This window comes from Gorilla gorilla, chromosome 12 (assembly GCF_029281585.2).
Source record: "Gorilla gorilla gorilla isolate KB3781 chromosome 12, NHGRI_mGorGor1-v2.1_pri, whole genome shotgun sequence".
Taxonomy (NCBI): domain Eukaryota; kingdom Metazoa; phylum Chordata; class Mammalia; order Primates; family Hominidae; genus Gorilla; species Gorilla gorilla.
Window position 1 is genome coordinate 116,196,952 of NC_073236.2, and position 504,844 is coordinate 116,701,795.

At 48.1% G+C, this 504,844-nt stretch overlaps 2 protein-coding genes and 1 pseudogene across 7 annotated transcripts; 1 reads left to right on the plus strand and 2 right to left on the minus strand.

The window, feature by feature from the left end:
- Positions 1-19,072: 19,072 nt before the first annotated feature.
- KLHL29 (kelch like family member 29) lies at positions 19,073-341,436 on the minus strand. Of its 3 annotated transcripts, XM_031008275.3 has the most exons (14): positions 341,270-341,436; positions 251,919-252,026; positions 165,185-165,514; positions 88,492-88,633; positions 84,924-85,436; positions 43,098-43,236; positions 35,856-36,058; positions 34,210-34,469; positions 31,922-32,120; positions 31,610-31,792; positions 31,230-31,410; positions 24,352-24,545; positions 23,868-24,012; positions 19,073-21,208 (listed from the first exon to the last, which is right to left on the minus strand). In XM_031008275.3, exons 3-14 carry the CDS (start codon positions 165,467-165,469, stop codon positions 21,025-21,027), a joined length of 2,628 nt encoding a protein of 875 aa, XP_030864135.1. In that variant the 5' UTR covers positions 165,470-165,514; positions 251,919-252,026; positions 341,270-341,436; the 3' UTR covers positions 19,073-21,024. The 3 variants fall into 3 exon arrangements, with proteins under 3 accessions (XP_030864135.1, XP_055233503.1, XP_055233504.1); XM_055377528.2 differs by lacking the exon at positions 251,919-252,026 and having other exon boundaries at positions 341,270-341,386; XM_055377529.2 differs by lacking the exons at positions 19,073-21,208; positions 23,868-24,012; positions 24,352-24,545 and adding an exon at positions 29,679-30,444 and having other exon boundaries at positions 341,270-341,382.
- Positions 53,651-60,718, plus strand: LOC129531521 (uncharacterized). 4 transcript variants are annotated; one of them, XM_055377538.2, is made up of 6 exons: positions 53,651-53,805; positions 54,804-55,147; positions 55,432-55,529; positions 57,518-57,615; positions 58,299-58,458; positions 58,730-60,718. In XM_055377538.2, exons 3-6 carry the CDS (start codon positions 55,500-55,502, stop codon positions 58,961-58,963), a joined length of 522 nt encoding a protein of 173 aa, XP_055233513.1. In that variant the 5' UTR covers positions 53,651-53,805; positions 54,804-55,147; positions 55,432-55,499; the 3' UTR covers positions 58,964-60,718. The 4 variants fall into 4 exon arrangements, with proteins under 4 accessions (XP_055233513.1, XP_055233514.1, XP_055233512.2 ...); XM_055377539.2 differs by having other exon boundaries at positions 54,807-55,147; XM_055377537.2 differs by lacking the exons at positions 53,651-53,805; positions 58,299-58,458; positions 58,730-60,718 and having other exon boundaries at positions 54,331-55,147; positions 57,518-57,707.
- On the minus strand, positions 325,997-330,425 carry LOC129531522 (peptidyl-prolyl cis-trans isomerase A-like; annotated as a pseudogene).
- Positions 341,437-504,844: the final 163,408 nt, after the last annotated feature.

Here is a 504,844-nt window from a genome sequence, read left to right on the forward strand (position 1 = left end):
CATGTTGAATTGTAATCCCCAGTGATGGAGGAGGGACCTGGTGGGAGGTGATTGGATCATGGGGACAGACATCCCCCTCACTGTTCTTGTGATAGTGAGTTCTCACAATATTTGGTTGTTTAAAAGTGTGTAGCACCTCCCCTTGCTTTCTCTTCCTCCTGCTCCTGCCATGTAAGACATGCCTGCTTCCCCTTCACCTTCCGCCATGATTGTAAGTTTCCTGAGGCCTCCCCAGCCATGCTTGCAGAACCATGAGCCAATTAAACCTCTTTTCTTTATAAATTACCCAGTCTCAGGTATTTCTTTATAGCAGTGTGAGAATGAACTAATACAATTTCCTTCTTCAACAAGGAGAATTATGTCTCTTATTATCCTTCATATATAATTTGGAATTTTTTTAATTCCCCAAATACATATGAAGTAGCTAAATAAGAATTAACCCATATCACCAAAACAAACAAAAAACACCCCCTACTAACTAGAGTTCAAAATTTGATTATAGTGTTTTTTGTCTTTAGGCTGAGGACATATAGTGTAAATATTGTTTTCAAAATGTTAGTTGGCTTAATCTCCCTTTCCACTACCATTTACTCTGATTATGTTATTCTTTGAAACAAAATTTAGTTAGTTTCTTTTGGTTTTAGTTCATGTTAGGTTTTAAGGTTCCTCCTATCTTTGTTGACTTTTTTTCATAGTATGTAAAATATTAACATAGTCACAAAAGTCATAACTATGCCAACAAGTTAGATCCAGAGAAGTGTCAGTGCCCCAACCCCTCTACCATGGTACCAATCTCATTCGTTTATCTACCTGGTGTTTCTTTTGCTAAAATAAACAAGTGTTGTACATGCATATTTTATTTCCCCTCTTTGTTTATACAAAAGGGAACTATTATATAGATACTCCTTTGCATAATTTCAAAAAAACTTATAGACCTTTTTTTAAAGCAGTTTTAGATTTACAGAAAAATTGAACATAACATACTGAAATTTCCCTTACATCTCGTCTCCCACTCCACCCCCTGCCCTATTTCCCCTATTATTAACATCTTGCATTAGTGTGATGCATTTGTTACAATTGATAAGCAAATATTCATACATCATTATTAACTAAGGCCCACAGTTTGCATTAGGGCTCACTCTGTGTTTTACATTCTGTGGGCTTTGACAAATGTTTAATACCATGCATCCATTATTGCAGTATCATTCAGAATAGTTTTGCTGCCCTAAAACTCCCTTGTGTTCCACTTATTCATTCCTCCCTTCCTCTGACAGTGGCCTCTGACAGCCACTAATATTTTTACTGTCATCATAGTTTTGTCTTTCTAGAATGTTACATAGTTAGAATCATAGAGTATGTAGCCTTTTCAGATTTGTTCATTCACTTAACAATATGCATTTAAGGTTCCTTCAAGTCTTTTTGTGGCTTGATAGCTCATTTCTTTTTAGCACTGAGCAATATTCCATTGTATGGATATGCCAGAGTCTGTTATCCATTCACCTGCTGAAGCATATCTTGGTTGCTTCCAAGTTTTATCAATTGTGAATAAAGCTGCTACACATATTCATGTGCAGGTTTTTTTTGTGGGCATGTTTTCAACTCATTGGGTATAGGTATATATATATATATATATAATCATGATTGCTGGATTATTTGGAAAGGGTACTCTTAGTTTCATAAGAAGAGCCAAACTGTCTTCCAAAGTTGCTGTGTTATTTTGCATTCTCACCAACAGTGTTCTTGTTTGTCCCACAGTTTGTCAGCAGTTACTGCTATGTGTGGTTTGGATTTTGGCCATTCTGATAGGTGTGAAGTAGTGTTTTGTTGTTTTAATTTGTAATTCCCTAATGACATATGATGTTGAGCATTTTGTCATATGCTTACTTACTGTCTGTAGATGGTAAGGTGTCTGGTTAGATCTTTTGCCTATTTTTAAATTGTGACGCTTGTTGAGTTTTTAGAGTTCTTTGTTTTGGATACCAGTCTTTTTATCACATACATATTTCGCAGATATTTTCTCCCAGTCTGGGGTTTGTCTTTTCATTCTCTTTGCAGTCTTCATCATTTTACTTTTTAACTTATCTATATTATTATATTTCAAGTAGATTGCTTTTAGAAAGAAACCTTGATCTTTGGTTTTTTAAAAATCTAATCTAACAATCTTTTTTTAATTGGTGTTTAGATAATTTACATTTAATGTATTTTTAAAAGTTTTTGGTAAAATACACATAGCATAAAATTTGTCCTCTTAACCATTTTGAAGTGTATAGTTCAGTGGCATTAAGGACATTCACATTGTTGTGCAGCCATCAGTGGCATCCATCTCCGGAGCACTTTTCATCTTGCAAAACTGAAGCTTTGTACTCATTACACAAAAACTCCCCATTTGACCGCCTTCATATAAGTGGACTCAGGTAGTATTTTTCCTTTTGTGTCCGGCTTATGTAATCTACCATAGTGTCCTTAGGTTTCATCTATGTTGTAGCACATGTCAGAATTTCCTTCCTTTTTAAGGTTGAATAATATTTCATTTTATGTATAGTTGACCGTTGAACAACATGGGTTTGAATCATGCAGTTCCACTTATTATGTGGAGTTTCTTTCACCACTGCCACCCCTGAGACAGCAAAACCAACCCCTTCCTCCTGCCTCTCCCCCTCAGCCTGCTCAACATGAAGATGACAAGGATGATACCTCCAGCTAATGAAAAGTAAATACATTTTCTCTTCGTTATTATTTTCTTAATAGTACTTTCTTTTCTCTAGCTTACTTTATTGTAAGAATACAGTATATTCACATATTAACACACAAAATGTATTAATCAACTGTTTATGTTATCAGTAAGGCTATTAGTCAACAGCAGGCTATTAGTAGTTAACTTTTTGGGGAGTCAAAAGTTACACATAGATTTTTGACTACACAGGAGTCAGCACCCTTAAACCTCATGTTGTGGAAGGGTCAGCTGTATATAACAAATTTTGTTTATCCACTCATCCTTTGATGGACACTCGGGTTGCTTCCAGTTTTTGGCTGTTGCAAATAATGCTGTGAACATGAGTATACAAATATAAAATGAATGTGCATGAGTGTGAAGTACCTACCTGCTTTCATTTCTTTTGTGTGTATATCCCAGAAGTGGAATTCCATTTTTATGGATCATATAGTAATTCCATTTTTAGTTTTTTTGGGTGTGTGTGTGTAGTGTCACTCTCATTTTATTTTTTTAAGGAATTGTCGTACTGTTTTCCATAGCAGCTGTATCATTTTACTTTCCCACCAACAGTGCACAAGGTTCTAATTTCTCCATAATCTCACTGATACTTATTTTCTGGGGTTTTGTTTGTGTGTGTGTTTCATATAGCAGCCATCCTAATGGTTGTTAGATGGTTTACATTTTTACATTTAATGTAATTATTTATATGTTTGGATTTAACTCTACCATTGTATTGTAGGTTTTCTGTTTGTCTCCTCTGTTTCTTATTCCTCTGGATTCTTTCGGATTATTTAAAGTTTTAGTATTTCCTTTTATTTCTTTATTAGCTTCTTGGCTATATTTCTTCATATAGCTTTTAGGGATTTCTCTGGGGCTTACAATATACATACCTAACTTTTCACAATGTACCTAAAGTTAATATTTTTCTACCTTAAGTAATATATGGAAATCTTCCAGCCATATGTTATATTTGACATATGAATTACATACATTGAAAACTCTACTAGACAAGGTTATAATTTTTGCTTCCAATAGCCACAAATATTTTTAAGAACTTAAAGGGTAAGACATAATCTGTTATATTTACACAGACATTTATTGTTTGTGTTGCTCTTCCTTTGTTGATGAAGTCCAAGTTTTATTTTCCTTCCACCTAAAGAATTTCCTTTAGCATCTCTTTTGGAGAAGGTCTAGTAGTGACAAATTCTTAGTTTTCCTTCATTTGAGAATTTCTTTATTTTGCCTTTATTTCTGAAGAATATGTTCACCAGACCTAGAATTCTGGGTTGACAATTCTGCCCTTTCAGCACTTTAAAATGTTATTTCATGGCCTTCTAGCCTCCATGGTTTCTAATGAGAAATTCACAGTCATTTGAATTATGATTTATATATAATGCATTGTTTTTCTCTGGCTTTTTTTTTTTTTTTTTTTTTTTTTGAGACAGAGTCTTGCTCTGTCGTCCAGGCTGGAGTGCAGTGGCGAGATCTCGGCTCACTGCAAGCTCCGCCTCCTGGGTTCACACCATTCTCCTGCCTCAGCGTCCCAAGTAGCTGGGACTACAGGCGCCTGCTACCACGCCTGGCTAATTTTTTGTATTTTTAGTAGAGACAGGGTTTCACCGTGTTAGCCAGGATGGTCTTGATCTCCTGACCTCGTGATCCACCCGCCTCGGCCTCCCCAAGTGCTGGGATTACAGGCGTGAGCCACCGTGCCCAGCCTCTCTGGCTGCTTTTAAAGATTTTTTTTTCTGTCTTGATATTCGGCCACTTGATTATGATGTATCTAGGCATAGATTTCTTTGAGTTTAACCTGTTTGGGATTTGCTGATCTTTGTATATCTGTAAGTTAATATATTCTACCAAGTTTGGGAAGTTTTCAGTAATCATTCCTTTCTTTTCTTCTCTCCTGTTTGTTGTTGCTGTTGTTTTTTGGTTGAGACAGCATCTCATTCTGTCACCCAGGCTGGAATGCAGTGGTGCAATCATAGCTCACCACAGTCTCGACTTCCAGTTCCTTGTATATTCTAGATATTAATCCCCTGTCAGATGAGTAGTTTGCAAAGCCTGTAAGATTTCTTCTAAGAAATCTGCTGTTAGTCTAATGGAGATTCTGTTACATGTGACTTGACAGTTTTCTCTTGCCGCTTTTAAAAACTTTTTCTTCTTTTTTAACTTTTGTCAATTTTATTATAATGTGTCTTGGAGAGGATCTGTTTGGGTTGAATCTGTTTGAGGTTCTTTGAGCTTCCTGGGCCTAGATGTCCATCATTCTCCCAAGACTTGGGAGGTTTTCTGCTATTATTTCATTAAATACATTTTACTCAACTTTTCCCTTTTCATCTCCTGGAATGCCCATAATATGAATATTTGTTTGCTTAATGGTGTCCTATAAATCTTCTTCATTCTTTTTTGTTCTTTATTATTATTTATTTTGTCTGTGTTATTTCAAAAGACCTGTCTTCGAGTTCAGAAATTCTGCTTGGTCTGGTTTGTTGTTAAAGCTCTCAGTTGTATTTTTACATTCACTGAAATCTTTAGCTCCAGGATTTCTGTTTGGTTCTTTGTGTTAACTACCTCTTTGTTAAACTTCTCATTCAAATAATGAATTGTTTTTCTGATTTTGTTATCTATGTTTATTTTCTTGTATCTCACTGAGTTTCCTTAAGATTATTTTGAATTCTTTTTCTGGCATTTCATATATATTTTCTTATAATTGGGATCTGTTCCTATAGAATTATTGTTTTCTTTGGAGGTTACATGTTTCCTTGCATTTTCATGGTTGATGTGTCCTTATGCTGATTTCTATGGATCTAGTAGACAAGTTGCCTCTTCCAATTTTATGGAGTAGGTTTCATAGGGAAAGATTTATTTGTATGAATGGGTCATGTCGTATCAGTTTGGTGGGGGTCATTGGCCTTGGTTCTAGGTAGACACAGTAGTGTAGTCCTCATATAGTTTCTTCAGCTGCAAATCCACACTAGTGGTGTTTGCAAATTTCTCAGTGGCCTAGGCCAAGAGAGTTTGTGGCAATAGTGGCCCAGCCTTGCCAGGGATGGGCTCACCAGCCTGTTTCTCAGATTGAGGGTGTGTGTGTGTGCACATGGTGGGACAGCCAACTTGGGGTCGGGCTCCCTGTGTTGGTCACTTGGCTGGCCTGGGGGCAGGCCCACAAGGCTATTTTTCAGGCTTGGGACACAGCCGCATGACTGCTCAGTTGGCCTGGAGATGTCTCCAGGTCTGCTGACCATGGCCCATGGGACTGTTTCTCTGGCTTAGCATGTGGGCATACAGCTGCTTGGTTGGCCTGGAGTCTGTCTTCTGGGTGGTGGCCCAGAGGGCTGCTTCTCAGGTCTAGGATATGGTAGGATATTGTTGCACAGCTGCCTGGCTGGCTTAGGGGTATGTCTGCCTGAGGCAGCTCATGGGGCTGTTTCTTAGGCCTAGGATGTAGGCACACAGCTGTTCAGCTGGCCTGGGGATGTGTCTGCAGGGGGTGACCCATTGGGCTGTTTCTTAGGCCACGGACATTGGTGCACAGCTACTTGGCTGGCCTTGGGGCTTACCTCCAGGGGCAGCCTATGGAGCTGTTTCTCAGTCCCGGGTATGGGCACATAGCTGATCAGCTGGCCTGGGGCCATTTCTGCCAGGGGCAATCCGTGGAGCTGCTTGTCATGCTCTGATTGTGGGCATAGGGCCATTAAGCAGGTCAGGGACTTGTCTGCATGGGGCGGGGCACCTCAGGGCTATTATGTTGGCCCTGGGTGCAGGCGTTTAGCTGCTCTGCTGACCTGGAAATGTGTCAGTTGCTTGGAGGCTTGAGGGGTAGGGCATGTAGCAGTTTGGCTGGCTCAAGAGCAGGTTCACCCTGGGCAGGACTCCCACACTGTTCCTCTGGCTGAAAGTGAGGATGGTGGGAGTCAGTCTCCTACTGTGCAGGCCCAGTGTTACAGCTGATGCTGGGGCTTTATGCTGCTGGGATGTGGTGGAATGAAGATGGAACCCTGGTGCTGGAGAGGTGCAGTGGCTACTGGCCTGCAGAGCAGGGTGCACTTCAGAGGTGGCTCTGGTCTCAAGATGGTAGAGTGCTGCAGCAGCTTGGCTCACAGTGGGTGGGGGTGGGGGTGTGGAGGGCACACTTTGTGTTCCTAATCTGGGGCAGTGCAACTGGATGAATTCCAGGCAGCTCTCCAAACTGGGAGACTGTGGGATTCTCTTTTTGTAAGGACTGCAGGCATCAGCAGTGGCAGTGGGGTTGATGGGGATCTTCTGCTTACCTTTTCCCTGTGATGGGAAGTCCCTCCTGACTCCACGCAGATCTGATTTGGGCAGGGGAGACAGGGCTGCAGACACTGGGTGCCTCCACGCTGCCCTCTTAACTTTTTTTTTTTTTTTTTTTTTGAAACGGAGTCTCGCTCTGTCACCCAGGCTGGAGTGCAGTGGCGCAGTCTCTTGTAGAGATCTTGCAACCTCTGTCTCCTGGGTTCAAGTGATTCTCCTCCTTCAGCCTCCTGAGTAGCTGGGATTACAGGCATGTGCCATCATGTCCAGCTAATTTTTGTACTTTTAATAGAGATGGGGTTTTACTATGTTGGCCAGGCTGGTCTCAAACTCCTGACCTCAACTGATCCACTCGCCTCAGCCTCCCAAAGTGCTGGGATTACAGGTGTGGGCTACCACACCTGGCCTGCCCTCCTGGACTTTTGATCACCATAGGTAGGTCTACACTCCTCTGCTGTACTCCAGCACTCTCCCTTTGACACTCCAGTCAATTCTTAGCTGTTTATTTGTTGTTTTTGCCCTTTCTTGTGGGAAGAATGAATGCCAGGTATTTCTAGTCAGTCATCTTGCTCCTGAGCTCAGAGGTTTTTTTGCTGCTAGGTCACTGCCTCCTTTCTGGCTTTTAGCGGCACCTTAAGCCCAGGTTTACCTCAGCCCTAGTAAATGATTGGAGAGCTGCCCTTTCAAATGAGGGAGGTCCCAAAGGGGATATCCAGAACGTGTGGGAAGGTTGGCTAAGGACTCGTGCCCAGGGGACGTGTGGGATGAACCTCCTACAGCATGGCGCTGCTTAACAGACATTTGCTTTGGTGTCTCATTTGGCAGAATTACAGAGCAGTTTCCAGGGCTGGGGATGTCCTGCCTTCCCACTTTGTCTCTGCCAGTCCTCAGGGATATTTCTCCCTTTAGGTACTTGTGATGCTTTCTGTGGGTTAAGATAAGGACAGGACTCCTGCCAGGAACCTAAGATGGTGGGGAAGCTGGTTGTCCACCTTAATCTCACTTTTCCTGGTGTAGAAACAGTGAGTTGGGGGGAAGTTTTCCACGTGCTTGGTGCCAGGCAGAATGGGGGAAAGGGTGTCATGGATGTGGAAGTCCTATTCTCTTACCATTTGCTTGGAGTTTTTTCACTTCTCTGCAATCCTGAGAACTGTCTCATTTTCATATATGAGTTCTGGGATATTTCTGGTGATGGTCTTGGCACTGTATATTTGTTTTTGGTTTTCTGCATGGAGTGGGGGAAGTGAAACAAGCTTGCTTCTACGCTGCCATTTTGGAGCTGAGAATTTCTTTTAAAGTTTTTAATTATTTCAGCATCTGAGCAGTCTTGTGGTTGGCTTTCTTGATTGCTTTTCCTCCTTAGGGTTGTTTAATGTATTCCTAGTTCCTTGTATGTCAAGTCATTTTGGATTGTGTCCTGAATATTTGGAATATTCTTTATGCTGTTCTGGGCCCTGTTACAGTCTTGGGAAGAAGGCTGACCTTTTTTGTTTTAGCAGACAGTCAACTCGGCTAGGTCCAGACCAAAAGTCCTGGCCTAGTTCCTGTGGGCTGTGTTTCCATTGTCAGTTTAGTTTCCAAAGCTCTGTAGTGCCTTTATGTTCAATCTCTGTGTTAGGCTGAATAATGGCTCCCCAAAGATGTCCATGGCCAAATCCCCAGAACCTGTGAATATGTTGTTTTATGTGGTAAAGGGGACTTTGCAGATGTGATAAAGGATGGGAGATTATTGTGGATTAGTGTGTGGGCCCAGTGTAATCACAAGGATCCTCATGGGAGAGAGACAGGAGAATCAGGAAAAGGAGCTGTGATGGCCAAAGCAGAGGTTGGCGTGATGTGATCTGAAGATGGAAGAAGGGGCCAGGAGCCAGGAAGTACACGCGGCCTCTGGAAGTTAGAAAAGGCAAGGAAGTGGGTTCTTCCCTAGAGCCTCCAGAACACGGGTTGGCCAACACCTTGGTTGTAGCTCCTAAGACCCATTTTAGACTTCTGACCTCCCAAATCATAAGATAATAAATTTGTTGTCTTAAAGCCACTAAGTTTGCAGTGATTTTTTATAACAATCCTAGGACACTAATACAGTTCTCCATGTGCACCACGCAGGGGCAAGTCTAAGAACCTGGTGGTGGCCTACATCATAGTTCAGATCTCACAGCCTTTTCCCTCTTGGTCCTGGTCAGTCCTACACATGGGCAGCTCAGGATTTTGTGCAATAATTGGAAGGACCTCTTTCTCCAGCTCCTTACTCTCTGTGATCTTCCCCTGACTCTCAGGCTCCTAAGACACCCCTTTCCTGGTGGTTTGACCAGAGAGACAAGAACCCTTAGGAATACTTCTGCTATCATGGCCACTGTTGCTGTGAGGAGGCTAATGCTTTCCTAGGGCTCACCTGGGTCTGGGTCTGGAGAGTGTAATGAGAGAGGGTTTTTCTTCTGGGGTTCTGGCTGCCCTAGAGAATAAACTAGGAGATAAGGAGTAAAAGGCAAACCCACCCTGTGGGTTATTCTTTGACTTCCTTTTCCTACCCAGTTTACTGACTTCTAAAAAAAAAATTTTCTCGGAGCCCATTAATAATTGTTTTCTGTCTCCTGTTCAAGATTTTTAGCTGTAATCAATGGGAAAGATGCAGTAGAATGTACCTACACCATCTTAACCAGAGCCAGAAGTTTCTTCATTTCTTTGTTACTTAAAAAAATTTCCTGCCCTTCTTTTTACCCTTCCGTTTGTCTTAAGGCATTATTCGTTTTTTATTCACTGTTACATCCTTTCTAGTTTAGGCTGCATTTCTAAAATAATTTTTTGCTAATTCTCCCTGAGTTATTTTACTTCATTTGTGAGTTTTCCCAATTTTGGGGTTATATTGTTCTTTCATTTCCTATATTATTGTCACATGCCCTTTTGCTTGTGTTGAAGATACTAGGTTATCATTTTCTTTTGTAGCCATGTTTTTCTGCAGTGCTTTTATTGCCTATGGGGTAGCCTTCTCCTTTTGAAGTCTTTTCTTATATCTATATAGTATTTCCTCTCGATCCTTTTGTTGCTTATTTTTACATGGAATTATGTTTCTTGAACTTTTAGAAGGAAGCCTGGATTTCATGGCTCTGGAGCGCTCTCTCCTGTTATTTTTGTGAAGTGTTGAAATAAATGGCTGCTGACTTTCTGAAATCTCACTTTGCTCCCGTCACCTCCTTCTATTTGGACCTCTTTTTTCTTTGTTTCTTTTGTCCCTGTGCTGTTCAATTCAGATTCTCTCCCTGGTAATTTTTCCTTAATCTGGGCTCTGTCCTGGAAGAAGGCTTGGGCTGGTTAGTTTTGAGGATTCACAAGGCTCATCCTTGCCATGGAACCCTTGCACTACCCCAAGAGCTGGGGCACAAAGCTCCTCTCACTGCCCACTGCTCTCCTCAGCATGGCCCCTGTGCATTCCCATGAGTCCCTGTTGGGTTCGCAGTTCCATTCCATGCCAATTACTTTTCTCTACTTTCTTCCTCACACAGGTGTACCACAGAGTCTCGTAGGTATTAATGGCATGTTCCTACTCACTTGGGATTTGGAGTTCCAGGGAGTCTTTACTATTCAATTTTATTTTCGATGTTGTCCAGTAGTCTTTAGATTTTTCATCCTGGTTTCTCTGTTTTTAATGGGCAATTGTGGATGATTAAAAACACTGTGTGGCCACTGCCTCCATCCTCGCCTCCATCCTCCTAAGTTATTTTGGTGAAAAGGTGTGTTCTTCTGCCAAGAACAGGTTCTAGGTAGGAAACTCACAGGAGAGAAGTGAAGATTTAGCACAGTCACTGATGGAAATAGGAAAGAGAGCTATCTGAGAGTAAGGTGAGGGCACAGTTGGAGGTGGGGTCCATGTATTCATAGTGGCACCAGCACCAGTCTGTGTGAATGTGGGCTTTTTCCTCTGTTTGCAGCTGTCACCCCAAATGAAACATCAGAGGAGGCTGATAGTTGAATTAAGTTAGGATTGCAGTTTTGTCTTGTTTATCCAACAGAAAGATGACAATGTTAGGAAAGTCAGATAATTTGGGGGAGAAGAATTCCATTCTTGGGAAGTGAAACCAGGGTGGGGCTGCTAAATTGGGAGGCAATGGAAAGGATCAAGAAACTGAATGTCTCTAATGAAACTAAAGAGCAAATGCAGTAGTAGACCATGTGAATGTGCTAGATGGAGGCCTGCCAGAGATTGCATGGGTAGAGCAGATCCAGGTAACAACAACAACAACAACAACAACAACAACAACAATGAAAGGTCCCACATTAGGTGCAGGCTAATATACCTGATCTCTATAAATTATTAGATGCCCTGGAATTTCCAATTTCTCAACAAATGGTAAATCAATAAACCTTGCTGTTTATATCATCGCAGCAGTTTAAGAGCCACAAAGAAGATCATAGGCTCAAGAAACTTTGCAAGTATTCCTAAAAATACATAAATAGCATGTGTCTATAATATGGGATCTACATAGAGCACAGAGCTTTTCTAACAATTTCACTGTGGCAACAAAGCAAAGTGAATTTTGATATGAGATAATAGTCTTTCTAAACATTGTGTATGGTTACTCTTATAGCTGAACGTTTCTTGAGAAAGTGTTGGAAATTAATTACAAATTTCTATTTTAGCATTTTAATGAGTGCAAAGTATTTTAACAAGACTTTGCAAACAGAACATCCCTTTAGAAAGAAATGTGACAATCCACAGTAACATTATACTTAGTATGTTACTGAAATAAAGGCTATTTGTGGTGGGGAGTCTGAACTTATGTCATATATTTAATGGAAACATCAGTAAGCTGTCAGCTCTGTAGTTTATCATACTTTAATAAAGAAATTTAACAGATTATGTTTAAAATGGACCAAAGAAAGAAGTAATTGCCTATCACACTGTAAAAAATCAGTTACAAATCTTTGGAATGTTTCTTTACACTAATTTCCACATTGTTTGAGCTTCAGTATTTAACCACAGAAACAGTAAAGCAACCCTACATTCTCAAGATTTTATGGCTAGAATTGGATGCAACTTTGGCTGTCTATTAATACCAATGTTAATGTAAATACAAATATTAAAAAATATTTTTATGCTTTAATATGATTTTTTTTTTTTTTTTTGAGACAGAGTCTTGCTCTGTTGCCCAGGCTGGAGTGCAGTTGTGCCATCTCTGCTCACTGCAAGCTCCGCCTCCCAGGTTCATGCCATTCTCCTGCCTCAGCCTCCCGAGTAGCTGGGCCTACAGGCGCCTGCCACCATGCCTGGCCAATTTTTTTGTATTTTTAGTAGAGACAGGATTTCACCATGTCAGCCAGGATGGTCTCGATCTCCTGACCTTGTGATCCACCCGCCTGGCCTCCCGAAGTGCTGGGATTACAGGTGTGAGCCACCGTGCCTGGCCTTCAATGATATTTTAATGACAATACTAGAATTAATGTGAAAGTTTTCAATTTTTAAATATAGGTGGGACAAATGACTGATTATTCTTTGCTGCAGGTGACTTAAAAAGATTGTCATGTTGTTCAAAATTAACAAAGTATAAAATGTCTAAGAGCCTTTTCCAGAAGTTGTCAGGTCACACTTTTGCAGCTGTCATTGGATGTGTGGGTTGGTTGTTTTAGTTTATATGTAGAGTAGTTATTGTAGGTGTGTTTATTGGATTTTTTTCAATTAAAAGTATTACAATATGAGTAGAGAGAGACTGAAGTCTTCTGGACAGATGATTCCTATGAAACATTTTGCTGCATTCAGAAAAGGATTTTATCAACTTCAGAGAATAAAAATCTTATTCTTTCTGCTACCATGTAAAAATACATATATTTTTCTTTTTTTTTTTTGGAGACAGTGTCTTGCTCTGTCACTCGGGCTGGAGTGCAGTGGTGCGATCTTGGCTCACTGTAGCCTCCGCCTCCTGGGTTCAAGTGATTCTCCTGCCTCAGCCTCCCGAGTAGCTGGGATTATAAGCATGTACCACTATGCCCAGCTAATTTTTGTATTTTTAGTAGAGACAGGGTTTCACCACGTTGGCCAAGCTGGTCTTGAACTCCTGACCTCAAGTGATTCACCCGCCTTGACCTCCCAAAGTGCTGGGATTACAGGCGTGAGCTACCGTGCCTGGCCCCTATATTGATTTTTCTTAAGAAATATTTTGTGGGCCAGGTGCGGTGGCTCACACCTGTAATCCCAGCACTTTGGGAGGCTGAGGCGGGTGGATCACGAGGTCAGGAGATGGAGACCATTCTGGCTAACACAGTGAAACCCCGTCTCTACTAAAAAAAAAAAAAAAAAAAAAAAAAAATTTGCCAGGCGTGGTGGTGGGCACCCGTAGTCCCAGCTACTCGGGAGGCTGAGGCAGGAGAATGGTGTGAATCCAGGAGGCGGAGCTTGCAGTGAGCCGAGATCGTGCCACTGCACTCCAGTCTGGGTGACAGAGCAAGACTCTGTCTCAAAAAAAAAAAAAAAAAAAAAAGTATTCTGAGAATTCTAAATTAGAATTTGCTTCTGAGTCTTCACAAGATTACAATTACTTTCTGTTGTACTTCTTTCAGGAATGAGGGCAGAATGTGTTGACCTCAGAATTCCATATCATTATTTGAGCTTGTATCATAATTTAGAAGAGAAGAAAACTTGGGGTTGGGGGGTAATAGCCAAATACGTTGGGAAAACTCTGCCTTTTGTATCCAGTTTAGTAAAGTTAGAGTGAATGTCAGTGTGTTTTTGATTCTGAGAAATCTGTAGTAAAGAAACCTATTTAACCTTGATAAACCTAGCATTTCCCAAATTTATTTAATCTCAAAACCTTGTATACCACTGTTCATAGCAGCATTATTAATAATACCCGAAATGTGGAAATAACCCAAATGTTCAATAACTAATGAATGGATAAACAAAATGTATTCATTTTTATATATATCCATTGTGTGTATCTGTATAATGGAATAATATGGAGCCATAAAAGAATGAAGTGCTGACACATGCTGCAGCATGGATGAATCTTGAGAACACTTTGTTAAGTGAAAGAAGCCGGAAACACAAGGCCAAGTATTGTATGATTCCATTTTTATGAAACGTTCGCAATAGGCAATCCACAGAGACAGAAAGTAGATTAGTGGTTGCCCGGGGTTAGGGGTTGGGGGTTGGGGAGAATGGGGAGTATGCTAATGGGTACAGGTTTGTTTCTGGGGTGATGAAAGTGTTCTGCAATTAGTGATTATTGTTGCTCAATTCGTGAATATACTGAAAAACCACTTTAAAAGGGTGAAGTGTATGGTATGTGAGTTATATATCAATAAAGCTGTTACTTTAAAAAAAACCTCCATAAAAAAGGGGCTATAGCAACAATTAGGGCAAGAAGTGATAAGGGTTTAAAAATAAGGCAGTGGTGATAGAAAGTGACTGGAGAATTTAGGGGGTGAATTGAAGAGCGTCAGTGGCTGATTTGTACTAACAGGAACGTAAAGTCCCAGGGCTAACACCCTAAGGAGACAGTGCTCATGGGTCCTCTGGTGCCCAGGTTTGTACTTGAGCAGTGGCCAGCTTTGCTGAGAATGAAGGAATTCTGTACACGTAGTGAAAGAAAACCCTTTAACTAAAACTTCTAATGGCAAAAACTGCCATTACTTGTGCACCAACCTAATACTTCTTCAGTCATCTGTAGGCTGCAGGGCTGGCTACAGCAGCACACTTGCTTATACCTTTTCATGTGCTGTTGCCAGTGGAGTTGGGGTAATCTGGCTGGTGCTGCACACCAGGGCGAGGCAGCCCACGGTGGGAGGTGGAGAAGGCAGTCTTACCGACCTAGTATGAGCCACTCAAAGGCTGTCCTCATTTTCTAGGAGGAAACACACCCAAATGACCTGCATATGTTCCAGAGTGGGCAGCAGAGTGCATGCATGGCAAGTTTGGATGGTGAACACACATTCTTGGAGTCTTATTTTTTTTTTGTAAAGAGATCCATGGGATTCCTCTTTTTGTCTACTCCCAACAGCACACCTCAGTTTTTTTACCATCATGTGAAAACAGCAGGCTTCTTGGAGTTGAGTCCTTATGTTATTCAGCTCCTTGACCCAGCTGGGAAAACTTTCTGTATCCTTGGATACCAAGGTCATGATATTCCCTTTGGGGCCGAGGCTGCTGTGGTCAGCACTTATGCTGTTCTCCCCTCTCCTCTGCTCTCCCAGGCCGAGGCTGTGGTTCCACAAGCATGTGAGGAACTCCTTGAGAGTCCATCACACAGTGCAGGCTCACAGCAGGAGTTTCTAATGAGGCGGCAGTGGGTGGTCTCACATCTCAGTGAGAGGACTCTTTCCTTACCCCAGTCCCAGGTTTTCTGTTTAAAGCCAAAGCCTTCATTATGTTGCTGAGACTCTCACCAGGTGTTTTTAAAACCACTTCTAAAGAGGACTGTTTTTAACAGAGCTGAATGTCTATCCCATTCACAGAGTTCTCTGTTTTCTTATTACGGATTTTTGAGGTAGCCTGGGGAGGATTGTGCCTTAAAAACTCCAGGCAGACTTGGAGGGGCTGTGTAGTGCAAGCTCCTGGAGTCTCACTGAGCCAGGTTTGAAGGCTGAGATGCTGTAAACCTGCTCTCTGCTTAAGGTCTCAGGGCCCTGCGGCCTCACTCCTGCAATGGGGATAACCATCCTGTGCAGGACCGTAATGAGCATGAAACTCAACAGTGTACATAGAGCACTTGGGGCATGGCCTAACTATAACCGGGCAAGCCACTTTTCTGAGACTGTTTCCTCTTCTTAAAGGATGAAGATGAGGCCCTATGCCTTTTAGGGTAGTTGAGAGGATAGAATGAGTTAATGTGTGTAATTATGTTGTATACGTATATTAAGGTTCAATTAGAGGAGACGTGCAGGGATCTTAATAACCCATTCCAGAGTTTTAGCACGAATACATGGCAGCATATTTTTTATTTGTAATTGTCTTTGTTACTTGATAGTGAACCCTCTCTAACTTCTCCATTGCTTATGGTACCCAAAATAGGAGATGATCTTCACTAAAGAGAATCTCAGACTGAAATTCTGGGGAAAGGGCCAGGTGCGGTGGCTCACTCCTGTAATCCCAGCATTTTGGGAGGGTGAGGTGGGTAGATCACCTGAGGTCAGGAATTCGAGACCAGCCTGGCCAACATGGTGAAACCCCCGTCTCTACTAAAAATACAAAAATTAGCTGGACGTGGTGGCAGGGGCTTGTAATCCCAGCTACTTGGGAGGCTGAGGCAGGAGAATCACTTGAATCCGGGAGGCGGAGGTTGCAGTGAGCCCAGGTCGTGTCATTGCACTCCAGCCTGGGCGACAGAGTGAGACTCTGTCTCCAAAAAAAAAAAAAAAAAAGAAAGAAATTCTGTGGAAAGATTACTCTCTGTCCCTCACTACCCATTTTTAAAAGAATATATATTTATGTCTTTATTATAAAAATAATGTCATTATAGAAATTCTGGACAAGAGAGAAGAAAAATTGCCCACAATTCCATGAATACAACTAATAGTATTTTTCTGACTGCAAATCTGGTCATTAAAAAGATACACATCTTACCTATCTTTAGATGTATATCTTATATATCTTTATATATGTATATCACATACCCACAATCATAAAAATATACTTGTTTTCCCTTTTCTAAGTGTTTTCCATATGGCGGCATGTCTTTAGTATTACCTGTCTCACGGAACTGTGAAGGCTTCATGCAGCCAGTGCTTAGCACAGTGTCGGGCATGTTGTTAGTGTCAGTAAATGAGAGCAAGTTATTATGACGGTCATCCCTCAGCATCTGCAGGGGATTGGTTCCTGGACCCCCAGGGATACCAAAACCCTGGATGCTCAAGTTCCTGATATTAAAGGGGGTAGTATTTGCATATAACCTCTGCACATCCTCCAGTGTACTTTAAATCATCTCTAGATTACTTATAACACCTAATACAACTTAACGGCAATGTAGCTGGTTGTTACACTGTATTGTTTTTTCATTTGTATTATTCTGTATTGGTTTTTTGCCCCCAACTTTTTCCATGCACGGTTGGTTGAATCTGAATGGGGAACCTCTGGGTATGGAGGGCAGCTGTGCATGACTTTTCTCATAGTTTTATGATTTCCTCATGGATGCTCAGAGTGGATTCACCAGGTCAGGTATGAATACTCCTGTGGCTCCTGATACCCGGCGTCTGCCTCATTGCTCTCTAAAAGTGTTGTTTCGGTAGACAGAACCCTTCACTGCTCATGGGGTTCACGGCTCCTCATGAGCAGTTGGAGTCCCTCTCCCCACCATTTTTCTTAGGTTTGGGGAGCTAATTTAGTGGCTAAAAGATGTTACTACCTCACAATTATTTTCATTATTTAACAACTACCATTATTGAGCTTTTTTGTTGTATGTTTGTTTACTGGCAACATTTCCTCTTTGTTAGGTCTGTTTAAGACCTATTCTCTTTAACTGTTGGAATCACTTAGCCTTTTCTTATTGAATTACATGGGTTCTTTAATAAAGAGATAAATCCTTTGTCATATGGACTGCAAATATTTTTCCTGACTGTTCTCTTCTTATTTTGGCTATGGGTTTAAAAAAAATCATACACATGCATAATGTGAACCATTTTCTGTTTGTGGCCGTCACAGTGAACTTTCTCACTATCCACATCAGCTCTGATGGTTTCACCTGGACGCTCCCCTTTGTCTCATGGACTCCTGATATAGTGGACACACATGGCTTTTATGGCAAAATGCAATTTGTTCACCCCCCAGAGTTAAGTCTGAAATACACAGACTCTTCGTAGACCCAGAGAATGTGTTTCTCTTGATTTAGGGAAATGAGGTAGACAGGAAAAGAGTTAACAAGACGATTGCTTGATTTTTATCTCAAGTTATAATTTCAGCTCTTCATGACTGGCATCCTCTAGACATTCGCCATCCTTTAGGACTGAAGGTATCACTGCAAATATTTATTTGACAAGAGTATGGTCCACTCACCATAAAGCCTCAGCCAAGTTCTCTCAACATCTCCCTCTCTCGCCTATCCTGACCACCACCTTCCGATTTTTTTTTTTTTTTGGCAAGGAGACCCTTAGTCTTGGTGAGATTTGTGAATTAATGGTGTGAAGCTCTTCACATGGATGACAAAGCTGGCCAATCTGCCTTCTGCGAATCTGTGAAATCTAAACTTCTTTCCCTGCCAGAGGACAGGTGCTCCCATCTGGCGCTTTACCTTTTCTCCCCAGGGAGCCTGGCACGCAAGTCCTTAGCATAGCAAGGTAGGTCTATACAGCAGCCTAGAGAGCAGCCCCAGCCATGACTGAAGAAGGCAGTAAGGCCCCCTGACTGGATTTTAGGATAGGACAGAAATCACCCTGGCTGGGCGCAGTGGCTCACGCCTATAATCCCAGCACTTTCGGAGGCCGAGGTGGGTGGATCACCTGAGGTTGGGAGTTCGAGACCACCCTGACCAACATGGAGAAACCACCGTCTCTACTAAAAATACAAAATTAGCCGGGTGTGGTGGCACAGGCTTGTAATCCCAGCTACTCAGGAGGCTGAGGCAGGAGAATCGCTTGAACCTGGGAGGCGGAGGTTGTGGTGAGCCTGAGATCGCGCCATTGTACTCCAGTCTGGGCAACAAGAGTGAAACTCCATCTCAAAAAAGAAGAAAAAAAGAAAAGAAAAGAAATCACCCTGTATTCCTCTTCCTGGAGAAAGTGTGTTGTGTCTCCTCTTAGGCTCATGAGCTGGACTTGCTATGTGGCTCTAAGTGGGTCCCTGGCACAGCAGTGATACCAGTGGGAAGCTAACAGCTTTGAAGCTTTCAGTTGCACAAGTGTAATAAGAAGAGCACTTCAATGAAAGGAAGAGCCTCAGAGCCAATGCCAGCGTGTTTCCAAGTCCCTTTCAACTTTTACCTTCAATTGTCTTCTTGGCTTTTCAACTCTAAACCTTCCCTCAATATGGAGTCCCATCCTTTCTAATCATTAAGTTCTGCACTAAAGTCTATAAGAGAACCCATACAGCTGATGTATGAGGGGTAGAAAAGGTTTTGCATCCCTGTGGCAGGACGATGACACACAAAGATTACGTTGGCTTCCAAGTCTAGATCTATAAATATATTTATTATAATATAACAAGAACTTAATAAACATATACTATGTACAATACCATTACAGAGAACCCTGTTTTATATCATTCACAGAAATAGCCAGTTTTGCTCCAGTGTGATAGATGAGGAGAGAAACGGAATTTCAATGTCATCTGTGTTGAGTCTCGCTGACAACTAGAACCTCCTTTGGAGGCAGACGCACACCAATGCTAACATTAGCCCTGCCCCAGGCAGTTAGGAATTTGTGCTCCAGTCCTTGGGTTCACACTTGCACCCTGTTTGACATAAATACTTTAAATGACATACAATGTATGTAGTTTTGTGCTTATTACTTTTTAAAATAATAAATAATATTAAAAACTGCATAACGAAGCTCGGTATCTTGTCCAAGTGGGAGCCACACTCGTAGTGCTAGAAGTTGATGCCCAATGTTAGAACTGGAATTTTGTGTCATGAAATACTGAACGATGGAAAGCGTGTCCTATCTTTTTCTCTTATAAATGGTTGTTATCATGAAATGATGGCAAGTTGACTTCCCAGATATAAAAGTGGTAAATGTGTATTTGGTACCAACTTCAACTCAACAGCGCAGTGGCGGCAGCGGTGGCGGCAGCATTCTCCTGCCCTGGAATGGAAACTGTTGACCGTGTGAGGTTTGAGGGGCTAAGGACAAGCGGGAAGGCCTTTCCCTTTTGAGCCATGGTGTGACCTCCCTCCTGGCTTCCCTTTTCTCAGGTTCGTATGTGACAAGAAGAGTGGTTCTGCTCATGCCCTCAGGCCTTGCTGCCATGGCTCCACTAAGAAGGCTGTCCCCATCCTGAGAGCTCTTGTGGCAGGTGCCTTAATATATAGCTATGAATATCAAAAATAGTCTCCTGTGCTTTATAGATGCTTATTCTCCCTCCTTCCCTTCCCACTGGCCTGGTCCTCAGCTTGACCTCATGGAGGGAGCTGGGCCGGTGTCCTGAGCCAGAACCGGGCTCCTTCTAGAGCAGACTCTTCTTCCTTGGGCACAGCTTTTACGGGGCTGTCTGGGAGTTACTTTTTCTAAAAATAAAATGGGGGCATCGCCCACCCCAGGAGAGATCCTCTATTCTGCACATAGAAAAATGAGAGCAAAAGCCCCCCTCTGGCACTACCTACAAAGAGCTTTGGGAATTCCCACAACATTATCCCTCTTGTGGCCTGCTCCTCCTCTCAGTACTTAAAAATAGCCTTTTGTTTATCAAGAAAATGCCTCAGAAATCTAAATAATTCATACCGGGTAAGAGAAAGCTAGCGCAATCACTGTCCTTCTCCAGCAAAAACACAGTAGAAAAACCTGTGAAGGACAGACCGCTGTCCCCGCTCCCCAGCTGTCCCACAGCTGCCACCCCTGGCTCCACGTGGGCAGCTGGGCTTCTCTTCAGCCCCAGTGGGGACCAGCAGCCTCCTAGGCCTTGTGATGCACAGTATTGTCCCTTGTTTTCTGTCGGCCACTGAAAGTGTAGATCGGTTAAAAAACAAAAGTAGGAATCAAAGTGATAAGGACACTTTGATCTTATTCCAAGAGAGCCTGATGCCTAATGTTGTCATAAGATAACTGATCTATGGTTGTTTAGGGATCAAGCTTGCTCTGCAGGAAGGAAAAAACAGCTTCTCTCTCCCAGTTGAAAAATACGTGAAACTCTATTGCACCTGGCAGAGCGAGCGCCCCTGTTCAGGAGGCAGCCAGCCCCGTGGCGGGATCGTGGTTCCTGCGGCTCCAAGCGCGGTGCCTCCGTTTCATCCAAAGGCGAGGATGATTTTCTACATTCAATGTAGAGAATATTCAACATGTTGAGCGCAGTGAGTTCCTTGATTGTGTTTTGTTGGCCTCTTGTTGGTGTCGCTGGAAAATTATCATTGCGTGGCACTTGCCTCACCAGACTTGTCCACAGTCTTACCGTGGGCTTTCTGCTGATGTCAGCCGCTTTGAATATATTTCTTTATCACAACGCAGCCGTGTCTGAACACAGGGCAGGGCATGTGGGGGAGGAGGGTCCATGTGTTGGTTGTGGGCTCGTAGGCCTCCATGTTGCCCAGCGCGGGCCCTTCACTGCTGACAATGCCTCCAGTTGCATAAATCTTGCCATCAAGCACCACAGCACTGTTGGGGGAAAGCGGGGACAGAGTTAGGCATTTCACTTCCAACTTGGCCCTGGAGATAGGTTCTCAACGTTGTGTCCTGTTGTAGGCTGCCTGTGCCTTTTGCAAAAGGCATCTGGGATCTTGCTGCCCTTCTTTGCCCTCTAACCTGGACTGGCATAAGAAAAACACCTGTCCTCCAGGGCCAGTCAGGAAGCCGTGCTATGCCACCCTGCGAGCGGCAGAAGGCGCTCCCTCCCTGTCCCGCCAGAGTGACTAACCATGGCTAGGAGACGAAAGATCTCTGTGCGGGCACTCAGCTCAGGTCACTGAGGCTTTCTGGAGACTCTTGTGTGGCACACGCAGCCTTCCTACTGCTCAAATCAAATTGGGAACACGACTCACAAGAATGACGAGAGAGAATAATAAGGAGCTCAGCTGGAATTGAACGTCAGCCACTTGACTGGGAGCTCCACCTGCCAAGGTGCTTCTGTGTGACCTGGTGCTGCTGCCCACCCAGGATTGCAAGGGCCGGGCATGCTCTGCAGGGTGACCGATGGCTGTGCCTGGACCCCTTCCCTGTGTGACACTCACTGGCTTGCTCCTGTTGTCTCAGTCAGCTCCTCTCATCATGAGGGCTCAGCATCTGGCCCCTCTCTGCACTGACTCCCTTAATGCATTTCAGCTACTTCTTTGCACTGACGTCCACATCCTTGTTTCTAGCCCTGACACTCTTTCATTTCAGCTAATGGCCATTTCTTCCTGGCTATTCCCTGACATTGGACACATACCTTTTCAAAGGCTCCACCCGTTTCTGAAATCTCTTAAAGAGAACACATCAGTCTGGACTTCTTACCAGACCCTGAAGCTTCCAGTCTTCTCTCCCTTAGTTCATGCCATCTGGGGCCCTCATATTTTCCTTCTGTGGTGCACCTATTACCTGATTATCTTGCAAGACCCAGCTTAACTCTGCCATTTGCCGTTAAGTCTTTCCCATTCTTTTTTTTTTTTTTTTTTTTTTTTGAGACGGAGTCATACTCTGTCACCAGGCTGGAGTGCAGTGGTGCGATCTCAGCTCACTGCAACCTCCGCCTCCCGGGTTCAAGCAATTCTCCTGCCTCAGCCTCCTGGGTTCAAGCAATTCTCCTGCCCCAGCCTCCTGAGTAGCTGGGATTACAGGTGCCTGCCACCACACCTGGCTAATTTTTGTATTTTTAGTAGAGACGGGGTTTCACCATGTTGGTCAGGCTGGTCTTGAACTCCTGACCTCGTGATCCGTTCACCTCGGCCTCCCAAAGTGCTGGGATTACAGGCGTGAGCCACCGTGCCTGGCCCTTTCCCATTTACTTCTAGTCTCAGAGAAGGTGCGGGCATCCTCCCAAGTGGAGCGCAATGCTCCAGTTGTCTGTGTCAGTGGACGGGGTAGTCAGACTGTGCTCTGCACACTGCCACCATTAGGGTACATGACATGGAAGTATGGCTCAAGAATTGTAAAATCTCAGTCCAACAGGAGCTTAGCAGTTGTCTGGTCCAACCGCCTGTTTCACAGATAGAACTTCCTCAGAGAGGGGAAGGGATATGTCCAAGGTCACTGACATACTAGTAGGAGGTTATATCTTTTCTAGCTATGCTACACAAACAATGGGCACTCTAAGTACTTCATGCTATTCCCACACTGAAGATTCTGCAGTTACCTTTGCATAGGCACAAGATGTCTTCAGGAAGCATCTGCTATGGGAGTCCTGACAATGAGGTTTCTGAGGCCCCTTCTTTTTTGTGAGACGGAGTCTTTTCCTGTCACCCAGGCTGGAGTGCCGTGGCGCGATCTCGGCTCACTGCAACCTCCGCCTCCCGGGTTCAAGCGATTCTCCTGCCTCAGCTTCCTGAGAAGCTGGGATTACAGGCACATGCCACCACGCCTGGCAAATTTTTGTATTTTTAGTAGAGTCGGGGTTTTACCATGTTGGCCAAGCTGGTCTCGAACTCCTGATCTCAACTGATCCACCCGCCTCAGCCTCCCAAAGTGCTGGGATTACAGGTGTGAGCCACTGCACCTGGCCTTGGGGCCCCTTTTTATTCCTTGTTCCTCTTAGTCCAGGAAAGGATGGGGCTGGAAGAGCAGGGACTGGTGTCTCACTGCCACAGGGCCAGAAAGCCTGGGGACCGAGCCACACTCAGCCCTCTACCTTCTCTGCCTGCAGGGGTGGGTTTGTGTGTGCTTTTGCCCAGTCAGCCTTTGGGACTCTGAGCACAGCTCCCAAAGCCATCAGGATCGTTCATGTCCTCAGAGCATTCCCCCAAGAAGTCACTTGTCCCTGTAGGGCATCACACAGCTCTGGCCTGGCACTGCCTTCTGTCTGTGATGGGGCAGGTGGTCCTGGGGGAAGCTGACCTCACCTCTCACTGAGAGCAGGGTAGCCTTGATGCCTTCAGGAAATGGTTCATTTCTGCTGGAGCTGGGGCCAGCTGGAGCCCCGGGGTTGGGCTCCTGGACCAGAGGCTGCCGTGGGCTCCACCCTACTGGTCTGGGCTAACGCCCACTCCTGTGGTTGGAGGGGGAGGGCCACTGCTCTGGGCCTGGGAATTGCTATGGTCACCGATGGCAGGAAATCACTGTGGTCACACCCCTCCTCCTCCCACTCCTCCGTCCCAGCCCTAGTCAAGGCGCCGCAGCCTCTCACCTGCAGAACTGGCGAGAGTGGTTCATGTTTGGGCCCGCCTTAATGTTTCCTTTCTCAGGGTCGTAGATGGTGGTGGCTCTGGCATAAGCCCCGCCCAGGATGAAAACGAAGCCATTGAGCGTGACAGCGGGGGCATACTTGTTGTCTGTGAGGAGAGCAGAGCAGGCAGGTCACGGCAGCTTGTCTTGGACTTCCCTCTCCTTTTCTTTCCCAGAAGACCCTCCAGGGAAGGAAGCTCGAAAGACTTCCAACAAGTGACTGATTGGCCTGGGGATGGGTCCGGGGCCTAGGGGAACCTGGAGCCTTGACTCACTTGCCCTTCTCCAGACACCTGAGCTGGGGGCTCGGCAACTCCTGCCACCCTCTAGATCTGGGTCTGCAGAGCTGTTGGGCTTAGCCTGACTTCTGGGCATGGGATACTGAATAAATCATCAAGGCAGGGATGCAACCCTGGCCCTGGGCTGAGGACACCGCTGGTTCTCACCAATCATTGGGGACTCGATGAAGCTCCACGTGTTGGTCTGAGGAACGTAAGACTGGAGGACGCCGGCAGCTCGGCCTGCCTCGTTCACCCCACCAAACACGTAGATCTTGCCGCCACACACTGTGGCTGCAGCAGAGTGTACTGCCTTGGGCAGAGGGGCCACCGCCTCCCATTGGTTGGTGATGGTGTCGTACCTGCAGGAGAGGAGAAAAAGAGCCCAGGGTCAAGATGGACCTTGTGCAGGGCAGAGGTCACAAGCAAGGGCAGCAGACTGCCATCTGCTCCTCGCCCTCAGCATGGCCAGCATAGCCTGAGATCACACCAGCAGTGGAGGGCACTGCGATGAGACACTCAAGACCTCCTGGGGTCTCGTCCAAACAAGCCCTCTTGGCCTTCCTCTGGAACATCAGTGGGCTCTTTCTGCCTATGGCAGCGTCTGTGCAGAATTCCTGTCTCCATCCCTTTGCTCACACAGTGCTCCCCTCCTCTCTATCTAGCTCAATCCTACCCTTGCATTCCGCAATGCTGGACTGAGCATTTGCTTTATAGCCAGGCCCCGGGCTGGAAACTGGAGAAACGTGCTGGATGAAGCACCATTCCTGCCCTCGAGGTGCTTATGGCCTCGTGGGGAAGGCAGCCAAATAAAACACACAAAGAACAATTACATGCAGGATGCTGAGTGGTCTGAAGGTGAGAAACCCAAGGTGCACATGGCAGGGGGCACCCAGCAGCTCCAATAGGTCATATTAGCTTTCTGGAGGCGCTGATACCCAGGCTGGGCCTTGAAGAGTGAATAAGCTACTAGCTAGGTGGATGGGAAGCAGGACTGAGTGGGCACAGGGAAAGCATTACAGGTGAAGGGAGAGCAGTAGGCAAAGGTGGCATTTTGGGAGAATTTATAGTGCAGACAGTCCCCGACTTAGGATTTTTTGACTTTATCATGGTGCAAAACGATTGCAATTTTGATGTAATATGCAGTGTTCAATAAAATCCATGAGATATCTGACATTTTATTATAAAATAGGCTTTGTGTTAGATGCTTTTGCCCAGCTGTAGGCTAATGTAAGTGTTCAGAGCATGTTTAAGGTAAGCTGGCTGAATTATGATGTTCAGTAGGGCAGGTGTATTAAATGCATTTTTGCCTTAGAATATTTTCAACTTATAATGAGTTTATCAGGACATAACCCCATCATCAGTCAAGGTGCTCCCATAGTATGGAATGGCTGGAAGTGGGGGGTAGTTAAAAAGAGCCATGTGGGCTGGGCGCGATGGCTCACGCCTATAATCCCAGCACTTTGGGAGGCCGAGGTGGGCGGATCATCTGAGGTCGGGAGTTCGAGACCAGGCTCACCAACATGGAGAAACCCTGTCTCTACTAAAAATACAAAAAAAAAAAAAAAAAAAAAAAGCTGGGCATGGTGGCACATGCCTGTAATTCCAGCTACCCAGCTACCTGTCTGAGGCAGGAGAACTGCTTGAACCTGGGAGGCAGAGGCTGCAGTGAGCCAAGATCGCGCCATTGCACTCCAGCCTGGGCAACAAGAGCAAAACTCCGTCTCAAAAAAAAAAAAAAAAGAAAGAAGAAAAAAAAAAAGCCATGTGTGCGAAGCTAAGTGAGTTGGGCTTTATCTAGAGTGCAGTGGGTGAAGGTTTGTTTGTTTGAGGCAGGGTCTTGCTCTGTTGCCTAGGCTAGAATGCAGTGGCATGATTATGGCTCACTGCAGCCTTGATCTTCTGGGCTTAAACAATTCTCCCACCTCAGCCTCCTGAGTAGCTGGGACTACAGGTGTGCACCATCATGCCTGGCTAATTTTTTGATTTGTCGTAGAGATGAGGTCTCCCTATGTTGCCCAGGCTGGTCTCGAACTCCTGAGCTTAAGCAATCCTCCCACCTTGGCCTCCTAAAGTGCTGGGATTACAGATGTGAGCCACAGCGCCTGACTGCCCTGAAGGTTTTAAGCAGGAAAATAATGTGATCAAATTTGGCATCTAGAGAGATCACTGTGTCTGCAGGATGGAGTATGTCCTGGAGTGAAGAGGTCAGAAGCAGGGAGACTAGCTGGACTAGTCTGCGCAAGAAATTTGGTGAGATGCGACAGTGGCTTGGACCAAGGAATGACAAAAGAGTATGAGGACAGGAGAACAGAAGGAGAGGGGAATGGGTGTGTTTGCTCATTGATGAGATGCTGGCGCTAAAGGAGATAGTTGCCAAGGATGGTTCAGGGTCTGGCTTGGGACTGGTGGATGGTGACACTACTGGTGGGACGGGAAGGTTGAGGGAGGAGGGTGATTTCAGTTTTTTTCACAGGAAGTTTACAGTATTTGTGGGCAACAGATTGGAGATGTGCAGCAGACAGTCAGATATTTGGGTGTGGATTAAATATTCAGCTGTGGGATCTCTGGCACAAAGCTGGAAATGGAAGCTCAGGAGTGTGCTGGGGAGATGTGAAGTGCATGGGGGCTGAGGACAAACTGGGGAAATGTAGCCTTTAAGAGGGGAGCTGAGAGGCGTCCTCAGAGGGCAGCCAAGGTCCCAACAGCGAGTGAGTGGCTGTGCCCCTGAAGGTGAGGGCTTCAAGGATGGAGGATGGAATCTCCAGCAGGCCACTGCTCTGTAGTCAAGGGCACTTCAACCGGAACAAGAGGTGCAGAACCCATTTGTGTCAGTGGAGACCGTGGGTGTAGACTTCTTTTGGAAGAAACTTAGCTGTGAAGAGGCACAGAAGGTAGGTCCTAGAAAAGAATCCGGAGCTGAGAGGGGTCAATGGAATGCTGATGAATGTTTAACAGCCAGCTCTCTAGGGAAAACGTCATGGTTTGTAGCGTTTGCTGGTTTCTGCGATGTCACTCCTCCCACTTGGCTGATTTCAAGCTACCATAGGGATGTTGCTGAACATGGAGTTGGAAAGAGATGTGCTGTGGCCACCATTCTCTGGAATCTCCTCCCTGGAGAGGTGCAATAGGCATATATAACCTCAAGGCCCAAAAGAGTAGTAACATGTAAAAAATTAGGAAGTGATGAATTTTGAGTATGGATTACCTTTGTTTTTAATATTGTGTATATAATTTTTAATAATTAAAAATTGTTAAATTTTTGTGGTTAACAACTGGCTCAGAGTTCCTGTAATTTTAACATTCAGATCTCACGAGCCAGCAGAAAACAGGTCTTGTTTTAATTTTTAAGGGGAATGTTTAATTGTGTTTACATGCTAAAATAGGAAGGAGTCCAACTGGATAATGAAAGATTAAATGTGTATGAAAGAGACGGGAGCGCTGATGATGGAAGGCTTCCAGGAGGTGGATGCAAATGGAATCCAAAGTGCAGAGGGAACGTGGAGTCCATTTGCACAGGAGAGAGGAAGTCAAGGATGGCACGAGTGTAGCTGTATTTGTAGGAGTGACTGCAGGAAGGTGAGCAAGTTCTTGACTGATGGCTCCATTTTCTCTGTGAAGCAGGAGTCAGAGTTGACCAAAGTAGTGGGGGAGTCTGTAGGGTCAGATCTCTGAAGAGAGAGGTCAAGACAGGAAATAACTGCTCATGAGAGTGGGAGAAAATGCTGAAGAGGGAAACCCAGAAAGGCTGCCTCGCAGTGTGAAGGACCCGGTAGAGGATGGGGGCCTTCCCTTCTCGTGTGGTGGGGCCAGTGTGTTATGGGGTGGGATTTCCTCCATCAGCATTCAGCCCCCAGGGCTGGGCGCCGAGAAGGCAAACGGTTGGGTTGAACAGATCTGCTGATGTGGGGTGCAGGACAAAGCAGCAGAGGAAAAGGATGAAGTGATAGAACATGAGTGCCAGACAAGACAGGGGAGAAAGGACAACAGGACGCAGCTGCTGGGAAAAGCAGACTTGGGGTTCAGCAGCCTGGCCAGGTCACTGGGATGTTTGAGGTCTTGCTTCATGGGGAAGCTGGAATATCGGTCCTCAGTGTTTCTGTCGGGTTCCTTGGGGGCTGGTCTCCCAACTCCAGTTGCCTCCATACTTAGGCCCTCCCAGCAGGGGACACATCTACCGCCCACCATGCTGCTCACTGTTCGGTGAGTGCCTGGATGCAATGCGAGGCCTGGGCATGGCATGCTGTGCCACCAGGGTTGGGTCTGTCCCCAGCACATCTTTCCTGGGAGGCATACGGGGCCTGCTTTCTTTCTGTGAGCCTCCTTGGGACACCAGTCATAACTCAGTCACAGCCCAGAGCCCCAGGAAGCTGGCCTCCCAGAGCCCGTGCCTCTGCCTCTGAGCGAGGGTGATGTGACGTCCAGTTGTGTGCTTGGATTTGAGACGAGGCTGGAATGTCTCAAAGGGCAGCAGCGGGGCAGATTCAATTAAGCCCCAGACAAATGATATGTGGCTTATATGCAATGGAGTAAGTGTCTTTTTGGACAGTGTCAGAAGTTCAGATATCTGCTTTTTAAGCCAATATGGCAGGGTTCCAAAGAGCTCCTGCAGAAGGAGCTGGGAGACAGTGGAAGATTATGTGGCTGTTAGTCCTCAGTCTTTCAGTATGATGGCACATCGCACCAAATGCGAATTTCCTGAGAGCTTGTTATTCCAGGTGGCTGATTGCCAAGCCATGAGCCCTCCCGTCAGCTCAATCTGTCAGCTTCCTGCTTGAGAAGGATATGCTAATGACATGCAAATGACCCTGCCGAGTGAGGCGTTCTGCTATCATTTATCCAGTAACCACAGCGACTGCAATATATTGCTATAAAATATTAGACCCGGTTATTTATATAATGATATAATACAGGTTTGTCTATTGCGCTGTTGTCTTAATCTATAATTATATAATCTTGCTCTATTCCTGTAATACCATAATGTAATATAATTATAATGCACCATATATCTCATTCATTATCAATATAATAGCCATTTGTACCATTAGTGCTTCCTGGGGAACAAAGCTCCCTCGTGTCTGTCCCCATTACCCTGACCTCCCTGTCACCCTGAATTCTCATCATTGCCACTGTGTGCCACAGAAAGCAACTTACCCGAAGGGGGTCTAGCTACACTTCTTAGAAAGCAGTGAGTGTTCCTTCCCCTGCACCCTCCAACCCACTTGCATGCACACTGCCCAGGGGTCTTCAAGCCTGCATCCTGCCCCTGCAAGGACAGTTGGCAGACTCTGGTGGGCTGAGGAAGGGCTCAGGGCCCTTCAGGGCACCCTTTTGTCCTTCATCTCTTGGGGTTCCTGGGGTGGTCTCGCTCACACTGTGCCCATGCTGAACTTTCACAGCCAGAAGGAGGGCCTTGCCCCCCAGGGAAGGCCCATACAGGCAACCCCTGGTCTTGGAGAACTGCTCCAGGACCCTGGAAGAGTAGAGCTTGTCTCACTGCTTAGTTGGTGCATTTGATCCTTGAACAAATCCCTATATTTATCAACAGTATAAGTTTGCAAAATGAGTAATCAGTGTCTTAGGAGATTAAAAATAGCCGACAAAAGCAAGACAGAATGACGGATCCAGTTCAGTTTACTCCTACAGAGAAAATGTCTCATTTTTCATGTGTTTGTTTATTATTGGATGACAAATGATCGGAAGCCGATGCTTCCAGAATGCTTGGGGTATGCATAGCTGGGCAGTGGGTCCCACTGAAGGCTGCCAGCACCGGGGCCAACCCAGGTCCAGCAACTGCGCTAATATCCTCATTTTCACGTGGGAATGCCCATGATTGCCAGATCAATATGACAATTAAATGTTGTTACTGAGCCATCTCTGGGCTCCACTTGGGGGAGTTAAAAGCCCACAATGAGCATTCAGAGCCTGTCTCACTCTGCAACCATCTTTGCTGTAACATTTGTCAAGTGTCCAATTAGCCACCAAGGGGGAAAAAATACAAATTGAGGGGTATGTGTGGCTTCATAGGCAACATGATGTCCCACGGGAAGATGTGCTTTCTGGTGACACATGGCGGTGGGGGTGGTGGGCTCAGGTGCAGGAGGGGCTCTGGCAATCTTAGCTGTCTCCCCTGGGTTGTGCTTTGGGCCAGGTCAGCCTGATGGGTTACCCTCCAGGCACTAGTTTCTCCAAAAGCAGGAGTAAGCCTCCGTTCTGCTGCCTGACGAAGCTTCCTGAGCTTTTCCCCCAGGCATCTGTTCTCTGTAAGAAAGAACAGTCTCCCTGGCTCAAGGGAAAAGGATTTTGTATTCTCATCCGGAAGCACCCACTTCAGCCCACGCCCCTCATGCCTGTATCTGACCCTCCACGATGGCCTTGGGAGGAAGCCCAGGCTGGGACTCCCAGTGGAGGGCAGGTTCACACGTGGTCCTTTGGCTTATATTTTCTTCTGGAAAGTTCTAGAGGGTTGGCAACAATGTTCTCCCTAAATTGCTTAGTTTGTATGCAGTGGCCTTTCTCTGTATTACGAACAGATGTCCTGGTGTGTGTGGCTGGAGGGAGGAAGGGAGCTCCCTGGTGTGGGACCCCCCGCTTGGCAGGACAAGGAGGAACCGCCACTGGCATGACCTGCATTTTAAACATTGCTTCCAGCTTTGCCCGAAACCCCAGCAGTCTCTGGGCTGGTGCTCATGGTGCAGGGTGTTCCCTGACTGCCTGGCCAGGAGGGTCTGGCTCATCCCAGGCCTTCTGCAACTGGATCTTGGGCCTCCAGCTTGTCTGACACCTAAATGGGTTGTCGGGACAGAAGCGCCCCATCTCCCATCTCAGCGACTGCAAAGGTGACACAGATGTCATCCCATCTGCTTGTATCCCACACCCTGCTGCCCCCGGTGCTGTGATTGAAGAGCCTGGGATGCCTGCCCATATGAATGGTCCAGGCTCTGCTCCATTGCCACTGAGTGGGTGTTGGGAGGTACAGTGAGTGACGTGATTTCAGTTCTTGGTGAGCATAGAGCATGCCCCTGTCCTGACCGTGGCCTCATTACCTCTCCACGTGGTCCACGTTGCCTGCCACGCCAAGTCCCCCGAGGGTGTAAATCTTCCCATCGTAGACGAGGCTATTGTGCCGACAGCGGGGGACTGTCATTCTGGAGACGAGGTTCCAGTTATCAAGCAGGGACATGTAGCACCAGACATCAGCCAGCGTCACCCCTGATTCCATCCCACCTGGAGGCAGTGTGGGAGGCAGAGAGAGCGGGTGGGGTGAGGAGGGGCCCGGGGTCAGCAGGCCCAGCCCCAGGGGCAGAGGAAGCCTTCACCTGCAAAGTAGACACTTCTGGGCCACGGTCTTCCTCAGCCCTGACGTGGGGAGCAGTCCCCTTGGGACCCCCGTGCCTGGTCCCGCCCCAGCCCTGGGGGGCCTCACCTGAGAGGTAGATGTTGTCCCCTGCACTCACTACACTGAAGAACTCGCGGTCATAGAAGGGCAGCGAGGCCAAGGGGTACCACTTGTTGTTCTGCGGGTTCCAGCAGGTGACGGCCACCAGCGAGCGCTGGGTCATCCCCACCATCTGACGGCCCCCAACCAAGACGATGACCTCAGCCACACCTGCAGGGACATGGATGGGTGCCCTTGGGACACACTCTAAGACTGTCGGCATCTGTGCCTGGCACCTCACTGGGACCACTGAGCCCAAGACACTGCTTCTTGGGAGGTTCGGGGCGTGCCCCTTCATACCTGCAGAGAGGCGCGGCCGGGTTCGGGGTGTCTGCATCTCCTGGCGGGCGTGGGGCAGCATATGGTAGCGTTTGGCCTCGTTCACCAGGTCCCGGCAGGCTTCTGATGACTTGATCAGCTCTTCATTGTCAACCACATTGAGCAGGTAGCTGGGGTGGATGAAGGGGAGGCGGACCACGGCCAGCAGCTCAGCCGCGTACTGCAGGGTACAGGAGACAGAATCTTCTTAGACTAGCAAGAGACAGCCACCTCCCGGACGGAAAGAAATGGTGTGGGGCTGCACAAGAATGGATAATTCCAGGCTGTGTTAGGCTTGGGAGTGTAGATACTCTGCTAGCCTAGACAGAGGTAAAGGGAGGTCTAGTCAGCTGGAGGTGTGGAGGGGAGGGCCGGGAGCGCAGGGGTGCGGAGGAGGGGCTGGCAGGCTGCAGCCAGCCCTGCAGGAGTGGGAGCACATGTTCATCCCCCCAGCACCCCATTCTCTCACTCCACCCGGGGCTGTGGACCCCTGCTGCAGATCAGGCCACTGGGGGCAGGGGCGAGGGGTTAAAACGAGGAAGACGCGATTATTAAAGAGCTGTGAGTGTGACAAGGACTCAGGAACAGGTGGGAGGACCCAGGAAAGCTTCAAGGAGATGGCGACTATTGAGCTTGCAAGTCTCAGCCGTGGGAGCCTGTCTCTCCAGCACCGAAAACTTTCAGTGGTGTCCCATGTCCCACGGCCTCAAACTGTCACCCTGCACTGAGGCGGTTTTACAGGCTCCCTTGAATCTCCCCTCCTAACAAACTCTGCTCATCACTCTACTTTTGTTTCATCCCATGAGTAACGAGACCACCATAGGCCAGGCATGACGCTCATCACTGGGGGTGCAAAGACCACTGTGACCCAGTTTCAGACCTCAAGGGGTACACAGTTTAATGGGAGGGGATCTGCTATGAAAAATTCACGAGGGGCAAGAGGAGGGTCTAGTGAGGGTTTGTAGTGGGTGCAGCAGTTAAGAGGTTTTGCAGAGGGAATGGCATCTGGATGGGGTATACAAAATGGGCAGACTTCTGCCAGGCACAAGGTGGATGGGAGGGTGGACATTCGAAGCCTGTGTAGAGGCGTCAGAGAGTGAAAGAGAATGGTGTGTCTGGAGAATTGGCTGGGGTTTATTCTTACGAGATGTAACAGGATTTTGTTGAGGAGGCGTTTAGGGAGACAGGGAGAAGTGAGAGGAGAGAGGCTGGGGAGGCCAGCTCATGCTCAACAAGGACTGCACAGTTTCCCCTGTGGAGTCGACGAGGCAACTGACGAGGGGTTTGAGTGGATGGATGAGATGTTCAATGTGCTTTTAGAGAGACCGCTCAGGCTGGAGGGCGGAAAATGGATTTGGAGGGAGCAAGACAGAGGCAAGGAAACCACTTAGGAGGTGCTGCAGTAATCCTGGCGAGAGGAGGAAGGTCTCGATGGGGAGAGGGAAGTCGATCCACTTAAAGGGGAGGAAGGAGGCAGGAATGAGCGCGTGTAGCGAAATGGCTATGGGAGAAGTGGGAGGAAGCTAAGCTTCAGTTCTGGGGACCAGGCATCGCTGAAATAAGGAACACAGGAAGAGGTGTAGGCTTTCGGCTTGGTGAATTAGATGGATCTGCGGGACATTCTGCTGGAGAGGCCCAGAAGGCCACTGAGCAGAGGGGTCTGGAGCTCAGGAGAGGGTTTCAGCCCGAGACACAGATCTGGGAGTCATAGGGACTTGTGGCTGTCACTGTTATTAGCTGCCCCATCTAACTTCCTACCTCTGAAAAGAAACCCTGCCTCCCACCTGATCTGAGGACCCCTTTCTCCGGGGCTCAGTGGCTAGATCTGGGGCGGGAGCCCTCTCTGTATCCTCTGTTTACCCAACACAGTCCCCTCAGGACCTCACTCTCCCTCTTCCTGAGTGCAGGGGTTTCCATTTGGTCCATTGCGGGCTGTCCATCCCCTCAACAATCAGAGCAGGTATGGGCTCCTCCAGCTGGGTCCGTGTTCCTGGGAGCCCCAGAGCCCCCTGGCTCAGGGACCCACTTCTCCCTGCAGAGTGCAGGTGCTGCAGCTCTTGGCTGACTTGGGTCTCCTTTGGGGTGGAATGCCAGCCCTTGAGGATCCTTTGGTGACTGGTTTCTCACCTCTCTGCCCGCCCTTCACCTCTCTGCCACTCAGGGAGAGCAGGACAAGGAAGGTTCACTTCCTTCCTCCTTGCTGCAGACCCCATTGCCACAGGGGGACCCCAAACCCAGAGAGAAGGGGCGGGGGACAGGGCAGGCCCCACCTGTGTGCGTGTCGCGGGGTCCTTCTTGATCCACTTGATGACCGTCTCGTACACCAGCTCCTCTGCCTTGGTGTTGAGGCTGTCGTTGGAGACGTAGGCGATGAAGTCGTCCTTGGAGATGCTGAGGATCTCCTCCTGGGCGGCCACCTCGGGGAAGATCTGCAGCGCGAAGGCCTTGGCCATGTGGTAGAGCTCGCTGCACTGCATGGCCTCGGCCATGGCCAGCACGCCCAGGCAGTTGCTGGCCGTCAGCTGCTTCTCTGGGGGCGAGAGCACAGGACCACTGACCCAAGGGCCCGGGAAGCAGTCGCCACCTGTTCCCATAGCTGTCACCCTAGATCCTTCTCTGAACCCACATCCTGGGGACCCTGCCTGCAGTGTCCAGAGTCCCTGCAGGCCCCCTTCCTGGGTGTCTGGAGGCTTCGATCCTTCTCCTGGGTTCTCCCCTACCCCATTTCATGCTGACTCCCAGGGGCCTCCCTCTGTGCGCACAGGTCCTGGCAGAAGGACCGAGACTGGGAGGCATGGAGCAGGAGACCCCTGCTCAGGGCCTGGGCCTGGGCTGGGGTCAGGCGTCAGGAGTCACACTGTCGCTGAGGTTGAGGGTGGCACTGAGGCTTACAGCATCTTCCATGTTGTGCCAGGCATGTCTGTGGTCCCAGACTCCTTCGTTAGCAGTAGTGCCCCTCACGCACCTCCCAGCTTCTTGCATAGGCTTCTGCCCCACTCAGTCTGGCTCGCTAGGCTCTGGGGTCCATCTGGCCAGCTCTCCTGGGCTTAGTGGCTAGGTCTGGGGTGGGAGCCATCTCCGTATCCTGTTTACCCAATACTGTCCCTCCCAGGGCCTTGCACTCTTTCCCCTTCATGCTAGTGGTTCTTCCAACCTAGGCGGGTCTGGGTTCCTGGAGGCCCATCTGTGCGCGAGCCTCACTGCCATCGTGGTTCCTGGCACCTCGAGACTGCTTGGTGCCCCTCTGTCCTCACGGATCTGCCCCATCTCTAGGCTGGGCTCTGGCTTTCTCTCTGCACTCCACACCCCAGGCCACTGCTTCTTTGGGGGCTTTCGTCTTTGTCCCTCCCTCACCTTGCCGTCGCCCACGCGGGGTAGCATCAAGCGTAAAGGCAGCATGTTGTTCAGGTCAGCGACCCCCCGGGAGCTCCTGACAGTCCCCATCCTGGGCAGCAGATCTGGGTACTCAAGGGACAGTTCAGATGTCTAGACCTGGGCAGACATCTGAGGCAGCCCAGGTATGAATAAGGTAAAGGGAAGGCAAGTTTGGGCTGCTTTGTTCAGGGTCTAGAGAACAGGACTGTGAGGCCAGGGCCATAGCCTTTCCCCACAAACACAGCACATGCACAGCCCTCATGGTGCCATTTGTTCCCACAAGGCCTGGCGGGGCACAGTATGCCTCTCCCACCTACAGAGAAATGACACGGAGTCCTCGTCATTCCATGCCAGGGAAAGAGAGCCTTTGCATGTAGTTATCCGAATTACCATCTTAAAACAGCCCTGCCAAACCCAGCCACATGTGAGGGAGCTTCAGGTGGGCACACACAGACCTCCCCGCTCAGTCCTTGCTGTTTATGGAGTTCTCCGCCCATCTGCACTCTTCCCCCCAAGCGACATATGTGGCCCCCGGGCTCACCGAGAAAGGACACGCAGACTTTGCAGAAGGTGTGGAACTGGAACTTGCTGGCCGCCTCCAGCAGTGTCTTGGCGTTGGCCGAGTCGATGACCAGGGAGCCCGTGTAGACAAACTCCAGCAGCAACTCCAGGACGTCTGCCTGCAGGTTCGACAGGACGAGCTCCAGCTTCTCCCGGCCGCCCTGGCCGCTGTCTTGCACGGACCTAGGCACAGAGACCAGGGTGTCCTTACCTCCTGCCCTGCAGCCACCGTGCCGCTTCCTCACAGGGCTAGATCTCCCTGCACACCTTGGTCATGCCCTTGGTTTCAGGGCTCAAAGGACACAGCAATGAGACACCTGAACCTAATGCTGTGACACGGGATCTGAAAGAGAAGAGTCTGACCAGAGACGCCCAAAAGAACAGAAAACCCTGCTTACCACTACTCGGCATGTCCATGCAAAAAAAGATGCAAATCAAAAAGCATGAGCTATGGATGGGGACGAGGACCAGGACTGGCCTCAAAGGGAAACAATACGGTTCAGCCCACTGCAGGCCCTGGTGTCTCCACCAAAGCAGGCCGACGCATCCCAGCCCGGCCCTGCCTGCCTCGGGTGGCAGATTCTCCAACGTGACCCAGGCTTGGGAGGCTCCCAACTGGCTGTGATGCCAGCCAATCCAGAGATATCCTCTGATCGCCCCAAGACCGAGGGCCCCAAGTTGCCCAGAACCCGCTCCAACCCCACCTCTTTCCAAAAACATATTGTTTCCTTTTAGGCATGGAAAGGAAGCCCTTCGTGACATTGCTTTGAAACTGAGGACAAGACGAGATAGACGGACAGAATGGTGAGAGCCGGGAGGAGGGGAGAGGAAACAACCAAGGACTTCCGCCACAGACAGCCAGCAGCCATGACCTGGGGCCTGGCCCGGGGCGGGCCCTCCTGCCACATGGAACATGGGGTCAGAGGTCAGAGTGGCCTGCGTGTAGAGTGTGCATCGGGCTGGGGAACTGGGGGGAGCAGGGGAGGGACACAAATATATAAATCTGTTTATATCTGGTGTCTACAGGAATACAAAACCATTGCAAAGGCTCCTAAGGCCTGGCAGCTGCCCCTAAAGCTGGACCTGGAAGGAAACAGATAAGATGAAGCAAGAGTGACACTGATACATAAGTGACAGCAGGAGTAAAAACACCTGCCGCGTTAGGAGTCCGGAGGTGGCCCCGCAGGCCGTCGGCTTGGCCGCCCATCCTGGCTCCTCCGAGCAGCCCTGCTTCCCACCCTGAGCCCGGTCCTGCCTCGGGCTGGGCTTGGCCACGTGGCTGGGAAATGACCTCTGTGGTCCACTCACTCGCTTCTCAGGAGGCCACAGGGCAAGATGCTTGTGACGGGTCCCTTGCGCGCACCTGCGGCTGGCGGTGGGGCTGTCGAGGTGTCTAGCAAGCGAGCAGGCTGGCCGCAGAGAGGCCAGCTGCTGGGTGTGTGGGTGGGCGGAAAGAGCAGGGGGCAGGGAGCTGGGGGCGCTGGGTGCCTGGGCTCTGCCACCCACAGGTGGGCAGCCTTGGTCTCCCGGGCCCTTAGCCTCCTCTTCTGCAAAACAAGAGGGTGGAACTAGATGAGGTCTGAATTCCCGTGGAGATTTTGTGACAGAGGCTGGAAAATGCCCTTCCCACGAGATTCTTCCCTACGTGGCAGTACCTGAAATTCCACCATTAGAGCGACATTCTCTGAGGTCAGGCACCGCCCTCCCAGGGCCTCAGCACAGGCATGGCCAGGAGCAGAGGGGGAGGTGCAATCCTGCCGCGGAGCTGGTGTCCAGCCTCTCTCCCAGCGCGGCCACAGTAGGCCCTCCCCACACAACGGCTCATCCCACCAGGACCCCAAGGGGCCTCTGCCTCCAAGCCCTGGGCCAGCCCAGAAGGCAGAAGGGGCAAGGTGTGGACTCCACAGAGGCCCCTCCAACCCCCCCAACACAGAGTGACTTCTAAAGTGAATTCACACACCTAGTCTTCTGCCGTCAGGATGGATTTCCATACCTCGATGGCTTTGTTAAGTGTAAAAATAATTCACTATGTGATCACTTAAAATCACAGAAATCCTCAACACCCCCGGCCCCAGAAGCCATCTGGTCAACCTCGTACTCCTGTCTTTGCTGCCTGGGACTTCATTCCTACAAGCCGCTGTCCAGCCTCTCCTCTGCATGCCCTTTCTGCCCTGTGGAGGTCACACTGGGCCACAGCCTTCTCCCGAGGCCCCCAGTCACTGCTGCCTTCACCTCTGGCCAGCCCACTTGTCCACCCAGGAGTCCTCAGGCAGAGGAGCTCAAAGCCAGTGAAGGGCTGAGCCCGGGGGGACTTCAGGATGTGTGAGCACATGCACACATATGCACTGACCCTAAGAGCCGTGAAGTCCCCCGGTGGGGAGGGGTGCTGGGCAGACGGACAGTCCATGGCTGAGTGACAGGTGCGATGGGACTCACATGGCTGCCCTGAGGGGTGCTGCCTGTCTTGCCCACAGTCTGAGCCAGGGAGTGGGTCCTGGCCACCAGGCACAGGAGGAGGGGCACAGGCGCCGTGGAGCACCGCAGGTGCTGTCTAGACTGAGGAGGACCCCTGGCCACAGGAGGCATGGCTGTGGCTCTGTTCCTCCTGGCCCCTTGTGAGGGTCACCTGTGGGGTGGAGGGGGCCGCTGGGCAGATGATCTGCAGGGAATGGCCGCAGAGGCACAGGGGAATGTGATGGGGGCTCTTTCAGAATCTGAGTTCAAGGAGGAGGCGAGGCCCCAGAGGGAGAGGGCTGTGCCTCTTACCAACACACACGGTTCTCATCCACACAGGCCTTCGTGCATGGCCTGCAGAGCTGTGAGGGGGTGGGGGCGCCTCTGTATCCCTGGACATCAGACTGTCTTGGGACTGGACCCCAGTGCTCCTTAGGCCTCTTCTCTCTGAACAGGGACCCCAGAGGGGACACCCCCGTGATGGGTGACCCTGGTCACTGACGAGGGGCTGCGTCCTCCACAGGTGGCTGTTCTGTCCCTGACCCGAGCCATTTCTTGTCCTGTCCTACTGGGCCCCATGGAGTGAATGGCTTGGGGTGCTGCTGGCCCATCAGGTCATGATGTGGCTTTGGAGGGACTGCAGCAGGGCAGACGGGCAGCACTAACCCTCTCTATGAAGCTGACGCAGGGGGGTGGGGTGTAGAGTGAGGGCAGGCTGGTGCTCCCCAGCCACACAGGCCCCATGGGGTCAAAGCCTCTGCTCAGCAGAGGAATGGCTAGGCCCAGCTACTGGAATGTTTGCAATCCCACCATTAGCCACAGACTCATCCAGGATTAGAAATGCCCTTCCTTCCGGACATCAGGATGGAGGCCCTCATCCACCCTCATGCACCTCAGAGATCAGATGTTTTCATTTTGCAAGTTGGAACTGGGCACTGTCTGGAGCAATGGGAGGAATCCATGGGCAGTGGCGGGTGAGGGACAGGCATGGGGCAGGTGGCTGGTACCCAGCTCTGCTCAGAAGAGAGGACTCTGCCCATGAATGAACGCCTGGGCATGTCATCAGCTGCAGGACACACGCATGGGCATGCACCCAGTCTCCCTGGGTCTTGGGGATTTGTGTGGCTCAGGCCCACCCTTGGTAACTTGGTGACAGGTGTGGGTCACGCCATTGTGCCAGCGTCCAAGATGAGACATGGGAGTCTCGTTATCTGGCTTCCAAGCCACACCTGTCCACTCTACTGAGATGCTGCCACCCACACATGCTCAGGGAAGAGGGTGAAGGGTGTGGGGCTCTGGGCAGGACTTTGCCGGGACCCTTCTGCATGGCCATGGGGGGCAGCCAAGCCCAAAGGGACTCGGCCGCAGGCTGGGAGAGGACACTGAGACCCAGCTCTCCCGCTCATGGTCTGACTGTCATGTTTACAAAACACACATCTGGTCGCAACGCCCCCAGGCTCCTGTGACCCAGGTCCAGCCTCCCTCCAGCTGCGTCCTCTGCAAGCCACCCTCATGCCTGGCCCTGCAGCAACGTGGAGTCACCTATGGGACCTGAGACCCCCTCCCGCCTTTCGAACTTGCTCTTCCCCACTTGTCTGCCTGGACAATGCCCATTCTTCATAACCCACATCAGATGCCACCTCTCCAAGGAGCCTCTCTGAATGACCCTCCCCCACAGCCAGGCCCTTGGCCCACAAGTCTCTGAAGCGTCGTCTCTGCTCGTCTCCTTGCGTGTCTGCAGCGTGTCCCCACCAGACTGTGGGCTCAGCTGGTGTTTGGTGTGAGCCCCGGCCCCAGGAGGGGCTCCTGTGTGTTTGCTGAGTGACGAGCCAGTGAGTGACTTGAATTCCCACATTCTGTCCTGTGGCTCTGGGGCAGGGCGTCTGCACTGGGGTTGGGTCTGGCAGGCACTGTCCTTGCCAGGCTTGGGTGCTGGGTCATTGTCCTCCCTGGGGCTGGAGTGGTGGACACGTCACCTGTCCCAGGCTGGTGGTGGGAGTCTAGTCTGAGCCTCCAGACCTGGGGATGCGGGGACAGCAGGGAGGGATCACCTGCCCCTGGCAGGGCTCACCCAGGGAGGGCCAATGTTGATCCCCACGGAGGTCTACACCAGGACAGAGGTCCCAGAGAAGGTCCCTACTCCCTCCCCTTACAAGACTGCAGCTTCCTGAGCGTGGAGCCACTGCTTGGGGTCAAAGGGCAGGGCCATGGCTCTGCACTGGGCCAATCCGGCCACTGCACAGTAAGTTTCCAGGGTCACGGATGCCAAGGGGACTGAAAAGACATGGTTACATCAGCTTCTCTCTTGACCACCAAGAATGTGAAATTCTCTATGATTTTACACGGCAGGAAAGGAAGCCATCTTCTTGTAAAGACTTGGCTTTCCTCCTGAGAAGGCACCTGTTTGCACTTATCAGCACCAATGGTCATGTGTGCTGTGGCTGCAAACGAACACGGCGACTTTCAGCCACAGGGCACCCTGGGTTTGGCTTTGGCTTCCCCTCCTTTTTCCTGTGTGACCTTACCGTATGCTGAAGGCCCCCCAGCCCCATCTCTACAAACCTCAGACCTCTCTGGGTTCAGATCCATGCACCTGGCTGCCTACAGGTGGCCCAACCTGGGGACCTGGGCGTCCGTCAGGCTGCTCAGCTTGACACACCAGATGGTCAACTGCTCATCTCCCCAGCTCTCCCGACACTGGCCTGTGGACCTGCTCTCCTCCCTGTGACCTCTGATGCCCTTGACACCTCGCCTTCTTGGGTCCTGGTGCTTGCCTTTCCATCCTCGTCCTGCCCATCCTCTGCCCATCCCCCTGAGGTGTCAGAGCTGCAAGGAGACCTGGGCATCACTTGAACCAATTTCCTGATTTATAGATGAGAAAGCCTAGGGCGCAGGAGAGGACGTGGCCAGCCTGAGGTCATAAGACAAGCGGCGGAGTCAGGTGTAGGACCCAGGTCTCCTACCTGCCAAGGTGGGGATGTCCTCTCTCCTCCAGCCCCATCCTTTCTGATGAGGGCCACCAAGACACATCCTACTGTTCTCCTTCCTTCAGGTGGGCGTCCCCTCCCCACTGCTCTTGAAGTTACCCACCTCAGACCATGCCCAGGTCCTAGCATGGGGTCAGGGCTTGCCTGCCCCAGTGCAGCCCCCTCTGGGAGGGCCATCTGCTCCACCCTGCCCTTCCCCACTCATGCCCCATCCCTGGCCTGGAATGCTCTTCCTCCCTCTTCTCAGCCCAAGAAGCCTTCACTACTTTGGGTTCCCTCCTAGCACGTGCTCTTCTCTGTTGCGTGCAAGTCTGGCTTTCAATGTGCGGTCTCTGAAAGCCATCCGAGGGCCCCGTGCTCCTCTCGCCCACCACGTTCTAGCTGGGGACTAGGCTGCCGCTCAGCAATGACCTGCCCCCTTTCTGTCCTCTCTAGCTGGTTTGGAGCCAGGCCCAAGACACTAGGACGCTCATCCATGATCCGGCAGCCCGATGCGGGCCCCTGCTGTCCGGGATTTGTCAAGAGTGGCAGCACAGAGTCCTCCCCGGCCTGGTGAGGCCACTAGACATGTCCCTTCACCCCAGACCACATGCCCCTAAACCCTGTGCTTGGACAGAGAGAGCCCAAGCACCGGGGGCAGGAGACCTGAGGTGTCCATGAGATGGGAAGTCCCAAAGAGCCTGCCCCTTCCTGCGAGGCTGAGGGCCGGCATGTGGCCAGCCAGAGCCTGCCCACAGGGCAGCTGGGCTCTATGTGAAAGGCCGGATCGGAGAGGAGATGCCAGCCAGGGATCCATCCTGAAACAAAACACAGTCACTCCGGGGTTAGTTGGCAAGTCCAAACACGGCATTGGGAAGCAGAGGTCCTGTCCTCCCTCTGAGCACAGTCCCGGCTCAGCGTCTGCCCCGGAGAGGCTGCAAGGCAAGAGGAGCAGCGGCGTTAATCTGCTGAGGGCTGAGAGAAATGTGAGCGTTACCCTGGGCTGGCCCCTTGGCTGCTCTCCCTTACTATGAGCTGGAAGGTGGCCCCTGACTTTTTTGCAAAGGTATGAAGCAGACAAATTAAAAAATCAACATAATGGAGGAAAAAAAAAAAGATGCTCATGCACCAGTAAGACTCATTCAGGTAGAAATAGCCAGGGCAGAGGGCAGGAGGGAGGGAGCAAGGGTTGAGAGAGACCGTGTTTAGGACACACCTGGTCTATGCTCCACAGCGCCGGTTTAGGCTCAGTGCACAAGGATCAGACATGCAGTGTGGCCCAGGCTTTGCTACAAGTCTCTTCTCCCCTACTTGGGCTGGGGAAAAGCGGTCCCGGGGGCACCTTGTGCTCCTCAGCAGGGACGGCCTGGCCGATGCGCTTTCCTGGCATTAGTCACCACCGACAGCAGGGACGATGGCACTGGGGATCCTGCTCTGGCCCAGTGGGGGCAGTGTGTAGTGATCCCTTAAAATGGAGCCTACAGTCCCCCCTAATCTCAGGGACAGCTTGTGAGCCACTGAGAACCTGGGATCTCAGGGGTGGGGCACGGTGTTGTCTACTGCTGGCAGAGGCCCCTGGTGACCAGCAAAGCTGTGGGTGGGGGCGGGTGCTGGGTGCAGTGGCTGCTCTGAGGCCGTGTGTGAGAGGGTACTGGGGAGGAGGAGGAGGAGGAGGAGAGATGGCTACTGGCTCTGTGACAGGGAGTCACGCTTCAGGAACCTGCAAGAGAGGGGAAGAGAAAAGCGACACAAAAGCGTCCTACAAAGGAACAGACCCGACCACAGCTGGAAGGAAGGCAAACCTTTGAATCAGGTCCTTGAAATACAAGCTGCAGGAAGCTAGAACATTTTGGTGGACTTCAAACTCTCTGCCTTCAACAACAATTTTCAGGTCTGTAAACGCTTTCGCTCTGCGTTGCTGGTTCAATTCCTTCAACATTTCTGCAGAACAGAGAAGACAGACAGGGCCAGGTTCCCATTAAGAGTTTTTTTTTTTTTTAATTAAAAAAAGTTTTTTTTTCTTTTTTCAAGAAGTAGAGAAATAGGAAATACTTGATATTGTTTCTTGGCAAGACTGGCTCAACACTGACAGTCAAAAGAAGTCACAAACATAATGCATAAACAAGCAGCCACTGGGAGGGGCTAATAACCAAAGGAATCACAACTTTAAAAAGCAAAAAAACCAAATATGATACAAAAAATCAAACCCAGAAATTGAAAGGTTGGGGGAGAGATTCCCATACTGACGATTGGAAACATAGAGAATACATTATCACAGACAACTAAAAACTGTCAAATAACTACGGAGCAAGTTCTCCAAATGCCAATGGGTGCCGATGTATTGGAGACCAAGTCAAGCATGGCACTGTGATGTAAGATGGGCTGGATATGGTTCAAAGGAATCACAACCACAAAACCTGCAAAAACAGCGTCCCTTATGTTAGACACTCATAGCCATGGCGTGGGAGGAGACCCTGAGAAAGGAGGGGGCCATGGGAGGCCTGGCAAGCACCTCCTTCTGTTTCACACTTGTGGGGACTTTTCGGGAAAGCAAGCAAGCAAGGGACAGGGACCCTCTGCACCTCCTCCCATGTCCCAGGTGAGTCTCTCAGGACACCCACCCTCTCCTGGGACTTTGACATGGGGCAGAGCCTGCTTTACAGCCCAGCAGATCCCAGGAAGTGGCCTCGGAGGCTCCCACTCTGCTGCACACCTACCTGTGCCCAGTGTCTTGGACCTGGGGCTGGCACAGACAGTGCCCGGGCCCATGGGCTCCAGACCTGGGGATGCCAGAAGCTTCTCCCAGACCCACCCCAAGGCTTAGAAAGGAGAAGGAGGGAAGAGCCTGCCAGCCACCCTGTTGGGGTTGCACACTCTCTTTCACTGGCAAAAGTTAGGGCCTTCAGTTGACCACTGCTCCCCACAACAGCCTTGCCTCATCTGCCTGCCCCCAGGATGCCCTGGGCAAAGCCTGCCCTTAATGTTGCTGGCAGCTGTGCGTCAGAGGCCCTGATCCTTGGGCCAGAATGACCTAGACTGTCTTCAGGCCAGGCAATTTCCCTTGGCAGGTGTGTGGGAGAGGGTGGCCTGCAGAGCTGAGCCCTGCTCTCCAGCCCCCCAGCCATCGCCCCTGCTCCAGCCTCATTGGTTGTTGCTGTCCACATGGGCCAGGGCCGGCTGCCCGCCAGGACTCCTTCCTGGCCCCAGCCCTGCTTCTGACACTTGGCCAAGACCCTTTGTCTCTCTGAGCCTCTGCTTCTGCATCTGTAAAATGGGGATTGAGGATCCTGCTTCTGCTCCCTGATTGCCAGGCAGGCCCTTTTTGGTGAGGACACACTGGGCTCTGCTGAAGACCAAGGAAGACGGTGGGAGGGGCTCCTGGAGAACATGCCACATGCATGTTCAAGGATCGGGGTTGGGGGCCCTGCCCTCTGGGAGCCATGGGCAAGGCCGAATCACTGACCCCGCCAACCCCAAGTCACACTGAGTCTGGAGTCACAGCAGAGCATCTCCAGGGGTGCGGAAGGGGGCTCTGGCTGGGACTTCAGGAAGGATCTACGTGGGGTGAGCTCAGACCCGGAGCAAGGGGGGTGGGAGCTACAGACAGAGACCAACAGGCTCAGAGCACCAGTGGGAGGGCGCGGGAGGGTGCGGGAGGGTGTGGGAGGGTGCAGGAGCACGAGGGGGCAGGTGCAGGTGGACAAAAGGGCCATGGGCAACAGGGAACACAATGAGGCAGTGGGCAGGGCCAGATCACAACAGTCTTGCCTGGGAGCTCCAGCTTCATCCTGGGGCACCAGGGAGCCACAGGGGATTCTGGACAGGAAGTGGCGAGGTTAGACTTGGGTTTCAGACAAATCCACACAGAGGCAGGATGGGGAGTGGCTTGGGAGGCCAATGGGAGGCAAGATAGCGCCATGCAGAGAGTTGAGCCTCAAAGCCAGACCTGAGGGTGAACCTGCACTGGGCCTCCTATCAGCTCTGTGACCTTGGGAAAGGGGACCCACATCCTCAGAGCCTCAGGGTCTGCACTTGTTGAAGGTTCCATGAGACAGCATGTGGCGGGCACACAGGGAGTGCTCAGCGGGTGGGAGTGTGCAGTGCTGCTGATGGTGATGGTCTTTCCGAGGGAGAGGTGAGAAGGCCGGAATTACACAGCAGCAGCAGGACAGAGAAACAGGAGCATGTGGACCCCGTGGGGCTCAGTGCAGGAAGGAAGTGGGGAGGGGGAGGCATGGAGACCACTAACAGGTTTTTGGAGGGGATGGTGGTGGGACATCAGGAAGGGAGGGAACAAGAAGATCAGTTGTGGGGTGGGGCCTGTGGGACACCTGGGGGATGGGGTAGGAGGCGGTGGATAGAGGCCTGGGCTAGAGACAAGGCAGAGAGCCCAGCGGCACCTGCGCACAGCCCGGGCGGAGGGGAGACAGCACAGGGCCAGTTGCAGGGCCAGGCTGGATAGGGCTCAGCTGCCATGCTCACATGCATCTCCAGAAAGAGTCACCAGCTGAATTAATGCCCAAACCACGAGCCAGGTAGATGACATCACCTTTTTGAGTGAAGCGGTAGGGGAGGGGACAGAATTCTGGGCTGGGATTCTGAAGACCTGGATCCTGGTTCTTGTTCCAGCATTGCCACTAATTGTGTGTGACCCTGGGCCAGCACCCCAGCTTTCTGGGCCTCTGTTTCCTCTAGCACAGAAGGGCAGAGACACCTGCTTGGTAGCCCCCTGGGTGTCACGCTGCAGAGAGTGACAGATGTGGCCCCACATGCCTGCTGAGTTAATCAGTGCTTAGGGGCCCGGAAAACACAACAGCACACAAATGCCTATTCTTTCTGGGCCCGAGGCATCCTGAGGGTTTCTGAAGACCTTCCTTTCAAATCGAGGTCCCGGCACTGATTCTATCTAAAGCCCCAGCCCCGGCCGTGACACCTTCTGCTCCAGGAATTCTGGAGCCAGACCTGGAAGGCGCTTGGAGGTTCAGGTGTCCCCATCCTAATGTAGGTGCTTTCTGCTCTCTCTGAATCTCACTTGGTGGAAATCTGGATTTAATAGTTGGGGAAGATTATTCACTTTCAGAAGAATTTTTCAATTTATGAAAGTGCTCACCAGGGGATTCCCAGCAGGCCCCAAGTGCATTCCTAGTATCGACTGGCTGGTGTGTGCGGGCTGCTGCCCACTGCCTGCCCGGCCGGCGAAGCAGGAGCTCAGGCTCTCAGGCTGTGCCTGTCGGTGGGGAGACCCAGAATCCATAAGGGGACACCAGGACCCGCTGGGCACAGGCTGCCCTCCTCCCTGCCCCATGTTTTGGCAAAGGACACTCCCTGATCTCTGAGAAGCTTCCAAGTGAGGTGTATGGGATTGCTGCGGGGTCTGGGGAGATCTCCCAACAACATGGCCTGTTCTCAGGTGTGGGAGATTTGCAGGCCTCGGGGCTGGGTCTTCAGAGTGGACTTCCAGAAGCACCTGGCACCCTGCACTATCCTGCTCCAGGATTCTGCGGGAGAAGATGATGGCCTAGAGACCTCAGGAGAAGATGGCCTAGAGAGCCCAGGAGAAGATGGCCTAGAGAGCCCAGGAGAAGATGGCCTAGAGACCCCAGGGGAAGATGGCCTAGAGACCCCAGGAGAAGATGGCCTAGAGACCCCAAGGGAAGATGGCCTAGAGACCCCAGGGGAAGATGGCCTAGAGACCCCAGGGGAAGATGGCCTAGAGACCCCAGGGGAAGATGGCCTAGAGACCCCAGGAGAAGATGGCCTAGAGAGCCCATGACCCTCCCTGCATGGAGGCTCGGTGGGGTCTGGCGAGTGGAGTCCTGGCAGCTGAGCCTACCAGGTGGGGTGAAGACTTGGCCTCAGCATCCTTCCCTGTTGGTCGGCCCCAGAGGTTGTTTTTGGGTCTCCTCGGCTTTGAGCGGGATGCCCGCCTACGTCTGTGGGACTGCACACCCTGGCCTTGCTCACGGAAGTGGCTTCCCCATGCTCAGATTTTTGTCCCAGGCTTCTCTGCCCCTTTCCCCACTTCCTCCTGCATGCCCAGGATGCTCGACTCAGCGCCCAGCATGGAGCTCCTCTTCCCGTGGAAGACGGTCCACTGCCCGCAATCCGCAGGCCTTCCCCAGACTCCTCCCCTCCCTCATCACACCAAGTCCCATCTTTTTACCTCCTAGAATTCTCAGGATCCAGCCTCTCCTGCCCTAGGCCCTCCAGCACCCTGAGTGAGCTGCCCTCATCTTTCACTTGAGTCACTGCAACAGCCTCTGAGGATGTCTCCCTGTTTCCAGCCTGTCCCCCTCCAGGCCACCTCCACACTGCAGCTCCTCACAGCCACTGGCCACACAAATCCTTCGGGGCTGAAGGGGCAGCACGGCCCTCTGGGAGGTCTCCCCATTCCCTCAGCTCCTCCTCCACTCCCAGGGGGCCCTTTGCTCCCCAGCGAAGCCTCCTTGCACCCCACACACGTCCCCACTCCAAGTCTCCGTCCCCTCCGCCTGGATCTTCCCTCCCCTTCCTCCATCTGGCCAAGCAGTATTTATCCTTCACCACCAGGGAAAGTGTTATTTTGTCCTGGGCCTCTTTGCCTCCTTCCCCTCTTCCTCCCACACCCTCTGCCCTCTGCCCTCCTCCGGAGGCTGGCAGAACAACTTGTGCTCACTTCTTTATCGATACTAGGAGTTGTAATTATTTATTTACATGTCTGCCTCCTGCACTAGACTATGTTTTATTCATATTTTTATCTTCGACACTCAGCACAGGGCCTGGCACATATATATATATATATATATATATACACACATATATATATATATACACACATATATATATATATACACACATATATATATACACACATATATATATACACACATATATATATATACACATATATATATATATACATACATATATATATACACACATATATATATCTGGTGTGATGGATGGCAAATATTCTTTGTAGCTTCCCCCGTCAAGAGGTGGAGATGATTTCCCTACCCTTTGAATCTTGGCTGGCTTTGTGATTTGCTTTGGACTACAGAATGTGGTGGAAGTGACCCTGTGAAAATGTGAGTCACGGCCTTAAGAAGCTTTGCTCGCTTTCACTCACTCTCCAGGGACCCCTGGCACCACCACCATAGGAACAAGCCTGGGATAGCCTGTTGGAGCATGAGAGACTGTGTGGAGCGGAAACGAGCTGTCCCAGATGAGGCATTTAGACCAGCCAGTCTCTGCCAACATCAGCCAGGCCTGACCTAGATTGGCTGAGTGTAGTCCAAACTGCTAAACCAGGATCACAATCTAAATAAGTGGCTGTTGTTAACACACTCAATTTTAAGTCACTGAATTTTAGAATTGTTTGTTAAGCAGCAAGAGCTAACTGATACACAAGGCATGAATAGATGATGGACTCAAGTGCTCAGGGAACTTTCCCTGTGTTGGTTTCACCTTTGCTAGTTCAGTTTGAGGCTAATTCTTTTTTTTTTTTTTAGTTGTGGTAAAATGTACCCATTTTAAAGTGTCCAGTTCAGTAGTGTTAAGTATATTCACACTGTTGGGCAATCCTCTGGAATCCTTTTCATCTTCACAAACGGAAACTCCACACCCATTAAACAACCACTCCCCACCTCCCCTCCACTCATCCCTGGCAACCACCATTCTACTTTCTGTCTCTATGAGTTTGACTATTTTAGACCCTCTTATAAGTGGAATTATGCAATATTTGTCCTGTGAATGGCTTTATTTCACCAAGCATAATGTCCTTAAGGTTCACCCACATGGTAGCATGCATCAGGATTTCCCTCCTTTTTAAGGCTGGCTAATATTCCACTGTATGTAGATACCACATACTGTTTAACCATTCATCCTTTGATGGACGCTTGGGTTGCTGCCACCATTTTGCTATTGTAAACAATGCTGCTATGGGCACTTATTTAGACTGTGACTCTGGTTTGGCAGTTTGGGCTACACTCAGCAGATCTAGGTCAGGCCTGGCTGATATTGGCAGAGACTGGCCGGTCTAAATGTCTCATCTGGGACAACTCATTTCTGCTCCATGCAGTCTCTCATGCTCCAACAGGCTAGCCCAGGCTCATTCCTATGGTGGTGGTGCCAGGGGTCCCTGGAGAGTGAGTGAAAGTGAGCAAAGCTTCTTGAGGCCATGGCTCCCATTCAGTTCTCACCCCCGAGTTATGGACCAGATATCCCCTCTAACGACCCGTCTCAAACCCCATTGGTTCTAAGTGGTGAGTGTAAAATGGCTCTGTGGATGCAGCGGCAAGTGGCATGAGGGAATGGGGACTTGAAGAGGCTCTGCCTGGGGCTGGATGCTTTGCCTAGAGGAGAGTGAAGCCACAAACAGAACCAAGGCTGGAGATAAAGTTGCAGCCAAACTTCTGCATATTTTTCACCAAACGACACAAGTTATTTGTCAGAGACTAATGGGCTCGTTCCGGCTGGCCTATAAGGGCTGTGTGAGATGGTAATAAAGAGGAAGAGATGTCAAATATTAAAAGGCAAAGAATTTCAGTGGCTTTGCAGCAGAGAAGTCCATTAAATCAGAGCCTTGAGAAAGGTTGTGTGGCCAAATCACTTTTTTCAGAGCTCAAGTAAGAACCCAGCTAGGTGATAAATGCTTCCCATCCCATTGGTATGTATGACACATATTTGATAAAGGACCTGAAAAAATTATAAACTCAGAGCAGTTGTGAAATATACTGAGAAAGCCCAGCAAAGACAGTGTCAGGCAGGCCCAGAGGGTAATTCATCCAGGAGCAGGGAGCCCGACGCATGCTGACACTGTGGGGACAAATGGGGGCTTTACACAAACAGAACATCCCGCTGCTGCTCCACGCGCCTTCCAAGCGGAATGTTGCCCTCCCTCCCCGGTCTGATCAGATATGCATCTCTTCCCCTACTTCTTTTCCAAAGAAGAGTTGGCCTCAGAATAAACCCTGAAGGCCAAGAGCGGGCTCCAGCTTCCAGGTGAGACAGAATGAAACCACCTGTGGGCGGCACCTGTGGGTCGCTCGTCCAGCCTGAGTCGGACGTGTGACACCTGAGGCCCTATGCAGGCAAACCCTCCTAGGAACCATGAAACACTCTGACTTCTTGCCTGGACTTAGGGTTTTAGTGAAGACCCCTTCTGGCTTTCCTGTGGTCCAAATGGGAATTTCTGCCATTTATCTAAAAGGGAGCCAAAGTCCTAGGAACAGTTGCAACCTCACCCACTAGCCTGCTGTTTCCAAACTGATGACACTGGATGACAAGGCCTATTTACTGAGCAGTGATATTTGGCCTCAGAGGTCCCCTCTGTGCCTACAGCCCCTGACCCAGGGCTGCACACCAGTGGGTGCGGGTGGGACTGAAGACTGCCTTCCAGCTGGAACATTCTCATGCCCTCTAAGATGATAGAAAATTTGCTTCTATTTTTCTCCTTAACATTTTTTGAAATCATCATAAAACTAACAAATATTCCCTTCTCTTTCCCTGGGTTTGTGCCCCTGTCCCTTAGATCCAAGGATTGAACAGAGGCGGCTGCCAGCTTGGGCCGTGGGTAGTGCGACTGGGAGACCTAGATCTAGTCACAGATTCACCTCAATCCTCCTGTGACCTTGAGTGGGGGCTCTTTCTTCATCTAGGGTCTACCAGACCAAGGGCTGCCTTGATCCCTTATTTCCAAACTCCTTACCGTGGGCTCCTGCAGGCTTCTATGACCTGACCTGACCTATGCTCACAGCTTCATATTCTATCACGTTCCACACATCCCCCAACTCTCTAAGTTCACAGGCAGTTCATCCTGTTCCTTCACTTTGAATGTTTCTCTTTCTGCCTTTGGCCAGGGTTTCTCCTACACTTGCTTCCTAGGGTCCCATCCATTCCTTAAGCCGCACCCTATTATTGTTATTATTTTGTAGAGACAGGGTCTCGCCATGTTGCTCAGGCTGATCTCAAACTCCTGACCTCAAGTGATTCTCCTGGCTTGGCTTCTCAAAGCATTGGGATTACAGGTGTGAGCCACCATGGCTGGCTGTAAGCCTCACTTAAAATCCCATCCTCGGCCAGGTGCGGTGGCTCACTCCTGTAATCCCAGCACTTTGGGAGGCCGAGGCGGGCAGATCACGAGGTCAGGAGATCGAGACCAGCCTGGCTAACACGGTGAAACCCCGTCTCTACTAAAAATAGAAAAAATTAGCCGGGCGTGGTAGCGGACGCCTGTAGTCCCAGCTACTCAGGAGGCGGAGGCAGGAGAATGGTGTGAACCCGGGAGGTGGAGCTTGCAGTGAGCTGAGATCGTGCCACTGCACTCCAGCCTGGGCGACAGAGCAGACTCCGTCTCAAAAAAAAAAAAAAACAAAAACAAAAAAACCCATCCTCCAAAAATTCTTACAGATTCCCTCAGTTGCCATTAACTTCACTCTCTCCTGTGGTCCCATGAGACTTGGTACCTCTATTGGAGTAGAGACCCTTGGCTGCCTTATTACAGAGGAATGTCTGTCTGTCTGTCTCCTTTCTAGTTTGTGATCTTCTGGAGGGCTTTTCTCTCTGGCATCCTGAGCACCTGGCACCATGTTTTGCACAAAAAGTTCCTTTCTGACTGGAATTCATTGTGGGTTACAGACCACATGCGGATGCGTGCTAGGGGGTTAGATCACATTCCCTCAAATGTGATCCACTGGAACTATTTGAAATACCACAGTTGTGTGGAATCAGATGGACAGAATGTAAAAGTCAAGCCCCTCTAACTTCAGGCAACACTGGTGCTAATAACGGCGATAACCCTGCAATTTGTATGCAATCTACAGTTGCTAAAGCATTGGCACATTAATTATTTAGGTCCTCCTTGGGGAGAGATTTAATTATTCTGTTCAGCTCCAATGGCTTTGAAGAGCCTTAAATGGCCTTCCTGGGAAGAAGTGACCACCCCAGCAGCCACCAAACAGAGGTGCAGCCTGGAGCCCTTGAAGCCGCTCTGCAGAACAGGGTTCTCTCCAAGCTTTGGGTCCCAGCTGCCCGGATCATAAGATCTACCCAAACAAAAACCAAGAACAGATCGTCTTCATGGACAGTTCATGCCTTGTGGGCTCAGAGTAGGAGTCAAAGGGTACAGTCTCTTGTTTAGGAAGGAACGGAGGAGGACAGGGGGCAGAGAGTCAGGACCCCATCCCAGCCCAAGGAACCTGGCCAGAGGGTGGGCATTGCAGAGGTGGGGGTGGGTCCTGGGCTGAGCAGGGAAGGCCATGGGCAAATTCCGTGGCTGCAGCTGGAGCAAGTGCCTGGTTTGGTTGACCCTAGCAGCACGTAGTCCCTCCTGCCTCCAGCAAAAAGGGTGCTACTTGGCTCCTTCCCCTGCTTGGAGGATGGAGGCCGAGGGGTGATGGGAATATTCCGAGCAGGAGAGGAAGAACATGTACATGGGGTGCGGGCAGGGCTGAGAGACCTTGGGAGAAGGCCAGGGCTTGGGAGACTTGGGTGAGAAACAGGGTCAAGGCCAGTGGTGTGAAGAGCTCTGGAGTGGCCAGAGCCAGAGGTGGAGAGGACTTTGTGTGGGGAATTAAACATCCAGGGGAGTCAAGGCAGGACCTGGAAGAGCTCTGTGGGGCCTGGAAGCCTGAAGGTGGGCTGGGGGAGGGCCAGGTGAGGGGCCAAGGCAGATGAGAGCAGACAGAGGGGGAGGCATTTAGGGGCAGGGTGGCCCTACCGTCCTTTTATGAGGTAGTTGGCCCCACCAGGGGCTAGAACTTGTTACCAGGGAGTGGGGTGTCCTGAGGTGCCTTGGTCCTCAGGGCCAGAAGAGAGAGAGACTTGAGTCTGGCCCCAGAAACTGAACTGAATCCAATGTCTGGGGTGGGGGTGAGGGTGGGTGGGTCTCACTCCTCCCCCTGTGCTCATAGCCCTCCATGTCTTCATGTGGAAGAACTGTGTTTTGTCTACAGCGTTATTTATTCAGAGGTGCTGCTTCTTTTCCACTGGAGGTAGGCTCTTGGAAGATGGGGTGGTTCTTGGCTGGAGGGATTGAAGAAGCCAGGATAGATAGTTGGGGCCAGAGGCAAGAGCCAAGTTCAGCACCTTGGAGAGCTCTGAGTGCCCTGGGGTCAAGGCAGAATGCCAGGGGAGCTCTATAGGGGTTAGAGGGTGCCCTGGAGCAGCTGACCATGTCCACCGCTGAGTGAGGCTGGGGCCCTGACATCCTCCTTCAGAGGCAGACTCAGACCCCAAGTTCTGGGAACCTCAGATGGCTTGTGTCTGTTTGGCCCCTTTGTTTATTCATTAAACTGCTGTTTCCTGTGTGCCAGGCACTGGCGGGGGGAGAGGGGGTGTTGGGGTCACATGGAAATCGGCACGTGTGCAGAGCTGGGGAGCTCACAGTTTAAAGGGAGACACACTCACAGAGCGTTTGTGTACTTGGAATGCCCTGTGAGAGGAGTCTGACCGGGGCAAGTGCTGGGCAGAGGTGGCGCCGAGGAGGGGATGGCTGGTTCTTCCTGACGGATTCAAGGGAAGACTCAAAAGGTGAGCAGGAGTGCCCCAGCTGGCTGCAGGGGTGAGATGTGAACACAGGCTGAGGTGTGAGAGGGCCATGTTAGGGACTGAAGGTCACTGGTGTGGCTGGCATGTGCTGTGTGCACACATGGTTGTGAGTGTGTGTGCATGCAGGTGTATCTACGTGTGTGTTTGAGCATATGGTGGGTACAAAGGTGTGGGTGTGAACATGTGTGTGCAAACATGGGGGAGGGCGTGTGTATGCACCCGTGTGTGCCAATGTATGTGTATGTGAGTGTGAGAGCATGTTGTGTGGGTGTGTGCATGCACCCCTGTGTATGTGCCTGTGTAGGGGTGTGTGTGTGTGAGAGAGAGGATGTGGCATGGGTGTGTGTATGCACCCCTGTGTATGTGTCTGTGTAGGGGTGTGTGTGTATGTGTGTGTGTGAGAGGAGGTGGTATGGGTGTGTATGCACCCCTGCATATGTGCCCATGTATGTGTGTGAGCATGTGGCATGGGCATATGTGCCCTCATGTATGCATATGTGTATGGGAGCATGTGGTGTGGGGGCGTGTATGCATCCCTGTGAATGTGCCCATGTGTGTATGTGTGAGAGAGAGACAGCATGTGGTGTGGGGGTGTATACGTGCCTGTATGTGTATGTACATGCAAGCACGTGGTGTGGACGTGTGCATGCACCCTGTGTATGTGTCTGTGTGTGTGCAAGTGTGAGGATGGGTGTATGTGTGTCCTCTTGTGTACAGTGCATGTGAGCACGTGGTGTGGGAGTGTGTCCTCTTGTGTATAGTGCATGTGAGCATGTGGTGTGGGTGTGTGTCTGTGCCTGTGTCTGTGTAGATGTGTGTGGGAGACAGCATGTGGCATGGGTGCGTGTCTGTGCCCTTGTGTATGTGTGTGTGAGCATGAGGCCTGTGCATGTGAGAAGCAGAGGGAAAAGCTGCAGATCAAGGCAAACCTGTATCTGACAGTGAAACAAGCAAACCAACCCATCATCTTTTTCCCCCAGCAGGCTGGAGGCCACTGGTGGATTTCACGAGGGAGGCTGAGAGCATCAGCTTTGTCTCTGACACTGAAAAGATTGCTGGAAAGCAGCCGCGAGTGGCCTGACCCTGCACGCACGGGCCCACCTCCCCATGCTCCCCTGGCCTGGGGCTTTCTTTCTCACACCATCATGAGCTCCCTTCTTCTGGGCTGCCCCCTGCCATTCCAGCCCTTTCTGACCCCTCGTCTGAATTTCCCAGGCCGTAGGCAAGCACCCAAAGCATATCATCAGGTGCCCACAAGGCACAGGACACCGGGCCGACACCTGGAGCTGGGGTGGGGTGAGAGCTGCGGAGGAGGGGGCAAGAGGTGAGCAAGACAGCTCCTGTCCCAGGGGAGCACGCAGCTCAGTGTGAACATAGGTGCCCACAGTGAGGAGCTGGATGAGAGAGCTGCAGGGATGGTCAGCTTTGGTGCTAGAGGCCTTATGAGGAAGGAGGGGTGGGTGGCCAGGGCTGGGGGGCTGGGAGTGGGGCCAGGAAGTGCAGGGCTGTGGGGCGACTGCTGGCTGTCTCCAGTGGAGAACCAGACACATATGAGGGGGACATGTCACTCTGAATTGACTAGCTCAGCACCTCAGTGCATATTTACAGGCCTCCTTCATGCCAGGCCTGGACCATGAAGAGGAAGCCACTTTCTGTCCCCAAGGAGCTCAAGTCTGATGGGGAAGGAGCCACTGGAGTGGACGGAGGTGAGTTTGGCTGCTCAGCACTGGAACCCCTTCCTACTGGGGACAATCCCAAGATGGGGGGATCTGGGCCATGTCACTGTGGGGGCCCAGGGGAGGTAGCTCCCTGGTAGCTGGTGTGTGGCCATGAGGCCTGGACTTGGCTGGTTGGGTGCTCTGGCCCTGGACTTCGAAGTTCCAGGAAGGAATGCAAAGACAGTGATGGCCATGGTGGCTGTGATGAACTTGCAAAGCTATGCTCCCCCAGGGCCTGGGCAGGCTCTGCCATAAGCGGCATTTATCATAGGCCTGACATATCCATGCGTCTGTCCCAGTCAGGGCCTGCGATGCCAACCACAGGACCCAGCTCTGTCAGTGAAGCAGAAAGGTATATATTGGAGGCTGGGGAATGAGGCTGGGAATTGGGGCAGGAATGGAGGCAGTGCAGCCAGGCCTGTCACAGAGACAGTCCCCCTGGGGTCCTACATGGGCGCAGTCTCCCCTGGGAGCCCGCTGCCCTCCATCCCCAGCCAGTGGGCAGCCCTAGGTTCCAGGAGTGGCTGACTCTGCATCTACTCATGAGACCACCTCCTGCTCTCTTTCCATTCGGAGGCCCCGGCTGGCTGGCCTCCACTGGGGGTCCTAGGGAGCTGGGTGGACAGCTGTTGTGGGGTGTAGGGAGGGGCTGGCTGGGAAAAGGCCGAGTGAGCAGCCTCAGGGCTTCTGCATCCAAAGCTGCAGACCCACAAGAACGCTGTGCTTTGGAAATAGAAGGGTCACAGGGACCTGGACGAGGAAATGGTATTCCTCCATAAGGGATGAGGAGCCCGACAGCCACAGATGCAAACCCAAAGCCTAAATTCCTATGTGCTCATGAAACCTCGCTTTGTTGTGTTCTTCCTGGAGACCTAATCTTTCCAAGATCTGGTCAGCTACGGCTTTGGGAAAGTCAGCCACCTGCAGCAGGTGACGGGCCGGCTCAGAGAAGGAGTGGAAAGAGACGCAGAGAGAACTGGGCATGGGGCAGGCAGGAGAGAGCCACAAGGAGATGGGAGAACACGGGTCTCCTCCTCCTGCTCCAGTAAAAGCCATTACTTCCCAAGAATTCTGAGAGCCACAGTTCCAACAAATAAATCAATAGTTTTAAAGGATTTGCAAGAATTAGTGAACCAGAGCCAGGAGTACAATCAGTTTAGTTACCTAGGTAAAGAGGGAAATGAAATGGAAACCCCAGATGCCAGGAGCTAATGACAGCTCAGAACACTGCGAATCCCATCCAGGGAGGAGTCACAGCTGGGAGGATGTGGGGTTAGGAGGGAAGGGAGGAGAGAGAGAGGGGGAGAGAGAGAGAGAGAGAGAGAGAGTGTGTGTGCGCGCGCGTGCATGTGTGTAGAGACCCCTCCCTTCTCTGCCCACGCTGTGCCCTTCATGGTCTTCCAGGAGGAAGACCCTGGAAGAACCAGGTCTGCCCCTGGTTCTCTGTGCCCACCCCTCCTGCCCATCCTGGCCCGGGTCAGTTTAGGGCAACATGTCTGCCTCCTGCCATTTCAGGGGAGGTAAAAGCCCAAGAGTCATTTCTAGTTTTTCATATTTCTAACGATCTTTTAAGATTATACAATTAATCTCCACATCATTAGAGGAATATTAGAAAATCTTAATAGGCATGAAAGAAGAAAAGTGGAATTGTGCCCTCCAGGTGATCAGCCCCCCACCGCAGGCCCTGGCACAGAGTCAGGGGGTCAGGTCTGCCTTAGGAGGCCTATGTCAGGCCTGGGGGTTGGGGGGACCATGCAACAGTTGGGAGTCAGCGCCTCATCCTGCCAAGGGTGGAACACTGCTTCGGTGCCCCTTTGTAGCAGGCACGGTGCCCAGCACACCCCCCTGCCCATCACACTGGTCGGCGAGTCCAGTCGTGCCCCAGCTTGTGAGGAGGCACCCGGCCTGGTCTCATGAGGTCCCAGAAAGGACCAACAGGTGGGCTGTACTGACACCCCCGTCCTCTCAACCCCCAGGCTGTGCCTGGTCTCCCTGCGTCCCAGGCCAATCCCTCCTCCTGGGTGTGTGATCTTTGCCTGCTGAATCCTGTCTTCCAGTTAGCCCGTGAGCTCAGGTAGGTGGAGCCGCCGCCTTTCCCTCCCCCGATATTCCCAGAGCCCTGTGCAGCCTCTGGCACTCACTGGGCTCCACGTGACGATCTACACGCCTGAGACCCCAGATGCAGGAAGGAGAGGCCTAACTGGGCACACGGCCCATGCTCTGGGGCCTTCTGGCTCAATTCTCCCTGCATGGGACCTTTCATGGGTCCCTACCATTTCAGCTGAGCTTCTGGCTTTACTGACACCCCTCTCTGCTTGGGTCCCTACCCACATGGATTTAACTTGATAGTCTGTTTTTCTTGGAAGCAGAACCTACCAGATTCTGTGATAATACCACAGCCCTGTTTTTACAAATCCAATGGACACAGTTACCCAAGAGTTGCTGTCCTGCGCTGGCGGGGCCAGGCCTGTGTACTCGGCTGCAGCCCTGGGTTCTGGGGGCCTCAGCTCTAAATGAGCCGGGCACCGGCCACTGTGCTCAGAGGCTGACTGGGGGTGGCAGGGCAGCCACACAGTGGGGGGACTATCCCCTACGTGAACACAAACGCTGAGAAGGACCAGTCTCCCCAACAGGCTGTGTCCAGCACGGGCCACTGGTGCTGCTCACGGGGCACCCAGCACTCAGGGAGCCCCCACTGTGTGCCGGGCCCTGTGCAGGGGGCAGAAGTGATGCAACAACCTGGCTTTCTGCCCTCAGGGAGTCTTCTCTGCATGTACAGTTATCCACTCTGTGGCGCAGGACTGTGTGGAAGGGAAACGGAGGCTGCGTGGGAGCCTGGAAGAGGAGGGTGGCACCTAGGCTATTCCCTCTGCCAGGGAATTCCTTCGCCCTCGTTCAGAAAACATCCACCCATTCGGTAAGATCAGCTGCCACTCTGTGGTCCCATCACACTTGGCTCAGCACTCTGCTGAGTCTGTTTACTTCTCTCTGGACCGGGGGTGGCTCATGGACAGGGACTCCCAGCACTGAGCACCCAGCAGGGGCAGAGAGGTGTCTGCTGGCTGAGTGAATGACCCTGACCAAATGGGAAGAGAGACGCCTTCCTGGCCTGGGGGCACTGAGATGCTGCAGCCTGGCCGCGTGGGGGTCGTCATCAGCTGAGTCTGCGGTCCCCTGTGGTCACACAGGACCAGGTCCTCCTAGACTCCACAGCCCCCGGCCCAGGGATGAGGAAGGTGCTGCTTGGCCCACCATGGGCCACAGCCTTCCTGCTCAGCTCAGCCTCGGTGGTGAGTAACGCTGCCCCTGCTGTGCCACTTCCGGGCTCTCTGGGCTCCCACACTCTGCTGTGGAGGCCCAGGCTGGCTCCCTCTCGGGGTGGGTGCTGCCTCTGGAGGGTGGAGGTGAGGGGAAGGGACTGAGGGTGGCCCTGCGGGGCCTTGATGGAGCAGCAGTGGGGACCATGCACCTCTGAGGGTCTGGGTGAGTGGGGGCTGCAGCCAGGCCTGGCTGGCCTGGGGGATCAGGAGGGTCTGCAAACCAAGCTCTGGGGCTCCCTGAGGTTCCAGGAAGAACCCCGCCTGTCCCAGCAAAGGTGGATCCAGGAGAGGAGTGGGCTTGGCCACCTCGGCTGCCACCAGAAGCTGCCCCCTCAGCTCCTATCTGTTCCCCTCTGCCCCTGGAACTTCTGAAACCACTTCCCTCCTCCCTGGACTTCTGCAGGCCGAGGTATGACTGTTCTGTCTCCCGTTAGCAAGGTCTGCAACATTGCTCTGAGCAGCATCCTCCAATGTGGTGCACCTGCTCGACAGGGGTACAAAGGTAGGTGCTGGGGCGGGGGCAGTCATGGACTTGCTCCCCACTCCGAAAAGCTCTCACTCCTCAGGAAAGCTCTCAAAAGCAGAGCCTGCATCTGACTAGTCTCTGCACCCCAGTGCCTGGCATAGCTTCTGGCCTCAGGTAGGTTTCAGGTAAGGTCTGAATGAGTGATTGAGGGAAACAGGTGCTGGCTTGGAGAAGATGCTGTGGGATAGAAGGCACTGAGCTGGGTCTTGAATGGACAGGGTTTGAGCCACCAGCCATGCAGGAAGGGCTATCCACAAGCAGAGACTCAAGGTAGGGAAGCACAGAGTGACCAGCGATGCTACAGTTGGGCCAGCTGGGTGCGGGACGATGGAGGGAAGATGTCAAACAGGGAGGAGGAGAAAAAAATAACGCAGAGAGGGGCAGGACCGTGGCAACAACTGAACTGAAGTGCTTTAGGCATTTCCAGAAATCCAGTGTTCTTCTTCCCTCGGCAGCACCTACCAGGGAGAGCAAAAGCCTGCAAGCCTCAGTGCCTGGCCCACTCCTGGCCTGGAAAGAGGAACAGAGGGAGGACGGCGGGGCTGGGTGGTCTCCCGATCACAAGCATACATTTCCCAGGCATCTGGGCAGTGATGGGATTGTCAACCTGGAAGTCACCTTGAAGGAGAAATGACCGTGTGCCTCAGACAGAACAGACCCCGGGCCCCAGGGTGGAGCACGCACTATCCATGAACTCAGGGTCCTAGGGATGGAGTCCAGGGCCCTGGGTGGCAGGGCCAGGAGGAGCAGCCGGGTCTACACAGGATGGCACCGTGCAGTGGTGGTGACGCTGAGCATGGCCTGGTGAGCACTTGCAGCGTGATCGCCACGTGCTGGCACTGGCACTGGCACTTCACACTCCTCATTGCTTTTGAGTTTTGGGAGAGGTGCAGTGAGGTGACCTGCCCAGAGGAGGGAGGCTGATCTGATCTGACATCTGCCATAGGCCTGTCCTGTCTCACATTGGTTCCTGGCCTGTGTACTGGGCTCACCTGGAGGCTTTAAAAACATACTGAGGCTCAGGCTTCACCCCACAAGTTTCTGATTCAAGAGTATGTTTTTGCCTTTTTGTTCTCACTCCCAAAGTGTCCGGATCTGTGCTCAGAGCTCAAAGAAATTTACTGAAAAAAATAAAATTAAGGAACGACAGCTCAAAGAGCCAGCAATTTATGCAAATGAATGCAAATAAATACGCACTTCCATACATATGTTTATGCAAATATTCTTGTGGTCCTTGCAAATCACTCACCCGCCTGCAAGCAGCCACCTATGAATTCTTGGTGAGAACCCCGGGCAGAGTGCCCGGGTTAATGACAGGTGGTATCACAACCTCCCAGAACAGACATCTCTATTAGCAAACTCATCCCAGAAGTCCCCCAGGGAACCTCACTGAGCCTGACTCTGCCCACCACAGCCCCCTCCCCTGCTCACTCAGGACTCAGGGCTCTCTCAAGGCCACTGGCCAGGGAGGGATTGGGAGCAACTGCCCAGTAGGCACTCCAAGGCCACCAGGGCTGGGCACAGAGAGAGGGGCCCTGGCAACTGCCAGGTGCCTTATAGCTGCTGGGAGGACAGCTGTGACCACAGAGGGTCGGGCTGCCTTTACCTCTGTGCCAGTCTGGGTGGGCCAGCCTGTGGCTGAGCACTTGATCTTGGGTGCTCCACATGCGCTGTCTGCCTGACCACACCCTACAGCTCACTTTCATAAAGCAGGAGGCACTGGACTTCAGAAGGAAACTTGCTCAGTCACGATCAGAGGTGAGTGCCCCATGCACATTTCCTCAATGGACGCTCCTTGCATATCCAGCCCTCATTTGCAACCCCTTCTGCCGGGCTTTGCGGAACAGTCATGGTCTCCATAACTTCAAGGCACCCTTGCTTTGTTGCCTCCAGGATAAGCAACTTCTGCAACCTGCTGGCTTTTGGCCTTGGTCCCCGAGAAAGACTGAGAGGAACTGCTCTCTTCCCACAGGTCACCGCACACTGTAGTGTCCTCCACAAGCCGAGGCTGGGCACACTGCCCTAGTTGCTGCCTGGGGTGGAGGGAGCTTGGCAAGGGGGTTGGGATGTGGCTCTGAAGATCCACCCGAGACCCCTGCCCTGGTTTTGGGGATCCTCGCTCAGCTTGTCTTAGGCGGCCTTGGAAAAGGCACGCGCAACTTGTGATTTCTCTAGTTGCTGCATCTGGGATGTGGATGCCGTCATCATTTGGGAGGCTTTGGGGAACTCAAATGTGAGCCCCCTGAGGGCAGGGAGTTTGGTTTATTGTGCAGGGTAGGTGCTCAGTACATTTTTGTTGACTGATGCATAGAATGAGTTTTTCCTCCACAACACCTATGCCTCAATATTTTCTCCAGTTGTCCTTGTGACTTCACAACTTGGGGTGAGGTGTGGGCCTGTCCCACCAAGGTACTCATCTCTAAGAGGGCAAGAATGGACAGTGTCCCCCATGGACCCAGTATACAGCTCATATTTGGAAAAGGTTCTTGATATGGTTTGGATATTTGTCCCCTCCAAATCTCATGTGGAAATGTGTTGGCGGTGGGGCCTGGTGGGAGGTGTCTGGGTTATGGGTGCGGACCCCTGGTGAATAGCTTGGTGCAGCTCTCACGGTCATGAGAGGCCTCTCCGTCTGTTAGCTCATGCTAGGCCTGGTTGTTTAAAGAAGCATGGTGCCCCTTCCCTCTCTCTTCTGTCTGCCCTCACCTTGTGATGCCTGCTCCCCTCTGCTCTCCACCATGAGTGGAAGCTGCCTGAGGCCTCCAAAGAAGCAGATGCTGGTGCCTTGCTTCCCGTACAGCCTGCAGAACCATGAGCCAAATCAACCTCTTTTCTTTATAAATTACCCAGCCTTCGGTCTTCCTTTAGAGCAATGCAAAATGGACCAGGACAGTTCCCTAGTTGAAAAGGTAAGCTCATTTAAGCATGGGTCTCACTTTTGGCAGGGGTACTGGTGGTAGGGAGATGGCAGAGGGGTGTCAAACCCTTCAGGCCATGATGCAATTTGAGTGACTAGTGTCCCATTGGGCACCAGAAGTCAGTTCAGGTATGATTCTGTCTCACCAAAGGCCTGTGACAGCAACTTTTCAAGCACAGAAATCTCTGGGCCCCTGGTGACAACACATCCCTCCAAGCCCTGCGCCCCTGGTGGCAATCCAGCCCTTCAAGCTGTAACACAAGGTGGATTCCAGTCCAGTGGAGAGAAATCTGCCATGTGGTGTCAGGATACACAGGCTGGCCTCACTGTCCTCACTCCTAGTTCTTGTTGGTCCAACTTTTCAGGAAGCAAAAGAGCTCTCACACTCAGAACATTCTCCATCTGAGTACCAGCGGCTCTAGCTCAGCCACCAGCCACCCGAGTCACCACCCAGGCAGGTGAGAGAGGCCCAGGCCGTAGAGAGCACTATCTCTGTGCACTTTTAAAGGGCAATTTTATTCTTTAATTACCTCAGGCTGGCCCTTCACCTCCTCAGCTTTTCTAGGCTGTTTGGGAGATTCCCTATGGCTCCTGTCACTCTGTGGTTGTGGGAAAAGGGGCAAAGGAGATAAAGCATCTCCTTTGGAGGGAAGGGGAGTGATTGGCCCTGGAGCCTCCTGGCTGGTTGGTGGTTGGCCCTGCCAGTGAGTCTGGGGTCTGTCCCATGGCAAGCTGCTGTCTTGAAGGACTGGCCCTCACCCACATGCCAGCCCTGGGCACAGCGGGTGCTGCCCTCCTCTTTGTGGAAAACTGGCTGGAAGGGGAGAGGTGCAGGGAGGGCCCACTGGATACATGTTTATGGTCAACTGGACTCATCAAACTGATGGCAAACAAACTCAAGACTGTTAGGAAACATCTATCCCCGCCTCCTGGCCCTGGGTAAACATGTTCTGTGCGGTGATCTTGCTCAGGGTCACCCAGGATCTAGAGTTGAAACCCCAGGCCAGTCCAAAGCCCAGAATCCAGAGACAGGAACAAACTCAGAATTTACATCTACAGCTCAGAGCTTAAAATTTAGAACCCAAAGCCCCAGCCAGAGCCCAATGTTTGACATAGTTCAACCAGAGGCTAATGTCGACCTGAAATCCTGGCACTGAGACACCTGGACAGAGTCCCAAGAACCCTCCCTGCCCCAGTGTGCTGGAAAGTTCCCTTTGCTGCCTTGAGCCATCTGATTGGCACCTGACAGTGTGCAGTGTATTAATCATGGTCAGAGCTTTTCAACATGCAATAAAAAGCTTTTTAAAACGTTCCGATGGGAGGTGATTAACTCTATTAAGTGGCATTACGGATCTTCCTATCTGTTGCTTTCATAAACATAGTTGTAGGCGCAATGTTTTATTATGGGCATAAAAATGTCCCGCATTACAATGCATAAGCGCATATTGATGTTATATTTCTGTAGTGTGCTACGCGCCCCAGTCCCCAACCACTCGGAAAAGAAACTACACGTCTTAATAATTTATGTTCCAAGTTTTAACCAGGATTATCAATGGTAGCTTTTGAGCTTTCTCTTTTGGCAACACAATAGATCATAGTAAAAATGCACCGACAAGCGATGTGTCCGTTTGATTTTTTCCACCTGAATCAGCAGCCCAAACTCCAGACACAGCAGTTTAGGGCAACCAGCACACTGAAGAATTTAAGTCTAAGCATTTAATCTGTTCTTTCCATAAATTTCTGCTGCTTGTGCTTTATAATGATTCTACCAGAGGAAGTTTATTTATATCGCAGATTTTCAGCATCAGCACATTGAGAACACAACGGCAATCGCTCAGTCAATAGCTTACAGCCATGTATAATATCACTCCGGAAATCAAAAGCCCATTTGGAGAAAAGAAGGCTCAGATTAAAGTCACTTTAAGACATCAATAACTTGGAGCTGGCTGAAGAGAAGTTATAAATATCCAGGGTGCGCATATGCAAATAGGCGCTCGCAGACGCGCCACCTCCGCGGGCCCGGGAACCTCCCGGCGGTCCCCTCCCCGGCACACGTGACGGCGGAGCCGCGGGGCGGGGCGGCCCGAGTGGACGCGTCACCACCTCCTTCTCCTGCCGGGCACAGGCAACCCCGCCCCAGCCCGCGGGGACCCAAGGGCTCTAGGGCTGGGGCGTAAGGCAGGCGAGGAGGGGACCCCTACCTGGAAACCCCAATAAACTCAAGATAAGCACACTTCTGGGTTGCTTGCTACTGGGCCAAAGGGGCGCTTTTATGACACCCGCCTCGTGCCTGCAACCATCTATCTCAGTCCATAGCATTCGTCCTCAGCTGCGGGGTTTGGGGGCTGGGAGTAGCGAGGAGTAGCGAGGAGCAGGGCGCGGTAGGGGAAGCCCAGCACTTTGAAACGCCTCCTCCCACCTGCCACTCTCTCGGAGACCGCTGATGAGATCCACTCTTGGAATCCTCAGGGCAGCTCTATGACAGATTGCCCCCATTGTACAGGCCAGGAAAATGAGGCGCAGAGAGTCACTGGTCCCAGGCCACACAGCGAGTGAGTGGCAGAGCGGAGATTTGAATCCGGTTCTGCTTAATTCAAAGCCATGCATTTACGGCTTTCAACCCACCGCTGTTTCATTGCTTCCTGCTCACCCTTCCCCAGGCAGTCAGGCTCGGGGCCCAGGAAGATGTAGGGGTTTCCTGGGAAGGTGAAGCCCAAGTCCAAGGAGCCCCATAGACAGTCTGTAGGTGGGCCCAGGCTGGGGAGAGGTGGCTCGGGAGGTGAGCTGGGTGGGACCCCTGGGAGGGGCAGACCCCTTGGAGGAGCCAAGGCAAAACCCAGGGGGAGCTGGAAGTGGGGGCGGGGCAGGGCTCTGTCCTCAGGTGGTAAGGGGGCCTCTTGCCTTTGGGGAGGGAGGGAAGGCCAGAAGCGCCCACCAGGAGGGGCTGGAACCCCAGGAGGGGCTGGTGAACTCAACCGCCAGAGATTAGAAGCTGCAGTCCTAGAAACTGTCAAGGCCTCGCATGGCCAAAGGCTTATCTTGGCCAAAGCCCCCACCATCTATTGATCAACAAACAACAAATGCCTCCAGGAGAAAGAGGAACACTTGATCACTGCTCAGAACACGACGTGGCCCTGCACAGAGCAAAGATCCATCAAAAAGGGAATTTCCTATGGTCGGTGGGCGATAGTAAGACAGTAGGGTTAAATCCTACAAAAATATCTAGACGAGACAATGTGAGAGGGCAGAAAAACTGAATTAAGTTTGTGTTAAGACCATTGAAGCTGATCACTGAAAGTCAAATTTTTTCAGCATGACTTTTGCTGAAAGACCCCCTAGGAGCCCAGAGAGCCCCCTCTGCACCCTTGCTGGAGCTGCCCCATCCTCCTGGGTTCTACCCTTCCTGCTCTGGTGCCTACGGAGCACCTGGAGCTTGTGCTTCAGTACTGTGGGCAGCACTCATCCTTTCAGCTGGAGCTATTCATTCACTCACACTCAACAAGTGTTTACTGAGCATCTACCATGTGCCAAGCGCTGGATACAGCAACTGGCTGTCCCCTTGGAGCATGGATTCTAGAGGATAACTGGCGACCTGCCCAGGGTCTCCTCCTATACAAGGGCAGGCACAGTTCGGCTGGCTCAGGAGTGCAGGGCAGCCATAGAGAGAGATGTTCTTGAGCATGCATTTGGGGGGAGTTGGCTCCAGAGCTCCCAGCAAATAGCTTTTCAGGGCCTCAAGCCTTAGTGACTCATCATCTCTCTTCCCCTCTTCCCAGTGGGCCTGGGGGTTGCTCATGGGTTTGGAGATTCTTCCCAGGACAAGTGCCCGGGGGCACTGTGGGGGCACCTCTACTCCACCACGAGTAAGGCCATGTCCTTCCAGATAACTGACCTGGTCCCAGGAGCAGGATTACATACTCATGTTCCCTCTGCCACTGCCCATGCCAGGAGGGGTTCAGGCCCAGCCCCAAGTGCAGCTCAGCAGGGCAGGGGCCTGGCCCTGTGACGAACGCAGGGGGAGGCCATGCCAGGTGTGCAGATGCGGTCTGTCTGGGGGTGGGGATACAGCTGGCGCCTTGTCAGGAGCCTGGGACCTTCTGAGGTTGGGCTTCTCTCCTGTTAAAACATTTTTCATGTTTTTTTTTTTTTTTTAGACAGGGTCTTGATCTGTCACCCAGACTGGAGTGCAGTGGTGAGATCATAGCTCACTGTAACCTCAAACTCCTCGGCTCAGGCAATACTTCCACTTCAGCTTCCCAAATAGCTGGGACTACAAGTGCATGCCACCATATCCAGCTAAATGTTTAAGTTTTTTATAGAGATGGGGTCTTGCCATGTTTCCCAGGCTGCTCTTAAACTCCTGGCTTCAAGTGATCCTCCCACCTCAGCCTCCCAAAGTGCTGGGATGACAGGTGTGAGACACAATGCCTGGCTTCTCTCTCTCTCTTTTTTTTTTTTTTTTTCTGAAACAGAGTTTTGTTCTTATTGCCCAGGCTGCAGTGCAATGGCTCGATTTCAGCTCACTGCAACCTCTACCTCCTGTGTTCAAGTGATTCTCCTGCCTCAGCCTCCCAAGTAGCTGGGATTACAGGCACCTGCCACCACGCCTGGCTGACTTTTTTTTTGTATTTTTAGTAGAGATGGGGTTTCATCATGGTGGCCAGGCTGACCTTGAACTCCTGATCTCAGGTGATCCACCCACCTCGGCCTCCCAAAGTGCTGGGATTACAGGCGTGAGCCACTGTGCCCGGCCAGCTTCTTGCCTTCTTACTGACCTGGGAAGAGGCTGGGGAACCCCTGGAGCTTCCACGTAGGCCCCAACTGCCACCTGCCACAGAGGAGGGGCTGGACTCCCAGAAGGCTGGAGCCTGGTGAGCTGGGGGCTGTGGGGACAGTTATCTGTGCCCCTTGTCCCTTTTTGGCTATGAGAACCAACTCTTGTTGGGACAGAGTGTTCCCCTTCCTGGAATTCTCCTGCCTCCTCAGGCCTCTCTGGCGGGGCTTGAACACCTGTTTTCGGCAGCTCCTCATGTGGAAGCTCTGGTTTCCGTTTGGCAGCTGCAGGGGGTCCAGGGATGGTGGCTGGGAACCCTGATAAGCCCACACTTGACTTTCCCAGGGAGGACAAGCTGCCTTGGCTCGGGTGAGAGCACCTGTGTAAATCAGAAGAGACAGGCTGAGGGGGAAGCAACAGGGAACTGAGGTGACCTAAGCCACCTTACGTAAAGCCAGGTGTGATGTCAGCATACTGTCTTTCAGTTGGTGAGGCAGGGGGTGGTCCATGCCTGCCTGGTCTCTGGCCCAGGCCATGTCCCCAAGACCCTCCACCTTGGAGAGAAGAGTGAGTCACAGAGAAGAGACCTGTCTGCCCTAGGCTGGCACTTGGGCCTGGTGGCTTCCACATGGTGTGGGGGTCCAGGGAAGTTTTCTGGAGGAGGAACAGGCTAAAGATAGGTCTAGATAGGGGTGGTGTGAGGGGCACTGTGAGCAGGTGCAGTGCTGTGGTGCACAGGTGGCCTGAGAAACAGGTGAGGGGCTTAGTGAGAAAGGAGGACCCCTGAAGGGCTCCAAGCAGGGGAGGGCCTGGCCAGGTGGTGCGTTAGGAAGATTGCTCTGACCACGGAGGCTGGAGAAGACGAGGAGGCAGCACGCCACCCAGGGAACCCTGAGAGGTGGGAGGGAGAACTGAGACCACAGAGGCTGGCCAGGCCTGGAGGAGGGCCTGGCTGCAGGAGGCCCTGGGGAGGAAGCCTTGTGGGCTGGATGATCTCATGGGGAGCCTCAGGGCTCTTTAGCACTGGGCACAGTTGGGTATGAGTGAGGGCACCTCCTCTGATCTGGGACCAGCTGCTCATTTTCCAAATGGGAAAACAGGTTCAATGGTGGGGGAAGCGGGAGCTGAACTGAGTCGAAGCCAGGCCCCTCCTCTGTCCTCACGCTGGACATGCACCTGCCAAGCACTCACATAGCCAGATCTGGGACTCGGTGCTGAGAATGGAAGTGAAGATGAGGTTGAGGACAAGGCTCTGGGGCTGAGGACCCTGCTGACACTCAACTGCCTGGTGTCCACCCACTGACCCACTGGGTAAGCATGGGAAAGTTACTTCACATTTCTGAACCGAAGTTTCCTCCTCTGTAAACGGAGGTCATGAACATACCTACTTCAGAGTTGTAAGAATTAAATGGGTCAACATATGGAACATGCTAGAAGAGTGTCTGGAAGGTAATAAGCTCACTAAGTCCCCCAGCGCCACTGCTGACGGGTTGCTCAAGTTGCACACTGCACAACTCCAGGGGTGCCATTCAGCTCACGCACATCCTAGGTTTCCTTCGTTATGACAATTTTCTGGTAGGTGGCAGGCAAGGGTCCTAGAAAAGGGTACCTTTTTACGTTTCATACACAGTTGCTAAATCGGTCAGCGGCGGGGGTGTTCTAAAGTCACTCACAGTGAGTGGGGAAGACAGACATGAAAATAGACCATCAAGATGCTGGCTGGTGGGGAGAGTGAGTGAAGGCTGTGCTGCGCTGGGGTGAGCTGAGGAGAGGCTTACTCTTCCACGCTGAGGCTGGGGCCTCCGAATTCTGACCAGAAAACCGGGATGTCACAGATACTCTGGGCCTCACGGGTCTCTCCTGAGGAGACCTGGTTCCCAGGCCCTCTGACCGGCCCAGCAATTTGAGCGGCGCAAGGCAGTGAGGCTGTGGCTTCAGCTCCCAGAGGCCAAAGTCTCCTTTCCTCTGCGTCAGCATGTCAGTGTGAGTTCCTCTGCCTCTGCACTCAATTCCGCTGTGGGAAAGGTGGGCGGACACAAACTCAACAACCGGAAGGCCTCTTGGCAGCGGCGGCCCCTGACTGGCTCATCATTCACCTCCGATGACAGACAATGGGATGGCCCCTCATGGACGGCCACCTCCCCTTCCCCTCCAGACTGCTTCCGCCCAGAAGAATGGAGCCTCATGCCTCTGGACAGAGGAGCCACGGCCAGTGTCAAGGGGACGTGGGGCCTGTGCTGAGCAGCTGGGGGGCGCTTCTGTGAGCCTTGCGGGGAGCCCGAATGAGGCTGCCTGCCCTCTAATCTGCTGCCCCCCTCTAATCAGCAATCGGTGAGGCCAGATCTTGTCACCCTGTCAGCCCCAGACTCAGCAGCCTGTGCTGACGGGGGGCATCTTCCCCACCCCGGTGTCCAGGGCTCAGGGGGTTTTCCTCACAAGCCCGTGACGCTCAGGCAGCGCTTCGGCTCTGGTGGCACAGGCTGGGAGCTCTGCAAGGTGGAGGCCCCCACCCTGGAGCTGGCCTTGGTGGAGGAGGGTGGGACCCTCGAAGGGTGTGAGTAGGGTGGGGGAGGACAATGGGGAGGAGGGTAGAGGAAGGATGGGAAGAGGAGGAGGAGTGGGCACGAGAGGGAGGAGGGAGGAGGGCCAAGCATGGAGAAGGGACAGAGAAAGGGAGCTCACAGGCTGTTCTGGGTGCTGTGGAGCTTGAGGGGCTGAGACGCACAGCCAGCTGGCTCCACGAACTGCCCCGTGGCTCCGCAAGGCCCATTGGCCTCAGAGGCCTGGACCACCCCTAAGGGCTTCTGTCAGGCAGCTGAGAGGCCAGGCCAAAGCATCCACCCTCAGCCTTCCTGCTCCTGCTCCTGCCAGAGCCTCAGGAGCCCGGAAGGCTCAGCAAATACATCCTGGTGACCAACCAGCCTTCTTAGGCGAGGCCGGTCCCCCACTCCCGAGGCACAGCTCTCAGTGCTCTGGGGGAGCACTGGGCCCAGGGGGTGAGGAGATGCCAGCCAAAACTCTCTCAGGGAGTCCCAACCTCCCTCCCAGAGAGGGCCAGTGAATTCTTCCTGCTCTGCTGGGCTCCTTCAAAGCTATCAGCACATGGTTAATCTTCCTTCCATTCAGAAATGCAGAGTAATTTGCCCGAATGGGGATTTCTGCATATTTATACTAATGTCTGTGTTTAAAGCTTATGAGACAGGGAATTGCTGAGAGATGTCCATTAGCAATATATACAGACTGCGATTATTTCTTTATGGTGTGTGGTTTGACTGCAGAATACTTTATTTCAATAGAAGTAGTGGGCTTTGCCTACTGTGTTTTCTTATGTGCCCAAAGAAATCAATAAGAACAGTAAAGAAGTGAAAAGAGGCAAGAATAAAAGGACTGTGACCTTTTAGGATTCTGAGAGCCTTGAATACGCTACATCACGAACTGCCTTCGTCCTCAGAATCTAAATGCATGTGCCCGGGTTGGGGGAATTCCGTACATTTAAGGATGCCACTGAAAATTTGCAAACCTTCCTCAGGAAGCTCTCAAATTCATTCGGCCCAGGAAGAGCTGGCAGGGGTGCCTTGTCAGAGACAAGCAGGAAAAGGGAGTAAGGGGTGTCCTCAGAGGACCCCACTTCTGGCCTCTACTCCCCAAACCCCCATTTCCACCCTAAGACAGAAGCAGGTTTTGATCTGAAACAAAGTAAGCCCTAAGACTAGAGGTTCACAGACCAAAGATTTCTGGAATGTGCATGGATGATGGTAGAAACCATTTTTTTTTTTTTTTTTTTTTTTTCTGTTGGGGACGAGGGGAGGGGAAGGAAACAGGACTGTTCCAAACCGATGAAACACCGTGCAGGCGGGGAGGGCCAAGCCCTTCTTAGGGAGTTTCAGTCTGGAAGATGCTCAGCCTGGGAGATGCTGGCCAGGAAGCCTGGGAAATTCCTCCCCTCTGCAGGCCCCACCCCGTGCTAATCCTGGCTCCACCTCACCTCCACACAGCTTCTCCTGGACTCACATGACTTTTCTACATTGGTGCCCAGGAGCTTAAGGCAGACGAGTCTTAAGTGGGCATTACAGACAGACCGGACACCTGTGCAGTCTGGAAGAACTTCTCAGCTCTCAGCCACGGGAAGGCGATCACTCAGCCTAAGGTGTTCCCAAGAGGCAGAACTGCCCTAAGGGGCCCTGCAGATAAGAATGGCCCCTGAAGTCGGGTGAAGGAACGCACATGGGTGATGCAAACATGATATCTGACTGCGTGGCAGCAAGCTGTTGCTGACATTTCTCATGCCTGCTCCTGGGAGCTGCAGTGCCTCACAGCCCTTCCCCTTCGCCTTCCCTGACATCCCGCGGTCCTACCAGTTGGTCCTCTGCTCCGGGGTCTCTGCTCTGCTGGAACATCTGGGCAGCATCATTGGCGCACAGCCCACCTCCTCCAGGCCAGCATCTCCCATTGCATGGCCTCCTCAAAGCCGGCTTTCATCTGCCGGCGACGGTCCCCTTGGCGGGTAGGCACTATTCTTTTCCGGCCCCAAAATAGTTCCCTGAAGTCGACGCTGACTTCTCACTGCCTTCTTGCACAGAAATCTCTTCCAAGAGGCGCTGGGGTCCAGAAGAGGGACAGATGGTCCCTTTCTTTTTATAACACGGCCAGTCTTTTGAAGTGAAGAGCTATAAACACAAGTTTTGTCTTCAGCAGATGTTCTGTGGGCAAAACAAGTGCCACTTTGTGCTCTTAAGCAACTGCGAGTGGTGGTAACTGGGAGGAGTCTGAGATTGAGCAGAGCTTCAGTGCATCTTTGGGGGTCCAGGGGCTGCCGCGTGACGATTCCCGTTCAGGCTGCAGTCAGATCTCACGTCTCTGCTCAGTCAGTTCCAGGTCTACACACCTCCTGGAAACCATGTCTGCTTACCCTCCCGGAGCCTGGGGACCACCCCGCACCAGTTCCACCTGTGCAGTGGCCATTTTTGAAGTGCTGGCAGTCTGGCTGCATTCTTGTGCATCTCTGCTAACTGATCCTGAGGTAGGGGCTACAGGCTGAGGGCTGGCTGGATGCGCTTCCAGAGGCCCATGGATCATTGGTATCACTTTCTTCCTGGAGCTATTTATGCCGATTTGGGGAATTTGCTAAGAACAAGAATGGCTGGCCAGGCATGACATCTGTGGAGCTCCCAAGGAGCCGTAGGCCGTGCTAGATGTCAGCAGGCAGACAGTTCCTATAGCTCTGTGCTGGTGGCTCCTCATTCCTTGGTGACAGAAACACTAAATGGATGTACTGCTGTGTGGTAGATTTCAAGAATCTAATTCATTTTAAAGGGCATAAGCTCAATTAATAGGCCTCATCAACTTCAAAGATGTATCATCTTTGCACGGAATTGGCTCCTTCATAGGATGACTGGCTCCATTAACTTTATTGCATTGGCGATGCTCTGATTAAGGCGTGGGAGACGCAGCAACAGCAAGGACTCCCCAGGGCCGCCTGACTCCCAAGCTCCAGTGGCTTTGGTGGTGGCCAGTGCTCTGTCTGCAGCTTCCTCAAATGGCCCAATGCCCCTTGTGTTACTTTGGGAATTCCATCTACCTACCCACCCATCCATCCACCCAGCCATCCCAACAAGAGTTTTGGAGATGAGGAAAGAGCCCAAGAATCACCAGCTTATACAGAGAAGTATCAGCCACGAGACTGTAGGAGACACGAAACAGCCACTTGTGGGACTTGCCCGTCCTTAGCCCAGACATGCCTAGTGACCACACAGGCTACAACAGCAAGCCTCAAGGTGTGGTGTGGCGGAAAGGGTATGGGCACTGGAGGCAGGCAGTCTTGAGAATGACTCTCACGTTACCAGCTATACCTGGGCAGAGTCTTAAGCCAGGCGTTGGTTTTCTATCCATGACTCTGCCTCACAGGGCAGATGCAAGGAATACATAAATACGGGGTGAATACACAATGAATATAAAGTGCTAGGCACATACAAAACATCCACCACCACCCCCCCCCCGCCCCACCTCTATTCCCTTCTGGAAGAGAAGGCTGCATCTCCCAGCCCTGCCCACCGGCTTCCCTGGAATGGCACTCCCGACCCCAGCCCAAGACCAACAGCAGGGCCAGCTTCAAATCCTCAGGCGGCACCATTACTACAAAGACCCAGGGGGAGGCCACATGTCCACACCTCTGCTTTCTGGGAGAGGAATCTTGAAGGTAATGAATATCTCATATAAAAGAAAGACTGAAAATATAGAAATTATTTTCGGATCAATCAGAATTTCTGAAACCTGCCTGTTCACATGAGCAGATGGATTAGGAGCCTTCAGAATCACCATGGCAATTCCTAAACTGAGGGGCGTGTGAGGTCTGCAGCAACAGGTTCTATCTGGGGTTTGAAAAGAAAGCAAGGAAAGCCGGGGATGCTAACTGGGCCAGGGTCTGGCTCTTGAAGGTGCTCTGGACTCCACTGGAGAAACATAGCTGACTAGGTGTTCAGGCTCCCAGGAAGGAGCTGGGTGATTTAGTTTTTTTTTTAAATTTATTTTTTGAGATAGAGTCTCACTCTGTCACCCAGGCCAGAGTGCAGTGGTGCGATCTTGGCTCACTGCAACCTCTACCTCCTGGGTTCAAGCGATTCTTGTGCCTCAGCCTCCCAGGTAGCTGGGATTACAGGAACCCGTCACCACACCTGACTAATTTTTGTATTTTTAGTAGAGACAGGGTTTTGCCATGTTGGCCAGGCTGGTCTTGAACTCCTCACCTTAGGTGATCTACCCGCCTCAGCCTCCCAAAGTGCTGGGATTATAGGTTGTGAGCCACCGTGCCTGGCCGAAGCTGGGCAATTTAACTAGGATATAAGAGTCGTTTTTGAAAACCACTGTCACCACAAAAAACACTCATCTGATATTTGTAGAGACCTGGAGGGTGGGAATCTGCCCAGGAGAGTTCGCCAAGCAGGAATTCCAGAGAAGCCCCTGACCATGGGAAGTGATGGGGTGAGGGCTCCCATATTCTCGAGTCAGAGTTTGCCCTTGTCACCTTTTCCTCTCCTTTTGGGATGATGTCTCCTCCCTCATCAAACCATCCTCTGTGGCCCTGGCTGACCTTGCCTGTGTGTGTCATGTATGACTTGGCCCCTGTGAGTGGTGCGTGTCTTGTCCCTGTTCTTCCTCCCATTCATTCCTTGTGGAGCTGCCACTGAGTACAGAGGGCTCCTGGTGGGATGTGCTGCTCTGATCCCAGCGGCTGGCAGCGTGCACCACATGGGCAAGCTTGGAGAGGCTTAAGAGCTGGCCCAGTGCGGCCCATGCAGATGCTGGGCTTGTCCCTGTAGAGTTCTTGGTCTGTGGGAGGAGAGAAGAGGTCTCAGATGGACAACTCCTAGCAGCAAATGAAGCAATTCCACAGGGCACCATGGAATAGGGGTGGTTTCCCAGGGAGCTTTCTAGTGACAGTTTCTGGGGGAAATGTGATAGCTAGGTGATACCTCTGAGCCTCAGTTTCCCCACCTGTAAAGTGAGGTTTTCCTGGCTGATTGTAGGTAGCATCCTACTCTGACATTCACTATGGTGGTAAAGGAGGGAGGTAGAAGGGTTTGAACGGAGCAGACGGGTTGCTGCTCAGGAGTAAAGTCCCATCAGCAGAGAGGAAGGCGGTGAGTTGCTTCAGCGTGTGCGGATGGGGCATGGGGGTAGGGTAGGTGGGCTGAGACACACCTACCTCCTAGACTTCAAAAGGAAATAATTTAAAAATTCAGAAAGTTCGCTTGCTCCCAAGTTAGGGGCAAAAAGCTGCTGGAATGAAGGCGGGGCTGGGGGTGTCTACAAAAAGGAATGACCAACGATCTCGATCCTGATAAAAAGGAGGAGGTGGGGACACCAAAGAAACCAGCTGAGTGGACAGCAGGACTCTGGAGACAATTTTTTCTCTTTTCGCTTCATTTGGAAGTTTAAGTGTATATTTATACATCTCTGCGTGTATAAATGTGTGTTTTAACCAAATAAGCCACAATTATTATAGAAAAGTTAGAATATCTGCAGTGTGATGCTCAAGACCAAGGAGGTGACAGTCCGTCTCCCTGGGCCACCTCGCCTGTCACCTGGTATCCCTTTAAGAGGCACTTGACAGGCTGGAGCATGACCAGGGAGGACATGCACATGGTAAAGGGAACCTTCACAGGATGAGCAGCTGAGGCCACTGGAGATCTTTGGTTTGGAGAAAAGGAAATTCTGCCATCCTCCAAAAGCTGAAGGGCTGTCATGTACAACAGGGACCAGCTTTGCTCTGGATGGCTCCAGACGGCAGGGCCATGGAAGTTACACGAAGAGACAGCTCTTAACCATTTAACAGGACAAACTGTCTAGCGATCGGTGGTTCCTGCTTAGTTCCCAGTGGTGACGGTAGGTTCCCTCCCAGCATGAAAGTTCTATGGAAAAACAAGTAACCCCAAGTATGGATGATGCTAATCATGGGAAATATATCCAATGCTTAGTTAACAAAGCAGAGGGAGCAGCCTGTAGCTAAACCAGGATAAAAATGGCAAAAGTGCATTTATGAAAATGTTCAAGCGAATTACTGAAAACACCCACAGGTAGAAGTCAGACATTGTAACTACATGGGAACTGTGCCTTGTGAGGGGCTACCCTTTCCATTTGCCAACTAGACAGACTCGTAGACTGTTACGGACTGAAATGTGTCCCCTCCTACCCCAAATTCCTGTGTTGAAGCCCTAATCCCCAATGTGATTGTATCTGGAGAAAGGGCCTTTAAAGAGGAAATTAAGGTTAAATGAGGTCATAGGGTGGGTCCCTAACCCAGTCGGACTGCTGTCCTTCTAAGAAGAGGAAGAGACACCAGGAGTGTTCATGCACAGAGGAAAGGCCATGTGAGGATACAGTGAGAAGGCGGCTGTTTGCAAGCCAAGTATCGAGGCCTCACCAGAAGCCAACCCTGCCTGCACCTTTATGTTGGACTTCCAGCCTGCAAAACTGTGAGAAAATACATTTCTGTTGTTTAAGCCACCCAATTTGTGGCATTTTGTGATGGCAGCACAAAATGAAAAGTCAGAATATCTACAGTGTGATGCTCAGGACCAAGGAGGTGACAATCCCTCTCCCTGGGCCACCTTGCCTGTCACCTGGTGTTCCTTTAAAAGGCACTTCACAGGCTGGAGCATGACCAGGGAAGACACGCCCTAGAAGACTAAGATGTAGCCATGGCGTTGACTTTGCTGATGTTGGTGAAAAACAAATACACACCGGCATTGTGTGTAGACCTTGGTCTGAGGCATTAAGCAATGACACTGAGAGGTCATTTGGAAGAGGGGAGGGTAAGGTAGTGAGAGGCCCGTGGGCAGAACCAGACTGTTCACAGTCTTAGTCCGTGCTTACTCATCCAAGAGGCTGCCAGGACACTGTAAAAGGAAGGAGCACTTGCCTTGTGGTGTACTGAAAACACTTGGGCTTCCCTTGAACATAGACATAATACAAATGTTTTAAAAATATAAACATATATTCTTTTTTAAAGAAGAGAGTTACATGAAGAAAACAGGCAATGACAACGATTTCAATGGATGGCGACCTTTCAGCCATTTTTTCTTCAAGCAATTTACACAATGTTTTATGCTCCTAAAATACTCTGCTTGTATTATTTTTACCCCTTACATTTCTAGAATAGTGAGTGTGCTCTTGAATGGAATGCAATTTCAACCAGATCATTTCTCATTGAACCAGTTTTGTGCCACATTTTCTCCAGTTTTGTTTCCTATTTGGGGTGCCATGATGTCCTGCCCTCTCCATCACATGGGGACAAGCGGCACACATACCACGCGATGGCCCGGCTCACCTTCTCACAACACTCCTCCCAACCTCTAGAAAACTCTAGGGCTCAGTCCAGCATGGCATGCTTCTCCTGGCACAAACAGCAGATGCCAGATGTTTAAATAGTGGTTAGGCAACAGGAAACTTGACATTAAACCCCTGTCATGACAGGAGAAAGCGGGGTGCACAGGTAACTTCTGGCCCATGGATGTGCACCTGATTTCCCTGTCAGGGGTTAATGGCCCCCAGTGTTTTCTACCCAGGTCAAAGCCCCTGAGAATCAAGGAGGTCTTCACCTTGCAAGACCAGTATGGCCTCGGAGATGATGGACTCTTGTGCAAGATCTTGGGTTGTTACCCCAGCAAACACTGACTGATGAGGCTAAGACGTCAGCTAAGTAGCCCGAGCAGGCTCCCCGGGCTTGGCGTACCAAGCATTGAGAGAGAGGGATGGCTTGGGCCTTTGTGCTTAACTCACTAGCTGACCCTATCTCAAATCAGGACAGGCCCTGCAAACTGTGTGCACACGTGTGTGTGTGTGACTCTATGATAGATGGATCTATTGGAAAATCATAATTCTGTGTCCCTGGCACTTCCCTCAAGCATTCTTTCCTAAGATTTGGCATTTGTAGAACCACTCACTGTCCCCTTAACTTTCCTGCAGGCTCTAACCTGACCCCTCTTTTCTCCAGCCCCTGAGGCCCTTATTGCTGGCACCTCCTGGTCTCCCCAGCTCCCCCAGGGCAGACTTGCACCTCTCTCCCAGGGCCTGGCATGGCCACAGGCCTCATGTGCACAGGAACCCAGACCACGTGGGGCATGCAGTTGGCACCCTGCCTGTTTCTTTTGCCTGGCTCAGGAGAGAAGCCACATGTGGGCTCTGTGCACAGGAGGTGCCTAAGACCACAACGTGATGGCTCAGTAAGAACTTGGTGGTGCAGCAGGGAGGGAGGGGACATGACTCAAGCCCCTGAGTGGCCTCTGTGTGTCACTGACCTGGAACCTCACGGGTTACCCTGCCGGTGTCTGCTGGGGCCTGCTGCTCCTGAGGGAAGACAGCGGCTGGGATCAGGGCAGCTGGCTTCCTGTCACGGGTCAGCACCATCACCTGAAGCCCCCAGGAAGGAAATGTTCCCATCCTTGGCTCTCGTCCGAACAGCCCTCTCATCCCCATCGGCAGTGGGACCTCTGGCTCTGTCAGACAACTGGGGCCAGAGCAGGGCTTCTGACCTTGAAGATGCTCAGCAGAGATTTGGGGCTGAAGGCCCATATGCTCCCGCAGCCCCGTGGAGAGAGGGTCCAGGGTGCCTCTCTCTGCCTGTACCCTGCTGAGCAGGCTGGGGCAGCCAGGGGTCACCTCCTGCTCCCAGGATGACACCATCCCTGGGTGGTCCAGCGGCCTCTGCGGCATCTTTCCGCTTGCCTGGTTCACTCATAGTCAAATGATCTGTTAACAAAACCGTTAAGCCCTGGACAACCCTCCAATTACTGATGAACAAGCCCCGTGAGGACAGAGCCCTGCGAGGGGAGGAGGCTTCCTGAGCAGGGCTGGGGCAGGTACAGCTCAGGCGAGGACGAAGAACCTTGTGCAGACGGAGTTTCAAATTCCACAAGCTCTGAGACACACACTGCCTGGAGGAGGGTGTGTGTATCAGGAGTGGGGGCTGGAAAGTCAGGGCAAGGGTGGGACGGGGGTTTGGTTTCAGATCCATGTTGTGAGCCATTCAGTCAGACTTGGGAGATTATTTTGGACAACCTTGCTTTAAAAGCAGTGGTGGTCCTGAGGCTAAGGTGCTCCAGACCCAATTTCTCCTCCAAGAATCTTTAGGATTTACAGTAGTGGTCATAACAATGGCTAATACTATTCGAGCCTACTATGTGCCAGGCACTGGGTTAAGACTTTACATACATTATTTAATCCTCAAAGCATGTCTGTGAGGATGGCACTATTACCTCCAAGTTACAGATGTGGAAACTGAGGCTTAGAGACACGCTTTTTCTAGCAGAAGTTCATGGGGTTAGTGGGAAGTGGAGTTTGAATTTACCCAAGCAGTCTGCTGCAGAATCTGGGCTCTCAACCACCATCCATGCTGCAAGCCACATCCTCACAATCAACTCTCTCTGCCTGCAGCCTTGGCTGTTTGGTCTGGAGGAGCCAGAGAATTCTTTTGGTCCCATCTATTGATGTGGCCGTGGAGGACCTGGCCCCGGCGGTGTCCCTGGCACCCTGATTATCCAGCTGAATGCCACGGGATACTGAGAGCCCCTGAGGGGAGGTAGGAGGAGCTCTCCCAAGACAGATAGCTCCCGGAATTAGGGAGAAGTTCCCAGCAACAGGCTGCTTCCTTCCAGTTGTTATGGTCAGTGGAGGATTGTCAAACGTTACAATGGGAGAAGGGGATTTTCTTCTGTTCACGGTGGACGCCCTGGGAGCTAGGTGCTTCAAATATCATGATATCTCCTGGGACTCATTAACCTGGGCCCCTAAAAGGCCATGGACACTGAAAGATGGCCCTGGTACCAGTAAAGTAATCACAGTGAACAGTTTTATAGTGATTCCTGCATGCTAGGCAATATTCTAAGCCCAGGAGTATGTAAAATAACTCAATCCTCACAACTGTAAGAAGTGGGTTCTAGTCTTCTCCCCCTTTTATAGATGAGAAAACTGAGGCAGAGTTCCAGAGCCTGTATGCCTGGGGCAGGATGTAGTAGAGGTGCTTGGGTGCAGAAGGAAGTTTGAAATAGATGGACTTCTGTCCCCAGAGGCGTGGGTCAGGTGTCGGGGGGTGACGGGCTGCAGAACGAGCTCTCCTAAGGGCACTTTCCATCCCCGTATGCCTGGGGCCCCGAGCACTGACCTGCTTTCATGTGAAGGGAAGGGGAAGTCACAGAACCCTGGTGGGTGATTCTCAGCTCAGTGCTTTGTGCCCACATTCATCAGACGCTTCTGGGGCATCTGTGAGTGCTGGCACCGGCTTGGATACTGAGGGGGGAGTGGGGATGAAATAGCATCCTTGCTGCCTCTGACCCCGGGGGCTCACAGTCGAATGGTCTCACAGGCACTCGACCGAGGCACAGTGCACGGCTAGACTGGAGAGCCAAGGCCTGGGGTGGTTACGGGGCAGCCTGCAAGCAGAACAGCAAAGGATGAAGTGGTGGCAAGCACCGAGTCAGCGCTGGCCGTTGTCCCCAGAGCAGCTGGGTTGTTGGACGGGGTGTGGCAGGGCCAGACCTGCATTTTGAAAAATCACTCTGGCAGCACCGTAGAGCCAGACTGGAAGGAATGCACTGTGGGCTGGGAGGCCAGTGTGCAGGCCAGAGGTGACGGTGGCCTGATGGTGGGGTGGTGGGGGTACAGAAGAGCAGAGGACATATGTAGAAACCTGAATCGATTGAGTTTTCAGACTTAGTGCTAGAGGTGGACAAAGGGCTGGCCACAGACAACGCAGGCCTTGAGTCTGAACCCTGAATGAAATCATGTTGGCATTTCTGAGGCACAGACACAGGAAGAATAGGTCTGTGGGAAGACAATTTCAGTCTGGATAAAATTCTGTGCCTCTGGCCTGAGTGTGGGCGAACAGCTTTATCATGCATTCCCAGCTTCTTCCACAATATTTATGGAGGCTGTGGAAGGAACAATGTGCCCTGGACATGTCAGAGTGTGGGGCAAGGAGAGATGAGATCAGTGCCAGGCCTCACGCCTGGGTAGAGCCATCCTGAGTCCTCCTGCCAGAAAAGGGATGCATCCCACCTCCCTTTTAGGGAAGGGGTCCCCATCCCTAAGTTAAATGGCTTGACCAGGGATTGCCAGCCCTGTGGACAAGCATGGGCTTCTTCCATCTTCTCTGCGCTGGGGAGGGCCTGGCCTTCTGCCCCTTCCCTAGCCTCCTTCTCTGCTGAACTCTCTAGACCCTGGACCAGAGGCAATAGCCAGAGCTGCCTTTGGGGTAAGCAGGCACAGTGCTATGTACGGACATGTCCACAATCTCACTCAACCCTCCCTGAGGCCCTGTGAGGGTGGTACTGTCACCCCCACTTTAAAGATGAGGAAAGAGGCTTAGAGAAGTGAGGAGGCTTGTCCCAGTCACACAGCTATTCCCTGTGCCTCAAAGTATTTTCACAAGATCTCATCACTGTTACTTGTGAAGACAGGGATGAATGCAGCAGCGAGGATGAACAGTGTGCCATGGGGTGGAGGTCCAGTGCCAGAATAGGAAGGGAGGAGCTGGAGAACCAAAGGAAGGGGCTGAACCATCCCTCTCTCCCAGTACAGCCTCCCAGAAGGGAGGACAAGCCTGTAGATGGATCCTCATGACCCCTCACCCTAGGCCCCTGCAAAATATGAAGTCAGAAGAGATAGCTTTCCCTGCTCAGGTTGACGGGGGCTTTGCTTTCTGGTCTAGAAGCAGGTGGGAGCAGGTGCAGCCTGACTTTTCACTCACAGCCACGCAGGTGAAGACACAATAGCCTTTCTGCAGCTCACCACTAGGCCTGGAGCTTGGGGCTTTAAAAGGTCCCCATACATCCTCTGAGTCACCAAAAACTGTTTGCCAAAGAAGGCAGGGGTAGAAATAGCTACATTCATAGCCTGTGCTCTGTCATCAGGCACACACAGCTGGGTTCACGGGATCCCGGGGAAGTAACACTGACTCCAGGTCTCACCGAGGCCTGAGCTTGGCCACACCTCTCTCCATGTGTTAGCTCGGCGGTTCCAATCCAACAACGAGACAAATGTCTTAGGTACTTCATAACAGGATTCAAATGGAACGAATTCTTTTTTCCTCCCTTATCACTTTGCACACACGAAATCTATTTTTAATTAGCTTTCAATATATCATCTAAAAAAAATCCTACAGCTTGCTCCCACCCCCAAATTGTTCTTAGCGAAAGAAAGATTTGTCTTGTAAGTTTCTTAAGAAAATCTATATGTGCTCAATGCATTTAAATAACACTCATTAAACTGAACGGCACACAAGCTGGCTTCTCTAGTCACAGATGAGAGACAATCGCTTGACCTATTGCAAATCAAAAAGCATTTCCACGCCACCTTTATTTTTCAACTGGTTAAGTTTTAAATTAAAGTCCCAACGCCCTTTTTGGAAAGGCAGACTAATAGGGCCCCAACTGAAATTTGAGCTCAGTCGATCGGAAGATAATTACAAGAAACAAAATGTGATATTTTAAATCAGGGCACTAATGAAGTCTAAAAATACCACTGGCCCATCCCTCTGGCTGGCAAGACCTGTTCTTCATGGAGGGGAATCTCCCCATAATTACTCAACCCCGGGAGAGGCCAGGTTGTCACGTCAAACAATAGCAGGGAAAATCGGGGACTTTAACGAGCTAGATCTCAAGGCGTTGCATGGTGGATCTTATTATAATGCTGGGCAAGGTTTCAAACAGAGAACAGGAGAAAAGGAAAGTTCTTTTTTTTTTTCTAAAGTGGAGTTCTGACTTGTGTTGACGCCATCACGCAGAGCCTCCTGTTCCTGCCTGGAGCCAGCTGTCTGTCATTTAGGAGTGTGAAATCAATTGGGCTTCAGAGATGTAAAATCCCTAGGGGCAAAATTAAAAGTGACCCAAATCCAAGCCCACGTGGTCCTGTCAGGAACACGACTCTCACATGGCAAGTTTCAAAGATTTAGTTTCAAAATTCGGGTTTCTTATTTTAAAAAATATGCAGTTGTTTGACATTAGATCTGACAGACAAATTATAGCTTCAGCAATAAAGGCTTTTAAGATTAGAAATGAAAAGAGAAATTACTTATATATTAAAAAAAGAAAAAACCCACCCAGGCTTGAGTTTGGAGGCATTTGTAGGCGCATGCGTCACTCTTTCTTCCCCGCAAATATAAGGGTCTCAATCAGCTGATGAGGCCGTAAATAGAGAAGCGAGTTACATGGAATTTCGAGGAAAGAGCCAGTGTGCTGGCAACCTCTGGAAATCAGGGTGATGGACCGGTCAGTTGTTGTCACTGGCTAGAGCTGGTGGGTCCCGCTGGCTCACCAGAAGGCAGGGCCGAGGACACTTTCTAGGCCCACCCCATCCCTGGCCCTTACACCTGGCCCTCGGTCTGCCCAGTGGGGCCTGGTAGAGGGAATCTTAGCAGGGCCCCTATTTCTTGTCCCCTCCCTTCCATTGGCTCAGGACCACCACAGAGGATGGTTCACACCCTCAGGTCCTTGCACAGAGGTTACAGGAACAGCTCTGCAATGGTCATTGACCCAGTGGGCACAGAAGTCCTGCAGGGTCCTGTCCCTGCCACCTGTGTCTTTCTGATCTCATGGGCTCAGGGCTGACAATGTTTAGCTGCCTGCACCCAACAGCTTTGGTGGGGCAGATCCCAGCTTGGTGCTGAGCCCCAAACTAGGGACTCCAGTCCTATCTCAGCTAGTTACCCTTTTTGCACAAAACAGCTCCTTTTCCTAGATGCGTGCCTGGAACGTGGCAAGCCAGCAAGATCTTGCATTAGCCCAGAGGGGCTATGTGGGGACAGAATATGCCACCCGGTGCCTTGGGCTTTGGCATAGCCTTGGAAGCAGGATGCCCGCTGCCCAGTTGTCAGAGTTGGTAACTCATGAACTTGAACTGGGAGTAAGTTTCTTTCTTTCTTTTTTTTTTTAAAGGGAGACAGAGCTTAACCAAAACAATGCAAAGAAAAAATCAATTTAGTCATTTTTTTAAAAAAGATCTTAAAGCAAGAGTTTACCAGAATTTAGATGTAATTTTCTACAATTTTGTCATTTAAAACTAGTGCTGATTTCCAAAACAAAGGCAGTCAGGGCTCAGTCAGATTGGGAATTAAACCCAACAGAGATCCAGACTTGAACTTTATTGTTGGGATGCTTGACAAGGCATGAAAATTGCTTGAAATGACAAAGGAAGAGACTTGGGAGAGAAGACAGGAGAGCGGCTAGTGGGGTTCCTTGCTCTGCTGAAAGGCAGAGCACCCCGAAATGCCATCTCAAGGGGTTTTATGTGGGAAGGCTGGGAAGTTGTGCCCAGAGATGCATACTTTCTGGGACCGTCTAGCATCCTCTTTCAAAAGAGATGCAGATACCCCGTTGGGGCAGACTGTTTGCCGTGGACCCTTATGCCCCCACTGCCTGTACCTGGCAGTGGCCCAGCAGCCTTCCCCACTGCATCCAGCAGGAGCAGGCACTTGGCTTGTCTGGGGCACTAAGGGCTAGGCAAACCTATAGCAGAGGAATCCAGCAAGCCTCATATGTGTGCCCTGGTCCTCCTGTCCCCTTCTGCCTTCCAGTCTGGACTGATCCCTCAGACAGACATCAAGAACCCTAACCCTAAGACCGGGGGCTCCAACTAGGACCATGTCTAGCATGCATCCTTCCCGAGGCTCTGTTCTGAAGGATCTACCTTCGAGTTCCCTGGAATGAAACTCCCCTGAGGCTGGGGGAAGAGGGTTAACTGAAGGCTGAGGCTGGAGGTGCTCTTTCCCAAGGTCTCACAAAGCCACCCCTGGATCCTTGAAATGAAACATTCAAGTGCCTCAAGATGGTCTAGGAATGTCTCCTGGGTCTAACTAAATTGCCTTGGGCAGTGCTCTCATCTGATGGCACGACAGAGAGTGCCTTCCCTGGGAAGGACACAGTACATGCTCTGAATGCCCTCATGGATGGAATGTGGAGAAGGCCCCCAAAGGGACTGTTCTGTGGTGCCCTAAGAGGAGTGGATGACTCTCACCCTTTTGCAGCTTGGCCTGGCCTTGGGGGTTGGAGGTGAGAATGGCCAGGGCTTGGGCTGGAGGGGGACGGGCTCTGGGCTTTGCAGGCTCTCCCTTCCTTCCTCTTGTTACCCCGGCGCATTTCCCCACTTTGCTTGTCCCGCCCTCCACACCTTCCCCCTCCCTCCCCCATCTCAGGCCAGTTGTCTTGGGCAGGTGGAGGCTCCACTGCAGCCTCTGGGTTGGGGAGGCCAGTGAAGGAGCTGGCATGAAGCACCCCCTGTCCCGGTGGTGTTGCAGTGACCGCGCAGGGAGGTGCAGACGCAGGCCCGTGGGGAGGCACGTGGCAGCAGGACTTACCTCTGGGGTGCCCCGGGTCGGTGAACTCATACTTCCCCACGCCAATGGTCCGCAGCATCTGCAGCCCGTGGGCCGAGTCGGTTGTGGGGGGCCCATTGGTGGCAGGGGCACCACTGGGGAGAGTGGCGGACGGCTGGGCTGGCGGCGGTGGAGGCAGCAGGGGCCCTGCCATGTGGCCGTTGCCCACAGCGGTGGGTCCTGGGCGGGCCACCTGCCCCACACCGGGCAGTGTGGACACGGCCAGGGGCTGAGGGCTGGCATACAGGGCCTGGGCAGGCATGTTGACCACCACGCTGCTCAGTGGCTGAGAGGGCGGCTGAGGGAGCGAGTAGTGGCCTGGCATCAGCGGGAGCTGGGGCCCCACGTGGGGAGGCAGTGAGGGGGTCACCCCAATGACCGGGGCCTGGACGTTCACAGCCGGGCTGAAGGTGGGAGGCTGGGCCACTCCATAGGAGTGTGCGATCAGGGTGGGCTGGTTCCCGGCGGCCACCGTGGTCACCCATGGCCCTGTGCCTGCAAGGGAGATGGAAGAAACGTCATCTGCCGGTTACATATTCATTCAACAAACACTGACCATCCCCGGCCCTGCACTGGGTGCTGGGTCACAGAGGTGAACGAGACACCTGCGTCCAGGAACTGACCGATTAGGAATCTGTGATTGTGGCAGCCCAGGATAAGTGTGCTAGGGGGTCTATGAACAAACAGCCATCGGGGCTCAGAGGAGGAAGCGAGGCCTGCCTGGGAGAGGTGAGAGGCAGCAGAGCAGAGAGAAGGAAGCAGAGCCCTTTGAGAGACTTGGGTTCCACTCTCAGCTCTGCTACTTAGTAGCTAAAAGCCTCAGGAGCAAGTTCTTTTTTATTTTATTTTGAGACAGAGTCTCACTCTGTTACCCAGGCTGGAGTGTAGTGGCGCGATCTCAGCTCACTGCAACCTCCGCCTCCTAGGTTCAAGCAATTCTCCTGCCTCAGCCTCCTGAGTAGTTGGGATTACAGGTGTGCACCACCATGCCTGGTTAATTTTTGTATTTTTAATAGAGACGGGGTTTCTCCATGTTGGCCAGGCTGGTCTCGAACTCCTGAGCTCAGGTGATCTGCCCGCCTCAGCTTCCCAAAGTGCTGGGACCACAGGTATGAGCCACCGCGCCTGACCTCAGCAAGTCCTTATTTCCTCTGAGCCTCATTCTTCTCATCTGTTAAATCCTACCTCAGGGGACTACCAGGAAGAACAGAATGAGGAAGATGTATTTGGAAACAAAACAAAACAAAACTAGCAGAGTGTCTGGCATGTGGTGAATGCCCTATAAATGCTGGGGTTTCTCCTCCCTTTCTGCAAGCTCGCCTCTGAGGGAGGCAGGGGAAGGGGATGGTGGAGATGGGGGTGTTCACTGGGCCCTCAGGTGAGGGCGCTAGAGCCCGGGGCCGGGCATGGTCCTCGCAGGAGGGGAGGGACCCTGGTGGGGGACGTATGGAAAGGCTGGCCGGGCCTTGCTGGGGAGGGCAGGCCTTGTGCTAAGCAACCCGGGCATGGCCAGCCCTGGGGGAAACAAGAGAACCCCACTTTAGTCCTTAAGAAAACTATGGCTGAATGAGGTGGGGTCCAGATACATCTCTTGAGAGCCAACACAAGAGGCGAGGTCAGCTGTGCCAGGCGGGGTGACCTAAGGGGGCCTGTGAGGGAAACTGGGAGACACCATGACAGGGAAGGCCAGTCTGGGATGCCTCTGACTGAATGAGCCTGGGTCCAGGTCTCCATGGCCCAAATGGTACCTTGGTTTTCATAGCTGCTCTGAGGTGGCAGTGTACACTGAGGATGGGGAGACAGAGGAAGGGGAGTAGGGGGCAGGGGGCCACTCAGCACCACAAGCCCCACAGGATAGAATGTGGAGCTGGGAGCTCCCTCTCAGAAAGAAAATGGCACCGAGGTGGGGCAGGAGCTAAGATGGCGGGTCACTACCAGCCCACTGTCCAAGGGAGAGCCACCAGCTGGTGGTGAGGAGCAAGGCTCGGAGTCACATAGACCACGGTACCAGGCCTGAATCGCCCCTTCCCAGCCGAGGGACCGTAGGCCCAAGCCTTTCCCGAGCCAGTTTCCTCCTCAGCAGCAGGCACTATTGCTGTAAGCCTTGCGATGATGCACAGAACAGGGCACGCAATACATGTGCAATGCATATTTATGATTTTGATAACGAGAGAGGTCGGGGAGAACTGGAAGCCAACAAACATCAGTGAAGTAATGGCAAGATTCTAGAATGGGCTGCTAATGGGAACTGTCCCCAAGCCTGAAGAGGGGAGGTGGTGTCGTTATGAGCCAGCCTGGGTGTCTTAAGCCAAAGCATGTCATCCCAAGCTCTGCTCTTTCCAGGATTAGCCAGAGCCTGGAAAAATGCATCAGAACTTCAAAGCGTAATGGGTGGGGCCCCAGGGGACTCTGTGGCAGAGACACAGAGACACAGTGCTATGGAGGTGATTTACTTATGATGGGGTGAATGGCCCAAGGGTACAAGAGACCTAAAGAGAAGTCTCTAGTTATATGTGGCCAAGCTCCCAGCATTTTAATCCGTGACTTGGATAATGATGTGGAAGACAAGACCAGGTCTGCGGGGAACATAATTGGGAGGGGTAGGGTCAGCAACAGAAGCTGGTGTCTAAGAGATCCTAAGAGCAAACGGGAACACTGATGAAGCCTTGCTATTGGGTCTCCAAACCCAGCTGCCTAAGCCCAACTGTGAGGACATGAACAGGGGTAACCGTAGCTGCTGGGGCATCTCGGGGTGCTGTTGAAGCAGCATGTGACGTGGCTACTAGCTGAGGAGTGATGAGACCAGAGGTGCTGAAGGAAGCACGTGCCGGGCAGACCACTGTTGAGTTCTGGCCACTGCACTTCAAGAGGGATGCAGGGGGCAGAGCAAAGCCTTGGAAGGCAAAGGGTCTGGAATCTATGGGCTGTGGGGCATGGCTGAATGGCCTGGTGTGTTTATTCCAAGACTTTGGGAGGGGGATGAAGGGGGTCTCCTGACACCTGTAGGGCTGTTGTGTGGAGGGCCAAATCGAGGTGTTCTGTGTATCCTGAGGAGGGGCTCTGGGGCCAATGGGAGATAAAAGAGAGGGCATTCATTATGGCTGGAGCTGTCCAAAGAAGGGCTGGGATGTTGTACAAGCTGGCGAATTAATTCCCAGTCCCCGAGGGTAGAACACCCCAGTTGTCATACAACCATGAGCAAGGAAAAACCTTACTGGAAGGCATGACTCGAGAAATTTGTTATGAATCAGAGTACCCGGGTTTGGGAATGATGATTCAAAATAATCTGGAGTCAATTGAAAGTCACCCTGATAATGTCATTCTCACTCCCTTTGCTCTCTGGAGTCCTTGAGTAGCAGAGGAAGACGCAGAGGGACAGCTCCTTCACAGGGAATTACACACAGTGCCTTTGCCCCCTGAACCTGAGGAGGGGGCTTCTGCAGGCCCTGGGTTCAAGACCTGCTGTGCAGGAGTTGGGGTCCCCAGGAAGCCTCTAGCTTCCCGCCAAGCCCTGGGCTCAGTCGCTTCTATCTGCCGATGAGGTACATACCTGGATTGTCACTCTCTCTCATCTGTTTGGAGGGTGGCTCATCAGTGTCCCAGGGTGTGGACTGATTGATAGGCGTCTGCCCCCACCGGATGCTGGTCGCCAGTCCCTGGGACTGACTGTCCCCTTTAGAGATGCCGGGAGCCTGTGGGAAGCAGATGAGGAGGTGAGCATAGCCTGGCCAGAGACCAGCCTCCAGAACAAGACTCCCTAGGAGGGACCTAGCCTCCAAAACAAGAATCCCATTGCCTAAGCTTCGCCCACTGAGTACAGGGTCAGAAGCAGAGCCTCAGCCCTCCACCCAGTCTTTGGTGGGAATTGCAGGGGGTTCTGCCATAGTAGTAGCAGCTGGGACCTCTGCTAAGCTCCTGCCTCTAGGAACATCCAAGCCAGTGCCTCCCTTGTCACCCTCCGTGGCCACTCACTCCACCTGCCCTATCACAACGGGAAGAGCATTCTGAGATATGAGATGGGTTCTCTGGCCCTCGGACCATCCACAAACCACAACCACACAGATGCTACCAACTTATCAGGGCATGTGCTGAGTACTGACTATGTGCCCAGCCCAGCCTCTGTGCCACCACTGGCTGGCTCTTGGACATGGGAGAGGACAGCTTTCCAAGGGGCCACCAGCAGACAGCAGGTGAGGGACTTTATACATTTCCCATCCTGCCCCCACACCAGCCTCTGAGGCCCAATTGTCCTATGGAGGAAGTGTGGGGAAGGGGGGTGCTGAGGCCCATGGCAGGGATAGCTCAGATACTGCTCCTAGGTGGATGGTGGGACCCTCAGCTCCTCTGTGCAGGAAGGAGACAGGCTTTCTGCTCCATGAGCCCACTCTCCAGTTCAGATTTGTAGATGAAGGAAAAAATAAACCTCAGAGTGAAAAAAAAAAACACCAGGACAGTATTTGTCTCCCTGAGCCACAGCCTTATAATGGAATATTATATAGCTATCAAAAATCATGTGTACTAAGAATTCTTGATGACAAAATGCTTACATCATAATGTTTAATGAGAAAAACAGGCCACAGAATGACACACAAATAGCCTCCCTATGTAAACATCCCTGTGTCAAACAGTATATGTAGGAGGGAAATGACCAAAATGTTAACAGGGACATTATTCTTGGGTGAGGGGATTATGGGTAACTTATTTTATTGTCTATACTTTTCTGTATTTGTTTTTTTTTTTTTTTTTTTTTTACTATGGCCATTATACGTAATAGGCAAAAAAAAAAAAAATTCCTGGAAACATGCTGGCAAGGTTGGGATAGGATACCTGGGATATGCAGGGGTGTGGGTGTCAGTAGAGGTGGCCCCGGGAAGAGTCAGCACAGCTCCCAGGAGCACAGCCAGACCCCAACCAGGTGTGGGATGAGGGGTGGATACGGATGCCTGCCAGGAACAGTCACAGAAGAACACAGGAGCCTCCGGGGCATCTGCAGGCCTCTCAGGTGAGGACCATGGTCCTCACGGTGACTTCTGATGAAACTTGACCCAGGAACCCAGCTGGTGGGAGATGGGGCCTGCTGCTGAGCCCCTCTGACCAGAGTGGCTCTCCTGGGTTCTGTGCCAGGGACAGAAAGGGGGTGTGGATGCGGAGGCTGGGCAACACTTGGGGCTTTGACGCATAGTGCAGACGACACACAGCGCCTACGTAAGGGCCTGCTGGAGGAACGGGAGCCGTATCCCATTAGGACCTGTGGGCTGCGCTCAGCTAATTGCATCAGGCTGCACTTTATCTCTGGCCTGCATTTCAGATGCTTTGCTTCTGTGAACAGAGCAAGAAACAAAGGAAAAGGGTGAATCTCCTGAGAAAAGAACAATTCAAGGGACAAGCTTCCTTATCAGAGGGCCTGCCCCATTTCTATCTGTGGGACAGGCAGAGGCTGGGAGGAGAGGGGGTTGGGGACTTAGCCGCACTCACTAATAGTCTTAGGGAACAATAGCATGGTTTTTCCAGCATTCTCCAAATAGACAGCTTTTAACGAGTGCCCTGTCTGAAGGAGCTATCCACTCCACAGCCTTCGCTGTATTTCCAGGCTCTCCAGTCCTGGAGGCTCAGAGGCAGGAAATTGCTTTCCTCGGAAGCAGAGGCATCTGAGGGAGAAGGAGCCTGTGCCAAGTCCCATGCTGGGCCTGGGAGCAAAGTGTGAATGCTAAGATCCCAGCCTCCTGACCGGCACTCCCTTCCTGGACAGTACAGAAGCCCCTCCTGCCTGGAGGGGGTGTTGCAGCCCCTCTCCACCATGTGGGATCCTAGAGGTGTCCCAGGCAAGAGGCTGCAGAGGTTTTCAGCATCCTCCGACAGCCACTGCTTCTCCCCTCCTGAATCACACTCCGGCCTGGCAACTTGACAGGGTAGGGAAGCTTCTGGAAACTTGCCCTGGAGCAGCCCCTGCCTCCAGGAGAGGAGGTTGGGGTCTCCTCGAGTTTGGGTCCCCATGTTCTGAGAGCTAAAACTTCAGGAGTTCCAACGGTCACCCTAAAATTGGTGGAGTTTCTGAACTTGAAAAATCTCACACTTTTCCAACACAGATTGCTCAGCTCCTTGGCTTCAAAGCACTCCTACCGCTCACTCATTTAGTTTGTTTCTTCTGCTGTAGGTCTGTGTCAGGCACTGCTCAAGGCACTAGGGACACGGGTGACCAAGACTCAGCCCTGCCCTCAAGTGGCTGCTGTGGGACAGTGGGAGGACTCAATATATGAACAGCTTGAGGGAAAGAAGCTGGGGTATCCCGGGTGTGCAGAGGCGGGCCCAGATGGGCTGTGAGCAGGCGAAGTGGGCTACAACCAGCCTGCTGTTTGGCTGTGTTGTTCATGAATACTACAAGCAATTTCTTATGTATAAGAAAGCAGCTCTGTGGTGAGAATCAAGTCTTTTTTTTTTTTTTTTCTTTTAGGATAGATACATAAGGCTACCCATTTTCTACTGAGCACTCACAACATCTGAAGCTACAAGCAACCTGTAGTTCAGGAATTTTATGTATTTTATTAAAATAATGCAATGACATTCCTTCCTCCACTTCCTCCAGAAAAAACCTGGACACGGGGTGTGCCCTTTGCCGAGGAGGCCGGGCCCCCAGGTGGGTGACGTGCAGAGCCACTGGTGATGTGCGTCAGCGCGGCCTGACTAGAGGCCCCTCCTGTGACGAGTTCCAGGCCCTCAGTAAACCCATGTGGTCCCAGGGTTCTGGAAGCTTCTAGGGGACCATGTTCAGGGCCGTGGGTCCAGCTCTGAGCCCAGCTCCTGCTAACTCTTTCCTCCCATGGTTCAGAATGCCTGCAAGCTCAGGCCACCCTGATTTCCATGCCTCCTGGTCGGGAGGGCTGCCAACACAAGAATGCCATGAAAACTAACCAGGAGAACTTAGCCCGGGCAGCAGGGAAGAAGGCAGAGTTGAGCAAGCCTCCCCTCGTGCCCTCCCACTGCCATCATCTGGGACTCCAGTGGAGCCACCCAGACCTTTGGCCGTTCCCCAGTGTTCCTGGCCATGTTTTCTGCTCCAGTGACATGATGGCACTTGGCAGAGAGAGGTAGACCAGGAGAGCCTCTCTGTGCCTGGCCCCACGGAGTGGCCCTATCTGCCCATCATCAGGCCTGAGCAGGCTTCTCTTGGCTTTCCTTTAATGAGATGCTAATGGGATGCATCATTAACGCAGCAGCTTTTTAAACCCTGAGCTCTTGTAAATTTTCAAAGGTCACAGTTTTATGGCAGCTGACAGCATCCTGCTTCTTTCAGCGACTGAAGAACACTAAAGACCGAGGGCCTCTATGGTTGAAGCTCTCTGTGAGGCAGTGCACAGGGGGAGGCACCTGCTGGCCATGGGGGCTGGGGGCCTCCACCCTGCAGCAGTCTCAGAGGACACGTGGGTTCACTCCACCAGCTTGGGGGGAACCAGCCGTGCATGGCCCACACAACTGCTCTGAGGGACCAGCTTCATTTAGGGAAAGGTGTGTAGGGCTGCAGGTGGTATGCAATGAAAGATTCCTGGCAGAGGGCGAGGGGCTGACACTCACCTGGGGAGGCAGGAGCAGTGGATGCCCATGGAGCACCCTTTGCTCACCAGGCTGTGTACCCACGAGTCCGCGACACACAGCCCCGAGAGGCTTTTGCTAGTTTGTCCACCCAGAGGAAACCCCTTTTTCTACTTTGCACAAAGGTGCCATATAGACTAGCAGCGTCCTGCGTGGCCAGGGAGGTTTGAGAGATGGCAGGGACTCCCCTGGGGTCCTCCCAGGCCTTGCTTGTTCTTACCTCTACTCTCTGTGTACCCAACGATCACAGTACTTAGTGCACTGCCCCCAGGGCCTTGTTTATGCCCTGTCTTTGCAGGCAAAGCTCCATGACTCCATGAGGGCAGGGTCTCTGAGCTAAAGTGTTGGCCAGTGGAAGAAGCATACATCACTGTTGGCTCGATGAATGAACGAATGAATGAATGAATGCACAGGGTGGATTCCAGGGAGAGTGAATGACACGAATCACAGAGCAGAGCAGTGAAACAGCATGGTTCCCTCATTGGGGGGCTGAGGTTTCCACATCATGGGGGCCGGGTGTGCTGGGACCCTTAACACTGTTGCCCTGGATGCTGCTGGAGGCTGCCTGGAGCCCTGGATGGCCCAATCCACTGAGCAGCAGAACTCATCAGCCCCTCCGGATGCCTGGGTGTGATGAAGGCATGGACACTGAGGGGTGACTACTGCCTCTGTGGAGCTGGGGGAACCTGGGGGAGTCTCCTGGAGAAACTAGAACACAGCACCCTCCACTGTTTACCCAAGGATGTCAGAAGAGGATGAATCAATGAAGCCTTGAGAAGAAGATTCCAGAAGAGATGGGCTGGGCCTGGGCCACAAAAGCTAGGCAGGATTCGATCTGGCAGATGGATCGGGGCCCAAGTCACTGCCAAAGGACCGCACAGCAACCAGTGCATTTTCAGCCTAGATACATCTGACAGAGACAGGCTTCAGAGTCCACTTCCGGGGTGCACATGGGCCTTTCCTGGAGGGACGATGATGCCAGCACCCACAACCCTCTCCTGCCAAGGAAACTGTCTCCCAGATGGGAACCTGCAGGCCACGATGCTCTGTACCATGCGGTGCAGACAGGGCTGGCGGGGCTGCCTTCTGCCGAGCATCACTGAGCATGCACTCTGGGTCAGGGGCACCACCGTGTACCAGGCATCTGTGCTGGGCAAGGTCCTGCCCTGGAGGAACTTACAACCAGCAGAATGGGACACCTACACCAGGGAGCCGTGGGGGTCACACAGGCTTGGAGAGAGACCCAAGGAACAGACCCATGATGTTGTCTCGCTCCCACCCCTGTTAATAGAGAGACTGGTGCCACCATTAAGAAAAGGTAGGATAAAATCATGATGAAATGCAAAGGGGAGACCAGACCAGGGAACACGGGGAGAGAAATGAACGCTGAGGACACGCAGGCCACGGGGCTCCTGGAACTGCCACAGTTGAGCCTTCAGCATAGCACGGAGCTTCCACTTAGTCAAATTAAACACACACACACACACACACACACACATACATAGAATGCTGTGACTCTTTTGACAGAGATGTCAGATGCGACACTAGGCCAGTCCTGGGCCTATCTTTTTAAGAGGCCTTGAGGCTTCTGCTTTGGTATCTTAGACCCTCCAGACCATCAGCAAATCAGCTGAACATCACCAAGGGTTACTAGTCAATACCATGGGATCAGCAGAACTGTCTAGCCAGCTCTCTCAGAATTCCTGTGCACAAATTTGGGAGATATTATAAAATGTGTCATTTACAGCCACTAAAAAAGAAAAAAGTAAAAAAAAAAGGGATACACAGACTACTGTGTATCTTACCATTTTGTATATATTGTAAAATAGTAAAGGGCAAAGTCATTTGTGCCTTACTCTTGACATATAAATGTACAGTGTTACATGCATCTCTTTGTGTTCTGTAGAGGACTGGGGGCAGCATAAATATAGCGGGATTCTAATTACATAAATGCCAGAACTAAAGTCAGTGCAGCACTTCCCTAACACAGCCCAGCTGGGTGGTGGGTGTGAAGTGGCCTTGGATGAAAACTTGAGGAAACCCAGGGAAGACAATGCCAGGGACAATGCCAGACAAAGCTCCCTGTACCCGGACCTTCATCTGAAGCCTTGTTTCCATCTCTGGGCTCCCCACAACACCCAGCCTATTTGGGGAAGACAAGCTTTGGTGTGCCCATCCCACCTGCCTGGCTCTGGGTTCTGATGGCTCCTTCTGGCAAGGGATGCTTACGTGCGCTGGCCCTCCCTACAACTCTGGCATGGTTCTGATTGGCCCACACTTTTGGAACTCCCTACATCAGAAAACTTTCTCTACCAGCTTCCCCTGCAGCTAGGGCATGACATGTGACCTGTGACTCAAATCCACTTAGGTGAGACTGCAGTCTGGAAAGCTGGGTGATGTGAGGAGGCCAGCACTGCTCCGAGTCCATGCGCTGCAGAGGCTGGTGGCAGAGGAATGGGGATTTGGGAGCACGTGGGACAGGGAGGCTCTGGTGTCCTCAGCCCAGCACTGGTGGTGAATGCTGTCATTTCCTTTTTCTTCTCACTCTGCAGGGTTATTCCTAGGGCTCTTCTGAGAACAGCAAGAGCAAATTTGCACAGTGCTCCTAGCAGAAGTGCATTTGTTGCGGGCACCTCTGACCACTGGGCCCTGGCTTGCCCTGGGGGGAATCATATCACACCAGCTATGAGCTCCAGGAGGGGGCATCACTGGGCAGGCCATTGACTGCAAAGAGTGGATATTTCACTTCCTTTCAGCTTCCCTCCCTTTGCAGGGCACTTGAGGTCTTCACGGTGCCAGGTCCACCTGTGGGGAATGATGGCATCCAGCTTTTGGCAAACATATTCAGACCAGGGTGTTGGGGACTGAGCATGTGAGCCCCTCAGGGGCTCTTGCACTGCAAAGGTGAAGCCCCAGGAAGGCAGTTCTTACTTGAAAGGAATTACTTTCCAATGGTAGAAACTCAGGCTTGGGAAGGAGATATTTTGGTGTCTGGGATCTTTTAGATGACAGCTCATAGGTTTATAGCTAGGCTTTTAGGCTTTCTAGTGTTGGCAGGTTATCACTGAGAGCAGATTCCAAGATCACATAGGGAGGGCTTCCGACCACCACCACGGGGATCTCCAATGTGAGTGCACAAAAGCAGCATCTGGAAGACTTGTTAGAGGAATGGAAGTTTCTGGACCCCACCGTGGAGGTTCTGATTCAGTTGGTGTTGGGCGAGGGACCCAAAAATGTGCCCCTTTAATAAACCTACAGGGGATGCTCGGCAGGTAGTCCATGGACCTCACTCTGGGGATCAATGAAAGTCTTTGTGTTCAAATTCTTGGGCCTGTGCGCGGGGACCGAGGGGTTGATGCTGCTCATCAGGCCCTGATTGGGAGAGTTTTGGGTCTTGCTTATGTGGCTCATGGGAACCAGCTCCTTGGCGAGGCCACTTCTGAGGACTTCTGTTCTGAGCCTAGGTTTCAGGGGGTCAGAAGGACACGTTGAGAGCCACCAAAGCTGGAAATCTGTGGCCTCCGGGAAGCGCAAATGACATTTAAGGGTCTCTCAGTTCTCATTTCCTGATTGCTACTGAACTACAAATGAGAAGATAATCGCAGTTGAATCCCTACGCGAGGCCAGGGGAGGGTCTCCCAAGCCCCACCTGCTCTCATTAACGAGGCTGCCCTCTCTGGCCCCCTGGCTCCAGGCCTGCGCCCTCGGCCTCCCCTTCAGAGCCCTGCCATGATGCGTTCCGGTGCCTGATGAAATTTCTAATAATACTAACCAATGATGTGTTAAATTGAGACACTTCTGGCTCGCATGCCGGAAACTGCATGATGGTTTAAAGGACCAGTGCTTACCTTTCTCTATCAATTTGCTGCTAAATTACTGCTTTTGGGGCAACTTACAGAAAAGTAATTCTTTATTTAAATTTTAATTTCAATCTTGTCATTTAAAATATATATTCAGATTCCAATCATATTACAGAATATGATGATGTCTTTGGAGGGTAAACGAGCCTGCTGAGAGCCTGGGTGGGGGCAGAGGACGTGATGGGGCAGGTGGTAGGAGGGGCTGAATAGCGAGCGAGAGACAGAGGACAGGTTTGGTGAGGGCAGCCATGTGCTGGGCTGGGAGCTACAATTGCAGAACCCGTCTGGGCCCCAGGCCTGGCCCTGTCCTTGCCCTGTGATCCTTGGCTTGGTGGCCAGCCCCAAGGGTCATCTGTAAATACTTTAAGTGGAAACCACCAATCACTTCCTGTGCCCTTTCTCACTGGATCACTGTGAGGACGCAAGCCATAAACAGATGCCAGGCACAGATGAACTGGTCCTCCCTGGCCAGCCACTGTCCTAACAGCCTCCTCCACTCCAGGTGCCGGCATGCGCTGATTTCCTTCCATGAGGAATTCTGTGTTCTTACCTTCATTTCACAGATGAGAATAATAAGGGCCAGAGAAGTTCAAAAGTACTCAGGGCAGCCAGGCATGGTGGCTCATGCCTGAAATCTCAGTACTTTGGGAGGCTGAGGCACGTGGATCACTGGAGGCTGGGAGTTCAAGACCAGCCTGGCCAACATGGTGAAACCCCATCTTTACTGAAAATACAAAAAAATCAGCTGGGTGTGGTGGTGTGCGCCTGTAGTCCTAGCTACTTGGGGAGACTGAGGCAGGAGAATCACTTGAACCTGGGAGGTGGCGGTTGCAGTGAGCCAAGATAGCACCACTGCCCTCCAGCCTGGGTGACAAAGCGAGACTCCATTTCAAAAACAAAACAAAACAAAAAAACCTCAGGGCATGGCAAGCCTGGGACTCTAACCCGGGTCTACTATTTTATCACAAGACCTTCAGATGTGCTCTAGGATGGCAGGAATGTTCCCAGGCTACCTCTCCCCAGCCTCCCCGGCTGCGGCCAGTAGACCCATAAATGGACTCAGCCATATCAAGGCTGCGCCCATGCCATCCTATCAGGATAATACTAAAGCCCCCCCTAGGTGCCTGCAAGCACACCGGCCACGGCCTCTCCTTCTCACACTGTGTCCAGCCCGTCAGGGCCTCCTGCTCCAACCCTGCCAGCACACTGGGGCTAGCTGTTATCTCCCTGGCTCCCACTCCTGGTGCCGCCCACCTCAGCACTTCGGTGAAACCACACCCTTTAAATGAACAATCGCCTCCTAATGCCAAATACGGGAGCATTTCACGTCCTCTTTCTCTGATCCCTAACAATGGCTTCCTCCTTCTTCCTTCTGGAAACTCCCTGCTCCTCCGTTTCGGTGACAATGCTTCTCCTGGTTCTTGACCTAAACCTCTTCCCAGCGCCTCCTCCTCGTGCTGTTCGCTGGTGTCTCTTCTCGGATCTCAAGCATGGAAGTGCTCCAGGCTCGTGCCAGGCCTCTCTCTCCCTCTCTCAGGATTGTTGGGGCCCTGTCTTCTTTCTTAATGATTTTTCTGATGTGAAACACCTGTGTGGTAGCCCATGCCTTTGATAGAACCCAGCTTTCTATAGTATCCTGGAAGTATGTTTGCTTTTCCCTTTTCCAACATCAAAGTCTATACCTTGGAGACACTTTTGCTGAAAGTGCAGCACAGATGGCCTCCCTTGCACACATAAAGCAACCACAGATGGGGCTGGTTTTTGCACCATGCTCTGGAATGTGCCCTGTCCGGGCCCCCAGCCCCTTCCTCCAAGCCCCCCCTCCCAGTGGATGGGCCTTGTGGACAAAGGAAACGATAAATCTGGCAGAACCTTACAACTCAAAGCTTTCAACTTTCCTCTAACAACTTTCAACCGAAAACTTCTTAGTCCCATTTCCAAGTAACTTTTCATCCATTACAAAACCCACAAAATTTTCAAAGGGGCTTTGAAATAAGATCACCTAGAAAAAAAAAAAAAGCCCATCACAAACGAAAGTCTTTGAAAAGAAAGAGGCCCTTTCCTGCGCTTCAGCTCCCCTCTGATATCAGTTTCCCTTTCATTCTGCTGAAAGGTGCAGGGCAGGCCTGGCCCTCAGCAGATGCCTGTGATGTGCGGGAGCCAGTGGCCCAGACGGACAGACAGGGACGTGGAGGAGCGCGAGGGGCACCTCTCACAGAGCGGGGCCGGGCCTTTCATCCCCCTTCAATCAGTCCGCACCGCTCCCCCAACAGCCGCGTTCCTTGTAGCGGCCTGTCCTGCTCAGAGGCCCCGCCGCCCTGCCTGTTTCTGGTCACCGCGGCATTGGTGACAAGGCAGCGCCCTCCTGAGCACGGTGACCCTCTCCAATCGTGTCGCCAGAGTGGGCGGGGAGGTGGGCACGGCAGGGGCAGCCCCTGCTCTGGCCTTTGATAGGACATTTTCCAACTGCCGGCCCTGCGGGCAGTGACTCCAGGCCCACCCCCGCCCTCCCCAGGGTCAGCTGTAGACTCGCAGACGCACATTACACAACGCCCATTTCCGGGAGCCTTTGTTATTTTCAGATTTGAAATCCGTAGTGAAGCTGGTGAGGAAAAGTCCCCTGTACAGGACTATGGGCCAGTGTGGGGCCACAGGTGGGCTCCCTTACTGAACCATTTGTGGATGGGGCCTGGCCCTCAGAGACTACAGTCTGAACACCCAACATTATTACTACTATTTTTGATACAGGGTCTCGATCGGTCATCCAGGCTGCAGTACAATGGTGCCATCACAGCTCAGTGCAGCCTCAATCTCCTGGGCTCAAGCGATCCTCCTACCTTGGCCTCCCAAAACACTGGGATTACAGGTGTGAGCCACTATGCCTGGCCTCAACATTAATTGTGAGCCCAGCGACTCAGGCCTGCATGGAGATGACTCCCAACGACCCCAGGGGAAGAAGTGGGCTCTTTACAACGGCTTGGCCAGGGGCTGCCCTGGCCCCTCTGCCCCCTAAGGCCTTCCCAGCACCTCCCCAGAGGGCATTCTAGGATTAACTAAGCCCTCCTGTGTGCAGGACCCCCCAGAGCCAGAAAAAACCCCAAGACTGAGTCTCCATTCATTATCTGCGACTCCCTTTGTGACCTTCCTCAATAGTCGCTTAACATGCTCATTAAGACTCCTGGGCTCGGGCTAGGCGCGGTGGCTCACGTCTGTAATCCCAGCCCTTTGGGAGGCCAATGCGGGTGGATCACCAGGTCAGGAGTTCGAGACCAGCCTGGTCAAGATGGCAAACCCCATCTCTACTAAAAATACAAAAATTAGCTGGGTGCAGTGGCAGGCACCTGTAATCCCAGCTACTCGGGAGGCTGAGACAGCAGAACTGCTGCCCCGCTCCCCGGGAAGCGGAGGTTGCGGTGAGCCGAGATCGTGCCACTGCCCTCCAGCCTGGGTGACAAGAGCGAGACTTCATCTCAAAAAAAAAAAAAAAAAGACTCCTGGCCTCCTCCTTTCTAGTCAGGGGCAGAGCATTCCTGGTTTTTTTTTAAAATTGCAAACGAAGACTCACTGGGAAAAGGGAACAGCTCCACATTGTAAAACCTCCGCCGTGTGACTCATGACACTGACTCCCAGAGCATGGAGTCGACTGAGAGCTCGACTCTTGACGCCACACAACAATCCCGACATGACATCCTCAGCGACCTTATTAGACGCCTAACAAGAGAGGGGACGTGGCAGAGTCACACCGAGGGGCAGCGAGACAAAGAGACAAACAGGGCAGCACACATGGCCTCGGAGGCGGCTCCTCAGACGCAAGGCGCACCAAAGGAGCTACTACAGTTTTATTGTGGGGACTTCAAGACTCACCCAAACAAGTCAGCGCCTGAGTGTGGGTCTCAGGACGGTAGCCTAGATTCTGAACGGTATGGGGGTCAGAGCTGGGCAGAAATGACCGCTCTGCGGTGGGAATGTTCCAGAAGACTCAGCGAGGGCCTCAGCGTGCCTTCTTCCAGCTCCTGGGCGCTGGCTGCTTTGTGCCTGCTTAGGCTGTCTGTAATGAGAGCCACGTGTGGCCAGGCAGGGTCCTGAGGGCGTGGTGTTCTCTTTGGCCCCACCTTGGTTCAGAATTGAGGTGGTTAAAGTGATGTTTAAAAGGAGTTGGTATTTAGCAGCAGCCCAGCTCTTCAGCCTTCAGGGAACACTCAGGGGCAGCCAGATGCCGTCTAAATTCACTGGAGGCCCACGGCAAGAGGCACAGCGGAGAGATCTTAAGCAGTGGTGGAAGAGGCAGGGGACACAGAAACAGCCCTCTTGGGGCAGACAGATACTTCCCTTCCCCGGGAGCGGTGCTGGGGAGGAGCGGGGCGGGGATGGGCACTGCACACAGGGGCTGTGGGTAACCAGGGCAGCATGAGGCTCTGGTCTTCTCTGCAAGAGGCTGGGTAGCCACAGTACCAACTCCTGAGGAGGCTGGGCCTGGCCCGCCCTTGGAGATGGGATCCCAGACAAATGCCCTCCACTGATGTCCCCTCCTCAGCAGGAACCCAGACTGCCTATGCCAAGGTTTCCTCCCTTCATGTCCAAGGCAGGGCTTCTGTCTGCACGTGCTGTGTGGTCCGGCTACCACAGCTCCACTCCCTCAGCGCTGGGGCCCATCGCCTGCAGGGGCGTCATCCACGCAGGCAAGGCGGCGGGGCCTCTGAGTAGGACGGGCCGCTACAAGGAACGCGGCCCCCCTCCCACCCCACACTTACTGAGAGGCAATCCTGTTCTGGAGACACAGATATCAATAGTTTCTGGCCTAGGGGAGTGCACAGGCTAGTGGGAGAGTCAGGATCATAATTACAACAGCTGATATCTATGGAAACTTTAGATGGTCCAGTTGACAGCCCCTCAAGGCTTGGGAGTTCTCTGAGGCCAAGATCTAAGTGCCCAGCTCTGCTCCTCACTGCATTAGTCAGCTCAGGCTGCCAAAATAAAATATCACTAGATGGCTTAAACCAGGGGTCCCCAACCTCTGGGCCACAGACCCAGCCTGTGGCCTGTTAGGAACTAGGCCACACAGCAGGAGGCGAGTGATGGGCGAGTGAGTGAAGCTTCATCTGTATTTGCAACTGCTCCCCATTGCTGGCATTACTGCCTGAGCTCCGCCTCCCGTCAGATCAGTGGCGGCATGAGATTCCCATAGGAGCACGAACACTGTTGTGAACTGTGCATGAGAGGGATCCAGGTTGTGTACTCCTTATGAGAATCTAATGTCTGATGATCGGAGGTGGAATAGTTTCATCCAGAAACTGCCCCCCCCACTCCTCCTACCCCCATGCATGGAAAAATTCTCTTCCACAAAACTGGTCCCTGGTGCCAAAAAGGTTAGGGACCACTGGCTTAAACAACAGAAATGCATTCCTCACAGTCAAGGAGGACCTCTGAGATCAGGGTGCCAGCACAGGCAGGTTCTGGGGAGGGCTCTCTTCCTGGCTTGCAGACTGCTGCCTTCTGGCCATGTCCTCACCAGGCAGTGAGCTCTGGTGTCTCTTGTTCATCTTACAAGAGCACTAATCCCATCAGGTGGGCCCCACCCTCACAATCTCATCAAAACCTAATTACCTCCCAAAGGCCCCATCTCCAAACACCATCACAATGGTAATTAGGGCTTCAACCTGTGAATTTACTGGGGGCACAATTCAGTCCAAAAGATCCACGCAGCCTGCACAAAGCGGGTGTTCAGAAACGCTGAGCGAACCGAGTAGAGATCGATCCACCTGTTGTTTCTCTGGCTCCATCTTGCCCGCTAGACCCCAGGGAGTGTTGAATGGAGACAGGCACCCACAGACCTGACTAGCACGCCAGTGGGTCCTCCCACCAGCCTGAGCTCTAATTTTCTGACGGTTTGCTTTTTTCCTCTCACAACATAATCTCCATGATCTCTAGTCTTTCCCGAATGCTGTTGAAAGGCTTGTTGTATTTATCTCCGGAGAATCCACCGTGCCCCTGTGCAATTTTCCATTGTCATGGTTCATTTTAATTTCCTCTAAGGCTGTTGCCCATTCTCGTGTTCAGAAATAGCTTGTTCCACTTAATAAAAGCATTTATATATGCAGACACGAGAAGTTTCCTTTGCTTGCTCCTAAACATCACAGTAAGTGGAGTGAGTTATACCCCGTGTCCTGCTGTGAGGCTGAGCACAGACCATGTGGCTTCCCAGGAAGGAGAAACTCTGGATCAAAGGCTCAAGGGCAGGAGCAGGATCTGAGAACTTCTGGTGAAAACCCAACCAGCCTGGATGACCACAGCTCACATTTCCCAGCTGACAGCACCCTGGCTCTCCTGGACTTGCCTCCCTTCTTCATAATGATCAGAGCTGTGGCCAGCAGTCAGCAGGTCTGGATTTGAGACCTGGCCCACTCCTAACTGGCCTTGTGATCTTGCACAAGTCATACCACCTCTCTGAGTCCCTGCTTCTCTCCTTCTTCTATAAAGCAGGCAGGACAATCCCTCCTTTGAAAGGCTGATTTCAACAAGCAGTGGGAATCTTCTACTTCCAGGACCTAGCAAAGTACCTGGGACAAGGCAGGGGCTCAGCAAATGGCAGCTATTATTAGTTTTAGGGGACCCGAGAATGCAGGAATATTAAGTAGCCTTTTATAAGAAGGATGCTGTGCCAAAGGCACAGTCTTTCTCCATCAGTTTTCTCTGGGTTGCTGCAGCCAGAGACTCCCCCACAGGCTGTGGATTATCAAGAAACAAAAGCAAAGGACTGGAAAGCAGGCTGGATCCTAATTCGAAACCACATCTGTGGGAAGTGTAGCTATTGGCTGTGAGACCAAAGCATCACGACCTCTGGTGGCGGGTGGTCTGAATTGCAGGTCAAGTAACAGAGCTGAGCCAGGCTCATAGATACAGATAGTGAGGGGCAATGTCGCAGGGCATCTTTCTTTGGCTAAATAATGACAACGAAGAAGCAAGAGTCCAGGTAATTGGTGGATATCAGCATGGGATTGGGAAGGGGGGTGGCAGAGATGTAAAATCCCTGATAAGAAGACAGCTGAAGCCCTGTTTTAATGGCTCAGGAAGCTAGTTCCTATCTGGTACCTGGTCCTTCCAGGACCCTGAAGCCTCCTGTCCCACAGAGGAACCCTAAGCTTATATGTGGGGCTGGGTGGGGTAGGTAGGGGAATGCAGGTCAAATATTTTGGGTCACAACTGACCCAGAGATGAACAGTCCAGGTAGTAATTGCTAGACTTCCAGCCATGCACAGCTCATGTGGAATACCAATGGCGCCTTGTGAGAAGCCTGGGGATCACCTCCAGGGGCCATTCTCCCTGGAGACACATCTATAAATACCTCCAAGTAAGCCCAGCCAACCCACTCATTCATCTTCATCTGGAATTAGCACTGGCATCAAAATTCTCTTCTATTGTTTATTCATGGGGAGTTAGTTCATGGATTCACTTGACGTCACATTTAAGTCAGCTGCAGAAATGGGGGACCCTCCAAACCCAGAACTTGGTCACAGCTAGCTGGCAGCTCTCTCCTTCTGCATCTGCCTCCTTCTGAATACAAGATGCCAACCACTCACACAGTCCAAGCTGTACAATCCTACTCCCGGGATGACATTCACATTCACATATGCACACACTATCACACAGGTGCACAAGTGTGCACACATCCACTCACCTACTTACATAACTGAGCCCACACACATGTATTCCACAGAAACCCACACAGCCCCAGCCTTCTCGGACCGCGGGGGGACTCCGGCCCCCACAGGGCAGGAGTAGCTGGCAGACACCCCTCTGCTGGCCCCACAGAATCTTTTCTTTTCCGATGACTCCAGAACACAGAGTCCCCCATGGCCACTTTGAGCTTTCCTCCCAGATACTTTTTCCTAAATCAGCTTCCAATCTGACTCATTTCAGTTTTAAAACAAGAAAACATCAACAAACATGATGGAGGGAAACAGATGGTAACAATTACAGGAGGGAGAAAACAGAGCTCGCTCCCTCTACAAGGGGCAGGCAAACATATTGTTCCCCAGACAGCGGACTGTCTTCCTGCCACTAACGTGTAAACCTGGGTGCATGGCTCCCAGGGCTCATCGCCATTGCAGGGGACAGGCCAGCACTGTAGGGTCCATGAGGGATGCTGGGCACCACGAGTCGGGTCCGTTAGAACCTGGGACCTGCCAGGTCCCCAGGGTGGGGAAGGAAAGACATTCCAGCACATCCCAGGCCACCTCACATGAGACATGTCCCACCTAAGACCCGAGATCAGGGTGGGACAGCTTCCTCCCCTGCACGCTGGGTCCACCTGTGACCAGCTCTTGTCACCTCCTCATGTCACCGTGCAGAAGCCTGTCTCACCCAGGACTGTGAACTCCTGAGGGCAGGACAAGGTTTCTCACTCAGGGTGGTGGGTAGGAGTAGGACTCTGGAGCCCGGCTGCCTGGTTCAAATCCAAGTTCTGCCACTTTCAAGTAAGGAAAGCCAAGCAAGCTCACAGACCACTCCATGCCCTCCTTTTCTCACCTCTTAAACAGAGATAATTCAAGTACCTACACCATAGAATTATGAACTAATATGTGCAAAGGACTTAGCACCATGCCTGGAACACGTGGGTGCTATATGTGGAAGCTCCCTGTGTTATTACCCATGCAGATGGCTGGCGTCCAGTTGAATGCTCAGCCGGCGTCCTAAAGGCCCCCAAGTGCAGGGATGAGGAGCAGGCCTTAGGCTGGGCTGTGAAGGAAAGACTGAGCATTCCAGGCAGGGGAAGCCCCGCACTGACTTCAGGGCTGGGAGGAGTCACCCCTGTTGTTGGGAGAGTCCAGAAGAGATGGCCAGGGTCCAGGGTCCCAAGTGGGAGTTTTCCATGCTTCGTCCCTCTTGGGACCCACCATTCGCATTTGTCCATCCTTTGTGATTAGGTAGGACAAAGGCTCGGCTCTCCAGCAGATCAGATCGGTGGAGTCAGGTAAGAAAACAGGTGCAACTCAGAGAGATCACATGCTGTGATGTGAGCGGGGTGGTGGTGGCCTATCCTGGCCTTTTGAGTCCAGGAAAGCTGCCTGGAGGAGGGGGCTGAGTCCTGACTTCAGGATGAGGGGTGTGGGCATGAACAGAGGGGATGATGTGTTGTGCTGGGCACAGGGAATGTGATGCCTTTGGGGGTCAGAACAACAGGGCATCAAGAGTGAGGGGTTTGAGTTCCTGTTCCTTCATTACTTGAGTGCCCCAGGCAAGGATTTAATGTCTCTGAGCCTCAGTTTCCTCATCTACAAAATGAGAATCACAGTTCCCTGTGTCCCAGGCCTGATGAGAGGGTGTTGGAAGGATGTGCATTGCAGGTGCCCAGCTGGCTTCCAGCATGTCCCAAGGGGATGAATGCGGGGGCCACTGTGCACCTGCCTTTTGGACCAGACTTTCTCTCTCATGTGTCCTGTTCTTACATACATTTACACACAAGCTGTCATACTGGTGGCCAGTGTCTCCACCTTCACGCTCCCAGGGATATGTGGTAGCTGCCCCTATTTGGACGCCTGGATATGGCGAGCTGCATTTGACCACCACAGGGAGGAGGGTATGCTGGACCCCCCTTGGTGCCCACTTGATGCCAGTGCACACAGCAGCTTGTCTGGGCACTCCCAAAGTGGAGAGGGGCAGCTTTCTGCTGCACTTCATTTTGGAGCGCCTTCTCTTCATCTTGAAATATACTTATTCTCCTGGGGGCTCGGCATCTCCATTCACCTCCATTCTCTTCAGTCTGCATTTCCTGTCTGGGGGGTCTGTCCCATTAGCACCAGGGCTTGAGCGTGCTCCTCCCCTCCTCTTCCTCTTCCTCCTCCTTCTCTCCTCCTCCTCCCCCCTCCTCCCATCCTCATCTCCTCCCCATTTCCCCTCCTCCCCCACCTCCCCTCCTCCTCCTCCCCCACCTCCTCCTCCTCATCTCTCTCCCCTCCTCCCCATCTCCCCTCCTCCTCCTCATCTCCTCATTCCCTCCCCATCCTCCTCAACTCCTCCTCCCCCACCTCCCCTCCCCCTCATCTCCTCCTCCTGAGCTCTTCCTCTTCCTCCTTGTCTTCTCCTCCCTTACCTCTCCTCACCCTCCTCTCTTCCTTTTCTCTTCCTAGGTGCTCCTAACTGCAGTTACTGCTGTTTCAGCCCCTGCCAAGGCCATTGCCAAATGTGCTCAGGAGGGCAGGGACTCAGGAGGCCTGAGCTAACCTGGACAAGAGGCTTCTCCCTGCTAGGCCTCATGTGAGACTCAGCAGATGGAAGTCAGCAGCAGGTCTTAGCCCGGCTGGGCTTCCCCAGTCTCTCCCCTGGGAGGTCTGGCTCTGGCAGGCTGTGGGTGGGACCTGGGGCTCTGCTGTAGAGGTCCTCAGCTGCTGCTGCTGCTGCTGGGTGAGAACTGGGCCCCATAGACTGGATGCTTTCCAGGACCAGCCCCCTTCACAGGCAAATGCTTCTCTGCCAGGGGACCGGGGCTTGGAGCACTGCAGTTCCCCGGCCACGGGTGTTCCTGCGGTGGAAGTGTGTGCCTCAAGCTGCCAGCCTGAGCAATGAGAAAGACCTTCTGCCTGGCTCCCTGAACACTGGTTTCATGACGGGAGTCCGGCTTCCCATGCAGGGTCGTCCCCGTGGGTAGAAGGCCCTGGTCAGAGTGGCAGCAGCGCTCCAGCCAGCAGGATGCTGGAGTTCCCATCGCGGCAGCACACACTGGCCTGTTTATACACCCGGCTCTGTGGGCTTGGCCTTCTCTCTTTCAATGATGTTTATCCGGGTTCTGGAACGTTCTTCTCCTGCCTCCCTCTCCCACCTCTGGATGGGGACCCTGTTCCTGTGTCTGGTCTTGTTGCCCAGTTGCCACATCACTGTCACCTTTCCAGATGCTCACAAGCCCACTCGACGCTTCCACTTGGATGTCCTGCCTGCACCTCACACTCTGTGTGTCCCGGACTGGCCTCTGCTCTCTCCCTCCCCATCCTGGGTCAGCTCCCTCTGCTGCATGCTCTGTCCCAGAGCTGGCCTCACCACCCTGTTCCCAAAGCAGGAATTTGGGACTTGGCTTTAACTGTCCCCCCACGCCATGCCCCAGCAGCCTTGCTGATGCCCTCCTAAATATTTCCTCTAGCAGCCCTGGCCTCCCTGACCCTCACCTCTGCCTTTTCCTGACCTCCAAGGAGTGTCACCTGGGGTGTCTATCTGAATCTGTTCTTTGTGTGGCAAGGCAGTTCTTTTTCTAAAATGTAAATATGACCATGTCACTCTCTCCTCCCTAACACCTTCCAATCCCATTGTCGAAGGGATCGAGTGCCAACTCCCTGATGGGCCCCGCTGGCCTCCTGGTGCCCCCTCTCACAACCCCTGGGCTGGCACTTCACGCTCTGCCAGCACCCTCATGTGGTTTGCTGCATCCAATCTCCACACATCAGCCTAAGCCTGGCCTCTGTGTGTCCACTGGGCCCCCTCACCGAGGCTCGCTCCATCTTATCCTCAGGGACTCAGCTCAGTGGCCTCCCCTCGGAGAAGCCTCCCCTGACAGCTCCCTTCTCTGGCCTCCCTTCATCTGGGTCAGATGCATTTCCCCTGGTTCCTCAGCGTGCCCCACAGGAATCCCTGGAGCCTGTATGAGCTACTGGACTCTAAGTCCTATTTGCTCAACCCCATACTTTACACTATGAATTCCTTGGAGGACAGACCATGCCTTATTTCCAGGATAAGGCCTGGTACATAGTAGGTGTTCAGGAAAAGTTGGGAGTGTGAACTAGGCACTAACAGGCTGGGATGAAGCAGTCTGGACTTAATGCCCTTGCTAGCTTTACCAGCGCCCCAGACGTGCTTCCATCTCTCTTTTCCTGGTGCAATTCCAGGGCAAAGGAACTTCTGAGTCCTTTCTAATCAAGCTGTTAATAGGGGAGTCCTGACACCAGACATTGATTTTTCACCAAAGGGGAGGAGGCTTCCCCTCTGTGTTCTGCACCCCAGCAGTCAGTTCAGAGTTTTAGGCTGCAGTCTCTCCTGTTATCATGGGCACGACCTGCTTCGGCTGCCCTGGGGCCTAATTTCCTCACATCAGTGTCAGTGCCCCCATCCCTGGGATGCTCGGATTTCAAAAGGAGTCACAGCTAAGGCCTCCATGAGTGGACTCATTTCCCTCAACCATTTCTCCCCACTCTCCAATCACTGTGAGGCCACAGACCCCTCTGAGAACACCCACCACCCTCAAAATTTCCCCAGCGGCCCAGGCTGGAACCAGACCCTTCATACTGCAGGAGAAGCCCGCTCTTGATCCAGCCCCGCAGAAGACCCCAGGTGTGACATATTCAGCTCAGAGCCTCACCTGCTGCAGGAAGAGTCACAGACCTGCTGCTTAAAAGCATTTCATGTATGCTTTCCTTTACCTTCTAGCAGGGGGTGAGCAAGGAGTGGACACCACGTCTAGGGAGCAATGGCTGGAGGCTGTAGCTGGAGCCTCCCACCTGCAACAGAGAGGCTGCCTTTCCCTGGGCCGAGGGGCCTGTGGCTGCCAGGCCTGTATCTGGTTGCCTTGGAGGAGGGACCAGGGTGCTCCAAGCCCTGCTCCCCTGGAGGGGAAGGACCAGCATTTGCCTGTAAAGGGGGCTGTCTGGCAAGGCATCCTCATTTCTATTCACACAGTTCATGGCCTCTGATGTTCTCAGCAGAGAGGAGTGGTGGCTGCAGAGCTTTTCTCTGGCCTCCTTCCAAATACTTTGGGATTCAGTCACCCTTCTCCTAGAGGACACAGGTAGCTTGATCAAGCTATGGGTTCAGGAAAGATGTTAATATTTCAACCCCTGCCTTAATGGATGCCTTCTATATCAGCCAGGGTTCTCCAGAGAAATGGAACTAATAGGATAGAAATTATATATATAATATACGATTTATTATAAGGAATCAGCTCCTGTAACCATGGAGGCCGAGAAGTCCCACGATCTGCAGTTAGCAAGCTGGAGACCCAGGAGCGGGAACTAGTATAGTTCCAGTCCAAAAGCCTGCAGGCTTGAGACCCAAGAAGAGCGGATGTTTCAGGTCCAGTCCAAAGGCAGCAAAAGACCAGTCCCAACTCAAAGGCGGTCAGGAGAAACCCCTCTTACTTATAGCAGGGTCAGCTTTTGTTCTGTTCAGGCCGACTGACTGATCGGATGAGGCCTTCCCACATTGGGGAGGGCGAGCTGCTTTACTCAGTCTACTGATCTGAATCTTAATCTCATCCAGAAACACCCTCACGGACACACCCAGGATCATCGTTGGCCCAAATACCTGGGCACCTTGTGGCCTGGTCAAGTTGACATGTAAAATTCACCGTCCCACCATCTACTACAAAGACATTGGCTCTGGCTACAATTTTTATTTGAATCTGTGCTTTGGGCAGGGAGTGTCAAGGCAGGAAAAAAAAAAAAAATAAAGGCCCAAACAATAATACTAAGCAGGGCTGGAGAATTCCTTCCATGATGACGGAACTTTTCCTCTGGCACTCCCTTCCCAATAAATAAATCCTGCCCACTCCCAGGAGATGCGGTGTCTGCCTCTTCTCCGCCCCCCAGCAAATAAAAGAAATAACACGCTTCCCAGTCGCAGCTGCTCCACACCTCAGCATATGCTCTGCCTCACTTGCTTCCTCACTGTTAAAACGACAACGGGCGCCGTCTTCGGTGCTTCCAACACCCTCGGGTCCCTCTCACGGCCCGGCCTTCCTACGCTGCTACGTTGTGCATTACCCACAACAGCAAAAATGTTCCACTGGTGGTTTCAAGATTCCTAAAAAAATAGATTCAAAACATCTTTAATACTCTCTGAAGAAGCAATACATCACAGGAAAAGCTGTAACCTTTCCTGTTGCTGATACTATCCAGACTGCGGGCTGATGAGGACGGTAACTGCAGCCAATTCGTATTCTGCGTGGCTGCCGCTGGAGGTGCACAGGAGCTGGTCCACCCACCCTCCACACTCCCAACCAAGGAAGCTGCTGAATTTCTGAGTGTTTGCCTAATGCCCTTTTATATAACCTGAAAAGAGTCACAGTACTTGAAGGCAGTATTTTCCAAGAAACAGCCTTCCCCTATTAACGCAACATCCCTGAAAATAATACTGCTGTTTCTACGGCAGTGACAGGCCCTGCATGGAACGCATTTTTCCTTCCTTTTTTCCCCATCACAGAGCCACGGGCAAGAAGCTGCGGCGGCAGAGCCTCTTCAAAGCCAGCTGGACAGAGGGATGGCTACTTGCATTGTTAAGTAGGAGCGCTTCACAGTGACCATGGGCCAGCCTGGAACTGCCTTCCCCCAGGACGGGGGGACAGGCGTGGGTGGGTGTGAAGCACAGGGAAGCTTCTCTGCCTGGTGATCCCAAGAGGGCCTGCAACAGGTGCCCTGCCTGGCTGAAGGAGGAGACTGCCGGGAAATCAGACTTGGATTTGCCAGGTTGTTTGAAGGTTAATGTTATGGGTAATCAAAGGGAGGAGACAAAAGACAGAAAAATGGAAACCCTTCAGAACAGTGAAAGGTTTCATTTACCTTTGGTAAATAAAAGTGTGTTCATATTTTCACAAGGATTTTTCTATTTCACCAGCTTACAACTCAAACCGGGCTGGGCAAACACGCTGCGATATGGCGGTCACGGCTGTAATCCAGAGAGAACGCTCAGAAATGGGAAACAAAAACGCAAGGCAGGATGCCCCTTTGTGCTGGAAGTCAGAAACTCCATGTGTTCTTCTCGCTGCCAGCCGAGGTCTGAGTGGGGCCCTGCTGTGAATGACCCCGGGAATGGTGCCAGAGTCACACAGACTTGGTGCAGACAACAGAGCTACCTTTCAGGGGCTCTGTGTCCTTGGACAGGTCACTAGACTTCTCTGAACCCGTTCGCTCATTTCCAGAAACGGATAAGATCTCTCTTACAGTTCATGGGGTGCGCACGAATGATGAGTGCCAAGCCCACGACCCCAGGTCCTGGCAAGGAATCGGCCTCTCCAAAAATGATGGTTTTTATTATTCTCACTATTCTAGAAAATGTCTTTGTGAATTGTTTGCTTGATTGAAACAGTTTCTTTTTAATAAAATCTTGATTTTAAAAAGCCCGAAGGCACCTCCGTTTTCTTTATTCAGCAGAATAGGATGCGGGGCGAGGACAACATTTAGAGACTTGGTAAATGTTTTTTTCTTTAACTTACATTGCCGTGTGCGTGCGTGTTTCTCCTTTCATCTTTCCCTGGCTCCCCCAATTTAAGAAAGGTTAGTTTAGGTAAAATGAGCATTACAAGGCTCCCACAACCTCCGCAGCCTTTCTGTCACAGGATTAAAGAGCAGAATGAACCCCAGGCTGAGTATGAACTTTTTGTAGGGCTCAAGAGAACAGAACCCCAGGCTGAGGAGGGAGGGGCAGACTTGGAGTGTGGGAGGACAGGGTAAGGGGTGTAACCTCATGGTCAGGCTGCTACTAGGGGAGCATGGCAGAAGCAGACCTGGCTCAGTGGCCAATAGCAGAGAGGTCCACTCCCCAGGCCAGGACCCATAGGTCCAGCGAGGTCTTCCTTGCTGAGAGCTCCAAGGGGACTGACCCTTGGATCCCTTAGGAGGAGGGATCAAGGCCACCAGGACTGGAAGCCCAGGGGCCACAGTGAGCCTGATTCCCAAAAGAGAAGCAGAGGGGGTCTGGGGAGGGAATATCTGCCATCTTTCATCTGACAGGGGACAGACATAGGCACTGGCTGTGCTGATGAGAAAGGAACAGCGACGCTGACGTGCAGGAAGGCTGGCGCAGCTGAACCAGGTCATGGTCACTTCACTCTAATCTGACATCCTCAGCACGGTCTGTGTCCATGCAGTGACCCTAACAGGTGCATAACCATCAGGCTGCAAACGAGGGGTCTGGGGATGTGAAGCCCCCTAGACTGGAATAATGGGATTTCTCAGAGGGCCCCAGGAGCTGGGGCGGGCAGCCCATGGAAGGTGCAACTTCAGCAACTTCCCTCCGCCCAGAGCACCAGTGCAGGTGCTCCGGCCCGGCTCGCAGGTCCACCGTGAGAGGCAGTGCGGCTCACACAGAGCCCGGGGACGTCCTCCCTGGCCACCACACCCCTTTCTACAGGCTGACTCAGAGCTCCCTGCAGCGGAGACACACATGAGATGCTCCCAGTGTCCTGACTTGTTCTCTGGCCCCAGAGATACGACTCACGGTGTCTCAGGATCCCAGGTTGGATGGTCCCAGGGTGGCTGGGGGGGCAGCAACCTCCTCTGAAAGTGGGGTCCCTGGCAACACCCGGTTCAGTGAAAATGTAAGTGAGAGTGAGGCTCTAGGAAGAGGTTGCATTTACACAAGAGCAGAAGTCAAGGCAGCAGTTTTCTCATCTGCAAAATGCTAATAACAAAGCCTGCCCCCGGGCTTGTGAGGACAAGCCGAAGCCCAGGGGAAGGCCTGGCTCATCGCAGACCCACAGTGCGTGCTCCCCAGGCACCAGGTTCAGTGTCTTTCCTGAAAGGGCAACTGGATAGGACGTGGAAGAAGCACTGAGCTGTGAAAGGAAGCACAGGTTCTAGGGAGAGGGCTAAGCAGACAGGGAGAGAACGACATGATGGCTGTAACGGGCTTTGGAGGAGTCTTGTTTTGCTGGAGGCGGAGCTGACCTGGGGCTGCAGGGGCAGCAGGCTCCATTCCCATCATCAATGCCCAGGGCCCAGGGCGCCCCTCTCTTGGGGCTTACAGCCCACATCTTCCCGCCCCCGGATGGCTTTGCGGTCCCTGGTGTTTCCTGAACACACCAGCCCACCCTGCCTCAGCCTGGAGCCTGCAATGTTCCTCCCTCAGCGATCAGCGACCCGAGTGACCTCCTTTCTTACCTCCTTGGGTCTCTGCTCAAAGGCAACCACAGAGAGCTCTTTCCGAACCCTACTATTTCAAATCTCACAGCTAACACTCCTTATTCATTTTTCTCCATTGCACTTATCAATATTATGTGTGTGATTCTGAAGAATGCATATTCCCTAGATTTTATGTACAATATTCTCTAAGCCGTTGTCATGTTTACTGATTGTGTTTGCAAATCTTCTATACCTTTATTATTATTATTTTTGTCTGTTTGTTTTGTTATTTAGAGAATGTGTTAAATATTTCCTACTGTGACTGTGAATTCATTTTTTCCCTTCTAGTTCTGTCAATTTTTGCCTTTTATATTTTGAGGCTATGTTCTATGTTCTGTGAACCCTTTGGGTATCTGAGACAGGTCTCAATTTAGGAAATTTATTTTGCCAAAGTTAAGGATGCATGCCAGTGACACGGCCTCAGGAGGTCCTGATGACATGTGTCCAGGGTGGTCGGGGCACAGGTTGGTTTTATACATTTTAGGGAGACATGAGACATCAATCAATATATGTAAGATGTACATTGGTTCTGCCTGGAAAGGGGTGGGACAACTCAAAGCAGGAAGGGGGTTTCCAAGTCATAGGTAGGTAAGCAACAAATGGGTGCATTGTTTTGAGTTTCTGATTAGCCTTTCCAAAGGAGGCCGTCAGATACGCATCTATCTCACTGAGCAGAGCGGTGACTTTCAGTTCTATCTGTCCTTTGTCCACAAGGAAATTCCTTGTGAGGGAGGTATGTAGCTTGTTTTTAAAATCTTAGTACTTATCTTTTTTTAAGGGATAGAATGGGAGGCAGGTTGGTTCTAAGCAGTTCCCAGCTTGACTTTTCCCTTCAGCTTAGTGATTTTGGGGTCCCAAGATTTATTTTCCTTTCATAGTTCTTGGATGCATGCAATTGTTGTATCTTCCTGGTGAGCTGAGGGTGGTGGTTTTTTTTTTTTTTTTTTTTTTTTTTTGAGATGGAGTCTCGCCCTGTCGCCCAGGCTGGAGTGCAATGGCGCGATCTCGGCTCACTGCAACCTCCATCTCCCGGGTTCAAACGATTCTCCTGCCTCAGCCTCCCCAGTAGCTGGGATTACAGGCGCGTGCCACCACCCCCAGCTAATGTTTGTATTTTTAGTAGAGACGGGGTTTCACCATGTTGGCCAGGCTGGTCTTGAATTCCTGACCTTGAATTCCGCCCACCTCAGCCTCCCAAAGTGCTGGGATTACAGGCATGAGCCACTGTGCCCGGCCAAGGATGGGTTTTTTAAAAATAGTAATTATGAAGTATTGTTTCTTGTCTTAAAGTCAATTTTGTGTGATATTGATGTAGCTACACCTGCTTTTATGCATAGCATATCTTTTTGCCTTCCTCTACCCTTTTCCCTTTAATCTTTCTATACCTTTTCTCTTTTAATGTGTTTTTTATAAATAGCATAGAGTGAGAATTTAAAATTTCAGTCTGAAAAGCTTTGTCTTTTGGTTAGAGCATATACATTTGATGTAATTACTGATGTATTCAGGTTTAAATTGATCATTTTGCTAAATGCTTTCTGTGTCTCACTTGTTCTGTGTTCCTTTTATTCTTTTCTCCTTTGTCTTCTTTTGGATTAGGTATTTTGTATTTCATTTTAATATCCATAGATATTACATCCCTCATCCTTGACTTATTGAAGTGTAATATTGATACTTATACTGTCTTCCTTGGCCTTAAAATAATTCAAGGGCCTTAAAATAATTTCATTTCATTTGTTCTCCACCCCATTTCTAAGCCTTTTTTGCATTTATTTCTGTCTATATATGTTGTTTCATAAGAGATTTTTTATCTTTGTATACAATTGATATTTATTTATCTATAGCCTTATTTTTACATTTTTTGTTGCTTTTCATTGCTTCCTGAAACTCTAACCTTTGCTTTGAATTCATTTCATCTGCCTTGAAAAATGTACTTTTGGATTTCCTTCAGTGCAGGCTTTCTTTCCTTTTCTTTTCTTTTTTGAGACTGAGACTCGCTCTGTTGCCCAGGCTGGAGTGCAGTGGTGTGATCTTGGCTCACTGCAACCTCAGCCTCCCGGGTTCAAGAATTTCTCCTGCCTCAGCCTACTGAGTAGCTGGGATTACAGGCATTCGCCACCATGACCACCTAATTTTTGTATTTTTAGTAGAGACATGGTTTCTCCACGTTGGCCAGGCTGGTCTCCAACTCCTGACCTCAGGTGATCCACCTGCCACGGCCTAAAGTTCTGGGATTACAGGCATGAGCCACCACACCCAGCCAGGCTTTCTGGTGACAAATTATTTCACTGTTTGTCTGAACTTTTAAAAAAAATCTTATTTTTGTTCTTTCTTCTAAGGGCATTTTCACTGGGTATAGAATTCCGAGCTGGCAATTTCTTTCAGCACTTTAAAGATTTCACACCATTGACTTCTGACTTGCAATATTTTATTGAGAAGTCAGTTATATATTTTGCCATTGTACCTTTCAAAGTAATCTGTCTTTCCCTTCCACCTGCTTTTTAGATTTTTCTCTGTCTTTAATTTTCAGCAGTTTTACTCTGAATGCCTTGGTTTAGATTTCATTTATCCTGCTTGTAAAGTGTTTCTTGAATCTATGACTTGATATCTTTCAACAGTTTAGAAATGTTCTCACCCATTTTCTTGAAATATTGCTTCTGACACAGTTTCTTCCTCCTCTTTTTCTGGAATTCCAATTATATGTGTGTTAGACATTTTCATTTTAACTCCTACTGCCCCACCTCCCCGCCTTTTTTTGCATTTTTTCTCTGGTCTCTCTTTACTTAAGGTGGATTTTTTTTTTCTAATCAATCTTTCAGTTCATAATCCTTTTTTTTTTTTGGTTGCATCTGTTAAACTCGACATTGAATTCTTAATTTGGGGTATTATGTGGTTATTTACATTTGGGTTTTTAAAAAGATATATAGTTTCTGGTTCTCTGCTGAAAATTCCAATTTTGGTCTTTTAACATCTGGAACATGGTAAGCAGACTTATTTTAAAGTCTGTGTCTGAGAATTCCAATATATCTGGAACTCCTATGGGTCTTTCTATTTTCTGTTGTTTCTACTGATATTTGTTAATGTGGTCTTTTTGTATCTGATTATTTTTAAAATTACGTTACAGATTCTACCTTTGCACATTGTTTTTAGAAATAATTTGAGGTCAAGATGGTATCTTTCTCCTAAGATTATTTGTCTGCTTCTGCTGGGCACCTAGGGATACTAGTAATACGGGATCACCTTAATTCATTTTGGAGAACCCAGAGGATTTGAAGCAGAGAGGCAGCTCCTCAGAGGGCCCAGTGTGCAGCCCTTCAGAGTCCCAGGCCAAAGAAAGTAGAGGGGTCACTGGAACCCACTGGCCCCCTTGGCAGACTCTGGGTTCCAATCCTGGTCCTCTGACCCTGCAAGCCTGCTGTCAAGCGCCCTGCTCAGCTCTCATCTGTCCCTTAAGAACTGTCAAATACTCCTAGAGGAAAACTGGCTGTAAGCATAAGGCTCACCTCCACGGGCCTCTGTGCTTCCCAGACCCGAATCGAATAGCAGCTCACTGTGTCTTGTTACCTCTCCAATGCCTTCAAGACAATGGTTATTAGACACTACCTGCTTTTCTAACTATCTTCAACAGAAGGCTTGGTCAGCATTTCCTCATTGATCATTTTGAACATGGAACTCGCCAGCACTTATTACCATCTAACATACTAGATATTTTTGTTACTTATTCATTGTCTTTCCATCCACTTGAAGGTAAGCTCCATGTGGGCAGTAATTTTTGTTTATCTTGCTTATTACTCTAACCAAAGCACCTGAAACTGTGCTTGGCACAGAATAAGTGATTAATAAATGGTGAATAAATACATGAATCTATTATCTTACTTTACTGCTGCAAATATTTATCCAACAACATGAACTTGCATTTCTACTTTTGCAGGGGCAAGTGAGGTCCAGAATGGAAGGTGATCTGGGCCAAGTTTCTGTAGTGAATTGAGACACGGTTAGGACCCAGGCTTTCTGCATAGCATTTCAGGGCACCTGCCCCACCATACAGGGCTACTTCTTGTCCCAGGACCAAGCCTTGCAAAGGACAAGTCTGGAGTGATGGCAAGAGGCAATCTGCTGATCATGACTGATGAAACTGAAAATTTCAGAGTCAGAAGCCACGTAAGTCCCACAGTGAAAATGCAGACAGAGGGCCTATGGGGAAGTGGGGAACTGAGGAGAGATGACCACGTCTTTAAACTAGCCATTCCCTGCAGCTCATTCCGGACCAAGCCTCTTAAAGCACCAATTTATGAACTTCATTCCAGGAAAAGATGAAGAAAATGTCCATGAAACTTCTCAAAGAGCAGCAGATTCTCCATAAAAGCTCACTCAGATAGTGACAAGATAGGGAGCTGGGAAATCAATTGGTTCTCCAAAGCACACCAGAATGAATACAGCAAGGTGCAATTCAGTACCGAGAGGCCAGCAAGAGTTGAGTTTGGAGCTGAGGCCTGGCCATGGGCCCAAGAGACCCAGCAGCAGTATCGCCCCATCCCACCCCAAGACAGTCCCTGACTACTAGCATCCAGTTGAAAGGCTTTATTTCCAAGTGTTGGGAGGAAGGGCTTTGTGGGGAGGGGGAGATGGCCAGCCAGGGATGAGGACTCTCCACTGCTTCTGATACCATGTGATCCCTGAGGGACTGTCAGGGGTATGTGTCACAAAAGCAACTCATCTGCTCTGCCTACCCTCCCTACCTGAGTAACGGACCTCCCATATCCCCATGTCACTGAAGACAGTAGTGTGGACCATGGGCTCTGGAAAGAAGTTGGGAGTCAGGGATGGGTTCACATCCAAACAGGAGTCTGATTCCCATTTGCTACTTAGATTAGTGTAGTCTTGCACCAACTATTTAATCTCTTTGTGTCTCAGTTTCCTCACCCATACAATGCGGATAAGTCACTACCTCACGGGTTTTGTTGGAAGGTTGAACCAAATAAACATGCAAAGTGCTTGTAGTAGGCTCTGGCACACGGTAAGAGCGTATTATGTATTTGTCATCATTATTATCATCTGTCCTGAATGTCTGAAATCCCCCCATTCCCCCTTTTCTCACTATCACCCATCTCTAGGCCACGGCTATCATGAAATTCTGCACCCGGCTCCACACAGGCATCCTTGCTTCCTATTCCCTTGCTCCACAACCAGCCGAGGGGGGCGCATTCTGAAGAGCACACCTGCTCTCTATTTCACAAAAATCCATCTGTGGCTCCCCACAGCCCTCAGGATGTGGTCCCAGCTCACCTCTCCAGCTCATCTCTGATTGCTGCCTTCTCCAGTGAAAGGGCTCAATGACTTTTCAGTCCTCACAAGCACCAAGCTTACAACTCTTCACTAGGCGTCTCCAGGAAATTCTCTCTCCCACACTTTCTCCTGGAGCTCTCCAACTCATCCTACAGTCCTCGGCTTAGACACAGTGCCCTGCCACTGCAGGCCATCTCCCTCCTGGCTGTAATGCCATAACCACCCCTAGACCACAGGAGTGGGGAATGTTCTATTTACCCTCATGTTCCAGCATCTAGCACACTGCCTGGCATGTTCGAGACACTTAATACATCTGTGTCAAATGAATGAGTGACTAAATGATTGATATCAGGGGAACAGGTTGATAGAATCACAGACAAAATAGAACCCAGTGACTGACTTCAACTCTCAGTGGAGAATCTTCTCGAATGAGCTCTCATACTAAACCTCCACTGTAATTATCCTATTCCCATTCTGAGCACAGGGCTCCCTAAAAACCTGTAAATATTTTGTTTCCTAATTGCTTATCCGCACCTTAATCACACAGTAGTTTTATTATTATTAGTATCTTTATTGTTATTATTAATGGTGATAAAACAGAGCATATAAGTATTTGCAGAAAAAAACAATTGTGTGATTTAGAATTTTTAATTAATATGAGTTGGGGTTTGTACTGAGTGCTCTGTGCGAGAATGGATAATCCTCAGTGCCTCCCCCAATGGGTTTGGTATCTAAACGCTCCATATTGTAATTCACATCCTAAGGGGCCCACAGCACTTAGAAAATCATTGGTTCTCCAGTTATCTGCTTCCTATCAGCATCGCTTTCTCCAAATGAATGCATTTCAATTAAAGGAAGAATTTAACAGAGTAAATGTGAGGTGTGTATTTTGTGAATTACAGCTCTAACTTTGAATAAAAACAAAACAACAAACATTTTCTGAGCTCCTACGATATTCCAGGCATAGAAGATAAGACAGAGGAAAAAAAAAAAAAAAAAAGACTGGGCCCTACCTCCAAGGAGACTGCAGTCTTGTGGGGGAAGAAGGATGAACACAAAAATGAAATACTCAGTTGCAAGTCAGGGCAACAGGCAAGAGACCTCACAGGCGCGTGGGAGTTCCTGGTACAGACAGTAAGCTATAGATATGTTTAGGAGAACACAAAATAAAAGACCAAAACTTCACCAGCAGATGCTGTTATTTTCATGTTTACAGACACAGTTTTACTCTCTTCTGTATGTGGGAACTTCCTCCAAATGACTTCTGTGCATTTCTTTTTCCCTCCCATCATGCTGGGAATGGAGATGGAAATTACTGTCTTTGTGTGGACAACAAAAGGTGACATTTTGGGTCAACTACTGACTACCTGTAGGCTGGAGAATCACCCTCCCGCCCTCCCTCCTTCCTCATCTTGGGACAATTCCGGGGTCCCTAGAAAGAGATGAGTGTGAGAGAATCTAAAGTGACTAAACATATAAATCGGGGGAACGGCAGTTCACATGATGACAGAGGCTTGCTCACAAAAGAAACAAGTTCAGAGCTCTCTAAGGCAGCGGTCCCCAACCTTTTTGGCAGCAGGGACCACTTTTGTGGAAGACAATTTTTCAATGGATGGGGCTGGGGGTGTGGGGAGATGGTTCTGGGATGAAACTGCTCCACCTCAGATCATCAGGTATTAGATTCTCATAAGGAGCATGCAACCTAGATCCCTCACACGCACAGTTCACAATAGGGTTCACGCTCCTATGAGAATCTATTGTCATTGCTGATCTGACAGGAGATGGAGCTCAGGTGGTCATGCTAGCTTGCCTGCCACTCACCTGCTGTGCAGCTGTTTCCTAACAGGCCATGGACTGTACTGGTTTGTGGGGGTGGGTGACCCCTGCTCTAAAGAATGTAGTCCCAAATATGTATAAGATAGGGTATGACTGGATTTCAGATATTTCATTAAAAGTAACTTTTCCATTTGGTTCAAGACTAAAAAACCAAAATGGATTGCTGATGGTTCTCCTGGGCAGCCTTTTCTGCATCCCCTCTGCTTCTCAATCCCACCTTCCTTTTGGCATTCCCAGCTTGGGGCAGTGGGAACAGATTCTTCTCTGAGGTCAAAGTGACCACCTTTCAAATCCCCAGCTGATCTCTGAGCTCCTGTGTGGTCTGGGCAGGTTGCAGGCCCTCTCTGAGTCACCACCTCCTGGTCTGTGGGTGGCAGAGCCCTGCTGTGGTTTAAATATTTGTGTCTCCTCAAAATCCATGTCAAAATCTAACCCCCAGTGTGATGGTATGAGAAGGGGAAGCCTTAGGGAAGTGATTAGGTCATGAGGGTGGGGCCCTCACCAATGGGATTAGGGCCCTCATATGGGGCTCATGAGACCAGAGCTTGCCCCTTCCACCATGGAGTACAGTTAGAAGGTGCTGTCCATGAGCCAGGCCCAGCCCTTACCAGGCACCACATTGCCGGTGCCTTGATCGTGGGTTTCTCATCTTCCAGGACTGTGAGAAATACATTTCTGTTGTTTCTAAGCCACCCTGTTTACAGTATTTTGTTATGGCAGCCTGAATGGGCTAAGATAAGCCCTAGCTAAGGGTGTCTAAGGGACTAGGACAGTGCCTGCCATTGAGTGTGGGTTCTGCAAGCATCAAGCTCCCTTCTGCTCTCCCTGAGCTGCCCATAAGTGCCCTCAGATGCCCCATAAATGACTCTCCTCTTCCCCTCTGCTTTTATTTCAGTTTAACTTTAGAAGCAAAATTCTCTGATAAAACCAACTCCCATCAAGCAGTGAATGATTTGTTCCCTCAGGAGATTAAAACTGCTAATTGCGTTTATAAGACAAGGAATTTCATAAAGTGATCCTTTAATTGTTAAATCGGTCAGGATGAACACGGAATTTTGGGCAGATTCCTAAGATGCTTTGAGGCAGTGCCTAACCCCGTGCCTTAGATCCCTTGGCTAAACTGAGTTGGAAATTGGGAAAGGCAAGGACACAGTGAGTCACAGGAAGGGCGCCTTGCAATCACACAAGGGACGTGAAACAAAGGAGGACAGAGACCCCTGCACCCAGCAGCAGAGCGGCTGGGAGGAGGACCTTCCAGCTTTCCTGAGCAGGCTGTGTGCAAGGCCCGGGAATATTCTGGAATCAATCATCTCTTTTCATTCCTCCCTCTCTCCTTTCTCTCTTTCTCTCTCTTTCTGCCTCTCTCTCTCTCTCCCTCTCACACGCACACACACACACACACACACACACACACACACTCGCTCACAGATTGATCCCCCCACCTGAAACTCCCATACTCTCACTTGGCCTTTAAGAAAGGTTTTCCCTTGGCTGGGCACCATGGCTCATGCCTGTAATCCCAGCACTTTGGGAGGCTGAGGTGGGCAGATCACTGAGGTCAGGAGTTCAAGACCAGCCTGGCCAACATGGCAAAACCCCGTCTCTACCAAAAATACAAAAATTAGCCGGGCGTGGTGGTGGGTGCCTAAAATCCCAGCTACTTGGGAGGCTGAGACACGAGAATCGCTTGAACCCAGGAGGCAGAGGTTGCAGTGAGCCAAGATCACACCACTGCACTCCAGCCTGGGCGACAGAGTGAGACCCTGTCTCAAAAAAAAAAAAAAAAAAAAAGGTTTTCCCAGTTCCTGAGGATTTGGATTTCACGTGTGCTAAGCACCTGAGAAGGAGGAGGGCTTGAATGACTTCTTTGCTTTTATTATAGTTCCTCTTTCTTTTGGGCCTAGAGGCTAGGATATGTGTCTATTTTCATGCGCAGTCTAATCACTAAGGAGTTACATGTTCTGAAAATATACCAAATCGACTTTGTAGCTCAACAAAAACTGAGAGAAGATGAAGGGCGAGGGCTTCTTACGGTCCCTCACCGTGCGCAGTTCCTGGGGCGCCGGGGGCTGTGTTCTGTGGAAGGCCTCGTCTGGGCCCTATGAAGCCTCCTGCAGCTGTGATACAAGAGCCGCGTGGAAGTCGCTCCATAAGGGGCAGGTAGGCGGGGTGTGGTGGCTCATGCCTGTGATCTCAGCACTTTGGGAGGCCGAGGTGGGAGGACTGCTTGAGCCCAGGAGTTGAAGACCAGCCTGGGCAGTATAGTGAGACCTCGTCTCTTCAAAAAATTAAAAAATTAGCTGGCTGTGTAGTCCCAGCTACTCAGGAGGCTGAGGTGGGAAGATCCCTTGAGCCTGGGAAGCAGAGGTTGTAGTGAGCTGAGACCGTGCCACTGCACTGCCATCTGGGTGAGAGAGTGAACCCTGTCTCCAAAAAAAAAAAAAAAAAAAAAAAGCAACAAAGGAAAAAGAACAGGGCCACGCTGCCCTCCCAGTGGCTGAGGCCTTACTCCAGGGAAGGCGGTGACAGGTCAGATCAGGCCTGATCTAGCAGGCAGGGCCAGGTGGAGTTGGGGTGCTCAGCAGACCCTCCCAACAGCCCTTCCTATTTCCCCATCAGAGGGGCCTGGCCCTTGTACTGCAAATGGCTGAGGGGACAACTGCTTCCCTGGCCTTGGCTGCAGCCCACAGCTGGGGGGCAGGAAGCATGGGTCAGGATGGGGACCTCAGGCCGACAGGCAGCAAGGAGCAGGGAGGAGGCGGCACTGGAGAGGCGTGGTAAGGACACCACCTCCAGGGAAGGAGTCCCCTCTAACCTCAGAGGGTCCTCCTTTCTGTCTTCACCCTGCCTCTTGCCCATATCTATGATGGTCTAAAATGACTCAAAGTGACTTGGTCTCTCTCCATTTTGCAGATGGGCACTCAGTGCTCCAGGGGCCTGAGCTCTCAGGACATGGTTAGTGTCAGAACCAGAAGGAAAAGCCCCCCAAAGCCACCTCCAGGGCTCCTGCTGCTGCTGGAGGGGATGCTGTCTCCCAGGAAATCAGTCATTTTCATCACTGTCAAGTCTCTCCCCCTGTGACACTTGCATCCCAGTGGGGCCATTTATTAGCAAGCCCTGTAACCAGCAGCAACTGCCTCAGTTATAGAGAATAGAAATGATCTTCCAGGCTGGGCGCAGTGGCTCACGCCTGTAATCCCAGCACTTTGGGAGGCTGAGGCGGGCAGATCACAAGGTCAGGAGATCGAGACCATCCTGGCTAACACGGTGAAACCCCGTCTCTACTAAAAATACAAAAAATCAGCCAGGTGTGGTGGCGGGCGCCTGTAGTCCCAGCTACTCAGGAGGCCCAGACTGTACCACTGCACTGCAGCCGGGGCGAAAGAGTGAGACTCTGTCTCAAAAAAAAAAAAAAAAAAAAAGAATAAAAATAAAAAAACAAAAAAGAAAGGATCTTCCAGTTGTCCAATGGTCCTTTGTCTAGATGCTTCACACTGGATAGCAACACGGTCCCCTCGGGGGCTGCCCCGGACCCTGAGCACTGAAGACCAGACCCACACTAGAACTGTGCACCCAGTACCCAGGCCTGAGCTCACAGAACCGACTTCATGGTGCTATGGTGAACCTTGCCACAAATCTGGGCACCTCCTCTGGGCACAGTCCCTCTGGAGGAGACGGGGACAACGTTGGGTGGCCAGTGGGGACCCGGTAAGAGCTGTTCCTGCACTGAACTCGGGTATGGGCTGAGTGCAGCCTTCCTTTCCTGCTGGACCGTGAATGCAGCTGCACCAGGGCCTCTGATGGAGTCCACCAGGGCTCCTCGGCCTGGCCTATTCCCCAGGGCTGGACACAATGCTGGACTGGCCTGGAGACAGGGAAGGGCTGTGATGTGGACTCACAGTGTTTACGGCTTTCCTGGGCTCCAGCACCCGAGGAAGGGTATGCTTTCCCGGCCAGCCTCCTCGATCTCCCTCTTTTAGAAAATCAGCACTTTCAGAATTTTTATTCCAAACATGCCAGGGCCTTTCAAAAGGCCTGGGCCTCAGACCCCACCTGGAAAGCAACTGGCTGGGTAGGAAACCTGGGAAGCGCCTTCAGCTCTGGAATCTGGGATTTTTGTCCCGAGACACAGAGCGCAGGGCCCAGCAGAGGTCCCCCCAGAACTCAGAGGACATGCCCCTGTCCTGCTGTCAGAGTCCTGACCGCCGCCGCTGTAGCCTTCATCTTCCGGCCCAGGAAACGCCTTGACTGCTGGTTGGAGGTGGGATCCAGCCACGTGGGATGAACAGGGTTTCTGGGTTGAGGCCCTACCTCTGGCTGCCTTTTCTGGCTCCAGCAGCTACAGAAACTCCGACAGGGTGGGCATTTCTCACAGTTCCAGGGTCCAGGGAAGGCTGTCCAACTTCACCTCTGACCTCGAACCTGCTTTCCTGAGCCCTTGTTTGCCCTGGGGTGGGGGGTCACTTCCCTGACTTTGACCTACCCTGAAGAGAGGCATTGTCCTGACCTCACTCCAGACTGCCCACCATCAGGCTGGACACAGAGGGTGGCTCACGCCATACTCAGTGACTCATGGATTGGCAAGAGCTGTGATGTCTTTTCCTAAGAAATCAGAGGGGTCTATGAAGCCCCAGAATTGCTGGCAAGTCCAAGCTGGCCTAGGCTGAGCAGACCCTCTCCTGCTTCCTGATCTCTCTGAGCCAATGGGGTGTGGCTCCCCCGGGCTGGGCCTGAGTAGCACCTGAGATCCAACCTCACACACTTCCAGGTCTTTGCTTGACCTGGGATTCAGACCGTCAGGACAGAATATTCCCATGTAGAGGTCGGGAGTGGTGCCTCACGCCTGTAATCCCAGCACTTTTGGAGGCTGAGATGGGTAGACTGCTTGGAGCCCAGGAGTTCGAGACCGGTCTGGGCAACACGGCAAGACCTTGTTCCTTAAAAAAAAAAAAAAAAAATTCACGTAGAGCAGCTGCCTGGAGCTGTCCCTTGGGTAGGAGGGACATTCACCTGCTTTTAAGCCACAGTCACAGCTTTCCTGACCCCCTACCCCTGTTGTGGCTTCCTAAAGGTTCCCCACTGGCCTCACACAGGACTCTGGGCAGAGTGAGGAAGAGCTTCCAGGGTAGGGATGGACTTGTTGACTCAGAGCCAGCCTTTGGGGCCGACCAGGACAGAATGTCTCCAGGAGGCCTCTGTGCAGGAGCCGCAGCCAGTGCTGTTACTAAGAAAAGCGCAAGGAGAAAGGGTAACACAATACGCCTGCTTTGGGCAGGCCCTGGGGCAGGGGGGTGGTGGGACGGATGACTCAGGAGATGCTCCGGGAGGCACAGGAACGATGTCATGTCTTGCCGACGGGCACGGGCTGTCTCTGGTGTGTTAGGATGAAAAGGCCCTACACTCTAGTTGTCTCCAAATTCTGGGGAAAATTAGCAGTGGATACTCTGTGCTCGTCATGGCACAGGGGGACCAGGGATGCACTGGGGGACCCTTGCTGTGGCCCCTGCCCCTTCGTGAATTTCTCCAGGGCAGTGACTGCCACAGCCACTGGATTCTGCTCCCTCTGCCCTGACTCAGCCCCCGTCAGTTGTCCTCCCCTGGCCCCAGAGCCCCAAGAGTGTCCTTCACAGCCTGATATCAAAGCAGCAGCTATTAACTGAGCCCTCCACTGCCACCCCCACCCCCCACCACGTGCCCAACACTGCGGAGGGCTTGGTGTGCAAACAGCACGGCCCTGTGCAAAGGCTGGGGCATGAATGCTCGGATGTGGGATGGAAACCCCTGGGTCTCCATCAGACAAGATCATGTCAGTCAGTGTGGTGGGCTAGCCTGGGAACCTACCAACCTCAGATGCACTACTGAGTGGGGGAGGTGCCCTCACGCTTCTCACTGGGTATCCCAGAGCTAAGAGTAACCCTCCCACCCCAGTGGTCTCACGCAAAGGAACACGTTGATGTTTGCAATCTAGAAGATGTCAGGACATCACAATGAGGTTGGGTGCATGGCTAAGCTCTCACAGACCCTGGCCTGGTCTCGTTTGCAATCATGAGCAAGGCTTCCAAAGACCTCAGACCTGCCATGCTTTCCTGTGGCAAACCACAGAGGGGGAGGCTTGAGTACACATGCACATTCCAGGGCGGAATTTTACTCCCTTATGACCACGTAAATTACTTCAACTCCTGTAACTGCCATTAACAAATTATTCATATAAATTCACAAGCCCAGCTTGAAGTCACTGAATACAGACATTTCACTACCAAGGACGGTTTACCCCCACCCAAAACCCATTTAAAATGAATTTTCTCCACTGAGCAAATCTTGTACCCCAACTTGCCGAGCCCCCTCAATGGTCCTGGGAGACACTCACAAACTCTTCTCCCCTTTTGACGACGCCTTTTTGTGCGGTCTTGGAGCGTGAGTGTTCAGGAGTTAGTATAACACGATGAGTGGCCAGGAGCGCAAACTTGGGGGCAGGATAGACCCCAATTTCAACTTCAAACTATTTGAACATCTGTGAGCTGCAGATTAGCTTCTCTAGGCCTCAGTTTTCTTCTCTATAAAACGGGAATGGCAATACCTACATCACAGGGTTGCTGTGAGGTTTACATGAGATGATACAAAGTGCTTAATGTAGTTTCACATACACTGTAGGCACTCAGTAAGTGATGGTTATCATTCTGTTATCATAGTGGCTGTTATTATTCTCACCTAAGTAAAGACAGGATCAAAGGTGGCTGCTTCTGCTCTCTGACTGAGCAGCCAGTACCTGATCAGAGGCGAAGGGTGGATTCTGGCAGAGAGGACTCTGTGGGAGCCAGGGCTTTTCCCCTCTCCCAATCTGATGGGTCCCACTCCTTCTCTGAGCCCCCTTCCTTCTGGCATAGTCTCCCCTCCAGAAGACATCCACTTAAGAAGGGTCCCACAAGTCCCATCCAGGAGTTGACAGAGGCAATTTAATCAAAACGGCAAAACCGCACAAACAGCTGAGCTGGTAGAGGAGCAACGCCCCCTTTGCAGGAAAGCCCGGGAGCCCTGCCAGACAGGCGTGATGTTCAACCTAGAATCTGGCAGATAAAGTGCTCATTACGCTGGAGGATGGGAGCTGCGAACACCCAGTGCCCAGGTTGCAAGACCAAGGCCTTGCAGCTTACAGTCGCTGAGTCTTTCAAGCGTCTAATCTTTTCTCTCCTTCTCCAGTCCATGTTTTAACAATAGTGTTATTCAATGTGGGCCATCCTGGATAACTTTATTCTTCCCTTAGATCCACGCCTATGAAAGGATACCATGTTGTCCAGACCACCCATAATTCATTATGCTGAATCCCCTTCCATCTGGAGGCTTAGAAAATTGTTGAAAAGCTGTCACTATAACCTATTGTCACTGCAACCTTTTATGAACCAGCCTACATTTTTATGTCAAAAATTTATCTGAATGGCCTCACAGCTCTTACCTCCAATTACTGCAGTGTCACCAACCTCCAGCTTGGGCTGCATTCTAGCTAACATATGCGGATACATGTCCTCTTCCCTCCTACCCTAGCCTCACATTTAAACACGAAGCAAGTTTCTGGTTAGTGTGGCATATCTCCTGCACATGTGTATGCACACCCTGCAGAATGAAAAGGGGGATGGGGGGCTTGGGCCTTTGGGGTACATCCTAAGGAGGACCCTGGACTGAGGAACCCGGGCAGCCATGGCTGACCCAGAGCTACTCTATGTAAACCAGCATGCGGACAGAGGCACGGGAGGAGGGACGTGGCATCGGGCGGGCACACACAAAGAAGCTGGGATCACGTTTCCTTTGTCTTTAAATTACACACAGTAATGCACACAATCCCTATCCACGGAACTGAAAATGCTGGAGGAAAAAAATTATGCATGCTATTAAGAGTGCCAATATCTTCATTTATAATTCTTCCTATTCTGACTTTTCCAAAATACATATGCATATGTGTTTTGTCTGTGTATATGTACACACATGGACTAAAGTACATAAATATTTATATATGTAAATATTTACATGTCATATAAGGATAAATTATTAAATATAGTAAATATTTATATAGAATATAGAAAAATACTTATATTTCATTATATTAGGTATAGATTTTTAAAATACCTATTCAAAGATATTTCACTACTTTAGGAGTCAATGATAATTGAAAATATAACTAAAGAAACAGACATTTCCTTCTATAATTTTTCTTCTTGTTATTACGGATGAGAAAAGCCCTGGTTTCCTCATTTGGAGAGCTCCTTGACATTTTCTACATCAACTTGTGAGGGCTATTTTACTTTCCCTACTTGATAAATGAAGAAACAGGGACCAGGGCATGCTAAGAGACTTAGGCAACGCTGGGGGCAACACGGGCCTTGAACCCATATCTTGGAGCTCAGCCCAGAGTCCTTGCCGCAGGCTTCAGATGATTCTGCGGGATATGCATTTATCTTCATCATCCTCTGAGGTTGAGAAATTTACCATTCTCTATTTCTCTTGACCCTGTCTGCTCCAAAGTAGCTGCTTAAGTAAAAAATACTCCTTAAATAGGAAAGAATGCCTGGGACAGGAATCTTGGAGTTTCCCATGGCCCTTGTTTCATGCAAGCTGGGCTGGGCGATGGCAGCTTCATGGGGCTCTGGGCCAAGCCTGGCTTTCCACTGCCCACACTGCTCTACCCCCAGCCTTCTGGGGCTGAAGAGGGCCACCCCTATGATTTGGGGGACACAGACACTGCAGTTCTAGACCCTCAAGCCTCATCTCAATGCTGGCCACTCGGAACTATCAGGCTCCATCCCATTATTGGAAGAAAGACAGCCCAGGGGCCACGCATGATGAACACTCCCAGTCATAAGCAAAACACAGGGAGCCTTGGCCTCTGCTAAAGCCCTCCCCTGGGCCACCACAGGGCTGCAGACAGGTGCTCTGGATGAGCAGCCTGGAAGTCTTCTCTGCTGCAGACCCCACTGTGCTTGTGAATTTGTGATCAGTCCTTGGAGAGGGGTGATCAATTCTTTTTGTGACTATGTGGTGATGACTTCCACACAACTGTCCATGGCTGTAGCAGGCACTGTGCACCAGTGAACGTGATTGGCAGGTAACAGCCAGGGCAGGTGTGTGTGTGTTTGTGCACAGTGTATATGTGAGTGTGCACACATGCAGTACAATGAATATCATCTGAATTTTCCTTTTTACTTGAGGCAAACACAAGGATGTTAAACTCTTCCACTCTGTCCTGAAATCAGTGGGACCTGACTTCAACATCTTGCAAGATCAGTTACTTTGCAAATGATCTTGGTAAATGAACTTCCCTAACCCTCGGTTTTTTTTTATCTTAAAATAGGGATAATAATACCTGCCCTAAAGGATTTGATGCAAAATATGTGCAAGGCACTTACTCATGCCTGGCAGGTAGTAAAGATTTAATAAATGCCAGGCATTATTACTGTGCCTCTTATTACCAACCTCTTAGGTACTCAGGCTGGTTATTATTTGTACCCAGGACACCGTTTCCAAATCCTTGAACTTCAGAGTGGCCCAGCCTCATCTCTCACTGACTTTCGGATGCCTCCAAGCCCTGCAGAACCAAGTGTTCCCTGGATGGGAAGGGGGCCTTACTCCTGGCACCAGCTCCAGAGGCATCCTGTGCATCTCTCCCACTGAGATGGAGGAGTGAGGGGGACCAGCCCAGAGGCCATGAACGGGCAGGGTTGCGGAAAGACCACAGGTCGGGGATGGGGACCAGGAAGATGCATCTTCTCTGCAGAAGAACCTACAAGAGCTCCCCATCTCCTTCCCTAGACTGAGAGCATGTCAGGGCTAGAAGGAACCTTACAGAGCCTCATTTTAGAGACGGGTGAACAGGGCCGGGCACGGTGGCTCATGCCTGTAATCCCAGCACTTTGGGAGGCCAAGGCGGGCAGATCACTTGAGGCCAGGAGTTCAAAACCAGTCTGGCCGACACGGTGAAACCCCGTCTCTACTAAAGATACAAAAGTTAGCTAAGCATGGTGGCACAATGCCTATAATCCCAGCTACTTGTGAGGCTGAGGCAGGAGAATCGCTTGAACCTGGGAGGCAGAGGTTGCAGTGAGCCAAGATTGCGCCACTGCACTCCAGCCTGGGTGACAGAGCGAGACTCTGTCTCAGAAAAAAAAAAAAAAAAAAAAAAAAATATATATATATATATATATATGCACACACACACACACACACACACACACACACACACATATATATATATATATAGAGAGAGAGAGAGAGAGAGATTGAGAGCGAGATGGGTGAACGGACACGTAGCAAGTTTGCAACCTGGCCCAGAGGAAACAATGCCCTCATCAGACTCTTCCCAGAGATGTGACCTCAATCTCTCCACCTATTATATTGGAAAAATGATAAGCAAATGCCTGCCTAATTGTACCTTTTTAAAAGACAGTCTTCCCTGAACACTTATAAAATATGTGGGCCTGGGTTTCAGAGAGAGCTTATCCCCCAAAAGCAGAGCCCTCTATATAAAGCAGCAAGCGATCCAGCTCTGAAAAGTATTTTGCTTCTCTTTTCAGTGGGAAGAGACTTCACCATTAGCTCTATTTGATTCTAAACGCAGCCCTGAGCTTTCCTGTATCCCCAGGCACCTATCTGGCTGGGACCACTCCAGAAGTAGCACTTACATTAGTGCCATGAGTAAGAAGGAGGAAAATCTGAAAAATGGGTAAAGTATGTACCAGGAATCCCTTATTTATTTATGTCCTCCTGGGGGAATCTGTTTCTGAGATGAAGAAAATAATTTCGCCGTTGTGTGTAAGAGATGGCTCTGCCCCAGCGTCGGAGTCTTCCTATTGCCCTCATTTAGAGGGAGATGCTTGCAGGACAGGGGTTAAAGGCGTGCTAAAGAGGCACATTCCCACGACGGCAGCGTGCGTCCCCAGACATGACGTGTTCCCGCCAGCACAATCTCATCTTCCATTATGGAGAAGGATGAATCAGCGTGAGGTCTATTTTCTGTTTAGACTTAAGCCACGTTGTGCGCAAGGACAGTGTGGCATGGCCCCTGATAAATCACAGCGAGCCTCCTAGTGACTCTGTTCTGCTCCAACGTGAGTGCGCTTACGAAACGGGTTCCTTCCTCTCCCCTGGGATGCAGCCACCAGGACACCAAGACCTCTGCTCGGAGACGGAGACTCATAGGGGCGGGCTGGTAGCTGAAGCCTGGAGGAGAACTCAAGAAAACCCTTGCAAAATGAGGTGGGCATGATTTAAATCCACTACATTTTTAATCTGCCAACAACCCTAAGGGATAGGGCTGCAGCTGCCTGGCAGGGTCAAAGCAGATGGCAGCAGGGTGCAAGGCTGTTGCCCCGCCCCGCCCCCAGCCTCCCGTCCGGCTGGCTGCCGAGGGTGCTCTATTGTATGCGGCTCAGTTCAAACCACCAATGGACCCAGCTTCTCCATGGCAACCCCAAGCAGGACGTGCATTCCAGAGGCTACGCTGGCAGCAAACGTGGACCCAATGCCACAAAACGGTGTCCTCCTGACAAACCACGGGGAGTGTGAAAACCTTCTGGAATGCTTCTGAGGAAGAAGCCTGCCCACGACTAGCTGGGGATGGGATGGGGATGCAGGAGAGTGATTTACAGACAGGGAGTCATGGTGTCTGGAAGGGGCATGCTGCTTGCGTGGGGAGCTCACAATTCACTGGCCTGGCAGCCACCCTGGGAGAGCTGGGATCCTGGTGGAGAGACAGCATGGGAAGGGATGGAGGAGGACCTGCAGAGGGCAGTCTGCAAGATTTGGTGGCTCCAGGGTGTCCAGATGGAGTCCCCTGGCTGTGTGTTGGGGACACTGCCTCCTAGGAGGTCACGTCCTCTGCCCCCCAAGTGACCAGGACACTGCTCCCCTCTACTCGCACCCACACAGTCACACCACAGCCTGGCAGTGCCCGCTGCCTGCCACCCTTCCTGCCCACTCCTTCTCTGCGTCCATCTCTCATCCTTCTACTGCTGACTGCACCTCTGACAGTGTCCAGCCCAAGGCCTGTGCAGAGACATCTGCCCACCTTCCCAAGCCTTGGCACAGAGAAGGCAGGTAGGAGAACAAAGGGCTATGCCTTGGGTCAGGAATATCAGCATTTGAACCTGTCACTTGGGTTTGAGTGATCTTGGGCAAGTTAGTTAACATGCTGGGACCTCAGTTCCCTTCTCTGTAAAACAGAGACAAAAATGCTGGCTTTGGTAGGGTTTTGTGGGAGAAATGGGATAGGATTATAACACATGGAAAGGCAAATGACGTTGCAGGAAAAGAAGGGTTCCTTCCCCTCTCCTTTCCACACCCCACAGCCCCTTCCTACACCCCACAGCCCCTTCCCTTCCCAGGCCCTCTGCGGGTGCCTCTTTCTGGGCACCTGCAACAGAGAACCAAAGTTAGGAAAAGTGGTCCTCCAGAAATGGACAGAGAAGTCCACCAGGATATTCCAAACACTCCGTCTCTGTTGTGGTAAACGATGACTTTAATTTACAAAGCAGACGAATACTAAATCTTCATGAAATTAAAAACTATATTATTTATGTGAGCGGAAACGGAAAATGGTCCGTAGCTAGCAGCTATCCTGCTTTGTAGGAGGAACACTAAAATAATTAAAACCACTCGTGCTTCAGTAATAAATAATGATAATAAATAAATGTCCTGACCTTAAGCAAAAATATAAAATTAAAACCCATTTGGTATGTAAATTCATTCAGGACACTAGTGTGTCTCCCAGCCCAAGATGATGTAGAATGGGAGCAGCATTCACTACATGAATTTTGAAAGGAAAAATCAAAGAACAACAGAGTTGTGTGTGCATTGACTCATTATTCTACTTTAATTCCATCTAATGCTTTGTGGAGCCTGGAGGCTGGGACATTAATTTCCTGCTTTTTCTGTTTCACCAATTCCTCATGGAGACCAGGAGAAAGAATTTCAATCCTGGAGGCTGAAATCAGGGGACAGAGAAAACGGCAGGAGAGATGGAGAACTGAAACGCAGGAAGGCCACTTTTAATGTGTTTACAGAAACACAGTGAAAAGAAGTCAGCGAAGAAGGGCACTGGTGTTGGCTGGGGGTGAGCTCCTGAGTGTCTGGGATTCGAACAATCCAGGAGGAACAAAATGTCCCTGGTCTTGGGTCCAGGTGGGAGCCATTCCAGGGCCCGGAGGAGCTGGGCAGGAAGTCTGCGGGCGCCTCAGACTTCAGGAAAACGCGAATTGGTTCCAGATGGTGACACCTCCACCTCTGAGTGCCCGGCTTTACCATGAAATCGCTGCATGTTCCATGAAGCCAGCGGCTCCCCGGAGCACTCCCAAATAAGGCCGGTCTGGTAAACCACAAGGCAACGCGCCAGGCAGAGAAAACAGAACCTTCCCACCTCTGCTGTATAATCAACTCCTCGACACCCCTTTCATTAAATCCCTTCCTCCAAGGGCTGCCACACCCAGGCTTTCATTTCAGTCTCATAACTACCTTGTGAAATGGATGAGGAAGAGATGGTTATTCCTGTTTGACAGGCAGGGAGACTGAGGCGCAAGGGCTCACAGAGAAGACATGGCGGGGAAATGATCAGACCCTTCTCCCAGGCCGGGGCTCTGTGTAATCAGGGCGGGAGGGGCCCTGAAGGAAAAGCTTGTGGACAACAAGCACGTAGGCGACACGCCTGGCCACAGGGTGCCCTGGCCCTCCCACCTCTTATGTGTACAATGAGGGTCCTCCCTTAGAATTCACTGCCTTGGAGCTGTGCAGGCTGAGATATCTAAACTGTAAGAGCAGCCCCTGGGAGGCCTTTCCGAGGTGAAGACACTGCATTTCACTGCTGGGTTTTAGGTGTCAAGGCACAGTAGATGGGAGCAGGCTCCCTGGACCACCCTGGTCCTGACCCCACGTTCCCCGAGGGGTCTGACGTCCTTCCATCACTTCTCCTCCTCACCACTGCCCCAAAGGAGTGGTGAGAGGAACCACCCCACAGGAAAGGGAGACCCATACATTCTGCTGTCCAAGGGGACCCAGAAGCACCAGCACCAAACAGATGCACTGAATAGATGCATCTGTTAGACACAAGGGCCTGGAGACTGGGCTTGGGGAGGGTAAAGGGCTGTGCAGCTGTTCACTGCAGGCCCTGTTTTCACCCTTCTTCTATGACCACCCCCACCCTTCCACACAGAGAAGAATGGGAAAAATCCAACCCAAACCCTCCAGTGTCTGAATGCTCCCAAGCATCCACAGGGTTAGTAAATAAAACATTGGGATCAGTGACTGATTTTCTTCATTTTTGAGCCTCAGGATCATATTAGAAGTCCTGGACAGTCAACAAGCCACCAGAGGAGGCACCCTGGTGACAAAGATGTTCTTTCTCCAGCCTGCTTGACAACCTCCAGCCCAAGGACTCCCGGGAGCTGGGGCGGCCCCCTTCCCAAAGGACATCTCTAGTCTACTTCAACTTATCTAGGGTCTCAATATCCCCACCCGCTCCTGCTTGCTAATTTCTGCATGACTCCACGGTGGACACAAACCACAGCACTTGAGCAGAGAACAACGAAGCCCTGAGAAGACCAGTGGGGTAGCTGGGAAAAGTCTTAAAGACCTACAAAACCAAATGGTGGAAATCTCTCAAGAGAGACTTTTGGGTCAAGTGTAAAGTTCCTGGACCAACATGCCTGCAGGGAGGGGACACCAGCTTACCTGCAGGAGGTCACCGGGACTTCCATTCCCCTTTGGGGGCCAGGAGATGGTCTGTTTGCTCCAACAGATTCATAAAGAATCTTGTCCTCTTGGCTGTCCCTGAGAAGGAGCAAGGTCATTGCAAGCTCTTGGTTCTTCCCTCTCTTTTGGGCAGATAAGCCACACCCCTGTCAGGTCTACTATGGAAAGAGGATGGATTCTTGCTTTGCACTAAAAATTCCATGCAACCCCAAAGCAGGGCTGACTTCAGAGGAGACCCAGGCTGCAGCCAGCCTGGCAGGGCCTGCACACATCTCTGTGCTCCTGGAGAGGCCCCCGGCCTGTGGCCATGTGGACCCTGGGCCTCTCTCTGGGCAGCTCAACTGCTAGGTCCCTGCTTGGCTCCCAGGTCAGAATGTTCCCGAGCAGCTGCCCCAGGACACAAATAACAGCTCCAGGAAGCAGAGCTCAGAGACAGTGGGGCTCAGCCTCTAGGACTCCTGGGTCTTAGGGTCAGAGTGGCCTGGAGCTTTGGGTGGGCAACCAGGGGCTCAGGATGGGAATCGGCACCCCTGGGACTAATGGGGCCCTGGAGCTGGGGTCACCCAGCCTGATGGCCGGGCTTCTGACATGCTCCTGTGCCCCTGGCTGGCTCCCTTTGTGAACGCCACTGCTGCTGCAGGCCAGCTGGGGCCACCAACCGCTGATGAGGATGGGCCCCTCCAGAGGGTCTCTAATTTCCACAGCAGTGAGTGGGTGCAGCCCGCTTCCAGTAGGTGCTCAAGAAAAGCCCATCATTCACTCATTCAACAAACATTTGCTGAAAACCTTCAGTGCTCCAAGTCACAGCAGATGCCTGTTTGGCAGTCCTAAGGGGAGCTGCTCTGAGGCTAAACGGGCTTGGCAAGAAAGACTTCAGGGAAGAGATGGTTAGGACCAGGTTTCTGGAGATAAAGGAAGAGGAAGGAGTGAGGGCAGAGGCTGAAACGAGCAGCATGAGAATGTGCACCGCTCCCAGGGGGGCTGCCCTGAGGGGCGGGTGGGTGTGGGCAGCAGATGAGGTTGGAACGCGACGAGGAAGGCGAGTTCTATCTTGATTGTGGATGGGGGTCTCTGGAGGGTGGAGAGGGCAGGCTGGAGGGACAGGATGGAGTGCTGGAGACCCATGGGAGGTTTTACAGCAGTCCAGAGGAGACCGGGCGAGGACCTTGGCCAGCACGGTGGCCGAGCAGACACAGTGACAGGATGGACAGTGGAGAGGTTTAACAACAGAATGGACCAACCTAGAGTAGTCACTGGCTGTGGGGGGTAAGGAGCAGGAGGAGTCAGGGACATGCGGATGGGAACATGGGGGTTGGGATGGGGGCTCCACATCAGGAAACCCAGGGGGAGGCTGAGATGTGAAGAGTCACGTGGGGGAAGAAGTGAGTCTGAAGTGCTGTGGATGCCCAAGGCTCTGCCCAGGAAGCAGCTGTCATGTGGCTCAGGAGCACAGACAGGGCTGGCCTGGGACGGGACAGGACACAGGAGCCTGCGGACTGTGTCCTGGATCTTTCCTTGTCCTGTTTAGTCTGCAGGGCAGCCGGAGAGATACAGCTAAATTGCCCCAAGGGCACCGGCCTCTTGTCTGTTCCTCACCCCTCCCTCAGGGCCGTTGCTCCTTTTCATCCCTGGCCTCAACATGCTTGTCCAGATACCCACATGGCTGCCCCTCACCTTGCCAGGTCTTTGCTCGGAGTCCCCTGAGTGTGCTGTTTAAAGTCGCAGCACTCCCCACCTTCCGGCCTGGCGCTCTCGGACTTCTTTTCCTGCTTTATTTCTCAAGGGGGGTCGTTGGGCCATCTGAGATTTCCTGACTTATTTTGTCATCGGCTTTCACCCATTAGCATGTGAGCTCCCAGCGGCAGGGACGTCTGTGGCGATCAGGGCCTCTCACTTCAGCACAGGCACACGGTAGATCCTAAATAAACATTTATCTATGGAGTGAATGAATGGATGTGGGCCTCTGGCTGCCATCGCTGCGGAATAAACGACCACTTGATCTGCTGCTGACTCACGGCGCACTCTCCCTGCCTTGCTTGGGGCCCGGGCCATGTAGGGGATTGGGTTCCAGAAGGGGCGCTAGGGACCCTGGTCTAGGTGGCCTGGACTTCAGAAGCTGCCCCTGAAGTTCGGGGATGGATCCGCAGCCTCTGTGTGTGGGTGGGGATTTTAGCATGCACTGGGCCATGCTCGGGACCTCGCACAGGTCTGGAGGGGAACCAGGGCCTCGGCATGGTGTCTGCGGCCTGAAAGGAATAAATCCATCCTTGCTTCAAAGGCTCCCAGAGTGTTCAGGTCTTCCACGTCAACCCACATACTTTGGCAGGGGCAGATGCAAAAACAAAACCTACAGGAAACAATCTGGGGAGAGCAGGAGGTGGAGCGTGAAATGGACAAAACATATAGGCCTGAGCTGGAACAAACAGCAGGGAGAAGGACCTGCCCGACCGAGGGCCTTCGAGAAAAACCAGAAGCTAGAACTCTGCTTGGGCAGAGGCAAAAAAACTCCAGAATGTGTGCTTTTTTCAAAGCTGCATCCCTCCCTGGTCCCAGGGCAGACAGTATCAGAGGAATACAACAGAAGAAAAGCGGGCAAGAGGAAGGAGCGGGCTTGGGGCCAGGAAGCCCAGCCACGCAGTTGGCTCTTCCATAGATGCTGTGTGACCTTGAACGTCTCCCTTCCCTCTCTAGGCCTCTGCTTTTGTCTGTAAAGTGAGGTGTCTGAACACTGGGCCTTCCAGCACAGCTGGCTGCTCCATTTCCTGGTCTTTAGGCAGCCTCCCTTTGGAAGGGCTGGCTGGGCTCTCCCAGGATGCCAGCTGCGTGCCTTTACAAGTTATCACAATATGGCAGGACCCAGAATAGATGTTGACAGTTGTTCAGTGCACAGCTTGTACAGCTGTACATGGCAGCCTCACCTGCCCTGTGCTTACAGAACTAGCACCCCCTTTAAAGGTCACTGAGTCCCAAATTTGGGAAGGCTCCTGAGAGAATTGTTCTGAGTAACCAGAGTGCTGGATTTAGCTTCTGGACCATGTAACATCCAGATGGCTGCTGAGTTGGACTGTTTGCTCAACTCAGATTTTCCTCTGAGGCAGAGAGGAAAAGCCTACTTCTCTGCAGGTCCCAAATGGGCTTTCTGTCTGCTGACCCTTGTGTTCCAGCCAACAGGGGTGGCAGGAGATCTTCTCTGGGGTCCTGGGGCCAAGGCTGCTCAACTTGGCTCCCACTGAAAAGGCAACCTGCAAATGACTTTGCCACGTTTCACACCTCCACAGCACTGTGGAGTGGAGCTAAACCGAGGTGGGTGGGTGGCGGGATTCCGGGATAACCCTGGTCCCCAAGGCCACAGCTCCAAGGGTGCCCCACAGGCCCAGGGCCGCCTCCGCCTGGACACACCCAGGCCGCCCTATTAATAGACCAGCTGCCAGAGCACTGCCTTCTTCGGAGTTTCCATTTCATGTGCTCTGGATCTGGCTGTCCCAGTGGCGACAGCTTCCTTGCAAAACAAACAGCAAAATCAATATTTCCTTCACCAGGGGAAGTGTAGGCAGGCCAGGCCTTTCTCCATTCCTGCAGGCAAGGCACAAGCCCAGGAACGGGGCGCAAAGGCCGCCTGGCTCATTTCTGCCTCAATTCAGCCATTTGATTATATTAAATTCACAGACATTTATTGAGCAACTTCAACATATCAAACCCCAGTGGGCGGGTGGAGAGAAGAATGAATAAGACGCATCCTGGGCCTCGAGGAACACACGTGTAACCAGGAGACAAACACATAAACCAAGAGCTATGGTGTGACGCGTGAGTGAGGCAGTGAGGATGTGGCCGGGAGGCCCAGTGTCTGAAATCATCAATCTTTGGGTACGGCTGGTGTCTGAGAGTGTGGAGATTGCCTCCTGGTGCCTCTCTCTCGGCAGGCTTAACCGGAGAGCTCTGGGTGAGACTTGTCTTCCGGGGGCTGGTGGGTGCTCCAAGCCAGGCCCGGCACAATTTCACTCTGCCTCTTCTCTGTGGCCTCCAGTCCACCTGCCGGTACAGCCTAGAACAACCCTGGCCTCAAATCTCAGCGCATAAAAAGTCCCGAGGGAGATTGTTAAAAATGCAAATATAGGCCACAGCCCTAGAGACTCAGAATCAATAAACTTTGGTTAGGGGAGAGGCGATGTCTGGGAATCTGCCTGTTCTATAAGCAGGAGGCCTCAGACCACAGTCTAAGAAGCACCACACTGGATCTGGGCTCCTTGGGGCAGGGGCCAGGGAAAGAAGCCCAGAGGTACCACTGCTGTGGTGTGGAGAAAACCCCATGGAAGGGAAACAGACTTGCCTGTGGCTGAAGCATGTGTCTCCAGGGCCCAGACGGGCAAGGGGAGGCCTGGGAGGCTGAAGGTGGGTGGGGAGCAACCCTCGGAGTTCTGACTTAGCTGCTGTTGAGAGGGGGCGACCTGAAACTGGTGAGGGGTGCTGAGGCCTGCTCCCAAGTGGGCAGGTGCACCTTCCCACTGGGCCAAGGGAGAGTCCTGGCCATACCAACTCAGCCTTTCTCCTGGGGCCCACTCGATGTTCAGCTTCTTGCTGGGCTGGGTGGCAGGGAGGCCAGGAGGAGGAAGCAGGCACTGGCACCACCCCAGGGGTGTGTGCAGGGTTGTCAGGCTACTCACAGGGCAGGGGCAAGCCCAAAGTGCATGGCGGGGACCAGGTCATCCAGAATTGTCAGAGGTTACAGAGAAGGATGAGGGAGGTGAGGGCCATGGATGGGATCTGAGGACAGGTGGGGTTGGTGTGAGCAGAGGGCAGGTGAGAGGACTTTTTAGAAATAAACGCGACAGATGAACAGGCTGGAAGACACATGAGAAAAATTGTTACAACGAGGCCAGCACACAAGGCCATTCCTTCCCTAGCCTCTAAATTATTAGTCCATAAAAATAAAACACTTTCCCTGCCCACGCGTCAGGATTCTTGGAGGAGCAAGAATGAGAAGGACCACACGGACTTCAGACCCCAGACACAGAACCGCTTAGCAGGCATGTTTTAGGATAATAAAGGAATCTAATGGAGAAGTGGTGCTTCCTTCCCCCAGAGCTCCGATTAGGCTCTGGAATATGGGTGACACGTACGCCGTGGAGGACACAGCACAGTTAGAATTCTGCCAGCAAACATTCTCAAATATTCATGAAACATGGGACCAGGCCTGACTGTTAACACTGCAACTGGTTCCCTCCAATGGAGTGACAAATGGGCGCCAAGCACTGTCATCTGTCCCTTTGATCTTTCCAGCTCCTGCCAGGCAGTGGAGGGGAGACTCGGGTAGCCCGGGGGAGGCTGGGCTCTCCTGGTGGCTTATATTTCCATGTACGAGGGCTTGAGAACAGCAAATTTCCTCCGACTCTAAGGCAAAATCATTGATTCTCTAAGTCTTACTCCATCAAAAGTGATTAGTGGGGGGCCCTGAGGATTCCACTCCACCACACTCACCTCCTTTATGAAAGGAGCATTGTTATATACACAAATATCAACGAACAGCACCGGCAAAAAGCAAAATGTCCAAAAAAAAAAAAAAAGTAAATTGGCCTTTGGAAGAAAATAAGGAGGAAAAGAATAAAATGAACTCCTGGCTTCCTTGGTTAACAGCGTCTTCAGAGCTTCTCGACACGCTGAGAGGGAACACAGTGCAAAATTGCTGCAATTTAACAGGGCGTCTAATTAAAAGGAGCGACATGAAAGGCCTGTTCTTCCTACTCTGGGTTTGCTTCTTTCTGTGCAGGGATCAAAAGTATGACAACTCTGGGACAAAGAGTTATATCCCCCAACAATAAGACGGAGCACATCAGCTACTGAATGACTGGTTTTTATATCCTTCTGGCCAACAAATGTCGCTGAGGCTTGCGAAGTACTCCCTGCTGTTTTAGGAGCTGGGGTCACAGAGAGGAATCAGACACTGGCAGTACCCGTGGGGGGAAGAGAGCATTTAGACAACTAACTACAATGCGGCATGTGCTAAGGGAGAGGGGCAGGCAGCCCTCTCGAGGCTGAGGGGCACCAAGGAGGGGCTAAGCTCAAGCACAAGGGCTTCTCCCTCCCCCACATCAGCTAAATGGACGTTTCCTGAGGTCATCCCCCGATCCTTACTTTAAAAAGTAACGCTGGCCGGGTGTGGTGGCTCATGCCTGTAATCCCAGCACTTTGGGAGGCCCAGGTGGATGGATCACCTGAGGTCAGGAGTTCAAGACGAGCCTGGCCAACATGGTGAAACCCCATCTCTACTAAAAAATACAAAAATTAGCCGGGCATGGTGGCAGGTGCCTGTAATCCCAGCTACTTGGGAGGCTGAGGCAGAAGGATTGCTTGAACCCAGGACATGGAGGTTGCAGTGAGCTGAGACCACGCCATTGCACTCCAGTCTGGACAAGAGTCTGTCTCAAAAAAAAAAAAAAAAAAAAGTAATGCTTTTAGGTAGAAGGAATGGGGGGAGGCTGCTTAATGGGTATGGGGATTCCTTTTGGGGTGATAAAGACATTCTGGAACTAGATAGTGGTGATGGTCCCACAGCCTTAGGAATGTATGAAACACCCCTGAATTGTACACTTTAAAATGGCAAACTTTATGTTATGTATCGCTTACCACAATTTTTTTTAAGTAGGATTTTCTGAGGTCACACTCCATTTAAGCTCTGCTTACAACTTCAAGGGTTCTGCAACAATTCCTGACACAGGGCTGAGAGGTGTCCCTAGATAGTTAAGCCTCCCCAGAGGCCTTCTGCGTGCTCTCGTTCTGCATAGTCCTGGCTCCAGGCTAGGCTTAAACATTGGGAATGAAAAAAGCCCATCAGCCACATCCCAGCCAACCCTTCCAAAGGCCACCAGAACTGCTCCCAACAGCATATCCTCCTGAGCTTCGCCTGGTCTAATTTTAAACTCTCCCCGGTGGTAGAGCGAATAAAGTGCTTCTCCTTCTCTGGAGCAGAGTCTGCTATTGCTTGGAAGTTCGTTTCTGGGAGGGCGGCTGGTGGGCTTGGCACTGTTTCCTCCCTATCACCCCTTGGAGCCTCCGACACCGCCCTCCTTCTTCTAGTTACATATGGGTCCCCTCCCCTTGGTGAGGGAGTTCACCAAGCCAAAAATCTGGGCAGGCTGGCAGGGGTTGGCATGGTGGTGGGGAGCCTGGGGGGGCAGAAAGGGAGGAGGTGGAAATAGATCTTTCCTAGGATTTGGCAGAGACCCAAAACCAGATCCTTCCCTTGGATTTGAACTTAGCCACCCAGCAATGAACTCATCATCTGAGCCTCCCCTCTTCTCGTGACTGTGCAAATGTTTAGCTTCACCTTCATGCAGCCGGCAGTCCATCTGTTAACACGCTGGCCAGAACAGGGCCTGGTGGCACAGAACTGACCCAGGAGTAGGTATAATCCTCTCTTCTAAATGTGCTTAATACCATTGATAATCTTGTCACATAAATCTCCCGGTTAGCAGTGAGCTGCAGCTATCGCCGCTAGACTCCAAGAATCTTTCAATAACGGATTCCACCTCCTGTAATCCATCTCCTTTCTTATACCGATTTCAGCTGCCATGTTGCCAAGCACGTGGGAGTACCGCCCTAACCTTTACAGGCGTGGTTTCTTGGCGAGCAGTCACTTGCAGATTAGGCCGACAGAGCCTGTTCATTCAGCCCACTCGGGTGTGTACCCAATCTGACGGCCGTTTCCTGCTCTTGGGGTCTGGTACTATGGTCTGTGTCTTCTGCATCATCTCCTTATTTTAAAGACTGAGTAGGCTGGTGGTGGTGGCTCATGCCTGTAATCCCAGCACTTTGGGAGGCCAAGGTGGGTGGATCACCTGAGGTCAGGAGCTCGAGACCAGCCTGGCCAACATGGCAAAACCCCTTCTCCACTAAAAATACAAAAATTAGCTGGGCATGGTGGCAGGCGCCTGTAATCCCAGCTACTCAGGAGGCTGAGGCAGGAGAATCACTTGAACCCGGGAGGTGGAGGTTGCAGTGAGCTGAAATCGTATTATTGCACTCCGGCCTGGGCAACATAGCAAGACTCTGTCTCAAAACAAGAAATAATAATAAATAAAATAAAATAAAATAAAGGCTGAGTAAAACTTCCTAGACAAAGTGCTGTGCCTCTTGACTTCCTCTGTCCCTCATGGGCACCGCCACCGCCCCCCCCCCCCCCCCGCCCCAGCCTCTGTGCCCAGAGTAAGTCTAGGCACTTTCTCCAGCACTGCCAGTTTGGGATTACAATGTCGCCAAAGGCTTGGAGGGACGTGATGAGCTCAGGCTGTTGCCATGTTCCTCCAAAGAAATTAAACTCAAGTTATTAAATCACTTCCAAGACGTAAATTACCAGCATGAACACCACTGGGCAGAGCCAATACTTTCCAAATTTGGATCCTCCCTAGTCCCAGAGTTTCTGCCATTCTAATCCCCAGAGGGCGAAGCTGGGAGGAGGGTGCCTGTTTCCAGGAGCAGGGTACACAGCTCTGCCCCCAGTCCCTGGGCGGTTAAAGAATAAATATCCTTTGAGCAGCACTGCCGCCTGCCCCGGTATGGGCTCTGGGCACCAGCAACAGCTGGGTAAACAGTGGGCTGCCATCTAATTTCATACCCAGGCCCAGGGGAGCAGCTGGAGAAAAACACGGCACAGACCTGGGAGGCCGGCTGGAGCCTGCCTGGGGATCGCTCATCTTCTAAAATAGGCCCATAAGCCTCGGCTGACATTTGGGTATAGTTTCCTCCAGGCAGGTGGGTTTGTGGAGGCCTTCTGTCTCTAGAAGGCCCACCGTGGATCACTGGAACCAGTTCCTTCCTGGAATTCTATAAAATTACCTGCTGGCAATAACACAGTCAAAGCACAGTCTTTAACGGGAAGGAGTGTCCGAGTCCATGAATCTGCCCACTTTTTCTCCTTTCAATTACAACAAGATAAAGAGGAGCAGAGATGGCAGCAAAGAGAATTTTCTTCTGAATTAAAGTCTGTGAGAAGAGGGGAGTGGTTGGGGCTTGGAGCTTTTATTTGGCTTATGTGGTTTTTTGATTTAAAGAATTTCCCTGATGCTCTCTGAGTCTGATCAAGAGCTTTCTGTGAGGGTTGTAACCAGTACAGCACGTCTGTTTCCATTTTCTTACTCCAGCTACGTAAGAGTCCCAATGTCGGCTCCCTTTAAATGGAGGCCACATCGAGTGTCTGATCCTACTCACAAGTCTGCCCCTCCTTGGAGACACCACTGCACGTAAATGACGCACCCAGCTCCTTCCCTTCTGAGAGGGACGTGGGAGTACTAGAGCTTCTCGCTTTGATTGCCCTTTGAAACTTTTCCAAATTGGAGTCCATATGTTATAGGAAGCAGGCAGGTGGTCATTAGGAAGCTTGTAGAAACATTTTTCGACACCAAGGAAGAAGGTGTGATGGTGTTTCATTTCAACTCAGCAGAGACGAGGTCAGCAGGTCAGCCTGCTGCTCCTGGATTAAACTCACAGCATCAAGAGCATGTTTTGCAAAAATCCAGTCCCACGCGGATGGACCTTCTTGAAGGAGATGCTAGGAAGAGACCCTTCCATGGGGTGTCCATGGGGTGTATCATTCTTCTGGGGCTGCGGCAACAAACGACCACACAGTGGGTGGCTTACAGGACAGAAAGGTCCCTTCTCACAGTTTGGGAGGTCCGAAGTCTGAAGTGAAGCTGTCAGCAGGGCCACACCCCCTCTGGATGCTCCAGGGGAGGGTCCTTTGCCTCTTCCAGTTCTGGTGGCTCCAGGCATTCCTTGCTTCATGGTGGCATCATTCATCTCTGCTCCGTCTTCACGTGGCCTTCTCTGTGTTGTCAAATCTCCCTCTCTGTTCTCTTGTAAAAACACTCGTCATTGGATTTAGGGCCCACCCCAATCTAGATGGTCTCATCTTGAGCCTTACCTTAGTTACCTCTGCAAAGACCCTATTTCCAAACAAGGTCACGTTTAGAGATTCTGGGTGGACATATATTTGGCTGGGGGGTGGGGCACTATTTAACCTACTACATGGGGAGTGCCCTGAAAGTAAAATTCTGCTTTCTCATCAGTTTGAATGTTTTCAAGAAGAGATGGGTTCCTTTGGAAGTGGCCCACCTTACCACCCTGAAATATAGCTTAAATCCCTACCTGGATGGGATGGGGAGTGGAACTGGGAAATTGTAGCAAGTTCACAGGTGAGCCAAGAACAGGGTTGGAACACAAAGCCTAGGCAACCCAGTTGTCTCTTCAGCCTATAAACCAGATGACTGGCATCTTGTGAAGTTCCTGGAGGGGCAGGACAATCTCAGGCGGCTGAGAAAGCAACTGCCAAGCCCCCGGGATCCCTGACACCGGGACCCTGAGTCACAGGGGTCCCCGGATCTTCTCACCACCCCCATCCTCCACCCCCACTTCTGGCTCAGTGTTGGCATTCAGAAATGTTAAATAACAATAATAATAATAATACATCTGAGTGTGACGCTTTAATAGCCAATCTGTCATTTTCCTACTTTATTTCTGAGATTTTAAGAATGGAGCCCTTCCTGCACAAAACATCAGGGTGCATTTATATTAAAAAATGAAACTAATTAAAATGTTTGAAAACCATAAAGCACACCACCATAAAACAGCAGCAGCCCTATTTTTCCATTCGAGAAAGAATTTTCTTCTTCATTTTGTGGCCTGCCCTGATGAGAAAACTATTGGCGCTGGGAGTCACTGGAGGCATGAGGCTGATAGGAGCTGTTTTGCCCCTGAGCACTGCCTTTGCTCCTAGATCCTGGCGTGGTATCTGAGGCCACAAAGCTCGAGCAGCCAGAGGGTTGGACTCGGATGGAGAAGGCTGGAGGACAAACTACCCTCAAGGTAATCAGAAAGCAACCCACTTGATGAATGGTTGTGTTGTGGGAGAGTTTTTCAAAGGTGGAGCTTAGAAGGTGAACACCAGCACTTAAAAACGGCACAATGAACCCTGAACCTCAAATAAAAGTTTTTTTTTTTTTTTTTTTTTTTTTGAGGCAGAGTTTCATTCTTGTTGCCCAGGCTGGAGTGCAATGGCGTGGTCTTGGCTCACTGCAACCTCCACCTCCCGGGTTCAAGCGATTCTCCTGCCTCAGCCTCCCAAGTAGCTGGGATTACAGGTATGCACTACCACGCCCGGCTAATTTTTTTGTATTTTTAGTAGAGATGGGGTTTCACCATGTTGGCCAGGCTGGTCTCGAACTCCTGACCTCAAGTGATCCGCCCACCTCGGCCTCCCAAAGTGCTGGGATTATAGGCGTGAGCCACTGCCTCCAGCCTAAAAGTTTTTAAAAAGCCCCAGCACAATGCAGCACCAGGTGTGCGTGGCCACAGTGGAAGGCAGATCAGGAGTCACCGCCTGGGACTCAGCGCACACTGCACCGCAAGTGGAGTCATTGACATTAGGGAAGCTGCCTTCCCAGAAGTTCATCCTCAACCAGCTGAGCCATAGAACCTCCTAAGTTAACAAAGCATGAGTATTTGTTGAATGAATACATGAAAGAGAATCCATGCGATGTTCAAAACGGTGGGAAGGAAGACCGGGTGGGGAGTGGGGACTGGAAAGGAGGATCAATCATGTACATGGAGATGCTCAGGTGTACTCAAGCCGTGCCACGGTGCAAGGGGTGTCTGACTTCCTCAGAAGAACATGGAGAAACCAGCAAGATGTCATTGTTTAAATGCTACAATCCTTATTTTCTCGGATGTGAGTCTATTTCTTTAAAAAAAAAAAGCCTCCAGGAATTTATTCTTAAGACAAAATTTGTATTTCACTATGATCACCAGCATTTATTGGGCACTTACTGTTTGCTTAGAATGGGCTAGATTTTTTTATTTTTAATTTTTTGAGACAGAGTCTTGCTGTGTCACCAGGCTGGAGTGCAGTGGCGTGATCTCGGCTCACTGCAACCTCGTCCTCCTGGGTTCAAGCAATCCTGTTGCCTCAGCCTCCTGCGTAGCTGGGACTACAGGCGCCCGCCACCACACTAAGCTAATTTTTTGTATTCTTAGTAGAGACGAGGTTTCACCATGTTGGCCAGGATGGTCTTGATCTCTTGACCTTGTGATCCACCTGCCTCGGCCTCCTAAAGCACTGGGATTACAGGTGTGAGCCACCGCGCCTGGCCTAATGGGCTAGATTTTTTTTGTGAGATGGAGTCTCACTTTGTCACCCAGGCTGGAGTGCAGTGGCGTGATTTCGGCTCACTGCAAGCTCTGCCTCCTGGGTTCACGCCATTCTCCTGCCTCAGCCTCCAGAGTAGCTGGGACTACAGGCGCCTGCCACCATGCCCGGCTATTTTTTTTTGTATTTTTAGTAGAGACAGGGTTTCACCATGTTAGCCAGGATGGTCTTGATCTCCTGACCTCGTGATCGGCCCGCCTCAGCTTCCCAAAGTGCTGGGATTACAGGCGTGAGCCACCGCGCCCGGCCTGGTCTAGATTTTTTTACGTGGAATTTCTTTTAAGGCAGTATTGTTGTTATCTCCATTTTATAGATGAGGAAAAAGAGGCCACACAATGGTTAAGCAGCTTACCAGTGGAATGAACCCAAGGCTGCCTGTCTTTAAGGCCAGGGTTCTTTCTGATTTGTGTTCTTCCTGGCGCAGAACCAGAGGTCACTCACACATGCTCCAGCTGAACTCACCCGCACCAGGGTTGGGGCATGCAGCTGATATTTGGCTGAAATGTAAGACCCAATGGGGGCGGGGGTGCAGAGGTGACAGATGAGGCTTGGTGAAGCCAGAAGAGGTGGGATCACCAAGGGTCTTAAGCCACTTTTCCTTCAGGGCAAGTATGGAGTAACTGCACATTTAGAAAAAAAAGGATGGATGTGACAGAGTGGGCAGATTGGAGGCAGGAAGCTAGAAGAGGCAATTTCTGTCCCCTCAAGTGAGATATGATGGGCCTGGACTATGGCAGTGGAAGTGGGACTGGAGGGAAAAGGGTGGACTCCAGAAATCTACTAAGGTGGACCTCAGCTCACTGATGGGTAGTAATGAGGATGGCGAGGGAGGGAAGAGTCATGTGGCTGCACCTGCGGGTGGGCGTGAAACCTGAGCCCTGAGCCAGGCATGCAGAAGAAGGCACAGCTTTGAGGCTGAGGATATGGAGCTCCGTTCTGGGAATTTTATATCTGAGGTTCGGGCAGATACCTAAGGGCAGACATCTGGGGAAAAGAACTGGGAGTTAGAGTCACAGCCTTCGAAGTAAAAAAGGTCTGAGTTCAAGCCCCGTTTCCATAATACCACGTATGAGGTAGCGCATTGAGCAAGTTCTCAGGCTTTCCAAAACTCAGTTTCCTTGTGTGTAAATGGGCAGAACTGTAGACCTACCACATGGGGTTGCTCTAAGAATGGAGACAAAACATGGAAAGCTCTTGGCACAGGGCCTGGCCCTTCACAAATGGCTTAAAAAACAAAAGAACAATGACAACAAAAACAAACATAACCACAACCACCAACAAACAGAACAGCAGCCAGAGCCCAGGACTGAGGTGGGGGCATGGGTTCTTGGCTTGAGAACATCAGATAGAGGCGATGATTTCCCATTTCATGGAGGCACAGCAAGTGCTCTGCAAAATGCCTGACTTTGGGATTCCTTTAATTAGCGAGGTGCTACATGCATGCCAATACATGCCTAATTGATCTGTAGACTGTTGAGTACTATTGCCGAGATGCCTGCCACACAAAGGATGAGAGGCAGCCATGGGGCTCCTCTGAAATGAGAATATACGATCGTGGAAAAGAAATATAATTTTCAAAAGTGCACAGCTATTTTTCAGTAAAGCGAGTGGATTTCCATGACTACACCTTCTACCCACAATTCAACTTGATAATTCGACACATATTTACTGAGCACATAACAGGCAAGCGGGAGGTGCCAGCAATGCAGAACCTAACAGGACAGGTCTTTTGTCTCAAGGACCTTCATTCTAGAGAGAAAGAGACAGGCAGGAGGAGGAGGTCACACAATGAAGACCATGGTAATAATAACAGAACATGCTTACAGAGTCTGCTCTGGATGCCAGACACGGATGTAAGTGCTTTGTATTATTAATTCATTTAATTTTCCCCACAAGCCAATGAAATGGATAGTATTATTCTCTCATTTTATAGAAGAGGAAACCAATGTTCTGAGAGGGTAAGCAACTTGCTAAGGTCACACAGTTAGAAAGTGGGAGAGTCCGGATGCAATCTTGGACAGTTTGAATCTAGAGTCTGGGCTCCTAATCCCATCGCTGTGCAGGCCAAGAGGTGTGTTAAGTACTTATGTTGCTGGTGTGCAATGGTACCCCAGCTAGGATTAATGTGGTTGGCTAAGCGACTGACGGTTTCACCTGCATGCAAAGAAACCTCTTGGCCCTGACTGCCTCTCAAATCACCACAGCTTCTTCCTGTCTCTTGGCACCCTCAGGCATGCCATAGGACAGAAGTCAAACTGGAAATCCAGGGACAAACAACACTCCAATGATAGGGAGGAATCGCATAATGTACTGATGCTCAGTGGCTTCAGAATGGCCCACGAGGTCGGCCATGGTCACAGGAAGCTTTCTTCTGCTCCTGGAGTCCCTCGATGGCACAGGGTCAGATCCCAAGGGCATTCTGAACAGAGACAGGATGAGCGTCTGCCTGCTTCTGCCCTACTCTCCTTTCAGATTTTCCTTGGAGGCAGCCACCCCCCCGCTCCAAGCCAAGTTCTGGGCTTTGATAACTAAATGACAGACCTGACTCTGGCCAGGAAGCCCTACTGATCTTTCTTTTCTTTTTTTTTTTTTTTTTTTTTGAGATGAAGTTTTGCTCTAGTCGCCCAGGCCGGAGTGCAGTGGCATGATCTTGGCTCACTGCAACTTCTGCCTCCCAGGTTCAAGCAATTCTCTTGCCTCAGCCTCCAGAGTAGCTGGGATTACAGGTGCCCAACACCACACCCAGCTAATTTTTGTATTTTAAGTAGAGACAGGGGTTTCGCCATGTTTGCCAGGCTGGTCTTGAAGTCCTGATCTCAGGTGACCCACCCGCCTCAGCCTCCCAAAGTGTTGAGATTACAGGTGTGAGCCACCGCGTATGGCCCCACCCCCCTTTATTTAGACAGAGTCCTGCTCTGTTGCCCAGGCTGGAGTGCAATGGAGCAATCTCAGCTCACTGCAACCTCCGCCTCCTGGGTTCAGGCGATTCTCCTGCCGCAGCCTCCCGAGCAGCTGAGATTAAAGACTCATACCACCATGTCCGGCTATTTTGTGTATTTTTAGTAGAGAAGGGGGTTTCATCATGTTGGCCAGGCTGGTCTCGAACTCCTGACCTCAGGTGATCCGCCCACCTCGGCCTCCCAAAGTGCTGGGATTATAGGCGTGAGCGACTGCACTGGCTCCTACTGGTCTTTCATGGGGCCACGTAGAGACACCAGGTCTGAACTAAAGAAGACGCACTACAGTGGGGGCACCTGTGAAGCTCCAGGCTGCCTTCCATCCTGGGGCCTTGAGGATCTGGAGGCACAGCCAGCAGGTGGTGGAGTCCTTCAGGACAGGACAGCAGGACTGAAAAGCCCACCTGAAGATGGGTGGTGGCCGGACACCCTGGCTCTTCCACCAGGGACAAAGCTGCTGGTGCCTGACTGACTATCTGACCGCGGGTCTATCAAGGCTCAAGTCTTTGCTACTGAGGGGGCCAGAGGTGGGTGTGAGTGGTGGTGGGAAGGCTGCTGCCAACTCAGATGCCACCAGAGTTCCAGCGACTGGAGGCGAGGGACACAGAATATCTGGACTTCGGAAGATTTTGGAGGAAAAATGCACAGTCCATTGCTGGATGCGGCGGTTACTAATTTCTGCTCGGTGCTCATTTTACAAAGCCATCGGCCGTGCCAGGTGCAGACTTCCCCTGTGGCCCGGTGAGTGGTCAGATCAATGGGGCCCCATCAGCCCGGTGAGGGAACTGCTGGGATCTCAAAAATGGATAATTCCAAATTCCAAGCACCAGTTTCTTCCTCAATTATTTACAAGGAACCCGATGTGGTACATGGAACCTAATTCAGAATGCCTTTTTAACATCATTATAACACAATATTCATAACGTTCCCTTCTAATCTCAGCAGATGACAAGTTGCCACTATTGAATTCCCATTAATATGAGTTATGGGTACAATATATTTTGCTCAATATCATCTCCTCAGCCTAATATTGTGGAAGAATAAAACTCACACGCTCAGCATATTTCGTTTTTTTTGTTTTTGTTTTTGTTCTTTTTGAGATAGAGTCTTGCTCTGTTGCCCAGGCTGGAGTGCAATGGCGCTATCTTGGCTCACTGCAACCTCTGCCTCCTGGATTCAAGTGATTCTCCTGCCTCAGCCTCCCAAGCAGCTGAGATTACAGGTGCCCACCACCACGCCCAGCTAATTTTCACATTTTTACTAGAGATGGCGTTTCACTATGTTGGTCAGGCTGGTCTCAAACTCCTGACCTCAGGTGATCCACCCGCCTCGGCCTCCCAAGGTGTTGGGACTCCAGGCGTGAGCCACTGGGCGCGGCCCCCTCAGCATATTTCTAATGGAAGAGGCGATGGTGACGCAGTATAGCTGAGGCCTCACTTTCAGCCCAGCTCTTGGGGGTGCTAGAGGAATTGACCACAAACATGCTCCCCATTGCTCTGGCGTCCACCAGGGAGTCTATCTGCCAGGCTCTGTGCTCCTGGCTGGGTGAAGGTTCCTGAGCTGGGTGGAGTGGGCAGGTTCTGGAGCTCCGGTGGGTGAGCTGCTGGGGCCTGCATCTTTTCCCCTCTCTCTCTCCTCCTCTATCACTTTCTTCTCAGGATCAAACTCACCTTCAAAGCAGGGGCTGTTTCTGCCCTGATGCAGGCCTGTGTCTCCACATTACCAGCAGCATCATAAAAAGGTCGTGAACCCAGTTCTGGGGCTCTGTGACCCTGGGCATGATACCACCTCCCAAGGTTATTTAATGAGGATAGTTACGGCCCCAACCTCATGCAATTGTGAGACTGGAGAGGGTTCACAGGCAAAAATACTTGGAGCCGTGGCTAGTTCCCAGTGGGCACTCAATAAATGTCAGTGATGGTGACAATGACAATGATGATGCTGGCAGCAACCCCAAGGACACATCCCAGGTCCTGGCTGACTGGCAGTCCAGACTTGCTTCTTAGAATGGTTGCTGAATGCACAGGGTTAAAGTGTACACTTGTGCCAGGCGCATATTTCTAGCCCAGAGCTGCGCTCTGGTGGGCTTGATGCTGGTGAGACATATAACCTGCCTCTGCATATGGATAGCTGAGGCCTCACCTTTGGCTCCGCTCTCTGGGGTGCTAGAGAAATGGACCACAAAAACGCTCCTCCACGGCCCTGGTGTCCACCACAACCCTCTTTCTTAAGGGCCTGACCTGCCCACTGTGCTTGGCAGTAACCTTGCAGCCGGCCGGGCAGCTCTGAGACTGCAGAGCTGCTGCTGTTGGGGGAGGAGCAAATGGGAGAGTGGAGAGCCTGTCTACCCAGATCAGGTTACCTGGTGAGTCCTGATGGGGGTCCTCAGCCGTGCTGACCCCACATTTTCCCAGGAACCTTCCCTGGGGGCTGGGCCACCCTCCCGCCCATTCCTCAGGAGTCCTTCCTTGTAACCGGCCCAGCACACACTGGTCTGCATGAAGACCCATCATCTGATGGGCTTCTGTTCTGCTCCCTGTGACTGACACCCCCATTTCTCTTCATCAAGGAAATGGCGTGGTGCGTCAGCTGTCCCTGAATTTATGCTCAGACATTGCTTCTCTCTTCCCATGGTGGGTATTCATTCATTCATTATTCTTCAGGTTTGAGTTTTCTTTTTTTTCACTGTGCTAAAATATGCTAACATAAAATTTGCCATTTTCCCCATTTTCAAGCGTAAAGTTTAGTGGCATTCACTGCAGTCAAAGTGCCATGTGACTGTCACCACTATTTCCAAAGCTTTTGCATCATCCCAAACAGAAACTCTACCCATTAAGCAAAAACTCCCTGTCCCCTCCCCCCACGCCAGACACTGGTAACCTCTAATCTACCTTTTGTCTCCACAAACCAGGGCATTTATTTTAATAAAGCGCGTTCACCCAGCTGTTTCATTTAGACCCCACAACAGCCCGGTGAGGTGGACATTCTTGTGCACAGCTTGTAGATAAGGAAACAGTCTCAGAGAGCTTCAACGCTCCACCTTAAAGTCACTCAGCCGGTCAAGTACCAACATGGGTCCTGACCGCCACCTCCTGACCCCAGCCTAGGGTGCTTTTCATCACTCCTAGCAGCCCCCTCAAATAGGGTCTCTCCTTTCCCATCCCAAGAAAGATCTCATAGGAACAGGGCTTGAGATGAAAACCATAACCACAGTGACCTTTTCCTTCTTCCCTCTCCTCCTCCAAAGTGGCGCTGAGCTCACAGGGAAGACAGTGGCAAATCGTGGCTGCTCTGCCCCCAACATACACAAACATCCTGCCAATGATTCTGCTGCACCTCCACTTCCCAGCCCAGGTTCAAATCCACCAAGAACGACCGAGGGACCAGCAAGAGGGAGCTGCTTCCCTGAGCTTGGATATATTCAAGGCCTGCCCAGCAACACCTGCAGATGGTCCTGATGGCTGTGACTGCCCTTCTGTGAAGGAACTGGGCCAACACCTCTGAAAGCGGGGGCTGGAGTGCAAACACTGGCCATGCACTATGTCTTGGGTGCAAAACAAGAAACCCTCAGAAAGAAAGAGAGGCCGGGGCTGTAAGGCCCAACAGTCCCCAAGCATCCTGCACCGGAGTGCTATCTGCACTACCCCATCTGGCTGTTAAGGAAAAAAGGTCACCTGATCAGACAAAAAATGAAGAGGACTGCAGCTGGCTGTTTATGAGGTCTGGGGCTGGACCATGCGATCCTTGTACCTTTTGATCCTGACATTTGTTGGTTGTTTCAAACCCTGATGAGCAAAACTGTTCTGTGGGGAGTCTGTGGCTGCACCTTCCGGTCGTGTCGCCAGCACTAGGGAAGGATGTGCCTCGAACCTGTACGCAGCCAGCTGCTCATCCAACCAATTTCACCAGGGTTGTCCTGGGCTGGGCCTACCCAGAGCTCTAGGTGATGAATCCCACTCTGCTGAGTGATCTGGGGCAAGTTCCTTAGTCTTTCTCATCTCTGAAGTGGTGCTAATAATAATCACTCAGAGAGTTATAACGAGGATTTAAAAAGTTCACATTGGTAAAGTACTTAGAACAGTGCCTGCAACAAAGTAATTACTAGATGAGTGCCTTAAATAAAATAAATAAATGCAAAAAGCTGCAGAGAATTACAGGCAAGTCAGAGTAAAATCTTGAGAAGATGCAAATATTTGAAGGAAAAGGCTGTGATACTGTGACTGCAAATGCTCCAGGAGAGATGGGAAGGGCACAGTAACTGCAGCAAAAGCTCCGATGATGTAAAATCTGCGCCCCGGACACAGCTTCATCATCCGGGCTCAGGCCCCAACTACGAACCCGTGAGGGCTTCATGCTAGCTCACCACGGGGTTACGTCTTCATCATCCTCATCGTGGCACCCACAGAAATTGCTGTTTTTGGGCCGGGCGTGGTGGCTCACGCCTGTAATCCCAGCACTTTGGGAGGCCGAGGCAGGCGGATCACGAGGTCAGGAGATCGAGACCACGGTGAAACCCCGTCTCTACTAAAAATACAAAAAAATTAGCCAGGCGCGGAGGCGGGTGCCTGTAGTCCCAGCTACTCAGGAGGCTGAGGCAGAAGAATGGTGTGAACCCGGGAAGTGGAGCTTGCAGTGAGCTGAGATCGCGCCACTGCACTCCAGCCTGGGTGACAAAGCGAGACTCCGTCTCAAAAAAAAAAAAAAAAAAAAAAAAGAAATCACTGTTTTTGGAGGCTGCTCCACTATCTTCTCTCAGGTAGTAGGTAAGTTGAGATGATGTCAAAGGATTCATCTTCCCTAACCCAACAATAGTGGCTAAATAAATTAATAAATATTCATATATATAAATCCATTCATTCTGTCCTCAAACGCATATTGAGAGCCTCTATAGACTGGGCATCACGGGCAGCTGATTTTTACAGAGTTCGCTGCCTCATAAGGAGACAAATAAATAAATGGGTAAGTTTCACATAATATTCATGTATTATAATCTGAACGTAAACAAAATTGTTATAGGAACAAGAGAAACAATAGCAAAAAATGTTTTCCCATCACAGGGGGTGGTAACCTTTAGGCTCTCAGTTGTAGGATGAACAGGAGTTTTTGTGGGCAGGAAAGAAAGGAAATGACAATGCTAGGAAGACGGAGTGGCAGGTGCAAAGGCCCTAGGGCATGACAGATCTTTCTGTTTGGGAATTTCAGCGTGGCTAAAGTGGGTGGTGGGGTGACACTCTCCAGTGACCTCCTGGCTCACGTACCAGTGTGTTAGTGGATTTCCCTCAGACAGAAACACAGACCCGCTGACACACAGGAGTGTGGTGGTACTAAGCTGTGTCCTGGTGTTGACATTCAGAGAAGCAACAGATAGCAGGATCCCTGTATGCAGCAGCAAGTGCCGGGATGAATGAATAATAGGACAAGGTACTCACGAAGGTCACTGCAGCTGCTTTTAGCAAACTGACATGCCTGGTGAGGTCTAGGAGAGAGAGGAGGCACCCACGGCTGTTGCTTGGGAGCCGTCTGTGCAATGGAGGCGGTTGTTTTTTATTTCTTTTTCACACAACTAGAAAATGTATTGGCTCACACAAGAAGCCTAGAGCAAAGCAGTACCAGGGCTCTGGTTCAGTATATCTGGAACTCTCTTGTTTTCTCCACTGCTCATGTGCTGGCTTCATCCTCAGGCTTGTAGTAGGAAGGTTATAGCAGTTCAAGGCACCATATCCAGTCATGACAATGTCTGGAGGGAGAAGGATGACTTTTTTTCTTGTAACTCTTCCTTAAAAGCAAGGAAACCTTTTCCAGAAGCCCCAGGCGGGATTACCCTCATATTCTATTCCAGAACTGCCTCACATGACCCTTTCCTAAACTAATGACTGGGAGGGGAGCACAATCACCATGCCTGGCCAGAATCATATTCTCGGCAGGGGCTGGGGTTCACTTTTCTCTGAGCATGCGAGGTGGTGGATACCTGAACAGAATGGGGGTTCTGCTGGGAAGGGAGAAGGAGAGAAAATGAACGTTGGGCAAATGGGCAGCAATGCCCACTACAGACCACGAGGTCACTTTGTCAGGCCTGGCTCATTCCCCAGCTCTGCCTGCAGCTGGCACAATCAACTCACCAGGCAGGCTCAGCCCATGCCCCCATTCCTACCTCCATCCCCCGCCATCCTCCAGTCTGAGGGCCACTTCTAACCTGAAGTAGGGATACTTTAAGTAGTAGGTAAAGAATGTGGGTCATGTTTGCCATCAGTCTGGCGCTCAACTGGGTGTGTTTTCATCTGTAAAGAGGCTGTCCTATGCTGAGTCCCCTTGTCCTGCCAGAGAAGCCTCCTGAGGGCAACCTCAAGGCAGGCGCTGTTCTAGAATTGCAAAGATAATCACAGAGACACCAGAGCCATGGCGCAGGGCTGGCCCGAATGCTGGAAGAGCTGGGCAGATCCACTCTGGACAAAGGAGAGAAGCATCACACTGGGCGGCCCTGATCTCACGGCCAGTGGGAAGAGAACCAGCTTGGGATGCTCCAGAGGGATCTGGCCATCCATGAAGCTGGACTCATGGGTTTGTCCTTTCTGCCCCAGGTGACTCTCGGTCATTCAAATCCATGTTTTTAAAATAAAGCAATCAAATCTGAAAGCATGAGCAATTGGGACACCCCAACAGGATCCCCCCATTCCCTACCCTAGCCGACTATCTTAGACAAGGGGGGCCCAGGTGGGTTTTGAGTCTCCACCCCTTCAGGTGTGAAAAAAATTAAGAACTTGGAATGTGAGTGACTTCCTTTATCCATCCACAGCTCCATCTGGGCTGGGCAAGAGCCCTACCTGCTGGCAACCTGGGGTCGGGGGGCCAAGGGGAAACTGTGTGGCCCTCTAAGGGCAAAGGAAGGCAGGAGTAGGGGACAGAGAACCACAAACTTAACTGGAGCCTTGGGGAGCAGGTCTAGCAAGGGTGACCCCGCGGGTGGCTGAAGAGTGTTTTCTTAAGGGACTGCAGCGAACAGCCACCAACAATTTAAGTCAAGGGACAGAAGTGTGGACAACTGGCCTTCTGCTATTGAGACGTGCACCTCGCGCCATTCCCCAGCTCCCGGGACTCCTTTTCACAGTGCCAGAAGGGTACAAAGTATTCACCCACCTTTCCCAGGAAGCAGAGGAGGGGAAGCTAGGCATGCAGATTTTTGCTGCCATCAATAGGAAAGGCATGTGACAGCAGTCTCTGAGTGCATACAGATGCCTGGCCCACTCGCTCTGCTCAGTTCTCAGGGCTCTTTATTTACGAGAGGAAAATGAGGTTTCTTGCCTACGGGTTCTAGAGAGGCAGATTCACAATGCAAATTAATATGCCACGACTAGTTGAGACTGTAGCCGGAGCAGTACACGGAATTCTCCTAAACCTTCCTTTTAGGGCAGCAAAGGGAGTGTTGAAACTGACTGGTAACCCATTAAGTTACATCAGCTCCTCTCTGCAGAGACTTCCACGATGCCTCTTCCCCATGGCATTGTGCTTTTTGAAGGCTTAGGCCAGTCTGGCTTGCCGCACCATGAAAGTAAGAAGAACAGGGATAGGGTCAGTCTGGTTTCATTGAGGACATTCCCTCAATGAAATTAAGCTAACTGTGTAGGGGCTGATGGTAGATAAATGATCCTGAGATGCATTAAGCTCTCCTTTTTATGTTTATTTCCTCAAGTTATTTTTAGCATTACAGACGGTTCCTAGTTAACAAATGGGTTGGGTTCTGAAAGTTCATTTGTAATTTGGCTGTTTAGATTTTGGAACATACTTTCCCTATAAAAAAAAAATGTTATAAATGGTGATGAGACTCCCAGTCTAGTTCTCCAAAGCCTATTTAACCCATAATGTAGCTAAAATACTGTCCTTTCTCATGGGAAAAAAAAATTGTTTAATTGCAACATGAGTAATTAAACAAAACAGGGAAAACCATTAGAACTGAATAAGAAGTAGATTTATGTTCATCTTGAGTGATGCTCTTTGCAGAAAACCTAATTTAATTTAAGAAGAGGCCCTTCTGAGGGCTTTTGGGGAACTGCACAGGATTTATCCTATTAGGGAGAAAGAGGCACTGGGCTGTCCGAATCTGTGGTTACTGAATACTGCATCATGTAACAGGCTCCCTTTCCTAATTTCAGACTCATTAGGAAGTCTCCCCATCACAATTTGTTTTCCCAAGTGGATTTTCACAGGGAGAAAGCCTCTGGTCAAAGTCCACGAAGGTGGCCTCCTTGGGGTGATTTTTAAATTCCAAATCAGTAGGTTAGCATCTGTCCTTCTGCATGTCCTGGGGACAGCAGTGTTCCAGTCCCACTAACCCTGGAGCGGTGACAGGATCAAGCATTGGAGCTTCTGAACTTAGAAGCCAAGGTCAGTGTACCTGCGAGATCCCCTGAGAGCCAACTGGACAGTCTGTTCCCTAGCATCACAATCCTTGCTGGGTGTCTTCTTTTAAACCTCATTAGCCAGTTCTCTGAGTAGACAGATGTACATGGGTCCTGAGTGTCCCACATCTATACCAGGCCATATGAGAGAGTAATCCTTTCTGCCTGAGGCATGCCAGCCTTGGCCAGAACTGAAGGGTGAATGACTATGCGTAAACAAACATGCTGGGAACACTCCATGGGTAGATTGCAAAAATGATCACAATTCTTTCCAACCTTAGATGCCTGTCCCTTTGCAATGTGGTGTTGCAGTATCTCCCATCAAGAGGTGGGGTCTCTTTGCCCACTCCTTGAATCTGGCTTGGCCATGCCTCCTGCTTTGGCCAGTGGGATTTTAGCAAACATGCCTCAGGAAGAGGTTAGAAAAGCATCTGTGCATGGACCTTGCTCTCTTGCTGCTCTTGGTACCCTGAGACCACCATGTGAATAAGCCTGAGCTAGCTGGATGGAGGATGACAGGCCACAAAGGACTGAGGCACCTTGGCCAACAGTTGGCCAACCACAGGTGTGTGAGACTAACCCTGATCATCCAGCCACTAGCCAACCTACAGCAGACCACAGATAAATGAGACAGCCTAGCAGAGATCAGCTGAGCCAGCCCAGACCAGTACTGACCAGTCAAACCACAGAACCATTATGGCTTTAAAACCCCAGGTTTTGGGGGTATTATCAAGCAGCAAAAGCTAACTTACATACACAACTGGCTCCAGTCAATGAAGTCTTCTGATATCTTTATTTTGGAATCCGTGTATGGACTTTTTTTTTTGCCCAGACTAAGGCTCGTCTCTTACAAGTGTGGCAAAATACATCTTCTTCCCTCTTTTTGCCTCCTTAATTAGAAATTTAAGTTCGGGCCACTCAGCCCAAACTGCAGGCTTTGAAATGGGTGCTTTGTAAATCATGACATTTTTCAATTTTGTACACACTTTGTGACTGACAGGTGGGTTGTAAGTCAATGAATACACAATCAAACCGTAATTGCGACTTAAGGTACAGGCAAAACCCATCAGCTCGGTACTAACATGCACAGGTTGTGTTATCTCACAATGTGTTATTGTTCCCTGATAATTTATCACAAGGCAAATCACAGTTCTTGTTCACGGAGAAAGCAACAGTCTTCTGGATAAAATCACTTGCAGTCTGGAAATTCACGGTGAAAGGGGCTTGAATGATTCTCCCAACTGAGCCCATTCGGCAAGGCAGCCTTCGATTTTCAATGTGAATACAAGAGGAATGAGAGTTCTGTGCAAAAGCATCCTCTCTCCATTCATGGGCCCCAGAAGCACACAACAGGAGGGGCTGCCACATGGGCCCTGCGGTCACTCACATGATCCCCACAGAAATCCCAGATCATCTCCCTCAAGGGGAGCATTCCTCCAGAGAAGCTGGAGCGCATGGGGAAGATATCATCTCCAGCGTTGTCTCTATGATGACACATATCCACCCCGATAGCCCTAAATGCTCATAAATGTCAAAACCCGGGTGTTTTGAGTGTTGACGATGAAGCCCGCAGATTTCATGGCCCCTTTTGATTCTTCTCGGGCCTCCAACACAGGCAAAGTCGCTCTGCTTCCCAGCTAGATTTATTTTCAAGGGCTTAGCTCTGAGGGATGATGGGAATGTTTCAGCACGAGTGCTCCTGACCACCAGGAAAAAAAGCCCCCAGTACATTTCACAGACATCAGTGAGGATTCTGCAAAGTCCATTCTTTCAGGAACAAAATTGCATTTTATGAAGCCGTCCCTTTTGTTTCATCTGTCAAGCAGGTTTGCTGAGAATAATTTAAATTTCATGCAGCAGCAACTGTGGGGCATTGGGGCTTCCCTTCAGGCCCACAAACAGGCCTGGCAGTGGAGTCGCAGTTCTGCTTCTCAGGAGCACCCTGCCCCTGCGGTCCTGACCATCTACAGCCCAGACACACAGTGGTGGGCCAGGGATGGGATGCCATCCCAGTTCCTTAGCATGACCTCATGCCGCATCAGACAGGGGATGGGGACAGGCCAATGCACCTTTCTTCAGCCTCCAGCACCAACCACCGGGGGGGACAGGTTTCCCCGCAAATGTATGAATAACTGGGTAGACCCAGTCAATGGTTTAACTTTCTAAAATTAACTTTTATCGAGTGCTTACCAAATGGCAGGTAGTGTTTTAAGCTTTTCTATGCATATTAATTTAACCAGTTCTCACATCATCCCCATGAGGAGGATTCTATGATTATGCCCAATTCTTAGAGACAAAGAAACTGAGGTTCAGAGACATACTCAGCCTCTAAGTGGCGGAGCTAGGATTCAATCCCAGTGCTGTCAGACTCAAAAGCTTGAAGCTCTTAGCAGTGGTGAAATGCTGAGTTGACATAACCTTTGGCTTAAATTTTCTCACCTATACCACAGAGGTAAATGTGCCCACTTTCTGGCCTGAAATCTCTTGCTTGCTATCAGCTGGGTGGATGAGCGGATGGAAAAGTTACCATAACAATGCTGCAATCATGGTTACCATGGTGAATGCTCTACCAGGCAGCCTGGAGTGGGAAGAGGAGCTGGCCCAGGCTGGTTCTGATTCTAACTCACTGGGTGACCTCGGCAGGCCACATTTTCTTTGGGCCTCACTACTGTGACCTGTAGAACGAGGGGCTGGAGGACGTGGTCACTCTGCTCCTGTTAGGCTCTTGGAACTTGTGTCCTGGGGAGGCCGCTGATTGGTCTGAGCCATGAGTGTGTGTTGCGGGGCTGGGGGAGCCCACCAGACCCTCCCTGTACTTCAGCAGCCCAGGAGTCTGCTTGTCCAACTGGCCTTTCCTCAAGACACGTGAGGAATCTTTAGGCACAGACAAATGAAGAAGTAGAAAAACCAACTCAGGCCTGAAGGCAGCAGTGACAGAAAGAATTGTCATCACCTCACCGGCCAGCTGGGAGCACAGCCAGCCTCCTCACCCAGAGAGCCTGGCAGAAGCCGGCCCCTGCCTGGGAAGGTGACCAGGCCCACAGGGCTCGGTGGGGAGGGTGATGGCATGGGATGCCCCAGCCCCCAGGGCACGTGATGTTCACCCTGCGCCCTGCCTAGCCAAGAAGGGACACTAAGGCCTCACAGTACTGACACTAGTCCCCCAGTCACTTTCCTCAGGGACAGTTGCTGAGTTTCCGAGGGTGGCTCTGGTCCACATGTGGCTCTAGACCCTTCACCCAGGAAGCCCGGTGGATACATTCCAGCAGCTGTCCCCATACTCTGGTGAGCTCGGACACAGCTCTGCTCCTGGCTTCTACCCGGCCAACCTCGCCCGCCCACCCCACCATCCACTGGAGTGCAGTTTCAGCTGTTTCCACAATGGGCTTTCCCTAGAGGAAAGGGCGCCACAGCTGAAAAAAGCTTTAAACTCCCTTCCCTTGGTCACCTGGCTGTTACCAGTCTCGGTCTGGAGCCGCTAGATGGCCTCTTCCCCCCAGCTCCCTCTTGCCTACGGAGCATCTGGAGTCCCAGCCAAGGGGTAGGTTTGAGATGCTCTTTCCTTTCCTTGCTTTCTTGGGGCCTGGCTGCTGTGTCTTATCTGAAGACCTGCCTTTTCCTCTTGGTGAGGTTAGAAAGGAACACCTTTCGGCCTGGGCACGGTGATTCACGTCTGTAATCCCAGCACTTTGGGATGCCAAGGTGGGTGGATCACTTGAGGTCAGGAGTTCAAGACCAGCCTGGCCAACATGGTGAAACCCCATCTCTACTGAAGAAGAAAAAAAAAGGACATGAACACCTTTCCCTAAGAGGGTAGAGCCTTGTCCCATAGGCCTCACCTGGATGACAGTGACAGCGGTGATAGGAGGAAGTCAGCACCAATATGAGACTTGAATTACCACATGCCAGGTTCTGTCTTGTTCTGAACACTTCACACAGGTTTTAACCCACACAGTCCTCACAACAACTCTGCTCGCAAGTACAACGACCTCTTCCCATTTTACAGAAGTGACGCCCAGAGAGGTTAGGTAACCTGTCCAGGGTCACTCAGATAGCAAGCGGTAGAAGGGAATTCAAATCCAGGCAGTCTGTCTCCAAAGTCTGGCTGTAGCCACTGCACTAGGCCTCCCCTGCCAATAACTTCAGGGGGAGAGACATTCTTGGGTCATCTGGTCACACTGTCCAGGCCACAGATTTGTTATACACAAGGAGCCGTGAGCTCCCCGAGGGCAAGAGCCAGCCAGCCCTTGCCTGCTCAGTAAAGACCCACATTGTTGACCGGGGAAACCGCAAATACCTGGGCCCAGGCCTGCCCATCAATTGATGTGGTCTTGGCACGGGGTCAGACACATAGGCTAGGGGACAGGCCTCTGGGCGGGCAGGAGCCAGGCTAGAACGGCGGGAAGGCACTGTGGCCCAAATCTGCCAGGGGTGCTCGGGAAGCCAGCACTGCTGTCCTCCCTTCCCCCCACCCAGTGCTCCTGGGCACCAAGGGACCAGGGCTTAATCCGGGGAATCAAACAAGCCCCTGCAGGAAACAGGCCGGGCTGGAGGCAGAATTCAGTTCCTCTGTTGTGACATGCCAAGGAGCGGGCTGTCCTCACAGGAATGAACTTTTGCCCCCTCTCCCCCTCCTGGCCACCCTGCCCAGTCCTTGCCCCAGCTGTTGTTTTCTGTCTGAGACTGGGTTCCCTTCCTCTCATGTGGCTGTGGTTTGGGATCAGGCCAGTCAAGGATGGTGAATATCAAGCCACTTTGGAGCAAAGCGGGAGCTCTGCAGGCAGCAGAGCCCTGTGGGGGAGCCCCAGCACTGAGCCCCTCCACTTCGTCCCCGAGAGCAGCCCAACACCATCCCTACAAAGGCATGTATCCTTAAAAGGACTGACACTTTCAAGACGGCCTCCGGGCCCAGCCTCTCTCTCCCACCTGGAGCCCCGAGCAGTCGGTTCCAGCGGCTGCCATTCTCCATATGGCCAACAGCTGGCCCTGCAAAGCGCCTGCCAGATGTGGCCAGCGGGGCCAGCGGCTGGCCCTACTGGGCAGAGGTCACTGAGTCAGACCAGCGCTCGGGCTGGCGCCCAGGGGAGGAATGTGTTTGGCTGGCCTGGGGGCAGCGTGCCCAAATAATCCTCCATCTCCTCTCCCCTGTCCAACATTCTTTCCCTCCCCGCCTCAGTGGGGTGGTGTTTTCATAACAGGAAAATAAAATCAATAAGGCACTGCAGCAAGATGTCAGTGCGCTCCGAGCCAGCCTCCAATAGCTCCATTGTCTCGGCCTCTGCCAGGCTCTGTGGCCGGCAACACTCACAGTTACTAATGGGAAGCAGGGCTGAAAGGGAGTTTTGAAAACCAGGAGACAAAGGCGCAGCACACCTGGAGCGCGGCTTTCCAGCACCACAGCCACCCCACAATGGCCGGGCTGGGGCTCCCCGCCTTTAACTTCTCTGGCAACTTTTCTGAAAGCAGGAAAAGAAAAGCCTAGACACACACACATGTGCACACACATACACTCATGCACACACACACGCATGCATGCACATACACGCGTGTACACGCACACTGCCCCAAGGGGGCTCCTGGGAGGCAGCTCTGAATGGCCAGCAGAGGCAAAGGCAGCCTGCATAGCCCCTGCTCGGTGAGGAAGCAGGATGGGGACCGATGGCCTTCCTACCACAGCCATGGCCAGGGGCCCGTCCCTCTAGGACTCAGGCTGCCTGAGGGGCTCTGAGCAGCCAGCACGATGGAGGACGAGCTCAGCCCAAGGCCCAGCAAGAGCCTTGGCAACACTGTTTTCCACATTCCATTCAGCAACACAGGTTGGCCTCTGTTGCCATTCCCAAGGCTGGAGCCGCCTCTTCTAAAAGAAACGGGAATGACCTGGCGCTGACGTCCCTGAAGCCAGCTGTGGGGACAAGTCCTGGGTCCTCTGCAGAAAGGTCCCACAGCCTTGGACCAGCCCTTAGAAGGCCTACTGAGCCCTTGCTGTGCCTCAGTGTCCTCAACTGTAAGGCAGGGATGATAAAAGTACTGACCTCACCGTGCTGTGGCAAGGCTCAGAAGAGACAATGGATATGAGAACACGAGGCCCAGTGGTTAATAAAGGGTGGGTTTATCACCCTTTATGACTGTTACTGCTTGTCAGTATCTTCTTGCACACCCAAGTTACTGGCACCCCCAGGGATGCTTGCATGGTCTCAATTTATCTATTTAGGAACCCCATATTGCCATCTTGGAGTTCCACTGTTACTTCACTCATTAATAGCATCTAATCAACATGGCATAGGACAATGAGTGGCCTCAGCACCTGCTTGTCTTCCTACAAGTTAGTCACAGAGAAAGACTTTATGGATAATAAAACCCTCATGAACGCTCGCAAACAGTTGCCAGGCCCAGGTCCTGGAAGGACAAGACTCTGGAGGACTTGGGGTGTGGAGCACAGGCTGCCCCACAGGAGCCTGTGGGGCTGGCCTGAGCCTGCAGGGAGGCAGGGCCCCTCTATCCGGCTCCTGCTCAGAGATGACACCACATCTTACCTTGGTGGTGACCGCAGACGCAGAGCTGGCCACGAGGCTGGTGATGGCCTCGCTGCTGCCGGTGGTGCAGGGAGCAGGAGCTGTAGCAGGGGTGGGCAGCCGGGAGGGCACCACGGGCAGTGGCAGGAGGCCGGGCCGGGCGCTGAGGCTGCTGGCTGTGCCGCCACCGGCCCCCGAGGTGACACTGCAGATGCTGGTGGTCCCATGCGTCCCGTTGACGCTCCACTCGCGGCGGTCCCAGCCCACCCGGTAATCTCTTTCGAAGCGGCTATGGTGCCGGGACATCTCGGTGGGCCGAGGCAGCTTCTCACAGGGAAACAGAGCCCGGACCTGTGGTGACAGGGTGGAGAGAAGGGTGATTTAGGACTGGAGCAGTCAGCGACAAATGACAGCATCCATGAAGCCCCTTCTCTGGGTTCAATAACAGGCCTTCAAACATTAGCTCATTTCAGAGTCACGCTAGCCCACAAAGCATGGATCATTAATTAGCCCCACTTCGCAGACAAGGAATACACAATTTGCCCAGGATCACGTGGCCAAAGTAAGTAGGCAGGATTTGAACCCAGTCACAGTTAAAAGTGATACTGTTTGTTCTGCCACATCTCACTGCCCTGAACGACACAAATGTGCATATTTTAATTATGGATGGGACTTTATCCCCTCCCACCCCACCGTGAAAAAAGAGCCGTGAACTCCTCAGGATGTGTTTTCCTCCAACAAGTGATAGGATGCGGCCACCCACGTGTGCGGACTCACTTTATAGTGGACAAAGCCCTTTACATAAATCTCTCTTCCTCCTACAGTAGCCTGTGAGGCTGCAGGGCATGGATGGTTCCCAGTTGAGGGTCGAGGGACCTCACTGAGAATAAGTTATCCCTTGAGGTTCGAGTACTAGAAAGTGATAAAGAGTCCAGGATCCCCAGCCTTTAGATCCTAGCTAAATGCACAACTCAAGTCGCAAAGGGTGTTAGCCTCCAGGAGTTGAGTTCCCTTTCATAATCACAGCCCTATGATTTGATCCGGGGCGGCATCAGAGACCCGGAGTACCCCGGCCTCTGTTAACCAGACTATCTCCTACACGGCTCTCCTGAGCCTCTGAGCATAAGGCCCTTCCATGTTGTCATGGAGACCTGGACACACCATGATACTTGGAAGGGCTTCTGAATCACCAAAGATTGCATTTTGCTCAGTATTACCATGACTTGCCTGGTTCCCTGCCCATCCAGGGCCCGGTGTTACTCTCGGTCAAGAACGCTGTAAAGACGCAGGGGAGGCTGTCGGTCTCAGAGGCCATGGAGAGGCAGAGACAGAGGGGACAAGGCATGGCAGTGCCAGGGCACAAGTGGTGGTGGGTTAGGGTAGGGGTCTGCATCACACCCACAGCCCTGGGCATGGCTCAGGCACAGCTTGGTTGCCTTTGGCCTTTTCCATTCTCCAACTGTTTTCCAGTCTGGGGGTGAGTCCCCGGAGGTCCAGGTTCCCAGCTCCTTTTCCTATCCTGCCAGTCCAGCTCAGCCCTGGGGAGGCACCCTGGAATTATTGGCCAGTGGACAGACAGGCCACTTTATTTTAAAAATATCTATCTATAAAGCCTGTTCCTACTGCAGACTTTGCACATCCAGACCTAGTTGTCAACTTCTAGTGCCATGGAGCCAGGGCCTGTGCCCAACCCAAGCAGCCTCCTACCCATGTTCTACTTGCGTGCTGGCCTGTGCCCTGGTGGCCATCATCCCCTCTGCCAGGCACACTGGGCAGACCTGAACCCACCCTGCAGCCCGGGTGAAGCCTGCAGCCCCGCCTAAAACAGAGCTGACCATAACTTCTTCAGCTGGATGTGGTGTCACTGTTTATTTCACCATTATGCTTTCTGGCTTACACCATGACACAAAAATTCTTTTTAAAAAGTCTATCCAGGCTGGATGCAGTGGCCTACGCCTGTAATCCTAGCACTTTGGGAGGCCAAGGCAGGTGGATCACAAGGGCAAGAGATCGAGACCATCTTGGCCAACACAGTGAAACCCCATCTCTACTAAAAACACTAAAATTAGTTGGGAGTGGCAGCACGTGCCTGTAGTCCCAGCTACTCAGGAGGCTGAGGCAGAAGAATCACTTGAACTTGGGAGGCAGAGGTTGCAGTGAGCTGAGATCGCGATATTGCACTCCAGCCTGTCAACAGAGCAAGACTCCGTCTCAAAAAAAAAAAAGCCTATCCAATATTACATGGTTAAAAAATAAAAATCCATTCCCTTTTGATCTCCCCACATAAACTTTTTCGGCTGAGCTTCTTGATGGCATTGTCTAAACTTAGCTCCAGTTTCCTCGTCCTGTTCACTCTGTGACCTGCTCCGCTGTGGCCTTCGCCCTGGCCACTCAATGGGAACTGTTCTCATTGAAGTCATGGGTGACCTACTCGCTAAATCCAAGGGGACATTTATGCCGCTGTCCTCGACTTTCCTCACATGCGACGTGGCTGATCTTCCTTGCTTTCCGGAACCCTCCTCTGCAGTTTCTGTGATGCCAGCCCTCTCCCAGCCCTCCGCCTCCCTCTCGGCTGCTCCTTCTCAGTCTCCTTGGCGGGCTCCTCTTCCTCAGCTCATTCTTAAAAAGCTGGGGCTCCTCGGGGTTCCAGATCTCCTCCTCCTCTTCTCCCTGGATGATCTCATCCCTCCATCCCCTCTTTCTGGATAACTCCCAAGGCTACCTTTGCAGCTCTCCTCTCTCTTAAGCACCACCCCCACCTCCCTGCAGCCTGCCGCACACCTTCCCCCAGCTGTTCCACAGGTACCTAAACGCCCAAAGTTGTTAAATTAGCGCAATGTTCCTTCGCCCAAACACCCATCCTCAGGAATTCCCTCTCTCAGAGAAAGCCTCCTCTATTTCCTCATCTCCATTCCCCTGTTCGACAGCCAGGTCTTAGATTCCTCTGCCTCAGTTGCTGTCAAATCTACCCCCTTCTCCATCTGCAGCCACGACCTTCCGTCACTGTCTCCCAGTGTCTCCTTATTTCAGTTCGCCTGCCTGCCTGCCTGCCCACCCCCAGTCTTGCCCTTCTCAGCCATTCTCTACCCAACTGCCCACAGGAGTTTTGCAAAGGGCAAATCTGATCATGACACTTTACTTTCCTGCTTTAAATCCTGTCCATCAATATAAGGTTCCAACCCTTCGTGGTGGCCCAGAAGAGCATCTGGGCGGGCTCCCTTTTCTAGCATCCCCTCTCATTCATCCCGTCCTACCCCAGAGACCATGGCCCATCATTCCAAATGCCTTATGGTTTCTGAAGCCTCATGTCCCCTTTCAGCTCAGGGTCCAAGTCCACGCTGCTCTTTTGCCAGGAATGGCTTCCGACCCTCCCCCGGCTACAGCCTATGACCCACCCAGTTCAGGCACCAATTCTTCTGGAACCCTGAACTTACTTTTCCGCTTCTGGGTCAGGTGAGAGACTCTCATCCAGTCCCCTGAGCAAATGGTGCCCGCCCTCCCTGCAGCCACGGCTACTGTCTATCTGCTACCTTGAGAACAGGGTTTGGGTCCTCATTCTCTGTGTGACCCCAGCAACTTGAACAGTGCCTGGCAAAGAAGGGTGTTCAGTACCTGTGTGCTGAATGAATCAATAAACTAATGCTTGTTTTTTCTTCATTGCTGAGCACTTCCAGAGAGGACAAACACATTTGTGTGAAGAGAAAATCTCAGACACAGAAAGAAACGCTGAGTCTCCTGACTGGAAGTTCCACGTAGGTGCTGGAGTAAGAAAACATCCTACCTTAGCCTGGGCACGCGGGCTCACGCCTGTAATCCTAGCACTTTGGGAGGCCAAGGTGGGAGGATCACTTGAGGCCAGGAGTTCAAGAGCAGCCTGGCCTACATGGTGAAACCCCATTTCTACCAAAAAAATACGAAAATTAGCCAGGCATGGTGGTGTGCATCTGTAGTCCCAGGTACTCAGGAAGCTGAGGCATGAGAATCGCTCGAACCCGGGAGGTGGAGGTTGCAGTAAGCTGAGATCGTGCCACTGCACGCCAGCCTGGGTGACAGAGTGAGACCAAAGAAATAAAAAGAAAAAAAAAAAAAAGAGAAAATGTCTTACAGTCCTAGTAAATCAGACCTTGAGCCTTGAAGGACAGGCCTGAATGGAGAATATCTGCATGTCGAGGTCAGCTGGGGCTCACAGTGTAGACGCGTCTCCCAAGGTTCACCTGCCAACAAGGGGCTCGTGATCATCACTGCCTCAGGGACACTGCATCCCTAGGGTTGGATCCTAATGTGGCAGAGAGGATGTTATGTATTCACCACAGTATGTCCTCTTTCTGGGCACAAGGAGGAACTCTCCCAGCTGCCACTGCAGTTAAGTTGGGCTCCTGTGTCTGGAGTCTGGCAGATAGGATGGGTGGGGAGGTGATGGAGACCACTTCCAGACCTGGCCCTTTACGAACATCTATGACCCTCAGTTCCCTTCGCTCATCATGGCAACCTTGGAGGCCACATGTTCCAGATGGTGCCACCATCTGATGGAAGAGGGTTTCCCTACGCACACTGGATGTTGCATACCGGGGGCACGAATCTTTGCTGTGATAAGGCACTGAAATTGGCAGTCTATGTGTTACCTAAGCACAGCCTAGCCTGGCCTGACTGATGTGATAAATCAGTTCCTACCTTCCTACAAAACAACACAACCTCACATATCGCCAAAGAAGCCATCTCCTTCCAGCTGGGGAGGATGGAGGTGAGGAGGGTACGCACTGAGGGCGGCCAGCAACCCGGCCCCTCTAAGACGTGCCTAGATGTGCTTGGGATCAGGTCAAAGGGGTCTCCTAGGCCCCAGTAAAACCTCTCCACTCTCTGCCTTGGGGACCACCTGCTGGGCCATGCTGTGCCCGCACCTTACAGTTCTGGTGCATGAAAGCAAAGCCCAGGCCCCAGCACCCCGCACCTCCCACCACTCCCGTCCCCCACCCTGATGCTCAGCTCCTCAAGTCTCCTTAAAATGCCAGGCAGGAGATGGAGACTCGGGGCCTGGAGCCTGAAATCTAGTTGCAGCCTCATTACGTGTACTCAAAACAAAGGTCAAGAATTTGCATGCCAGCCTTTCGGTGAGACTTCCTTCCTCAATTTAATTTCCCCTTTCAAACGTCATGAAAGAAAGGTGTTGCATGGTTTACCCTGAGTGAGACGGCAGAGTTACAGCACCAGAGGTGGCAACTTAAGTATTTTCTGCTGGGCACCGAGCCAGTGTGTCACAAGGTCCCATGGGCATACATGTGTGCCCAGAGTGGTGTTGAGGGAGGCATCAGGAAATGCTAGTTGTGGCAGAAGGAATCCTGGAATGGATGAGGTACGTTAGACGAGACTGGTCAAGCAATTACCGACAAAACACATTGCAAAGCTTCCTTGTCAAGGTGAGCCCCCTTTCCTGGCAGGCTGCCCGTGAACTGGCAGAGCCTGGCACAGGGCCCTTCACCAAGGGGGACGGAGCAGGCTGAGCAGCAGCCATCCCTTTGTATGGAGAGGACCATTTACAAAGACACTAGGACTCGAACCTGGGTGGGGTTAGTGCTTTGCTAGCACCTGTTTAAATTACATGCACATGTGAAGAAAACGCTCTAGAGGCTAGAAAAATCTTGTATTCACGGGTGGAAATAGGCCACGCTGAGGTGCAGGGTAGAGACAGTTTGGTGCTAGTCGTGGGTGAAATGTGAAAGGCCTCACAGGTATTTTATGTGCCAACTTGGCTCTGGCCTTTGGGATCTTGCAGGCAGCAAAGCCGATGCTGGCCAGGAGACGGGAGGGGAGGAGGGCGCAGAACCCTGAAGTCTTTCTGTTTTTTTTTTTTTTTTTTTTTTTTTGAGATGGAGTCTTGCTCTGTCACCCAGGCTGGAGTGCAGTGATGCAATCTCGGCTCACCGCAACCTCCAACTCCCAGGTTCAAGCGATTCTCCTGCCTCAGCCTCCTGCGTATTACAGGATTACAGGCACCCATCACCACACCCGTTAATTTTTGTATTTTTTTTTGGTAGAAATGGGGTTTCACCATTTTGGCCAGGTTGGTCTCAAACTCCTGGCCTCAAGTGATCCGCCCACTTTGGCCTCTCAAAGTGCTGGGATTACAGGTGTGAGCCACCACGCCTGGCCTCCTGAAGTCTCCCCTGTGCACAGAGCCTGCCAGTCAACACCACGCCTGCGCCTCCATGAGGGGGGTCATCTTCATAGCAGTCCAGGACAGACATCAGGCTTCGGTTTCCCAGCTCTGAGCCCAGATTCAGAGTCTGGAGCCTGGACCCTGCACACACAGCTTAGGAAGCCAGCTCAGGCTGTCAGGCTCCCTGTTGCCTTCTCTGTGATGCACCTCCCCACCTCCAGGGAGCAGAGAGGGGAAGTGGAAGACCTCCTCACAGAACCGGAGCAAATGTGAACAACGGAGGGAACACGTCACTGGGAGCTCCTGACAGGCAGAAGCACTTCTTGGAATGTTCGGTCATTGATCCTGCTGCAATCCAGTCCCCCCTTCAGAGCCACATGCTGGCATCTCAATGCACACAGGTGCACCCCAAACCTCAGGACAAGGTCCCCCCGCATCACCAAATGCAGCAATGCCACATCCACCAGCTCTGGGGAAAATCCCAATGGTCAAGTGCAACTGCCTCGCAATTCGGATCATCCCTCAGGGAAGGTGGGGCAGAGGCCAGCGCTGGGGTGTGCCCAACAGCATCCCCGGCCCTGCCAGAAAGGTCTTTCCCTCCCATCACTTATCTCCAGGAGACGGTGAAGGGTGTACTCCTGCCATCTCCCTACTTCTGAGGGATGAGGCGTGGGCTCACCTGCTGACTCACCTGCTCACCAAAAAGTGTCCTCCACCTGACAGAGCCCTGACCTCACACCTCCACAGACGAACCTCCCCTCAGGCTGCCCGTTCCTCGGGAATGAATGGAAACTGGCCACTTCCTTTCCTGTTGGCACATGGGGCCAAATCTTCAGCATGGTCAGCATCATGGGGTGCCAGAGCACCTGGGAGAGGCAGGAATGAGGGATGGGCCACCCTGTCCCCAGGGGCTCCTTCTGTTCCCTTGCAGGAGGCAGGTGGGTCTTAACTAGGATCAAAATAAAGATGACAAAGTAGCCTCAGCCCCTGACTTTTGGCTCCCTCCTAAGCCTTCTCCCACTGCCTGTCCCTAGAACCCTCATGTCCCAACAGGAACTGGGCAGGTTTACTGGGATGAGGAAAAAGACAGTCAAATCTGAAGCAGTGTGTGTGGCCTGGTGTCTGCAAATATGCACAGCTCCTGAGGCCCTCTGTGCTAGGTCAGCCAGGATCCTGTAGGGTGGTCTCACTCAGGGACACTGGGAGACACAAGTTGGGGGGGGGGGAAGGTCATCCTCCATAAATACCCATGACACAGGGGACCTCGTGTCACTAGCCCCAGGGCCTGCCTTGATGGAAGAGCTTCTCCCTGTGGCTCAAGTGCCCTCATGTCCCAGGCCCGGGCTTGCAAAAGGCTTGGGCTACCTGGGGCCTGAGGATATTGCAGGAAGGAAATCCTGGTGCCCCAGGCCCAGACTGTGTTTCTAATTGCTCACCAGCTGGTGTGTTGGGGGGCGGTGTCGGAATCCTGGACACTTGCTGGAGATGGGATCGGCAGCCCTGCCACGCAGACCCGCCTGGAAAACCCTCACCATGAATAATTCATGAGTAAATAATTAAGAGTCGCCATGAGCCTCTGTGTGTTTGTATTGTCCATGTGGGGCTGGAGCAGAGGGAACAGTGTCCAGGAGCCCTCAGCCCTGGGCCCGGAGAGTCCCTGCTCAGGAACAGGATGCTTCGTGCACCTGAGCTCATGGGCGGGATGGAGGCCATCTGTGTCCGGTGACACACAGTATTCTGGATGCTGGTGGCGGCCCACACGTATTAACATGCACCATGTGTACACACTGTACACAGGATCACAGGTGGCTAATGACCCTTTCCTCGTTCCTATCATTAAGACACGCCGAAGGAGTGGACAGCCGGCTGTGAGGGCCCCGAAGGCATGATTAATCCACAGGAAGGCAGGGGGCCCCTCCAGATAGGGAAGCTGAGGTGGCTGGCTGAGGAATGAGCCTCGGCCCGGCCGGCCCCGATCGGAAAATGTATGATTGCCTCATTTGGGGGAGACGTGCTGCCAAGTCGATTGGAACAGTCTGTGCTTGTCTTTATTATTTTAGTTTCCCTCTCTGCATCTTTTAGCCTTTCTTCTGGAGCAAAATACTAAACAGCAGCCAGAACACCATCTTGGCAAATGCAACACAAAGGAACTCTCTGGGTGTTTCTGGAGAGGCGGCTTGGCCACGACTTGACGTGGATGTTAGCGGGAGGTGGGGATGCCCTTCGGAAATGCCTCCCTGCCTCCTGGGGCTGCTCCAGCCCCCAGTGACCCCCAGCCCCATGGAGCCCCCATTAGCTCAGAAGTCTTGCTTCTGGCTGAGGCTAGGGGTGAGTCCCACACTGGCCTCCTCTGCTGGATGCCTTCTTTGATGCGCCCTCTCTTCTCAGAGCCCATAGAAGCCAGACTCACAAGGCCTAGGACCCCAGTGATGGACTGGCATGTTCTACTCCCTGTGTGAGTTCTGATCCCGTCCCTAAAGACAGGGCCACCTTTCCCCCTTCGTTTCCTCCACTGGAGCTGCCCGAGCACAGGGCTGGACATCCGGGGCAGGGGGCTCAGGGAACATTTGGCAGACCAAAGTGACCCTCCCAGCACGGGGCACATGGCGGGGCTGGGACTAGGCTGAGAAGAGTGACAGGTGGGTCCAAAATGTATGGAGGCCCTCCCCCCATCAAGGTCCATCTGCATTTATATTGCCCTGAAAGAGATGAGTCCTTAAATTACGCCTCACCATCTAGCCCTGGCCTTCACACAGCCTCCTGAGAGTGACATATTCCTCAGGGGGTGAGGTGTTTGGCACCTCCCAGTGGACATGAAATGTGGGGTTTGCAGGGGCCACGTGTAGGTGCCAGCCTGGACCCAAGGCCTCACATTTAAATCCTCTGAGGCAGCAGAAACCCAGGAAACTCTGGAGTGCCCCAGGCTGATGCCAGCCTTCTCCTGTTCCACTCTAGGATGAGGAACCTAAGGTGTGGATTTATTTTTAGCTCCTTTGCTTAAAATATCAAGGCCCCAGGTGAACTGAAAGGTTCTCGTTGCCACATTTCCACTCCCATCCTGGCCCCCAGTCCTCACCAGCCACCTCGCCATCAGGCCCCACTCAGCCAGGGCCAGTGTGCAGACCACCTAACCAGGTCCTGTTGCTTTGCAGCCAGAAGTTTCCAGCAGCATCTGCTGCAGGGTCCAGGGTCTGAACCCAAATGAGCAGCATCTACCAGGCTCTCCAGGCTGGGGAAAGAGGGGAGGCAGGGATTTGACAAGTCCCATTAGAAACCAGAGCCGTGGCCGGGAGTGGTGGCTCACACCTGTAATCCCAGCACTTTGGGAGGCCGAGGTGGGTGGATCACTTGAGGTCAGGAGTTCGAGACCAGCCTGGCCCACATGGTGAAACCATGTCTCTACTAAAAATACAAAAATTGGCTGGATGTGATGATGGGCTCCTGTAATCCCAGCTACTTGGGAGGTTGAGGCAGGAGAATCGCTTGAACCTGGGAGGCGGAGGTTGCAGTGAGCCGAGATTGTGCCATTGCACTTCAGCCTGGCGACACAGTGAGACGCCATCTCAAAAAAAAAAGAAACCAGAGCTATAGCTGTGACCTCTGATGTCTGCTTCCACTCTGGGGACCACAGGTGGCATCAATCTCTGGAACCAAAGGCTTTAGGGCATTGTCTTTATATTTAAAGAAGACAGGGAGCCTGCTTTCTCCAATGCCAGTGAAACCTGCACGCGTTCCCAGGTCTCAGCCAGTCCAAAGCTTTGAGGGAAGAACGTCTGGCAGAGCTGAATCTTCCTCAGCAGCAGTGGGTGCAGCTGGTCCCAGGGGTAATGGGAAGGACCCTCACCCTAAACACCCCACAGTGGCCAGGACAGCAGCAGCAAGTCCTCACCCTTCACAAGGCTCTTCTTTTTCCTTTAACTGCTTTACTGAGGTGTGACTGATGTACAAAAAGCTGCAGATATTTAATGCGTACAACTTGATGTGTTTGAGAATATACCCATCCCCCAAACCATCAAACCATCATCACTATCAATGCCATGAGCACAGCCAGCATGGCCAGAAGTTTCTTCTGTGCTCTGCTCCTGCCTTGTTTTCCTTTTGTAGTGAGAGCACTTAAATGGGAGGTGCTGGTCTCAAGACACGAAGTTTCAGTTACACAAAAGCCAAAGAGGATTTGGAGAGCCCCTGTAACAACACAGGACCCGTGATGAACAGCACTGTGTTTGTGCTGTGTGCTTCAGCCTTTGCTCAGAGGGGAGGTCTTCTGGGAAGTGCCCTAACCACACAAGGTTCTTTTAGAGCCACTGCATCATTTGCCTCACAACATCCTGCTGGTGTTAAGCAGTCCAGCACTGACCTTCGCATTTTATAACCCAGGAAAAGCAAGAGGGTGAAGCCCAGGGCTGGGCATAGTGGCCTACCTCCTCCCTACTCAAAGTGTGGTCCATAGGCCAGTAGCCACAGCATCGCCTGGGGACTTGTGAAAAATGCAGAGTCTTAGGCCTTGCCCTGGGACTACTGAGTCAGAATCTGCATTTTTAACAAGATGAGGGGTGGGGAATGGGACAGGATCCACTCACATGCAAGTTAAAGTTTGAGACGCACCAGCCTAAGATCTGGCGAGTTAGCAGGCCTGGATTCGGCCCTAGGATCCAGGCATTCTGACTCCCTAGATGGCCCTGGGGGACAGATATATATTTGGAAAAAGCCATATTCCATAATGACGGGGCTTAATACATGATCTAAAAAGACAAATGTTCAAAATGCTTTTCTGGTGGTTAAGTTTCAGGAAAAATGCCACCGATTCCATTTCTGGGCACCATTTCTTGCACAAAAAGCAATCTCCCTGTCTTGGAAAAGCAGTACTAATGCCCGTTTTAGATGAACAATATTAAAAGAACAAGCCTCCCATTTCCCTCCCTTCCCATGTGCACCTTTGCTTTGAGAAAATCTGGCTGTGGGTTTTGATGCAGTGATTTTTTTTCAAAAAAGCACACGATTCAGAGACTTTTCTCATGGGACTAATTGACTAGGCATTTGTGCTATTGCTCCTGGTGTAAATCATTAAAATGGTGATAATGAAAAATAAAAAAGATATTGGAAATGACAGTTGGCAACATAATATCAGCGTAAACTGAGGGAAGAAGGGAGGCGTGTATAAATTAGGAACTTGTAAACATCAGGATCGATGAGGGAGCTGTGGTGGCTACCGTTTGATTACTTAGAGGAGCATCAACCAGAGTTATCGTTACGAATAACCAATGTGGCTCCTTCTAACTCCTTGTTCTCGTGGCTCCACAAGGATGCAAACACTGAAAACTCCAGCCCTGTTTCCCTGTAGTCCTGCAAACACACGATCCCAGTCTTTTGAGATGGATTTTGCTGTTACTTTCCTTCTCCAAGCAGGCTTCCCCCCTCCCAGGGCCGCCTCTCAGGCATGCCTGATTATTCTAGATCTCGCAGAATTGACTAATTCAACAAGCTCCCTCTTCACAGGAAATGGTGTTCATCAGTGGCCCAAGCTGATGAATGAATCCTACTCGGTGCCTGGAGCCAGACCCAGTGGCAAGAGTTGCAAAGAAGAAAGACTGATGCCTTCTCTCTATTTGGCTGCCAAAAATGCTCTTGCAATTTGCTTTCTTCTAGACAAGAGTCTATTCAAAAGTCTATTTGGAAACATTAGGGAACGGCTGTCACATGGCCGGCAGATCATACTGCCTGTGACAGGATATTATCTTCCTCGGGAGAGACTCGACCACTCTTTTATTTCACCGAGTAACTAGCATCTGGGTTGACGGCTGCGGAATTGCTCCGAGGGCCGGGGACATTAACATCCCTGTCCGGAGTGAATGCAAAACCGACAGCCACTTCAGTGAGCAGGATTTGTGGAACGAACCTTCACCAGCATTAAGCACCAGTGCCCACCTTTCTGGTCTCCATCTCTAGTGGGACCTGGGGGGCCTCCTGCTTGTCCAAATCCCTCCCCAGGAAACCATGACGTAGCCCACTTCCTGTTCTGGCGCTCCACTCCATGAGTCAGGTCTTCGTGCCCCCTTTTCCTCTCAAGCAATTCCCCAGGCATGCCCTTGGGTTAATGCACGGTCTGCCCTTTTCTCATCAAATCATGTCAAGTTCACTGCCCACCTCCTTCCCCATTATACCCCGCTCAGTGCAAGATACTGAGAGGAAATAAGAACAGGGCACGGCTCCTGCCTTCAGGGAGGGAGGGCTGCTCAGGAGGGCACAACCATAAAACGGAAATGCACCCTGGGGGGCAGGGGAGGGACCACGCTGGGCTGGAGCAGGCAGGGTAGGTCAGGGTAGCCCCAGAACCCCAAGGTGGCCCAGCTCCCTGGGGCTCCATTCATTTCCCATTCATCACAAAGGAGACTGCGTCTTAGTTAGGACAGTGTCTAATTAAGATGGGAGGCGAAAGGCAGCACAGCCAAGGATGGCAGTCCCAGCTCTGCCCGCCATGCAAGCAGCTTGCTGGCTCACCCCCAGAGCCCCTGCTGGCTGGCCTATAGCCCATCTCTCCCCCACAGAGGGGACCTCCGGGGCCTTGACTTTGGCTTTGGGAACTAAAGGTTCACACTGCCCACTGGAGCTTCCTCCAGAATCAGCAGCGACCCCCAAGGAAGGAGCGTTTTTGGTCACTTGGGAGAGACTTTTGTCCTCTGTTCCTGGCCACTGAGCCCTGTTTTGCCCACTCCACTGCTGACCTCAGTACCAGGCTGTCTCCAACCGCACAGCCTTCTTTGTTTTCAAGTTGGGAGCTGCTACCCTATCTTGATGTGCTTGCTTCCGATTTTCATCGTCTTTATTCTATGTCCGTGTTTTTAATTTAATTAAATTAAAAAAAAAAAAAAGAAGCCCAGACCAGAGGGCAGCCTGTTGCGAGGTTGTGCGTTTTATCACCACCCAAGCATGCAAACGAGGCATCCTCTGTTGACAAGTTCACATCTCCAGTGCAGAGCTGGCTGTTTGAACAGCTTGTGTGCAGTAATTGAAACATAGATTTTGTTGCCTTTCTGTTTATTTTTAGATTAACCAAGCAGGGATACTTTGCTTCCAGGCTGCCACTTCCACCCCCACTGGGCAGCCTGGGACTGCTGGCCCCTTGCATACTGGCAGCGAGGAGCACCACACCCTGCTGGGGTCCTCCCCTCCTGATGTGTCCTTTGCCTGACTCTGAGCAAGGGTGACCTTCCCTGTGACCTCCAGGGCCCAAGGCAAGGACGCTGATGAATGCAGTGCTCAGAGGCTGTTCCCTAACTCCCAGGTCTCTGAAGACATCCCCCTACCCACCTTGTTGGACTCTCTCCCAGCAGCTTGGGGAGGCAGGTGGGGAAGGGATCAGTGACCCCCTTCGACAATGGTGGTAACTGAGTCTCAGAGCCTTAGGACAGAGATGAATTAGAATCCAGACCTTCCACTCCCAGGGCAGGGGGGTGTAACAGAGGAGGGCCCACATAGCCCCTGGAAGACTCAATCAGGGTCGGTTTTCTATTTTAGCTGCTTAAAAAAAATGATGGTTGCATCAGCCTGGATAGGTAGGTGACGCTATGATGCTAAACAGTCCCCAAAACCTCAATGGCTTTGGCGAGGTACGCTTTTCACTCATGCCACGCACTCACTGCTTGCCACGCGCTCACTGCTGGTCGGCTGGGGGCCCTGTGCCAGGTCATCCACTCTCTAGGACCCCGGCTGTCAGACTGGCCACTGTGGCAAAAGGAGAGATGGGTTGGTGCATCGCACACTGGGTCTCAAGGTTTTCACTTGGAAAGCATGTGTCCTTTCTGCTCTGGTGTCATTGGCCAAAGCAAGCCAGGTGGTCACAATCTAACTCTAAGTGGGTGGGGACATGCAACTCTATCATGTGCCCACAAAGAGAAATGGTTTTGGAGAAGAGACAGTGAGGGAAGAGGGTGCGTGCATGCGTGTGTCTGTGTGCCTGTGTGTGCGCCTGTGTGTGCCTGTGTGTGTGCCTGTGTGTCTGTGTGCTTGTGTCTGTGTGTCTGTGTGCCTGCGTGTGTGTGTGTTCACAGGGTCCCCAAGCTGGGCTGCATTCTCCTCTGAGCCCTGCAGTACCCCTGAATTCATCTTAGCAAAATTCCTTTGGCATTCTATGATTTTTCTCTTTAACCCCATGAAATTGGCAGCTCCTTGAAGACACAGCCTGCCTGCTCCTTATCTCAGTGTCCCCAGGGCCCCGCCCTCGGCTTGACATAGTCCAGGGGTTCCACTGATGTCTGCTGAGCTGAACTGTCCCAAGAGAGGGTGTGTGAGTGAGAAGGATGTGGCCACGCACACAGGCCTCAGACCACTCTCTTCTCCCAGTGGCATAGCACCACCTCTGTATTGCTGGTGGCCTTACTCTGTGCCTTCACCTCCTCCTGGAAGCCTTCCTGGACCACCTAGACTGCAGAGATTGCTGCTCCTGGCCTCATCCAGCACTGCTGTCTTCTCAATACAGAGCCTGTGAAATGATGGCCATGTAACTGGTTTCTGAGGCTGAACTCAGCAGGATGTAAGCAGCAAACAAGTATCTTTTCCTCCCGCTACTTCTTTTCACACTCACTCTGTTAGGCCCAAATAGCATTTAGGGTTTTTCTCGGGGGAGGCGGGAGGGGTGGTCACTTTTGGGCATGATGTCTATTGGTAGAAGTACTACTGCTGCTGTCACAACTATTGCTACTGCTACCACTTCTACTACGGAAAGCGAACACTTCCTGGGCACTTACTGTGTGCTGGCTACCGTACCAAGGGCTGTGCACTCATCAGCTCTTTTAATCCCCAGGTACTTTAATTGAACTGAGGCAGGGAGGGGTTTAAGTAACATAAAGGTTTAAGTGACCTGTGGGACCACATAGCTAGTAAATGGCTAGGTCAATCCTAAACATGATCACATTCTTGGTCTCTCCAAAGCCCAGTCCAATCTTTCATCAGAACTCTTATCATATCTGGTCCACAGCCTCTCCCCTCTGCCCCAGCTCTGGCCGGACCCAGGCTCGGAATCGGGTAATGAGAATGGCAGCATCGCCCTTCTCTGGTTTTGCCTCCTTCTCACGAACTGCTGCTTCAGCCTCCCCAGAGTGGCCAGGGAACGGGGCTGGGAGCACAAGGGCAAGGTGTGAGCAGAGTGATGTAAACGGGCAGAGACAGCCTCTGTGTGCAGAGACCCGGTGCCGGCTCTCCTTCCGCTGTGGCACTGTGGTGGGTTCTCTGCGGGAGCTCCACGAGGGTCTGTGCTCTGCTGGAAACGCTCCCTCAGGCGGCTCTGATGGTTCACACCCCGGCAGGCTGTCCTCCTGGGCAGGGTCTTCCCAGACGGCTGGAGTCTGTCTCCCTGTGCAGTGTCCACTCTGGACTCACAACCATAACTCTCCTTGATGACCAACTCTGGTCCTGCTGCCACCAGCACAACCCTCGCTCTCCACTGCATGTTCCAGATATCCCCAGGAGCCTTTTGCATCTGGACACTTCCTGGTAAGATTCAGGCACAGCCTTGGTGTCCCCCAAATTCCAAGGAACACAGGTCACATCCTTCTAAGTGCTTGGGGTACCCCAGTCTTGGGGTAGCAGCAGCTCCCACAGAGTACTGGTTGAGGGGCTGGTAGAGTGGGGAGCTCCTCCCCGGGAGAGGGGGAGAAGCCTCAGTTTCCCTCCAAGGCCAACTCTTCTAGGATCGCTGCTCCCTATAGTCAGCCCAAAGCTTTTCTCATGGGAGTGGAGGCGGGCCCTGGGGCTGTCTAGCTCCTCTTTCTAATGTGGGGGTGCCGGATACCTTTCATGCACAGCCTGGGACCTCACCTGAGACCCCAGAACAACGGGAATAGTTTTATTTCACATCTTGATATAAATGATTCACTCCTCCTCCAGCTCAGCTCTTGCCTCCTCCATGAAGTCTTCCTGATGATTCCAGGTCACTCTGCTGCCTCATCCCTTGGCCCCAATCTTTTCTAGCCCTCATTCTGCAGGGTCCCCTGTATCTGATGACATACTAAGCTCTGAAAACACACTGCATTGGCCACCCCTGCCAGTTGCCTGGGTGGAAGCCCTACTCACACCCATCAGTCACATTCCCTGCCCACAGTCACATGTGTGGCTGCACAGAGCCCAGCCTCAGGCAAGGGAGTGGGCACCCTAAGGACAATTGGGATGATGGGGTCAGGGCCCCTGAGAGGGTCTGGAGAGCTGTCTGCAGGCCAGATCTCAGCTGCAGCAGGCCCTGGGAGAGGAAGGGAGACACCATCTGCTCTTGGCTCAGCCCAACCCGGTCTGTAGGCACAGGCAGTCCATTTACAGAGGGCTGGCCCTGCAGCGGCACACAGAGCAGGGCTGACACCCACTGTCTGGGGCTCAACAAAGGGGGTTGCAGAGGACTGGCCTTGGATGAGGCGGGAGGAAGGGAGTCCGGAGAAAGCTGTGGTCCCCACCTGAGGCTGGGGGGACTCTGGTGTCAGATGCCAGCCTGGCACCATCAGGATGGCCTTCAGGGGCTAGAATAAAAGGAGCTCAGTATTTTTCACGCCTGAGAAGAGGACTGGGCTGGCACCCACTCCCTGGCTACAAAGGAAATGACTCGTCCCCAGGAGCAGCGTAGCCGGGGCCTAATCACCCCATACTCCAGGGCCTCCTGCCTAGAGGAAGTGCCTGGCAAATTTCACTATGAAATCAGAGACGGAGACGCCAGCACCCCCTTTTTCTTACCACGAGGTGGTGCCTGCATCTCTCTCCACACCCCTGAGCTCTGCGGGTGTCAGCCTCCCGGCCTGGGGACGCCCCACCCCGAGGACGCCAAGCCTTCCTTACCCAGCTGCAAACAGGCAGCAGAAAGGGGAAGCAGGGAGCATTTACGGAGCACCGACAGCATGCCTGCTACTCTGCAAGTCACTTCAACTGTGTGTGTCATAGCACTGCCTCCACTTTATAGAAGGGGAAACTGAGGCTCAGTGATGAGGTGGCTTGCTCAAGGCCACTTGGGGGAAGTGGTGGTGCTTGGAAGGAGGCTCTTGTGCCTGACTCTGAAGCCAGTGCTCTTCTTTCTCTATCTTTTCCTGGACTCATGACCAGCCCTGGCCTGCAGACCTTTCGTCTCTCACTCACAATGCTTCTTATACATTCAACCTCCTCGGTTGGCAGCTGTGTTTCCTCCTAACACCAACCACTTCTTCCCACGTCCACCCTGGCCTGGGCCTCTGTCATCTCTCAGCTGGATTTCTGCCACAGCCTCCTAAACACGTCTCCTTCCTTCCTTCCTCACCCTCATTCAGAGTATTCTCCACCCAGCAGCCAGAGTGATCCTGTTAAAACACAAGCCAGATCATCTCTCCCAAGTCCCTGCAATGGCTCCCATCCTACCCTAAGAAAAAGCCAAAGGCCTTCTTCTTAAGACCCATGAGGCCCTGGTGCCCACTCCCCTCTCTTGTTTGATCTCCCCCTGCCCCTCTGTTCCAACATGCTGGCCTCCTTGCAGCGGCTCCATCACTTTAGGCCCCATTCTACCTCAGGACCTTTGCACACACTGCTCCCTGTGCCTGGCCCATCCTCCCCACTATCCACACGGCCAGGGTTCTTATTGCCTTCCAGCCTCTTCTCAAATGTTGCCTTCTCAGTGAGGCCTTCTCTGCCCATCCTATTGTAAAATGGCAACTTCTTTCTCTGCTTTTTTTCCCACTCACTCTCATTGCCTTCTCTTGGCCTATATAGTTTACTTACTTAGATTTCTGTGTGTCCCCTCTCTGGAATGTGAGTTCCCTAAGGGCAGTGCTTCTAAACACAGACTCATTTAATCTACATAACAATTCTGTGAGGCAGCTGTTCCGATGGCTATCTCCATCTTCCAGATGAGGAAACTGAGGCACAGAAAGCTCAAGCAATTGGCCCAAAGTCTCCCAGCTAGAAAGTGGCAGAGGAGGATTCACGCCCAGGCAGCGCAGCCCCAGAGACCTGCTCTCAGGCACCACAGTCTCCACCTGCCAGCTCTGTTCAATGCTGTATCTTGGCCCAGGCAATACCCGGCCTCTTGTAGGGCTCCGTAAATAACGAATGAATGAAGCACGCTGCAATCCCACATCACCGTGGTTCTCATGCCCGTCTTCTCTCCCCACAGACGGGCAAGATCCTGGACTCAGGCCTGTTCTTCCCTCCTTCCCTGCCCCACCCACCAGACTGCCCCTATCTGATGGGGGCAGCATCAGTCAGGTTATGTCAAAGAAATGAATTATTCCCCTGGGTCTTAAAGCAGTTGCTTTTGCCAGTGGCCATGGGGAAGGGGCAGTTCAGGCCAGTTGCACAAATGTCTCCTACTCTCCCTGTCCAGCAAGCCCCGACCCAGAGCCCTGGAGAGTCCACCTGGTGGACCTGGGAGATGACATCACCAGCCCGGGGTGGGCAGGCTTGCCAGTTCCTCCAGCCCCAAGCATCCTATTCATAATGCACCAGCATCTGGAGCGGTGGAGGGAGCAGCCAGCTCTCCCCCAGGAGCGTACACATCCACGACGCAATTCCTCCGAGGAAAATTACTCAGGCAGCCATTTATTAAAACACAACTGCTCCCGAGGAGGCCTTTCGGCAGTGGAAATACCAAATAGCTTTGAAGCTCCAGCCGTCCCAGAAACTGATGAAGCAGGCTCCTAGGCACTATCTGACTTTTAATCTGCTTGTTCTTTCCCCCATCTGGAAGGTCTAATGAAATGTTACACTGCAAGGAAACACGGAAATCAGTAACTTCAGAGGGCAGGGACATAGATTTCATTTCTTGCCTTGGTCTGCTATTTGCATAAACCTCAAGGGAATATCCGGGAGAAGAAACAAGAAAAATAACAATATCCCCCTGCCTACTGGGGGTCAGGCACTGTGCTTGAAGAATGACGACATTTTACATTTAACCCTCCTGCACATCCCGGGGAGGGACTTTTCATCACCATCTCTGTGGCAGAGGTCGCCGGCACTGCCCATGTCTGTGCCCTCCTCTTTCTTGGGGACCACAGCTGGACAACACGCTCCAGCTCCCCTTTGATTCTAGCTGGAGCCGTGTAATGAGTTCTTGCCGACATGTGCAGAATGTGTGTGCGAGTGACTCGGGTCCCTCTAGACCATGTGGTTAGAGCAGAGATGTCTTCTTCATCTCTCTTTCCCTGTCCATTGCAGAGGAGGATGAGGCGCAGATGGCAGGGACACACTGCACAAGGAGGCTTGGTTCTTCTCGGGCTCCTGGAGCAGAGCTGCTTCTCACTGACCCACCCCACACCGTGACTTGAGAAAGAAGCTACATGATTAAGCCACTACAGTTTGGGGTGGTTTGTTCTAATAGTTAGCCTGCCCCGACTAATGCAATCTTAATTTCCCAGGGGAGGAAGCAGAAGCTCAGACAGTTGGGAGTGACTTGCCCAAGGTCACAAAGAGCCTGGATCCAATGCAGCAGGAGCTGCCTGAGTGGTAACTAGACCTGGTTCCTTCCCCAGGTGTCCCTGGTGAAAGGCCCAGGTGGCTGCTATGAGATCATCTTCCCGGTTCAACTCCCCGGGGCTGAGCAATTTGTAGTTGGTCCAGGTGAGGCTCTCTGAGGGTTCAGGCAGAAGCCTGCCTCTCCTCTGCAAGAACGATCTCTCTCTGGCCTCCACCCTGGGGAGAGAATGCAGGAAGGACAGTGGCTGGATGCTGGCTCCCTGGAGACTGTCTCCTTCCAAATGCCTGACAAGCCCCGAGGATGGCATATGCTTTGCAGAAAAGGTCAACTCCAGAAAGTAGGAGACTCAGCAATTCCCCAAATAGCCAAACCCTGAACGCAGGCTGTCCCCATCAGAGCACACATGCCCCATGGAAACAGAACAAGAGATAGAGGGAGAGAACCAGAGACACCAAGGTGGGAGAGCTTCCCCAGCAGACCTGGTTATAGCCAACTGGTGAACCCCTGTGCAGATGGAGCCCTCTCATCTGCACAAGCCTCCCTAGGCATCCAATTTTCCAGGCAGGTGGGTCTACTGGGACTGAAGTAAGTCCTCTAAATGCCTAACTCATTTTTGTTCCTTAACAAATACATGTACCGAAAAAGATGCAACTGAAGAGAGGAAGGGAACAGTATTAACCAGGGAAGAAATATAATTGCTAAATTCTGAGAGGCTATTTTAGACAAGAGATCAAAGGGTTGGAAATTAAAAGAAAACAAAACACTGCCACCACCCTGGTTGCCTGACTCAGCCCTTTAGACTTCTTAATGCCATTTCCCAAGGCCATCAGTATGACGACAATGACTTAACAACAGGCAGCACACAGCCCAACCCCTCCCAGGAGAGCTAATTACTTCCCAGGATTAATTCTTCAGTTTTCTAGACAGTTTGAGCAGCTGCACCACTACGGCCATTGCCAGAAACAAGAGCTTCTGGATGGAAGACACACCTACTGTTTCCCAGGATCTGGACTTGGGGCCTCAATCCACAAATCATCTCACACAAGAAGGCACCAGCCCTGCTGCTGTCCACTGGGAGCACCAGTTTTATGGTTTTTTTTTTTTTTTTTGGGGGGGGGGTTGGGCTTTTTTAAAAGCTCTTTAAAAAATCCTGTTTTCGATTGCGAGGGACTTGAGAAAGAACGGTGAATGCACTGTGTCCGAGACCAGCAATCTGGGAAGGGTTGCTGCCTCTGACACCCAGATGAGATCACCCTGCATTGCTGGTTAGCTCCTGTCTTACCTTCCAGCTACAACAAAGAGATGCACAGAGCTGCTGCTGACTTTCAGCCCACCAGCCAGCCCTGGCCAGGCACTCAGCACTGTGCTGGGGCTGTGAGTGCTGGCAGAGATGGATTTGGCTGAGGACTGCCCTCAAGGAGCCCATGGTCTGGCAGGGCTGAACCAATCCTCAAGAAGATCTGAGACCATAAGACAGGCAGAGGCTTCTGATGAGCATGGAAGGAAGCCCCTTGAGTTCTGGAGCCCGGTTCTCTCCTCTGGCCTTCTCCATAGCTAGGCATATAACTGCCCATCTTCTGTCCATCTACTTATCCATCCATCCATCCACCCATGCATCCACCCATGCATCCATCCATTCACGTCTCCCTCCGTTAACACACAAAATATTTGTTGAACATCTGTTCAGATACTTTGTCAGGCATCCAGATTCCTGTCAAGCGAAGAAAGTCAGAAAGATTCCAAACAGAATTCAGTTGTGAAATCTGCATTTTGTCTGATCCATTCCCTCCTTTATCTGATAGTAGGATCTTTCTTTCCCACAGGGAGCCCATTAGCTATGGCTGGGTGTTGTGCCCCACCCCTGGGGTAAGCACGTGACCAGGCCAGGCAAATCAGGGTGTTCTATCCCCCTGGCCATAAGGATTGAATCAGGGTCCATGACCCAAACAGACCCAAATCCCATAGATATGATATATGAACTCCAAAAGCAAAGGTCTCTCTTCCTTCAGGATCATGCCCAGAAAAGATGTAAGCAGGGCCTACTCCTGGCCGTCTTCTCTGGTCATGGGGAGGGGACGGTCTGTAGGACAGAGCATGAAGCTGGCCACAGAGGGCAGTGGAGGAGGGATGGGCGAGGTCCAACAGTACATGAGTGACTGAATCTGGCTGTGCTGAAGCCTGAGTTGTGTCTCTCCATTACAAGAGTTAACACATTTTCTTTTGTGCTTCAGTTAGTTTGAGTTAGGTTCCCATCTACTGCAACCATAAGAGTTCTATGTTCCAGTGTACCCTCAGAGAAGTGCCAAGTTCTGTGCTACTGAAGATGAGGTTTGGGATGTAAGGATGTGTCTTTGTGACTCTTTGGGAAAGAGGGAGGATTTGGAGAGAAGGAGAGGAAAGAAAGATGCTCAAGAGGAAAGGACAATGTGGACCAGCACTAGCCAGTATGATTTTCTGCAATGGTGGAAACGCTTCTATGATCTGTGCTGTCCAATATGGAAGCTAGAAGCCCCCTGGGGCTGTTGGCACTTGACAATTGGCCAGCATGATTGAGGAACTGAAGTTTACATTTTATTTAATTGTAATTGATACAAATACTGGCTAGTGGCTACTGTATTGGACAGTGCAGGTGTGGACCACGGCCCCGGCAGAGGAAGTGTGAGGGAAAGTGACCACTTCTGAGGGGCTGGGCAGGTACCAGGGGGTGGGATTGCAGGACGGGAGCCTGGACACAGAAGATCCTGGGGGACACGAAGGCAAATGGCCCAGGCAAGGACTGAGAAGGGTCTAACATGGGGCAGGGGAAACAACTAGGAGCCAGAAATGAGGAAGTTCCAAAGTGGGAGGACGCCAGAGTCAACTCACAGGGCTGGTGGGCGGCAGGCCTGTTCTCTGAAATGAGGATTACAGAGGAGGATGGAGGTCTGAGGTGGAACGATGGAACGAAGGTTGCTTAACAGAAGTTAGAGCCTAGAGAAACAAGCTTTTGGAGTCACTGGAGTTTAGGGGATAATCGCTCAGGTTGTGGAAAGAGAAAAGTATACCTAAGCTAAACTATGGAGACTGCCATGAAGTGGCTGGAAAAAGAGAATGAGGAAATACAATGTATGAAGGAGTCAGAAGGAGATAGGATAATGGCCAGGTGCAGTAGCTTATGCCTACAATCCTAGCACTTTGGGAGACTGAGGAAGAAGGGTCACTTGAGCCCAGGAGTTCAAGACCAGCCTAGGCAACATAGTGAGACCCCATCTCTTAAAAAAAATACAAAAATCAGCTGGTGTGATGGTGCGCACCTGTAGTCCCAGCAACTCAGAAGGCTGGGGCAGGAGGACGGCTTGAGCCTGGGAGGCGGAGGTTACGGTGAGCCAAGATCACATCACTGCACTCCAGCCTGGGTGACAAAGTGAGACCCTGTCTCAAAAAAAAAAAAAAAAAAAAAAAAAAAAAAAAGGAGGCAGGATAAGACTAGCAAAGCATCATCAGTCTGCTAGGATTATTATTGTCTCATTTTTCTTATATACAGACATATTTTTGAGATAACTGAAATCGATTCCTTTCAACATCCAATCTTAAACAAGAATAAAACATTTTAGCCATTTAAAAGATAAAATATTCTGCAGTACACTGCATACTTCCCAATATGCTGAACAGAATTGAACGTAACAGAGACACCTAGGGCTGTGAACCAGTACGATCCCCAGGACTCAGGGATCCAGGGTCCCTACACTCATCAGCCCTGGGCGGCTGCCGTGCTTTCTAAGCGTGGATATAAAATTTTAGAGTTTGGCAGTTGCTTCACCTCTGATTAGCTTCTAGCAAAATTTTCTTGCTGGTACGATCTTTCCCAGCCCTTCTCTTCATCCTTGCCAGATCAGGAGTTTGCAGAATTCGCTCTGAATTTGGAATGCATCTAATCAATCTTATAGTCAATTTGTATTTTTTAAAGAACAATTCTGAATTAAAGCCGGAGGGATTGATGATGAAGAAAGAACGAGATTTTGTGCGCACACATTTGGTGATGCCTATTTGTTTTGTCAGTCACTCAGAGATGCCTTCTGTTCTTTCTCTCAATCTAGGCTCCAAATCTCTAGGAAAGGTTTCCAGATCAGTGAGAACTGGTGGAACAAGCAAAGGCCCTGACAATCTTGCCACTCAGAACCTCTTATTCTGAAATAGATCAATGGCACAAATTGTTACACTGTCACAAATGTGCAGCCCAGACAGCTAACAGAGTGACATATTCCACAGTGTGTCCCTCCCCACAACCAAAGATCATTCTCACATTCACCCCCACAAAGCCACAGGCACACTCTTCTGAGTGTTTGGAATGGACGTTTCAGTCACGATTTTAGCTTCCTGTATGGCAGAGAGAGGCTGGGATCTGGGTAGCAAGGAGCTGACAAAGGATGACAGATAATCTCCTTGTTGAGGGTCTAGGCCAAAAGCTTTTAGATATCTTGATAAAGATAAAACAGAATAAGAATGGAGCCAAACAGATAGCAGGGAGAATTAGGAATTCCAGCTTTGCACCCATGCCGTCTGGCTTCCTTAAAAGTGAAACTGACGTCAGGCATCTTTGTTTCTCAAAGTGTGGTCCTTAGGTCCAGCATCACTTGAGAGCTTTTAGAAATGCAGAATCCATTGAGAAGGGCTGCCTTACTTGGTTCATAATTCTATTTCTGTGGCCAAAGGAATCCTGGACTACGAGTCAAGAGAAACCCGAGATCCATCCTAGTTCTGCTACTTATTGGTGGTGTGAATTTGAGTAAGTCCTTGCTCCTTCTGGTCTGTTTTCCCAAATACTAACTGGGGTCCAGCCAAACGGGCTCAGTGATCCACCCTCATTCTAATTCTCAAAGTGAGATCTGTAGGTACCCTCAGTGCTGCCGGAGCAACTTTCCTTTACAGACCAGAGCCTCCTTTTTCCTCACACATAAATCATCATGGGGTTTTGGAAGTATTTCCTACTGTCATGAAGGCTGTGGCATGAATCCTGCCACCCTTTGGACACATTCCAAAGCCTCTAACAGCCCAAAGTGTCAAACCAGGATCCAATGAGCTCCTTGAGAACCCAGCCTTCCATCCCTAAGTAGACTTGGTGGTGCCAGCTGCCCCGAGACCTGCCTCTCCAGTTTCCCACCCGACATGCAGCTTCTTGCAGGTGGCCAAGCTCCAGATGCCCCAAATCTCAGCAAAGAGCGAAGAACCATCCCTTCCCAAATACCCAGATGGGGCCTCCTACTTCCTTTAGTCCCTCCAGTTCTGTGCTCCAAATTCTGCCAACAGATGAATCCTAGTATCCTGTATGGTTATAACAACTCTGCATTCTAAGCACTAATGCACCTGACATAATATTGGGCATGAGTGGTTACACAGGATGCCTCCTCCCGATCTGCTGGAGAAGTATGTGCGTGCCTGTGTGTGTGTGTGTGTGTGTGTGTGTGTGTGTGTGTGTGTGTGTAGTTTCTGCCCACCACAGGAATCGGCAGCTCAAACTCAACTAGAAGTTACTCGTCCTTCCTAAAGGACTTTCAATGCCCTTCCCTGCACTGTAGTATGATGGAGAAGGCAAAAGGGGGAAGCAGACCCCTCCCCCTGAGGCAACAGAGTGTTCAGAGGGTAGCCAGGGGCACAGAAGCGGCAGCACTGCCCATGAAGGGTGGTGGCAGTGGCACCCACCAACTGAATTAGCCGACAGAGCCCGATGGCAACCAGTGACTGAAAGGGAACTCAAGACAAATGCAAATTCAGAGACAGAAAGTCAGACTGCAAAAAAGTGGCATCCAGGGGCAAGGTGGAGTGGGACCAGAGCAGCATGTGCACCTCAAGTTTCTGCCAAGAACAGGGACGTAATGGACAAAATGGGGATGCCAGCAGGTCCAGAACAGCCCTTTACACCACACCTGAAGGAGAGAGAGCGAGAGAGGGAGAGAGAGAGAGTGTGTCTGTGTGTGAGATCTGTCTTTCGCTATTTCGTTAGTAGGAAGGGAACCAGAAGTTTGTCTCAGAATGTCACTCTCTTTCCTTTACTATAGGCATGGTACCTACTTATCTACATCAACCAGAACATAAACAGTACAGAGCTTCTTTTCACAGCACAGGCTCAGGCCCTTCCAATAGATTCTTTCTTTGTCCTCCTAACGGCCTGACTGCAGCAAACCTTCATGGAGAGAGATCAGGACTCAAGAATCCAGCAGTATTTTATAAACGAAAAGGTTGGCAGCCGCCTTCACAGGCTGCTGTGCCGAGCTCTCTCTCCTCTGAGCATGGGAAGGGTTGCCTGTGAGTTTGATGGGCCAGGCCTTCTGCCATTCAAAGAACAAATCAAAAATGGTCCCTGAGGCAAAACGGGGAGAGTCAGCCTCCTTTAAACTCTCCACGGCAGGCCTGCTCAGGCCGGCACCAGCCCCCTGCTGTGACAAGTACCCGGGTATCACTCTGAATTACAGGCTAGGAGCCAACCCGCTCTGACAGCCAAGCTGCCATCCACACAGCGTACTCTAATTTCCGCAGCTTGGAGCCCCTTGGGTCTTGAGGATGGGGTCACCCCAATCATGAAGCTGGGAGTTGCTGGGGCGATAAAGTAAAATTTACCCCTCCATCATCAGGTTCAGGATACACGTTGCCCGAGAGAGTCAGATGGGAAAATCAAGTTAAACCAGTGGCGCGATATGTGGTCACCCACCTTTGTTTTACAAAAGGACCTGGCATTTAGGAAAGATACCTGTCGCTCTGAAAGGGCCTGGCAGTCAGAGAGGGCTTCTGTTTCCCACACTTTGATTCTCAGACCAGAAACCACATCCTCTGCTAAGCAGTCCCCTGAATGATAAAATTTAAAATGTTGAAATTTAAGGGGGCCAGAAGGCTGCCTTAGGCCTGGGATTCTTTCGTTGCTCTTATTTTTTTTATTGTAATCAAATATACAAAACCTAAAACCGACCATTTTAGCCATTTTATGTGTACACTTCAATGGCATTAAGTACATTCTCAATGTTGTGTAACTATCACCACAATCCACCTCCAAAATGTTTCATCTTTCCAAACTGAAACTCTACGTCCACTAAAAACAATAACTCCCCTTTCCTGCCTCCCCGAGACCCTGGCACCCACCATTCTACTTTCTGTCTCTATGAATTTGCTCTAGGTACCTCGTATAAGTGGACTCATATCATATTTATCCTTTCCTTTGTCTGGCTCATCTCATTTAGCATAATGTCTTCAAGGTTCATCTATGTTGTAGTAGGTATCCATGACTATAGCATTCCCTTTCTTTTTAAGGCTAGATAATATTCAATTGTATGTATACAACACATTTTGTGTATCCATTCATTCATTAATGGACACCTGAGTTGCTTCTACCTTTTGGCTATTGTGAATAATGCTGCTATTAACATGGGTATACAAATATCTGTTAGATTTTACATTAATTTTAATCTTCTCCTGTGAGAGGCAGGCCTCAGCCTGTGGCCGTGTGAGGCTTGGCTCTGATTCTTTGGAGGCAGGCCAGGGTGAGGTCTCCTGGGAGAGGGTGGGGAGGCACCTGTGCATGGAGTCCTAGCTCAGGACTTAAAGGGTTAAGTTCCACAAATGCAGAGACTGTTCTGTCGCTTTTCCTCCCAGAGCAATCCTGTGCCATGCTGGCATGAGCTGCATTTCCCAAGGCCACAGGAAGACCACAACAGGCCCTTGTACCCAGCCTGTCTGGTCAGGCCACATTTTAAAAAAATTAACTAATTTTATGGAGATATAATGTCCATAAAGTAACTGTCCAAATCTGAAGTGCACAGTCTGATGAGTTTTGACAAATGCATACACCTGCCTAACCACCACCCCAATCACGATACAGACCATTTCCATCGGCCCAAAAGTTCCTTTGTGCCAGACTGCATTTTAGCAGCTGCTTTTAGGGCCAGTCGATACTGCTACAGCATCAACAGGATTAGGGGATCCAAAAAGCCTGCAGGGGGTTCTAGGCTGTGAAATCCAAGATGCCCTCAGCTCTAAGTGACCAGAAAAGGCACTGTTTTTTCTTTCTAATTCTGCAGTTGACTAGTCACCCACAGTAGTCTGGCAAGGGAAGTTTTGAAGCACTGGAGCCTCAAAGAGACTGTGGGACCTCAGCTTCACTCAACAACTCAAAACACATCCACTCTATGAGCCTCTGTGCCATACACAGAGCTGGGCCCTGCTGTGGCAGGAAAGGGGCAGCTCAGTGTAGCTGGAGAGACACTGAGCAGAAGAGAAGGAAGACGGGAACTTGGGCTGGAACAGAAGTTAGCATCTGTGATGCTGCAAAGAAATAAGTCATTCTGGCTAAGGCCAAACAGGAAGGCTTCTCGGAGGTGGGGGCATTCATAGTAGTCTCTGAAAGGACGCAAAGGATTTCAATAGAAAACAATAAAGAGAGGAAAATTCCACGCTGGGAAGACATAATGTGTCAACAAAGGCATTGAGACATAATAACCATCACTTATTAAATGCCTGTTAAGGAACAGGCATTGGGCTAGGTGTTGCACAAATGTGATTTTATCTAGTAAAAATAACAATGATGAGAAGGACCCTACAAGGTAAGTCATACTAACTGCAATGTGGCCAAGTGACTTCCCAGGTTCACAAAGCATTGTACCTGGATTCAACACAAGGTCTCATGATCTGAAGCCCCGGTTGTCCTGTTTCCTGTGCTGTGGGAAGAAACACGATAAAATGGGTGCTGCTCAGCGGGATGTCAGACAGGAATCCCTGGTTGCTCGGAAAGGCATCCCCAAAACCGGGGACTTTCAACTATTGGCGGGTCCTTACTTGGTTCAAATATCAATTAAAATATCAGGAGGACTATTACATACCCCAAAAAGAGCTGTGGAAACACCTCATAGTGCACACATGTTTCTTTAAAAAAAAAAACAACAGACACCATAGGAAAGTCTCATGTATCTAAAATAAAGGGAGTTAATTAGTAAATTTGTTTTTTCTGAAAGCAGTCTTATTGATACAAAATAGCCCAAACCGGGTTCACAAAGGTTGAAAACAGAGTTGGCTTATAATTAGCATTTCAGCTGTCCACAAGCGGATCTTCTAGATTGTCAGCACAAGGAAATTCTGTTCTCTTCATTCGCGTAAATGCCCCAGTTCTTATTTACACTGTTAGTCCCGTGAGAGTGGGGGGTCCTCACACTGTTACAAATGCCATCTCCCTTCCCTGTATCCCACCCAGCCCAAACGCCGCACCCCATCTGCAGCTGCCAGGGAAGGAGCTTTCAGGGAGCTCCCAGGTCTCCCAGCTTTGATCTGCGAGCCAGCGCCAAGGCTCCCCAGAGGCTGCACAGAGCTGCATCTACGACCCAGGGCTCCTTGTTTTGCATCAGCTGCTTCACTCCCGGCAGAGGCTCACGTTTTCTCTGACGCCAAATGCCATGAATCCTGCTGGGCCAGGAGCTACAAGTCTCCACAGGACCCCTCCCTGCTTAGACCATCCCAGCTTTCTTTCCAAAGGGGGTAGAATGCCAGCCCCAGAGGGTGGGGGAACTCTCAGAAAAAGACTTCCCTGGATGCAAGAGTCCGCATCAAACCCATGCCCTAGGACTAGCCCACAAGCAGCCACATCAGAAGGCACTGCTTACTTGTGCACACACAGATCTGCACACACTCACACATATGCATGGTTTCTCTGCTGCCTTTGACCCCCCAGGCCTGCCGTACGTGTACACCTTTTCCTCCCCCAATATCCCCAAACCACTTTATGTGCTCAGGAAAAACTGAGAGACGCTCTCACACAGGGAAGCCACTGGTTGGCAGAAAATCCCTTGAACTCGTCAAAGACCAGGCCAGGCAGCACCTTCTGCTCCTCAGCTTGGGGGCCTGTGAGTTGCAGAGACGTAGAGGGAACCCTCCCCTCGGCCCCCAGGCTTTCTCACCGCCAGCTGAGCTCCTCCTCTCGGCCCACGTGCACACACAGCTGCGGGGCTGTCTCCCTTCTCAACAAAAGTTCGTCTCTCTCCAGTTGGTAGCCTGGAGCCGGGCCAATCCTCCCCTTACCCTGAACGCGCCTCGATTTGCAGAGGCCTGTGGCGAACAGTCTCCCTGCCCTGATCCTTCTCCCCGTGCAGAGGGTGTAGTGGGTGAGGCTGGGAACACACCTCCTCCCACCTGACACCCACCCCCATGCTGACCCCAAACCACAGGCCTCTAGTGAGCTCCCCACCGCCCAGGCCTAGTCCCAAGTTAAGATAATCTTACAATCTTGTCACTCCAGTGGTGCATTCTTGAAGGAAGTGTTTTAGCTTCAAAGGAAAGCGGAAGTGAGATTTTAACATAGGAGCAAGAAAAAGTCTAACCTTGGCGATGCACATCCCACAAAGCTCCACTAGCAGGGGCCTGGGTGCCGCCCCGGGTGCTGCCCTGGGTTTAGAGGGTGCATGGGCTCCCCACTCCCTTCACCAGCTCCCACCGTCTCCATTCTGCTGCAAGCCAAGCACACTGCAAACCAGAGTACTTTTTCTCCTTGCCGGTGAGCCGGTGCTGTCTATGTACTGCAGGAGGAGGCCATTACAGGGAGTTAATAGAGTTTTAAATTTGTTTTTAAATTTTACAATGCACTTCATCAAATTCAGTGTCTGAGCACAGCATCATGTTCAGACCAGGCAGCATATGTCAAATGGCCTCAGCCTTCCCCTCCACCCCTCTCCCACCAGGAAAGGTTAACTCTTTGGAGTAACTCCCAGGCATGGCCCCAGTGGAGCGGGTTCTGGTCTGTGGGGGGTCGTTGTGGAATAGGCCCAGTGGAAAGGCTGCTGACTTATTTGAGATGCTCTGGGCAGCTTCCATGGTCAAGAGCCGTCGAGGCTTCCACTGGGCCTTGGTCGTCCCGTTGAGGTCCCTTACTGAGGTGGCACTTGGGAGTCGTGGCGACTTGGTTCTTTCAGGTTCACATCTCTATGGTCCCAGGTGTCAAAGAGGGCGAGAAAATACCCGGGGCACAGACGTGGAAAGCAAATAGTATAGTGCAGTCTGCTGATGAGGAACAGATGGGAGCACATTTCTGCTATTTTTCACCCAGAAGGATTTCCTTTAAGGACATGTTCAGCTGAACCTAGGATCATTATTGTAACTTGGGATCAGTTGCTGCGGAATTGGAAATAAGTGAGATTTATGGGCCCACGGTTTTGTGAAGAGCGTCTTGGGTACCAGGACTTGCGGCAGGTCTTCTCTGTCACTAACTGCAGTCAATCTGGCCTTTTATTAAGCTTTAATAAGTGACTCTGGTTCTAGGGAAAGTTCCAGAATAGATATTACTGGCAAGTGAAATCCCGTTGGTCCCAGGGCAGACTGCAATAAAGCAGCTCCGTCCTGGCGGCTTGGAGGCAGGGTCTCAGCTCACTGAGGCCACAGAGCCCCATGAGGGAGGCGGAGGGTCCCCTTGCCAGAGCAATCTGGTAGTGGGTGGGTGGAGGATGGAACTGATGGGGACGGTCGCCTGTTCTTCTCCCTTGTGCATCACAAAACTGAGCCTCACCCCCCAAATAGGTCCCATGTTGGCAGTGGTCTGCTTTTGAAACGTCCCAGGCAACAAGAACCCAACATGCCTGTTTTTGGTTAACGGAACCCACAGGGTGGCTGCACCCTGGTCCCAGCTGTCTGGCCACCACGTGGCAATGACTTTCGCTCACTATTTATTTGAAACTTGTCTGTACAGGTGACGAGGAGGAGACAGGCTTCTCAGCCAGGCTTCTGCCGAGTCCCACATACAGGCCCAGCTCCCCCTCTACCTCACTGTGCATCCAGATGTCAACCTGAACTTTGCACTTCTTAACACAAACATCCTACAGATAGAAAACGAACACTTCTTTGAGGCCACACACCCAGTTGAACACCCCACCCTACTTTTCAACTCTGGGGAGACTGCCCATGCCTGCATCCTTCCAGACAGAGCTCTGTGGTCTGTGTATGGCTTCAGGTTTTCCATTTCTAAGTTCATACAGACACAAAACTGGTGGGATGGGGCAAGAACCCTTGGTGGCCTCCGCTCTCCTGAGCAGATTCAGAAGCAGATGCTAAGAACTGGGCCCAGGAGGGATGTGGGAGCCGGGGTGGAGCTGGGCTTGGCAGCTGGGCGGGGGCAGGGGATGGGCTGGGATGGAGGGAAGAGCATCTTGAGGTGATGGGAGTCTTTTTGCATTCAAGGGCTTGCTGGCTTCCAACTTGCTACTTACTGCATTGAAAAATATTCCACACGATGGAAGAACTATTTTCCAAAACAAAATGCTAGTATTCATCAGGAGGCGCGGGTTGTGCAGTGTGAACAATTCACTTTCGTTAAGTACCATATGGCCGCTGGTAGGAAAACGCTAACATGTTTCAACAGTACAGCTGGGGGAGGGCTCCTTTATTCACCGTGCAGATGGCTCTAATTGACATCTCTCCTAAAACAGGTCTCCAGCATTTCTGCAGGATCATTAGAGTAATTAGTTATTAAATACCATCACCACTTTTAGAGAGGGGGTCTGATCCTTGGCAACATTCCAGAGTGATGGAACTGACAGGTTGGGAGGACAAGCCGTGGGAGGGCCCATGGAAATGGCTTACGAGCTCCTCCTCTTCAATGGCAAGGCCAGAAGAGGATAAATACTTCGCTGATTCCAGAACAGCCTCCTGGAGAGAACTCAGGCACCCAGAGGGCTCTACGCCACAGTTCTAGAGCCGGCCCTGCCTCTTTGGCAGTGTGACTGTGTACGTCCGTCAACCACCCAGCCTCAATTTATTTATCCCTTAAATGGGGGTAATAGCAACTGCCCTTCCAGCCCTGCAGAGCTGAAGCTACATATTGAAGAGCACATGGAAAGAGCTGGACTGAAGTGCCACGGCTGAGCTGGTCCTGATGGCTGTGTTTGACACCTAGCTTGATCCATGCTCACCACTTTGGTGAGTGACAAGCCGTGGCCTCTCAGGACATGGGCACACCTGAGACTCAGTCCTTGATACTGCAACGGGCAAGCCTTTGTCATGCTGGGACCAGAGCTCAGTCTGCAAATGCAGCCGCCCAGGCTGTCTCAGGACGGGTGGCAGGCTCAGCCCTGCCTCCATGAACCCCAGAGCCAGCCCACAGGTGGAGGCTGGTCTAAGCTAGATCCTGTTTCTGTACTAGACCTATTATACTCTACTCCCCAAACCAGCCCTTGAAAACAGCCCTAACACCTGCCCTCACTCGCCTCTTTGGTATGCTCATCACCTCCAATCAACCAGGTCTATACCAAGCCTGTGCTTTGGTGGGGGCGGGTGGGCAACAGGGGCTGAGGTGGGGGAAAGGGAGGAGGAAAATAAGAAAAACCATGATCCCTGCTCTCTCTCACGAGACTGAACACACAAAGGTCTCAGCAAACCCCATACTGCAGTGTGCATAGTGGTGGAGTGAACCCAATATCCATTTTAAAATGGAGCTCTTAGCCAGCTGCAGGGGCTGATGCCTGCAATCCCAGTGCCTTGGGAGGCTGAGGCGGAAGGATCGCTTTAGGCCAGGAGTTCAAGACCAGCCTGGGCAACACAGCAAGACCCCCATCTCTACAGAAAATGGGGAAAAAAATTAGCCAGGTGTGGTGGTGTGCATCTGTAGTCCCAGCTACTTGGGAGGCTGAGGCTGTAAGATCCCTTGATCCCAGGAGTTCTAGGCCTCAGTGAGCTATGATCGTGCCACTGCACACTCCAGCCTGCGTGACAGAGCAAGAACTTCTCTCTAAAAAAAATTAAGTAAAAAGGGGCTTTTCAGCCAGTACTATATACTTCGGCCCTATGTATGGTTAGAGGGTGGCTCAGCATCAACCCCAAAGAGAGGTTTCTAGTGACAAGAGGCTTAAGGGTGGGCTGGGGGCCATGAGGATCACACTTTCAGCAGAAGTTCTGAGCCCCACTCCCAAGGCCCAAGGGGCACCCCTACCCCAGCCAACTTGCAGACTCGGTTCTATCTTGGCCTTCCACACCACACACGTGGCAGCACCGCCAGGGTGGCCGCAGAGATAGCACTGCGAGTCAGGCTGTGTTGGCAGGAAAGAAAGGCGGTCTGGGGATGTGTGCGCCCCTAGGATTTCTTTAAAAAAGTAAATACATGTGTCCAAAGGGTAATATGGATCTAGGAAGTAGCCTTCACTGTGAGCTCAGTCCCCATTGATTGAGGGTTAACAGCGTGACATTATTAGTTTAATTTCACAGTCTAATCAGTTTCCTGCTTTATTGATCAAAGGACTTGGAGCAATTGTAATTTTGTGAGGCTGAAAAGTGAAATTCTGGGCTAAGGGAATAAAGCCTGGAGGCTCTCTGGGCTCAGGGGCCGTGCAAGGGAGCGCGTGGCCTTGTCCTGTACAGCCCACCTTATAAGGGCTGCAGGGTCCACAGGTGACATCTCCAGTCACGTCTTCTTCCTCCCACTGTTGAACCACACGGAGAGTGCAGGAACTAGTGACTAACCAGCATCGGAAATGGAGACCAGCCTCGGAAACAGCCCCTCGCCCTACGACACCCAATCCCACACCCACCTCCAGCCATTCCGAGCCCCAAACCGGCCCAGGGCTTCATTGTTAAACACCCTCCGTCAGCAGAGCCCCATCTGTGCGATGGAATTTTTTTTTGTCACTTTTTCAAATCAGAATAGAAACAATTTTTAGTCTATAATTACCATTTCTTTTCTCAACAGACAAATGTTTCCTTTTAAATTGTAGGGCAGAAAAAGCAAAGAACAACATTTTAAACCAAAAAGAAAGACTAAAATTAATTTCTTCTTTACAGAAAAATAAAATACAACAGCTCTTAGAAGCCAGGTTTTTCTTTTCCCAAAAGAGCAACAAATGCAACAGTGTATTCACAGCCACCATTAACTCCCATTTTAGAGGCAGGTCCCAGAGGGGTGGTGGTGATGGGGTCTGCAGTAGCCTGGGGGCCTTGCACCTTGATCTCCTGGCAGAGCCTGGGCTGCTCCTGATGTCTACATTTGGTTGGGATGAATGGTCCAAAACCTTCAATGCAGAAAGCTGGCTCGGGGTTTAGGGCTCCAGGAATCAAGATCAAGGCCTGGGGACTACCAGTTGCTCCTATGGAGCCTTGGGGTGTAAGCTAACCACCTGGCCCTCAGTTTCCTCACCTCTGAAATGAGAGCACAACCCATGTGGCGAGGTTGTTGGACAATTTCGTGGGCTGCGTGTTTTGGAACTCGAGAGCACTGAACCAATCCTGCTGCTTTCACCATGCTGTCAAGACCAAGCCGACTCTTTGCTGAGAAAGGCTCTAGCTCTGCGCCTGGAGATGAACAGCCTCTAAGTTCTGCTCACAGCCTCTAAGTTCTGCTCACAGCCTCTAAGTTCTGCTCACAGCTTTCTAAGCAGGCAAGCCTCTCCACCCACCCCAGGAAAGGGCAGTCCCTCCCTGCTCCGGGCTCCACAGTCTCCGAGCAGGCAGAAGGGATGCTGCAGACAGCATGGCGGGGCTTCTGTGCTGGGCAAGACCCACGAGGGCCCTGCAGACACAGTGTGGTATACTAATGCTGCCCAGCCCCCACCCTGGGGTGGCTGGGGGGCGTGATTCTGAGGGAGGGGCAAGCACGTGCTGGCTCTAAAGGGGAGAAGCAGGTTGCATTTAAGGACTGGAAAGAGGTCCAGTGTAGCTGGGCAGGTCCTGCACAGGTGATGAAGCAGAGGCAGGAAACACACGTGTCCTCCGTGTGAGCCGTGTCTAGGGTCTGGGAGCCCATGTTAAGGAGCCTGGTTTCAGAATGGGCCAACATGGCCACCGTCGCCCAGTTCTCCTGGTTGAGGCTCCATCCCCACTCCCCACCCTAGCTTCCTAGCAGGGAAGTGACACAACACATGTCCACCAACGCAGGATACCAGCCCCGTGTGGTCACTGCTCAGCTCACCATGCTAACCCCGAGCACGAAACCCTGCGGGGGCTCCCTGTTACCCAGAGCTATGCTGGTAAATGTTTAACACCCGGCTCTGCTGGTGGTGGTGGACAAAAAAAACCCACCCAGACCCTGATGTGCATGCAGCGTTCACCAGTTTCTGTTGTATAAATATTCCCACTGTGGCCGTTTCGAGCTACCAAGGTGCTGTCTCCTAATGAGGAGCTGGGAAGAGACGTTAACAATGGGCTCTTGGGAGCCACGGAGCCAACCCCAGCTCACCCCACACTAGAGACTTGTGAGCTGGGTGTGGAGGGCAGGCCACAAAGGTGCTGCTCTGGACCCATGGCTGCTGCTGCTCTATGACCATGAGGAGGCCAGGTCACTCTGGTAGGCAGAGGGCAGAGCAGGCCACGAGCCCACTAGGCTCCTCTCTCCCCTCCAACCTTCAGTGGTTTTTCCCACCATCTGCTGGATCTCGTCCAGACACCTCACCTGGAATTCAGGGCGTCTCAGGCTCTCTCCAGGCTCTCCTCCCCCGGCCCCTGCAGAGCCCTCTGCACCAGCCTCGTGTCTCCTCGGCGTTCCTTAGTCACGCATGGGCTGTCCTGCTGCCAGGCCAAGAGCACAGCATTTGTGGTCCCTCTGCCTTCGATGCCACCCCTCCCGCATGCCCTGACCACAGCTCTGGTTTCCCCTCCCCTGTGACGCTTCCTCCGACCGCCCACGTTCCTCTGAACTGCATGCGCTGGCAATGAACACCACGACTGCACGTGGGCATCCCCTGCCAGACTGCACACTCCGTGCAGCTTCCTCTAGAACAAAGGCTCCAGAATCTTCTACTCAATGACTTAACACTCCTCACGATGGGATCCCTATTCCAGGTTTTTCCTAACCTGCTTTTACCTTTCAGCCTTTACCTTCCTCTCAAGGAAGCAGAGGAGGGCAAACATTAGGGCCCAACATCTATGCTTCTGAGGACACAATGGCTGCAGGTCCACAGATGTCAGGGACGTGACTTGCCATGGCCAGACGAGGCCAGAAGGGTGGCTGGGTTGCATCGGAAGGAAGCTTCGTGCCAGCTCCAGGCCACAGTAAGACAATCACATCAGGACAGGTGGGGCCTGGGGCAGCAACACAGGATCCCTAGAATGAGCCCGAACAGGTGGAAAAAGGCAACTGGGCGTCCTGCGCACCTGATAGCTTTCTAAAAATAGCGGGTGGGCCCTGGCTCTGCTGGCTCGTCTGAGGGAGGGGCAGGGGCTGGGGCTCACTTGGCCTCTGGGGAGCGAGGAAAGTCCCAGCAGGTTCCATGCCTTACTCTTCCCAGGCAGGGCAAAACCAGGCCCCTCGCCGCCAAGCTCAGGACGGGGGTCTGGGCCTTGCTCCTGCATCTCTTCCCCCTTAGCTCCATCCCACTGCCTGGCCAGAAGGAACTGTCCCTTGGCTGCTGGTCATGCAGGAGAGAGAGGAAGGGAGACAGGGCAAGAGCAGATGCCAGCAAGCTCCGGGCACCATTTCTTCTTGGCCATGGAAGCTGGGTACACAGACATTCTCCTCAAACCAAGGCACTGACGGCATTGAACAGAAATGTCATGGTCTGAAGCCACGTGGTGTAGCGGAAAACAAGAAAAGAAGAAATAAATTCTCTGGGCCAAACCCCAGAAGTGTCCTCTGCCCTCCCGGTCCTGCAGGCTCAGGGACAGGCAGTGGGCAAGGAGACAGAGAGAAAGTTCTTCTCTTCCAGGCGTGGGCCTGGCCTTAGCCTGTATTCTCAGTTCTCAAGTCTTCTCTGGCTTTTTCCTCCCTCCTGTGTGCCGAGACAGGAATACTTAGCTCCCAGCACCTTGAAGTCAGGCATTTGGCCTCCCCTCCCAGCATCAGTGCCACAGCTGCACCTGGAGTGCTCAGCTGATTTGAGATCTTTTAAAAACAAATCTCATTCATTAAAAGTAACAGTATGTATTCTTACGAGCCAGAATGTCAGCACATTTTAGAGATCACTAAGTCATCCAGCTGAGAACCAAAGTCTGAGAGAGTTTGGATAAAAAAAATTACAGGCAGCAAAATTACTTTTAAGATCCCCATGAAATAGAAATGGCCTCCCTCCCCACATGGAAAATGCCTTCCAATTCTTTTGCTGAGAGGCAGGAAGCCTGGGAGGCTTTTGTTTTCCTGTAATATTTTCATACCAAATGTGTTCTGCTCACCATGAAGTCCTTCAGAAACTTTGACTTTTAAATCCAGCTTTCTGGACTCTTGGGAGGGACACATGCACAGCACTGGAAAGGGTGGCAAGGCCAGCAAAGGAACGGAACAGATCGAATCAGAGGGGGTCCTCTCCACCGCCTCGTCCCTCCACCCACCCCCTCTCTGAGTTGAAGGCCACAGATGCCCGCAAGCATGTTCCTCCTCACTTGGGCAGAGCAGAGATCATGTTGCTGAAATGTGACACCCAGCCCACTGGCCTGCCAGCCGTGTGGCCACCCTGGCACCAGTGCACGCGCGAGCCGCCCACCCGTGAGCCATGAGCATCCATCACCGTGACTCACAGCTGCTGCCCTGCTTCTCCTGCCGACGCCTCCCGGGAGCCCGGGGCAGAACCTAAAGGTATTTCCCGGCCTGCTACTTCCTGGGTCTTCCTGAGCCCCTCCGAGCCAAGGCCGGCCCAGCAGGCGCCTGTGCTTCTGTAGTCTCTTCTGCTCTGCCCGCCCGCTCTGGGTTTGGTGTAATGGAAAGAGATGTGGATGAGGAGCCGGGCACTTGGGCCTGGGTGGCTCTGCCACTCCCTAGCACAGCATTGAGCAAGTCATCCCCCGCTCCAGCATCGGCTTCCTTTTCCGAGAAATGGGAACACCTGCATCTCCGCTACCTACGACACAGAGGTGTCATGGGGAGAAAAAACCCTAGATGGGGAAGGCCTTTGGAAGAGGAAGGCATGCTGGTAAAAAAAACTCATTCACATGACAGAGCGACGCTGGTGGTGTTTAGGCAAACTCCCGAAAGACGCGTGGAATCTTCTCTTTACGAGATAAGTACTTACTTCAAGGTTCCTCTTTCCTCTTTGGTAAAAGGAATTGTAGAAGCGTGCCAAGTCCAAGCAGTACAAACAGCAAATAATCACTTGGAAGAGAAGCTTGTTGAAATGAGTCTTTGCTGGGGACAAGGCCGGCTGGCAGGCTTGGCCTATAAATCATTGCTCCCTCGTCGGCTTATTGGCTCTTGCAAAGAGATGAACTCAGCTGACTCTGACATTTCCCAGCTCCTACGACTGTGGCCTGCACACAGTAGGTACTTCCTCAATGTTTGTTGAACTGAATAATGGCAAAGGCAGCTGGGAAGTATGAGGGGGTAAAAGCCATGTCCACCCAAATAGGAGACTCACTACATGAAGCCAAGGCGAGGAAAAAAATCCAAATCAGACGTGGCTTCAGTCTGTAGCCAGAGTGCAGTTCATTCCTGCCAGCCTTAGCTGAAAGGGATTTTGGCGGGGGGAAGCTAAGGGAGGTTAGAATTAACATACTTACTATATTATGTTGCAGCAGTGATAAGACTAAAATTTTAGGATTTTCTTAATGAGACTCCTGCATTTACTGGTTTTCCTTATCAGCACTGGCAAGAACCACAGTTTAGTATTTATGTCCTTTGCTTTAGAATAGAGGAAGGATCATAAGAGGGGTTGGAAAACTCGCTCTACAAAATGGCTCTGCTCCCTTTCTGCTCTCGCTGTGGCATACAGGCCCTCTGCCCCAGCCCACCCTGGGGTGGACCGTGCTGCCGCTGACAGGCACCCAGGCGGCAAAGCTTCCTGAGTTCCGGGTTTGCTGAACAAAATACACACTGGTGCTGGTAAAGAAACCAGTGGAAGTGAGAATGCCAGGCAGTTCTGAATGCCTCTGCCCCCCAAGGTTCTGAGAACCATCCCCCCTCCCCACTAAATGCCCGTAACCACCCCCACAGGCAGGTGCATAGATTCTAACATTCAGTTCTTCAGAGACGGCTCTAACACCTGCTCTCATGGTCAGCTCCACAGGGAACGCAATCAGAGCACTGACAAAGTCGAGTCCATGCAGGTCCTCACATCTGCACAGCACTGGTCACCTCTGCAGGGCTGGGCTTACTCTGTAAACTCTGTGGCGGCGGCAGGGGAAGAGCTGCACGTCCAACAGCCTGGCCCGGAGGTGGTAGATGGCTTTAGAGAGAGTTGCCACTGGAGTCAGGAATAAAAGCTCGGGGGTCCAGACTCAGGGCTTGGGTTGGAGGAGAAGAAACTCTCTCTCCAGAGACTGGGCCATGGGTTTCCCCACTCATACTCAAGGCTACCAGCCTACTTTGTGGGAAGAGAACCCAAAAGACCCGCCTCACCTTCCCACCCCACCTGATGACTCTCCAACCTGCAAAAAGCTTTTTTTTTTTTCTGATCAGATTTCAAAAAGGTAAAAGGTCTTCCATCTGCCCAGAAATAAGAACAAGCATCCTTCTTTGATCCCAAACATAACCAAAATTCAAAAAGCAATCAAAATAGCCTTAGAGGCTGGGTGTGGTGGCTCACACCTGTAATCCCAGCACTTTGGGAGGCTGAGGCAGGTGGATCACTTGAGGTCAGGAGTTCGAGACCAGCCTGGCCAACATGGTGGAACCCCATCTCTACTAAAAATACAAAAATTAGCCAGGCGTGATGGTACATGCCTATAGTCCCAACTACTCAGAGACTGAGGTGGGAGAATTGCTTGAACCTGGAAGGTGGGGAGGTTGCCATGAGCCAAGATCATGCCACTGCCCTCCAGCCTGGGCAACAGAGCTAGACTCCATCTCAAAAGAAAAAAAAAAAAGCCTTAGAATAAACACACACTGAAGCTTGATGTTCACAGGCAAGCCCCAGCATCCTTGTTCATAGCCTATGGATGCTTCCTTTGCAAACAATTCTAACAAGCAGGTCCACAGCAGGTCAGGTGGGTACTGGTGCTTTAGGCAACAACAATGACCATGGCAAGTTTAACGAATGAGAATAAGGGGAGATGCAGAAAGGCTGTGAAAAGCAGGTGCACAACCTTAGTAAGCATAGTGAGCTTTGACCATTTAGTTCAGGGGCAAACGTCCCAACTACCTCTATGGGACCCCTGAGTATTGATGCATCATTGCATAATTAATGATACTACTAAGGCCACAGACTGCTTAAGAGTGTGGGCTTTGGAATTCAACAGAGCCTTACATCCTGGCTCTGATGTTTATCATCTGGCTGCAGTCTATTGAACAACGTACTGAAACTCTGAGCCTCTGTTTCCTCCCAAGAAATGGGGTACAGGTAGTTACTACTCTTAGCTATGGGGAGGATGCTGCCTGCCTGCAAAGTGCTCAGTGTCTGGGTCACCTGGAGCATGTTCCCTGCAGAGACATCAATAGACACCAGGGAGGAGGCAGAGAGGAGTGGCTACTGGGCCTGAGGATGCTGAAGGAGCTCATGACTGCCCAGCTGGCCCAATGCAGCACATGGACCTAGGGGGCAGGCTGCACCTGCAGCTTCACTGTACTAGGGAGAAGGCCCTGACTCTGAAACCCTGTGTGAAGTTAAGTTAGAGCACCAGTCCTGCTAGAGGTTTCTGACATGGTTGAGTGGAAATAAAGTCTGCTTGGAAACTTCCAGTGCATGAACCTCGCCTCCAAGGGCGCCATGTAGGAGTCCCTTGTCCTTCCTCCTGCAGGCAGAGCTGGCTAGGAGGGCTTGGGCCACAGCCTTCCCTGGGAGTCCTTCTGCATGGCCTTCTGCATGGCCACAAGGAATGCCCTTGGGGAAGCCCCTCGAAGCAGTCCCCTCCCAGGTTACCTCCTGCACGTATCCCACACCATGTGGCAGGCAGGGGGCGGATAGACAGATACAGGAATATCCACCATCGACTCTCCTAATTCTAGCCATCTGGTTATGTACGTAGCTTAGGGTAAGGCAAAGAAAAATATCTGAGAAGATGGAAACACCTCTGGGGGGGGGGGGGGGTCTTTGTAAAATGAAAGCAGTAATCAGAATTTGTATATGGAGGAAAGAAGACAACTGTGGAAACTATGCATCCTGAACTCGGGTTTATGATAATGTAACATTTCTAGCAATAATATTTGGGGAGGAAAGACAGATGAAAATGAACTGAACTTTATTCGGGGATCTCATTACGATGAGTGTGGTTCCTTTTGTTAAAATACTGAAATTCCTATAATGAGATTTGTGTTGTACTACGAAGAAATGTATGAAAGAGTCACCTTAAAGCATGGGAAAACTTTCATCCACTGTGAAACCAGTTTCTTTCCTTAAACTGTTGGGAGTACGTAAATAGTCCACTGAAAGAAAAGACTTGTATAAATAATCACCTGTGCCTGTCCTTCCCAGTGGGCTCTAACAGTGCCATGGTCTCAGGGCCCTGGAAACAGAGGTCAGGGCAGTGGCCTGACCTTGGCCTCCAGCAAAGGGAGGGAAATTCCAGTAGGTCCCCTCCTTGGATTCCAACACAAGCAAACACAGCCAGCTTTGTTCTTACTTTCCTCCATCACCCCGGCTGGGAAGGCTTTGTTTTTGTTTGAAGTAGTCAACGAATCACAGAAGGCCCTGAAAGCCCCTTCAGGCTCCTTTTCCTCCAGCCCTCCCTGGGTGCAGATCAGGCACCTGAGGCCCTGGAAGGCTTAGGTACCTGAGCCCGTGAAAGCGCAGAGGCCAAGCCCAACAGAATTAACACGATGAACACCCCTGCCCTGTACCCCGTTTTCAGGTGGATTTGGCCTTGTCTGGGCTGCTTTCTATTTACCAGAGGGCTTCACCCTCACCTGGGGTGGTCGCTGACCACCTTCAATGAGACTAGGAAGTCTTCAGACCCGTCCTTCTCTCTCTGCCACTCCCTGACCTGGCTTCTCTCCTGGGTGGATGATACCAGTGAAAGGAAAATATCTTGGGACCTCCAAAATCTCTAAGGAAAACTCAAGCTGGAAATTGCTTAGGGCAAACCTGCCTCCCATTCTATTCAAAATAAATTTGTTCATTAATAAAATCAAGTTCATTAATAAAAGTTCCTCTGCTCACTGAGATAGATGCATATCTGATTGCCTCCTTTGGAAAGGCTAATCAGAAACTCAAAACAATGCAATCTTTGTGTCTCACCTATCTGGGACCTGGAAGCTCCCTCCTCACTTTGGGTCTTCCTGCCTTTGCTTCAAGTTGTCCCACCTTTCCAGACGGAACCGATATACTTCTTACATATATTGATTGATGTCTCATGTCTCCCTAAAATGGATGAAACCAAGCTGTCCCCCGACCACCTTGGGCACATGTCGTCAGGACTTCCTGAGGCTGTGTCACAGGCGAGTCCTCAACTTGGCAAAATAAACTTTCTAAATTCACCGAGACCTGTCTCAGATTTTCTGGGTTCACATACCCAAGGGTGGTTTATGCCAACACTCCCTCTGCTGACAGCTCCTAAATAGGGCAACACCCTGGTCCTGGGCCCAAGCCTCATTCTGCTGCGGGGCTGGCCAGAGTTGGAGGGTGTGGCAGCAGCTGTCTAGAGGCCTTGGCACACTGGCCAGGGGGAGTCATCGGATGCCATGGGAAGCAGGATTCTCGGTCTGAGCTAGCAGGTCGGAATGCCTGGGTGGGAGGGAGCCTGGGGGGGAGGGGAGGACGGGGGACCTGGGACTCTGGGGTATTGCCAAGGCTGACAACATAGGAGCTGGATCTGGCTGGGAGAAGTCATGGGTGGATGACTGGGTAGTGGACAGGTCCAAGACTGACTAGCAGAGGGTCAGTGTCAGTTTACCTAGGGAGGCTGTCCCCGCTTGGTGGCTGCAGCTTCTGACATAGCCTCTGGGCACAGACCCCACAGAATATCAGAAGAGCCTTGAGACTGGAAAGTGCATTCCAGGGCGTGGTCTGTGCACGACTCCCAGAGAGGAGAGAAGTGGGCTCTCCACATGCCGCCTGGCAGCCCAGCCCTCACTAGGCCCACAGAGCAGCCCCTTTCCCTGGGTTAAGGATTACCTGGGGGAAGTCACTAATAAAAAGAAAACATTCTTCCAAGAAAGCAAAGGAGACTGAACACTTTGGCTGCTTCTGATGCCTGCTCAGGACATCTGGAGCCACTCTATTGGAAGATCGTCACCCAATTCATGCTATGGGGATAGGAGAAAGGAAAGGGACAGCTGTGGGGTGGCTCAGACCTAGGAGTGACTGTGGAGGGCAGGGGATGGCCGGGGCCCTGGACCAGGTGCATGTGTTGGTGTGTGCAGCTGTGGACCAGGCCCAGTGGGGAGCAAGCACACGCAGTGCTTGCTGCGAGTGGAAGTTGGTGGGGAGCTCAGGTGTCCTGGGTACTGGCCAGGGAGTGCTAAGGTGTAGGACATAGCACTCCAGGAGGGACAGCACCCACACCAGCATGGAGAAGGTGCACAGAGGCTTCCCGGAGGAGACAGCTGGGGTCTCTTTTCCAGGGTTGCCTTTTCTAGGCCAAGGAAGTAGCAGAGGCAGAGGCCCAAATGGGGCTCAGCAGACAGAGGAAAGCGAGGGCCTGAGATCCGTGAGCATCTCCTGGAGAAGGGAAGCTCCCCCCTCTCTTTGCAGCCAGGCTCTTGCTCCCTAATCCCCAGTGGCCCAAACACTTGCCCTCCCAGAGGACCACTGGGTTCTCTCACGAGTCAACGGGTAGGCTCCAACTCTTACATCTTTACTTCTAAGCAAGGAAAATAACAACAGGTCACAGTGAAAACTGCTTAAGACTGTTAGGCGACATTTACAGCGTCAGGGTCATGTGGGAGGAGGAGCCATAGGCCAAGTCTCAGGTTCCCTCCGGGCTGGGTCCCCACGGAGGGGCTGAGGAAGTTGGCCGCCAGCCCACTGGACCTGTCTGCTTTCCCAGAACAGGGATAATTCAGGGGGTTACTCTAATTACTACTTCTATGCTCCCCTTTCTTGAGCATTTATGATGAGCTACACACTATCTCATTTAATCTTCACAGTCCCCTGGGAAAGGGGACTTCTCATCCTCCCCGTTTTGAAGAGGAGAACACTGAAGCACAGAGGTAAAACATGACTTGTCCATGAGGGTCTGAGGGAGAACAAAAATACCTACTTCACTCTCCATCTCATTGACCCCACAAGGCTCAAAGAATGGAAGGCCAATGTATCTTAGAGGCAAGAAGACACTGCACTAAAGTGACTTTCCAGTGGTGGGAATGGGCCCAGCCAGTTTTCTACCACAGGGAGCTGCTGAGCAAATGTGCCCTAGGAGCAGAGAACCCTGGGCAGCCATCCATTCCGCGGGAGTGGACTCTGGCGACACATGGAGACCCAGACATGAATTCCATTAGGAGAAAAATGGGAAACACGAGGCAGCCTTGGATCCACTCTGCACCTGCATGTTAAAAAGATGGGAAAAGATTCTGGAAAGGACCAAATTTCAAATGTTATTTTAGTTAGGTTCTATTTATTTATTTATTGAGACGGAGTCTCGCTCTGTCAGCAGGCTGGAGTAGTGCAGTGGCACGATCTCGGCTCACTGCAACCTCTGCCTCCCCGGTACAAGCGATTCTCCTACCTCAGCCTCCTGAGTAACTGGGACTACAGGTGCATGCCACCAGGCTCACCTAATTTTTGTATTTTTAGTAGAGACGGCATTTCACCATGTTGGCCAGGATGGTCTCGATTTCCTGACCTCATGATCCACCCGCCTCGGCCTCCCAAAGTGCTGGGATTACAGGCGTGAGCCACCGCGCCCGGCCTAGTTAGGTTGTTTTTAAAAGTTTCTGTCAAATGGCTTCTGTTCCTAAGTTTAAAGAAAAAAGAGCTCAGCGGATGGCAGACCCCCGGGCTGGAGGAGAGTGGCTGAGAGAGGACGCGCCTCTGCCTTCCATGTCCACAGCGGGCACAGGGAGACAGGGCTTTCTGCACGAAACCTCTCCCTGGACTTTGCAGGCTCCGCACCACGAAGCAGCTGACAAACAGGGAGCTCTGCACTTTCCCTGTGACAGGAGGGTTCTGGACCCAGGCTCTTGCTCCCAGGCACGTCCGTCACCAGCCTGACAAAGCCCACGCTGCCTCCCCTGTCTTCAGAGATATGGGCTGGCGGGACACCACACGCAAGACTTGGTTCTGCTCTGAGGGTCTGGAGGGAATCCCTGCCTCCTGCCTCCTGCCTCACCCCAGATCAAACTGTGAGGCTTTGTAAGCTGAGATCTGTTCACTAATTCCTCTGTGGCCTCCCCAGTGCCAGGGCAGGCACAGATGAGGGCCCTGGAGGACCTGCTGATTGGCCAACCGGCTCGAGGGTCCACTTCCCAGGCCCTTGCCTATGAGCTGCTTGAATTCCAAGAAGTCTGCCAAGAAGTCAGCTGTTTGTAACTCCAAATGTATTTTCCTGTAGAGACAAAGCCATCAATGGCCATGGGGCTACCTGGCTAGACCCCAGAGGCTGGTATAATCATAACCTAGCTTGCTGCGCCATGGCACAAAAGCCTGAATTATGTGCATTGTCCCTGGAGGGTCTGCTGTGTGCAGGGGAAGAGGAAGAGAAAGGAGTGCATCCATTTTGTTTCTCGGTGCTGGGGGCGAGCTTGGCTAGTGTAGCATTCCCACGTGTGTGTGCGCGTGTGTGTATTAAGGGGAAGTTTGCTAAAATAAATGAATCTGGAAATCATGACCCTTGGCCTTGAGCAGTGCAGATGCTAGGCTGTGTGCAGGGTGCTGCCTTCGAATAGTTGCTCCTGGTCAGCCCTTCCCAGTCCGGGGCCCAGCAGGTGCCCATGGCCCCAGAAGCAAGGGTCTTCTGTAAGTAGAGCCCTGCCTTAGCTTCTCTCCTCACTTCCTTTACTTCTCAGCCAGCCAGGCTGGGCAGGGCAGGAGGGATCCATAGTTCTCACTGAAACTCAAGTCCTGGAGCCTCAGAGAACCCTTCTAAGCTCTAGGAGGGAGAGGGGACCCTGCTGTCCAGCTCAGCATCTATTATAATGCCAGGGCTTGTACAAATTGACCAATAGACTATAGCTTTAGAATCACAAAATTGATTCATTTATCTTTTTAATAAAGCATGCGTGACTAGTCCCATGCTTTGTGGGGATAGCTATCAATCAACACGGCAGACCAGGCTCCTTCTGTGCCCACTAACTCACTCATGGAGCCACCATGGAGGAACAGCCACTCTGCTCAGATGCCGTGGGGGGCTGCAACTTCTCAGATCTAGTCCTTGTGGTTTCTTTGGGGAGCTGTCTATGAACTTGGTTTAAGTCAGCAAACAATTGTGTATTAATACAATTTGGTGCTCTCTGCACTTCATGTGCCATTTGAGCATTCGTGCCAGTTCCATTTAGATCCTCGTTCACAGGAGACCTTCTGTGGGCCAGGAATTGTGCTGGGCATGGGGGATGGTCAGACAGATAACACAGTATTCCTGCCTTTAAGGGTAGACCTTTACAGTTTGTTATAATTGTGACAAGAGTTACTACACAGAAAAACACAGGAGCTGTGCAAGTAGAGACGGGGGCCCCCCAAGGCCCACGGGCACAGCTGGAAAAGACTTCCTGGAGGAACTGGTGCCTGAGCCAAGTCTCTGAAGAGGGGAAGCCAGGTGAAGAAGGGGTAGGGATATTCTGGGCAGAGAAACATCCTTAGTAATGAAATAGCATGTATGTTGTGCTCAGGAACTGGGAGCGACTTGGAGTAAATGAGCAAGTTGGGAGTAGAGGCTGTGGGAGTGGGGGTCAGAGGCTAAGACATGACCCTGAACACCAGGTCCTAGGGTGCAAGGGGATATGGGGGGCTTTACAGGCTGTTCAGAGGTGGTCCTGTTGAATAAGGACCCTCCCTTGGGCTGTGGTGGTAGAAATGCGAAGAGGGACAATTTGGAGAAATATCCAGAAAGTGATTTGGGTTAGAGTTGGCGGTTAACTATCAAGTTCATTAATTCATTCAATGAACAGTTCCCAAGTGTCTCTGTGTGCTGGGCTAGTGTTGGGTGGAGGGAAAAAGACATGTCTCAGATGAACCTTAGTTTTTAGGCTTGAGAGGCTGGGGGAATGGTGGTGAAATTCTACTGAGATTAAGGACATAGGAGGAGGGACAAGTTCAGGGAAGTCATTAATGGAAGTGCAGGAACTGGAAGGATGGGTGGGTTTCACACAGGTGAAACAGACAGAAAAGAGCATTCCGGGTGGAAGAACCAACTGAAGCCAAAGCAGCAAGGATAGATGGAGCGTGGTCTATTTTCATGAAAGAGAAACTAGACCCTCTTCTTCGAGTCCAGAGGTTTTGAATTAGGAGAATGACAGATCACCACACCCAGACACACTGCCCTTCTTCCTAACGGTGCCTCAAAGAAATCAAGCAACATCATCCATTTACTGACTGACAATGGCAAGATCCAGGCCACATGGTCAAGTGGCTGCTTCTCAAATTTGCAGACAGAGGTGCCAAAGAATTCTGTCATCGGCTGTTCCTAGATCCCTGCTGCTAGCCTTCACCTACAAAGTCCAGTCAGGGCACTCGTCAGGGTGGGGGAGAATGAGGAAGAAATGTGCAGGAGAGACCAAGGCAATTTTCAGGAAAACCATAAGCCCAGCCTCCTGTGGGGCCGGCGTCTGCCCACCCACCTGGCACTCTGCACCCTGAGGCCACTTAAGGGCTCTCTGATCTGGGGCACTATAGCTCTAAGGTCCGCTCCTTATCCTCCCCTGCCCAGGTCTCTCTCCAATGGAGCCCTGAGGGTTCCAAGAACTGGAAAGTGGGAAGCCTGATGCCCAGCTCCTCAGATGAAAAACAGGCAATTGCATTTTCTTGCTCCTTGGAGGCTCCTCAACCTCACTCCCTGGCAGCATAATTACAGATGCCTCCCCCCTTACAAACCCTGCCTACGCACTGCATAAAGGAATACAATTTCTGGCTGTCCAAATTACAAGAGACCATAATGCGCAAAAGCAATAAACACAGGTTCTAACAGCAATCAGATACCACTTATCGTAAACAATGGTTTTTGTGATTTATTGCGTTTGAAGCAGGTTCAGCATTACTCCTTAGAAGATTTGGTTATTCTTGTTTTCAAGCAGAGTTGCCGGCAGCCAGCTGACGTCAGATGAAATTGCTCAAGTGCAGCAGATTTTAAAAATAAGGCCTACGTGTTGTTAAAATAATAATCATAGAAAATTTGGGGTGGCTGTAGGCTGACATGGAACGTCTATAGATAGAGCCTTTTGGGGTTTTTAGGCCCTCTTGCCAGAGTCCACACCTCCTCGGTGGGTCCTGCACCCAGCGCATCCTCGATCCTAATGCCCAGCACTTCCGATCTCTCCCTCTGCCCTCCTGTCCTCTGAGTGACGTGGGAAGGAGGAGGAGACTCGTAACCAGCTGACAATCCTGTCAGTTTGGATTATCACGTCAAGCGGTTCAGCTTACCTGCTCAGGCCGTAGTTAGTACTCAGGTCCTGGGAGAATGTAGAAAAGTCAAGTTTAAACAATGCATTTGAGCCAAGAGTTCGGTAATGATCATCCAAAACGAAACCTGCCTGGTTCTAGCAGAAGCGGCGGTCCCTTCTCTCCTGGACCCTGGCCACCCTGACAGAGGGCGTGGCTCAGAAGGCAAGGAGGATTTCCCAGGGCAGGCATTTTCAAACTGGCTCAGAGGAAGCCTCAGATCCCATATGGGTAATTCAGGGACTCCAGAAAGAGGCACCTCTGCTTCGACCAGGGAGTTCTGCCTTTATTCATTGTCTCTGGCAGATTTCTATAAGATTGTTTAAGAAAAAAGAAATTGGATTGCAGAACTAGTCCCAAAATAGGAGTCAGCAAGTTCTGCCTCTCTGACCCTTTTTCCACCCTCCCCAAATTTAACATTTCCCCATGACTTAAAAGTGCAGGCAAAAGGATGAACCCACTCCAAGACGGTAACTACAGTGAGACCCTTTGAGAAGCACCACGCTCTAAGGAGGTGTGGCCCTCTCCCTCTTGGGGGTCACCACGCGTGAAGCATGCCAAGGATGGCTGACAGTGGACTCCCCAAGCCTCCTGAGCCACATCCCACAGCCCATGGCCTGTGTGCCCCCAGGGACTGGGTTTGAAGGGACACATCCTGGTGTGAGGCTGAGTCCCCACAGCATGCACAGAGAAGTACGACACGTTGTCACCTGAGTGGACTGTTAGTGCCTGCAATCTCCAGGGCCTGGAAAAGACACCCTTTAACCAACAGACAGCCCCCTCCAGACAGAGGCGCATACACAGCCCCATACCAGCGGATGCTTCATTTCAGTCTGGGAGGCGAAGCTCTCTGTTCTTAGCTTGGAGCAGAGAGCAGAAAAATCACTGAGCTATATAGATCACGATAAGGAAAATGGATTTGTTAGTGACTACCCAGTCCTTAGAGAACAGCCGTGATATCTTGTTTGAAGTAAATTCGCAGAACATCACTCATTCGGGTGGAAAAAACCATATTGATCGCTAACATTTATTGCATACTTATATTCCAGGTACCATTCTAAACTTCTTTTATAATTAGCTTAATCCTTGCCATATCACAATGTGATAGGTATTTTTATCATCCCAATCTTTTTTTTTTTTTTGAGATGGAATTTTGGTCTTGTTGCCCAGGCTGGAGTGCAATGGCGCGATCTCAGCTCACGGCAACCTCCACCTCCCAGGTTCAAGCAACTCTCCTGCCTCAGCCTCCCAAGTAGCTGGGATTACAGGGATATGCCACCATGCCCAGCTAATTTTGTATTTTTAGTAAAGACAGGGTTTCTCCATGTAGGTCAGGCTGGTCTTGAACTCCCGACCTCAGGTGATCCACCCACCTTGGCCTTCCAAAGTGCTGGGATTACAGGTGTGAGCCACCGCACCCGGCCTATTATCCTGATCTTAAAGACGAGGAAACTGAGGCTCAGAGAAGTTAGGTCATTTGCTGAGGTCACCCAGCCACTAAGTGGAAGTGCAGTTCCAAAGTCTGCTGCATCCACTGCGGGTTCCGTCACCGCCATGCATGTTATTTTCCACTGAGAGCCCTGACATATTTATCTCTGTGTGGTCTCCTGTCAACTCTTTATTGGCCGGGATCAATATGTGTATAGGAAGACAGGTGGGGTGAATACTGCTTAAAACAACACCAACTCTCACCTGCTGGAGTCAGAACTCGCCACCAGCACGTGTTGTTCACCAGCTGGGTTCCCCCACCACCCCCACCAGCCACACACCTCCCTCCTGAGAGAGAAAGTCACTGCAGCCATGAACCGACACAGAACATCTGAAACTCTTAAGCCAGCAAACCTTTGTTAAGTGACGATGTGTCAGGCACCGATATCACATCCCCAGACAGCAAACAGGAATTTCAGAAAAAACAAAATTTGTGTTTTGATAAAGACAAAAGGGATACGCTGCTCAAAGATACTCTCAACGCTGAGATAAGTTTTTATCCAGATCCTCGTATCTCCCAGCCTCCCTGTCCTCACACACAGCTAACCCTCAGCCTCGAATCATCTCTGTGCAGAGGAAGACATGAGAAACGCCACCTTCCAGGGACTGCTTGCCTAACACTCCCCGATCCATGGGGACCCACCTTCCTTCTCCAAGCTCCTGAGGCACTTTTTGGTCTGCGCCCTCCAACTGGGCGGTGATTGGATTACTATACTGCATGACACTTTCTCTGATTGTCTTGTGCAGGTCTTGATTCCTTGACTAGGGAGCTCCTTGAAGGTGAGGCTGTGCTGTACCCTTTATTTACCCATGCGATGGCACTTCAGGGGGCACCACTGGGAGTCACCTGGTGAGCTTATTTAGTTTATTTAAATGTCAAATCCTGGGCCACTCTCCTAAAGATTTTGACTCAGTGTCTCAGAAGTTCACATTTTTATTAAATGCCCTAGAAACTTCTGATGCCAGAGGTCTGAGGGCCCTCAGAAGGAACCAACCCTGCCATCAGCTTCATCTTGGACTTCTAAGCTCCAGGATTGTGAGAAAATACATTTCTGTTCTGTAAGCCACACCCTGTCTGTGCTACCTTGCTGTGGTGGCCCTAGCAGACGAATGCAGCATCCACAGCAGATATTTTGCAAGTATATATTTTTTTGTCCCAACTCATATTGGCCAAACTGTTTGACTGCTTGGAATTCTTCACCAGAGTATTCCCACCCCAGGGCAGTGACGTGCTGTCCCCCAGAAGCCTGCCAGTCCTGTCTCGGCCGCCTGTCACTAGGGCAGGAGATGGCTTGAGAAGGCATCTCAGCCCTACACCTACCCAGCCTTGGGATCCAGCCACCACTTGTCTCCCTTAGGGCAGGAGCCGCCCTCCCTCTGGAGCTCTAACCTCTTGTCATTGTCACCAGCCACTCACTAAGCTCTGCTCTCTGGGCCAGGTGCCACCCAGCTCCTGCTCCCTTCCTCCCAGATAAGCCAGGCATTATTGCTTGTAAGACTTGGCTGGTAACAATCGGGGGGCCCTGTGGGCAGACCCTCAGGAAGGGGGCAGCTCTGCTTGTCCCTGCCTGTGTTTAAGGGATGGACAGACCCACAGCAAAGCCTGTTGAGGCTTGCTCACAGGGACAGCTCACCATCACCACCACCATGGCTGGGGTGGCCCCACACAGCAGGCCATAGAAGGGTCGGGTGCTCACAACTGGGGCTGAGCTAAGGGAGGGTGTCCTGGGATGCCAGCCCTAGAAACCAGATACTAAATGAGGAGGTGGCTCAGCAGCAAACCTCAGCGGCCCTGGTGCCCCCAGTCATGCTTCTTGGTTAAGTCTCCCCCATCTTCCAGACATTTCCTGTCACTCCCCAATCCATCCCCTGCCATAACCACTAGAAATAAGCTCTTCTGAGGGCAAGATTTCAGCAAACTCCCCTGTCACTGAGCACATGGCCTCACACTGAATAAAGGGTCTTTAGGATGCTCTCAGCTCCACCTCCTTCTCATTTCCTCCTCTCCTTGATCCTGTTTTCTCCCTGGGGTATGGGTGACTGTGTAGCCAGTGTGATTAACTCCGCCGGGACCATACTCTCAGGAAGGAATGGAATGGAAATCATTTTTGGAATATAAATCAAATAGAATTTCAGTTGAAGTTATTTAAAAGAAATTAATTGACTTGTACTCGCCACAATACTCTGATAAGAGTTCATTGCCAGGTCCGTCAGGAGGAATGAAAAAACAGTTAATAAAATTCAGCTGTCAAAAGCAGCATGCAGCCGCTCTCCAGAGGCCTCCCATCACCCCCCGGGTCACAGCGGGTGGAGTGCACTGGTTTGCAGGGGCCAAGCTCAGGCTTTGCTGTATTTTTCTCTTGTGTAGGATTACTCGAGTTTTAATACTATAAGATTCTTAGGGCTGAGACTTTTTCCCAAGCTGCTTTGTATTTCTGTATTGCACCGTGCACATATTAAATCACAACTGAAGGAAGGATGCCACAGATACAAGACTGTTTTTGCATTCAGTAATTCATTTTTTTTTTCATTTGAAAGGCCTCCTAAAGAGATATTTCTTCTCCCCCTTATTGACTGTAATGACCTTAAAGAGGAGGGAGTGGCAATATTTAATTAAATATACCATCCGCCCCTGTCCCTCACTCTCCCAGATCCACAGGCAAGAATAAGTTATGAATTTAAACACACACATAGAGTAAGGCAAGGGAAGGGTAGACTCTCCACACAGCAGTCCAATGAAGATCCTGGACATGGCAGCCAGCCCCATCACCCCACCCACATTACAGCACTTCCCAGCCTCAGCTGGGTGTCATTTGCCTTTCTCATAAGAGATGAGAGTCCTTGCAGTGTGGAGGCAGAAATAACCCGGTATCCCCAGGTCTCCACCAGCCGCAGTCTTCCCGGGCGCCTGAAGCAGCTGCTCCCGCCCTGAGCCCTTCTCTTGTGTAGAATATCTGGAGCACCCATTATCACACATTCCGGGCCTGAAGGAGCTGATGGACGTTTTATTTTATTTCTATACCGTCCTTGGCACTTCGAAGCAGTAACCCATTTGATTCTCATGACGGAGGTACATAGGTACTGTTTTTATCATCCAAATCTTTTACAGGTGAGGGAACGGAGGCACAGAGAGTTTAAGTCACCTACCCAAGGTCACACAGTAAGTGACAGAGCCAGGATTGAAACCACCCGGTCTCGCTCTAGATTCTCTGCTTTCTCCATGAGAGGGAAGCTGCCTTTTGCTGTGCCAGGCTGTGCTTTATGTTAAATGTCCCTGCAATCAGGGATAGATGTTGGGAGCTGGTTTGCTGAATTGCCTGTATTGAGTCCGCACGTTGTGGGAGCCCAGTGTGGGGTCCCACCTCAGGAATCTGCACAGAACAGACACACAGGCATTTTATCAAGACTTTGGGTTTTGTCTGCAAGATGCGGGGATCCCGCGGCTGAGATATTGTGGCAAACTGCAATCTCAAGTTCTTCTAGAACCTCGACACTCCCCCATCAAGAGGTGGAGCCTAATTCTCTCCTCTTGAATCTACGTGGACTTGTGATTCACTTGTAACTAATAGAATGGAGCACAGGTGTGCTTCTGAGGGTACGTCCTCAAAGGCAGCACAGCTCCTACCTGTTAGCTGGGACCCCTCCTCATGGCCCTGAGCTTCCGTATGAGCAGAAAGCCCGGTGGAGGTCCCATCAGGCAGCATTACTGCCAGCCATCTGAGTGAAGATGCTTTGGAGGATCTCCAGCCCCTACAGGTGGACCACCCAACCTGTGAGTGTTCCCAGCTGAGGTCCTAGACACTGAAGACAAGCTCTCCCCACTGTGTTCTGTCTGAAGTCCTGACCTACAGAATCTGTGAGAGTAGTAAGACGGTTGCTTACACCTCCAGGTTTGGGGTGGCTTGTTACACAACAGGACTGGAACAGTGTTGAGCCACACAGTTTCTTGGGTGCCTGCCACTGGCCACTTCCTTTCTGTCCTAAGCATGGGGTCTTAGGGGCCTCAGACCCAGGCCCCTGCTGGGAGGCTGAGAATAGGGACCCTATGAGGAGCATGCATGAACCAGGAGCCGTCCCTAGGACAACATTAACTTCTATGGCCTTGTCTGTATTTTCCAGTCTGAGTGTCTAAAATCTGCTAAACATTCCCAGTTTGATTGGCAATCATTATGGCAAACATCTAAGTGGCCAAAGATAACAAAGAGAACTATAGAGCCATGGAAGGTCAGGCTAGAAGTGATCTTAGCGACCTTTTAGCCCAACCTCTCACTCAGATGGGGCAACCGAGACACAGGCAAGGGAATGACTTGTCAAAGGTCAGAGCAACAACAGAGGCAGAGCCAGGAACAAACATGCTGCTTTGGGTGAATTTCCAAAGGTCAGGCCCGAAGTGAGGCCAGGTCCCTCCAAACTGCTCCCAGAGATGCACATCCTGGATCCCTATCTAGGCTTGAGTCAAGGGAGGGGTGCAGTCACACTCAAGAGCAGACGTTAAACATTTAGATTTCAAGAATGTAGCCTCTGCCGAGAGGTACTACAAAGTCAGGGTAGGTGAGTCCCAGGTGCTGTGACACCCCCGAAGCCAGTTGTTGTTGTTGCTGTTGCTCTTGTGACTGTCCTTAAGGACAGGCAGCAGGAGAGGGAAGGACGGAAGGACACCCGTGCACTGTAATGCTGCTCCGGGACGGGGCTGGCACTGAGGCCATTTGAGGCGGAGATAAGAAATGGGTAATCTTATTATCTGGTGGGTCAGCACACACAAACAGGCCCCTGAAATGGGCCCTGCTCCTTTGTTCATTTTCTTTCTTACCTTAGCCATTCTGCAAGCCCCTGCTATTTATTTTCCTGCCTCTTATGTTACAGGATCTGGATGCTGATGGTGCTTACAGGTGTGTGGGTCCCTGCACCAGGAAGGCTATGATGGCATGCACGGGAGTGAGCGCCACCAACAGCTGGGCACACCCGTGCAGGTCCACCCAGGCAGCGATGTTGAGCCTGAGGAAATGCGGCTGCCTTCAAACTTTGATTAGAACCCCAGGGTCGGCTGCAGTCTAGCTTTGGTCACAGCTTTTCTGCATTCTATAAAAAGACTCTAAAGGCTCTGAGTGTGGAAGGTTCTCTGGCATAAGTTCAGCATTCTTCCCCCTTTCCCAAATCTCACTCTGGGAAGGCTATGCAGCTCTGGAAGAGAGACTTCTACCCTACCCTGTAGGTGTCAGGGGTTTTGGCATTCAGCAGAGCTGGATGCAGAAGGCAGGCTCATGGTTCTTTTGAGGAGTCAGGCTGTTCAGGTTTGCACTCCTGGGAGCTTTGATGGTGTCCCCTACATGGCTGGAACCAGGAAAGGAGGAGCCGGTGGTTCCTGGAAGAGAGGCGATGGCTGCTGAGCCAGATGGTCCCATGATGTAATGCTCTGATGTAATGAGTTCCCTGCTGCTCCCCGTGGCTGTGGCTGCAGCCCCTTTAAATGTCCTAGTGTGATTTCAGCAGCCACAAAGAGGAAGGAAACAGCCTTGAGTACCCCACTTGGGCCAGAGTGGTCAAAAAGGGAGGAGCTAGGGTCCTTGTCCCTGGCAAGGCGGTGGAGTAACAACAATTAATAAAAGACCCTACAGGAGCAGTGGCTCTTGGGGGATAAGGATCAGGTTGAAAGGTCCTGGCCTGTGCAGAGATTCTCTCCCCAGTGGCAAGCTGTAGGGCCTGGCTCTGTTACTAGGGAAGGTATTAGTTTCATGGCAGAGGTGCATCGTGGCAATGTGTCTCTATCAAATCTGTAGGTGAAGAGTCAGGCCATAAGCCTTCCTGTGCCTTCAACTTCGCGAAGATAAGCTGCTCTGTTGTCTAGCGGATGACCTGTGAACAACGGCAAGCTGTCCAGCCTGTTGCAACATGAACCAAAATCATGCCCATCTGGAATATGTCTGGGCCCGCCCACCATTCCCAGGGAAGTTTGCCTGTTTTCTCAGCATTTTCTTAAAAGAAGATGAAAGGATACCAGGGGTTCTCAAGCCCAGAGTGCTCCTGTTGCTGCAGAGTGGCTGGTAATGAAGCTGTTCCCCAGGCCCCAGCATGGTCCTCGTGGTCAGGCTCTGGGCTGCATGATGGGGGGAGGCTGACCTAATTAGCCTGGCTGGGAGCTGCCTGGCATTGGCAGTGACAGACGGAACATTCTCTTCAGAGACCCCCACGCCCTTTGGTTGCTCCTGAACTGGGTCAGGTGTCCTCTGAACCCATCCTCTAGGGGAAGGGCTGGGAGGACACTTCTGATGTAAACCCAGAGCACATGCAAGTTCAAATCCCCACCATTCTCTGGCCTCTCTTCCATGTGACACTGGTATGGGGGTGCCTTTTGAGCATGTTCCTTCCGGTCACCAAAGTCGGTCTAGTAGGAGCTTCCATCTGTTCTCTGGAACTTTCTGTAGGTGGCTCTCCAGGGGTACTTGGGAGGACTTCCCTCCTGGACAAGGAAGCCCTGGCAAGGGACCTGGGTGGGGGCTTTGAGAGGCTGTTGGGATGCAGGGATGGGGCAGCCATGCCTGTGGCCACCCAGATAACCTAACCAGAGTCCACCTTAAGAGGCAGAGGGATGAAGCCACATGTGGACAAAAAGATGGGCAGGAACAGAGGGGAGAAGCGGCACACCTGCAGCCATGCTGCTCCTGCAGGAAGGGAAGGAGCGGTGCAGAGAGCTGGAGAGGCCTCTGAGCAAAGTGTCCATCAGGGCCCCAGCCGGGGAGAGCCTCTGAGCACATGCCTCGAGAGAACACCTCCACGGAGGTCGGGGAGGCAGCTGCTAGGGTCCAGGGGACAGCTTGCCAGGACAAGGCCTGTCTCCTCTGACACCCTGCATCACAGGGCTCTCAGATCTCCTCTCAGTGCCTGGGCCTCAGTTTCTCCACCTGCAAAGGCCCCTAGCAGCAGAAAGTGAGGGACCATGGTGAACGACACTTAACCTCGAAGGGAGAGACACTGTCAAATATAGTGTATAAAAAGCCAAACACGAGAGAAGACAGAGCATTCTGGTAGAGGGGAGGAGAGGATTTAAGGGTTTTGTTCCCAGCGGGAAGGTGAGAGGCAAAAGGATGCTCTGAAATGACTGTCCCCCTCATGGCAGCAGGTGGGCAGATCAAAGCTGCTCAGTGCCTGCCCCGTGGAGGCTTCGGTTGGCTGCCTGGGAGGAGCTGGGTCACCATGGCCATCAGCCAAGCTTGGTGGTTTGAGGAGGAGAGGCCTGGGCATATTCAACGGCCAGAATAGCGGCCCACAGGCTGGGCACACAAGGCCCCTGAGCGGACTGAGGGGAGTTGCCACGGCTCCTGGCTTGTGCCCGGCACATGCTGGCTCGAGGACAGCCAGCCCCAGAGGCCCAGAATTACTGAGTCCAATCCAAGCCCAGCCCCGGCACTAGAACCTTGCTCCAGCTTCTTTTTCTGGCCCAGTAAGTGCCTACCCCCTTCCAGTTCCAGCTGCAAACAGGAATCATGACCCCCTTTCAGGGAAGGCTGGGCCTCTTTCCCTGCCCCCTGTGCCCCCTCCCTCCAGCCTCCCTAACTGGAAACACCGGGACTTAACCATGAAAACCCTAGGGAGGCCCTGGGGCTCCAGACAGCCGCCTTTGCTGCCCAGAGGCGAGGCCTTGCCTGAAGCTCCAGGCCTCTGACCCCATGGGCAGTGGGGCACCCTGCAGACATCCCTGCCTGTAGCTCTTCTTAGTGCCTAGAAGTGGCCCCCACTCCGACCCTGAAAACTCCGGAATGCTAAGGCTGGGGGCGATCAGAGCTCTCACCCTCTGCTTGAACTTTTTCCAAATAAATTAATGTTCTAGATCTCTGACATTTGTCTCTTTAAGCACAAATATTAATTTTTAAAAATTCTAATAATCTTTTTTGCTTGAGCACACTTCTGAAATGTATTAAAACTTATCTGGCCCCTGAACAGAGTATACGAAGCATAACCTTCTCTTCCCTCGATGACCTGGGATTGCTCTCAAGAATACCCATTACTGGCCTGAGCTGTCACTGCCTCCTCCCGAGCTCCCAGTAGGGTGTCCAGACACTGCCTCTGGTCAGCCCTGTCTTGGCCCTCAGGGACCTCTGGCTGGCTTGGAGAGTGCTTTTGTGTGGCGTTCCCAGCCCAGTGGGTTCATCTGGGCTGGAACCAGAGGCTCCTAGTGGAGGAGGGAAGGATGCAGGCACAGCAGAAGCATTCTATCATTTGAACGCCTGGGGTCTGCCTCCGCCTCTCTTTAAACAAAGACGGCAATGTGTGCAGGACTGTGTGGACTAGAGGCCTGGCGTGCTGTTCTCTGAGACCTCCTGTCTGTGTTTCCTTCCTCCTTCGCTGGCAGCTGCTGCCAGTCAGGGTCACAGAACTCACTTGTCACCTGTGGCCCTATTTTATCCATGGGGGCCTGGGAGGAGGTGGAACATGGACGGGGGCAGCTCCTACCCAACAAAGGAAGGGCCTCCTGGCCATGGTGCCTCTGTTCTGGATGAGTGAGGCTGCAGCAGTCTTGGTGGGCTCGTGGTGTGTAGCGGCAGGGACCCTATGAGGCGCCTGCGTGAACCAGGAGCCGTCCCTAGGACAACACTAACTTCTATGGCCTTGTCTGTATTTTCCAGTCTGAGTGTCTAAAATCTGCTAAACATTCCCAGTTTGATTGGCAATGATCATGCCAAACATGTAAGTGGCCAAAGATAACAAAGAGAATTATAGAGACATGGAAGTTCAGGCTACAAGTGACCTTAGTGACCTTTTAGTCCAACCTCTCACTCAGATGGGGCAACCGAGACACAGGCAAGGGAATGATTTGTCAAAGGTCAGAGCAACAACAGAGGCAGAGCGAGACCCAGGCCAGCCCGGAGCAGCCATCCCCTGCCAGGTCTCCTTCACAGGACAGCAACCTCCACTCGGATCTGCCTGCCCTTGCCGTAGCCCCGTGCATTTTAATTGCTTATTCCTTTTCTTATCATGCCCTGGGGTAACTTTACAAAGGGCACAACTGCGACATTCAAACAAAACACATCTATTCTCAGGTTATTTTTCCTGATGTAAATCCTTATGATTAAAGAGAAAAATACAACTCTAGGTAAGACAGGCCAAAAAAAAAGAAAAAGAAAAAAGAAATATTTCAAGCTTGGCCATCCCCAACAGACCTGAGTCCTGCTAGAATTTTAGTAACCAAGCCAGTGGAGCCAGCTAGAGAGGGCTGAAAACGGAGAGACCTAGAAGGGGCTTGGACCACACTGCAGCCTGGCTGCTTCTATCTGGAAGTGTCCGTGGTGCTTGGAGAGACAGATGCAGGGTGCGGGTGGGAACCCCACAGGTCCCCCATAAGAGTGTGGAGTGGCCACCAGCATCATGGGAATAAGACACACACACTACATCTAAAGAGATCAGCAAAGCGGCCCAGTGGTGGTTTGAATCCCTGCTGACCGCCTGCGCCTAGTGACAGGTGCTGGAAGGGCCAAACACGAGGGGGATGAATTGGTCATATAGGTAGATTTGCAGGAGTTTTATTTCATGCGGGTCAGAGGATGAAGGGGCACAGGGGCCAGAGCCATCTCTGCCCTCTGCCAGGCCCTGTGCAAGTGTCCTCCCCCTTAGGGGCCAGAAAATCTGGGGCCCCCAAAAAGGGGGGTGGTAGGTGTGGGGAGAGCTGCTGAAACACCCGACTCCCTCCCGGGAGAACCGCCCACTAGTGAGCCTCCGAGCTGCACGGCAGCGTCTCAGGAACACACTGTTCTCTTTGTTGGGGCAGAAATATGTTCGATGCTGATTATGCAGACCGATGAGTAGGCCTCTCTCTCGCTCTCTCTCCCTCTAATCTGGAGTCCTCCTGCTCGGCGGGCACAATTGCATGCAAGCGATCCCGGAAAAAGCACAGAATGAATTTTTTTGCCATCCATTGTTCTGGAGGCATTGCGAATGTCTGACAGTCCAAGTGTAGAGTTGTGTAGGTGACTAGACTTCAGACAACCTCCCGGTCTAAGCCAGGAGCACTGCAACCTGTGAAGAATGTGCACCCGGCCTGGCTACACATCAACAGCACCCGATGGGCCCAGGAGCCAGCAGGAGACCTTTCTTGGAGGAAGGAGTCTTTTTTCTTTGGTTTGAAAATGCAGGTGATGTTTTAAAATTAAAATTAAATTAAGATGCATGTTAAAAACAAACCATTAGTGGCTGCTTCTGGAGGCAGGGGGATGCCTGGGAAGGGGCACGAGGGGGCTTTCTGGGCTGATGGGAATGCTCTTTTACTTGATAGGAATGTGGGTTACACAGATGTCTGCATTTGTCAGTGCAAAACGGATTGAACCGCATGCCAAAGATCCAGGCATTTCGTTGTAGAGAAGTTACATTAAAAACAATATTTAGAGAGGACCTATAGGCTGTCAGTGGTAACAAAATCTAGATTAATGAGTTTTCCAGATAAAAAGAGTAACAGTTAAAAATCAGAAACGTTTTTAGTTTTACTAGTTTGAAGGAAAACGAAAAAACAGCAGCGTTCTAAAGCTGAGTGAACAAAGAACTCTAAATTACTTCAACTCTTTTGCTGACACAGGCTCTTCAACCTGAACATCGATGATCGGGCTGAGTGATAATGGAATTAAGCATTTTGACTCCAAAGTCCTGTCCTTGATGCCCATGCTATAGGTCTATTTCCACTGCTGTCTCTCGGCCGCGGCTATCTCCCACCCTCAGGGAATGTGCCTGCACCTGTACAGCCTCTTTCCCCGGGACCAGCTGACACTACAGGGCATCTCAATTAGGTTCAATCCAATTTGTATCAGCCCCCTATTCCAAAGCTGGAATAGGGGGCTGATACCAATTGGACCCGGTCTAGCAAGGAACAGACCCTGAGATCCCAACCTGGGCTGGAAGGGAAGCTGCCCGACGTGTTCACGCGGGGAAGAGTTGGGGATTTCTGATTGGAGTCCGGGCCATCAGCCACCCTGAGTCTCAGAGTGGCTCCCGTGTCCCAGATCCCTGAGATGACCCAGTTCATCCCAGGACTGACACCCTCAAACTACCGCAGGAAGTAATTTCAGCTAATCAAGCTGCTCATCAGCTCTCCAGACTGGGCCACCACTTTCCCAGACAGCACACACAGGCCGGGAGATGCTCCGCCGCAGACAAACAGATGCGATTTCCACTTTTGTTCTCATTAAACAGTAGCATAATCATGATTTATAAAAATATTCAAATCTTAAAAAGCATGTCAAAGTGCAACCTCGTGAACTGAACTCAAAAAAGCTACTCACTCCACGTGCAGGATTTGAAATCCTGACTTCTCTTTTATAAATTGTCACAAGGGGATGAGGAGTTAGGGAAAGTAATCGGATTTTAAAACTCTTTTCTTGGAAATAGTAAATTATGTTTCCAAACTCAAAATAGTCCAGTTTTTTAATAAACCTAAAAATCAACTTCCAAAGCTCCAAACAGGTTTTTAAATCAGAGAAACAGTGTTTAAAGTGGCTTCGGAGTCACAGTTGGTTGCCCATCACATATGCATCATGTCACTGCTATCAGGAGCTTGTCTATTTCTCCATCCTTCTGCTGGGGAAGACAGGAGATGGCCAGGGGGGTGTCTCTACATATCAAGGGCAGTTTTCCTAACATTGGTCTTGACTTCTAGACCTACAAAACTAGGATCTAATAAAATGATACCAAGTGGTATGCAAATTCCTAAGGTTTAAACATAGCAAATACACACCAAACTAAATGGAAATTCTAACAATTAAACTTTCTCCACGGCTTCCGATCACTTACCTGTTTCTTTTTTCTCTCCATCTTTGTTCTGACTCCTGAAGAGCCCTCTGTACTCCTTCCAGACATCTCAAGGCGCAGTCAAGTCTCCCTCTCCCATGAAGCCCTCCTGGACTCCCTACCTTCTGCATACCAGTGTTTGACACGAACGCACCACTCTGTGTCCTTCCTTGCTAAGGCACTGTCTGAATATCCTGCTGTTCCCTTCCAGACCATGCTGGGAAGGGCTGGGGAGAATATCTACTTTAGAGCAGAGATGTTTTCATTCACTGTTATCTTGCTGGTGGACAGCACAGGGCCTGCTGTACAGTTGGTACCAATACATATTTACAGGTCTAAGGAGGGTCATACATAAATTAATTATCCTCACAACGCTAAAACCAAAGCAAATGCACTTAAATAAACCAATAACCTTCTAGCCTAAAAAAAGCCAACACCTCCTACTCCTCTGTTCCCACCCATCTCAGCCAGTGGACAGACTATTTCTAGATAATGCGCCTCAAATATTAAGGTTGAAGCGTCCTAAGCAGTCCATGGAGGAAGATGTGTCATAAACACAGCAGCTGCGCTGTTCCGCCCCACTCCTCCCTCATCTCCTGAGAGACTGCCCTGGGGTCTGGCAGACTCTGGATCTCTAAGTCATGCTTTACTTTCTCTGGGTGGGGGCCGACAGTGCTGCCTCTGTGTGCCCAAGGGGCTGAAGACCTTTCTCCTCTTCCCGCCTCAAACTTGTTCCAGCCGTCCCTTTTCTCCTTAGCCTCATTGCCCAACTCTGAGAAGTGCAATTGCTGAAATCAGACGGTGATTCTGATTACTCCATAGCTACCCTAGAGCCAGGGAACGTCACCAAGTCACCTAAAGCCCAGCCACTGCTTGAGTCTGACAGCTTTGGAGCAAGAAAATAAGTATCTATTCAGGTAGTTCTGCCTCACACCCACAGAAGCCAGGTATTTTCAATGCAATGTTTACCCAATTGCCCTAATCTGTCCATTTCCTGTAAGCGGTGGTAGCTGGCCCCTCAATTTCCTCTCCAGTCACCCCAAAGAAGGGAGAGGTAGGGCTGCTCTAAACCGTTGCACTGTCTGGCCTACAAGAAATCCCACCAGCCTGGGCAGGAGGAGTGAGCCCTGAGCAGCCAGAAATCAAATGGAAACTGAGTACCCAGGCCTGGCTTCAGTGAGTATGCCAAAAAATCCAAAAATAATAAAGTCTTGCGAAACCATTTCCTCAGGCAGCTGCAGGAGAGGAAACTTCATGCAGCAAGAGAGAAAAGGGCTTTAGGGAAAACCTGGTAAGATTCCTCCTATGCCTAATATTTAATACAATTCTTATAGCCACGAAAGGAAACGTGATTGGTTGCAGGGACATCTGTAAGCGTTCAGCCATTCGGTCTGATTTTCAGGATAATTTCTCTCTGAGAGCTCCGTAGGCTCTGTCACTTTCAGCAATGGAAAGAGACACAGTGACAGGTCTCCCAGTCTTGGGAGGCATAGAGGCGGCCTCACCCAGGTTCTGCCTTGAATCTTCTAAGGTTACACTGTCCAATATGGTAGCTACTCGTCAATGTGACTATTTCAATTAACATTAATTTAGCTTAAATAGAATTCAAAATTTAGTTCCCCAGTCACACGTGCCACATTCTAAGTGTTCAACAGCACTTGCCAGCACAGTATAGGACATCTGCATTACTGCAGAGTTCTCAGTGTGGAAGGAAGCCCCGACCTTCCTAAATGTCCTAACGAAGGCACTGAGAAAGCTGGGTGTTGGTCAGGGCAGGACTAAGTTCTTCCAGTCTGCTCCCCAACCCCGAAAGCCTTCCTGAGCCTCAGCGGAGGGGCTTCCCTTGGCCCCAAAGGCCTGGAGCTCCCTGCTTGGCAGGGAGGGCAGGGCGAGGCCCCCAGGTAGTAGTCTCCTGCCCGGTCGGGTGTTTGTTCTGATTTGTCACAGCCAGCTGGATGTCAGGGCACCTCACTGGTGCCGCAGCCTCCAGCCCACTCGGTATGGAGGCCAAGGTAGAGACAGCAGAATGGAGTCTACACCGGCACTTCAGAGAAAACAGATTTACTGCTGCTCAAATCTCAGACTTCTTGATTTTCGGGGAATTCTTGCCTGCTTTCCTGGTGATGAGTTCCACATCCAAAACAAACAAACCTACCCTGCCCAATATATGAATAGGATGGTGTTCACTGTCAGTGTATAGGATAATATTATATTGTATGCTGGAAGTTTGCTATGAGTAGATTTTGGTGCTTTTATCACACACAGAAAAGGGTAACTAGGTGAGATGATGGATATGTTAATTCACTTAACTATAATAACCATTTCACTATGTATAAGTTTATCAAAACATTGTGCTGCACACCTTAAATTAAAAAAGAAAAATCCTAGGATTCTGGCCAGAAATCTTGAGTCAGCCCTTCTCGTAGTTCCAGACAGATCTCTGTCTCCTTGAATACTCTCTACCCGGCGCTCCTGCAATACAGGCTGTCTTTCAGAACGGCATCGGTTGGTTTCCCGACTTCAGTGCTGAGGCCCACTCGACACCTCCAGCTCACAGCTCAGTGCCCCTCAGGTCACATGCACACACCAGCCTCAGGCCAGCCTCTCTCGGCCCAGCTGGAATATTCCCCTCTCCTCCAAAGAGCTTAAGGCTATATTCCTTTAGGAGGCAGGGAAAGATGCTCCTGGGCTAATGAACCTTCCCTGGCTCTCCCAGCCCTTTGCTCCCTCCCTTCCCTAAATCCCTACAAAACCTTTAGGCTTGGCCCTGCCTCTCTGGGTGGAGGTGAGTTGGAGTCCATTTCTGTGATCTCCGTGCTCGGCCCAAAGGAGGCTTGGCTCACCTTGACCAAATGATTATTGCACCATCTCCCCCAGCAGTCCTGTGCAACTAAAACGGGGTAACAGGGTCCAGGTATGTGGAACTCCAGAGCACGTGCACTGCTAGAGGGAGGGGCTGAGTGACTGCCCAACCCCAGGAAACCCTCGGCTCCCTGCTGTGGTGCTCTAGTCATGGAGGGACAGAGGAAGGAAAGAGAACCACATGGGCAGCCACAAAACCACAGAGAGACTGCCAAGGAGGAAAACAAAAAAGGAGTCACTTACTTTCATCCCGTTTTCAAGTAATCGCAGTTGCCAAGAAAGCAACCAACCCAGCGGAAATACCCACCGACTGAAGGCAGTCAGAAATCTCATGCCAACAGAAACAGCACTGCCTGGTAAAGGTGGCTATGATTGGACATTAAGTCATTCTAAAGGGCTCGTAGTTGGTTTTTTTTTTTTTTCCTACCCTAGGAGAAACTCGTGATTCTTACATGGTTGCAGAACAAATATAACTGTGACTTATGTTTCTCAATTTACAGAACTGATTTCATGTGCTTTTGACAGGAATATGATATTTCTGACAATTGCAATTCTTCTTGACGCTGCAGTGTTTGGAGGGCAAATGTCCCATATGCCACACTCCCTGATTTGTTTTTAGGGCCTTCCAGGTATGTGAGAGACTCTCACAGAAATGCAAATGGATGGTATGTATGGATGCAGAAGTCTGAGTCCTTGGGTCTGCATTCAGTAATTAACTTTCCCCCAAGCATTGCCACAGAAGTCAGGGGAAGAGGAAGCATGCCAGAGAAATTTCCGAAGCAGAGACAGCGGTGGTCCCTGGGCCCCCTAGGGCAGCTCTGGCCCCTCTTGCAGATCTGGAGGCCACTGAGGCCTTGCTTCCTGCCCAGGCTGCACTGCGTCCCCTCCCTCCACCGCTGGCCCTGCTGAAGGTTAGAGGGGGTGCTGCTGCTGCACACTGGCGGGGTACCCTTTTTGGGGGAAAACATATCTTTCCGGTGGGAGCAGGATGGGGGAGAGGGAGGAGGTACCAGGGCTGTGCTCTTTCTGCATACCTCTTTCCAAATTTAAGAGGACCTGGAATGAATGGAGCAGGAAAACAGGCAGTTTCAATAGTCTGGTGATGTTTCAGCTCTTAAGTTCAGAGGTGGGATGGATCATGTGTGTTCATTTCATTGTTGTCATACAACTTATCTAAATGTTACATATCTTATTCTGAAAATACCATATTACATAAAAAATTATAAGTGGTATCCAGGGCTGTCTGGTGTCTAAGGATGCAAAACCAAATTTCTAAGATCAGTTTGGCTCCAGGAACAGCTGATATCCCACTGCTGCAGCGGGTAAGCCGGAGTCCTCTTTGGAACCCAGTGAGCCCCTCTCGTGCCCCCTGAGACTGAGCAGTGCCGTCCGGGCAGTGTGAAGGACACACGGGTGGCCATGTTGAAAAGACAGCTCATCTGAGGTCATGCCATAGGTGACTGGCTGCAGCTCGGGCTGAGGGAGGAGCAGAGCGGGGCTGGCCAATTCGGCAGCAACTCCAGGATTTGGTTCATAAGTAAAAACAAGCAGTGGGGGAAGAACAGCTGGTGTTGAGTCTGGTGCTAGGATTAGTCTGCAACGCTAATCACAAGAAGTGGAAAAAATTAGGAGGTCCTGCCTGCCAAGGAGGTTTTCAAACACATGCGCATGCTACAGTCGTGGCGGGATTAGGCTCTCCCAGTGCCAACAAGGTAGGCGTCCACAGCCATGAGCCGGAGCCCGTTCTGGGGTGTCACACCCGGAGCCCTGGCCCTGACACGATGCCAGGAGGGGCCGTCACTCTCGCTGGAGCTGTGGGTACAGTGGAGGTAGGTATGGTGCAGGCTTGACCCCAGAGCTCCTCTGTGATGTCCTGGAGAGAAGCTGGGACCAATGGGGGCTGGGAGAATGTCCTGAGTCCCAGGGGACATGGCAGGGTTGACTGTTATACCCACTGCCACCCAGGGCAGAAGATAAAGAGTATTGTACTGGTTTAAGTGAGATGACATTTCAGACATTCATGAAAACAAATGGGAATGTCCAGCCAAACATCAGAAGACACAACCTCAACACCTCTGCTGCAAAATTATCATGTGTCCCAGAGCCAGGTAGGGGCAATGACCTGGACCCGCCTCACCAAAAAGCATGGCATGGGCACCAGGACTGGGGGGCTCCATTGACTTCCCTGTCACCTCCCTGACAGCCCACAGAGGCACCTCCTAGAACGTCACTACAGGGACCACCTCCTGCAGGCCCTCACATCTTTTACCATTTCCCTTAAAAACGGGGTTTCCAGCCAGGTACAGTGATGCACGCCTGTGATCCCAGCACTCTGGGAGACTGAGATGTGAAAATTGCTTGAGGCCAGGAGTTCAAGACTCCGTCTCCAAAAAATAAGTAAAATACTCATAGAAATAAATAAAATAAAAGAGATTTCCTTCCAACAGAGGCACTGAGGCAGCACTGAAGGCCCAGGTGCTTGGGGCTGGGTGAGTGGGAAGGAGAGATTGGCTTACGGAGACGAAAGGAGCACTGTCGCTTCATCAAGACCAGGATACTGCAATAGTGCAAGGCCAGTGTGAGACGCACGACAGATACGCTGATGGCAACTGGGTGTGTGGAAAGAAGACAGAAGGAGCCCGGAAAGCAGGGAGAGGACCAAGAAGTGGGAGAGAAAACTAGGTGACGGGTCACCAGAATCCATCCTGGACCAGACGGAAGCCGAGGGGGTCTTTCATGATCCTCAGCCCCAGAATCATGATTGGGGGTTGGGGGTCACTCATGCCATTGGCCAAGCCTTTGGGCCAAAACAAATCCTGTTCTCAGAACTCTCCAGAGAGGCTTCGGCAGTTTGCATGAAGGTCCCTGCAGTCCTATATCTTGGAAACGTGCCTGATGGATATTCACGACAAAGCACGTGCTTTTAGAGCAGCCTGGATTGGTTGCCTTTCCACTTGGACTGCATGCAGCTGAAAAAGATGCTTGGGCCTGTGGCGTGCCTGTTCCCAGGAAGCGTTTCCTTAAGGTCACAGGAAAGCATCTCCATGGAGGAGCTGCTGGTGGAAATGTTCCCAGCGCCCTTCCCTGTCTGACCCAGCCTCCCAGACCTTCATTTTGGTGTTGCTATTTGCTTCTACAAAACGTGGAGCTTTTCAAAAGACATTCAATTTCCTTTGTTGCTATTCAGTTGCCATAGTCAATTAAAATCTATCAATGCCCCTGAATAAATTTGTGCTAGGTGAAGAAAGAGCCTCAGTACAATCTCTCGACATGATCTCTATTACCTTATGTTACTTTAATAGCTAGAGTAATAGTTTGTTATTAATGGAATTAAGCAATTTAGTTCAAGCTTCCCAGAGGTCTTATAAGACAACTATTATAATTTGTATTCTCAGATTTTCCATTGAGTAGATGCCATGTGTTTTACATTACTTGCTAATGTTTCGAGAGATAGCAGTAGTATATTTAATATCTGGCTTTGTTTAATGATTCTAAACCTGTTTCAGTGTAGGTAAGTGCTGCTGGAATTTTGAGCAGTTTCAAAGTCTACACTGTACAAATAATTATCTCCAATATTACTCAGCTCAATTTCAATTTGTGCTTTTACTTTGCCATCTATCCATCCTAAATATTTGACCCAAAATGTGTTTTCCATTTTTCTCACTAAAAGAAAAAGTCTCCTGTCCCTATGGAGAAGGCCAGAAAACAATGTACTTCTTCAAGTGACCACACGGACACACAGACACAGACACACATGCATAAACATACATACACATGCACACACATGCGCGCACAAACACACACTCACACACACATGCCCACCCCGCTCCCAGAGATTTAGCATATTCGAATAGAGTCATATTTAATCAAAGATTTAAAAAATAGTTTTTGATGATTGCAAAACCTGTTTTTAGAAGAAATAAATGTATTCACTGCTTTATGAAACAGCTTGAGAAAACAAGATCGTACAATGTACACCATCTCTGTATTTAAATAGTTTCATTTCTATTCATGAGCTCCCTGATTAGATACATGGAAAATATCATCAGTAAAATATGAATAATTCTGACAAATTAATAGCTGATTTTTTAAAAAATGAAAATATGTGTAAGCATCTCATCCTCATTAGATAAAGCTGCTATTGGGGGTGCATGAACATCCTGGCCTGCCTGGCCATGGCATAAATCCCTCTTAAACAGCAAGCAGAGAAGCAAAAGCTCCTAGAGGCCCCCTGGGAGCTGTGCTAACAGGAAAGGGCAATGCTATTTGCAAGAACAGGTTGGGGCAAACACTGAGCTGGCCAGGCTTGTGAAGTGCTCTACCTTACGTCATTCCTGTGCGGGAGGCAGGGCAAAGACGACAGGGCTGTGAGATGTTAGAGCACGAACGGAGCTGGAACATCATCTCGTCCAACTGCCCATTAGATCCTGGAATATTTCCACTGTTGCAGATGAGAGAGAGATGAAAGTAATTTGCCCAAGGTTATACAGCTGCAACGGAGAGAGGCCGGACTTGAGTTCCGGCTTTTGGGCTCAGACACCCGTGCTTTTCCTGTGGGCTGCATCGTAGTATCGTGAGGCTACGGTAAGGAGGGCCTTCAAGGAACCCAGCCGATGGGCAAAAAAAAGAGGAGGTTCAGGACCAGCCAGGACTAGCTCTGTCTGTCTTGCTCTGCAAACCCCTTCCCTAAGGATATCACCTCCCTTTTTCCTTCCTTCCCAACCAGCCTTTGAGACTCAACTCTGTTTTGCACAGAGCCTCAGAAAAATCATGCTTTTCTTATATTCATATAAGCATCAGGCTAAACGACCCAGCGCCAAATGGAACTCTCTGGTTCTTAATTCCCTTACTTCCCATTGAAAAGGAGATTTAATCTGATGCTCCAGCTAATTTCTTAAAGTCACGGCCCACCAGGCCTGTGTTGCTGCCAGCCAATGGAAGAGTAGCCTGAAGCCAGGTATCTGCCCCTCGTCCAGTAAGCTGAGGCTGGAGGGTGGGCCACGTGACTGCTATCAAACAGCAAGGGCTGGGGGTGGGTGCAGGGGTTTTCAGAAGTGGGGGTGAACAAGACCAGCAGCCCCAAACCGGTCTAACAGATCAGGCCCTCACAGGTTAATTTCCCCTTCTGCACTAGAGGCATGAACAGTGTGCAAGGAGGAATGAATGGTTGGTTCAGCCTTGGGAGGAGGTCAAGGGGGCCAGTCCAGAGAGGGCCATGGGAATAGCATCCCATGTTGAGGAGACCATGTGGAAGAGGCACAGTGGCACGAGGTCTCAGAGTGTGATCGTGGGTGGTGTGCTTTCAGCACAGGTGTCTGGAACTTGGCCTCCAGGGTCTGGGGAGGCTGGACGTGTGATCTGCATCCTAGAGCTCCCGCTGGGGCTAGTGTACCAGAGGAACTGGAGGGAAAAAGGTGGAGGCAGGGAGCCCATGGTGGCTGCTCAGGTGCCAGTTGGTGAGGGTCTGCTGAAGGAAGTCAAGAGCAGTGGGGATGGAGGGGAAGGAAGGGTGGGAGGGATGGTTAGGAGGCAGAGCTGACAGCCTGTAGTACGTGGAGGCGAGACGCACTCTCAGGTTTCTAACTAGGGGACTGGGCAGATGGTGTTGCCATTTCCAGAGGTGGGGGACATGGGAGGAGGAGGTAGCTTGAGGGAACATGGAGTTCAGCGAGGTCGCACGGCACCTGAGCGGCATCTGGAGGGAGGGACAGTGGACAGCCATGTCAACAGGACCAATCCCTAGGGATGGATCTGGGAGGCTCCAGCATAGAGCTGAGGAACAGGAGATCAGCAGCACCCGGAGGGCTGGAAGACAGTGATATGGGATTCCCACTGCTGGGACAGGGATGAAAGGGGCAGCTACCTGAGGGCAAGAGGAGCAGGAGCAGAGCTGCTGGCCCAGCGGTGGAAGGCTTGCATGCATGGGAGCTATAAGCCCTGAGACCCGATTCATACCCCTCAGCCCCCCAGGCACCTGAAGCCACACACGGCCCTGCTACTGGTTTGCTGGTGTGCCTAGGCCTTCCCTCTGCCTTTTCCCAAGCAGGAGAAAGCCATCACTACAGGAACTCATACTGAACCACCAGACCACATTCGCGCAGGTCCCTGTACTAAAGGCCAGTCCATCTGAGCTCCCAGGCGTAGGAGAGCAGAGCTCAGAGGCTGTGTCATTCACATACCCACCCGCCTGCAGAGGGCCTCTCTGGGTCATCAGTGGTCCTCCATCCTATGAGGGGCAGTGAGCTTCCACAGAGCACAGGTGGAAGCTGCTGGTGTCCCTAGGGGCTGGAGCACGGAGTTTCATACTAGAATCTGATATAGAGTTGGGGGAAAGGGGAGGGAGAGCATTAGGACATATACCTAACGCATGCAGGGCTTAAAACCTAGATGATGGGTTGATAGGTGCAGCAAACCACCATGGCACATGTATACCTGTGTAACAAACCTGCATGTTCTGCACATGCATCCCAGAACTTAAAGTAAAATAAAAAAAAATCATATTAGGTAAAAAAAAATCTGATGTAAAGAAGGAAAGAGGGCTAGGGTTCAGCCCAGCCTCCTGGACCACCACAGCTGGCAACTGGATGGGCCCAGGGCTGCCCGTTACACCCTCCAGAGATCCCTGTGACCTAGCAGCTGGCATGGGGGGGTTTAGGTTGGGAGCCATCCATTTAACCAGCCCTGAGGAGGGAGGGGTATGAACCAGCATTAATACTGAATGACTGCTACTCTGTTCACTTTTACAAGCCCCAACTTTCCATAAATCCAAAGTCAGAAATCAATCATCTTTTATGAAAGATATTAATGGCAATTCCATTATTTAAATCCAATCAATGTAGGTGGGTTTTTTCCCCCATGGTATTGGAGCCAAGTAGTTTGAGAAGGGGGCTTTTGACCAAGCAATGGAAAAAAATAAAGCCTAATTACCTTGCTCACATCTAAGTATCACACTTAGATAACTGCTTAGGAAAAAGAGATTCGGTTTCTCTCCATTTATCCTGCAGAGTAGGAAGGTTTTAATTCCACTGGCCTAGGAAATATAAAAATTCTTCTCTTGTATTCACTGTGTGCTGTCCGAGTGTTGTCAGGACCACTCAGCATCATTGCTTTTTAAACTCAGTCACTTAGCTGCTGTGATCTACTGCTTTCCAATCAGATTTTTTTTTTTTAACCACCAACCCAACTCTTCCAGGAATTGGCTTCAATGGCCTACAAAATAGCTTATCTTTAGCAGAAACAACTGGGGGTTTTTTGTTCCCAGAAGTAAAAAGGCACAAAAACAAGACAGAAACCTAGTGGTCTGGGAGATCAAGAGGCCAAAAGAATCCTCCAGAGAATGTATGTGCCTGCACGCGCATCCTCGCCCACGGAGGCTCCCCCAGTGCGCACTCATGAAATAAGTGAATGATCTTTCCATTCAACATCAGCTGAGGCAGGCGGGGAAACAATCCATTGCCAACACTAGAGCGAGGGGAGTATAGATAAGAAGACTGTTTTTTCAAACGCAAATGTGGAACCTAGAGTGGACAAGGAGTCTCCTGGTACCCGCCTGAGAGGACTTCCTCTTTCCCCAGCCACCTCCTCCTCTCCCTTAGGACCTGATGTGGGCACCTCCTCCTTGGTGTGGGCACCGCCTGCCCCACCCAGCTCCCTGACCAGACTCCACGCATGCAAGTTTCACTGTGAGGTGCTGATCCGTTCACATGCCCCTCTCCCCAGCTGTTGCAGGGGCCAGGCACATTCACTCGGGGCCATCTAGTGCCATCCCTGCAGGAAGGGCCCTGCCACCACCTTGCCCCCATCCCAGAGTGGAGCCTTGTCTCATGCATTAATGCGAAGCTGGTTCTCTTGGGAGGCTTTCATGAGGACAGATTCAATAGCGCAGGTTTCTGAGAATGCTTCAGCGTGGCAGGAGGTACGCAAGGACTTCTGACTCACCCTGCTTTCGGAGGCAGCTGGGGACAAGCTCTTCTCCATTTCCACTCAAAACAAAACAAGGGAAAATGGGCTTAAATTGCAGCAAGGGAGATTCAGGTCAGATAGAAGAAAAGCCTGCAGGAGCACCGGAATAGGGACTCTGGAAGCTGATGGAATTTCTTTCCCTGGAGACCTTGGGGAAGAGGCTTTAGTGTCAGAGACAATCCATCCCCAGGGCTTTCTGTAGAAGGACCAACCAGGCTCGCGGGTAGGCCCTTCCTCCCAGCACATCACTCAGCACCCCGCTGGGGAACAGGAGGGCACCTTCCAAGTCGACCCACAGTCACAGACCCATCCTTCCTTGAGGATGTCAGATTGTTAGAGCCCACGGAAACGCCATGTTCTCTGCTTTGTGATAAACACCAGTTTCTCTCATTCCTTTATTGCTGGGGTTGGAAACTACCCCTCCCTTCCCTAAACAATACTTTTATTTTCTGTCAATCTGTCCACAACCAAGGCATGCAAAGTCCTGTCCTGGTGGGCTGTAGTAGCCACCCCAGAAGCGAGAGCATCCCAACCTCCCTGGGACCGGCCAAGTCTGAGAATAAAAGCAAGACCCTTAATACAGATTTAGGATGTGGTCCCTTCTTCTTTGGGGGTAAGCAAGAGGTAGATGGCTTTGCATTAGTCACCAGAATGCCCAGGCAATTCCAATGAACAGCCAAGGTCAGAGGCACTGCCAAGCCTGGAGGAAAATGTGTGGCCCACTTGTGGCCCATCTGTGGGACTTTCTAGATGTGGTTTTTTGTAGGCGACACTCCCTGCTCCTACACTTGTGATTCTGTCTCCTCCTTTTGATTTATGATGTCTTAATGTGTCCTTTTAAATCTCCTGCAATTCTTCCTAGAACTCAATGAGGTGAAAACAAGTAGAATAGAGAAAATAGAAAACCTTCCTGCTTTTCTCTGGCTCGGACCTGGGCACAGCTCCCACCCATCAGGCCTCCCCTTCCCTAGACACAGGAGCTGGGTCACGGTCTCATTCTGTAATCCCACAATGGGGAATTGTAGCCAGTTCTGCCAAGAGCCCTCCAAGGCCCCATAGTAGAGGCTGGTCTGGTTCCCAGCATCTGAGTGCTGAGACGAGACTGAGCGGGAGATGGGGGATGCCCAGAGATGGCTGCCAGAGCATCATTCAGTCCAGGCTGGCAGTAGCTGGGCCCCCCTCTCTGCCTTCCATGTCTACTCCTCAGCCCCATGCTGAATAGCAGGTGGAGATTGTCAGCAAAAGGCCAGGGGCGCCCAGGGGTGGAATCTTTCCCCAATCCTGAAAGCAAGGAGCTCAGGCCAGGGGCAGGAGGTGTGTTATTGCGAAGGCTGCCTGACAAATAAGACGGGGCCAGTGCCTCCCGTGAGGCAATTCTGTTCAAAGGAGATGGGAAGATTCCAGTTGTTTGCAGCTGTTCTAGAAAGCAGCAAGTGACCCATTGTCTTGCCACGCATCTGCCAGTCCTGACCACATCGCTGGCCGCAGGAGGTTAAAAGGCTAGAAGGGGCCTCCCCTCAGGCTGGTTACTGTGGTTATTGAGGAATAAGCATGCACCGAGCCACTGTGGCTTCTCCCACCACACGGCCCAGCTGCAGAGGTTTGTGCAACATTCCAGATGTGTGACAATTACAGGTTCAACATCTAGAAACTCCACCCTGTTCCTTGACACTTGCAACTCAGGGCAGTTCTGTTTTTCCCTGAGAAGAAAAAACAGGGACCTTCATGACTATGGGCCTTGAAAGGCTGGTTATAAAACAGGGGCCAACAATGTCTGTGGTGCCCCTACCCAGGAGAAAAAAGAATGGAGCCTTTTAGCAGGGGGAGTGGGACACCCCTGAGGACGCCTTCTAGCCTGGGGCACTGGGGGCAGGTCCTGCAGATGATACAGGGTGGGCTGCTGGCCTTGATGGCAGGTGATGGCATGGCAGGAGAGGAGGAGCTCTTGGCAGAGCTAACCCAGTCCTAATGACCAACCCATGCAGCCAGGGTTCCCAGCATCTGAGCAAAGAACTTCTTCCCCAGGACGGAGTACTTTCAGGGGGTATAGCCAGAGGCTGCAAAGTGTCCCTTGGGCAGGAAAAATGCAATAGGCCTATTAGAAGATGGAAATTCAGGTAGCATGTGCAGAAGACGTCCCCTCCTGCCCCTCTCTCCAGCGTCCTTGGTTTGGCCTCCAAACACCACTAGAAGCCTCATTACAACATTAAGTAGCCAGCCAGCAAGGAGACGCTCTGCTCTATGGCCTCTGGGAAGCACCTCCTGGGACCCATCTAGGGCTCACAGTCTTGCTGGAGAGACAAAGGTCACACAGAAATAAAGCCTGGACAAATGACAAGAGGTACAGCTGCTCGCACGAGGGAGTGGGACACCCTGGCTAAGAGTGAGAGCTCTCACATCATACAGATGTGAACTCCAGACCTGGGCTTTCTAGATCAGCGACCTTGGATAAGTTATTTAGTCTCTAAACCTCAGTTTACTTCTCGGTACAGGAGATAACAACAGTAGCTACAGCCCTAAGGCCGCTGGGAGGATTCCATGAGAAAGTGCACGCAAGTTGCTTAGCACAGCCTTGGGCACTTGGCCAGCCCTCACTGGGTTCACAGACTCAGTCATGCCTGAGCTCAGGGGAGGGGTGATGCCTTTGGTCAGGAGTGGTGAAGGAGGGCTTCAGGGAGGAGGTGTGGCCTGAGCAGGGCCCTAAGGATGGGCCCTGTTGACACCAGAGGTGAGCAGGGAGCTGCCCTCCAGGAGGTGGCTGCAATTCCGCAGCTGTGCTCGGCCTCATCAAGCCTCATTCTAAATGGATTATTGTTTATTGGCAGCTTATCCCATCTCTCGGGTTATGAATTATTTACCAGATAATGACTTCATAATTGTTAATGACAGATGCCCCAAGGACATGCTGACATAACTTCTGAGGCCACAGTGCTAATTGTGGTGGAGTCCCAGAAGCCCCCACATGGCCCCATCCAGAGCATCACTTCTAGGGACAGAACCTGACTGGTCCTTGGGGATCAATCATAAATCCAGTCCCCTCATGATGCAGATAAAAACAACAAGATCCAAAGAGGGGCAAGGACATGCTTCTGGGTCTCAAAGCCTGTCAGTGGCAATCGTGGGAGGGATAAGCCCCAGCATCTCGGATGGCCCATTCATCACTGTCCAGGTTTGGGCTGCTGGACACTGTGTGCTGAGCAGGAGTTCAGATCCTTTTCATGGGGTGAGGGGCTAAATGAAATGGGGCTGTGATAGGTGCTTGGAGATTCCCTACCAGAAGTAAGTGGGACGGGCCCCAGGACCCTCTGCTGTGGCCTATGGAGAACTGGAATAGGATGCAGCCCAGTGGCTGTCTGGGATCTGGTGGGCCAAGGAGGGCCACCTCTCTGGGAACAGACAGACATCCCCTACGACTGGATGCATTCAGCAAGCGAAGGCTGCAGGATGACTGACAGGTGAGGGTGGGAGGTGGGCACGCCGACACCTTCCTTGAAGATGCATTTGGGCTCAAAGAAGGTATGAATTAAGTCCATGACTCAGCCAGGTCCTAGTCTTTTAGAATAATAAGAGCAAAGCCTTGTACATGTCTTATGCACTATTCTAGGCACTTTATTATGTTAACTCATTTAGTCCTTACAACCACCAGAAAATTTTATGAAAATCTCTGTTTTGCACATGAAGAAACTGAGGCACAGGGAGGTTAAGGACTGTGCCCAGAGGTTGCACAGCTGGAAAGGGGCAGGGCTGGGGTTAGGACCAAAGCAGTCTAGCAGCTGTGCTTGTGACTATTTACTTTCTGCTGCTTGCTGTTGCCTGAATGAATGAACAAAGGCCGTGAGGACCCTCTGAATATGGAACATACCTTTCTAAACATGGCTTGAATGCAATGTTGAGCATACTGAAAGCCTGGGTTCTAGCAAGATCTGGGAGGCCTAGCTTCCTCCTGGGCCATGGACTATGCTTGGAACAGTGGGAAGGAGGGCTCTGGCTGGGTGCACCATGTCCCCAGGGGCAGTGGCCTTGGGAGAGCAGGGTCAGTGCATCACCCTCTGCCCTAACATGGGCAGCTGTTAGCTGCCTTGATGGGTGTGGCTGGCTCCTTTCACACACAATTTAGACAGGTTAAAGGAGCCACTTTAGATCATTCATTTATCTCAGAAACATTTGAGAGCCTTCTTTGTGCCAGGCTTTGTGACTGAGACACACTGACTGAGACAGTCCCTGCCACCAAAGACTCCCGGTAGTCTCCTGAGAGAGTTCTGTGATCTGAGGATGTGGGGCTGAGGGGCCAGGAGCACAGCCAGAGGCCGTGGGAACTGACTTTTTCCATTCATCAATTCCTTTTCAGCCTGTGTAGGGTGTTTGGCTCTGCAGGCTGCCCTCAGTACTGGGGGTGGGAATGAGCCTTGGGCATACTGGACAGTGACAGGACCACACCGGAACCAGGAAGCAGCAAGTACTACAAGGGTGCCAGGGAGAGAAATGGCATAATGGCATCAGAGGAGAGAGAATTCCCTCGGGGGCGGCCCTGGAGCTCTTAGCCAGGAGATAGGTAGGGATGGGAGAGGCGCTTCTGGAAGACTCGCTCAGCAGGACCAAGTGCCCCAAGGTGGGATATGAACACTCAGGTAGGTCAGGGAGAACAGGAGTCTGCAGAGATGGTAGCAAGAGCCCAGCAAAGACTGGTGCAGGCCAGATTTCCTTTATCTGATCCACAGAGGCAGCAGTGGTAGTTCAGGGAGGACCTGCGCAAGATGTCAGAGCACCGCGAATGCATTTCAGAAAGCCTTGAACTGGTGCTAAATAAATAATCACACTGTTTATTCTGAGATGGAGAGGGAGGACACCTCCTCTCTGTGCTAATGGCAGGGGCGTGGCTCTCCGGCTGGCGGGGCCATCCCACATCCCAGAGTGCTGATCCCAGAAGGGCCTGGACAGAACGTCTCTGTGTTCTGACTTCCGTTTTCCACTTTCAGCACCTGCCTGTGTACCTAGAGAACGGAGTGCCGGGTTAATTGTTGGCCTCCTGTGCTGTTACTAGGTTACTTTGTAAAAGCAGAAATGTGCTTCCAATGATTTTTGCTGTTGCTGCTACCTTACGAGCCAGACGCTTTTATCTAAATGAGTTGCAACACATCAAGGGTGGCCCGTGAGGACTGCTAGGCTACGTCTGTCTTCCACAGGTGAGCTCAGGCTCTGTGTGTGAGGCTGAAATCTCCCCATTCTCTTCACAACCAGCCTGCTTACAAGAAAGGGTGAAAATAGGTATTGGTGGCTGTCATGAATGGCCTCCAGGTGGTCTAGGAGCAAGTGGAGGGGTCTCCAGCCTGCGATGGTCATTCTGTGACCTGTTCCACTTGGCTCAGGAGGGTGACAGCCTGGGTCTGGTCGACTCATGGTCTTTAGGCCTCTTGGGTCATGGTGGGTGGGAAGAAGGGCAGCCCATACGTGACTCCTTCAGTTCTCTTCCTGAGTGGGGGTTGGGACCACATTGCAGCCCAGCAGATGGTCCATGCCTGGCTTGACACGTCGTATGTGCTGCACTAATGGTCGTGGGAGGCAGGCAGGCATGTGATTGATACTTGCTCAGAGCTTTTTAGGCTTCAAAATAAGGAGTGGCAGCTGATATGGGAACAAGAAGGGCCCCTGGGTTGTATCAGGAACCAGGACACAGGGACTCTAGTTTCTGCTCTGCCTGATGGGCTGTGTGACCTTGAGCAAGATACTAGACCTCTCTGGGCTTTGGTTTGCTCCTTGGTACAATAAATGGCAACAAGAACCCTTTTTTGTCTACCTCCTAGAGTCCCTCCCATGATCCAGGAGAGGAAGCTGTGAAAACACTTTGCAACCTAAAAGCACTAGGTCACAGAAGGAGGTAACATAAATCATCTATCTTTAGCCTTAGAGGTTCCAACAAATTGGAGTTGGAGTGGGAGTTGCCAAGGAGTCTCTGTTTTGGGGTCAGGGAGTCCACATGGAACCTAGCTGTGAGGGTGGCTCTGGCCAATGCCCTGTGAGCTTTCAGCTACATCCCCATTATATGAGACAGTGACCTTGGGAGGGTTAGCATGGCATTCAAGGCTGTGTCTCCCAATTCTTAGGTTTCCCTTAGCATTTTTGCTCTGATATCTTTGGTCTTTTTATATCTTCAGGCTTTTACACAAGCTGTTCCCATTGCCTAGTGTTCCCTGCACACACACATATAAATGCATAGATTTCAATTTCCAGCTTTAAGTCACCTCTTCTTTGAAGCCTGTGGTTTTGATCAAACTAAGCTAGTTGCTGAATATTCTCACCCCCTCAAGTGTGTGCTCTGGGTCAGGGGTTTTTATCTCATATGGTCACTGTGATAGCCCCGGTGCCTACAACAATGCCTAGCATTATAGTAGATGCTCACTAAGTTGAGTAAATGAGTTGCTCTTCCATAGCACTTGGTATACATTCTTTTTGCTGCATTTATCACATATTTGCCACATAAGAATTGATCGCATTAATCATGTAAGAATTCGTATGTACTTGCTGCCCCACCAGACTGAGAGCTCCTTGCAGGCAGGGCCAAAGTCTGACCTCTCTGGATCCCAGACCTAGGACAATGTACAATGTGACTACCAGTAAGTGATGAATGAATGAATGAATGAATGAGTGAGTGTTGCAACACTCTTTTGTTTCACCATGTGCTGGGTATTCATCCTGTAGTCCCCAGTACTCCTGGCACTATTTGTCCTGTTGTAAGAGAGAGAGACAGGGGTGGAGTTGGAGGCAGAGAGGAGAAATTTACGATTAGAAGACAAAAGCTTAAACATCTTTCTGAGTGGCCTCTGAGTATGAGTAAATGAGATCATCCCTACAGGAGAGAAGTCCATCAATTTCAGAGCATGGTCACTCAATGTATGCACACACAGTGCTTTCCCTGAGCAGGATGCACACATGGTGCTTTCCCCGATGGATGTTTTTGTGCAAGTTAGAAAGAGGCACTCCTCTCTCTGAACTCTCAAGGGCACAGCGACACTCCCAGAGCACAGGCTGGGGGTCAGCACCCGTGTCTCCTTGGCCAGGTGCCCTCACGGAGGACACAAACTCACCACTGTTCCTGGCAGCTGCAGCCACCTGAGCAGGTGCGAGGTAAGCAAGGAGACAGGCCGCTTAGAAAATCAAATTTTGCCGTAAAAATAAACTCTGAGGTTTGTGGAGAAGCTATTTCTAGCCCAGGTGCCAAACAAGCTTCTGTAGCTAGACTGGACGGCTGTGCGCCCCTCCATCTCACCCTCCATTCACTAAGAGAAACTGCCCATGTGCATGCTATCCTCAGCTCCCTGGCTTTCAGGACTGGGGAAAGAGTCCATCCCCGGGCATCTCCAGCCTTTTATTGACAATCTCTGACTGCTGTTTAGCATGGGACTCAGTGCAGCAGACAAGGAAGATGCAAAAGGGGGGCATGGCCTTCCACAATACTGAACTGGGTGGCACTTTGGTGACCATCGTTAGCCATCTCTGATCTCCCCCCAGCCCAGTCTCAGCACTCAGATGCTGTGAACCAAACCAGCCTCTTCTTTTTTTTTTTTTAAACCTGTCACCCAGGTTGCAGTGCAGTGGTGTGATCTCAGCTCACTGCAACCTCTGCCTCCCGGGTTCAAGCAATTCTCCTGCCTCAGCCTCCCAAACAGTTGGGATTACAGGCATGTGCCACCACGCCTGGCTGATCTTTGTATTTTCTAGTAGAGACAGGGTTTCGCCATGTCAGTCAGGCTGGTCTCGAACTCCTGACCTCGGATGATCTGCCTGCCTCGGCCTCTCAAAGTGCTGGGATTACAGGCGTCAGCCACCGCTCTCAGCCCAAACCAGCCTCTTCTACGGGATCTTGGAGGGCTCTTGGCAGAACTAGCTACAATTCCCCATTGTGGGGTTACAGAACGAGGCTGCTGACCAGCTACTGTGGCTGGGGAAACAGGAGGCTCCTACCCTCTTTCCAGCGAGGGCTGACTGGGGTGGGAGCTGTGCCCAGATCCCAGCCAGAGAAAAGCAGGAACCTTTCTACTCTATTTGTTTTCACTTTGCTAAGTTCCAGAAAGGATTGCAGGGGACTTAAAAGGATACATTAAGACACCATAAATCAAAAGTAGGAGAGAGAATCACAAGTGTAGGAGCAGGAAACGGAGGAGGGAATGTTGCCTACATGAAACCGTATTTAGAAAATGCCATACACAGGCTACAGGTGGGCCACAAATCTGCCTCCAGGCTTGGCAGTGCTTCTGATGACCTTGGCCACACCCATCAGAACCACCTGGGGAGCTTTACAAAAATCCAGATGCCTGGATCCACCTCCCAGAGACTGACTGTGATCTCACAGATCTGGTATGTAGCCTGGGTATGAGAATTTAAAAAATCTCCCTGGGTGATGTCATAGGCAGCCAGAGTTGAGAGTTACCGTTTCGAGAGCTTGGAAGAGGCAAATCTGTTACAACATGATTTGTGGGTCCATGAGATCCTATGACGGTGGCTCGGGAGAAGAATATGTCTGTGGTGGAATCAGAGACACCTCTCCCAAGGGTCCCAGCAAAGGAGTCACAAGTGACAGGATAAACATGAACTGCCACAGAATCCTAAACGAGGGTGCACTGTTGTGACCTGGATGGAGGGCAGCAGATATTCTAACAGCCCGTAGAGTTCATGTGGGGTGGCGCAAGATGAACATAGTACAACATAGCCAAGGTACCCAGCTTTTGGATGGCTTGATCCAGCGGGTAGATTTTAAAGGATCTGAAAGATGAGACGAATTACACATCATCCAGGAATATTGTTTTGCAAACTCTTTGTAACTCCCATCTCAGTTCCTCAAGCCATAGAATTCAGGAACTTGGTAATAACACCTAGGAGTTGAACGTAGTGGTTAAGGTTTTAAAACACACTGATATCCTCATGAGAGCAATCAGAATATCTGGGGGAAGGACCCAGGCATCTGTAGTTGTTTTTTTTTTTTTTTTGAGACAGAATCTTCCTCTGTCACCTAGGCTGGAGTGGTGCAGTGGCGCGATCTCAGCTCACTGCAACCTCCGCCTCCCAGTTTCAAGCAACTCTCCTGCCTCAGCCTCCCGAGTACCTGGGACTACAGGCGTGTGTCACCATGCCCGGCTAATTTTTTTATTTATAGTAGAGATGGGGTTTCACCATGTTGGCCAGGCTGGTCCTGAACTCCTGGCCTCAAGTGATCCGCCCACCTCGGCCTCCCAAAGTGCTGGGATTACAGGTGTGAGCCACCACGCCCGGGCCATCTGTAATTCTTAAAGCACTCCGGTCAATGTGCACCAAGGGCTAAGAACTGCTGGCCCTGGTGGCACCATTCCTCCCTTGTCACCTTTCAAGGTCCTGAGACATGGGAAGGCCGTGGTTATTCCCGTTTTACAGCTCGGAAGACTGAGGCTCAGAAGGTTTTATAGGGCTTTCCCAGAGTTAGAGGTAGATTTGGGACTAGAATCCAGAGCTTGCCTCCAGTCCCAGGTTCCCTGCCACCACGCTGCCTATGAGGACACACTGTCGGTGGTTCTGTAATCTCTGAACTGAATAAAGTAATCTAATCCCAAGAGATATGCATGAACAGGGCCCTGTGCTGGGCTTGTAGAGAAAAGAGGATGATCCCTGTCCTCAGTGAGCTCAAGGTCCAGGAAGGAAGGTGAGCAGCCTAAGGCAAAGGAGAAGCAGATGCATGGCTAAGGGAGGGAGGGAGGAGGGCTGAGACAGTACGAGTACAAGGCTTCCTTGGAGAGCAAGGAAGCAGCTTTGTTTTGGACAGGTGGAGTCTGATATGTGAATCAGACAGCAGGGATCTGCTACGCATGAGCCACTGGAGAAATGGTCCGGACCTTAGGACAGAGGTGCCATCTGGGAGTCAAGTCTGGGAACAGCTGAAGCAGAGGGAGTGGAGGGAGGGCTGGGGATACAGGGAGCCAAGGAAAGCCTGTGGCACCAACAGCTTCCCTTCCTGGCAGGAGGAGGCGGTGGAGCTGGAGGACAGCAGCTCACACGAGCAAGATGGACAGGAAGCAGGAGGAGAGGCCACTTGCTGACACCGAGGTGGACAGCGCAGGCTGGGGGTCTGCAGCCCTGTTGATGGAAAGGTGCAGAGCAGCTGCAGGGCACCAGGCAGGGAACGGACCAGAATCCCAAATGATGCCTGTGTAGATCTGAGGGTTCGGCTGAGGTTCTGTTGAGGGATCTGGGCCCCAGCTAGTGGGTGTGGTCACACGGCCTTTTCAGGGGTGTGAGCGCCCACGTACCTATTTGAAGAAGGGGCTGCAGAGGTCCCCAGAGTGGGCCAGGGAAAGCAGGTACAGCCAGAAGACAAGGGGGCAGCAGAGTGTCTGTGTCGGCTGGAGCAGCAGTGAGATGTCTGCCTGCAGGTCCCTCCTTGAGGTGGACACCACGGAGGCCAAGAGGGGAGTGGACAAGGGGAGAGCTCAGGAAGTAAGGCTGTCCATGGCACGAGGGAGGGAAGGCACGCAGCGGGCAGGGGAGTGCGGTCAGAGAGGACGCCTGCAGGATGGACTGGGGGAAGTAAAGGCGGGGGGTGTGGAAGCCCAGGACATGGCACATGGTGTTCTCTAACTGCCGTTAGCTCCGGAGACATTTGCAACCTCCTCCAAAGACACAGGCGGCATCTAGGGCATTTCGTTTGCTGAGGGCAGGGGGACAAACGGCCTGGACAGACAGTACTGAGACGGTCTCAATGATGGAGGCAGGGGATGCTGCCCAGGGTGGCTCCAGCACCAGTGACGATCAGCACTGCCCTTCACCACCTCCAGAGCCCGAGGTGTCTGCTAATGCCATTCTTGGCTCAGCCTTGGGCTCTGCGCAAACTGAGTCCTCAGCTCAACTCCCCCCACCCCTCTTTCCTGCAGTGCAGGTATCAGATTTCACTCCTCCTAGCTGGTTCCAGTATGGCCTTCTTACTTATTTGGGTGATTTACACCAAACCACAGAAAAGCAGAGCGCAGCCCTCCACACATGGCTCTTGAACTGGCCTGTTTTGTAGCAGGTTACACAGGACCCTGTGAGCTGGCCCAGTTTCCGCAGTAAACTGATAGCTGCTTCCACTGATCCCCAGGGGTCACAGAACCATCTAGGGGCCTCGGAACCTTCCTATCATCTTGGAAATCAATAGGACTCCTGCATGTGAGGGGAGGGCACAACCAGCACCAGGCTGCATGTTGCGGGCACTCCCAGGCACAGTCCCAGCTGCACGCGGTGATTTGTTTACTGAGAGCTCATCAGGTACTGGTATGAGTGGCAGAGGGAGCGGAACACAGAGACAGATCAGGTATGATTCCCATCCTCCAGGAACTGGCCGAGTGCTAGGGAAGACAGACTTGAGTTCACAACAGGGATCCTGGTCTGGGGGCACAGAGATAGAGGCCCACATAGGGTGCATCTTACCAGCTATGCCTGGTGAAACTGCCCTCAAAGTCCCTCCCCAACCTAAAGTACATGATTGCCAGAGCTCAGGACGAACAAGAGAACAAGAGCCATGTGCCACCCTACATCAGCAGCAGGGAAGATTAGACCCCAAACTAAGGGTCAACATTTAAGAAACCAAAACCCACTGCCCTGGGGTGTCTCTGTTCCCTTCACTCTCGCCAAACTCACAGGTGCATCCAAGGAGAGCTGGCTTCTGTGAAGAATATGTCCTCAATCTTTTCTTTGCCCCGTGTAGAAGCGGGGATGCCATGGCTGCCAAACCGACGCTTCGCTGTCTTGTTTTCCAACTCCCCTTCTCTGACCCAACAGGAGGCGTGGAGGCAAAGGATTCCCCAGTGCCGGCGATATCGCTAGCAAGGACAGCTGTCACCCACCAGTGGTGCCATGAGCGTGTGCCAACAGCCCACCAGCTCCCTAGGTCAGGAACCCATCTCTCCTCTGGCTGCCCCCACTGGGCTGCTAGGAGGCTGAAGTCTGGATGCACTGTGGGGTCACAGGGTGGGGAACCTTCCATTTCAGTGGCTGATCCTGGCCCAGCCCAGAGCCTTCTCCCACTTCCTGCTGACAACCAAGGCTAGGCCGAGCCTGAGATTCCAAAGCCATATTTTCTCCTCTCTGTGCAAGGGTTCTGGCAGGGGACAGCCATCCCCAACCTCACTGTCTCTGAGTCCAAAGAGAAAGCTCTCTGACCAGCAGAGAATCTGGACGTGGCAGGAGCCTTGTTGGTCTGATGTTCTGCCCCTGCTGCAGAGGGAAGCTGGAGTTTGGTCCAAGGCAGAGGCCAGGAGGCCACCGGTCAGAGGGCATGAGGGTGGGCCGCTGAGAATACAGCAGTCCCGGGGCTGCTACGGCCTGTGCTCACCCAGCACTAGGCCCTGTGTGTTATGCAGACGCAGCCTGTACTTCTAAAGGCTCAAGTCCCACAAGGACATACAAGGCTGGGCCAGCTGGGCCTCCACTGTCCTGGATCTGAGAGCCCACTCCTCTGCCCTCCAGCCTGCTTCATTCCAGGCCCAGCTCCTGTCCCTTCGGTAGCATGAAATGTGGCGAACGTTGTCAACTCCAGCTCCAGGCCTCCTTGCCTCTGCAGGCACATTCCTGGCCTGCCTGGTGGGAGCTAAAGCAGATCCCAGATCACGGATTCTGTTCATAAGATTGTGCCCTCCCAAGGCAGGCCAGGTTCCCCCGCATTTCTGGCTGCCTGATCCTGCTTGGAGAACCTGGAGTCAAAAGTTTAAGCCAGGACTCTAAAAATTTAAGCCAAAGAAGTAATCAAATGACTATGCAGATACATATGCAACAATGTTTGTTGTGCTGTTATTTGTAATAGTGAAATATTTAAAATATGCTAAATGTCCATCATTAGGGCATTAAGTGAATCATGTATGCTATTATATCCACAGAGTAGACAGTCTGTAAAAATGGTGATATAGATTTCTATTTACTGACATACAAAATGGCTTGATACATTGTGGAATCTAAATAACATGCCCCCCAAACAGTACCCACAGTCAGATACTGTGTGCACTGTTTACGTATGTGCATAAGAAAAAGCTTGGAAAGAAACACTAAAATGGTTATCTCTGGGGAACAGGATTATAAGTCATTTATATACTTTTAGCTACTATCCTTTAAAATCCCTTTATAATGAATAAATAATATTTTCATGATATTTAATAATACATTTTAATACCAAAACTTAATTATAAAACTTAATTACAGTTTTTAAGGAGGTTAAAGGTCATCTAGTTGCTGGCCATCCCTAGATCTAACCTCCTGGGGAAAGCCAAGACCCAGGTAAGCAAGGAACTGTCACAGAGATTCTCTGATGGGGCACGGTGGCTCACGCCTGCAATCACAGCGCTTTGGGAGGCCGAAGCGGGTAGATCACTTGAGGTCAGGAGTTGGAGACCAGCCTGGCCAACATGGTGAAACCATGTCGTGATAGCACACGTGATAGCCAGTCGTGATAGCACATGCCTGTAGTCCCAGCTACTTGGCAGGCTGAGGTGGAAGGATCACTTGAACCCAGAGGCAGAGGTTGCAGTGAGCCAAGATTGCGCCACTGCGCTCCAGCCTGGGCTAGACAACAACAAAAAGAGTCATAGATACTCTCTTTGGTTGATTCTAGGAGGACTGAGGCTAAAATGGCTTAGCTAAGCCCCAGTACCAGTTGATCACACACGCCTGTGGTAAAATCGCACTGAGGAAGAGGGCGAGGGGACCTACTGTACTTTCTTCCCTTCCCCCACACATTTAGCATGAGAGGAGAGAGCTGGCTATGCTCAGGTCTGATGCCTTTCTTATTTCCAGGTGAGCTAAGCAGAGACCTACCTTGCGCCGCCCGTCTCTGGCAAGCTCAGGATTCGTCCCCAGGATGCGAAAACCTCGATGGCCGCCAACACTTAGCAAAGCGTGAGCATCACCAGGAAGCCAGATAGTCTAGAAAGAGAGGGAAAAACAGTGGGGTAGGGGTGGGGAAAAGGTCTAATTTTTTTCTTTTCTTTTTTTTTTTTTTTGCAAAAAGATGTCTTTTGAATTCCAGCATCCTGGGTGGTCCCCACACTAACTGGATGCTAGTCTCTGCCTCAGATATCCCCGATGCTGAGTTGCATACTGTGGATTATCTCACACAGGCTGTGCACAAACTCTGCCAGCACATGCAAAGTGGGGCGAAGTGGGTAGCAGAGTACTCCGAGTGGCAGATATGAGGCATCCCCCGCCCATCCTCCGAATACACACAGCCCTAATCCCCACCATTGAGCCATTGACACTGAATAACAGAGAGAACAATGGTATTGTCTTCCATCTAATCCAAACTAAGAAACTCCAGCAATGGGGAAAAAGAAAAAATTTAAGTCTTTAATCTAATACTGAAAAGGACACAAACTCTAGAATTACAAAAACAAATCATTACTTTTTTCACACAATGGGCAAGAAGACCTTGAGGAGGCAAAGAATAGGTTCCCTGGGGAGAATTTTTTTTTTTTTTTAAATTATAGATTTAATACCTAGGAGAAAGAGGCTATCTATTACGGGGAGGCAGAGCTACTCCTGGTTCCTTCTTTCAAATGTAATCTATGAGAAAGCCATCTTCACAACGGGAAATGGCATCCCCCACTGCAAAACGCACGACTGTCATTACCTGGGAATCAATATATTTTTTTAAACCGAATATATCATTATCAATTGATTTTCCTTTTTCCTCTTAGCACTCCAGAGTCCCGGGTAGCAGGGGAAAGCTTTAATGTGATATGAAGGATTTGGACAGGTAAATAAGTTATTGTAAACTCATTCTGCCTTATGGTCAGCTTCCCTCTGACAACGCGACGAGTCTTTCTCAGATCCTCTCAACCTAAGCTTTTCCAGCGGCCGCTGATAGAGATGCACGTGAGCCATATCAAATAGCCATTTTCAAGCTGAAGGTGGCAAAAATATTATTTTTCTCAAGGATAGAATGTTCTCTTTACGACTAAGAAATAACCTCTGCGGGGAAGCAAAATCAGCCAAGGTTGCCATTTAATTTTGACACAGAACCAAAGTGGCGAGTACATTTCCTCTCCAAGGTGAAGCACAAGGAGAAACTGATCACTTTGACCACAAGGTATTGGCAATACTGGTGATCGATGTATTCTGGGAAAGATCCTTGGCAGATAAGTGCTGGTGAACAGAGAGGTCTAGGAGATAGGGGTCAAACCATCTTTAGGTGCTTGAGAATCTCATTCATTCATTCATTCATTTAATAAATATTGATTCCCTCTATGTGTCAGACAGTATGTTCAAGGCACTGGGAATACATGAGTGAACAAAAGAGAAAGATATTCCTGCCCTCAGGGAGCTCATATTCTAGAGGGTGGAAACACAGAATATACAATACACTTAAAAAGTAGTGAAAATTGTATCATATTTTGGAAGGTAGTATATGCAATTTATTACAGAAGAAATGGAGCAGGGTAGGGTGCATGTTGTGGGGGGGCCTGTGGTGCAGTTTAAGTAGGGTGGGCAGGGCCAGTCTTGTGAGTGGAGGACATTTGAGCACACACTTCAAGATGAGGAGTAGGTTGTGTGGGCATCTGGCCCTAAGTGTTCCAGGCAGAGGGAACAGCCAGTGAGAACATGGCTGGTAGGTTCCAGGACCACCAAGGAAGCCACTGTGGCTGGCGGAGGGAGATTCTAGTAAGAGGTGAGGCCAGAGTGGTGAGCATCCTGATTGTGTAGGGCCCTGTAGGCCACTGTGAAGTCTACTAACTTGAGAGCCCAAAGATCCCAGCCACCATCTTTAGAAGGGGCTCCCGAGCCAAAACCCTCAGAGTTCATGTCAGGTTAATCCACTTCCTTTCCAGGCTGTGCCGAATAAATATGGAATAGGCTAGACTGTAGCCTATAGCGACAGTGGTGGGAAGGAAGCACAGGCTGTCTATGCCTGTCCTGACGACAGTGGCCTTGCCCTTCCGTCTCTGTGGTCCCTACCTCTAGGGGAGACAACTGAAACAGTTCTGAACAAAAATAAACCACATGCACAGCTGAGTTCTCTGGGACTTTTCCTCATGTGCTGATGAAAAGGTCTGGAAGTGAATGACCCATTGGCTATTATAGACTGTACTGGATGTTTTGTGTTGGGCCCTTTTGACCTGCCTTCCACCTTCCCCACCCTGTTCTTCCCCACCTCTCCCAGGCGAGCCCTGGGAGGCTCACCTGACCTGTATGGAGAGCATCCCTCATGTTTTGGACCCTCTGACTTCTGGTTAGGTTCAGCCCATGCAAGCACTAGCAGGAGACTGGGGACAGGGTTGGGGTTGGCTGTTGGTTCCCCTGCTCCCCTCCCTCTCTGCGTCTTCATGAGCAGGGTGTCCCTCACCTGCAGGTCATGGCTCTAGCTGGGGAACAAGGAGCTCCACAAGGCTCTCTCTCTGGATTCCTGTAATAGCGCCTTCCCCTGACCATTATGCTCAAAGGCAGTAATTCCCCTCATCCCATCATCAGCCCAGGGGCACTGTGCTATGATGGTTTCTCTATACTGTGCCTATTCATCTTTGTGGATAGTCATTTTACTTAACTCTCTTCAAATTACACATTTGAATATGTCTATTTCAAGACCCCGATAGATACATTCACAGAGAGGGTTAAAAGCAAGACCCTGGAATCAGATACATCTGAACTAGAATTCTAACACTGACACTTAGTTTTGTGACAGCAGGTAAGTTCTTTAACTCCTAGGAACCTCTGTTTCCCATTCTTTTCAGGCCAACATTCAAATTGAGGAAATACAGAGAATACCACAAAGATACTACTCGAGAAGAGTAACCCCAGGACACATAATGGTCAGATTTACCAAGGTTTTGTTTTGTTTTGTTTTGTTTTGAGATGAAGTCTCACTCTGTTGCCCAGGCTGGAGTGCAGTGGCGCAATCTTGGCTCACTGCAGCCTCCGCCTCCGGGGTTCAAGCAATTCTCCTGCCTCAGTCTCCCAAGTAGCTGGGACTACAGGCACACGCCGCCATGCCCGGCTAATTTTTGTATTTTTAGTAGAGACAGGGTTTCATCATGTTGGTCAGGATGGTCTTGATCTTCTGACCTTGTGATCCGCCTGCCTCGGCCTCCCAAAGTGCTAAAACTAGAGAACCCGTAACATCCTCCTCCTCTTCCTCCATCTCAGCATCACCATCTCAGTAGTGCCATCACCTGCTCAAAGTCCAGGGCAAGCACACCTGCTTCCCGACATCTTTGCCGACCCCAACCAGAAACTCTTTCCTTGAAAGGGTTTCTAACTGTTCTTGGTTAACATTTGGCATCAGTCTATGCCTCAGTGATTTTATTTATTTTTTCACATCTTTCCTTTCTTGTTCTTTTCCCACCCACCCAAGCTCCACGCCTTGCAGTTAGACCCTGGGCTTAACAGACAGTATCTTTTGGAATCTCTGGTCCATAGCACCCATCGTGTAGTGGTGTATAATCGATCCTTGACTCATTATTGTCCTTTCTGGGAGGCCTGTAAGCTACATCCATGCACCTAAGCATGTCCTACTCTAATGAGACACATGGTATTTAAAAGTGATTTAAAAATAAATTACTAGAAACCCATTTTTAGTAATAATTTTGTTCCCAAGTTAACACTGTAAAATCTTACGTTTCCAAAGATCATAGCCTGGGAAAATGAATCCCAGGAATGAACCCAGGAAATCACAGGGAGGCAGGTATGGTTTTCTATCTCCAGGTGGATAAAGAGATTGCTTCAGGGCTTAATTTGTGACACTTTTGGCCAAATTGACCTTTTCCCTTCCACTAATTTCATCAAACGGCAGCCTACAGTCTTAAGGAAAACAAATCGTAAAAGCTAAAGGACAGAGGACTCTAATTTATTTTAAAAAATACAGTAGGTAGTCAGTCACTGCTTGTGAAAGGGGTCTTAGGACTTTCAGCTTCCCAAGGTACTTAAGAGATGTTAATTGACTTTGACAAGGCATTAAGACCAATATGAAAGCAAGACCCTTGAATGGGCTATTTGGGTTAAATGCTTGGAGAGCTTCAAAATGAAACTAGAGAAAAATTTTGAGATCCATTTTACCTCTAAGTCTATAAATAAAGATAGTTCCTAACATGAACCAAACTGATGGTCAAGAGAATTATGAACAAGGGCCCCAGGATTTTTTACTTCTTTATAAAATACACCATGTTTTTGGGGGAGAGAAACTGCCTTAAGAGAGGAGAAACCAATTAGGGAGCCTCCAGTTTGACACAGCATCAGAAAGCAGCCCCGCCGGGGTCGTAACTACACTCTCCAATTATGGGTCCAGAACCCAGAAGTTCAGCACCCCTCAGCAAACTGGGCAACAAAGAGTGTTTCTTCCTTGGAAAAGAAAAGCAAAGGAACTGGAGGCTGTAAACTGTAGGGAGGAAACCGGCTCCCGAGCCCACTCTCCTGTCAGCCCAGATATGGGACTCTGCGGCACCTCTGACCCTGGGCAGGAACGCCTGCTCCCAGTGTGTCCTGCAAGGGGAACGCTCATTCATATTCTTTTTAAGACGAGAGAAAAACAGGCCATCCATCCATTAATAATATCAACTGTGGGTTCACCAAAGCCTGCAGGCTTCTTGCCAACACAAAAATAAACACTCTCAGAAGGTTTATCCATCAGGTTCACGACAGTTCATGAGCCGGGGTCCGGAAGGCACTGCTTTTTAAAGGGGAGAGTGAAGATGCAAAGATGGAGTAAGTCATGAGAGTCCACCCAGCACAACGCAGAGATTGCCTATTCCATTAAGGAGCCACAATTGGCCACTGATGAGATCTGTTATTTTCAGCTGGTAGGGATGCAGCTCCTGGCATGCTTTTTGTAGGCTGTATTCAAAGAAAGACAGTGTCTGCAGAAGCCAGGCTGACCGATTTGAGAGGTAACAATGTTTTCATAAGGCTTGAAGTTTACAAAGCCTAGCCCATTCTTATTTTCTCATTTACCTGTTCTAACAAATTTATGAGTTGATTACTTTTGTAATCCTCATTTTACAGATGAGGGAACAGAGGCTCATGGCAAAAAAAGGTTGTCCAAAGTCACACAGCAAGTCAAAGAGGGAGCCTGAACAGGAAGCCTGGATTTTGTGCCTCCCATTCCAGGCTTTTGTTCCTGGGCCTCCAGCTGCCGTCACCCTTCTCCTCCTGAAAACTCCTCCCTGGAGACTTCTTTCTGCACTCTCTGGAGTACGAAACTTTCCAGGCAAAATACTGGAAACTATCACAATAAGGACACACGTGCCACCCAAGGAGGCTTCCTGTTGGGCCAGCACAGCACCAAAGGGCCCATCTCCTAGTTGCCTTGGATGGTTTGGGGCGAGGAGAATGGGAAGATAAAGAAAATGAGGTGTCCATAGTTGGACTGGATCCTAAGTTATGCCATGGCATGACTCCACCATAAACCCAGCATGAAAGGTTTCAGGAAAAAAAGTTGCAAACCAAAATCCTCTTAAAATCTTTTTTTTTTTGATACACAGCAGACCCCCCAAAATGAAATGAACTTGAACTCACCCAACTCAGCCCTGCCACTCAATGCTGGCACATATCCCCCCACCCTCACTCTACCAGTTAATACAGATTTGCCCATCACTGGAAGCAGAACCGGGATGACCCTTGCATTTCCAAAAGATGAAGAAAAAGAAGCCAAAGGTGCCAACTGGACCTACCAAAGCCTGACTCACCCACAGCAGCACTGAAGATGTCGGCAGGGAGGACCCACCTGGCACGTAGTAGATGCTCAGTAAAGAGTAAAGCTCTGTTCAAAAAAGGAAATTGCCTCCACGGTTCAACTCATTTTCCACAATTTTTCTTTGAACATCTGGAAGATGTTCACACCATAGGTTGATGATTGGAATATAAACCAGTTTAAAAAAAAATCAGACACTGCTTCCAGATTTTGCTCTTATAAACAGGCCTCCATCCTCCCTGTAAATTGCAATAATTCCTTCCCAGATGTTGCTTCTCCTTCAGACCCATAAATCTCAGCTTTTCATAAGGATGCTTCGGCTCTGCCTGGTGCTGCGGGCTGCGTGGAGTGCTCCTGCATCTTCTCTCCCTCATTAGATGCCACACGAACCCCACGAGGCAGGGCAGGTGCCCACATCCCTGATTCCCTGACGGGCAGGCCAGCTGCCAGCTCCCTCAAGTTGGACTGCGGCGGGTGCGGGTGTTGAGCAACACACAGTAGCCTTTTCTCCAACACCCTCCAGGTCACCATGTGGGTGGGGAGTCAGAGACTCACAGCGCCTACTCCCACCTATGGAGGCTCCACTCCCGCTGCCTTGGTGCCCTCAGGGGCACTGCCCCTTTAAAAGTCTGACTCCAGTGTGGACACAGCTTTCCTCGACTCTCCCTGACACTCCTGGGACCAGGCTATAACATTTAAACAAGACTTGACTGGAGTCTTGTGGAGTAAAGCAAAACAACAGGCAAAGAAATAGGCGAGAGCCATGAGAAGAAAGCAACACACAGCCAGACAACTTGGCTCCCGGCCGGTTTTCCAGGAGGGCCCCAGGGGCCTGGTCAGGCCCATCCCAAGTCCAGGGGGTGACATCACCTCAGCATCCACCAGACAGGAACTCGCACCCAGGAAAGAGGCCACCTCAAGTCTGGACGCCATAAGCAGAGCCCAGAGAGAGCAGGGCTTCTGTGTTGCCTTTGGCTTTCCCTGTTCCAGTTTCTTGTCTGAAGTCTGTCTTTTGCCTGGTGATCAGCCCTGGAACTGTTTGCCCCGTTCTTCAGGGGAGCCTGTGACCTGTACCCCAAGCACTCAAATAGCCAGCCACATCAGAAAACACCACAAGCCCTCTAGCCAGACCAAAGCTATAGGTGTCGGGGGGCTGGAGACGGCCGTGGGGACAGGAGAAACAGACAGCACACTAGCTCACTCCTAGGGTCTGGAATGAGCCAGTCTGGTCCACAGATATAGCTGCTGATGCTGGGCGGGGAGGGGGGGGCGGTGTCTCTTGAAGCCCCACCCCTTTAGGGCATGGCCTCTTGATAGCTTTAAAGAGGAATGATGGGAACAGAATGGCTTCACAGGGTAAAACAAGGTGGGCTATTAGACTTCATGATTTGGTGGTCCCCTTACAGAGATGCAGAGATCTTCTCCCAAGTCTGAATCCTGTAGCCTCACTCCTGGTCTGCACAGCACCACCTGAGCTTCATTTTGGGTTTCCATCCTAGTCTCGGAGACACCAGTTCAGAGGCTGGCTCAGCCTGTGCAGTGGTCAGGAGCATGGAAGATTTATAATCTGAGGGAGCTGCGTCTAAATCTCAGCTCTGCCATTTGATGGCAATGATCACGTCTGCCCACCCTCCACTCCCACTCCCTGCCTCAAGCTCCTCATCTATACAATGGGGATGATACCACTAAACATCCATGGTTGTTCTGAGAGTTGAATGTTCTACCATAAGAAAGAAACTTAACATAGTCTATGGCACATACACACGGCAGCAATAACCATTATAATGATCATGCCTGCTCACTGAAGAACAAAATACCTATAGTGCCATGGGGATGGCTGGGAGTCACACTAGATGGAGCCTTCTCTTCCACCACCCCGCCAAAGAAGTGGGCACAGAGGGCACAAATGAATGAAGAGGGGTCTTCCTCAGAAGGCGGTGGAACCAACGGGCTGATCACGTGTGCAAGAGTGCTGGGTTGGTTTCACACTGGTCAGCGACCACTCTCTGCTCCCTCCAGCTCTCTCCCTGAATTTCAGCCTTCACAGAGCCCCTGTTCCCATCCCGCCTGCAGCCAGCGATTGGTAAATCAAAATCCAGGCCTTCGGGCAGATGCTGCTACAGCTTCTATTTCATGATTCTGCCTTTCCTTTGAGCCCAAGCCTACAGAGCCAGTGGCCGAAAACCCCTTCCCCAACACAAGTGGGTCTTAAAATGCATTGCTTCCTCACTCAGTAAAAAAGCTATTTTATTTGAATAGATCTGAGGCTGTTTTCTACACTTTCAGAATAAAAAAAATTGTGAAAGAAAGGCTTTAGAGATTACAGGACTTTTTACCCAAATATGATGAGTTATTCATTTAAAAATAAACTACAGACAGGCATGTTTCTCCATACACAGGCAGAAAGATGCCATTAACCAGGAATTTCTGTAAGTACTCTGCTTTTCTTGGCCAATGTGGAAAGAGCCTAGGAGCTGGAAATAGAATGAGAAGCTAATTCTGTTTTCCTGGTCTCTACCAATGTGTGTAGGTAAGTGGCTTGATCGCACTGTGGCTCTGTGATCCATCTGAAGAAACACGCGGGATGGCTTACCACCCTGACTGCTCTTCTGGAAAGGAGGCCAGCAGCTGAGCAGCAGTCAGCACGGAGGTACCCATCACGGAGCCACAGCCTGGCACGAATTGATGTCTGGATCCAGGCAGGGTCACCAAAGGCAGGAGAAGGTGAGTGACAGGAGGGGGTGAATGACAGGAGAGGCTGAGTGACGGGAGAGGGTGAGTGACAAGCTCAGGTCCCACAGCCAGTCAGCAGGAGAGTTGGAATGAGACCCGGGGCTTCCTAACTCTCTGGCCACTGTCCTTTCTTTCACCCAAGATCTTTCTACAATGTAACTGTCACTAAAGAGCTTCCAGGAAAGTACCCCAGAAAGGTCAGATAACATCCCAACCCAGTCTTCCTTCCTGCACAAAGTCCTGGTCCTCTCCCCTCCCTAGTGAGCATTAAATCAAATATTCCTTGCTGCATTATTTTTCAAGCTTGATGTTTCTAAATCCAAATACATCTATAAATAATACATACTCATTTATATGTACATTTAAAAGATAAAAAAACCATAACAAAGATACCTGTAGATTCTTATGAATACTAATGGCCTACTTTAACACAGTGGAAACAAACAGCTAATGAACACAGGTAACTGCACGTACAAATTTCCCTCCTCTCCATCTCGGGCCCATACACGGTAGAGGAGAGCCTCCTTTCTGAACCTACACCATTCACTGCTTCTCTCCCACGGTCATATTTAGCCATCTGCTTCTTCTTTTATATGTGGGACTGTGTATTTTTTTCTCTTCAGTTTTATATGAAACATTTAGCAATGAACTAGCAAATAAAAATACTACATATCATCTAGAATTCATATAAAATTGTACTTGGCTTTAACGCATCTAAAGGTTGATAAAAAGAAACACATAGATGCTTCTTAAAGGCTTATTTATATTTTATTACACATTACACACATTGCACTCCATTGAGAAAATTTAGAAGTTGATGTGGTTCTCTCTGTCACGAGCCTGCATGGCGAAGATGACCACAACTACAGAATATTTCTCCTTTGGAACACAATGCACTCATCTCGCAATTACCCCAGCGGACGGAAATGGTGCAAGTAATCCATCAGCACTCACATTGGTCTTTGGAAGGAGGCGTTTCTCTGTGATTTTTTTTTTTCCCTTAAAGAGTGTACTCTTGGCATTATCTGGCCACCCATCCTTTACCCTGCTCGACGTCTCTTGTCTGCACTCCAGACTGAGGACTGAGGTGAGCACCGTCACCTCTGAGACACACATGAAAGTCAGCGGGAAGGTGGCGGGATTGACACCTGCCCCATCACACACCCACAAGCAGAAATAGGGGACAGATAAGGCTGCTGATGGTGCAGGCTAAGTTAACTAAGCTAGTGGGACGGAAGATGGCCAGAGGAGGAGAGTTTCTGGGCCAGAGGGAGTAGGAGGACTTCACAGCAGGGCTTAAGCGGGGTCCTGGAGGAAGGTGGTGCCTAAAAGATCAACGTGAAGAAATTCAGACGGGCAAATGTCTTCGTTTGGGCTCCTCCTAAAGGGGATCCTGAAACAAGATTTTGACAGAAGTGGTTTCTTTGGGAGTTGATCCAAGGAAGCACTAGGGTATGAGACAGGACAGGAGAAAAGCCAACTGAGGACGCTTTTGCCATGGGGTCACTGCTGGGGCCAGCTGGTGCTCTGTCCTGCTGGGAACCCTCTGAGAGTCGTGCAGAGTGCACCTGAAATTGTCTCACGATGAGGCGAGGAAGCCGGGGTATTTATGCATTGCCTCCTGCCTCTTGCTGATAGAGGGCTGCTTCTGCAGTATGAAAGCCCCCACACCTCCAGCCTGCCTGCTAGGTGCCCTCACACACACAGAGGCCGGAGGTGAGAGGCGTGAGCAGGTGAGAGGCATGAGCAGGTGATGCCCTGGCTGGAAAATGGGTGCAGCACTGACAGCCTCCTGTTTGCTCTAGCAGGATGCCAGGGCTCCCATCAGCACCCAAACCCTGCCAGGACTAGCTTCAGCACCTTCCTGGTGGCTTTGTTCTCTGGGATCTGACCCTTCTGAGTGAGAGGGGGCCATACTCTGCCTGCCACAGTAAGAGACCTCGAGTTTGCTCATTCCCACAGTAGAGGCCGTGTGAAATGTGTTCGTAATGGGATCATCTACTATCTGTCGGCCGTACAGCAACCATGTATGAAAAATAACATTGAGAAGCAAATTAAGCGATCTGTCTGCAAGCAGCCTGTTTAGATGAGGAAGGGCTGCTGTTGACGAATCTATTAAAATTATACATAAATTATCTAAGAGCACATAAATACATGCTCAGAATGAGAGCATTGATTATGGGCATTTTAAATACAGCCTGGATTAAATCATCTCGTCTCACTTGAATGGAGTAATAATAATTAAGAGAAGAGGTGGGAAAAATAAATTATACCCATCAACTTCCTGACCATAAGAAATGTTCAGACTTTTCATTTTTCAGAATGACGATGCCTTAAAACACAAATACTTCTGGGTGCTGCCAAGAACCTTCCACAAAATGGGTTATAGGAAAGAAGGATCCAGAGAGGCCCCTGGATGCCCTCAAAAAGGGGAGGGGGAAGGTGGGGAGGCCACGTGTGCCTCTCTTGTCAAGCAGAACCTAGATGAGGATCTGAGGCTAGTGTTCTGTTTGAACAGTGGTTCCAGAAAGCTTAGGCAGGGGAGTGGGGAGGGGAGGGAGTGAAGGAAGTCAACACAGATTGCTCCAAATGAGCAGGCAAGTGGGGCCGATCTCACCCACTGGTGACCTGTGGGAGACAGGGAGGAGGGGGTCTCAGAGTTATCCCCCCCGAAGGCAGCTGGAGTGTTTCCTCCACCTCCCATTTATCATGGGTTGAAAGCTGCTGGTGGGGAATTAATTCCCTGGCCCTTCACGTCTGTCCCAAGTGGTCAGCAAAGGCTCTGGGGGCTCCGGGCTTGCAGAGACCCTGGGGAAATGAGCCTCCAACAAGTGCAAACACACTGTGCTGGAAACTCATAACCTCTGATTACTTGGATGGAATTCAATTTGCCACTTTCAAAAGTCTAACAAAAACAGACTACCCTCCACCCCCATGTAATCACTGAATAATATTATAATCATTTTGCATGGAAATTGCATTATTTCCCTGATGGAAGCATAGGCTTTGAATCTCTCAGGGCTTCACCCGCTACATTACTTTTCAAAGTATGAAGTAGCAGGTTCCAATTATCTGAAAAAAATTTAAAACAGTAACAGCACAATACATAGTGTGATCCAGATGGAGAGAATACACATTTTCCAGGACAGGCACCTTGATTAGTGACTGTGATTGTTAAACACATTTCAGGTAACACAGTGATAATGGACATTAATAGTAGCAATAGTGCTGAAGTGCTGAAATATAATCATTTCTGATTATATTACTCTTTCTTTTTGTGAAGCGCAGTGCATATTTCCAAATGACTCTATGCTCATTAAACTACACAAAAGCCCAACAGCAGATTGGCAGAAAGGTGGTCAGAAGGGGCTTACGGCTCCTTGTGTTTGGAAAGTGGTGAAGGATGTTGGTCAGAGTTCTTGCGGGGCCCAAAAGACTCAGCAGAAGACCCGGTGTTCTGTCTTTGGCGTCCATCAAGAGACCTCTGCCTACATTCACAGACATAGGCTACCAAACAGCCACTACAGAAATGCTTATACGTGCAATATAACAAGCTGAGGGGTTTTAAATGAGAATTTTGTACAGTAAAATTTTTTGTCTATGCCATCTTTTCCCTCCTCCCTCATTAGCCCTCAACAAGGTGTTGCCTTCTATTCAAGATATCGAATATATCCACTGATAGATTCTGTATCAGTAAGAAGACTCTAATTAACACAAATATGATGTAGTAATAAATTTTAGTGTCTGTATGTTATTATAAACAGACTTTTGAAGGTCACTTTAACAAGAATCAAAACAAATTATTGCAAAGAGACTGTGAATATTTACCTATAAACCAAATGAAAAAAAAAAAAGCCAAAAACACCTGCTTCAACTTGGGATAGAATTCCCAGGGAAGGTCTAGTCCTCACATTCAAAAAGTGCCATGACGTTCCGAAAAATCGTCAGAGGACTCAAAAAGTCACTCTAGTGATTAAAAAAAAAAAAAAAAAAAAAACTACACTGAAAAAAAAAGACGGGAGGCAAAGCTGCCCTGAACAAGTTTGAATAATTACTCATGAAATATAAGTGGAAATATTTCTAAATTAACATTTTATTTTTATTTATTTTTTAATTAAAGATGGGGTCTTGCTATGTTGCCCAGGCTGGCCTCGAACTCCTGGGCTCAAGCAATCCTCCCACCTTGGCCTCCCAAAGTGCTGGGATTACAGGTGTGAGCCACCATGCCCGGTTAGCATTTTATATAGTTTGTAATTTTTAACACTTGAAACTAAAATAGTTAAACATTGTAAGTATACTTTTTTGTTGCATCTATATTCAAAAATAATTTAATATATTCAGGTTGGCTAAAAAGTTTTTGGAAAGCTTTTCTTTGGGAAAGTGGGGAACTGCCTTATGTTTGGGCATAAGATTAATTTCTTAGCACTGATGGGCAGTCCTTATCCTGTCAAAGGTCTGATTTAATCCACCAGTCAAAGCCGCTAGGGACACTAGAAGGTCTTTAGTCCAACAACCCCTACATTTTGCAGATGAGAAAATGGAAGCCCAGAGAATTCTCTGTCCTACCACGGAATCATTATAGGAAGAAGCCTAGAAATCAGAGCTGGCTGCCCCTACAGACTCCCTAGTGACAGAGGCCACAGCCTGGGGCTCTTTCTGTCAGTTGGGGATCATTTGGGGCTGTGAACTCACAGGTGATAAACCAGCCTCAAAGAACCCACCGGCAGTAGGCTAGGCCAGCCATCCAGTGTAGCACAGAGCCTGTTTCCTCTCAGGAGGGAGCTCCCTCCAGATCACAGACCAGGTAGCATTTCCTATGCTTTGCCAGAACTCTGCCAATGTTTTCAAAAAGAGAGAGACACATGTATTTAAAAGCCTACATACATATAAAAATGTGTCTGGGCTCTTCTTTCCAAATGGGAGGAGTGCTGCTGAAATTTGCCAGGTGGGAGTCATCCTTGAGTCCCACCTGTCAGTCACCTGCCTCCCTGAGCAGCTGAGATTCAGACAAAAATCTCTTCTCATGGGTGGAAGGAACACAGGTGCAGCCCCTTCTATTAGGTTGGTGGAAAAGTAATTGCATTTTTGTCATTTAAAAAAAAAAAAAAAAAGGCAAAAACCGCAATTACTTTTGCACCGAACTAATACCTGGGAACCTCAGTTTCCCTCTCCCTAGGGGCCATCAGTCCTGGGCCAGAAGCGGGTGTCACTTCTCATTAGGGCTCCTAATGTGGAGCAGGGAACCACCGCAATTAAAAACTCCGAAAAGCAGGATCATCGCTGGCTAACGATGCAGCTTTGTGCACTGAGATCTACTTTAAATTTTATTAGGCAAAGTCATCTATTTCCCGCCCCCTGCCCCCCCAGCAAAGATAAAGAAGGGGTACACTGGATAGTAGGGTGGGGTAGCTGATAGAGAAGGCAGAGTGAGTCATACAAGGTAGAGGGGTCACGTGTGGATACCGGGTCCACTTAAAAGGCTTAGGCAGCAAAAAGTGAATTTGACTTCCCATCAGCACACTTCACTCAAGTGTTTCTCTGTCGATGGGGCATTTCAGCCAGAGCACCTAGAAAAATTAACAGCTATGCGAGAACGCCTAATCAAGAAGAAGTAAAGTGGTTACCTCAAGGCCGTACTCTTTAAGGCTAGAGGCATAGAATTTTTAAAGCAGCTGCAAAAGTGTTGAAACATATGAATTATGAATTGAGATCCTGTGGCTGCTCAAATCTAGTCCCAGAGCTCAGACCCAAAGTAGGAGACAGAAAGAACCACAGGGCATCTCATGTTTGTTTATACGCCCAGTATGGGAGCCACATCCTGGCCCTGCAGTTACTACTCACGTAATGTCAAGCAAGCTACCCGACCCCTCTGCCTCAGTCTCTTCAGCTGTGAGATGGGGATAACAAGAGTGTTTTCTCCATTGGGTTGCTGGGAGATTAAACACGATAATACAATAAAGTACTCAAAAAAGTGCTGGACACAGATTTGATTAACAGATGTTGGTGATTATTGTTTGATTTTGTCAGCCACCGGGACGATCTTTCTAAGACACCAATCTGGTTTCCTCTCATTTGAAATCCTTTAGTGGCCTCTCAGCGCAGACACAAAATCCAAGATACTTGGTATGATATCTATGGCCACAGCTACTCTGCAAACTTCCGCCCTTATCAGTCACGGTGCCTCTGCCTGGAACTGCTGGAAGCTCCTGAGTCTGCACGATGCTCCCTTCACGGCTCCATGCCTTTCCACACCTGTGGCCTCCACCTGTCTTGTCTGTCCCTCATCTTCTGCTTGGCCAGCTCCACTGTGTGTCCAAGTGCCCATCCTCTGAGCTCCTGTAGTTACCACAAGCACATATTAATCTAGCCATTTTCACCCCATTCTTGTTTGGGGCAAGATAATTCTTTGTAATGGGCTTGTCCTGTGCATTTTAAGATGCTTAGCAGCATTTCTAGCCTCCACCCACTAGAGGCCAGTAGCATCCCTTCCCCCCTACATCATGACAAAAATATCTCCAGATAAGTTCCCAGATAAGTGCCCAATGTCCCCTAGGATGGGGAAAGGAACAAAATCATCCCTGGTTGAGAACCATTGCACTAGAAAAAACTATCAGCCCCGTGAACACACAGGCTATAACTTATTCATGTCTCTATCACTGGGACCTGGTCCAGTACTTGGCAAATAATACATGCTCAATAAATGGCTGTTGACAAGGAAAGAAGGAAATGAAATAAAACAAATTTAGTGCTCATAATAAATATCCTACTCAAGGTTGAGATAGGCATGTTGGATCAAGTAATGAATAAATGAATGAGATACACAGTTTGCTAACTGAATAAATACACAGTAGGTATGTTGAACAAATACTTCTCATCATTTCAACATTTTAAAGTAAAATTTTGACTCCAGGATACCCTTTCAGCTTCTCCTCTACCTGTCCTGCTTAGCTCCTCTGCTTCATGGTGAAACTTCTGGAAAGGCTGCCTAGGCCTCCTGTCAACTTCCTCACCTCCCATTCACCCCTTAGCCCATCACTCTATCCAAAGTTCTCTTGTTAAGGTCACCAGTGTCCTCCGTGGTGCTAAATCCAATGGACGGTTTCCACTCTTTATCTTGTGTGCTATCCCAGAAGCTTTCAACACTGGTGGCCACTCCTGGAAAGCAGGGATGAAAATCAAGATTTTTAACAACTGATGTGGCATGGGCACTAACCACAATCACAGTGCATGCACCGACCAGTCAGAATGGTCACTGGGCATCCGTGGCCAGTCTCACTGTGCCTGCGCATACAGGCTGAATGCAAGTCTTGCTTGAAGCCCTTGCTTCCCTTTGCTTCCACAACACAACAATCTCCTGTTTTTAATCCTGCTTCATTGGTCGTTATTTCCCCATTTTGCAGAATCACCCCTGCCTCCCTGGCTATTAGACATCAGAGCTCCTAGAGGATGTTTTGCCAGGCCCTCTTCTCTTTGTTTACTCCATTCTCTTCTTCCCCTGGATGATCTAATCCATGCTCAAAGGCTTCAATCACTCTCCATATGCTGATGACTCTCCAAAACATATTCTCTCCAGTCCCACCTTTCCTCTGAGCTCCGGATCTGTACATCTCACCTACTTATCTGACACCTTTAATGTGATGTTTCAAAGGCAACTCAGACTGATCATGCCTCTTCCTCTCACCCAAACAAATCAAAGCAAAGAACTCTGGGCTTCTCCAGTGCTTCCTGTCTCAGAATAGAGCACACCAACCATCTTATATCTAGATGTAACCATCTAATCAGGCACAACCCTGATACCTAGGAGCCATCCTGTGGAGGCTTTCTCCCTCCATACTCAGCCCATTATGACCCCTCGACATACCTCTTACCTCCAGCTACTTCTCTTCACCTCCCCACTGCCACTGTCCTCTCTTGCAATAGTCTTTTCACTTGGTTCTCCTGAATCCTTGCTTGCTCTTCCCCAATCTGCTTTCATGTTGCAGCAAAGTGCAAATCTGATCCTGTTTCTCCTCTGTGTTAGCCTTCACCATTAGACTCAGATAAAGACTGGAGGCACAGCATGGCTCCAAGACCATGCATGCACCAGCTGCATGTCCTCTCCTGCCTCATCTCACCCCTGTCCCCGTTCTCCTCTCCGCTATGACCACTGGCCTTCTTTCCGTTCCTGGGATGCTGCACTTGTACTGCAGGGTGTTTCCACATGCTGGTTCCTCTCTCTCTTCACCTGGTTCATGCTGATTCTGATGCCAACAAAAGAAGCAACTCTTGAGGGAAGCAGTTCTTGACGTGAGGTTGCCACATACCATCCTGGCTGTAGAGCTATGAGAACACGTGTTCATAATTATAATTTATGTTTGTGATTATATGATTAATTTCTTGTCTTCCTTGCCTAGAGCATAAGCTCTATGTAGATAGAGGATTACCTCCGTACATAGTACAGGGGCCAGCACGCGATAGCCTGTGGCCAAATGCAGCTGGTTTTGTCAATAGAGTCTTTCTGGAACAAGGCTACACCCATGTGTTTATGTATTGTCTATGGCTGCTTTTGTTCTACAAGAGTTGAGTAGTTGCAACAGACAAAATGGCCCTCAAAGCCTAAAATACTTACTTTATAGAAACAGTCTGCCAGCCCAGCTCCGGTGGGAGCACCAGTGCCTTGCAGAAAGCAGACATTCAATACAAATGTGTTAAATTAATGAGCAAGTGGGCAAGCTGAATGAATGAGCTTCCAGTAGGTCCCTGGTGTCTGCTGAGTAAGTGACTCAAACGGGCCCTCTCTGGGGCAACGCCAGCCACCTGCAGACGTGCACCGGCGCCTATAGCACTGTTACTGACATGCTGACCCTCACGCTTTTCCCCAGGAGCAGGCATCCTTACGTTTCATTTTTTTTTAATTTTTATTTTTTGAGACAGAGTCTCGCTCTGTCGCCCAGGCTGGAGTGCAGTGGCGTGATCTCAGTTCACTGCAAGCTCCACCTCCCTGGTTCACGCCATTCTCCTGCCTCAACCTCCCGAGTAGCTGGGATTACAGATGCCCACCACCACGCCTGGCTAATTTTTTGTATTTTTAGTACAGACAGGGTTTCACTGTGTTAGCCAGGATGGTCTCGATCTCCTGACCTCGTGATCTGCCTGCCTTGGCTTCCCAAAGTGCTGGGATTACAGGTGTGAGCCACCGCGCCCAGCCTTACGTTTTCTTTAGAGTCCCAGATAATAGGTCTTGCCAGGCAACGAGGGGACCTTTCATCTGACTGCAGGGACCTTGTTCCTGGTGCTTCAGAGCCTGGGAATTTATTGTTGGCCATCCAGCACCAGTGGGACACTGTTACAATCCTTGTGACACCCCTAAAAGCAGAACAGGGAATTCCAGAGGCACCCCCACCTCGGGGAACACAAGGTGACGGGTTGAGGGGTGATCCATGGGGCCAAAGGAGTAGCACTCACACCGCAGGGGTCCTGGAGGGGAAGGGCCCCAGAACCATGCCAAAACCACTTAATGGATCAGAATCAAAGGAGAGGAAGATGAAGGAAAGAATTAAGAACCTCTGGCTGTCTCTTCTCTAGGTCCCCACAGCTCAAAGCCACCACTTCTCACAGGAAAGGCCTACCTTAGTCATTCCAGACTCCAAAGACCTGGCCCCTCTGGGCTCAGAGCCCATATGAGTTCAGCATTGGTCAAACATCATCCTACACCAGTCGCTGTGCATGTGAGGGTTACTCTGCACCCTGTGCTCACTCAGGGCACGGATTGCTTTAACCTCCTTCTGTTCCTGTCACCAGACGCCTCTAGCTCCAACCCCCGGCGTCGGGAAGGCACAGGGCCTGGCACAAGGGAGGGTCTCAGCAGATGCCTGGGGAGGGGCCTCGGAAGGCCTCGACCTCTGCTGCTCCGGCCCTGACACCTGAGATGCCGCCACCCTGCTCCCTTCCACGTAGCCAGGCCTGCTTCTGCGGTAGCCTGTGTGACCTGGAGCAACCCTACCACATTTTTTCTCCCTCTGCCTGGCTGTCTCCGCAAGTCCCCGTCAGCACACTTCAAACCAGCCTGGGTGCACAAGGGAGACAGCATCTATCGCCAGCCTTGGGTGACTGGACCCCACAAGGGCTGCCATCCTGGAAACATCTCAAAGTGCAGGCATAGCTACCCCCTTCTTTTGGTGGGGGAAGACTGCAGAATCTTAATACTCATAAATAAGTTGTCAAAAATTCCCACAGCAGCGATAACGCTGCATTCAGGCTGAAGCGTGCAATGTGGCAGGAACAGAAAACGCAATGCGAGCATTTACACCCAAGCACAAGTAGCCAGAACCCCGCAGAGCTGGCGCGGGAGAATGTTTCCGGCTCCTCACTCGTGGGTGCTAGACGCACACATCACGTGGCCTTACTAGAGAAGTTTCAGATTTAGTTCTCGGATATTTTGTGAAGATCCACGGAAAAGAGAATGAACACTCCTGAGCATAGCCCAAATCACTGCTCCGAGGATTCTAGAACAAATGTTTCCACCTGCATCTTCCTGGGTTCCTGGCACAGCTCTACAAGCACTCAGCTGCTTTGGGGAGCATGCTGGGGGTTCTGTGGAGGTGGCTCCCTCTCAGTCCCATTGCTGTCACTGCCCCATTGCACCAAGGGCCCAGGGCCGGCAGTCTTCTCTGCCTTGGCCCCCTCCAGCTACAACAACGGGGAGGATACTGGCTCCTACCATCAAACAGGAATCTGCTTGGAAGAAAAATCCTTTGCAACAGGCTCGGTGGTTGCGTTAATTTGCTAGGGCTGCCATAACAAAATACCAAAGGCTGGGTGGTTTAAACAATGGGAATTTATTTTCTCACAGTTCTGGAGGCCAGAAGTCCAAGATCAAAGTGTCAGCAGGTTTGGTTTCTTCTGGGGCCTCTTCTCCTTGGCTTGCAGGTGGCCACTTTCTCACAAAGTCCTCACACAGTCTTTCCTCTTTGCATGCACATTCCTGTGTCCCTCTGTGTGTCTTCTTTTTATAAGCACACCAATCAGGTTTCACCTTAATCACCCCTTTAAAGGCCCTATGTCCAAATACAGCCACATTCTGAGGGATTGGGAATTAGGGGCTTCAGCATGTGAATTTTGGGGAGACACAATTCAGTGCCTGTGGCTGACTGACAAATGAACCACATGGCAGAATTTACAAAATCAGGAGACTCTACTCGGGAGGCTGAGGCAGGAGAATCTTTTGAACCTGGGAGGCAGAGGTTGCAGTGAGCCGAGATGGCGCCACTGCACTCCAGCCTTGGTGACAGATGGAGACTCGGTCACAAAAAAAAAAAAAAAAAAAAAAAATCAGGAGACCATCCCTCAGCTGACGCTTCTCTTCATCACTCAATGGCAAACTTGTCTGCCTGTCCTCAGGGAAACTTCTTAGAACAGAAAGGTAAATAAAATTCACAAACCAAAATATCTTACATTAACTGGATTTCCACTTATTTATTTGCTTTTTAACAAAGACCTTCACTAACAACAGACCAAATCAATGTTGAGAACAACAGTAATGATAAACCGACCAAATCTAGCAAAACTATTTCAACTTAAAATAGGTTAAAGTTGAAGAACATATTTTAGGCACGAGGTGTAACTCTGAATCATAATACACAGTATTTATAAAATATATTTTCAGGTAACCTTTTTACAGAGTTTTACTAATCAGTCACAAGAGGTCAAGGATTATGGAAGTGGGACAATTTTATGGGTGGGCCAAGATTTTGTTATTGATAATGCCAGAAACTAAAGACAACAGCTCTACCAGAAGGAGCCAGGCCTGAGAAGAGGCCACATTCAAGAGACATCAAAGGGTGATCTTATTTAATTCACAATAAATTTGTCTTCAGAGATGACAAACTGATTGCACAGAGGCTGCAGATGCGAGAGAAATAAATGTGCCCCCCCCCAACCCACTGTTCCTGTTTCTACGCGTTGTCAAATTCAGCTGACAGCCCTTAAAGGCCCTCTTTCATGGAAAGGCGCCACGGCATTCCATGCCAAGTGCCAAGGGGTAGACAACCTGGCTGTTTAATCTGCATTCTACACTTGGCACCTGGCATAGTGTCTGGTGGGCAGGAGGCACCGAGGAATACTTGTTGTACAAAATTAAAAAAAAAATCATTGAGGAAGAGATCTGGGCAAGGCGGGGAGAGATTGCAGAAAAAAACGCAAGAACAGAGGAATAGCAAAAAGGAGAGGAACTACAAGCAGAGTGCTTAGCAGTCACGAGAGACTGTGCAAATGAAATAACGAAATCATTATTCAGTCCTCTGATATGATTATACAAGGAGACAGAAAAAGCTGACGAAATAACTGCTTTAAAATGTATAATCTTCATCTTGTAAAAATAAAACCGGGATTTTGTAAAGAATGTATATCAAAGTTATACAAAAACATCAAGACTATACAATTTATAGACAGATTTAAATGGAGTCTGCCTGGGGGTTTCAATAAAATCCATCCTACTAAGCATAAAAATAAAATTCTTTTTAAAACAATTACTCTGTGAAATAAAGAATAAACACACTCGTTTAATCTTTAACTAAGCTCATCCTACAATATAATCCACTAAGTCCCCTCACTATGGGACTGGAATGGGACACAGGACGTGACAGGAGGGGAGGGGAGGGGACAGGCTGAGTTCTGAGGCAAGGCTGTGTCCAGATCTCAAGGGGCCGGGGCGGGAGGGTCAGGGGCCCAGCTTTCTCCTCGGGCAAGGAGAGCCAATTGAGGTCTTAAAGGAAGAACTGACTCAATCGAATGTGTATTTCAAAAGATGACCCACAGGTTAAAAGCCCCTAATGAAGAAAGTAGCCATCAGCTGACACAAATACAACACAATTAGGCTAGGCTCCTCAAAGCAGACCTGGCCTCCTCATTTGCTGTTTTAATGGGCATTTAGTCAGCAAGCGGACCTTGGGTCCCGGGTGTAAGGCTCACTGCCCTGGTTTCAAACGCTGTGAAATCCCCTGGACACAGAAAGTCTCCTCAAATGCAGTTCTAAAACCTCCTCCCCATTTTTAAAGGGTAAATGTAGGTTAAATAAAAAGTGCTAGAGTTTGCCCATTGTAAGTTACCAGTGAGCCTGAATTTTCTTCTAAAAAAAAATACAAAATACCAAGTCCCTCTTATTTTATGATCTTGCTTTTTCTAAATATTCATATAAGGTGACCTTTTCAAGGCACGGCTTGGAACTGAAAACATGCTGATAATAAATCGTGTTTCTCTGGCTTAATTGAAGCCCTGCCTTAGCCCGGAGTCAGGGCCACTGCCTTCCATTTCTCAGGGTGCCCAGAGAAGCAGAGCTCAGTGGGCATCCTGGGGCTGCCAGAACCCGGCAGGGGCTCCAGCTCCAGGGGAAAGGTCCCCCCACTGCACTCCGAGCAAGGTTGTTCCTTCAAGTTGAGCTCTTTCCCCAGAATTGCCATGTGACAGGAAGGAAAATGCTGCACCCACACTTCTATTTTCAATCGCATTTCTGAAAAGCCTCAATGTGGGAGATGCATTGTTAGCAAAGTCCCACAGCTTCAGGGGAATCCTGCCTGTGGGCCCTTGGCTGGCAACCGCTGAATTTTTCTGTCACACAGGACAGGTAGTTCCCGGGCAGAAGAAGACACAGCTCCTGTGACGTGGTGACTGAGCTACGGTGCGGTTACATCAACCAGCTGATCATGGTGGGGGCCAGGGAGTGTTTGCCAGACAGTTTTCAGAGACACTGTCTAAACCCTCAAGTCAATAAGAACATCGTAGACATAGACAAGAAACGTTTTTTAAAATTTACTTTTACTTTTTTTTTTTTTTTAATGAAACATACACTCCTATAAAAGGAGACAACACAGTTCTTGTTCTTTAGAAGTTTACGGTCTCTCAGGGGAGGCAAACCCAGACCCAGACATGGAAAAGACATAAAAACACACAAAGAAACCACAGTCCCAGCATAAAGGAAGTGGTTATGCAGAAGCGCAGTTCAAGTGCTGGGGGATGTGTGTGTGTGTGGTGGGTGACCAGTCTTCAGAGTCCCTCAACAGAGCCCACTTACTCTCCTAAAGTTCTAGCACCTGGAGACAGAAAGAAGAACGTTCCAAAAGCAAGCCAGTAAGTATGTCAGCGCTGAGGGATCCATTTTTCTTTATCTGGTGGCCTTTCTAAATGTGTTGGTGTCATTTTTACAGTTAACAATGTAAATGCACTGCTGTATATCAGTATATAAGAGATACTTCTAGAAAGAAGACCAACAGGGACAGTGCCTCCTCTCAATGAGGGCTGTGATTATGCTCAGAGTAAAAATTACTGAGGACACAAAGGTGGGGCTGATAGCATGAGTGAACCTGGCAGTCACCCTCCAGTGACGTTCCCAGAACTATTTCAGAGGCAGATATCACTTTTCTCAGCTTCCCATCTGACACGGTTTGGATGTGTGACCCCTCCAAATCTCATGTTGAAATGAGATCCCCAATGTTGGAGGTGGGGCTTGGTGGGAGGCATTGGACCCTGGAGGATCCCTTGTGAATGGCTCAGCACCATCCCCTTGGTGATGAGTGAGTTCTTACTCAGTTCATGAGACTGCTGGCTGTGACAGTAAGGCATGACGGCTCACACCTGTAATCCTAGCACTTTGGGAGACTGCGGCTGGAGGATGACTTGGGCTCAGGAACTGGAGACCAGCCTGGGCAACACAGTGAGACCCCATCTCTTAAAAAAAAAAAAATTTTTTTTCTGGGCACGGTGGCACATGCTTGTGGTCCCAGCTACTCAAGAGGCTGAGGTGGGAGGATCAACTGAGGGCAGGAGATTGGGGCTTGAATGAGATGTGATCACACCACTGCACTCTAGACTGGGTGAAAATGCAAGACCTATTTCAAGAAAAAATAAAAATAAGAGTGGCACCTCCCCCTTCTCTTGCTCCCCCTCTCGTCATGTGACAGCCTGCTCCCTCTTCGCCTTCTGCCCTGATTGGAAGCATCCTGAGGCCTCTCCAGGAGAGGATGCCAGTGCCATGCTTCCTAGACACCCTACAGAACCATGAGCCAAATGAACTCCTTTCTTTATAAACTACCCAGCTTCAGGTACTTCTTTATAGCAACTAAAGAATGGACTAGTACATTACCCAATAGCAGGCCTGTGGGCCAGTTTTCTGGGTCAGCGTTGATCCCTTCTACTATTCCTGTTAACTTAAACCCTGAGGAGTAAAATGGACTAATGTGCCCGTCCAAAATCCCTCCGTCTCCCACCTGGAGGACACTCACAAGGAAACAGCTGCTTTCACTGGGAGCTGGGGAGAAAAACTTTCTATTCCCTTAAAGGCAGAACCTCAGAGCCTCAAGTGGGGCCATGAGGCTGCCTTGGGAAGAGGGAGATGCAGGAGGCTCTAGACTTGGGTGAGAGCTTGCAAGGCACATGCACAGCTTCCCAGTCCCGATGACACAGGTGCAATTCATATGGGAAGAACTGTCCACACTGCCACTGATGTTTGCTGTGGGAATGAAAACAAACAAGCAAGGCTCCCCAAACAGAGCTAGAAAGGCCTTCAGGGAACACAGGACAAGAAAGATGATGAGAACTCACATTCCCTGGGTCCCTACTGTGTTCCAGGCACAGCTCAAATACAGCCTTTACATGGATTTACCCAGGGAGTTCTATGGGAGTGATCACTGGAATTCTCTCTGTATTAAGATGAGGAGACCGACACAGAGAGGTTAAGTCACTTACCTAAAAACAAACAGCCAGTAGGCTGTGGAGCCAGGATTCAAACCCAGCCATCTGGCTTCAAAGACAAACTTTAAAAAATTTCCTTAGTTTATGCTAAGTGAAAGAATCAAGTCACAAAAGACTGCATTATTGTATAATTCCATTGATATCCACTGTCCAGAATAGGGAAAGCTATAGACATAGAAAGTGGATCTGTCAGAAATCCGTTTGAGTGAAAAAGAAAAAAACAATAGATTAGTGGTTGCCAGGGATTGGGGGAAAGAAAAATGGGGATTGACTGCTAATGTGTATGGGGTTTCTTTTTAAGATGATGAAAATGCTCTAATATAAGCCATAGGGATGGTTGCACATATCTGTGACTATATTAAAAACCACTGAATTGTATACCTTCAATGGGTAAATTATAGGGTATGTGAACTATTTATCAATAAAGCTGTTGTTGTTATTATTATTATTAACTTAGTTAAAACACATCTCCTGAGAAACAAACCAGAGGGGATTCACAACTCTGCTTTCACTGGGGACCTGGGGAGACAGTGCAACTTCACTTCAAAGGGAAATGGATCCAAAAGAAAAATGGGAGGAAAGTCCATTTTTTTTTAAAGTCTTTCAATATCGAAGCTGCCAATTGAATCTCTAGGGCTGAAGTCTTGGGGGCAGCCCCTAATGTTCTGCAGAGAAGGGATCAGGGCCCTAAGGAACCCCAGGATCCTGGCTGCATGGACGACTTTGGCTTCCTGATCTGTCTCACAGCACAGCCACCGGAGAGCCCTATAAGGTTATTAAATATGAATTAAGAAAACGTAAGATGTGCAGGCCGCAATCTAAGCTACAGAAAAACAACCCTGACCCTTCACATGATCCCATGAAGCGGGGTGAACCATCTCGTCCTGGCGGCACATCTTGCCCAGCTAAGCGGCATGACCTGGGAATCTTGGGAGAGTCGTGCTCTGTCTCACCGAGAGGCGAGATGAAAGCTCCGACAAGGCCGGTGCTGCCGTCATGATGAACTTGCTTCATGTTCCTCCACTTGTGTTCTGAATCGCAGAATTGTTTTCCCCGGTATTTGTCACATTGAGGACATGAGCTTTTTAATTGGCGATCGAGCTTGCCGCTTGAGATGTCAAAAGACTGTCTTTGTTGAGAAGCAGCTCTGTTAAGCACAGGCCCCACAAGTTAATGGCTGTGTCCCTGAGTCAGCTGGGGAGCCCTGGCTTGAACACAGAATAAAGCCAGCCAAAAGAACAGATGATTTCATTTAGGCAGAGCCTCGCTAGATAGCCCCTGGGTGCTGAATTCTATATTAGATTTAACATGCAGGGTTCCAGAGGGCTTGGTTCTCCTCCACGCCTCTCATCCAAGCTATGCTTTCCAAGGAGTTCAGTTGTATGGGCCATTGGAGAGGTTAAACATTGTGCCTAAGGTTCTCTAATTAGTTGATGACCCCAACTAATGGCCTCTCTGTATCCAGAGAGGGCAACTTTGAGGTACCCTTTCCACCATGACCTTGAGCATGACTGTGTGACTGGCTTTAGGAAAATGCATGCACATTTCAACTTCCTCTTTCATTTCTCAGAAATTGCTATAAGAACACACTGGCTGGGCTATTGGAGGATGAGAAACCAGCCTACTTAGTGAGAGATCAGCCAGCTAACCCCAAGCATGTGACAGGTCCCAGCCAAGATAAGCAGAGCCACCTAAGTGACCTGCAGCTGACCACTGATGCATGAGTGAACCCAGCTGAGAAGAACCAGCCAACCTATAGACTAGGCGAACAATATTACATGTCTACTGTTTTAAGTCAGTGAATTTTAGGGTGACTTGTTAGGCAGCATTGTTAGATCAAAGGGTAATGGATACAACTAGTCAATAGCCATTAGATAGACACCATCAAAATCAGTCCTCAAAGGATTCAGAGCCAGCTCAAGAGTCCTCCTTGTACCATACAGACACATGGACCAGAGCTGTGAACCTGCTGAAGAAACAGAATATGGAGAAGACATGTTTGTCATGGAGTCCAGCCAGCCCCAAGCATGAGCTCACGGGATTCCTGTGAGGCAGTACACTTCACAGAGCTTAGATGCTGGGAACACACAGCCTGGCTTCAAATCCTGGATCCACCACTTCCTGTGTAAGCTCTGGGAAGTTATTTAATGTGTGGGTCTGCAGACTGGCTCAATCAACATCCATTGGACCTTCCTCCCCATGTGCCTTCCTGTATGCCAAAGTTGGCAAAATGACAACGACCTATTCCTTTGCACCTCCAGGTTCTAGATGTGTTTAAGATTCTACCAAGTAGACATGTTTGCATATGCTTTGAGAGGCTAAGGAAATGAGGTGGAGGCCATACGGTGGTAGATTCTGCCGTTCTCTGGCAAGCACAGGCAAGGAGACCAGTCACCAGTTTTGCAGGTGTGCTGAAAAGCAGATTGCAGGTGCAGCAAAAGGCATGCCAACTCTGAAGCAAACTGTCATGGTCACCTCTCCTGGTCCCCAGAAGGTGGTTGAGTGGGTGTTCCTGGGGTTGACAGTTCCTGCAATAGAGTCCTGATTCTCAACTTTCCTGACTGTGGCAGCAGCAATCTTGAGGGTCCAGCCATGCAGTGTCCTGTTGAGAATCATTCCTGGAAGCTGAGCCTCCATCCTGCTCCTCTAGGCCCTTCTAATTCTGGAAACTCCCAATCCCCTCTATTAATCTCTTCTTAAATAGCTGGTGAGGTTTGTGTTTTCGGGCATCTGAACTGATATGGATTCACTTAACCTGCATGGACCTCAGTTTCCTCATGGTTTAAGGGATGGTGATATCAACTGCCTCAAAGGGTTGTCACAAGGATCTGATTAGATTACCCATACTGAGCACTTAGAACAGTGCCTGGCATAAGGAAAGTGTTTCAAATCTTATTATTCTTAGATTTGTAAATCCAGAAACCTGCTGGTGTCAGAGCACCTGGAATTGACAAACTCTGGGGACTGGGGACATCTAGTATATTCTGATTTGGGAACCTCTTTCCTAGTCTTCTTACACGTCCTGTGGATCTTCCAGGAATGGGGAAGTCCTTAGTATACAAAGTATTAGTATACTAATACTTTGAGTATTTTCAAAGTCTTGGGCCTCATATACTTTTACTTACCTAGGCATGGGTCATTTCTATGCACGAGCTATCCTGACAGTCATATGACATGAAATTACAGGCATCTCCAGCCTCTGATTTCCTCCAGGCTCATAATCCCTTATCGCAAGTCCTTGGGACCAGATCTGTTTTGAAATTCAGACGACAAACGTCATATATCATGATACTCCCAGCAGGTTCTCGGACAGTACCCCAGAATCAGACACAGTCATATTTCCACAGCAAAAGGTATAAGGATTCACATCTATTGGGATAAATAAGGACTATAAATGGCCTCATGTCAGTTTAGGCTGGGTTTTGCTGTCAAATGATTTCCTGTTTGCAGAGCCTTTTCTATTTCAGAATTTTGGCTAAGGGATATGGGCCCTTTGGATAAGAAATAATGACACAATAACGGTTTAGACACTGAGACTCAGGGGACCCTGGTCATCCAGGAAGGGACAACTGGGCCTCAGCCAAGGCCATTATCAGTGTTAGGAAGATGCAGCAGACTGATTTGTGATGCAGGAATTTTTATATTTACATGGATGCTTGATCAAATACAACAAATGCAGACATTTCCCAAGCAAGGAGAAAGGTGCAGAGGCATTGATGAAGCAGGAAGCAAGGCCAATGCAGCCACCTTAGGTACCAGCAGAGCTCAGGGCTAGGGACTGAAGCAAATGGGGGCCTAAAGGGAACAAAGCAGTCAAGGCCTCCTCGAGGTGGTGTGGCCCATGCACAGGTTCAATGGGCACTGGACCAGGGAGAAGTATCATGAAGTGAGGGAGATAACACATCATGTACAAAAACAAGTGACTGGATGGCAGTGGATGCCTGCAGAAAGGTCTGCATTTGGTCCCAGGGACAATACAGGATTTACTCCAGCACACGTCCATGATGGCCACCATGAGTCAAGGTGCAGATGTGTTCAACAAAGTCAAAAGCAAATGCTTCAAGCTGACTGTGGCATCTAACACACGTGTCTGAACCTGTATCAGCTTGAAAATCCCTCTGCATTTATTCCTATCTCACTGAAAACGATTAGATTTAAAGGATGAAAGCTGCTTGACCTGGAAGAAAAGGTGTTTTTCTGCATTAGGTAAACCTGTCCAAGAAAAGTTCCTTTGAGGAGTGCAGTAAATCCAGCCTGAAATCAAGGACTCTGCACCGTTTCCATATTTCACTGCAGCAGAAAGTCATCAGTCTTATGTGATTCCCTTCCTTCCTTCCCTCCTCTTTCGACAATATATACTCCAGAACTGCTTGCAAAGATGCATATAATTTAAAAAGATAAAAGAAAAATAATGTCAGGAAAGCTGGGTGAAAAGAGGAAAAATAAAATCAGGCGTGAGAGAATGATGTAGTGAATTCTCAACACCTTGGGTTTTACAGGGCTTTCCCTTAGCACATCCCTCAGTACGAGGCCATGACCTGTCACTAATAAGCCTTGTTTATCAAAAGCAATTCCACAAGGAGCCAAAATAGCACAGATTGGTACACAATACCCTGACAGTCTAGCAAGAGCCAGGAAGAGCTTTTAGAGTATCCAGAGGAATAGACGTGCCACTCCACGCTGCAGGCTAAGTGCTCAGTTTTGGGCTTTCACCATCTTGGGGTGGGCTGGCTCTGGACTATGGAAGAATATGACAGAGGCACACTGTCCTGGGTCAAGATGAACTTCAAGAACCTTGGGTCTGACAGATCAATGGAAGAGAAGAGAAAGTTGGCAAATAGACCCCATGTGGAAATTTGGTGTATGATAAAGGTAGCATCTCAAACCTTTGGGGGAAAGATGGATAACTTTTTGGAAAAACAAAACTGGATCCCTATCATACCATTCACCAGAAAAAAAAAAAAAAACTCCAAATGCATTAGACAGCTAACTAAATAATGAAGTTCTATGTGTACTAGAAGAAAACATGAGTGGACTGTTCCTTAATCACCAGGGAGTGGAAAAGTCTTTCTGATTACGATTTGAAATACAAGATTGATAAAATAAAAATAAAATAAATGCACTGCAAAAATATAAGTTAAAAAAATGAAAAAAAGAAGAAAGGAAACCATTTGCAACTTAGAGAAAAAGGCTTAATCTCTCTAATTTAGAAATTCACTGAAAGGAAAAAGACCAATCACATGACAGAAAAATGAACAAAAGATGTACACAGTTTATAGAAAGAAAAGGGGAGATGGCCCTTAGACCTACGAAAAAAATGTGTAACCTTACTCATAAGATAAACATACAACAAAACAAAAACACTCATTTCTCATTCATCATATTGGCCAAGAGCCTTAAGTTTGACAAGCATTTTGTGGTTAAGGCTGTGGAGACACATGTTCTCACACATTGCTGAGGGAATGCAAAATGGTACAGCCCCCAGAGAGGAGAATGTAGCAATATCTGACAAATTACACCTGTTTTCATCTTTTGACCCATCAATCCCCCTTGCTGATACACCTTCACATGTACGAAATGACATGCACTAGAGATTACTCATTGCAGCACTGTCTGTGCAAGAAAAAGACCGGAAACAACCCAACAGCCTATGGACAGAGAATTTGCTGAATCCCTTCTGGGGTAGCCACACAGTGGACAAGTACATGCAATGGACAAATAGGATGGCCTTGAAGGGCTGGTATGGAGGGATTTCAAGGCTATATTAAAAAGCGGACAATGCAGGGTGAAGAAGAATATAGGGGACATGCTGCTGCTCTTGTCTAAGAAAGAAGGAGAAATAAGAATGAGTATGAAATCTTTTTTTTACAAAAAGATGCACTGGAAAGAAAAAAACTATCAAAATGGTTATCTATATAGGGGAATGGAGCAGAAAAGACAGGTATGGAATCAAGATTTCTATGAGGTTACTGTATTATATGGTTTTGACTTTTAAACCACATATATAAAGTCTTCACTTAATGCCCTTGTTAAGGTTCTTGGAAACTGCAACTTTAATTGAAATGACATACAGCAGGTCCTGGAATAATATCATTTCATTCAACATTGTCTTATAACACTGTGAGGAAAAAAATTGGTTTTGTTATATGCCATTTCATTTAAAGTCACAGTTTCCAAGAACTTATTGATGACATTGAGGACCTGCTATATAATGTTTTATATTTTCTAAGAAATAAAATTAATTTTAAAAGGGGGTAAACCTTACAGTCCAAAACACATGAAGCTAACTGTTTATAAAATTGATAACATAATCACACAAAGAATTTTTTCAAATGACTTTTCAACTCATTTGAACTCTGATCGTACATCTGTAATGGGATATATTCTAAGGACAAAAAGAAAGTGCCAAGAAAAGCTTCACTTGGTAGTTTTATTGTTAGTAATAATATTGGTGTTATAAGTTTAAGACTATTTTATGTGAATGTATATATTATACACAAACAGGTAAACATGTTAACACACAGGAATCAAAATTTCAGTTTGATGCTGGGTGCAGTGGTTCACGCCTGTAATCCCAGCACTTTGGGAGGCTGAGGAGGGTGAATCACCTGAAGTCAGGAGTTTGAGCCCAGCCTGGTCAACATCGTGAAACCCCATCTCTACTAAAAATACAAAAAATTAGCTGGGCATGGTGGCAGGCGCCTGTAATCTCAGCCACCCAGGAGGCTGAGGCAGGAGAATCGCTTGAACCCGAGAGGCGGAGGTTGCAGTGAGCCAAGATTTTGCCATTGCACTCCAGGCCTGGGCAACAAGAGCAAAAACAAACAAACAAAAATTCAGTTTGAGAAAACATATAGAAATATATATAAAAAGGTAAAAAGTTAAGGAAAAAAATCTTGAGTTCTAAATCTGAATTCAAAACATCAGTTTGAACGCATAATTTATTAAATATGTTTCCTAGCTCTATCCATGAAATAGCCTTAGAATGAGCATCCCTAGTGCCTAAGAGATAAGTCCCACTAAAAAGAACCAGGATTCTTTAGAAAAATCACAGATTCTATGCCTGAAACAGTAAAAATACAATTTGTCTGGGGCATATTGTGCCTAAAAGCAAGGAAGGACTCAAAGAGAGACATGAGGTCTTCCTTACAAAAACTTTCAGCTAATAAATGTAGAAAGAATGATAGGATTTAAAAAATCACCATTTTACAATACCCCTGCTACCTCACATAAGGGTTACCAAGGGATGCAAAAGCCATTAGGTGACAAGTTCTTGGGAAACAGCATATCTGCTCCTTGCCAAAGTATCACCCGAACAGATTACTTGCTAATTACAGAAGGAAAAAAATCTACCTTCACAATGGCATCGCCTCATGTTCATCCCTTTAACCTAATGATTAAACCAAGTCAACTACAGGGGACACCTGACATTATGTGCTGGAAGTGATGCCATATGCAGGACATGGTATCATTTATAAAAATATTCTTACCAAAAGTGCATAACCTGCATCTAGTCTAGCCTTTGAATATAACTTTCAATTTACAGGAGATACAGGGGATAGAAGAATAAGTTAGACAGCACTGCAAGGAAATAACTGGGCAAATCTAGTATGTGGGACATTCTGAAAGATAACTGGCCTGGTCTCTTCCAACAGTCAATGCTATGAAAGGGAAAAAAGTGGAGGGTTATTTTAGAGTAAGAGACTAGAGGGACAATAACTAAATGTAACATATGAATAGATTTTTAAAAAACAATTCTAAAAATTTGTTTTGGCCACTTGGGAAATCTGAATGCAGAATGTATGTTAGATGATTGTGGAGAATTTTTTATCTTATTAGGTGTAATGACCACTGTGGCAATGCAGGAGAATGTCCCTATAGTTAGGACACATGTGCTAAAAAGTACTTAGGGGTGAAGGTACTTGATGTCTGAAACTTTCAAACAGCTCAGCAAAAAATATACATAGATATGCATGCACATATAAATTAAGCAAATATGGCAGAATATTAATAATTTTTGAATCTAGGTGGTAGGTATCCCTAAATGCCCTGTACCATTCTTTAAACTTTTCTCTATGTTTGAAATTTTTCATAATAAAAATTGGGGAAGGGAAAGGGGAGCTTACAGTGGCTCCAACACAAGGGCCTGAAGTGGTATCACACTCAGCGTGGCAGCTACAATTTCAACTTGGAACCAGTGGGAAGCATAGATAATGGAACATCCACCCTGAACAGAAAGACTGTAAGGCATCCATAAAATATTTAACTCTGGACAAAACTACTTCCTGAAGAAAACGCCATGAGATTCTGGTCTGTCAAATGTCTGCCAGTTTGAATAATGGACTGTTACTTTGGTGACACCCCCAACAAAACATGGCTCCTAGATCCATGCCTCTGTGTATGGCCCCTCCCACAGAGACTCTGGGGTTGTACATATGCATTTGTTTCCTCTCGCTGCTGTAACAAATTACCACAAACTCAGTGGCTTAAAACAACACAGATTTATTACCTCATGGTTCTGGAAATCAGCAGTCTAACAAGAGTCTCACTTGGCTGAAGTCGAAGTGTTGACAGGGATGTTCCTTCTGGAGGCTCCAGGGGAAGGCCCATTTTCTTGCCTTTTCTGGGCTCTAAAGCCTGCATGGATTCCTTTACTTGTGGCCCCTTCCTCCATCTTCAAAGACAAACTCTGCATCACTCTCATCATTGCTGCTGTCATCACATCTTGTTTTCTGACACTGACTCTCCTGTCTCTGTCTTTCACTTGTAAGGACCTTGGGCTGGACAAGGTGGCTCACACCTCTAAATCCAGCACTTTGGGAGGCAGAGATGGGAGGATCACTTGAGCCCAGGAGTTTGAGGCCAGCTGGGGCAACACAGGGAGACCCCATCTCTACAAAAAATTTAAAAAAATTAGCTCGGCATGGTGGCACAAGTCTGTGGTCTCAGCTACTCGGAAGGCTGAGGTGGAAGGATTGCTTGAGCCTGGGAGGTAGGAGATAGAGGCTGCAGTAAGCCGTTTTTGTGTCACTCCATTCTAGCCTACAAGACCCTGTTTCAAAAATTAAAAATAAACGACCCCAGTGATTACACTGAGCCCACCACATAACCCAAGATAGCTTCTCCATCTCAAGAGCCTAACATTAATCACATCTGCAAAACCTCTATTGCCATGTAAGATAACATACTCAGTTTTCTGCGATTAGGACATAGACATCTTTGGGAGACCATTACGCTGCTCATCATACCATGTGACTGGTTTTAGCCATTGAGATATGACCAAAGATGATACAAGCAGAGGCTGAATAAGTGCTTGCACAGTGGGGCTTGTCCTCTTAGAACTTTTAGTATCCTTTATTTCAGAATCCAACCACCATGCTGTGAAAAGCCCAACACAACCACATGGAGAGGCCACATGGAAAGGAACTGAAGCTGTGGTCAACAGCAGCAGTTGAGTTCCCAGTCAACAGCCAGCTCCAACTTTCTAGTCATGTGAGTGAGCCATCTTGGAAGTGCATCTTCCAGCCTCAGTCAAGCCATGTTAGCTGGCATCACGAAGAGAAAACATGAACCATCCTTGCTGAGCCCTGCCCAAACTGCAGAATTCTGAGCAAATAAATGTTGTTCTTTTAGGCTACTAAGTTTTTTTTTTCTCTGATTTCTTTTATTATTAATTATTATTATTATTATTATACTTAAATTTTAGGGTACATGTGCACAATGTGCAGGTTAGTTACATATGTATACATGTGCCATGCTGGTGTGCTGCACCCATTAACTCATCATTTAGCATTAGGTATATCTCCTAATGATATCCCTCCCCCCTCCCCCTACCCCGCAACAGTCCCCAGAGTGTGATGTTCCCCTTCCTGTGTCCATGTGTTCTCATTGTTCAATTCCCACCTATGAGTGAGAACATGCGGTGTTTGGTTTTTTGTCCTTGTGATAGTTTACTGAGAATGATGATTTCCAATTTCATCCATGTCCCTACAAAGGACATGAACTCATCATTTTTTATGGCTGCATAGTATTCCATGGTGTATATGTGCCACATTTTCTTAATCCAGTCTATCATTGTTGGACATTTGGGTTGGTTCCAAGTCTTTGCTATTGTGAATAGTGCCGCAATAAACATACGTGTGCATGTGTCTTTATAGCAGCATGATTTATAGTCCTTTGGGTATATACCCAGTAATGGGATGGCTGGGTCAAATGGTATTTCTAGTTCTAGATCCCTGAGGAATCGCCACACTGACTTCCACAATGGTTGAACTAGTTTACAGTCCCACCAACAGTGTAAAAGTGTTCCTATTTCTCCACATCCTCTCCAGCACCTGTTGTTTCCTGACTTTTTAATGATTGCCATTCTAACTGGTGTGAGATGGTATCTCATTGTGGTTTTGATTTGCATTTCCCTGATGGCCAGTGATGATGAGCATTTTTTCATGTGTCTTTTGGCTGCATAAATGTCTTCTTTTGAGAAGTGTCTGTTCATATCCTTTGCCCACTTTTTGATGGGGTTGTTTGTTTTTTTCTTGTAAATTTGTTTGAGTTCATTGTAGATTCTGGATATTAGCCCTTTGTCAGATGAGTAGGTTGCAAAAATTTTCTCCCATTTTGTAGGTTGCCTGTTCACTCTGATGGTAGTTTCTTTTGCTGTGCAGAAGCTCTTTAGTTTAATTAGATCCCATTTGTCAATTTTGGCTTTTGTTGCCATTGCTTTTGGTGTTTTAGACATGAAGTCCTTGCCCATGCCTATGTCCTGAATGGTAATGCCTAGGTTTTCTTCTAGGGTTTTTATGGTTTTAGGTCTAATGTTTAAGTCTTTAATCCATCTTGAATTAATTTTTGTATAAGGTGTAAGGAAGGGATCCAGTTTCAGCTTTCTACATATGGCTAGCCAGTTTTGCCAGCACCATTTATTAAATAGGGAATCCTTTCCCCATTGCTTGTTTTTCGCATGTTTGTCAAAGATCAGATAGTTGTAGATATGCGGCGTTATTTCTGAGGGCTCTGTTCAAAAAAAGGCAGGGGTTGCAATCCTAGTCTCTGATAAAACAGACTTTAAATCAACAAAGATCAAAAGAGACAAAGAAGGCCATTACATAATGGTAAAGGGATCAATTCGACAAGAAGAACTAACTATCCTAAATATATATGCACCCAATACAGGAGCACCCAGATTCATAAAGCAAGTCCTGAGTGACCTACAAAGAGACTTAGACTCCCACACAATAATAATGGGAGACTTTAACACCCCACTGTCAACATTAGACAGATCAATGAGACAGAAAGTTAACAAGGATACCCAGGAATTGAACTCAGCTCTACACCAAGCGGACCTAATAGACATCTACAGAACTCTCCACCCCAAATCAACAGAATATACATTTTTTTCAGCACCACACCACACCTATTCCAAAACTGACCACATAGTTGGAAGTAAAGCTCTCCTCAGCAAATGTAAAAGAACAGAAATTATAACAAACCATCTCTCAGACCACAGTGCAATCAAACTAGAACTCAGGATTAAGAAACTCACTCAAAACTGCTCAACTACCTGGAAACTGAACAAGCTGCTCCTGAATGACTACTGGGTACATAACGAAATGAAGGCAGAAATAAAGATGTTCTTTGAAACCAACGAGAACAAAGACACAACATACCAGAATCTCTGGGACACATTCAAAGCAGTGTGTAGAGGGAAATTTATAGCACTAAATGCCCACAAGAGAAAGCAGGAAAGATCCAAAATTGACACCCTAACATCACAATTAAAAGAACTAGAAAAGCAAGAGCAAACACATTCAAAAGCTAGCAGAAGGCAAGAAACAACTAAAATCAGAGCAGAACTGAAGGAAATGAAGAGAAAAAAAACCCTTCAAAAAATTAATGAATCCAGGAGCTGGTTTTTTGAAACTATCAACAAAATTGATAGACCGCTAGCAAGACTAATAAAGAACAAAAGAGAGAAGAATCAAATAGATGCAATAAAAAATGATAAAGGGGATATCACTACCAATCCCACAGAAATACAAACTACCATCAGAGAATACTACGAACACCTCTATGCAAATAAACTAGAAAGTCTAGAAGAAATGGATAAATTCCTCGACACATACACTCTCCCAAGACTAAACCAGGAATAAGTTGAATCTCTGAATAGACCAATAACAGGATCTGAAATTGTGGCAATAATCAATAGCTTACCTACCAAAAAGAGTCCAGGACCAGATGGATTCACAGCCGAATTCTACCACAGGTACAAGGAGGAACTGGTACCATTCCTTCTGAAACTATTCCAATCAACAGAAAAAGAGGGAATCCTCCCTAACTCATTTTATGAGGCCAGCATCATCCTGATACCAAAGCCGGGCAGAGACACAACCAAAAAAGAGAATTTTAGACCAATATCCTTGATGAACATTGATGCAAAAATCCTCAATAAAATATTGGCAAACCAAATCCAGCAGCACATCAAAAAGCTTATCCACCATGATCAAGTGGGCTTCATCCCTGGGATGCAAGGCTGGTTCAATATACGCATATCAATAAATGTAATCCAGCATATAAACAGAACCAAAGACAAAAACCACATGACTATCTCAACAGATGCAGAAAAGGCCTTTGACAAAATTCAACAACGCTTCATGCTAAAAACTCTCAATAAATTAGGTATTGATGGGACATATCTATGACAAACCCACAGCCAATATCATACCGAATGGGCAAAAACTGGAAGCATTCCCTTTGAAAACTGGCACAACACAGGGATGCCCTCTCTCACCACTCCTATTCAACATAGTGTTGGAAGTTCTGGCCAGGGCAATTAGGCAGGAGAAGGAAATAAAGGGTATTCAATTAAGAAAAGAGGAAGTCAAATTGTCTCTGTCTGCAGACGCCATGATTGTATATCTAGAAAACCCCATCGTCTCAGCCCAAAATCTCCTTAAGCTGATAAGCAACTTCAGCAAAGTCTCAGGATACAAAATCAATGTAGAAAAATCACAAGCATTCTTATACACCAATAACAGACAAACAGAGAGCCAAATCATGAGTGAACTCCCATTCACAATTGCTTCAAAGAGAATAAAATACTTAGGAATCCAACTTACAAGGGACGTGAAGGACCTCTTCAAGGAGAACTACAAACCACTGCTCAATGAAATAAAAGAGGATACAAACAAATGGAAGAACATTCCATGCTCATGGGTAGGAAGAATCAATATTGTGAAAATGGCCATACTGCCCAAGGTAATTTATAGATTCAATGCCATCCCCATCAAACTACCAATGACTTTCTTCACAGAATTGGAAAAAACTACTTTGAAGTTCATATGGAACCAAAAAAGAGCCCGCATTGCCAAGTCAATCCTGAGCCAAAAGAACAAAGCTGGAGACATCATGCTACCTGACTTCAAACTATACTACAAGGCTACAGTAACCAAAACAGCATGGTACTGGTACCAAAACAGAGATATAGATCAATGGTCACTAAGTTTTAATGTGGATTTTTGCACAGCAATATATAAACTGAGACAGGCTGTAGGCTGTATGCCAAGTGAATGCTAGAGAGCCTATACCGAAAGTGTTGACTTCCAATTTAGCCTAAGTATCCAGCAACCCTTCTTTATGGTAATAATTAGATAGCAGAACCTGTTGTCTACTAAGTCCTTTCTGAATTCATGAAAACAAAAACCAGGTCACCTACGTAAAAGAAAATGCCTTTCATCCTAGTCTCTCCAGCAAGAGGGATGCCACCTTCAACTCATCCAAGAGTGGGATTATATCATTAAGGACCTCATTAAAATGATGGAAGGCCACAATACCACAGCAAGTTGCAATCTCATAGATCAAGAAACCAACCTCAATTTCATGGAACTAAATGAGGTTCTGTGAGATAAACTGCTGCTCCCAGATACACTAGATTAGAATGACTGTTGATTTTACCCAAGTCTGCTGTTTTAAATAACTGATTCAGATCCTGGTTTGCATAGACTTGGCCTGCTTAGTACACTTTGCCCACACATTACGCTGAACCCGGGCTTTCAATCAAGCCGGTGGCCCAGCTAAACCCTAGCACAGGGGAATGATTATCAGAGAGTCTGGATCTTGCCAGGAGCTTTTTCTACACTGGATGGAAACCAGTTCCTTTCTGGTGTGTGGGAATTTGTGTTTTCGGTTTCATTACTCTTGGACAATATGCTTAAAATCATTCATCCTCCATTTCCTTCCTTCTGGTCTGCAATGCTCCTAGCAACTGCAAGGGAATAAACAGACGCAGCTTCTAGTCAGAGAAACAGCTCCCAAGTCTAAGGCATCTCTTTAATTTATAGCTATGGGCATGAAAACGTTGACCTAGCAAGACATGGGCTTAAATGGTGCCCCAAAAGCAAATAGCAAAAATCATTCTCATTTTCTCCACAGCTGCGGAAGCCAGGCTGCATCTCCAATGCATTTTCAAGTCTCCACGTAACTAACTTGACCTGAGACCCTCAGAATCGTCAGGGCTCCTCTTCCTGCTTCGCAGCGCTGAATGTGCACCTGTGGCTTTGTACCGCTAACGACAAGAGCCGCCCAGCAGATCCACACCTGTGACTCATCTGCTTTTATCTGTGCAACGCTCGGTGCCTAAACCCACAGACAATGAGGAGAGTCATTCTGCTCCTGAAGCACAGGCAGGCTTCCAGGCGGTGTCTGTGGCTATCACCACACAATTAAGACCATATTTTGAGGGAGAAAAAAATTTGGCTCTCAAAGATGGCTTTGCAACTCCAGCTTTTGAGAAACTGAAGGTAAACTTCTCTGGTGCTGAGACACACACACACACACACACACACACATACAAAGCTGATTGGCTATTTACTTCTCTTAAATCCATGGATGTTTACTGAGTATCAGCAACACGCTCAGCACCATCTAGGCACTGCGGGGAATACCCAAGAAATACAGAAACATCCCCATGCACTGAAAGCTCAGTCATCTGCAATAAAGCTATAGAAGGGGAAGCAACAAGAAGAAACCCACAAGTTAAGGAAAGAGCCATCACAGAGGCTGTATACTTTAAGAGGAGTTGGAGATTTGAAAAGCCCGGGGCAGAAGATTAGAAATAGCCGGAGGATGAGGGTCTCGAAAGCTCTAGGACTGAGAAATGACAGCTGAAAGCAAAGAAGGGAAGAGCCAGGAGGGAAACAACAGCTTTTCTTTTTTTTTTTTTTTTAAAAAAAAAAAAAAAGAGAGAGAGAGAGAAAGAAAACCCAGAACTAGCTAAGCACAACAGCCTGGGGCCATTCATTGCTGGGGCAAAGGGTTCCAAACACCTCACCAGGCCTTGAGGCAACTGACAATAAGGACAGCTGCAATTATTCACAGCAACTATCCCATCGCACTATGCTTACAATATGTTCTACTTCCTTTCCTGAAAAAGGCAGAGGGTGATGTTCAGTGGTCACTATTTAGAAAGCTTTCCATCCAAAAAGAGTTAATTTAAGTTTGGGCATTTAAATGAATAAACTTAGTGGAGCAGAAAATTGATTTACGTGCAACCGCAGCTCATTCCCCAAACTTGGGAGTTGAACTTGACTTCCCCTTCATCATGTCACCCAAACCATTCCCCAGCCCTGTGGATTCTTTGTCATGCTATGACTGTCCTGTTTAGGACTGTCATATCCACCTGGACTCTATGGCTCCCAGTGGTCTCTAGCCTCTCCCTGATCCAGCCTATAGCCTTTCCCTGATCCAGCCTAACTCAGCCTCCACTTGACAAGGCCATCTTCCAAATGTGCACCTGTGACCCATCGCTTGTATGCACAGAAGTCCCCAAACGGCTCCCTGTATCCTGAGGAGATACAACTCAGTATGGCCTTCACAATCATCTAAAATCTGACTCTGTCTGCCTCCCCAGTGCCATCTCCTAATGCCCGACCTTTCCCAACACCATACATTCCCTGTCTCCATGGCACCAGTCCCCATTCTGAAGGCCACACTCCAATGTTGCCACTTTTAAGGTGCTTTCCCCAGTGAATTCACATCCTCCTCACCCCCATCACACCCAGTTCAGGCCTCACACCAGCCCTGAGGACATGGAGCTATGGAATGGCGTTTCATCAGCTCTGTGAAAGCAGAGTTATGTCTTGTTTATGCCAATGACATCAGTTTCCTCAGCCAGCCTCAGCCCAACCCTTCTTCCCACTTCCAGAGCCTCCCTCTGGCAGGTGGTAAGACGGCCTGACACTCCCCACCCCCTCTCAGGCTTTGACAGGCACAGCCTGCCTCGACCACACGATGCTGGGCCAGGGGTGATCAGCTCACAGCTGGACTGACTGCCCATGGGCCCCGAGGAGAACCAGGATTTAAGCACAGCAATGGCTCAGTGTAGCCAGCCTCGCCCCATTATGGATGACTATTTACAGCATGTCAAAACCCAGCCCACTGCAAAGCCACTTCATCTGACCCAAATATTTGTTCTTTTGTAGAAAATGTGTATAAAACCCCAGTAACTGGCTCACCAGAAATAGCCTGGGGGAAGGACTCTCAATGTCTCTTCTTTCTTCCCGTCTACAAGGCCCAAGTTTGAAATCAGGAGAACTTCCATCTACGATGGAACTGTATTTGACTGACTGCCTCACGTTTTAATTAGGGTTGCATTCTTGACTGGTGCCCTAACCTGAGGGGAGGGTTTGGACAAGGCCTTTCTCTCCCCACCAGGGGAATGGGAACCAAGGCTCTGCACTTTGTCAGAGCCCAGGGCTCCTGGATTTGGGCCATGTCTCACGGAGCCTGGCTTTTTAAAGGGCTCTACACACTTGCACACACCCACAGACACATACCCTCAAACACTAACGAAACTTACTGCACCTGGATCTTGAACAACTGTTCATTTTTTCTCTTAGAGACATGGTCTTGCTCTATTGCCCAGGCTGGAGTGCGGTAGTGTGATTGTAACTTACTGCAGCCTCAAACTCTTGAGCTCAGGCAAGTCTCCCTCCTCAGCCTCCGGAATAGCTCAGACTACAGGTGTGCACCACCACGCCCAGCAATTTTTTAAAAAACTTTTTCGTAGAGATGGGAGTCTCATTATGTTGCCTGGGCTAGTCTTGAACTCCTGGCTTCAAGTGGTCCTCCTACTTCAACCTCTCAAAGTGCTGGGATTACAAGTGTAAGCCACCCTGCCCAGCGCTCATTTTTTGTCAAGACACCATCATTGCTTTGTGAAATTTAGTTGGGAATCCATTTACCTACATAATGTAGGCAGCACCCTTCTCTTACCAGCTGCTGCTGGGGATGTAGTTTGTCCCCAGACCAATGTCCCACAGGTGCCAGGACACCTGGACAGCACTGCCAGGTCAAGTATGAGCCAGTGGCCTCTGCGGCCACTCCCTGCCCCTCCTCCCCCAACACCAGATTCCCTCATGGGGATGATGGTGCAGTAAAGTCAGAAAAATCGCCCAGACTTGGCCTCCTCCCAGCTCGGATCCGGGGAATGCCCTAGCAGCTTTGTAGCCACCATAATTCAGGTGCACTGGTAACTCTGCAAAAGGATTTCAACACATGTTCTGGAGGGGTTTCTCGCCATAGAACTCACTCTTTTGCTGGTGGAGACCCATGCCTGGCATAGGCATCCACCCTCTTAGAGGCTGGCGGGACTTCGCAGGAGCAGAAAAGCACTCGCTGACCCGAGGGTGCTCTGCCACCAGAAGGGGCACCGGCCAGACGGCAGGAGGTGCTCCCTTCCCTTTATCAAGACAACAGAGGGCACACACTCTGAATGTCAGCAAGGAATCAGCACCAGGACCCTCCTGGATGAACCCCAAAGTCCCCTTTGATTCCTTCCTTTCTCTGTGCCTTCCCCCACTCGCAACCCCTGTCTCCCTCACCATGCCCTTTCCTGTCTCTTCATCCTCCCTGCCATTGATAGTTCTTGGAATGAAATATACATACTGGCTGCAGCCAATGGAAACCTGAGTGACCTGGCTCCAGCCAACTTCAACTTCTTCTTAGACCAGTTGTCCCCGACTCCCTCTGCTCTGCTGCCTTTCCAGCCTCAGGGGCACCAGCCCCTCCTGCCTCAGCACCTGCACAGCTCATCCAGCCCTGGCTGCCTCTCTTGCAGGTCTCAGCTCAAAAACGCCTCCTCAGAGAGGTTTCCCTGAGCTCTGTCACAGGAGCTCCGCTGCCTTCTCCCTCAATCCCACCACCCTGTTGATTTTTTACAGCACTTATCACAATCTGCAATGGTCTTTTAAATCTACATGTGTATTACTTATAAGCCATGCCCCTTTTCCAGAAGTGCAAGGACAGGGACCTTGTCTCAGGTACTGTTGAATCCCCAGAATGGGGCACCATGGCTGGCACACAGCATGTGACTAGAAAATATTTCCTCCAACAAATGAATAGATAGCTTCCCCATTTAAAAAATAACCAGGGAAATAACTGTAACCAGCCAAGAGCACAGATAGGTGTGTTGCTCGTAGAGCAAAATTTGAAGATAATTTAAATAGCCAATAAAGGCAGATTATGTCAATCAATGCTTTGGCATTATTAATTATTAAATACTATTTAACAAGGACGAATTAGATTTTTCAAGCATTGACATGAAAGGTACCCAAGATTCTCTAAGTGAAAAAAGCAGATTCCACTATGCATAAGCATACTTTTATGTACAGTAAAATGAAACGATAGCACTAAATAGCGTGTTTATATGTGCATCAAAACCCGAAACAAGAAAGAGATTGAGGAAACTTCGAGAAATGGTGATCTGGAATTGACGTCCATAGTTTTAAACTGTGGTTATCCCTGGGGCGGGTGGTATTATGAGGTATTTTCATTCATTTCTTTTTGGTTCATATTTTCTGATTTTTAAATAATGAATATGTGTTTTCACTGCCTTTTTTTTTTTTTTTTTGAGATGGAGTCTCGCTCTGTCGCCCAGGCTGGAGTACAGTGGCGCGATCTCGGCTCGGCTGACTGCAAGCTCCGCCTCCCGGGTTCACGCCATTCTCCCGCCTCAGCCTCCCGAGTAGCTGGGACTACAGGCGCCCGCCACAACGCCCGGCTAATTTTTTTGTACTTTTAGTAGAGACGGGGTTTCACCGTGTTAGCCAGGATGGTCTCGATCTCCTGACCTCGTGATCCACCCGCCTCGGCCTCCCAAAGTGCTGGGATTACAGGCGTGAGCCACCGCGCCCGGCCTTCACTGCTTTTTTAATAAGAAAAAAAAAGAATGAAATTGAAATGAAGAATAATCTCCCACTGCCCATGTTCACGGCAGCTACTGAGGGGCGGCTGCCGGCGGAGGAGCAGGGCTGGCGAGGAGCCTGTCAAGAGAGTCCCGGAACGGGAGACGGCGGAGGTGGGGCTGCTGGGAATAATTATTCTTTCCCCATTTTGAGCCCACATCAGAGAAAATACACTTGTTAGATAATGAAATCAGAAGCCTCCAGGCATATTTCCTTCCCACGGAGAAAACCCAGCTGTGGTCTTATTCACAGCACTGCTGTTCTATGCCTTGAGCTCTGAACACAGGGTCACACATTTAGATAAAGGACCCATCTGCCAACTCTGGACACCTGTAAACTCAGCTCCAGCCTCGGGAGAGTAGGAAGACCTGTTGGTGCCATGGACTCCACATACACCTCTGAAATGTCTGGAATGGGACACAGAATAGAGGCAGCTCCTCCTGATGCTTCTACACAGGTGCTAGAGGGGTTTTCCAGCAAGACCACTGCAGCAGCTCTGGGGACACTCTCCAGGCTGCACAGCAGGGAGAAAGGAGTATCTGTTGTGTCCGTCTATTTCAAGTCTGCATCCTTTCAGTGTAGGGATATCTGGGAAGTCATTTTAAGAAGTAAATGTAAACCAACTGTAAGGTCTAACTGTGGTTGTCAAGAATTAATTCAAAATGGAGTTTATAGACACAGCACTCTGACCTGAGACAATTCTTTTTGCCTCTGGGCCTCGGTTTTACCATCTGTAAAATGGAAGGGCTGGACCAAATGCTACCCAAGGACCACTCACTATCTAGAAGAGAAAAAATTAGTTCCTGGGTTCTAACCTAGACCACTGACCACAGTAGCACAGGTATCAGGGGCTCAGCAAGGAAGAGATCCTGCGGGCTGAGGTAGGCAGGGTGAGTTTCCTGGGGAATGTGAAAGCTGAACAGTGCCTTGAAGAATGGGTCAGATTTATGTAACTGAATGGCACTGGGCACTGATGTAATGATCTCAGGCACCTGTCCCTTTTGGGCCAGCTGGAGGGCCCAAAGAGTCCTTCTCAGGGAGGGATTTAACTGTGGGTGATTTTCCTGGGCTCTGAGCTAAGGCAGGTTTGTGAATTCCAAAGCATAAAACAAGCAATAGATTCCTTTTAGAACATGCGTCATCTCATGTAGTCACTGAAAGTGATCTGTGTGAAGCCAAATAGTAACACAGTGGAATTCTTTCAGAATGAGTGGGGAAATCAGGATAGAGGACGAGGTCTCCACAAGGCAGCAGTATGGACTAGAACAATTGTTCTCAACATATGGTTTCCATACCAGCAACACTGGCATTGCTTGGGGGCTTGCTGGAAGTGCAGGATGGCAGGCCTCCCTCACCCAGCTTCACTGAATCGCACACTCTGGAAGTGAGGCCCAGGAATAGGTTTAACAAGTCTTCCAGGTGACTTTCAGACAGGTGAAATTTGATAACCACTGCACTGGTGGAAGGAAGAGAGGGTCCAGAGTCACACGGCAAGGGTTCAAATCCCAGCCCCAGCAAGCTGAATATACCCAGTAACTCAACCTCCACTCGGTTTTCTCATCTGTAAAATGAGATTCATTCATTTTTATCCAGGAGGACTGTTGAGAAGATTCAAGTAGTTAATATATGTAAAGTGCCTATTATATTGCCAAGTATTAAAAAAATTGAAAAAATATAAATTTAAAAAGTCACTAGAAGGAAACTTACAAAATGATAGTGGTAGCTGTTGGAAGGGAAAGGGGTGTTATAGGTTATTTCCCTTCCCCTCCTATCTGTTTCCCCAATTTTTTTTTCTTTTTTTTTTTTTTTTCTTAGACAGAGTCTTGCTCTGTCATCCAGGCTGGAGTACAGTGGCACGATCTCAGCTCACTGAAACTTCTGCCTCCCAGGTTCAAGCAATTCTCCCTGCCTTAGCTTCCAGAGTAGCTGAGATTACAGGCGTCCGCCACCATGCTCGGCTAATTTTTGTATTTTTAGTAGAGACGAGGTTTCACCATGTTGGCCAGGCTGGTCTCAAACTCCGGACCTCAGGTAATCCGCCCACCTCGGCCTCCCAAAGTGCTGGGATTACAGGAGTGAGCCACTGTGCCCAGCCTGTTTCACAAACTTTTGATGAGGCAATTATGTTACTCTGAAAGCACAAAAGAAACATCTGTAGAACCCACAACCAAAGCTCTGTCCCTCAGGGCTGGGTGGTGGTTTACATGCTGAGGAGCACATATCACTGTACAGTGCAACCTCTCCCAGGGACATGTGGGCACCAAGGCCCCAGCGCCAGCAACCATGGCTCCCTGGGCTGCACAAAAGCAACTCACATGGAGAGAACAGACCTTAGAGGCCCTGGCTCATCAGTGACAGAGCAGGGCCCAGCTGAGCATGTGTGTACACGTGCGTGCCTGTGTGTATGTGAACATATGTACCCAAGTGCAGGCTGGTGTTGGGGAGAGGTGGATGCTCACGATCCTCACTCAAAGAGTTGGCCATGAGTTCCAAACTCCCTCGCTGTGCACACAGGGGAGTCAAGGCCCAGAGAGAAGACACTAGCCCAACCAAAGCTATACCTTGAGCTAGCAGCAGAATCAGGATGAGAACCCAGAGTCCAGCCTCGCTTAACCTGGGCTGAGAGATGTGGTGTAGAACTTTCTATATATTGTCCGAAAAGGAGACTTAAAGGGAAAGGCTGGGACATTGCAAAGCAAAATACTAAAGAAGTACCGGGAGGCTTTGCTGGTTCTCTTGGGGGAGCCAACAGCCCCAAATCATTCCTTGCATCATGTAAAATCTTTTGAAATTTTCAGGGTATGCCGAGCTCCAATTCAGCCCTCAGGTTTGGGCACGAGAAGAGGGACATTGTTCACCACTCGGCCACAAATGACAGTTTGACTCACAACAGCCACTGAAACCCTGAGTATCAATCATATAACATAATTAAGTGTGTGTGTGGCGGGGGGTAGGATGGTAAACAAGGTACCTTTCTTGCCTCCAAGGGACTGACGACCTGTATGATGCACTCTGGCAATGGTGCCTGCACACAACAGTTGTGTGGTCATTGTTGGTGTAGGTAGGCAAGAGGAGCTGAGACCGGGACACCCATCATAGCAAAAGACAAAGCATAGTAAAGTGACTATGGAGTGCCAGGAAGGAGGGATGGAAGTTGAGGGAAACTAGTGAAATCCTATACCCATGCCAGACCCTAAACACCTACCTCGAAACATCACTGGGGGAAAATGGGCCTTCAGGTCCCAAGCCTCACATGCAGGGGGACAGCGAAAGACACAGCCACTTGTCCCAGAGTGACTCAGCTCCCCTACATTTCTGCCCATACAGATTCCTAGACCTGCCCACGTCAACGCTCCAAGGCCTTCTGCGGACACGGTCCAAACTCTGTTCTCTCTGGATGGCAGCTGTCGTGGATGAGGCCATGCGGCAGGTGCCCTGTCATTAATCCGTTAGCAGTGATAGCCTGCAATGCTCCATCAGGGTGTGACATATTTCAACACCAATCAAGAAATGAGTTTTCACGCATGCTGATGGCTAATCAAGGCTGCAGGCAGAGACAGACTCTGGCACGCTTGTTAATGGCATTCTCTATTAAACGGGAGCCGCCCAGGTATAAAATAACCACCCTGATAGGAGCCTCCATGAGCACAGGAAGATGGGCAAACAGACAGCTGATGGGCTCCCAACATTGTTTTACTTAACTACAACATGCCAGAATATTCCACAGAACAGATTCCAGTGTTTAAAAATATGTCACAAAACTGACATCAAGGACCCTGCTCATACACTGACAGGATTTTACATTTTTATCTTAAAATATTTCCCAGTAGGTGAATTACCCAAATTAGTCAATAATAGACCCCAAAATGACTATGTTTAGCCAATTGAGTGTGACACCAAAACGCCTGACCACATGAGCCATCTCTCCCTCAAAGCCATTTTAACGTGACTGTCCGCAGGCGCTGAAAGGTTGCAATTTTGCTGTGATGATGAAATGCCACAGCAGAAGGCCATAAACTAATAAACACGGATGTGGCCACGCAGAACACGCCACCCCTCTGAGCCTCACAGAGAACTCAAAGTTACTGTTAACACCTAGAAGTTTAAAAAAATGTTATTTCTGCCAATATCAATTTTTCATCAGGACACACCATCTAAAGCATGACTTCCCACTGTGAGAGAGTTTTCTGGCAGCTCAGGTTAAAGAAGTCATTCAGTAAGAGAGTGATTTTTGACAGATTCATTCATTTCCTGTGATAACACCATATTGTTAAGTTCACCTCCATTTTGGTGTAAATATAGAACGCCGCAAAAATATTCAGCCCAGAATGATCAATGTGTGGCCCCCTTTCAAACTGGCTCTTGCACACTTTTCGGCTGTGCAATTAGCCAGCACCTTCTTGTGGAGTCAGGAGACCTGAGCTCCCGTTAGGTACTGTTTTGGGAAAAAGAGTAGGGACATTCAGAGGCACCATGCAGCGGTCACCTGGGATATGAAATGCCAGATCAAGAGGCCTGGGTATCAGTAAGCAAATCATTTAATGGCTCAAATCCACATCACTCTATAAAAGAGTGCTATCACTTTTCTGGTTAGAATAAGAAAAGGCCTTGAAAGCAATGTTCTTTTCTGAATGACACATGTGGCTCTGTTACAGGTTAGATTTCAGGGTGCGTCATGTGTACTTCACCCTCATGGCAGACTGTATCACCCCCCGCTAGAACGCAGAAGCTTCCAGAAGAGCTGTCAGCTGAGGCTGGGTCCAGCTGTGCACTGAGACCTTGGCAGAAAGAGCTGGCAACCTGGCCCTTTGCTGTCCCAGTCATGGCTCTGAGTGCTGCACTGGATTCTCGGGCCATACTTTCCATGGGATGTTGACAAACTGCAGCCCATTTAGAGACGTGACTCAGATGCCAAAAGTACATGAAAAGTATGTGTGAGCCAGGGCAGGAGACATTCTTGCAGATTGGGCGTTTATTTGCAGCAGCGGGGAGGGTGTCTTTGCTTCTTTACATGCCTGAAAGGCCTTCCTGTAGCAGGCGGACCAGGTGCGCACTGGGAGACCCCGAGGGGCAGAAAGAACCAGAACTGGAGGGGAAAAGCTGATGGAGGAGGGGCCTCCCCTCAGTTGGGCTAGGAGCTCCTGCTCCTGGAGGTGACCAGTGGCCGCCGGGAAGTCACTTGGCAGGGGAGCCCTGGGGAGCTCATGAGTCAATGATTCCATAAATAATAGTACCTTGGATTGATACATTTGAGGATGGGCTGTGGCAGGTCAACCAGCTGGAACAGATACAAATAAATGTTCCTGCAGGAGGGTCACAAAACACCTGCAGAGCCTGAGTACAGTAGAATGGTTTCTGCTGTTGCGTAAGTTAACCCTCTGCCCTACTCATCCCCTCCTCCCCGCTTCCCACAGCCTTCCAGAACCCAGCTGTCCCTCCCAAGAGCCTTTCCCATGACCCTGAGGCCATCTCCCCACCTCAAAGGCACTCCCCAGGCATGGGAAGGGTGCAGTCATCCTCTGTGATCAGTATCTTTGAAATGGCACACACCCTTGTCCCAGAACACTGGAAGAATGCACACATGGGAGCCTGGGAGAATGTATACACAGCATGCTCTTGGCCACCCTGAGGCCCTGGGCGGCCTCTTCCCTCCTCTCTGGGCTTTGATTTGTGCCCTATAAAGAAAGAGACCCAGCCTGGATCACCATTGTCCTGTGGTCCTTCCAGTGCTCACAAACGGTACAAGGAACAAAATTCCACCTGGCTGCTATTGTTCTGCCAAGTCATGTGACAGCCAGTTCTCAGAAATGATGTCGCCTGCACCCAGTACACCCAGTCTAATCTAAGGCAAGCTGGCAAAGCAGCTTAGCGGGGATCAGCCAAGGGCTGCTCCTTTCGGGGCTGCGGTCTGGGGGACACTGGCTTCCTTTCACCTGTGTCTCCAGCTCACTCCCTATCCCCACACCAGGGTAGGACGCAGGCAGGGGGCTCACCCTGCTACCTGCCCAGGGTTGCATTCTTTGAAGGATGAACTCAAAGGCAACACTCCTAAATGCCCTCACCTCTGGCTAGCTTTTGGCATTTGCTATGGGACCCTGGTCTGGCCGGCCCTGGCGAGAGAGGTATTTGCTGGCGCCCAAGGAGCAAGCCATACATTCCTTAGCAGGCGGGGACTGGTTGTTCCCCGCCCTCACTTCTCTCCCCTTCTCCAGCTCCCTCTTGAAATCCCTGGGCTTTGTGTCTCTAGATCAGCATTTCCAATCCTGTTTTTGACTAATGAACTCCTTTCACAGTAATCTATAATTTCACAAACCCCCTACAATTAAAAAAAATCATTTTATCATTTTTGCATGGCTTATGGTAAAAAAGATTTTTAGTTAAATATTTTATATGAGTATATTATTCAAGGATTATATTAAATGAGCATTAAAAGACCATTTTTTAATAACGTTCATTATATATAAAGACACATTTCAACATTTTCCCATTTAACATTATACATTTATACAACATTTCATTTCCTTTAAATTAGTTGTGCAAGGAAAGACTGATTTGTTGACAAATAAAAAACGACATTTTGGTTTGGGGACCAACATATCTAAAACATAATTGAAACTTAATTATGTGCATCAGCTTTAAAAATAGATATAAACTGCTTTTGTGACCCGATCGTTAGAATTCGTGCATTTTTGAGCGTAAGGAAAATCAACTGCAGTGTTTTAGTAATGTTCAAATGTTATCTAAATGATGAGATAAAGCGAGATTCGGAGAGAGATTTATAAGTCCTTCTTCCAAATAACACATTGCTGGTAATAATTTTTTCTAATCAATAAAAGGCAAGCTGGTTAAATTATCTCTGTATTATCTGCCCCCCACACCCTTCTTTCTTCCTCTCATTTGATGTACTAAAGACATTTAGATGACCTATATAAGAACTTGGATCAGATAGATGATCACAACTTATGGATCTGGTAAAAATAACCTTGAGGCAAATTTGCAGAATTATCATTCTTAGGCTCCTCATTAACTTGGGGTGGCTCCACATAAATGTTTTTTATGTTTCCTGTCTTTGTCACTTTTTATAGCCAAAGTGGTCCACTTTGGTTATAAATGAAAGCATAGATGACAAATAATAGAAACAATTTAACAGTGTAGAGCAGTCAAAGTGAACCAACGAGATAAACCAAATGGTGACCGAGTCTGATTTCCGTTTGCCATGCATTCTCTCACAGGAAACATGCACACCCAAATGCACCCGCCCACGCACACACATGCACACGTGCACACTCAGAGGCTCCCAAAGTTCCATATTAGGGGAAACTATGTAAGGAATTATTGGCTGACTTTTACAATAGGTAATTTAAATCTGATGCATTTCCCACCTTTGATAGCAGTAAGCCCCAAGCACTTGTTCTAGAAGTATCAGTTCTACCCACTGTTCCTCGGAGAGGAGTGGTGGATGGCGCTGTTATTACAAGAAAAGGAGCAAGAGCCCCACTGTCCTTCAGGGAGCCACGTGTGAAGAGGCAGCACCTCAGGGCTGTGCTGGGTGTGACAGGTGGACAGCTGGGCAGGAAGGGAGAGAGAGCGGATGCTCCAGCGAAGCCACTAAGGATGGTGAATGGGGTGGGGGAGAGATTGGAGCCGTGCGACCTGTGACAAAGCTCCCCGCTCGTCTTCAGGGAGAAAGACACACTGCTGCTGTTTCATATGTGTGGTGGAGGAGCCTGGCCTATGCGGACACATCGTTGTGCTGGGGTTACCTGGCTAGGACACTCCAGGATGGAGAAGGAGCTCAAGGGGAGGCCCCGGGGCACCAGCTGAGGCCCAGGAGGACCAGCGAGATCCCACACCGCACCCCCTGAGCCCATGGAGAATGGAATGGTGTTCCCACAGGACCCCCGCCCGCCAGGCTGAGGCTAGGCCTCTCTGACTGACCCCACGGCCAGCAACAGACCCGCCAAGTCGTAGGGGAATGACACACTCCAGAAATCACAGAGGCCGTTTCCCTTTGAGAGAAACACCAGCCCAGAGTTCTGCTTTCAGTCGTTTGAGAATCTGAGAGGACAAGGCACGGACTGTGACACTGCTTAAGAAGTTCTCAGAGAGGATTTGAATGCAAATGCAGACGGAGCAGGGGACAGCCCGCGCAGGGCAGCTCTCGGGGCAGGGCGGAAGGGACCCCTTCGGTGAAGAGAGAAGACCTTGGGGTGGGAGGCATGGCCCGGGGAGGTCAGGCCCGGGAGGTCAGTCGGCCAGGCTGACCATGCAGCAGACGCCTCTGGTGGCCCCAGAAGAGCCCTGCAGAGCCCGGCACTGGACAGCAGCCGGGAGAACCATCCAGGCTTTTCTGTTTGCAGGGAAAAAAGAAACAGTAAGCGGATGAGTGAAAAACACTTCCTGTGACCAGGAGCTTCCCAGGGACCACCTGCGGGGCCCGCCAACCCCACTGTCCACGCTGAGGCCTGCGGCTCCCCGCCACGGCTCCATGACAGCCAGGCCCTGAGGCCCCGAAGGGCCAGTCGGCAAGACCCATTCAAGGGCTGCTTTTGTTGAATGACTTGAGTTTGCATTTTCTAAGCAATAGGGGCATAAATGGCTTGCTGGCATTTCACCAACAGAGGTGTGGGCGAGTGACTGGATCCCTCGCAGGCTCAGCACTGAATGGGGAATTCAAGGCCTCCTGGAGGAGCACAGCGGCATCCATCAGGAGTGCAGAGCACAGCCCTTCCCACCCACCTGCACACGCAGGCTGCACAGACACACGAACACACACACAGGCACACACACAACACACAGAGACACAGACACCCAGACACACACACGGGCACTGCCCGCTCGCCTGCACACGCAGACCGCATGACACCCAGACATACAACACAGACACAGACACACGGACACACACACAGGCACATACACAACACAGACACAGACAGGGACACACACACACAGGCACACAACACAGAGACACAGACACACAGACAGGGACACATACACAGGCACACAACACAGAGAGACACAGACACATGGACACACACAGACACACACATAACACACAGACACACAGGGACACACAACACACAGAGACACAAAAAGACACACAACACACAGGAACATACAACACACACAGGCACACACACAACACAGACACATAGGCATATGAAAATACAGAGACACACACAGACACACACACACAAACACAACACACAAAGACATACACAGACACACTGGCATATGTACACACATAAGGAAACACAAAATGCAGAGACACACAGATACATAGGCACACACAGACACAGACACATGAACACACACACAAACACACTACACACACAGACATAGACACACTGGCATACAGACACAGAGACACATAGATACACAGATACACAAAGAACACACACTCACACAGACACACACAACACACAAAGACCCACCCATACTGACACACTCACACAAACATACAGACAGCAAAGGGAGACACACTGACACACACACAGACACACAAACACATGAACACACACAGACATAAGACATATGACACACAGATACATTGACAGAGACACACAAACACATGAACACACACACAACATATGACACACACAATGACATACACAGACACACAAAGGCAGACACACTGACTCAGACACAGAGGCAGATAAACTGACACAAACACAGACACACAGATACACACATACATACAGAAATACACATTCACACACAGACCTGGTCTTTGGAGCCAGAGATGTACATACACACAGACAAATGGACACACACACAGATGTATGAACACATATGCACACAGACCCACACACACACACATGAACACACACACACAACACACACAGAGACACACTAACACAGACACAGTCACACATACACAGTCACGCACACAACATATAACACACACACACAGGTTCACACACCAAGACACACAGGCACATGAACACACACTCAGACACACAAAGCAGACATGCCGACACAGACACACAGACACACACAGCTACAGACACACACACACACACAATCTTGTCTAAACCTTCCTTCCTGACATTCAGGACAAGCAGAATGACTTTGTACCAGAAATCCTTCACTTCTCCCCTCCAGGAGCAGCCACCCCAAAAGAGGAGGAGAGGAGAGGAGAGGCAGAGACGGCCTCCACTTCCCTGTGCTCTGCAGGGAGGCCCTACTGGGCCCCCAGCCCAGCCTCCGGCTCTGCCCTGACCATGTGATCTTCAGGAGCAGACACCCCTTCAGCAATGGACAGACCACAGATCACTACAATCCAGGCCATGCCGGGAGACACCACAAGACAGGCGCCAACCATTGTCTAGCATGCGACAGACCAGGAGGATTGGAGGGGCTCAAAGGACCTGGAACAGGTGGAAGAAACATTGAGTGGAATTACAGGGTGGGCTGGAGCCTTGTCTACACTACTGAGCGAGTCACCCTGCCTTTCTGAGCCTCAGCTTCCCTCTCTGTAAGGAGGGGACACAATGATACCTACTTCCCAGAAGATTGCTGTGAGGACTGGTGTGCGAAGATGTTAATGAAAGCCCCTGGCCTGGTGCCTGGCCCGGTCTCTGAGGTCTCTGTTGACTGATAAAGGAGGAGGAGGAGGCAGCCAGGGCTTCTGGGAGGGTGTGAGATTGATGCTCGGCTTTGAAGGTTGGGTAGAATTTGGGTGGGGGGGTGGCGGAAAGATGAGTCGTACATGTGCCACTCACAGTGACTGCCCCACCCAGAGGCCCCGCTGACAGATGGGCCTCAGCAGTGCCATTTCTGGAAAAGGGTGGACGCGGCTGGGAGCAGAGATGGCCCCAGACCCAAAGGCGGCCAGTACAAGGTCCAGCAGGCACTCTGCAGACACCCTGGCACCAGGAGCTCTGGCAGGTGGGGCAGAGGCAGTTAGCTAAGCTCACTGGAATCTCTTCCTTTGGAATTTTTTGCCAGAAAATACACACGATCTATCAGTTGACATCAGGAAGAAAACTAAGAAAGGTGCGGCAGAATCTGCTCAGAGGGCAGCAGTCGCTTTGTGAGCAGGGCCCTGAGATGAAGGCGCATGGAGGACTCCAGATGGCCTGGTCTCGGGAGCCAGCGGGCCTGTGTTCCTGTGGGATTCCGCCTCCCGTAAAACAAGCCCCGTGCCTTGACATAGCTTAAGTGAGTCTCTGACCCTTTAGCTCAACGGGCTGCACGCAGTGAGAATTTCAGGCAGGAGGAAGCAGTGACGGGATCGGTGTGGACGCAGCAAGGAAGGAGAGGAAACAGGGCTTCGAGGGACGGCCACAAGGTGGGCGAGTTCCAGCTGTAGACAGCTCTGAAATGGCTGAGGGATTGTTCTTATTGGATAGACGATGCGGAGTCCGTGAGGGTCGCTGGGCAGGAGGGAACAGGAGGGGACACAGGTAGAGTGATCTGATGATGGTGGGCGAGGCCAAGGGTCACCACGTGCTGACGTAGGACCCCCTGTGCCGGCCACACAAGCAGCCTGTGTCTCCGTGTGTGGGGAAACCATGTTATTCTGCAGGCGTTCCACGAGTGAAAGCACTGGACGCCCTTATCTAACCTTTGTGACTTGTTACATGACAAGGCCTCTGTGGCTCAGTGGGGAGAAGGGAGTGGTGAAGTCAGCCAGCCAGTCAACAGCCGACCTGGGACAGGCAGCCTAATCCTGGAGTAATGACTGGCCCCAAGTCCCTTCCTCTCAACAAACGACCTATGAGCCAGGAACAGAATCGCCTGAGTGGGGAAAAGGCCAGGCTGAGAGACCAGCCGCACCCCAAAGCGCAGCCCACGGGAGCCCTCAGACCCCAGCCCCACTGCGACACGGGCCTCAGCACTGAGCCCAATGCCAGACTCCTGGTTAAGGCCACTGTTATCCTGAGGACTCATTCTGCTCGACATTTTTCAGGGAAAGGGCAATTAAAAATCTATTCTGAATAGAGCGAGGACATACTTTCAGAATGAAATTGAGAAGATGCCCTGGAAATAACAGAGCATCCAAGTCCACAGTGATTAAAGAGATGAGTCAAGCCTAGCGAGACAGGGACAAGGAGGAAAGTCACATGTGTACGTGAGCGCGGTCACCCCGGCCGTGGGCTCCCACCGACAGTGCGGGCCACAGACGGCCCTGCAGCTGCTGTGATGGCTGTGCCCTCCCCAGGCGGGACCCTCCAGCCTGCGGAGCGCCAGGACAGACCAGGAGCCTTTATCTGGCCTCCTTCACTGGCTCAGAGGTAGCAGAAATGACTCGAGAGAGGGAGAGAAACAGAAGGCAGGGGAGCGGGACAGTTCTGGCCAGAGGGCGGGGCCAGTGTCTGCAGAGTTCAAAATTATAAGTCACAAATGTGACCTTATGGAAGCTCTTCTTTTTGGAAAAATCATACTGGTCTGGCAATCTGGAAGCCGAGTTTTCTGACTTGGCCTGTTTTAATTTAGTCAGTAGGACAATTTACTAGTATCTGTGGTCTGCAACTCCAGACTCTCAAAGACACCAATGGGGCGTGTGACGGGGCAGGAGGTGGAGGCAGTAATGAATCCTAACAGTACTAGGAGAAAGACAAAGCCCGTTCTTTACCTATAGATTCCTTTACCATGGAAAGTACCATCTGGCACCTTGTGGAACTCATGTGCCAATAAGTCAGGCCTAACATGGGCACTAAGGGGCAGGGAAGGGGGGATCAGGATTGACGAAGTGCATGCTGTGAGTCAAACACGATGCTCTGTAGTCTTTCTTTTTTAATCCTCACAGTAACCCCAGCGTATTGGGTAAGGTTATCCCTGACTCACAGACGAAACAGCTGAGACTCAGAGGGGTTAAGTCACTAACAAAGTTCATAAGCCGTGGCCCCAGCACCCCTGGGCCCCCGGTTACCATCACTGCTGGCGTCCAGGCTTCCCTTACTACCCTCCCCCGGTTACTGTTTAGCACAGGGCTAAATCTAATCAACAGAAAATTCCTGTGTCAGCAACAGTCCATGGAGGAGAAAGTGAGCATTAACAAATGCCTGATTACTGTAAACTAGCTCAGAAATGCCAGGGCACTAAATCATGCTGAAGCCTAACATTTCAAAAACCAAAGCACCGGGTCTGCAGGTCCCTCCGAGATGCCTATGTGGAGCCTACATAGGCCACAAATTGCTTGGACGGGGGTGGGAGTCAGGAAGGATCTGCCCCCCAGACCCAGCTAGGGATTGCCAGCCTTGGGACACCCTCCCAAGGGGGGTTCCTTACAGTGCCCACGCCTACTCCATCACCAAGGGCTAACAAAGCAACAAAGACCAAGGATCAGGCCCTGGCTCCATGGCGGGGTCCAGGTAGGATGGGGTGAGGAGTCAGGCAGGAGGGCAGGTGGAAGCACAAGGCCTCTTCAGTTTGGAAAGCCCACTGCCGCAGTGAGAGGGCAAGACCCCACAGTGGAAGGTGTGTCTGGATTCATTCACTCTTTCAACAAACACTTACAGTGTGTCTACAACATGCCAGGGACTGTGCTGGGCTTGGGGACAGAAATGAGCAAGACAGACCCTGCCCTCAAGGAAATCACAGTCTAGCTGAGGGGAAAGATGAACAAACTACTCCAGGGCGATGGACAGAATATGACAGGAGACGATGTTATGCTACAGGGCACCAAGGAGGGGCGTCTTTCCCAGCCCTGGGGGAGGGATGTGCTTAAAGAAAGAGCCCCAGGTGGTCTCTCTGACCACACGGGACACAGCCTCAGTAGAGGGTGGGGTTCGTGGTGGCAGTAAAGGTTCTAGGGAGAAGAAACTCAAGGCTAAAAATCCAGGCTGAACAAGCCCACGGTGTTGGGAGAACTGCAAGCACTTCAGCAGAGCTCTAAAGGGTCTACGATGGGAAAAGAGCAGAGAAAAGTGAGGCTGGAGGGGAGAGAAAGGTGAGGCTGGAGGAGAGACAATGCAGTGATAAAAATGAAAATCCCAGGGTCAAGGCTGCCTGGGTACAGAGCCTCCATCCACGACTGACTTGCTCTGTTCACCTGGACAAATGACTTCATTTCCGTCTGCTTCAGTGTCTCCATCAGGACAGTGGGGATCGTGCAGTGCCTACTGCATGGCACTGTTGCCAGGATCAAGACAAGGTACCTAAAGCTCGAGGTTCGATGTATATAAGTTTGGTGACATGTGCTAAGCCAAGGAGTATGTGAATTGTGCTCACCTGAGTGTAAACGCTTGCAGGCAGATGATTCACTTCGGTCACTCCATGCGGCCACACATGATGGCCACACAACAAACGTGTATCCCCAAATGAGATCTCTAAGCCATGGCTCTAGCAGAAGGCTGTCAGGATAGAATTGGTGCCCTGGCTCTGGATGGAGAATGAATGGGCAGGGAAAGGCTCAGAGGCCAGGAGATGAGTTAAAAGGTTGCTGTCAAATCCCTTAAGAGAGGATGGAGCCTGAACCAAGCAGGGGTCTTGGTGGCAATGGAGAGAGAGGACAGAGGCAATGACGGGAAGAAGGCTGATGGCCCTGGGGAACAGCTCTACATTGGGGGTGGAAGGAAGAGCATTCAGGAAGGCTCCCGGGCTTCTGTCAGGGCCATGAGATAGGAACCCAGGTGGAGGAAGAGATTTGGGCTGGGGCTGGGGAAAGAGGCTTGAGATCAGCTTCAGAACGGCTCAAATGGAGGTGCCTGTGGAGTATCCAGAGGAGATGGCCCTTAGTGAGCTGGTGTTATGGTTCTCACAGTCAGCAGTGGGGTCGGTACTGAAGATACGGATTTGGGAACCATTGTTTTAGGGAGCCCATAACAATACTGAAGAGAGAATGTGTACAGTGAGAAGAACAAAGATGGAGCCCCAGGAAGGGTAGAAAAAGGGAACTTGGCCAGGAAGGCCACCATGTTTATTTAGCTGGCAACACACTAGACACCCTCTTTACCCAATAGGCAGCAATGGATAAAATGCAGCTTCTCCAGGAAGAGTTTCAGTAAATCATAGACAATGGATCTATTGACAGAGAGATGAGAACAGCTCAAAAGACAGGGTGATGTGAACCTCACAGGCAAAAGAGGACTGAGTCCCTCCAGCCCAAGACTGCACCACCACGTAGCATCTCTTACATTTGCATGAAGAGACCCTGGACTTGAGTCCTGGCTCTGCCACCAACTTACTGCCCTGGTGACCTTGGTGTATCACTTGCCTTTTGCTAGATGAAGAAACTGAGGCATGGACCTGCAGAGGACAACACAGCCTGTCCTGTCCATTCTGACAGGGGAGGGAGGGAGACAAAGAGGGAAAATGCCCACCAAACCACAGCTGCAAGACATCCAGTCCCATCAGAGGGCGGGGCTTGGATTACCCTAGGTGTTTTTCTAGAAGTGGAGCTCTGTGAAGTCAGGGCTTCTGAACTTGGGATGCATCAGTGTTTCAGAATACAACAGCTTCTTTCCAGCATACAAGTGTTAGCAGAGAAGAAATACACAAGACTCCCCAGGCTCTCGGGATGTTATCACTGTGCCCTCAGGTGCTTGTTGCCATGAAGGTGTAACTCCAGCAGGCACAAGAACAGATTCTAAGCCATTCTGCATGATTTAGGATCTGCCTCTAGAAAGTTGTTTTGATCAGTGTCGACCCCTCAACCCAACAGTGTCACCAATTTCTTATCAGCTATTGATTACACACTTCACCCATGTCTTCTTATTCACTGCTCACTGCAACTCTGAGCAGTATTACTATCTTTTATAAAAAAATTAAAAAATATATACAGGATGTGGTGGTGCACACCTGTGGTCCCAGCTACACAGGAGGCTGAGGTGTGAGGATCGCCTGAGCCCAGGAGGTTAAGGCTGCAGTGAGCTGTGATCGTGCCACTGCATTTTAGCCTGGACAACAGAGTGAGAGTCTATGTCAAAAAAATAAAAAATAAAAAGACTACCTTTAGATCTAAGGATACATAAATAGACTAAGGGGATTTAAAAAAAAAACAACAACAACAAAACAGGACCTCAGAAACCTTCATGCAAAGCTACTTGATTAGTAAGGGGCAGCTCTGGGATTGAGGCCCAGCCTGTCTGGCACTAAAGTCCTAGTCTTTTGGATTTCATGGACTACTAAACCTCCAAAACTTGTGGCAACAAATAATAGCTTTCCAACTTCATATTCTGCCAAGTAACAATAATGCTTTAAACATCAAACAACCTAATCACCTTCGCTTCACAAAAGAAAGAACGTTTTTAAAATTCACACATGCACAGACACTCAAAGAGACAGAGAAGAAACACCTTTCCTTCCAGGGCAGGTTCTCAGCACCTGAGCCCCTGCCTTGTGTCTAGGAAGCTAAAACACAGCTAAGCCCCTGCCTTGCTGTGGAAGCTAAGCCCGTCTTGCATTATAGAAGCTGAAAATGGCAAATTCACTTACCTCCCTTGCTCCACCAACAGGACGCACTGACACACACTTTGTATCAGAAACTGGTGACCCATAGGAGCGGGGAGAGCGCAGAACTGCAGCATTTGCAGCACCCACTTTTGGAAGCTTGGTGGTGCTGATCTGGACCAACTGGAGGTCTGACCAGCAGGGCAGCTGTGGGGCCTTGTGGGGCCTGATCTGGGTATGACTGTTGTCATTCCTGGCCATGTGGCCTCTGAGCCTGGTTCTCCAACTACCCTGGAGACTCTGGGCTGACTAATATCCTTTTAATAAATTCCTTTTCTGCTTCAATTACCCAGGATTGGTTTCTGTTGCTTGCTACAAAGAATCCTGGGTGATAGAACATAGTCTTAGAATAAGGACAGCACTTTAAATGCAATGCATTTAGTTCTATGAAAAACTCATTGCGTGGTATCAGTATTTTCCTCTGTTTGCTGCAGACCAGTCTGAGACTGGCAAGGATCTGTAGACTGGCATTTGGGGCTATGCTATGTGGCTTCCCCCATTGTCAAGGGATAACACACCAGAATCAGAAGCCCCATCACAGGTCACTCCCTGGCTGAAGGATCTCCAGCGGGTCCCCATACCTTTGGGGGAAAGAGGCTCAAATTGAGCTCTCCAGCCCCATAGGCCCCTCCTGCTCTCCCTGTGTGACCTCTGTACTTCAGCTGACATGCTTTCCACCCAGTCTGCAGGACCCAGCCAGCCTGAACCCACTCCACACCTGCTTCCCCTGCCACTGGGGGTCTCTCCTACTCACTGTCTGTTAATTTCTTGCTTTTAACAATTTTCTTTCGGAGACGGGATGGAGACATCTCTTTCTCCCACAGCATCCCTCCCACCCCCCTGCACAAACACATCTGTCTGCGCGGCCCCTGCAGCCCCTAGTGCCACCCACTCTGTCTGCCCAGTCTCCCTGAACCTTCCCTGCAGGGGGCCGGCCCCAGCTCACAGGAAGCTTTGCACATTCATTTGAGATCCACTTTGTCTCCTCTCGCTCAGTGAGATGGAGAACAACTCATCTCTGTCCTCCATAGGAGGATCCTTCAAAGACAATTAAGTCCCTCCTCAGCCTCTTTCTTCTGAAATGAAATTATCCCTAATCCTTTATCCTGTCTTCAAGAGTTCTGTTTTCCGGTCCTTTAATGGAATGGACTCCATCCGGGGAACAGCACAGCTAGGAGGGCTGAGAAGCTCAGGCATGGGGTTCACAGACGTCTGTGAGAACAGCAGCCTCTTTTCCGATCATTTGCCAAGTGAAATTACCTTGTGAGTGACCAAAGACTACCCCGGGTCACTCTCTCTGTGCCCGATGCCACCTTACCCCACAGCAGGGTGCACAGGCCTCCCACCGCACCCATGGGGGAAGAAGGGACACATTACAAAGGAAGGGTGGGAGCTAGGGACAAACTCAGGGCCGTCGATGCCACCTTCAGAGCACCGGGCTTGGTGGGGACAGATGCACAGCTTACAAAAGGAACGGATGGAAAAATGAATAAACATTCCAAGACAAACACTGCATGGCCATGAATCTGTGGTTTTTTCCATGAGGTCAATGGTTTCTTTCAAGGTGGGGACCAGGTTGTTCTTTCTCCCATCTCTCCCCAGGGGTGGAGACTCATTTTGGCATTGGAGAGGCATTGGGAGAGGGAAGAAAAGGAGGTGGGTCTTAATAAATGAGCAGACAGTTACATGAATTTTCAATTAACCTCTGCCCAGTGATGGCAGTCCTGGCTCACTGGAGTAGAAAGGATGATATTATGAAACCCACGTCCATGTCTGGAGTGACCATATGGTGACACCCATGTCCATGGGTCTGCAGTGACCAGCCCTCTGCCACAGAGAAAATGGATCAAACAGCATGTGGGCAGTCAAGATGGAAATGGCTGGCCTCACGGTTGGCTTCAGCATGGAGATGGGCTCATCTGGCTAACTCAGTGCTAGCACGACTCCGCTGAAGAATTATCTTCAGTACAAATGATCCCCAATGTGAGGTCGAGGAGCTGCCTTGATCCTTTTAGCAGAAAACACCTTGTATCGCAGCTACACCCTGCGAGTTCACCGGGCCCAATGCCTCACAGTGCCATCAGTTCATTACATGCATCCTGGGCCTCACCTTTCCACCAGATGAAATAGAGAACTGCAGGCATTTTTTTGAAGGCAAACGAGAAAATTGCCCAAAGAACCAAGTAATCTTCAAATGTCAAAAACATCTAGTGCGTGAATCACGCTTAAGTAAGAGCATAGGAATTTGGCAAAGTGACAAGCAGTGGTTTACAACATTAAAGGTGACTTGGAAACAGTCAAACAGAAGCAGAGGGAGAAGGATGCCTGCGCTGCTGAACCAGCCATCTCCCTCCAAGGCCGACACCTGCCATTTCCCATTTTGCGAGCTTCTTGCGGAGGAGACAAGCGGTCCTCATAGCATCCCGTGGACCACCCTGGCCAGCTACACCCAGTCTGTCAGAGGATTTCCGCAGTGTTGCCTTTGACCCCTGTGGAACTTTTTTGTCCAGGCCCAGGTGCTTGAAAGACCTTCCAAGATGCTTCTTGTCCACAGTAATCTCCACTCCCTCTGGTTCTCACAGCTCTGTCGCCAGCTCCAGCGGTCCCAGGCTCTCTCCTTCCCTCAAGGTGGTGGTCCTGGGGTCCTCCCACCCCTCCTAAGCCTTGGAGAACATTCAGTCCACAAGGAACCACTGGCCCATTTAGATGCACTGGTTCAAGTTTGAGCCCTGCAGCCCACCTGCATATCCAGCATGGCTCATGATTCTCTCCTCTTCCTTCTCTGTCCCCCAGTGCCCACATCTCACTGGACTGAGTATTCCAGAAAGAGCTGGTGAGGGCTTGGTCGAGCAATCATAAACACTGCTGGGGCCTGAATTCAGAGCAATGGCATGAACTTGTTTGTATTAGTTCTCTGAAATTCCTCAACCATTGACACACCCTGAGCAGATAGTAGGCGTGATCTGGCCACTTGACAAGCCCCCAGCACCCCAACCCTGGAAATGTTCAGCCCAGTGGTCTCAGGTCAGAGATGGCCCTTCCATCCTACCTCTACCACACACACACACACACACACACACACACACACACACACACACACATTTTTGCAACATACACACCCCACAAACTCCAGGCATGGAAACTACTTCACATTCCCACAACACTTCCTCTGACACATCTGTTTCTTCTGCCCCAAATGCTCTCACCACCCTTTCCTCAACCTTTGCTACATTTCCTAAGAAGCGTAGAAGTCAGACATGCCCAAAGGAACTAAAAGTCATTCCAATGACAACATGAGTCAGAAAACATCCATGACGAAAATTCTGGCTCCTCCAGAGAGCTTTTAGTTATTAGACTGGGCCCATGCACAGAACCCTAAGTGACTCAGATTAGAAACTTATCTCCACTCTGCCAGAAGAGCCCAAGGAGACCCTCAGAACCAATCTTTCAATGCTGCTGATGCTGGGAGCTGCCATGCCCACATCTGGGAAGTGGAGAAGGCAGAACCAGCAGTACCTGTTAAGATTCCAGTGCAAGCTTGCATTTCCCAATGCAAGAAGAATAAGGATATTTTTGTCTCATCTTCTGACAGCGGGAATGGATGAGGCTGAGAAAACTCTTGCAGCACACACACAACAGAAGGAATCTGGCCGACCTCACAACTCTCTTCTCGAGGTCCTGCCTTATTTGGACGTTACCCACCTTGGCAGCTTAGAGGTCATAACCCATCTCCCTCTCTCTACCCCCATGACCCATTACCTGGCCCTTCCATCCTACCTCGACCACACACACACACACACACACACACACACACACACACACACACACATTTTTGCAACATACCTACCCAATATACTCCAGGCATGGAAACCACTTCACATTCCCACAACACTTCCTCTGACACATCTGTTTATTCTGCCCCAAATGCTCTCACCACCCTGTCCTCAACCTTTGCTACATGTCACAAATCCCTAGGCCTTCTCTCACTCCCTTGAATGGCCCCTCTCTCACCTGGCCTCACAGGAGATTTGGACATCCCTATATTTCAACATTTGTCATATCAACATTATAACCCCATCTTGTGCCTCCACCATCTTTATCCATGCCACTGTGCCTGGCACAGAGCAGGTGCTTAATAAACATTTATTACATGAATAATTAGACAAATGATCTCAAATTTAAGCACGCAATTTAAGGGGCAAGGTATTTGAAGGCTCATTGTTCAGAAACGAGGGGCTGGGGGAGGAAGGGAAGGCTCTGGTCAGAGGAGGGAGGGAGCAAGAGAGACTTCCAAGTTCCATCTCTGTACTCAAGAGACTGACTCTGAAGGATGGGGCCTGTGAGTCTGGAGAGTAAGCAAGAGTTTACAGATGGGACGCTTTAGACGTGTGGTTTCCCGCGTTTACGTCTCTTTTATTACCTCCATTCTTGACTCAGCCAGCACATGGTGGAGGATACACAGGAAATGCAATGCCCTCCTCCACACCTGGGAAGTACTGTCTTTGGAAGCCAGAGTGTCGTCACAAGAAGAAGCAGCAAGAGGTCTGAAGAGGACTGCGGACCAACAGCTTGACCCTTACTACTAAGATTCTTCTCTCAGAATCTTATGTGGATGATTCCTCGAAATTTCTGTCTCTGGCCCTGATGTCTCCTGTGAGTGAAAGCCAGACCCACACACATAACTGCCTATCTGCCACCACTGCCATGCCTCAGGAGTCCTCACACCCAGTCCTAAACAAAGCTCAGTTTTCTCCAATATACCTGACCCCTTCCACTATTCCCAGTGCCCAGCATGGCACCACATCCATCCAGTAATCTAGGGGTCACCTTGAGACATCCCTCTCCTTTACTTCCCACCCTCGAACCCCCCACCCCAGCCTGCCCATTTACCTGTCTCCACCTGCACCATCCCCTCAACTCTCTCCTGGACTGCCGCAGTCCTCTCCTAACTGTACCCCATTTCTTCTTCTTTAGTGTTTCACAGTGGCTTACCACATGGTAGCCAGGGCTGTCTTTGCAGAATGCCATTCCCTTGCTTAAAAACAGTCAGCCAGTCAGTGCTCTTGCAATAAAGACACAGCATACTTATGCGGCTAGACAAACCCTGCATGGCCTCTCCCTCCTAATTCTCCACTCTCTGCCTGTGCCATGCTCCCCTCTGCTTTCTTAACGCCAGCTTCTCTGACCTTTTCACCTTTCCTTGAAGGCGCCATACTCTCTCCTGCACATGTATCTCCTCTGCCAGGAATGCAGCATCCTTGCTCCTTCCCCAGCTCACCCTCCCTTTAAATATTAAGCTTATCATTTCTTTAAATCTCAGAGCAGTTCCCCCCTACTCCCTGAATCCAAGAAGAGGCGGAGCTCCCTGTAATGGCACTGACCATCTTCCTTCATAGTGTTTATTGCCTTTTGCACTATCTGATAAACATCTGTCTCCCCCACTAGACCGTAAACTCCTTGAGGGAAAGAACCAGGCATGGTTTTGCTCCCTGTCGAGTTCCAACACCAAGCACAGTGCCTGGCACGCAGAAGGCACTCAGAGATTTGCTGAACCATGAAGAATGGGCTTGGGTTCTATTGAGGGAAGACGCACTGCCTTACAGTCTGGCTTCATAGGAGATAGTTACAACACAGAGGAATTGCTGATGGCAACATATTCCTTCCGAGGAAGATTTTCAAGTGGGAGAAAAACAACCTTCCCAAACTGGCATAAAAAGCAAAGAGTAAAAGATGAGTTGTTCGTCCAACGGAGGAAACGCACACCATCAGAACATTCACAAGCAGTCTGTGTGGGGATGTGGGGAGATTCCGCCCCCACCTCCAGCCATATGCTAGGAAGAATCAGGGTAGGAGAAATCCTTGCCTTTCCCATAACTGATAGAAGGCCTTAATCTGGAGAAGATGACAATATAATGTGAGCTCAGTACAGCTGCAGAGAGTGAAGTGCCTAGATATTACGGTCATATTTCTGGTCAGCCTTTCTCTTCTTCTTTGCTCACTTCAAGGGGTTATCTTTGTGCTGCGAATGGGAAGTCCTTCAGGGATCACCAATGGGGACAGTGATGTCTGACTGGTTCTTCATACTCACGTTTGTCTGGCTGTGAATGAATTTAAACCCAAGCTCAACAACAACAGGCTCTACCCAATCATTCTGGGAACGTGTATCCAGAACTAGCTCCCAAATTATTCTTTATGATTAGCCCCCCACACACCCCCCACAAGGCAGAGCTGTGAACCCCAAACTCCTATCTGAAAGGTGCTCATCAGAGCTGTCATGGTTGTCTGTTGCTTCAGGGGAGGCCTACAAGGAGGGATTATTGCACACGAACACGGTATGCCCCAAATACATGATGCTACCAGGACTCGGGATTAGAGTCACAAAGAAACTTCAATGTGAAGACACAACGAGAGGCCGTTTTCCTTCAAATTAGAAAAGCTTCTTAAAAATGATAATACAAGCTCTCCCAGACATCCCTGGGTATACAGACAATCTTTTAGTACAATATTCAACATGTTTGAAGGCCTTAAAAAGAGTTCCATCCATCAGAAAGTTCAGTAACCCAGCAAGATACAAAATCAATGTACAAACATTAACAGCTTTTTTATATGCCAGTAATAACTCATTAGCAAATATGTTGGGACAGAACGATCTCACTCTATGTATATGTAACATCTAGGAATGAAGTTTCTAAGAGCAGCACAGAGCTCACATGAAGAAAGCCACAAATGTTTACAGAGAGATATGGAAGTAAACTCAAATAAACACAGAGAGAGCAAGAGTAAATGGAATAGCACATTCCTGAATGAGAAGACTCAATATTGTAGTCCAAATGTCAATTCTTTATAAATCAATTTACGGATCTCATCGAATTCATATGGATATCATGTAAAAAAAACTCAAGGTTTTTTTTTTTTTGGCGTGAAATGCTTCTAAATTTCCTCTGGCCTATGGCTATACAAGATATGTCAGACATAGTAGCCAAAAATATTTTGGGAAATAATAATAATGAAGATGATTTGTACTACCAGATTTTAAAACACAAAATGAAAACTTCAGCATTTCAAACAGTGTGGTATAGAACTAAGTTTGAATGAAACAGAATAAACAGCCTGGAAACACCCTCTAGTCTATACAAGAATTTAATGTATCAGGAGGCCAAGGCAGGAGAATCACTTGAACCGGGAGGTGGAGGTTGCAGTGAGTCGAGATCGCACCACTGCACTCCAGCCTGGGTGACAAGAAACTCCGTCTCAAAACAACAACAACAACAACAACAAAAAACCCAACAACAAAGAATTTAATGTATGAGAGGTAGCATTTCAAATCAGGGAGGACAGAAAGATCATTCACTAAATGCAACTGGAAGAATTAAATGACTATTAAGAAAAAGTTAAATTCCGATTATATTTTATAGCAAAATGAGAAAACCTGATAAAAAGTTGAATTTGCAAAATGAATCGCAAAACAATTAGAAGAAAATGCAACTGCACAGATATCCAAAGCCAGGATGGGGAAGGGCTTTCTAAGCCTAAAAACAAGAGGAAACACTGAACAACAAAAACGTTGATGATTCGTATAAGCAAAGTAAAGGCATCTATACAACCGAGAAACCATAAATGAATTTAGAATTCAAATGACAAACTGAAAAAAATATTTCCAACATTATACCAAAAGGTTAATATCTTCTTATGCATAAAGAGCTCTTAAAAATCAATAAGAAAAAAGATGAATATAAATAGAAGGACAAACAGAGGACAGGTACGTCAATACACAGAAACAAATGCTCCAACCCACTGGTAATCAACGAAACGCAACCGAGACCATGAGATACCATTACTCACCTACCTAACAGACTAAGATTAAAAAAAAATTATAATAGGATAGAATAGGGTAAAGTGAGTATTCACATGCTGCTCCACCTCTGACTTGGTAAATACAGTTCCAGGAATTAATCCTAAAGAAGTAACCCAAAATGTCCACAGATTTGTTCATCAGTATTTCATTGCAACGTTATTTATAGTAGCAAATTACTGAATTATCTAAATGGCAAAAAGGAAACAGTTAAATAAGACACATTAATATAACAGAATATAATGAAACATGGTCTTTTAAGATTGTTTCCAAATGAATAATGACAAGGGAGAAGCAATACAAGGTTAAGAGGAAAAAAAGCAGGAAAGAAAATGATATATATAGTACGATCCCAATTCTGCTACAAAGTGACAAATAATAGATTCTAAAATGTTAATTGTTTTTTTATCTCTGGGTGATGAAATTTGCATGGTTTTTCTTTTGTTAAAATTTTCCATAAAGAACGTTACTTTTATAATTGAAAAGTTACATAATTTTAAAGAGATCAAACCTTGGTAATTCTATTTCTAGAGCTCTATGCAAACATGATCTCACATAAGTCTCATGTCTACCCCATGACGCTGGTACTATTGTCTTCACTTGACATGCACAGATAGAGACCAGGGTGGATATTGTGACAGCCTCAATATTACCCTCAGAGCTGGACCTTGGCAGATGTGTCTGATACCAAAATTGTGAACCAAAATGATATAAAAAGAACTATCCACCAGAGAGTTACAGTAGGAAAAAAAATACATCTGATGGGAATGGCATGCAGGCAGGATGGGATAAATGAAGCCATCCGGAAGTGATGTTTAAGAATAATTTTCAATCACATGAGGCAATGTGTGTTGTATACTAAAGTAAAAAAGCAAGATGCAAAATTTCATGTGCAACATGGTCCCAACTAATGTAAAAATGCAAAGCAAAAGACTGGAGGACAATATGATAAAATATTAACAATCATCTCTAGACAATATGTGTGTTTTCTTTTTTTTTTTTTTTTGAGATGGAGTCTTGCTTTGTCGCCCAGGCTGGAGTGCAGTGGTGTGATCTTGGCTCACTGCAACCTCTGCTTCCTGGGTTCAAGTGATTCCTGCCTCAGCCTCCCGAGTAGCTGAGATCACAGGTGCCCGCCACCATGCCCGATTAATTTTTGTATTTTAGTAGAGACGGGGTTTCATCATGTTGGTCAGGTTGGTATCGAACTTCTGACCTCAAATGATCCGCCTGCCTTGGCCTCCCAAAGTGGTAGGAGTACAGGCGTGAGCCACCATGCTCAGCCTAGACAATATATTTATTAGAGATTATTACTTTGTTGTTATACCTGAACATTTTACACAATGGATGTTGCCTTTTATTACCAAAACCTGTTCCACATTAACTTTCAAAAATGTGTATATCACCCACTATAATCCTACAACCCTCTTCCTTACACCTACCCATCCTTTAAGGCCAAGTTCAAAATTCATTTCCCCCATGAAGCCTTCCTGGATTTGCCCAGCCCATTCTGCTTGACCTCCAAAACCATGTGCTCAAAGTAAAGCCTTGATTCCTGGCTTCAGAAACTCTCACAACGGCATTGTAGCTCTTGGGCTGAGCTCCTTACCAAGTATCCTAGAACCCCTAGGATGGGGAGCAAACCATCTCCTGCTCGAGTCTTGTGTGTTGTGGTTGGGAGCTGAGCTTGCAGAACTGGTGCCAACATTGTTGGTCCTCATGGTTGGGGAAGGCATAGAAAATGTCATCAGCAGGATCTGTGGAACTGGATGCCGGCCCCTGACCAGAACCAGTCCCTGATGAAGTTCTCATAGGCCATGGAAAAGGAGAAAACCTCAGATAATGCAGCAAATTTTCCAAAACACTAAACGTATTCAACTGCCCTCTATTCTGGGATTACATCCTTCCTACTTTTTGGTGTTAAAACATGCATTGTTTTGTCAAATGATGAGGTGATGAGTAGATGGTAATTTTTAAATGTCATTTTACAAACTAACAACTGGCCACATCTCAATTCCCTGGTTTCCATCATGTTTCATGGTCCGTAAAATAATAAACAATATAACTAACTTTTTTAGAAAAAATGAAGTTGAAAAAAAGGTATTACCTTTGTAATCCAAACAATATTGGTATGGATTGAACAAAATTAGAATATTTGTTATGCATGAGAGAAGTATGCCTAATTATCCAATCAAATAGCTACCTTTCCTTATCCCAGTTATTTTTCCTTATAACATTTATAATTATCTAAATCATACTCCAGTATTTGTTCTCCTTTTTTATGCCAAGTCTTCCTGTGGAGGATGTGTGTTCCACGAGGACAGGATCTGAGTCTGGCTCAAGCTGACACACAGTAGGTACTCAACAAATATGTGTAACATACATAAAGGAAAGAACTTGGACCTAGAGAAGGTGTCTTAAAATATGAGATTCAAGTTTCATGGAAGTCATGGATGGGGTCGACAATATACTAGCATGTGGAACTGTCTGTCTGGAGAAAACTCCTGCAAAGGATTCCTTTGGTCCCCAGGCATTCTGGGAATAAGACATAAAAAGAGAGTAGGTAAACACAGAGGGCAGATTCCTGGCCAGAAGTGTTGGCTTGCAGGCTCGGCAGGACGTATTAAGTGGAAGCATACATACAACTCAATTGCAAGCAGCTCTCCACTTCCTGCTCTGCAGAACACTCTCCTTCCCCCAGGCCTCTCAGCTTCCCTTTAGAAAACAAACGTCTTTACAGTAGTTGATGAGAAAATGCCCTCTTGTGGGCGTGACAGTGGACCACCTCGATCATGTCACGGATTTCTGAAAATGTGGTTATTCCAGAGAATTCCTTCACGAGATTTAAAGGATTTCTTTTTTTTAAATCTCAAACATCAATGCTTTGTTAAAGCAAAAATACATTTTCTAAGAGGCCATTAAACAGTCCTCAATTCACTTCGGCGTGTCTAACTTAGCAATGCAAGTTCTGATTATCTTAAACAGCATCATCACAAAGATAATTATTCTCCTTTCTAAACTTTTGTACGATTTGCTAATGACTGAGTGATTTTTTTTTTAATAGTCATCGCCCAGAATCTGCCTCTTTTCTGCTCCCAGGAAACCATCACCTGAGATTGACGGGCAGCAATTGAAAATAATAAAATTATGTAAGATGAGCTTGTAATCACCAGCATTTCACAGGAAGCAAAACGCATTTCGTTCTGGCTGAGGAACAGAAAGTTTCTTCCTCATTTTAAATCTGTATCAGAGGTAAAGCCTTCTATTAAAACACAATTCTCTGTACACTTACAGCCTCTGGCAGGCTGCCAAGGAGACTATCATGGAACCACCGCTGCAGAGAAGTAGGCAGTCAAAGGCATCGAGGATTGCTCCTGAGAAAGGATGCAAAGTCTCCAGAATTCTTGGGAGGGCTCTGCCCACAGCTACCCCCCACCTCTTCTGGCCAGGCCTCCCTCCTCAAATGCAAACACACATGCACACACGCTCTTTTTCTGGGAGAGGCATGGCAAAAATAAACACTGAGAAAATTCTTCCCTGTCTTTTGCGCCTGCACACACACACACACACACACACACACACACATTCACTCACTCTCTCTCTCTCTCTCTTTCTCTCTCTTTGGGTTTCATCTTCCCCTTTCTTTTCTCTTTTGGATGTATTATTGTTTTCATCATCATTATTATTAATAAATTGCAAACTCTGCAGTCCAGGACCTGGTTAATTGCACCTTTTTGCTGCATGTAATTTACAGGTACATGTGACCACTTGGGGGCACAGTTATTTGAGAATGCTGGCACTGGCATTCAATAAGGTATGCTTTTAAGGTTTGAAGCCTGCTTTAAGAAAGCCCCAAATCTTGACTCTTACTGGACCCCCAGCATGGAAGAGAATCCTGAGAATTATTCCTTTAAGGTGAGTCTGAGATTCATTATGAGGGACATTTTTATATGGGATTATACAAAACCATTTGGTTCCTTTCCGATTTTAAAAACTGGTAGTTTAAAAATTTCTTCTACGTGGCGGCCTGTCCTTTTTCTGTTTTCATCAGTCTTAATGTCAGCATGGACGTAAACACATACTGCTCACTATGGGATGGGGATGGGCGTGGCAAAATTAACTTTCCTATGATAGTTAATTCTTTTGCCTTGTTAGGTAAATTTTTATCTTTCCCAATATGAAAAATACACTTATTATTTTAAAAACCAGAAAATTTTATGGTAGAAAGATGACCACTGTTAATATTATGGCACATTTTCAGCCTTTTTATCTATGTTCTTTGTTTTCATATACTTGACATTATAGTGTACGCTATATATATAGTATAGTACGTCTACAGTGAAAACTATAGGTATACATACATATAAGATACATATACATACACATATAAGATTATATATGATATATAAGATATATACACATACATAGATTTAAAGAAATCAGGGATACATATGTATATGTACATATATATACACACACATATATAAGAAATCAGGGACACACATGTATTAATTAAGTTTCCTTATTAATTAAAAACTATTCTCTCAAATAACCAAACTTACAGTGAAATCACTTAAGAAACTTTGTTCTCAATATCCATAGAAATATTTTATATTTTTCCCATGGTTTTCTCATCAGCAGAAAGGCAAGGAGGGTTACTTACACCACTTTTCTCCAACCCTCCTGCAGTGCCCAAACACACCTGTGAGGACAGGTTCTGCCCCAAGACAAGCCAGGCTGTTCGGTTCACAGCTGGGCAGAGCAGTCTGCTGGGGGATGCCAGGGAGATACAAACCCACGGGAGAGAGGGGGAAGAATGGGGGGGGCTGGGACTCGGATTGCATGGCCTGGGCTTTCACCAGGGGCCCCTAGGCCCAAGGACCTAGATAAGCACACACTAGGTCAGTGTCCTGGAAAGATTCTAATCCGGTGCGTGGGAAAATGGAGCAAAGTTTATCTTTTCCGGCTCAGATTCAGATGCACAGTCATTTCACGCCCCGGTGAAGGAATCCTTTATTGAGCCACACATTTTAGGAAATCACCCTTATTTCCATAGGACAATAGACAACACTGAGAGGGAGAAAATCCACAGGGTTTGCATTTTCCACCCGGGACAGTGTGAAACAGCACTGGGCTCTCAGATGACCCCTCACCCAGACGGCCCTCCCATCCCCTCCTCCCGCCGGTCCTCAATGCTCTTCCCACATCTGGGCTGCTGGGATTCCAGTTCTGGCTCTGCCCCTGACTGGCAAGCCTCAGGTATGGCAATTCTCTTTTTCTGCCCCTCGACTGTTGAAAGTGCAAAATGTGCCCAGCACTGGCCTAGATCCTTAGAGGAAAATCAACAACAGAATATAAATAAAAGGTGAGGTGATCAGTTTCCACAGGAGCACATGGTCAAGTCAGCTGGGGACTCCCATGCAGCCCTGAAGCAGTTACCTCGAGAACCTGCATCAGGCAATCCTCAGAGATGTGGGGACTGCTCCCTACGAAGCTGCAGAGGACAGGCAGGATCTGAACCTGGCAGAGCCTTCTAGAGAATGAAGAGGAGAGATGGAAGCTGAGGGTAGCCTCAGTCCAGCCAGACAGAGGCTCCTTGGACCAGCAGACAGTCCCTCTGCTCAGCAATGCACCTTCCTGCCCCTCCCACTACTTCAGGCAGGAGCAGATTGCTTCCTCTGTCCCAGGTCTCCTGTGCCCACATGTGAGCGGGCATAACGCGTCAGGCCCTGACTTGCTGAGATGGGCTCCACACTCCATGTCTCTGTCATGTGAGCCTCTAAACTGAGGCTCTGATGACTACATAGCCCTCGGCTCCTGTATAGGCTCAGACACCATAGCAGTGCTGCCAACTTCATTCAGAGATGAATTCAGAAGAAGTCCTTTAGAAATCACAGGTGCATGTCCAAGCTGGGCCTTGCAAGCTTACCTCTCCCAGGTGAGGGTCAATTGTTAGCTGTCAGTGACCTGGTGGACTTAGGGTGGGGACCAGGGGTGTATAGAGTAAGGTTTCTGAATGGAGAGAGGGAAACCGGCATAAATACTTTTTCTCTTGGAGGGCCCCCAAATTCTTTCTGCTTCATGAGGTTCCCCAGTGACCACAGCCCACCCTGATCAGTCTGTCCTGTCTCCACAGGTCTCTACTGTAGAGCAACAGTTGAAGTTGTCACCCACACACTCTTAACTTGCATTATCTATGTCATGAGATGAGGTACTGCCCAGAAACGGGGCAGCAGAGGAAACTGACCTCAGGTGAAACCGGCTTTCACACGGATGAATTTGTCCATGTTATTGGAAGGCAGGAATTACCCTCCCACCTCCAACAGGCCTATGAAGGCAGACATGGGACAACAAAGGTATTCTTGATGCTATCATATGAGGTAGCTATGCTCCAAGAGATTAACTTGCCTATGATTGCATCATGTCCAGATGGCCAGCTAGTGTTTTGAGCTCAGATCTATTTGCAACAAAGGTATAGCTTTCCCCCTCCCACACCACTTAGAGACAAGATCTTGCTATAGCACTCAGGCTGGAGCGCAGTGGTGCAATCTTGGCTCACTGCACCCTTAACCAGGAGGTTAATCCTTCTGCCCCTGCCTCCCAAGTAGCTGGGACTATAGGCGTGCACCACTACATCTGGCTAATTTAACTTTTTTTTTTTTTTTTGTAGAGATGGGGTCTCACTATTATATTTCCCAAGTTGATCTTTATTAACTCCTGGTTTCAAGCAACGCTCCCACCTTGGCCTCCCAAAGTGCTGGGATTACAGGTGGGAGCCACGGTGCCCAGCTGCATGGCTCCGCATTAGGCCTTACCATGTCATGAGATAAGATACTGCCCAGCATTGGGGAAATGGGGAGACACTGACCTCAGTGTTGGACTCAGAGGCTACAAACTCACCCAAGAATGGGTCACAGCAGAGAGAGCCAAGTCACTGGAAAGATGGAAAAGCTGTGGTGCTTCAGTCCCAGACTAATGGCTTTAATATGGCTAAAGAGCATCTCAACCAGCCTCAAGGCTTCGATCCAGAAAGGAAGAGGCCAAGCTGGGGACAGGCCACCCAAACCCTGCCTGGGGGAGGGGCTGCTCTACTCCTCCACCTCCACCCTGGCCCCCCTGGGTATCTGATCACATCTGCAGGTGGCCGTCGGAGCTGGGGAAGGGTGTGGCAGCTATCACAGCTCAGGGACATCAACCTGTTAAGGCCATCTGCCCACTTCCTGTCCCTAGTGCTGAGTCACCAAAAAAGCAAAACCCCCAGCACCAAAAACTTGAAGTGTGGCAAGCCCACTCTGCCGGGACACTCCCCAGTGGTCAGCTGACGTCTTCACTCACTGTCGGCGGTCTCCAAACCACAGTGCCATCTCAGTGTCCACCCACAGGAGAATGGATGCACAAACTGTATGGGATGGAGTACTAGCTAGCAGTAGAGTTAACTCCAGGGACACGCATCAGCAGAGGTCAACGGCAGACGGCAGGCTGAGCAAGACCAGCAGGGCACACAAGAGTGCACACTGTGTGTTTCTGTCTACAAGAACGTCGAGAACAGGCATAAACCCATGATGACTGACATCAGAAAGTGGTTGGAAAGAAGATGGGGGTTGACCAGAAGAGGGCAGGAGGGAACTTTCTGGGGTGATGAAAGTTACACACGTTCATCATGCAGTTACACAGTTACACAGGTTCACAATTATTGAAACTCAGTGAACTGAACACTTGAGGCTGTAGATTTCATTGTATTGCTTCTCAACGATCACACCTCAAATAAAATAATAATAAATAAATGCAATGCAATGCTCAGCACAGAGCGGGTAACATGGCAAGTGCCCTAGAAGAGTTGCTAAATTGTTAAACACATTTTTTTCCTAGGTGAATTTTAAAAAGAATTTACTTGGAGAATCACTTTGGAATATGTTTGGAAATCTATTTTTTTATTGTGATGAAACATACATGCCATAACATTTACCATTTTAATCATTTTTAAATGTACAGTTCAGTGGCATTAAGTGCATGCACACTATTTTGCTATTTAGTTTTTATTTCATAATCATAAATTTAACTCTGTAATCCAGCTAGGCATGGAAGGGAACAAGGAAAACATGGAACCCAAAGGGAACTGCAGTGAGAGCACAAAGATTCTAGGATACAGTGAGCAAATGGGGAGCAGGCATGCTCTCCTGAGCTATAAAGGAATGGCTGAGTGGTGAAGATAAAACACAAGTCTAATTTACTGGAGTTGTCCACAGTCAGCAATGGTGATCTTTTTGCTAGTCTTGCCACTCCTGGACCCAAAGCGCTCCACGGCCTCCATAATCTTCGTGCCTTCTTTCACCTTGCCAAATACCACATGCTTGCCATCCAACCACTCAGTCTTGGCAGTGCAGATGAAAAACTGGGAACCATTCATGTTGGGTCCAGCATTTGCCATAGATACGATGCCAGGGCCTGTATGCTTTCGGATGAAGTTCTCATCATCAAATTTCTCCCTGTAGATGGAATTGCCACCAGTGTCATTGTGCTATGTGAAGTCACCACCCTGACACATAAAACCCTGGAATATTTCTGTGAAAGCAGGAACCCTTATAACCAAATCCGTTCTCTCCAGTGTTCAGAGCATGAAAGTTTCCTGCTGTCTTTGGAAGCTTCTCTGAAAACAGCTAGAAAGAGACATGGCCCAAGGGCTCACTATCGACAGCGATGTCGAAGTACACGGCAGGGTTGACCATGGCTGACAGTATGGGGATCCCAACAGCGGCAGCAGCATCTGCAAAGCCTACATGCATATTGTTTTGCGACCTTCTCCGCCATCTATCTCCAGAGCATTTCATTTTCTTAAACTGAAAGTCTTTGCGCATTAAACGATAACTCTCTCCCCACATCCCCTGGCAACTACCATTCTACCTCTGTCTGTGAATCCAATCTATACTACTCTAGGTACCTCATATAAGTGGAATCCTCCAGTAATGGTCCTTTCGTGACTGGCTTATTTCACTTAGCATAATGTCTTCAAGGTTCATCCACGCTATAGCGTGTGTCAAAAGTTCCTTCCTTTTTAAGGCTGAATCATCTTCCATTGTATGTATCTAGTGTATTTTGTTTATTCATTCATCACTGACGGACACTTGGGTTGCTTCTACCTTTTGGCTATTGTGAATGTGGTTGCTATGAGCAACACTAGTGTATGAACATCTGTTTGGGTCCCAGCTTTCACTTTTTTTGGGTATAGGCTCAGAAGCGGAATTGCTGGGTCAGATGATGATTCTATGTTTAATTTTTTGAAGAATGGCCATAATGTTTTCCATAGTGGTTGCACAATTTGCATTTTCATGAGCAGTGCATAAGGGTTGCAGTTTCTCCACATCCTCACCAACACTTGTTATTTTCTGTTGTTTATAGTCACATTAATGGACGTGAAGTGGTATCTCATTGTGGTTTTGACTTCCATTTCCCCAGTGATTAGTGATGTGGAGCATCTTTTTGTGTCCTTATTGGCCATTGGTATACCTTCTCTGGAGAGGTGTCTATTCAAGTCCTTTGCCCATTTTTTAATGGAGGTGTTTGTTTGTTGAGTTGAAAGCACGTTTTAATTGCCACTGTGCTGGCCTGACAGCCAAGCCCCACCCTCCCCACTGCCGCATGCTCAGTTCCCAGGCAGCAGTGTCTCACATCCTCCACCCAACCCCATCTCAGCACTGGTCACACCCAGCACAGGAATAAAGGCCTGATGGGCAACTGCCTCCCATTTTCCTGGGACCAAGGAGACTATACTTGGCCCAGGTGTCTATTTGAGCTATCAAAAAATGTTTCCGGAGACCAGGCATTCGGGAAGGTATACCAGGAATAAAAACAGCAGACAGTTACAGCTGTCAAATTGTGACTTCACAGTCAGCGAGTGACCACCCCACCCCTGCTGCCTCCCCCAGAGGTCCTCGTTAACAAAAACGCATTATTGTGGTGTCTGCAGAATCAAGCTTTAAATTTTAAAACCTGAGCAGGGCCGTAGCTCTGAAAAGCCCTGCTCACTCAGTGATGTGAGGGAGAGCGTGTGGGGAGGGGCAAGGGCCAGGGGCCATCACTACAGCCCTCATCTAGAACTGGGGCTGGAGCCCCTGCCACAGGAGGGACGTTTGTGTGCCTTTATCCCAGCAAGGCAGCAGCAGGAGCTGCTCTCCTGACGTGGTTCTCCACGGCTGCCTGCGACCTTCCCTCTGTCCCAGTCACAGGTACCTTCCAGGTCTCACAGCACAAATCCTCCCCTACCTTCCCCCGCACTGCCAGACCTCTACCCAGGAGCCACTAGAACAGACCTTGTCAGACACCTGGGGCCAGGGAGGAAGCCTCCCTCAAGGTCACAAGTGAGGTGGTGACCTTATACAGAGAAAAAAAAGCGACTTCCCTGAAACACGCTTTTCATGAAAATCATTTTTCTCCTCTTGGGGGAAGAGAGGAAATTTTAAAACTGAGAATCATCGTAGAAAAAGGCAGTTTCCCCACATCATGTGAAGCCATCCAGGTGCTTCTTATTTTTACAACATGTTGCCATAGATGGGTAGATGGGGAAGCTTAGGTGCTTCCCTTTGGCAAATCGAGGCTTCGGCAAGAAATATGTTCCTTTTGCAGTTTGTATATTATTCAAGTTTTGATGATTAAAACTGGTTTTGATGATTAAAGCTGGTTGGAACAGCATGAACCGAAGAGATTACAGCACGCACTCCTCTAGAAGGATCGGCTGGACAAGCGCACTGCACACAGCCTCCTGGTCCAACCAGCCCAGCTTCCAAATGAGGTATGCACCTTTCCCAAATTCCACGGCCCTTAATTTTGGTTTGAAAAGCCAGGGCTAGGTCATCTTATATGTCTTCCCATTGGCTAAATAAGCTAAGTCAATGGCAAAATAACTTACCCAAAACAAATTAGCTAATTCAATGGCAAAATAGGCTACCCAAATCTCAAGAGGTCAAAACAGGGCAGCATTGCAACAAATTGGCCTCAGGATGTATGTGGGTGGATACGAGGGTCCTGAGCCAAGATCCTGAGGCTCTCACTCAGCATCACGGAGACCGACTGGGGAGGCACCTAAACGCAGGGGATGCAGCCCTCCTTATGGCCACCAACAATGGCAGTTGAGTTCCAGGCAGGACAGACCAGGCTGCTGCCCCTGCTAATATGAGCACCACTGGGTTGGACAGAATTCAGCCCACTTGTTAACCTAAAGGTGGCAATATTGGCCTCACTGATGAGGGATTCTAGACCCAAGTGTTATAAAATCACGGGACATGTCTTGCTTTGGCAAGACAACTGCAGCTAGGTTTCTTCCAGGCAGTTCTCTACGCCTACCTGCGGTGAAGGATCAGGTTTTGGGTTTTTGTTTACATCACCAATCTGTCAGGAACAAAAATGTGGTCCTACCTTGCATGATTAGCTCACACTCACACCATAGGCGGCTCTCCTGGTAACTCACCATGAGAGTCCAAGACCATGCAAACTGGTTTGTACCTAGTTAATGAGGGGAGCCCACGGAGCATGCTGCCAAGGCAGTGTTGAATGCAATCGGAGTTTCTTTTTTTTTTTTTCTTTCCTTTTCTGAGACGGAGTCTCACTCTGTCACCCAGGCTACAGTGCACTGGCGCGATCTCAGCTCACTGCAACCTCTGCCTCCCTGGTTCAAGCGATTCTCCTGTCTCAGCCTCCTGAGTAGCTGGGATTACAGGCGCATGCCACCACGCCTGGCTAATTTTTGTAGTTTTGGTAGAGACCGGGTTTCACCATGTTAATGAGGCTGGTCTCAAACTCCTGACCTCATGATCCGCCCGCCTCGGCCTCCCAAAGTGCTGGGATCACAGGCGTGAGCCACCATGCCTGGCCTGCAATCGTAGTTTCTAAATGCTTATTCCCAATTTATCTCGGCACACACTGGGAACAGTGTGGAAACAGACACCTATCTGTGACCTTAACTGAAGTAGCACCATTTTCTACCCCTCTCTACCGTGATGGAGAGACAAATCAATAGCAGCAGCGGCCAATGTAGGTGGTTAGGCAGAACCCAGTGGACCCATGGGTCACGGCCACAGCAGCATTCACAACTTGGTTCTCTCTGCTCTGGACTGTCTCACAGAATTTCTTGGGAAATTCCTGGACTGGATCACTCATTTCCATGGACTTCCTGGTGAGATGTGGTGCCCTGTCTCCTTCCTCCGTCACCTCAACACAATTCATTGAGCTCACAGTATTTGAACAACGAATATCCAGCCTGTGCCAGGACCAAGGAAGGCTAAAAGACAAAGTCCTTGCCTTCAAGGACCACGATCCCCAAGACGAGTCCAGAAATAACCATTGATGTTACCGATTTGGCATATGTCAGCACAGTTCTAAGCACTTTGCAAACAGGAACTCATTTAATCCTCAAGTATTTAATCTTCGTAGGTCCAAATCAGCACACCCCAGGAAGCCTTCTGACCACAAAGAAAGGAGTCAGATACACCTAAGCCTTGCAGGCAAATTCAGAATTGAATTTTTGTTCCATTTGCAAAGATGAGGCCAGCACATTTAAGTCTGAAGGTACTTGAAATCACACTGGTGAGTCTCTTTAAATTTATTTCACACTTTAAAAGAAAATTAGCTAGACCTCAACTTATTATGTCAACTGTGATAATCAGTGAGCAATGTGGCTAAACATATGATTTTTTTATTCAAATAAGCAATTTATATTCCCTAGAAAAGAGAATATTGGCTCTCTTTCTTCTCCATAGGTAGGCAGGTGTCTGGAGGACAGGATCCTTCCTCCCTGTAAACCATCCGGCACTCATCATAGGCCTGGCACCCATGTTTGTTGATCTGAACTTGGGCAAATGCTTGGATCTCTCTAAATCAGCTGCAGAATAGCAATACCACCACTGTGAAGTCACCCATGCGACAGGGTGAGCAAAAATGAGGTGCCACAGGAAAGGCAGTGCTCTTCCCACTGTGCCTTCTCAGTAAACAGTTATTCAATCTACCCTCATTTACAAGCTCCAGGAGCTGAATATATATCCTTAAAGTTCCTTGGGAGGCTAAGCTTAGCTGCAGGTTTGATCCAGAAGCAGGTGCTTAAAGCTGGAAGATGTGAAAAGTGAAGGTACAGGAAAAAGGGAAGATTGTTTTTGTTTTTTGTTTTTAATCCCAATTTCACCGCTCTTCACCACTTCTCAGTGTTACTAAATGACCAAAAGGAAAGCAGGGATGTTCTGGCTGCTGTTGGGTCTTTAATTTGATCTAAGCCTTTGGCGTTTGCTTTGCACAAAACAGAGACACAGAGTCCTCTTGTCTGCTCTTCCCTCACCGCCCACACCTCCAACTTGCTTCTAGGAGCTTTGTGGGGAAGCCTCAAGAAGAGGAAGCCTCATGCTTGACATTACTTCTAGGGTAGAGACAAGCCCAGGGGGAAGGGAGGGGTGGCAGCAGAGCTACACAGGAGTGACCGTGCCAGTGCCGGGCCAGCAGTCAGGCGGGGCCAGCCTCCCCACACCCTGAACCTCCTGTGTGGTCCAGATCCCAGGCACTGCAACCACGTCTTTCTCAAGGAGAATCTCAAACTAAAGAAGACCCTCCTTGGCTGAATGTAGGTTGAAAGAGTTAAAACAGAGCAAACACATTTTTGTGGTGTGTGCTCCAGGCTCTATTCACACCCATTTCGAGAAAAAACTAATATAAAGAATAAAAATAGAACAGAAGAAGTTGGAAAATACAGTGTTATCGCCCTTCCCAAAGTGCCTCTGTGATTTCCAGGTGTTTCATTTTTTCCTTAAAACGATGCTTTTGTGAACTACTATAAATTTTGAAATCTGAGCAGAGACAACACCCCACAAGGAAAGCCCCTGAGAGAGGACAGACGGCACGGATGCTCAGAAGCGCCAGACAGACCCAGGTTGTCACTGCAACGATGAAGCTCCAAGAGAGAATTAGTCTTCAAAGTCTCAAGTCATAAATCCTAGAAGATTCCATCCAGATTAGAATTCATCAATAAGCATATTTAATAGATATATGCCCAAATATAGCATCAAAAATTCCACACAATGACAAACCATGAACATGTGACTACACAGCCATGGAGTGAAAAGAACATCCAAAAAGTTGGCTTTGATGTCTGTTATCTGACACCTTCTCCGGGCAAACATTTTTACCAAAGAGTTTTGTGCCAGGCACCAGGCTATGCATCGGTATGCAAAAATGAACAAGCCCGGGTCAGCGATTAGTGGTTCTGGATGAATCTTTAACCCTTTCTACATTGTTTTTATGCTTTGATTTGCTATTTATTTACTATGCTGGCTCAAGATGGAAACAGATGCCATTCAAACACCTAAAAGTTTTTCTCATTAGCCTTCCAGAAACCACAGTAAATGGAAGCAGGTGTGCAAATCCAAAAGGTATCATGCATGTTGGTCAGACTTGATTAATATTGTTATTTTAGCTCACATTCCTTCTACTAGATTGATTTTACATAAAATGTTAATTAGTATAGACAACACAGTACCTGGTACAGGCAGTGTGAAGTGGTGCAGATGCATGGGAAAAAACAAAGACACAGGCGCACGTGCACACACGAATAAGGGTGTGTGTGCAGAAAGGAAAACACAGACAGACTGGTAGCTGAGGGATCTGTGTTCAAACCCAGCTGAACAACGTGGCTAGGTTTGTGGCCTTGGGCCAGTTGATTACCACTGAGCCTCATCTTCATTTGTAAAATGTGGATAATCCCTACCTCGCAGCATTGATATGAGGATTAGAGATAATATATGTAAAGTACTCGGATATAGTGAGCAGCCATAACTGGAAGCTATTATTATTATATTATTGGGGCTTAATAAAGGTTTGGTGATTGAATAATAGGTAGATTAGCTGACCTCAAAAATCCACATCAACTCTAAAATTATGATACTAAAGATGGAATTAAAAGTTCACACATCAAATCAACTCAAGGGTATTTTTAACTATTGGAATTGTGATGCAAATATCTTATGCTTTTCAGAATAAGTACTGATAGTGCGACTTACAGAACACAATATATATACATGCCCTGGTGTATGACTAAAACATTTATGATCGAAATTGAACAGGACTGGCATCTACAGTTTCTGAGATCTCTAGGGGTTGCTGCTGTCTCTTCTTCCACAGCTACTTTTCCTAAGCCCCCTTTGTAGAGCACTTCCCCATGCCACTGTAATGTGGGTTTATGGAGGTTATCTGTTTTCACCCTCACAACCACCCTAGATAGCCACTACTGCTTCTTCCAATTTCATAAAAGAAAACTGAGGCTGGGTGAGATTAAGGATCTTTCCAAGGTCACACAGCTAGGAAGCACTGGAGACGGGACTTCAACGTGGACAGGAAGCCCATGTTTCTAATCCCTCTGCAGTATCACTGCAACTAGGACAAGCCCCCAAGCAAAGCATGAGATCAGAGAGACTCGGGAGGAAATGCATACACAGAAAAGGAAGAACAAATGTCAGTAACATCTACTGCATTCTTTATTGGACAGTATTCTGTGTGACTGCATTCTCACCAAGTCTCTTCAATTGAAAACTTACATAATTTGTTAGTGTTAAAAGTCAAAATAGGGCTGGGCGTGGTGGCTAATGCCTATAATCCCAGAACTTTGGGAGGCAGAGACGGGCGAATTACCTGAGGTTGGGAGTTCGAGACCAGCCTGACCAACATGGAGAAACCCCATCTCTACTAAAAATACAAAATCAGCCGGGTATAGTGGCACATGCCTGTAATCCCAGCTACTTAGGAGGCTGAGGCAGGAGAATTGCTTGAACCCTTGAACGCAGGAGGCAGAGGTGGCAGTGAGCCAAGATTGCACCATTGCACTCCAGCCTGGGCAACAAGATCAAAACCCCGTCTCAAAACAAAGAAAAGATCAAAATAACAGCAATTCCACTTCTGGGTATAGACCCAGAAACACTGAAAACAGGATGTCTTATACTCCTGTTCACAGCAGCGTTATTCTCAGTAGCTACAACATGGAAGCAACCCAAATCTCCATCAACAGATGAATGGACAAACAAAATGTGGTCCATACATGCAATGGAATATTATTCAACCTTAAAAAGGAAGGAAAGCCTGTCCCAAGCCACAAGATGTGATAAACCTGGAAGACGTTATGCTAAGTTTAACGAGCCCATCACAAAAGGATGAATGTGGCATGATTCCACTCACCTGAGGGATCTAAGGTAGTTAAATGTATAAACAGGAAGTAGAATGGCGGATGCCAGGGGCTGAGGGAGGTGGGAATGGGGACATGATGTTTAACGGGTATAGACTTTCAGTTCTGCAAGATGAAGGGTTCTGGAGCTTGCTTGCACAACAATGTGAATGCTATGAATGCACAGTTAAAAATGGTAAAGGTGGCTCATGCCTGTAATCCCAGCACTTTGGGAAGCCGAGGCGGGTGGATCACCTGAGGTCAGGAGTTCGAGACCAGCCTGGCCAACATGGTGAAACCCCGTCTCTACTAAAAATACAAAAAAATTTGCTGGGCGTGTTGGCAGGCGCCTGTAATCCCAGCTACTCTGGAGGCTGAGGCAGGAGAATCTCATGAACCCAGGAGGCAGGGGTTGCAGCGAGCCAAGACTGTGTCATTGCACTCCAGCCTGAGTGACAGAGTGAAACTCCTTCTCAAAAAAAAAAAAAAAAAAGTAAAGATGGTAAATTTTATGTGTTTTTAAACCATGGTTTAAACAAAGTGACAGAACATATATTTGTGTATATATAACTGTATATATGTATGTGTATATACATGTGTGATTATCTGTTTACAAACATATATATACACATACATATATCCTTAAAATGATCAATGATTTTAAAATGTCAAAAACCTACAAATCATAACAATAGACACCTGTGAGGCCAATGGCAGCCTGTAAATGTCCTAGAGGCTGTCTTCTTTGCGCACGCTAGATCCCCGGCCGTTACAACCATGCTCGCCGTTCTTGTTCCAGCTTGTGAGTCATCATTTGCGGCTGCACAGTCGAGAGTCTCTGAACTACTTGAATTTCATGCAGATACCCTCTCGCACAGAAAATGAGAACTCTTCTCCTTTCTACCCTAAAGGTGGAAATGCTCCCAAACGATAAAACTGATTTCACAAAGAACTCTGTTGCTACTTCCAGTGATCAACTTGCCTCATCTTAATTGGCAGTTTCAGTTTTCCTGTTTTCAAGTGGTTTCCTTGAAGAAAGTACAGGCTGCGTTTACTGTGGGAGAAGTAAGCCTGTGGCGGTTGTAGGAAGAACCACAGAGTTTGCTTTCAGGGTGGTCCCGAGCTCAGCATTTTTGATCTAAGGTGCAGGTAAAGAATTTGGATACATCTTTCCTTGTTAACCAAAATTAAGACCATTTTCTACGGTAAAATTTACTTCAGACAAAAGTAAATTCCAGGAATTATGCTACCTAATTTTTTAGCACATCAGGCGATGACCCCAGATTACTTAAGAAATAAAAACTGACTATCTTCTACACAAACTACAGATATTCTACCAGCTTCCAAACATTTGCGTGGGTATGTGTCTAGCACAGTGAAAGATGCTAAGACAGGCCTGGGAAACATATGATTTATCTGTTTAAACATATATTCCCCCCCCACTTTTTTTTTTCTGAGACTAGGTCTTGCTCTGTTGCCCAGTACAGTGGCGTGATCACTGTTCACTGCAGCCTCAACTTCCTGGGCTCCAGCAGTCCTCCCATCCACTAACACATTTCTTGTTCTCCAGTCCTCTTACACAGTAACTGCCTTGGTTTATCCTCATGCAGCACAACTAAAGGCTGGATTTCTTATTCATGATGTTTCTTCCTCCTCCTATCCCCAAGTAGGCACTTAGTTGACTGATTATAGAATCACAAAGTTGGTTATAATTCCATTTCTTCATCTGACTTTGAACTTAAGTGTTCCAATTACTTTGCCTGATCCTAATAAGTCAGTAGCGTGCTAATGCTTGCCTTGATATTTCTGAAATATACAGGGTTGTGATTAGCATGGGATTGCATCATTAGAAAGCTAAGTTGAAAGTGGGTAAGCAAAACCATCACTCGCATTTAAGTAAAACTGCCTGTTCAGTGGACTTACAATGTTACTACGATCCTAGGGGCACTATATGCTGTGACTAAATATATATTGTATTTGGAAAATCCTCTGCTGTTCTGAAACCTTCTGGCTTTGACCACTACTAGAAAAGACCCCAGGACAGACCTGCTCTAATATAGTCTCGAAGTCTCTCCAAGCCAGATACAACCGATGACACAAAGAATGCCTAAGCCATAACAGTACTGGGATTTTTTTTAAAAAAAAAAAGAAGAAGAAGAAGAAAGAAAGAAAAAAAGGAAGGAAGCAAAAAGGAGGAAGGAGGGAAAAACTTTACTTAGTTTTGCTGGACTGAATTGATGTCTCCCGGCCAAAAAGTGAGAAAGCTTTACAGTAAGCCTGCTGAAAGAAAGAAAAAAAAAACCCAGGTACACATACATATCAAACGAGATGCTAAAAAATGACATTAGTATTAGGGGTGCCATTTGAGTCGATGAAAAAACATTAACTCCTTTATATCTGTATGTAGCTGGGAATAGTGTAGGCTTTTAGAAACTAGCAGGAAAAAAGAAGGAGATACTTTAAACTAGGAATGGTTTGTAGCCAAATCAATTGATAAAAGAAAGAAAAAGATGGCACAACTAAAATTGATGCCAAAGATTTATAAGGTTGACTAAATAAACAAAAATGAATGGATCACCATGGAAATGCATGAATACTGAAATAGGCAAGATTTGAATAGACTAATGATGTGCCTCACTTAAACTGACAGGTGTTGATAACAACGATGACACTCAATCCACACCAACCGCCACACTTCCAACATGTTTATTCCTAGAAAACAGGCTGGATTTAAAGGTTCCTTTGGTAATAGTTTATAAGCAAAATGCATTTTCCAGTCTTAAAGTGACTGACTCAATGCTCATCTACTGCAAAAACAAAAAAAAGGTTTTTATCCATTTTGTTCCTAGATATGAGGAGCTGCAGTTAGCAAAAGTCATTCTCCTGGGCTCTACTAGTCTTTGTTTCAATAAACCTCCCACAAACCTGAATTCTCAGTCTTGCCTGTCTCCCACACTGAGTACTTGAAGTATGACCACCACTCATTAGAAACATAATTAAAAAAGACACAGCACTAGATCCCCACCCCCCATCACATTCAGATGAAAACCAATAACCCTTAATCTATTTGTTACCATGGCTACCATAGGATATTTTATTTCAGTAAAACTCTAGGTATTTCGTTTGGATTGCTGCTTGCAAATGAAAGTTGGAGACCTATAAATTTCCATAACCGCACTAGAAATGGAGAGACCGAGGAGAAGAAAATGTTTTTCTTAATCACAGGCAAATATGGTTTATAAGATGTTTGTGCAGAAAAGTTATTAAAATTGGTTAGATGCATCAGCCCATAAACCAATTTAAATGCCATTAAATTCATATAGAGTTTAAAGGCACATGTGCTAGTAATTCCCTGATTTATAGCAGGGTGATAAATCAAGTGCACTCCAGCACAATGTATGGGACGGAGACTATTCATCAGTAGCACACAGCTCCATACCTGTATAAACACCTAGATTATGGACTAATCAAATACACGCATGCCAACCAGCCTTTAAAGTATTCACTAGTGCTTACTGGACATGTTTTCTCTAAGTGTCGGAATGAACAATCTACAAAATTGTTCATTCTCCTCCCTCACAAAAAAATTAAAAAGCTCTATACCTTCTTTCCATAATAATCATAATAATAAAAATAATAAATCAGGAATGAGGTGGGACAAGTCTGCTGTCATTCATCTGAAAATGAAGCAATTCCTCAAATCTGCCCTCCCAGGGCTGAGTTAGTGATAAGACCACACGGCGAGGAAGAAACTCTGTAGTGACTAGACAGATGAGACTGAAACTAGTGTAAATACAGCCGTAACCAGGACAGATCTGTCATTGCAAGAGGAGTCCGAATCCCAGCGTTGCTGGACTGGAGAGAGGCTGGAACCTACAGCAGCGGGGCCGGGATGCCGCTGAGCTGCCGAAGTGGAAGTTTCGCAGGCAGCAGCAGCTCGGCGTCCTCCACGGTCTGGTCCCTCCAGCGCCGAGGTCTCGCCTAATGCTACATAAATACCTGCGTCCACGATTCGCCCGGGGCGCGCCGCGGCGCAAGCACGGGAGGGAGGGAGGGAGGGAGGAGAACGTTTGCAGAGCGGCGGGGATGGCAGCGGCGGCGGCGGCAGCTCCTTACCCATCAGCATCCCTGGGGGCCCGCGCGAGGGCCCGCCAACGGACCGCGTCTGCCGCTCGGTTCCACAGCCCAGGGACGACAACTGGCTTCTCAGCGGGTGGACCCAGGCATCCGAGACTCGCGCGTGGCCGCCACCCCCTCCTCCGAGACGGCTGGCCGCAGGCAGGCAGCGCGTCCCCGCCTTCCCTAGGCAACGCAGAGGCGACCTGCCCTAGGAGCCGCCTCCGACCTACCCCGGCTCCCAGCCCCGCGCTCCGGCCCCAGGCGAGCACGTCCCTCCCTTGGGGCCCGGGGCCGACGCTGCCCAGCGCGGGCACCCGCGCGGCGACCGCAGATAACCCTCGCGCTCTCAGCCCGCTCCAGGCCACGGAGACCGGGACGCGAGCCCTGGGCTCCCCCGGCCCCCAGAGGCCATCGGGGCGCGCGTTCACACTCCCACACTACACATCTCCAGGTCCACCCTGTCCCACACATCAACAACCCCTCCCCATCGACACCACCTCCTGGCCCCTTCGTCGTCCCCGTGAGCTCTCCTTTCCGCGTCCCCCCACAACACGCTGGCACCCACAAGGTGTCAAGGGAAGTGTGCGTGTGTGTGTCGGGGTGGGGTGGGTCACAATAAGGTCTGTGCGGGTTCCCTCCCGACGGTTTTCGAGCTCCTCTACCTCGAAAGTTACTTGGGATTGAGTAAAGAGACCCAGTCCCCAAATGCGAGATCAGAGGACGCGAGGGGCAGAAAACCCCAACCTGGCTTCTCGCTGCACAGAGGCGCGCACCTCCCCAAAGGACAGTGCGCGCGGCCGCCCCTGGGGGCCAGCCCTCCGGCGCCTCCAGGCCCCCTGCCCGGCCGGGGCCCTGGGCCGCTCAGGGGAACGTGGCTTGGAGAGGGGCGCGCGCCGCCGGGCCCAGCAGGGGGGCTGCTCCGGCCAGGGGTCACACTCGCCTCCAGCACCTCCGAACACCGTGACAGTGGCCCCAGGCAGCCCCGGTGCATACACACCCGGGGGCAGGAAGTTTTTTCCCCCCCTTTTTTTCCCCCTGGAGCAGCGCAGGCGCAAGGGCTCCTGCAGCCTGCGAGTCCAGACGCGGGAGGCTCCTGTCGCCGCCGCCGCCGCCGAAGCCGAGCCCAGCGTTCCGGGTTCCGGCCCCGCTCCCACGCCCGGCCCAGCCCGGCCCCGCGCGGCGGCCAGGACCTGGGTCTCCCTCCGGCGCCGCATCCGAGGCGCTCCAGCCCGGCCCGGCTCTTACCTCCGGCCTCGCGGCTCCGGCCCCGGCCCGACGCGCAGAGAGCCCGGGGTCGCGGGTGGGCGCAGGAGGGCCGATGGAGAGCGGACAGCGCCGGCGGGTAGCGGTGGCTGGGGCCGCTCGGGTCCTGGCCGGAGGAAACGGATCCAGGTCCTCCTCCTCGCGTTCCTGCTCTCCGCCTTCTCCCCTCGTTCCTCCTCCTCCTCCGCCGCCGCCGCCTCCCGGCAGCCCAGGGAGGATGCCCGGGAGAGGGAAGTCGGTCCTCCTGCCTGTCAGCCTGTGCGGCTATGCGCGGTGCGGCGCGGCTCTCATCGAGGCGGCGGCGGCGGCGGCGGCTCCGGCAGCATCGCCCCCGCCCTCTCCCCGCAGCCGCAGCGGCCGCGGGGCTGGGGCTGGCTCCGGGCTCGCGGCTCGGGCTCCGGGCGGGGGCTGCGCTCAAGCGCGGCGACCGCCGGGGCTGCGGACGGGCGCTGCGGAGCCGGGGCTGGAGCTGCGGCGAGATCCGCGGTGGCGGGGACGGCGGCGGCGGCGCGGAGGCTGGAGCGGCCGCGGCGCGGGGACCATGCTCCCTTCTGGCTCGCTCCGCTCCGGGTACCGTCTGCTTTAGCTGCGAGGGAGGCGGGCTTCGGCGCGCAGCCAGGGGCGGGCGGAGCCAATCACGGGCGCCCGAGTGGGCGGGGGTGGCGGGTGGGGGAGGCGGGGCCCCCTGGCCCGGCCCGGCCCGGCCCGGCCCGGCCGGGCCCCGTGCGCAGCTTCCCCGGCCCGAGGGATTCCCGGCTGCCGCGCGCCGGGTCCGAGGTTGGAGTGCTCGCGGGTGTGTCCGTCGGTCCGTCGGTCCGCCGCCCCCGCCCCCCGCGGTGGCCCCCGGCTCGCCTGGCTCCGCGGCCGCGCCCGGCAGACGCACGGCGCGTGGCACGGGCTGCTCCGCCGTGGCCTCCCGGCCCTGCTGGCCCAGGGTTGGGGGCCCGGGACTGAGGCGAGCTCCCCGTCTGCTCTCAACACCTGAGGAAACTGGCGGAAAAGTTTGAGAAGGAAAAAGTCCAATCGTCTTTCAGCTTCCGCCCTCTTTATGACACTCCAGCCTTGGAAAGGAGCAGGAATTGTCCACACCTCTGAAGGACCAGGGAGAGCCCTGCAAAGTGTCCACCAGCCTTCTGAGTCAGCCCTGCCTCTCCTGGGGCGCGCGACTTTTCTGTTCATACTGACCCTTAGGAATCCAGGAAGCCTTCTCTGTTTAACAGCCTGACCAGCCTTTGATGTCTATACCGACTACTCACCCCCACCACAGCTCGCTCTCTCTCACACTGTCTACACTGACTTCTCAGTCCCACCACCTCTCGGTCTACACATGCTGTCTGCACAGACCCTAACTTCTAACCCTAATAGAAGAGATTTGGCCAGAGGCGTGTGGGACCCCCAATGAGGGCTTTTCCATTATGCTAGAATATTTCACTCTGGGCACAGTCTTCCCCACCCCGACCGCTCTCCTAATTTGGTTTTTATTCCCCGACCTCTCCCTCCTCCCCTACATCCCCTTTACCTGGTTTTGAGTTTCAGAGGAAATATCTGTACCTGCCCTCCTCCTCCACCCCTGTCTGAATGTAAAGGCCTGAGGGCCCAATCCTCATCCTCCACCCTCCCTCGGCTCCCCCAGGTAAAGGCCTGAGGCCTGAGGCCTTGCTAGAAATTGGAGCTGGGGTGCTGTAGGTAGTGTGGGGAGCTGGCTGTGGGGGGCCTGCTGGGAGGAGCTGGCCTGGGGAGGGCTTTGCCAGTCCCTGCCTCCATCTGCCAGGGCCAAGGAGGACTGAGCCGGTAAATCCTTTCTTCTCAGCTCCCCCCCGTGATGTCTGATCCAGGCCTCTGCTCTCCTTGGCTGTAAACTCAGCTCACGGATTGTGTCTTCTTTAATATCTTGTAGGAAGCAGAGTACAGTGTCGTGGCTGATAAATAATAAATAATAATAATCTACTGAGGGTAGCAGGAGCACTGTCAGAAACAGAATGAGGACGCCGGGGAAATGGCCCACTAGTGTCAGAATAACTGCATTTCCTGGAAAAAACATCCAACAGAGTTTGTGTGTGTGAAGCCCGGGACTCAAGGGAGGGGACAGAGCGGAGCACTTCAGGGAGGAAGCCACCCTTCATGAGGAGGACAGCCAGGAAAACTGGCGTGACCTTAAGAGAGGGTGACAGAGGTGCCGAAAAGGGGAGCAGGAGTGGGGGTAGGGGGAGAAAAGCTCCCCAAGGGTCCTCAGACAACACCTGAAGGTGATCGATAGCTGTGGTTTGAGTACTATGTCCTTCAAATGGTATATGAAAAGTGATAGAAGAATACTAGATAGCAAAATGGAAAAAAGAGGGATTTCTTGGGATTTCAAATTGATACACAGGTCAACTCAATGCAAAAAGAAGGAGAACAAAGCCACAGGCGTGTGTCTGTTCATCCACGCTGTAGGAAGCTGTCCTCTGAGATAATCTCCATGGATGCACTGACTGTGAACATGCAAAAGTCCGCCCAGCCGTGTTCTGGAGTAGCGCCCTATGTGACAGCTGTAGGCACTACAGAAATGTGGCCAAGGTTTGCAGGGTCTGGGATAGGTTAAGATCTGGCAATGTGAGGCACTCACAGTGTCTTACAGATGATTTTGAATGATCCTCAGTTGAAAGAAGAAAATAGGAACTCCAAGAATCCTTATTCAGCTACCTCTCCAGATGAAGGAGAAAGGATGCTCCCAATTTCCCTGCTGGCAGCATCAGAAAAGAGAGGTGTGCTGAGGTCTTATCCAGAGGAGGACCTACTCGGGCCATGGTGGTGCGAAGGGCGCTGGTTCTGGAGCACCGCAAACTCTTCAGGGCTGAAGTTTGGTAACAGCTCACTGGGGGAGCCAGCTTGTCAGGGAGAATGAGAAAAGCTGTGTGAATTAGACTCCCAGTGGGCTTGTCTACACTGTCCTCACCCATCCTCGTTTTATCCAAGCCTTCCTCGTCATTGATGCTCTGCCCTGCTGGGAGCTGTTTAGTGTGGACACAGCCATTTATGAAGGGTCTGCGCTGGTCTGCACATGAGTTCCATTTCAGAGTGCTGTTGTTCACATGATCTGTCCCAGCGCACCTAGTGTCTTGGCAACATAAACTGGATTTGCATTGTGTCAGGGGTCTCCTCTCTCTCTCTCTACATAGATCTTGCTGGTGTCTGGGATCTTTTTTGGGTCATTCTTTGCTCTACTCTGTGGTCCATGGGATGGGCCCCATGACTGACATGGATCTCTCTGTGTGGTTCATGGGACTCGTGTGTTGTGCCCAGAAACCTCTTACACCATGGTCAAAGATTTCTCCATGAAGCACAGGATTGACTTGGTGGTGTGTTCTCCAAAAACCAACCCTCCCTGTCCTGAGCCCCAGTCTGGGCACTGGGATCAGGACTAATGTGTACACTCCAAGCAGATGGGTAGTGAAGGAGCGGACTCATAGTGCATAGGGAAGTGGACTGGAACACTCCAGAACATCCATTCCCCGCTCAGATCATAGACCATTATCTGTGCAGTCAATCAGACAAGGACTTGTACTGGAAAGGCCACCATAACCTAAGGAGGAACCAGAGGAAGTCACATCAGGAACACCTGGGGCGCCACATAAACCCACAGTAGCCAAGGTGGACTTCTGTCCTTGTCTATGTTTATAGTAATAGCCACAACAAAAGGACCTTTACCCAGTGGCTACTATATGTCAGGCACTGTACCGAGAACTCTACCCATGATATCTTGTTAATCCTCACAGCAACCTGTGGAATTGGTGTTATCAGCCCCCAAAACTGAGTTCCAGAGAGGGTAGATGAGAACCTGCAATCACACAGTAAGTGACAGTGCTGGAATTTCAGCCCGATTGTCCCAAAGCCTCTGTTCTTTTTACCCCACCAAACACACAAATGCAGTTTCTTTTGTCATTAGCCCAGTGCTTTTCCCTTGGAGTAGATACAGTGGATGCTGATTTTTGCCTTCATCAGCAAAAGTCTTTATCCCAGACACATAACTGGAGATCAGTCATAGAACAGAGAGCACTAATGTAGAAGGGCACAGGTCCCTTTGATTACTGAACACTCAGGTCACTCGGAAGAGTGGAAGCCTCATCAGAAACCTTCGGGTTTGACAGGACATCTGTTTCCAGGAGCACGGTGGGTGTAAACAGAGCAGCTGCCAGCCTCTGTCCTGGTTGGGGTTTTGTGTTTGCTGTTTTTTCTTTTTTTTTTTTTTAAACACATTATACTCTATTAAAACCACCCCTATTTGGCATCAAAAGCATTAATAAATCCCACATAAGGCACAGTCCCTCCAGTGGTTAATCAATCCATAAAAATCTATTTAGCACCTACTGTGTGTCCAGCATTTCAATCCCATGACGTTGATTAAAGCAGGAAGTAAGGAGTCACAGCTGCCAAATTTTCACCACGGCCACCATGCTCTGTGATGTGTCACAAAGGCATTTGCCAATCATGCAATCAACCATTTACTGAGAACCTGCTTTGTTGCTCAACTCTGCTGGCGACTCTCAGGAAGACAGGGAAGGTATAAGGCGGCTTATACGCCAATCATTTTTACCCTGCCTATTTTCCAAAAAGTGATCGAGGTTTCCTAATACAATACTTGGCTCTTGTTCTTGACAAGGGTTAAGATAACAGCAGTTGTTATCAAGAAATGTAACTTCATGCTCACCTGTGGGGAAGAGACTCTCAAGTGTTGTAGGGTTAAGGGGACGATTCCCTAAGAGCTAGGCTGGTCAGCATGCCTTCCTGGAGGAGGAAGGTCTAAGACTGGACCTGACAAGGCAGTTTCTGTGGGAGGCAGAGGGAGCCTAGACCAGGCAGAGGGGAAGGCAGGGGCCAGGAGGTCAGGGGAGGGAGGATTACTGGATTGGAGGACTCATTACCATATGATCGTTTCTAAAACACGACTTGTTGTTAAGTCATTTCCTTTGGGTGAAAGTGAAAGTGTATTTCCTTCACCCCTCCTCCCACCACCCCCAGCCCACCAAATCAGTGAAATATTAGATTCTAAGAGTCAGAATGAAACCAGTGGTGTCTTTTTTTGGCATTCTCAATGGCAAGAATTCAGCACCTTTTTTTAGTACCACTTGTTTGCAGGTGGCAGGAGTGCTAATTAGACAGAGCCACTAACAATTTTCCTGGGTGGCTCTGACTCCCAAACTGACATGAGACACTGCTTGGGCGTTTTAAGAGAGCGGCTTCCGCTCTCTCCATTGGTAATGGGATTCTTCATCCATGGTGTCTGGAGGAATGGACTGAATAGTTGCTCAGTATATAGTTATTGGTTGTTAAATTGTTGACAGTGATCAAAATGTCACTTTCCTTTTTCAGTGTTAAAGAAGGGGCCGGTGTTTCTCTATGACAGATGATTAAAAATAAGACCCAGACGATTGTTAGGATAGATTGCAAGGAAAATTTAGTTTGAATTTTAGAGTGTTTTTTCGCTCACTGAAGCATGTTCACTAATGATAAAATTCAGGAGACTTTTTTTTTTTTTTTGAGAGAGTCTCACCCAGGCTGGAGTGCAATGGCACGATCTTGGCTCACTGCAACCTCTACCTTCCAGTTCAAGAGATTTCTCCTGCCTCAGCCTCCGACGTAGCTGAGACTACAGGTGTGTGCCACCACGCTGGCGAATTTTTATTTTTATTTTTAGTGGAGATGAGGTTTCACCATGTTGGCCAGGCTGGTCTTGAACTCCTGACCTCAAGTGTTCTGCCTGCCTCTGCCTCCCAAAGTGCTGGAATTACAGGCCTGAGCCACCATACCCGGCCAAAATTCAGGAGACTTTTGAGAGAGGATTGAGCCCTGATAGCTCTTGGCATAAAAGTATTTTTAAGCTGTTTTTAAGAAAAAAGAGGTAAAGGTCCCACCTACCTCCTGTTCAACTCTAGAATCCATCAGTGCCACTGTTTCCATCTCCCTCTGGGTTTTTGGTAGGACATAGGGCCAGTATCAGGCTTCTGATTATGGTCATTTTGGAGCCCCCAATCGGGCCAGAGGAAGGCCAGTGACCACTCACCCAGCACAGGTGGTGACTGCTCTGCCTTGACCGTCCCCAGGACAGGGACCCTCCACTGTCCTCTGCCCTCTGCTGGGACCCAGGCAGCCTGAGAGGGGACCCAGTCCACATGGGCTACAGGGGGAGCACAGCAGGAGGAGACGGGATGACCTCGTGGCGCCTTGGCAGTGAATCTCATTTTCATCAGCTATTTATTGAACACGCCTGGGGCCAGGGCTCTGTCTCAGGAGTTACTGGTAATCACCGTACCCCCACAGCTGAAGTAGCCTGTCATGGTCACAAGCAAATGACAGCCTGTCTTCCAAGACACACATTCTCTATTCTCCCTGCAGATGGAAGTGTTGGGGGTCAAGTTTCATGCAGCCTCAGAGTATGAGATTAACCTCGGTTTGCAGTGTGAAGTGTCTAGTGGTTTCAGCTATTTTGGGTCCTCTGGACTATGTAAATCCGTATCTCCTCTTCATGTTCACCCCTACCAGAATCTGTGAAGCTGCACACATTTTCTGTGCTGAGGGGTCCAGGAGGAAACATTTATGAGACCACACCCAGTGGAAACATGAATGTTAGCAGCATTGCTGAGGCTTCATGCCCACGGAACAGAGGGTGACAAGGAAGGGATGATTTCACCAGGGTACCTGCTGAATATTTACTGAGGGTCTTAAAAATAGCCTAAAGTCTGTGATACAAGCCACCATCTGGTCCAGGTGCACCTTACTGTAAGAAAATATGATATATGAAAATTCAAAATTGTAAAGCAGAAGGATTTTCTAGTTTGCATCACAAAAGGATTCATGGGCTTCCCTTGAGTGAACCTATTCCCTTAGATACTTAATCTGTGGCTGATTTACTGGAAATTCAGTTCACATCCAACTGGTCAGAAACACACTAATTTATTTTCATTTATTTAAGATGTATCACCTACCTACTTCCAAGAGGCCTTGAGCAACTCACAGGTTAACTCACAGGTTAAAACACGGGGCAAAAGAAGGCTTTTAGGAATGAAACAGGACAGGTGATGAGGTAGAGGCCTCAGGCACTCATGATGAATGGTTTGCCACAATTAGGCTCTAAGGAAAATAGTGCAAATATGCCAGGTTACCTGACTGTAGAAAGGAAGGAACATTTCTATCAGGTTATAAAATGTTTTGAATAGTAACTACTTAAAAATCAGAGACTATTACAAATGGAAGAATGTAGTATTGTTGAGATAAAAGGTTTCTCCTCTAGACTTTTGGAAACAAACGCTAACTGTGGAAAAGTATAACGCTGTAGGCCTGTTAACATTTTTCACTGCTCTCAAACCCTTAAAAATATTTACCAGACAATTTTCGTTAAAAAAATTTCAATCCTTTGTAGATTCATTTATTGCAGATTCAGGAAAATGATTGCGAATCAGACACATCTCCTTTAGGTGGCTGTGAATTTTCCTAGAATGCAATGAGTATTTTTTAGTTAAAGTCTAAACCCTCAATAATGTCGATATGGCTTCAGGACAACTTCAAAATTAGAGAGTTCTGGCTAATGTAAAATTTCACTAGATACACCCAGAATTTAAATAGGAGAATAGGCAGCTTTAGGAAAGAGTCAGAACGAGATTTGAAATCTAAGATATTTCTATACCAGTCTACAGGTAAAATCTTTTTTTTTTTTTTTTTTTTTTTTGAGACACAGTCTCACTCTGTGCCCAGCCTGGAGTGCAGTGGTGCGATCTTGGCTCACTGCAAACTCTGCTTCTGGGTACAAGCAATTCTTGTGACTCATCCTTCCGAGTAGCTGGGATTATAGGAGTGTGCCACCACACCCAGCTAATTTTTAGTACAGACAGGGTTTCTCCATGTTGGCCAGGCTAGTCTCGAACTCCTGGTCTTAAGTGATCCACCTGCCTCCGCCTCCCAAAGTTCTGGGATTACAGGCGTGAGACACTGTGCCTGGCAGTCTACAGGTAAATTCAATTAAACTGAATTTGAGATTTTAAAAGGGTACAGCTGTGACTTATCATTATACTCAAGGCCAGTTTTACTGGGAATTAAAATTGACGTGTGGCAGCTGATGTGTATGTGTTGTTCAAAAGCAATGGAACGGTGAATTGGGGCGACAGTACATGAAATAATGATGTACGAATGATGACAATGTCAGCAAAAGCAGATAGTAGTTCAGCACTTACTATGCAACAGACACTGCTTAAAACTCTATTTTTCTTGTTTCTTTTTATTTTAAATATTTAGTAATATTTAACAATATTACATATTTTTATATGTAAATATGTACATATTTAAATATGCAATAATTTTCGTGCAGACACGTAGTAGGAGGGAGTCTGGCTAGATGAAGGTTAAAGCTTCATCTGTCTCAAAACCAGAATGGAAGTTGAACAGTGCCTTGCTCTGGGAAGCTCCGGGCATTCCTAGATGATGGCTGCATCTTACATGCTGCTAAAGTCTGACCTAAAGGAGACTGAAAGATAAGATGAGAATGAATGAAATAAGCCCAACTGTATTAGTCATTTATTGCTGCCTATCAAATTTACCCAAAACTTAGCAGCTTAAAACAAACAAGATTTATTACCTCACACACTATCTGACGGTCAGGAATCGAAGAGCAGTGTGGCTGGGTGGTCCCGGCTCCGTGTTTCTCACAAAGTTGCAGTCAGACGTCAGCTGAGGCTACAGTCATCTCGAGGCTCTACTGGGGCTCATGGATTCAATGCCAAGTTTACTTGCATGACTGTTGGCTAGAGGCCTCAGTTCTTTGCCATGTGGCTCTCTTTACAGGGCTACCTGGTTTCTGCCTGAGCAGCAAGTGATGAAGGAGAGTGAGCGTATGAGAGAGCAAGAGAGTGAGCCCAATCGTGGACTGACCACACAATTGACCCTGGTTTACTGTGAGAAAGGACACAGACTGTGAACACCAGGAGGTAGGGATCATTGGATGCCATCTTGGAGGCTGGCTAGCTCAACAATCATCTTAGATTCCATGATTTCTAGACAATGGAAGGATGACAGGATGTATTTCCCAGATTTCAGGAATTCAGGCTTCTGACAGTCCCCAAGAAATCAGAGGACATGAGACTCCAAAAAGAAGAGAGATGGCTCAAGAAGGTGGGAGAACTCCTGGTAGAATTCCAAATGTGTAAATTGCCAGTGCTCTTGAAGAGAAATAGTAAGGTGGGAACAGGTTGCTGATGAGACCAGGGCAGCTCCTGGAGAAGCTCAACTTTGAGTAGAGCTGGCAAAAGGGAAAACAAGGAGCGATAGGTGTAGCAGAGTCACACAAACCTAGTTTGCTAATTAGGTCTAATAAATTAAGGCAGTGAAATTGTAAGGATAACAACAACCAAAAAAAGCTTTTTTTTCTTTTTTTTTTTTTTGACATGGGCAGAAAATCAAGAAAGGAACTGCTCTGTGATTGTGGTCAGTTTCTGTGGCGCCAGCTCTTCCTGACTGCCTGACAACCACGATGTACCAGGCAAGGTGTGAAGTGCAGAGTACACAAAGGAAAGGTCACTGCCCTCAAAGGTCTCCCAGTCAAATGGGAACGCAAATGCAAAATGCCATTCAGCATAATCAATACCATAATGAGATTCTGGCCAGGAAGGTCAGGGACACGAGGAAAGGCTCTGCAGTGCTACCTGGGGCAGGTGGGTCAGGGATGACCTGGTCGAAGAGATTACACTTGAACTGAGTCTCAAAGGATCAGCAGGAATTCGCCAAGTGAACCAAGGGAGAAAGGGCAGAGAAAAAGGAGACACCCAGCACAGAGGCGTGAAGTAGCCTGGCAGGCTGGGGGAGCTGCTAGTGTTTTATATGATTAGAGCAAGGTGGAGGTGCAGACAGGGCTGGGGAGAACTGTGGAACCCACTTCACAAGGCCTTGGGTGCCTGTACTGGGAGTGGACAGGGCAGTGTTGGTCAAAATGGGGTCTTACATCAGAATCTCCTGGGAGGTTTGTGAAAATGCAGTTTCTTAAGCCTTATCTTATGTCCATATGGGCAGACTGCTCAGCGTAACTCTCTTTTCTTCCTGAGCTTGACTACATTTCCCAGCGACCTTTGGAGTGAGACTACATCTCCCAGCATCCTTGCAGTTAGACAATTTTCTAGTCTCCTTTGCAGGTAGGTGCACTCATGTGACTGAGATTTAGCCAATAGAATGTGAATGCAGCTAATGCTTGCCATTTCCAGACCTGAGCCATTAAAATTGCCCTGCACCTTCTCCATACACTTTTCCTTTATGTTTTTGTGCAGGGATCTTGGAAGCCACATGTTGAAGGTGGCAGAGCAACAAAAATTGAGGAAACCCTGAATCCCTGAATTACTATTTGGAGATGACCACCCACTAATTCGGAACACTCATTATTGGGCTTTAGGAGAATGAGAAATGCTATCTTGTTTGAGACTCCGTACATCTTTGGATTTGTTTTAACAGCTAGTTTTACCCTGACTAACATGGCAATTGACAGCCTCTGAGAGGAGATTTGGAGAATCTGCTTTTTTAACAAGTACCCCAGGGGAGTTTGAGAATCACTGCTGAAAGCCAAGGGGAGCCAGCCACCCAAGGATTTAACGCTGACCAAGGAACACCACGCTATTTGCATTTTAGAATGACAGCAAGGGAGCAGAACTCTGCCCCCTTCTTCTCTGCCAAGGAGAACAATCTACTGACTTAAAAGAAAAAGAAAACTTTGGTAAGAGAAAATTGAAGCTCTAGATGAGTGAAACGATTCTAACAGCACCAAGCTGCCGTAAATGAGCTCAAGTCTCTTGGCCAGGACAAATTACACTCCAGGGAGTAGAGAGAACTCGCCTCTGAAGCTGTAAAGCCTCTGCTGATAATCTTTACAGAACATGGAGACTGTGAAAGAAATTGGAACGCTAGAAATGGCAAAATATAGCTCTGATTAGTAAAGAGGGGGAAAGCTTCTGCAAACTACAAAAGTAGGGCTATCCTATCCATCCTCATTAAATTCCCTGATCAGACTACTTAAGGCTGAGTTGTGAGCACGTGAAAAATGGAGCAGAATCCTCTAGAAGCCTGTGTGGGTTCTTTAAGAGCAAGCCACAACAAGGTAACTGTATTCCCAGTTTCGTGGTAGGCTTGCTAGATTATTATGTCAGGGAATTGTGTTAGCTATGGTAGAGACAAAGCACACCTCGGCTTGGTATCTGCCAAGGAATCTCATGATAAATTTGTGCATGAGATGAAGTAATTTCAGCTGCAGACCAGCATGCCTATTAGGTGGATTTAGAACTGCTTTTGTGGCCATTCCCAAAGATGCTAGTCAATGTCTTTGCGGAAGTAAATTTCTAGTTGAAGGCACAGTCGTCGTCGCGTGTAGCGTTTGATATTTTTATTAGTGTGTGGACATAGATGACTTAGTTAATACCTAACACATTTTGAGGTGACATGCAGAGAATACTTTGGTTGACACACCAGGGCCCAAAGAACAGACTACAGTGCTAAGCTAAATGTAATGATATAAGATGAAACAGAGAAACGGTAGGGTCAGATGCTCCAGTCCAAACAGTCCCTGTGTGAGTGCAGGGCCAAGAGGCAAAAGCGTCTGGCAGAGAGTAAAAGACAAGAATCTCAGCTGACAGTAATGCGGCACGCTGTTCAGCTGCTCTAAGCCCAGTGTGGTCTTGGGTTGAATTGAGGGAAGCATGAAAGAGGTGCTCTTTACACCTGGAATGTGGCATTTGGTGGTGAGTTCCCTTTTGTGAGATGCCTGAGAGTGTGGAGAGGAAGATGAGCGATGTGTCTCAGGGAGGGAGCTCTGAATCCTGTCCTGTGAGAAACGTTTAGGGAACTGCAAGAGGTCAGTCTGAAGGTGAGAAAACTCAGAGTTTAGGTATGAAGCCTCTGGGGTTAGGCCTCTGAGACCTGCATGCAGTTATCCGAAGGCATGTCATGAGCAGAGGGGCCCTGGTTTCGGGAAAGCCCTAGCAGGCAAATTTCAGGTCCACCCCAGAGTGACCCTTCTATAACCCATCTCGCAGCTGCCTAAAACAGAGGAGCTTCTTGGGGTGGGAGCGCCTGTCAGTGGAGATGACCGAGTGGAGAGGAGAAAGTCCCTTGGAAGAGCTGAAGGCCTCTGATGGGTGTTTGGTCACAAAGGAATCGCTAATGTCACTATTAGTAGCTACTAGCTCTGGCTGCCCTTGGAGACATCGTAGAATGTGCTGGGCACTGTGCTGAAGTAGGCTCAAAGCCCCGTGTAGTTTTCTTTTGCTCCTGTAACAAATTACCCCAAAATCGTGGCTTAAAGCGACATACATGGCTTATCTTACAGTTTTGGAAACCAGAGGCCAAGATCGAGGCATCTGCAGGGCTGTGTTCCTTCAGGAGGCTCTAGGAGGCTTTCCTTGCCTTTTCCAGCTGCCAGGAGCTCCCTGCACTCCTTGGCTCTTGGCTGCTTCCTCGGTCTTCAAGGCCAGCAGCAAAGTGTCTTTAACTCTTTCTCTGACCTCTCTTCTGCCATGGCATTGCTATCTCTGACTCTGAACTGCCTGCCTTCCTTTCAGAAGGCCCCTTCTGATTATTCTAGGTCCACCCAGATAATCTAGGTCCCTCTCTTCATTTAATCAAATCTGTAAAGTTCCTTTTGCCATATAAGGTAACATATGCACAGCTTTGGGGAATTAGGAAGACAACATGTTTGAGGGGCTGGTATTCTGTCTACTGCAAGTCCTTTGAGTCTCACTTCCATTCATTTAATCCCTCATTACCTTGAAGAGTTGGGCATCATTTCCACTTCACAAATAGAGAAACAGAGACACACAGAAGTTAGGTAAACACACAGCATTGCCATAAAATGGTGAGACTGGGATTCGAATCCGGATGTAACTCTCAAAGCCAGACCCTTAACCACTCGGATGCTACACTGTGTGTGTTATTATTATTATTAGAGTCTATAACTCTAAGCACTAATAATCGCTTTTCTTTAATGATATTAATTTAGTGGTGACATTATTGCAGCTTGTGTTTTCCAAAATGTAACATAAGTCAGACATTTCTGGCTAATATGAAATGTAACTGCCCTCCCCCTGTTCTCTCCTTAGCATCCTCAGCTAACAGCTTTCTCCCCTCCTGGATTTTGTCACCTTGGGCCTTCTCAGCTACAGGAGTTTGAAGCAGTGTTATTTTCTGAATTTGGATCTGACAATCTTTGTAGACCAAAGGTTACACAGCTGCTAAAGTTTGTTTTTAACCCAAAGTAACAGAGTTGTCAGGGATAATGTAAAAAGATTCCAGAAATGCAGGTTAAAAACCTACTGATTCTGCCAGGCAGCAGGAACAATGATGCCAGGCTCTGGGATGATGGCATTTAGGCCCTGGGCAGACATAAAAAAGCACAGATCCGGTTGAAGCCCCCACTTCTCCTGGAGCTTAGGAGGTCCTACTGAGGTGGGCAGTGAGCAAGTGGCTGGGACAGTGAGTGTGTCACATCTCTTCTGTGGTTGTCCTTCCGGTGTTCCCAGCCTTGGCCATTTGGAACCACAGAGCACCATCCACCCTCCAGCTGAGGCACAATTCTGTCTGTGCTGGGCTGGACTGGGCTGGGCCCTGCGTCCAAGCTGAGCTGGATGTGGGCTGCACAAAGCCTGTTGGACAGAGCCTCAGGCACAGGTGGAGGGGTCACTGTGATACCAGGAAGAGTCTGCCAGAATCGAGCAGGTGGACGAAAGAGTCCACAGGGCGCAGGAAGGGCTTGCCTGGGGTTGGGGGCTGTGAACTGACTGTGATGCAAGGAATGGCTGGATGGCTGGAGAGAAGTGAAAGGGCCTCCTGTCCACTGGATTCAGATCCTATTCAACTGCAGGGACCACGCTGACCCTCCTGAGCTGATGCTTCCTCTGTGGGCCACACAGAAGTGCCATGGCCTCTTTTATCAAGTCTATGTTATAGGTTTGGTGTTGTTGGAGCACCTAAATTCTAGAAAGGAAGGAAATGAACATTTTTGAACATCTTCTTTTTGCCAGGCATTGGACCAGGAAGGAGAGAAATGGGGCCTTTTCTGGCCAGGTGCTCTCACTGACTCCGGGTACAAGGAAGAGTACAATATGATTCCTGTCCTCAAGTCCACATGCCTGTGGATACTAACCTTTACACAGACAACATAAGAACTGAACAGGGTGGTATTTAATTAAGATAAAAGAAGTAGCAAGAGTAACAAGTAATAAGTGAGAATAAGTATTAAACTATGTACTGACTTTGGGAGTACCCAGGCTCCATTTTTATGCCAAATCTCTGGTGTTAAGGCATAAGAGATACTGTGTTTAGAACATGTCCTGAAAGGGAACATGTTCTAAAAAAAACACAAAACAGCAGAAAGGATAACATTCTGCTGCTGACTTGTGTTCATTGTTCAACTTGTGGGCCACTAGGACTCTTGAATCTTCTTTCTCCATATTTGCATCTAATTAGCATTTGTGTAGTTGCTATCTTTCCCTGAAATGTTTCTTTCTCAACACACAGTATTGCCGTAACAAGATGGGGAAACAGAGGAAATAATTTTTTAAATGTTCAATTGATTTCCTTTTTTAAAAAGACACCTTTATTGAATTATTACATATCATAAAATTCATCTGTTTTATGTGTGCAACTCGATGAATTTTAGTAAATTTACAGAGGTGTGCAGCCATCACAACCAGTTTTAAAACATTTCCATTACCAGACAGAATAATTTAAGGGCACAATCCAATGAATGTGGGCATATTTAACCTACTTGAGCATGCATTTCTGAAACTGTTGTACTTAAGAAAATCTGTCAGCAAATTTTGAGTTGCTTCATGATATACTTTTGCAAGACAAAGCAAAATGCGCAGAAGGAAGGATCTGTGTGCCTGAAATCCTAAGAAACCATTATCTATTTTGCAGATCACTTTATTAATAAACAGATTATTACAAAAGTAATTATTTTAGAGATGACAATGCCATTAGCTAACCCATGTTGTTGTCTATTGGGACATATAGAAAGTCTTTTTAATTTGCTCTTCAGAAAATCACCTACACCCACAACACTACTTCAGTCAACAAAGTAAATCTAGGTATGGGAAAACCATGGCAAAAACAGCTTTACCTTTTTGTCTTTACAATTTAATGTATTCATTTTCGTTCGGATTCTCTTTTCTCTCTTGGTTCACTGGAGGAAGGATTTCTCTGGTGAAAAGTACCCCAATCTGATGCCTTTGCAAAAGCAGTCACCCCTCTGGCATGAAAGGCACCATTCAATCATCCAAACTCTTAGAGGTGAAGGGTACACTGAATAATGAGTGCTAAAATGGTGTCTATTGTATTATAAATACCCATTTTAGAAAACCCAATAGTCAGAAAGTTGAGAATCTGTTGCTGGATTCGCTGTTGGGGACTCCGCTGCTTTCATGGGTGAATACTTCTGATATGGCTTCTTAGATGGAGGTCAAATCCCCTTCCTCCTAATCTCACACTTTATCCTCCTTACGCTGTAGGTCAACAGATATAGAGAACTGTCTCTTCCCAAGCAGAAGGGGAATCATTCTTCCAATCGAGTATTGGGAAAAACATGATCCAAGAGTCAAGCTTTTAAAGTGCTCTCAAGTTCTATTTATAAGGATACGAAGGGGTAAATATTGTGTTGCTCTTTACTTTTATTAGAAAAACACAGACACCCAGAAACAACCTTGCATCAGAGACTTATTTAATTTTTATATTATTTTATTTTATTTTTTGAGACAGAGTCTCTCCCTGTCACCCAGGCTGGAGTGCAGTGGCGGGATCTCTGTTCACTGCAACCTCTGCCTTCTGGGCTCAAGCAATTCTCCTGCCTCAGCCTCCCAAGTAGCTGGGTTTACAGATGCCCGCCACTGTGCTTGGCTAATTTTTGTATTTTCAGTACAGACGGGGTTTCGCTATGTTGGCCGGGCTGGTCTTGAACTCCTGACCTCAGGTGATCAGCCCGCCTTGGCCTTTCAAAGTGCTGGATTACAGGTGTGAGCCACTGTGCCTGGCCTAATATTTATTTGTAAATTTAAAAAGTTGACATTATCATATACTCAGAAAAGTACACAATTTTAAGAGTACAGCCTGATAAATGTTTACAGAGTGGACAAACTCATTTCAAGATACATAACATCACCCACATCCCCAAGGCTTCCTATGCCCTTCCCACTCATTACCTCCACAAAGTAACTGACATCTGCCTTTCATCAAAATAGTTTTGCTTCATGAATGGAATCACACAGTATTTTTTTTTTTTGTATCTGGCTTTTTTCATTCAACATTAGTATCTGTGAAATTCATCTGTGTTGTTGCCTAAAGGAGTAGTTCAGTGTTTACATTGTTGTATGGTATTCCACTGCATGAGTACACCATGATATATTTAATGTTTTTACTATTGATGAACATTTGGGTAGCTTCCAGTGTTTTTTAATCTCTTAGAAATAGTTTCCCTAAGAACATTTCAGGGCATATTCAGTATGTCTCGGTAGTCGTTTATCAGATTGAATCACTGGATCACGGCAATGCAATATTCAGCTTTGGTGGATAGGATGATAAAGACTTTCTAATTCTGGCCAGGCGAGGTAGCTCATGCCTGGAATCCCAGCACTTTGGGAGGCTGAGGCGGGAGGATCACTTGAGCCCAGGAGTTTAAGACGAGGCTGGACAGCATAGTGAGATCTTGTCTTTACTAAAAATGGAAAAAAGAAAAATAAAGGCTTTCTAATTCTTGTGTCAATATTTGCAAGTTGTGTGTGTTTTTTAAAAAAGAAATGGTCTATTTCATCTAAATTGTCAAATTTTGGGGCACAAAGTTATTCAGAACATCATCTGATTGCCACTTTGATGCTTGTGTGGATTTTTAGTGATGGCACCTTTTTCATGATTTATATTAGTAGTTCATTCCTTCTTTTTTCTTGATCAGTCTTTTGAGGGATTTGTAAATTGTATTAGTTTTTTCAAAGAACCGATTTTTGGCTCTGTTGATTTTTTTTTCTATTTTATGTTTATTTCATTTTTTGGCTTATATTTTTATTATTTTTTTCCTTCTAATTTATTTGTCCCAATTTGATGTTCTTCTCTAGCTCCTAGAAATGGTCACTAAATCAATGATTTTCTCTCATTCTTTTTTTCCTAAAATACGTAATTAAGGTATACATTATTCCTTTAAACATAGTTTCAACTCTATTCTACAAGTTTTAACATGTTGGTTCTTCATTATTATTCAGTTCAGAATATTTTCTAATTTCCATTAAAATTGTAAATTTCCGATTTGTTGTTTTGAAACGTGGGTTATTTAGAAGTGTTATTTAGTCAGTTTCAAACATTTGGGGATTTAAAGAATGTTTCCTATTAATTTTTACTACATTTTCACACTTGTAAGAGGACATACTCTGTATGATTTCAGCCCTTTGAAATGTACTGAAATCTGCATCATGACTCAGAATATGACTTATTTTATTAAATGTTCCATGCATACTAGAAAAGAATGTAATCCCGTTATTGCTGGGCTCCGTGTTCTGTATATGTCACTAAGGTCACCCTTGTTTATCATGTTGTTCAAGTCTGTATCTTTACTGATTTATTGTCTGAAAGTTTATTCTATCAGTTACTGAAAGATGTATTTGAAACCTTCAACTATGATAATGGATGTGCTTTTCCTTTTATTTTTGTCAGTTTTTGCTTTGCACGTTTTAGGTTGTGTTTTTAGGTGCATACAAACTTCAGATTATCGAATCTTCCAGCTGAATTGGCTTTTTGTCATTATGAAATGCTCCTCTTTATCTCTGGAGATACTTCTTGCCTTACAGTCTTGCTTTGTCTGATATCGGTATAGCTAAGCCAGCTTTCTTTTCGTTAGTGTTTTCATGGCAAATTGTTTCTGTTTCTGTCTGTTGTAAGTAACATATAGCTGAATCTTCTTGTTTTGTTTTGTTTTTATAGTCTGGCAATCTTTTTACTTTAATGGATTATTGAGTCCAGTTAAATTTTAATACATTCCTGATATTTTTGGTGTTCATTCTATGATTTTATTATTTGTTTTATATTTGTTCTATCTAGTTTTCTTCCATTTTTCTCTTTGCAGCCTTCTTTTAATTGTTTTTTATTATTCTATTTCCTCCCTGTATTAGGTTGTAAGTTATACATTCTTTTATTATTTGTTCAGTATTACCCAGAGTGGGGCTGATGAACTTCTGTAAAGGGTTAAATAGTAAATATTGGCCAGGCACAGTGGCTCACGCCTGTAATCCCAGCACTTTGGGAGGCCGAGGTGAGCGGATCACGAGGTCAGGAGATCGAGACCATCCTGGCCAACATGGTGAAACCCCGTCTCTACTAAAAATACAAAAAATAGCTGGGTGTGGTGGCACACGCCTCCAGTCCCAGCTAGTCGGGAGGCTGAGGCAGGAGACTTGCTTGAACCCAGGAAGTGGAGATTGTAATGAGCCGAGATCGCGCCACTGAACTCCAGCCTGGTGACAGACCGAGACTCCACCTCAAAAAAAAAAAAAAAGTTAATATTTTAGGCTTTGAGCACCACCTTCAGTCTGTGACTTTCCTTCTTCCTCCCAATCCTTCTCCTCCTCCTCCTCCTCCTCTTCCTTCTCTTCCTACCCCCACTATTCTTTAAAAATGGGAAAAACATTCTTAGCTCTTCAACTGTACAGAACAGGCTCTGGGCTTGATTTTGGCAATGGTGACAGTTTAACAACCTGTACTAGAGATTTACCATATGTCTTAACAGAATCTACCCTTCAATTAATAATTTCACCACTTTCTGGGTGATACAGGAACCTCACACAACTTTGATTCCATTTACCTAACTCTCTTCTTCTGTTATGCTAGTTTGGTCGTGCTTTTTTTTCTCTACGTATTTGAAATCCTATAAGACATTCTTATGTTTATTGTTTGAAATAGACTATGTGCATTTCAGTGTACTCTCATATGTACCATTTCTTGCTCTCTATTGCTTTCTGCATTGCTGTTCTTCTAACTTGGATTGTTTTGTCTGAGTAAACTCCCTTTAAAGTATTTTTTTTAGTGTGTCTATGTTGACAACACTTTTTTTTAATTAAAAAAATTTCAATAGCTTTTGGGGTACCCGTGGTTTTTGGTTACACGGATGAGTTATATAGTGGTGAATTCTGAGATTTCAGTGCACCTGTCATGCCAGTAGTGTACATTGTACCTAATGTGTATTTTTAAAAAATCCCTGGTATCCCTCCCACCCTCCCCCTTCTGAGCCTCTGAAGTCCATTTTATCACTCTGTATGCCTTTGCGTACTCATAGCTTAGCTCCCACTTATAAGTGAGAACATATGTATTTGGTTTTCCACTCCTGTTACTCCACCTAGAATAACAGCCTCCAGCCCCATCCAAGTTGCTGTTAAATAAATTATTTTGTTCCTTTTAATGGCTGTGTAGTATTCCATGGTGTATATATACCACATTTTCTTTATCCACTTATTGACAACACATTCGCTCAGTTTTTATTCACCTGAGGTATTCGTTAACCTTCATTTTTAAGGGTATTTTCACTGGATGTAGAATTCTAGGCTACCCGTTATTTTATTTTGGCATTTATCTTCATCCTTCTCTTGTCTTCTGGCTTCTACTGCTTGTGTGGATTAGGTCTTGTTGCTCCTTAATGTATCTTTTTTTCCCTTCCTCTGGCTATTTTAAATTTTTCTCTTGTCTTTGATTTTTTGGAGTTCTACTCTAATGTGCCTTTGTATCATTTTCTTTGTTTTTCTGTGTTTGAATTTTGCTAGAGCTCCTTGAATCTGTATATTAATATAATTCTTGGGTTTTATCTCCTCATACATGGCTTCTGTCCATTTCTCTGTTTTCTGCTTCTTGGACTCAAATTCCATTTATGTTGGTTCTTTTCATTGTGTCCCACATCTTTCTTATGCTTCTCTCTCCCTCTCTCCCTGTCTCTCTCCTTCGCTCTGTTTGTACATATATGTGTGTTTAATCTTTTTTCCTTCTGCTTCAATTTGGTTATTTTTCTGCTGACCTAATTGCCAATTTAGTAATCCTTTCTTCTGCTGTTAAATCCGTCTATTGAATTTCTTTCTTTCTCTTCCTTTCTTTCTTTCTTTCTTTCTTTCTTTCTTTCTTTCTTTCTTTCTTTCTTTCTTTCTTTCCTTCCTTCCTTCCTTCCTTCTTTCCTCTCTCTCTCCTTCCTTCCTTCCTTCCTCCCTCCCTCCCTCTCTTCTCTCTCTCTCTCTTTCCTTCAAGACAGGGTCTTGCTGTGTCACCCAGGCTGGAGTACACTGGTGAAATCATAGGTCATTTCAGTCTTGAACTCCTGGGCTCAAGCAGTCCTCCCGCCTCAGCCTCCCCAAAAGCTAGGACTACAGGTGTGTGCCACCACACTCAGCTAATTTTTAAATTTAAAAATAAATAGAGATAAGGGTCTCAGTATATTGCCCAGGCTGGTCTTGAACTCCTGGCGTCAAGCAGTCATCCTCCCTGGGCCTCCCAGAGTCCTGGGATTATAGGCGTGAGCCACTGCACCCGACCTCTGTTGAATTTTTAATTTTAGTTATTGTCTTTCTCAGTTCCTATTGGTTTCTTCTTAGATTCCAATTCTCTACCTTTTAATCTATTTTTTGATGAAAATATTTATTCATATTAATAAACTATTAATACAGTCTTCGTTTGTTAACCCTAGTATCTGGGCCACCTATATGTCTCTTTTTAAAGTCTCTCTCCTTTTCAAACTTGGCTTCATTTCATATCCCCTGGAATACTGGGTGATTTTTGACTGAATACTGGATATTGCGAATGAAACATTGCTGAGGCTCCAGATGATGTTGCTTTCCTTTACAGAGGTGTTTATTTTTTCCCTAGCAACAGTTAAAGAGGGGGCAAATCACCTTGATCTCATCACGAATTGAGATATTTAGAGACTGAGTTTTAGGCTTTGTGAGGGATGGTCTATGTCTGGCTTGGTTTTACTCTTAGTGTCCATCTACTGCATAATCCTTCTGTTGTCTCAACGGAAAATCTAGGCTATTTACCAACATCTCTCCTTCTTCGTGGGCCCTGAAATTCAATATTTTTTCTCCCCATCACTTTGAGATTGTTCAAACTCTGCTGGGTTTCCAGCCTGTTTACGGCTTAGTTTCCCGGTCTCTAGCCCATCAAATGCAATGTGAGGAATGAGAAAATCCCTTGAGGGGGAGTCATACACAGAATGCCTAGCTCATTTCTATATGGCCTATTTCTCCAGGATAAGGGTCCCCATTGTTCTGGTCACTTTGGTAGCTTTGAACTCTAATTTTTGTCTGTCAAGATTAGCAAGGCTGCTGCAGGTCTAGGCCAGTGTTTCTGCTCTGTCTCAATGACATCCTTTGAGAGCCAGCAAATGCCCAGAGGGGAAAACGTGGGGGAAATGGAGGATTTACTCACTGCATTTCCCTTCACTCCAGGATCTTGGCCCCTAAAGTCCTGGCTGCCTTTGTTACTCTCTGATGACTCTTAACAGCTGTTTTTTGAAATATATTTAGCTTTTATAGTTGTTCTCTGCAGGATGGTTAACCTGACACAAGCTACTCTGTCATAGACAGAAGGCAAAGTCTCCAGAGATTTATTTTTAAAAGTGGTTTCCAGGACATGTCCTGAGGCCATCACACATTTAGCTATATCTCCTGCATCTTTTTGAGGCATCCCCAACGGAGGGCTGGCAAGGTCTTTGGTGTCTTTAGCATCATCAAAAATAAATTGTTAAGCTCTGTTGAGTATGATTTGTATGTATTAACTATAAATATTTTAAAATTGAGATTAATGTGCCAAGTATGATCATTTTGAATCAAATCACTCAGTTTACCATAACACCAATTCTCCAACTTTCAAGGTTTTATAGTCTTTCACTTTTATATTGTGAAACATTCAGTTTCAAGCACACACACACACATATCTGCCCCTCCTCCCCTGGGAGCCATGTGACTGTGGTCCAGCCTCTTTCAATCTCTGGCCCTTAGTGTCTGCATTTGGAATAGGAGGTAGGTAGAGGCGGAGAGTAGGTTAGAACCAGGCAAGCTCACGGGGTCTTTACTGCTCTGGTGGTCAATCTATCTTCCATGACTTGGACTGGGGAACATTGGTAAAATAAGACATTTAGCCTGCTCTGAGCTAGAGGTCTTTACTTGGGGCCATAGAACTTGCTCTGCTAAGTCAGTTAGCCTTGTGGCTCTGGAGCCAGTTCTTAAGCAGGAGGGAGCTAAAGGGACCAGGCTCAGGCTGTCTTTGTGGACAGGCAAGGGCCCGGGGCAGTGGGTCTCATGGGGACCCAGTGGAATGAAGAATGAGAAAGCATCTCACGCTGCACCTGCTCCCCCTTCCCAAACCTGCATCATTCACCCATTTCAGCTGGGAATTTCAAAGCCAGAGGTGGCCACTTCTCCAATTTGTCCAAAACATCCTCCTCTGGATATTCCTGAATACAATATACTGTCGTATAAGAAATGTCTGAAAAACTCTGACCCTTCCTTTTCCACGTGATAGTTTTCAAATCTTAGGTTCAGAATCCACCTCTGTGCTGTCCTGAGCCGGTTTCCTCCCCTCCCCTGCCCAGCTCCATGTCACAGGCAGTCGCATAGGTTGGATGCTTTTCCAGACTCCCCTGTCTGTAGGACTCCTGGCTGGTTTGGGCAATGAAAAGCACTGGAAGGAGACTTGACAGCAAGAAGCAGGGAGAAGCCGGTGCATTTCTCTCCTTTTCTCCCTGCCTTAGATGGAGTCCTAGGCAGAAGCAGCAATGTCCATGGCCCCAGCTCCTTGTGGATGGACTCACTGTCTACCTACCAGGTGACCCCAGCCCCCTGACCTGGGCAACTTTGTGGCTCTTCCTTGTTCCTCCATCCAAAGGGTGGTAGTAGCTTCTTGCCGTGCTCATCTATAGAGCACCTGGCACCACTGCTCTCTCCCCAGCTTCTTCATCATGTGTAATACCAATAAGTTGTTATTGAGTCTCCTCTGTATGGAGACTTGGAGGGCTGCTGTTTCTTGTTCAGATCCTAATTTAGTTGCTAAAAACTGTACTTCAAATACCTTTTACTTTCATAGATATATAATTTAAGCACCACAGAAACACATTTGTTTCCCTTTATCACCTCCTAAGGTAGATGGCATTATATATTCATTCAACAAATATTTATTGAGACACTGCTCAATACCCTAGCTAAGTACCGTGCTAAGGGATACAGCAGTGAGCAAAACAGGCAATGTCTCTGACCTTGCAGAGCTCACAGCTTTGCAGGCAAGACAGCCTGAAATCCTTGGAATAAAAGGTGTTGAGAATGAGACGTTGTTGTAACTTACAGACTTAGGAGACAGACAGAATTGGGTTTATACCTCAGCCCTGCAACTTACTCTAGGCTATATCAACATGGGCAACATACTTCACCTACACATGCCTCAGTTTCCTCTTCTTTAGATGAGTATTCAGTTATCCAGCTCATGGCACTCCTAACCATTTTACATGTACGGTGAGGATGCTAATGTTGCTAACTTTGCAAGGCTGTTCATGATTAAATGAGTTGCTATTGGAGAAAGAGACAGATGCCCAGGAAACAAACTCACCTCAAAGATTTATTTTTAAAAACTGCCTCCAGGGAGCACACATTCAGCACTGCTGACAGTCAAGTGGGGAAGGTGAGGTGAGCCTAGAAATGGGGCAAGAAGGGCTGAAGTCCAAATTTTGGACAGAGACAGCTGCTAGGAGGAGCACTCAGTCACCAGGTTAGGGTGACGCCCATGGCGAGTTCTGCTGGCAGAAATGCACAGCCACCCTGGCCTGCATGTGAGTGGGCCCCTTCTCTCCTCTTTGCTTGGCCAAAATGTCACTCCCTCCAGAAAGGGCTCACTAACTTCTAGTCTGAGTTGGGTATCCCTGGTACTTCTGTACTTCTCCAGTCATAGTTGTAAACATTGCCATCAACATCTCCATCATCATCATCAACACCATCATCATCATCATCATCATCTTTGCTAACATTCGCTGGGCATGCACTCACAGTGCATTCCAGACATTTCACTATGGCTTCTCATGGCAGAGTCTGGGTAGCAGCTCAAGTCTAGTGCTTTTTTTTATTTCTCCACATCATTAAGACCAAAATGTCTAATGATTTCTAGAGAGGGAGGGAGAAGTGTGTGTGTGCATGTGTGTGTGTGTGTGTGTGTGTGTATAAACCTGCATGTGCCACAATAATTGAAAGTTGCATGATTTCAAATCATCAAAGATTCAAGATTAAGCTATGCTGAGTAAAATTTTGACATGAATTGTGTTGCTATTTTTTGAAAATTAGGATTTCATGTGAATTAGAGGGACTCATAGGTTGCTGCAGTTAGAGTCAGAGGCCCGGATTCATCAGCCTCTATTCTTTGCTCCCACCCTCGAGGCTGTGTGTGGCAAGTCTTCTGATGCAACCCCTCGTGCCTTGGGTCCATTTCCTGCTGCCCCTCCCTCTCCTGCTTGACCACGTGCTGGGGCCTCCTAGTGGCCTTGTCACCTCTTTGGATTCAGATTTAAATGAATCATTTACTTACATTTTACTCACATTTGAAAATCATTCTACAAACAACATTCTAATGGCGTTAAACAATTGCAGAATCTAATGAAAACCAGTCTTAACCTCATTGGAATCTCATTAAGAAGAGGGCAGCTCTTTTTTGTGTGAAATTGTTGGAGATGATTTTATCTGGTTTTGTTTTGTTCGCCTTGCCTAGGAGAGTCGGGGGGCGGGGGGTAGATAAAAATCACAGAATATGGATTCACATACTCAAAAGATTTTAAAAATCCTCTTTCCTGAATTTACAGATGAAAAAACAAGAGCCTGAAGAAGGGAGGCAACTTTTCCAAAGCCACACATTAAACCTGTGGCAGTTAAGAGCCAGAACTGTGGTATCCTGGCCCTCGGCCCCACACCTCTACTGCAATATCTGGGATGTGGGCCCGTGGATTGATTTATGGATTTTGACTAACATATCTTCAACTGAGCAATCACTAGGATGATCGATTGAACACTCCTTCACCAAACAAGGCTGGAGGCCTGGGATGGACGCCGGTGGTTTGAGATATGCAGAAGAAATGGGTCCTGCCCTCTGGAACACTCCAGAGGTAAGGTTCACAGACAAATGATGAAATGCTGTCTCATGAAGTACCTGCTTGTGGTCAGAATACTGCTTGCCCAGGCGTTTTCACATCAGTACAAGAGTAGCATCTCTTTTAGTTCTGTTCAGTTCTACCAGTAGGTACTGAGTAAAGGCCTCCTGTGTCCTGGGCGCTGAGACAGGCATGCACTGTTTGTTTATGATAAAGAACAACACAGCCATCAGAATGACTCATTGGGTTGGACTGAGAAGTTCACAGGCCAAAGGAGGGAAGGAGAAGAAGGCCCAGGCAGGACGCCTTTCGAGATTTACCAACACATAAACGCTGTCATCTCCCTCTCTTGGAGAAAAAGAAACACGGCTAATATTAATAACCATGCCAGCTTTTGTGTAGCCCTTTGCAGTTCGTGACGTGCTTTTGAGTCCATTATCTCTTCTCATTGTGTGAAGTGGGAGAGCAATGAGGCTGGCATCTTTGGGGAATGAGCAGCCATGGTTCCCCAAGAAGTCAAGCCTGGTCAGGCGGGTGGGTGATAGGGCAGCAGGCGGGCTGAAGTTATTCTTGCTGAGAATGTCCAGCAGAGGACAATCCCCTGAGTTAATGTTTTCCATGAAACCTTCAGCAATCCACTCCAGACCAGAAGCTGGGTAGTCTGCACTGGTTTTCCTGCCCAGAACCTCATTTCTCCTTGGATTGAACACTTAGTTGGTGCTGCACATCCTTTCCAGCCCTTGCAGGCCACTCTGCTAAGTGCTGGGCCCTGTCCTTCAGCTGTGGCTGCTGCTAGAGTCTTCCTTCAACAAAGCTGGACTCACACTGGGATGAAGTGGCTGCTACCAGCTGGACTTTGTGAGTTGCCACTGTCTTGAGAGTCCATCTGCTGTGTGTGCCTATTCCTTAGAGACCCTTTAGACAGTCGTAGGGGCTGGGCATGGTGGCTCATACCTGTAATCCCAGCACTTTAGGAGGCTGAGGTGGGTGGATCACTTGAGATCAGGTCAGGAGTTTGAGACCAGCCTGGCCAACATGCTGAAACCCAATCTCTATTAAAAATACAAAAATTAGGTGGTGCATTCCTGTAATCCCAGCTTCTTGGGAGTCTGAGGGAGGAGAATTGCTTGAACCTGGGAGACAGAGGTTGCAGTGAGCCGAGATCACACTACTGTACTCCAGCCTAGGTGACAGAGTGAGACCTCATCTCAATAAATAAATAAATAAATAAATAAATAAATAAATAAATAAATAAAAAAAGACAATTGTAGGTTGTAGAGGGGCTCAAATTTAGCAGTTAAATATTGGCATATGCAGAAAAACGTTGCTGTTTTAATCTTCCCGAACTGGTTTGATCTTACTTTCTTGCTGATGGCAGGAAAAATAGCAATGATAACAAAAACACAAATACCACTACCAGCACTACCACCAAAAACTGTCTTTTGCCTTGACAAGGGAAGGTAGCATTCTTTCTTCTAGTTTAAAAGAGCCCTCATGACCCAGTAAATCATAAACCAATGAAAATTCATATTCTTTTTCAGGTCTGTGATTCCTCTCTCAAGCAGGCTGTTCTCCTCCTGCCCCACTTTCCCAAGAGGATGTCTGGGTTCAAGGTGTCTTTCTGTCTCCTGGCTTTGATGGGCTTGCCTGCCTGGGAGCTGTCCTCTGGCTGACCTGCTCACCCCTGCTTGTCCCAGGGCAGCTCTGTCCTCACTAGCTCCACCACTGAAGTGCCCACTGCTGGGTGGATCCTGTAGTCTGTTTTCTTAGTGCAGGCCCAGCTTGGGAATGATCTTGGGAGCTTGGCATGAGGGAGCTTCTAGATTCCTATGTCGCACTCCTAGGATAGGAGGACAGTAGGGGGGATGTTGTCTGTGGCCACCTAGACCACTCCCTCGGTCATTTCTAATTTGCCACCCTGTATCGTGGTAGACACCTTGCCCAACAGAAGGTTTTTTTGAGGCCCCTCTGATTTTCCTGGGATATGCAGGGAAGCCAGGCGTAAGCAGCTATGTACTGGCATTTCCCTGCAAACCTGTCTGACACTATCAATTTCTTTTCTACCCCCAGAGGTTGCAACCACTGGAGAGAGCCAGAAATTCCTATCTGACCTCTTTCCCTTTCATTTTCTCTCTCCTGGCTTTTCCACTAGCAGTGGAAGGATCTTCTATTTCGTTTTTGGTTAGCTGGGAGCATCTTTATGTCATATTCTGCTTCTAAACTTTGTGACCTTCATTGATGTCCTCCTCCATCTTCTCTGGGCAGCACACTTTTTTATTCTAGTCTGGAAGAAGAGATTCAGGGAAAAGGGAAAAAACTGGATGAGTGAAATTACATTTCCAAAGTAATTCCATTTTTTTCCATGTCACTTCTAAAATATCATGGCACTTTATAACATCAATGTCAATCAGCATTGATTAACAAGCCCCCTGGACTTTGGATGACTTCTCTGAAGCCCCAGCTGTGCCTGGCTGGGCCATCTCCCTTCTCCGCTTGGCCACAGCATAAACTGCAGTCAAGCCACAAGAGTGACCTCAAGGCCTCAGGCCACTTTTCCAGCCTCAGCTTTTCTTAGGGGCCCAGCCCACTTACAACAGAAATTTGCCAAAGACTGGGTTGGTAAGTAATGGATAAGTTTTCATATTTACTATTTTCATTTCTGAATCTCTCTTTACATGCAGTTAAGCCAGGAAATCCTGAAAGAACACTCTTCAGAATGTTTTTAAGTAAAACAACAAGTTTCTGTTAATTTAGGGCCAACCCATGAGTAAACAGATAGAGCCTGAGGTATTCTGCACCCTGTAATTTGTGGACTTCTTAGGATCTTTTAAAATAAAGATGAATAGTGGGTGGTAAATGCCAAGACTTTATAAGAATCAGTTCTCCCTGGGAATTGGTTTGGCGGGTTACATTAAAACTTAAACCAGCTTGTCTATGGCCACATTCCTGTGTTTGAAGATTGAATGTGGCGTCAGAACAGAGTTCATCTGGGCCTGTTGAGGGGCTCCTGGTGGGGTCCTAGGGTGGAAAGATACAGCCACATGGCTTCAGGTCAGATGGGTTTTTGCCTGAAGACAGGAGCCTTTGTTCCTCTCTGTCCCTCCTCCGGGCGCTCCCCTCATTGTTCCACCTGCTGTGTCCCACCCTTCCCTTCTGGGCCCTCCCCACCTTGCTCTCCCCGCTGCCCCAAAACGCACCGCTACCTTCCAGCTTTGGAGCTTTGCTCAGCCCCTTCCTGCTGGCGATGCACCCTCCATCCTCTCTCAGAATCATCCAGGGCCCTCTCAACCCCAGGTCTTCACCCCTCTGGGGCTTGCCTCTGGAATCCTGCAGTGCTGCCTCCCCGCAGGACTCCTGCCATGCTGGATTCGGAAGCACTTGGCCTTGAGTGCTCGCAGGCTAGTTCTGCTGCTGGCTCTGCTGGGCCCCGTCTTGGCCTCCGTTGTGCTTTGGCTTTCCTGAGATGAGGCCAGGGTGTCCCTTTCTTCCCTGTGCTCCTGCCGTCCACCTTGGGCGTTGGGCCATCATCATGATCAATAACAGACAACTGGGTAATGGATGGCATCTTTCTTTCCCTCCATAAACTAAAACCCAACTGACACTAGTTCTTGTATATCTGAATCACCCTCATCATTGAGAAACGACTGGACAAAGCCAAATCCCTGCTAATTTCTCCCCCCCAGCTCAGCTTATGCTGGCGGCCCACACTCCCCCCATCACAGGGTCTCTGTGGCAGAGAGAGAAGGCCAAGTCACACCGTTCACAAACAGCAGAAGTTAGCATTGTCTTTACCTCTGGAATGGGATTCTTGAGAAGTCTTTTATTTTTTACCCAGGTTTTCTGGTAAAATCATCAAAAAATAGAATCATGTCTCAGAAATACAGCAATATACTATCTTTCTTCAGGGGGTCCTGAGCAAATTCTTTAGTAAATGTTGATTTTCCAGAAAAATAAAACTTGCGAAGTTTTCTGTAGGTTTTGGTGGACAAAACAAGCTTTTTATTAGCAGAGTGATGGTGATGAGGATGACGATGAGGATGATGAGGGCTGAGGGGTCTGCTTTTGAAACTTTTTCTTTTTCCTTTTTCTTTTTTTTTGAGATGGAGTCTCGCTCTGCTGCCTAGGCTGGAGTGCAGTGGCGTGATCGCGGCTCACTGCCACCTCTGCCTCCCGGGTTCAAGCAATTCTCCTGCCTCAGCCTCCCAAGTAGCTGGGATTACAGGTGCCTGCCACCACGCCCTGCTAACTTTTGTATTTTTAGTAGAGATGGGGTTTCACCATATTGACCAGGCTGATCTCAAACTCCTGACCTTGTGATCCACCTGCCTCGGCCTCCCAAAATGCTAGGATTACAGGCGTGAGCCACCACATCCAGCCTGAAGCTTTTTCTTTGGTACGTTATCATTATTCTTTAAAACTGAGAAAATACGGATATACATAAAAAGAGGAATGAAGAAAAATTTAATTAGTTATATAAATTAATAACATTTGACACTGAGTTTCAGTAACAGTGTCTAATATGGAAGGTCTTTATAAGTATTGAAGGGAGTGAATGAACTCAGAAGAGGATAAGCCATCGGTGAATATCTGCCAGACATTTCCCCCTTCCGTATATATGCACCTATAAATACTTGTTATATTAATATATAAGATACTTTTTTTGAGATAGGGTCTTGCTTTCTCACCCAGACTGGGGTGCGACATATGGATGGAGCTTCTTCCTTCGCCTCTGCAGCTGAGTGTGAATCCAGGTAGCTTAATCTCTCGCCTTCTTATGTAGTCTTGAGAGCATCACTGCAGTCTGCATTGGTGGTTGGTAGTGGTTGTGCCACAACAACATTTCTGCTGCAGTGGTAGCCTGTTGACAGACAATCTAACTGCTGGATCGGAACATTTCTTCCCATGTTGGGGGCTAACTCCCTTGCTGACCCGAGTGTGGCTGCCTGCCCAAGTCTCCTTCTTTCCCAGTTCCTGGACCACACCCGGCTCTTTTTCACCCTGGAGCTCTTGTTCATGCCATTCCTTGCGCCATAAATATCATCCTCCCTCTGACCACATGGCTGGCTCCTTCTTAGGGTCTCAGCTTCCAAGTCACCTCCTTGCTGGGGCTTCCCTGACCACTCATGTGAGCATGTTCTCTGCCCACTTTGAGGTTCCTCATTGCATCTCCTTCTTCCTTTTCCTTGCAGCACTTCACATTTTGGAAGGACTGAGTTGTCCACTTGGTGAGGGCCTGGCTCCTTGGGGGTCATGAGTGCTGTTTTGTGTATCTGTGTGGGCATGCATGGAAACAAAGCCATAACTGACTGGAGAAAACGTGGCTCCATCAAACTCATTAATTTACACGCACCAAAAGGCTAGACTCATCTGGGATTTTTTTTCTCCCTCCAAACGGGCAGAACTGGCTTATTGATTTGGTACCTGGGAGGTAGAGCTATAGAGAAAAGCTTCATAAGCTTCAAAGATCTTCCCAGGTGATCTCATCCATAACCAAGCCTGCAAATGTCACTCTGATTCTGACAGTCCCTAATTTGCCTCTCCAGGAAGGCCTCCTCTCAGCGCTCTAGCCTCTTATATCCAGTGGCCTGCTTGGCAGCTGCATGCGGGTGTTGCACACACGACTTAAGCCAGGTGTGTCTCTAATAGAACTCTGGATCTTTCCCCAAACCCGTTCCATTCTTTCCACCTCAGTAGTTGGTACAGTCTTTTATCTAGTTCCATAAATTAAAATCTGGAAGCTGTCTGCGATGCTTCCCTCTTCTTTAGGTTTTTTTCCTGCCCCACAAGCAATTTCCCAGGTAGTCTGGTTCTTTTTACTTCCACCATATATGTTGAGTCTCCTCACTTCTCTCCAACTTGACTGCCATCCCATAGAGGCATCCCTTCTGGACACACGAGATCCTCCCATCAGGGTTTCCTGTGTCTTCTCTTGCTTTTCAATTCAGTCTCCACACAGCAGTCATTTCAAAACTTAAATTGATTCTCATCACTCTCCTTTCCAAAACTTCTCATTGAATTCCTATTGTACTTGAGTAAAATTCCAGCTCCCTGTCTTGATCCCTGAGGCATCCGTGGATCTCTGCGACCCTGTCTTGTGCCTCCTGCCCTTTCCCCACAGTCCAGCCTCGATGCTTTTCCCTGTTCCTGGACCACACCAGGCTCCCTTTCACCCTGGAGCTCTTGCTCATGTGATTCCCTGTGCCATAAATATCATCCTCCCTCTGACTACATGGCTGGCTCCTTCTTAGGGTCTCAACTTCCAAGCTACCTCCTTCCTGGGGCTTCCCTGACCACTCATGTGAGCATGTTCTCTGCCTTCTTTGAGGTTCCTCATCGCAGCTCCCTCTTCCTTTTCCTTGCAGCACTTCACATTTTGGAAATACCAAGTTGTCCGCTTGGCTAGGGCCATGCTTCCTCCTTGGGTCCTGTGTTCCAAAGGGCAAGGTTGTATTCGTCTTATTCACCATGACACACCAAGCGATCGAGACTATCCTGGCCAACATGGTGAAACTCCATCTCTACTAAAAATACAAAAATTAGCTGAGTGTGGTGGTGTGTGCCTATAGTCCCAGCTACTTGGTTGGGAGGCTGAGGCAGGAGAATCGCTTGAACCTGGGAGGCAGAGGTTGCAGGGAGCCAAGGAAGCTCAATATTAAATATTAATGTCCATATGAATAGTGTAAGATTTTATTATGTCTTTACCATTTTTATGATAGACTACCCCAGATCCTCTTTGGAAGCAGGGAAAGCTTCAAACAATTTTTTTAATATCATAAAAATAAAATTATTCATAATTCCAAAAAGTGGAAACAACCCAAATGTCTATCAACTAATGAGGGGAAAAATAACATGTACAGGTTGCAGTGAGCCGAGATTGCACCACTGCACTCCACTCTGGAGACAGAGTGAGACTCCATCTCAAAACAAAACAAAAAACAAAAAAAAAATCCAGGTATTTATCACATAATATTTGGCAATAAAAATAAATGGAGTACTGATACATGGACACTATGGAAGAACCTTGAAAACATTCTGCTAAGTGAAAGAAGCCAGTCACAAAACAACATAGATTGTAAGATTCCACTTTATGAAATGTCCAGAATAGGCCAATCCAGAGACAGAGAGTAGATAAGTGGTTGCCTAGGGCTGAAGGGTTTGGAGGGAATGGGAAGCGACTGCTAGTGGATGTTTGGAGGTAATGAAAATGTTCTGAAATGGTGTTGATGGATGTGCAACTTTTTGAATACACTCAAAACCACCGACTTGTATTTTATTCTATTTTATTTTCTGAGACAGAGTTTTGCTTTTGTTGCCCAGTCTGGAGCACAATGGTGCAATCTCGGTTCAGCAAAACCTCCGACTCCACGGTTCAAGCGATTCTCCTGCCTCAGCCTCCCAAGTAGCTGAGATTACAGGCATGTGCCACCACACCAGGCTAATTTTGTATTTTTAGTAGAGACGGGGTTTCTCCATGTTGGTCAGGCTGCTCTCGAACTCCCGACCTCGGGTGATCTGCCCGCCTCGGCCTCCCAAAGTGCTGGGATTACAAGCGTGAGCCACCGTGCACAGTCGACTTGTATTTTAAATGGGTAAATTCTAATGATATGTGAATTATATTTCAGTAAAACTGTTACAATTAAAATTAATTAATTAATGGAGTTAAGAGCACCCTTGCTCTCTGAAGACAGACAGACTGGCTAAACAGACCAAGGAGATTGGCTTTGTGTCAAATGCCCACTTTGATTAGGGTCCATCCTCCCTCTCTTTCCCCTTCCCTCTCTTCCTCCCTCCCTTAAATATTTCTCAGCATTCTTCAGGACTCTGGACCAGAGATGGATTAGACTTAGCCTTTATCCTCAAGCAACTAAGTTTAGTTGGGGCAGGACAGGGTGGAACAAAGGGAGGAGCACGGTGAAGACCTCATGGGGCTCCCTGGGTGCAGGCAGAGCCTCCCGGGGATTCTGGTGAAGAACTCTCTGCGTGGAGAAACACCTTTTGTCACAGCAAATACTGTTTTATTTCTTCATTCTTATATGAATTCAATAGACAATTACTGTGCTGGTTGCTGGGGTACAGAGATGCGTAAGAACATGTGTCCCCAAAGAATGGGGTGGGGGGCACAGGAGCCAACCATGGAATCCTAGCAGGGGTGTCAGAGGCTGAGGAAGGTCCAGAGGGGACCGCGCAGGGCAACCGGCCAGGCTTCCTGGGAAGTCAGTGCTGGAAACAGGAGACTGTGCTCAGCTTGGTGAAGCAGATCCGAGCCTGTGATTTGTCTGTAGACAGCTCGGTTCGGGTGAGCCCCAGGGCTTTCCTGACTGTTACCGGCCTAATCAAGGCAGGAGGGAGGTCACCACGCTGCCTTCAGAAGGCAGCGTGGTGACCTCCCTCCCAGGCCCCGGGATGCAGCTGTGAAGGCCTGGCTGGGAATTGCTTTGAGGCCGGAGGGGGGTCTCCTCCCCCGACACCCGACAGCCCCTCTTCCATGGCCACAGGGGAGTTGCTGAGCAGGTCTCCCCTCCTCGGGAGAGGAGGGCAGGCTGCGTGGCCCTGGCAGGAGAGCGTGCGGCAGGCGAGCCTCCGGCCGCAGAGATGCCGGGCTCTGTGCGAGACGTTTGCCGCTAGAGGGAGTGCCACGTCGTTCTCCGTCCCCACCACGGACTCCCAGGGCCGCAAATCAGTTTGGGCGCAAGCCAGGGCTTTGGGGCTTCCTGGGAAACTCACTGTCTTTGCCTTTGTCCTCTCCATTTTGAGATTTCTCAGAAGAAGCTGGACCTAGGAATGCTTCGCATAGTTTGGCAGAATTTGCGGAGCCTGTTCCAGCCGCGTGGGTCTGGAATCCGGGATGCGGTCTCTGGCCTGTGCAACCCCTGTTTAACCCGGGGCTGGCCTCTGGAGGGCAGGGAGGCTGGGAGCAGAGAGAAGCACTCAAGGACCTGAGAAATGTAGAAGGCCTTGGATTTGTTTCCCTGTGTGCAGTCCCCTCTGGCCCTCAGAGCTGCAAAGGACAAACCCCTGGGTTCTGGGCAGGGGCTCAGCTCTGGGATTCGTTCAGTGCTTAAAAGGAGGGAAGGGAACTCAGCAATAAGAACGATCAGGCTGGCAGGACATGGAGCTGTTGTCAGAGACCTGGAAACACATGGGCCAGTGGAGCTGATGGGCCCCGTGGGGTGGGTGGGTGGCAGCATCCAACTGGTCAAGAATGGCTCTGCTGTGGCTTCCTCAGCATGGCCCTGTAAAGGGAGCAGAAGATGACTGTGGATGGCCCCAATTTCTGACATGAGAGGCCCTCACTGGCTCAGGTCGGGCTGGCCTCCTGAGGTGACTGGAGGATGGCTGCCACCTTTGGTGGCGGGACTAAGACTGGAAAAGTGGTGGGTCCAGAGAAAAAGCCCAGGCCCACAGCCTCCGCTGACGTGGCAGCTATGCTTTTGGACTGCATCCTGGACCTCTTTTGACCAGGCCCTGTGAAGGGTTGCAGGAGGTTCAAGGCCCCTTTATCTCTCTAGCATTGACTCTTGGGTCTGGGCAACAGACCACCCTTTGCAACCTCTGGGCCCAGGCAGCAGGTGTGCAGGTGAGTGCACCAGGGGCTTGGCAGCCGGTCACAGCTCCCCACCGAAGCTGCGGGAAGCCGGCGGTGCACCATCTGCAGTGGAGCAGGTCAGGGTGGGCCTGCTGAGGCTCCTGTCACTGCTGCGGTTAATGCTGCCGATTACCATGGTTACCCGGAGGCTGGAAGCTCTGACAGTCAAAGGCAGAGCAGGAGAAGGATGTCCTCTCCCTGCTCTGAGCCACATGGCCGCCTCTCAGTCTCCCTGGGTGGGCAGGATTCTTCTGGAAAATAAAAGTGCCTGGACCAGAGACGTTGTCCTGCTGGGGTTCAGCTGATCTATGCATCATCCATCCCCAAGGGCTGGGGGCCTTCAGGGAACCCTGTTCTTAGCACATTCAGTGGGGAGGGGGGAGGCAGAAGGGGATTCTGGGCCTTGTCTTTGCTTTGCTCAGTCTTGGAAGGATAGAGAAAGGGAAGAGAAGATGCTAGTCTGGGCCTTAGGGAACTCTGAGTCAGAGGAAGGAAGCAGTTCCCGAGCTGGGTGGTGGATTCAGTATCGACTCCTGAGGATCTAGGAATGGCTTTCTGGTCCTGTGCCTACAGTGGCAGCTTGGGGCTGTGACTGTACCCTCTCCAAATAGGGCACTGGCCAGGGAGTCAGGACACCTGCTTTGCCAGTCATTGTGGGCTCCAGCTCCCGCTGGGTCCTGGTTTCTCCATCTGCAAAATGGGGTTAATGATTACTAATCCCCCACCTATTTCAAGTCTGTGGGGAGAATTTTTTAAACGAATAATTTTGTGCATTGAAATGAGCCAGCAGATTTCAAGTCTTTGGAGAAAAGGCCTTATTTATTATTATCATCAACTCATTGAGCAGAAATTCCGTTTATCTCCTTTACTGCCTCTTCAGTGCTGCATGAACTGAGAGCGATATCACCTCTGCAAGATGACGGGGCCCTGCACAGCTGTCCAGACCCCAATGCTGGGGAGTCCCGGGACCTGGAGAGGCCAGGTGGGGCTTCCTCTGAGCTCCAAGGGGACATGGGGATCAGAGGGGAAAAAAATGGGACGGGTACTTCAGGTGCAAATGCTCCTGCAGAAGTCTGAAGATTCTCAAACAGGGTGCCTAGCCTGGAGGGGAAGAGCTGGGGAGAAGGGAGCTGGGGAGAAGGAAGCGGGGGAGGTGGGCAGAGAGTCTGCCTGGGGGCCGAGGGGCCTGGTTTCGAAGCTTTTTCTTTGGTGCGTTATCATTATTCTTTTAAAACTGAGAAAATATGAATATACATAAAAAAGGGAATGAAGAAAAAATTAAATTAGTTATATCAAATTAATAACATTTTGACACTGAGTTTCAGTACAGTTTCTAATATGGAAGGTCTTTATAAGTATTGAAAGGAATGAATGAACTCAGAAGAGGATAAACCGTTGGTAAATATCTGCCAGACATTTCCCCCTTCTGTATATATGCACACATAAATACTTGTTATATTAATATATAAGATACTTTTTTTTTTTGAAATCGGGTCTTGCTTTCTCACCCAAGCTGGAGTGCAGTGGTGCAATCATGGCTCACTGTAACTTCCACCCCCGGGCTCAAACGGTCCTCCTACCTCAGACTCTCAAGTAGCTACAGGTGCACACCACCACTCCTGGATTATTTTTAAAATATTTTTATTAGAGATGAGGCTTTGCCATGTTGCCCAGGCTGGTCTGAAACTCCTGGGTTCAAGCCATTTGCCCACCTTGGCTTCCCAAAGTGCTGGGATTACAGGAGGCCTATATCATGTACTTTTAACGATAGGATTACACTGCAACAGGCTCTCCTGAATCTGTGGTTTTGATTTCTGAAGTTTCAGTTACTGACTGTCAACCACGGTCTGAAAATAGTTGAGTTCTGTACAATAAGATATTTTGAGAGAGAGGGTGCATTCCCATAATTTTTATTACACTATATTATTATAAATATCCTATTTCATTATTATTGTTGTTAATCTCTCACTGTGCCTAATTTATAAACTAAAGTTTATCATAGGCATGTATGTATAAGAAAAAGCTGTGTGTGCATAGGGTTTATTACTATTTGCAGTTTCAGGCATCTACTGGGGCGCTTGGAACGTATGCCCCGCGGATAAGGGGGGTCTGCTATATAAATACTGATTTAAAACTTGTTTCCTCCCCTGAAAAATGTAAAGGAGATGATAAGTTTGAGGCTCCTCCTCCTCAGAAGTTTGGGTTTGACCCCTGAAGTCTGTGTGTCATTCAGATCAGGTCATGAGGTTGAAGGAAGGGGAACAGCATGACGTGAGGCCAAAGGATGAGTCCCTCTGAGGTGCCAGAGTGACACCAGCCGTCCCCCAGGACACAGGGCTCCCACCACACTGCCCTCTGCAGCAGGTGTGCCGCCCCTACACTGCCCTCTGCAGCAGCTGTGCCGCCCCCATACTGCCCTCTGCAGCAGCTGTGCCGCCCTCGGTGCCATTCTTAGTCTTGACTCCCTTTCACCTAGGGTTCTTGTTCTTCAAGGGAGGTCACTCACTGAAAGAAAAGTTCCTGCTGGGAAGGGTGTCTTTGGTCAGCTGAGCTTCTCGAGGGCCTCCCGGCATCTCCCTTTGTACCCTAGAGAGCCTTCCTCACTGTGTGCTCTCAGCCTCAAGCTGCCCGCAGCCCTTCCTCCCATGCCTCATCTGTGCAGACATCTCCACCTTTATCTCCAGGGCTCTGAATCCCAAGTCTCCTTGGCTACCAAGCTGCTCTCTGAGGACCGCCTGCTTCCTCACTGGCCCTCTGGTCTCCACGCACCCTCTCCATATCACCCATACTTACACAGCAGCCCATGTTAATGGCAAGAGAGAAGGAGGAGGTGATGCAATCCTGGCACAGTCACAGCCTGCTGAGTAGGTGGTCCCAAATGACATGCTGAAGAGGCCTGGAGACATAAGACACACAGACCTCGTCCTCCTGGGCTGGGCACGACAAGACCCCAGGGGCGTTTGGCTGCAGGCCTCCTGGCATGGACCCTCTGTCTTCTCTTTCCCTGAGGGTGTGGCCTGCACACCTGTGATGCATTGCCTGTTCCCGGCCATTGGCGGGCTACCGGGTGAGATGAACTGTTTGATTCTGAAAACCATGGCCACTGAAGTCTCTGCTTTTAAAGTTCTGCTGTCAGACTTTTATACTTTCTCTACATTGAGGGCTGTTGTTCACCCTCTTATCGTCATGCTTCCTCTTGGCTTGGAGAAAGCCGCGGAGCAAATGCTGTTCCCGTGTTGGGGGCAGGGAGCCAGGAGAGAAGGCTGGCTTGTCACTGACAGGCTGGACCAGGGGCCTACATGGACAAAGAGAAACTCAGTTGGGACAAACGTGAAGTTCTTCAGTGAGGCTGCCCCTCCATAAAGACCTGCAAGGATACATGCACAGGGAATGTTGAAGACACTGCTCAGGATCCAAGTGACATCGGGCCCTCACCTGCTTCAAGTGCACCCATGGCTTCTGGCACTGAGAATATGCTCTGTGCGTCTTTCACAGCTGACCAGAACTGCCGATCGACGTCCTCTCCTTGTGCTCCCCTTTCCTGCTGACCACACGCCTGCCAACCTGATTTGCCTTCAGCTTCCTGAACATCTCAGGCTCTTTCTAGCCCTGAGCCTGACCCCTGCCCAGCGAGGGTCCTGAGTGCCCCTCTCCCATGCTCCCTGGTCAGCCTCCTTCCCATGCTTCCAGTCTCAGCTCAGATGTCACCTCTTTGGGGAGTCCTTCCCTGGCCACATTATTTGAAGTAGCTTCCCTTCCTCCCATATCATCTGATCTTTTTCTTCATAGCATTTGTTTCAGTTTTCATCTATTTGGTGTCTTTACTTATTTATTATCTGTCTCTCCAAGTATTCTCCATGAGAACCAGAACCATGTCAATGTCATTCAGCACTGTGTCCCCAGCACCCAGTGGGATGCCAGGCATATAAGAAGTGCTCCATGAATGGTGAATTGATGAATAGTTGAGCAACAGGTGTAAGAACGTCTTGGCTCTAGGTGACTTTAAGCTCAACCTGGGTAAGACGTATAACCCATCACTCTCCAGTTGGGGTTCTGGATCTCTGGGCACAGTTCTAGGTTCACAGAATAAGTAGTACATTAAAAAAATGGCACGTGCCTGGAGGACAGTGTGGCTAGAAACCATGGGCTTTGAGGAAAGGCAGCTCAAGGTCTTTCTTTGGAGAAGGGCAGGCTTGGGGATCCCTAAGAGGTGTCCACAGATATCTGAGGCCTTGCGTGTTGTAGGAGGAGAAGACTCATTTTGTGTGCAGATGGTGGGTGCCTTGCAGGAAGTGATCTTGCCATCACTGGAGCTGGTACTAGAAACTTCTCTTGGGGAGGCTGTGAGACTAGATGACATTTAAAGTTACTCTCAGCCTGAAGTGTCTCTGCATCTGAAAATAATTTTGAAATATCCTTGTAGGGCTCTGAAAAGTCGTCTTACCTGGGAGAGATAAAAGAGTGGACAATTCCTCTTTTATAAGACTTATTGTCTCTCTGAAGCAGTTCTGTCTGGGCCCGTAAAGATCCATGTGTGTGTGAGAGAGAGTGTGTGTGAGTGTGCATGTATAGCATTTGGTGGTAGATTAGATTATTATTGAGCAAATGTTCACTTGATGTTACTCCTTCCTTTGCTGATGGCATATATTTGCCCCGCTCACTTTGGGCATGGCTGTGCAACCACTGCATGAAGGTGAGAGGGTGCCGAGGGGTCACATGTCCATGTTTGTCCTCTGGTGCTCCTGCTCCCACCATAAGATAAGGTAGTTGCGGTTCCAAAATAAAGAGACCCACGGAACAAACTGTGTCCAAGCCCAACCAAGTTCAGCTAACCCCAGTCAACCTGCAGACCCGTGAGTGAAAAGAAATAATCTGTTGTTGGAAGCCACTGAGATTTGGGGATTATTTGTTACCCAGCATTATCACAGCAAAACCTGACTGATGAGTGTTCATGGAATTCTTTACATGGAACAACTTCAATACTCAGGGCTGCTTGCAGAGGGCCTCTGGTCTGAGGTGCTTGCTCTGTTGCAATGAAGAATCAGGGTTTAGTAAATAGTTATTTTGTTTTCCTCTGGACCCTTTCCATGGCCTCTCCCTGGAGTGTGCAGCTTCTTCCTTTGCAGGACAATTAACCACATTTACAAAACCCACCTCCTCTCTAATGACCCACCTCAACAGACTCTTGGAACTGTCTGTCCCTGACAAGGGTGATTCCTGTTCTGGAAGACATCAGCTTTATGAGGAAGACTGAGAGGATGGAAGAGACTGGAGAGATAGAGGAAACTTGGAAGCTGCAGCAGAGGCGAAGAAAGCCCAGTGGGCAGGGCCCCTGGAAGGAAGTGGGCAGAGAGGTGGCGGATGCTCACGCTGCACGAGGATGTCCTTGCAGACCCCAGCCAAGGTGTTCTGTGATGTCAGGTGAGCAGCTACTTAAGCATCTCTGCCTCTGATACCCAGCACAGACATGCCAAAAAGTGGCTTTTAAAATGCGTTGGACTCTTATCTCTCTTCCATCACCCTCAGAAATGAAATCTCAAACAATTTAGCAGGGTTTGATGCAGAGAACAGTAAATAGATCCAGGTTCAGGCAGAAACAGAACAGAAGGAGTCAAAAGCCCTGGAGAAAAGCATGCACGGGCTTGGAGAGGACAAAATAAAATAGCAGAGACATTTATACGGGTCTCCCCTACCTCTCAGAACAAAACAATTATGAGATAAGAGAGGCATGGATGGGAGGAAATTCTTTCAGTTTTCACATTGCAAGCTAGAGAGATCCAATAGCCTGTTTATGAAGAACAATAAAGAAGATACATGAACTCAGTAAAGAGGTTGTTACAAATATATCAGATGGTTTTGAAAGGCCAGGGTTTTCTCCCCGCTTTTGGATAAAGCTGTCCACTAAGTATTAAAAGATTTTTTTTTTTGGTTTTGCTTTTGCTTTTTTTTTTTCAAAAAGCAATAACTGGCACCAGCAGTTTGTTACAATTGGCAGAAAGAGTTATCACTTTTATTTAGGATTTGGAAATGCAATCAAAGAGGGGCAGATTGGAGCTTGAATTAAATGAAGCTTAAACAGGCAAAAAGAAAAATCTCGGCTGGTCTTTTAAACAAACAAACACAAAAATTACAGTTCCTTGTTGTTAATTTGAAGCTATAAAGAATTTGATACTCACAGTTGATTAAATGGTGCCAAGCAGAATGGTTGCTACTTTTTTGTGTGTTAAGTACTGAATGTTCTGATCATTTTTAAAAGTAAAAACTCATTGTTTTTGCAAACTCCGGTAGGACCTGGCCAGGTGGTTTGTGGGAGATCACAGCAAAGTTTCATTTGGTTGGTTTTACGGAAAATTATTTCTTTCCAGGATAATTTAAATAAATGAAAAAGCTGCAGGGATCATTTTTGTTTAGCTACCTGTTTTTCACATTTGCTCTGTTTTATAATTCCTGAATGCCAAATTGCCCTCTGAAGTTGTGAAAACATCTCTGCCTAAGAGTTGCCCTCAAATTATCATTTCAGTTTTGTTGGGATTCATCCTGATATTATCTGGTAAGTTCCAATATCTAGATCACAGCTCTAAGCGTCAGGATGGAAGCAAAAAGTTTCCCCCAGAAGACGGAAGAGATGCCCCAAAGTGTTTTCCCTAAATCTCAGGCATTCCTGCATTACCTACAGGCCTGCGGACTCATTCAAGACTCTTACATTCCAACAAGAGCTGCACTCTTGTATTAAAACCGAGAGTGAATTAGAAGTGAAGAGAGGTGCTTCTATGTGCAGGGGCAGCGATCATCAGAAGTGACAGCTGACAGTCTGGTAATCAGGGCAGAAAAACTGCAAAACAGACACAAACTCACAGGACTCGGCAGTTTGGTTCTACGTAGTAAAAGGGTAAGTACTTGCCAAAATCTCTCTTCAGTCTTGGGGATCCGTGTGATTGAATGTGTGGTTCTTTCCCTGTGTCGCGAGGGAAGGTATAGGGTTCCTACTTATCCAGGGGTCCACTTCCTTGGGACCCAGGCAGGCACTGAGCCCCGTCTGTTCCACCTGCCTGGGGCGTGCCTAACTGGCCATTGCAGATTTTAACATCACTCTGGACTCCAGAGTATGAGTCCTGAGGCACCTGGAGTGGTTTGTTCTTTGCTGTCTCCTGGTGCCTCCCCACAGTGAATTGTCCCCTATAAATACATATTGAATGAATAGGCGTTCTCTATAACTTTCATGATAGTATTGAATAGAAATAGTTTGAGGGTTTTTTGTTCATTTGTTGTTTTTCTGAGATGGAGTCTTGCTCTGTCACCCAGGCTGGAGTGCAGTGGCACGATCTCTTGGCTTACTGCAAGCTCCACCTCCCAGGTTCAAGCGATTCTCCTGCCTCAACCTCAGCTGGGATTACAAGTCCTGGCCACCATGCCTGGCTAATTTTTGTATTTTTAGTAAAGATGGGGTTTCACCATGTTGGCCAGGCTGGTCTTGAACTCCTGACCTCAAGTGATCTGCCCGCTTCGGCCTCCCAAAGTGCTGGGATTACAGATGTGAGCCAGGTTTCTTTTTCTTTTAAATAGCTAAAATGTTCTAAAAGGTGTTAATGTTTGGAGAGAAAACTCTCCAGTTTTGTAAACGCATCTGACTTATCTGCTCAGCACCCCCTTCCTCGCTCTCCAGCCCACCCATCAGCCTTCAGTGTAAAATGGTGCACATAGGAACATACAGTTAAGGGGAAAGATGTGGTAGGAGGCAGCAATGCAAATTGCATCTTATTTTCTCAGTGAAACAATATACTAGGGAATATACAATAAGGGGTATATTCCCTAGTCATAGCTTTTTTTGAACACCTGATATCTAAGTCCTGAAGTCAATGTTGGCTTGGAGTCAGGTAGACCTGCAATTGAAGTCGGCTCCTTCCAGCTAAGAGCTTTGCAAACTTGGGTAAGTCTTTTAACCTCTGTAGGCCTTAGTGTCCTCAAATAGCGAGAAATACCCACCTTGCAGGGCTGTTGTGAGGATTAAACTCAATAATGTATGTAAAGTGCCTTGCGCATTACCTGGCACATAATAAGTGCTCAATAAATTTTAATTCCCTTTCTTCCTTCTCCTTTCTCCAATTCAATCAAGCATTATGATAGATGTGTTTCCTGTGCAGTGTAAAGCTTTTTAAAGTGCATATAAATCAATTAAATAGGGCAATGCTGTAACTGATCACATAACATTTATTTAAGAGATCCTGGGGAGAGGGGGAGAATATTAGAAGCTTGCAGAAACTGCTAGAGAGATACTAGAAGAGGGCTGTTCAGGCGAAGACTCCTGTGACAGGGCTCCTGCACTCCCTGCTGTAAATTCTATGGGAAAGGGCAGGGTGGGGCGGGGCGGGGGGGGGCTGGGCTGTGTTTTATGACTGGGAATGTGGAAGTGAGAAGAGTGGCCCTGAGTGATTCTGGCTGCTGGGCAGGCACTACAGGAAAATGCAGTGATGGGAGGAGTCACTGAAATGGCTGTTCAGCCCATCTTCCAAGTGCAAGGTTTGTGAACCAATGATATCCTCAATGAGCATAGAAGAGAAACCAGATGATCCAAATCTACATGTCTCACCACTTACCTGTTGTGAAAAGGGAGGCACATTTGCAGGTACTTTTCCCCTGTGTGGCTGCTTTAGGACCTGAACCTGGAGGGCAGGATCCTTGAGGCTTTATTTGTATAACTCTGGGGAATGCTATTAATATGATGGGGGCAGGGAGTGGGAGTGGGGTGTGCCACAGGCAGAACACAAAGAGATTGAGGTCTGTAAGGAGTGCTTGTTTAGTGGCAAGAGAATGGCCTCAAATGTGATTCAGAGTCTAGGCAATCCTAAACTAAGCCCTAGACCCTCTTTTTTCCCTGGGGAAGGACAGGGGGATTCTGTTTGTTCATGCACGATTCCTTGCTTTTAGAGCAGAATTTAGAGAAAGAATTCCTCAAAACAAGCCACCCCATAATGGGAGGTTATCTCTGCCATTCTTCAAGGTCACGCTCAAGGACTTTCTCTTTGCCAAGCATCCCTGCCTTCTTCCATCCTTGTGCTCTCCCTAGGGATGAGGTGGGAACTGTCATGGGAGGCGAGGACTGTCTCTGTAGTTTTTGAATGTTGTAAGACAATTCTCCAAGGGTTTCTTGGGTTTCTTGCATTTCTGCATGTCTTGTGAGCAGGGATACTGATGATCTTTATTCCAGACTATGTCCTCTGGGATATTTGTACTGCAAACAGCCTTGGAACATAGAGTTAGTGTCTCCTTCTGGGGTAAGCGAGTATTTTTATTGTCCACTATAGTAAAGATAATGTCTCCCTCTAGAGCAAAGGTCAGGTAGGCTTATGCTCATTTTAAAAGGCTTGGATTTTCTGAGTTTGGGGTCCCTCAGGTGTGCAGCAAACCCACTGCATGTGCAACATTTTCCTGGGCACCTCCTTATTACCCTCATGGGACTTGGGTAGGCAAGAGGAACTGATGTAGATGTGACAGCCATGCTGCTTGTTGCACTGTGAGTAACAAAGTGCTTTGTTTCCGACCCAGGAGTCTCGTGTCTTTTGCCAGCATCCATGAAACTGTGGCAGGCTAACATGTTAGCTTGCAAGTAGGATAAAATGTAGGACCCTTCACAGCTCTTGTTAGTGAATTCAGCAAAGGAGACTAGTGGGTGCCCTGGGCTGGGGTCAAAGTTATGCCCACTTGTAGGAGGCCGGTGTAGTACCTGGTAACAAACTGGGCAGCAGCTTTCTCTTAGTGAGCTCTCGTGTGCACTCTCACTCACTCTCTGCCTCCCCTGAACTTCTTCCCATTGAAATTTTCTGCATCTCTGGGCCTTATGAGAGGACTGGAAGTTTTATCTCTTCCCCTTTCCCTGGGGAGGGGATCTCTGGGTTCCATGGCACTCTGCCATCCCCTGCTCTACAAGGAGATGTCTGCATCAGGGCTTCTGGCTCTAACTCCTTCTCCCCTCCCACTTGGTTGCTTCCCACTTCTTCCTCCAGCAGGTGTGGCCTGTGCTTCTTCTCTTCCTTCCAGTCCAGTCCTTGGTGGTCCACTTGCCCTCAAGCCTGGTTCACTTCTCGTTTGGTAATTTTCAGGTTGACTCCCAACCTCAGGAATGTAAGAATGTTCCAGGGATGGCACTGAGGCCAGACTTGCTGGAGTCCCTTGCCACATGTGAGGCCTGTTCTCAGTCCTCCCTGGGTCTCTTCCTGGCCTGCCTCAGGCTACAGAAACATGAGTGCCCATCTTTAGCATCGTCCAGACTGGGAGCCTCTGCCAGGCAGTGCCTGCCTGCTTGCCCCATGCACTCTTACCTGCACTTTCCCTTCCACAGCCTATCTCCAGCACATAGCCTGGCACACACTGGAGAGGCACAGTGGCTTGGCTGAACAAATGCAATGGGGAGAGATCCAAGTCATTCTATACTGGGCAGCAGGCACTTCCGCTTGCTAGTTTCTTACTCCTTATTTCTACCTTACTTTTTTTTTTTTTCCTAAATATGCCATGCTATCACAACTTTCTTAATCTTCTCTTCTGGTTGAAAAATATTTTGTAATATTTGCATTATTCTTACTGGTTCAAACATCCCTAGTCCAAAAATCCAAAATCTGAAATGCTCCGACTATTCCTGTAATCACAATCAAGAAATAAAGTAAGTAGCTTTGACTAAGCATGCCCCCCCGTGGACCCGATCGTGGTCAGGCTGGGTGGAGCTCAGAGCTCTCTTTTTAGGGGCAACTGGGTGATAAGGGGGAAGAAAACTTCTGGGCAGAATAAAGTAGGCAGGGCACTTGAATGTAGGTAGATCCCAGAGGGATCATAGTGAATAAAGGAGTTACAAAACAAAAACCACATGCTGACTGACCATGGATCTGAGGAATGAATGGGCTGGTCTGGGCCTTCCTATTTGATGGACACACTGAACTTCTTGCCCCACCCCAGGTTGGCCCCAAGCACAGCCTCCTTTCGGGTAAGGCCAAGGGGGTTGCCATAGCTATGAGGCTGGATGATGGGAGCTCAAAGGTGGTTTTCCAGGTCCATGATGACTATGGAGCCCCTCTCTCCTTAATATACGTTTTTGCAAATGCTTTGCCTAACCGGACTCCCCGGACTCAGCTTATCCTGGTTGAATCTTTGACCGAGATGGCACCTGTCATGGAGTTCAGAGTTGCAGTCCCTGCCGTAGAGTTCAGAGGCCAGGGCCTGGTGGCAGAGCTCAGAGGGTGGAGCCACTTGCCGTGAAGTTCAGAGGCTGTGGCCCATGGTATGCAGCAGCTTTCTGCACCAGGGTTGAGAGAAGCTCATTTAATATTTTCTAGCATTTTCTGAATGGAATGAGTGGTCTGTGGATGCCAGGAGCATGTTCAATGCTCATCTGTCAGTTTGACAACACAACAGAGTATACGTTATTTTTGCTAAAAATAGTCAGTACAAAAGATGAGGCTCCAATGGCAGCACCAATGGAGTCTTAAAATTCCACCAGGCCCCTGGCTCACGCCTGTAATCCCAGCACTTTGGGAGGCCGAGGCGGGTGGATCACGAGGTCAGGAGATCGAGACCATCCTGACTAACACGGTGAAACCCCGTCTCTACTGAAAAAAAAAAAAATTAGCTGGGCATGGTGGCGTGCGTCTGTAGTCCCAGCTACCGGGGAGGCTGAGGCAGGAGAATGGCATGAACCCAGGAGGCAGAGCTTGCAGTGAGCCAAGATCACGCCACTGCACTCTAGCCTGGGTGACAGAGCGAGACTCCGTCTCAAAAAAAAAAAAAAATTCCACCAGGTCCCCTTTCCTTGGAGGTGATTGACAAAGGAATTTTATGTTTATGCTTTAATAACCCAGAGCACGTCATACACCCCAGCGAGCCTTTGCAGCCCATTCACTTCCCTCAGGCTGTGTCCCAAGGCTTCCTGCCTGGAGTGGTCCATTGAAATATCCTCACTCAGTGGGTCATTTTTAGGATGATGGTAGAGTGCAGGAGTAAGGATGGCTCTTGCTTTAGCACAAAACACCTGGAATCCAGTGGATTCCAGTTCCAGATTGACCGTAACCATCTCCTGTGCCCGGCAAGGGTAGAAGCAGAGAGGACCCAGACACAGGAAACTGTGTACCTGAGTCTACATTCTGCTGTCTTCATCAGGACCATGGCCATACTAGCTACTATTTATTTTGTTTTGGTATTTATTTATTTATTTTGAATTGACAAATCAGAATTATATATATTTATGGGGTACAATATGATACTATGGTATATGTATTCTTTGTGGAGTGACCAAATCAGGCCAGTTAACATCCACCATCTCACATACTTATTATTCTTTGTTGTAAGAGCATTTAAGATCCCCTCTTTTAGCAATTTTGAAATATGTAATATGTTATCATTGACCGTAGTCACCACACTGTGCAATAGGTCACCAGAACTGATTCCTCCTTTCTAACTGACATGTTTCCCCTTTCCCCGTCCACTCTCCCTCTCCACACCAGCCGCTGTAACCACTCTTCTGCTCTCTACTTCTATGAGTTTGACTTTTGTCTAGATTTCACATATGTCTTAGTCTATTCAGTGCCGCTGTAACAAAATACCTGAGATGGGATTTGATAAAGAACAGAAATTTATTTCTCATCGTTCTAGAGGCTGGGAAGTCCGAGATCAAGGTGCTATCAGTTTTGTTGTCTGGCAAGGGCTGCTGTCTGCTTCCAAGATGACACCTTCTTGCTCCAGAGGGGAGGAACCCTGTGTCCTCCTCACATGGTGGAAAGCAGAAGGGCAAGCTGGTGGAACCCTGAATGAGGCCCATTTTATAAGGGCCATATAATCCCTTTCACAAGGGAAGAGCCCTCACGGCCCAATTGCCTCTGAAAGACCTCACCTCTTAATACTATTACATTGGCAACACCTGAATTTTGGAGGGGTCACATTCAAACCATAGCAACATATGCATGAGATCATGTGGTGTTTGTCTTTCTGTGCCTGGCTTATTTCACTTAACATGATGTTCCACAGATTTGTCCATGTTGTTGCAAATGACAGCATTTCTTTCTTTTTAAAGGCTGAATAGTATTCTATTGTGTATGTATGTATCACATTAAAAAAAATCCATTCACCCATTGATGGGCACTTAGGTTGTTTCCATACCTTGGCTACTGTGAAGAGTGCTGGAATAAATGTGGGAGGGCAGATATCTATTCAACACACTGATTTCAATGCCTTTGGATACATACCTAGAAGTGGGATTGCTGGATCATATGGTCATTCTGTTTTTAGATCATTTGAGTAGCCTCTATACTGTTTTCCAAAATGGCTATACTAATTTACATTCCCACCAACAGTGTGCAAGGGCTCTCTTTTCTCCACATCTTCACCAGCACTTGTTATCTTTCATCCTTTTGATGATATAGCTGCCCTTAATGGAGGCCTTACTAGATGCCAGTCCCATGCTGAGGGCTTTAACTGAATGATCTCATGTGGTTTTCACACCAATCCTAAGAAGTAGCTACTGCTCACATCAGAGGAAACCGAGGCTTCTAGAGGACTCAGAGGGGAATTCGCCACTCCAGCATGCATATGGAGGTTGGGGGGAAGAGGTCTGATTATGTGAACCGTGGGCTTGATGCAGATTTTTTTCATAGCCTCAAAGTTGGGAGCAAGAGGAGATGGTAAGAAGGGTTTCAAGGGGGAGAGAGGCTGATTCAGGGTGGAAAACGGAAGATTTCCAAATGATTCTTACACATTTTTTGAAAGGCTGATGAAAGCATTTGCTTTTAAATTTAGCCACACCATCCCCAAATCCCTGCAGTGTGTTTCCAATGCAGAAAGTGGGACAGCAGAACACCAGCTTCTTTCAGTTGATGTGTGAGAAGACCAGCTCAGGCAAGCTGCCTCAGCTCCAAAACACAGAGCGGCACGCAGTAGGTGTTTAATTATTTGTGGAATTAATCTGAGCTCCTACTTAGGGATGTACACCTGCCAGTGTGTGTGTATGTATCTGAAAAAGTCGATATCTCTCCCTCTGTCTGAGTCATGGCCTGGCATCCACAATATCTCTTATGTCCCTTTCAGATAGGCATTTGTGATCTGGGATCAGCAGGGGATGGAGAGGTTGGGGTGGGGTGGCTTTTGCTTTTGTAAGGGACCTGTCTGATTTGCTTAGGGGCCATGACCATAGATCTGAGGCCCCTAGGTGCAGAGGAACAGGCCAGGAGTTTGGGGCTGGGCTACATTGGCTAGGGATTTGCTGATACTCCGAGCATCTGCAGCTCAGGGTCTCAAGGAAACCAAACCTTCAGTTTCTTCTTAACAGTGTTTTTGGACAAAAAAGGTGGAAGAGGGGCCACTTTGCTGGCCATGGGGAAAATCCAGTTTTCATTTTTCCTCCTCATCTCCAGGAGTGAGCTTGTGTGAGAGAGCAGGCAGGCCAGGCTAACTCGTTCAGAGGCCAGATCACCTGCCTTTGCCCTGGGTTTGTCTGACGGTCACAGATCATGGCCTGATTGGCACTGATCTTCCCCCAGGCTCTTGGTGCATGCCACTGTCTTCCCTCCGCTTCCCCGGAGAACTGATGGCTCTGATTCAGTCACTCCCTCACTTGAAGGATGCTTACTGTGTACATGGCCCTAGGCTGTTTGGGCTGTGGGGATTCAGAGATGAAAGAGGCACCATCTCATCAGTTGCCACCCCTGCCTGATCCCAGAGAAAGTCCCAGTCCCAGCCCCTGGTTAGGTGGGCATGCTTGTCTTAGAGACTTTAGTGGCATCACACTCAATTCAGGAAACATTGATACCCTAGGGCATCCTGACAGTGCTCCATTGTCCAGAGTCCCGCTAGGGCAGAGGTTCAAGGTCTCTGCTGGGGCTTCAGCCAGGAGCAGATAATTGCAGAGACTCTTGCTACCCAAAGCAGTATCAGCATCACCAGGGAGCTGGTTAGAAATGCAGGATCTTAGCCCCCAACCCAGGCCTACTGAATCGGAATCTGCATTTTCACAAGATCTCAGGTGATTTGGATACACATGGAATTTTCCAAGCCCTGGCATAGGCCCTTTTCCCAGGCATGAGGTTCAGGGCTCCCACAACCACTCCGTAGCTCATGGCCATTACTACCCTTTTAGGGGGTACTCTTGTTCTTGTTGAGGCCTGTAGGTGACAGACTCAGGCCTCCAGGCTCTTCTCATAGTACTGGGGCCAGGTATTGACCCCTCAGTGTCTGTCTTTGCTGAGTTTGGCTCATGTGAAATGGAATTCTAGTCTCCTCTTTGGACTTCCACACTCGCCTATTTTCAGAAAGACTTCCAAGGCTTCTGTGCCTATCAGATCATGCCTGAAGAAGTATAGCTCAGCCTTTCCCTTGTACGTACACACACACATGCACACACACACACACACACACACACACACACACACACACACACAGAGAAAGAGAGAGAGAGAGAGAGAAGAGGGAAAGCCTTTAAAAGAGAGATTGCTTCATGGATTTTTAACCAGAATCTGTGGTTGGGCTTGTTGAGGAGGAGTTCGTGAAACACTGAATTAATATTCAGAATACTTGTTTATGTGCATTTTCCCAGTATGAGAGAAGGTCTGTGACTTTTCTAGCTTCTCAAAGGAGTCTATGACCTAAAAAAGCCACAGAATCCTTGGTCTCGGTCCAAGTCCCCTCCCTGGGATTTATTTAACACCTTGCTGTTTGAAGACAAATCAGGAACTAACTGAAGGGTTCTTTCTGAAAACAACGTCTGTGCTGCCAGTTAGGCATGACTTTTCTTTCCTTCCTCTAAATTTCTCTTTGTTCTTCCTATTATCTCTATCAAGGGCTATTTTCAGGGCTGATTAGAAACGAAGAGTGGGTCTGGCAGCACAGTGACAGGAGGGAATGTTTGCCGGAAAAAGCATGGGCTCTTGTTGAGAGCAAAGGCAATTAGCCCTCAGAATTGGCCCATATTCCTTCCCTTCCTTCTTTTTATAAGTGAAGCCATTTTCTAGAAAATGGCAAAGAGCAGATTCGAGCCTGCAATTTTGTTGTCTCTGCCCAGATGGATGTTCTGGGACAGGAGCCATGTCACCGAGCCCCAGACTGTGCCGGGCATCCTGGTCTCAGGGTGGGAGCCTCTATTCATCCTTCAGGGGTTTGCTGTGCTGTGGGTGGGGGGCACATCTGGGGTCAGTCTGTCCCCTGTAGCTGTGAGGCCAGCCCCACTGTGTAGAAGTGAGCCCATTATTCTCAACACTGTTTGCCCTCACCCCCTGAGCACCTTTAAACCACGCGGCTGCAGAAAGGACACCCTTGACACTGACATTGCAGCCAGAAGCACTTCCGATGACACCCCGCCTGGATCTTGCTTCCTAGTTTCTGATCCTATGGTGACTTGACCTCTTGTTTCTGGATGCAGTTGGTGGCCTCTTGATCTTGAAGTAGAAATTGAGTTCTTTACTTTTGAACCGTGGCTCTTTCGAGATCTGGCCCTCATTTCTCCCCACCTCTCTCGCCCCTTTAAATCTTCCCGGCTTCTTCAAATAATCAGTTTTCTTAACCCAACCCCTGCACCTTACTAGGCCTTGCCCATTGCAAGGGGAGATTTGGGCAAATGAAAGTCCTCAGCTCAGCCAATGAGCTTTACTTACTACCCCCAGACACACCTGTGATCCCTACCTCTGCATCTTTGCCAACACATTTGCCACCTTCCTGACCTTTCTAATTAATCAAAGTATGTCCTTTCGAATCCCACTTCCCTAATAATTATAGCACCTTTCCTCTGGAATGGATACGTTAAACCTCCTTTCAGGTTTGGGATCTTCTTTCAGTTACCAGAGACCTTCCAGCCTCCTAACCTCTCATTTACTCAACACACAGCCTATTCCATTGTTGGGAAACCTGAGCCATTAGAAATGTCTTCTTTATGTTGTGCTAAAATCTGCCTGTGAGTCTCCTCTCCCCTGGTATGCACCCTCTGGGATTGCACAGTGGGTGGGAACACAGGCTTCAGAATCAATCGAGTGGAGTTTAAATTTCAACTCTCATTTAATGGCTGTGTGACCTCAGGAAAATCACTTAACCTCTCTAAGCATGAGTTTTCTTGTTGCAAAATGGGGCTGATAATAATACTTATTTCAGAAAGTCATTGTGACGATCAACGATTTTTGAAGCACAGAGTGGGCGTGCATTTGGGAATAGTAGCTCTTGTTATAATTTTACTTTCTGTCTCCTTTAAACTTCTTATTTGGCCTTAAATTGCTCTTATTTCATCTCGTGTTTCAGGTGTGTCTGGTCCACTCAGTAAGACTAGGCTGTTGGAGGGAAAGGCAACAACTTCATCTCTATCTCTACCTCATTATTCTTAGGAGGGCCGGGTGCACCATACATACTCATCAGTGGGTGATTGATTCAAACCTATGAGAAAACACTTGCCACATAAGTAGCTGAATTAAAGCAACTTTGCAAATAGTTCAGATTCAGCATTGATTTGCCAAGCCTGGTGGGCCTGTAGTGAACGGGACAGTAATTATTCTGCAAGCTGCCTCTTCTCTCCCTCATGGCCTTTGAAAGGCACAAAAGCAGGACTCAGTCCCCTGAGAGGTGGGAGACAAGCCCAGAGCTCTCCTGGAAAGCTGGGGATCCATCTGCAAGTCAGCCCAGCCACAGGTGTTGGTGCTGCCCGTCTGAGAGGCAAGGAGAGGACTTGGAGATGCAGCTGGGCCCTTCTGGGATCAGTATGGGAGGTCCAGGAGGCGATGTTGGTGTGGGACATTACTCACAGCACATCATGAGGCCACCTAGACTTTCATCAAAAGCAAGGGCAGGGAGCCAATGGCCCACGGCCTGATGAAAGCCAGTGGTCGCTGGGATCTGCTTCCCGGCTCCTGTTACACAGCACTGTGTTCACTGTGGGGTCCCTCAAAGGTTTCTTCTGGGGCTGCTGAGACACCCAGAAAACCAGGCTCCAGGGAGAGGTTGCCAGGAGCACTGTTCCTGCCCCTGAGGTCTCTGGCTGCCTGCCTTCCTCAGGTCCTGGGCTGGTTCTAACATTCACAATGCCTGCGCAATCTTCCACGTCTGAGGCTTATGTGCGGCTGAACTCCTGGGAGTGACCACCCTGAGAGGAGGCTGGGGTTTTATTTCCATGGAATCGAGCCAGGCTGTGGGGAAGAAGAAAGTGTGAGGATTAAGGACTGACAGCTTTAACGAAGAAAACGGATCTTTCATAGTTGAGGTGAAACCCAGGCCTCCTGCAGTGAGTGGGTTTGTATTCAACGCAAACATTTTATTTATTTATTTATTGCAAAGGAAATTGGATCAGGAGGACATTAAAGGTGGCGGAGCGAAATGCGTCAAGCAGAACTCACAGCAAGGCACAACCTTGAGCAAGCCCTGCTCACCGACCAAGGAGAAGAGCAACTAATTAGAGTGGGGCTCTCCCGGGGTGCCTGGATGCGATTTCTCGACTCCTTGCCTCACAGGACCGCCTCAAGTGAACAGAGAAGCAAAACTCAAATTGGGCAATCATCCCGGGGAACCAGCATGTTCACTGGCCCCACCTGTGATGTGCCTGCTGGGGAAGGGAACGCTCCCTTTTGCACGGATACTTGAGCCTGGCCCCCGTGGTGGGGTACCTCAGGAAAGGTCTTTCTGCTCACAAAGTAAATGGACACAGGGCAAGAGGGCAGGAATCTGAGCTAGGGGGGATCCTGAGCCCCAGCCATGTTCTCTCCTCAGAGCCTGGGGTGTCTCCTCAGCCCTGACGGCTCACCTCGTGTCAAGAGAAGCTTGTTGAGATGGAGCATGCTGGAGAAGCCCCCCAAGACCAGGCTTGAAACAAGGGGAGATTGTTTTGGGGGACTCTGGAAGACTAGGCATTGCACGGACCCATGCTAGACAGATCGGGGAAGGGCTGGAGGAACGTGTCCCTGAGGTCTTGGAGAGAGGATTCTCACCAGGAGGGGAGGGTGGGGATGACAGCAGAGCGTGCAGGTCCTCCCTTCCTTCTCCTCACCCACCAGCCATCCGAATGGAGACGACCCCAAGGACTTCACCTTCCAAGGTAGGCGGCAGGAAGGAAGGATGCTGGGGGTCTGAGATGCTGTTTGAGGGGGGCCACTCAGGAGACAATGGATCATTGCACAAGGATAGCTGAGAACTAAATGTTTGTTGTGTTAAGCCACCGGGATTTGGGGTTGTTTGTTACAATAGTTACGGTACCCTGCCTAATACAGGGCTGACATCTGCTTCTGACTTCACGGTGTTAACCCTGCCCGTGGACATAACTCATTCCTTCAACAAACACTTGTTGAGCACCAATTGTATGCTGAGCAGGCAGTGGGCAGCCTGGCGAGCTAAGGAGACAGTGATGGAGAGCACGTTAGAGAACAAGGATGGGGATGCCACCCCATCGAGTCGGGCGAGCACACACTGGGCGCAGATTAGAAGAAAGAGATGTTGACCTCACTTTGTTCAGCTCCAGGCCTGTATCCGTCAGCAGCGGGGAATAAGGGCTGGGCAGGGTGATTAGTCTGGCCATCAGACTTCAAACTTTATAGGGGGCCCTTAGACTATGTCACCTCCCATTCCCAGCAGGTCACTCTGGCATGTAGGATCCTGGATCACTCTGAGAGGTCACTGGAAAAGAACGAGAACAGCTTTCCCCATTTCTTAGGTGATGAGTACACCCCTTTCACCTCTTGCCTTCTATTTGAGTAAGAGGGAAATGTGCATTTAGGAAAGAAATGATGCTGTATTTCAGTGTGCTGAAGTGGGATGTGAAGACAGGCAAGGAAAGTGCTTCCAGCGGTCAGTCAGCCAGGTGCTCTGCTCAGAGGCAGAGCTGGCAGGAGCCTGGGAGGTGCTGGCACACGTCTTTCCCGCCCCAAAGCCACCCACTGGCTTCTCTCACGGCCACCCTGGAGGTTACAGCACATGCATCTTTAATTTTTTCAATTAACAACAATATAGAACAAATGGAGTGAAGTTTTAATTATTTATAATTCATTTTGGAATAAAGTCTTTGTAAACTAAAGAAAGGGAAGAGCTAGCCTACCTGTTCTTAAAACAAAAAAGGGAGAGCAATGAAAGAGAGAAAATGTATCGCTGAACTGAATTTTCTAAAGCTTTCCCTTTGGTCTGTGCAGTTAAAGACAAGAAAGAGAAATGGGAAAACTGCCTCCTCTGCTGGCGGGTCAGAGGCTGCATTTACCCCCATCTTGGCTGGGGTTCTGAGGCGCTGTGTGACCTACAGCTTATCACTGTCTCCTACTGTGTCCACAGGAGCTGTCCCTGCCAAAAGTCCTGAACTTCCCAGGGTCAAGACAGATCCTACATATTGACAAGTATTGACAGAGTGCCTTCAGGGTGTCACAAGCCGGGTACTAAGGGGACAGTGAGAGGACCCTTGCCCATGCAGAGCTTAGGAGAGTGTCACCCAGTAAACGTGCATTTATATATACATACACATCTACACATCTAAGTGCACACACAGAATAGTCAAGAATCCTAGGTTGGGTGGTGCAACTAGGGCATCTTTGGGGTCTAGATTTTATAGTTTAAGGGTCCAGGTTCAGAGAATAGGCAGGCAGGGTAGAAACAAGAGTCAGAAAGGATTGCTCCTGAAGTCAGCCTTGCAAAATAGGGAAGCTTTAAACCAATGCAGAAAAGAAGGGAATATGTTATAGATGAAGGAGCCGCAGGGGCAGAAGTGTGGAGTTAGAAGGCAATGAGACTGGCCCCGAGGGTCCACGGCAGGGGGTGTGGCTCTGTGTTGGGATCTTGGCTCCCATTTCCCCCTCAGACTTCCTTGCCCTTGCACTGGTTAGACCAGCATCATTTCTGGCATGGTGTCCCTGCTTCCATCAACCTCTGGGGAACTCTTCGAGGCATCTCTTCAGAGGCATCCTTCCTTTGCCTCATCTCTTGAATGACTCCCCATCATTTCCAGGGTTAAGTCCAACCCTTCTGCTTTTCGTCTCTGCTCTCTCCTGCCCATCGCTACTACAGTCACGAGCCAGGCTGGGCTCCCAGTTACAATCCTTCTATCCTTTGCCATTACACATGCACTTCCTTCAGTATAGGCAGGGGAGCAGACAAAGACGGTCACAGGGAACAAGATCCACAGCTGAGGTTGTGGACTCCACATTCTAAAGATGGAGTTTGCCAACAATGGGGATCGGGCCTGTCCCTTAAGGAAGACCAAACCCTGACCCTGACAATCAGCCACCCCACCCGTCCTCACCGCCAGCTTCCCTTTCCATTAAAGAGATGAGTAGGGGAGAGGGGCTCTTGTTCAAGTTGACAGGAGTGCCCAGTTAGTGGAAAGAGGCTTCTCTTCTGCTGCCCACTGCCTCTTGAAAGCCGAGCACAGAGGTTCTCCAGAGGGTTGCTTGTCGGGGGCTGGTGCTGACGTCTTGGTCCTCAGTGCTCAAGATTGCAGAGGGCAGCAAGAGAGATCTTGGGCGAACTTAACCCACGACCTTGGAGTTTCAGGGCCTATCTGACCATAGGGCCATTCATGCTTCTCCCCTGGAGATCTGTAAATTCAGAGCGGTTCTGGGAAGGACCTGGTGAATGCTCTGGAGGAGGAGGATGAGAGCAGAGGGCTGTTCCCATTAGGTCTTCTGAGGACTGGTTAAAAAAGGGGGTGTCAATGGCTTGCATGGCTCCCAGGGAAGGATGCAGGGGCCATGGGGTTGCCAAGGTGGCCGCTGCAGTGGCTCAGTGATGTCCTCTGAGGGGAGTTGGGGTGTAGACTGCTGATGGAACAAAGGGAGCTGTCTTTAGCAATAGGGGGAGCTGTGGGGACTCTGGACACAGCACCACCTACCCGTCGACACATAGCAGCCACAACCACTGGCCAGTGAAACCAGAGGGAGGCAGGCAAAACCAGGGATGCCTCCCCAGCACCACAGGTGATCAATCATGGAGGAGGATACCTGCCACCTCCTTAACTTCCGTTCCCAGAAGACAGAGTGGGAGGATGAGTGAGACAGAGACCCCACACCCTCCCCTCTGAGCTCCAGCAGCCACCAGCCCATCTGCTGGGGTGGGGGGATTAAATCAGATGTGGGCCTGTGGAATGTGCCAGACTTGCCATCACTGAGAGTGACCAGAGAGCAATGGGTTCTGCTCACTAAGTGACAGGGAAGGGTTTTGATGGTGCATGGTTGAAATCAGGGATTGGGAAAAAATAAATCACTTTCAAGATCACATATCACTGAATTGAGATTGCTTTAATAAACTGTGTCTGAACCAGTGGAAATGCCCCAGTGTATCCACACCAGTTCACAGCGGCCATCTGTTTGGATTGGTTAGTGCTGGATCAGTTGTTAAATATTCTGACTGTCACTCCCATAGACAGGTATAATTACCATGGCAGGAAACATTCACCAGGACAGTGAAAATAGAAACAACCACAAGTATAATCAAACAATCACCATTCCAGGAACAGGCAGTAATTATGCACAGACATAGCTGTGGACCTGGGAAATCATAGGATGGGTCACAGATACAGTCAGTCTTGGACAGCTCTAGGCTCAGAACACAGGCTCAGAGGCAAAGGCTCCAACCCAATGACGAGAAGCAGAGGAGCAGGGGCAGGTGCACCCTCTGGCAGGCCCCACAGTCACAGAAGAACGGCACAAAGCAGGCGCTGAACACCGCCACACACAGGCACACACAGTCTCAGTCACAAACCAAACCACCCTAGAGCTTTCTTGCTGATGCTTTTGGAAGATGGTATTTCAGAGGGATGAAGCTTTTTATATTCTGGAGAATAACAAAAGAAACCCGATGCTTTAAGTTCTGCCTCTTGTTCCCAGCTCCCTGGCTTGCTCTGCTTCCTGGGATGCTGGCATGTTTCCTCCGACAGGTATGGGATGGAAATTGCAGGGAATCTAGTTCATGGTGCATTAGGTGCTCTGTAGAGGGGTAGGAGGCCTGAGATAAGATGTGGGGAGGGTTTCTCCCAGGCGGCATCTTTGGTTATCATCACTGTTGAGTGCTCAGGGATGTGTGAGCAGGCACCTGGTGAGTGGGTAATGGAGAGCTCTCAGACAGCAGCCACCATGCTAAAGTGGCTTCTCTACGGAGGCTTTGCCCTGCCTGGAGACAGTATCCTGAAGTGGTATCAGGGCTCACCCAAGTCACATGTTTGTCAATAGCAGTATGTGGAGGAATGCTTTCAATGAAGGTATTGGTAGAGATTAGTTGAGAAGTGTGCAGTGAGAAAGAACTATAAGTGGTTACCAAACAGGAAATATTAGCATGATTAATACAGCAAATAATAATGTACTAGGTCCTCCTACTCATTTCTTCTTCTTCTTCTTTTTTTTTTCCTTGAGACAGAGTCTCACACTGTAGCCCAGGCTAGAGTGCAGTGGCATGATCTCGGCTCACTGCTACCTCTGCCTCCTGGGTTAAAGAGATTCTTCTGCCTCAGCCTCCTAAGTAGCTGGGACTACAGGTACATGCCACCATGCCTGACTAATTTTTGTATTTTTAGTAGAGACGGGGTTTCACCATGTTTGCCAAGCTGGTCTCTTAACTCCTGACCTCAAATGATCCACCTACCTCGGCCTCCCAAAGTGCTGGGATTACAGGCGTGAGCCACCATGCCCAGTCCTTGCTACTCATTTCTAATTTCTTCTCACTTAAATAAAAATCTCTGCTGGTTCAGTTAAGATTCATGATTTCTCTTGTGCAGTTGTCATCTGCTCAGCTCTGGATTTTAGCATTTTGACCCAGGGAAAATTCTGTGTCCCTGAATCTATGCTTGCTCAGAGGTCTTTTATGTACCAAATCTTTGTCATTATATTGCCAAGAAGCTTGGCATCCCTGGAGTCCTCTCCGCACATAGCCGTGATCTGTCCTCTTTGGTACTGGACTTCTCTGCTGGTTGGTGTGATATGGCAAAGCTCTGTGTTCACAAGATGAACACCTGCATGTAAGTAAGCTGCTGATTGAAGTCCAAGCTTACAATATATTCATCCTTCACCAGACATGGCCCTCAGAGCAATTCTTGTGTACACCATGAATATGTACATTAGCGTGAAACACTCAAACGTGTCTGGTTCAACCATTTCCCTTCCAGTAACTCCTGACTAGTCTGTGGGTCTGTGACCTCAGTGTCTCAGAACCTTTGTTAATTATGCACCCTGAGGTCATGGCCATAACTTGCACTGGAATCCAGGGAAGGAATGGGGACTTCTGATTTTGGTACATTGGCTGGTTCCTTGATTTTCTAGGGATTCCCAGAGGACACTTCTTTGTCTCTCCGAACTGGTTCTGTAAGTTTAAACTATGCCCTTTGAACCCAGAGTTATTCTAGGGAACCAGAGAAACATTTATTCAGGACAGGTTCTGAATGTTGGGGAGCTGGTGAGTACCCCAGGGTTGGGAGCTGCTACTGAGGATGCACCTGGGCTTTGTGAATTTTTTTTTCAGGCATTTAAGTTTCCTCCTAGAGAGAAGAAAGGGCAGAGATCCCCAAAGCCTGCCCCTATTACCCGTGAGCCATGCCTGTGCATTGCGGCATGACTGGTAGGTGTACCTGGGATAACAAAAACTTTGAATAACAAAACCTGAAGCCCCTAGGTTACCTGCCCTCTGTTTTGGCACCTTCCTCTGTCCCCTTGTGTCTGGCATAGAGTAAGGTAAGTGAGGCAAGGGAGAAACTCACCAATGCTCAGAGATTGTGCTTTTCAGCTAAATCTCTTGTTATGATCTCAATCTCTTTCTTTTCTTGGCTTCCAAGATGCTCCCTTGAGAGGTGCCTCAGACTCTGCAACATTATTTATTATATTGATCACCCATAACATCCCCCAAAGGCTCGATGTAGAGGGAAGTGACTGGTCCTAATGGCCCAATTAGGTTTATTTTCTTCTGGCTCCTGATGTAATGTTTCTGCCTCTGGCTTTGCAGCAAAGGGAAGAAATCTGGCGTGGGGAATCTGGAGCTGAGTTGTGGCCCTAGCTGTGTCACCGGCTGACCAGGTGACCTTGGGTGAGATTTTCCTCTTTTTGATCTTGGTCTCATATTTATCTTTTCTCCTTCCTTCCTTCCTTCCTTCCTTCCTTCCTTCCTTCTTTCCTTCCTTCCTTCCCTTCTTCCCTCCCTCCCTCCCTCCTTCCTTCCTTCCTTCCTTTTTCTTTATCTCTGACTTCCTTTCTTTCTTTCTTTCTCCCCCCCCTTTTTTTTTCAAGAAAGGGTCTCCACTCTGTCCCCCAGGCTGGAGTGTGGTGGTGGTGTGATCATGGCTCACTGCAGCCTTGATCTCCCAGACTTAGGTGATCCTCTAATCTTAGCCTCCCGTACAGCTGAGGGGCATTTCTAAAAACAATAAACAACATTGAGTCTTGTGGCAGTGAACTAAAAGCATTATGTAGATTATCTCCTTGATATCTGCCAACAAACCTATGAAGTAGGTGCTATTATGATCCCATTTTGCAGGTGAGGAAACTGAGGCTCAGAGAGATTATGTGACTTGCCCGAGTTCTTACAAATGGGAAGGGGTAGGCTGAGTTTGAACTTAAGATGTATGAGCTCAGAGCCAACACACAGAAGCCTCCACTCTCCTTAGGGCTCAGCTACTCCTTGGAAGCCCTGACAATCTGGTGAGAGAGAAAGGCACTTGCTGGCAATCCCGACGCCATCGCAGCAGCCCCTGGTCTTTGCATCAGGTATATGAGTATTGCTAAGGCCCATCCCCTCTTGAATCCTGTGATTAAAGGACTCCAGCTGGGCCTTACCATGTGCTGCCTGGAATTCAGAATCCATTTATATTCATATTACACTTGCATTCATATTCCTTTACTAACTATAATATTTATGTGTATAAATGTATTTTTATTATTTGCTAAGACTGTTTCTCCCTCATCGGGCATCGTGCTTCCCTACCTTTTCTGTGCTAGCCTGCCCTGTGGGGGCTGCCACCTCCAACCAGTCCCCAGAGAGCCTGGCTGGAGCTGGAAGTTAATTCTGTTTGTAATGGTGGCCACTTGAGGCTTTTAAGCATGGCAGTGACATAATGAGATGGGTATTTATGGAAGATCACTCTGGAGGCAGGGAGGAAGAAGGCTGGAGTAGGGAGAATGACTGTAGGGAGGAGGCGGGAGACATAGTCGGGATTCGTTTCGGTGGTAGAACCGCGCAGATTTCAGGTATCCTTCAGCAGAGACTTACTGGCTGTCATGTGCTCAGCCCTGTGCCAGACCCTGCTCATCGGGTGAGGATGCCACTTTCCTTTGGATTCTGGGAGCCTGTGGTTTTTCTTCCTGGCCCTCTCTTTCCCTGTCTCCCACCCCATTTGTTGGCTTAAAAATCCCAAGCCCAATCCAGGTGCGCCAGGCTTGGGACCATGTTTGTGTTGGGAGATCTGGCACTCCGCGTGTTTGCCTTTTCACTTCATCGCACCGTGGTATTAGTGCCTCTTGAATTCAGTACGCATGTTTATCCAAATAAGGGTGGCCTCTCAAACTGAAAGAGAATCCTGAGAACGCCTGGTGACTGGTGGCCACCTCGACTGTCCCAGATCTGGGTCCCAGTGCCCTGTGGGGAGCAGGCTTTGTCCTGGGTCCCTGGAGACCAGGGGGTGGGGCCAAGGGCTGCCAGGTGCGTTCTAATGATTGTTTTCATGGAAGGATTTTGGACTCCCAGCTATACAATTTTCATCCTTTTTGCAAAATGGATGATAATTTGGGTCTGTCTTGACTGCCGGTTTTTGCATTGCTAATATTGATGGAAGGAGGGTTTTGCCCAAGTTCTCTTAAAATATGAGAATTTCAGTCCAAAATATGTGAATTTTTAATTGCAATCCTGGCAGCCCTGGGTGGGTTTTGTGTGTAGCATCTGTTCCTTCCTCCCTGTTCCTCTGCAGTCTCTGCTTTGCATCCATTTTCCTTTCAAGCCTTTTCCTGGGCTAGGGCTGCACCCTTTTTTTCTTCCCCCTCCTTGTGCTGAACATCCCCCAGCAGCCCCGACCCAGCTCTGCCTCCTGAACCCGGGCGGGATCAGCAGCTGTGCGTTACCAGTGTTTCCATTACAAATGCCATTTTCCAGGGGTTCTTAACCAGGTTACATGCATTTGTTTGGGCTTAGAACCTGATATTCTGGGCAAGGTCTCAGACCTTGCACTGCCTTGTGGTTCCGTGTGAAATCTCATTACTGTCAGTTCGGCCATTTTCCCGGTTGAGAAACCAGGCAGTCGACGTGTTCCGACGCCGTTTATTCCTCGTGTTTGCATTGCAGGAGTAGCAACTGTTAAAGAAACGCCCTCCTTTCCTCTGATCCTGCCCACTCCACGAGCAACCAGATACGAGATGTGCTGGTGTTGTCAGGAAGCCTGAAAATGTGCGTTATTTCCCGAGCTCCTTAGCTTTACACAGCAACATGGCCTGACATTTAAAATTAATCTACGCGGTAAAGTTATTAACGTTTGAATGTTAGCACTGGGATATCCACAGTGACCTCTCCTCCCACGCTGGTGTTTGTTTGATAAGGATTCCCAGGCTGTGACAGAGTCCAGAGCAATGCAGTCACACTTGCTTTTTATTAATTCGGATACTGGGCCTCACCTTGGGAGATCTCCAAGCATTCTGCAGGAGGGCTCTGATTTCTCCAGGCAATAGCCCAAGCAGCCCTGAGCCAGCTCCTGCAGATGCCAAATAGGCTTCTTCCACCCAAAGAGACAACGAAGACCCAGAGAGCAGCCAACAAGATTTTTTAAAGCTGCTGGGGAACCATTGTTCTGGGGCTACAACAAACACATAGATTACCATGGTTGTAGGGCATGAGCTCATCTGCTCACATCTCTATGTGTCCAGCTGGCTGTGTTAGCTCATGTCCTAGCGATTGGCCATCAACTGGCCAATATCTAACCAAGGTGATCAGAGAAAAGGCTGGTCCATCTGGCCATGCCTGTCCCCATCATGATATAGTGTACTTGCCTGTCGGCTTCTGGGTGACTTAAGTATTGATGGAGTCATAAGACAAACCTAAGGGAGCATGTTCGCTAACTTCTCTCGTAGGCAAGACTGTCAGGCAGGAAAGGCATTGCAGAAGATGGAACAGCATGAACAAAAGAACGGCAGCAAGAAAGTAAGGGGAATGTCGAGGAAAAAGGATAGTATGATTTCGCTAGAGCTGTCTGTGTGGGAGCAGTGACAGGATGGAGGGGGAGAGTTTTGCAAGACTCAGTTCATGGGGAACCTTAATGCTAGAGTCTAAAGTGGAGAGTCTAGGTGGGTTGTCTTTTGAGGCATTCACAGTAGATTGATGTCATGGTCACACAGCACTCTCAGAGGATTAATGCAATGTCAGATTGGCAGATAGATTGGGGGAGGCACTGGAACCAGTTGCATCCAAGTGGAACTTCTTGTTGAGTTTTCTCCTTCCATCTCTCTGAGCTCCTCAGCCTTCTGGCTTTCCTCCTACTTCCACTGTTCATTCTCCCAGTCCTTCATCACCTGCTCAGCCTGCTTCTTGTAAATGAGGGTTCTCCAGGGTTCTGTCCTCTGCTTAATACCCATCTCCCTCTGCACACTCTGCCTGATGACCTCACCAGTTCTCCCAGTCACAGCTGCCACCCTGTGTTGCTGACATGCAGCTCCTCATCTCATGCTCATACTCTCCTCTGAGCACCTGTTCTCAGTACCCAACTGCACATGAACCTCCCCCGCCTCCTTGAGGAGCCTCACGGCAGGAGTGTCAGTCCATACCCGTGAGCCACCCTGGAGGCCTCAGTACTTAATTCCATGACAAACTCACCCTGGTTTTAGAAGGTGTTCCATCTTCACTCTTTCTGTGTTCTATGCGGCATGCCGGAATTTCTTTTTCCTTCTGGACCCTTAAACTTGTTAACACCTCTGACCTTTCTATCACCATTCCTCTGTTCATACTTCTTTCTCTCTCTCTTATTTGCCACCCTTCCCATTTATCTCTGCCTGTAGAAATCCTTCTTGGGCCTAAAGCAGGCTCAAATGTTGGCTCCTCCCAGAAGGTTCTCCTTTCTCTGAGCTCCAGGGCCATTCACTTGTTTCATTTTGCCGTGTTGGGCCTATGAAGCTGGATATGAACCCTGCTTCCTTGCCTGTCTGTTTCTCCAGGGTGGGTGCTGGTTAAGGCTCTAGGACAGTGTGGCCCTTCGGGAACCAGGCCATCCCCTGTACGTAATGGGTGGGCTTTATCCTAAGTGGAAATCATACCTCTTGCCCATCATGATTCTGTGTGGTGAAATGCTCAAAGCACATGGGATCCTTAAGTAGTTCACAGACTGAGGGTTGTTCTGGCCTTGGGGCTGAAAGAATCAAGAGCACGAAGAGGTTGGGAAGCAAGATGGTTCAGGCCAGGAGAAGGCAGGCCAGGAACCGGGAGCAGGAGCCCAGTCAAGGCTGTGCATTGAGGTGCACTGGGTTGAGCTTAGAGAGTGGGAGTGGCTCAGAGGTGACCTGGGAGCGAGTTACCAGGGGGTCTGATTGCTGGGGTGTGTGAGCTTTTCCGTCTTAGGTTCCCATTCTCTCCCTCCATATTTACTTCCCTTTGTTCCAGCGTATAGCGGAGTTGTTTTGCAAATTCCAGCCTGTTTCAGCTGGGCTTGGAGAAGCCAAGGAGAGAGTGTTTGCCTATCCTGGTGACACCAGCAGCTTTGGGGGCTCAAGGGTGATGTGGCCAGAGTGAAGGGCCCTTAAGGAAGGCAAAGTTGGCGGACGGTCCGCCCCTTCACACGAGCCCCCTCTGAAGAGTCTTTCTTGGAGCAGAACTTGCAAAGTGCTAGGTGTTGTCTTGCTGAGAAGGCGGTTCTCTTACAGCATCTATCCATCCACTCCATGTTGGCATCTTGATGGTCAGGAGCTGTGTCTTTAACATCTTCGTCTGAGCCTGGAGCCCAAGCCCTGAGCTTCGTTTGAAGCAGGCTCAGTAAATACCCTTTATTTTCTTCCCATCTTTCCTTCCTCTCCTCCTCCTGTCTACATAAACATGCTTCTATTGTGGAATGAATATAATTGACCAGTTTGAAAAGGAGGGTTCAGGGAGAAGTGGAAGTCTATGTACTTTTGCAGGGGATGGCTGTCTCTTTCTCTCTTTCTCTCTCTCTCTCTCTCTCTGTGTGTGTGGGGGGATGGAGAATAGAAAGGAGGTATGTTAGGGCAAGTGTAACGGCCAGGTGAGGAGGGGCAGAGCCTGCCCTGGACCACAGGGGTCTGCACTATCCAGTTTGTCTCCAGCCTTGGCCAGTGGCCGCTTTCCTGCCCGCAGTGCTGATTTAGCTGTGGGCCTGGGGTTTTAGGAAGGGGTTATCTGGGAGTGAACAGGTGCTTCCTCTCCCTATTCCACCAAGTCTTTCTTCATTTGCAAACATGATCTGCTTTTGTTCAGCAACAGGCTGGCCCTGCCTGCTTCTCTACCTACCTCATGAAGACACCACACAGGGCCTCAAGTATTTCCTGGAAGGGGCCCACTGCGTTCTTTGGGAGAGGATAAGTGATTTCCTTGACCTCCCTTTCCTCCCTCAGTATTAAGCTGTGTAAGTGGTAAGGCCCCCTTTAAAAAAAAAATAGAATTCTAATATGAGGAAACATTTCTTTCCTATCCGTTTTCATGCTGCTCTGAAAAACGTTCAATAAAAATAGCTTTAAGGCTTTAATACTTGAGGCGTTAAGATTTCTCTTATAGTTCTGTGACTGAAGAGTAAAAAATCTCATTTTGTGTGAAGATAAAATTATCCAGGTTATTATATAAGATATATAACACTCAAGATATATATTTATTTATGTACGTACACAGAAACACGCAAACAGGCAATGAGATCTGGGATCTACATTTTGTCAGCCATCAGTGGGTTTACCAAGGTTCCAAAGAACATGAATAGGAGAAAGTCCTGATTATAGATCCCCGTTTATGTTAGGCCCTCATCACTGATCTGGTAACTGGTTTAATTTTGAAATTTCCTTTCAAAATGTGAGCTGGTTGTTTTACAGTGCTGATTTATTTATTTGGCTATGGAGTACTAGAGAATATGGGAGAACTTGTGAATCCATGCAGTCTTAGCCAGACATGGAGATGTGTTAATTAGTTATTTAATATGGCTACAGTTATTTCCCAAGGAAAAAAAAACCACAAACATGACAAGTAATTGCTATTAATCTTAATTATTGTAATAACCTTCCTATAAACAATAACTGTCTGGCTACCCATCACGTGTTTATTTCATTACTGACAAGAGAGATCTTTAAAAATCTCATGATAAATTAATGCTTTTACCATTAGCTTCAATATGCTGGCCATGGGGAAGAAAAATGATTGCTCAGTTTATAAAACTGTTGAAAAGGTTCTCTCACTCTACTGGTAATATTTTAGATTTCTCATCTTAACATAACTCTTCATTTTTTATTCCCTGTTCTCCAAACCTCTTCCCAATTTTGACTCTTTCTCTGTTTAAGTGGTTTTTGTTTCCTAGTTGACAGAGTGAATGCATATGTCTGTTTTGTAGTGATGTTTACAAGAATCCTCAAAGGATTTAGTGACTGGTCTCACTGATAAAGATGTCTGTGATATTGAAGGGTTATTATTATTATTATTTTTTGCTTCAAGCCATAGTATGTCACACTTAGACTTGTCTGAAATAGCAAGGCGAATGTGTTTATCTAGCATCTCAGATTTAGTGTGAGTAAACAGAGAGGTTAAGATACTGTCCCTAGGATACCCAGTGATTTAATTAAGGAAACAGGACCAGAATGTATGTACATATGGGTTATCAAATGCTGGCTCCCCCCAATATCACCACAACAAACTGTTGATGTGCAAAGCTGAGTTTATTGCTTACTGTGTGTCTTAGTTCAGGCTGCTATAACACACATATTGTAGACCGGGTGGTTTAAACAGCAAACTTTTTTCTCACAATTCTGAAGGCTGCAAAGTCCAAGATCAAGGTGCTCAGCAGATCCAGTTTCTGCTAAGCGTCTTCTTCTGGGCTTGCAGATGGCCTTCTTCTCATTGTGTCCTCACATGGCAGAGGGCAGAGTGAGAGGAAGCAAGTGCTCCCCTGTTTCTTCTTAAAAGAGCACTGGCCAGGCATGGTGGCTCATGCCTGTAATCCCAGCACTTTGGAGGCTGAGGCAGGCAGATCAGGAGGTCAGAAGTTCAAGACCAGCCTGGCCAATATGGTGAAACCCCATCTCCACTGAAGATACAAAAAATTAGCTGGGTATGGTGGCACGTGCCTGTAATCCCAGCTACTTGGGAGGCTGGGACAGGAGAATCGCTTGAACCTGGAAGGCGGAGGTTGCAGTGGGCCGAGATCACGCCACTACTGCACTCCAGCCTGGGTGACAGAGCAAGACTCCATCTCAAACAAACAAACAAACAAACAAAAAAACCAAAACACAAAACACTAATCCCATTCATGAGGGCTCCATCATTATTAGGTTGGTGCAGGAGTAATTGCCGTTTTTGCCATTGAAAGTGGCAAAAACGGCAATTACTTTTGCACCAACCTAATACCTCCCAAAGGTCCCACCTCCAAATACTGTCTCATTTAGGATTAGGCTTCAACATATGCATTTGAAGGGGATATAAACATTTAGTTCATGATAAGCGAGCCCCAGCTTGACAGAATTTGGACACGTCTCATTGTGGGAAGAGCGAAGTTGGAATATTTACCGCCACTTTGCAACCTGATTTAAGGTAGATGTTTCAATGTGGAAGCTTCATTAGGACTGGGTAAGAATCATGATCTAATAGTTTAAAATGGGTAGCCACAGCAAGGTGTTTGAAGAGTTTGAGAAGGGTTTCAAGGGTCTTAGAGTATAAACTGCCATTTGATGCTTTCTATTTGAAAGTTGTGACACTTTCAGAAAGTTGTTGCTTTGAACAACTTTTACCTTCCTGGGCAAGAATATCCTGGAAAGGTGAAGTCATGTTAATGCGGACTGTGAGTTCCATGTATGGTTTGATTCCTAGAATGTATGTATTTAGTTATTGATGCATTTGGTGTTTTTTAAATTCACCTTTTGACGTTTGTTGATTTTATACTTGCACTACCACAGGCTGCTGTCTGTTTCATTTTAGCTGTCAGCGTCGTCGTGAATTTCCACCTCCTTCAATCCAGGGGCGCCTAATATTCTGAAATAGAAATAGAAATTTCAGCCCCTCTTCACCTTGAGCCATAAGGTCAAGTTTGACCTTTGCAGAAATACTTTTCTGTGTGAGTGAAAGCTAGAATTAACCTAGCTGAAATTATTCATTGAGACCCTGTCTCCCTGGACTTGGAGAAACTCATGGGGGCTAATGTATTTTGTACTCTGGTATTTCCAACCTTTGAACCAGTAGTTCTCCACCAGTGTGCCCTGGGGATACTAGAGAGGGAATTGTGAACCCTTACATGTGAGCAGCCAGAATATTAAGCAGTGGGTAAAATTAACTTTTGTGACAACCCAGTCTGGTGGGGACAGGAATGGGATGATGAGCTGAATGGGTCGCATGACCCAGTGTAGCTGTGGTAGAATGTGTTGTGAGAGTGACGGCATCATTACACGTCTATGCCACAGGGAGATCACATGCTCTCCACAAATGCAGGAATTTTGCTTCCTTTATATGTAAAAGACAAGTAAATTGATGCACTCAGGCAGTAACACAATGCTGAAGTGAGTAGTGTGATCTTTTGTGTGGAATGCGGTCCCTTCAATTGTGCCGGCAAAAATTCTCACATTTGAAAGTATGCCATAAACGCAGAAATTAGAGAACATTGCTTCAAATAGTCTGTTAGTGTATTGGTTAAAGTAACTCTAGCTTTTAATACATACTGTTCAGATTTCAATGGCTTAACTCAATAGGTTTATTTCTAATCTATGGAACAATCTACTTTGGTTACTCCTAATTGGCAGATGACGTTCCTCCAAATGGCGGTTCAGGGATCCAGATATGTTTTAGCTTCAGGCTACACCATTGCCTAAGACTTTGGAGTCTTCTGCTTCCAGCTGGCTGAAGGAGGAAAGAAGAGTGGAGATGAAAACACTCACTTCCATACACATTCCTTTAGGAAGAGTGGGAACACATCTAAATGCAAGAGTGGCCACACACAAATGCAAGGGGGGAGCTGGGAAATGCAGCTCCTAGCATGACAGCTGCCTCGCAGTGACATTTCCATACTGTGGCAGGGGCAGCATGCATTGGAGGACAGCTAGCAGTCACTGCCACAATCAGTCTTCTGGATACTCAAAGTCTTTGCACATCCCTCTTTGTATACCTGGACCATCCTTACTTCTCCCCCGCAATGTCCAATTCATGCATTCAGTTCAAATTCCAGGAATTTGAACCATCAGGTCTGGATATGGCTCACTGTGACCCAGTAACCAATGAACCAAAAGGCGTGCAACCTGCCCTCTCCCCACACCAACCCAGTGAAAGTGGTGGAGCAGAGGAGTGTAAGCGCAGTGGACCCTCCTTTCACCAAATGAGGAATGGGAGACACAGCAGTCACTGGCCCATGCTGAAAACCCCTGCACAGCTGGGGGAAGTTCCTTAATTAGCCCTGATTCTGTTCTCTGGGAAGAACTTCTTGTCTACTATTCCCATGGCCCCTGTCTCCATGCACTGGAAGATTCTTCCCTTTCATCTTTCATGGGCATATCTTGCTTATTTCTTCTTGGTGTAAGTTGAAGGGGCTTGAGGGTTATTTAATAATCATAAGTTTTTTTAAAGGCTAGGATCATAGTTTCTTTGGTAATACAGTTTCGTCAAAAACTCAACAGGATTGTAAATAGTTGAATGTATCCATAACTTCACCCAAAGTTTTTTTCCTAAATATAATTATTAAGCCAGGCTTATTAATTCACTTATTTTTCTTCATTTCTCTGTCTTAGCTCAATGGAAGCTATCTTGACACCATCTAAGACAATAGGCTTGGGTGGAAACTGAACAATCATTCTTGATTTACTCTTTGCTGCTTGACTAAGAAGCCTTGAAAGACCTTAGTTGCTTAAAGCAGTTTTCAGTCTTATCTGTTACTGTGTGGGGTCTAGCAGTTGGGCCCTAATTTCTGGATCCTTTCTACTCACTTTCATTTTTGATTGCAAACCAGCCATTGTTTTTTCTGAGCTCATATCTTTCTTTTCCTCCTTGCTAAACTCTGCCTCTCCTCAACCACTTTCCTTAAGTAGGGACTCAGTCTGTTCCTCTAGTAGTGGCAGAGGACGGTTCCAAATGTCTTGCCATTGCATGACATGGGTCTCCATCTTTCCAACCTCTGATTATCTATTGCTTTATCTGTTGCTTCACCTGCTGTCCCATCATGGAAGTGGGAGGGGTACAACACATACTTTCTATTTCTGGCATTGTGCACACTGCTTGTTCTGCTGTCTCCATCTGTCCCAGGCAAGTCTGCCTGATCCACTTCACCCTTACCTTTGGCCACTTTGACTACTATCGACTCTCCCTCCCATGGCCTTGTGTCTGAACCCAAGTTTCTGGGCTTGTTGTGATTTTTCAAATGCTCTTGGCATTCTTGAGCTGAGTATTATTTTATTGTTAGCCACAGATTATGGGTAATTTTTCAATTGATTTTTGCTGTTTACAAAGCGTGTCATTAATTAATACTACAGCTAAGGTATTGAGTTCTGAAAATGAGTGTAGACAAAGACTGTGTGTGAGCAGTTCAGAGTGCCCAGTTCTGACTGATTGAATTTCCATAGCGACTGATTGATTTTGACATCAGTCTTGGAAGCACATTCGTAAAGGGACAGGTTGCAGCAATCATTCTTACAGTGAAATCAGGTGATGCATACTTTGTATGTCATGTAGAACACAATAGTATTAACACTCTTTTTTAAGTAGATAGCTGAGCGTGTCCAGTTCAATGGCTGAAATGCCACTAAATATAAAATAAAACATTTATATTCTGTGGTTATTGTGGACCATCCTTGGGAAAATGAAGCAGGAATATGTTCACATAAAAATCTTCAGTGTTCACATCTTACCATTAGGCCAGGGGAATATCTAGTGAAGTCTAGCTTTAGGATAGAGTTTCATATACTCTTGAAATCCTACTTAGTTTAACCAGCTAATGTCCAAAGTCAGCTGAGAAGGAGTCTTTGTTAATGACTAAGGTTATCCAGGCAAGATGGAGAGATCTGTATTGGTCAGGAAATGCTATGCTATGTGATTGCAATGAGGAGCCCTCAACTCTCAGTGACTTAACCTAAAAAAGTTCTCTTTCTCACTCAGTCTCAATCTGATGTAGTTTGGGAGGCTCTTCTAGAAGGATCCATACTTTCTCCATCTTGTCCTGCTGCCATTTTTAATATGCGGCTTCCACAGTTGTTGTATAAGACGAAGAGACAGTGTGGGCAATTATGGAGGGAGTTTTATGGCCAGAACAGCAAATTCAATATTTAATTTCTGCTCACAGCCCATATCCTGTGGCTCCAATGTAACTGCACAGGAGGCTGGGAAATGAAGTCTTCTCCTGGGCCCAAGCAGAGGAAATGAGATACATGAGCATTTATCCCATTTCTGCTTTGGGACAATAATGGAATCCCTATATATGTGAGGTGAGGAGAAGGGACAAGGCTGAAGGAATGGAGCACAGAACTTTTCAGATGTGGGATCTGCTGGTTTATGGGAGTAATCCGATATTGGTGTGATGAAGTAGGAGAACACCCCAAAGTTTTGTGCTGAGTTTCTGGGAGAAAGGTAGAGGGCTGCTTTTGGCAGGGGTGGAAGGGAAAAGAAAAAGAAGAGTCTGTTGTTATGTAAACTTTTGCTCATGCTTCTCCTCTGGCCGCATTTATCTTTTTGTCCCACTATGGGAAAGTGGTCGTTCACACATCGACACCATGTTGAGCCTGCAGCGTGGCAGCCTCCAACCCACGAGGAACATGGAGGTGGGCTCACTGGTTTGCTGGGTCTTGCTTTGTCTGCAGCATGCATTGGGTTAATATTTCCTGTTTTCCCTTTGGGTAAATTAGTGCCCCCGCACACTGTTCAAACTCCATTTGAGTTTCTGGAGGATTCGATAAAGCTGTCAGGCCATCTTCACTGAGCTTAAGTTTCCTCTCATAATTGCGGTAGTGAAGGAGCATCCACCAATCAGCCTTCCTGTGACTGAGAATGAAACCTCTTTTCTTCTTGATAATATAAATGAATTCATGGTTAATAAAAAAAATCATTGTTTATTTCTCAGAGTGGGTGCATCATGGCTCTCTGCCAAGAGCACTCTGAAGTGAAAATGGGGTCCTTTGGTCATTATTTGGTTAGCTCAAGTCTTTCTGGAAACTAAAAAGGATCATATTTGCCCTTATTTTCTATCATCTGGACATCTGAGGGGACTGAGAGGTGGACTCTGTGCGAGGACCACCCCTAGTGGAGATGCGTGGCACTGCAGCAGCCCGTTTGCTTGGCCCTAGCGTGTGAAGCTGATCCGGGAGTGAACAGGGCTGACTTCAGCCTCCATCTGCAGGTGATAAGGACCCCTCATGGGGCTGTGGGCGTGGGCTGAGGGATCAGGACCAAGGCAACAGTGGTGGGTGACAGGGGTTGGAACTATCTGCTCATGGAGCGTCCTATGCCCTGTGGCTCTGTCTGTGTCCAGGCCCAGATGTGCCACTTTGATCTTACGAGGGATTGCTGCTGGGCCCACCTGACTTTTGGACTCAGAGGGTCTGACAGAAGCCAGTCATGGTGTGTGCTTCTGCCCACATGGTCCTCTTCTTTTTTTTGAGACGGAGTCTGTCTCTGTCGCCAGGCTGGAGTGCAGTGGTGCGATCTCGGCTCACTGCAACTTCTGCCTCCCGGGTTCAAGCGATTCTCTACCTCAGCCTCCGGAGTAGCTGAGACTACAGGCACGTGCCACCATGCCCAGCTAATTTTTGTAGTTTTAGTAGAGACGAAGTTTCACCATGTTGGCCAGGATGTTCTCAGTCTCTTGACCTCATGGTCTGCCTGCCTCGGCCTCCCAAAGTGCTGGGATTACAGGCGTGAGCCACCGCACCCGGCCCGCATGGTCTACCTTATGCCTGAGAATCACATTCCTTGTCTCAGCCAAGGTCCAGTATTGTGCGAGGAACTACTTTCTGAGCAGTGTGCAGTTCTCGGGTGCAGATGGCATGGCCATGTGCCAGAACCCCAGGTGACTATGCTGTGATTCTCCTATTGGAAAGTGCTGTTAACTTCACATAGTGTCTTTTCCTTCTACTCTAACAGGGAACCCTGGATTCCACTTCAGTTCCCTGCATATCAATTGCAACTTGGACTGTATTCATAGTCTTTGAAAAGTCTGAGTATTTTTATTTCTCCAAGGTATGGCTTTCCTGCTAGTCCTTTCCTTGGGAGAATTGTTACTATATAAACTTGTTGTGGAGTTTTAGGGCCCTTCCTCCTGGGGACATGGCCTTTCCTTTAGTCAAAGGGCTATGGGTCTGAGAGTTGGCTTAGGTCCAGAAGCTGGTCTAGGGATCATTACCTTTTTTTTTTCTTTTTTTAAATCAGAGCAACTTGCCTCCTGCTCACCCCCCAACCCCTGCCACCTTTTTTCTTTTGATTGTGTGAGTTATGCAATATGCTTATTAGCCACCTGTCTGTCTTACCCCTGGGAACACAGAAGCCTCAAGTAATCGCAGTTCTAGTGACTGGGGGAATGAATGCCTCTGTCACAAGAGGAGGATCTGAGAGTCATACCACGGCATACACTACAACTTTCCACCTTGAAAAGGCTGCTGAAACTATCACGGAAATGATTTTAGCCATTCAACACTGACTGCGTAACTGTCCATTTCTATAACAGTTTGGTCTACTTTAAGCATAAGTAGATTGACCACATGTATTTTTCTTTTCTCCCTCTTGAAATACCACTAAAATGCTAGTAAGGGAATAAAAGTGTTATAATGCTGTGAGGCTAAAGAGGATAGAAATGGAGGCAAGAGTAGATGAGTAATTACAACAAATATTTGGAAAACAGAAATTGAATGAAGTGGTAACTAATTAAACTAAGTGGAGGCATTGTAATTTAAGTGTCTGCAAAGGATGATACCAATGAGAAGTGGACCAGTTTGCTCTTCTGGAAGAAGGGTTCAGGAGCAGGAGATGAAGAGTCTCAGGCGAGGCAGGAGTAAGCTGTGGACCTGAAATTACAGGGTTAGTTGATAGCTGTGTATGAAGGGCTTGGAGTCCCAGTATCATGATCCACCCCTTTGAGGCATGACTCACTATCTGTCTTAGCAGCAAAGGCTATTTGCAAATAATGCAAATACTGTCAAAACAACAAAATTACTGATTCTTGATTTAATAACCTATTCTGTGTACCTTTTATGCGAGGTTGGGAGGAGGAGAAGGGAGGTTATGGGGGTATGTGATCATTAAATCCTTATCCAGCATAAAAGGAGATCAATGCATAATGTCTAAAACTGACAAATCAAGTTATATGAAGTTATATATGAGAAGAAACAGGTCAAATTGATGGGAGTGGTTATCTCTTGAGACCAGAACTGGTGGGGGTGATGGGGAGAAGTAAAGAAGGAGATGGCTGTTTCCCCTTGAAGTGTTAGCTCTATGTGAGCTTTATTTAGACCACGTGCATGGATTATTTTGATACAAATAAGCGCTAGTTAAAGGTAAATATTCAAATCATCTTTCCCCTGTGATCTAGGCATTCATTGATTCATACATTCATGGCAGCCCTTATTCATTTGTTCAGTCATTTAATATATATTTTTCCAGCTCCTTCCTCCTCTTGGGCAAAAATTGGACTGGTGTGGGGGATGGAGAGGCAAAGACTGATCACGTCACATACTTTGAGGTTTAGTTGGAGAGCAGACAGCCCTGGATGATCAGTGCTGTAGCACATATGAGCACAGAGAATGGGGACCCAGCTCTGGGGAATTTTCTCTTGGTGGCCTCTAGAAGAGTACCCCCACCCCTGGTTTTCTTTCTGGCCAAATTAAACATGAAAGTCCTACAGTTGCAGGGTCTGGGTGTCTTCCTGGGCTGGTGGCTTGTGAATTTGCACAGGCAAAGCTGACCTGAGGGAGACTGGGCAATGTCTGGACCTGTTCTCAGATCCAGGTGGTTGAGGTCTCTTGTCCCCTGTCTGTGTTAGGTATGGAGAAAAGGCCCAGGTAGAAGAGAAAGAAGGGAAGGAGACCAGACAAGAAGGAAGAAGTGGGCTGAGAGGGAGAACAGGAAAGAGATGTCACTGGATAGGGACTACCACTTGGAGGCTGCTGAGGACGTAAAAGGGGACTTTTGTTTAGACATTGTTTTCAAACACTGTTGGAGTACTTTCTTCATTTTTATTTTCCATCTTGTGGAAATTTTGTTATTTTTACACTGTCACAGAACAAATGGAACTGTGACTTGGTGATCACAGTGTATATAGCTGTTTGGGTATACTTTTGACAGTTCTATCACGTTTCTGACAGACATAATGTTTTTCTCCCCTGGGAGATTGGGAGGGGGATACAAGCTCCCCAGATGATCTGACTCTGCTCAGGGCTGTGTCCAGGTGGGAAGCCTCTCTGGGTCACAGGGAAGTTGCTGAGAAGCCAGTCCTGGGCATCAGAAAACCCCAGCAAGGAGGACTGGGTTCCTGTGAGGGGAGTAAGGGGGAGGGAGGTCTTCGGGGTGTGGAGTGGTCACTTTCAGCCTCTGAGCAGAAATCCAGGTCTGACTCTGCAAAGTCACAGTGGTCCTGGATGGAGAGGACATGCAGCAGCTGAGCTGGAGGTGTGGCAGCAGGGACTTTGCTTGGTGGAATGAGATGAGGGACTTGACAGTGAGCAGCTGGGCCTGGGACACCAATCTCGCTGAAGGGCAGGTGCCTTGAGGCCGGAGCCTCTGCCGAGGGGACAGAGATGTCCTGAATACCCCTGGGCTCTGATCTCCCTTGTTTTCTGTGGAAGGAGCAAGAGTGAGGCCTGGGGCAGGTGGGAGGCGGTCTCCAGGCAGGAAGACCCCCTGATGCCCTTGCAATGCTCCACTAAGAAGTAGCCTGTTTGAGCATCAGAGCTGTGATGCTTGCTCTGATCACCCTGCACCAACTTAACTGACCACGATCTCCTGTGATCCTCAGTGAAACTCACAAATACTTCTGCAACATGTTATTGCAAATAATAATAATAATGGTTAACAATGATAAAGGGCTTAGTGTGTGCCAGTCTCCAGCATTGCCTCATGGAAATCTCACAGCAGTGCTTTGAGGAGGAAACTGTCTGAGGCTCACAGAGGTCAGGTTCACTGTTTTCCATGTCTGATTCCTCTAACCTATTTGGACTCACAGTGGCATGGACTGGACTTATTCTACTTGTGTGCTGGGGTGTGAAGCCACTTGCTCGTTGAATGGATGAGTGTGTGAGTGAACGGATTGGAGCCAGGCACCCACCTTTCTCCAGAAAAGAGATTATCCAATTTGATTTCTGCTGGTTTTACATCCCAAATTCTGTGTTTGAAATTCTTCAAGCAGCCACCTGACTTGTGAATTGATCCCTGAGGTCTAGAGATATCTTTCTAAATGCCAGGACAAAATCAGTTTTCCAAGTCCCCTGGAAGGAGAGTCCATCATCAACTGTCGGCAGAAGTGTTCAACCCAGAGGAAATGCAGGCCTGGGCTGGTCCATTCTATGAGGTTTATAGAAGGGATGGGATGGGGCAGGTGAGAAATGATTTCTGGGTCTAAAGCATCATTTCTGACGTCTGAGATATAAATGTAGTTATCTTCTGATGTGGCTCTTACCCAGTGGCCATGCTGTGGCTTGTGAAGATCATATTACCCATTGAAAGTGGTTTCCAGTGGGATTTATTCAACATATGACATGTAGTCATGCTTGTCATGACTTGGTACTTTTACAAGTACAGTCATGCTTGGTACTTTTAAGTAGCAAGCACTGTGCTTATGGTTCTACAGGGTTTGCACAAAAGTCAGTGCAGAATAGGTACTAAGATGCATATAGAACAGTGGTTGAATACCTAAGCTCGAGGGCCAGCGCCTTGGGTTCAAATTATGGCTCTGACTTAGGGAACATCGCTTCAGTCCTCTGTGCCCTGTTTTCCTTAATGCAGAGAGTCATTTTCCTATCATATGGGGTTTTAATTTTTAAAATTCTGTTACTGAAATATACATACAGAAAAGTACACATACCTATATATGTATATAGGTATACAGTTGATTAAATTTTCACAAAGTGAACATACACATACACCCAACACCTCATTCAAGAAACAGTCACTAGCACCTCAGAAACCTCCCTCATCCCTCCAGGGTAAGAGAGGGTACACTATTCTGACCCGAAGGATAAATGCTAATCTCACTTCTAATGCCATGGATTAATTAGTTTTGCCTGTTTGCAAGCTTTGCATAGATAGAATAATACAATAGATAGTCTTTTGTGTTTAATTTCTTTTTTGAACAGTATGTTCTTGAGATTCCTTCATATCATTGTGTATAATTGTGGTTATTCATTCTCATTTAATCTGGGAGTGTGTTGATACAACAGTGCTGCTATCGTACATATATTTTGGTGCAGTTATACACACATTTCTATTGAGTGTGTACCTGGGAATGAAATGGCGGGGTCATAAGGTGATATGGTTTGGCTGTGTCCCCACCCAAATCTCATCTTGAATTTTAGTTCCCATAATCCCCATGTGTTGTGGGAGGGACCTGGTGGGAGGTAATTGAATCATGGGGACCGTTTCCCCCATGCTATTCTCATGATAGTGAGTAAGTTCTCACAAGAGCTGATGGTTTTAAAAGGGGCTTCCCCCTTTGCTCAGCTGTCATTCTTCTCCATCTTATCGCCCTGTGAAGAAGGATGCGTTTGCTTCCCCTTCTGCCATGATTGTAAGTTTCCTGAGGCCTCCCCAGCCATGCTGAACTGTGAGTCAATTAAACCTCTTTCCTTTATAAATTTCCCAGTCTCGGATATGTCGTTATAGCAGTGTGAGAAAGACTAATACATAAGGTAAGACGTATGTTCAGGTTTCATCAATACTCCTGGACAATTCTGCACAGTGGTTATATAACCATCAGTGAGGGAGATGTTCAGCTGCTCTATGTCCACACCAACCTTTGAGATTTTCTTTTTCATTGTGGCCCTTCTGATGGGTGCAGAGTGGCACTGCACTGGGGGTACAATTTGCATTGCTGCCCTTGGGCTGTTGGAGAATTAAATGAATCAATGTGCACTTAGTACCTGCAGAGTAAGCTCCATGTTAGCTGGTTAGGTATCTTGGGAAGTCAGGGATGTCCCTGGAGGCTACCTCCTCTCAAGGAGAAATGGTACACATTTACTGACTCCCTCCTTCCAGTAGGAGATGTTGTGTCTGGGGTTTGAAGCTGTCAGTGATTGCAGCTAAGATTCTTAGAACTGAGTGAGTGAGGAGCCCAGGATCTCAGGGACTGAATGAAGAGGCAGACACTGTGCTTCCCAGTGTCTCTTAATAACTGGTTTCCCGTGAAGTGATTTCTTCCCTGACTTCCCACCCGGCTCTGATTCAGCTGGGCAGAGAAGTACTGGAGCAGGTGCTAATTTATGATTTAGATTTTTTTTTTCCTAAAAAGATGCTCCAAGCTTTAAAGAGTCAGCATGGAGCACTGGGCATTGGAGTCCAGTTCCTCAGCATCCTGCACCCTGGAGTGTCCCATGCTGCTGAGAGACAGGGAGTTGGGAGACGGCAGAGAGAGGGCACCTGGTTTCTGTGGACAAGGTGACTCCTAGGAACTGAAATGGTAGCCTGCATCCCTGGAGTCCTTTTTTCTCAGATTTCAGAGACGTCCCACCTCCACCCCCTCCTTCATCCTTGTATGTAACCTGTGGCCAAGGTCTCTATAACCCTCGAATTCCCTTTCACCCATGTTAGCATCTCCGATCTCACAATGTCTGCCTTGGTTCAGGCCAAGATGGCCTTGTGCCTAAATTCTTGGGGTAGCCCCTGCTGCTTCCCGAGAGCTCTTGCCAAGAGAACCTGAGTATGTTAGTTTGCTCCGGCTGCCATAACAAAGCACTCCAAGCTGGGTGACTTAAACAACAGAAACTTGCTTTTCACAGTCCTGGCTACTAGAAGCGTTGGTAGATCAAGGTATTGGCAGGGTTGGCTCCTTCTGAGGCCTCTCCCTTGGCTTGTAGATGGCTGTCTTCCTTCTGTGTCTTCCCAGGGTCTTCCCTCTGTGCCTATCTTTGTCATAATCTCTTCTTCTAACAATGTGAGTTATACTGAATGAGGGACCACCTATTTGACATCATTTTACTGTAATCACCTCTTCAAAGACCTTGTCTCCAAATACAGTCATATTCTAGGTACTAGTGGTTAAGACTTCAACACATGAATTTTGGGGAGGTCACAGCTCAGCCCATGACAGTGACCATGAATTTTTCTGCATGTAACACATCCAGGGGACACAGGTCCTGAAACATGATGTTTATTTTGCTTTCTTGCATTTGCTCATGCTCTTTTCTCAGCTTTCAGTGCTTCCTTCCATCTTCTCCATCTCTCCAAAGCCTGCCAGTTCAGTGCCCCTCCAGCATGAGACTTCTGTCTTCAGAGACCACTGTCCTTGACTCCTACTATGCTTTCTGTCTGTTCCACTTGATCGAACGCTTAATCCCAGTTTTCTTCTGTTCTCTGTTGTTTTGCTGAGGGGGTTGTGTCTATTCTGCTTGGCTACGTGCTCCTTGAAAACAAAAGTCATGTTTTCTGTTCACATTTACATCTATTTAGTGTCAAGCATGTGGCTGGTGATAAATAATATTGTTGGTTGATTAAAAACCAACTTTCATGTGCCCTGTGAGGAGCTGCCTAAATGTTAAACAAAATAGTTGTTGGGGAGGGGGAGTGCTGTAATCCCTGATGGCCCGGGAGCTGCTGGCACAGGCATTTCACTTTAAGAGGCAATGAATTCAGGGACCTGGAAAAGGTTTAAACATGAGTCTTAAATTATTTGCTCAGCTTTGATTTTTATTTTACAAGATGCTGGGGCAGTGCTGGGAGCTATTTGCAGAAGGGGTGCGTAAGAGAGATGAAGAGAGACTGGAAGTGGATTTACCTAGATGTTGCCTCATAGAAAAATATGTGTGCACTGGGTAGGGGCTTCTCTGATTCAGAGGCATGAAGAACTCCAGGTTCTGCCCCTCGGCTCACTGGAGGGAGATTTGATTTCTATTCCTGCGTTTTTGTCCCTCTGCCGGGGATGCGTTGAGCTAAGCCACTGTTGAGAATGGCCCCTCTGAGGAAGAGAAGGAAGATCAGCTATTTATAGGCTGAAGTCAGACGTGACCCACCTTTTCAGCCTGTAATTTACAGTATATGATGAGAAAATGAACTTCTATTGCTGCAGGAATGTGAAAGGACAGGAGACGGATTTTTCAGCAATTTGGGCTTTGGCTTATGAGCTTATGAGATGTCTGTGAAAATGGCCACTTGGCTTTGCCAGAAGACGGCTTTCCCTGGGCTGCAGTCACTGAGGCAGAGGGTGCCCATGTCCTGTCTCTCAGTGACTGATAGCATATTCACAGCTATGTGGGTGGTGGAGGGAGGGGAGTTCCTGTACCAGGGTGGGGGAAAAGAGGTACAGGAAGAAATGAGCAGGAACACAATGTCTTATGATTTAAGGGCTCTGGCTTCATAGAACTGTAGAAGCTGTATCTGAGAAGTGGTCTCACTGGGGAATTGGTTTAATTGACTTTTGACCACAATCTTGGCTATTATTTGGGCTAGAGCTCCCAGCCTGACTCAGAAGCCTTTGATGAAGCTCCGAGACTGAAGATAACTTCCCATCCCTCAACAAACTCTATTTCTGGAGCTCTCTAGAGGACATGTAAAACTCAGTGTATGCTCAACCAAGTAACACATTTTAATCAAATATCTACTGCAGACTAGGTACTGAGCTGGGTGTTCAGGTGAATAAGGCATGCATGGCCCCTCCCCTGAATCTAGGCAGAGACTATCATCATTCTTGTCCTCTCAGCCTCCATGCAGGCTCCCTGAGCCTGGTATTTACCAGGATGCTCACTAAGCAAGTCTGTGGGCTGCACCTGAATCTGTGCTAGCTCCTAGCTAAGTCCTTGCCTACCGAACTTGCATTTCTGATGTAAATCCTTGGTGTGAGATGAGGTTGCCAGGAAGGTGTGTGGAATGGGAAGAAAAAAGATGAGGACAGAACCTTGGAGAAAATCAACAGGGGAAGCCAACCACCTAAAGGAGATGGTGAATGGGCAGAGAGAGAGAGAGAGAGAGAGAGAGAGAGCTAGAAGAAACAAAAATCTTAGGTCATAGAAGTCATGATATCAGAGAGTTTCCAATAATTTTAAAAGCAGAAGAATAAGAATTTGGTAATTGGGAGGTGATATGGTTTGGCAAATCTCATCTTGTAGCTCCCATAATTCCCAGGTGTTGTGGGAGGGACCCAGTGGGAGACGACTGAATCATGGGGGCAGGTGTTTCCCATGCTGTTCTCGTGATAGTGAAAGGGTCTCACGAGATCTAATGGTTTTAAAAATAGGAGTTTCTGTGCACAAGCTCTCTCTTGCTGCCATCCTTTAAGAAGTGACTTTCACCTTCCGCCATGCTTGTGAGGCCTCCTCAAGCTGCATGGAACTGTAAGCCCATTAAGCCTCTTTCTTTTGCAAATTGCCCAGTCTCAGGTATGTCTTTATCAGCAGCGTGAAAACTGACCAATACAGGAGGTCATAGGTAACTCTTTGGACTGTCATTTCATAGATGTGTTGGGAGCATAGGCAGTTGGTTGAAAGGTGAATGGGAGATGAAGAAGTGTAGACAGAGAATGTGGCCAGAGAACGCTGTCTCTATTTTCATTAGATCAAGTTTTTAATTTTCAAATCTTCTAAATCTTTACTAATTTTTGTTCTTCATTAAGAAATTAATTGTTAATTATTGAGAGAGGTGCTAAAATTCCCCATTGTGATTGCTGATTTGTCAATTTCACATGCTAGTTTTGTCAATCTTTGCTTTACATATTTTGTGATTTTATTATCAGGTGTGAACAATGTTAGAATTGTAGTATCTTCTTGAGAAATTATTCTTTTTATTTTTTGGCAGTGAACATCTTTGTTTCTAATAATCTTTTCCCCTGAAACTCCATTTTATGAGGCTTCTTTTGGTTGGTATTTAACTAGCAGATCTTTTTTCCATCTTTTTACATACAATAACTTTCTTTTTGCTTTGAATTTGTCTCTGGTAAAGAGCAGAAAACTAGTTTAGTGTTTGCTCCAATCTGATGATCTGGGTTTTAACAGCTGAGTTTAATTCATTTAATTTCTTGTGATTAGTGACATATTTGTATTTATTCTACCATTTTTTCTTTGCTTTGATTTTCCCCTCTCCCTTTCTACCTTCTATGCATAGGTAGCATTTTATTTATTCTCCCTTATCCCTTCTAAGGAATTCAAAAGTTATATATTATTTTCCCAAGATATTCAAAAGTTATATTTTATTTTCAGAAGATATTTTCAAAAGTTATATATTATTTTCCCATTTTCTAGTGGTTACTTTTAAAACCATTTCATGTATATTTTACCTAATGGTCAAAGCCAATCAATAACTCTATCATCCTTCTGAACAATGCAAGGAATTTAGAAAGCTTTAACAGTTTTCTATTATAGGTATTTTTTGTCCAATATTTTAGTTCCATCTTGATTATTATGACCTCCAAATTAATCATGAGTATTATTATTTATATTGATATTATTTAGGTTCATACACATGCCTACTCATGTGTTGTTCACATTTCTTCTTACATCTGACTCTTCTGGTTTCAGTTTCCTTTTTCCTTTCATCCTCTTTGGAGAAAGAAACTAATTCTTTCAGCAAAAGTCTGTTAGTGGTAAATTCTTTCAGTTTAAATGCTTAATCTTCAGTGATAACCTTGCAAGGTATAGAATTCTAAGTGGACAGTGACTTACTTTTAATCAGTGCTATGAAAATAATATTCTATTGTCTTCTGGTTTTACTGGGGTTGTTAAGAAGTTTGCTAATACTCTTTGCAGGTAATGTGTCATTTTCATCTAGTACTGTGTTTACTGATGGCAGAAACTGACCCCTCAATTTCTATTTTTCATTAACCTCACAAAAACACCACTCTTAATTTCGCATGATTGAGTTTTTTGGACTCTGTTTATGAGTTATATGGCAGAGTTTTATGAATTAGTAAAACATAATTTTACTTTGTTATTCTTAGATAAAATAAATAAAAGTTAAGATTCTGATACTTTATTCCTACCCCCAAGGGATCATGTTATGTATGAATACCCTGGGGTTTAAAAAGTGGGGGTATGCACAAAATCATTCCGTTTAGGAGGCTTGCTATCATTTTAAGAAGCTTGTCTGTGAATAAAAGAGTGGAAAAGGTGGGAAGTTTGTATAGATTTGGTTTTGTCAATGTAAGAGATAGACTTAAGTATTTGTAATCTGTGCAGAAAGAACCCAAAGTGGGGGGGGGGGGGGGTGGAGTCTGAATATATAAAAAGAGAAGAGAAAACTGATGAAATAGACATCATGGAGAGCTTGAAAATGAAGCAGAACTTTTCCTTTTCTGAGATGAGGACTCCGTATTTTCTGCCTTTGATTGTCAAGCTTCCAGATCTTTCTTCTGAAGATGAAATTCACTCAAGCCACCCTCAACTCCCCCCACCCCCCTGACCTTGACCCTGATCGTGTTCTTCAATAACTTCTTATCACCTAATGAACGAAGTCTAAGCTTCCAATATGACATTCAAGGTCCTCTGAGATTTAGATTTTTCTTACATTAGACCATTTCTTAAATAGTCTTATCTCCCATTTCTCCTTTTCACATACTCTGATTAGTGAAATTAATCAACTTGGTGTTTTCTGAACATGCTCTACGTGTTCTCATCTCCTCATTTTTGGTCCTGAGTCCTTTCATCCTGGTAGGCTAGTTCCTCCCCATTTTCTCATGTATCCAGATATCTCTTATTCAAGGTCCAGTACAAATCTCTTCTTCTGTTGTTTTCCTTTCTTGATTCCTCCAACTAGAAGGAATTTTCCCCCTCTGTGCCCCCATAGAGACTTGGGCCCTTCCTGGCAATAGTCCTCACAGCTTGCTTGTATTTTGTTATTGAATATGAGTTTCTTCTACCAGACTGAAAACTTGTAAGGACAGTTAGAACATATCTAATTCATCTCTGTGACCTTCAGCATACCTCATACATTAGACATGTCTCCAAATGGCCATGAGTGAATGAATATGAATGTGAAAGAGATTTGTATTTACATCAGTATGAGGTTGTTGCCAAGAATTATAAGAAGTGTTTCTACTAGCTGGGTGGCCTGCAGGTCTCTTGCAATTTCTGTAGAGTGTCTGTGGGCCTGAGGGTGGGAGTAGACCTCATACTGCACTCCTCTTTCAGCCCTGGCTTGTGAAAGAGCCACAGAACTCATTCTGAAAACTTGAGTAGCAGAGAAGGAGTGAGATAGAACTAACTGGGAGAGCATCTTTGCAGCTTCATTGCAAGAGGGAGGTGCTCCTGACCTTGGTTACTAGCCTTGGCCTGAGAGTAAGATTTGACCCAGTCCTAGGCCCACCCCCACTGTGAGATCTCTAGGGATGATTTTAGTCCTTGTTCACTCTGATAGTCTTTGGGGCCTCTCCGGACATGACCTTTTTGTCCATCATCTCCCTTTCTTCCCATTGCTTGATCACTTGAGTGCATTTTTTGCCTCTTGTGGTATTCAAGGAGGATCAGCCAATTAATCTGTCTATCTGGTTCTAATAAAGAATGATAAGGGTCCTGAGAGGTTGGATATTCATGAGTCAATCATTAGTTCCTGGAATTTCTCTAATTTCTCTAAAGGACTGATACAAAGTAATGAGTGGAAGCCTGAGAATGTTCCAGAATCTGACAAAGACGAAGCAGGTATCTTTGTGGTGAAGGTAAGAGCCTGCACTGTCTGTGGCCTCACTGAACCAGAAAAATGTCTTGTTGTCCACCTATAACTCAAAGAGACAGCTGGGCAGGAACTTTCTAGGAACTTTTATGAGATCTAATACAAAATAAAGACTGCAGAAAGGGACCACAGACCTACATTTTGCCCCATTAAAATAAAGCAAAGTAGCCCCTGCATTTTCTCTCCATTGTTCAGCATGGCTCAGCTACTCAGAGGGTTTGGCATTGTCATCCACCAAAAGCACTGCATCCTCTTGACAACCATCATGGCATATAGCAGGTTCTTGAGAAAAATTTGTGCCTTGGCTGGTTGGTAATGCCCAGCCCTCAAGTGCTGTTTTTCTCATCGTGAACTCTCAGGAGAGTAGGGGCGTGAACTTACCTGTATGTGCCCACCATGTCCTAGGACCTATGCTAGGGCTTGGCAAACTGAATGTTCAATATAGGAGGTTCACACTCATGCTCCTCCCCTAGGAGTTCATGATGAGAACGACAGTGTGAAATACACTAAGCTTCCTGCCACGCAAATTAAAGGCTTTGCTCTAAGAACAGCAAAGGCCATTTCCTGCAAGAGCAACTTCCAGCAGGTTCTCTGTGCCCAGATTCAGCATGCAGAGCAAACTGCCCACAGGGGGCAGAGGCACTGGCGGGGGAAATTTTATATGATTACTGGGGTGGAGACAGACTCTCAGCAGCTCAGCGCCCTGCCAGGCCCACTGAGCAGCCACCCCTTGTTTCGGAGCAAGGCTTTCCACAGCAGTGGTATTCTTCTCTTTGTCTGAGTTGTAAAATGTGGATGAATGACAGGCAGGATTGGGAGAAGCAGCCTCAGTCCTGAATTCTTGGACTTGTCCACATGTTATGAGTTCTGGAGGGCAGAGATGACCCATTTGACAATCCCTTACTAGACCCTTCCTGTGAGCTGTGCAGATCCTATGCTGTGGCCATTCCAGGATGGTGTTTCCTCAAAGGTGCCCTGAGTCTGACAGGGGAGCCAGATATACACAAGGAATGGAGGCAGAATGTGATCCATGCAGTGCAGCGTGTCTCAGTCTTTTAAACATATGTCTCCTTTGGAGAAACGTATACATCTTGAAAATTCTTTTAAAGTTTGTGTTTCAAAAGCAATAGAGTGATTTATTTTTTGGTTTCCAAATATGAAATTATAATATTGAATATATTTAAAAGACTACATATGTCCTCCCTGAGGATGTTTTAAACATTTTTTTTTATTGAGGGATAATGTACATACATGAATTTTACATACATATGCGTTTGTATGAATACCATCCGGCTATAAAAGGAACATTTCCAGTGCCCCAAAAGGCTCCTTCACGGTCCTTCCAAGTCAGTGCCTCTCACACACTCATCCAGAAGTAACCACTATTCTAACTTCCATCAGTGTGGATTAGCTTCGCCTGCCCTTGAACTTCATATGCACACAATCATGTATTTATGATCCATGTCTGGCTTCCTTTGCTTATATTACATGTTGTTGCATGTAGCAGTGGTTGATTCTTTGTCATGGTTATGTAGTATTCCAACATGTGACCCCCCACACTCTGCTGCCCACATGATTTAAGTGTCCATTTTTCTTACTTGAGACCATTGGTGTGATAGAAAAATAGCTGTCTTTGGAGACAGACTTAGAAAATGACAACTTCTTTTTCTTATGATCATGTGACCTATAGCAAGTCACTTTACCTGCAGCCTTGGTTTCATCACTTGCAGAATGGGGCCATTATACTAATCTCATAGTGAGAGCATGGGAGCGAATGTGTGTGAAGCCTCTGGTGCAGCGCTTGGCATAGAGTAGGCATTCAGCCAATGGCAGCCATGATGACAAAGGGATATGAGGGTCACATGGGTTGCTCTGGTTGCGGAGGCAGACAGCTCCCTTTATTTTCTGCGTGTCAGGGAGGACATTAGCCATGCCTAGGGAGGGCATCAGGGCATCATGTGGGCAAAGACACAGAGGGGTACAAATGTCAGCATTGTAAGGACAAACCCAGAAGAATGCAAAGGGGTGACGATGTGGAGTCTCCATGCCCTGAAGGTTCCATGGGAAGCTTAGAAGAGTACACATGAAAGTCAGTGATTCAGGACTGAGCTCAGGCCAGATGAACACACTGCCGGCCTGAGCTGTTGGAGCTCAGAGACAGAGATTCCATGTGCTAGTGTGTTTTGGAAAGCCATCTGGGAGAAAGTGGGGAGCTGGTCCTTGAGCAGAGAAGAGGAGGGAGGCATCTGCATGGCATGGGCAGGAAGGTCTGAGCTAGCTTGTGGAAATGGGAAAGCTAGAGCAGGCTCTGAGGATGACAAAATCCGACCCTGATGCCCACTGCTGCCACCACCACTGCCACCACCGCTGCTCTGGCCAGTGTGTTTCAAGCACATGCTATGTGCCATGTTGCACTGTGCTGGAGTAGAGATGTTCTGGTCTAATCTTCATACGGTGGAATAAGTAGCTCTAGTGATCTCCTCCACTGACAGACAGGAGACCGAGAATCAGGAAGTTAACCAGCTAGCAGAGGCTCTGCAGCCTCTCCCCAGGGCTTACTTTCCCTTTATGGAGGGATGAAGATTCTACATGCTGCCTGACACTCTCTGCGCTGCTGAGCTGGCACCTCTGGTGGGAGCCATTTGTTGCTGCTTGCTGCCTCAGAACTGGGCGGCCTCATCATCAGGTGGGCAGTTGGTTCCTACTCCGTTGTCCTCACGGGCTGAGGCTGTGCAGCTGGGGGTGCCTGGTGGTGTCTGTGCTTCTGATATCTGTGAACAATATTCATGTTTTTGGCAGAGATTGGAAGCCAGGCCTTTATGTTTCCCCCTCTCCGTCCCCCAGTGACTCAGCTCTAACTTCAGGAAAGAATTTGGAACAGAGGGTGGTCTGGGCTGAATTGTGGCCCCTACAAAATTCCTACACTGAAGCCCCAGCTCCCTGTATCTCAAATGTGACTGGAATTGGAGATAGGGCCTTTAAAGAGGTGATTAAGGTAAATGAGGCCAATATGACTGCTGTCCTTATAAGCAGAGGGGATTAGGATGCAAACACACACAGAGAGAAGGCCATGTGTAGACACAGAGGGGATACAGCCATCTATGAGCCAAGGAGAGAGGCCTCAGGAGAAACTAATCTTGCTGACACCTTGATCTTGGACTTACAGCCTCCAGGACTGTGAGAAAATAAATATCCATTGTTTAAGCCACCCAGTCTGTGCTACTTTGTTATAGCAGCCCCAGTAGATGAATACAGTATGTTATTCCTGTCATCTGAAGCCCAGGGAGGAAAACTGAAGGTTTTAATAACAGTAACAATGTTAATCATCATTGTGAACGTACCTTGCAGCTGAGAATATTGAAAGGCTGTTTTGTGGGTGATGCAACTTGGGTATAAACAGGATGACATGTTTCTTATTGATAGAGCTACATTTCTTTTTAAAATCCCCACCATGCTGGAGTCCCAGGGAATACTCACGAGTGAGTGCTGCCTGATGATACTAGTTCACCTAGGGATCAAACGCATACAAAATAATTAACGTTAATTCATCTGTTTATTTCCTGGGAAGTGCTTGTGGCCCTTTCCTTTGGCCATTGTGAACAGGGAGGCGGAATGTCAGAAGAAGACCTACCCAGGCCTCAGCTTCCTTCTTCTAAACATACTTTGAAATAAGATTTGTCCTGACTCCGGGGGCAGCCAAAGAGCTCGCGGAGGAGCTAGATCACAGAGATATATATCCCAGGACAGCCATAAACGTCTCAGCTTATGATGCATCTGGGTGAGTTACAGAACCAATAGTTTTGATCAAGTGCCCAGCTCTATTCGATTAGCAGAATGATAATGAGAATTGAACAGGAAAGGGGGCCTGGGGGAAGAGGGTAGGCTGGGCCTTGGGGAAGGTGTTGTGGGAGGAGCTGACGGCTTTTGCTTTATTAGAGGAGCTCGTTCTCTAAGCTTCCTGACCTTTGCAGGGCTGGGGTCCCGGGATGATCCCTGGGCTCATACAGGAGATAAGAGTTTCTGGATGTAGCTTCCAAACACTATTAACCCTTCTCTCAGTGAGGCTTCCTCCTCCCAAATCGCTTCCCTCTGCATTCATCCCAGTCCTACTTCCCAGCAGCACTGCGAACAGAGAGGAGGAGGCGAAAGCTAATTGTTCAGATGAATCTACTGAAGAGCAAAGGTGAGAGTCGGGATGGGAAGGAAGCCCTTTGGGGGAGGGAACGATGAACGGTGAGAGGCCAGCCATAGTCTTGCTCTCATTCTCGCTGGGCTCTCTAGCCTGGCTGCAGGGGCTGTTCTGGCACTTTCTTTTACCCCTTACTTGGTTACCCTTTTCTCTCTCTTTTTTTTTTTTTCCTTTTTGACTTCCTCTCAAGGAAGTTCTTCTCGTCTTCTTTCCTTATTACCTCGTTTTCTTTTTCCTTCTCTTCCTCTCCTGTCTCTTTCTTATAAGATGCCTTCCCTTTCCTTTTTTCTTCTCTCCTTTTTTCTTTCCTTTTCATTTCTTTCTTCTAATTTTTTCTCAGTAGCATTTAGCTACCTCTTTAACATTTACTGGGGTTTAGCATCCGACACACCAGTCATTGCTTGGCACGGGGAACACACTGAAAAAGAGAGATGCACCAGTCCTCCTGGAGTGGAGGGTCTCGAGTGGGACACTGGTGATTAAACACATAGTTATTAGACAGAGGCAGGTCTGGAGAAGGTCCAATGATGAACTCTCTTTTTTTTGACCCAAGACCTGAGCCAACTGAAAAAAGATAAAAAAGTAAGGCAGATGGGAAACCAAAATAGCACTCAAATTAACTAGGAAGCTGCCATTGGAGAATGGAGCTTGTATCTTCAGGCACGTGGGCTGCCTGATGCTGAATCTCAGAGTTGGCCCAGCAGTCCCAGGCAGCCTGGGCCAAGCAAGGCTCCCACTTGCAGCCGGAGAGCCTGCATCTGGGTAAATCCTACAGTATAGCGCAGGAGCTCTGCATAGGATGGGCTTCCTAGAAGAACTTGCTTCTAAGATGAGGGAGGAGGAGGAGGTCTAGGTTACTGAGACCCAAGTCTCCCTTCCAAGGCCACTAATTGATATAAATTCAGTATAAATGAGTGAAGGGTGGAGAGAGAGGCCAGGTGTATGGTGCTAGTGGAAGCAGGCTTCATCTGATGGAAAACACCAGGAGTGGGGAAGTGTCTCCTCCAACCCCTCCACCTGGAACACCACTCACAACAGGTGTGTGGGGGTGTGTGTGTGTGAGTGACAGTGCACAGGAGAGGAACCTAACCTAGTATAGGAGTAATGGAAGGCTTCTTCTCTATGTACAAGTGACATTTAATTTGAGACTTCAAGGATTGCTACCTACCTTGATGGGAAAAAGTGCCCATCATAATCCAGAACAAATTAAGCAACATCACACCTCTTCCTCCCTCTCTAACCTTCTTCTGTATAAAATAAAACTCCAGAGAAGTCTTTCATTCAGTTATTCTGTCAACAGATATATATTTAATGCCTATTAAATGCAAGCCACTTTACTAGGCAGGAGAAATGCAAAGATTAATAGGATGTGGCTTCTGGCCTCAAGGAGCATTCAGATTAGTATGCTGGGTAGGGCATACTCATAAATAGCAGAAATTTGGGGGGCAGGGATGGGCATGTTTGTTGCTTGGTGTTGAAACAAGGTAAGAGCTCTAAGTGAGCTATGTTAGAATTTTATAGGGTTCATATGGGGAAGAAAAAACTTCTTGTTAAGGGGAGGAAGTGGTATTTGAGCCAAGCCTTGAATGGCAAATAGCATACAAACCAACAAATACTGACTTGGCCTTCGAAGTAGAAAGAACAGCATCAGCAAAGGCCTGGGGGGAGAAAATCAAAGGGTATTTGCAGGGATCAGCAGGTTGTCCAGTTTATCTTATATACTACATAAGCAGGAAGATGTCAGAAAAATCAACTTTGAAAAAAAGGTGGGATCCAGGCTGTTGAAAGTTAATGTAATGATCTGTCTACACTTTGGTCACCAATGGTGATAACAGTTGCTAAGCTGGAAGTGTGAAGTGCTCAGATGGGCATTTTAGAACCCTAGACCTCTCCGATCACAGTGCTATTTGGGTTGGAGGAAGCAAAACATGGAGACAGTATGATGTAGGGCAACTTTGAGGAGTCCAGGTTAGATGTTCTGAATGTCAACAGTGGCCACCAGGGTGCAGCAAGTGGGCGGCACCTGGGAGTGGGCCCCTTCTAGAGCATGAGGGGGAGCAACAAGGGGCCAGCTTAGTCATGACTGGGGCAGAGAAATTCCTGGGGTGTGGAGTGCAGGCCCCACTGAGAGATGGCTGTGGGGCTTCAGCAGAATAGGATCTCGTGCCAGGTCCTGGGTGGTGGGGATGGAAACGGGGAGACCTGATCAGGCTGGCCGGTGTTCAGTGAAACCTGTGAGGTTCTGTAGGAGAATGAGGGTTTGTGAGCCCTCTCTGTTTGACCTTGCATCGTTATGTAAAAATTAGATTCCCCAAAGGGGGAAACTACAATAAAAACAAGTCCCAGAGAGATACACTTAGAGACAAGATGAACTCATGACTGTGGAGAAGCCAGGTCAGAGCATTGCTCAGAACCCTGTGTGCAGGTCGCTGCCGTGGGATGTTGTCACTTCCCTCCGGAGCTGCCAGCCCTCCTCCATTATTGCTTGGACTTTATGACTCCCTTGTTCTCAGAAGGAGAAAGGAGCTTATTAAGTGAAGTGGCTGCCAAGTGTATTTTAAGACGAACAAAGCCTAGATCATTTTTTTTGCTCACCGCATACCATACATAATTGTACGAAGGGTAGGATTTATTTGGTTAGCATTATGATTTTTTCCCCCAAGCTTAATTACAGTGGTAAAAAGGCAACTACAACTTGAAAGAAACAAGCTCCACGGTCATGGAGACCAGCATGACCATTCTGGGTTTGAAACGTACTTTCTTTGTGAAGGGAATTAATTGTATATGAAACTTTGGGGCTTATGTAAAACACATTTTTATGAAAATAAACTTGAACAGTCATTAAAATGAATAGTTGTTTTAAATAAGACTCAAATTACATGGTGGTGCCATGGAATTTTAGATGCCTCCTTTATTGGCTTTGTTTTGGGTTTAACTCTGCATTCGCTAAGACAATATCAGGGCCCCAGAGGTAAGTCTTAGCTTATAATTGGGAATCGAATGTATAATTCCAATGACAGATTATTAGGGGAGGTAAGGAAGTGAAAAAGCCTGTACAGTATTTAGGTCCAAATAATTCATGAATAAGTAATTATATGTTGGAAAAGTCCAACATGTTAGCAGGAAGTGTTGTGGCCTGATGGTTTGGCCTCAGACCAAGGAGCCGATTATGAAACTTGGCCTTCCAGCTTTGGGATATTCCCTGGGCAGCCTATAAATCAAAAATGTGATGGTCCCTACTGTTTCATCTGCCAGCACTGACATGCGGTATCTCTGACTTGGAGATCTGTGTGGTTCAGGGAGAGCCCAGAGCTGAGCCCTCAGCTGGGATTAGGCCACGTTGAAACCTGAATAGTGCACCTCTCTGGGGTTCATCAGGGTGAGAACATGTGGCCGTGGATTTAGGGAGCCCACAGAGTTGTGTCCAGAAAGGTAGAGGAGCAGCTTGGGCTAGATGGCTCTGTTCTTGGTGTTCTGTTCCTTCCCCCTGTCCCTGTCCCCTCATTTTGGGAAGAGGGGGTGAGCGACATACCTGAGCAGTGCAGACTCAGCTCCTGTTCTGGGGCAGGTGGGAAAGTACATCCTTTTTAACTGGGAAGAATCTGAGCTCATGGTCTCCAATCCTCACGTGAGTGCCTCACTGATTTTCAGTCCCCGGGAACCTCCTACCTGTGCTCCTTACTCCACTAAATCACTAATAAGACAGGATCTTGTGCCAGGTTCTGTTTTCCTCACTGCAATGAGATACGTGTAGCTATTTAGATAAAAACCTGCATAAGAGGAAAGAAGAGAAGCTCCTAGAGTCATACGTAGGGCTATTCAAGAAGGGGTCCTCATCCGGCTTCACCCTGAGGTTCGTCCTTTAACTGATGGCTATCGCCTCGATGCCAGCATAGGTGATGAAGCCATCTTGTGTTTCCCATAGAGTTGTTTTGAGTTATCAGCAATGCAATACCTTATCCTATATAGCAATACCATACCTTATCCTATATAGCAATGCCATACCTTATCCTATATAGCAATGGCCTTTTCTACCCACTTCTTGGATTCCCTGATTCAAACCAGTTCTCACTTGGTTTGAACAGAGAGACCAGCAACCACCCAAGGCCTCCAGATTGGTGTGAAGGTTGTTTAGCGAGGAGAGAGAGAGCACCCAGGTGGCAATTGCCAGGCAACAGAAAGTTCCCAGGGTGGAGTCTCCTGCAGCCTCCCAGAGACCCATGCAAGCTACTGCAGGAGGTCTTCTTGGCTCCTGCAGGGGGTGCTGGATGTACTCTCCCTGCCACCCTCACCACATGCATTAGTCCCAGGTCCCTTGGAGTAGTGAAGCTGCTTAGATAGCTCCCTTATCCTTAGGCATGAGGCTGACCCCCACATCCCAGTGGTCAGCTCCTGAAAGGGAGGACCAGGTTGGCCCCACCTTCTGTGCTCCATATAGAGGGACCTTAGGGCAAGGCGGGGAACGCTATAGGTGCGTGGACAGACTTGTCAAACGATTTATTTGTTGTGGTGGAAACATTTAAACCTAGAAGTTCTGAAGTGCATTTTGGTCTGGCCCCAAATGCATGACTGGAAACATGGGGTCTTGACATTTCTCTTCCCTTTCAATGGCATGGCTCAGTGAATCAATTCAAACCCATTAAGATTCTCAGAATGACAGGAGGAGAAAATCCTGCCAGTGAACACTCTTAGGATACTGTGACTGAACACCATTTCCTTGGACCTGGACTGTTTTCTCATTTTTAAAATCCCATCAATTGCAATCCCTCCTCGAGGTCGAGTATCTGGTTTTTACTTTCCTATTTCTTGACACAAAAGCCCATAGCAAAGGCTTGTAGATCCATGAATTACATACTTGTTAGTAACACCGTGTTGCCTCATGTTCAAGAGGTAATGTGGAAAGAGATCTCAATTTTTCTGGGTTTGTAAATCTAAAGAGATAATTGCCTTCCAAAGACTGGCTGTGGGGTCCAGGGTGAGGAAACCTGGCATGCAGACCTGGGCTTGCCTCCTAACTCTTGTGTAATCTGTTTGTAGCATGTTCAAGCAACACCGTGTGTGTGCAAGTGTGTGAGGGAGTGATGTCTTAAGCAAACTGTTTTTTCTGTGGGAACACAATTGAGTTAACAAAAAAATCTAAATTAAACACATCTTCTCCAGGAGCACATCTGTTGCACAGAGTGAAGCCCATTCCATCAATACAGTTGCCTGCAGTGCAATGAAGTCATTCTCATCTAATTCCTAAAACCTGAAATGAGGATAACAGGCCAGTATTAAATATTAAAGGTTTTTTTTTTCTCACATTTTGCTGTTCTCTTCCAGAGAACACAAAGAACACTGACATATTTTCCGGATCTCAGGTGGATAGTTAATGGACTGGAGAAGCTTTCAACTCAACTGGAGCGATACATAAAGAGAAAACTTAATTACAGTCAGGATTCAGTGGGTTAACTTGGTAAACAAATAGCCACCATAGAGTAGCCGCCGTTTTCATAGTATCTAAGAAACTATTGATTTTAAGAGGCACCATTATTTTATGTACCTCTAAGAATAAAAAAGGACTGTCAATTAGACTGTGGCCACAATGCTTTATAACTTAGAATTATAATTTTAGATTTATTGAAAAAGCTCTTTAAGTTTATTTAGATACTGTGCATACACTAAAATAAACATATAAGCAACATAAGTTGGCTGCAATATTCCTAAGCTGTTTTCACACAACAGGCTCTTCTGAATACTCTCTGACTCTGAGTTGCTGGTGTCTGTAGGTCTCTATGCAGCGCCTCCCTCCATGACATCAAGAGCAGTGATAATCATCGTCTCTTCCCACATCACTGCACTATTGATCTGGGGTTTTCTTCCCAGACCCTCATACCAATTTATAAGCTCTAGAACTGGTGCTTTCCTGATCTTACCAGAAGGCAAAAACCCATGACTCATGTTCTTTTCTCAAATGATTCTTAAATGGTTTGCTGACTAAAAAATCAAGGTTTGCAATGGTCTCATTCTTCCACCAGAACAACAACCAGGTATCCTCATGGGTGGGCACTGGCAAAGCCATGACCTTCATCTTGCTTAGCAACAGTTTAAGATGCCACTATCAGCATTGTGTTGGGCTGCCCTGGTAAGCTGCTTCCTACTTCCTTCCTCTCTAATCTCACATAACCATTATTTGCAGAGAAATCTTATGTATAATTCATTAGATGCATGGATAAGGATGCCTGATACATTAATTGCTAGGCCCTGTATGTTTATTCCATGGAACTGAGAAGTGGAAGAGAGATGGTGAAGTCTAGATTCTTCCCTTTAAGGCCCAGCAACTGCACTCACTAGTAAAATGTGGCTCAATGAATGGTCAACTTAAATAGCTACTCCTCCAGAAAGTCTTATCCAGTAACCTTGCTGTGCGAGCATCATACCTGGTACTTAGCTCTGTCGTAGCACATTCCATGCTGTATGGTGAGGTTCTATTTACTGTGTCCTCCTTGAGAGCAGTCATCTTAGTAACCCCAGTGCATTGTGCAATGACTAGATTTTGGGTGAATGTTTGTCAAAAGATTGAGGCTGAAGAGGACAGGGCAGGAACGTTCAGGGGCAGGGAAATGTCAGCCAGATTTGGAGAAGGTGGAATTGTGCTGCTTGGCTGAGGTGGAGAGTGTGTGAGAGGAAGCAGTGGGAAGCTGGAACATGACTGTAGGCTGGTGCCAGGTAATGGAGGGCCTTGAGTACTACCAGAAGGGAGGCTACTTGCTTGTGCAGAACCTGGCTTAGACTATTTCAGGGCATCTACGTGTAATCCAACTTGGACATTAAGTCACAGAGGACAATGTGGCAAAATGAATTGGTTACTATTAACCATATACCAGATGAGGTTATCCAAACAGAGAACCTGATACACCTGGAACTTCAGTAAAGTAGGTTATGTTTTCATAGTGGCATTCATTCATTTGCTCATTCATAGATTCTACTAGGATTAATGGATGATGACCATGTACCAGGCACTGAGGACACCTGGGATGAATGTTGCAGAATTTGTACCTTGAAGGATATCACAGTCTAATGGGGGAGACAGATCTGTGTATATCCACATATTTAAATTTGGATATATGAATATATAAGGAATTTGTACAATAGAAAGTATTTGGGATTCAGAGTGTTGTATTCAAAGTACTGTGGAGGTACAAGGAGGGAGAGACCGTCTTTACATGGGTGGGTCAAAGAAAATCTATAGGGCCGAGATGATTCTTAAAATATTTGTGACCAAGCCAGAGATAACTGTCTTCTACAGACATATTTCCCACAGAAGAGTGGTAGCCCCTATCAAAGAAGGGTGCAGAAAACGATGTGTACTCCATGGAATGCACAGTGTGTATTAGCATATTAAAGGCATATTGAAGACCAACAGTACAAACAAACAAACAAAAAACCCCCAACCTATTTGGCTTGTGTAATCTACCATTTTCTAGACTTAGCTGACCACTGAATCTTTCTATGGCAGAATACCTGTTAATATCTGAACACCTATTAACGTATCACACCTATTAATTTCTTCATGTTACAGTTTAGGAAACATGTCTGATGACCTGTTTTGGGTGGGGGCTTCTCTGAGGCCAAGAAGCATTGGATGTCTTTCCTAATCCTATGGTTTTCTGCTGTCCTTAGAGTTCTCATTGAGAATTGATATTTGTCATACGCGTAGGAATGCATGTGCTCATAAGCATGGTTTGTGCCTTTCAGTATCCAAAATTAACACAAAAATATAAAGTGCTGTGGAGCTACAAGGAGGGAGGGACCATCTTTACATGGGTGGGTTAAAGAAAATCTACAGGGCAAAGATGATTCTTAAAATATTTGTGATGAAGCCAGAGATAACTCTGCCTCAAAAGCCATATAATTTTGTATGGGAAGGAGTGTTATATTGAGATCAACCATCATTCATTGCACTGTAAAATGCAAAGGATGTTTATGAGATAATTTAGAGACTGAAAAAATGCATAGGCATTGGCCACTGTGCTTCGTGAGTACTTCTACTAGGGGCTTCTAAGACTTTCTAGCTACTTGCAATGCTTTCTCAGACTTTAGTTTTATATGTAATTTTGGTAACAATGCAGAAAAATTCCTTGTCAAATTATCTGGAGATGTTTCTTCTCAGTTGCTGATTGCTATAAAACTCAAAGCAAGGAGGATTCCTATTGTTATAATGAAAACAGTTCAGCTTTACCTGAGCAATAACAATAAATGCTCACCAGTACACTTACTCTGAAAATTCTACTGTATATGGAAGATTTGGAATGACTTTGACTGTTCGATCATTAATATTCTGGATTGGTATAATCCTGTGAAACGTGTCGATAAAGTGAAATCTCATATCCCAAACACAGATTTCCAGTTTAACCAGAACTGGGGTCTATTTCTGGTCTATTTTGATTCTCAGACCCATAGGCCATACTCAATTTCTACATCTTGCTTGGTTGGCTGAGAGCATTAAAGTAACAGCCACAATCAATCTCTAGCCTTCCAGAAGCACATTCTCCTCCTTTCACTCCAGAAAGAGACCATAGCAGAGTTGAGCAAAGTATTGCAGCCCATGATCAGAACAGCATCTCAAGTGGTGGTTTTGTGATTGAGAGGAGGTTGTTTCAGGGCTGACACTATTTCCTTTGCGTGTATTTGGATAAGGAGGGTTTGAGAAGTATTTGTTAAATGAATGAAGGAGTGAATGAATGAATGCATGGCAGGTCAGCTTGAGCAATGTTCAGACTTGAACTTTTCACAGACCAGAGGGTAGATCAGTGGATATCTGAGGCAGGGCAGCCCTCTCTCCTTGTCTTCCACATTTGTCATAAACCTGACCAGATGAAATTCAGTGAGTCCTCAGTATAGCTAGATTTGAAAACATCGCCCTTCACCCTCCTTTCAAAGTGTGCTCCCCTCCACAGCCCTCCAGCCAAGCCCCCTCTGTCTGGGAAAGGTGCCAGGAGGGAAGAGTCCATGAGCAAGCCTCAGAAGGCATCTGAGGGTAATGAGAAAAACACATCTCACTGCGCACACAGCTCCTTCTGCCTCGGCTTTGCCTGTGTGAGCTTGTGGGAGAGGCTGGAAAGCACATTCTTTAAAATCTTGGCCCTTAAAAGGAATGCATCTTGGGCTGAAATGTCAGCTTGGCTGTGCCTTGACTGCAGGACAGTTCTTTTATTGCTGGCTTTTTGACACGATAAAACCCAGCCCCTTCCCTTCCACTCTGGGAATGGTTCATAGAACTGATGAAATTTCAAGCCCTCACTCAGCCAAACTGTATTGGATTTTTATCACAATACAAAGATTTTACAAATTGCATTTCTATCCTTCCTCTTTAGCCTCCTCCCCCACCACCCCCATCTCAAAACCATGTCTTATCTGGAACCAGCTGCATTAGATGTCCAAGTAAGTCTTTACTCTGGACTCTGGGGTCAGTCACATCCATTTCTCTCCACCTTTTAAAAAGCCAGCCTGAGCTTGCACCACTCTGGCCTGCAGCAGGCTGGGTCAGGCTGTGGGTGGCCGGAAGATGAGCTCATGCCCTTGTCTCACTGCCCGGCTCATAGCTCATCTTGCTGAACTGTCACTTGCCGAGTTAAGTCTGAGTTTTGAAACATCATTCTTCAGCTATTTATTTTTGTCTTTGGAGATTTTTAAGCACTACTTTAAATGTATTCCAGCTTTGTTTGGAAATTTGGCTTTGCTGACTTCTGACCTTACAACAGTCCCCCTGAGTTTAATTGCCTGATGTTACTTTGGAATCAACTAGAATTTACTTCTTCTCTTTCCTAGCATTTAGACAGAAAATCTGTCACTCCTACAGACATGGGCCTTCTCCCTGGCTTCCTTCACCTCCTGTCCTGGATTTTCATAGGCAGTCTATGTGCCTCTGAGCCAGGGATGGCAGTGATCAATCTGTGCTTTCTGAAAGGAGGGGCTGATCAAACATTTCCATAGACAAACATTTGTGGGATATCTACTCTATGAAGGGCATGTAAAATGGAGCCTCCATTGAGACAACAGCTTCATCTTCATTTGTTGATTCTCGTGCTTGGGTGTTCTGTGTCCTAGCGCTGCAGTAGGCACTGATGAGTAATAAAGAAATATAGTCTACTTTTTAGGAGTTTAAACACACATGGATTTAAGATGTACGTACTCACAGCAGAGTTCTATCTCAGCAGCACAAAGGTGTCACAAACAAAGTCTCTGGGTTCGTGGGCAGGAGGATGTTGCATGCTGAGAATGAAGCAGACATGGTAATCTACCTATAACATTTCCTGAGCTTTGATCCTTGGTAAAGGCTTCTGCAGGGACTGAGGGAGACAAAGAGAAGAATCCATCTGGATCCCTAGCCTCAAGGAATTGACAATCTAATAAAAGAGGAGGCTCATGCAGTACACTGCGAATTTTTGTCTAGAGAGAGGCATAATCCTGAGATTATGAGGTGTGGCCAGCAGTCACTGTCCAACTAGGACCTAGTCGTCTGCTCATCGGCCCCTGGGAGTTAATGATGGTTCTAGAAAGTCTCAATTTCCAGCCACAGCTGGCAGGGATGACCAGCCACACTGGCAACTACCTTAGCTTTGGCGATTGTACCTTTCCATCCTTTCTCCAAACCAGGTTCTGGTCATTTCCATTTTCTAGCTTCCTAAGTGACTTCGATTTTCAGTGTAGTTGCAAGTATCTTGGGTCTCTTAATTTGACAAAATAGCTTTTAAATAAGGACAGAGACATTGGAAAAAAGGGCATGACAGATTTTCACCTTATCTCCCAAGCCACTAACCACTGGTCCTTACTTGCCTGACCCTTTGAGTACTGCTGCGAGGGTGGGAAGTATGTCTGCAGGAGGGGAGGAAAGGCCTTTTAGGAATATGCATTCAGGAATCCAAGGGTTGAATTCCTTTGGGTTTCTGTTAGAAACAGCTTTGTGTCCCTGTGCCCAGAGAGGTGGTTTTATTTACAGTTCTTTCTCATCTCTTTGACTAGGTGGGGATTGCCAGGCTGGAGGGATGTTTGTGCTATACCCTGTAAATGTCCTCTGAAAGTCTTCATATCTTTTCTCTTTACCATCCCCTTTTCCTGTATGTGCATGTACACACATGAACACACAAATGGACACATACAGGATCCTCAAGATGTATATGGCATGGGGAACGTGTGGCCATTTTGCAAGACCAAACTTGTAAGGCCATGAAGTGCTAGACAAAGCCCTGGCCTGGGAGCTGGGAGGCTTCAGTTCTAAGTCTGGTTTTTATCTCAGTGTGGCCCTAGGCAAGTTCCTTTCCCTTTTGCATTTTATGTTTCTCAATCGCATTATTAGGTGTTTGACAATACAATCTCTAAGAGCTTTCTATGATTCTAAGGATCTTCCTTTCTATCTTGTTGGCCTCTCCTGGTATCAGGCAGGGGCTAGAGTTTTGGAACCAAAGCTGAAAATTGAGTCCAAATACGTTGTCCATCAATTAGCTCCAGGGAAACCCTGGGTGCCAGGGTGCAGTACCTGGGTGTGGGTGATGGGGCAAGGGGAGGGACATCAAGGAACCAGGGCTGCTTTAATGCCCATGCCTACAGGGTCCTTTAATTATTCCTGGGCCTAATGTGCACAGGTGGACTGATTTATTTAAGGGGACTACAGTGGAGTAAATTCTAAACTTTTATATTCAGTTCTGTAAAAGGGGAGAACTGACATTTTCCTTCATGGAAAGTATGTTTTCCTTTTTATTGTCCTTCCTCAGTGGCCTTCCAAGTGGTTTAAAATGAAATACACTTAAACCAAATGCAGATTAAATCATCTTAAACACACAAACCAAATCCAGGAGGCTCTCAAGCAGAGGTGGGGACACAGTAGTTTTGCCTGGAGTTACCCAAGGACTATGGCTGCACAAGGGGGAGGCAGCTGAGCCTTACATTATGATCTGTGAATTTCACTCTAGAGGGAAGAACTGGACTCACTTCAGATCCTGAAGAGATGCAAGTAAGTCTTCTCTCAAATTCAAAAGTCTAGAATGGTTACCTCAGCCAACAGCCTAATTGTAACCATGGAAGGGACTTTGTGGGCAAAGTTGTGAGTTCTGGGAGAAACATGTCTCATTCAGGTCAGGGATTTCAGTTGGTCCCCCCTTCTTCCGTGATCCAGGTGACTCTTCCTGGCAACCAATTTGGAGTTTCTGAAGGTTGGAAAATGTTCCAGCACAGCTCTTCTGTCCTAATCATTAGTTTTTCATGCATCTACCAACCATCCATCCATCCATCCCTCCTTCCATCTCTCTGTCCATCCATCCTTCCATCCATCTGTCAATACAGCAAACACACTGTGAGCATTTATTGCAAGGACTGCTTGAGCAAAATGCAAATCTGCACCATTGTTTAAAACCATACAGTAGCTTTATAACTATATACATGAGTAATATCACTTTCCTCAAGTGTGGATGTGATGCAGCTCACTTAGGACAATGGCATTGTAAACTTGTCACACCACTGTTCTGCATCTTTTACTTGCTAAGATGTTGTTTGTCTGACATACAACAGGCTAGTTTGCTCTATCATGCTGACTCATCATATCGGTATGCCATGATGATATACTAAATATGAGCTGTGGTCATGCCATGGTAGGTTGTAAAGACAGTGCCAAAGATGTCATATCTGTCACTATGACATGGTGTACCTGCTATAATAATTGGTTTACTTGTGTGTCATCATGATGAATGGTACCTGTCTCTCCCTATGACATGAGGTATCTGTCTATCAAGGTGTCATTGTAGTATTTTTCCATCATGATGACACAGAATATCTGTTATGGTGACCAGGTATGCCTGTTAGTCACCATGGTATACCTGTCTGTCACATAGTTGTATGACACCATACCTACCAGCTATGATGATATGGTGGATCTATGAGTAGTGGTGATAGGAGGTATCTGGCTGTAACAATGGCACAGGGCTCCTGCTTTTTGATCTTATATGTTAGTTTCCCAGTGGCTCCATAGATCACCTTCTGGTCAGTTCTGTGTTGGTTGTCTTATCTAATCAAGTTAGTGCTCCAAATTTTTGCAATGCCCCCGAGCTGAACTTTCTTCCCCTTACCTGCTGAACTTGCTATTCTTAGCTCAAGAAATGGCCCTTATTATTGGTGTCATCTTGAACTACCTCCCAAACCTCAAACTTGAGACTCACCTGAGTCTCCCCTCTCTTCTTATTCCACAGTCACCAAGTCCTATGGCATCACTTCCTAATTATCCCCTAACTCGTCCCCTTGTCTCCGTTCCCACTGCTCCAATTAGAGCTGTGGCCCTGGCTTTCCTGCCTCCAGAGGTGCCCCTGGTGAATCCATTCTCAACCCTATAATCAGACTGATCACTCTAGCACAGAATGATCATGTCAGCCTCCTTTTCCAAGACCTGAAAACTGGCAATGGCACTTTACATTTTCCAAATGCAATTGAAATCTCATATTCTCATTCCAGGTGTCTGGGATTTGGCCCTGACCACTTTTTACCCCTTGTCTCCCAGTACTTCTCTTTTAACCCTATTCTCCAGCCCCTCACTTGGCTCCTTTTTTATTCATGCCACTCTTACCATCAGACACTCACAGGCTGCATGAATGTGAATACTGGCTCCATAATCCAAGGAGTATGGCATCTTAGGTGAGTTACCTAACTGCTCTGTGCCTCAGTTTCTCCATCTGTAAATTGGATAAACAATACACCTACCTTATCAGGTTGCAGTGAAGATTAAAAGAGTTAATTAATATAGAGGACATATAAAACTGCCTGACCTCTACCAAGCACTCAGTACATGTTAGTTATCGTTACTGTTACTAATTTTTTTTGAGACAGAGTCTCACTCTGTCACCCAGGCTGGAATGCAGTGGCACTATCTCAGCTCACTGCAATCTCCACCTCCCAGGTTCAAGTGATTCTCCTGCCTCAGCCTCCCAAAGCTAGGATTACAGCCATGTGCCACCATGCCAGGTTAATTTTTCTATTTTTAGTAGAGACAGGGTCTTGCCATGTTGGCCAGGTTGGTCTCGAACTCCTGACCTCAAGTGATCAGGCCGCTTCGGCCTCCCAAAGTGCTGGGATTTCAGGTGTGAGCCACTGTGCTAGGCCTATTAATCTTTTTTAATCCTTTTTTCTATATCCAGATTAGATGCCCTCTTCCATGAATTTCCTTTATCAAGTATTTCCTAAACACCCAAAGCTAGACATTGAATCTTCTGTGGGGTCACTCTTTGGCATTTATCACATTTTGCCTTATTTTATTGTTACTGTCTTATGTACTTCAATAAACTCTAAGTTCTTAGAGGTAAAAAACATATTTTAGGTGTCTTCCTCAGCACCCAGAACAATGAGTAGCACAATAAATAACAATAAATGAATCCGTGATTGTTTACTACTTCTCTTTGAGATTGTAAAGATCTAGACTTTCTGATCATCTGGAAACAATCAACTCAGATGCTCACGGCACATGCTGAGAGACTCCTGCAGGTCGCTGAGACAAGGGGTGGTGAAATATTTAACAGCACAGGCTCTGACCCATCAGAATGAAGGCTGGCATAAACCACCAAGATGGTGGCACTGGTGTGTCCCAGCTGAACCCCTGAGATAGTGAGGATGCCCTCGGCCAAACAGGAGAACTCTGACTCAACTGCCTTGAACAAGAAGGGATTTACTCTCTCAGAGAAGAAGCCTGAACATAGGGTCACTCCACGTTAGTGACTTCAGGACTCAACTGCACGATGGAGGACCCAGGCTCTGTTCCCAGGAACTGGCTGTCTTCAGGTTGTCCTCCCTACAATAGCTTCCTAACAATTCCTGAGACAGAATACAAGAGAGTGTGCTCCTTTTTATCAGAAAGAGAAACTTTACCCTGCAGCCCCAACAGATCTCATCTGACATACCATTGGTCAGAATTTAGCCACAGGACTGTGCCTAAACCAGCCACCAGCAAGGAGAATGCAACCTCCATGTTAGCTTTTACCAATCACAATTTACTCAAGTCAGGAGGAAGAGGAATGGGCACTGGAGCAAAATCAAGGCTCTCCTAGCCTGAAGGAAGAGGGTTTTGGCCACTGATAACCAAAGACATCTGCCAATCACTCTTTATAAACAGGAGAGAGACTCTGCCACTGCATCTAAATAAACCTTGTACTTATTCAAATTTTAGATGAAAAACAAACATCACCAAACAAATCATATTCACCTGTAAATAAAACTGAATATGATCCAAATACAGGCTGGCCTTTGGGTGAAAAATCTCCACATTAATCAGAGGTTGTCCAGCTCCATACCTCCCAAATCCTGAAAATTATTCCATCACTTGAGCCTCCAGGGTAATTGCTTATGATTTGAGACAAACAAGATAAACATACATTTCTTCAAAGAAAGGCCTACTTCTACCAGCTATAAAGGCATACAAACAAAATTGTCAGTGCTGTTATATCTTATTTCTGTTTTTTTAAAATTTTTTTTAATTTTTTTTATTTTTTTGAGATGGAGTCTTGCTCTGTCACCCAGTCTGGAGTGCAGTGGCACGATCTCAGCTCACTGCAACCTCCGCCTCCCGGGTTCAAGTGGTTCTCCTGCCTCAGCTTCCTGAGTAGTTGGGATTACAGGTGCACACCACCACGCCTGGCTAATTTTTTTTATTTTTAGTAGAGATGGGGTTTCACTGCATTAGCCAGGCTGGTCTCAGTCTTCTGACCTCGTGATCCACCTGCCTTGGCCTCCCAAAGTGCTGGGATTACAGGCGTGAGCCACCGTGCCTGGCCATATCTTATTTCTAATTACTCATGGGTCAGTCTTTCAGTGGCTTTCATTGTCTATTAGAAAAACAAAAACAAAACAAAGAACCTCAGCAAAATGCCCAAGGCCCTCTGCACCTGGGCTCACTCTGACTCATCAGCCTGTCACCCCCTGTGCCCAAGAGCTCCTGGCTTTGCAGCCACATGGATATACTTGAATGGATTGGACACATCATGTTCTTTTTCTTAATTTTTGTTTTTTTTGGTCTTTCATTCTTTGTCTTTCTGGCAACTTCTACCCATCCTTCAAGACCTAATTCAATTGTCCCCTCCTTTGTCAGAAGCATGACATTTTCTAGGCCTTCCCAGGCAGGTCATTGTGCCTCTGCCTGTGTATGGCTCAGCCTTAAAGCACCCCTCTGTGGAGCCATTGCCATGTTGCTGTAATTCTGTGATCTGCTGGCACCTGGTTTCCTTAAGCTGAGGGGTCACTTCTACATTCTCTGCCACCACCTTCTGGCATAGACCCAGTACACATCATGGGGATAAGGGTGGTAAATAAATGGTTTCATGTATAAGCTTATAGTTTTCTTTTTCTTTCTTTTTTTTTTTGAGATGGATTCTGGCTCTGTCACCCAAGCTGGAGTGCAGTGGCACGATCTCAGCTCACTGCAAGCTCCGCCTCCTGGGTTCACGCCATTCTCCTGCCTCAGTCTCCAGAGCAGCTGAGACTACAGGCGCTCACCACCACACCCGGCTAATTTTTTGTATTTTTGGTAGAGACGGGGTTTCACTGTGTTAGCCAGGATGGTCTTGATCTCCTGACCTTGTGACCCACCTGCCTCGTCCTCCCAAAGTGCTGGGATTACAGGCGTGAGTCGCTGCGCGGCCACTTATAGTTTTCTTAATACATTAGAGATAACTTGGTGGATGTGTTACCTATTACCCTCCTTCAAGACAAGGTCCAATTTAAGTCATAATCTGATCATTTATGAACAGATTAGCTCCTTGCAAATGGGCACATTTCTGCATCTTTACCTTGACATATATGCACTAATGGCAGCAAGAACCATTAACAAATTCATTATTTTTGAATCCTAGTTGCACTTTCACTTGCTAAGGTTAATTATTGATTTGTTTTATTCTGTGATTAAAGCCATTAGCCACTATTAGCAAATGACGATGTTTATGCATGTTTGAATATCAGCTGGGTTGCATTTCATAGCAGGGGCCCAAGCTAAATTAGCACTCTCTGGGACTGACATCTAGAATGGTGATACATGCACTTGCTGAAGGGGGCCAGTGATTTTTCCACGATTAACAGGACCTGATTGCCTTTGCTAATTATTCTTCCTGAGCATAGACACTGGCTGGAATTTACCTTTAGTTGAATTTGGCCTCTGTCCTTATCTGATTTTGAATGACCAGAGACTCCTGAGCAGGAGTCCTAGGGGGTCTAAGAAGTCCCTTGGCTTCAGTGCCTACAGACCCTGCTTTTAACTTTCCTCTAGCGGGGAGGTGGAATGGGCTCATTTTCTCTTTGAAATATTTGGGAATAAAATTTGCAGCTCAGAGCTTGGCTTCACCTGGACACAACTTCTGCCAATGAGGAAGAGACTGCTTTTCAGAGCCCTCTCTGAGTGGGTCATGCCCTTCAGCTGTGCCCTCATTTGGGGAAGGTTGGCCTGAATGTACCTGGCACCAGTGAAACTGAGTTTTAGATGCAGGGAGCATGGAGACCAGGGTTGAAGCCCACCCTTCATTCTCTGTGTTAATTAGGAAAGATGAACTATTGTAATAACAGCCCCCAAATCTCAAAGGCTTAGCATCTCATATCCAATGTGGAGTTGCCAGTGGTTGGGAGGGTGGGGGCTCTACTCTAAAGAATACTTCCTTCTGGTGGCTCTTCCACCTCCAAGGGCCTTGGGGTCCTCCCCAGTCTTCTCTGTGACCCTGCCTATAGCCGTGCAAATGGAGGTGGAAGATTGTGTGGGAGGCTCGGCTCTGTGGATTGGACCTGGAGGAGCACCCATCCATCCTGCCCATATTCCCATTGGCCAGAACATGCATACAAGCAACCGCAAGGCGAGTGGGAAATGTAACCCGACAGCTCTGTCTGGCAAAAAAGAGAAACAGTTTTGAAAAGAACCCACTGGTGTCTGCGGCAATCTCCTTTGCTTCTTTCTGGCAGATGAAGCTAGCCAGTGCTGAGAGGGTTTTCACACTGGGGCCACTTTCTCAGCCTGTCATCTCTTTCTTTGGTGTCACAGGGAAGCCCTCTCCAGCTGCATCCTTTCCTGAATGGCCTTCAGTTTTCTTCCTGTAGAGGCAGAGAAAATAGCTTGAGGGCATGACAGCCACAGACCCACATTCCTGGAGATATACCCTCCAGCTCCTAACCTGGTCTGGGACCCACAGTAAACATTTGTTGAGTGAATAACCGGCTGATTGAATGATTTTGGTGAATCTAAGTTTCCTGTCATCTGACTTTGACATATATTCATTTTAGAAGGCTCATCTCTTTACCCTTTGCACAAACCTTCCTGATTGTTATCTACAGTTCATCTTTCCCAGGGAGATGGTTCAATTAAGATACCTCAAAATGAGTCTATGATTCGAAGGTACAGCTGACTGCACTCTGATTAACTTCCTATTCATCAGTCACAGAGATATATGATGGGAATTACCAGGGCAGGCAGGAGGGAGGGCAGGCAGGCTAGGGGGAAGTGAGATAGCAGGTGGAAGATCAGGGTTTTGGGGTAAAAGAAGATGAGAAAACTGCCAGGAGAAGAGTGAGGTCCCCAAGGGGATGAAAAGCCCCAGCAGGTAGCATGAGATAGGATGTAATCTTCTAGAAACTGTATGTATGGTGCTTTAGCAGTAGAGCGTCTGACTTCAAAGTTAAAGTGAACTTTATTATGATGTGAAAAGGAAAATAAGTATGAAATGATGGAGGAGGCTGATGACTCGGAGGCTTAAGTGAAGGAATTTTTGAGGCCCAGTCTCCCTTCAGTTTGGCGATCTCAGCATCTGCTTGGAAGGGTGGGTGATGGTGCTTCCTTACCAGAGAGGCTGCTGTTCCCTCATTGGGCGTTTGAATGGTTGGAAAGACCTCCTGCCCTCTCATGGCTTCATTGCTGTGTTAATTTCTGGGGCTCTTCCAGCTTCCAGTAGTTTTCTGGCAACTTTGCCATTCCTTGGCTTGTGGATGCCTCACCCCAACCTCTGCCCTCATCATCACATGGCGTTCTCCCCTGTGCGCATGTTTGCCTTTGCATCCACATTTACTCTATCTCAAGGACGTGATCCTATTGGGTTAGGGCCTACCTTAACAACCTCATCTTAACTCAGTCATCTGCAAAGACTCTATTTCCAAATGAAGTCACATTCACAGGTACTGGGGGTTAGAATGTCAACATCTTTCTGGGGGACACAATACAACCCATAACAATTACCAGGGGTATGCTGAAAATTCTCAGTGCCTCACCTAAGCCCAGAATCCTCACCTGACACCAGAGCGCTACATCCCAGTGTCTGCCAAACATTCCCATCTCAATGTCTCCTGAGCAGCTCCAGGAGCGGATGGAAAAGCTGAGCTCTTCTCCTCCTCCCCTCCAATCTGCTCCTTTCCCCGCAGTGCCTAGGTCAGGGAATTGACACCACTATCCACACGGTTTATGAGGACAGACATCATGAACATCCTCTATGACCCCCTCCTCTGTTTCACCTATTATGTTCAGTTGTCCACCAGATCCTGCAGTTTTGCCCTCTTACTATCTCTCCAGTCCCACAGGCCACCAGGCTGTTTTTCCAGGATGATCGTATCAGTTTCCCTACTGGCTTCCTTGCCTCCAGTCTTGCCCAACTTCAATCCAACTTCTGCAAGTGTGACAAGGTGACCTTCCCATAGTGAAATTTCCTGATCATCTCACTTCCCAGCTTGAAACATCTTAGGAATTCTTCCCTTGCTTTTAGAATAAATAAAAAAAATCCTTGCATGGCCCTTTTAGCTGTGTCCAGTCTCATTTCTGCCCACTCCCCTCTTTCACTTCAATTACTCTGAGCTAGAGAAGCTGCAGTTTCCCAGGTGTACCCTGCTTTCTCCTGCCTCACCTTCAGACCTTGGCAGATGCTGTTCTTTCTGCTGGAAGGTTCCTCTGCTCCACTTCCTCTTCTTCCCAGCAGCTACTTAGAGTTTACACCTCAGGTAGATCTCACTTTCTCTATCCACCCTCCCTTAAGTCCCAAGAGTATCCCCATAGTTTCCTGCTGAAACTTACTCTGAAAGTGTTGGGATTACAGGTGTGAGCCATGGTGCCCAGCCCATAATACTATCTTTGAACATGTTTTGTAACTGAAGTCCAATGTGAGCGGCACAAGCACTGGGGGTCCCACCCATCCACCACATCTCTAGAATGGATTCTCAGGTGCTCAGTTGTCTCCCTTGGCCCAGCAACTTCTGGTGCTTTCTGTGCTCAGCAGAGACCTGGGTGAGGGTGTGGCTCTGAGTCACAGGACGGGAACCCAGGCACCTGTGAGGGTCTGCGCTCACCCAGTGAGCATCCTGAAGGCAGGCCCATTCCAGTAAGATTTCGGTTTCTTCCTTTGCTTGACTTTGGCTTGAGGACTTCCATTAGCCTTGCTGAATCTTTCTGGAATTGTGCTGGAGTCCAGAGAGATGGAGAGACTGAGGAAGGAAGGAAAAACTTTTCCTGCTTTCGGAACAGCTGTTCCCACATTTTCATGTTGCAATGAGCCCTGCATATCATGTAGCTGGTCCTGCCTGGCATATAGTATGTAAAAATGGCTGAGTTTTAGTCCTCTTACATAGCTCTCAAATCCACCCATGTTTCTTCTTTTTTTCCTTTTATTATTTTTAATTATTTCTTTTCTTTTCTTTTTTTTTTTTTCTTTTTGTTGGTGGACAGGGGTCTAGCGAATGGGGCCAAGTTCCTTCTTTTCCACTTCCATGACCCAAATCCAGGACCAAGCTCCTCCCTTCAACAATTTCAACAGCTTCTGTTTGTCCTTGTATTCCAGGTGCCTAGTGGTGGGTTTGACACAGAGCAGGACCTCAGCAGGAATACGATGAATAAATGAACTAATTAAGTAAGCAGGAAAAATAGTCTTAAAAATAGCCTTTTGTCAGTTTTGCAAGTTAAAGTGACTCCCAGGTATACCACTGATAAATATCTCCAGGAATTAATCAATTCTGCCCTCTGGCCTCTGCCAGGAGGTGGTCAGATCTCTGGGCTAATCCGTGTGGGCTGCCCCACTCAGGCTGTACTGCCCTACTCCAGCCATACTGCCCTACTTGGACTATTCTGCCCCACCCTTCACCTAGGCAGGGCCCAGCTGCAGGCCACAGATGCATGCACTGGAGGACCAGAGAGACTTCAAAGGGGGAAGCTGTCACTGAGGCATTTGAATGGCCAAGGAGCAGTTTATCACCAGAAACAAAGACCCATCCGGTCTTCAGTGATGTCTATTGCAGGCCACATCTGAAGCGATGTGGCCCAATAGCTGATACATGAAGGAGGGGAATATAGAGAGAATGGTGTTGGGTTTTGGTTTGACTCCTCTGCCTTAGTTTACCCAGGGAGGCATGGGTCTCTAGGAGATTTGCTGGAGGGTATAAGGAAATTACTTCTGAAGAGGTTGTGCAAGGCTGCCTGTGATCTGGCTGGCTGAGCCTCTGCCACTGTGGCCTCATGAATTCTCAGGGCAGACAAAAAGGTCCATTAGGCTGAATCTGCTTTACCTTTTGTCTTACTAATTGTGGTTGTTATAACAAAAATCCTATAAACTGGGTGACTTAAAAATGACAGGGCTGGGCACGGTGGCTCACACCTGTAATCCCAGCACTTTGAAAGGCCGAGGTGGGCAGATCACTTGAGGACAGGAGTTTGAGACCAGCCTGGCCAGTGAAACCACGTCTCTACTAAAAATACAAAAATTAATCAGGCATGGTGGTGCATGCCTGTAATCCCAGCTACTCGGGAGGCTGGGGCAGGAGAATCACTTGAACCTGGGAGGTGGAGGTTGTAGTGAGCCGAGATCATGCTACTGCACTCCAGCCTGGGTGACAGAGTGAGACTCCATCTCAAAAACAAAACAAAAACAAAAACAAAAAAACCCAGAAATTTATTTCTTCCATTTATAGAGGTGGGAAAATACAAGATCAAGGTGCTAGCAGGTTCAGTGTCTGGGGAGGGCCCACTCTGCTTCACAGACGGTGCCTTCTTGCTGCATCCTCACATGGTGGAAGGGGTTAGGTAGCTCTCTGGAGTCTCTTTTATAAGGGCACTAATCTGATTCATGAAAGTACCATCACTTTGAGGATTAGGATTCAACATAAGACTTTTTGGAGAACAGAAACATTGAGACCATAGCACATTCAAAGACCCATCACCCAACCTAGATTTCCGTCTAAGTAGGCATAGAACTTATGCCCACCTACTACTATACTGGTTGCATCTGGTAATGCTCCAGTGGCTCTTACAATTGGCCAACAGTCAAGAAATTCATAGCTATGATTCTCATAATAGCAGACACTACTGCCACCACATTCTGCTGATAATGTGCCAGGAAGTACATTTAGTGGCCTTGCTAATAACACTGAACTACTTTATTGGAGCAGGTTTAATCTTCTGTGGCTCATGTTGTTTGAACAAAGCAAAGTATGTCTGTCAAGTATTGTTTGACAGATGTCATTCCTATGGAGGGCAGAAATGGTCAGTATGATGTGTGATGCCATTGGCACTGATGACTCGGGGTGAAAGCAGCAAGATTCACTTCTTGGTGATTGCAGCAGCTGTAAACCAACAGCTGCTTTTTCCATACACTTCCTTTACCAACAGGAAATATAAGTCAGAGGCTATGGACAATTTGGAATTCGATTCCAATGGCCTTATGAGATTCACTATTGCATTGACGCTAAGGCTATGCTCCCTGATGGCTGCTCCCAGCTAATGCCTGAGCACGGCCCTGACACCAAGGCAGGTCCATCCCCATAAGATGCAGGATGGCTCCAATAGATGACTTTGGCCTCAGTCCTTCCAGTGGTCTTGCTAAATCATTGAGACGGTGCTGCATTCCAAGACTCTTCTACTTTGAATCCTTCTTCCTTCCCTCTCTCCTTTCAGAGATGTCAGATCTAAGTCATCAACTGAAGACTTCCTCCTCTTCTCCTGCCCTCTCCTCCAACAACTCTCTTGCATGTCTCACCTTGTTTTAATGTCTGCTTCTCGAGGACTTAAATGAATGTATTCACTTCCCCCATCTATCCATTCTCAGGGATAAGTAAAAAATGTATGTTTCAGGTTGTTGGTGCTAGTGGGGAAGCCAGTATTCAAGAGGTGGAGGAGACAGAATTGGAGAAGGGAGACCGGGAAGGAGCCTGGGGTTTTGTCATCTGTGAAAATTGTAGAAGCTGACACTGCCTCACATTCATGCTCCATAAAGGGGCGGGTACAGAGCAATAGTGATACCAGGGGCAACAGTGTCATGGCCTGGCCTGACTTCATTTGGGAATAGCACAGTAAGGAGTAGCTCTGAGCTCACAGGTATGGTAGCAATTGAGAATGGTAAGGACCAGAATCATAGATCAACAGATCATTCACCATTTTCCAGGCACACTGCAGAAGTCCCAAACATTTACATCCAAACATCTCTTAAAATGACAGAGACTGAATTTATCCCACATCCTGTTTAGTTGAGGCCCGGAGTCAGGTTAAATATGATGTAGAAAAATAAGATGATCCTACAGTTCTGATATCTAAGTGTTACAAAGTCCAGATAAAACATCTACATGCTTGTCAGAATGGACAGGTTCTCTAAACATAACAGGAGTGAAAACAGTGAAATGACACCTGTTCCCAAGAACAGTGACTGAGGCTGGAATGATAACCATATGCAGAGTGTGGAAGTCAGGCTGTGCTTCTTTATGGAAGAAAGTCAAATCTAAGTAAGGATTGGAGACTGAGAGTATGAGTCAAGTCCCCAAACACTGACCGAGGACTCTACTGCCGTCAACTCCTGGACAGCAGTGCCTGCACACATGAAGAAGGCACGGAAGGACTGGAGCAGGTCTTCCCAGATGAGTCTATGTTGCTTACAGGTCCCTGCGCACAGCCAGATGGAAGGCATATTTCCAGGTGAGAATAGGAGACCACCCTGGAGGAGCAGAGGCACTTCAGCTCGAGTTTTTCAGCTGATGCACCTCTGATCACAAAGGAAAGGGTATGCTTCCAGGAGGTGAGGGTAGAGTCAGAAGTAGCCTGCAGCGGATACAATTTATGGCCTTGCATTCTACTCCATAATCTGTTTGTGTGTTTTGTTTATATTTTGGAATGACAAAATGATTTTGCATCTTTTAACATAACTATAAATGAGAGTGCTCACATCTTAATTTGTAAAACAGTAGCAGTCATTAATTAAAAAAAAATTCTGGTTGGGTGCGACCAACATAGTGAAACCCCGTCTCTACTAAAAATACAAAAATTAGCTGGGTGTGGTGGTGCACACCTGTAATCCCAGCTACTCAAGAGGCTGAGGCAGGAGAATCGCTTGAACTTGGGAGGCGGAGGTTACAGTGAGCTGAGATCTCACCATTGCACTCCTGCCTGGGCAACAGAGAAAGACTCCATCTCAAAAAAAAAAAAAATGCTGAGAGCATAAAGAAGAAAATTAAAATGACTCACAATGCCACCAGCCAGGCAATCCTTACTAAGTTTTAGAAGAAATATCAAGGTGGTACATGCATAAAAAATAGCAGAGAAAAGTTTGAAATAAAGTGAAGTCAGTTCTTCCAGGCAATTCTGGAATGAAGCCAATGCTGGAGCTTCAAAACCCGTAAAGCAGGACTTCACCACTGAGCAGGATGGAGTAACAGGGGCCAGATTTAGCCTCCTTCTTCAACAAAATGAAAAAAAATATAAATGAAGTTACAGTTTTCAGTCATTGGACAACAGGCATTGCTGGAGTGCACTTGGGCCCCCGAGTGAAGCAAAACAATGGAGTGGTATGATTGCCCTTGAACTGCCCTAAGAGACCTTCTAGGAGGAGAAGGGGGTCACTCAGATGGTGGGAGTCTCCCTGGGTTGAGGAGATAGAATTGAGAATCTGGGGAGGCCAGGACAGCTAGGATACTCAGAGCAGAATATCAGAAAGGAGAAAATAGCACAGAAGAGAGAATGCTGCATTCTCATGGGACCGGAGAGTCCCGGAGGGTTCACCTTAGAGGTTCTGCCTCGTAAGGATCAACACACGCCTGTGAGGAAACTTTCCAAGGCCCGGAAAGGAGCAGGTGAAACAATTCTTGATGATCACGCAGGGCCAGGAATAGATTGTATTCCTGCCAGCCAGAGTAAAAATAACATTGCAATGCACAGGGCACTGGATAAAATGTTCAGTTTATTCAGTTTATAAAGTATTCAGTTGTTGCCTCAGTGGTGGGCCAGAATCAGCCGTCAGTTAAAGACTACCTTGGTCCTGCCAAAAAAGAAAAAAAAAAAAAATCTTAAATGAAAGCCTCAAAAGGATCAACATGTTTTCAAGCAATTTAACAGGGTTCCAATGCAATGCTCAAGAATATTTGAAGAAATACAAAAATCAAGTGTTAAGGTAAAATTCACAATTTTTGCAACACAACCAAAAAATTACAAAAATTACCAGGTATACAAAGAATCAGAAAAATATTACTATAATGAGGGAATCAATCAATCAATCAATCAATCCATCAGTATAAGCAGACTCAAAATGACATAGATGATAGAAGGAGTTGAAAATGTCATAAATGTATCTCCTATATTCAAGAAGAGAGAGCAAGGTTTTCCAACAATGGTAATGGTCTGTGGGTCAAATCCAGCCTGGAGTCTATTTTTGTACGGTCTGAGTGCTAACAATAGTTGTTTCTTTTCTTTAAAAATTTTAAAGATTACTTTAAAAATATTGTAAAAAATGTGACAAAAACATATATGACTCCTTAAGCCTAAGATGTTTACCATCTGGTCCTTTGAAGAATAAGCTTTCTGATCCCTGAGGCCGAGAAAATATAGACATAGAAAATATTTTAAAAAGGCTCAAATTGAACTTCTAGAGACGCAAAATACAGTATCTGAGATGGAAAAGGTGCTGGATGGAAAAGATGTTGGATGGAAAAGATGTGGGATGAAAACAGCAGAAATGACATTGCCGAAGAAAAGATTACTGCACTTGAAGACAGAGCGATACAAATAATTACAAATGAAACCCAAAAAAGACAAAAAACTGAAAAGAAACAGAGCAACATTGAAATGTGGGACAACCTCAAGGAACCTCTCCTCCATGTAATTGTAACCCATAAAAGAAGCAGGGTGGGGAGTCAGAAAAATTATATGAAGAAGTAATGGACAAACATTTTCTAATCTGTTAAAAAAGTTTAAGCCCACATTTGCAAGAAGCTCAACAAACCTCAAGTAAAGAAACATGAAGAAAACTGCGCTAAAGCAAATAAAAATCAAAGTGTTTAAGACCAGTAGTAAGGAATATTTTAAAAGCAATAAGAGACACAAAGCACATTGTGAACAGGGAACAAAAATCAGAATAATAGCAAATTTCTCACTAGAAACAATGTAATCCGAAAGACAGAAGATCTATATCTGTCAAGTATCAAAAGCAAAAAAAAAAAAAAAAACAAAAATAGTCAACTTAGATTTATATTGCCAGTGATAATCTATTTCCAAAATGAAGTCCAAATAACGAGTTTTACAGACAATAGAAAAGCTTAAAGAAGTTGTCACCAGAGACCTGTGCTGCAGGCTATGTTAAGAGACAGTCCTTCAGGAAGAAGAAACATGATACCAATGGCAAATCTGAATATACACAAAGGAATGAAGAGTATGGGAAATCCAAACCATGTGGAAAAGATGAAAAGACATTTTTGTATTTTAAAAATCTCTAAAACATGATTGTTTAAAGTAAAATTAATGAAATGTTACTGTGGGGCTTATAACATACTGTATATAGAAGTAAAATAATACAAAGCCCAGGAGGTGGAGGATAAATGTTCTTATATTATGTATAAAGTGGTAATATATAACTTGAAGGTAGGTTGTGATAAATTAAAGATGTATATAATGAAATGTGAAGGAACCACTAAGACACAAAAGAAAGCCATAGCTATGACTATGGGAGATAAAATAGAATTATAAAAATACTTTCTATAAAAAAAACACAAGTACTTTAAAAGCACATGGATGGAAAAAAAGGTGTTCCATGCTAACAACAATCAAAAGAAAGCTGGAATAGCTATATTGTAAGATACAAAGTAAAATAAGCAAAGAATAGTATCAGGGATGAGTAAGGCCATTTCCTAACGAAAAAGAGGTCATCACATCAATGGAAAATAACAATAAAAAATGTTTATGCACCTAAAAATAGAGCTTCAAAATACATGAAGCAAAAACTGATAAAGCTAAAAGGAGAAGTAAACAAATCTACCGTTACAGCCTAAGATTTCACACCTCTCTGTCAATAATTGATAGAAAAAGTAGACATAAAATCAGGAATGATATAGAGGAATTGAATAACACTATCAATCAACTACCTAATTGACATTTATGGAACACTCCACTCAACAGGAGCAGAATAGAGATTCATTTTAGGTGCACAGGGAACATTTGCCAAGAAAAACTATATTCTGGCCCATAAAACAAACCTCAACAGATTTATATTCTGCTCCATAAAACAGGTCTTAATATATTTAAAAGAATCCAAATCATGCCAGGCATGTTCTGTGATCAGAATGGATTTAAGTTAAATATTAATCACAGCAAGACATCTGGAAAATCCCCAAATATTTAGAAACTAGATAATACATTAAAATATTTCGTCAGTCAAAGAAGAAATAAAATAAATTAGAAAACATTTTGAACTCAATAAATGTGAAAATATGACATATGAAAATTTGTGGAATGCATATAAAGCAATAGTTAGAGGAAATTTTATAGTACTAAATGCCTACACCAGAAAAAAAGAAAGGCCTCAAATCAGTGATCTAAACCAGGGGTTGTCAAAGTATAACAGATGAGCCAAGTCCAACCTGCTGCCTGTTTCTGTAAATAAAGTTTGATTGAAACACAGCCATGTTGATTCATTTGTGCGTGGCCTGTGACTGCTTTCATGCTATAACAATAAAGTTGGTTAACTGTATGCATAGCAAAACCTAAAATAATTATCCTCTAATCTTCATGAAAAAAATTTGCTGACTTCTGATCAATGCTTCTGCTTTAGAATATAGAAAAAAAAAGTGAATGAAATCTAAAGTTAGCAGAAGGGACATAATGAAGATAAAAGCAGAAAGCAATGACATAAAAAAACAGTAAGGATAATCAATGAAAGTACATCTACGAAAAGCCTATAGCAAAACCATACTTGATCCTGAAAGAATTAATGCTTTCTTCCTAAGACTAGAAACAAAGCAAGAATATAAATTATGAAAACTGTAAAGCATTGCTGAGAGTGTTAAAGAAGGCAGAAGTAAATGGAGATGTAAACCATGTTCATGGGTCAAAAGACACAATAGTCGTGAGATGTCACTGTTCTCCAAATTGATGTGTACATTCATCATAAGTCCAAAGAAATCTCAGCAGCTTTCTTTTCCTAAATATTTATAAGCTTATTTTAAAATTTATATGGAAATGCACAGAATCTAGAAGAGCCAAAGCAACATTGAAAACAGGAACAAAGTTTGATTTCAAATTTATTATAAAGCCACAATAATCAAGAAAGTATAGCATTGACATAAATATATACTTAGATAAATGGAACAGAAGAAAGAGTAGAGAAATAGATATACACATTTTTGATCAACTGATTTCCTATGGTCTCAATGCAGTTTAGTTGGAAAATGAGATTTTTCTCCATTAAATGATGCCAGAGCAATTGCAATTTGCAGAAAAATGAATTTTGATCTTTACCTCACGCCATATGCAAAAATAAACTTGAAATGAATGATAGGCCTAAATGCAAGAGTTAAACGACAAAGCTTTTAACAGATAACATAGGAGAAAATCTTCATACTTGGGTTTGGCAAAGGTTTCTTAAGTATGTACCAAAGAGAACAAATTACAAACACAAATAGAAATAGAAAATTATCAGAATTAAAAATTTTTATTCTTCAAAAGAAAAGGCAAGCCATAGGCTACAAGAAAATATTTGCAAAACATGTATCTGACTTAGGACTTTTATGAAGATTATATGAAAACTCCTCCCACTCAATTGTAAAAAGACAAATGACCCAATTAAAGTACAAAAGATTTTCACCGACTCTTCACCAAAGAAGATATATATCAGTGGCAGGAAAATACCTGAAAATATACTTAACATCATTAGTTATTAGGGAAATGCCATTAGAAACACAATAACATATCACAACACACCCACTACAATGGCTAAAAATACAAAAGACTGACTACTAATTGTCAAGTATGTGGAGCAATTGGAATTCTTGTAACGCTTCGTAAGAATGTGGAAGGATACAACCATTTTGGAAAAAATTGGCAGTTTTAAAAATAAGTTAAATGTGGCCGAGCGCGGTGGCTCACGCCTGTAATCCCAGCACTTTCGGAGGCCGAGGTGGGCGGATCACGAGGTCAGGAGATCGAGACCATCGTGGCGAACACGGTGAAACCCCGTCTCTACTAAAAATACAAAAAAATTAGCTGGGCGTGGTGGCAGGCGCCTGTAGTCCCAGCTACTCAGGAGGCTGAGGCAGGAGAATGGCGTGAACCTGGGGGAGCAGAGCTTGCAGTGAGCGGAGATTGTGCCACTGCACTCCAGCCTGGGCAAAAAAAAAAAAAAAAAAAAAAAAAAAAAAATGTTAAATGTACATCTACCATGCAGCCCATCATTCCACTTCTAGATATTTACCCAAGAGAAAGGAAAGTACACATCAACACAGACTTGTACAGAAATGTCTATAGCAGCTTTATTTGTTATAGCTTAAGTCTAGAAACAACCCAAATGTCCATCAGCAAATGAATAACTAAAGAAATTGCAATTTACCCATGTGGTAGAATAATAATAAAAAAGGAATAAATTATTAGTACATGCACAACATGGATGAATCTCAAAATGATTTTCCAGAGTGGAAGAATCCAGACAGAATGGGAACATGCTATATTTTTCCATATATATGAAATTCTTGAAAATGAAAACTAATTTAAGGTGACAGAAAGAATATCAGTGAATGACTGGAGTTGAGGAAAGAGTGAGGTAAGCATGGATTACACAAGGGCATAATCTTGATTGTGGTAGTGATTCCCCATGTGCATACGTATGTCAAAAGTTATCAAATTGTAACTTTAAATGTGTCCTGTTTACTGTATATTAATTGAACCACAATAAAGCTGTAAAAGAAGCCAGTAAATCAAAAACAAAAATACCTGAACCCAAACTGAGAAAACTAAACAAAGAAATAGACGAATCAATAGTCATAAATTGGGATTTTAGCCTCCATAGCTTCATCATTGATGGAATAAAAAAGGCAAAAAGTCATTAAGGATATAGAATGCTTGAACAACAGTGTTATCCAAATTGACCTAGTTGAGTTGTAGAAAATCTCTCCAAATTCTTTGAATGAAATGCAAGTGGACTATTCCCTAAGCTGGATCATATTCTGAATTGTAAAACAAGACTCAGTAAATTTCAAAGTTTTGAAATTAAATATATAGAAAATCCCCTAATTTTTGGAAATAAAACTACATTCCTAAATAACCAATGGGTCAAAGAAGAAATCAGAAGAGAAATAAGAAAATATTTCAAACAAAATAACAATGAAAATGAAAGTTAACAGTATGTGTGAAATATCGCTAAACAAGTTCTTAAAGGGAAATTTGTACCTTTAAATGCTTATATTATAAATTTATAAATGTTTAAAGATATTAAGATTTAAGGTTATACCTAAGAAGCTAGAAAATGCAGACCTAGTTTACATCAATCTAAGGAGAAAGATGTAAAAGAGATAAGAATAGAAGTCAACAAAATAGAAACAAACAAAACAAAACAAAAAAGACAATCCAAAGGGCTGAACCTGATAAGGACAATGTAAGAAAAGTACAGGCCCATATCCCTACACACAGTGACACAAAAATCATCAGCAAGTCCAGCAAATAGGAAAAGGACCAATTGTTTGGTCCAAGAATGCAAGGTTTGTTTAACATTAGAAAACCAATATCAGCTACCATATCATAAGAGTAAAAAAACCCCCACATGATCATCTCAATAGATGCAGAAAATCAACACATTCTTAGTAAAGACTGTGGACAGATTGAAGGTAATTTTGTCAGTCTGATAAAGAGAATTTATGAAAACCTACAGCCAGCATCACACATTAAACATTGAACATCATACAGTAAAACACTGAATGCTTGCTTTCCTCCAAGAAACAAGGCTATCTATCCTCATCATTTCATTATGGGGGAGGTCCTAGCCAGTACAATAAGGTAAGAAAAAAACCCAGAAAAGATGAAAAAGGAAGAAGTAGAACTAATTTCTACATGACATGATAATGTATGCAAAGAGTTCTAAGAAATGTATAGGAGAAAAATCCTACTAGAGCAAAGAAGTGAATTTAGCAATTCCACAGGAGTCAAGTTCAATATGCAAAATTTACTTGTACTTCTATGTTTTAGCAACAAACAATAAAATATCATTTACATAAAATTGAATTAAAAGCAAAATACATGGGAATAAGTTTAAAAGATGTGCTAGATTTTTACAATGACCACTATAGAATATGGAGCAAAGAAATTAAGAACGAATAAATGGAGAGATATGCCATTTTAATACATTGGCAAATTCAATATTATTATGTTCATGCTCCCTAAATTAGTGTATAGATTCAACATAGTCTCAATCAAAATCATACCAGCTTTAAAAAAAAATTTAGCAAGCTGACTTTAACACTGTATGAAAAGGCTAATATATAAAATTATATGAAATTGTAAGCATTCTATGATGCTTAGGGTATTTAAAACTTTTTGAAAAAGTTGAACAAAGTTTGAAGAATTATCCTACTTGATATCAAGACTTATAACACTACATTTTGAAAGCTGTGTGGTAATTTTTAGGGTAGACAAATCAATCAGTGGTACAGATTTTAAGATCTCAAGATAAAGCTACATAAATATAGTCAATTGACTTTCAACAATGATATTGATGTGTTTTAATGGAGAAAACAAAGTCTTTTTAATAAGCAATGTTGAGACAACTCAGTATGCATATATAAAATCCTCCCCATAAACAAATCCTGACTCATAATCTACACAAAAAATTATTCAAGATGTGTACAAAACTAAATGTTCAAGGTAAAGCTATAAACCTCCCAGAAGGAAACTTAGAAGAATATCTTCTTGAACATACAGTAAACAAAATTTTCTTAAAGGACATTAGAAAGAACTACCTATAAGAGAGAAAAAATAGATAAATTGAAAAATCGATAAATTCGTTAAAATTAAAACTATCTGCTCTTCCAAAGCCATTCTCCAGAAAGTTCAAAGGCAAATGTAAGTTTGGTGAAAATATTTGCAAAACAATTTTGAACAGACCGTTTCTGTTTATTGGCCAAACATAAAAAACTCAGCATTATTACTCATCAGAAATGGCAACATACACTAAAACCACAAGGAGATACTTAGACCCACTAGCATGGTTAAAGTGAAAAAGTCTAAGGATGTTGGAGAGGATGTTGAGCCTCTGGCATTCTGGAAAAATGGTATAACCACTTTGAAAACTGTTAGGCTATTCCTTATGGAGTTACATGTACAACTACATGATATCCCAGCCAGCCCACTGCTAGGGGTTTATCCAAGAGGAATGGCAACGCACAAGAATGTGTATGGTAGATTTATTTTTAAGAGGCAAAAGCTGGAGACAAAAGGAGAATGTATAAATACATTGCGGTATATCCACAGAATATTACTCAACAGTAAAAAGCAAATTACTGACATATGCAACGGAATGGATGCATTTTAAAAATATCTTGAAGGAAAGAAACAAAACACATCATTTGTTGCTGTTTACATAAAGATCTAGAACGGGTAGTGGAAAATCAGAGCAATGGCTGCTTCTGGGGTCTGGGGAATCGACTGAAAGAGGTTTGAGGAAAATTCCCCAGGGAGATGGAAATGTTCTATATTTTTTGATTGGGGTAGTGATTACATGGGTTTATACATTTGTGAAAATTGATGAAAACGTATAATTGAAATCTATGTATTATGTGTAAATTACACCTCAGTTAAAAACAGTATGAGAGGAAAAAACAAGTAAAATTGCATTTCCCTGTCTTCAAAGATAACAGTCATTAACCATACCTCATTACTATAGCACGTCTCCAAAGTTGTGTGTATATATAATATGGTAATATAAAATATATAAAATTGTTTAGCTTTTATATTAGGGTTCTATATATATGATATGTATGTCATATATTAATAGAAGATATATTCTGTGACTTTAAGTGAAATGATGTATAATGAAATCAATTTTTTTCTAATCAGTGTTATAACAGAATAATGTTGAATGAAATGACATATTTGAGGACCTGCTTATGTTGTTTTGCTTAAAGTTGCAGTTTCCAAGAACCTATGGATAACGCTAAGTGAGAACTTATTGTGTGTGTATATATGTATAAAAACTCATATATATGTATGTATATGGAGAGAGAGAGACAGAGACTTATGATAAGGTATTGGCTTATGTGATATGGAGATGGAGATGTCCCATGACTTGCCTTTTGCAAGCTGGAGGCTCAGGAAAGCTGGTGTTGTAATTCAGTTTCGGTCTGAAGGCCTGGGAACCGGGGGAGCTAATGGTGTAAATCGTAGTCTGTGGGCAGAAGAAGATGAGATAAGATGTCCCAGCTCAAACAGACAGGCAGGAAGCAAAACCTGAGAGTTGCTCCTTCTTCTGCCTTTTGTTGTATTCAGGCCCTCAGCAGATTGGATTGTGCCCACTCGCAATGGGGAGGGCAGTCAGTGTTACTGAGTACACTGGTTTAAATGCTAGTCAATCTGAAAACAGCTTCCCAGACACCCAGAAATCATGTTTAATCAGGGTACCCTGTGCCTAGTTGAGTTGACACATAGAATCAACCATCACAATTTCCGTCTAACACTGAGTCAGCGCTCACTAGAGGTCCTTTACGATAACTGTATTCATTCTTGAATGGCTCGACTTTGTCATCAAAACTTTCTTCATAAGGGACTAATGGGAGATACAGTTCCTGAGTTCTTACGAGTCTGTGAGTGCATGTTTCACACCTTTATACTTGAACCACACCTTGTTGGGCCTACGATTTTTGGATTACACTTTTTTCCCCTTTCTCAAACTCATAGATGCTGTGCCATTTTATTTCTGGATTTTAATATTGCTATAAAGAAACATGATCCTGGCTTTATTTATCTGCCTTTTAAGTAAATGTTTTTTTGTTTCTTCTTTTCAAATGCTGAAGGAATTCTCTCAACTTTTTGGGTGATCAGTAATTTATGAGGATTCGTCTTGGTTATGCCTATTTTGTATCAAATTTCCTATAATATGGTCTGCTTGGAAGGTTCTTTCCATGTGTAGATTTGATTCTGCCTTAATTTAAGGAAAGTTTTTTTCCCTATTATATCTTTAATTTTTGGTGCCACTTGTTGTTTCCCCACTTGAGGGATACCAATTAGTCTTTGCTCTGTTAATACTATTGGGTTGATATCTATCATCTTCCAATTATTTTAATATATTTGTCCCAGTACACAGGTGTCCAGCTCTCTCTCCTTCTCTGATATTTCAGGACCCAGGGCCTCTGACAGCAGACCTTTTGCATAACCCAGGATTATAAGGTCAGGCCAGGGCATCACCATGTCTGCAGAAGGACCCCGACTCCTACCCCAGGGAACCAGCACAAGCTCTAAAATGAACTTTCCAGCAGCAGCAGCAAAAACTTCACTGTAGGTGGGCCAGGTTTTCCGTTGTCCTCTGTCCTTCCTTTCAACATCCTTTTCCCAAACATTCTGTCCACCTTCACTCCAAACACAGATCTCAGAAAAGGATTTGATATTGGTCACCAAGCCTCCTCTCCCAAGTTGGGGCTCTATTTCATTAAGCCCAGATCCTTCTCTGGGTTGCCGCCCTTAGCAGAAGGTATCGGAGATGGAGAGGCTTTCCTGGACCAGTAGGTCCAGGAAACCCACAAGTTGGATGGTCACACTTACTAGTCTGCCTAAGCTCCTCTTAGCCTATTAGTCTTGCATCTCAGCTTCAACCACTGTGGTTCTGATTCCTGCAAAGCACCTGTCCTTGTCATCCTAGAGGGGCCTCCAGGAGGGCTGCTGTGTTTCCTACCTGCCCACTCACCTTGGCACCTGCTCTGAAGGGCACCCAGCTCCTCATGCATCAGGCTTTTTCCTCTCAGGTAGCTCATGTCATGTGGAAGAGTCCTCTCACTCTCAAATGAGCTGTAAGTAGTTGTTGGAAACATCTAATATTAGTGTGAAGCTTGATAAAGTGTTAAATCAAGGGAGGAAACATCCCTAGACAAACTGAGAGCTTTTCTGTTAAGGTGTAATTGCTTTTATCACCTTTATGCAAAAAGTGATCGTTAGCCTAGCTACTTAAATGCACTTTTCCCTCTTCTATTTATTTTAAGAATCACTGGGATTTAAAAATATCCCGCACAATAGTTATTTTCAGCATTGGTGTTATGCATCAAGAGGTAGAAAGATGGTGGGCTTGGATAGTCACGTTTCCTCCTCTTCTCATATTGAAACACCATCTCCTGCATAGAGCCCCTCCCATCTCCTGTCAATCCCAGCCACTGCTGCGGTCTTATGCTTACAGTGGACGTTGGCTTTCTCATACACTCAGCCCCATCAGCCTTGCCAGGGAGTGAGCTGTTCACATGCATGCCTCTTCATCCACTCAGCTGATGACAGGTGGACATGTGTGCTTAATTTCATATTTTTATCAATACCCAGAATTATGTAGGGCACAGAGGCGGCCCCAGTGTTTGCTGAATGCTCAATGGCTTTCTAATCATTGGGGAAAAAAGCTACTTGAAGTGCTCAGGCTGCTACAGACTTGTTACTTCAACCTAATTCCTGATTTTTTTCTTTCCAAAAACAAAGCTTTGTTTCTGATCAGTGGTTTCAAACATAAAAATCCAAGTCAGTGTGGTCAGTCAGTCAATCTAAACTTCAGCCTGAATATTTCCTCATTTGTATGGTTGGGTTGTTTGAAACACAGTCCAAAAGGGAATGAAATGATGGTTTTAAGTAAGGTTCTACTGATCCCAATTTGAGAAGGTCTTTCAGACCATTGGGTGACAGAGCCTGGATATTAAGTGTCATTCAAAAGTAACTGGCAAAGAAGATAGATTACTATTTCTTGGTAAACCATAACTTTTCATTCCAAAGCTGTGCCACTTTGAAGTTCTCAGCCCCAATGTCATAGCATTGCACTGCACTGAATAATAATTGTGTTTCTCACAGGACATTACCCATTTTTTTTGTCTGACCTTTAAGAGGAATAGCTTTTAATTTTGATCAATATATTTCCTTTTGAACTTTAAGGAAGGGTTGCTGATTTACTCCTCTTAAGATCTTGACAAAGAGACATCTCTACTCTAGCCCACTAGTTGCCAGAGTGCATCTCGTCTTGGCTATTAATGGAGTGGAGACTTATGGGAACAAATTGGTCTCTTCATAATTTGTCAAGTGAAGTGTGGGTAGCTGAAAATTTTGTTATGGGCACTATTCTAGGGCAGCTATGAAAGAAGTTAGCAAAAGTCAGTTTTATAAAGTTCTCTTTCATTCAGGCTGAGGAGGATTATTGGTTGTCACTCTTAGAAGAATTTGCTATGATTTCTATGATGCTGTAGCAAATAAAAAAGTGATTTGTAAAATTACTCTTAACTCCCTTGGAAATGAGGGAGAGCTTCATTCCATTTTCTGAAACTGAAATATAGTTTAAGTTAAGAAGCAGCATTAAGAATTGCTGCTATAGCCATTAAAACTATGATGTAGCTGCACATTTATCTAGGTGGAGAGATAGTCACATTATGTTAGTGTAAAAAGCGGGTTGAAAAATAGAATATAAAGCATGATCCTATTTTTGTTTAAGAAAAGTATGTGTATTTGCATACTTTAAGAAAAGTATGTGTATTTGCATAGGAAAAGTCTGGAAAAATGTACTGGCATTATCATGAAAAGAAATAAATGAGAAAAAAGGTAAACATACCAATAAAAATGAGCAAAGCATATATATAATTCATAAAAAAGAAATGCAAATACACCAAAATAAGTGAATATTTTAAACTTCATTTTTAATCACAGCAAAAATTTAAAATGACAATGAGATAGCTTTATATTTGCTTATCAGTTTGGGAAAAATGTCAATATGAAGAAATACCCAGTGTTAGTGAGACAGAAGGCAAAAGGCATGTCTGTACACAACCGGTGGTAGTATATTTTGGTACACATTTTGAAATATATACATTTATCACAACCTTACTGAGTTATAATTAACAGAAAAACTGGCACGCAGTATACTATGCACAATGTATACAAGGTGCACACTCTTTAAAGTGTAAAATGAGATAAAATTTGCCATACGTATGCATGCATGAAATCATGACAAAAATCAAGTTACATTTTTGTAACTTTGTCTTGGAAGAATAAAAGTTAGTATTTGTGATGAAATCTAATTTACTGAGTTTTACATTTATAATGTATGCATTTCTGGATGTATTTAAGAAAACTTTTCCCAAGCTGTGGGCACTAATATTTCTTCTAAAAGTTTTATAGTTTTAGTTCTTACATTTATGTCTATGATCTGTTTGAATTAATTTTTGTTGTTTTTGTTTTTTTGAGATGGAGGCTTGCTCTGTCACCAGGCTGCAGTGCAGTGGTGCAATCTTGGCTCACTGCAACCTCTGCCTCCCGGGTTCAAGTGATTCTCATGCCTCAGACTCCCAGGTAGCTGGGATTATAGATGTGCACCACCAAGCCCAGCTAATTTTTGTATTTTTAGTAGAGACGGGGTTTCACCGTGTTGGCCAAGCTGGTCTTGTACTCCTGACCTCAAGTGATCCATCTGCCTCAGCCTCCCAAAGTGCTGGGATTATAGGTGTGAGCCACCACACCTGGCTTGGATTAATTTTTGTATATCCAATGAAGTAAGAGTTGATGTCCTTTTTTGCATATGTCTATCAAATTGTTCTGCCTCATTTGTTGAAAAATATTCATTTTCCTATTGAATTGCATTAGAATCTTTGCAGAAAAACAGCTGGCAATATATGTATCTATCCCTGTGCTCTCATTTGTCTAAATTTATCTATTTATATAACTTTCTGTATATTATGCCCACACTATACTATCTTGATTGCTCTAGCTTTATAATCAATATTGAAATTAGACTTCGTCCTCTTTTTAAAGTTGTTTTGGCTATTCCAGATATTTTGCTTTTCCTTACAAACTTTAGAATCAGCTAGTCAATGTCTAGGAAAAGAAGCCTGTCAGGGTTTCGATGGGATTGGGTTGAACATATACATCAATTTGAAAAGAACTGACTTCTTTTATTGTTTTTTTTGAGATGGAGTCTTGCTCTGTTGCCCAGGCTGGAGTGCAGTGGTGCAATCTTGGCTCACTGCAACCTCTGCCTCCCAGGTTCGAGCGATTCTCCCGCCTCAGCCTCCCGAGTAGCTGGGACCACAGGCACACGCCACCACACCCAGCTAATTTTTGTATTTTTAATAGAGATGGGGTTTCACCATGTTGGCTAGGATGATCTCAAACTCCTGACCTCGTGATCAGGCCACCTCGGCCTCCTAAAGTGCTGGGATTATAGGCGTGAGCCACTGTGCCCGGCCGAGAATTGACTTCTTAACAGCATTGTGTCTTCTGTTTCATGAACATGGTTTATATCTCCATTTATTTATGCTTTTTAAATGTCTGTCAGTAATATTTTGTAGTTTTTGGTGTTCAAGTCTTGCGAACTTTTTGTCAAATTTCTCTTTAAGTATTTCATATTTTTTGATGCTATGATAAATATTTTTTAAAAATTCCTCTTTCTGATTGTTGCTATTATATAGAAATAAAGTTCACTTTTATTTATTGATCTTGCATCCTGAAACATTTGAAACATTGTTAAATTCATTTACTGGTTCCAGTTGCTTTTTTCTGTAATCCGTAGGGTTTTCTTCATGGATGTCATTTGTCAACACAAAAAGTTGTACTTCTTCCTTTCAAATCTGGATTCCTTTTTCTTGACTGAATTCACTGTTCAAAATCTCCAGTACAATTTTGAATAGAAGTGCTGAAAGCAGACATCCGTTTTTTTGTTCCTTAGCTTAGGGAAAGAGCACTCAGTCTTTCACCATTAAGTATGATGTTAGCTGTAGATTTTGAGGAAGTTCCCTTCTATTCCTTTTTTGCATAAGTTTTTGGATGTTTGTTTGCTTTTACAAGTAATAATTCATGTTGGATTTTGTAAAATACTTTCTCTGCATTTATTGAGATGGTCATGTTGTTTTTATTTAGTTAATGTGGTGAATTATAATTTCTAATGTTAAACCAGCTTCACAATTTTGGGATAAAGTCCACTTGGTCTTCATGTACTTACTATCTTTTAAATATATTATTGAATTCAGTTTTCTAAAAAATTATGTTTATTAATGTCATAAGGAATATCCATAGTTTTCTCTTTTCTAATGTCTTCACTTGGTTTTGGTAACAAAGTAATTCTGGCCTCTGAAAGACATGAGAAGTATCTTCTGCTCCTCAATTTTCTGAAAGACTACATGTAGAATTGGTATTATTTCAAATTTAAATATTTGATATGATTCACCTTTGAGTCCGTCTGGTTCTGTGCATTTTTTTGGCAGGGGGCCAAAGATTATTAATGATAAATTCAATTTCTTTAATGAAATAGAGTTATTCAGGATATCTATTTTTGTTTTGAATGAGCTTTGGTGGTTTGCGTCTTAAGGAATTTGTTTATTTCACCTATGTTTTTAACATTTTTATCACAAAGTTGTTCATAATATTCAGTTTTTATTCTTTTAATATCCATTGAATCTGTAATGATATCACTTCTATCATTTCTGATATTGGCAATTCTTCTTTCTTTTTTTCCTGATCAGTTTTGCTAGGGATTGATAAATTTTATTGATTTCCTCAAAGAACTAGGTTTTGATTTCATCAATCTTCGATGTTGATTTTCTATTTCATTGATTTCTACTTTCATCTTTGTTTATTTTATTCTTTCTGCTTATTGTGATGTTTAATTTTTTCTTCTTTTTCTAGTTTCTTATGGGGATTATTGATTTGAGAACTTTCTTCAGTTCTAATATAGGCCTTTAGTGCTGTACATTTGTAAGTGATATATTTTCATTTTGGTATTTTCTGGATACTTTCTAATTTTCTTTAAAAAATTTATTCTTTCACCCATTTGCTTTTTGAAAATTTTCCAGATATCTTTTTGTTGTTTGTTTTCAACTTTCTTATATTTTGGTTAGAGAACATACTTCGTATGAATTTAATTGTTTAAAATTTATTAAGACTTGTTTTATGGCCCAAAATATGATATCACATAAATGCATTTATGTGTTCTTGAAAAGAAAGTGCATGTTGTACTTAACTGGAGTGCCATATAAATGTCAATTAGTTTAAATTGAGTGATAGTATTATTAAAGTCTTCTATATTTTTCTTGATATTATGCATACTTTAATCAATTATTGGGAGGGGAGTATTTAAATCATCAACATAATTGTGGATTTGTCTATTTCTAATTAACATTTATCAAATTTTTCTTCATACATTTTGAAGCTTAAATTTAGGTTTATTATGTTCGTTTTCTGAATTAACTCTTTTTAAGTAGTAAGCATCTCTCTTTATCCCTAGTAATATTCTTGTCTCTGAAATCTTTGTTTGCTGTTAATATAGCCACACCATGTTTGTTTTCATTAGGGTCAGCATGGTATATCTGTTTCCATGCTTTTATTAATAGTTACAATCTATTGTGTCTTTGTATTTACAGTAAACTTCTTGAGTGCTGCATGTAAATGTGTGTTACTTTTCTTCCAATCTTCCAATCTCTGCCTTTTCTTGGAATGTTTAGATCATTCATATTTAATGTGATTGACATGGTTATCTTTAATTCCACAATCCTGCTATTTGTTTTTTCTTTATCCCATCCATTCTTTCTTCAGGGTTTCTTTTTTTTCTTTGCCGTCTTTTTGTCTTCTATCTTTTGGATTAATTTTTTAAAAATATGATTCCATTTTATCTCTGTTGTTGACATATTAGCCATAACTCCTTGGTTTTTAGTAGCTGCTTTAGGGTTTATAGAAGGGATAGAGAACCATTATTTGTAAAGAGCCAGATGGTAAGTATTTCAGGCCTTGTAGGCTGTATGTTCTCTATTATATCAGTGAATTCTGCCATTGTAGTGTGGAAGCAGCCATAGACAATAAACAGACATAAATAAATATGTAGACGTAAATAAATAAATCTGTTTAGCTTTTTTCTTTTTTTTTTTTTTTTTTTTTGGTTTGAGATGGAGTCTTGCACTGTTGGCTGGGCTGGAGTGCAGTGGCGCGATTTTGGCTCACTACATCTGCCTCCCAGGTTCAGGTGATTCTCCTGCCTCAGCCTCCCGAGTAGCTGGGATTACAGGCACCCACCACCATGCCCGGCTAATTTTTTGTATTTTTAGTAGAGATGGGGTTTCACTATTTTGGCCAGGCTGGTCTTGAACACCTGACCTCGTGATCCACCCACCTTGGCCTCCCTAAGTGCTGGGATTACAGGCATGAGCCACCACGCCCAGCCAATGTGTTTAGCTTCTAATAAAATGTTATTAGAAAGAACAGGTGTCCAGTCATATTTGGCCCATGTACTGTCATTTGCTGATCCATCTTTAATTTTTCACCATCCACTTCCATCTCTCCTTCCTAGTCTTTGTGCTATTATTGTTTTACATTTTACCTCTAAATATGTTATAAATCTCACAATAGAGTGTTATTGTTATTGCCTTAATAGTCAGTTATTTTTAATGAGATATAAAGAGTTTTTTTAAAAAGTTTACTTCTAAATTTACCATTTTAGCACGGTCTTTATTCCTTTGTGTAGGCATTGGTTTTTATGCCTAGTATAATTTTCCTTCTGCTTAAAGGACTTTCTTCAACATTTCTTGTACTAAAGTTTTGTTGGTGATGAATTCTTCCAGCTTTTGCTTGTCTTAGAAAATCTTTACTTTGTTTTCATTTTTGAAAAATGTTTTTTCACTGTTTATAGAATTCTAGGTTGACCTACTTTCAGTACTTAAAGATGCTTTAACATTGTGTTCTGGCTTGCCTTTTTCTCAATGAGAAGTCTGCCATTATCCTATGCTTGTTCTTCTGTATATAATGTGTATTCTCTGAATGCTTTCAAAGCTTTCATTTCTTACTGGTTTTAAATAACTTGATTAGGATGGTTTTGGTCTAGTTTTCTTTACTCTTTTTGTGTTTGGTCTTTGTTGATCTTCTTGGATCTATAGGTTTATAGTTTTGTCAATTTGGAAAATTTGGAGGTATTATTTTTCAATTTTTTTTCTGACTCCACTGACCTATCTCTTTTCATTTTGTGATTCAACACATATTAGGCTACTCGAAGTTTTATAAAATGAGTTCTCTTCTTTTTTTTTTTTTTTCAGTATTTTTCCCTCTTTGTGTCATTTTGGTTGGTTTCTATTGCTTACTTTCAAGTTCCATAATTGTTTCTTCTGCAATTTCTAATCTCCTGTTAATGCTATCTAGTATTTTTTTTTCATTTCATAAATTGTATTTTTCATCTGTGGGAGTTCACTTTCAGTCTTATAAACATCTTCCATGGCTCTACTTATGCATAATCTTTCCTATGCCTTCTTGAGCATATGTGATATGGTTAAAGTAATTGTTTTAACATCCTTGGTTGCTAGTTCTATCATTTGTGCCATTTCTGGGTATGTCTTCTTAGTTCATGGGTCCCCCTTATGTGGGTTGTATTCTCCCCATGTCTGATAGTTTTTGATTTGTTGTCAACATTGTTTATTTTACCTTGTTGGGTGCTGTCCATATTTATATTCCTATACAAAATTTTAAGTTCAAGGACACAGTAAAGTTACTTGGAAATAGTTTGCTCATTTAGGCTTTTTAAAAAGCTTTTTCAGTTGGCTCCAGTATAGGCTTTAATCTAGAGCTAATTTTGACCCACAAATAAGGCAAATATCATTCTGATTCTCTACCCAGTGCACCACTAATTATAAAGTTTTCTTCTAGGGCTGGTAGAAACGCAAAGTCTTTCTAAGTTTGTGAGAGTTTCTGGGATTGTTCTCCCTGTTCCTTTTGGACAGTTCTTTCCCTGGCCTTGGGTAGTCTTCTCACATACATGTCTGATCTATACTTGGCTGAAGACTTTGCGGGGGCACTCTACACAACTCCAGAGCTCTTTTTCTGTGTAGTTCTTCCCTCTCCAGTACTGTGTCCTATAAATTTTAGTTTCTTTGGTCTTCCTGGACCAAGCTTTGTTTACCAGCTTTGTTTCTTCAGCTCAGGTAGCACGCTGAGTTCTGTCTGGGTTCTTTTTCCTTCTGCTATCATCCGATAACTCCCCGCAGTAAGCTGGGGTCATCATAGGACTCATCTAATTTATTTTACTTTTCTCAAGGGTCATTGTCCTGTGCTTCCTATATGCAATATAAGGAAATTGTAGTTTTATATATTCTTACAGATTGTTTGTTTCTGGTGGTAGGGTAAATCTAGTTCCTGTGAATCCATCTTGATTAGAAGCATTCCAATCCGAGTACATATTTTTGGTCTGCAATTTAGAAATGCATTAAAAAAACTTTAATGTGGACAGATTACCCTAATAATATAATCTTAGATGTACTGAAAGATAAGATATAGGTATAATGATGGTGAGAATAATAGTTGTTTTTTAGGTTCCTATCATGCAGTGGGAACTTTGTTAAGTGTTTTACATGATATGTCTAAATAAAGTGTCTAAAATAATCAATGTTGTGTGTTAGGTGCTATTTCCACCGCTTTTTTTTTTTTTTTTTTTTTTTTTTTTGAGACAGAGTCTCACCCTCTCGCCCAGGCTGGAGTGCAATGGCGCTATCTTGGCTCACTGCAACCACCACCTCCCGGGTTCAAGCGATTCTCCTGCCTCAGCCTCCTGAGTAGCTGGGATTATAGGCCTGCAGCTCCACGCGCAGCTAATTTTTGTATTTTTAGTAGAGACGGGGTTTCACCATGTTGGCCAGGCTGGTCTCGAACTCCTGACCTCGTGATCCACCTGCCTCAGCCTCCCAAAGTGCTGGGATTACAGGCGTAAGCCATCACGCCCAGCCCCCTATTTTCTTTTTTAGAGATGAGGTCTCACTGTGTTGTCTAGGCTGGAGTGCAGTGGCTATTCACAGGTGAGATCATGGCACACTACAGCTTTAAACTCCTGGACTCAAGTGATCCTCTCCCCTCTGCCTCTAGAATAGCTAGGACTACAGGCATACACCACTGTCACTGACACCCTTCTGTTTTTTAAAGTAGGAAACTGAGTTTATAGAGTTTATGCAATTCACCTAACAAACAGTGGAGACAAAATTTGGACCTCAACACTCATATTCTAGAATCCACATTCCCAATCACAAAATTTGAAATATTGTTTATATCATTTAGAGACATCTTAAAATTCCAGCAATAGAGGAATTAGTTAACTAGTTTACATTTATGTATAAAATGTATGCAAGCATTTAAAAATGATGTTGCAGAAAAATATTCGAAAAACACTTTTAAGATAAATAATACGATAACACTGGTCATCCCGAGTGATGAAATCATGGGTAATCTTAATCTTCTTCTTTTTTCCTGCCTTATAGTTTTCAGGTTTCTTGACTTGGCTCAGAAAGAAAAGAAACTTGTATACAAAAGGGATTGCAGTCCTGGGTGCTTCTATGTACGGTAGCTATGAACAAGTTGTAGAAGCTGGGCTTTTGGCCTACATATCTGGTGTTTGTAGGTTTCTTTTTTTCTTTTCCATCTTTCCACATTTACTCTATCCTTTGTGGTCCAGCTTATGTTCAAACTCTTTTGAGCGATCTTCTCTGGTTATACCCACCACCATCTTTCTGAGCTCCTGCAGCACACAGTAGCCTGGATAGTATCACTTCAGCCAGTGAAATGATAGTCCGTGGGTGATATTTCTCTCTTTCAAGTCTGGTTATGAACTTCTGGAGGGCAATGCCAGATTCTACATAATCACATTCCTCATTCTGTGGCCGGGGCCATGTTGAGCACAGATGGTAATAACAACATGTCATTTGAGTGTAGGATCACACAGCAAAATAATTGCTTCCTTAGGTATTGGCTCATTCATCAGCAGACCCTGAGCAGTGGTGACGGTCGTGGGGAGAGCAGGTCTATTATCTCTATTTCACAGGGAAGTGTGTGGAGGCCGACGCTGGATAGGCAGCTTCCTTGAATACAAGAGCCAGCAAGTGTCACAGCAGGTATTAGAATATAGGTAACCCAAGGGCAAGCCATGGTTCCTCTGTCCTGTCGAAGACTAGGGGAATAGTTGCAAGCCCCAATTCCTTGGCCTGAGCTTGCTTGTTCCTCCCTTCCCCTTGTTGATTCAGCCTCTGGCCGCAGCTGCCTCGACTGTTCCCTCTCCGGCTTAAAGGTGTGCACATGACTCTGGAGGCCAGTGGTGCTGCCCCATGGGTTTATTTGCCCAGTGGGTCAGAAGACACAAGTGTGCACCTGCTCTTGAAAAAGAGGCCCAGCCTCTATCATTGGTTCATCATCTCCAGGCTCCAGGAAGTACATTCTCAATGTCCCTCTGCGACTGCTTGGATACTGACTTGAATGCCATGGGCCTAGATAGCCGGTTTCCAAGTCAGAAGGGATGTGCAGCTTCCCTGAGCAGGGGGAGGCATGCTTTCCTCTCCTAAGAGAATAAAGAGCTTTTATATTGGGAGTTCCTTCCTGAACTCCCCACTGTTAACCCCACATACTATCCAATGTGGCACACATTGACCTTGGAACTTGCAGACTTCAGAGCTTAAGTGGATGCTTTTTTGAGTCCTGGGAGAAATTGGCTACTGATTGGGAACAGAACAGCCTGCCCCGACACTCATCCTGGCAGACTGGACAGGCTGGCAGCAGACTAGGCAAGACACTGGAGCCTTGGCCAAAGAGGTGGTTTAGCCAGAAGCAGTCGTTTTAATTTCAGGGTGAATTTTACTGGCTACTCACCCATTTTGCCTTTTCCAAACTCAGCATGCGGGAGGCCACACTCATTCTCCCCTCCTCCAGGAACTTTAGCTCCCTGGTCTTTGATCTGTTCAGAAGCACCTACTTCCCGCTTTTCCCCATTTTTTACCACCCCCAACACAGAGCCTACTCTCCTCTGTCTCTGTATTGCCAAGAGTTCTTCTGGCTCTTACGACTTTTCTCCACTGCTCCTTTTACTTCACAGATTCAAGTTTTACACAGTCTTGGCAGCGTAGCTCAAATTTCTGCTTCTTCCAGGAAGCCTTCCTGATAACTTCTGCCCCGTTAGTTTTTTCCCTTCCAGAGAACTCATTTGGGGATGCTATTATATTTGGTTGTCACTTTATCATTATGCTGCTTCCTTCTCTCATTTCTGCATGGTCAGGTAGCACATATCTAAGGAAACTGTGAACTACTCAAGGTCAGGAGTGTTCCTTGCAACTCAGCACAGGGCACTCACTCATTACTGGACGGATTGAATTTAAAGGTATTTTGGAATCCCCTTGCTTTGGTTATAGCATGTCCTGATACTGCAATAGTTCAGATGAGAGACAATGAGAATTCTGGCCATGGAGTAGAGAAGAAGGCATTGATGGGTTAGAATACATAGTTCTTTGAGGTCATGGTTATTGGAGAACAGAGGAGGGAAAAGTCTAGAATTATCCAGGTTTTTGTTTGAGTAACTAGGAGAATAGTGACACTTTTCATTGAGCTAGAGAATGTAGAAGGAGTGAGTATGTGTTGCATAAGTGTGTGTGTGGGTAGCGGATGAGGAGACAATGCATTCCATTTTGGATAGGTTACCTTGTAAGTACACACTGACCAAACCCTCCCTTGGGCCAGGACAGGCGTGGTTCAGTCTCCAGCCAAGGCAGTTGTAGACAGAGAGTTGGTCCTCTGGGACTCCAGGTTCTTCTGTGAGTGAGCCAGGAGAAGAAAGAGCCAGAGCTGTGAGTCCAAGCCAAAGTCCTTAGTAATGCTGAGAGTCAAGTTAGGAAAATCAATGCAGTATGAGTTCCCTGGCATCCCTCCGAATCCCCATGCGGGTCAACTTTGGCAGGCTGGTCACGGGCTGCTGGCCTCTGATATATGAAAGGATGGCTTTTTCTTTGAGACAATCAGCCAGATTAGTTTAAATCTTATTAAAAGGTGAAATATACTTAGGAAAATAAATGTCATTGGATTTTACAGTGTTTTAAGAACATGTGCCATAAAAAGTGCCCCAAAACTTTTTATTCTGGTATGTTCTATCTTGGATGAAATATAGGACTTTTAATGAAGAGTTAGTTGAGTCACCATTTCTTCTTTGAGTCTAATGATTAAAATTCAAACAACTCAGCAATCATTTCTCTTACCTCAATCTAATTTCATATTGAAGAAGACAATGTTATCTGGAGGGAAAGCAAAAAATACATAATTCAAATTTAAATTTAATAGGGGATGGGAATTTGACGATGAGAAGGACGTTTCCAGGGTGTAGGTCTAGAGCAGCTTATGTTTTCTTCTGGGCTAGGCCCAGGCCTGTCTGAGGATAGGGGAGGGAGGAGTTCAGATCAATGATACCCTAGGCAGGGAAGCTGGTGCCATGCCCATGGTATCAAAGGTACTGCCCATGGAATTCCTATGACCTCCACAAAAATGAAACTGCTCTGTACTCACTCCTAGATTCCTCTGGCACACTGTAAATCACCATCCTGGATTTTTTCAGCCTTGTGAGGAAAAAGCCCCTGAGATGTGGGGATATCACCATCCACTGTCCTAACCATCCCTCAGATACAAAAGCCAAAGGCGCAAGGGTATTGATGACAGTCTTATTTAGAAGACCATAAAGCAATGAACAAGCAAGATACCCAGCCCTGGGAAACCATAACCATATTCTGGTTAGGTTACTCCACGGAGTGCTACATGTTACAGGGAGAGAAGGCCAAGCCCTAGAGGGAAGGCCATCCTGCCCTTGACATCACACAACTTGATGCGGTCACTGTTGTTCTTCTCTGTGTGCCCTGAAACTCAGTGACGTCTTTATGCCCAGAGGTGGCCAGGTCCTCAGGGGTGAAGACACTGACTTTGCCCATGTGACACTTTTGTGTGAGTATAGGCCAGATCACATATTTGCAGTGGCAAACTCTCAGATGGTGACTGCAGTGCATGAGGGCTGAGGTGGATACTTCATCTGGGTCCTGGAGGAGTCTGTTGAACTGTTCCCAGCTCATAGAGGAAGGCCCCTCCCTGGTGGCCAGATGTCCATGTCCCCAGATGCCATGCCTCTCTCCCACAGGCACTGATCTGCATTCTGGATCTTTGAAGTTCCTGAGGCTACACCCAGTTATGTTGGGGTCTCCAGCATCTCAGGCTCCATTCAACAAATGTGATCATGGCTTCCTTCCATGGCAGAATTAGCCCTTCCCTGGTAAAATGACTCATTAATTTTATACCTACAAGTCCCTTTTATTTACAAATTTAGGGATAACCTGACCTTTTCACCTTACACTTAGATTATAAAAATGAAGACCATTATGACAGAACAGTAAATACTTGGAAAAATACCAAACATAATACCATAGAAAAAAGGATATACAATTTACATAGAACCTTCTTATAGCTGTAAAAAATGTGGGTGTGAAGATAAAGAGGGCCAGAGATGATGGAGAAGTGTAAATTTGACATGAGTAGATAGTGGGATTTTGGGTGTCATAATTTTTCCCTGACATCATAAATACGTTTTTATTATAATGAACAAAAGATACCTTGACCTTCAGATCCATGAGCTCCAACTAGCCCTAAGAGAGCAATGAGTTCCTTGGGTTACAAGGGGCTGGATCTGGCTCCTGGCCAGTGGAGACCTCTCCTAGGATTCCAGTCTCTGTCATCAAAAGTCATTACTTTTTGTACAAACACAGCACCCCTGCCCTGCCCAGCCCTCCCTGGAAGCATTGCAGGATTCCTGGGAGCACAGTTTGCTAACTCCAGCCCTGGGAACTCTACAGACTCGGAGGTCAGTGCCTGGAGGAGAGATCAGTGATTTCTGTTTCAGGCAGATTCTCAGGCTTGAGCTCCTCAAAAAAAGAGATCACCATGGGGAAGTGACTGGGGGCTTTTCAGCTCCCAGCTTGAGAAGGAAAAACTATGTTTTCGTTGAGTCCCCACCTATATTTTAAATCTCTTTTTCTTTTTTTCTGATGGACACTTCTGTTGTTTAGCTTTCTCTGCCTCTTGCTCTCTCTCCAAACAAATAAACCTTTTATTGACTTACTTGATCAAGTGAGATAATGTCCATGATCGTGTTTTGTAAAATGCAGAGGGCTGTACAATGTAGAGGGTTATGTTTATTTTGCCAGCACCTATTTTGAAGGACCTAACAAAGGCATTAGTTTATAAAACTGTTAACACCATAGAATTCTAACATGGGTCTGCTTATCAAGGGAGGTGGGAAGTTAATTGAGCAAAGCGGAGAGCAGACTCATGTTGAACAATCACTTTGGCACATTAGAGGTTTGAGCATATATTGATTAAGTGGGTGATTGGCATTGGGGCTGGAGTAGGGGTGGAAGATGTCATGGTGAAAAGTCATAAGACAGGGACTGGAGCAGACACCTGGCTCCTGCTTGGTACTCACTGAGTGGGACCCTCAGCTCGTCTTTAAACTCTTTTATTTTTTCTTTTTTGAGACAGGATCTGGCTCTGTCACCCAGGCTAGAGTGCAGTTCTGTGATATTAGTTCACTACAGCCTCAACCTTCTGGGCCCAAATGATCCTCCTTCCTCAGCCTCCCAAGTAGCTGGGACTATAGGCATGCACCACCATGCCCAGCTAATTTTTTTTTTTTTTTTGGAGATACGGGGTTTTGCCATGTTGCCCAGGCTGGTCTTGAACTCCTGGGCTCAAGCAATCCTCCTGCATTGGCCTCCCAAAGTGCTGGGATTATAGGCATGAGCCACTGTGACTGGCATAAACTCTTACACGTTAGTGTCCTCATTTATGAAATGACTGGAGTTGACTGGAGTGATCACCAAAGGCAATTGTAATATTACAGGTTGTAATATTTAAGACTCACAAAATCTTAATGGAGATATTTATTTCTCCTGTTCTAATTTTTCATCACAGCAAGTCACATGTTGCTTTAGTACTAAAATAGGCACAACTTAGAATTGGGAGTCTAGGTGAAGTGCTGGGTGGTGAGGTGTCTGATATTTGTGGGTTCTCTTTTCTGTTGAAAGGTCTGGTTTCTAAATGAAAGTTTCAAAAGTAGATGCTAGACTCTGGATTAGGTATTCACAGCATACAGAGAAGTTTATATTCCATGCAGGTGGGACGAACATCACAACATGAAAGATGGAAGAGGTCAAAGACAAGAACACGCTTTAGTGATCCCAGCCAGGGCCCAAGTTTCTGCTGGGAGAAAGTTTGGCCTCTTAGAAGGCACGTATGGCCTCAACCCATAAAAACGATCACAGGAATCTAATTCAAGTACTTTTCGTGGGTCTGAACATATGATGTCTCCTCACATAAAGAGATACCCTAGAGGAGAAAAACCAGGATGAGGTTCTTTATTTTTATGCATTGTGGGCCCTCTGCTAAAGAAAGCCAAAGTTATGGGGTTGCTTAAACTTAAATTGTGGTTAGGAATTACCCGCAGATCAGAACATTTACCCATGATTCAAATCCCCTTGTGTCCTGCTATGGTAACTGAAATGGGCTTTGCCGATTATAGCTGCATTCTGATATGTTTCATTGCATTTCATTATAAGGCCACGGCTGCGCTTTATTTCTGATATTATGTATAATAAAATAGTGAAAAATTACATATAATCTGATTTTATGCATCCATAAAGTGTTAGGTGAATGAGTTGGTATGCACATATGTACACACAAATATACATGGCAAGTATAAACACATAAAAAGTGGGAAAAATTTATCACCAAGAAACAAGGTTAAAGCTTTTATTTATGCTGTATAGTAGGTTTACAAATTTCAGGTTGCCCCTCTTAACAGCCATTGTTGACCATTGCAAGGCTGGGTCATTGGCTGAAGCTACATATCCCTTGACCAGGTTCATGTTTGCTTATGGCGTCCAGGAAGGGCCAAGTGTGTCTAAAGCTGAGAGGGTCTGGATAAGGCCCATCTTTCAGAAAGCAGGCTCAACTTGAGACACCCACATAATGTCCAGAGTCCAAATCACAGCATCGTTAATATCTGTTGCCAGCTTTGCATTCAAAAAGATTAAGCTTCATTCAAAGATCATTGAGAACTAGCTATGACAGCAGATAGAGAAGATTTTAAACAAATGGAAGTCACGGCCCTTGTCCTAAGGAATGTATTGTTTGTGAATTCTGGAGGTTGCAGCTGACTTTAAAACATTTTACATAGTTTTAGTAAAGACTTAGTAGAGCAATAAATCCTGCTGAGGGTAGAGGGGAAGGGAGAGGAGAGAAAGATTGGGAAACCAATGATCTGAAAGACCAAACTGTTGCTGGGAGAAGGCTTGGGAGCATTGTATATTTTGAAAACAGTCTAAAAGTGGATTATTGAATATCCAATGTAGGGAGAGAAACAAAAGTGATGCAAGAGTACAGATACATTTCTGGTGACATAGTTTAAAAATGTTTGTAATTCAGTCCATTTCTAGACTTTAATCTCCAGTTGTGCTCTGGGATAAAGATGGATGGTGTTGATAGTGGAAATTTGGTCTTGAGCCACTGAGGAATAGGGATCCCAGCCAAAGAGCCTCAAACTGCTACAGAGGCCTCTGATTCCTTTGACTTGTTTTTGGAAAATATCCATATTAGGCGATTTTACTATACAAAAGGATTTTTAAATTTTGTTATTATTTATTTCTAAATAGCCTTGGAAATGCAAGAGTAAAGATAATAAGAGTTTACAGAATATTAGGAAAAAAGAGAAACAGAAAATCCAAATGTTTACCAAGCACCTCCCACACCAGGTGCCACCACGTGTGCAATCTGGTTCTGTTCTTATAATTATGTGTGTGTGGCATGTATAAGGTATGTATTATTATCTCCTTTTTATAGATTAGTCATTAATTAGGACAGCAGCCAAAATGGAATGAATGGTCGAACAGGTTGAGAACTGAACTGTCAAATATGGTGCCCTGGCTAATTGGAGTGTTGTTAATGGATATTATTTGGTTGATGGGTCCTGCTAAGCTATGCATTGATTGGCTCAGAAGAAACACCTTTGGTAAAAAGGAATTTATCTGAAACAAACATCACAACATTATGTGTTAAATCTCATGTATAAAAATCCAAATATAGAGTACACATATAATTTTCCCCTTCTTTTTAGGTCTGTTTGATTTTAAAACTGCTGTAACAATCCCAGTCAATTTTAACATGTTGATGATAACAATACCGTCCTGAATTTTTATACAGAGTTTTTCTTCCAAGGACCTTGAAGTGCTAAAAATGTTGTCATCCATATAGGCAAACCTCGGGAATATCTAATTTAGCAAATGTCAGTGATAAATTCTTTTGGTGCCATTCTCCATGTCTTTGAATATATTAGAACGCCCTGGAAATAAGGATGTTTATTCTACAGCAATTGACTGCTGGTAGTATGGTTAGTTGGTATAATTCCACTTGTATTTACTGTTTATCTTTTAAATAACTGCTGGGATTAAAAAAAATCCTTCATATTTGCTTTCTATTTCTAAAGTGGTAGGTATTACCTACTTTCTAGTGCTTTCTCCAGGTGGTCAAAGGAAATACTCCTCTCTTTACGTAACTTCATGCTTAGAGCTGCTAAGCGAACTTTCACAAACAAAACTAGAATAATGAGAATAAAAATTGGAATTTTAAAGGCCATAAACACAGAGACGGCTCCTGTGCAAACAGAAAGCAGTGGAAACCATGAGATCATGTGAATGAGCGCCGGAGGCCTGTGCCTCCCCGGATCTGCCAAACTCACTCACCCTCACCAACAGCCTGGCCAGAAACCCCCGGGGGGAGACCAGGAGAGAGCGTCCCATGTTTTGTGCCGATTATGAAGTCATTCCATTTCACTGAATGATTGTGAGCATTTCAATCTTTGCTCTTTATTTCAACTTACAATGACTTCATTAGCTAAAACTAAACTTTGTCCACAATAGCAGCATTATGTTTAAGAGTCCATTAAATCCCAGGCAGTGTCATTAGATGAAATGGTGTGGCTAGCAGGATCCGAGGCAGGGTGACAGTGAGTGCCAGGCATTCTGGGCCTCTCAGAACGGGTTCAGGGCCTGACCCACAGTGCCTGTCCAGGTGACTTTCCCACATTGGGGCCACAATTCTCTCATGTCTTTCTTCCTGCTGCACCCCCCTTCAAAGACCTAAAACTTCCCTACTCTTCAAGTTCCAACTTCTGTCACTCATTCACAGAGCCATCCCCTGTTCCCTGCTTTTTGCCAGCCCCTAATGATGACAAACCTCCCAGCTATAGTTAGGAAATAGCTATTTGTCTCTGTCTGAGGATGGATCTAGCATCACCCTAGGCAGGATGTGAAGGTAGAGCCCCGTCTGCAGGACATTTCAAGATGGGGCTTTCAGGCAAAGATACAGGAGCAGGAGAAGGTTGGGGGCAGCTCATCTGCAGGAATTCAGCCAGGCCTTACCTTGGGGGGCTGCAATGGTCAGTGGGCTCCCAGGCCACTGAGACAACAGCACAGTGTGCTCAGTGTGGGCTTGGTTGGAGCAGCCACCTGGGCTGAGTGATGTCTCCAGGCACACACTGATCCCTACTAGTCAGCCCTATGTTCATAATTCCTAAAGGGAGAACCCACCTGCCCTGTGTAGAGGCCCTGGCCCACTGTCCCTTTTCCAGGCAGAGCTTGGACCCATCATAAATGTCATGACTAAAAGGCGTGGGAGGGTGGGGATCATGTCCTGTAATATTCAAGAGAATTAGGACATCTGTTTAATTTAGTATTCAAATGGGGATACTTTGGATGTTGATGATCATGCTGGGACCATAGGTGTGAACCTGGGCCATCCTGGGCAAACCAGGTGGGTGGTCACCTGACCCAGAAGCCACCTAGTATGATGCTGGCCCACAGCATTCAGGCCTCTGTCTACCCACGGCCAACGCTGCCCCTGTCCTCTGTCCTGGGTCACTACAACAGAGGAGGAAATGGTGGGAAAGAGGCTTGCAAGATGGGTTCTGGAGTTGACAGATGCAGAAGTGGCCATTGTACACACCCCCATGTCCCACCTGCTGTCCTTCCAAGGGCCCTGTGCCCTGGAAGTGTTGTGCTGTGCCCTGCAGTGTCCCTTGTTCTGGGAGCTCAGGCCAGAGTCTTGTACCCTCAAAGATGCTGGCGAGCCCAGCTGACTCATGGCTCATGAATGCCCGCACTCACGAACGCAAGAGAAGGTTACCTCTGCTATTGGCCCATCAAGCCGTTCTCCTGTCTCAAAGCAGCATGTGGCCTTTGCTCCCCCAAGGAACCCCCTAGCTCTGCAGGCTGTCGCTGTTTCCCTGGTATTGCGACAATGCCTGGGGCATTCACGTCACTAGAGTCATTTTCCAAATGAACAAATTGTGTTTTCTTTTTCGTTGAGTCTGATATTTGAGCCAATCTGTGCAGCAATTTCCTCCCCTCTGTTTTGCTGACCCTGAGCGATCTCTCAGTCCCACCATAATTATGGGCCTCTCCTGCCACTGGGAGTGCGGTGCCTGTTCTACGACAGCAGTGAGTCCGCTGCACAGGGAGAGAAACAGGCTCTGGTTTGGGGGGCTTTGTGTCCCTTGCAGATGTTTGTTATTCACAAAGTCTGCTTCTCAGTGTTGGGTTAGAGAGAATTTCCTGGAGTCACTGGGAAACCGGCCTGTGCAGCATTCAGTGCTTACCTGTCTTCTCTCTCCTCCAAAGAGAGCAGGGCCGTCCCCAGAGGGTGGCTCGTGCGGGGACGGCAAGTCTCAGGTGGCACATTCCTTATCATTGCTCTCCAGGCCTTACCAGCACTGTGTCTCTGTTCTTGGGCTGTGAAGGAAACAAAGGGAATTGTCATCCTAAAAAGCAGGCCCCTTTCAGGGAGAAAGGAGAGGGTGTGGCTGAGTATGAAAGACCCAGACTGGGCGAGGCTCTCCCAAGCCTCTCATCCCACCTTCTGCTCTGTCTCCAGCCAACACCTGTTTAGCAGCTGTTCTGTTTTTCAGTCCAACCATCTGGCTGTCTGCCCATCCCACCATTCCACCAAGCCCACACATTTATTAAGCACGTAGACTACTAGTGGTTGGAGTGGGCTGTAGTGCTCCTCCTAAAACTCATATGTTGAAGTCCTGACTAACCCCCAGTACCTCAGAATGCGACTGTATTTAGAGATAAGGCTTTTAAAGAGGTAATTAATGTAAAATTACATCATCTAGGTAGGCCCTAATCCAGTATGACAGGCATCTTTATAAGAAGAAGAGATTAGGACAGAGACAAACACAGAGAAAAGACCATGGGAAGACATAGCAGGAAAGTGGCCATGTACAAGTCCAGAAGGGGCTTCAGAATGAAATCAAATCTCCTGACATCTTGACCTTGAACTTCTCCCTCCCGGAATTGGGAGAAAATACATTTCTGTTGTTTAAGCCACCCAGTCAGTGGGATTTTGTTATGGCAGCCACAGCAAGTGAATGCAGTGGTCTCTTCCAGCATCTGGTGACCTGGTGATGAGTGAAGACTTCTCAAGTTGCTTAGCGCTTAGTGGGGGATTCGAACCCTAAAGAAATACAGGCAGGCTTAGGGAGGTGGGCAACTCCCTGGCTTGCTCTTCCTTCTGTCATCTGTCAAACAAAGCACGAGGGAAGGGAAGATCTTGCAGGAGCCGTCAGAGTGGAGGCCACAGGACAGACCCAGCAGGGCAGTGTGGCCAATGACTTGGACTGTAGAAGCGCCATCTTGGTGGCTCAACAGTACAGGGTTGAGGAATGGAAGAGCACACATGGTGCCATTCCCAGAGGCTCCTAGAGATATCTAGTGACATACTACGGGAGCTCCTGAAGCAAAATCGATTATAATTGTGAGACCCTAGTTTATACTCATAGGCACAGGAAGCTGGGGCACATAGTCTACGTGAACACTGGTCCATGTTTTTGACCTTACTAGGCAAGTGTTCATTATGGAAGGAGTCTTATGCTTTGAATGGGCTGATTCTGCTGTGAGAGCTAGAGGAGCAAGAGACCAGGGCCTGTCATTAGCTGGAAAAGACCTGGTGCTGCCCTTGGGGGCACTGGCAGTCAGGAGAGGGCAGGCTCACACATGAGAGGATAGACAGGGTTCCAGACAATGTGTGAAAGCCCCAGTGAGTGGCTCAGACCGTGGCTACTGCTCGAGGAGGTCAGAGCCGAGGAGATCAATGTGGACTAGAGCAGTTCATTTAAGTAGCAATTAGTTATAATTAATCAATTATGTAATTGAGTAGCACTTAATTATTTACTGCCTCGTTCAGTTCCAGCTGCTCTCAGTGTCAGCTCTGTTTCTCCAGCCAGAGCGGAAGCTCCCCGAGAACAGGGCTGGGCTCATTCACTTGTGTCAGATCCTCACGTCTAAGGGCAGTGTTACAAGGAAACAGAAATGATGGGACAATTTTCTTAAGGTCAAAATGGAACGATTCTGCCAAGAAACGACTGTCAAGAGTCAGCCTTCACATAGGTGCAGAATAGTGAAGAGCCAGCGCTACTTAGAGGAGTGTGAGGTTATTCAACTCAACAGGGCAGGAAGAGAGGCTCGGGGAAAACAGGCCCTCTTGGGAATGAATGATGGTGAGTCTCGCTCCTGACTTCTGCATACATCTGAGGGATGTGTCCGGGGAGCTACCAATATGATGGGGATGTGAGCCTCACGGATGCTTCCTGAAGGGTCCTAGGTTGAACCTCTGAGCAGAGCCCCACGAGGTTCCCCTGGTTCCTTGAGATTTAACACCAAGGGCTGGAGAGGTCAGGTGAACTCAGAGAACTTGAGCTCATTCAACCTCAGGGCCTGGTGGTGCGCTAATGGTGTTATTCTTTGGGGGATAAGAGCTGCCTCATTGAAGCCAGTTAGGAAATCCAGGATAGTGCAATGAATGACTTCCTGAAAATAAGCATAGAGTGACCCAGGATTTCAGGCTTATGGGAAAAGAAGCACTGCTAAGCTCAAGCCATATGGCAGCCAAATGAGTCTGAAGCTCCTTAGAGGACAGGCTCCCACAGCTAATGCTTAATGGGATCCTGAGCATTGTGGGGGAACCCAAACAGGGTGACCTCCTAAATTCCAGGTTTCCCTGGATGGCTCAGGTCTGGCTCATTTGCAGAGAACGATGGTGCCTCCTCTCTCCATGAGGTCAGTGGTGTTATTACCTGTATTCACAAATGGGGCAGAACACCCCGAGACTTGCAGACTGATTGCTTTCATTAACTTTAATTGGATTCTTTCGCACTTGGAAAGAGAAGTGTAACCAGAGTTTAATTGGAAGAACATCTCAGACCCAGGGTGACACAGGATTGTAAACATTAAAAGTGCTACAGCTGCGTTGGTGGAAAATGTCGAAGTCACTTATGTTGTTTGTAAGAATAGCTCACAGACTTGAGGATGTTTGGAAGTTCTGGGCATGTCAAATTTGGGGATTATTTTTGTGTCTGTTTAGAAAAAAAGAAATGTGAAATCAGATGTTTGCAAGTGAAATTACAGAAGAGACCAAACACATTCCAGCTCAGCATGTGCCGAAAGAAACCTATACAAGCCTGGAGACCCTTTGTGCAAGTCTGTTCTCTGAGTTGGCCTGGGGCAGTGTGTGAGGTCTTACAGTTGGATCCCACCTAGCTGACCTTTCTCTCTGCTCTGTTGTTTACAACCATTGTGTCTTTTGCCTGGGATGCTCTTCTCTCATTTTTCTGCATGGCAAATTCCCATTCAACCTTTAAAATCTGCCTTTTATGTCATTGCTCAGAAGCCTTGGCCAACGGCTCTGGAAGAGTTTGTTGCCCTATGCCCTGTCCTCCTACAGAACTTTGTTCATACAATGAGCACTCAAGCAACCCAGGTAAGAAAGAGCAAGGAAGGGAGAGGGAGGGGGTCACAGATTCAGGATTCCAGATAAAAGGAAACACAGTTACGTGGGGGAGATGGATGAGCTTTCTAAGGAGTTAAATTGGGACCTTGCTATTCAATATGCATTTATTGAACATGTGAATACATGGATTGATAACCCTAGGACTTTGCCATTTGGCATTAACTGCTGGCCTTGTGGAAGTGGGTATTTGTTCTAAACCTGCCCTGAAACAGCCTGAAGAATCCCAAAGAATGGCTTTAATCATTGCCTGAACTGCTGCCATAGTCCCTGGCTCCTTTCTTGCCTGCCTAGCCCTGTGCACCATGTCTGGCACCAACAGAGACCCAGGCAGTATGGCCCACCACACCCTGTCTGCCACTCTGCATTCTTTCCTGGATTTTCCTGTTTCAGAACCTGTCCCTCAGTTCCTGCTTCACCCTGTGGTGGTAAGGGCTGAGTCCTCCTGGGTAGCACTGTCTTCAATTTCAGGCAGAAGTGCTAATGGTGAAATCTCTGAGCCCTTTGAGGAGGTTATGGGGCCACTAAATCATTTTGTGAATTATCTAGTCACTGCTTCCGGGTACAGGAGGTTCTGATCTTCCTACACACCCTGGATTCGATTTTTGAAGAAGCGTCTCAGGCACATTTTCCCACTTAGCCCTCTAGGAACCCACTCTTATCTCCTGGCCCTCCAGCGGGCTGCTCCACTGACCTGTGGCTGGCTGCCTGGCCCGAAGAGGGCTCAACATCCACCTTCCCCAGACGGGATGCGGGCTCCTTCCGGAGGCCAGTGCTTCTTAAGTGTAAAGTGCACACACAGGTCACTGGTGAGGACCTGCTTTCCCCTAAAGATTGCTCTTTGGTTTTAAAAATAGTCTTTTCTAATTCACATGAAGAAATAAGACAGCCTCTCAGAAATTTTAAATAAGTATTTAACTGTTTTGCTGGAGCTCAGACTAGTGGCTCAGATAGCAAAGCCAAGATGAGAAGAGAGGTCCTCTCCTGGGCCGAGGAGGGGAGCTGACATTGACTGCCAGGCCAGGTCTTGTGGGCACAGAGGCCTGGCTTTCTCTGGGCCATTTCGGACTGACAGGGAAGATGCACCAGCAAATGCCAATGGTGAGCACGTAGGCACGAAACTACTGTGCACGTGGAAGGTGGCTAGTCCCAACTGAGGTGTGCAGTGCCGTAAAATATACACACTGGGTCTCAAAGACTTAGTACAAAAGAAAGAATAAAATGTGAAGTATCTCAGGCTGGGCGTGGTGGCTTACACCCGTAATCTCAGAACTTTTGGAAACTGAGGCAGGCGGATCACTTGAAGTCAGGAGTTCAAGACCAGCCTGGCCAACATGGTGAAACCCCATCTCTACTAAAAATACAAAAATTAGCTGGATGTGGTGGTGCGCACCTGTAATCACAGCTACTCAGGAGGCTGAGGCAGGAGAATCACTTGAACTCAGGAGATGGAGGTTGCAGAGAGCTGAGATCATGCCACTGCACTCCAGCCTGGGTGACAGAGTAAGACTCTCTCTCAAAAAAAAAAAAAAAAAGAAGAAGAGAAAAGAAAAAATGAAGCATCTCATTAATAATTTTTCATGTTGATTACATGCTGAAAGAATAGCATTTTGAGTATATTTGGTTAAACAAAATATTCCATTAAAATTAATTTTGCCTGTTTTATTTTGCTTTTCTTAAGGGTAGTTAGTAGAAAATTTAAAATGATATGTGGCTTGGCTTGCATTTGTTTTCTGTAAAATAGTTTCTACAAGATGGTGCTGATCTGATGCACAGAGAAGGGGAGGGGAGATGAAGGCCTGGAGGATGATGGGCTGAACTTGGGCTGGCATCAAATCTTTGAAACCTGAGGGGGCCAGAGACCTGGAAGGATGTGCTGTGTGTCTTCTTAGGATAAACATCTTTTGGCAACTTGTAAGGTAAGGCTTCCCTGGAATATCAATCCTCTTTCCAGATCTGGGACTGGTATGAATATGAAACACATTTTCAGACAGAGTTAGGCTTTCTTCAGACCCTATTCTGGGAGAAAACTAAGTGAGTTGATCTGTCTACGTGGGGCTTTATTATCTTGACTGTTTTCACCAGTTGGGTTTTCCTCACTGAGATCTGCATCTGCAAAAATTCCCAAACTCACTCTTCAATGCACGCTGGGTATGGTGGGCATGGAATGATTAATGAAGGATATCCATACAACGAAAGAAGAGCTGGGTGGTGTTTGCTGGCCAGTTAACCTAAGCATGAGGACATACAGGTCACTCTATTCACTACACATTTTAGGGTCTGCTTTAATTTCCAATCTCTTTTTAGAGTGAAATTTATGCATCTCTTAGAAACACCTGACCCAGGGAAATCTCTCCCTCAGAACCCTACTTTGTTCTTCGCCTTTTACTGCTATGGTTTTATTTCTGCATCATGAACACATTTTCTTCTGTGTTTCATGCTGCTCCATGTTCTGTGCTAGTCTGTGCCAGAAAAGTCATTCTGAGTCCCAAACGTGGTTTCTCGGGGTCATATTTATGTTGTGTTGCTATCAGCTGCATTTGGCTGGCTCCAACGCCACCAGTTCCTACTCAGGCAGAACTAAACGAGTTTCCTTTTCTCCAGGAAGTGACCCGCAAAGTCTTTACCATGGCTCTCTGATGCAGAATTTTAAAATGGCTTTTGTCCCTACTATTTTGTGGGGTCTCTTGTTTTGCTGCAGAAGAACCAGGAGCTCTGCAGTTGGCCCTGAATTCTGATGGAAGGAGGGTAACTTCCATGTTGAGTAGATATGAAAAACCTTCCTCCGCTGCACAGAAATCATGAGAGCAACTATCCTTCCCACTCTCCCTGGCAAGTGCATGAAACAGGCAATTGCCACCCAAGATATGGTTTGAGGGAAGTTCTGAGAACCGTCCTATTTAAACTGTCTGTGCCATGAGTCATCTGCAACTATCCCAAGTCTAACCGTATAGGCTTTGCTTTTCAGTAGAACTGTGCTTGGCAGAGGTCTAAGCTGGAAAAGTCATGAACACCCGAGTGTGAATTAGGTTATTATGTTCTTTTTCTCCTGCTAACGCAGTCTTTAGGAAACTAAACAGTTAAAGGAGCTCTGGATATGTAATCAAAATTTAAAAATAACATGAGGCCGGGCGTAGTGCCTCCCACCTGTAATTCCAGCACTTTGGGAGGCCGAAGCAGGCAGATCACGAGGTCAGGAGATCGAGACCAACCTGGCTAACTCAGTGAAACCCGTCTCTACTAAAAATACAAAAGCAATTAGCTGGGTGTGGTTGCATGTGCCTGTGGTCCCAGCTACTTGGGATGCTGAGGCAGGAGAATCACTTGAAGCTAGGAGGCGGAGCTTGCAGTGAGCCGCGATCGCGCCACTGCACTCCAGCCTGGGTGACAGAGCGAGACTCCATCTCAAACAAAACAAGACAAAACAAAAAAAGAACAATATGAAACCATCAAACAAGTATAAGAAGGTCCAGCAAAATTCTCATTTCCCCCATGATGATTACTTGGATGATTTTTTTTCAGACATGAAGATATTTGTTAAGTTATTTCAAAACAATAATGAATCCATTGCATATTAACATAAATTACATACTTTCATGAAAATATATGTACCCAAAAATGTAATGCAAAGAGTGGCATTGCTTCAAGTCTCTTAATGTGTGCCTTAATGGAAGAAACTGGATTCTCATATCTGCTTGAATTATGCGAAGAAAATCTGGCCTCACACATGTGCTTAAAGGAGAAGAGATTTTAATAGTCTTTATCAGATAATTGTGGATGGTTTTTGAAGTATTCCAAACAGCAAAGTCTTTCTAACATGTATTTCGGTGCTTCTATTTTGTCAGTGTCTGGATTATGGCTTAGATGGGCTGATGAGTGGCCCATCAGAGCTGTAAGGTGTGCATGGGTGAGGGGTGACGGAGGGAGAAGAGCACTCCAAGGAGGCATTGGGTACTTCATTGCTGGTGCCTGGTGTGAGGTCACTGGCTTCTGCATTTCAGAACTCCTGGGCTGTGCTCCAGTCCCTGCACAGTTCCTGGAGGGAAATCTCTTGGTCTGTTTTTCTCCTTCTATGTTCTTTTTAGTGACCCACATCGGAATACCTGTTATGGACACAGTGCTCACAGAGAGAGCAGAGCGTCAGTCTGCCTTGACCAACACCTTTAGTTTAGAGCAACATTTAAAAAAGTCTGCAGAAGCCAGGCATGGTGGCTCATGCCTGTAACCCCAGCGCTTTGGGGGGCTGAGGTGGGCAGATCACTTGAGGACAGGAGTTCGAGACCAGCCTGGCCAACATGGCGCTACCCCATCTCTATTAAAAATACAAAAATTAGCTGGGCATGGTGGCGGGTGCCTGTAACCCCAGCTACTCAGGAGGCTGAGGCAGGAGAATAGTTTGAACCTGGGAGGTGGAGATAGCAGTGAACTGAGATCATGCCATTGCACTCCAGCCTGAGCTGGAGACTCTGTCTCAACAACAACAACAAAACCAAAAACCAAAAAACAAAACAAAAGCCTGCTGAGAGCTGGCGACAGGCTCTTCTCTAGAACCCAGGGGTCCCGTTCAGTCTCTCCTAGTGGCAGAGAAAATATATCCCAAGGTGTTCCTGTGCATTGCCTGGCATATAGAAGGCACTCAGTACATTTTTGAGGGTTGAATGAATGAATAAATAAATGATTTCATCCATGATGATTTCAAACCAGATAGCATCCTTCTCAACCATGCATTGGGACAACCAGACCTTTTAATATTAGACTACATTTCTTAAAATGATAGTAGATGCCAAATATTTATTTATTTTTTAGATTTTGAGAGCAGCATCCTTCATCCTAAAACCTCAGGGTGCATTTGAATAAAATTACAAATAATTAAAATCTTTTAAGAAACTGTAAAATCCTTAAAAACAAAAATGATATTTTATGGTTAATAAAGCTAGAATACAGACATGATTATAATGTTATATAATCATGTATGTAATTATTACATAAATAATATATAATCATCCTAATAAACCGTGTAATTTCAGCCACTCCTTCCCCTGAAGCTTGTCTATTTATAGGCCTGACGTGGTTGGCATCGGGGAGAAGATAGATTCGGGGGGCTTGAGGATTAAGCACAGTATGTAACTTGGAAGGGCCTGTGCAGTTTACTAATTTAAGAGAATCTGCATCTGAACTGAACAAGAAAAACCAGCTTCAGGCTCAGAGGTGCCCTTACGAGAATTACTTGGACCCTGTAAGCTGGTTTTTCTTGTGTCTCATCCCACCTGCCCTGCTTCCTACTTGGCCTTCATGCCTACTCCTCCCCACCCCTCCTGCCCCTCAACCAAACGCACACCAGGAGCTCCTTCCTCTTCTCTGCCTTTTCACATCCAACAAACTTCCCCGGTGACCCACGCTCACCTTCCCTACCCATCATGCTCTGTGACAGTGACAGTCCCTGCAGGGTACATCAGCACACTTTCTGGTGACCTCTGATCATTTGCCAATTTTCTACGCATGCTGTTCTTACTTCCATTTAGCCTGAACTCCTCCAAAGGCAGGTACAGGGGATGGCCCTTCTTCTCTGATTCTCAGTCACCCCTCTGTTTGTCCCTGGCTGAGGAGGGTCTGGTGGGCTAAAGAAGGCAGTGGAGGTCATCTTGGGATGGAATCACGCCTACTTCAGACATATCGCTAGTGCAGGGCTGGTTAAACACTGATTTCTCCACCTGCCCTGTTTTCCCCACCACGATTTCTGATTCAGTGGGTTCAGGGTTTGACAATTTGCATTATTAACCAATTTCTACGTAAGGCTGGTGAGAGGACCACACTTTAAGAACCACTGGTTTAAAGAAAAATCCTAAGAGCCTGTTGTAGTTTCAAGACTGCGATGGTTTCCAACATGAAAATTATTGTTATCTCCTGTAGTTGTATAGTGCTTTACAAAATGCCTGTCTAATGCTGTGTACAAAAGTCTTGTCTAATTATGAAGAGGTTGAGTGACTTGCTGAAGCCCTCCTAGATGACAAGCAGGGGAGATGGGGTTCAAGGCCAGGCCCCCTCTACCATGCTGGTGCCTCCCAGCACCGGTCCATCACTTCTTTCTCTTTGGATGGGACTTGTTCTGTTGGATTCAGTTTTCAGGCAGCTCTTCATGCAGTGATGCAAGCAATGGAACAGAATGTTTGCTAGCTTCTGGGAGGGTTGATTGCTCCACGGGCCCCTCAGAATCCATCATGATAGACTCTTTGCTTTGGTCAATAAAGCGCACTCTTCTCCCACTGGAAAGGAAACCAGGCAATAGTTTGCAAGATGAAGCACCCTGAACTCTGGGCCCATCTCCAGGGCTGTTAGTAGCAGCTTCAATGCCAGGAGACACCAGGCACACTGAGTTTTGCTATGGCTCACTTGCCCTCATTTAGAGGATCTATCCAGTGATGTCTTTCTGACTTTGGGTTTGGGCAGGCCCAGGGCTACCACTCAAATCACTCACAGGAGTCAAGCAACAGATTTGTCCTCTAAATCTGAACAGCCTGTGCCCAGGTCCAGGAAGTGGAAATTATCCCAATCTCCATGGGCCTTACGTAATGAAGGCATACCTAGAGCAGATGCATAACAACCTCGTTGTCCATTTCAGTATGAACGTCACAATCTGTCTTCGGATAAAATCTCTTCTTTCTAACTACTGTTCACTGAAATCTGTAACCATTTTGTAGTGAGATAATCTGTTTATGACAGATTTCTCTGTACTATTTGAACAGAAACACCATATTTGGCAGATTACTGCTTAGGGATCCCTCTATTATATCTCATTCTATTGTACCCTCCCCAACTTTTTCACGGAACATTCTGAGGTTCTCATGAAGCTGCTACGTCATGGTCAGTTGCCTAAGTCTTCAGATCCTGGAGCAATCTTCAGGAAGAAAACAGCTGAGACCTATGTTTTATTTCATGGTTCTATTTTGTCTTATTTGGAAAATACCAGTAGTGAGTGTCTCAGAGACATCTGTATTTTCAGCAATGATTCTCATACTACAGAAAAAAAATCTAATCAGCAGCTTCTGTGTGAAGAGAGCTTGGGCTGAAAATAATTTGAAATGCACTACCCAGCCTGAGACTTCATTTTGGAGGGGACTGGTGCATTGTTTCCTTGGCGTTGATCATACTGAGGACTCAGAGGTGGCTTTGCTTGTCACCGTCACACTGTCCCATCTTGCCTTTCATGGTGCAATGGATGCGGCGCTGTGCTGGCTTCGACGATGTCTTTTTTAAGGGTTGCTTATCCTTGGAGCTCTGCAGGGAGCTGATGATCCTTTCACGGGATGCAAATGCCTCTAGCACCAGGGTACACAGGATGGACAATTGATGACCTTGTGGGGGCTGCTGGCCTGCAGAGGGCGAGACTGGGGTTATTCACAGCTTGGTAATTGGCCCAGATCCTGAGATCTTCATCCTGAGCAAATGCAGGCATCGGGGGGCAGTTACAGATCAATGCAGGGGCACTGAATACACAGACCCCAGAAAAAAAATACCAAAATCAAAAATGGATTTGTGTTTAGCGTGCCTTGTATATCCTGGTCTGGTTATGAATAATTTAGCCTTCCCCAGGCTGAATAGACTATATTTAGCAAGTCCTATTTTGCTTATAATATGTCCTATCTTTTTATGAAGTATAAAGCTTGAGAGAGCTGCTCAGAATTAGGGGTGACTTCATTTTGTGGGAGCAGGAGCGCAGATGTGTCCTCTTCTGCAGTCCCACCCTCACCACATACCTGGGTGGCCAAGAGCAGAAGTGCTTAGGGCACGTGTAATTGAGAAGAGCCTTAGGATTGTGTCTCCTCAGTTGGGCACAGGACAGGGCTATCCGCCCGTCTGGTTGGTGGCTCCTGGCTGAATCATCTGCCTAAGTGGGGGGATGGTGGCAAGACTTGAGGGGTGTTAAAAGGTGTCAGTTTCCTCCTGTCTTGTTAGTGTCCCAGCAGGAAAAGGATGGCACACTCAGATCAGGTCATTTGAAGGGACTGTAATAGGCTCCGTACAGCAGTGCAGACGGGGTAAAGGGAACCCACAGGGGAGAATGCAGAGCATCAGGGCTCCTTACCTTTTCGAGGTCTGAGAAAGCACAGTTAGGGAGCAGTTCCCTAGAACAGGAAAGCTGTGTGGACTGGCTGCCTAATGGGAGTGCAGGCTTGGGTCAGGGACAGTCCGTGGTGACTCCACAGGGAGAGAACCAGGGGGATGAATAACCCCAGCTGAACTCTCCTTCCTTTTTCTTATCTCCTGCAGGCACCACCCCACCTCCATTGATTAAACCCAATTAGAAAGACAGAAGCAAGGAAGCCCCTGATCTTATCCATGTAGGTCAGCCTCCCAGGGAAAGAAGAATAGAGAGTGGATCTGGAGGTGCAAATGGAAGAGTCCAACACACCCCATAAATATCTCCTGTAGTTCCATGCCCAGAATCAGGGCCCTGCTGTGAGATGTACTGCATCTCTTCTAGAAGGCACTCATTAACTTGCAAACATCCAAACTTGGGAAAGTGACACCCTTCCTTATTAGTACAAGGTCTGGGGTGGTCCATGAAATTGGCTGGCTATCATCTGTTTTAGGGGTGGAACACAGGACAGGGACATCTTATGAATAAGGTAGAAATGGCAGTAATGGTGGGGTGCCAAAGGTGCATGTTCAGAGTGGCTCAGTGAGAAGCAGCCCCGCACTGTGTCTGTGTAACTGCTCTGGACACCTGAGTGGTGGGGGGAAGGGGAAGGATTATGGATATGGAAGATGGATTCAGTGGCGTTACTTTGGGACCTGCCAGAAGCAGATACTCAATCCCATTTGTTGAGTGCCAGGGGTCTTCCAGGAATTCATCCCCAAGTCAGTTTTTTAGAAGGTAGAACATATTTTCCTGTAAATAGCAGTGCTATGAAAACTGATTAAGATTCTCCACTACTCCTCAAAAGTCTATTTAGATGCTGGGTGGTAAGTACAATAGTGTTTGTTAAATTGTTTTCTGTTATTTTCTGTATGTTTGAAATATTTCACATATGAAATAAAATGAGTTAAAAATTTAGTTTAATACATAATCTGATCTCCCTGTGTCTTGGGAGGAGGGTCAGTGGAGATGAGGGAGGAGAAGTTAGAGAAGGAAAAAGAATCCCTTTTCCATTATTTTTCTGGACAAAACTTTGAAACAGGTCAGGCATGTCCTTTGCTTTCTCCCAGGTTCCCTCTGGCAACCTCACCCTGCTCTGCCCCGCATGCTGCCCGCCTCCAAGTGACAGCTCCATCCCCTCTGACCCCTGCCTCCCCCAAGTCAGCCTTCTGAATGCAGAGCTTTCAGGTTCTTCCCCTTCAAAAGTATGATGTGGCTAGTCTTGGGAAGTGGTTAGAAAATATTTCCATTATCTGTTGATGCTCAATAAACAATGTTAAAATTTATCAGCTTGAAACAACCATCATTTTATCTCCTTATGCTCTCGTGGGCCAGGAATTTGTATAAGGCGAAGTGGACACAATTAACCATTATTGTGCTCATGGTGTCTGGTCTTGACTAGAAAGTCTCATGTGGCAAAATCCAGCCAGGGGGGCTCAGCGGGGTTGTATGTTTGGGTCTCTGGTTCTGGCTGCTCTCTGGGCTCCCTGGTCCTCCTCCTCATGGCCTCTTCATGAGGTCAGCCTGGGCTTCCTCATTGCATGGTGGTCTGAGCAGTTTCATTCATTTCTACATGGTATCTGGCTTCTCCCAGCAGAAGTAGATGCTACTGGTCTTTTTAAAGCCTAGACCAATAACTGCAGAGTCACTCTGCTACCTGCCATATTGATCAAGGCAAGTCTTAAGGCTAACCCAGATTCAAAGAGAAGGGAAATAGATGTCGCCTTCTGAGGAAAGCAGCATGTGTGTGACAGTGAGGGAAGGAGTGGACAGTGGCCATCTTTGGAGACCGTCTTTCCCACAGAGGAATCAGGCAGGCTTAAATGTACACTGGGGTGAATGATGGATAGCTTCATGTGGCATTAAAATAATGGCTGCAAATTCTTTGACATTCTTTCCATAAAGGGGTCATTCCCTCTTTTTGAATCTGGCTGGTCATGTGATTGTTTAATCAAATGTGGTGGAAGTGACTCTGGGTGACTTCCAAGGCTAGCTCAACAGAGCCAAATAGCTTCTGCCTGGCTCTCTTGGGACATATACCCTGGGGGACGCCAGGTGCCATGTAAGAGTTTGGCCACCCCAAGGCCACCATGCTGGAGAGACTACATATGAAGATTCCATTCTGCAGCCCAGCTGAGCCCCAGCCCACAGCCAGCACCAGCTGCCCCCACGTGAGTGAGCCATCTTGGGTGTCCAGTTGGTTGAACCTTCATATGGCACAGCTCCGGCTACCATCTTTCCTCTACTGCATGAAAGACCCCAAGTGAGAACTGCCCACACAAACCCTTTCCACATTCCTGACCCACAAGATGGTGAGTAAAATAAAATGGTTCTTTTAAGCCATTAAGTTTTGAGGGGATTTGTTATGCAGCAATATTATGGGAGCACTTAATAAACCTCCTGGAGGTATTTCTATTTGAGGAATTGAATTCAGCAGTGAAGTAAAAATTCAGGTAACCAGGAAAAGACATTTAAGAGGGGCGGAGGGGTGGGAATATAAAGCAGTCACATTAGTGTTGACTGAGAGTTGGGCTTCCCTAAGTAGCTCCTGCTTTTCACAAACTCTTCCTTTCCCACAATTATGAATCCACAGTCAAGATTCAAGTCACCTCCTTTTCTGAACTCCAGCGCCCTCATCTGAAAACGGGATATAAATACTTTTTTGAATTTCTGCAATGCCTAGATGAGGTAACATTCAAGAAATCATCTAGCACATTGCCTGACATATAAGTGCTTGACAATTCGTGGAATATGAATCTGAGAGCGTGTTCATTCAACAAATATTTATTGAGCAACTAGTTTGTGAAATCTTGTGTTAGGTGCTGGGACTCTGGGAGTCCCAAAGATTTCTGTATTTCTGGCTTATTTTAGATCCAGTGGCTATATATACAAGCCTTCTTCTGACTTGAGGCTGAGGACCGGGGCAGACAGTCTCGGCCTGGGGGAGAAAATTCAGTCCTGAACTGTAGCTTCCTCTAGTCTCCCATTGTAAGGTGTGCAAGAAGTCCAGGGTCCAGAGGGGCCCAGGAGTTCCATGTCAGAAAAAGCTTAAACTAGTTATTAGGAGGTTGGGGTTGTGGTGTCAGAATGCTGGAGCCCAAATTTCAGATTTTTCACTTACTAGCTAATTGATCTTCAGCAATTTATTTAACCTCTTTGGGCTACAATTTTATCAGGAAATAGTGATAATAATAGTGACTACTCTGGTGCGGTTATTGTGAGTCTTCAAGCTGAGTGTCAGCCACATTCCAGTATTTAGTCTAGACCCGCCCAGTTCTGATGATAATGATGATATTGTTATATTATCACTGTCATTACACTCACCCTTGGAAACTCAGCATAGACGTGCACAGACAAGCTTTGGAGCCAGGCTGTTAAGACCTTGAACGAGGGGGGCACAGGCATTTTGTCTTACAGACAAAGGGGCTTTGAAAGCTGGAGAATGGCAGGATCAAGCTCTTTCTCCCTCCCTCTCTTCTGCTCCCTCTGCCCTTGCTTTCTCATTTCCTGTTCTCTCCCCTCCTTTAAAATGATGACAGTGTGTTCAAGTTGTGAAAATCAAAGGAATAGATTAGAAACAGGAGAATAAATGTGCTTAGCAGACCCAGGAAGTCTCCAGGGGATTGGAATTGATTACCCAGAGTGTAACACACAAAATGATCATTTTTCTGCATGTGGTGAACAATGGGAATGAAGTAGAGGGTTTGAAATACCTCCCTACCGGATCCCCTCAACCCAGTGGGTTTTCTCGGTGACGGAATAGAGCCATAGGGCTGAGCAGGTGTGGACTGGACCACCTCTTGGTGGCCTCTTTCTGGAAGGGTTGGTGTTAGAGGAAAAACAGAACCTTTTCCAGAACACTTAGCCACCTTGTTTAACTTAGAGAGAAGACTCTGCCTGTCCTTAGAGATGCTAGGACCTTGGGAAGTTTCATGGGTGAAAGTATTGATGCTTTATGTAGGAGGTCACAGAGGCCTATAAAATATACCCTGATGCCTTTCCCCAGATGAGAAAGGACCTCTCTGAATGAACTCTGTGTGGGCCCCACACAGCCCTGCTGTCATTTAGGGTGCTTTCCTGGCTCTGGACTTTAGAAGGATTCAATAGAGCCAAGCATTACTTTAAAATCAAGAACCCTGAGTGCAGGATGGGTGCAGGCTGGAGGATGGCTTGTAGGGCCAGGAACTTCAGAGTTTTGTTTTGTAATTCATTTTGGCTTGAGTCGAGATTGGCCGTGGGAACCTGGCTTTATGTACTCAAGTCACTATGAGGAATGAAGTCACCATTCATAGTTAAGTTGCTTATCCGTCTATCTGAAAGGATAAGATTCTGATTTCCAGCTGCAGTTTATCTTCTTTTCATCTTGAAGGTCGAGATTTATTTGAATAAAGAGGTGAAGGTACATGAGCTGCCAGGCTATATGATATCTTTGCATATATTAGATAAAAGCACTCCTTCAGGGGATACGTAGCCCATCAAGTTCATGACTTAGAAGCCGGCATGGCCTATACTTTAGTCTTCTAATTAATCCCTGGTCAGGGAGAATTTATGCAGTGCTCAACTTGCACAATCAGATGTGGCAGCCCTGCATGAAGGGAAAATTTATAATAATAGGCTGAACTAGTGCATCGGAGGGGTGCATGGCCTGGGTGTCTCTATTCCCGGGTCCTTTGGATCCTGAAACTAATCTCCCATTTTTCTCAAGCACTGGTTCTCAAACTTGAGCATGTATCACAATTGTCTGAAGGGATTGTCGAAACACAGATTGCTAGCTCCCAACCACAGAGCCTTGCTAATTTAGTAGATCCAAAGTGGAGTCCAAGAATTCGAATTTCTTAAGAAGTCCCCAAATGATGCTGATGCTCTTGGTCTGGGGACCACATTTTGAGAACATTTTCTCTGGAGCCCAGTTTCCCAACCCAGAATGTCCCACTTCCAGGCCCTAGCTACTTGGCTTGTTCATCAAAAGCAAAAATACTTTCTTATATAGTGGTACAGGTTAGTCATCAAATATAAGGCTTTACTAGAACTTTCTGGGAGGGGTTCTTGCTGACTCCTTCCTCATACTCTAGGAGCCCATTGATTAATTTGGAGAGCGTCTGCAGCATCTCATCTAGCACAGACATCAATGCCGCAGTGGAGTGGAACCAGTTATCCTTTTCTAAACCTCTCATATCCTGCATACATTCCCTCCTAGAGTATTGTTTTTTTGGACTAAAACATCTCCTGCTTGATTTTAGTCTGGAGATCTATTTTTTTATGTCTGCAGAAAATATGCTGTGCTATTTTTTTATTACCCAAGTGTAAAAAACAAAACAAAACAGAAAACTTAGTGTGTTAGAAAATTACACAGAGGCAGTTTAGCACTCAGACTACTTAAAACACAAGCATATACACGTGCATGCACACATAAACAGGCTTCTTTGGAGACATCTCTGAGTTGAGTTGAGTGAATAAAGGGCTGTCTGGGCCATTATTCTGAGCCAATGAAGTTTGGACTATCTGGAATTCAGTTATTGGTATAAGGCTCCCTCTTGGCAATCAAGGAGTAAAACTAGGACACGCATTTTCGGAGCTGTTGGAGTTTCACTCTCCTCTGTAGTCTTGGCAATGGCTTGGCATGCTTTCAGATGTGGATGGCCTTCCTACTGACACTCTCAGGACCACAGGACACTTTTTAAAAGTTTGACCACCAAATCGCCACATCTCGTTAGTGGCAGCGGTTGCTTTATCTGTGAGAAAAACTGTCCTTCTTAGCTTCTCAATTTGTCACCTGTGCAATGATTTATTACCTTCCAAAGCTGCAGTAATTGTATAATGATGCAAAATAATGACAAGCCATTCTGATAAACTTTATTACCTGTAGCATCTTGTATTCAAACTGTATTCCAGCATGTGCAATAGGATTGCAGAGCACACCCCCATGGCTGAAAGCTAGTGGAGGTTTGGGGTAGGCACGGGGCAGATGTGTTGCTTCTCAGTCCTGAGAAGGAAGGAGAAAAAGAAGTGAAATCCAAACTTCTTGAATGGTGGCTATGAGGAACTGGGCTGGGGTGAATTGATTCCATTTGGGGTACACATGTCAAATGGGTGTACCTTTATTTTTTTATCCCAATAATGTTATATTTACTATTTTAAATTGAGAATACAGAATTAGATCGTAAAAAACATTAATGAAATATATGTTCAAAGTAACATATATAAACAGTATTCATAGATGAACTTCCATTTTCATCTTCAACACTCACCTTTTTGAGCCTCTCCTTTTTATCAAATGACTAAGCTTTCGACCTTCACACAGCTTCAGCTGTACCTTTGCTTGAGCTGAATGGTAAAGTACTGCACAGTGTTCTGGGCTGAGGATATGAGAAGGCTGTATTCCAAGGTAACTTTCAGATTTGCTTTTCATTTTGGAAGCACATATGAAGTTCAAAAGCCCTTGATGTGGAATTGAGAACTGAGAGACAAAATTGTAGTCAACGATGTCTGAAAAGAGGTTCTTCCAGAGATCAGTGCTTACTTGACTTGGGTCTGTGGTTAAGGGGCCTATCTCCCATTATCTTCCTGAACCAAAGAGTAATGAGGTCCCCTGTACAGCTGACTGTGGAGGCAAAAAGAATGGGTAGGAGTCCTTTGCTGTCTCCCCTCCTTCATGGCAACATGCCCATGATGACAGGCTCTGCTTCTTTCTTTATCAATGAACTCTCTTGGAGTTGTATCAATGGGCTTAGGCCAGGCCTGTGTTCTGAGTGTGGGGCCTTGGTGGTGAAGTCCAGAAGGGACTATACCAGGGAGCTGATCTTGCTTGTGTTGACCAATGTCCACTTTTTTTGCCTGCATGGACTCAGAGTTGAACTATATTTCCCAGCCTCTCTTGCAGTTAGATGGGACCTCTATTGCAGTTACCTTGTTCTGGCCAATAGAATGTAGGCATTTCCAGGACTGGCCATAACATCTCCCTAGCATGGTCCTCCTTTCTCTCTCTTTCCACTATCGGCCAGTGGAGGATACCAATGAGAAAGGACGAAAGCACCACAGATGGAAACAACCTTTGGAAACTGAGTCACTGCTTGGAGGAGAGACTCCTATGTTTTCACTGGACTGTGATGTTAATGAGAAATAAATCCTTTTGTTTCAAGGCACTGAGATTTCAGAATTAATGTGTTACCGTGGCATAATCTACCTTATTCTGACTGCTTGGCTCTGAAAAGCCATGGAAGAGGTTAGTCTATGCCCACAGCCATGTCTTAGACTCCTCGAAACTGGGCAAGGTCTACCTGCTTGAACATGGATTTATTTTCCTCTGAGTTTTCAAAATTGGTAAGTGTTTCAGTATAAGAGTAAAAATGGTGACTGCAACTCTGGAGAAGCTCAGATCCTCAGACATTTCAAGGGAGATAGTGGTTCAAGGCAAGGCTAGACCAGGGTTTCTCAGTGTTGGGACTACTGATACTTTGGGCCAAATAGTTCTCTTTTTGCAGGACAGACCTGTGTGCTTTAGGATGCTTAGCAGTCTCCCTGGCCTCTTTCCACCAGATGACAGTAGTGTGCCCCCTCCTGCCCCAGTTATAACAACCAGAAATGTCTCCAGACATTGATAAATGTCCCTCAGGGGGCAAAAATCAACCCTAGCTGAGAATCACTGGGCTAGAGAAAGCTTTTGAGACATCAGAAATATGCATTTTCCTCTTCTCCGTGGCCAAGAGGAATGTGTTCTTGTTTCTTTTCCCTACTTCATTTCATGTCTTGAAATGTTCCTTGACTCCTCATAAGACATGAAGACCAAAGCTGGCTTATTGGTGTTGAAAGCCCTCCATGAGTGGGAATGTGCTGCTTCTACCAGATTTCCTCCTACTCCCATATTAATTATCTGTAGTGGTAAAGTGCATTACCCCAAAACCCAGTGGCTTAAAACAACAATGATTTATTCTTATAGTTCCTGTGGGTCAGAAATTCAAGAGTGGCTTTGTGGGTGTCTCTGGCTCCAGGTTAGGCATGTGGTTGCAGTCAGGATGTTGTCAGGGATAACTATGTAATCTGAAAGCTTGCCTGGGCCTGGAGGATTTGTTTCTAAGGTGGCTCCTGACATGACTGCTGGGGGAGCCCTCATGTCCTTACCATGCAGGCTTCTCCATAAGCTGCTTGGGCATCCTTACAGCATGGCAGCTAATCTCCTGAGAGCAAGTAATATAAGAGAGAGTGAGCAAAAACAAGGAAGAAGCCTCGGCATCCTTTATAACATAGTCTCTGCAGTCATACCCTGTCACATCTGCCTCGTCATACTCACTAGACGAAGGCACTAAGCTCAGCTCATACTCAAGGGAAGGGCAGTTGACCTCCACTTTTTGAAGGCAGAAGTATTGAAGAATTTGTAGACATATTTTAAAACCATCACACCCCCAGGGGTGAAGCCTTCTCTGCTTAGGTACACTGGGCTGCTCACCAATCCCAGACACACTAGGCTTGTTCCTTGGTTTGTATTCCCCTGATCCCTGCTACCCACAGCACTTTCAGAGTCTTCCAGACACTCTCC

Bases quoted from the DNA above. Each gene is read 5' to 3' on its own strand.
- KLHL29 (XM_031008275.3), bottom strand. From the start codon at position 165,469: ATGTCCCGGCACCATAGCCGCTTCGAAAGAGATTACCGGGTGGGCTGG. The intron at 85,437-88,491 runs GTATGTACCTCA...TCTCCCTTGCAG, and splicing joins GAGAGAGAGTGACAATCCAG to GCACAGGGCCATGGGTGACC. The intron at 24,013-24,351 runs GTGAGAACCAGC...CTCTCCTCACAG, and splicing joins CATCGAGTCCCCAATGATTG to ACAACAAGTATGCCCCCGCT.
- LOC129531521 (XM_055377536.2), top strand. From the start codon at position 54,660: ATGGGTGCGTGTCTGTGCCCTTGTGTATGTGTGTGTGAGCATGAGGCC. The intron at 55,148-55,431 runs GTGAGCAAGACA...GCATATTTACAG, and splicing joins TGCGGAGGAGGGGGCAAGAG to GCCTCCTTCATGCCAGGCCT.